General features: G+C 41.4%; 2 protein-coding genes and 1 long non-coding RNA gene across 13 annotated transcripts; 2 read left to right on the top strand and 1 right to left on the bottom strand.

Annotated features, from left to right (window-relative positions):
- Positions 1–149065: 149065 nt before the first annotated feature.
- On the bottom strand, positions 149066–398967 carry Supt3h (SPT3 homolog, SAGA and STAGA complex component). Of its 7 annotated transcripts, none has more exons than XM_070023610.1 (14): positions 398804–398966; positions 387846–387946; positions 285314–285398; positions 253584–253670; positions 250375–250465; positions 247955–248094; positions 221966–222041; positions 217240–217352; positions 216397–216504; positions 212330–212497; positions 204229–204339; positions 165854–165897; positions 154058–154147; positions 149067–153441 (listed from the first exon to the last, which is right to left on the bottom strand). In XM_070023610.1, the coding sequence occupies exons 2-14, from the start codon at positions 387944–387946 to the stop codon at positions 153090–153092; spliced, it is 1566 nt and encodes a 521-aa protein (XP_069879711.1). In that variant the 5' UTR covers positions 398804–398966; the 3' UTR covers positions 149067–153089. The 7 variants fall into 7 exon arrangements, with proteins under 7 accessions (XP_069879712.1, XP_069879711.1, XP_069879715.1 ...); XM_070023614.1 differs by having other exon boundaries at positions 149076–149548; positions 398804–398962; XM_070023611.1 differs by lacking the exon at positions 212330–212497 and having other exon boundaries at positions 149066–153441; positions 398804–398967.
- On the top strand, positions 270187–278328 carry LOC138827733 (uncharacterized). 2 transcript variants are annotated; one of them, XR_011372168.1, is made up of 3 exons: positions 270187–270300; positions 270504–270575; positions 278195–278328. It is a non-coding gene; the product is annotated as an uncharacterized lncRNA (long non-coding RNA). The 2 variants fall into 2 exon arrangements; XR_011372169.1 differs by having other exon boundaries at positions 270187–270339.
- Runx2 (RUNX family transcription factor 2) lies at positions 363438–541813 on the top strand. 4 transcript variants are annotated; one of them, XM_070023619.1, is made up of 9 exons: positions 363438–363575; positions 363776–363898; positions 423125–423471; positions 432017–432173; positions 438365–438469; positions 491222–491395; positions 510688–510849; positions 535659–535724; positions 537554–541813. In XM_070023619.1, the coding sequence occupies exons 2-9, from the start codon at positions 363841–363843 to the stop codon at positions 538030–538032; spliced, it is 1548 nt and encodes a 515-aa protein (XP_069879720.1). In that variant the 5' UTR covers positions 363438–363575; positions 363776–363840; the 3' UTR covers positions 538033–541813. The 4 variants fall into 4 exon arrangements, with proteins under 4 accessions (XP_069879720.1, XP_069879722.1, XP_069879721.1 ...); XM_070023620.1 differs by having other exon boundaries at positions 363483–363571; XM_070023621.1 differs by lacking the exon at positions 535659–535724.
- The last annotated feature ends 34903 nt before the right edge of the window (positions 541814–576716 follow it).

Raw genomic sequence — 576716 nt, 5'->3', positions numbered from 1 at the left:
AGCTGTTTTATGAACTCTCTGCTTTGTTTTCTTTGGGGATTTCAGTTGTTTTAATCTTCTGTTCAATTGTCCTGGTCTGTTCCTGTACCTTCCTGTCTGTTCCCTGCCCTCCCGGGGAGCTGTTTCTCTGCACTTGGGCCGGATTGCCCTGCTGGGACTTCAGGCGTGGCTGTGGCCCCCAGGACTCCATACCTTCCACACTCACGGAGATTTCTGTGTTCCCTCTCTCCCACGTGCGTTCCACCATGCAGGGACCGTAGTGTTTATAAACTGTTCAGGAGGGCTTACTTTTGAAAGGGGAGAATTGCTTCTGATTTTCTTGGACAGCATGCTGAGATATATTATCTGTGAAATTCCTGTTTTAATGACCAGCAGATTTCGCGGCAACAGCGCAGTATTTCCAAACCTGGCCGCCTCCCCTGGCTATTCTGTGTCTAGCCCGAACAAAAAAGGAACTCTTCATTTGTGCCTTGTCTTGCTTCCTCAAACTTCTACCTTTTATTTATTTTTATTTTTTATATTTTGGTCAGTTGTGGAGCTTGAATTCTGGGCCTGGGCACTGTCCCACAGCTCTTCAGCTTAAGGCGAGCGCTCTACCACTTGAGCTACAGCACTACTTCCGGTTTTCTGGTGGTTAATTGGAGATAAGAGTCTCACAGACTTTCCTGCCCCGGCTGTCTTTGAACCTTGATCCTCAGATCTCAGCCTCCTGAGTAGCTAGGATTACAGGCATGAGCCACCAGCGCTCAGCTCTATCTTTTATTTTTTTCTTTAGTACTAGGGATTGAACAGGACCTTGTGCTAGCTATGTAGGTGCTCTACCACATGAGCCATGCCACTTCCATCTTTTAAGCTAACAAAGGATCCTAATCAAAGAGCAAACAAACTATAGGAAAAATAATTCCGAACTTTGCTCCAATTTGTCACCAAGTTATAAAATATTGCAATTTGTAATGCTGATTAAAAACAATGATCACAGCTGGGCACCAGTGTCTCACACCTGTCATCCTAGCTACTCAGGAGGCTGAGATCTGAGGATCACTGTTTGAAGTTAGCCTGGGCAGGAAAGTCGTGAGACTCTTGTTTCCAATTAAGCACTAGAAAAAAGCTAGAAGTGGAGCTGTGGCTCAAGTGGTAGAGCTCTCGGGACAGCAGCCAGGCCCTCAACTCAAGCCCCTGTATCCAAGCCCGGGGACCAGCACAAAAAACAAAACAAAACAAAGCAAAAAAAAAAAAAAAAACAACAAACAAAACCCCAACAACATACCAATGATCACTCTTAGTTTCTTATTACTGATGCTCTCAAAGTCTGCTACACTACTCAAAATGTGGTCCTGGGACCACTTGCAGTAGTGTCTCTGATCACTAATTCCTCAGTGGGCTTAACCATAGTCCTGCTACATTGCAATCTCCATTATCAGAAGATCTCCAGGTGGTTAGTATACATATGAAAATTCAGGAATTCAGCCTCTGATACAGGTTACTTTAGTTTTCTGGTGGTTGTGGGGATTGAACTCAAGGCCTTGCGCCTGAAAGGCAGGCACTTTACCAGTTGAACCACACTCTAACCCCTTTTTGCATTGGTTGTTTTTGAGGTACAGTCTTCCGTTATACCTACTTATGCTTCCTCCTACGTGTGCATCCCCGCGTTGCTGGGGTGACCCAGCCATGAGGTGTCCCCTGTAGCTGGAATAGCAGGACTGAGCCAGCATGCCAGGCATTGATTGAGATGGAATCTCAGAGCTTTTATACCCAGCTGACCTTGAACCATGATCATTTTCACCTCTGCTTCCCGACTTGCTAGAATTACAGGCTGAGCCTTGTTGTCTAGCTCAAACTTTGATGATTTTGAAGACACTCAATGTAGTATGATGCCAAGGGAAAGCCAAGTGCTTAGACAATCACAGGATCCATTTTGAAAACTATGACCCAATACTTAGGTTTTAGCTCTACTCACAAGTAAGTCTTTGTCTGTTCACTTGGGCTACTGAGAGGAACACGAGACTGGCTCTCTTCTCTGCCCATCAGGGTTAAGATTAGCACTGTTTTTGTTTGTTTTTGTCAAGTGAAACAGATGAGGTAATGTACTTTGTAGAGCCACCATAAAATGTTAGCGATCGCAGTTTTATACCTTGCTTTGTTCTAGTTTTGGAGCATTTCGGTACCTCTTCCTCATCAGAACAGTGATAGGAAGTATCTGGTCATCTCATATGTAAACAAGGGGGACAGGACCCCCACTCCTCTGGGGACATTTGTTATCCTTGGTCTGGCATCCAATGGTCCTTCCTACAACAGTGGGACTTGTCCCATGTGGTCTTGGTAGCAGAAATTCTGAAAAGCTGGTCCTTCCTTTTCCTTGGGCTGCTGACCTAGGTCATGGGTGGGTAGTCTAGGCTCAGTGAAGGCCAGTTGCCACCTAGGTCTTTGGGCGTGGGTCGTGGTGCAGAGCCGTGGGGGTGGTGGGGGAATCACTTAGCAGCAGTGACTGTGTGAGTGGTGCCAGCACCAACGGCTGCAACCCTAGGTATATGCCATGATTGGTGACGACAGCAGATGTTTGGGTTTGGATATTGGGTCTTGGCTTCCTCAGGCCCAGCATGCTTAGCAAACATTGTCCTCTGCCATATCATCTTGGTTAATTGCTTTTCTTCTGAGACACTCCCCCTCCCCCAGAACTGATGACTCCATCTCCCTGAGGAATCTCCCGAGGACTGAGCAGAGACATTGGCACAGCAGAGAATGGCACTTAGAAACACCGCCTTAGGCACAGCAAAACCCAAGCATGAACATCCATTGGTTTCAGCTTGAGAAAGCCCCATTCTTGTATCATTGGAGTTCAAGGTGGGGCTCCTACTATTTCAGGGCATGTCCACACACCCAAGCAAGGAGCCCAGCCCCTGGATGTAACAGACAGCAGCTGATCGTGAGCAATAGAGATATGCAAGGAAAACCTAATACAAAATTCATCTTGATCTCCAGTCCTTAAAGAGAAAAATGTTAGATAGGAGAGAGACTTAATCTATGACCACGGGAGGAGGAGAGGCCAGGTCAGAGAGAAACCACTGAGCTGTAATGCTAACTTCCCAATGCACAGCTGACCTCTGCTCTTTAGGTGGGACCCAGGGGAGGGAATTTGTCACAGGGCTCAAGAAGGACTCAGCCACCAAGGGCCAATGTTGTTCTCACCTAAGGGCAAGTTGCTCTCAGGTTACGAAAAATGTATTTATAACAGGTACTTAGACTGTTTTTGCTGCCATGAATGAACTAAGGGCAGGAGAAAACTTTCATGTTCCGGTCTCCATTTTGTTTTTGTCTTTGCTTTACTGTCTTCTCTGCGGCCATTTTGTAATTACCTCGGGTTCTAGGACAGATAGGACTGATGGATAAACACCTTTCTGATAGGGGCTGAAACTATCTCTAAGACCACCCCAAATGAGGACTGCTACCTGTAATGCCGAGGCTGTACCGTGGAGAAGAAAGACTAATCATCTCCTGGGAAACAGATTGCTCCCCTCACGTGTAGCCAGTGATTACAACTAACCTGGAGGCATCAGAAAGGAGGTGGAGAGCAGCCAGCTACACCTGTAGGTGGGACTCTTCACGTAGACCTTTTGCCCCCAGCCCCCAATTCTTCTTCTCTTTAAACCTGATGCTCACATCTACGCTGAAGATGGCTGAGGACCAAAACACTGAAGATGAACTGAAGTGCTGCTTTCCTGTGGCACGCACATGCCTTGCAATCCATTCCTTTCTCTGCCCTCCGTCAGGGCCCTTTTTGGGCATGAGTGACAGGCTTGCTACAGCCTATCTCCTTTTAGCCCACATTCCTTTCTCTCTGGACACACGGGCCAGGTAAGGGAGCTGCTCTGACTTGCTGGCCACAAAAATACGTTTCCCCAGTATTCATACTTCTTTTGTGTGTGTGTGTGTGTGCACACAATTTGTTTGGGGGAATTCCTTCTACCCCAGGCAAGTATTGATTCCCCGCTTCAAACCTCAACCATATTCTCAAAGCCAAAGACTCTTTCTAACTTGGTGTTAACAGTAACTGCGGCACTCAGACGAGGATCTTTTTGAAACGGCCTTTGGAAGGAAGGGAATCCATATGGTGACTGTTCTTTCCTTAAGATAAAGGGAATGTGTGAGTTGAAGAGGCACAGGGCCAGGAGTATAATTTTCCTCCCATTGTTGTGTGCATTGAACCCATCAGCTGATACAGTATACTGTAATGGCTTTGTTCAGCTTCTGAAAGGTAAAAAATAAACTATTCATGTTCATGGTAGATAATTTAGAAAACACAGAAATAAAATTCACCTATCTTTCCATCTCCCAGGATTAGATTACTGCTATTATTTTAGACTTCTAAAGCCATGTATGCTTTTTTTTTAAACAGTCTCATTGCCTGAAGCCAAAGTATTAAAAACAAGATTCTTTTGCTTGTTCGGTTTCTGCACTGTGCCTGTACGTTCACAGCCCAGATGAATTTAACACCCGTGCTGTTTGGCCCAGGCCTTACCCACGCGGTAGCTGTAACAAGAAGTCTTCCCAGCCGTCATTAAGGGGTGATTTAACATGTCATCAGCTATATGAAAGGCTCCTCCACGCAAAATAACAAACAGCTGCACATCGTCTCCAGCAAGCCTGGAGCCAGAGGAGGGGAACCGAGGCACTGGGGGCTCTGGGCAACTTCAGGCTCTGTGTGGAGAGGGCAGACAGTTCCTCAGGGTCCTGGGTGAAATGGTGTCATTTAGCTGAGATTGGATATTTTGCCTTAAACTTCAGGATAATTACTTCTTTCCACATTCATTCTCTTCGCCACTTTTTGGAACAGAATGGTAGATTGTAGTGAGAGCCAGAGATGTCTAGTTTCTTTTTTTTATTTTTGGTCTTAAAAAGCAGTAGCAAGCACTCGGGTGTTCGTGGCTTGTGCCTATAATCGTCAGGATTGTGGTCTACAGCCAGCCGGGGTCAGGAAAGTCCATGGGATTCTTATCTCCAATTAACCACCAAAAAGACAGAAGTGGAGCTGTGGCTCAAGTGGTACAGTGCCAGCCTTGAGTGAAAAAGTTAAGAGACAACAAGCACCCAGGCCCCAATCCTGGTAGGCTCATGCGTGTGCACATGCATGCACACACACAACATACACAGGTAGCAGCTTGTGTTCTCATTTGAAAGACTTAATCATGGGCTTGCCAAAAGGCAGAGTGTTAGACTTTGTGGCATCTGGTCTGACTGGCCCTTTTGCCTTCCTTTCCCAGAATCCAGTGTTCCTCTCTTCAGCTTCTGCTGGCTGCCATTTTGCCTGCCAATATTCCAGCCCTCCCCACCTTTCTGGAGGGGACCTTGTCTCTTGCTCCATCCATCAGAGGAGTGGAAAGAACTTCAGGCTTGGAGAAGTACCTGTGTCTGTTTGGTCTACAGCCTTGGAGAATGCCTGTCATGTCTTCTTCTTAACACCAAGAGTTTGAGGGGCTGGCTAACAGCATGGAAATCTGAGTGGATCCTCTCAAGGCCATTGTAGTGATCCTCCTAATATTGCAGATGAAGAAGCTGTGATGAGAGAGGGCCAGCTGTCAGCCAAAAGTCCCCATGAACGAAAACTATACGAAAGGATGCTGCTTCCTTGCTTACTTCCTTGCTCCTTCCTTCCTTCCTTCCTTCCTTCCTTCCTTCCTTCCTTCCTTCCTTCCTTCCTTCCCTCCTTCCTGCTTTTCTTTCTTCCTTTCTTTCTTCCTTCTTTCCTTCCTGGAGCTGCAAGATTTTAGAAGATGATGAGTTGGTATAGTTAGGAACTTCTTGTAAATACAGCCCCAAACTACTAAAAATCCGAAGCTAAAATACCTGTGTTAAGAAAGAACTCCATGTAAGGGCATATACAGGTACTTCCAGTATGTGCCCTTCTGGGCTCTCGCTTCATTATGCACTCCAATACCAATATAACAGTATCCCACCACTTTGGGCTAAAGCACCTACAGGTGAGAGCCTAAGGCTTCTTAGCGGGTCTGCCGAGCAGATAAAAGTTTTCCCAGAGTTCATTAGTCTAGCTTTCAGCCAGTGATAGATGGGAGAATAAATACCCCAGTCCTCTTGCCCTTAGGGTAGGTAAGTCTGACACCTGTCTCCTAGAATCCCCCTGCGGGCTTTGAGCTCACAGTTAAGACCCAGTTGCCCCCAGTAGTAACCTTCATCTTATGGGCTTCCTTCCTGTCCTGCTCTCACTTTCCCAGGCTCCAGCTAGATCTCTCTGGGATCACCTGCCAAATCAGCTCTGCACCCTCATAAGCCCTGCTGGGTGTTTGCCTAAGACTGTTTCTCCATAGGAAGGAGAGGTGTTATTATTCTACAAGACTCAGTGTAAAGATTTCGGAAGATGTTCAGGTATCTACTCTGAGTCAAAAAGCCTGGGCAAGTGTCCACCCCTCTTTGTGTGTGTGACCGCAAACAACTGTCCTTGGACAGGGGCAGGAAGTAGGGGCAAGGGAGCATGCACTGAACACCTACTGCAGTCCAATGGGACAGGTGCAGGATCTTATGCAATACACGGGAATCAGACTCCTGCTGCAAACTCCATTTTATGGCTGGGAAAAGTGAGGCTAACCAACTTGTGGAACACTACCAGTGTGAGGCAGAGCCTGGATTTGTATCCAGTGCTGGCTGACATGAAAAATCAGATGCCTGTCTATACTCAATGAGCCCGCAAAGAAAACGTGGTAGATATACACAATGGAGTTTTATTCAGCCCTAAAGAAGTACAAAATGATGTCAGTTCTGGCTCATGGTTTTCTCATCTGGAAATGAAGAGTCAGCTGGGGTAAAGAAATACTCCCCAACCCCCCTCCCTGCCCCGCCCAAGTTCTGAGCTTCTGGAACTTCTCACGGTGAAGTCTGTAAAACCTGCCTCCCTGACGCTCTTCCTATTTGCCCATGAGGTTCCCTTTGACTCAGGGCCTGTAGAATATTCCAGCCCTGCCTGGATTCCAAGATGGGTTCTAATTCCACCCAGTAGTAACCCCTGCCAGGGGATAATTCTCCCAGTCAGGAATTCCTCTTGTGGTGCTACTCTGGGTCCCAATTGCTGTAGTTTCCATTAATTTCCTTTGACCTGTCCTGTGGGGGAAGCTCATGATTACTGATAATTCTAGTTAATCCTTTAACTAGGAAAAGGAAGCTAGCCATCTAATAGACAGAATGAGGAATGACTTGGCATGCCATCTGCAGAATATAAACTTAAAAGATTCCAGAATGTTCTCTGGGATGCCACAGCCATTAACACCCCGAGAGCCGGCTACTGCAAGGGCTGTCTGCTGGTGGTGGGCAGCCTTCTGAGCCCAGCCAAGAGCGGGTGCTTTTCTTCTCTGCATGTTTGTGGCAGAACCATTTTATTTGCGAAGGCAGAACATCTCCAACCCCGTAAAAAGCTTTCTGACATCTCTCCGAGCAGCTAGCCGTCCCCCATTTCAGAAGATGTCATGGTTTATTAATTCTTTGCAGAAGCAATAAGAACTGGGTATTGGCTTAATTTGGGGCCAATTTACTGTTATGGAAGAAAAAATTGGCTCTGTCTCCTTCTATTCAGCAACCTAAGGGCCTATGGTTCCTGCCTTAACCCCTTCGGTGCTGGGCTCCCCCCTTACACCACTGTTGGTCTAACATTGCATCCGATTATTCCCCATGCCTCAGTTTCCTGAGTATGAAAGTGAGAGGAGCCATAGTTCCGTGGCTGATGTATTTTGGGGTCCCTCTGTAGTAAAAGCTTTTCAAGAATCACGTCATTGAAAATATCTGGAAATTCATTAGATAAACCCCAGCTTCTCATCTTCTCAGGACAACAGGAAGCTATGACAACCCCTCTCTTCATGTTCCTGCCCCAGACTGACGGGGTGGGAGGGGGAGATACCTTTAAAAACGACACCCAGCTTTCTGCCCGTTCTGTTCTATAGACACAGGGCCTCTATTTAGAACTCTAGGACCACATCTAGGCAAGGAGGTTGGACTCACAGGACTGCATGGCTGGCAGAACATTAGGAATTGTAGAGGATAATCCCTGTGCAGCTGGGGAAACGGAGGCCAAGAGAGGGGAAAGGATTTGTCCAAAGTCCCCGGTCTGCCAGGACCCCGGGGCTCTTGCACACATTCCCTTGGGCAGGCAGAACTCGGTGCTACATATTGTGGAGGTGGAAGGTACAAAGAAGCCATACAGCTTGCTGGAAGCAGCATGGTCAGGGAGAGAGAGCAGTTTGCACATCCCTGCACCGTCAGCCCTCGGTGTCATGGTGGCCAGCATAGGTGAGATGTCATTTTCATTGTCCATTGAACAGCAGCCCTGCAAACAGCTATTCTTTTTTCTTTTTCTTTTGTCAGTCCTGGGGCTTGAACTTTGGGTCTGGGCGCTGTCTCTCAGCTCTTCAGTTCAAGCAAGCGCTCTACCACGTGAGCTACAGCACCACTTCTGGTTTTCTGTGGTTTATTGGAGAGTCTCATGGACTTTCCTGCCCAGGCTGGCTTTGAACCATGATCCTCAGATCTCAGCCTCCTTAGTGGCTACGATTACAGGCGTGAACCACCGGTGCCTGCCAAGCACATATTCTTAAATTTAGGAATTTAGAGTCTTCCTAAATTTAATTTGCTTTATAATGCACCCAAGTAACCTTGGAAAAGAAAGCCGTAGAAGCCGTACATGTCCTGAGAATCTTTTTGCAAAAGGATTCTATTATTTCATGGATTATATAAGTGAAGTCTATTTTGCGATGGGGGAAAAAAATCCCCAGGTAAGAACAAAGAGCAACCTCCGGGTGATATGATGGAGCCACCGAATGGACCTGGCCTTGGGGCTGGGATAATTTGGTGATTCCACAACCTTCTTTTTAGCCCCAGGCCTTACCTCTGGGTCTTGGAGGAGCTGCTGCTGCAGCTCTGGGACTGACCGCCCCCCTTTCCCGGCTTCCTGCTCCCAGCTGGCATTTCATCCTCGCTACCCATCCCCGGCCAGCCCCTCCCCAAAACTGCTGTTCGCTTTTGTGCAAAATGATAGGTGACAAGTTGCTCTCCCAGACACCCACCAGCAGATAAGCCAAGAAGGGGAGCGAGTTCTGAAGAGAAAACGGCTGGACTGTGGAAATTAAATATTCCTTAGAGGGGAGTGAGAAACTTTAGCTTCTAGCCGCAGATTTCTGAGGAAGCTTTACCAGAGAAACCGGGGCACCCCTGGGGGACAGGCTGGGCGGGTGGCAGCTGCTCTTGACATCTGTAACTGTCATCTAGGGCCCCCGAGTCCGGGCTCGGCACTTCCCAGCATGCAACTGGTCAAATCCTTCCTCATCTTTCCCTTCGATTCAGAGCAGCTTGAGCTTTCCAACCTGGTACTCGGATGCTTACCTGCCAGCCAGCTAAACCAGAGAGAGGCTGGCTCATTCCTGTCCTTCCCAAGGTGGGGAAACTGAGGCACAAAAGGGTGGAGGTGGGCGGCCTGGTGCGTGCCACAGAGTTTCTGATAGGCTCTTTGAACACGTGCATGCACACATGCACACAGTGAAGTTTTACAGCTCCTTAAAATTTATGGGAGAAGCTGAGTGCCTGGAGAGCTCTTAATTAAGCAGCCTTTCCCTGGGGAGAAAGGAAATGGGCTTCCATATTCTTAACACCAACACTGGGTTGCAGAATTTACTACCTGAAGCTTGTCTTTCTCCTCAGATCCAATCAAGGATCACTTGAAAACAGGTCAGACAGCCACCTTCCCCTCCTCTGCTTGCTTCCTGGTGCCCTTCAGTTCTGAATGGGAATCCTGACACCTCCGTGCCCCACCCTCTCCCCCCTCCAGGCTCAGGGATGGGCTGGCGGCCCTGCTTAGCGTCGTGGCCCACAAGAGAGGGTGAGTCTGGTGTGGCCAGGGCTGGCAGAGACGGACAGGACCCCCCCCCCCCCCAGCGCTGTGAGAACGTGGCGGCCGGTGCCCCACATAGCCCATGATGATTGCCATGAAGATATATGAGTTTAATCTGACCCCCAGCAGGTAAAGACCCTCACACGGAGGACAGTCTGTTCTCCCAAACTGTGGAGGATCGCAGCCCAATGTTTACTTTGGACCTGAATGAATAACATTGTTCTGGGAAAGGAAATTCTAAAAAGCAGGCTTGTAATTTGTAGTGGGGAGGAGAGCAGATCTGGAAATCTTTCCACCCCATCTCAGGCCCAGGCAGCCCTCCCCCTCCCTGCAAACCCTCACTCGGTCTTTTTTTCTTTCTTTCTTCTTCTGTTTTAAACTTCTAAACACACCACAACCAACCAGCTCATCTTCTCAGCCTGCCAGCGAAGGTCCCAGCATTGCCAGACTTCATGCAGCTGCCAAGAAAAGTCATGGCTTCAAGGCAAAAAAATCAAAACCAAATGCCACTGAAATTTCAGATGCTCAGTGAGACTCGTGCAAAATGCAGGATGAAGGGAGGTTATCAGGGAAAGGAAAGCTCCTCCTGTCTCATCAGGGATGGACAGAGGGCCTTTTTAAAATGAAAAGATAAATAAGGGGACGAGCCCACCTAATTTCCCAAAAGCCAAACTGAAGCAAAACATATGCCCCCCTTTGAGAATGAGAAATGGCTGAGAAGGCCAATTCTTTCTTAAATTCCTGGGGTGGGAGAGAGAAAGCTCCTTTGTACCCCAAGACTCTGTGTGTGTGTGTGTGTACTGGTACTGGGGCTTGAACTCAGAGCCTGGATACTCTCACTTGGCTTTTTTCACTAAAGGCTGGTGCTCTACCACTTGATCCACACCTCCACTTCTGGCTTTTTCTTGGTTAAATTGGAGGGAAGCGTCTCTTTGATTTGTCTGCCTGGACTATCTTTGCACTGAGATTCTCAGATCTCAGTGTCCTGATTGGGGAGGATTGCAGGTGTGGGCCATTGGTACCTGGAATCAGGACTGGACTTTATTTGAAAAGAGGCCAGCCTCAGCCCTGTGCTGAGAGAGGCCATGAGGACTGAAGTCATGAGAACCACCACCAGCTAGGGGTGCTCAAGCTGGTTCCCCTTCTTTCAGACAGGAGGACTCTGTGTCTGAGAGAAGGGCGTAGCTGCTGGAGGATTCCAGGGCTGGCCAGAGGTGGAAGGGACCTGTCTGCAGAGGGCATCACCCCTCCCATCCGTTTTTCTATCAACCAGGGCCTGCTCGCTGCCCGCCTGCCCAGGGCAGACCAGCCTCCAGTGCCCTGGATTAGCTAATTGAAGGCACGGGGGAGGCCACTTTGAACATTGAGAAGCCTGGGCAGGGGCCAAGTCTCATTACTTAGCTTCAAAGTCAGAAACTCCATAAAAAGTTCATTGGTGGAGCTGACTGCTGAAGATTGTCCCAGCGGAACTCAAGCCACCGTGGCACGGGGGGCCTACCATTTTCATGTGGGGTGAGAACACGTGTGTGGTACAGGGCCGGGGGCAGAGGGCGGGAGCTCAGATCCCATTTACGTTTTCTCCTAAAAGTCACAGACAGAGGTATAACCACAGCACCCAAGTTTTGGAGACAAAGAATATTCCAGAAGTATACACTCTAAGATAACAATATTTCTTTCTAGGCATTTTTCTGGAGTATACTTTAGAAAGTATATACTAGCAATCAGCCTGTGCACACAAAAATGGCCTGCTTTTTTTTTTAAGCATTAAATCATAAACATTTCTACATTTCTTTATGACTGTGATATTTTGTTCTGGAACTGTGGGCTAATTGTTTCACATTTAGATTGTAATTTTGTGTCTAACGAGGACACATTCACATTTCTTTTTTTCTTTTTTTTTTTGGGGGGGGGGTCCTGTCGTGGGGCCTGAACTCTGGGCCTGGGCTCTGTCCCTCAGCTCGTCAGCTCAAGGCTAGCACTCTACTGCTTGAGCCACAGTGCCATTTCTGGCTTTTTTCTTTTTGCTTATGTGGTGCTGAGGAATCGAACCCAGGGCTTCATGCATGCAAGGCAAGCGCTCTACCACTGAGCCACCTTCCCAGCCCCTCACATTTCTTTAGGATTGGTTCTTGTTTATTTTTTTTCCTTTTAAGCAGCGTTTTCCAGACTATGAAAGTAACACATTTTTCTTTCTTTCTTTCCTTCTTTCTTTCTTTCTTTCTTTCTTTCTTTCTTTCTTTCTTTCTTTCTTTCTTTCTTTCTTTCTTTCTTTCTTTCTTTCTAAGTGTGGCACATTTGGGTAGTTTAAAGAAGTTCATAAAAGTCACCTGCAATTGTTCTACCAAGAGAGAATCACGGTTAGCCTTCGGCTATATTTCATATTATGTATATATTAGAAACAAGATCTTACAGCACAAGAGTTTTGCAGTTCCCTGGGGCTGGGAGAATAAAATTGGTAGAGGAAATACTGTTTCCAGAAGGGACGTGGTGTGTGACACGTGTGGATTGAAAGTAGATGACCATTGAGCAGAGGTAAGCGGGGCCGCCCTGTGGCCTCGGGGGCCCAGGTGGCTACAAGGGTGGGCAGTGTGCTGGCTGCTCCTGCGCTCTTGTGTCAGGTTCCTGGTCAACCACACCACCAAGGCAGGTGCGAGCACACGCACCCCCTCCTTTCTTCTGGCAGGCGCTGTAGCTCCCTGATTTATCACCCGACTGCATGGGACACTAGTAAATGTCCCATAGTATATTTTGTAAGAGTAATGAAGTCTTGGTAACCCCAGCCCTCCCCCAGCCCCAGTTCATAAATTTCTGTCTGTGAGATGGTGAGCGGCCATGGCTGTGGATTAACAGAGGGGTCCCCCGAGGCCCCCCCGTCCTCCCCACAGCCTGTCTCAGAAGGAAGTAGCGGGGGGGGGGGCGGGGGGTTCATGGCACCCTTAGCTACCCTGAGAATTCAGTCCCTCTGAGCACGGTGTTGAGATCCCAAAGGCAGGACAAAGAGGAAAAGTGAGTCAGGAAGCTGGGAAAGGCAGTGGCAGGGGGCGGGGCGAACCCCAAACCACAGCTGCCCCTTCTTCTCTGCTCAGGTCACTAAGGAGGGCTGAGGCCAGCGCAGGGCTGCGGCTCTTCTGACTACGGCTCCTCTTGAGCTCCGGGGGGTGAGCCGTTGTTGGAAGACCAGGGAGCTGGGGTGGGAGCTGGGGTGGGGTTGGACCGGGATCACTGCAGATCAAAAGGCAGGGAGCCCGCCCCAGCCCGGGGCTGGACACAGGGGCGTGCTTGTCACGCCACTCCAGAGCTGACCCCCTCCCTGCTCTCTTCCCATTCTTAGGTCATCGCTAGGTTTGTCAACTGCCATTGAAATGAACCACTCACTGGGTGCTGGAAGCTCACACCTGTACTCCTACCTGCTTAGGAGGCTGGATTTTGAGGTTCATGGCTTGAAGCCAGCGGAGGCAGAAAAGTCCATGAGATGGTTATCTCCAATGAACCAGCAGAAAAGCTGGAAGTGGAGGTGTGCTTCACATGGTGGAGTGCCAGCCTCAAGCAGAAAAGGACAAGTGAGAAAGCCCTGAGTTCAATCCCCAGCACAGGCGCGTGTGTGCACGCACGCATGCATATGTACCCATGCACACACACACAATTCAACTCCATGAGACCCCCTCCGGACATGATCATTGGCCAGAGAGCACTGGGCCTCACTCACAGTGGCCTGAAGGGAATAGTTACTGGGTCGGGTCCTCCCTGCTCCCGGAGACATTTGCGAGGATCAAATCAACAGCAACTTGACATCGATTCCCCAAATGCTGCCCTGGCAAGGAGACAAGAGAAGAAAGCAAAGCCCCGCTTCGGCGTGCGCTCATGGACGGCGGGGGCCTGGGAGCCCGCTGGGGGAAGGGGCAGGCTCCACGGGGGCTTTCTCAACCTTTCAAACCCACACCTCCTTTCCGGGAGCATGGAGACAAATGTCACGCTCTTTCCCGATGCTTTTTGAAATTTCAAAATCAATGAAAAATAGAGACTTCAACAAAACCATCGATGGTAATTTTAGATCACGCTTTCCCGGCGTTCTCCAGTTCCCCGGAGAAGCATGTTCCGCACAGGGCAGCCACCGAGACGGGCGATTTTCCACTCTAGTCAGGTGTGGAAATTGAGTGTGTCAGGCATCGCCAGGACTTCAGGTGAGGAAGAAGCCATCGCTTTGTCCCCGGAGGCTTTGGGGGTGGGGATGGGCCGAGGGTGGTGGGTCCCGCTGGCCTAATGGAGAGGCTCAGGGAGGAAGAGGGTCTCCTGCTCTCCTTTCCTGTGTCCTGGCCGGCCATATCCTGTCCTTCCAAGTCACCTAACCCCAGCCCCACTGGATGCGGACATCTATCTCATCCAGGCTGCATGGAGCCATTCTAAGGGTGAGACTTTCTCCCTCCCTGGTGAGAGCAGACTGGGCCTTTCCTCCACCGAATGCCCGCCACTCTTCAAGCATGGTACTTCCTATGCACCTGAGCCCTGCTCGGGGGCAGGCCTGCTTGGCCTCAGAGACAAACTCTGGAAGGAAGTCATTTGGGGGTTTATTTTATTTTAGTTTATTTTTTGTGATACCTGAATTTGAACTCATGGCCTCTTTCCTGCTCGACTTGCTTGCATGGCTGGTGCTCTACCACTTGAGTCATGCCTCCAGCCAGGTGTCTTGCTGATTATTTTGGGGATGCTGTTGAGAGGATTTTCCTGCCTGGATTAGCTTTGAGCAGTGATCCTTCAGCTCTAAGCCTCCAGAGTAGCTAGGATTACAGATGTGAGCCACCAATCCCGCCTGACCACCCACTTCAAGCTCTCTCCTGCCTCCGCTATGCCTAGTCCCTGGACTCTGCTCCAAACCCCAGCACACCTCATTACCTCTGAGCTCATCACATCACTACTAACTGGTCCCACTTCTCACCTCCTTCCTAGCAAGATGGTATAAACTCCCAGGAGGCAGGCCTTCTGTCTCCTCTGTGCAAGAATGTATCCCCATCCCTTACCTTAGTGCCTGACACAGTCTAGAAATGTCTGTGCACTGAGAGTTTGTTTGCTTTTTGTCAGTTGTGGGGCTTGAATTCTGAACTCTGGGCCTAGGCATTGTCCTTGAGCTTTTGTGTTCAAGGCTAGTACGCTACCACTTTGATCCACAGCGCCACTTCTGGTTTTCTGGTGGTTAACTGGAGTCTCACAGACTTTCCTGCCCTAGCTGGCTTTGAACTGTGATCCTCAGACCTCGGTGTCCTGATAAGCTAGGATTCCAGGCGTGAGCCTCCAGAGCCCAGCTCTGTGTGTGAGTTTTGAGCTATGCCTTTGTGTGCGGTGGTGCTTCCTATGTGCCATCTGATTGGCTGAGGGACAAAGCCAGCAAAATTCAAGCAGGTCCGCCTCCTCCCCTTCCAGGAGATGCCCTGGACAGACCGGGAGGCTGGAAAACGCATTTCTTAGGGGCAATGGAGTGCGCTTCATATTGAATTGTCATGGCCTTCGCAGCTGGGCTGAAAAATGCCTTTCGACATAGATGCCAGGGAGGTGATGGGCCAGCTCCAAGACTTCCCAAGGAGCCGGAGTCAGGGCTGGCTCCGTATCCCGTTTGTCAGGCTCAGCATGCAGACGCGAGGCCTTCGGCTGCCAAGGACTTTGTTTTATTGTCATTGCAGTTGGCTTCCCTCTGGGCTGGAGCTGCCAGGGCGGCAGCCATCAAGTGCAGGACGCCGGGCTGGGGTAATAATAGCTGGGCCATAATTCTTACTTGATTCTCGGCCGGAGGGAGGACCTGCTGGGGGTGACTGAGGGAAGAGAAGCTCAGGCAGTGGCGGCGGCCGGAGGAGCTGGTACTCAACCGTTTTCCTGCTGCCTCACAGACCTGGCCTTGGATGTGGCGTCTTCCAGCCCAGCTCGGTGGAGTGTGTCCAAATGTTGTTGTAGGAAGAGGGCCGGATCCTCAGATAAGAAGTTCTGCTATGATCATGTCGCTCCTGCCGCCCACCCTCAGCCAGCACCATGGCAGTCCACAGGGACTGCTGCTGTTTCCGCTTCCTGTGCCCTTCGCAGAGTGCCTGGTGCAGAGCACCACGGTACACTCCACCTCTCACTTAGGTAAGAGACTTGTCAGGAGTCCCTTGGGGGCACCTGGAAATGAAGTCATGAGAAATGAGAGCCCGCAGTGCCCATTCACGGAGCTGCACAGAGAGGAAAATGTGAGTGGACATACAGATCAGCTAGCTGATGATGGGAATGTTCACAGTGCAGTTGTAGAGCCCCATCCCTGCAGGCCCATGTTTAAGGATGAATGACCCCCAATTCTGACTCCCCTCCCCAATATTGACATCTGTCAGGGCCAGCCTTTCCTGAAATCACTCTTTGGCACAGGAAGCCAATGAAATGCTTCCTGATCCAAAACATGGAGGAAAGGCAGCCTGCCATCTTGGATGGTCACAATACATGTGTGCCTGAAAGGCTCTGAGAAGTTCTGCTCTGAAGTATTGTCATTTTGGGGATTGCTTGTTATAACAACGATTACTATTTACCCTGACTTCTATAACCTGTGTGTGTGTGTGTGTGTGTGTGTGTGTGTGTGTGTGTGTGTGTGTGTGTGTGTGTGTGGCAGTGGTTACCTTATAGGATAGGAAGGAAGGATAATGGGGGCTTCTCTATTTTAGTTGGGTCCTCATTTAGTATGTTTTCCTCAGTATGATACAATCTCTTCCCCTGAAAATAAATCATTTTAGAAAGCCATGCCTTTCTGAGTCACTAATCACCTCTCAAGTTGGGGTGCTGTCTTTGGAGAAGCAGAAATAACCCACTGCATAGGTAATGCCCTGGTCCCCTCTGAGGCTGAAGAAACATGGGGGTGGGTCAATAAAATCATGGTCTTCTATTCTAGGAGTACCGAGGAATTGAGTATCAGTAGTCACTAATGGTGTAGAGTCTGCTGGGATGGATAGATATTTATTGCACTAATAGTTGTGACAGGGAAAGAAATAGCCTAAGATCTCAGAGGAAGGACTGACAAAACTCATCACAGGTCTGAAACTCAGTGTCACAATTGGCAGACTCCATCAGGCCTTATAGGTTCACCCAAAACTTTTCATGGATAGAGGACACTAGTTGAGTAGTGTCTTCTCATGGAGTTGAGTCCCTTAATCCTGAGGAGTTTCATGCTTCAAGCTTTTTTAAAGACCCCATTTCCTTCTGTCAGGTGTGTTTTCATCTTCGGATAAAAACAAGTGTGCAACTTGGCCTTGATCTTATTATCCTTTAGACTCTCAGACAAGAAAAGACAGAAATCTAGGTCATGTGGTTCAAATGCATGTATCCATTTGTTTGAAATGTCCAGAACAGGCAAACACAGAGACACAGGAGATTAGTGCTCACCAGGGCCTGGCTGAAGCGGACGTTATGAATTTCTGCACATATGTATGATTTCTGAAATTAGATAGTGATGATCATTGTACCACTCTGTGAATCTACTAAAAAAACATTAAATTGTACATTTTAAGAGAGTGAACTCGATGGTATGTGAATTATATATGAATAACTCCATTTGTAGAAAGATGGAGGTCTCTGGGGTCAGACTAAATGCGTTCACCTTCCAGTTCTTCTGGGTGCTAAATAATCTTGGGCTAGTCATTTACCTGTTCTGAGCCTCAATTTCCTTGTGCAAATTGAAGAAATATTAGTACCTGTCTAATAGGGTTGTTGTGAGGGTTGCATGAATTAATGCAATGCTTTTGTGGTCTAGAGCAAGTACTTCATAAGAGTTAGCAATTGATGTTACATCTAATGACCTATATCGTGATGTACAATAATCCTGGCCGTGTGCACATAAATCAAGGGCCAAAGAAGACTTATAATAGCTTGTCAGCAGGGAGGACTTGGTGTGAAGTGATCACCACGAGCAGGACCAGGGCTTGGGGATCTGGGTAGCTCCCAGGTTGAAAGAACAGCTCTTGAAAGCTGCAAAGCTCTTAGTACATCCAAACATACATAAATACCGGGTCTGGCTCGGAGCTGTTGGCTGGAGTCCACCGAGAGTTATGAATCCCTCTTTGAACAATGGCAGCTATTATGAAAATCTAGAGACTGTGAGTTGGATGCTTTCTCCGGCCCAGACACTGATTCAGAGCTGCAGCATTCTAAACAGCAAGGCTAGAAATGGATGCTGGTTTGGAGCTGATTTATTGAGAGCTTTCTTGATTCGGGTCAGGTTCCTGCAACGTTTGGGAAGTGATGACTATAGCATCATTATTTCCCCCAAATGACCAAAATTATAGCTGGTAACTTGAGGCTAGTAAATTTCCCTGCAGCAGATGTTAAACTCTTTTAAGAGATGATTAACAATGGGAGACGTGGGCTCTATGGCAGAACAACCAATGGGCTGGTGTTGCTGGAGTCGACGTGTGAGGTGAGGGGTCCATCTAGACCCCATGGGGCAGCTAGGAGACCAGGCTGGGGACTGTAAAAGACCACAGGTTGTGGAATAAATCAGGCCTGCGGTCTTGGGTGGCTGCACTTGTGGTGTGACGACAAAAGGCCTAGACCAGGGCTTGGGACACCTGGGTTCAATGCTTGCTTCTGCTGGCTGTGAGACTCAGGCAAGCTATTTCCCCTTTCTAGGATATAGTTCCCTCATTCTTAAAAAGAAGAAGTGGCTACCTTAGGTGGTCTCTCAGTCATTTTATAAGTTTTAGATGGACTTATTCTATTACTTAAAGAGAATGAAAAGAAATAATCTATTCACCTAAAAAAAAAAGTAATCTGTGGAAGCAACCACAAAAGCCTGAGATGGGTTGTATAACGATGGGTTATATAACAATGCCAACCTGACATCACCCACCCACCAGAGCATGCTGTGAGAAGGCAGGAGGGTGGACCCGCAGATACCAACTGTGGAACAGGCCTCTGGAATAGGCATAAGCATTTGCTCAGTGAGACTATGTAGCCATTAAAGGTGATATGAGTTTTATGCTTCTTTCCAGCAGTTCTTAAAAAAATCTGTTCCTTGCACCTATTTCTAAAGGTGTGTCATCTACCCACAAAATTTATAGATCAATTTCTCAAGGTATATAACCCTACAAACACACACACACACACACACACACACACACACACACACACACACACACTGTTGGGTGATGAGTAGTGTTCTAATGGACTCCTCTAGTAAGGGACCTTGGGACTCCTTCTCCATCAATTCCTACCTCTCCAACCACAATCAAACATGATGTCCCTGGAGAGAACTGACTCAATGGACAGGATCACCGAAGTTCTTTGGAAACTTATGGATACTTGAGTGTCTTTGTATTTTGCATCTCTCCATCTCTTTCTGTCATATGGAGGGTGGATGGTCTGGATGCTATACCTCATAGCCCTTTAGCCATGGGGCCCTGGGGGAGAACTTGAATTACTCCAAACTCCTGCTGCTTTGCTATGAGATTCAATGCAACATGTTCCTCTTTCAGTGGAATCACCTAGTCAGTCTTCAATAAGTATTTATGGAGCACTTACTCAGTGTCAGGACCAGTACTGGCTCTGGATGGATTTATTTTTGGTCAGTCATGGGGCCTGAACTCTGGGCCTGGGCACTGTCTCTGAGCTTGTCAGCTCAAGTCTAGTGCTCTACCACTTGAGCTACAGCGCCACTTCCGGTTTTCTGGTGGTTTATTGGAGATAAGAGTCTCATGGACTTTTCTGCCTGGACTGGCTTTGAATCGCTGTCCTCAAGTCTCAGCTGAATAGCTGGGATTACAGGTGTGAGCGACTGGCGCCCAGCCTGGATGGCTTTTTAAATGGAGTGAGTCACTTAAATGTGCACGAGAGCTATCTTGGGCTAGAGAAGAAAACATAGGCTTAGGATGCAGGCCTGAATTTGAATGCTGGGTTATTTGGGTGGGCCCATCTCACGTCTCTACCATCTCTAGCAAAGTCAGCCATGCTTCTCTCCTGGGTTTCTGAAGTGGTTCACAGGGCCATGTTTGAACCACCTAAATCCTGGGCTGTGGTTGGTGCTTTCTTCCTCATACTCTGTTCTACTTATGCATGCCAACTATGTATCTTGGTTCTTTGTTGAAAGCAACAGAAATGACTATGACTACTTTACGTAGAAAGGAAGTTTCGTATGATAGCGACTAACACTTGGCATTCCTGGAAAAGCTAGTGACAGACACTCAGGACTGAGTTTCCAGTGTTGTGCTCTTAGAACAACACTGCAGAACTAACTTGATCTGGGAGCTGCTTTCTCAGCAGATGATCTAGAACCACTCAGCTCGGTTACCACCTATGTTGGTAAGACTGGAAATCCCTGAACCATGGGAGTTTCCAGCACGCAACTAGTGACCCATTTATTGCAGGCAGCATTTGGTTCACAAAGTACCTTTATGATAAAGGACTGGAAGCTCCCTGCTATTTCCAGTTACACTTGCTCGAGCCTTTGCTTTCCTTAAACTGGGTCAATTATTTCTCCACAAGCTTGGGTTAATGTTACATGTTCTGCGAAATTGGCAGAACTGAAGGATGTCGTCTGGCTCAGACACCCTACTGATCTTCTTACCTTTCCAACTTTTAGCAAGCTACTCTTCTTCCTACCCTACTTCATCTTCTATTTCTCCCTATCTTTCTTTCTCCTTCCTTTCAAAAACCAAATAACATTTACAGACGTTAATTTCTTATGATTTTTTTCAGTCATGGAGCCCAATTCTGTATCTTAGCTCAGAGCAGGATTATGGTTTATCTGCGATCACACAGTTGGCCAAAGCCCCTCCTGACCTAACATGATGGAACGGAAGCTCTGGGTTGTACTTAGTTTATATTTTTCATTGCATGGAGACGTTTTTAATTGTTCTAAACAGCCACAAAATGATTGGATTCATAAATTCTGTGTGAGGATATTCCCCCAAACAGAGTATATCTTTTTTTTTTTTTGTCAGTTGTGGGGCCTGAACTGGGCCTGGGTGCTGTCCCTCAGCTCTTCAGCTCAAGGCTAGCACTCTACCTCTTGAGCCAGAGCACCACTTCTGGCTTTGTCTGCTTATGTGGTACTGAGGAATCAAACCCAGGGCCTCATGCATGCAAGCACTCTACCTACCACTGAGCCACCTTCCCAACCCCAAAGAGTATATCTTCTTGAAAGGACAGGAAAATGAAAGAGTGGCTCCTACAAGATGACCTTGTGAATCCAACAGTGGGGATGAAGCTGCCCATGATGGCTAAGCTGTTTTCATCCTGAGCTAGGAGAGCTGGTCACTGAGGTCCAAGGCTTAAGGAGGCCCCTACTGACCCTTTGCCTTGTTCACAGAAGGGGTGGCCTCACTCACAGAGTGAGCACAATAGATTGCTGGTTTGAAAAGCTTGACTCAGAATCATGAACACAAATAATGACGGAAAGGAATAGTTGAGTTTAGGCTGAATGTGAATTGCAGGGCCTAGGTGGTCTGGGATGGAGGAGGTCAGAGGGTGATTGGCATGTGGGAGGGGCATACCGAACCCACACACAGCTACAGAAACTGCTTCCCTCCCAGGAGGAAAGGCAGAGAGGAAGCAGCCCCTCACACCTGGCCAGTCTAGAGCAGTAAGCAGCTGCAGAGCCACGGGAGGGGAGCAAGTCTGCCTTTACCCCCCTGCCTCCCCGCCTTGCCCAGGCTGTTTGGGGAAGGAGAGGAAGAGAGGGAAGGTCAGAGGTCTAACCTTCTTGGTGGGTACAGTGAGGGAGAGGTTTTGCCTTATTCTCCATTTTATCTCCCTGACTCATGAGTGTCTTATTTCTGCCTGCTGCCATGTTGGCCTCCAAATGGAAAAGTGACCTTGGCAGAGAAAAGCAGAGATAGTTTAAAGAAAGACCTGCCCCTCGTCCAGACCTCTCAGACCCCTCTGACTGGGTTCTTATGAAAGATGGGAGCTTTCACTTAATGGGAAAAGAGAATATAAGATTAGATATATGCCAGCCCCTCCTTATGTCCACAGAGTGCGGCCCAGATGCTGAGAGACCATGGCCACTGTGGACAGGGAAGTTGAAAGTCAAAGGTCCAAGAGAAGCTGGGCATCAGTGGCTCATGCTCGTAATCCTAGCTATTCAGGAGGCTGAGATCTGAGGATTGTGGTTTAAAGCCAGCTCAGGCAGGAAAGTCCGTGAGACTCATCTCCAATAAACCACCAGAAAACCAGTAGTGGTGCTGTGGCTCAAGTGGTAGAGTGTTTGCCTTGAGCTCAAGAACTGGGGGACATCACCCAGGCCCAGAGTTCAAGCCCCACGACTGACAAAAAAGTCCAAGAGACCAAGCTATTCCTTTCTGCTCTGGTCTCCTCATGGTTGTCCCAGTGATTGGTTATGATTCTGTACCCTTGTCCACTCAGAGCTCCTCTGAGCTAGGTCTTATCCCTGGGGAGGGAGATAGGGAATGAATGAGGGTTAGCACATGCGCCCCAGGGTGTGGGCAAAGATGCGAGTTCCATGAATGTCTCCACTATCCACCTCTCTTTGTGCCCCAACTCTACCCAGCCTCAGAATACGAAGTGGAAATAGCAAATATAAAGTCGAAATTTTCTGGATGGAGAGGTGCATAGCTGGGAGGGGCTCAGGTGCCAAGGATGCCAGCCTCTCAGGCAGCAAACAATGAGGGTGTGGTCCCAGGCTGGTCTGAACCAACATGTCGGGAGCAGAATTTTGAGTGGAGGCAGTTAAAAGCCAATCACTCCTTTTCCTCTTTTCCTGAAAACCCTGGTATCCATGAGGACCTTGTGGTCCCACTAGCTTCACTGCAGATTGGAGGGTAGTGCCCACTCTGAGGACTAAGCCTGCATCATGCAGACTTCTGAACTGTGGAGTTTCGGTGTGACTGCTGATATTAATCTCCTTGCTTCACACAGCCCCTAACCTGAGCATCCCTCCTGCAGTTAGACCATTGGCTGCTCATAGCAACTCTAGGAAACAGTTGCCATTCCTCCCATCTTACGGATGCACAAGCCATACCAGTGACTTGCCCAGATAAGGAATAAGCAAATGAGACCATGGACAGTTAAGTGATAGTAGTCAGAGGTGGTAACAGGGTGATGGAAAGGCCACCGCATTCAGTCTAGACAGCCAGGAAAGACACCAGGTGGAGCTGGGGGTAGAAAGAAGGATCAGGCAGCTCTTGAAGGGAGTCTTTTTTTTTTTTTTTTGGGTCCAGTCGTGGGCCTGAACTCTGGGCCTGGGTGCTGTCCCTCAGCTCTTCAGCTCAAGGCTAGCGCTCTACCACTTGAGCCACAGCGCGACTTCTGGCTTTTTTCTTTTTGCTTATATGGTGCTGAGGAATCGAACCCAGGGCCTCACGCATGCAAGGCAAGCGCTCTACCACTGAGCCACCTTCCCAGCCCCTTGAAGGGAGTCTTGACACCTCTCTCCCTCCTTGTCTCCAGCTTTGTGGCAGACTTAGTGTATAAGGATGTGTTCTGTGAGAGGACCACAGTACCAGGGATCCAGATGCCCAGTGTGTCTTTGGAGATTTGGGTGTCTGGCCTTAGGGTCAAAGTAAGTCTTCGAACACTGGTGCTCTGCACCAAGCCGCAGCCAGCAGAATGAGCGCTGGCCCCACACTGCCCCCATTCTAGCCTAGCAGTTGTTGCTCAACCTAGTTTTGGGCTCCTCTTTTGGATGTGCCTATTTTCCCACCACATCCTTGATGGTAAAACCACGTAAGTGTTGGTTCTGTTTTTCTCTTTCTGTGCTGTTTTAAATTTTTTTTTTGGGGGGGAACAGATTTGTGTGTGTGTGTGTGTGTGTGTGTGTGTGTGTGTGTGTGTGTGTGTGTGTGTGTGTGTGTGTGTGTGTGTGTGTGTGTGTGTGTGCATACACACATATATAAATAATTGAAAGTATTTAAAGGTGTTTACTATGAGAAGGTGTTCTCCCACCCAGTCCCTCATATATTTTGTTTCCAGTTCACCATACAGTTAACCATAGTTGTTAGTTTATTTTTTCCATTTAGTTTCTATTTGTGGATTTGAGAGATCATTGACAAATGCCTTATTATTTGTGGATTTGAGAGATCATTTTTTTCTGCCTGGGCTGGCTTCGAACCATGATCCTCAGATCTCAGCCTGCTGAGTAGCTAAGATTATAGGTGTGAGCTACCAGTGCCTGGCAAAATTATTTTTAATCCTTGCTTTTCTTATGAAAATCTGCGCTGTATCCTGCTCTTTTTCAATTAGTAAATCTTGGAGGCATTTGTACACAGATATCAGAGCACAGATTTCAACTTGCACCCTCCCTTTGTTGGTACTTTTCATCCATAGATGGATGGTATTCTAGCATAAGATTGTCTTATGATGTATTTAATCTGTTTCCCATAGTCAGGTATTTAGGATCTGTCTAAGCTTTTGCTAATGTAAGTAATACAGTGAACATCCATTCCTACCATTTTGCCTGTATCTAAGTGCACTTTAAGAATATATTCCTGAAAGTGACTTACTGTGTCAAAGTTCATGCACTTCCACTTTGATAGACCAGTGTCTCTGAGGAGCTCACAGTGCCCATAGAGAGTCTTCCCATTAGTGATGAAGGTGCCATCTTTCTACAGTTTCTCCAGGAGAATGTGTTGGTGTCCAAACTTCCATACTTGTCATTTTGATAGGTGAAAACCACAGTGGTTTTCATGAACAATTTTCATAGTATAAGGGAGGTAGTGCATATTTTCGAATGCATTAGAGAAGTCTGTAGAGATAAATGATCTTTTGCCTGTGCTTTTTTGGAACTATGTTGCTAGTCTTTTAGTTCCTATTAATTTGTAGGAGCATTTTCTTTATTATAGTGCTCAGATCTTTATCAAGAGATAAGGTGCCACAAATTTCTTCTTTTTTTTTTCACGAATTTCTTCTTATTCTGACATTTTCATTTGGTTTAAAAATATTTCCATTAAAATGTGTTTGGTTTTTGCTGGTGAAAGTTGTTGATTTTCCTCTATTACATAGAAAAAGTCCTTTATAATAATCTGGATATCCAGATTATAGATTTACAAGTAAGAATTATGACAGACTTATATGGCAGACTTAGAAAGGCTCTCTGTTTGCCCAGGTTTAAGAAAAGTTAGTACATTTTTACTTTTATTTTTTGTTATCCAATTCGTCTAAGTTTATTTTTTCATCTAGCTACCTACATAGTCCAGTACCATCCATTGGGTAATATTTTTTTAACCAATGATTTGAAATGCCACTTGTATCCTAGCACAAACTTGCATCCTGTGGGCCCATTTCTACCCTTTCTACCCAGTGCCATCTGTTCATTGTTTATGTTCCAAGATTCCAGTTCCTCAAAACAGTGCACACACTTCACCATCTGTGGGGCAGGCCCCCTGGCTTCTTTTCTTTTCCAGAGTTGCCTCTACTATTTTTATTTTCTTATGAAATTAAGGACCAGATAATCTAGGTCAAGAAACACACCTTAGCATTTGTGTGGAATGCCATTAAATTCATAACATTAATTGAGGAAAGGTTTTTTTTAAAATTCTTCCTTCTTTTGATCTTTCTCTCTCTTCCTTTTTACTTTTCTTTTTAAACATCAAGTCTTCCTATGTCTGTCTCAGTATATCTTGGTTTTGCCCTTGCTAGCAGCTTTCTGTTGCTTCTCCATCTGTTCTAGAGTTGTTCACAGGTGGAAGGCCTTTAGGAGATGGGAACCAAACCAAGATGGAAACCAAGTGTAGCTGCCCCTTGTGACAGCAGTGACGAAGGGCACTGCCCCATGCCTCATCCCGTACCCTTGAGCAAAGCTCACCTGCTGCAACGTCCTGTGGCCTTGGGTTGGGGCATGGGGGAGAGGAGTATCTGCCACCAACACTGATAAAAAGACACAAGGTGCGGGGTCGGGGAAGGGGTGGGGCCTTGGAGGTGGGGAGAGAAAGCACCCTCTGAGTATCTAGAACTGAAAGTTGTCAACCTCAGACAAAGATAGAAAGAGGCTGGGTTGCGGGGAGGCCTGGGAGCAGGAGGGAGGAAGAGAAACCAGAGGTTGGGGGGGGGGTAAGGTCAAGGTTTGTGTGTGTGTGTTGGTGGGGGGTGAGGGAGGTGGGGTGGGATCTGCACAGGAACACGTTTCTAAGCCTGGAGGAGGAGATGCAGCAGGAACAGAAGAGACCCGTGGGCAGACAAGGGAGGACAGGAGGGATGTCTCTTCTGGTCCCCTTTATCTCTTAGTGACCATCCTCCCCCTGTCCCCCTCCCCACAATGGAAGGCAACATCTTTGGTTCCAACGTGATTCTTTGCATTGCAATAAATGCCACACATCTAGAAATGAATGCATAAATGGGGATACGCCTCATTCTGGATATTCTTGAACGGTCACAAAGTCAGCTCTCTCGCTCAACACAACTAGGCCAAGCCACTGGCCATCATTCCCCAGCCACCTGGAAACTCCCTCATGTGTCTCTCAGAGAGAGCCGAGGCCTGGATTTATTGTGTGTGTGGGGAGTATCAGAAGACAATTACTATTATAATAAAACAATATGTTGCGAAATTCCAGGCCAGGATTGAAATGTGCTGGAAAAAGAATTTGAACCTGGGCCAAGATGGGAGACCTAGAGTATGACTCAGGAAGCAGAGGCAGCGTGTAGATCTACAGATAGGACCCCTGGAGCAGAGGCCTGGGTGCAGGATGCTCTGAGGAGATGCTCCCCTCATCTGTCTGGGGTGTCCCCACATGCCTTCGCCTGCCTGTACAGAGCTAAGAGTACACACTTGGGGCACTCAGCCAGAGTCTGAGCTGGTAGCTTGGTGAACACCGTTGGGTTGCATGAGTCTTGAGCAGATCATCTGGGTTTCAAGGAACCGAAGGCCACTTCAATCAGCCCAGGAGAAGGACTGGAAGCCGGGCACCTCGCTGAGGCCAGGCAGTGAAGCTCAGAGGGTCTTGGACTTCATCAAGGAAATCAAGAATGTCCTTAGATTTCTGCAGCCCAGTGTGGATGGCTGGCCTCTCTCCAAGGCTTTCCCTCATTCTACTCCTTCTCCTTGCTTTCTCAGGGACATTTTCCTCTTGCCCATGGCTGGAGAGAACCCATTTCCTACTTCAGGTCAGCTGATGTCAGGTCATGGTGCCTCATGTCCTCCACACATTCCTTCCTTCCCCAGGGAGGACTTATTGAGAGGTTGCCCAGTACCAGGGTCTCCTTGGCCCTGGGTGGTGCCCTGGGCAGGTGACTTGGCAGGACATTAGCAAATCATTCTACACAGAAGTTGCAGGCAGAGGGACTCCCCTCGGGCAGCCCTTGTTGTCCATCAGAGAGATACGTCCATGTAAGTACCTCTGTACCCATCATGGAGCTGGCTACTTCCTGCCTCTGGTCATTTCCAGGGGAAATCCAAGTTTTTCCATTAGGAAGGCCCTGCTAAATGCTTGAAAGATGTTTCAGATTCTTCCTTGATAGTAGCTATCTGTGGGAGTGCAAGTTGCTCTTACATGATCTTGTCCTTTGTTAATCTATAAATATTTTTGAAAGCATAAAGCTCTAATTACTCTTTATATTTGTTTATGCAACCTACCAACACTACCTTCCACACACACGCATGCATGCATGTATGTGCATGTGCGCGCGTGCGCACACACACACACACACACACACACACACACACACACACACACACGGCTCCATAAATCATTGCATTTGAGGAGACTTAGGGCCATTGCTTACAGGTCCGAAAATCATTCTCAACTATGAATAATCTAGCTTTTAGTAACTTACTACCTTTTAAATGATTACAAGATAAACTAACACAATTTTGTTTTTAAAGGTTCACAGTTAAGTTTCCAGCAGGGAGAGTAAGAACAAAGGGATGTAAGCAGAGGTGCCTTTGGCGATCTAGAGATAGGTCCACATGTTCATGCCACAGGGACCTGGACCCTTGAGGTAGCCAAATAGATCTCCTCTCTGTCTCTGTCTGTCTCTGTCTCTCTGTCTCTGTCTCTGTCTGTCTGTCTCTGTCTGTCTGTCTGTCTGTCTGTCTCTGTCTCTGTCTGTCTGTCTGTGTCTGTCTCTGTCTCTGTCTGTCTGTCTCTGTCTCTGTCTGTCTCTGTCTGTCTGTCTGACTGTCCCTGTCTCTATCTCTGTCTGTCTGTCTGTCTCTGTCTCTCTCTTTCTCCTCTCCCCCCTCACTGTTTGGATCGTGGAGATTAAAAGGGATTCTTAGCAGAGTATCTATGACACCTGGATGTTCAGTAAATGTCCTTTCTCCTTGGAAAATGACACTTCTCAAAGCAGTGTCAGGAAAATTCTGGAACCTGTGGCAAGAGCATTGAAATGGGAAAGAGGAACTGTCTGGAATGGCTGAAGGCATCTCCTGCCAGGGATGCAGGGCGCTCTTCTAGGGTTTTGGGAACCCAGGCGTTGCGGAAGGGCAGAGGAGGAGAAGGGCATCTGGAGGCCTCAGCTCCAGGCAGCGAGCTGGAGTCCTGTGGGCCAGGGGCAGCACTGTGGGCAAGTGGTAGCCATGTGCTCCTTGCTGAGCAGCTGATGAGATGCAGTCCCTAATTAGAGAGAGAAAAATCCTGTTTGAAGCCTCAAACGGAGACTCGAATTCCAATCAGAATTCTAATTCCAGTACATCTGGCAAAATAAAAACAGCTGTGAAGAGAGCCAATGAAAAAGAGAAGAAAGAGTCCTCGTCCCTGCCTGTTGGCCCCCAGCTTTTGGGATACTTGGCGGCCACTTCCGTTGCCTTTCTCTCCTTTTCTCCTTTTGAGACTTTTCCAGGAAACACGATACTTGCAAACAGGTGTGGGCCCCAGCTCCCCAGTCCTCAACAACTTGCTTCAGGACCCTGTCCCCTTCCATGGCTCTACTCTGTGTTCATCTTTCTGGCCGTGGGAGTGATCACACAGACACTGGCCACAGGGAGGACAGTGGATCTATTTTCAAGACCTTGGGCCGTGAGTAAGTCACAAACAAAACCAACAAACACGATTCATTACCCGTGAACTCTACTTCTCGGCTGCTGATGGTTTTGGCCTCTGCTGGTTTTTTGGTCAGCAGCGAAGTGTCCACTTACATAGGATGTAATTTTGAGAGCTCCAAAAATGCTGTACTACCCCTGGGCCTGAAATAGACATTGTCCTGTGGGGGGAGAATTTCATGTGCTGTCAGGAAATTTCCTGTCAAAAAGAAATCACTGATAGATGGGAGCAGGGAGAGAATGATGGAGAGGTGACATGGATTAAGATGCAGTGTACCCATAAATTGACCTGTTGAATTAAGAAAACTGTTGTACCATGAATCCAGGCGGGCTTTTACAGAGATATAGTATGTGTATGTGTGTGGGGAGGGCGTGGTATAGGGTGCATAGCTGGGTGAGGTCCTCTGAGGTGGGGTCAGTAGAGAAGGAGACTCCCCATAGCAGGACAAGTTGATTTTAACAATGTGGTCCCATCGTTCCAGGCTTCTGTCCAAGATGGGCCATGGGGTAAGAAGGAGGCAGGGCAGAGGGCAGATCACGGATCACCAGGGCATCTCCTACACAGCTCCCACCCATTCCAAGTCTCCGTGGGTTTCCCAGAGAGAACCCTGGTTGGGGCTGCAAACTTGAACCTAAGTGGGAATGGTGACGTGATCACCTTCTGATTCGTGGAGCATCTTCTTGTCTCAGCAAGCATAGTTCCATCCTCTAGAGCTGTGGTCCATGAATCTAGTTTTACAGATAGGTAGGTGTATATGTATGAATCTGTCTGTCTGTCTGTCTGTCTGTCTATCTTATTAATGGCATCTTCATTATGTAGTCCAGGCTAGCCCCAACCTCATGATCTTCCTGCCTTTTCCATGGGATTATACACTTACCTCACCACTCCTGGCCATAGGTTTACAATGTTCTGTTAGCTGATCTTCTGCTCTGAGGCAGTAAAATCGATGTGAGTGGTCCCCAGCCATCCTGCCTCTTTTCAGTCTCCAGTTAGCTCGAGAGTCAGAGATAAAGAGGTTCCGATCTTGTGTCTGGTCCCTATCCCCGGGCGAAAGGCATCCTGGGGTGGATACTCTACATCCCGGAATTTCCAAGAAAATATTGTTTTCTAATAATCAACATGGGAGACTGCCAGGTTGGGAAACCATGTGTCGGCTAGAACCAGACAAATGTGTCCTGAGCTCTGCTTCAGAAACTATGGTCAGCATAACTGGGGAGAGAGCAACTGGAAAGGACGGTAATTGGAGCCGGGTCTTGGGTAAGAGGAGGAAGCCACAGGGAGGCTCATTTCAGTTTGTGTAAGCAATTTAGTAGCTATGGAAGCCATTGGGCCTTTGGGGCTGCCAAGGGCATCTTCAGCCTCAGTCTTTCCATAAACAGGTCCCTGTCTATGTGGTAGCTTTGGTTCTGACTCAAAGCCAGAGAGAGACAGGTTGAATCCTAGCATCCATCTCCTATTAGTGACCTGGAACAAGTGGTAAACCTGGAAGAGAATGGTACAGATGGTGCCATTCTGGGTTATTTTAAAGGTTAAATAAGCAAGTAAACAGAAAGTGATTAGCTTGCATCTGCTCATTGTGTGCTCTGCAGAGTGCTTTCCTCCTCTTCCTCCTCCTCGCCATGTGCCAGGCCCTCTTCTGACTGTGAGGATCATCACGGTGAACAGGATATAGGCCCAGCCTGGAGAATGTGCTGCTCAGCGCTTACTGTGTATCTCCTTCCCTCTTTCCTTTGGTCCCTGCATGAACCATGGTTAATTCAGCACCCTTCTAAGAGCTACCTATCCCACTTTTTGGTCGCTGGTGGAGGTGATTGTGTATTATGGCTTGAGACATTAAGATATAGAAGGCATCTAACAAGACTCTTCAAAAGGAAATGAACCTGGAGGTACTCTTTAAAAGGAGATGATGGAGGTGATTTAGCCACCCAGGACAATGACAGAATGATCTTGACAGCAAAAACCATGTGCTAAGGCAGAGAAGGAAGAATGGGAGCCATCCTTAATTGCAGAAGTCAACAACATAGACTCCCTGGTCAAATAGGGCTCTCCATTTGTTTTGGTCAATAAAGTTTTATTGGAATTTAGCCATGACCATTCTTTTGTGTGTTATCTGTGGCTCCTTTCAAGCTCCAAGAGCAGAATGCAGTAGTTGCTCTCTTCACAGACAGCAAGAGGGCTGTCAGGGGAGCCATGGTACCCAGAGAACAGGCACCTGCTTCCAGAGAAAGATACTAGCTGTCTCAGAACAGGAAGTGGAGTCTTTCCACTCTCCAACAATGCAGTGAGAGGAGCCATCTGTGAGAAAGTGGGCCAGATCAGACACTAACCCACTGAGCCCTGACCTGAGACTTCCCAGATCCCAGAGCTCTAAGACATGTCTGTTGCCCATAGGCTAATTTAAAAGGAAGAAAAGAGGAAGGAAAGAAGAAAGGAAGGTAGGGAGGGAGGAGGAAGGGAAGAAGGAAGAAAAAAGAAGGAAATAAAGTTGGGAGTGAAGATCCAATTCCTTCCTCTAGTTAAGGAACTTAGAACCTACAGAGTGGAGGCAATCCATTGATTGGTTTTAATTCTCTTCTTTCTCATGGTCTTGGGGATTTGATTTCTGAGTGGACCTAATCTGGGAGGAAATGGCCAAGCCAGTCATCCTACCATGTCAAGGTTACTTGCCATTCCCTCTGCTCCCTCCTGCCATGACTCTTTCCCATAGGGCGCATGTGCCCACGGTGAATGGACCAAGTCCAGACATGATCCTGACTGCACCCTGAGCTCCAGTGCCTGCAATGTCTGCCTAGAACTCATGCTGGCAGGGATTGGTCATGCACCTTCAGCCCATCGTCCAGCTCTTCATCCATGTGGCACTGTTACATGTCACCTTCCAGCTTCTTTTGTTCTACTGACCTCAGGTGCTGGGTGTGTTCCTACCTGGTGCTGAAATAGGGTGCAGAAGCACTGCTGGTACCCAGCTCAGTCCGGGTGGCCATCTGGAGGTGCCCTTGGTCTCATGCCACAGAAACCATCACTTCTGAGCTAAGGGAGGGTCTGGGACAGGGTGGGTAATGCACCATGTGCACACACACACACACACACACGCACACACATGCACACACACACACACACACACACACACACACACACACACACACACACACACACAGGTCTCGCTCTGCAACCTTGGGGCCATCTCCCTCTAGCCAGCCCTGGCATCATTCTGGTCCTCCTGACCCACACCAGCACTTTAATTTAGTCAAATATTCTGCAAGAATCTCACTAGAACTGAGAACTCAAATATCCGAGGACAGCTCGTCTTCCATTGCTGGAGCTTCCTGTTCATGTCTAAGGTTGGGTCATCCTGTGGATAAATTACAGGAGCTGTGACCGGAACGGGGTAGGTGTCTGCTGAGACGCCATCTTGCAGGCGTGGGCTTGGTGCTTTGCACCTGGGCATGGTGCCGTCCATGGGCGAGGCTGTGGCAGGTGGTGGCACACAGCCCTGGAATCACTCACCAAGGCAGCTCACCGGCCTGCACTTGAATGTGGGTGAAGATGGAAGGGTGAACTGCCAGAAGCACCCACAGCGGGGGTGGGTGGGATGGGGTGAGGGGTGAGGGCCTGGTCCTGCGGGATCCCAGGTTGTTAGCAATGAAGGGACCCAGCCCATTTGATCCCTCGGTTTTTGGCTCCTCTGTTTAGAAATACTGAGTTTGTGGCTTCAAATGTAGCTGTCATCTGGGGACTAGAGTTTCAAGTTCCTCTTCATTCAGGCAAAGCCTGAATTTCGAGTGTGTGTGTTTTTTCTGTTCTCATCGCTTAACTTCTCCAAGTGTCTTCCTTCCTTCTCCAAGCCCCTCACCCCGGTGGTGCATCCTTCCATTTGACCGTTGTCAGGAGTTCCCATCCCACGCTGGAGGCCAAGAGTGGAGACTCTCTAGAGTCAGGGTACTGCGGCACTCGGCTTTCGTTCTGCCTTGGCTCCATGCAAATGTATCCATTTGGTTCTGGTTCACAGTGCTTTACTGGGAATTTTTCTGAAAGCCTTTAGTTCCTTTTGTGGTTCAGTAGAAAGCTTAGTGTTTGGGAGGGTGGAGATTCTGGTTAGCTGAGGGCTGAGGCTCGTTCTGGTTTGGGTTTTTCCACCCCTTATCTCAACCCATCCCAGATGGAAAGGGCAGGGGTGTGGTCTGAAACCCACTTCATCGAGGTTTTAATACAAAGATCTGGGAAGTTCATAGACTGTTCAGCATCAAGGCAACAGCATCAGGCAGTCTTTGGAAGATAAACGGAGTCTTGTTCTATGCAAAATAGATTTTGGTTCTGGCTGTCAAAAAGTGAATGTGGTCAACTGGGTACTGGTGGCTCAGGCCTGTAATAATAACTACATAGGAAGCTGAGAAAGGAGGCTGGAAGAGGGAGGCTAGCCTACACAGAAAATTTAGGAGAGTCCTTGAGCCATCGCTGGGTGCCATGGTATTCGCTGGTCATCCCAAGCAACACGGGAGGCGTATTGGGAGAACTCCAGTGCCAGCCAGCCCAGGCAGAAAGTCTCTACAAAGAGCAACCGCGCAGGAGGGTGCACCTGGGATTCTAGTCGCAGTATTTCAGTGTCTAAAAGTGGCTGGTAGTGGCTTGGGCATGTCCTGGGGCAGGAACCAAGACTCTACCCTAAAATAGCCATTGAAAGGCAATGTCCAGCCAGGCACCGGTGGCTCACACCTGTCATCCTAGCTACTCAGGAATGAGATCTGAAGATCATGGTTCAAAGCCAGCTTGGGCAGGAAAGTCCATGAAATGCTTATCTCCAATTAACTACCCAAAAGCCAGAAGTGGAGCTGTGGCTTGAAGTGGTAGAACAAAAAATCAGCTAAGGGACAGTCCCCAGGCCCTGAGTTCAAGTCCCACTACCTAAAAAAAAAGGCAATGTGAGGCAGGGCACTGTAATCCTAGCTACGCAGGAGGTTGAAATCTGAGGATCATGGTGAGAAGCCAGCTTGGACAGACATGGCTCTGAGACTCTTACCTTCAATTAACCACCAAAAGAACAGGAATGGGTCTGTGGCTCAAGTGGTAGAGCACTATCCTAAAAAAAAAGAAGCTCAGGGACAGCTCCTAGACCCTGAGTTTAAGCCCCAGGATCAGCACACAAAGCAAGGCTGGATGTGTGGCTTCTTGGTGAAGTGGCAGCCTAGCAAGCACAAGGACCTGTGTTTAAACTCCCAGTATTGCAAAAAGAAAAGAATGAGCTAGAAAGAATTTAGGAAAGTGGTATCTGGTTTGGGCTTGACCACCAACCTGCTGTGTGACCTCGAGTAAATAAATTTCCCTCTCTGGGACTTGGTTCCTTCTGTTTAAAAGAAGGAAATTGGGGGGCTGGGAAGGTGGCTCAGTGGTAGAGTGCTTGCCTTGCATGCATGAGGCCTGAGTTCAATTCCTCAGCACCACATAAGCAGAGAAAGCTGGAAGTGGCACTGTGGCTTAAGTGGTAGAATGTTGGCCTTGAGCTGGAGAGTTCAGGGACAGCGCCCAGGCCCAGAGTTCAAGACCCACTACTTACACACACACAAAAAAAGGAAATTGGACTAAGACTACATAGTGGTGAAGGGACCTCCCACCCACCCACCCACCCTTCCTTTGGCCTATCTCCCTTCCCTTCCTTCTCCTCGCTCTCATATTTCCAATATATGTATATGTATGTGTATGTATATGTAAATGTATGTACACATATGCATATGTACACGTATGTATATGTATGTGTGTGCATATGTAAATGCATATATATGTATATGTAAATGCACATGTAAATGTATGTATATGTATATGTATGTATATGCATATGTAAATGTATGTATATGCATATGTAAATGTATGTATATGCATATGTATATGTATGTATATGTATATATGTGGACAAAGGAGTCCAACAGGTCTGAGGGTGCTGAGGAAGGGTGTTTGCCCAGCAGAGCCTAGGCAGCCGTCTGGAGGTTCGTGGCCTCTCCAGGCCTTCTGAGATCCCGGAGCATGTGTGTGCAGAGCTCTAAGACTCAGGCCATTTCCCGCGTGGGTGTTTTTTTGGTTAACCCTGTATGTGCTAGCAAAGTTCCGTTTTCTGCATATATATGTTGACTATTATGACTGCATTTGCCCGCCCTTCTTCTCTCCATTCTTCTAATTCCGCTCCACCTCATCCTCCCCTCTGAATTCTTGACCCCTGCCTTTCTTGGCTCAAGAATGGAGGCAAACCTTGATCCTATCCTAGCAGAAGGTCTCTGTGGTACTCGGGTCTCCATGGTAGATGGAGGAAGAGCACTCTTTCTCACGGTGACTTGGGAGGCCCTTAGAAAGGGGTCAGTGCTTAATGAGTAGTAATCATGATTTTAATTGTCAGGGGATTGCATGATGGTGATATATGCAGAGGAGATGGAGTTATAAAGAGCAACTGGACTTTTCAGGAAACAGCCCCTAGACTGGGAGACATTTTGAATTCTTAGATGTGAACTCAATAGTTTCTCTTCCCCTTCCTCCTGCACCTGACTTTGGTGAAACTGCCTCCTTTACCTCTCCTCTCTCTCTCTCTCTCTCTCTCTCTCTCTCTCTCTCTCTCTCTCTCTCTCTCTGTTAGTTCTCTTTTTAAAATTTACTGGGGAATTTTCCATTAGAAAATGCTCATTGCAGAAAATGTGATTACAGAAAACACCCAGTAGAAAGGTAATCAATTGCTCATGATAGCTTGAGACCGCTGTCAGCTATGGCATGTTCCCACTTAGTCTGTGGGCGCTGCCTAGCCTGGGCCATCGGCTAGGCCAGAAATCAGGCTGGTGTGAGAGTTAAAGCCTGCAAGGGGCTTGGAGTGGAGCTGCACATGGACCCTGAAGGATGAAGAGGCCAGAACCCCCCTTCAAAAACACAAACACAAACAGAAACCACACGACACAAACCCCTCCAGAGACCCAGCCTGGGTGGTGGGGACTGAATATGCTCACACAGCCTTTAGTTCCTGAAGAAAAGCAAAACCAACTATAGAATCCAACAGTTTTCCTTTCAAGAGCTACAGACAGCCCAGTTGTATTCTGGTCATGGCAACAGAATGAAAAACATGGTCTGGAAATAAAATTAATTTGAAAATCTTTGAAGCCATGTATTCTGTGACCCCATCGCGCTGGCCACTGTTGGCAGCTGGGCCTCCCAGATCCCAGCGATAGACAGGACAGAAAGGAGGAGGTGTGGATTTATTTTGGATCTGGGTGGGGAGCTGGGAGAGGCTGTCTCTGGCCTGCGGAGACTAAATCTGCACTTTAAAGTTCCCCCAGGGTGAAGCAATCCCTTCCCGGATCTCTCAGAGAGAGGAAGTTGCAAGAGAAGCATTTCAGACTGACCACCTCTCAGTGAGCTCCCACAAGCAGTTTATTTATTTATTTTCCATCTTTGCAAAAGTACAGGTTTAGGCCAAGGCAGCCCCTGTGTCCAGGGGCCTCCCTTTCTTTGTGTGTGTGTGTGTGTGTGTGTGTGTGTGTGTGTGTGTGTGTGTGTGTGTGTGTGTGTGTGTGTGTGTGTGTGTGTGTGTGTGTGTGTTTGCTGGTCATGAGGCTTGAACTCTAGGCCTGGGCGCTTCAGCTCAAGGTGAGCACTCTACCACTTGAACCACACAGCACTACTTTTGGTTTTCTGGTGGTTTATTGGAGATAGGAGTCTCACAGACTTTCCTGCCTGGGCTGGCTTTGAACTGTGGTCCTCAGATCTCAGCCTCCTGAGTAGCTAGGATGACAGGCGTGAGCCACTGGCGCCCTGCCAGTCCCTTTCTTTCTTTTTTTAATTTTACTTTTTAAAAATTTTACTTTATTGTGAAGATGCTGTAAGAGGGGTTAGTTACATGACTAAGGTAATGAGTACAGTTCTTGTCCAACATTGTTCCCCCTTCCTTTTTTTTTCTACTATCCCTTCCCTCCCCCTCTCACTCCCTCCCCCCCTCCCCCTCCCCCTTCTTAAAGCTCAGGACATAGAGCTGCTCCCTAGGGGTCAGCGGTGCTGGAGGTGCGGCCCCATGGACTCCTGGGAAAGAGATGGGAGGACAGAGCCCAGCTCTCAGGAACACGGAAGCAAATCCGACTGGCCTTCTTTCTCCTCTCAGCATGGAGAATCACTCAGTTCTGTGAAAGGTATCTGAGAAGCGAGAAATAATCTTCCAATGGGGAAAGGCTGCCGTCTGGAAGGGAGAGTGAAGGCTGAGATGCAGAGCGCTGGGCCTGAGCTTGAAGACTCAAGAGACGGGCTGATTTCATTGTCCCCTAAGACAAAGCTACTTAAACTCGAAGATGTGTTTAAGACAGATCTAAGGCGGCCTGAGCATCCTCTCCCTCTCCCTCCAACCTAGCGTATCCTTTTCTGGGAAAAGACTGGGAACATTCTTAAAAGTAAAATCATCCTAACGAGAGCAGACAAGGACGCATAGTTTGAATGCTAGCTTGGTTTTCTGGGTGATTATTTTACAGCCTTTGCAATTAAATGCAGATCTTCTGCTCCCTGGTCTGACTGTCCAAGGGGCTTTGGAGCTCCTGGCTCCCCCTGTACCCGGAGCATGCCTGCAGGCCTGCGAGGAGCCGCCGCCCCAGCCGCTCGGCCTGGCGGCTCTGCTAGTTATCTGCCATGATGGACAAGCGCAGGGATAATGACGTCCAGTTTTGTTTTGGTGTTGTTTTCCGGGGGGCTGGGGGTGAACCCAGGGCGTGGTGCGCGTGAGGCCGGCCGCCTGCTCGCTCACGACTCCTGGAACTTTTCTATTTTCTTTTTCTTTTGTAGGTAGCCCAGAGATCCAGAGGGAAATATGATTTATTATGCTCATGCGTCTTGGTTTCCTAAGGAACTGGCTTCCCTGGTGTGTGTGTGTGTGTGTGTGTGTGTGTGTGTGTGTGTGAACACATGGAATGTGGGGTGGGGGTGAGGAGGTGATAGGAGGCAGGAGATGTCACCCACAAGAGAAAGCCTGACAGGAGGTGGTGTGTGGCATTTTGAGCTGTTCCAATAACCCCTCGGAGCTTGGGGGCGGGGCTTATCTGTTTTCCAGAAATTTCCATAGCGCCCTTTCCTCTGGGGTGTCCACAGTCACCCGGCAGCCACAGCACGAGGGAGGAGGGAAGGTGGCCGTCCACCCGCTCAGTCCGGCACATGGTGGGAGCCGCGCCGTCTCCTTCCCTGGTTGGTTTGGCGGCTGTTTCTGTCGTACGCAGTTTCTGACATACGCAGGCCGGCACGGCCGCAGGGCCTGCGCTGGTGTCTGCTGACCTCTCCCACACTCAGTTTCCTTCGTCTGTGGCGTGGGGCCCAGGGAAGGTGCGGCTGTGCTGCTCGTGGGACTCCAGGAAGCACCACAGCCCAGGAGAGTGAGAGGCCTCCATCCCCTGGTCTCCACCAGGCTGCCTCCAACTTGGTAGGAGAAAGGCTGGGCTCCCCAACTCCTCCCCCTTCCTGGCCTCTCCAGTTCCCCCCCTGAATGAAGACCCTGACTTACCTCCCTGAGGAAGACAGTGCTGGGCTGGGCACCTGTTTCCTGGCTTTGGTGGGAGCTAGCACTGGTAAGTGGAGCTCACCTATTATCCAAGTAGTGAGCCCAGAAGCCTTCAGCCCTGGGGCTGTCAGAGCCAACCAGCGCCATCCATTTCCTGCCAGGCTGCTGCTTTGCCTCTGCTTTCTTCCTTCCAGGAGAAGGAAGGAAACCACCGCCTAGTGCCCAGGCCACGCGGGGGCCACACACAGTAGGTGCGCAGGCAGCTCTGTGCAGTGGAACTTGTGGGTCCTGAAGTGGAAGGCTGGACCCGTGGACCCTGGAAGCTGGCCCATTTTCAAAAACTTTCAACCCAGCTTCCTCAAGGAAGCCCGGACCCCAGGGCTTCAGACGTTCCTGTTCCCAGCTGGGTATCACCCATGGGACTCAAAGCTCTCCAAACTGCTGTTTAGACATTTTAAAGATGCAATTTGACTTCCAGACTGGGGGGAGGGGGGCCAGGGGGCAGGGGAGGGGGGAGAGGGGTGGATAAAAGAGATTATAGGATGAGGAGAAGGCTGTGGGAAGCCTGGTTAAACAGAGCGTGTTTTCTCGGGTGGGCAGACTATTTCTGGAACTGTTCATGGGGCCCTCCACTGAGGGCTGTGTTTACCCTAATGGGAAGCAGGACTGAGCAAGGCCACAGCACCCTGCACAGCTTTTAATGTCTTAAGACACCACAAGAGACATTTGCGGTGGGCAGAAGACGCATTTAGTGTGCCCTGGCCCTCTCGGTGTGTGCTGACTTGGCTCTGACAAGGGCTGGAGAAAGACCGGGAGAAGCCATGCTCATTCGGATGCTTTGGGATGCAAGGAAATGTCAATGCCAACTGACAAAAATAATCAGCCATGTGCTACGCCGTCTCTCAGTAACCCAGGGCTTCAGGTAGAGTTCGATCTGGTGTTGACTGTCTTCCCGTGATCGTACCTTGGCTAGTTCTTTCTTCTCAGACTGGCTTTCTTCATGGCTCGTGATGGCTGCTGATAGCATCTCTGGCACGCGCTTCTTTGGTCACATTCAGGGAGAAATAGAGGAAACTATCTTCCCTTCAGACTGAATGAGGCCACTTAAGTCACTACCTAGCTAACGGCCACCACGTGGCCAGCACCTCGAGCGGACTGGCTTCCTGGAGGGGACAGGCTTCCCTCAAGGGACCAGGCCCTGACTGTCCTGTTTGGAAGGTTAGATATGAACATCGACAAGGAACAGACAGACCCTGGAGCCGAGTTCCAGCATGGCTGCCACAGCCACGCGCCGTCGGTGTCTTTCTGCCACACAAAGCTGACCGGAATGAGAAATGTTACACATGCAAAATGGATGCCAAGAGCTGCCTATAGACGTGCTACTTCTGTTTCTCCTCTGGAAGATGGCCCAGTGGCACTGCAGCACCTTAAGATGGCCACAGACAGGGTGCAAGGTTGCAGTTGCACCGTGCTGGACTACTCTGCTTGGAGCAGGTTCCCCCACAGTGGATTGGGGGCCTGGATCCCACCATGCTCTTCCAGCCCCCATTCCACTCCCACCCAGGAGTGGAAATGTGGCCAGGCTATGGTCCAGAGTCATCTACGGAGCACAGCGCGGCCAGCCTTCTGTGGGCTGTGGATGGTGCTGCATTTGCAAAGAGGAGCCTGCCTCCCCAGTCTGTCCCAGAGCTCAGCGGCAGCTGACGGGGGGGGGGGGGGGGGGGGGAGGGCAGTGGGGTCAAGTACACTGCAGACACAAAGAGCAGGATGGGCCCTGAGGAGCGAGGAGCGGCATGCTCCTCCCGTGGCTGAAGTCAGCCCCGAGGCTCACCTCTGCTGACCACAAGATGGCAACAGAGCTTTGTAGGAGCCTCAGGCTCCAGGGCCAGGGGCCGGGCCAGCTCTCTGAGGCCTGGACTGGCCCTCAGCTTCTTAACCCCAGGGGTCCAAGGAACCCTCAGTAAACTTATGTTGGGCTGGGAGTTAATGGGAGGTCTGTGTGGGAGCGTCTTTTCTTCCTGGGTCATTGACTTCTGTTCCAGTGTGCTCCCAGTGAAAGGCGCAGCCCCCCTCCCCCCCCCCCCCAGGTCCTGCATGGGGCGGTGGCAGGATTCTTCAAAGCCAGTGGGAAGATGGGACAGAAGGAGCATTGGACATCAGAGCAGAGAACATGCCTATGTGGGAGCAGAATGACTCAAAAGGAAATCGAGGCAGAAAAGGACATGTGCTTGAAGAAAAGACTTGGACCCCCTCCATCTCTGGGAAGACTATCTATCTATCTATCTATCTATCTATCTATCTATCTATCTATACTTTGTCATCGTGGGGCTTGAACCTGGGTACTGTTCCTGAGCTCTTTTGCTCAAGGTGAGCGCACTCTACCACTTTGAGCCACAGCGCCACTTATGGTTTTCTGGTGGCTAATTGGAGCTAAGAGTCTCACGGACTTTCCTGCCCAGGCTGGCTTTGAACCATGATCCTTAGATCTCAGCCTCCTGAATAAGCTAGGATGACAGGTGTGAGCCACCAGCACTTGGCTTCAAAATATATTTATGGGGGAAGAAGAGACAAATGAAAGTGCATAGGTTGAATGTGTCTTTTCCACTGTGAGACTTCTCAAAATTCTAAACCCCATCTTCCCCAGTTCCTTATTAACTGGTGACAATAGTACACATCCATATCTATCTATCTATCTATCTATCTATCTATCTATCTATCTATCTATCTATCTATCTATCTATCTATCTATCTATCTATCTATCTATCTATCTATCCATCCATCTATCTGTCTACTATCTCTGTCTGTCTACCTTCCTGTCTATAGAATTGCCCTGGCTTTCCACCCAGAAGTGACACGGCATGGGCCATGTTTTTGGCAGCCTCCCGCGCTCTCCTCCGGCAGCCCCACTCTGTACTGGGTTGGCAAGCTGGGTGGGAGCTTGGGGGCTTCACCACATCTATCCAGAATCCTGCTTGAGTGCACACTCACTTTCAGGGCATGCTTGTGAAAGAGATGGCCATTCAGAATCTCACTCACATTGTGCCAATCAGGCGTGGTGGTGATTTCACCTCCGCCTTGGAAAGTAGCAACCAGGGAGGGAAGAACAAAGCAAAATAAAACAGGGTGTCTCTCAAATGTGCCCCAGTACAGGTTTATGGAACACAGGCAAGAAGTGAGTGAACACACAGTGCACAGATGGCCAGTGGGAATGGATGAACGGCATGAAGGTGCAAATGAATGGATGGTATGATCAGCTGGATGATATGATTGACAAATAAATGAATGCTATGAATGGTGAATAAATGAATGCTATGAATGGATGCAGGGATGGCATGAATAAATGAAAGGTGTGAAAGAATGGATGGATGGGTAGAAATGAGTGGATGATGGATGGATGGATGGATAGAGCACACTCTCTGTTCTGCTGTAGTCTCTGTCTTACTGGAGGGCCTGTTGGAAGATTGGCTCACCTATACAAGAAGCGTTTCTACCATGTCTGCCCATCATAACCTTGGTTATGGACACATTGCATGCTGCATGCTGGAGGAACTCTGTAATTAGAGGCAAACATTAAATGAATTGTTATTAATATAAAACAATGCATGTTGATATATATATTACAGGTGCATACACACATAATTGATTCTTCTTATTTGACAATTGCATATTTGTGAGTTTGCATACTCCCCGAGGTTTATTTGTTCACCCAAATCAGTGCACCTGGTCCTATTCCCAGCCCTCATCAGATGTGGGTGGAGTGGCAATAACTTAAGCCTCCCAGGGTCATGTTTGTGGCTGAGGACAAGTCATGTGGCACTTGGCTTTCTGCTCCAGCTCATGGTGCCCGTCCTGAGGTATTTTTAGTGTCACACTTTGTGCATTTTTGGGTACTCTTTGTTGCTGCTTTTGACTCTTTAAAATAGCCCCCACATAAAGTAGTGAAGGGTGGTTTACTGTTCCAAAGAAGGAACAGTAGCCAAAGAAGGCCTGGTGTTCCATACAGAGACACACAGCACACCTCCAAACAGAAATGCAACTAAAGCAAGGCTACTGGCTGCCACCTAGCAAAGATGTGGCAAGCAGAGGCCCACAGCAGCCTTGTCTTGTAGTTCCTCCCTGGGAGAAGTCCTTCAGGGCTCACTGTTCCAACGTGTGTACAATGCAACTCCCACAGATAACAAAAATTAGACTCTGTATATATACACACGTGTGTATACAGACAGACAGACAGACAGACAGACAGACAGACAGACAGACAGACAGACAGACAGACACACACACACACACACACACACATATATGCACTCAGATGCAGGTTAAAAATTAAGGACCAGAAGGAATAAATAGTAAAATATGTAATCTTCCTTAACTCAGCCTTCTTTTTCCAATCCTGCTTATAGCCGATGAGACGCACCAGGCAAGCGTCCCTGCAGTGGCTCTGATTGGAGGATGAATGCATTGTGGCTGTGGCTCTGATTGGTCAAACTGAAGGGTGGGTTGGCCAGAAAAGGGCGTGGCCCATCCCAGGGAATTGGGAGGGAGAAAGATGGAGGATATTTGGTTTTGATGCTTTGCTGATTTGCTCATCTTAAATAGGCTTCATTTCCCAGAGCAGTTCTGGGGCTTTGCATGTTTGTTATAGACAATGAACCCATATGAAGCTGCCAAAGCTCACTCTTGGCGTTATGCATTCCTGTGGGTTTTAGACAAGTGTACGGACACCTGTCCATCATTATTGTATCAGTAGTTTCACCACCCTCAAATCCCTCTAGTCCACCTGTCCTGAAAATCACCGAATTCTTTCTTTATTCATAGACTGGAAATCGTTCAGATTGGCTTCTCTCACTCAGTAATATGCATTTAGCTTTCCTCATGTCTTTGCATGGCTTAATAGCTCATGTCTTTTCAGTGCTGAATACGATTCTGTTGTTTGGAGGTACCCCAGTTATTGATCTCCTCACTTACAAAGGGCACCTCGGTTGTTTCCGAGTTCTGAATAAGGCTGCTGCGGACGTCTAGAAGTGCGGCTCAAGGCTGTAGCTCAGTGGCAGAACACTTGTCTAGCACACAGGAGAGCTGATTCCACCAGGAATCCATAAGCAAGGTTTTGTGTATACAGCTTTCAACTCATGCTGGGTACGGGAGGTGTGTCGATGAAAGCCTTTAAGAGTCGATGAGCAGCCTGGAAATCCAGGCCAAGCAAGGTGCCCTTTATCTTTGCCTGGTCAATATGAAGCCATCAGCGGGTCCCCTGGGACTAAGTGCGCAAGTTGGGGGGTACTTCTTCATCCCAGATGGTTGACTCGTCATTCTAGTTTTTAGGATATGGTTGCTTTTCTTTTCAAACCACTTTTATTGTGGAGTAATTTTAGATTCTGAGAAAAGGTGCAGAGTCTGTGCAGAGTTTCTGCATACTTGCTAGGATCTCAGGGCATGCCCTCAAACCCACATGTTGGGTGCATTGTCTCTTCTGTAAAGATGTTGGCAGGTGGGGCCTGATGGTAGGCCTGCTGGTGAGGGGAATATTGACCCAGAAAGGAGCTTGCAGGAGCAGGGGGCTCTGGTCTGCCCCTTGGGCATGTGAGGACGTCAGTTCTTTATAAATTTCAAGCCTTGGGTATTCTGGTATAGTAGCACAGAACAGACTGAGACAACTCCCCTCCCCTTTCCTGTATGGTCAGTGTTGTACATAGATAGCACTTGATGCTGACAGATTACTAAGCAACCTTCACACTTTTCAGATTTCCCTAGTTTGTACACTAGTGTTCTCTGTTCTGCTTCTGTGATCCAATCCAGGAAAAGCCTATCTAGTGGGTTTGTTTTTAGAAAGACTATGGCTGTGGTGTGTAGAATGGGCTGGACCGGGCTGAGCGGAAGTTAGAACAAGCAGCCTGGTGGGAGAGGGTGAGGGCAGAAGTTGGAGTTGTTGTTGAAGAGGGTGAGTGGGCCGGTGCACTGGGAAGGCTTACGGTTAGACTCATGGGACTACAAAATGGCAGTGGCTGATGGACCCCAGTCTCACACCGGAAGCCCATGTGCTAGGATTGATGGCTTTCATCTCTACGTTATCAAGCCTTCTAAGCAGCAGACTCACCAGGTGGTCCGATCATGTCTTTGGGGCGCACGGGGCTGGCCGTTCCACCTGCCACCCTCTGACATCTCCATTTCCAGCCTGCTTTCCCCATTACACAGCCTCCACCCGCGCTCACAGCCTGTGGCTTTGCTGTAACAAACTCCCACTCTGAGGACAAGGCCAACACGAAAAGAATTTTCACAGCCTGTCCCAGCTGCTGCCAAGAATATGTAGTACCGATTTCCAGTGGAAGCTCCTATGTCCATCTGTAATAACCGGGCCTCTGAGCACTAAGTTTGAGGGGTTGCGAGCCTTAGAGAGAAGGGAGGAGGAGGAGGAGGAGGAGAAAGAAGAGGAGGAGGAAGAGAGTAGGAGGCAGCCTCAGAGCTCCTCACCCAAAGGATCCAGGTGCATAATCCCTTGGGTTACAGCTCAAGGCTAAGAAAAAAGAAATCCAGGGAAATCCTAGTTGGCACATTCCTAGCCCAGATGGAAAGGAAATAGGACAAACTCCTCAAGAGCTCCAAAAGCAACACACGCGGCATACTTGCTGCCAGCAAATTTGAGGTATGTTGGCACAGGCGGCAGAAGAGAAATGCATTCGCCCCGCTGGAACGAGGGAAGACAAGGAGAAGACGGACGGCTGTTGAGAGAGAGCCGGGTGTTCCCCGCCAACGGCGAACCGCCAGCCCTGTGAAGCAGCGACCGAGAGGGGCTGGCACGGCCAGGAGGAAGGGGCGCAGACAGCCAGGCGACAGGCATCTTGGGAAGCAGGGCTCGTGGCAGGACAGCCTGCCTCCCCTCCTCCACGTCCTCGGCCACTCAGCCCGCCTTTCCACACCAGCCAGCAGCGTTGTTCTTTCTCCAGCTCCTCCCTTGCTTCAGCCCCTTCCTCATTAGCAGGGTCTTCCTGTCCTGTTCCCCATCAGCAGAAATGGCTACTCTCCATCCTCCACTTTTCCACACCCTACATATCTTTTTTTTTGGGAGGGGGGACATTTGCCACCTAATAGGGCCATCTTTGCCCGTCTTCCCTACACTTTGGTTATCCCCATCCCTAAAGGACAAAACATGAAGGGAGAAGCTAGAAAGATCTTCTCTCTCTCTTGACTCCTCTGCCAGGTATTCGTTGTACGTGACATGTCCTCATGAGCAAGAGCCAGGTGTGGGGTGGGGTGGGGGGCTCATCAGGGGAACCAAACACCGGGCAAGAGCGTAGTGGAGACGTTTGGTGCTGGAGGCCAAGAAAGGCGTTGAGTCTGCGGTGCAAAGGGACTCAGATGACAGGAGGCAGTGAAGTGTTCTCCAGAAACTCTCCTGGGCACTGGGGCACTGTTCATGACTTTGGCTGTTGAGTTCAGCCCTCCTGGACACTCTATGGGCTTTCGGATAGTTTTGATGAAACTCATCTCTTTCATAGGAACCCGAATGGATTCTGTCATGTGAAACAGAATTACAATCACGACACCAAATGTCTTCGGTTAAGGTAACATGGAAAAGGTAGTTTAAACAGAAGAAATTGATTTCTCATGGTTCTGTGGGCCAGAAGTCCAAGATCAAGGTGCTAGCAGGCTGTGTCTGGTGACAAGAATCTCCCTGGCTTGTAGAAAGCTGTCTTCGACTTCTTCTTCAAAATGGTGGAGAGATGGAGAGGCTGAGATTATTGACCTTGCACAATTTCTTTGTGCCAGGAATTTGGGAGTAGGTCAGCTGGGCATTTTTTTTTTATAGCTTGAAATCTCTTTTGAGAATGAGTAGGCAAGACTCTGTCTCTTCTAAACAGGGCACTGATTCCATTCAGGAAGGTGCCACCAAAGACCATCAAAGGCCATGACAGTAGTGAGCTTCAATACCCAGGTTTCAGGAGGATGCAAACGTTCAGCCAATAGTACCTTCCTTCAAGAGCAGCTGAAGAAATGACTTTCTCTACCCATTCTAGGAGCACTCAGGTTCTGCAGCTGTGTCTGTCTCCAGCAGACAGCTGTATCTACTGGTGTTGGCTGTAGGTAGCTTCCTCCTTGGGTTGGAAATGCTCAGAAGTTGTGATCCAAATGCCTCTATACTGCAGATCAGGGGAGAGACCAGGAAGGCAACTGGGCAAGGTTGGGAGGGAGGGGCTGTGTGCAGTCAAGAATCAAGCCTTTGCTCTCCATAGTCCTGGAAGCCCTGAACCCCCTTGGGGTGGGGGTGGGGGTCTTGTCTCTCCATGGGAAGAGTGGAAAGAACTTATGGACCCCAATCCTAGCACTGGAATAGGAGACCTATTGGCTCAGAAGTCAGAGCTTTCTTTTCTCCTTTCCTTTCCTTTCCTTTCCTTTCCTTTCCTTTCCTTTCCTTTCCTTTCCTTTCCTTTCCTTTCCTTTCCTCTCCTCTCCTCTCCTCTCCTCTCCTCTCCTCTCCTCTCCTCTCCTCTCCTCTCCTCTCCTCCCCTCTCCTCTCTTCTCCGCCCCTCTCCTCTACTTTCCTTTTCTTCCCTCACCCCTTCCTTTTCTGTCTTCCTTTCCCTTCCCTTCCTCTTCCCCTTTCCCTTCCCATTCCCCTCCTCCTTCCCCTTTCCAAAGCTGCCATGCCCACTTATTGGTCGAGGTGAGGTCTCAGCCATGAGTTTTTCCAGGCTGGCCTCAAATGACCATCCCGCTGTGTAGCTGAGATTATAGGGGTATTCTCCACACTAAGTCCTCACCCCTTGGTTTGTTCCCTGCTTATCCCTAAAGTGACTTTAGGGAACTTCCCCCAACAATCATCATGTAATGATGAAGTGCTCTTCATGTGCTAGGCATGGATGTTAATGAAGGTAAAAGTCTTTATGCTGAATGTGCCGTTGTGGTCTCTGGCATCACCTTTATGTATGAATTAAACCATGTGGCAGCTACCAGTGAACCTAAAGCTGATCATTCGGATGGCTCAAAATGGCCTAATTTCACAGAATTCACACCTTCGCTGGTACTTTCTAGGAAAACTAAATAATCAGCCATGGTACGCTTTTTATAAAAAGGCACACACATACATATGACGGCAGTGAACTCAAGTCCTGCTGGAAAATCTGAGATGTGTTATGTTACAGCCTTCTAATTAAAAAGATTATTTCCTGCAACCCCAACTGAAATATCCTTCCCTCGCTTCTATTTTTCCCTTTCATAAAATCAACTCTGTAAGAAATGTGAAATTTATTATGAGAGGGAACATGCTAACTTTCCAAACATCCCAGTCAGGCAGAGGCCAGGGGGCCGAGGCCGCTTAGAGAACCCCTCCCCGTAGACGCAGACGCAGAGTGCTTACACACCCATCCCATCACCCTGGCGGGGCTGGGGCGGGCTCCCTGCGCCTCCCGGGCAGAATCTGACAGCGAGGGGGACCGTCTGGTGAGTCAGAGCAATGTAGCTTCACCTCACCTAGTATGGCCTCTGGTCCCACTGCCAGACTGATCCAAACTCCAGCTTCGTCTCCTGCACATCCTCTGTGTCTTTCCCCAGCCAAGCTCGCAGTGACTCAAGTTCCCCCACGTCCCCTGGAGGGCTTGTGCCGAGCCAAATAGAACGAACTCAACATTTGGAATCCCTCCCCCCCTTTTATTGAGTCTAATTTTTCCTTTCCTTCTCTTCCTACTGTCCTGTTCTCGCTGGAACCGTTCTCACCACCCACCGTGCCTGCTCCTCGAATGTGTCAGACAGCATTTCTCAAACGTGTCGGACAGCATTTCTCAGCAGGATGTTGCTTGGTGACACACTTGAATTTTGACAGGTGTGACTGTGATGGTGAAGGAAGGGTCACCTGGGTATTGTGCTTCTCCAGGCTGGGCCATGTGTCTAACCAGGCCTTCCATTCTCTCTCTCTCTCTCTCTGTCTTTTTCATTCTCTCTGTCAGTCTGTCTGTCTCTCACAGGCAGTCACACATCTCTACTCAACCTCTTGAGCCAAATGTAGCACCATGGAGTAAGGAAAACTCAAAATGTAGCAAAGTGGAAGAATGTTTTAGAGGAAAAGATCCAGGTGCTTCGTGGAGAATCCATCAGTACCAAGCGTGGAAGGACAGAGAATCAAACCTCTGACTCAGTTCCCTCCCTCCCCTCCCCTTCACCCCCCCCCCCAGCCCCTTGACTCTCTCTTCCAAATTCCTGCTACTTCATTGTGAACGCTATGACGATGTCCACATCCTCCTTCAAAACTTCCTGCTGAAAGCAACCATGCCTAATTGTAAGTGAATCGAACCCTTTGGCTGTTGAACTCAATCACAATGTAGAAATTAGCCCGATAATAATACTTGACAGTTATGAATAAATGTGCCCAAACTGTTTGTATTTCTCTTCTAAGTACGGACTTCATCATACGGTTGGGAAATCTGAGGGCGATAGGTGTTAAGTGCCTTGTGCAACCTGCCGTTCCTGTGCAGGGCCCTGCGTGCAGGTAACCGCCATGAGCAGGGGTAGAGGCGTGTGGGGCCGGCCAGGGCTGACTCGCTAGGATTCTGTCAGTTGTCCTCATCACAGCTGTGGAGAGAGGAGATGCGTCAGGTGCGCTCTCAGGCCCCAGTGACACGTGCTCACGTGTGGGTACCTCAGGTAGCACAGGTGTGACACAGCGCTGGTGCCGTGGGCTCTAAGTGACCAGGTGGACAGTTCTAGGGAATCTGGACCTTGCTGGAGGAGAGGACAACCCTGCATCCGGGCTCTCTGGAGTCAGAGACACTGTTACGCGATGCCCTTTGTAGTGTGCTTTTCCTTTTGAATAGGATGCCAGTGGCCCCCGAGTGTGCATACGGCTAAGACTGACAAGCAAATGCATACCTGTGTCCAGATTCCCGCCCCCCCCCCCCAGCACCAACCCCCAAACAGAAAAACCTTTGATCCTGGGGCTGCCTCTCTGGTTCTTTCTAGAACTGTTTCCTGGGCTTGATTTCCTAATCCATCTGATGGGTACATTGTTGTCTCTCTCCCCCTTTCTCAGCGAGGTCACCCCAAATGATAAGACCCCCAGCTGGCTGCTGTTGCTGCCTTTTATCCAGGATGATGGGGTAGGGTGTGTTTTGCCTGTGGCTCTCCATCAGGAGAAGCAGCTCCCATCCTTACACCCTGGGGGCTCTAGTGGAAAGTGTTTCTGGGGGCTGCCCTTCCCCCCTTCTCCCACACAACCTCACTGGAGTCTCCCACCTTGGTGACTCGCACGTAGCTCTGTGGCTCCACATTGGCCATAAGCTCCGGAAAGTTGTCTGCCGTCACAGTTTTGTGTCACCTCCTTTCTTTCCTCAGTGTTGAACCTGTTATGCCCAGTGGACTTTCTTGGTCTGCCAGCCGTAGCTTTTAATCTGTTTTCTGCTGTCTCTTGAGACTAGAGTCCAGACCACTTTTTCAGCTCTTCCCTGCTTCTATTACACACGTCCACCCAGTGCTTCATTCTCATTGTATTTTGTTGCAGAGATTTTCATGCTCAAGAAATGTGCTTTTGTTTGCCAGGCAAGAGCCTGAAATACTAGCTACTCAAGGGGATCAAGATTCAAAGCCAGCTGAGGCAGGAAAGTCAGTGAGACTTAACCAATTAACCAGTTAAAAAAAAAAAAAGCAGAAATGGTAGAGTGTAGAGTGCCAGCCTTAGCAAAAAAGCCAAGAGACAGTGTCTAGGCTCTGATTTCAAGCCTTAGTACTGGCACAAAAAGAAAAAACAAACTAAAGCAGAAGCTCAAGTGCTCTTTCATTCTTTCACAAATATATCGGAAAGCTTCTCCTCCATTTGTTGAGAAGTTACATGTTGTATTTGAGAAGTATTACATCCCAGGTCTTTGTAGGTTAACTCTGCGTCTCCTGTCTGGGCTCTAGGGTCCACATCTGTAAAATGGCAGTGTGGTTACTGCCTCTGCCTGGTTCTTGTGGGCATCAGAAACAGAACCTGTAAGGGTGAGGGTCCAGGGCTGGTTTAGGGGGTAGGGTGTGGCATTTAAAAAACAGTAGCTGTTACCATCACTATGGTGGACAAATTCTACCACAAATTTTCATCATATCCAGAGTTAAAAAAAAAAAGAATTAAAGAGAAAACAACAGAGCTGGGCAGAAACACAAAACATCGACTTCCTTGGCTCTCTGTGACAGACAGGCCCATGAGACACATTGTCCCATGCTTCTCTCTTTAAGGCCCTTGTGTGTTCTGGGGTTGGTCAGGCTCAGCAGGAGGCATTCTGGAGATATGCCTGCCAAGGTCTGCTGCTCCCGGTGCGTCCTGGGGCTTCCTTCCCCTCGCCCATGCTGGAAGGATCTGCGGGGTTATTTGCTTCTCTGAGCTGAGCCTATCCTGGACTTGTCTTGAGTCATTCAAGACAGGCTCCGGTCCAGCCTGGTCTGACTCCTCCTGAAGACAGTCAGCCCCTTGAGGGCAGAACTTGCTCTCCCCCTGCGCCTACAGGGCCCCCTTGGGCCCTCCTGCCCTGCGGCCCAGCCATCCTTGCTCCTTCTCCCACCAGGATCCCTGGGCGGCCAGGCCAGATCCTTCCTGTGCCCCAGTGTCCTCTTCTTCACAGGCCACCAGTGTGGTTTCCGGCTGGTCTGTGGACAGTTCATTTGCATCACAGCTTCTTCTTGGCCTTCCTCACCCCTCCTCCTCTTCCTCTTTGATGGTCTGAGTCTCAGCATCCACATGTGGTTCACTTTGGCATTAAAAAAAATTCTTGGCCAGAGGGCTCCTGCTTCCAGGAAGGCTGTCCCAGCAGCGTGGGAGTTGGGCTGGCCAGGGGGCAGTGGTCGGCCGTCTGCTCTCCCCACCGCTCAACACGGATGTCTTTGACTCACCCCCTCTTCCAGTGTGAGTTATTCTTGCCTTGACCAGCCAGACCCTGTGGGAAGAAATCTTGTAGAAGACCGCAACTCTTGGTTGACTGGAAGGACACCTCAAGAATACTCTGTTGTACCAAGATCCTCTTAACACCAGGCCAGCCCCGGGGGACCCCCAAACCTGGAGATCTCACATCTGATTTTAACCCATTTTCCCATCAGATAGATAGGACCACAATTTCATCTCTTGTCACTAAAGGATACTCTGAAAATGCCAGGGAAGGTCTGTAATTACGTTAAGGCTAGGTAGGGTGGTTCACACTAGAAACCCAGCCTCTTGGGAGGCAGAGGTAAGAGGCTGGAGGTTGGATGCCGGTTTGGGTAAAAAAGTAAATGAGCCTTTATGCCAAAAAATAAGTTGAGTGTAGTGGTACATGCCTATGATCATAGGGACGTGGAGATAGTGGTGTTGAAGTCTGAGGCTGTCTCTTAGCAAAAGAGAAACTCTATGTGAACAATAACTAAAGCAAAAACAGTTGGGGCATGGATCAGATGGCAGAGCACTTACCTAGCAAGTGTGAGGCCCTAGATTCAAACCGCAGTACTTAAAAAAAGAATCATTATTATTATTATTACTACTATTTCTGCTGATCCTGGGGCTTGAACTCTGTGCCTGGGCACTGTCCCTGAGCTCCTTTTTGCTCAAGGTTAGCACTCTACCACTTGAGCCAGCTTTTTCTGTAGTTAATTGGGGATTAAAGTCTCATGGACTTTCTTGCCTGGGCTGGCTTTGAACAACAATCCTCTCAGCCTCCTGAGCAGCTAGGATTATAGGCGTGAGCCATTGGCACCTGGCAGAATTATTTTGTATATTGTTATTATTTTTGGTTGTACAAAGGAGTTACAGTTCAACAAAGCAATTTATGAATATAATGCCTCTTGTGTGTCACACATACATTATTTTATTTATTTATATTTTCTTTTCTTTTCTTTTCCTTTTTTTTTTTTTTTTTTTGCCAGTCCTGGGGCTTGAACTTGGGGCTTGGGCACTGTCCCTGAGCTTCTTTTACTCAAGGTTAGCACTCTACCATCTGAGTGACAGATCCACTTCCAGTTTTCTGGTGGTTCATTAGAAATAAGAGTCTCACAGACTTTCCTGCCTGGGCTGGCTTTGAACTGTGATCCTTAGATCTCAGCCTCCTGAGTACCTAGGATTATGGACATGAGCCATTGGTGTCTGGTTAATTTATATAATCTTTAAGGCATTGCACAAAGGGGGTTTGATTCCACATATCAATTTATGAGTCTAATACATTTTGGTCGATGTCACCCCTTCCCTCATTCTCCCCCATCTTTCCCACCCTCTCCCATCCCCTCAAGTCATTCAGTTCCATTTTTACATGTGTACATTGAATATTTATACATTGTTCTAGTTAACCCTGCTGACAGATCTGGTCTAGGCACATGTGTATAAACCAAGAAGTTTTTGTTGAGCTGTCCTTTCTGACTTAATTTATAAAAACAACAGGGAACTCTTCATCTTTCAGGAGGAGGTAGCTCTGACATTTAACAAGTACTTGTGAAAAGATGGGCGCTCCTTCTGCACTCAGAGAATCCACACAGAGGTGACAGGAAGGGGGGCACACGTGTGTGTGTGTGTGTGTGTGTGTGCGCGTGCGTGCGTGTGTGTGTGTGTGTGAGATGGGACCCTGGGCAGAGAAGCTCCCAGGACCTTGTGTCTCCAGGAGAGATTCTGACAGCAAGCCGGCTGGCCCTGGCTAAGACCTGGCCATCTTAAAAGAGCTCTGCTCACAGGACCCAAAGCTGACCAGCCTCCAGTCCCTTGCCTTTTTCTTCCCTTACAACCAATGGGGGGGGGCAGAGAGGCCTGAGGCCAAAGACAGGAAGAGGCTGGGAGAGGGCACCAGCGGAGCGAGGAAGAGAGACGGTAGCCATTCCCTCTGGGTCCATTCTCGGTGGGAGGATGCTAAGTGTCAGTTCTGGAAGGAAGACATTGTGGGCGGCCAGGGCCGTCCACCCCCCCGTCACATCACAACTGGATCACGTGTTTTTCACACTGTATTTTTTCTCTGTCCCAGGCTCGGTGGGTGTTTGACATGACTTCCCAGATGACAGGAGGGCTGGCTGGCTGACGGCTCCACACTCTTGGATCTCACTTTCTCCCTACCTCACCCCCCTGGTCTCCCCAGGATTTTACAGTTTGGAAGTGACTTGAGGTTGTGCCTCCAGTCCCCTCGCCCCTCTCTCCCCCAAGATGCTGCCTGCTGCCAGGCGGGTGGTCTGCGGAGAGCCTGTGGTCCTGGGCTCCGGACGCTGGGCAGGCTCCCCGGGGAAGGCAGTTTAATTTTAGGAGTCAACTTTAGTAGGCCTCAAGGTGCCTAGATAGCTGATCAAACTTTATTCTGAGCAGGCCTGTGAGGAAGGCTCTGAAGTGAGATTACCATGTGAATTGGGGGTCACAGAAGACACCGTGGTGGGTGGGGCCTTGTCCAATCAGAGAAGCCTAGTGAAATTTAAAAAGACATAAAAGCACCCAGGCCCAGAGTTCAAGCCCCAGGACTGACAAAATAAATAAATAAAAATAAATAAAAAAATAAATAAAAGGGTAGGAGGAAGGATCTCCTGTTTGCCTGAGCTAAGACAGCAGTATTTTTAGGGCTGGGGATTTGAGCTCAAGTATCCCCTTTCCTTGAGTCTCAAGTCATTTGGATTTGGAACTGGAACTGACACCATTGGCTCTCCTGGGTCTCTGGCTTGTTGGCTGCAGAGACATTAGGACCTCTTAGTCTCCATAACCACAGGAACCAATCTTTCTCTTTCCCCTCCCTCCCTCCTTTCTTTTACACCCTATTGGTTTTGTTTCTCAGGCGACCCTTGCCCCTAGTATTGGGATTCTTAACCTGACCTCTACTGCCCCCTCTCCCCTCGGACCCTCAGAACAATTCCTTTTCTCTGTGCTTTTGGCGCAAGTCACACAGCCTCAGTTCCTCCAGCTGCTCAGTGGCCATGGTCTTCTGAGACCAACCCAAACCCAAAGACCCAAGCTTTCTACCCACTGCCCCTTGGGAACTCTTGCTTATAAAAATGGAAACCAAGCCGGGTACTGGCAGCTCACACATGTCATCCTAGCTACTCAGGAGACTGAGATCTGAGGATTGTGGTTCAAAGCCAGCCTGGGAAGGAAAGTGTGAGGCTCTTGTCTCCAATTAACTACCAGAAAACCGGAAGTGACGCTGTGGCTCAAGTGGTGGAGTGCTAGCTTTGACAGAAAAAGCTGCTCAAGAATGGCACTCAGGTCCTGGACTCAATCCCCATGATCAGCCCCCCATCCCCCCAAAAAGAAAAGAAACCAAGGTAAAAGCTTGAGCAACAGAGTAAATAGCACTGGATTGGATGCCAGACAAGGTTTAAAATAAATATCCCCCAAGCACAGTGATAAAAATAAATGAGCGAATGAATAGCTGGGGAGAAGACACACGTCTGCAGAGAATTCCAAACCCTGTGTCTTCATCTTCCAGGATGGGGTGTGGACTGGCTCCCCGGGAAGTATTGGGGGATGCATGGAGAGTCATCTGCAGTGGTGAGCCCTGGCAGCCCCTCCCCCATGGCGGTGTCATCGGCAGGCCACGCCATCACTAACAAGTCTAGATCACAGCACTTACTCCATGGGAGGTGCGTGCGGCCCCCGTGGGTTTCTCCCAAGCCTGCCGTCCCCCTGTCTACCTAGGAGAAAACATCCCACGTGGTGGTGGGGTGTGTGCTATAGAAGTCTCTGGCCAGGACTCATCAAAAGCATCAAGATCATAAAAACAAAGAAAGACAGAGAAGCTGTCACAGCCAAGGGGAGTCGAGGGAGAGGCGATGGCTAACTGTAATGAGATATTCTTGGACGGGATTCTGCAACCGGACAAAGACATTCGTTAAAAAAAAATCCGGTGAAATTGGAATGACGTCTGGACTTGAGGGAAGAATGCCATACAGATGTTTTATCGTCTGGACAGTTGTGTCATAAAAAGTGTAAGATGATAATATTTGGGGTAACTGGAGCCGCTCCCCCTAATGTTTGAGAGCAGACAGGTATGCTCTATTATCTGTAGAGTTTTAGTGATCTGCAGTTATCCCCAAAGAGTCTGCTTAAAAAGATGAGGTAGGTGAACTCAAATGTGTGTCTTCTGTGCATGTAGACATCACACTTCTCATTCGGAAATACAAGCTCATTGTGCAAGATTCAAAGAAAGAACAGAACAAAACTCCAAGTCTCCATCTTTCCTTGTGCTCCTGCCTTCCCTCCTCTCCCAGCCCCTGCCCACACCGAGGATGGTTCCTGCTGTGCCAGGCTCCGCCAGGAGTGCTTTGCTCATACCACATGCGAACCTGCACGATAGTCTGATGAGACAGGCACTGTCTGACCCTTTTTTAGATGTGAGGAAACAGAGGCACGTGGGTACTGGCCAGGGGGTGGGGGGGAGGATAAATGGTAGAGTTGGGGTAAAAGAGTCCAAACACCAGAGTCCTCCTGTAACCCCCTGAATGGGGCACCACTATCCGTGTTTGGCATAACTCTTAGATTCCTTACCTCCCTCACAGACACACACATGTGGACACATACACGCAGATACACAGACACACAGACATGCAGACACAAAGATAAACACATGCATGCCTCTTTATCAGGACTCACATCTATGTTGTTGTGACTGACTTCTTTTTTTTTTTTTGTTGGTTGTGGGGCTTGAACTCAGGGGGCCCGGGTGCTGTCCCTGAGCAATTTTGCTCAAGGCCAGTGCTCTACCACTTTGAGCCACTTCCAGTTTTCTGGTGGTTAATTGGAGATGAGTCTCATGGACTTTCCTGCCCAGGCTGGCTTTGAACCACAGTCCTCAGATCTCAGCCTCCTGAGCAGCTAGGATTACAGGCGTGAGCCACAGGCACCTAGCTTCATTTTTTTAATTAGCATATATAAATATGATTTATACTTTGAACAACTTCACCCCTGTAGTATATGACTTTTTATTCCCTTTGGAGTATGAGTCTAGAAACTCAGGGCCCCATGCTTGCTAGGCATTCTAATCTGGAGCTACACCTCTGGTCAGGCTTTTTACTGGTTATTGTGAAGATAGGGTCTCTCAGGAATTTTTTCTCTGGGCTGGCCTTAAAACACAGCCCTCTACATCTCAGCCTCTGGGTAGCTAGGACTACAGGCACAAGCCAGGGAGCCTGGATGACTTTTTGTTCTTTTTTTTTTTTTGGTGCCAGTCCTGGGATTTGAACTCAGGGCTTGGGTACTGTAACACCCCTTGGGTACTGTAACACCCCTTGAAACACAGCTCCACTTTTGTCTTCCTGGTGATGAATGAGAGATAAACAGCCTCACAGACTTTCCTGCCTGGGCTGGCTTTAACCCGGGATCCTCAGATCCCAGTCTCTTGAATAACTAGGATTATAGGCAGGAGCCACCTGGACCTGGTTTTTAGAGTTCTTAAGATTAGTGCCTCATGACAGATTCCTGTCACAGAAGGGGTCACTTCCGTTGTCTCATCCGGAGCATCTCACCCACAATGCATGCAGGAGCCCCAGGGATGGTGTTCAAATGCAGATTCGGGTTCAGTAACTGCACTGCATTTGTATTGCTCCTGAGTTTGTTTTGGGTGGCTCTGGTGCTGCTGGGGTGGGGCGCACCCTCTGAAGAGCAAGACTTGAAATGCAGCCTCAGTGGCCAGGGTGAACGCAGATCCGCGTCCCCAAACATGCGCTCTGAAACATTTCCACGATGGTTAGTCAAATACCCAGTCCCCTTCTTGGAAATGCAGCTCCAGTCCAGTTGGTCTAAAACAAAGGCAGGCTAATAATACTTGCTGGGAGGGAAGACTCAATCCAACATGCAAAAAACTCCAAGGAGCCAGGCAGAGGGTGTGTGAAGACATAAAAACCGAGCTGCCCCGGCAGGACCTCCGGCTGACTGGGCGCGCACGGCGGGTCAGCTCAGATCTATCCAGGGCGCCGTTTCCTCCCGCGGGCCAGGGCCTCATCTGTGCTGCTCTAGCCACACGCTCTGTTCTCCATCAGTGGGATTTACGCGTATGAAACCGAGCGTGGAATTGGGCCCATTACAGTTAACTTCCTATATCTGACATATTTAATACCTGCTTTTCAAAAAAAACCCCCAGAAATCCTTGTCTAGTGCCAGCCTGGAGAGGTGCAGTGGGTTAAGAGATTGTTCACGGGTCTGTGCTGACAGTTCAAAGCAGCGCCATCAAACCCCGAGGCCTCCTGCGCAGGGTGGAGGGCCTAGGCTCTCCCAGACTAAATGGGCAAGGGTGTGTGTGTGTGTGTGTGTGTGTGTGTGTGTGTGTGTGTGTGTGTGTGTGTAAAAAGACTTACTGAAAGAAGGATGACTTTATGTGTAGGATTGGAATCACTCCTACTTAGCCACGTATGTGCCTTAGAACTGAGGTAGGAGAAGCTTCCAGAAGGCACTGGACTCAAACACCCATTTTCATTGTGTGTCACTCAGGAAGGAGGAACACTTGAACTAAGGGTCAACCCCTCCCCAACCAGCTGCTGTCATGTAAGGTACCACAGCACTTCGGGGCCAGAGATGGAGCTCCAGAAACTTCCATGGAGGAGGGGAAACCCACACCTGGCTCCTACCCCCATGGTCTACTTGGAAGACTTTCAACAGATAGGGAGGGTCTCTTTAGGGGTTAGGGGCAAAGAGGAGCTAAGAGGTGTGTGAGTCAAGAGGTAACTAGAAGAAGACAGAAGTGGAGGTCACCAGGAATGAGTGACCGAGGCTCGATGGGAAGATGGTGGCACTGCCAGGAGGCAGGGGCAGAGGACCATCATCCACGCGGGCTGTCTGTCTTGACACCATCTTCAGTTCTAGAATGGGTGTCCGCGGGTGCTGATATCACCGGGCTCTGCATCCTGGAATTGTCAGGTCAGACAGATCCTGGGTAAGGATGGCATCCAAAGTGCAGGGGGCAGTGTGGGACTTCTGTTCTGTGCTGAATAATATTCCTTTTGGTTACTTCCCTTCCCCTCCCCCCCCATCCACCAAAGAGGAGAATATTTAGAACAGCAAACAAGGGAACCTGGAAAAAAACACACACAAGTAGGTTTTAAACGTCTTCAAAACCACAGTCCAAGGTGAGGGCTCTGCTTGCCTGTCATCCAGGCTGGGTCTGTCACCTGGGTCCTGGGGCGACTCTCTGGAGGTCAGCCTTTGTCTCTGTCTGGTCTTCCCTGTCTCTCTAGCCCCTGCGCGGCTGGGGGTGGGGCGGAGGGGCTGAGTGGCTCCCGGCATCCCTGCCCTCCCCCGGTGGACAGCCCTGAGAAAAGCACTTACATTTATGAACTGTTTATAAATTTACTGATGCTGATTTATGACCTTTGGCTGGAACGGATGCTAGTCTCTTTAGGGGTCTTTCTTTCTTTCTTTTTGGACACTTAAAAAAAAGTGTTAATGTGATGGCTTGCATTTTTCCTGTAGCCTCATGCTAGGCTCTACCTGGAGGACAACAGGGCGCCCGGCTGGCTGATGACTTGGGGCCCACAGGCCGAGCCCCCCTTTGATTTATGCCTGAGGGGGAATGCAGGCTGAATCTGCACTGTCAAGGTCAGGTCATTATTCCAAGAAGACCCCCAAGGGGCTGGCAGGCCTGGGGGCAGGCTGGGAGAACATGGGCTGTTCACAGGGCTATGGACTAGAGTGGCCTTCTTGACCCCCCTCACGGTGGCTGAGAGCCCTGTGGGGTTCACCCCCTCAGGAGGTCTTCTTGAGGTACAGCCAGCCTGGAGAAAGAACTTGCCCAGGATTGAGAACAAGGCTGGAGTGGGGTGGTGCTGGTGGCTCTCAGATGGTGACATGACCCTAATCAGGTCACAGCATGGGCTCCACCATCTCCCCTGACCCTGCAGATGCTGGCCCGGAAGGTGTTTATGGGGAGGGGGGGCTACAGGAAAGAGGGAGGGAGAGTACCTCCCTAATTGCTCCGCTCCTTCCTATACAGACCAACAGAAGCAAACACAGCTTCCACGTCACCGGCCATTGATGATTGCCAGCACCGTTCTCCTGACTCCTGACTCCCTAGGTCTGCTTGGAAGAAAGGAATTTAGTGTTCGTGGAATGGGCTTAGGGGTCAGGGATTAGGTGGGGCTTAATTTATTTTAAGTATCACAATTCTTGGAAGTCGGGGATATGGTCTCTGTTTTGCAAAGGAAGAAACAGGCTCACAAAGACTAAAGTCTCTTGCCCATGATATTACCTAATCAGTACCCAAGCTCAAGAGAAGCCAGCCAGTGCCTTACCCCAAGTCTCCCATCACTGATCAGGTTCGTTTGTTCATTCGTTCGTTCATTCCTTCCTTCCTTCCTTCTTCTCTCTTTCCTTTCTTTCTTTCTTTCTTTCTTTCTTTCTTTCTTTCTTTCTTTCTTTCTTTCTTTCTTTCTTTCTTTCTATCAATCTCTATCAATCCTTCTATCATCTACTTAAATATCTTCCATCATCTATCATCTCTTTCAATACTATCTGTCTGTCTTGTGTGTCATCTATCTCTATATCTCGTCTGTCTATATCTTCTCTTTTAATATTTATCATTGATCCATCATCTATCTGTCTGTTATCTATCTATCTGTCTTGTGTGTCATCTATCTCTATATCTCGTCTGTCTGTATCTTCTCTTTTAATATTTATCATTTATCCATCATCTATCTGTCTGTTATCTATCCGTCTGTCTTGTGTGTCATCTATCTCTATATATCATCTGCTTATCTCATCTCTTTTAATATCAGTTATCTATCACATAGTCCATCTATCTATCATCTATCTGTCCATCATCTGTTCATCTGTCTGTCTATCATCTGCCTATCTACCTCCCCAGGTGCCATCTATCTGGGAGAAGTCTGAGGCCTGACTTGTGAGAGCACCATCTAACAGCACAGAACACACCATGACCCTTGTCCCTTGCCAGAAATGTCAGTGACCTCCTGCCTGCCCAGTGCCGTACTGGAGATGGAGCCCACCTTCCACCACCTTTTAGACTCCCCGATTCTAAAACAAGAGTAGGAAAAGCAGCCTCAGCAACCCCGGGGGAGCTCTTCCGAGACCAGAACCTGCCGGGCATGAGGGAGGTGACCAGCAGGTGGCGCCCGAGTCAGGCTGCAGGGCCGGTGAGCCGGGACAGGCGCGTGCAGACCTCACTACAGTGGGTCAGGGCAGCCGTTCCAGAGGTCATTGCTGGAGTGGCACTGGGCAGGGACAGGACCTGGAGGGTGTGGGGGAGGGAGGGGGGATGGCACTTGCAGTTGGGTTACAAGGTAGGGTCCCCTTGTGAGGAGCTGGGGGACACAGGCCAGAGAGTGTGGTGGGAGGGTCTTCTTGGAGCTGAGCTCTGATCCCAGCAGGGAAGAGGACTGTGATGCTGGGCTGTCCCTGGAAGCCAGGCCCTTTCCTCATGTCCTACCGTGTCTCCTTCCTGCTCAGGTGGTGCTGAACTTTGAACTCAGGGCCCCGGGCTTGCTAGGCAGGCACTCTACCACTTGAGCCACACCCTCAGCCCTAGTTTTTCTTTAGTTGCTTTTCAGGTAGAGTCTTGTGTTTTTACTGAGGTAGCACGGAAGGTGATCCTTCTACCTACAACTCCTGTGTAGCTGAGATTACAGGCATTCACCTCTGTGCTCAGCCTGAGCCTCCAGTCTTGATCTCAGTGGGCGGGATCTTTGAGGGGCTCACAGATGCACCCCCAACCCTACCAGTGAAGCTCCAGTGGGAAAAGGCACAATCTGGTGGATCTGTGTCCCACCCTTCCCTGCCCCAGCTCCTGATTGCGGAACCTTCGGGGTCCTTCCCAGATGTGTAATTCCAGGCCGCCTACAAAAAATACAAATGGCGTAGCAAGCCCAGCATTCACGCATTGTCTCCTAGGCAGGTTCTCCCAGGTCTCAGTGGCACAGAGCTACGTCAGGCTCAGTGTGCTGGGGTCTGGCTCAGCTCCTGGGCTCCCCTGTGGTATAGCATCTCCCCCCAGTGTTGCTGAAATCAGGCAGTGACTTACCAGCTGAGTTTCCGCCTGGGGTCCTTTCCTTCCTCATCGGCAGCACAGCAAGCTGAAGCCTTCTATTCCATTGACAGAAGCCAGTTTCATTCAGAAGTTCATTAATTACACAGCTGGGGGAAGTGGGGGTGGGGGTGGGAAACTCAGGGAACTGTTCCTTGACCGTTAATTGCTGCCTGTGCTCTGACTGGCTGGGGTGGCTCAGCTGCTTTTCACTCTTGTACCTGTGTGCCTGTCGGATGGGCTACTGCTGGGGGTGAGCTAAGCCACAGCGTAGCCTAACGAGCTGGAAAATCTCACGTTAATAAACAAAGCTGGCTTGAAGTTGTCCAGGAGGAGCAGACATTTGCCTGTGTGTGCACAACACACACACACACACACACACACACACACACACACACACACACACACACACACACACAGACCTGGAGCCCCAGGATCTCAGCTCTTCTGTTCATGTCTTTCCCTCCATAGTTCAAATGAAAAGAATCCCAGTCTCTCTCTCTCTCTCTCTCTCTCTCTCTCTCTCTCTCTTTCTCTCTCTCTCTCTCTCTCTCTCATTCAATTTAGTTTTTAACAGCATCTTAAAAAAACAACCACGCCCCTCTGTGCCACTCCTCTGCCCGGTGCAGCCAGGGGCACATTTTTACAGTGGAGTTACAAGATCTGAAAAGCCCAGCGCACATAATGAGCACATTGAGAAGCTCTCCCGTCCCGCGCGCGCGCGGCCAGCGCTGGGGAAATGACATTCCTGAAGACAGCAGCAGCCCGCGCCAGGGGCCCGGGCTGGAGTTCTTACTCAGCATGAGCAATTTTATATATCTTGGAACTCATTCCTCAACCTAAACATTATTGCTAAGAAAGGGGGAACCGCGTAAGGGGCCCGCGCTGTGGATGTGGGTTTTCTCCAGGGGCTGGGGAGGAACGTTCCAGATTCAGCTCTCCCTAGGATGGATGAGGACAAGGCCGAAGGCCTGGGAAGCCCTTCTTCTCTGTGGTGGTATGGACACCAAAGTGGGAATTAGCTGGGATTCCCCCCCTCACCCCCCTAAGCTTGGCTATCACTCAGGGGCCCTGGGAGGTATCACACACCGTTGAAAAGTCTTGTGAGCTGGGTGTGGTGACTCACACCTGTCATCCTAGATACACAGGAGGTGGGGATCCAAAGGATGAAACTTTAAGGTCCATCCAGGCAAAGAAATCTCTGTCTCTACCAATAAGTCTGGGCAGGGTGGCACATACCTGTCATCTCAGCTACACAAGAAGTATAAATAGGAGGATTGTGATCCAGGCTGGCCCAGACATAAACATGAAATACTATTCAAAAATAACTCAAAGCAAAAGAGGTGAGGGTGTGGCCAAAGAGGTAGAGTGGCTCCATAGCAAGCTCAAAGCCCTGAGTTCTAACCCACGTACTATAAAAAGACCTTTGCCTTTGAGCTCTGTTCACTATGATAGCTCTCTGGCCCTGGTCTCAGAATGCCTGGATTTTGTGGGATTCAGGCAGCAGCCCCTCAACTCTGGTTGCTTACAAACATGCCAAGAACTGGGAAGGAAGGCCACGCCACTGACCTGTGGTAATGGAGATGCTCATGGAAGGTGGTCCTCACACAGCATAAAATTAACCATCAACCATTTGTGAGTTGGGATTCAGGGCCTCGTGCTTGCCAGAGCAGGCTCTACCTCGAGTTATGTCTTCCAGCCCTTTTTGCTTTTAGTGATTGCTATGATTTTTTCCAATAGAGTTTTGCATTTTTTGGCCAGGTCAGCATGGACTGAAATTCTTCTATTTAAGCCTCCTAGATAGATGTGTACTCTTACATCCAGCTTTATTAGTTGAGATGGGGTCTTCTTGACTTCTTGCCCAGGTTGGCCTTAAATCTAGATCTTCTCAGTGTTCCTTTCTCAGGTACCTGGGATTACAGGTGTAAGTCACCATGCTTGGTGACCATTAGCCATTTCAAAGTAAACGTCTTGCTGGTGCTTACTTCATTCGCACTCACCTCCGGCCACCACTTCTATAGTTCCTGGCTGTCTTTGTCAGCCCAGAAGAAGCTTCCTAGTTGTCAGGTGGTCTCCTGAACTCCCAGTCCCTGGAGACCACTCGCCGTTCTTCTGCTTGTAGGTTTACCCATTCTGGAGGTTTCCTTTTATATGGAGTCATACAAAAGAGATTTAAAAACGTAACAAATCTCAGTGGAACATCTAGAAAAGTGTTCACAGACCACTTCTCTAAGTCATTACTGCCAAAACAAGAGCCAGAATATTTCCAGCACCCAGAAGCTCATTCGTACTGACTTCCAGCTCTCTTCCCTAAGAGAACTAGATTTCAACTACTGCCCCTTCCTACTACTGTGTGTAGTTATACTCTGTTCATTTTCATTACTGAACAGTATATTCCATTATATGACCATACAACACAATTTATATCTTGATGGATATTTGGGAAATGTAGTTTCTGGCTTCCAAAATATCTTTTTTAAAATGGAGGTGCAAGTCCAACAAGCCTCAGGCAATAGCAAGAAATGGACCTGTGAGGGGTAGGGGTGATGCGTGGGATACGAGTTTCTGCGGGCTGCTCCAGGTGCATGCTATGAACTTGGGCTCATCATCCAGGGACTGCCCTCTGGCTGGTGCCCAGACTTCACCACTATGAAGAAAGAATGTGGTCATCTTTGGTCTGTTGTCACACTGAGGTGTGGTCAGACCCAAGCAAGAGAGACATACATGAGGCCTTTAACTCTTACATTGTCATGTAACCCCTTTCCATCGTCAGTTTCAGACCAATCACTCTTTCCTTTTACTTATAGTCAGCTGTTCCTCTCCATGGAACATGGCTTCTATTACACCATTTGCCCACCGGAAGCAACTTTCTATGTATAGATTGGCAAGCCTGTTTCTAGAATAAAGTTTCGGGGTAGACACTTTGGAAGCAGATATTGAGATTCAGGCCAAAGAAATGTCTTCCTACCTGGCATCCTACATTCTCCAGAACAGAGTCCAGGGCAGTTAAACGGTTGCTGCAGGAGAATGCTGTAGGGGAGCCCAGAGTCAGGCCCCAGTTCTGGGCGACCCAGACTCATGCGGCTGTTCCATCTGCTCAGTTTGTCCTTCAAAGTTCAACTCAAGCCTCCTGTTTGGGGGAGCCTGCTCCAACCACACTGCCATGCTACCTCCCCACCATCCAGGTGGCCTGGCTGTCCTTGTGGCTCTCCTGGTTTTGGTGTGGCACTGATGGAGGCTTGCCTTTCCTCTGTAGTTCCTCTCTTCACACCCACATCCAGAGTCCCATCAGCTACAAGCGGGGCAGGTCTGCAGCCCAGGTTTCCTCTCCTGTCACAGTACAATGCAGCAGAGTCTCCATAATCTTTTGGTTATTGACATAATTGTACATGTGGGCTTTCTCTGTTACAATGCATTGGTTTTCTGAAGATAGGGTTTTCCTATGTATCCCAGGCTGGCCTTAAACTCTCACTCCCCCTGCCTCAGCCTCCTGAGTGGGGAAATTACAGGCATGTGGCACCAGGCCCAGTTTGAGACATCCTTGATTGGGACACATTCATTCACAGAATCCTGAGATACCGAGGTCTAGAAATGACAATTAGATTTGAGGTAAGCATCAGTTCTCTCTGATGGATTGAGCGTACTGGAATCCTCTGTTGAGTGTGCCCAGTATGTCCAGCTTGGCAGAGAATGGGGGTTGATGGTAGTGGTGGTGGGGAGAGGATGCTGAGATCAATTAGCAATGTCTGCCATGAGCATGGAGTGGTAAGGAGTGACAAGCACACCACTAATTTGCCATGCTTGTTCTCCTCCAACTGTTTCATCTTACAGTGGAGGGGACTGAGGTGCAGAGAGAGGAAGTGACTTTATCCAAGGAAAATCAATTTCCTAAAAGGACTTTGCACTCTGGGCGATGAGCTCAGATGCTGGCAGCATCTGCGTGCGCCTGTCTTGAGCGTGGTCTCTCCAAGGCTGTCTTCTGCCCGCCTTTGAGGTGATGGATGCTGACATGGTGAGACATATTAGGTATTAGGGAAAAGCGTGGCTCAGATCTGCTGGAGCCGCTGAAGAGCAGATTAAGCCATCAACAGCCTTTTCTGATTTTGGGTTTTCTTGCAGCAGTTCAATTTTCTTTCCTCCTCCTCCTCCTCCTCCTCCTCCTCCTCCTCCTCCTCCTCCTCCTCCTCCTCCTCCTCCTCCTCCTCCTCCTCCTCCTCCTCCTCTTCCTCCTCCTCCTCCTCCTCCTCCTCCTCTTCCTCCTCCTCCTTTCTTCTTTCTTCTTCTTTTCCTCTGCAATGTAAACAGAAGTCCCCACCCCCTCCCTTTGCAGCCAGGCAACCTCCCCCCCGCCCCACGAATCTGCTACAGCCAGGCGCCTTTTATGACTTCACAACTGAAAAAATTGAGAAAAGCAACTGGCTGTCATACACATTCGTGCCGCTTGCTCTGAGTTCAGTCCCCGAGGTTTTAGCTGAGCCTCAGCTCTCTTCATGCCTTGAATTTGGGCAAGGCCTGTCGCATTGCTTAGCATCGCCTTCATGTTGCCTTCATCCTGAATTATTCTCACGTGGGTTGTTTAAACATCTCTAGTCTCCAAGTAGACAGTGAAGTGTTCTGGGTAGGGACCGTGACTTCTTTATACCTGCATTCTCCCACAGCCCAGCAGGCAACTCTGAAACCCTGCTCGTTCAAGAGATCATTCATTCACACATGCCAAAGTACCTTGCAGGCCCAGTCATCCTGGGGAGAGCGGCTTGCTGCCCCCAGCAGGACAGTCCCAAGCAAGGACTCGGCCACATGTTTCTTCCCTTTGCTCAGCTATGGGCTTCCTGAGAGATGTAATGAAAAGGCAGATTTGGAAAAGGTGGGGAGATAATGGCAGCTATCTTTTTTTGCGGGGAGGGGAGGGATATTACTGGTGATTTAACTCAGGGCCTTGTGCTTACTTAGGCAGGTGCTCTACCACTTGAACCACATCTCCAGGCCTTTTAAAATTTAACTGCTTTGGGGATAGGGTCTTGAGTGTATGCCAAGGTGTGCTAGGACTGAAGTTCCCCTCTACTGTGGACCACAGGTGTGTGCCACCACACCTAGAAATTGGTAGGGATGGAGTCTTGCAAACGTTTTGCCCAGGCTGGGCCTGAACCATGATCTTCTGGATCTCTGCCTTTCAAGTAGCTGGAATTACAGTCATGAGCCATCAGGCTAGGAACAGTGGTTCTTTGCAAAGAAAAATATCACCAGCTTCAAAATACTATTCTCTCTCCCTCTCTCTGTCTCTGTCTGTCTGTCTCTCTGTATACTGAAGATTAAACTCAGGACTTTGTGCTTGCTGGATAGGTGCTCTACTACTTGAGACAAACACCAGTCCCTTTGCTTTTAAACAGATTTGTTTTTTGGCTAGGATCTTGAGTGAACTTTGCTCAGGCTGGCTGCTTCCCGAGAAGCTGAGGTGACAGGCATACTCTACCAGGCCCGACATATTTTGTAATGCGAGAACTTTCAGAGATCTGTGACAGTAGGATGACAACAGTAATGAGCCCCATTACCCCCTTTTGCCGTCCCCAAATCACAAGGTCACAACCTCACTGGCTGCCTCTGTCTCACGCCCTGCCTGCCTCTACCCTGCTGTATTTGGAAGCAAAGCTGAGATCTTTCATTTCATTCCTACATTTCAACATACATCTCAGAAAAGGCAGAAAGTCATTGTGCATCTATTTGCAACCCTCCAATAGTGCCAAATATAGAGCCATGCGACTGTCTCCTGAATATATTGAATCAAACATGGGGTTTGACTCATTATTCAAATAAGGTCCTGCAATACATCGTGAGTGGCCGACACACTTCTGATGCTTCTTTTGTGTAGAGCAGGAGGTCTTGATTCTGGACAGCGTTGCTCCCAAGGGGACACTTGACAGTGTCTGGGAACATTTTTGGTTGTCCCAGTTGGGTGTGGGAGGTATTCAGTCAACAGAGGCCATGTTCAGGACAGCCCCACCCCACTAAAGACAAAGAATGATCCAGCCTGAAGCCAAGTGTGTTGGGACCAAGACTCCCAGGCCCAGAGGCTTCACCCTGTCTCTTTCTTGCACATACTTAGCTAGGGGAGCAGAGTTTCGGGCCCTGCAGTGCTGCTCGTGGGCATGTGGTTCTTCCAGGGCCTGAGTGCAGCCCAGTGTTCTCCGCTGTGAGCTAGCTCTCCTGCCTTGCTGGGGACATGGCTCTTCATATTCTTCCCGACACGGCCTCTGGGCCTGGACCATTCATGGTGGCGGGCATTTTCCTAGGCTGCCTTCAGATGCCTGGTCTTGCAGGCCGGGCATGCCGGCAAGGTGACCCTAGCATCATAGGTGCATCTCTGGGGAAATGGGCTCACCACCAGCGGCCCCATTTGGACTTTGTGTGCATCCTTCCTCCAGATGGGTGCTCCAGCTTGAGCAGAGCACTGAGCTAAGCACCTACTAGCATTTTTAACTCGACATCCAACAAGGATACAAGCTGTCAAAGCGGGGGTCCAGAATGAGAGATATTCCCAATCAAATCAGCCCTGATACGATTTGGAAGCTGTGCCGTAGACATGCTGTCTGTCTGTCCATCCTCCTCCTCCTATAAGGGTTGAAGATAAAGCCACAGAATCAAAGGCAGGGAACAAAACTTCTGCTTAGTCAGGAAAACAACTCAGTGCCCTGCAATTTGACTTTTGAGACCAGCAAGGTGCTTGCTCAATAATTGTGTACAAGGTGAGATGCGCAGTCAGCAGTGAGCGGTAAGAATGGTCAGCAGTCCAGACAGGAGGACTATTTAAAGTCCCCCTGCCCCTCACCCTGCTCTGTGGCTATTTAGGGTGGAGACAAATAGCCTTAACCAACCCTGCAACCCTTAGCGCTGTAATTATAGTCACTGCCTTCAGTGCTGCGGACACTAGCTGATCCATAGCAAGAACAATGGACACAGAGACACCATGATGATCAGCTAGCTGTCTGTCTGTCACTGAAGGTCTGGGTGCTGAAGGAACAGGAACTGGCTGAGTGGAAGGGGACAAAAGAACCGGGGGGTGCTGACCTGCAGGATGGGGCCTGGGGCTCAGTGTACAGGGAGGAGGAGGCAGGGAGGACGAGGCTGGTTGAGTGAGGAAGGTTGGAGGCCCACTTCACGCCCTCCACCATCCTTGTTCTTCAAGTTGCGGGAATTCTGAAGATTACAAGTAGGAGAGAGACCATGCAATTTCTATTTTGGAAAGGACATGCCGGGCGTCAGAAGAGGGAAGTAGATAGAAGGAGAGGGTGAGGATGAGAGGAGGAAAGAGACAAAGGAAGGCTTTCACATTCGACACCGTCAATTCCATTGTGCCCAACACCACCTGCAAGGCTTTTGTGGGGTGGGAACCCACAACCTGATCTATAAAACACTTGAACTGGGTGGGGGGCGCAGCTCAGGGGCAGAGCGCCTGCCTAGTGTGCGTGAGGCTCTGGGCTCTCTCCCTTACACCCGCCCAACCAATGCAGGCATGCGAGTGTGCTCTCTGCAGAGCACCTGGGTTCAGGAAGCAGGTGCTCTGGGGCGAAGGAGGGTGTGTGTGAAACGTGCACCCCAGAAACTGGAAGTGACCCAGAGCTTCCAGACAGGCTCCTTGTTCTAGAGTGGGGTTTCCCTGGACAGCTGGGTGTAACCCGAAGACTCAGGATGAGCTGACAAGACTCAGGTAAGTCCAAAGTAGGGGGGCGGGCAGTGGAGAGCTCAGACCTAAGCTCAGCTGCCACCGGTGGGGGTTCATCCAAGGAACCCAGGAGAGCACATGACTCAAAAGTGTGGTGGTCCTCCCAGAAAGAGATGAGTGGTATGTTTTAGCCTTTCCCGAACCCCCATGCATGTGCACACTCGCACACACACACACACACACTTTTAAAATGTAGTGAGCAAGGGGAAAATGTCTATTTGCACATCTGGCTTGTTCCTTAAATAGCTCATTCCAAGAAAGAAATATATTCTCCCTGCCTTAATTTATGTTTCTACCTTTTCCTTCCAATAGGCCCGCAGGAGGAAGCAGGAGGGGGACCCGGAGGCCCTGCAAGGATTCGGCAATGGCTTTGGAATGCTGCTGCCTACACAGCAGTATTTAACCCAATTACAGCATAATGGGGCTCAGACAAATTATCTGCAAATAGATATGTCTAGATGTAAACCCTCATGCTTGGAGCAAGTGTCTGGAGCCAACAAGAAGTGATGTCCTTAGCTAGCGAGGGATTGTGCCCCCAGCCCGCCCTTCCTCCAGCATGGGGATCCTTCAGCGAGGTTAAGGAGAGGTCCCAGGGAGGCTTGGATGGTCCTGCCTTAAAGCCCTGAATGTGGGGGAGCCTCTACCCCAGACTGTTCTTGTCTGGGGTCTGTGCTTACCCTAGGGACACTTGGGCTTTTTGCCTGGCTGGACTGGCATGGTCCCCAATGGATAGCAGTCCCCAAAGGCTTCCGAGACCACCGCAGCCCCTTTCTTCTCAGACAGCAAGAACAGATCTCCTAGAGAAATGTGAACTGCCTAGAAATCTCTGCAAGCCATTCCCAGGGCGATGGGCTGGGTGAGGGGCTGGAGGTGGAGGAGGGCTGGTGGGGGGCAGCTAGTAGTACCAAAGGGAAAACTGCACAGTAACCTGAGCTTTTATATGTGCTGGATTCTCACCTACCAGCGGATGCTCGAAGGCTTCCCAAGGCCAGCAGGCCAGTCCAGCAGAGCGGGGAGCAGGTGTACCATGGTCCCCATGGCAGGGTCCTTCCAGGAACCACGAAGGACACGGCTGGGGAGCAGCCATGGGTCTTTCCCAGGAACACTATTGGAAGAAAGGAATTGGAGTTCATTTATCTTCTTTTCCCTAGCAATTAACACAGCATGGAGCAAATATTGTGCAAAGATGAGTTAGATACTGTGCATAGCGCATGGATTGGGGGGTGGAAATCTTTCCATCGTAACTGTGAAGGAAGGCAGTGTGTTGTGTGTACGTGTGTGTGCATGTGCGTATGCAGGTACATGTGTGTGCACGTACATGCATGTACATGCTGGTGCCCTGAGGGTTTCTGTATGTGTGCCAGGTCTGGGTGAGGGTGTTCCGCCCGCCCAGCATGGTGGTCAATTCCGTTCCGTTGGTTTACGTTTTCCTCTTCCTCCATTCACCCACCATAGCTTTCCCACCTAGTTTTCTCCGTCCTGATGGGCTCTGCTAGCCTTAGGAACCATTTTCTTGAGACAGGGTATTTGCTAGCTCCTAATGGGCAATGGAAAGGAGCCCATGTGTGTCTTTTTTTTTTTTTTTTGTCGGTCGTGGGGCTTGAACTCTGGGCCTGGGCATTGTCCCTCAGCTCTTCAACTCAAGGCGAGCGCTCTACCACTTGAGCTATAGCGCCACTTCCTAAAGAGCTCATATGTAGGCTGTGGAAAATGGCTTTGATTCCCAGGCAAAGATGAACAAGATGTAGCCGCCCCTCTGGGATGGAAGGAGAGTCTTAAAAAGCCACCTTGACAATCTCTCCTGTCATTTCCAGTAAAATCAGCTTAGATATTGGCAAGGCTTCGGGGACAGCTTGCAACAAGGGTCTGGGTAGGCCGGGGGAGGAAGAGGAGCAGGGAACAAGCCCGGATCTCCCCAAAATGTCTCCCAATCCTGCCAGGTTCTCTCCTGCCTGATTCTACCAGCTGTGGAAAAGGTTTAATTGACTTCGGTGTTCAAAGAGCCGGAGCCTCTGAGCTGGGAAGGTAGAAAGGCTGCTGTTGGGTTTCAGGCACAGGGAGGCCTGGCTTTTGTCAGGCCTGTGGATACATGCAGGTGTTTCTGTGCAGTCTGCAGGGCAGGCATGGCTCTCCAAACCACACTTTCAAGAGGTGTCAGGTATCGAAAACCTCTTCCCCGAAGCCAAAGCAAGCATTTGGAGGGCGAAGAGGCACAGAAGGGGTTGGGGATGAGAGGGGAAGATGCGGGTTCAAAAATGGAAAAGGAAAGAGCCTAGGAAAGGTTGCTTTGCATAGGGTTCCAGGATGGCTGCTTCTTTTAAACATAACTGGCTGTGCTGTGCCTGAGACCAGGCTAGCCCGCTCTGCACTGAGGAGAGGGGCAGAGGCTGGGCTCCTCGGTGCAGGCTGGGGGTTTGTGATTCCACAGGAGGAGAAGGCAGTGAGAAGAAGGGGATGTGGAAGGGAGGGAGGAAGAATAGGAAGGGAGGAGGTAGGGAAGAGAAAGGCATGAAGGAGGAGAAGCAAGGCGGGATCCCAGCGAATCTCCTAACTCTGGGGTCTGAGGCCTGTCACCCGGGCAGGGGGCCCAGCTGGTGGAACTCAGGGTCCAGCCTGCCATTTTTCCCATGCACACCTCGCCGCTCTGGTCCTTCAGCAACTGCTGTGTTGCCTTCCTTCCTGTAGGCCTCAGCATTCTTCCCTCTGATCAGTCAGGAAAGCATAAATTCAGACATTCTGGGAAGCCCAAGGAATCTGGCTTAAAAAAAAAATGTGTATGCAGCAGAATGGAAGGCATTAGAAGAATGCTTGGGTCTGGGTTGTTCTGTTGTTTTTGCCCCATTTTCTCTTCAGATTAATTAGTGAGTCACGATCGTCTCTCGGGCCGTACAACGCCTCATGAGGAGTCAGGGAGGCTCCGACCACCTCGGATTTTCCAGTTTCGGGGCTGGTGTGATCTGTTGCTGTTTTTACCTTCTTCTTTCTGTGAGTTTCCAGGGAGAGGCTCTCTCCATGAACGAGCAGCTGAACTTGCACACCAGGGCTCATGGTCAGGACCCTACTGGCCATAGGGAGTAAGAACCAGCCAAGTTCCAAGCAATGCAGGCCGGTCTAGGCCCTCTGGATATTCAGAATGTGGGGTGTGGGGTGTCTCCTCTGCTGCCTCGCTGGCATTGGCTTTGATGGTTCCTCAACTTTCCCCCAGTGCCTGCCTTTGGTGAGCCCCCTAACCCAGCACCACCCCTTTGAGATGAAGTGGCTCAATCAGCAGAGGGAGAGGGAACAATCCCTTGGTCTCTAGAATGCACCAGGGATCCTCCTCTAGGATAGGTGGCTTCCCTCTTGTCCTTTCCAGCTGTGGCCGGCAGCCTCTCTCTGAGCCTCAGCGACCTATGGAATAGACAGAGCTCGATAATCAGCCCTATCCTTGCTTGGCCTCAGCCACTGGGGACGTCACAGCAGAGGGGGCCTCGCTCTGCGCTCTTCTCCAGCGAGTCCCTGAGCTGGCAATGTCGATGATCAGCTTCACTGGAGACAGAGGGGAGATGGAACCAAGACTTATTTTATCGAGCATCCACTATGTACCCCACCAGCCACACCATGTACCCCACCTTTGCCCCACAGGACCCTGCAAAGGGACCTCATCACAGAGAGTGTGGAGGCAGAGGCCCAAGGCCTGCTGGAAGAAGTGGAGGAGGAGGAGGAGGAGGAGGAAGTGGAAGAGGATGGGGAGGAAGAGGAGGAAGAGGAGGAGGAGGCCTTTTCTTGCCAGCTGGCTTGTAATCCCCAGAAGCACCTCTCCTAACTTGAACCCATTTTTCTTCTTCTCGAAGACAGAATTGGCAGCATCTAGAGTCTGCATTACCGCACCCTGGCCTGAAACTCTGTACCAAGGAGCATATCATACCTCGAGCCTGGGCAGCCTCCAAAAAGAGACTTGTTGGATGGAAGCACTGGAGGCCTAGGCTGGAAGGGCCAGCCCTTCCATTCCTTCCTCTCTTCCTGGCTCAGCCAGTGTCCAAAATGTTTGAACTGGTTGTGCCAAAATTAGGAGCAAACATTTATGCTTTATGACCAAGCCACAGGGCAACAACTATGAAAATGATGAAATAATATACATCACATTCACTTCACTGTAAATTTGGTTTAATTACAACATGAGAATCCGACGTACATAGATTGTGTCTTTATAGGTTCTTGCTTGTTGAGTGTGGTCATTTGCTCAAAATAAATGGAGAGAACACTGTTTATATATGCCCGTTTCAAAGCCAGGAGAGAAAGGCTGTTTATGCAAGCCGTGATTATAAAATAATGACTGTGTTTTTTCAGAAAACAGACGAGGGCTGCAAAGACATTCCATTGGAAAGCTCCCTCCTACGCCAGAGCTGCCGTTGCTCAAGCACCTTGTGGCATCTCTCTTTTGGGATCGCCTTCAGAGTCCATTTGTGTGGGCTGAATGGAAAAAAAATAAACTGCTCCATCCCACCTCGGTATGGGCCTTCCCCCCGAATTCTATGATTATTCTAGATTATTCACCCAAGTCACTGTTCTTGGTTTCACATTGGCTTTCAATTGCTTCTCAATATCGGAACCAGCCTTGTAGAGAGAAGGGGCAGTGTTGGAAGGATGTTTCCAAGAATGCTGGCCAGGCTCCCCAAACAATCTGACACTTATTCAATCCGGGCAGGTGCCATTCCTGTGCCCCACAGCCTTTGACTGGCCAGCTCTCCTTGCCTGGTGGGAGCTGACGGCCTGTAGCCTGAGGGGCGCTGTGTGCTGTCTACACGTACAGCCTAAAAAACCACCTCCGTCCCTACCCGGCCCCTAAACCTAAACCCACTGTATTTCCACAGCCCTGCTTCACGGACTCCTTTATCACCTCCCCAGCCTCATGCCCTCCCTCCATCTCACCCCACCCCATTCCCATGCCCTCACCCCTACCCCTCACCACCCAATGCTGCAGAGGACTGACCTTTACACTCTGAACCACAGGGTGTCACATTGAGAACACATTTCCAAACCTTACAGATCCTATGTTGACTCTACCCAGCTCTGTCCTGCTTGAGTTACAGTAATGTTAATGGGTGACTCAGTTTCCCCAGCTATACAATGGGGCACAGTCTACCTGCCTTTGGGGAAGGGACACATGCAAAGGAGTGTGCTTGGCTCCTGGATGGCACAGGCAATGATGACTGCAAGAGGAGAAACGCTAGCCCCAGAGCTCTGCAGGGGCTCTCCCCTCCTCATCCTGTGCCCCGTGAACAGGAACAAGCTCTTGGGTTTGAGCCAAGGCCAAATACTAAGTCTCAGGTGTCCCAGAGAAGCTCCTCTGGCCTTGGGTGGCTGGGGAGCGAGAGGACATGGGGCACAGCTGATTTCCTCCCTTGCTGCCCCTGAGGGGCCTCGGAAGAGACTGGCTGACACCCAGAACTCGAAAGACGTGAGGCTGAAGGGAGACTGGAGGAAGAAAATAAAGGCATGCTCTTGTCCAGTTCTGGGACAGAAGCTCGGGCTCTGCGTCCACCCACCACTGGGTCTAGCTGCCACTGAGGACCTGTGTGGTTTGGTCCTGGGAATGATCTCTTTATAAGAAGGGAACAATAATGGCCTTCACTTCATGGGTTGGTTGTATAAACCAACTGCCATAAAATAAGAGCTCTAGGATTCTGCAGGAGCCCTACCAAGAAGGCTGGGGGATGGAGATAGATGGGGGCTGGAGGAAGAGGCCCAGGCTCAGAAGCCTAGCTCCCAGCCTGGAACACAAGGATGCTCTGGTCTCAGTGAGCTCAGGCCCAGGCCTTCCAAAGAGACTCAGAACACAGCCAGCCTCTTCACTCACAGGCTATAGCCAGGCCGGTGTGTGAACCCCCACAGGAACCCACTGGAGCCCTGCGCCAGGGCCTGGGAAGATCCATCAAGCCTGGACATCATCACCAGTCACCAGTCTGGAGGCGTTGAGCCAGGCCCAGAAGTGTACCTGTCAGAAAGCCTATTATTAGACTTGTAAACAGCCTTAATCCAGCCCACAGAGACGCACCTGTCTCCAGGAAAGCCTGGTCTCTGCCCTGGGCGCTGGCGCCATGAGTCACCCTGTCTCTCCAGCTTCCAAATCTAGTTCCGGCTGGTGAGAAATCCCCTGGGCTAGAGTCAGGCCTCTGAGGGCAAAGGTCACGGGAGGATCACCCGCCTTACTTGTCTATCCCAAGGAGACAGGCAGCCAGGCCCTGCCTAGAGGATGGCTGGAGTGCTGAGCACCAGCATCTAGACTTGGCTGGGACCCTTTGCGGGTGCACACAGCCCTGTGGGCCATCTTTACCAAATGTCTAGGCTCTGGCACCTCTGGGAAAAGAAGAGAAACTTGCAGCACAAAGTGTCTCAGTGAGATGGAGTGGCTTGCATCAAGAATCTAAAACATGCCAGGCACCATGGCTCATCCCTGTAATTCCAGCTACTCAGGGGGCAAAAATTGGGAGGATTGTGAATCAAGATCAACCTGAGCAAAGTCTTAGCGAGACCCTCATTGCAACCAAAAGTCTGGGCATGGTAGTTCATACCTGTTACCTAGCTACATGGGAAATGGCAACAGGAAGATTGCAGTAGCAGGTCCGTGTGGACAAAAGCATGAGATTTAATTGAAAAATAGTAAAAAAAAAAAAATGGAGCTGGAGACATGGCTCATGCCTGGAGGAGAGGAACTGACTGGCAGCTTTGGTGAGAAGACTTGCAGGAGACAATGGGGCGGGGGAGGGGGGTCTAATTAATCCCATCTCTTCCCCACCCCACCTCAGTCATAGACACATTGGAGCCCGGGTTCAAATCCCATAAGACCCTGGGCTGAGTCAGCCCAGAGGCAGCTCAGTCTGCAGCCCACTTCCCGTGACCTAATCTCTCAGGAGTGAAGTCAGAGGTGGTATCTGTGAGCTGGGACAAGTGTCAGTCCTGCTGGTGCAGCTGCCACCTTTACTTGACCTCTGTGAGCACCTCGGCATCTCCTACCAAAAAACCTACTCCAAAGCCTGGGCCTGGAGATATTTGCATATTGGCAGGAAGTAGTTTCTCGGTTCCCAGAACAAGTTTGGAGAAGCAGAGAGCGGAGAGCAGGTATTGTTTATTTCCTAGGGAGGAGCAGACAGGATCCCTCCAGGATACTGGGTGGCTTCGGGGTCTGCAAATCCAGGCAGGATGATGTGTTAGTTCCTGGTGGCTGTCGGGAAAAACGACCACAAACACCAGTTTAGCCCAGCTGGTGTGTGTGTGTGTGTGTGTGTGTGTGTGTGTGTGTGTGTGTGTGTGTGTGTGTGTGTGTGTGTGTGTGCATATGTGCAGGTACTAGGGCTTGAACTCAGGGCTTGGGCACTGTTCCCTTAGCTTTTCTTGCTCAAGGCCAGCGTTCTTCCACTTGAGCCACAGCTCCACCTCTGGCTTTCTGGTGGTTTATTGGAGATAATTTCCCACCCAGCATGTGGTTATGTCACAATTCTGTAGACCAGAAGCCTGGCTTGTGGGCTCCATGAGAGCTTACCGGTCTCCAAATCCCGGTGACCTTCTGTCACCGTGCCTCTCTGCCTCCAGATAAGGAAGGCCTCTCTCCAGAGGAATCTTATTAGAATGCACCATTGCTTTTAGGACTGAACATATATATTTTTTAATCCCAATACTTAAAAAAAATGCCATCATTCAGCAAATAAACATTTAGGATCTGTATTGGTCGGTGGGAACAAAAACCAAAACCAGGACAACAAAAAACAAACAACAATAATGAACCGAATAAGCCCAACTCACTTGCCCAGGAAGTTCAAGCATTCCCTTTGCTGTTGTTCTCACCCACCATGCCCATGTCTTCCCACGAGGGCCTCAGCCAACCACAGAGAGAGCATTTACACCATTAAACTGGTAACTTCTCTCCCACCCCCTTTCTCACCAACTCCCACTGACCTAGCTCAGGCCTGGCTGTCTCGGAGCACACTGTCCATACTGGCTGATGGTGGTCTTGACCCCAGCAGATGGGGCAGTAGCACCTAGCTACTGCAGGACACTACGAGAACTCTTGATCCTTGTGTGGAGTCTTTCCTGCCCTGGGCCTGTGTACTCTGCTCAGCAGTCTCCTTACGTCTAGTCCAGGTCTGGACACAGCTCTGTGTAAGAATGGCTGTCTGGGGAGTGGAGGCGGCACATGGAGGGGGCGAAGGCAGCACATCTGGCTGCTTCTCGGATGCAGATGGTGGTTCTGCAGTAGCCATTCCCAGCTCCTGCCTCCTCCGGGGCAGTAGCATCTTCATCTGTGTCCCATTATTCTCTGCTCCGGCTCCCCCCTCCCCAGGCTGCTCCCCTGCACCCTCAGCTGTGATTTATACCCCGCTGCCTGACCCCCGGCCTGACCCCCTGCGGGTAGTCCCCAGAGTGACAGGCTGCTCTTTAAGTCCAGGCCAGTGCTCTGGCTCTGTGAGTCCCGGCTCTCCATCCCAGGCCTGCGGTTGCTGGGTCGGCTTGTGGTTTGCTGAGGGTCAGCCCTGGATGACTCTCAATTTTCTCAAGTGGAATCCAATCCGTCCCACGGAGGGGCTGAGAGGAGGGTGTCAGGTCCCTTCCACAGAGGCTCAAGCATGGAAGGGCCCCTCTCCTTTCATTTTTATGCTTTGACTCTGCTATTTATTACTTGAGAGAAGCATCCTGACTGGCAGGTCTGATCCATGCCTCTCCAGGAGGAGACATCGATTTTCACAGATGGTCCCCCAAAGAGTCAGGAGGCCTTTCTTCCCAACCTCCAGAGAGAGAGGTCTCTGTTCACCCTGGGGGTGGGGGTGGTGAGAGGCAGAAGTTCCTCAGCTAGAAGAAAGCAACCCTGAGACCTCAGGACTCACTGAGCACCTGGCCCTCCACCAGACGGCTGTCAGTCCCCACAGATGGAAGCCAAGGAGGAGTCCCAGGCTCTGTCCAGGCTCCGGTGTGTCCTCCCTCATCCCTGCCATCCTGCTTTCCTTATTGTTTCCTCTCTCTCCCTCTCCTCTCCTCCTCCTCTTCCTCCTCCCCTCTTCCTCCTCCTCTTCTTCTCCTCTCCTCTCTTCCTCCTCCTCCTTTCTCCTCTTCTTCCTCCTCCTCTTTCTCCTCCTCTTTCTTTTCCTCCTCCTCCTCTTCCCCTTCTCCTCTTCCCCCTCCTCCTTTTCCTCTTCCTCATCCTCCTCTTCCCCCTCTTCCTTTTCCTCCTCTTCTTTCCCCTTCTCCTCCTCTTCCTCTCCTCCTCTTCTTCCTCCTCTTCCTCCTCCTCTTCCTCTCCTCTTCTTCTTCCTCCTCTTCCTCTCCTTTTCTCCCACCTCCCTCTCTCTTTCTCTCCCTTCTTGCTCCCAAAGCCCAGCCTGTGCTCCAGCCCTACGTGAATTGTGAACAGATGACCACGGAGTTGAACTCTGATCATTCATGACTTCATCGGCCTGGAAACCTTCCCTTTGGCTCTGCTGGTGCGCTACATCCACTTGAGGATTTGGCTGTTGTGCCGCGGGTCTTGCTCACTCTGAATTACCTCGGAAGAGCCCCTTGCCCTGCAGACTGCCCTGCTCGGGTCATTGGCAGCTCATGTTGTGGACCTGGTTTGCCAAGGCCAGTGATCTTCGTGTGGCTGCACCAAGAGCATCTGTGACATCTTGTGCCGCTTCCCTTGGAACACAGAAGGCACAGCGCGGCTCAGCTGCTGTCAGGCCACCTGCACTGCTCTCCCCACACCCTCCACTCTAACCATGGAGGATGGCATCTACCATGTCCTGTGGAATAACATGCCGACAGTCTGGTTCCTGGAAAAGAGGTTCTTATCTTTGGGAGGGGACTTGTAAGATCATACTAATCCTACATAATTAAACAGCAGCATTTCTGTAGTTCGGAATATGCTATGTCAACCATACCCAGATCCTTCCCTGGCTTCCCCATCACCTGGTCACTCTTTGTGTCCTCTAGCCTGCTGTGGACGGAGGACGCGGGGCCTCGATGGCTCAGGCCTTCTTCCCCTCCCTTGGACAGGTAGCTCTCAAGTACCGGCAGTTTCTGACTTCCCAATGAGAGCCAAGTGTCTCCCCACACCTTGCCATAGAAGCAGCTTTTTCTTTTAAACACCATCATTTCATTCTAGCCTCCCAGCCTGGGGCTCTGGTACAGGCACAGGTAATTTGGGTAGAGGAGCCTGCAAAGGACGGGTGATCTGAGTCTCACATATCCAAATGGTTTTCAATGTCAGTGTCCTTGCATTAGCTACGTGCATTTGTTCCTCTGGCCTTTGAGAAGTTACTCCTAACGTTCACTTTGTGTGAGGATCTGCATTTGAACTGTCCCCCACAAATCTCAGGTATTGGGGACTTGACTGGTAGCTGATGGAGTTTTGAGAAATGACTGGGTCCTGATTCAGAACGGATGGACGAATCCCTGGATGGATTTGTAATAGGTGAGGTGGTAACACGTAGGAGGGGGTGGGGCCTGGTTGGAGGAAGTCAGCCACCAGGGGCGGGTCTTTGGTTTATGTCTAGTTCTTGGCTTCCTGTCCACCCTGAGGGGAACAGCCTCAGCCATGTTCTTTCTCCTGAACATTGTGTTTTGCCTCACCACAAGCAAAGGCTGTAGACTTGAAATCTCTGAAACCACGAGCAGAAACAAATCTTTCCCCCCTTAACTTGATTAAGATAGTTGGTGGGACTGAGGCAGTGGGTGTGAAGACCCCTAGAAGGCTGTCTATTATTGATGAGGGAACTGTTGGAAAGAGTCTGATAAACTACGATAGGGAAAAAGAACATGCTTATGATTTGGCTAGCCGTGTAAAGCAAGAAAAGATCAAACCCACAATGTCTAACATGTCACCCATGACTTGGAAATGATCAAGAATTTAAAGGGGAAAAAGAACACAATCCAGACATTATTCTTTTGTTTCTCAAACAAAGCAACATTGTAATTTCTTTGTCATTGTCTGGAGTTGAAATCATAGCCACAATTTCTCATAAAACTTGGTCAAGGGAACAAAAGTCTGTGACTTTTTTTTTCCCCTCCAGGCGATTCCTTCCCCAGGCCTGGGGAGAGAGACACAGACTCTCAGGCCTCAGGAGCCCGCAACCCACAGTGCCTCCCCTCTGCAGGATGCTGGAGTGAGGAATGGAAGACCTGCTCCTTGGTCTCCAGAAAGAAAATGGCCCCCAGATGGTGACGATCCCCAACCCCTTTGGTTCACGAGGAACTCCCAGTACAAGCTGAATGCCAGGCTCTGGCTTAGTAGATCTGGGTGCATGCAGAGTTAGAAAGCTCCATCCAGCTATGGAGATGGGGCCTGCTCCTTTCATTTCTTCTCTTTCTTTTTAAAGATTATTGTTATGTTCTGCTCCTTTTAGATGGGACTCTTTCCTGATTCAGAGCTCTTCTTGACAACCTGAACACTCACGGGGAAGCTGCACAATGTCGCAGAGACACTGGTGTGAAAACTCATCCGTCAGAGGTCCAGTGACAACCCTGAGTCAGAAAGTGTTTGTACATCCAGGGAGGGAGGCTCCGGGGCAGGGCGGGCAATGTGCTGGGCCGTGTGGACAGCCAGGAGGCCCACGTGCTGGAGGCTGCCAGTCGGCGCCCAGCTGTGCTGCCTGCAGTCCTGGCCCAGGCTGCAACGCTGTCAGGATTCGCCTCCAGATGTGCTTTTCTCCACATGCACTCTTGGATCACAGATTCCCTTCATGCTGGGGAATCCGGGACAAGGGATTCCAGAGAGAAAACACTCACTGTGGCCAAGCCCAAGTGGTGGACAGGTCCCTAAGGGGCTGTCATTCATCCCCTAATCCCACCCCCTTCACTCATTACCCCCCCCTCCAGAAACCACCCTGGGAGGCAGGAAGGAGAGATTTGATATATTCATGGCTTGGCGTCTCACACACACACACAGATGCACACGCGCACACACACATCCGTCACGCTCCGGTTTTGAAAATGTCATTTACAGATTTTTTTAAAAAAATGTGGCTGCAATGATGACATGTGCACACACTGGAGAGGGTTCTGGAGGAAGAGGCTGCTGGCGGGGGCAGGAGGAGGGGGCAGACAGCGCTAAGCCTCCTGTGAGTCTCTCCAGCACACAGGATAATCTGTCAGCCATTTAGGAACTCCAGTGTCAGCCCTGGCTGCCCCCAGGAGGAGGCTCAGAGACAGTTCACACCACGGCAGCAGCCAAAGCCTGAGCTTTGGGGGTGCCGCTCCACTAAGCCGGCTGTCAGCACCCAACGCTGAGCTTCAGACGGCAGGGAAGGGAGCGCAGGGCCTGCTAGGTCCCTTCCTCTCAGAGGACTGCAGGCGGGAGGCAGGGCGGGTGTGGGCGGGAGCAGGTGGCTCTCAGAGGTGTCCTTTCGGTCTCTCAGGTGAGGCGAGGGTGGGGTGTGGGCGGTAAGGCTGGTGGCGGCAGTGGCTGTGCACACAGAGCCTTCCCTGGTGACCAGGGAAAAGCAATCCTCTTCCCCAGCTGTGTCCCCACCGCCACCACTGGCCTGGAAGGCTCTCAGCGGCCACAGTGTCACCTCCGTGTTCTCTTCTGGGACCTCTGCAGAGCCACCCTCTTCTCGGCCTGGTCCCACCTCACTTCCCTCATTCACAGACCTGACACACGCATTGAGCATGCGCTCGGAATCCAGCCCAGGACTACCTGGAGAGCTCGTGCGCTCAGAGCGGCTTTGGCTCACATTCCAGTCTGGCCTCTTGCACCGTGGACAGCTATAGGAGCGGACTAACCTCCCTGAGGCTCAAATTGGGCAAAAGGGGGACAATGCCGCCCTTGGAACGCATCTGGATGGGCTGCTTCATACAGTCAATGGCCACGACTCTTCTTTCCATCTGTGCCTTTCTCAGAGCTCCTCCAGCAATCCACACACAGAGAGCACGCCACAGGGAGCGCTGGACATCACCCGGGATGACTCAGAACTTAGGCACCCTGAGGCCTGGTGCTGGGCAGCTCCCCGTACCTTCCTGGACAGGCCAAGAGCTCTATGGGGTCTTTGGAGACACAGCAGTATTTATTCCCCCCCCTCCCCCGTTCCCTTGTGAACAACAGAGCAAATCAAGACCCGGATGAGGAGAGGGCAGTGTTAGCTGACCAATAGGAAGCCAAGCAGCAGGGCGGGAGCCCACTAGAGGCCCCTTTAAGGGTTGGCGTGGCTGCCCGGGCTCAGGGGCCAATCCTGTCTCCTCCCAGGTCATGTGACGCTTTCCAGTCTCATCTTGGTTCTGCACACTGTGCCATGGGTGGCGTTCTCCCTGGCTTGTGGCCCCCTGGGGATGGGAGCTTCTGTCCAGGCCTTCCACCTCGCAGCACAGTGTGGGAGGGCTGAGGACTGAGTGGCCAGCTGGCCTGCAGCTAAGGCTATGTACACTTCCCAGGGCATCTGATCCCTGCTGACACGGACATACAAACCCCAGGATTCTGCCACAGGACTTTGATCCACATAATAGAGTCAGGCAGAGGGAGAGGCTAACGTATGCTGAAAAGCCTTTTTGGCTAGCTTGGGCCCAGGGCTAAGAGAAGTGTGGACTTCGGACGTTGAATGAGGGCAAATGGTGGAGCACCTGGGAAATAAAAAAAACAGAAAGATATAAAATGGGGGAGATTCCCGCCGAATTCTTGACATCATTGCTGTACGAGTCTCTCTGGAGAGACAGACAGTGACTGAGGGAAGATTCTGCCAGGAGGGTTTGGTCAGGAAGGGCAAAGGACCAGGGAAAAGAGAATCTCAAAGGTCTAGTGGAGGCAGGGAGGTTGGGCGTCCGAGGAGCTGGCCCTCGGGGTGAGGCAGGTTCTTTCCTGGTTCTGACCTGACTCCAGCCAGCGGGGTGAACTTGGACGCACCCTAGCTTCTGTTTTCATGTATAAAATGGGCACTCGAAAGAGTTAATGAACTGCTCCGCTCAAAGGGCTTAGCACGTTGTTAGTGCATGGTAAGCTCCTGGTTCATAGTTATCACCAGCAGCTGTCTGGGTTCACCAACAGTTCTTTTCCTTTTTCTAAGCGTTCATCTTTTTTTGAGTGGGGGCAGTCCTGGGGCTTGAACTCAGGGCCTAGACACTGTCCCTGAGCTTCTTTTGCTCAAGGCTAGCACTCTACCACCTGAGCCACAGTGGCATTTCTAGCCTTTTTCTGAGTATGTGGTACTGAGGAATAGAATCCAGGGCTTCATGCATGCTAGACAAGCACTCTACCACTGAGCCACATTCCCAGCCCCTAAGTGTCCCTCTTTGTTGAGGTGGGCTGACTTATCATGATAAATATCCTTAAATGGTTTTCCAGTAGTAAAGAACTTCCAGGCACTCAAATAACAAGTGTGTGTGTGTGTGTGTGTGTGTGTGTGTGTGTGTGTGTGTGTGTGTGTGTGTATGTGTGTGTATTTCAAGAACTTGTATAGATAAAGTGCTATTTTCTTCACTTTATAGGAAAAATGACAATCAGTGAGAATGTTTGAATTGATACCTGACCAAGGAGTCAGAATTTGGATTAGTCGACCCGGTGACAAAGGCCATTGTGATGTGAAGACCACTGTGTCTCCCCCCACCCCCCACCCCCACCATGGGTGCACAGAGAATGCTGGCTTGGCTCAGGTGTGCAGATCATTGGGCTGCTATAGGCCAAGCACATGACACTAACCACATGGGCAGTGTGGACCAAGGGTTGGAGCAGCCTGAGGCTGGAGTCCTTCCTGGAACACAATAGAAAGAAAGAAATCCACAATCAGAGATCTCCAGCTCCCAGCTCCCTGTGAGGTTATACAGCCTTACTCAGGAGGGATTTTCAGTTTGGATGAGGGTTGGAAATGAAGTACATGTTACTGCTATCTAGAAGGAAAGAACTTGCCAAGAAAATTAATAAGGTAAACAAGATTTCCCACAAGAAGCTTTTTAATCCACATAATCCTGTAAAATTCAATAAACATTTCACAAGCACTTACTGGGTGCTGGAGAAGAACTGAATAAATCCATCTTAAAAAAATGTTATGCCAGGTGCCAGTGGCTCATGCCTATAATCCTTACTACTCAGGAGGCTGAGATCTGAGGATCATGGTTGGAAGCCAGTCCAGGCAGAAAAGTCCCTGTGAGACTCTGATCTCCAATTAACCACCCAAAACCCAGAAATGGTGCTGTGGCTCAAGTAGTAGAGCGCTAGTCTTGAGCACAAAGGAGGCTCAGGGACAGCGCCCAGGCCCTGAGTTCAAACCTCACAACTGACAATTTTTGTGTGTGTGTCAGATTCTATATAGCCAAGGCTGGCCTCAAACTCACCAACCCTCCTTTTCTTGGGTCCCCAAGGCCTGGGATTACAGGCAGGCAATCATGATCTGCCACAATCAATTGAATCTTTTCCTTTCAGGGGAAACATACAAGCAACTGTAGCTGTAAACACACATGTGCATGCACACATACACCCATGCATACTCCTAAGCGCACACATGCACACATACCACACATATTTCGTATTGAAGCTAATTCTACAAGGGTGTAATGAAGAGATGGAGAAATTAGGTTTGGCACAGACTTGAGTCTTAAGACTCAAGCAATTATTTCCAGAGTCTTATTCTTTTCAGAATTACCTTTTCTTTGAAAGATTAGTCAGGTGATGGAAATTATTTCCACTGAGTGGCACGCAGGTCTCATAGGGCTGGTACCAACTCAATTTTTGTCAACCTCAGAAAAACTTACTGTGTGAGCACCGAATTCTAACATTTTCTCCCCCTGGAGATTTGCATTCAATTCAACACTTATTTCCTCTAGTCCCCATGAACACAGCTTCTTGTTGGTTCTGTGAAAAGACTGTGTTTTCCTGTTTCCTCAGAGGGTCCCAGAGCATTTTTGCAATGGACAGTTATCAGAAATCTGTGGAAAGTATGGCGGGGAGGGATTCAGGATTTAGGACCAGTGGAGAGAGCACGCGATAATGCTCAAGGAGGAGAACTAGAGCATGGACGTGGCACAGTCCCAGCTTCTAACAGAGACAGGAGAGGAAGGATGCGAGGTGAAGACCACTAGTCAGGAAAAACACAATGAGAGGCAGCACTGGCAAGCGGCTGAACAGAAGGAGCCAGGCAGGGGCCTCGGGCCTCAGGGGTGTGCTTTAGAACCCTCGTGGTTGGGAGAAGGTTCCATGGGAGGCCGGGAGGTGGGCGTTCATTGTGGTGACCTCCTTGGATACCGAGCCCACGTCAGCTAGCTGTTCCTGTGCCTTCTCTCAAAGTCAACAGCGTACTTGAACTCTTGCTCAAATGCAACAACTCTGAGTCAGCAGGGCCAGGAAGCCCTGAGGAACGTTTGGGGGAAACTCCAAAGCCCAGGTCTTCTTATTCTGAGAACCTCCCACCACCGGAAGGAAGCGAGGATCATGGAGCTCAGCACTTTCCAGGCTGCCCTTCCTGTCCACTGTGGTGACACTGGCCAAGGCTTGGCGGGCCTCTAGCTATTTTTACCCTCGGATTTCCGGAATGGCCTACCCATCCTGGTTATATGACACCACAGTCCACTCATTCTGTAGCAATCACCAGAGAGTTAAGCCACAACGGGCAGCTGCACACAGACATGCTCACCCCTACCCTGGACATTCAAGGCCCAGCCACAGAGCCCAGCACCACAAGCCCCAGGGTGCCTTCAGAGGGCTTGCCAGCAGGATGCCCACCGCAGCCAGACCCACGCTCTGTTGCGAGACCCCGGAGTTTGCAGTTCCCGTTTCAGTCCTTCCATAGGCCTCTCTGTTGAGAGTTCCTGGGGTCTACGGTGGATTCAGTCCAGGAGAGTGTTTTACGACCATGAAGAGCTACTTTGCTGGAGGTCCTCTTGCCCAACCCTGTTTTAATAGCAACCAACTCAACAATGGCTTCTTTTCCCTTCTAAATCTCTTTCCCATGAGCATCCAGGTGACTTATTTTGTATCCACCCTCCCCCCCCAACCCGTTCCTTTTGGTTCAATCTCTAGACATCTTTCAGGGGTCCTAGCTGCTGTTTATGTTGAGAAGAAAATATTTCCTCATGATATGGCTAGGGAAGTAATGTCTGTGTGGAGGGATGATTGTAACTTGAGAATTTTTCTCCTACCTAGAAGATTCGTGAGAAGAATACTGTGAACTACCAAGTCCCACTTGGGGCTTCCCTAGGTTCCCCTCAAGGAGAGTATTTGGAAATGGTGAAAATGATCAATGTTTTCCTCTGCAGGCAATGCAGAGGCCTGGGTTTCTTTGGGGGTGATAGCCCGAAAAAGAATACTTGTTGACCATTGGTGCTAATAACTGTACTTATTATTGTTGGGGTAAAGAGTGTCATGGCTGCCAGTCGGAGGCTGGCCTGGTAGTGCTGTCCCCATCTTATCAGAGAAGAGGACGGAGCGCTTTTTATCTTCCTGCCTCCTCATAACCAAAATGTCATCGACTCAGAGCTGCTGAATATCCTGTCCACCATTTTCTTTTCCTTTTATTGAGGGATTTTTTTTTCAAACCTTCAAATACCACTAAATCTTAAGGCTTTTTCCCCATTAGACTTCCCTCAAAAATTAACTTGGATCAAGCAGGATTCAGTGTGAGTCCATGCTAAACCTACCCAGCTCAGGGAGCTCAAAAAGTTGGCCTGCCGCCCCTCCTTTGGAGCCCCGGTTTCCGGTGACCATTCACGGGAGATTTGTAGCAGCAGGTATTTTCTGTCGGGGTGAGTGAGCAGTGAGTCACCCATTTCCCAGTTCCCATTGCTGGCTGTGGGGAGGGCAGGGCCAGGGCTGGGCAGACCGGGGTGGGGTGGCAGGGTGGTGAGTTGAGGCAGGAGGAAGAGTAAGAGGAGAGAAAGCTACAAAAATAGCAGACCCGACAGGCCTACTATTTCATCATGCAATATTCAGCTATTAGACCCTGGCCCAAAATAGCTGCTCACTTACTGCCTTTTCTTTTTGTGCTGGCTCCAAGAAACACAGAGGGAGCCAGGGGGCGCTGAACAAAACGCCTCATTCATGAGAGCCTGGCGAATGCCCGTTGGGTTCACAACTCGATAATCCCTGACAGCTCTTATTAAATCATGGCGCCACAGGTGTGCAGGCTGCCGGGAGCCGGGCAGGGCCAGGCCACTGGCCAGTGTCGCCCTGGGCAGAGCATGGGTGTACTCCCTCTTGATTCTCTCCAAGCAGACCACGGGACAGCCTGGCTGGGGAGTAGTCCCAGTTCAGAAGGGTTGGTTGCAGCAAGCAGCATTCTCTTGCAACGGCCATGGTTCAGAAGCGTCTCCCTTAATGGGATGTATGTATATATACTTGAGTTCTTCAATAATAAGATTGAGGCCCAGATGCTTCCAAAGAAGCAAGGAGAGCGAATCACTTGGTGTTTGATTCTCCTCCCTCCCAAGAGGAAGGAGAAAGTTAGATTGCCCTGCTTTTGAGAGCTAGTGGTAATGACTGTCAGAAGTGCTGTCCACCAGATACAGGGAGCTCCACCTGGGCAGCAGGTGTGAGCTCGGTGATCCGGTGGGACCACCCCCACACCCTACAGGAGGCGGGAGGTTTGGCCCCAGACAGCCCCTCCGACACGGGCGGAGAGCCCGCCCCACAGCCACACCATCCACCCTACCACCCTGGGGAGAGTCCTCTCTGCCTCCCTCCCCCAGGATCAGAGCACAGGTTCGTTAGGAAGTGAGGGCATCTCAGGGCATGTTTGGCTGACAAAAGAACAGGTTTCTAAAGGATTAGCTGCCCCACCGTGGCATGATTTTGGGAAAATTCAAAGTCCCAAACATCTCTCTCATTGTGTCTTTCGTGCCACTGACCCCTGCGGTCCTCCAGCTGAGGATTTGGTCTGTTTTGATTAATCTGCCGTTAATTTCCCAGTCACCCTTGAGACCCACGGCACGTGGGTGCTATGTCCAAAGTCACAGGGCACCGAGAGGGTCCCTGAGGATCAGCCAGCCCAGGTTCTGCCTCGGGTGACTCCACGGGGAAACTCAGGGTTGATAATCACAGCCACAGAAGACAACGGACGCGAGGGGCTTGGTCTTCAGCGGCCTCTCTGGTCTCCAGATTCTTTGTTCGTACAATGAGACCGATGGAAGGAAAACAGACTTCACTCTGCAGAATGGGGAGGAAAACACAACAAGGTCTGGAAATCTGACATGAACACCTCCAAAAATTATACTAATGTGGAAACTTCTGACCACACTATTTGGCAAGAGAGGGACCCAGGAAGGTACGATGCTCTCAGAGCCTTCCAGGGAGGTGGTTTTGGTGACTGATCTAACAGAGGGTGTGCTGGCTACAGCATACAGCCCGCGGGAGGTCTTAGAGTCAGTCACTTACTGGTGAGAAGAAACATGGCTGCTGGGTCACATGCCATCCAGGTCGAGCTTGTGTCTGTGGGCACATCAGATATTTACCTTCAGTATACACAGTTAAGACTTGACCCACTGAAAGTGCGCCCTCGATCACCAACTCTTTTACCTAGTCATCTAGATAGTAGCCAGCATTTGAGGAAATCAGGAGCAAATACACAAAAAGTCAGTAAAAACCATCCAAACCATTGAAATTCAACCACCGTGTTAACACACTTTGCAAGTAGACTGCAGGAAAAAAAAAACCCACACAGGTAAAACTGAAGCTATTTCTAATGGCTTTAGTTAAACAAAATAAACCTAGAGAGGAAAATAAAATTATTCCTTCCAACTGGAGTTTTTATAAGGGTAGAAAAATTCAAATACTTTCCTTAAACTCTACAAAGCAAACAGAACTCTTCAAAAGTCCATGAGAAATGGAGGGTATTTCGGTGATTAAGTTTGAGTGGACATGTAAGAGATGTTTCTGGAAAAGTATAGAGCAGCTAGCCAGGACAGCACCCGGCTAGATCATCAGTAGTAATAGACACGAAGCCTGGAGCTGCAAACTTAAAACTTAAGATTTGGAAACGGAATCCATTCTTCACCCTCCTCTCCTTTCCCAACAGAATACAAGTTTTATGTCTCCAGAAAGCAATGGTTTTGGAGACATAAAAGGCAGTGTGTTGGAAATCATTAGCATTTACCTTCTCCTTCTCTGTTTTTCTAACTGGCCTTCTTCTACGTCCTAGTCCGCTCTGGCTGCCATAACAAGATGCCTCAGACTGGGTGGCGTAAGCCACAGAAATTTATTTCCTCACATTTCTGGAGGCCAAAAGTTCAAGAGCAAGGTGTCAGCAGGTCTAATTTCCTCCAAAGCCTTTCTCTCTGGTTTGCCTAAAGCCACGCTCTCGCTGTGTCAGCGCAGGGCTGCCTCTGTTCCCACACATTCCTCCATGCTGCATTTCTGTGTGAGCAAATTTCCTCTGCTTAAGACACCAGTCAGATCAGGTTAGGGCCCACTCTAACAGCTTCATTTTTTTCACTTATTCACCTCTGTAAGGCTCCCTCTCCAGATATAGCCACATTTCAAGGTACTGGGAGGCAGACTTCGCTACAGGCACCAGGGAGGTGCAATTATTCTGGATACTAATGGTCTCTAATGACTTAGATCAGTCAGGCTGCTGTTCTTTCTCCCTGCTCCTTTGCACTGGGCACACTCTGCTGTGGCTCCACCTGTGTCAGCTGCTTTCTCTGCACCTCTTGCTTTCTGTCTCTGTGGCCCCAGTTCCTCTGTGTGTCTCTGTGTGTGTCTCTTCCACCCTCACCCCATGCCCTCTCACTAACCTCTCCTTTTTGCCCTTTCTTCAACTATCTTAAGTGATGTCTACATGCCTTTTGTGAGAGATGGCAACCGCAAAGTGTGTTCCTTATTCTAGTGTGTGCACCTCATTCTAGAAGTTGAGAGTTTTTGACCTTGATTAACTGGGGTGCAAAGTCAGCTTATGATCAACCTCATTCAAAATCAGAGAACAGGTTAGCAAACTCCAACCAGCAGGCCACACCTGGCCCACTACCTGTTGTTATAAATAAAGTGTATCAGAACATAGCAATGCTCATTTGCATAGGTATTATTTGTGTTTACGTTTACTGAGTCTGCATAATTAGGACAAAGATCATATGGCCTGCAAAACAAAGATTTTTACTATCTGAAAAAAGCTTGCTGATTATTGCCCCCAAATCAAATCATACAGGAGATGAGAGGGGGAAAGCCCATACGATTTCTGAAGCTGGACTAAGTATGAACTGAAGAAGATGGGTTTTGAAGGATGAAGAGAGATGGAGGTAGGACTGTGGTTGTGAGAAGCCTGAATAGCGGGAGAAAGGTCAAGATGCCTTTGCTGCCTAAGTGATGATAGGAAGTTGGGCCTCAGGACTCTGGAGCGCGCTCTCACACATAGAGCCCATTCTGTGTAAGCCTCTGCTTTTTTAGAATGAACAGGTGAGTTCAGTCCAATGCCTGCCATCATGAGTTTGAAACCCTGATAGCAGGAGTAAGACACACACTTGGGGAGCTCCAGTAGCGCAATCGGTTAGCGCGCGGTACTTATAAGAGACACGCTTGGACAATTACAAAGCACAGACTAGTCCTTCCTAGGGGAACTGGAACCAGGAAAGTAACCAAAGAGGAGCTCCAGCAACATGACACTGATGATAGGATGGAGACTGGATTGTCCCAGAGGAAAATGCTGGCGGCTGAGATGCACCTGTCTCCCTCTCAGTGGATCTTCTAACAGCCTTGTAAAGAGATACGTTCTTAATTCACTGGAACCCAGATTGAGCCAGCTTGAGTTAGATGTTTCCCCTCTCCACACATCCGTGTCAGACGCTCCATCCGTGCACCCCAGCTCTCAACCTTTCCATTCTCTCAACCTCTGACGTGGGAGAGCGGAGTGCTCGGTCATCACTGTAATAAGGATAACGTATAAAGAGGTAACTTGTAATGAGAAAGGTGTTATTTTTAATTTTTTTACTTCCTTCTTTATTGTTATCGTAAAGGGATGTACACCGGGGTCACAGTTATATAAGTCAGGGGAAGAGTACATGTCTTCTTGAACAATGCCACCCTTTCCTTTGCTCTCCCCAGCTTTTCCTTTCTGTCTAGCCTGCTCCCTCTCCCCGCAAGCTGTATAGTTCACGTTCCATACAGTGTCTAGTGAGTACCACTGCTGCGTTTGTTCACCTTCAGTCCCTCCTTTTCTGTGCTCCTCTTCCCCGACGCAGACATGCTTAAGTACAGGGCAAAAGGTACAGAAAACAAAAGTAGTGACAAAGGAGAAACAAAACCAAAAAAACCCCCAAAATACCAAGAAACTTTTTGGAGTTCGTTTTGACAAACATCATTTTAAGTGAGCGTAGGCATACAGCTATTGAGCCTGGGAGATCCTCTCCTGAGAATATCCTGAAAGGGATCACTTTGGCACATGGCTGCAGAGGTTCCAGTGCATGATCGATTGGCCCTGGTGATGCGGCCTGTGGCAAGAGAGCAGGAGGATGGAAACCACCCGCTCCATGGGGGGTGGGGTGGGAGTCCAATCACTTCAAAGGCACACGTTAGTGACCTAAAGATACCATCTCCCCATAGCAGCTCTCCGGAGCAAGCCTCTACTGCCTAGACCTTCAGGGGGAACATTCTAGATCCAGACCAGAGCAGGGAAACTCATTAAAAGGCTTTTGCAAAGGTCTATCCTTTGGAGAGGAACGAGCAGGAGGATTTAGGATCCGTGGCTTGTGGTTGGTGGGTGCCTTGGTTCGTGCACTTGGTTCCATGTGTGAGGGCTATGGCTTCTCCACTGCTGCAGGCAGGGGTCATGGTCTGTCCTCCCAGGAGGAGCCAAACCAGCTGTTACCTTTAATACTGCGTGCCGGGATAAGGAAATCATGCGTGTTACATTTCAAACCAGCACAAGGGCAGTGAGGAGTCCTGGGGGTTCATGGGGCTGAGGGTCAGCACAGTTTGGGTGATGAGGATCTGGAAGCCCATCCGGCTCCTTCCCGCTTCTCCCGTGGGGTGCAGACAAGGCTCCCCGAGAGGCCTCGCTGTGCTCAGCGCAGTAGCTAAGGGCCGTGGCCAAAGAGCAGGACTGGGACATCAGCCAGGACACACATCCCCGGCAGAGGCTACTGCAGGTGGTAAAACAAGTGCTGCGTAACCCCCTCGGGCAGCAGGGAGCAACAGGACCTCCTGAGTAGCCTGGGGTCCGGATGGGAAGGCCAGGAGCTATTGTGAAGAGAGAGCGGATCGGATCCGACAAAGGAGCTCCAGAGCTCTCGCATCCCATTCCCGATTCCCCGGGTTTCCTGCATACCACTAGGTCCTGAATGACAAGCTGCAATTACAGTAAAGTGCTAAAGTTACGAGTTGTTCTAAACACTCCCCGACAAAGAATATTCAGTGCAAAGGAACCCCGGGCGGATAGAGATCTTTTCTGCTGCACACAAACCATAAGGTTTGCATCCAAGAATGTGTTGTCTGTTTGAGGCCGGCCTTTCTTCTTGCAGACGGGTGCCAATGGCATGCATCTCAAATGAGCACTTGCCCGTGGCCCCAAGGCTGTGGCGGAGGCATATCTAATCAGGTTAAGCCGTTCATCCCTGCTGTCAGCTCTCTGGAGATCAGCACATTATCTGAAACCACACACAACTCAAATGGAAGGCTGGCCTTCGAGGTCTGACTCCCCAGCTCCCTTTGACCTTTTCTGTGGTGGCCCCTGGTTTTCTCTTTCCCTATACGTGACAATATACGATGGTCACGAAGCCTTTTTAGGGATTAAAGCAGCTAATTGCAGATTTCCATCGCAGCCAACTGCTCTGCTCAGGTCTGGAGAGCGCGCGGGTGGTCTTTGCCTGTGGCGAGGTCTTCGGTTGGGTGGTCTGCGAGGTTGCGCGTCCACACCTTGCTCCACACGCCTGTTAATTGTGAGCTCCTCCGCATGGGCCACTAGGCTCTGGGCATGAGGAATTTGGTGGAATTTAGTGTGAAATAGAGTGTGATGTTTTCTTGGCCTCAGACACATGGCTAGAAGAGACTTTAAAAGTCATCTCCTCTGCTGACTCTTCCTGCTGAGATGAAGGACAGAACCCTGGTTGAGAATCACACGGCCAGAGGCCAAGGCGGGATGAAGCCGGTGTTTCCTGGGTGCCATTCTGTGCCTGTTTCTCATAAAAAGTCCACGTAACTTGACCATGTTGCTCACAGGCCCAAGGGAGGCAGAAAACAGGTCCAAGGCCAGGTGGGGGTCTAGACTTCCATGTGCACCGTGTATGAACTTGGTGATCTTGAATTGTCCCATCCACAAATGGGGGCATCGGGCCATCATCCGGCTGGCCAAGGAATTGAATGAGATCACGGTTCAAAGCTCTCCCTTCCATGTCTGGTGTTTAGTGTGTCCCTTCTTTATGGAAGGTGCATGGTGCAGGTCTTAGCCTGGTTTGGCTGCTATAACAGAAGTAGACTAGGTGATTTATAACGAATAGAAGCAGTGTGTGGCCTGCAGTTCTGGAGGATGAGCCGAGTGATCAAGTGGAGCTGCCGGCAGCGTTGGAGTCCGGGTCCCAGGCGGACCTCCTGCATGTCCTCGCAGGAGAGAGGAGGTGAAGGAAGTCGCCAGGCACCTCTTTCCTAAGGACACAAATTTCTTTTGCAGGGACTCCAGCCCTCTGACCCTATCACTCACCAGAAGAACTCACTTCATACCCCCATCGTTCGGGTTAGGATTTCAGCAGGTGAATTTAGGGGATGCCCTCCTACTTTCGGATGATACGTGGCTCTCCTCCACATCATCTGTCCATGAGGACACTGATGCTCCTGTTAGTGTTGGAACAGAATGGGGACCCTACTCTTGTTGCTGTGATTTAGAGGCGTTTCAATCCTGGCAAAAACATTAACTACCCTCCCTTGCCAGGCTGTCGGGCATAGCAGACATGCAATAGAGCCTCAGGTGTGTGGACGAAGAACCCTTTCACCTCAGATTATATTCCTGCTTAGACCACCATTCAAGGGAGGAAGTACAGGTGTTCATAGCTGTGCCAAGACCAAGGTACTTTATGACTCCAAGATCTAAAGGACAGATGCTAGGAAATGACACTGAATCAATAAGGAAAGAATAAAATGTAAGACCAAATGGTGAGGAAGGCAATGGGTAGATACTGGTTACTTCTAAATAATTATTGACTTTAAAAGTTGTAATAACACTTGAAGCAAAGACACTTCAAATAAAAAAAGCTATGCTACAATGTAGATGCACAAAAGATGAACGAATGTGGTCATGAGAGTGCAAACTTTTTAAGGCTCCTGTTTTGTTAGGAAAGAGGGAAGACACGTTAACTATGTTCGGTCATTTTTAGGTTTGTATGTGAAGGGTAGCTATCTGAATGGTAGGAATGCAACATTTAAGGGCTGAGCATGGTGGTTCATGCCTGTAATCTCAGCACTCAGGAGGCTGAGGTAGAAGGTCAGTTTGCATTATATATTAAACCTCCTATCTAAAAAACACAAAAAAGAAATAAAGGAAGAAAAAAAGTTATTTTCCCAGCATGTGTGTGAAGCCCTGGGTTCAACTGCCAGCACCAGGAAAAAGAAGAAAGGAGCCAGGCTCCAGTGGCTCACGCCTGTCATCCTAGCTACTCAGGAGGCCGAGATCTGAGGACTGCAGTTCAAAGCGAGCCTGGGCAGGAAAGTATGTGAGATTCTTATCTCCAATTAACCACAAGAAACCCGGAAGTGGTGTTGTGGCTCAAGTGATAGAGCACTCGCCTTGAGCAAAGAGCTCAGGGACAGCATCCAGGACCAGAGTTCAAGCCCCACGACCAACAACAACAAAAAAAAAAAAAAAAGAAAAAAGAAAAAGAAGAAAGAAGAAAGGAGGGGTAGGGAGGAAGAAGGGATGGAAAGAAATAGGGAATGAGCAAGGGAAAGAAAGAAGAGATGAGAGAAAGAAGGAAGGAGGGAGGAAAGGGAGGAAGGGAAGAGGAAAAGAAGGAAGATAATACTTCTCCAGAAAATTTCTCTTCTCTGGAGGAGGGGAGGGGAGGGCTGGGAAGGCTGCAGGGAAGACAAGTGGGACACATTTAAAGAGAATGAAGGGGAAATGGACATTTTCCCTGAGGAAGACTTGTTAACTCCATTTTTTGTGTGTGTGTGGGTGGGTGGGGGGGTTAGTCATGGGGCTTGAACTCTGGGCCTAGGCGCTGTCCCTCAGCTCTTTAGCTCAAGGCAAGTGCTTTACCACTTGAGCCACAGTGCCACTTCCCCTTTTCTGATGATTAGTTGGAGTTAAGAGTCTCACGGCCTTTCCTGCCTGGGCTGGCTTTGAACTTTGATGCTCAGATCTCAGCCTCCTGAGTAGCTAGGATTACAGGTGTGAGCCACTGGTGCCTGGCCCCGTTTGGGGCCATGCTAGAAATTGGCAAGAGGCATGAAACACGTAGGCTCTGAGCTCCACTCTTGGCCTGACCAGCTTGCATCTCTGCTCCCCTCTTTACTTGGGCTCCAACTGTAAGCTCAGAGATACTCGATGTCCATCTCCACCCAGCACCCATTTTGAAGATGTTCATTACATATGCATGTGTGAAAATTACATTAGCCAGGTGCCAGTAGGTCACGTCTGTAATCCTAGCTACTTGCAAGGTTGAGATCTGAGGATCTGAGGATTTCCTGCCACCTGGGCAGGAAAGTCTGTGAGACTCTTATCTCCAATTAACCACCAGAAAATTGGAAGTGGTGCTGTGGTTCAAAGTGGTAGAGTACTAGCTTTGAGTGATAAAGTTCAGGGACAGCACCCAGGCCCTGAGTTCTAGCTCTATGAACAATCAACACACACACACACACACACACACACACACACACACACACACACACACACACACACACACACACACACACACACACACACACACACACACACACACACCCAAAATATAATAATACCCACCAAAAACTTGAAAAAAAGGAGGGAGAGTAGGTAGGGAGGTGGTTAAGAAAGAGTAACACAGATGAGGTGAATTTGATCAAATTATATTATATGCAATGAAACTCTTTTGTCCAATTAATTTATGCTAACAATGAAGAAAAGACCAACAAGGAAATTTCTAGAGCAACTTTTTAGACTGCTAGCTGTTCTATTGGAAGGTGGCCAGATCGGAACTGTGGTGGCTACCTTGGTAGACTGAGGATGGAATGCCAGGTCTGCCCCGATGGGACTCAGTCTTCAATAAACAAGGTAAGCTCTCCAAGCTCTCCAGGAGGCAGAAAGAAGGTCATGAGGATAACGCACTTAGCACAGAGGTGACCCAGGACAAACCTCATGCCCACGAGGTATAGTGACAAGGATAAAGACAAGGCTCCCTACTGGAGTGCGGCTTGAGGAGGGACAGTGACCCGGCCCAGGTCACGCATTTGGAAAATTCAGAGTCAGGATTTGTGCCCAGCACTGGTGGCTCACACCTGTAATCCTAGCTACTCAGGAAGCGGAGATCTGAGGATTGAGGTTTGAAGACAGCCAGGGCAGGAAAGGCATTGAAACTGTTATCTCCAATGAACCACTAAAAAAAAAAAGCCAGAGGAGGAGCTGTGGTTCAAGTGGTAGAATGAGCAAAAAAGCGGAGTAAAGGTATGCGGCTATAAGTTCAAGTCCAGTATTCTCTCACTTCTCTGTCTCTGTCGGCCTGCCTGCCTGTCTCTCTGTCTCTGTCTCTGTCTCTCTCTTTCTCTCTCTCTCTCACACACACACAGAATTAGGTTTTGTGATTCTCCCTCTGTACTCTTGACCCTAGACAAGGCCAAATGTAGCAAAGACTGGCAGATGGCAGCCCTGGCCCTTGCCTTGGATACTCTTATGTCTCTGGGTCCCAATTAGGAGTTCTGTTTTCATGAACTAAGATGCAGTGGCTTCACTTTGGCAGATCTTTATAGTTGTAGCCCATCGATGCATCACAGCCCGGGGCGTTCCTTTCAGAAGAATGACTTTTCCGTTTGGAGGTGATGGTAGCTACCTTGCTGGAGGGATTCTTTAGTGGGGCTACTCCTTTGGAGAAGTCCTCTGACGAGAAGCCGAAAGTGGCTGGCGCCACAAGCATGGACAGGAAACACAGCAAGCATTTGAGCAGTGAACTTGGCTTCAGGAGAACCAGGAGGCCAGACCTAGGGCGGGGCTCGGAGTCCAGGAGAGCCAGGTGGTGGGGAGAGTCTGGGCAGGGGCTTCGGCCGTGGGCGCCCCCCCCTCAGATCATCTGCTCAGCTCCGGGAGGCCCCAGAAAGCGCTACCTGGTTGTGCTTCTCAGAGTCGTTGTTGGTTTTTTTTTTCAATCGCCTTGTGGAACTGCCAACATTTTCCACATTAAGAACAAATCAAAAGAGATTTTTCATGAAGCGTGAGTTAGTGGACGGGAATGGGAGCAAATCAAATTCATGCAAAAATAGAGGAAATTAATTTTTAAAAAGCCCAACCAAACACCCTGTAATTTTCCGTGATTTCCTTTCAGGGAAACTGTGACCACTGTCACTATAAACAACGCAGAGAATAAATAAATAAAAAGGGAAAGAAGGTTGTGTTTTTGCTCCAGGCCTCCCTGATGGATGGTTTACAGAGGCCGGGGATAAGAGGCGGCCTCTAATTGTTCCCAGATGGCGTCTGCTCCGCCCCGCTGCGGGGTTTCCCCACGTGCCTCTGCCCGTGCCGGACACATGGCTGGGGATGGGCCGACCCTCACCCCCCTGGGCTCTAGCCACAGCCAGACGCTGTGGGGCTGAGCTGAAGGTTGGGGCGGTGGCAGGAGGGGTGGGTGACCACCCTGGCAACGAGATGCCTGGGCCAGCATCCTCTCCCTTCAGGGCGTGGCCGGACTCCTGGTGGCCTGGCTCTGACGCTCGCCCTAGGACCACCAAGGTGCACATACTGCCCTCTTCTCAAGGTCACCTTCCCCAGCCACGCCTACTTCCCGCGCCTGGGTCATGGCGGGTGCAGACCCTCCCTCATGTAGGAGAATCTTCTTCACTTCCGGCTGTGCCCAGGTCAGGTAGTCCAGACGCTTCTGCAATAAGGCAGGGAGTGCACTGAAGTCGGAGTCACTGGCTGAGATGGTTTTTGCTCTTGAGGGACTGGGCTGTGGGTCTCCCTGGAGCACCCTCAGCTGGCACCACGGCCGAGACTCCAGGGGAACTGCTTAATCTCATCTCTCCTTCACTCCACATCCCCGGAAAGAACCCTAGAACAAATGGGTCCCACTCCCCACTCCGATCCCTTAGTGCCTGGCAGAATGGGAGGGGGCAGGCAACTTGTTTCCCAGCGTTGATCCTCTCAGCCTCTTGGCTTCTTTGGACTGGAGTTTCCGAACTCAGCTGCTTCCACATTCTCTTTGTACATGAGGAGACATAAGCCTCTCTCTTTGAAGAACTTGAGACTAACTTTTGCATTGCTGAAGATCTCTTGCAAAACAAATATCGTGATGAGTTGGGGTAAACGAATCAGAAACAGATGGATAAAATTTCTCTACAATACACAGAATTTTAACCCAGAGGGAGAGGTGGGGGGGGGGAGGCAAAAGGCATTTGGGGTTTCCAGAAGTCCACAGGGCCGAGCCGGGCCGAAGCCACTGGGAGGATCCAGTCCAGCTCATCTGCGAGCCTCCAGCGGCGCTGTCTGTGAAGTTTCCAAGGAGCACGGTTATCAGGGACGCGGGACGGGATCGGGTTTCTAAAACACGGCTTCTGAAAATAAACGGTTCTAATTTACAGTATACCTTCCCCTAACCACTCCCCTGGAGCACATGGCCCCGTGGAAGATGGAAATTACTTCGGAGATAACCAGTTGCTGGGTTTGGCATGGATCCTGCAACAGTCCACTGTGTGCACAGAGGCCCTGATTGGTGGGCTTGGGAGTGTGCTGGGCGCAGGGGGCGGGCCCATCGGTGGTTTCAGCAAGAATGTGAAAATACTCTACTTTGTGACAAAGTTGCTTCAGGGTAGGCAGATTGCTCACAAATCGGTTACAGATTTCCTTGAAATATGCAGGGACTTCCACGCCGAAGAAAAGGAGTTTGGAGCCCAAAGTCCATGAGGGTTTGCCAGGCTCAAAGCATGGGACGCCAGGTTGGGGGTGCTGGCCTCTTCCAGCAGTGGCCTCCACGCTGGTCTCTGTCCTTCGGCCATGCTTGTGGCCCTGCGGCGTCCTCCGGTCCACCCCGCAGACCACAGACTTTCTACCACCACCGACTTTCCAGGTAGGACACGCCTTGTGACAAGGCCAGCGGAGTGAAGGGTCTTGAGAGCACTCAGAGTATGTCCTGAATATAGCATTCTCTGAAGCCATTTACGTATCACACACAGGCCCAGCTGTGGTTCTTCCTAGAAACCCGGAAGCATTCGTTACAACCGATTCATACCCAGCCCATCTGAAACAGAGTTCCGTCTCTATTGCCGCCCGGGCATCTCCTTAAGCTGGAAACCTCCAGATCCTCTTGTGTGGTTTCCTCGCCTTCCCTCCCTCGGGTCCTCTCCATCTCGGGGTCCACACTCTGCCATCACCCCCTCTGCGTGGCAGCATCTCCAGGGTGGACACCTGGGACCCTCCCTGGTCTCTGCTCACTTCATTGCCTGGGGCCCGCTCTCCTCAGGGCTGCTCCAGGGATCCGGGTTTGTCTCTTTCCTCAAAATAGAATCCAGGGTGCGTCCTTTCGTGGCCCAAAACTGTTGAGTGACTTCCTACTGCCCTTCGATGACGTGAATTCACACTTCTCACTGGAGCCAACAAGGTCAGGTGATAGTCAGTTCCCGCTTCCCTCAATGCCCGGCTTCCTCCCCTGCTTCCCTCCACCCACCCGCTTCCCACTTCCCTCCACCTCCGCGCAAGCCTATCCTTCCGCATGCTCATCACCAGCGACTCCATGGCCCAGGAGCCTGGCTGGTTGGGAAGGTTGCCTGGCCTTTGCCTTGCCTAACACACCTTGCCGGAGGCCTGCCTTCAGTTCCTGGCGGACCCATCCCAGCCCCGCCCCGCCCGGGCCTCTCTCCTGAGTTCTTCCTTGGGAGTGCTACAGTCCACAGGCTGCAGGGTGTTGCTGAGCCCATCCAAACGGAGTCACCCAACACGAAGCACAGCTTTCCTGGGGCCTCTTTCCCTAGAGGCAAGGTGGTGGGTATCCCGGCCAGCACACTGATTAGGCCAATGGAGACTCCTAGAAGCTCCCAGCCTTGCCCATGCAGCCCAGGGCTCTTCTAAGATCTCAATCCATGCCAGGTGTCGGTGGCTCACGCCTTGTCATCCTCGCTACCCAGGAGGCTGAGATCTGAGGATTGCGGTTCAAAGCCAGCCCAGGCAGGAAAGTCCATAAGACTCTTATCTCCAATAAACCACCAGAAAACCAGGAGTGGCGCTGTGGCTCAAGTGGTAGAGCACTTGCCTTGAGCTGAAGAGCTGAGGGACAGCGCCCAGGCCCAGAGTTCAAGCCCCACAACCGACCAAAATAAAAAGAAAAGATCTCAATTCATTTAAACATGTGCCACAAAATCACAAGATGCTATTTCCTGAGCTACTTAATTTAAAAGCCCCCATCAGTGGTGTGGTAATTAAACTGCCGTTCTGTATCCTGCCCATGATGAAAACTTCCCAGTGCCTTGGCTCCCACTCTGCAGCCCTGGGCTCCATGATGGAGTCATGTGTCCACATCCGCGGGCTGCCTCGGGCGGCTAGGGAAGGTAACCCAAGGCTCTGCTCACCCAGGACAGGTTCCTCAGCACACGGTCCTCTAGTGTCCTCCTCTGGAAGATGGAGACAAAGGTGGGACAGTGTTTCAGGGCGGTCAGGGAGACTGAAGGGATTAAAGCAAAGAGAGTCCAGAACAGTGGAGCTCAGCCCTCTGCCCAGCCACAGCAGCTCATCTGTGGCGGAATCCCGAAGCTCCGATGTGGACCAGGCGCTTACACCAAGTAAGACACTTACCCAATTTGGAGAATGCTTTCATGTTTTGTTTTGCTCTGGGTTAGGTTTTTATTTTCATTTAAAACATTTATACATGACTAATTTATTATTATTATTATTATTATTTTTATTATTTTCAAACTAGTTTTGCTGGTCTTTGGCGGGGAAAATCTTTGGATAAGCTAGTGGCAATATTTGATATTTTGGGTTTGGTTTGGCTGAAGATTGGGGAGTCGGCTTGGGGTGGGGGTTCACAGTTTGGTTCCAAGTCTGATCGTGTGAGCTCATCTTCTCTCTGTCTCTCTGTCTCTCCATGTAGGGTGGGAATGGCGACTCTAAAGCTGAGAGCATCTTTGAGGGCAGCAGGTGGGCAGCAGGGGCCGGCCCGTGGGGGCTGGATCCAGAAGGTACTGGAAAATGGCAGCTCATAGGCAGCTTGAAACATGGCGATATCTGAGGTGCCCAAGCTGTGTGCTTCACATTGTAGAACCACACAGCGACATTTTGCAGGGGTTCTCTCTTTTCCTTTCCCCCTACGTAGCCTAAGTGCTCTGCTCAGAGGGCCCACATCCCCAGGACAGCTGCAGCTGTTTCCATCCTGAACGCTCAGCAGGGATTTGCGCGAAGTGATGGATGCTAGCTTCCTCTTACTGCCGAACCACTGGATTTGTGGCAAATGTTGGGGGTCATCCTCTACATGATTGCTTCAGGTATTCTCCAGCTACCCTAGATGAGAGGTTATGAGAATTCCCAGGTCACCTGATGACACGAGGGGGCGGGGGTCTCAGGACACATGTCCCATGCCAGCCAATAGGAGGCGAGCCGGAAACTCATCAGTGGCCTTTATGTGAAAGCTCACATACTGAGTGGAAATGAAGATTCCTCAACCCCGAAGAAGACCGAGTAAACCTGTGATTTCACACCCCAGCGCTTTTGCACGGTTCATGAGGCACTCTCCGGAATCCCCGTTTCCCCAGGCCTGGCCAGCCAGTTAGCAGAGATGGAGGCGTCACTCAGTAAGGAGCCCCCATTCCAACACCCACTCCCCCTCCTGACAAGTGAACCCATAGACCCTGTCCGGAGTCCAGGGACCGGCGGGCTCTTGCGTGTTGTCTGGGACTGAAAAGGCTCCTGCCACTTGCTCCACTGGATTTTGTCAGGCAAGCATCTGTCTCTTCCTTTTACCTCAGCTCCCTAGGCCCTGAGAGGAATCGGTGTTCCCTCCGTCCCTCCCTCCCTCCTTCCTTCCTTCCTTCCTTCCTTCCTTCCTTCCTTGGGTTTGAGCTTGGGCTCATGCTTTCTAGGCAAGTGTTCTATCTCTGAGCTATACTCCTAGCCCTTTCCAACCTGTTTGGCTTTAACTACGTTTGGGTAGGGTCTGAGGCTTTCTTTTGTTCAAGCCAGTCTAGACCATGATCCTTTTATGCATAGTTGGTGTAATAGGCACAGTACATCCAGTTTATTGGTTGCTATGGGAATCCCAATAACTTTTTGTCTGGGCTGGCCTTGAACCATGACCCTCCTGATCTTCACCTCCTAAGTAGCTGGGTACAGGTGTAAGCCATTATGTCTTGCCAAGGGAGAGATTTTGCACTCCAACTCTAATTGGAATCCTGGATACTCCCTTATCCTGCCAGGGCCATGCTGCTTTGTCCTCTGAGCTGTGTCCTTGTGGGGGCTCCTTGTTCCTTCAGTCACATATGCTTCTGTGACCCCAGCCCTCCTGTGCTTCTAGACACATCCATATAACTCCAGCGTCCAGCGTGAGCTTCCTCTGTTTGTTCTCAGGTAAATAGTACCGGGGAGTAAATGAAATGCCACGAGCTTAGAGCTTGAGCTGTCCATTAATGGGGTGAATTTAAACCAGCCACATTAAATATGCAATGACAAAGCTCATTTAAACCACCAAGTGCTCTGCAAATGACAAACCGACTCACCCATAATCACTCTGCTACAGAATCTGCTGCCTGGCATTTCCCATTTCCCTTACCCAGGAAGGGGTGTGGGCTGGGGGATGTCGGTCCCCCTCCTGCCTTTGATCAGACTTGTGCTTGCATTAACTACTTTGAGACAGTAATTCACGCTGCACGGAGAGGTTTCCACAGCCATTGAGTGGTTTTCCTTGTCTTCAGTTCTGGTTTTGTTGAGGCTTTCCAAGAACCATTCCCTGTGGCTGGCTTGTGGGCGGGGGACCCCACAAATCCCGCCTTTCACAGTCACAGTGGTTCCCTGCCTCCCCCCATTCCCCATCGCCGCCTGCATCCTGCCCTCAGAAAGACCCTGGGGCCAGCTCTACACACATCTCTCTCGCTGTCATGAAATCTGTCACAGGGGGATGCAGCTGTTATCTGTAGCAGATCATCCTGGGTCTGGATGGGATCATCTGCATACACAGCCAATAATAATTCTTTCCACCCTTACGGGTATCAAGAGGACTATTTCTCCTCTCCTTGGGCTGATCTTCTGGAAGTGATATTCTGGAACATTTGAGACCAGGCCTTTCGAGGCTGGAAAGATTCAGCTATCTTGAACTCTGAGCTACCTCGTGCAAATCAGACTACCCTTGTAGAGATATTAGTTCCCGCCAGCTCTGGGCTGTGTCAGCAGTAGCAGCTGAAGGGCCTGAGCGAGACTTGATTTTATTTCAGCTCCGTCCAACCTCCTGAGTGTATGATCAGGAGCAAATAAGTACTTCTTGCTTTAATCCCCAATGCACGCTTCTTAGGCAGCCATTGATAAACTGGTACCCTCCCCCATCCCACCCGGGAGCAGGTGGGTTTCTCAGGCTGCTTGTACATGGCTGACTTGAAGCTTGCTGGAGAGATGTCAGCAAATTTTCTTAAGAAACTCAGGAGCCTTCTGGAAGAAACTAGAACGAGACCCTGACCATTGTTCTGAGGGATGTCATGTGGGCAGTAGTTAGGGTGAATCCAAAGTCCAGGCTATCGGACATGGTAAGTCTGCTGAAAGAAGACTGGCAGAGGAGCAGTGACCAGAGCCCAATGAGCCCAATGCTTCCTGTCCAGTCAGCAGCACTGGTGCAGGAGCTGGCGCTCCAGAGGTAGGTTCTGATGAGAATGGCCAGAGAAGGGAAAGGGAAGGATGGGTCAATAAACGCAACATCCAGGCCCTCAAAGTACCAGCCTTCCAGCCAGCGCTGGGGGTTATGTTTTGACTCCTAAACTGTAAAGTCAGATATCCCGGGTGGATGATTGTTACAATTTTCAATTTTCCTCTTACAAAGTACATATTCCATCTTTAGGAAGAAAGGGTTGTTGAAAAATTAAACAGTACCAGAAGCTGAACAAGAAATGTTCTCCACTCACAGGCACTCAGCCACTCTATCTTGCCAAATGCATACTGTGTGTGCAGAAGAACACAAGACATAATTCTTAGCATATGAGGAAAATTGTTCATAACTTCCCCACACCCTAGGTTTTAAAACAAGCCTTTGCCTTCACTGAATATATGAATAGTTAAACTACTGATTTGGGGGAAATACAAAACCTCCGAAAAAGGGATTTTTTTCTGTTTTATTTTTTAAAAATCAACAAATCAGAATCCAAATTCACCTTGCTGAACTTGAACTTCAAACGTGTGCTTAAGGGAGACAGGTCTGACAGCCCGGGAATTTGAGGTCCTATTAGTAGTCATCCACAGCCATTTCCTTGTCTCTCTGGATTTCTTCCCATGCCACTGTCTTGATAGTTTTCGCACAGAGAACCGACAGACAGATCCTGAGATTTGTATGCGGGTCCCCCTTGTTAGTCAAAACGCTTCAAGATGTGCCTGGAGGACCAGCCCATGGCTTCTGGAGCACTGCAAGGCCCTCTGCCGTCTCAGCCCATCTCTCTCGGTGGTGGGGCACCCACCGCCCATCCTCCTGATGCGTCCACCACCTTTCTCCTGGAGCAGGGAGTTTTTCATGGAGAATTAAGAAGGAGAGTGTAGGCAGTGGCTTTCTTGGGGAGCAACTGGAAGTCAGGGCTCAGAGAGTGGAGATGGGCCTCGAGTATATAGAGGATACATCACATGGCCATGGGAATTTTGCAAATTCTGCTGTGACTCCCATCACAGCTGGCGTCCAGCCAATGCCTAAGAAGGGACTGAGGATGACAGACACCACGGGACCATTCTGCCATGTCTCCGTGGCAAGGCGCGATGGTAAGGCTCTCTGTCACTTCATTTCTCCACCCATAACTGTCAGGACTTTCCTTTTAGCTTTTCCTGGGCTTGTGTCTGTGATACGGATTCTCTTAACTCAATGCTAAGATGTTAGAGGTTGCTTTAATGTGGCCAAGAAAGAAAAATACATCTTTACTTTTATTCAGTTCAAGTTGAAAATGATCAAATGTAGTCTTTATCATAGACAGGAGCCTAGATATTTTCACATTATGGTTGCATTCATCAGGAATATATACATATATATATATATACACACACATATATATATATATATATATATATATATATATATATATACACATACCCACCATTATTTTGGTATTCCATCACTAACTCTTATTAAGATCTTAATTCAGCAATGAATATAAAGCTTTATCACACTTAGCACCCATGAGGATAGGCTGCTTGCAATAAAAATAAGTGTTGGTGAGGATGTGGCAAAATGGCTTCTGTCACTGTATCATGGTGCAGCCAATGTGCAGACCAAGATGGTGGCTTCTTAAAAATGAAATCATCACAGAGTCCAGAAATTCTGCTGCTGGGTCTTTACCCAAAAGAAATGAATCAGGACCACAAAAAGCTATTTATATATCCATGTTCCTAGTAGCATTATTGACAGTAGCCCAAAGACAGAAACAATCTCTATATATCTATGGACAGATGTATATATAAGTGAAATGTAGCATGTACACAGAGTGGTATGTCATTCAGTCTTGAAAAAGAGAAAATGCTGACACAGATACAACACAGATGAACCTTGAAGATGTTATACCAAGTGAAATTGGCCAGTCATAGAAAGAGGAATACTGTATGATACCACAGATGGGAGGTTCCTAGAATACATTTGTTGAGACAGGAGGAAGGCTGTTGGTTGCCACAGGCTGGGAAGAGGAAAAGGATGAGGAGTTAGTGTTCAATAGTACAGAGCTATAGCTTTGAAAGATGAACTCTGGAGATGGGTAGTCAGATAACTGTCCAACATAGCACTTCATGCTAGTGGGGCTGTTCATATAAGAATGGTTACGATCTGAGCACTGCGGACTCACACCTGTACTCCTAGCTACTCAAGGTGCTGAGATCTAAGAATTGCCGTTATGTTTTTCTCTTGCCTTATTGCTCTTGCTAGGAATTCCAGTGCTATATTGAGGAAGAGTGGGGAGTGGACGTCCTTATCTCATTCCTGATTTTAGAGAAAATGGTTTTAGTTTTTCACCATTAAGTATAATGCTGACTATAGGTTTGTCATATTACAATCTTTATTATATTGAGGAATGTTCCATGGATTCCTAGCTCTCAGAGTTTTTTAAAATCATAAATGGGTGTTAAATCTTGTAAAAAGCTTTTTCAGAATCTTTTGAGATGATCATATAATTCTTGTCCTTCTCTTGATTTATTGTACTTACATTTATTGATTTACATATAGTTAACCATCTTTGCATATGTGGGATGAATCCTGTTTGATCATAATGTATACATTTTTTGTTAGTTGTTGAATTCAGTTGGCCAGAATTTTATTGATAAATGTTGTATTTATGTTCACCAAAGAGATAGATCTCCAGTTGTTTTTCTTTGATGAGTCCCTATCTGGTTTTTGGATAAGTGTAATGCTGACTTGAGGAATAGTTAGTTCTCCTTTGAAGGCCTTATAGAATTTGGCTGTAAATCCATCAGGTCCTGGGCTTTTCTTGGGTGAGAGGTCTCCTATTGCCATTTCAATTTCACTGCTTGTTATAGATCTATTTAATTGCTTCTTAATCTTCTTGGCTTAATGTAGGTGTATTGATGTTTGCTAGCAATGCACCTATTTCTGTCAGATTTTCCAATTTATTGACATAAAGGTTTGCAACGTATTCTTTTATAATATTCTGTTGTAATGTTTCCTTTTTCATCTCTAATTTTTATTTATTTGGGTAATTTCTCTTCTCTTAGGTTTGCTAAGGGCTTGTTAGTTTTGTTAATTTTTTTCAAAGAACCAGTTTTTTTCTGGTATTATAGGTAGTGGTTAGACCCATCTTTGCATTAGTTTCTAATTTGTTTATTTTGGGGTTTGGCTTTTCCATTTTTCTAGGAACTTGAAGCGCATCATTAGAGTATTATTTCGAGTTTTCACTAATTTGTTGATGTAGGCACTTACAGCTATAAACTTCCTTTTGGGTACTGCCTTTGCTGAGTTCCAGAGGAGCTGGTATTTAGTGTGCTCATTTATATTGAATTCCAGAAATAATTATGTTTTTTCATTTTTTCAATGATCCACTGGTCATTCAGCAATATATGGCTTGGTTTCCATGAATTTGAGTATTTTTGGTGGTCGCTTTGCTGTTGAGCTCTAATTTTATTCTTGTCTAATCAGATAACATACAGGGAGAAATTTTAATTTTCTTGAATTTGCAGATTTGTTTTGTGACCTAAGAAATGGTCCATTTTGGAGGATGTTCCATGGAATGCCAAGAAGAATGTATATTGTGACAGTACTGGATGGAATATTCTGTAGATGTCTGTTGTGTCTAGCTGTTCAATGCAGTTATTTAGCCCTGAGATTTCTTTGCTGAGTTTTTGTCTAGATGACCTATCAAGGGTGACAATGTGTTGAAGTCACCAGTGATCAATGTGTTTGGATCTATATGTGTTTTTAGGTCAAGTAGTATTTGTTTGGTGAAGTTGGGAGCTCTGGCATTTGTTATGGATGCTTAACATTGTTATGGCCTCCTAATGGAGAGTTCCCTTTATTAATATGTAATATCCTTCTTTGTCTCTTCTTACTGATTTTAACTTGAAGCATACATCATGCCAAACCTTTGCTCTTTCAGTTGAGAAGTCTGCAGTTATTCTGATCACTTTCTCTTTATTGGAAATCATTGTTGTTTTCTCTCTGACAGCTTTAAGTGCCCTCTCCTTGTTCTTTATGGAGCCAGTTTAGATCATGATGCAGCAGTGGGTGGCTTTTTTTGTCTAGTTTGTTGGGTGTTCTAAAGGTCTCCTGTGCCTGGATGGATTTTTATTTTTGAATATTTGGGAAGTTTTCTGCTATAATTCTGCTAAATATATTTCATATATATATCAGTGACTACAGGGAATAAACCAGAGAAAAAATGAAATCAATAACTGCAAATAGCATGTGCATGTGTATACACACACACACACACACACACACACACACACACACACACACTTGTTTCCATATCTTGGAGTTCATTTCGATTAGCATTTTATATGTTCATATGTACATAGCTTTTGAGCTACTGTGACCCTCTGCTAGGGCTATACCAATTCTAGTTTCCTAGGAATATATTAAGTATTACAAATGAGGGAAACCATGGAGCCTGTGTTTCTTTGGGTCTGGCTTATTTCACTTAATATCCTCTTTCTTGCAAGTCTTGCCATTTCCTTATGAATGGGGCAATGTTATTTTTTCCTGATGGAAGCATAGAATTCCATTGTGTATATATAGCAAATTTTCTTGATCCATTCATCTATTGAAGGGGATCTGGGTTGATTCCATATCTTAGCCATGATAAATAATGCTGCAATGAACATAGTTGTGCTGGTAGCTTTAGTGTGGTCTTGTGGTCATTTGAGTACATGCCCAGGAAAAGCATGGCTGGGTCAAAGTAAGAGCTATGCTTAGTTTTTTGAGAACTCTCCATACTGCTTTCCAGAGTTGTTGAACAAGTTTATACTCCCACTGACATTGTAGTAGGGTGCCACATCCCTGCCAATCAATCATTTTTTATCAGTAGGTCTTTGAGTCCTATGTGTAATGTTTCTTCTAGATCATGATCTTTCTGTTCTGCTGTTGAGTGGTTGTTGTTTTCTAGGAGTGTTGCATTTCCTTGATTTCTCAAACTTCTTATATTTTTGTGACAAGGCTTTACCCATTTGAATCCCTTTTTGGTAATGACTTTAAGGTGCCTGAAATCTTTCTAGTGTGTTATTCTCTGTGTTCTCAGTTGACTAGGCAGATGATGTTGGGGTAGGGTTCTAGCATGGCTGTGGTGGCATTGGGCTGGGCCACATGGCAGACTTCACAGATTGAGAATCTGTGTCAAGCAGTGCCTATGCTGGGCAGCAGGCTGTGCAAAGTGGGGATCCGTGTTGAGCTGTGGGCAGTTTTGATGTTTCTTGCTTGGTGCTAGGCTTTGAAACTGGTGTCCATTCTGCAGCTGGGTTTCCTGATTGGAGCTTTGTATTTCTGATTGAGCAGACAGAGTTCTGATATTGCCCTGTGTCTAGTCTACCATCTTTGGTTTTCTCAAGGTGATTTATTTTTTTAAAAAAGCTGTCTTCATAAAGCAAATAAAAGGAAGTCGTGTCGTGTCCCACATATACAGACACACAAACACTGTATATATATATATAATATATATATATAATATATATATATGTATTTTTAAAGAATACTGACTGTATTTTGATATAGCTGTTTTCGCTTATAATCTTAAATGTTTTATTTTATTCATTTAAAACATTATTCTGGGATGGGTTCCTGGGCTTCTTCAGGTAGCCAGCAGGCCTACAGCACAGAGGTTGAGAGCTGCTGGTCCAAGGCTCTGATTCTCAAACTGCCAGGAGACAGAGTTCCTGCCTGTGTAAACAGGGCAGCCCTGGAAAATAAATTTTACTCATGTTACACCTTTCAAATGGTTTTTTATAGGGAGAGGAAACATGGATATGTTGTAGAGTAGAAAGCAAACTTTATAAGGATTTTTTAGGACAAAACATGAAATGTGAAAAAAATCCTGTGCATGTGTCTGGTTGTCTGGGTGTAACCCCATAAGTCCGGATGCTTTAGTTAGGGACACTCATCTCTGAAGACCTGACTCTTGCTGATCAAGAGCCACAGCCTGCTCTGAATACTGCTGAAGAGGAAGGACGTGGCTCCCACCAAACTGGGAAGACTGCATGGAGAGAGGGAAAGAGGAAATGTTTTCATGGGAGAAGAACTTGGGTTCAAATCTGAACTTTGCCATCAATCAGCTGTGCGTTTTACCTTCTAGGTTCTAGATCTCCTCACTGGCAGGATGAAGATGGCAGGACCTGCCTCACAAAGTCTGCAAAATAGACCTGGTCCTGACAAGGGGCAGCATAATTTAATTTCCAAATGGGAAGAATCAGGCTTTCCTGTCTCTCCAGGGCCATCATGACCCCATCAGTATCTGAGCTCCCCCTCCTTACCCTAATCCAGGAGGGACCTGGATAAAAACACAGGGTTGCCCAGGTGGTGCCCAGGGACCATTTGCAGACTTGACACCAGGCACCCCAGCAGGACCCTGGGAAGCCATACCAGGGGGTCAGTGCAGTGAACTTTCTGCCAAGTGCCCATACCACCCAGAGGTACCTACATGTACTGCAGCGCACCATTGGGAACGTCTGTCCTGGCTGAACATAGCAGGCACTGGCATAGGAGCACACATGGGAAGTGACACGCGTGAGGTGTGCACAGGTGCTCACAGAAGCTGGCAGCACCCAGCTGATTGAGTGTGCATGAGTGTGCTCCGTGTGAGCGTGCATGTGCTGGGCACGTGAGCCTGCAGGAGCCCAACCAGTACAAATGAGGTGCTCAGGCGACTAAGCATAGAGCAGGCCCACCTGTGTGCTCCCCACTCTCCCACCTGCAGGTGGTGGCTAGAACTAAGGCCTGGCCACAGGGGCCAGGCCAGCCAGGATCCAGACTTGAGGGTGAGTGGAGGGGAAAACAGTAGCCCTGAGTGAGGGGCCTTGACCTGCTGTCTGCCTGGGGCCATGACCCACTCAGGTCCACGGAAATGAGAGCCAGATTGGATACTGGAGGCTTGCAAGGCAAGTTAAACAGCTGGGTCTCCTTCCCCTGCTCCCCATTAGTCCTCTCACACCTGCATGATCTGGTCACAGCTCTGGCTCAGGCATCAGCAGACGGGCTTCTCTATGGTTGTCCCAGCTCTAGGCAGCTCCCTTGGGTTGCTCCAGATTTTGCCCCAGGAAGTCTACTTGAGAATAAGTGGCCCTGACTTAGCTCTACTCTCAGGAAAGAACAGACCAGCTCTCCTACGGTGGTCTTGATGACTGCCCAGACTCTCTGCTGGGAGCCCAGTCAGGGTTCCACCGACAAGAGCAGACCTGGGGGCCTCCCGAGGCCAGTGATGGGCTGGGGTCAGCGGGTGTCGGCAGTGCCTCGATGGATGTGGTGAGATAGCATTGTTAATATTACTTCACGTAAACAATTCCATGCATTTGTGTTTTGAGGTTTGGCAGGGCCCTTCATGGATCTCGCCCGATTTATCTCTTGCAATGGTACAATCTTAATATTATCCTCATAAGGCTGCTCTTATTTCCCAGAGGGGGAAACGGAGGTATGGGAAAGTTAAAGCACTCTGTCCATGTCACCTCACAACACCCCTACCAGGTTTGGTTTTCTGACTGGGAGAACTTTGATGGTTAAACTGGCTTAGGATATTGGGATACCACCATGGAAAATGGTAGAATGAGTGTCGGGGCCCAAAGTGGGAGTGGCCAGGTTCTTCTGAAAGCATCCCAGACCAGGGGAAACTCCTCCTGGACTGCTGGGCTGCCAAGCTGCACTCCCAGATGTGTCTAAAGCTATATGAGACCTCAGATGTCCGGGCTGGTGTTGAGGCCAAGGACATGGTGAGAGATGAGGCTTGGGGGCAGGTGCTGGGGACCCTGCCTTGGGGAAGTCCTCGTGTGCCAGACCTGGATATCTGTATGTCTGAGTCAGCAGGACTTGTGGGTCCTTCCCCCTGTGACATGCACGGACCCCTCTCCAGCGTGCCATGGTACTGAGCAGAGAGGAGCTTTCAATTTAGCATTTGGGGCAAGGCGATGCCATCAGGTGAGAGGTCACACCTGGTGCTTTGTGGTCAGGTCAAAGGAGGCCCAATCCTCAGCCACTCCTGAGCCTACAAAATGGACATTTACCTTGTGCACTAGTCACCTGTCAGATGTCCTGCTGGATGGTCCTGGAAACTTGATTTCCTCATATTCGATTAGAAGCTTATATAAATAGTACTATTAAGCATGGTTTAGGGATATATATATATATATATATATATATATATATATACACATATATATATGTATATATATGTGTGTATATACACACGCAGACATATCCATGTTTTCATCAGGTGTGTGGACTCTGTGGAGAGGTTATAGCATGTTGGTACATGTATTTGCAGGTGGCAACACATGCTAGCTTCCTACACTCAACAAGTTAGTCTTTTCTAATTAGGAGTGTAGATACATTGTATGACTTTTCACTTTGGTCTGAGAAGAGGCAGTCTACGCTGGACATTGAGGATCATTGCAATGAACTGAGCAAATGGTAGTTCCCCGCTCCCTGAATTTAGAAGCAGAATTTGGAAAGATTTTGAGTGCTACCCCCTACCCTCATCCAGTGCTCGCAGTGGGGCTTGGAGCAAGGGTCTTCTCAGACTTCTGTCTGCTTCCTTCCTCCTGAACTGCAGTCCCCTAGAGGTCCCTGGTGGGAGCCAGTGGAAGTGAGCCTGGAGGGCTAAAGATCTAACTTCATCAAGCCTTACAATGTCCTGGCAGGAGGTAGTATAAGTGCCAGGTTCAAGAGCCACTTAACGACCTGGGTGCCGGCTCAGTGGAAGCTCAGGCCCTGCCTTCCAAGTGCAAATGCCATTCGCAGAGGCTCCTACCAGGGATTCCAGGAATGCACACGCTGTCTCAGAATATGTCCTGTTCCTGAGTTCTCAATGACACCATGCGTGAGGTTCTCATCAAGCACCGGCTAGTAGGGAAGGACTTAGAGGTGTCTGTGATGGACAGGAAACGAGGGCAACTGAGAGAAGGTGTCTCCCTTGGTATTGGTTCCGGCATCAAACTTCAGCGTTCTATGTTCTGGAATGAAGGGATTATGTCAGAAGTGGGCTTTAGCCAAGACTTCTGTTGACTCAGTGTCCTCAAAGCTACCTTACAGTCCGTATGGAGGTGGCAAACACTGGACTGAATCATGCTTTTTGGCATCCTGATCATGTGGCTTTTCTGTCCACTGCAACCATGTTCCAGTCTCCCCCTCCTTCCTTCCACCACCCCCTCTGTCCTGAGGGTTTGCAGCTCTGTTGTCCTGTCCCCGGCACTGTGCCCTTTCCCTTGGGCGGGACAGTGAACTCCACCCACTTCCCTCCCAGCCCCCCACCCTGGGCTGACACAGGGTCCTCTGTCTTCCTGTGGAATGCAGTAGCGATTTTGAGCATGGTGCTGGACAAGAAGTCCAGTCCCCTATAAACTTTTTATAGCTCAGGAAAATAAACATGTGGTTTTAGGTCTTTGCATAGGCAGTGCTCACCGAGTTTGAGCTTGCTTTACAGAATGTCAAAAGAAAATATTGGTAGAGCTAATAAATTTCTATGCCAGCCAAGGGACAGTAGTCCAAGAATCTCAGGGAGGGTTTGGTGGCTTAGGAGATAAAGAGAGCTGTTATCTAGTAGGTATCCTCTCTTTTCCCCTGCTCAGCGTCTACTTCAGGATGCAAGCAGGCTGCAGGGCTCCCTGGGGCAGGGAGGCAGCAGGGGAATGGGGCAGCATCCCCCTGTTTCAAGGACCCCCGAGATGGTTTTACAGAGGAGGAAGCGGAATCTGGAAAGAGGAAGTGATATGCTATGTCACACAGCTTATTAAAGTTGGGGACCAGAATCTAGTTCACTTCAGCGACTTTCCAGGCATTGGCTGTTTGCTGGCCCTAGGGAAGGAGCTCACTGGGAGCTGGCTGGAGGCGTGTGTGCAGGGGGAACATGGCAGTGAAAGTTCAGGAGCCATTTCCATGGTTCATTTTCTGGGCTTGTGGAAAAGCAGAGATCGTGGGAGGAGGGAGAATGTCTGAGGCCTCCAAGTGGAACATTGGGTAGAGTAAGAACAAACATAGAAGTTTATACATAAGAATCAGGGGTGCATCTGAGAATACTCATGGTATTACTAAGACTTAAATGTCCTGCAGTAAGGGATGGATTATCCAATGGAATACATGCACATGTAAAATCAAGTTGAAGAATAATATTAATGGTCAATAGTCTTGGCACACTATGTTTTAATTGGCTGGTTATAAGCAGTATGAGTAGGTCAAAGAGAGTTTTGAGCCACATTTCCATTTCCAGCCTTTTTTTTTTTTTTTTTTTTTTACTGGTTAATAGAAGAGTCTCTCAGGCTGGTTTTGAATTGTGATCATCATATCACAATTACAGGCATGAACCGCCAGCACCCAGAGGAATTATCTTTGGATGATGGGATCATGGAAGCAGCTTTTCTTCTTACTTTTTCTCAGATGTTACAAGGTTGGTTTGATTGTTAGCAAGTGCCAGCTGTATTCACAAGAAACAAGAAATCATTGTTTTTCTTAAGCCACCAAGTTGTGTGTGGCTGCTTTGTTTGGCCAGCACAGGTATGTGATGGGCTTCTCTCAGAAACCGAGCCAGGGCATATGTGTTAAGTGCTCATGTGAGCCTGGTCCTGTGCTAGGTGCTGTGGGAGAGGAATGAAAGGACTCAGCTTAGGATGTGAGTCTGGAGGGGGGCTGCACCGTGAGGAGTCACGGCTGACCTCCAGCCTCCCCATCCCCCCTCAACTCTCCACCTCTCAGCAGAGCCTTTGCAGTTGACATATTTGGTGAGCTGGTAACCTCCACCTTGTACTTCTTGAGGACAGTAGGCTCTGGGGCAGCTGGAAGCCTGGTTTTCAGATGACAGGGCCACATTCTCTGTGCGTTTCAATGGGAACTGTGTATACAACCCTGGATGAAAGCTGAGACCTGAGATGGGGAATTGTGTGGTGTACACGCAGGAGAGACTGGCCGTTGTTGCCCTCTGGGAACGGGAGGGTGATTCGCTCGGGCTTCCACTGGGCTCAGGGTAGGAGTGGCTTATGCCATGCACACATAACTATGTGGAGAAGATCTGTATCCTAGAACACTGTGGCCGGAGACACTCAGAGATCACTTGGCCCTCTGGTGTCATCGTAGAGGAGACTAAGCTCAGGAGTAAGAAGGGCCAGCTGGTACACAGGGCTCTGGACCCCTCCATGCCTGGTCCTCGTGCTAGCCAGAGCTCACCTGTGGCTAGGGGGTCGGTTGTTCTACCCCCTCCCCCTCCCCTCTCCACCCCCGCCATGTTCCTCCTCCTTTTGCCCCTTCCCTTCTGCACAGGGCTGGCTTTGGTGGTCCAGCGAACAGGGGACCAAGAAGTCCACCCAGCTGAAGCAAGGCAGTCGACCTCTGCTTCTGGCAGCAACACGATCTGCTTGGAACAGCAGAAGGAAGGAGTCCTCCTGGAAAGAGGCAGGCTGCTCGCCCCTTGGCTCTTCTTAGTTTGATTTGAATCCGAGTTTTGCTTCTGGGGGTCTGCACCTGGTGAGACACACCGGAAGGAATCGCAGTTGTGCTTGGTTGGAGTCGGGCACATTCCTGAGCACTCACATTTTCCACCTGGGGCAGCCTAGGGCTGGGTGGACACTTGGTCTTAGGAATCCTGCTGCTGCTGCTGGCTACCTACATCCTGTCTACAGGGTCTTGTGGAAGTGATCATTTCTTTTCTATTTGTCCCGTTGCTCCTGGGACCAGTTGTGGAGAGCCAGGGCTGCAGGGAAGCTCAAGGCATCAGAGCTGCATGTGACACAGGCCGGGAGCTGGGAGGGCATCACACAAAGTTGCTCTTCTAGGTAGAAGGGAAGAAGCCCTTTGGCTTCCATCTGAAAATGCTGCTGTTGCCTCTTTGCTCCTTTGGCTCTGGTATTGGGAGAAGGGAGGCAAGAACAGGTAAAACGAGCAAACTGTCACTGGGTGAAGGGGTTCCACAAGATGGAGGGGCTCAGGGGAGCCAAAGAAAGAGCCAAGAAAGTCAGCCCAACACACAGAGAGACAGAGACACACAGAGATAGAGGGAGGGAGACAGAGACAGGGAAAGAATAAGAATGAGGAGACACAGAAGGAGACCGGCCCTCTCTCCCCTCTGCCTCTGCCCCCTCCTCCCCCCCTCCCCCCGACTCTGCCAGATGCCCAGTTCACATATGGGCCTAATCCAGGTAGAGTGAAATCCTGCATTGCTCTGGTTAAAAATTATTGCTTTGGATAATGAAATCTTTGTCATTGGAAACTCCAAAAGAAAAAAGGCCTTTCAAGCGTGACTTATGGGCCGTGTGGTGATGGAAGTGAATTCATCATCCCATTTTCCCCCTGCAAAACAGGAGGACAAGGTTGATTCATTCGCAGGCCGCGTGCAGCTGGTCCTGGGGTTGGGCTGGTGGGGGGGGGAGGGGGTGATAAGCATCTTGTGGGCATGCTCCCAGCCTCACGTTTTCCTCTGGTTTTCCTGAGCTGTCAAAACATTTCAGAGCTGCGCAGAGACTGTGCTTCTACAGAAAAAAGAAAAAAAGAAAAGAAAAACCAAACCTATATAATAGCACTTGGAACTAAACTGTGTTTTTTCCCCTTTAGATCTTCAACTCCACACCCACATAAAAATCTCCAAGACAAAGCACTGTGTTTCTGTTAAAATCTCTTATTTATTGTTTTTTTTTAGCATGCATTAAGAGTATAAGGAGTGTCCGTTGTGATCATTGTTTAGAGGTGTACATTGTACTTGAGAGTTAACCCCTTCCCTCCCCTTTTAAATCAGTGTTTGGTGGGCTTTTCTATGAGACAAAGCAATGTGATTTGCAGGGATGAGAAATACGGCTGAGGATCTATGAGTGACGTTTGTCATCTGAGAAGCACGGTGCACTTCTGATTCTGTTTCATTGATCTCCCGCTAGCTCTCCGTAGCTAGATGCAGGAAGCAGCTCTATCATCGTGGCTGCAGGGAGCAAGCCTCTAAATCTTCACAGAGGAAGTCAGCCGCCACCCAGTGGCTCTGAGCCTGGCCACGTGGAACTCCGTCCTGATTCAGTGTTGGGGCCTCATCCTCAGGCCTCCACGCAGTGAATCTGACTCCGGACCCTGCATTCCTCCTCTTCAAGTTCCTTCGACAGCCAGAGTCCTGATGTTCTTTACAGGATAGCACTATTTGTTCCTCTGACACGTGAGAGGTAGGGAAGGGCAGACAGGAAAGGCACCTCTGTGCAGATAGTTCTGAAGGCCGCCTCAGCACTGCCTCTGTCCAGCGCTGGCTCATATTGAGTTAGAGCAATCCAACGCACTCACCACCATGCCTGGCTGACCTCCATGTCCACTTTGTCCTTTCTCTGCCGCTCGGGTGAGATGCACACTCCTGCTGGTGTCTCTGAGTCTTTAGGAAAGTCTCCACATCGACTTCCCTGTCCGATGGTATCTAGAGGCCCTGGGATCGGGGACACCTCCTGGTCTGTGCTGGGCAGGTCCCACAGGAGCAGCCACTGTGGAGGGGAGGACCCTGCAGCCGAGGCTCACAGTCAGAGCTGGAGGAGACATGGGCCCTTGCCCCTCTGGAAGCGCAGGGGGCTTCAGGGCAGTCAGGGATGGATCCCACTCAGGGCCGCGCCACCTTGCAGAGCACGGGGGGGGGGGAGATTCAGCAGTGGGGGAGAAGGGAAGCTGACCCCCAGCGTCTTCTTGGTTGGCTCAGTGAGAGGGTGGGGGCTCTGGATGTTTGCATCTGCATTGCTCACTGGTAGTCAGTGCAGCTTGGGTTGTCTAGGGCACTGCTGAACGCCTCCTCTCAGCCCGGTGTCCAAGTAAGCTTCAGCACTGCGATGGCTGGGGGTCTCCGGGCCTGCCAGTCACAGGAGAGAGGGAGGGAGGGAGAGAGGGAGAGAGAGAGGGAGGGAGGGAGAGAGAGAGGGAGGGAGGGAAGGGACGGAAGGGATTCCCTCCTGGGAGTGAGGTAGGTACCTGAGGACAGGAGGGAGGTAGAACTCCGAGGGGGCTCCCCGGATTCAGTTGGCTCTAGGGAGGCATGAAGAGTGGCCCTAGTGGTTCCTGCAGATAGTACTTTGGCAGTCTGTTATGGTGGGCTGGGAACAAACCTGCTCATTGTGCACTGGAGGAAGACGTTATTTTACTTCCACCCAGAAGCAAACAAACCTGTCTTCTGCTCTGGGAAAGACACTTATCTAACTTCTAAGGCTGTTTCTTTCTTTCTTTTTTTAATATATATATATATATATATATATATATATATATATATATATATATATATTTGTTGTTGTTGTTGTTGTAAAGATACTGTAGAGAGGGGTTACAGTTACATGAGCAAGGTAATGAGTCCATTTCCTATCCAGCATTGTTACCCCCTCCTACTGTCCCTTCCTACACCACTTCCCCAACTCCTCCCTCCCCCACCCAAGGTTGTAAGGTTCGTTTTCAACATAGTGTCATGTACATCTCATTGTTACAATGGGTCAACCTGTATCCCTATTTAAGCATTTTGTTTTTTCCCTTCTCCTCCCAAAATTAGAAAAATGTATATACAAGATGCAGGGTACCAGAATAAAATACAGTGACAACAGGGATTATACCATGCGGGAAGAACATACGAAAGAAACAAAAAAAAATCACATAGTATATTATAAATACATTTAAAACAACAGCAACAAAGATAAAACCTCTTGTGTCTCTATCTTGGGGTTCATTTCACTTAGCATCATTTCTAAGGCAGTTTCTATAGTCTACAACAAATACGTTTAGTCCTGCACTCAGAAGGTACATGGGTATAGTCTCTGAACTTCTAGCCAGCTAGGTAACTTTTCTGACTGGGTTTTTGTATGTCCTTATAGTTTCAAATTGAAACTATAAGTTTCAATTTGAAACTATAAGCAAATAATTTCTAACTTTCCATATTACCTAAGAGTAGAACACTATGTTCATGGCTTTACATTTTGCTTTTTTTTTTTTTTTAAAAACTTAACAATGTACGTTTTCTCCTTCATTTTTCTTTTACTGCTGTATTCACTATAGTTTATTTAGTCAAACTCTTGTAAATGGACACTTTTCGCTCTTTCAAGCAATGCTGTAAAAAAATGATGTTGAATGCATGCCGGTTAGAATTGAGAGGGATTGGCTACTGGGCCAAATGGTAATTGAACTCGTAATTTAGTTAGATATTGCTAAATTGCCCTGCACAAGGGTTATACTATTTTGTGTTTGCACCAGTTTTTTTCAATTTTGTCATTCAAGGGCCAGAACAGTCCTCTCCAGAAAAGAAGGAAGCAGACAGGAAATAAAGCAGGAAGGAGGGAGTTGACCTCCTCCCTCGAGACCCCCCCTTCAATCTTTCAGTCTCTTGCTACTGCCCCCTACTGGAATGGCCTGGAAGAAGCCAGTGGCAAAACACAGGTGTGGTGTTGCGGAAGAAGAGGGGAGGGAGGGTTTGGAGCTGAGTGTGAGTACCTTAACAATGGACACACCTCCAAGGGTATTGCCAAACATTTAGATCTGACCATCCCAATGGGAGAAACAGCACTTCAGTGAAGTTGGACATGCATTTCTTTCCTTCTTTTTTCTTATCTTTGTTTTATGTTGGTATTTGGGTCTGGGCACTGTCCTTTATCTTTTTCGCTCAAGGCTTGACTCACACCTCCACTTTTGGCTTTTGGGTGGTTAGTGGAATGTTAATGCATGGGCTGGCTTTGAACCACAGTCGTCAGATCTCAGCTTCTTGAGTAGTTAGGATTACAGGTGTGAGCCACTGCTCATGGATTTCTTTTTATCATGAATGAGAGCAACTATTTCTTAACATGTTTAGAAGACATTTATAGACATTTTCTGTAGACCCATCATTCAAATGACCCTTTGGCCATTTCTCCTGTGAGTTGCTGGTCTTTCTCAGCAATATCTAAGTGAGAATGAGCACAAATTAGCTGAATAGTTGCACCTCCCTCAAGTGTATTTGTATTTAAAGAGGGACAAAACCCTATTCAGTGAAACATGTGGAAGGCCTCCAAGTGACCTCATGATACACACTCTTAGCTTAATCCTGAATATCACAAATATGGCAAACACGTGGGAAGAGGAGATGCTTTTATTCTGAGGATGGAAAGGTAATCTGGCAATACACACACACACACACACACACACACACACACACACACACACACACAAAGCAATGTGGCATTGTCTGAAAAAAATAAAATGCACACATCATCTGAATAAAAAAATGACACAGAAAGGATTTTATCCTGTGAAACCCCTGGCCCTTATTACCTGCCTGTCCCTCCTGGAGGGGCTGGTGGCGGCTGTCTCTATGCTGGCTTAGAGGTTCGTTTGCACACTCACATATTCCTTGGTGAACACTGTAAAAGAGCATGCTAGAGCCTTCCTTGTGCCTGAAATACAAGTGTCCTATGCTAGTTTCTAACTGACTCACCCAACACAGGACATTCTGTTGTTGTATTGCCTTTTTTTTTAACCTAGAAAAAAGTAGGGATTTTGCTCAAATGGAAGGTAGGTGTCATGGGCTATGAAACATACTTCCTACAAGGGGAACAGAAACCTGCACAAAATGGTTAAATTGTGTATGGTATGTGGGGGAACCCACTCTCCTGTACTTGGTGGAGAGCTAGGAAGGAAGCAGAAGAGTTCTCCCATCTTTGCCATGAGCCAAAAGTCATGGTGTTTACTCACATCCAGTTCCTCGGGCTCTGTGCACAGCTGTTTGTTCCCTCTTCTACAGAGGGGGAGAATGAATTCCAGAAGAAAATCTCTGGGACCTGCAGGATCCTGGGATGCCTCCACTCTTGGTCCCCTTCAAGGAATCTCACCCAGTTAGGCCTGGTGAAAAACCACCGAAATGTTATTTGCTTTCTACCTTGGAAGTCTTTTTTCCCCTTGAATACAGGATGAAACAAATTCACTGGGTGTTTTTTTGGGGGTGGGGGTTGAGGGGGAGGGAGCTTACTACAGTATTATGAGGTATATAAGGTATCCACTCCATGTTCTAGAGCCACAGAGAAGGAAAAGGAGAGATGGAAAGGAAAGCATTCACACTCCCCTGCAGTTAAAGGGCCCCTGGTAAGGGCAGAGTGAACAGAGACCAGCCTGGAAGACCTCCCCAGCCGCTGGGAGGCCTCCTCCTCCTCCTCAGGAGTAGGAATGGAGCTTAGGAGATGAGAATGGAAATTGAAATAAGGAAGAAGAAGAAAATCTAAGCTTCTTAACAAAGGAATCCAGACTAGAAAATGGAAATCTGCTTTGCCTCGTCCAGATGTGGACAGCTAGAGAAGTGACAGTCCCTGGGGCCCTGACTCAATGCTTCAGACTTCTGCCCTTGGCATCCTCCAGAGCAAAGCCAGTAGCGGGCTCCTACAGAGCTCCTACAGAGCTGGCCCAGGCAATGAATTCCTAAAGTGGCATTAACCTTTGCCAGCTGGCAGCCCCGTGGCATGTGAGGGACAGGTCTTCCCTGACCTCTGCCTTCTCCGTGGAGTGCTGGACACATGTTAGAAGTTTTCACGTCAGTGTGACTCACATGTAGGAGTACCGTCTGGACTGGAGTCTGTGGATGTCAGGGGCAGGCAGTGAACACACACAGTACAGCAGGCAGGGCTCTGCTTTCTACCACTGAGTCAGCCATCTGGAAGCAACCCAGGCATCTGCCAGTGGCTTTTTAGCAGAGTGCAGACAAGTTGTTCCATCTAGTAATATGCCTGGCTCAATGGACAGTGCAGTAGTTAATAACTCACTAAGTCACTTCCCATCTGGAGATCTTCAGCATGGTGTTGTGTGTGTGTGTGTGGCATTGGAGATTGAACTCAGGATTTCATGCTTACTACGGTTGGCACTCAACCACTTGAGCTATGCCTCCAATCCCATTTTGCATTTGTATGTCAATGGGTGGCCTGGGCTGTGATCTTCCTACTTGTGTTTTACAAGGGATGACAGGTATGACTCATCACACTCAACAATTGTCTTTCCTAGACACTGGGGTAATGGACATGTGTCACCATGCCCGGTCACTGGTTGAGATGGGAGTCTTGTGAACCTTTTGCCTGAGCTAAGTTAGAACTATGATTCCTAGATCTCTACCTCCCAGGTAGCTACGGTAATTACAGACTCAGGTCACTGTGTCTGGGCACTGTAGCCAATGCAATCTCAATCCAAGCTGACATCTTGACCGTGACTCCACGACAGGCCTGAACCAACTCTCAGACATATATATGTGCTGAGTTCCTGCACTACAAAAACTGTGATCTTCAATGGGGGCCATTTACTACCTAACAGCCAATAACTAATATAAATTATTATTATCTGCAAGAGAAGGGGCTGCACAACAAATACCTACAAATGTAGAAGTAGCTCTGGAACCAGGAGGTGTTAGCTTGAAAGGCATCAAAAAAGGTCCTGGAAACTTAAAGCTTCTGTCACATTCTGCAGAAAGAGGCTGCTGGTAGGGCCTACAGAGAAGTAAGGAACAAGTTACTGGAACTGGTACACACTAGGAGGGAGTTTAGGAACAGGCCCACCTGTAGCAGAAACAGAAAAAGCATCTAATGAACTGTGGGGTATTACCAGCCCAAGTGTTAAAAGTTTTGTCTGGTTCTTGATGCTTATAGGAAAATGCAATAGGAAGGAATAACTATTAAATAAAAGGAGCAAGGACTTGCTGATTTAAAAGCTTCCTTACATCTGCAGATGCCAAATGATGGTAAAATTAAGAAATTTCTTCTAACTAAGAATCAAGTCAAGGGTACTGCCAGGAAAACATGCTCCAAAAATAAAGTTGAGGGCATACTTGCAAAATCCTTTACTGGGACCTCATAAAGATTTAAAAGGAGGGGCTTAGAGAACTATTCAGCTAGACAAAAGATACTAACTTATTTAAAGATATGTCTCACAGATCTTCAACCAAATAATAGGAGTTGTAAAAGCTTAAGGCTAGGCTTAAAGCTATCTACCGCAAGAGAAACTCAAAACAGAAAGCGCTTCTCTCAGGAGAGGTGTGTGCGTGTGTGCACACACGTGCACGCGCACACACGCATGCAGTTGTGTGCATGTGTGTCTTGCTGCTAATGAGCATGGCATGTAATTTTCAAGATAACTATTTTCATAAAAATACCTTCAGGTTGGACAGAAAGGGGCAGAGACGGCACAAAATAAACCAAGGCCTTGGGAACTCCAAAATTCTACTGGCAGGAAAGAGATGGAGGGCAAACAAAAACAAGGACTCATATGATGAAAGCAAGAGCTCCAAGGAGCAGAACTAAGAGTCCAGGAGGCAGACAAGAGCTATGGGGAATTATTCCCTGGCAGAGTAGGACTCAGCCTTCATCAAGGAACTCAGCACCACTCTCCCCTTCCCCCTCCCCCACCTGCCACTATGGCCTGGGTTTCCGAATTGCTTTGGGGAAATGATTCTTTTGTGTATATTTCACTCTCTTTGAACAGAAGTGCCTATGGGATTTACCCTGTTCATGTCCCAACACTAAATTCAGAAGGAACTTATTCAAGGAACTTGTTTAAGGACCTAAGCTCAAGGAGCCTCATTTGTACTTGCCCTCACTTAGACAATGAGACTCTAGTCTCTGAGCTGATGCTGAGGTGGAAGTGTCAATGTGGCACTCAAAAGAAAAGATAACATAGAAGGTGTGAATTTCAGGGAGCCAGAGGAGAGACTGTGATCACCAGCCTCAAATATAACCCTGTCGTTCAGGGAAATAACTGGGGGGTCATAGCTCCCCCCTGACATGACCCTGCGAAGTAGCCTGGAAGTAGCACAATTTTTTTTGTCAGTTATGGGGCTTGAACTCAGGGTCTGGATGCTGTCTCTGGGCCTCTTTGTACTCAAGACTATGCTCTACCACTTGAGCCACAGCTCCACTTGTGGCTTTTTTTGAGGGATTTACTGAAGAGTCTCACGGGGACTTTTCTGCTTGGGCTGGTTTGAACTTCGATCATCAGATCTCAGCCTCCTGAGTAGCTAGGATTTGGGATGTAGCACAAAATTTTTGATGTCATCCATACTCAGGATGAGACTGTGACTAGAGTTTAGATGAATCCATCTTTGCTTCCTCACTATCTGTTTGGTTTCAGTGAGACACTGGTTCTCAAGTCTGCTTCTAGGAAGGAAGGAATCTCAGCCTAAGATACCTGTTTTAGGCTTAGTGTTTATTGATATTTTGTTTGGATAACCTATCTATTGGTGAGAACAGCATATTGAAGTTTCCCACTACTATTGTTCTGGGGTCTATTTATACTTTAAAGTCCAGAAGTATTTGCTTAATGAACTTGGGTGTATTTTTTGGTGCTTGTATGTTAACAACTGTAATTTCCTTTTTATTCGATTGCCCCATTTATTGACGGATCTTACTTGTATCTGATAAAATATATCAGATATAAGTATTGCTACTCCTGCCTGTTTAGGAGGTCCATTTTCTTGGAAGATTTTTTTTATCCATTCACTCAAAGGCTATGTTTGTCTTTGTCAGTGAGGTGCGTTTCTTGTAAGCAATAAAAGGTTGGGTCTTGCTTTTTAATCCAGGTTACAATTCTGTATCTTTTGATTGGAGAATTAAGACCATTAATGTTCAGTGTTAATATAGAAAGGTATGCTATATTTTGTCATGTGGTGTTTTTATGATGCATGTTGCCTCTTTCCTATTCCTCCGTCTACTCTTATAGTGAGGTTTATTCTTTCCTGTATAATCCTGTTTTTCACTGTCTTTTTCTTGGAATAGGAGTCCTTTAAGTATCATTGTCAGTGTTGTTTCAATAGTCAAGAACTCCTTTAGCTTTTATCATGAAGTGTTTATTATTTCTCCCTCTATTATGAATTATAGTTTTACTAGTATACTATTCTAGGTTGTCAGTTATTAGCTTTCAGTGTTTGAGTATGTTCTTCCATACCAGCCTTGCACTTAGAGTTTGTCTTGAAAGATCTGCCATTATTCTGATGGGATTGCTCTTAAGAGTCCCATGGGTTGGCTTTGAATTGTAATCCTCAGATCTTAGGGTCTTGAGTAGCTAGGATTATGCTTTGCAGTATTTTTTTGGTTTTGTGTAGTGTTTCTTTTTGACTATTGACTGACGTTTTGTAAGCCTTGTCCACCAGGAAGAGATTCTCAAGGTTAGAAAAGTTTTCTGGCATTATTTTATTGAGTGATATATATTACATATAATATACATTATCTATAATAAATAATTATATATAGTATAATATATATTTTTAGCTAGTACCTCTTCTTGTGTTGCTATCATTCATAGGTTTGGTCTTTTAATGGTAGCCCAGATGTCTTCAAATTTCATTCATATTTTTACTGTTTTTCAATTCTGTTTATTATTGATCTAATTCTTCTGTTTTATATTGGAACCCTGGTACCCAGTATTCAGTTTGTTCCTTTCTATTAACTAGGCTTTCAATATTAAAAAAAAATCCAGGTTGGGGCTGGGAAGGTGGCTCAGTGGTAGAGCACTTACCTTGCATGCATGAGGCCCTGGGTTCGATTCCTCATCACCACATAAGCAAAAAGAAAAAAGCTGGAAGTGGCACTGTGGCTCAAGTGGTAGAGTGCTAGCCTTGAGCTGAGGAGCTGAGGGACAGTGCCTAGACCCAGAGTTCAGGCCCCATGACCGGACCCTCCCAAAAAAAATCCAGGTTGAAATTTCAGTTCTATTTTTTGAATGTTTATGCTAGTTTAATGAATTTCTCCTTTATATTCTGGATTGCCTTCTGCATTTCATTCAGCTGTTTGAATTCTCTGAACTCAACTTGTTTGCTCTTTGAGTTCATTTAGTTATTATACATCACCTTCTTAATTTGACAAATTTTTTTTGTTATTGCTTTTTTGAATTTGTTGTTTGAGACTTCTTCCTTTACACTGTGACTTGAGTCCTTTATTGCGCTGTTGATATTTCAGGTAGACATGTTATCTTTTTTGTTAGTAAATCCTGTGATTTTTTCACTGAGGTTCATGCATCTGGAGCCAAGGGTTTGGTGGAGATTTTATTCTCTTGTGTCCTTTTAGTTAGTTTTCTCAGAGACTATTGAAGATTGGGTAGTGGTTGGTTTGTGGTTTATTTTCCTGTTACTGTATTGAAGGAGTCTAATTCAGTAATCAATCAACTAAAGACACTGTGTACAGACCTACTCTATTCTTTTGCACTTTGCCTGCAAAAAATAGTGCCAGTGAACTGAAACCTTGTGTTTGTGACAATTCCTAAGGAAAACCATTCACCACTAGTATCTAATAAGATTTTTTTATTATTGTGAAAATACCATACAGTCTAATATGATTTGATGAATATAGGAAGAGTTAGCCAGGGCAGTAATAGGAAGGAGATAATGGGGATAACATTAATTAATAATTCTTGGCAAGTGGTTGTATAGTGAGGGAAGTAGTGGACATCAAGCTTAATAGAAGAAGTTAATGATGAAATTGAGTTAATTAATAAAAAGGGGCTCATTAACATAATGTTGGGAAAGGGAGGAGGAAGAAGAAATAATGAAAATTCAGCAGAAAAATAACACTTATAAACAAAACAAAACACAAAATAGTGAACTCTGAACCAAAAAAACACAAATGAAAAAAGAAAAACAAATGATGCTGTGCTATCAAGTTATTACTGAATATGTATGTATGTAATGAGGACGGATTATAAATGAGGAGTAAAGGTGGAAGGAAATATGAACTGGAGATCAGTTCTACTTATAAATAGGACATTGTACATGGGAAGGACTATAGAAAGGGGAGGGAAATATGATTTCAAATTGAGTTCTGAAAGGTAGTGATGTGCCTCAGGTATGATGACTTTTTAGAAAAAAGGAAGGGAGTACAAAAACCCACACTTCCACCTGGATGGTCCTTCCTTTCTCATCATTGGGGAAATGTTCTGCTATTACTTTATTGACTTGGCCAGGTAAGCCTTTAATTTGTATTTCTTCTTTTATCCCCATCATTCATAGGTTTGGTCTGTTCATGGTATCTCAGAGGTCACCAATAAAATAAGGATAGTCCATACATGTTTAAATCCAATGTATTAAAAAATACAAATTAAAAAACCCCACCAATTCCTCCAGCTTCAGATACCATCAAAGATGAACACTTATATACGGCAAAACCTGAATTTCCAATGATTCTTATGTCTATATATAGAGACATTTCTGTGGTGTACAAAAGGCTGTGGAATTCTGTGACTTGGAGTGTCATGGTGGGTGGGTTTTCTCCTGCTCTGCAGTCCACATATGGAATCGGGACTCAGGCTCTGGAGACTTGGGCTTCAGGAAGCTTAGGCTCACAGCTTTGTTGCTATGAGTCTCGGGAAATGAGAGTTGCCCCTGGTAGGGAAAAGAAGACCTCAGGAAACTACCATGCCCCGGCCTCAATCCCAGCTGCCCCTAATAGTCTCCACCGACAATTAAAGCAGCTTCCATGAATATATGCCACACCCCTGCCTCGGCAAGGAGTCCCAGGCCTCAGACACTGTCACTGACACCTCTCGCCTCCAAGGGACCAGTGAAGTTTAAACTAGTCTGCTGGGTCCTGTCAGATGGTCTTTCTCTTCCTCAACTTCCTTTGACTCAAGTTCTTGGCAAGGTGTCACAAATATCCTCTAACTCTGATTGGTCCCTAGAGTAACTCAGTCCCAACAATTGTCTCTCTCTTAAGATGGCTTCTTACTCTCATCCTTCAAGATAAGGGGAACAACACACTGTGGCTCACTGGCTATGAGTCCCTGTACCAAGGCTTAAGGCTTATGCAATGTGTGAGCCTTTCCGGCAGCTAGAGTTGGCAGTCAGTCAGCAGGACCATTCATTTCACCATGTAATGGCATCTTTGGCGCCCGCTGCTTCCCTCCAGGAGCTGCAGAGGGGATCAGAGTTCCTTTCTACTTTACTTCTGCCAGGGTTGTTTCTCTGTGTTTTTCTCCTTTGCTGGCTACCTCCTTCATGGTTCCTACTTCTCTATCTTCCGTTTTTTTTTTTTTTTCTGTGTTACCATTAGATCCTTCCCATTCAGAGTCAAAATGGTAGATGATTTCTTTTACTCTCTCTTTTTGTCCCTAAATTTATTGATATAAAGTTACTTATTACTCTCTAGTTTTCTGTTCATCTCATAGTAATGCATAGATTGTGCTCCCATTCTTCATTCCTAAAACTGGAAGCTTCAGTGTCATCTTCTTTTCTTGATTAGTCTTCAAAGAACCAACTTTTAGGACTGGTGGAGTGCAGAGCAAGAGCAAGGATGTAAATGTACACCCTAGTACTACAACCACAACCAATACCAAGAGAGGACCAACCTTGTTGGTCCTAGTTCTATTTTGTTTTGTTAATTTTTTCCCTATATCTCTGGATAACCTTGAAATACCTCTATCCTGTTTCTGCCACCCAAGTGCTACGATTACAGGTGTGTACCACTATGGCTGCATTGTTTTATTGTTTTCTTCTTTCTATTTTCTTTGGGTTTGTTGTATTCTTTTGTAACATTTTTCCTCCAGGATTGTTTATTCCAGTATTGCACTACCATTTCAAATTCTCTCCAGCAGTTCCTGTCTCCATGTGTGCTGGAAGCAAGACATTTAAATCCTAAGTCTTCATACGGTTTCCATTATACAAGTCAAGCGGGCATCAGTGGAGACGTCTAGCCCCTAGTCTTGCCATGTGGCTGATGGCTCACGCACATCAGAGTGTGTGACAACAGGAAGGGAAGAATAGTGGGATTAGGACCAGATATGAAGATTAAGTACTTTGAGTCCTAAGCATCCACAGATTGGTCTGAAGGTCTCTGTCTCCTCTTTCCCACAGTCCCCTGACACATTAGTGACCCAACATCATAGCCTCCTGCTCAGGCCATTCCAGTTCCCAGTGTCAGTGATTACTCAGCACTGGCAAGACGCCTCTGTAGAGCCACTCAAGGCTCAGAGTGAACAGAGGGCTACGTGGTGACAGAGGTGCCCCAAGGGCAGCTTCCTGAAAGATGTTTGAGACAGAGCCTGTACCCCAGGCTCAGTCTCTTGTGATCTTAATTTGTGGCTTTGTCTGATGGGACCTGCTTCCCTCTGCATCTTCCTCTGGTTGTTTATTTGGGTAGAAGAGGTTCCCTCCCTTTCATGTCTGAGCCATTTCCTCCTGAGAGCAGTCACTGTGAGGTCCGTGGGGACTGCACACTGGGGCTGCACGGGGTGTGGGTTCTCCTGACATGGACGCCCCTTAGGGGTGCAGGGTCAGACAGGCTCTGTCTTGGGGACTGTCCCTGGAGGGGCATCTGTCTGGTGGGCAATCCTTGCAGGTTTGACAGAAACTAGATTTCCTTAGACTTGGGCTAATAAGAGTTTTCCTTTAAAAGGAACTTTCCATTGTTTGTTTTAAAAGTGAAATGAGCATTTTTTCCAACCACAGAGGCAATGCTAAAAGAGCCTGTAATTTCTAGGATCCAAGTCTGAACTAAGATGTTTTTAAGAAGAAAAGGGAGAAAAAAAGGCCTTCCAATTAAAACGAGGCCCTTCCTTCCTCCCCTCAGGCCTTCTCTCATCTTCAGTCTTTGTTTCAAAGTCAGCAGGACCATTTGTTCCTTCCACCCCGAACCCTAATGAGCAAACGGTATCCTTCTCTTCTTACTGAGAACGAGATACTAGTAGCTAGAAACCAGATCAAATCTGAAGCTGAAGTTTCTGTTCAGTCCAATGCATACCTGCCATATTCCATTCACCAGCTAACAGAGCACTTTCTCCCAGCATGGCACCTGGGGGTGACACCACCATATGGAGACTCTCAGGGTGTCATGGAATGACAATGGAAGGAACAGAGGGAGAAAAAGACAGGCCTCATTAATGGCCCTCTGGTGCCTTCCTTCTCTTTCCCCCTCTTTCCTTCTTTCCTCTTTTTTTCTTTCTTACTTTTCTTTTTTTTCTTTTATTTTCTTCCTTCCTTCCTTTTCTCTTTCTTCTTTCTTTTCTTTCTTTCCTTTCTTCCTTTCTCTTTCCTTTTCCTTCCTTCCTTCCTTTTTATATCAGGCATGGAAGCAAGGTATGGAAACCTAATCTCAGCTCTCAGGGATCACAGCCCTGGGGAATCTGCCCACAAGTGTGGGTCCAGGCAAACTGATGGAGAACTAAGCAGTGCACCACAGTGGTGAGCACAGGAGAGGGAAGGGATGTGAGGGAGGAGGAGGGCTTCAAGATGAGAACTAAAATCCCAGGGGATGAAGGCACCTGGCCCAGGGCAGGCACAGATGGTACGATTTGCTGGGAATATGGGTGGGAAAGATGGGGTGGGAGAAACAAGCGCCCTCCCTCATCAAGAGGGACTGCAGAAGTTGCTCAGAAGAGCTCAGAGCTCACCCCCCAAGACTCAGGTTCATTACCAGTCCCAATTCTACCTTGCAGTCTGCAGCACTTGGCTGGAAAGTTTATGAGGACTGGCTTGTTCTCTGGTGTCTTGGCACTTTCCCCTCATGTCCTGATTGGAACCAGGGAGGCTGTAAGTGCAAACGTTTTTGTACCTTAGAGTAAATTATATCTGCGTTCCTGGAGAAGGCCGTGGTGAAAGTGTCTCTTGTTTCCAGTGGCCCCATGCTCCCCTCAGGAGACCCGAATTCCAAGCCGGCACTACTATAAAGTTGATGAATGTGTGCCAGGCCCTAATCCAATATGCAATTGCCCTTCTTTCTCCTCTCCTTTCTGCAGGGAAAGGAAGCTGGATTTTTTAATAAGGTAATAGCACCTCTTTTATATTTTCCTTTCATAAATTATAAGGAATTGAAAGCAGAATAAGGCAGCAGCTTGGCATAATGGAAAGATTACTGAACCGGGTGGGAGTGTAAATTGGTACAACCACTTTTAGAGAGCAAATTGGCAATATCTAGTAAAGCTGAAGCCCAGGGACTTCCTGCCCAGGCCAATTCCCTCGAGAAGTTTGTGGCCACGTGTCTAGAAGACACTGCAGCATTGTTACAGATACACACACACTGGGGAAAATGCACCCAATAACAGGAAAGAAGTTGTGTCTCACAGTTGTTTTTATCAGAGAAAAAAAAACACATGAAGTACTGAGATGCCCCATAGGAGAGAGAAAGAAATTGTGGTATCTGAGCAGTTAGAATGTTGTGCACTTGCCAACAGATACATCTCTAGGTTGGCATAGCAAGTGGTCTATAGAGTTGTATGATGTAATGCTGAATCTACCGAGTTTAACAATGTACAACTGGATTTGACACATTGTTCCTAGACATATAGGTATGTTGTAACTATACAAAAATACATGGGGGTGATGAATATCAAATTCAGGATGGGGATGGTAACCTCTGGAAATGTAGAGAGGAATGGAATTGGTAGAGAGCAGAGGGACATCCAACCATGTCATACGTTTTATGTAACAAAACCAAATTGTAAAACAAGAGCATCGCCAAGTTTGGCAAAGTGTAAATGAAGGATGTCACTAAACCTTTCTGTAAGCACAGGTCTGAACTGTGCTCTAGCTCTGCTGCTAATTTACCATGGGGCTTCGGGAAGGTCACACTCTTCTTTGGGCCTCCATGTCAAGATCCTTAATTTTAACTCAACTGTAAAGTTTCCCGCACTGTGTAAGGTAACACAGGCACAGCTTTCAACATCTTTGTGGCTGTTATTCTGCCCAGCATAGCAGACATCATCTAATCCCTCCTTAAATAATTCACTTAGTTGCTTAGGGATTGAGGTGGGTACAGGACGTTCCTTCACCCAACCCTTCTGCCCTGACATCATAAGCCAGATCTCCCTGCTTCTGATCCACAATAAGTGGACTTCCCTTCATGGAGGTTCCGTGTGGGAGAGAAGCACCGATGGGGAGTCAGGACTTGCCTTAGAGACTGGGCTTCGTGGCTTATTGGCTGGGTGCCCTTGGCTTCCTCATTTGTGAAGTGGACTGACAGTCTCAGCCCTGATACCTCTTAGATGCTGAGGGAGGAGCCGAGGAAGGAGATGAGACTTTTTGCTGTGGGACTTTTCAGCCAGAGGGGCGGGGTGGTGGTGGTGGTGGTGGTGTGGTGTGTTAGGGCCCTTCTCTCCTTGGTCTTTTTGGGTGGCAATTCACTAGAAGAAAGCTCCCCTCTGCCACGGGTGTCCAAAGAATTTGGCCAAGGATGTATTTATACCCAGGAGGGAGGCAAACATCAAATGAAGAACAATTAAAAAACCATTCCACCTCAAAACAAGGAGTGCATGGAATACCTGTGTTTTCATAATTACTGTGGAAGGAAAGCCATCTTCAGAATTAACAGATTTAGAAATGTGCTGGGGAAAACAGTATGGTAACAGTGGGTCCCACTCATGACCATGTCTCTGTGTCATTTGCATTTTGCCTGGCATCATCCCAAATCCTTACCACCTCATTTCAAGGACGAGGAAATCGAAGACCATAGAAATCAAATACAGGTTCAAGAGCAGAAGCAAAAACTGGAACCAGATCTCAAATCTCATCCCTTCACACTTCTTCCAAGTCCAGAGGCGCTCCTAGTCAATTTGCACAGACCACAACCTGCAGCCTCCTCATGCTGTTCTCTGTGGCACAGGGTTTGATACATACACTGGACGAGAGAGGAAAGCCCAGTTTATAGCCTGTTTTAGATAATGCACAGAAAAGTGGAGGAAAACGTCTCATGGACACTTTCAATAGCTTTAGGAGTTAATACAGGGGCTTCAGGGTATCAAGAGAAGTCCTAAGCAAGTCAACTTCAAGCCACATGTGTGGCTTGAAGACTCAGTAGCAATGGCCGCCATTTTGCCTTCTGCATTCTAGGACCAGTAAGAATGACTATGTTTGCTCTGGTTCCATCAGGTCTGAGTTCATGACTGCTAGGTCAAAAGTCATGGGGAGTCCTGTTCTAGGTTTGGGCAGTGATAAAAGTGCACTGCAAGCCTATATTACCTTGGTGTTGTCCACTACAATTGGACCAAGATGTCAGCATCTCTGATCACCACACTTAGGGAAGGTCTAGAATTGTGTGTTCTGGCATTTAGTTGCCTTTTAGCTGATGGAAAGTAGAGAGATGGGCTGATGTTAGTGTTAAGGCTGTAGGACTGCTTCTCTTCAACCTCTGAACTTGGTTTTCTGTCTTTTATTTTTTAATTGCATTTTTATTGTAATGATACTATACAGAGGGGTTTACAGTTACATGAGCAAGGTAATGAGTCCATTTTCTATTGAATATTGTTACCCCCTCCTTTGTTTTTCCCCTACCATCTCTTCTCTCCCCACCTCCCCAACTCTTCCCTCCTGTAAAGTTCATTTTCAACATAGTGTCTTGTACATCTTGTTGTTACAATGGGTCATCCTGTATCCTTATTTCAGAATTTTGTTATTTCTCTTCCCCTGCCCAAATTAGAAAAATGTATATACAAGATGCAGGACACCATACTCAAATACAGTGACAACAAGGGTTATACCATGGGGGAAGAACATACAAAGAAACAAAAAAAAATCACATAGTACATTACAAGTACATTAAAAAGAACAGCAGGAAAGATAAAATCTCTTATGTCCCTATCTTGGGGTTCGTTTCACTTAGCAGCAGCTTATATGGTCATATGGCAAAGGACATAGCAAGCAAGATCAACAGATAGCCCACAGATTGGGAGAAGATCTTCACTAGCCATACAATGGACAATGTTCTCATATCTAAAATATACTTAGCATTCAAAAAACAACAAATCCTCAAAGAAACAACTGCTTGGTTAATAAGTGGGCTAAAGACTTAAAGAGAGACTTCTCTGAAGAGGAAATAAGAATGGCCAATAGACACCTGAAGAAATGCTCAACTTCTCTAGCCATAAAAGAAATGCAAATGAAAACAACACTGAGATTCCACTTCACCCCAGTTAGAATGGCTTAAATCAAGATGCTGGAGGGGATGTGGCCAAAAGGGAACTCTATTGCATTGTTGGTGGGAATGTAAACTTGTTCAACCATTTTGGAAAGCAGCATGGAGGTTCCTTAAAAGACTCCACATAGAGCTTCCCTATGGCCCAGCAATCGCACTTTTAGGTTTTCTGTCTTAAGACAAGGTACTTCATAGGAATCTCGAGTTCTCTCCACAGTTCAGTGTATGTGGCTATAAACCCCTCTGAACCCCAGACTTTCATTTATGAAATAGGAATAAGAACATCAGTTTCAAAAGACAGTTGTGAAGATTAAGCAAGATTTAAATATATACGGTATATTTTAGATATATGTAGTATTTTAAGTAATTTTAAACACCCCTTTTCTCTTTCCATTCTGGAAAGTTCTCTCCCATTCTCTGATTTCCTTTCTCTTCCATCACCAGAACACAGATGACAGGAGCCAGTTGGAATTTGTATTTTAGAGGTCTTAACTTGAAACCACAGTAGGGAGAAAGGTTCTCCTCTGGCTTGAGAAGAAGGATGACTGCAAGTTGCTGGAGTTTAATTATTACATATAATCACATATTTATTGTGTATAAATGCTTTTGTTACTTTTATTTTGCCCTAGAGGGGAATAAATGACTTAATTCTCTTTCCATTCTTTCTCTTGGTTGGAATTTCTGCTCACTGACTTCCCTCCCCATTTTTTTCTGCTATAATACATATCTCAGGTGATGAAACCTTGGAGCTGAATGAGCAACCTGAGGAAATTCAGGGCTTCTGCAGAAAACAAGCTGTTGCTAGGGAGAGTTGGGGAGAATGTGTTTGTTTAACATCCGTATTCCTGCCTTGTCAGGTCTGATGGCATGTTATTTCCACTGGGTGAGAGCCAGCCCCAGTTCCTCCCTGTGGTGTCCAACCTTGAAAATTTCTCTGCGATTATGTTTCATCCAGGGATTAGCAAAATGCAGAGGGGAAAAAACCTGAGAAGGTGTTTGGCGTGGGGCTCAGTGCTGCGTCCGCACAATCTGCAGCATTCATTCCTGGATAATTGGAGAGCAGCAACATGAACGCAGCTCTGAGCTCTTCACCTAGCTTGCTGAATGGTCTGCTTACCCAGTGTCTACTTTCCTATTGTTTGTTTGTCTGATAATCCTCCAGGAAACACCAAGTACACGCATGGTTCTCACTCCTCACTTTGACCACACCGTGTCTTAGCTATCAGGAAATCTAAGTGCAGAGAGAAAGAGAGAGAGAGAAGCTATGAACCCCTTCTAGACTCACCAAGTGTCATCACTTGGCAAATCTTCAGCAGAATCTTGAACTCATCTTGAAGATTCTCTTTTCCTTATTTTTATTTTTACGAGGGGAGACATTAACTCTGTTGTTAGAAGCAGCAGACCCAGTAGTTTCCAAAGAGATTCCTGAGATAGAAAGTTATTGCTTTGGCCAAGAAAGGGGCAGAAGATTCTGTGAGGAGCACAGTTACCTTTAGGATTTCAGAGTGGAGCTGGGCAGCAAGGATTGTGTCTGTCACAGGAAGGGAGCCAAGTCAGGGACAACGTGGGAGTGACCCACCTCCGCTCTTTGCGCCTGGCCTCATCTCCTTGTTTCATTGCTTGTCTTAAGCATGCAGCCCTTGGCGGAAGAGACTTGAGGAGAACAAATTAACCTATCCTTGCAAAGATAAAGAAACTTCCGAGTAGATTCAGATGCCCGCAGCCATTTCCCATGTGATCTCAGACATAAACATGCTGGGATCTCAGAGGGCACTCGTGCAGGAGTTACTGAGGCGGTGGTGCTGGGGTTAGGATACCTGATGAAACGGGCCATTTCTATAGAAGATGAGGACTGGCCCACACCACTGTCCAAAGTGTGTGGTAAACAGCGCTCAGTTGGAGTTCTGGTCACAAGTCTGAGCTGCTGAGCGGACCCAGCCTGTTTCTCTGCAGAGGTGGTCATTTGGCTGCAGGTGGTCCTCAGACAGAGGGTAGAGGGACAGGAAATAAGAGTGTCCTGGAAGGAATGGGAGGGAGCCACATGATGGGTCCTGGTGTCGGTCATTCCAGCTCAGTGCAAGATTCCTCCAGGCAGCCAGTGTACCAATTCACTGTCATTGCACTAACAAAAATGGATGTCACAGCAGGCCTGGTTGGGCCTGGAGGAGGGACCAGGCTAAGACTGTAAGTAATGGCTCTGAGTTCCTTTTGCAGCCTCTGACACTCATGGATAGCCACTGAAGAGAATTGGAGCTATGAACACACTCTGCGCTGGTGGTGGACACCCATGGATCACTAATGATATCACAAATAACTAGCAAAAAGCAGAAGCAGTGGATCTAAGCCCAGGAGTCCTTTCCCCCAAAGACCTAGAATGTCAAGTCAGGGACAAGAAGTGAAGGGAGAGGCAGCCTCATGTGACTGAGAAGACGCCTTTGTCTTCAGCATCCCGAAGGCCAGGCTTCAAGGTCCCTCTTGGAAAGTCATGATGCATCTGGAAGGCCCAGCACTCCTTCCGGCTCCCAACTTGTGTCTCCTGACTATGGAGGGATCAAGAACAGCCAGTCCACCTCTCCTATTTCCTTTCCACCAGTTTAGAACCAAATGGGTTCTAATTTGGAGGGAACGCCTGACACTTCTGTAGACACTGGTTTTGCACTCTCCACTGAATAAAAATTGCTTTTGCTGAAGTTACGGCTGAGCCTGAGACTTGGGAAGAATCCAGCCTTGCTGGCTGGGATGAAGCACTTACTCCAGACAATTTTTAAGCCCATGGCATTTAGGCTACAGAGCTCCATCCTTCAGTTTGCATATCCTACCTTCCCCATGACCGCTCACCATCCCAGGGTCCTTGTGAGCACACAGAGAGACTCTGTAGTGTCCTCTTAAGGCAGAATTACAGAAAGGGCCTCTTCTTCTAGGTAGAGAAATGAGAAAGCAGCACTCTGGAGTGGACCCTGGTTGACTCACCTCCTGGGCCAGGATGTGAGGTTGGGCAGACAAGGGACAAGCTGGCAGTTAGCCCACCATGTTTAACCTGTACCCCAGCTTGGAGCCTCTGTTCAGGGCAGTCTGCATAACCTCCACATCTTGTTTCCATGGCCCTGGGATCACTTAGGAGAGGAAGAGTGAGAGACAGACTGGTTGGAAAGGCAGTCTAGAGTCACGAGAAAGAGAAAGCATGAAGAAAGGCGTGTCAGGCTTCTATGAACTTCCTGCCACCTGCAAATTGAGTGACTGAGGGGCCTCGAGTGAACTGGAGGAAACCCTCATCTTTCTTCAATGGCTGAAACAATTAAGTTACTCTCTGTAAGACAGCTATGCGTTCTATAAAGAAATCATACAAATAACACACTCTTCCAGTATGAGGGTCACAGGGGTGGTAAGCTGAATGTATGGGATGCGTCCTCTGCAGGGGTGCATAGGTGTGCCCTGTGCTGGGCGGGGGGAGGCGCAGTTCCATGCTCAGGACACTTCCTTTCCTGTTGTGGAGCTCTGGGGCCTGGCAACAAAGGGGCCACTGCACCATCTTGCAGTACGGTACCAGCGACGTCACCACTCAGTAAGTCAGGGAATCACAACCATATTGCAGTCATTGGTTTTCTCAGTCTGATGCTATAGGATTTTTTTTTCCCCTCTTCACAGCCAAAGCCTTGCCAAATCTGTGTTAAAAATAGATCTGGTAATACTTTTCCCATTTGTAGGCAGTCATGAGTGTTTAGCAATGTGGATGGCCAGCAGATGCACATAACATTAGAATTAGACCCTGAATTTTACATAGTACATCATATATATTTGCCTGAAGGATTTTTTGGTGTGTGTATGTTATTGGATTTGAACTCAGGGCCTCATGCTTGCTAGGCAAGTGTTCTACCAATTGAATCAAACTCCAGTCCGGTCTTGGAGGTTATTTTTGAGACATCTTGGTTTTTGGGGGCCTGGATATTGATACACCTATTTATGCTTTCTGCATAGCTGGTGTACCATGTCCAGCTTTGTCTCTTCAGATGGAGCTTGAAAACAGCTGCCTTTCGGGGGCCACTCTGGACTGCGACTTTGATTCTCCTGATTTCAGCTCCTGCACAGCTGGGATGACAGGTGCAGCCCACCGTGCAACCTGCCATTATTATTTTTCATAAGAAGCAAAAGCCAAGTTTGAACTTGGTTGATCTAGAAGAAGAAAAATGTGTTAGCCACGTAACTTTCTGTAGGAAAGCGTTTGTTTACTGTATAGAACATTTGGGGGGTAAAATACATGTGTAAGATACATGCAGGGGGAAAAAACCCCTGCCAAAGTGGCCAACTCTTGACTATTTTACCTAATTTCAGCTCAGATGGTAAATCCTCAAAGTTCAAGGGTCTAAATTCTGGCACCAAAGTATAGAGTTATTTCTAGATAGGCAGTCACCTATGCTTGTCTTGGCCTGTCTGGCCTGAGAAAGACACACAGGGTCTGGGCTAAAGTGGGAGGTGGTTACGGCAGGAAGTCCCCCAGGACAACATAGCTCAAGGGCTTGGAAGCTTGCATCAAGATAAGGTCTACAGGTGACTGACTATACCTTCAAGAGAGGTAGCAAAGCAACACACAAGTGCAATGCTCAGAAATCTAAGTATCACCCAGTAGTAGCTTTATTTAAGGAGTGTTCTGTTTTGTGTTCCAAATGTTCTGTGTTCCTGGCTTTGAAGAAACTGTCCTGGATGGTCTGGAAGCATCTTTTCACAGCTGGGCCTATATGCCATTTTAGAAGCATATAAAACCATTTCCAGATTAGGATTGTTTGGGGGCCAGCTTGGAAAAAAAATAAATGAGACCCTTATAGTGACTAATAGCTGGTGAGGGCGACATACGTCTGTCACAACAGCTACCGTGGAAAGTTTAAATAGGTGATTGCAGTCCAGGCCAGCCTAGGGAAAAAAGTGAGATCCTATTGCAAGTAACCAGATAAAAGGGGTAGAGAGCTCAGCTCAAATGTTAGTATGACTGCCTACCAGAGTGAAGGGCTAGGAATGACTGTCTACCAGGGAAGTCAAACCCCAACACTACAACAACAATGCCAAGAAATCCCACTGCCTCCAGTCATTTGGAGGATGTAGAGACAGGAATTGTCTTGGGTTCATAGTTCTATTTTTTGTTAATAGTGGAAGTGATCAATAGAAGATACGATGTTGATGGTTTTGCAAGTTCAGCAGTGGTTAGAACTTCATGATCAGTCTTGAACTGTTGAAGCACATCCAGAAGCATCTAGAAATGAAGGTTTTCTTGCTGTGGAGGCTGTCCCACAGATGAAGATTAACTTTCTTCTTCCCCTGGGCCCTAAAAATTATTTTGACCAAAATGTTTAAGTCAGGGTTTTCATGTAGACACAGCTTAACTGAGTCATTAAGAATTTTATTGGTTAAAGTAGGCATATATTTTTCCTAGTAGACATAATGACATAACAGTAATAAAAATGTAATATTCAAGTAATTGCTGTAATGTAATTACAGTTTGGTCATAAAGTAAGATTAGAGGTCTAGGATGGCTGTTTGTGGGTGAGCATTTTAACGTCTGAATGCAGTCTCGAAGGTGCCGGGCCAGTCTCCGGGGAGCTCTAGCACAGTTCATCATATAACCAGGTGCCACGAGCCTAGCTGAACCAGCTCTGCTCTGTAGACGTCCTGTTCCTCTCGCCTGTCCACTGACATGGGAGTTGTTCCTGCCTCGCACTGCTAACCATCACGGTCACGGAAGTCAGTGTTTTTGGTTTTACATGGGAAAGGCCAGAGCGCTTGCTGGGGAAGGGACTAGACAGCTTGGGGGGCATCGTGGAGCCACTATGTCTCTGTCCACACAGGGCTGCAGCTCTGTCTCCCTCACACTGAACCGCTCCATCCCCGAGTACTCCCGATGTGTGGCGGGGCTTGCCTGTTCTGATGTTTGGAGGGAAGAATAAGTTCCATATCCAGTCAGAACAAAAGGAGTGAAGACAAAGTCTTTTAAATCATAGTTTTATGATCACTGGAGATGTTCTCTGCCACTTTTTTTTTGTGTGTTACAGCATAATCTAGAGAAATTTGTAATATAGCCAAAAGAAGTACTTAGCCATTTGTGAAGCCAAACAAGAAGTATTACCTGGTTGCTTGTTTAGGGGACCCTTATCTATGGTTTCACTTTCCATAACTTCAGTTACCATGGTTAACCACCATCTGAAACTACTAAATGGGAAATTCCAGAAGCAATTGATGTTATAAACTAAACACTGTTTATGGAGTAGCACAGATTAAAATCTCTCACTATCTCTCCAGACCTTCTAGGAATGATTCAGCCATTTCTACTGCATCTAGTTACTAGGTGTAGAAGGCCACAGAATTGTAAAGGTGTAAAATTTATTTTCAATGTGGTTGGTCAGTTTTGGGAGAATTTGGACTGCTATGTAGAGGTGATTATGTAAGGTGAAGGCTGCTTTTGGATTCTGAAAGGACTGGAAATCTAAGGGAATGTCTAGTACTGTTAGCATGTCACATGTATAGACACATAGAATGTCATCTCATGTAGAATTCACACAATCTCAGCAGACTGAAAAGATCCTTAGGCTTTTGTCCTTCTAAGAAAGTGCTGTTCTCTAAATCTTTTCCAGAATGAAGTTAACTCTTGATGGCTCTTGCTATCTGCTAACTTATGAGCCAGCCACATGTCAATGGTGTCAGCTATTTCACAAACTTTTTGACAATGCCTATCATCTTCAACACTCACAATCTTCCAAACTTCTTTTAATGGATACAAGCTATAGACTTAGGCCAGTCTGAATCTAGGTAGCCTCCCATGATAGGTCTTTGCCTCATCATGCCTTCTTGCATGTCACCTTAGAAAACAGTATGAGGTCTTAATCCAACCCTTGAATCTGTGTCTTGCTTCCCACAATAGTGACTGCTGAACTGAGGCCCTGGGGAAGGTGAGAAGCAGCTTCATTGGGTTAAGAGGGATGGCAAGAGTGGCTGGAGCCAGGCTGGATGTCCAGATTTCTTCTTTTAACTCATTTGAGTGAAGTCTAGGGAAAACAAAGCTTGGGATCTGGCTGGTCCAGATTGTTGGCTTTTACTTGGCATCGACTGTTACTGCTGGAGAATTTACTTTCTTCTTCAACTTCTTTCTCATTAATCTGTGTTAAAAGTGGTCTAACACCGTGAGCTGGGTAGGCTGCTCTGTCCAATCAGCATATATTTCCATCAGTGTTGAGTGGGTAAGGGGAAGGAAGCAGCAGGAATTTTAAACTATCGACCTTGAAGGACTTGTAGGAAGGTGTGTGTGACATGTGCATAATACAACTGACTCTCAAAAAGCTCTAGTAAACGGTAAGTTATGGTTGGCTCTTATGATTTATGCTAAGCAGAATAAACTGTGATGGAAACATAAAATATTTCTAAGCTTACACCTTGGTCACTCAATTCAAATGAAACTCAATTTTGTTAGTTAAAAAAAGGCTCTGAACAGGAAATCAGGTTGTTTATTGTCCTGTGATGGCCACACACATGGTGGTTGAGAACAGAAAGAGCTCTGATATTCTCAAGGGATAGGTGCTGTGTCATACCTTCATTCAAATACCGTCCCGACCATCGCTTCAGGGACTTGGTGTTCCAGTGGGAAGCTGAAGGTGGGAATGTCAGAGGTGAGGCTCATAAATGAATTGATTCACTGTCCACGTATTGATAGTCTGGTTGCATAACCAGAAGGTGGAAGATTATTTTGGGAGCAAGCCTGTCACCATCCATGATACATGTGACATGGAAGTAAACAGGAAGTGCTGAATAGGTTTGGTTTACTCCTACAGGAGAAATAAAATCAGTGTTTACCAAATGGAAAAGCACAAGGTTGGTACAGAAAAAAATGCTATTTTCAAGCTTCTAAAAAGGTTTTCACAAATAACAAAGTTTCAAACTTATAATTAAAAAGTATTTTTAAAAAGTTAAATTCCTTAAGATTCTAATTCTACCTATGTTAGTTTTTCTCTAATCCATACTCCATAATGTCCCCTTACATATCATATTCCAAGAGGAAAAAAGGTCATAAAGCCATCTAGTAGACATTCAATGTTCCCACTTTGTAGATGGGGTATCCAAGGCTCCAAAGCTCTCAACTGTCACATAGCAATTGATCAAATGTCAGAGAGTGAGCTCAGACAGGATCAGGAGCAATTTAGGACTGTAATTTCTCATCTAGCCTTAAGTTATAGGTAGATTGATTCTCTTAGTGTCACACTCAAGGAAGATATGGACCTGGTGGTGGAGACAAATGCACTGTTGGTGTAGCTTTGACCAGAAGCCAACATCAGACTTATGTGTCCAAACTGAGTCCACCCTCACACTTCAGTGTCTATGGGTGAGCATTCCTAATGTTGGTACTGATGGCCTCAACTGAAAAGTTGTGGCAATTTGCAGTTCTAACACTGTCAATCCAAGAAAACAAAAAACTGAAAACAGATGATAAGATCTAGGAAAATAAAAAAAGTAAAGTAACGGAAACAAAGGAAGAAGATTATTTTAAGCAAGGGTAATTTATAATTTTTAAAAAGTTGGCAGGGCTGTCTGAGGTTAATTAAACATTAATAACCCACATCTCAGAAGAATATCAACACTCAAAGAAGGACTAGTCCAAGAGAAGTATGGGCAAAGTATATGAGTAGGCAATTCAAAACATAACATCTACTCATGACCAGTGAACACATTCTGCTTCAATGATATTCAAAAATACAATGCTGAGTAAGAAATGTACTCATTACCTTGTTCATGTAACTGTAACCCATTTGTACAGTATTTTCACAATAAAAAATTAAAAAAAAGTACAAGAAGCAATGTTTAACAGGTTAAATTTTGAACAATAATTTGAAAAATAAAAAAATGCAATGCTCAGTCTCCTTCATTAAAGCAGAAAAGATTAAACTGTAGTACCTAGAACTTGGTGAAGGCACAAAGAAACTGATTTTCAAATGTTACTGCTAAGAATGCTGAGGGTGGGAGGCTTGGCCTGTGTGGCAGAATGCCTGTCTAGCAAGCTCAATGTATTTAGTTCAATCCCAGTACCTAAGGTCGGGGGAGAGCAAATTGGTAAGGCCCTAACAGAGATATATTTGGATTTGTGTTGAGTTTCAAAATTTAGAGAATACCCACAATTAAGAAAGTTACCCTATAACCAGTGAACAGAATTAAAAGATGGGTACAAAGCCAGAGTTGCTCTTCTCAGAGTTCTTCTCCTTAGTCTAGGCTGGCTTTCTGACTAGTGCTGATTGTAGGACATCTGAGACAAGCTTGTTTCCTCTCTCTTAGAAGATGATTGGTTGCCTAAAAGTTCAATTACTCTGAGACTACCATGCTGCCAGGAAGACAAACCTTGTGATATGCAAAGAAAAGGTCATGTGGAAGAGCACCGAGGCTCCATTTGGATGCTTGCTGACATCAACTAACTACCAGACAATACCAAGAGAGCAGAACTAGCTAGATAAGGACTGTTTGAATCCCCATGCTCCAGAATCATAAGAAAGAATAAATTATGCTATGCTAAGTCTCTAAGGTTTAAGGTGATTTGTTAAATCAGGGAAAAGATAAAGACATCCCTGCAAAAGATAAATGAAACAGAAACAGGTAGGATCATCCCACAGGGCCAGGACCACAGTAGGCAAGGCAGAATGGGCTGGCTCGTGAGAGAAGCAAGCTATCCATACCAACAGTGATAGTAGTGATCCTGAGCATATCTTTCATTAATGTCAAAACAGCCTATTTCTTTATTAATCAATTCATTTTCTTAACTCCCCCACCTCCTGATTCCATTCCCTATCTAACAGTACTTAGCCATGCATCTTATTCTTTAGCTTATGAGATAAAGAAGAGGGAGGAAAATTCAGAGAGAAAAATAGAATAAACACCATCCCCAAATAGATGTGCTATAGGCGACTTAGTATCTTTCTAAAAAGTATAACCTTTCATTTGGTAAGTTTTATATTTAGAGAAAAATCTCAGATAGTACAAAGTTCCCTGATGACAGCCAATTTCCCTTTATCAAGATTTTACATTATGAGGGCTGGGAAGGTGGCTCAGTGGTAGAGCGCTTGCCATGCATACATGAGGCCCTGGGTTCAATTCCTCAGCACCACATAAGCAAAAAAGAAAAAAGTCAGAAGTGGCGCTGTGGCTCAAGTGGTAGAGAGCTAGCCTTGAGCTGAAGAGCTGAGGGACAGCGCCCAGGCCCAGAGTTCAGGCCCCATGACCGGACTCCCCCCCCCCCCAAAAAAAAAAGATTTTACATTATGATAAATTTGTCCCAATTAACCAAAATTGATGTTACTAACCAAAGCCCTAACTATACATGTTCTAAAATTCTGCATGTCTGCTTTATTTTAGAATCTTTATAAATGATTGTGCAAAGGGTTTTCTACTCAACGTGTCAACTTATAAGTACAACGTGTCTGGATCAATGTCATCCTTTCCACCTCGTTACCTGGTTCCATGATCACTCATGTACATTGAATATAATAACGCACATATCACACTGCATTTTTGATCAAGTCTTTTTAGGCTCCTCTTGGCTCAGATAGTTTCTCAGACTTTCCTTGACAGGTTTGAAGACTATGATGAGGTAAGCTTGTTAAAACATACAGTTCAATCTTGTTTGTTCAACAATCTACTTGAGATTCTATTTCACAGGGATGAACTCCTGTTCAACACCATACTTGAGATTTTAGTTATTGTGATAAGGTCAGAAGAACTAAAAAGTTAATAGATTAGAAAGAAAAAAAAATCCTGTCTTTACTTGTAAATAATAATCATCTATGTTGACAATTTCTCCCTAAACTTCACAAAATAGCTAGTAAGTGAGCCAGCAAGGCCTGAGCATACACATTTACTGTACATTGATTTTTACATACTAGCAAACTGAAAATTAAAATAATTCTTACAGCATCAACCATGAAATAGCTATGCTTAAAAGATATGCCAATAAAATGTGTAGTAGGCTTATTTTTTTTAAAAAAAACTATAAAACACTGATGAGAAAAATTAGAAGAGACTTAAATATGTCATATGCATTGATTAAACTTATGTACTTAAGGTATCAATTCTCTTCTAATTCAGCCATAGATTTAAAGTAATTCCAATCAAAGTCTCAAAAAGAGATTTGTGGAAAAAAAGGAAAAATTTCCTGACTTAGTATGAAGGCACAGTAATGAAGACAGTGAGATGTGGTTAAGGGTAGAACACACATTTCAATGGAACTAAACTGAAACCCAAGCAGATCCATGCCTTTATGTGCAATTGGGTTTAGATCAGGGTACAAAGGTAATTCAATCAAGCAGCGATAAACTTCTCAATGAACAGTGATGAATCAAGTAGACATTCATAGGAAAGAAAGAACAGGTCTCAATCCTTACCTCACACTTTATAGAGGAAGTAAACTCAAAGTGAACCATGTACCCAAAAGTAAAAGTTAAAATCTGAAATATCAAGGAAACATAAGAGAAAAGCTTATATGCTTTGGCTTAGAGATTTTTTTTTTTACATGAAAAAAGTATGAGCCTCAAAAGAAGAGAAAATCTGAACTTCAAAATTAAAAACCCCAGCTTTTCCAAAGATAATTTAAGAAAAGATAAACCCCAAACTTAAGAGTAAAGGCTTGACAGACACATTTATGATAAAAGATCTTTATAAACTCTTAGTTTATAATAAGACAATTTTTTTCACATAGGCAAAAGATCTAAACAAACACTTCAACAAAGACAGAAACAGATGACACTTAGCATATGAAATATGTTTAGTATTATTCATCTTCAGGGAAGTCACAATGAGATAAGTATCTAATAGAGTGGCTGAAATTGAAAAAGAACAAATACACTAAAGATTAGTGAAGATAGTGAGTATCCAGAAATCTGTGGGAAAACACTTTAGGATTTAAAATATTAAATATTCACTTATCATATGACTCAACTCCTAGGTATTGTACCCAAGTCAAATGAATATTTGAGTCCACAAAAAGGTCTATCCATATTTGTTCATGGCAAATTTATTCTGAATAGCCAGAAACTGGAAACAAAACAACCACTCAGTGGTGAATAAACAGTGCATCCTTACAATAACTCCAAAATAAGTAACAGTACATTACTGATACACACAACAATATCGATAAGCCTCAATAAAATCATCCTAAAAAGTCGAGAAAAAACCTGAAATTCAACTTTGTATGGAAATGGTTAGTGTAGAAGAGAAATCAGACCAGTGGTTGTCAAGACTTTGTGATGGGTAAGAGACTGATTACAAAGGAACCTGAAAGAACTTTTTTGGGTTATTGTAACTTGATTGTGGCAGTGAGCTCACAACTACATTCATTTGTCAAAAGTCACTGAATTGCAGTACACTAATCTAAGAAGGGTATATTCCTAGATGTAAACTTTATGCATTAAACTGCTTTCTAAAAAAAGAAATGTATTTTTATACCCTGTCTAAAAAACTTTTGTAACATACAAATATAAAATGCCAATTCAGGGTTGTCATAAAATGAACTTTGAAAAAGTAGTGAAATAGGTATATCAGAATGAAGTTTAGACTAACATTATTGAAAACCTACATAAATGTATTAGACTGAAGTTTGGTAGAACATTATTAGAAACTAACTACATCATAACTAATTATGGTGGGCAAATTTCTTATTTTATTGAAGATGTACTGAGATTTAGGAAGTATTAATATATATAAAAAAAACCTTTAACAGAACAGTCCTGTTAAAAAATACAGTTGGAGAAATTCAAGGGGCTTGGGGAAGGCTATGTGGTGAGAGATGGTTCCCCCATCTCTCTATGGAATGAGGTGTTCAGTTGTTCATTCACTCAGTAAACCCATCGTTCACTCAGTAAACACTCATAAACAACATCAGTTGTCTATTCACTCAGTAAAACTGCCTCAGAATGTATCCTAGAGTAGGGAGGCAAACTAAGTCCATGAAATGATTGTCAGAGATGATAAATGTTAGAGTGTCAAAAGAATGCAAAGAAAAGGAATGTGGTGAGCTAGGACAAGAGTGAGGGAATATCAGGGGAAGATATGGAGAAAGTGATAGTTGATGTACTAGCTAAGAAGGAGGGATTGAGGACAGCTTCTGAGGACGGATGCTTTTAAACCTCGAGGATTCATAGCTTTACATCCATCAGCTTTGTGGAGATTCATTTAGCTTCCATAATAATACCATTTAATGTGCTAGTTATGACAGCTTATAAAAATGATTTACAGGACAAATATAAGCTTCATTTCAGCTGAACAATAAAGAAGCTGAGATCCACCTAAAAGAAAACCACACATCTTATTTTTACTGCTGCTCCCTTCTTTCTACCTTGCTTCTCACAATTTTCACTACATGAGACTCTGGGAGAGCTGAATGGCATAGGTTCGTATTAATAAACTTTTAGTATCCTAAGCTGGAGGAGGAAAAAACAGAAGGAAATAGCCTATCCATATGAAAATAATAATCACATAATATTTATTGTCTGGGATTGAAACGTTTCAAATATGCAAAGTAATAAAATGTCAGGAAAGGCAAAACTTCCTAATGTTAAAGATACCATAAATTTTTCTCAACCTAAGATGAATGAAAAAAGTTCAGGTGATACTTTATGTCAAAAGAAAAAAGTTACCTTTAAACCCAAGTGAAGGCAAACTTTAAAACCTTCAGAGGGCACCGTATACTTACCATTGAAGAACTAGGAGAACGTGGTCTTTAGCAGCAGAATATACAAAGCAACAGCAAGTTAAAATCCTCTCCCTTTTTTTGGTGCTGGTCCTGTGGCTTGAACTCCAGACGTACTGCTGTTGCTTAGCCTTTCTGCTCAAGGCTAGCACTGAACCACTTGAGCTGCAGTACCACTTTCAGCTTTTTCTAGGTAGTTTATTGGGAGTTAATAGTCTTATGTGCTTTCCTGCCTGGGCTGACTTTGAAGTGCAACCCTCAGATCTCAGCCTCCTGAGTAGCTAGGGTTCCAGGCATGAGCCACTAGTGCCTGGCTGGGAATCACTGTTTAACACGTTTGTTTGGCTTTCCTTATTTATTTAAAGTTTTATTTTATTTATATCCTCCTCCTCCTTTCACATTTTATTTATTAACATTTTCTCTTCCTCCTCCTTTTTCCTCACCCCCTCTTCCTCTTCCTGTCCATAAACTGAGATCCTCCCAATACTCACCTCTCTAGTAGCTAGGATTACAGGTTTGAGTCACCAGTGCCTGACAGGTAATCTTTTTTTATGAGGTCCTTGACTCCTGTAATTAAGACTTAAGTTGCAGTATCCTACTCACAAAGGCCACAGGAGGCGTGATACATGGGGTCCTTGGAACTGGTGTCTCAGAAATTGGACTTGTAGTTATTTTCTTCTTCTTCTTTTTTTTTTTGGGCCCAGTTGTGGGGCCTGAACTCTGGGCCTGGGCGCTGTCCCTCAGCTCTTCAGCTCAAGGCTAGCACTCTACCACTTGAGCCACAGCGCCACTTCCGACTTTTTTCTTTTTGCTTATGCGGTGCTGAGGAATCGAACCCAGGGCCTCAGGCATGCAAGGCAAGCGCTCTACCACTGAGCCACCTTCCCAGCCCCTGTAGTTATTTTCTTACAGAAAAAAAGCTGTGATCTTCATGAGATTTGCTGGCAATTCAGTGAAATAAACATTGATAAGGGATTGCTTTTTTATTTTTAAAATATAATTTTATTGTTATTATGAAGGTATTGCACAGAGAGGTTACCATTTCCTGTTAGGTAATGAGTACATTCCTTTTTTCTTGGACAATGTCATCCTTTCCTTTGCTTTTCCCCAGTGGGATGTTTTTCTTAAAGGTTTGAATTCATGTACTTATGGGTAATTTCTATCAACCAAAATAATAGATGTGTAATATGTTTACACAGAGATTATATATAGGTTTTTTTTTTTTTTTTTTTTTTTTTTTTTGTCGGTCGTGGGGCTTGAACTCTGGGCCTGGGTGCTGTCCCTCAGCTCTTCAGCTCAAGGCGAGCGCTCTACCACTTGAGCCACAGCGCCACTTCCTACACAGAGATTATAGAAAGGTATTTATAGAAGGCTTGTGATCAAGACAGTCTTAATCTGGTGCAGGCTAAAGGCATCGAGACGAAGCAGAGAAAACAACAGGCAAAGGAAGTCTGGGGAGAGCTGGGGGCAGTGTTCTGAGCCAGGCAGGAAATGGGCAAGCTAGGAAAGGAGAGCACCATGGGAGTCTAGGGGAAAGGCAGACTGGCATTGTAAGCTGTGGTAGAAAATCACCAAGAGCTCTCTTGTCCCCATGCAGCTGCTCACTGGTGTCCACGCAGGCCCCACAGGCAAGCTGCTCAGTGTACTATGATCTTCAAAGGAACCAGTGTTGTGAGATACTCAAAAGTTTCCTTAGCTGTCTCCCTAGTTCTGGTGAAGCCCAGGGCTTTCTTTTCTCTTTCCTTTTACATCTCCCCCGCCCCCCCCCCCCCCGTTCGTCATCTGGGGTCTGGATGTCAGTCATACAACATTTGGCTGCTATTGAAGACTGGCTCCTAATCTGTGGCACGGTGACCCACCTCGCACTCAGAACTTCTGCCGTCTGGCCACTCTGACTTGCTATCTTCCTGTAGGAGTGAATCAATGTTGATTTGGACTCTGTTGCTATATAAGTAATAAGCTACTTGGATTCTAAACTCCTTATGAGCCATGCCTATGGAACTGTGTCAAGCCAGATAACCTCCAGCAGCAATGCCCAGGAACTGCCTGACTGAATGGCAAACACAGGTCAGGGAGGAATGGCCAATGGGAAAGACAAGCATGTGATCTGGAGGCAGCCAAGCTGTCAGAAAAGCAAGATATTGTATTATAGGCAGGCACACCCATTCTTCATCTTAAAGATCAGAAATAACTTGCCCTGAGGTAGAACAGATCCCAGGTTGAATTAAAGAAGCTGCTAACTGTAACAGAAAACAATCACTTGTAATTCAAGTTGTGCTCAGCCCCTCTCTTTCCATTTTCCTATCTAAATCTTTGTATACCATTGCTCCCCAAAAGATGCACATAAGTATGCTAGCCTAGGAGAAGCTATGACTAGTATGACGAATACTTATTTGTAGAATGTTTCAGAGACATAATACTTGGCATTAGGAAAGGAATTTGAGTTAAAATGAAAATGTCTTGTAATCAAGTTTTTTGGTACTGTGTTTCTGGACTGAGGGCTACAAAACAGTTCTCTTCAGTGTGTTCTCAGAAGCCTTTTGTCCACACTGTGGAACAAAGGATCAGAGAACTGGGTCTGAATACCAGATCCTTCATATGTTACTCTGCAGAAGGTGTCTAACCTGAGGATGGCCTAAGCGGTTGGGAGCCTTGCATGATGAGATAGACACAGGGCATGAGGAGCTCACAATGGCATGTAGCAATGATGCTGAACTTACTGCAGTGCGGATATGGCATAAGTTTGGACAGTAAGTAGGGTGGGTGTTCCTTGGTACATAAAACTACATTTTGGTCATCTTCATTCTTGCTTTCTCATATATATATATATATATATATATATATATATATATATATATATATATATATATATTATATAAAAAAATATATTTTTTTTGGTTGGTCATGGGGCTTGAACTCTGGGCCTGAGCACTGTCCCTCAGCTCTTCAGCTCAAGGCGAGTGCTCTACCACTTGAGGTTTTCTGGTGGTTTATTGGAGATAAGAGTTTCAGGGACTTTCCTACCCAGGCTGGCTTTGAACCATGATCCTCAGATCTCAACTTCCTGAGTAGCTAGGATTACAGGTGTGAGCCACCGGCGCCCGGCTTCTATATATTTTTTTGAAACTTTTACTTTCCTTTTGGAATCGAGTGAGAATAATGAACACAGGGTGGCGATGAGCAGAAAAGAGATCATGAATATGATGCTGTAGGCTGGATTACAGTAGCTTCTAACAATGCACTATTGTATGTGGGTTTCTTGTGCCTTTGTAGGAATTGACTGTTTTAAAGTATGCTTCAATTGCCAAAATTTCCATGACTTACGACAGCTTGAATACTTGATATTGTGTTCCAGAAAACAAATACAAGTCTCCCTCTCTTTTTCATTTAAGAGCCATGGTATCATTCTCCTCAGGACACTTGAGACTTAGTTGAAGAGATATGACATTTTAATATTTGAGTTTTTGAAGGCATCTGGCCCTTATTTAACCATCACATTTACATCCAATTCCCGCAGGCACGGGTTTGTTGTTGAAGCTTGGCGTGGTGCCCTCAGTAGAAAGCCTCTGCTTTAATGAACACAATTCCACAGAAACTGCTAGACTGCCCCGCTCCTCTCCACCCCGCCACTGTACAGCAGCACAAGAAACTGCATATTGGATTTCAAAGAAGAAGATAAAAATAAGAAAATACATTGCTGGAGAATTAGCTTTATGAGAGTTGCGGGGGTATACTGCTATGGCATATTCAACTTGTTGCCCTGAGATTATTTGCCGAAGTGTTTATGTACTATGAAATGTTCAGCCAGAACATACAGGAAACTATAAAATATTTTATGAGATGTATACATGGTTGATGGTAGAATGTTAAATGCAACCTGGGAAGGTTCTATCTAAATTCCAGGAGGACAGATGAGAGAGGATATTCTCTGTAGTTATTTAGTTTTATAAAGGGGTTATGTGAACTGGAAAGTATGCCTGATTTGGGGATGATATGAAAAATATCATCAAATTAAACTCCATAATTTTTAGACTAGTAAACTTGTTTTCTGTTCTACCAGAATCCACTGGTGTGCTTATTTGTCTTCTATGTGGTAAAAGCATTAATGTGGGTTGTTTATTATTTTATAAAAACAAACAGCGGTAATAAATGGGGAATTCTCAGATACAGGAACTATATATATCTTTAAAAACATTTGTGTTTCTGATGGATTTTGAGTAAAAATAGTTGGTTTAAAACTGGAATATGATTTCTGAACCTCAGCCAGTATGATATGTGAAGGCAGAAAGGCTAATGACAAACTCTAAATGGCATGTTCAGAAGTCACACTCCCCAATGGAGATGAAGAGAGAAATAATTCTATTTCCTTTACTTCTAATTTAGAGACAATATCAATTTTTAAGAAGACAGGTTAAAAAAATGTTTAAAGTTCAAATTAGATCTCTATAGCATAAGGGCCAAATCCAGAATTTAGCATTGTGTAGTGGTGACTTAGAGTAGAGCCTGGTATGTGAGAGAAAAGAGATCATTTAAGTAATACCAAAGTCCCTGTGATGATTTCAATGTTAACAGTTATGTGTTAGGATATGTCATAATTAGTTATCATTTTTCATAAACTGACATTATTGTCTGGGATAAATATGCTATAAAACTCCAATGTATCCTGTTCTTTTCTAAATCCAGATATGTTAACACAGATTAAAATTTGGGACCATGGAATCTCATCTCTGGCCTGCCACTGCCATTGCTAAGCGAGGTGTGGAAACCACCTTCTCCATCCAGGCCAAGTGGCAGCATCTGTAAAAGGAGTAGCTGTTCTCGGTGACCTCTAAGATCATCATCTGCTCTATGATTCCATATGACATTTCACCTTGAGAGAGTTTACTAGACATTTTCTGAAGCTTTCCTTCTATAAATTTTACTTCTATATTCACTGCTTAAGAAAATTTTATTTCACTTCAAATTTAATCTTGTGGAAAGACTAAGAGAAAGAACTTAAGTGTAGAAAAGAAAAAAAATTAAAAATATTAATATTGAGCAATTATGGACACATCTAGACTGATTCAGGACACACATAAATGACCTTGTTTAATTCTAAATTCAGCTCTCTGGCTTATGATGAAAAGTGAAAGGTTATTATATGAACTTGCCGGGCAAAACCAGATTTTATAAATAATTACCTGTCAGACTGTTCAAGATAGACAAACATACACCAGACCAACAAAAATACAGAGCTGTCATATTTCTGAGAGAAATGTACATCGAGTCTTCCTTCTTTGGGACTATAAGGAGATCAGGTAGAATAAAATGAAGGAAAAAAAATTAAACCCTCTATTTTCTGCTCTGCACACTTTAAAATATATAATGTGGGAGAGAGAAGGAATTTCAACATGAAAAATTAGTCCCTGAAAATTTTATACCTCCTATAAGTCTGGCAGATTGAAACCAAATACAATATATGTTGTTTCAAAAGTTAGAATGTACATTGTAGGCTTATAATTTTCCATTGTTAGGGACTCTAAGCAATAAGTAAGATGATAAAAAGAAAAGTCTGATCACACGTTAAGCATGGGTGGGACATTAAAACACGATGGTAATTTTTGATGATGTAAATTTGTCTTTTTTGTTTCTGACATGCAGTTTTTCTTCCAAAAGGATTACCAGAGAACAGGTAAAATCACACAGAACAAATGTGAGTAACATGACATACTCACAGAAACTGGGACTCACAACAACCTGGTCATAAGAAAAAACCTTACAAGTTCCTTATTTCTGTTTTCACTAATTATTTACAAAGGCTGTGTTAGTGTGTCTCAGGCCTAAACTACATACATTTCTCACAGAATTAAAGAAATAACTTTCTTCTTTGCAGTTCATATTTAATAAGGAACTGTACAATTTTGTCTGCTGAATTCTGGTTTGTTCCCAAGATTCTCGTTTAGTAGAAGACGTACAGATTCTGGTAGGGCAGCTTCGATGTCCAGGCAAACAGCGGCACAGCGCCGCTACCCCCCACCCCACCCCCCACCCCCCTTCCAGGCTAGGGTGGGAACAGCGTAGGGAAGAGGTACAGGCTGCTCCATTCTGACTGCTTCTGCAGGGGTGGAGCGAGTGGGCCTGGGAGAAGAGGATCCTGGCAAGAGGAAAATGAAGATGGAGGTTCTGTGTGAGGACAAACACACCAGAGGAGTAGGACAGGAAGTGGGGGAAGATGGTGAAAATGATACATATATTGTAAGAAGGGAACAGTCGGTTCCTCAGGACAGTTGGTTCCTCAGGACAGTTGGATCTTAGATGACAGTTTATGAAATGAATATTTGTCTCTAAAATCCTCATAGATATAGTCAACATGTGTTCAGAGTAAAGTGAGCGGGACAGTGGGAGGAGAAGACAGACGACCCTTTTAATTTTGTCTCCTTTGTCTCAAGCCTGGATTATAAAATGTATCAAGTAAAACACAGACTAAACACTGGGGGATAAAAGACACTGCTTTCAAGATCTGGGAGCCCAGGGCAGCAAACCCATGCCAAACGAAAATTTCAAAACTGTGTGATCTGTGTTTTTGTCCACCTACATGTTACCCCAAACATCCTGTCATTAATTAGCCGAATAGCTCCTCTAGTAAACAAGACTCAGCACTGAACGGCTGGACAAAAGCAGGAGTCAGCCCTGCTGACAGTCAAAACAAAGCAGGGGATGGGCCCTGCAGGTGAACTTAAATTTTATTTTGTGCAAGGAGTGGAAGTCACCTCAGTGTCACATTGCCTTTCGTGTTCCCGTAGGCAGTTCCAGGCACGTCAGCAGGCCAAAAACGCCATCCCATTCCTGCGGTAGGCACTCTGTCAAAGAGAAAGGGAGCTGCAGTGAATTATCACGTCTAGTTACACCAGGAAAAGAGGCAAAAGCTTTTTTCCTGTGTTGCAGACTGCTGGCTACAAGCTAATATGGTACTTACTAGGAACATTTCTGGTGGTAAAGCTACAGCAACTGCCCTATTAAAAAGTGACTGTGGAGCCAGGCGCCGGTGGCTCACACCTGTAATGCTAGCTACGCAGGAGGCTGAGATCTGAGGACTGCAGTTCAAAGCCAGCTCCAGCAGGGAAGTCATTGAGACTCTTATCTCTAATTAATCACCAAAAAGCTGAAAGTAGAGCTGTGGCTCAAGTGGTCGAGTGCTAGCCTTGAACACAAAAGTTCAGGGACAGTGCCTAAGTCCTGAGTTCAAGCCTCAGGACCAAGACACACAAAAGAAGTTACTGTGGTTAACAAGTGGTTTGTCTACTTTTGGGGGAGTGGGAAATAAGCAGAATAAGACATCTCATTTTGTTATTTGATTCGGTGGTCACACCAAAGAGGTGCTGTGCTGAACCTGCTCCTCTTTTATAAACATGTGTTCTCCATTCAACATGATCTAGAATCATTGCTAAGTATCTGAACAGCCTATAAATTGCTGACTTGCTAGGGTCTTCCCAGTCCTTGACGTCTTGAGCAGGAAGCTACGGGAGCCGATTCTGAAAGTCTCTCCTCCCAAGATGATGATCTCAAGGGAGAGTTGGTTTTCACCCCAAGTTAGAGATTTTGCACTTAAAGAGTTGGTGGACCAAGAAAATACAGGGATTCTTACGCTTATCCTGGATTTTTATTTTGCACAGAAGTGGAACAGAACTAAAATCTAGAATTTAGGAATAAAATTTTCCCTTTATGGGCATATTTTACATGATTTAAACTGCTAACAGCCACATTTAGATACTTCATAATCTTCAATTTTTCTATAATCGATTTTCAGAAAAACAGAGAAAATGATAAAAATTCCACCCTAAAGACCCATCCTGTCTAGAGTTAATAACCTGCCATTCTGGAGTCTTTACAACCGACGGGAGCCACAGAAGGTCCTAGCCCACATCTTTGTGACTGCAGCTTTTAGTGCACAAAACTCCAGCATTAGCCAACCTATCCTTGGGACAATGGGAGGGTCCTGTCCAGGTTCTGAAGCTGCAGGACTGCTATCACATTAATGACACAAATGTCTCCCCCCCCCAAGTTTGTTATATGTGCCCAGACACATACCGATCCATGTCCTGCAGCACGAGGATGACAGATCTCCCCCACATTCCATAAACTTAGGACCATCACTGCTTGTACCAAAAGCTCTGGGACCATTTTTGCTTATCTCATAGTACCTGGAAAAGGTATCATCCACTCCCACAGCTCCACAAAAGTGGCTAACAATGCAATAGTACCAAGGCTCAGTACCAATTACTGAACATGTACAATATGGACACCCAGTTCTGTGGGTAGGATATGAGCCTGCTTATCTGACATTCTGGTATAGATCATAATTTGACCTGAATGGATAAGCATACACCAAAAACGAGAAGCTAGTTAAATTCTAAATTAAAAAAAAAACCCTAGAAACTATAAATGGTGTTTTTAAAGTTTGAGAAGTTTTATGTGTTCAGGAATTTGCCCCTTTCTTCTCACTTTTCCAATTGTTCAGCATGTAATTGTCACAGTAACTTTTTATGATCCCTCATATTTTTGTGATACCACCTGTAATATCTCTGTTGCCACCTGATTTTTGTTTGGGTCCTTTCTTTTTTCTTGGTCAGTCTACTTAAAGGTTTTTCAATTTAATCCTCCTAAAATCCAACTCTTTGATGATCTTTTGTATTTTTTTTTTGTTCTGATTTTATTTATGCTCTGATCTTTGTTATTTTTTTTCCTGCTAATTTGGGATTTAGTTTGTTATTGTCTTGCTGAATCCTTGAGGTACATAGTGGAGTTATTTGAGATCTTTCTGTTGTTTTGATACATGCATTAATTTGCTACAAACTTCCCCTTCAGTACTACATTTGTAGATTTAACAACTATATATATATATATATATATATGTATATATGTATACACACATACAATATGACCACCCAAATTTTTATAATACTACAGAGACAGAGACTAATACAGAAATAGTTGGAGACTTCAATGCCCACTTTTCTCAATGGACAGATTAGACAGAACATCAATGAAGAAACACTTGAGTTGAACCATATTCTAGAACATTATATTGAGCAAAATACAAATTCTTCTCTTTAGCACACAGGACATTGTTCAGGGCAGGTCATATCATTAGGTCATATGTTAATCAAGTCTCAATAAACTGAAAAAAATTAAAATCATATTATGTATCTTCTCAGATCACAACAGAATAAAACTAGAAGTTAACAACAAGAATGGAAGTAAAAAATGGCAAAAATGCTTGATAAGAAATGTACTAGTTATCTTGCCCACGTAATTGTAACCCCTCTGTATGGTATTTTCACAATTAAAAAAAAAAAAGAAAATGTTTGTAAAGTTCAATGGGTAACTGAAAAGAGAAAAATTCTAGAAATAAGTGAACATAATAATACAACAGGGGGCTGGGAAGGTGGTAGAGCACTTGCCTTGCATGCATGAGGCCCTGGGTTCAATTCCTCAGCACACCATAAGCAAAAAGAAAAAAAAAGCTGGAAGTGGCGCTGTGGCTCAAGTGGTAGAGCGCTAGCCTTGAGCTGAAGAGCTGAGGGACAGTGCCCAAGCCCAGAGTTCAGGCCCCATGACTGGACCAAAAAAAAAAAAACAACAAAAAAACACAACATACCCATATCTGTGCAATATAGCAAAAACAGGGTTTTTTTTTTTTTTTTTTTTTTTTTTTTTTTTTTTTTGTATCTGTGAATGGACAGGCTTGAGAAACCCTTTAATTCCCAAATTGGCTCACTTCTATTTTTTTTAATGGGTCATCATCAATTGGTATTTTTTAAGGAATACAAACTAAAATTAAGAAGCAGAACAGAAGCCAGGTGCTGGTGGCTCAGGCCTGTAATCCTAGCTACTCAGGAGGCTGAGATCTGAGGATCACGGTTCAAAGCCAGCCTGGGCAGGAAAGTCCATGAGACTCTTAGCTCCAATTAACACCATAAAACCAGAAGTGGTGCTATGGCTCATGTGGTAGAGCACTCGTCTTGAGCTGAAGAGCGCAGGGAGAGTGCCCAGGCCCAGAGTTCAAGCCCCATGATGATGACCACCACCACCACCACCACCACCACCACCAACAACAAAAAGCAGCAGAACAGATAGGTATGGTGGCACATGGCTGTAAATGTAGGCACTATAGAGGCTGAAGCAGCTAGATGACTTAGCCAAGGAGTTTGAGGCCAGTTTGGGCAGCATGCAAGACCCCATCTCAAAACCAAACCAAAATAAAAACAATAACAAAGAGCAAAAGATTAATATTTATTTTAATCAAAAGATGAAAAATATGCCAGAAAGCTTACCTTGTAGTTTTAAGTCCAACACTATTTACTGAGCTTAATACTTGTGCCAGGAGGCAGATAAAGCATTAACTATAGACAAAAAAGACTACGTTCTCTTCCATTTTCTTCTTTGAATGCTCAGATAGTAACTTTGATAAACTGAAAAAATATCAAGATAATTAAGATGTTTACTGAAAGGTTCTATGGCAAGTGGACTACCAGCAGGGCCTATAAGGAGGCGGCGCACTGTGTTTCTGTTGAAGTCTTACCAAGGCTGTGCGCTCGGTGTGATTTAGGGTTGAGCAAACAATGTGGCCTGTCTGGATCTGTTTGGAGTTGGCCAATTTGGGTCAAATCCAGCAATAAAAGGGTCAATAAAAAGATTTGGAGCATATAGTCACCCTCTCCCTAAATCCCATTAACTCCTAATTAAGATGCATTTTGGATGATTTGGGGGCCACAGGAGCCTCCTTGGTTTCCCACAAGTAACCAAGCTCTTAGACTACCCAGGAGCTCTTCCACCCTCCATAGGGGTAAGGTGGGCAGAAGGAAAGATTGTACAGCCCTATTTGGCTCTGCTGGGAGGGTGGGAGGGAGCAGCAGAGTAAACTGAGAGCAAAACACCTGCACTAGCCCTGACTTAATAAACATCTGACTTACTGAAATACCACACTGAGCTGGGAATGAGAAGGTAGTACCTTTCTGAATTTCATGTACAAATGATGTCTCATAGTCAACTCAATTAATCCTTCATCTGTCCCATCCTACATAAAAGCTTTATAGGAAAACTCAGTAGAGCTCGTTAGCTGGCCTTTTCCTACCTCTCTGGTGGCAGCCTCACTGCCAGAAGAGAGGTAGAAAGCCTCTCTGTGATTTAAACCTAGTTAGTTGCTCAAATTCCACAGCCTCCATTCACACATTGGAACTCAGCTCTGCCCTCTGTGGGTTCCTTGACTCGGCCTGTAAGCCCTCTCCTCGCTCCTCTAATTGCCTGAGGAGATGACTGTGCCCATGAGAGACATGCTGCTTTGCTTTAATACTCTTTGAAGCTCTGGAACTTCATATCAAAGCTAGGCAACAGCTTCTTAAAAGATAAAACATGCCCCTTTTCTTTGCTTCCCTGTGTCTGCGTGTGGGCAAGAGATTTAATTATAATGAAGAAAGCAGAATGGTGGTCTAAAGTCTTAAAATCAAAGTGGAAATCATGGCTGAATCTCATTAGCAAACATAAATACAAATAGGCACATCTTGTTTGCAATACAGCCATGAGACTTTTCCCTTTTTGATAATTTCATTCTAACTCTGATATTTCAGAGAACCTAAATTGAACCATATGATGTACAACACTGAAACACGCAAAACTCTTAATTAAACATGTTCCTTTTTGTGTATTTCCCTCATGTTATAAATACCCTGCAGAAACCTTGGAGGGCAGCTGGCCTGACAGTAGAGACTTGATTTAGGGAGAGCAAGGCTGTCTTTCTTTTTAAAGAAGAGGTCTACCCTGATTAGGAAAATGGGAAAAAGAGACACTGCTAACTCTCACTCCATGCCGAGTAATGTGGCATTTGATGACTGGTTTTGGCAGTCTAGGCTAGCTTGGAGCTTGCCGCATGGCTCAGGCCAGCCTGGGACCTCAATCTTGCCTCAGCCTCCTGAGCACTGGGATTACAACAGTGAGCCTCCACACACAAGAGAACTCATTTTATGCATGTTTTTCTCCTACTCTGTGTCTTATTTTATTAAAGAACTCTAACAATGGGCTTTTTAAAAATTCTTGGGTTACTACCAAGTTGTTTCAGCATTCTGATTAAAAAAACTCTACGTTAAATTTACTTATTAAGTTACTATTTCTAATGGCACAAGTCATTTCAAATGATATGATATGTGTATTTGTTGCAAAGGAATTAGGTGGTTCGTACCAACTATACTGAATTTTAGAAAAAAGTTTTTGTAAATATCATCTTTAGTAATTTTATGAGACTAAAAGTATATCATTTCTACATTTATATTGTTTCCTATGCAACTGAATGCACTTAAATACAACACTGGTTAATATTCAATGTGAGTTAATATTAAACTTTTATTCAGCTATTTTATATTATATTCATTCCAAGCAGCAATACAAACACATGCACACATATGTGCAATGTGTGCACATGTGCATGCACAACAGGAGTTGCTAACCAAGATAAGTTTTGAAGGAGCTCAGGCTATACAACCACTAATTTTTATTTCTGTTAGTTGACCAGTAGCTTCCAGAATGCATGAGTCTTGCTATTTTATTTATCTTTTATATGTCTAGAATATCTCTAATACACAGGAACACTTCAAAAATTAGATGAGTAAGCAAATTTATCAATACAATCAAATATATCACATGGCCGGGTGCCTGTGGCTCATGCCTGTAATCCTAGCTACTCAGGAGGCTGAGATCTGAGGATCGTGGTTCAAAGCCAGCCTGGCCTGGCAGAAAGTCCATGAGACTCATATCTCCAATAAACCACCAGAAAACCAGAAGTGGTGCTGTGGCTCAAGTGGTAGAATGCTAGCCTTGAGCTGAGGAGCTGAGGAGCTGAGGGACAGTGCCCAGGCCCAGAGTTCAAGCCCCCATGACCGACAAAAAAAAAAAAAATAAAATAAAATCACATACCACCATCAAGTTGGTTTCACTTTAAGGATACACAGATGGCACAATGCAGGAATCAATAAACATAATACATCACACCAACAGAATGAGAGTTAATTATATAATCATCTTATTAGATTAAAAATGCACTTAATATATTTAATATTCATTCCTGAGAAAAGCTCTGAACAAATTAAAATATCGAAGAGACTTTACAATAAAAAATGTTTTTTTTTTTTTTTGGTCTGGTCAGGGGGCCTGAACTCTGGGCCTGGGCGCTGTCCCTCAGCTCTTCAGCTCAAGGCTAGCTCTCTACCACTTGAGCCACAGTGCCACTTCCGGCTTTTTTCTTTTTGCTTATGTGGTGCTGAGGAAACAAACCCAGGGCCTCAGGCATGCAAGGCAAGCACTCTACCACTGAGCCACCTTCCCAGCCTACAATAAAAAATGTTTTAAAAATTAAAAAAATGAAGACAACACTCAACATAATAGAGCCTATATATAAAACAGATACTTAGCCAACACTATACTGAATGAGGAAAAACGGAAAGCATTTCCTCTAAATCAAGAACAAGATAAAAGTGTCTAGTCTTACCCATCTTATTCAATATAGCAGTAGAGGTTTTAGCTACAGCAATTAGGTAAGAGAAAGAAATAAAAGGTACACAAATAGAAAGGTCAGGAAGTCAGATGATCCCTATTTGCAGGTGATAGGATGCTATAAAAACATAAATAATCCACCAAAATTTTTGGAGCTGATAAATTTAGTACAGTAGCAAGATATAGAATAAACATAAAAAGTCAGCTTTTTTAGACAAATTTGTTGGGAAAGAAATCATATAGCACACATAAACTACCTAGGAATAAACTATCAAAGGAAGTATAAAAGACCTCCACAATATGTTACAAAATAATGGTGAAAAGAAATAGGAGACACTAAATGAATGAAAGACCACCTGTGTTCATGAAATGGGAAAATGAACATTGCTAAAATGTTTATATTACCCAAAGTGATTCAATCTAGCCCCCATGAAAATAATATCCTTCAGAGAACAGTAAAAGCCATCCTGAAGTTCAAGTGAAAGTACAAAGGAAAAGTCCTTTGCAATGCCCATTGCCAAGGCAATGTTGAGCAAACAGAACAAAGCGAGAGGCAACACAATATCTGATTTCAAGACAAAGTACAGAGCCATACTAAGTAAAACAGCATAGCATTGGCAAAAACTAACAAACCCAAAACAGACTAATAGTATACAATGGAGAGGCATACACCTAGGCCAACTGTCTGTTGACAAACCACCAAAAAACAGCTTCTTCAACAAATGGATAAACTTGATCCCTCTCTTTTACCTGTACAAAAATTACCTCAGAGTGAGTTTGTCTCATACCTGTACTCCTAGTTAGTCAGGAGGCTGAGATGTGAGGATTGTGGTTCTAAGCTAGCTGGCAGAAAAACCCAAGAGGTTTTTTATCTCCAATTAACCACCAGAAAGCTGGAAGTAGAGCTGTGGCTCCAGAGTACTAAGGTCAGTGGAAGAAACTAATGTATATGCAGTTGCAAGAGAAAAGATGGGAGAAAAAAGTAAAGAAATATGGTATTTCAATCAAAGTCTGAAAATTGTAAAAGTGGTTTTGGTCTCCATATAGTGAAAATATTTATCCAAGAAACTCCTACTCGGGTGTGAACATCCTACTTTGAGTGCGATTTTGTTTGGCAAAGGGCTGTGAAAGAGTGGAAGCTAATACAGAACATGTCTATAAACAAATTTATTTATTTAGTACAGACTGACACATTCACTAGAGGATTTCAGCAATTACATGTGTAAAACTATTTCCTACCGTGGTTTCCTTTTGTGATTTTGCTAATTTATTCAATGTAGGCCATTTTCATGCATTGACTGCTAAAAGCCATTTTGCCACCCAGGCTGAAATGAACATATGGGAGACTCCGCCTTCTTTTCAATTCTTCATATAAATATAATTATCTAAGGTGATATTGAAAAGTCAGTCTTTTAAAAGAGGATAATGTCAGGTTAATGCCATATTATACACACACACACACACACACACACACACACACACACACACACACACAATGTATACAATGGGCACACATACACTTAATGTATACATCTGGACATACATATATTAATGCACTCACATACAACTACACATGTATGTGTGTGCATATTCTATGTATAAATTGTATACATATAGCTGGGCACTGGTGTCTCACACCTGTAATCCTAGCTACTCAGGAGGCTAAGATCTGAGGATCATGGTTCAAAGCCAGCCCGGGAAGGAAAGTTGGTGAAACTCTTATGTCTAATAAACCACCAGAAAACCAGAAGTGTTGCCGTGGCTCAAGTGGTAGAGTGCTTAGCCTTGAGCTGAAGAACTCAGGAACAGTGCCCAGGCCCAGAGTCCAAGCGCCACAACCAACAACAAAGAATAATTGTATACATATGTACATAATGTACACACTTTATCAGTGTGACTTGATATGACTTCATGTTAGTATACATATGTATAAAGATATAGATGATATCATATGTTTATGTCAGACATATGTATACATTCATAATGCTGATAAAACATGCTATAATATAAATTTAGAGAAATGTGGAGATTCTGGACATGGGAATATGATAAAAGCTTTTGGCAAAACACAAAACCTGTATAAAAGTGTAAGGTGGGCTGGGAAGGTGGCTCAGTGGTAGAGTGCTTGCCTCACATGCCTGAGGCCCTGGGTTCAATTCCTCAGCACCACATAAACAGAAAAAGCCGGAAGTAGTGCTGTGGCTCAAGTAGTAGAGTGCTAGACTTGAGCTGAAGAGCTGAGGGACAGCACCCAGGCCCAGAGTTCAAGCCCCATGACTGACCAAAAAAAAAAGTGTAAGGTGTTTACATCTGTATTCAGTATGTTGTTACTGTATTCAGTCTTTTGAATTTAGTTTAATTGTAGTAACACACTGAAATCATTAAAATAGCTGTGAATCACTGCCTTGCCCCAGTGTATGGGTAGGCCTCCTAGGCTGAGTATGGCAGGGTCTTGATATTCAAGGGCAGAGGAACTTAGGTAAGTTATGTTGAGTGATAAACTTCTAAGATCTCCAACCCAGACTCTTAGCTCACCACAACACCTGAGTTTCTGTGCTGGGTTTAGAAAGCTAAGATAGACAATGACATGGATAGACTTCTCTGGCTTATAGGAAGATAAGCCAAGCTCTGCTATAAATGAGCAGGTGGAAGCAAGCTTTCTATTTCATTGTCCTAGAGTTAAGACAGAACTAATCTTTCAAAAATGTTGAAAATCAGCCAGGCACTGGTGGCTCATGCCTATAATCCTAGCTCCTCAGGAGGCTGAGATTTGAGGATCATGGTTCAAAGCCAGCCCGGGCAAAAAAGTCCATGAAAAGTCTGATCTCCAATAAACCACTAGAAAACCGGAAGTGGCGATGTGGCTAAAGAGGTAGAGCGCTCGCTTTGAGCTGAAGAGCGCAGGGACAGCATCCAGGCCTAGCGTTCAAGCCCCACAACCAACAACAACAACAAAAATGTTGAAAATCTTTATGGAAAGCTGAAAGGTAATGCTGCCAATTTTACCTACCACTTTAATGTGTCATGTTGAATTTCTTTATAATTTATTTTTCCATAATAATGGGCTATTTTTAGGGGTCTTATGCTGAAAATAATTTTATTAATGTTTTAATATAATAGTAATTGTATTACAGTTCCCTGAGAGATATAAATTAGCAAAATCACAAAAGGAAACCATGGGAAATAGTTTTACACTTGTAACTGCTGATATCCTCTAGTGAATGTGTACATCTGTACTAACTAGTCCTATACCTGGTAAGTACTAGGGTCAATCTTCATAGTGCATGGAAGAGATTTCATACTATAAGAGGGGATATTAAAATATTTTATGGTGAGAAATTATATAGGAGGAAATATAAAAAATGTTCAGGATACTCACATGGGAGTAAGAAAATATGTAATGATCAAATGCCTTTGGTGATGGGGTTAAATTTTATTAATTATTAATACATATCAGATTACCTACACAGATATAAGTCAATGTGCCTTGGGGTCTAGAGATTCCCTATTCTGACATAAGGTACTTGCGGAACTCAGAAATAGCTAGCATTTGTTTTATTCATTTGTTCACTAATTCACAAGTATTAATGTACAAGTACAAGTGACATGTCATGTACTACACTAAGTGTTGAAGATGTGAATACACTGAAGATATGAATACACTAAATCTTACTTGCTAATTGGCTGATACACACACACACACACACACACACACACACACACACACACACACACACACACACACACAGTGGAGACAAGTGGTACGAAGGGAAATGAGGCTGGTGAGGGGACTGGGAAAGAGGCAGTGGTATGCCACCTTTCTGATAAGGTGACACTTGAAATGAATGTAGCTCAGTAAAGTACAGGAGGAAGCCAGACAGATGACTTACACATGTAACAGCAGCGTGTGGGTGCATTACAGGAAAGCTGTGGGAGGTCTGTGGGAACACCCTGTCTACCTTCCAGTGCTTTGGTTTTCCTGTGTGTGTTCTCAGTGTAAGGCACAGGGTAAGCTCTGGGGACGCAGTGAAATTGTCCCAGTTTGTATTGCCTCACTTTGGGCCAGGAAGTAGGGAGAGGGAGAAATACATACTTAGAGGTACGTGAGTGCGCATAATTACGTATACATAAAGGTTTTAAAATAACTTTGTCAAGAATGACAGTCACATCCCTATGCAGACCCAAGTGAGTGACAAAGCAACAGTTTCAAACCAGAAGATGACCTAATTGCCAGTAGTCTGTGTGGATGCTTTCATTGGGAAGGGTTGAGTGTAAGTGCTAAATATGTGTGTGTGTGTGTGTATTTATATATATGCAAATGAAAAAACAAACCATTTCCTAATCAATCTTTTCATTTCCTTTTAAATCTTTAAATATGGATAAGATTTTGGTGAACTATTTCCCTCCCAGTATCACACAACGTAAGAAAATTCACACAGCACCAGGGGAAAAGTGCACCAAACCTATCCCTACAGGGAAGTCGCCTGGGGTGCCAGCTGCAGCTCTCACATAGAAACAGCATACACTAGTTCTACAAAGGGGAGTTCGTTGTGACATTTCAAATTCCCTTTTATCACTCTTTCTCCCAGATTTCACTGTTCTATTTTCATAAAGTACTTCGATCATACTTGGCCTCCTTTGTACTTTCCCTTCACCTGCCCTCATTTCCATGCTATTCATCCCCCAGTAGAACCTGCTTTACTTTCCTGTCACTCATTTTTTTAAAGCGTATATTTAGTATACCCAGTTGTAAGATAGAAAGTCAACATAAGAAAAAAAAGTGATCATTTTATATACAAGCAATGAGCAAGAAGAAACTGAAATTGAGAAATCACAAAACATGACTTTGGGGAAATCTCACTCCAAAACGTGCAAGATCTATACAATGAAAACTTGAAAACATTGCTAAGGAAAACACCCCTGAACAGTTTTAGTGAAGGGAGAGAGGTGCTGTGTTAATGAGTCAGAAGACAATACAGTCATGCTGTGCTCCACCATCTAACCTGTGTGCAATATAGTCTTACCTACATCCTTGGTTCAATTCCTTTCTGGATCCCACCAGGCTTTTCTGTGGAAAGTGGTAAATTGTTTCTGGATTAAAATTTTAGATGTTGAACATCTAAAAATGTTGAAGAAGAACGAAGTTGATAGGACATATAGTACCTGATTTTAAAACATAGTACAAAGCTGAAGTAATAGATAGAGATACAGACCAGAGAACCAAAACGGAGCTATGTGTAGTCAATGGCAGAAATCAATATGGAAATCAGAGGTATTTTCAACAAATGATGCTGGATTAATTGGACATGTTTATATGCAAAGCAACAAATCTTTATCTTACCTTACACCACATAAAAATATTAACTAGAAATGAATAAGACTCCAAAAGAAACTAGAAGAATGTTCCATGCTCTCAGTGTATCAGCAATCATTGCAAAGAAAGCTTTGAAATAAGTCTTCCCCAAGGAGAGCTTGAAATCACATTCTGGAGAACCACCTTTGCAACAGTGTATCTAGTAGCAGTCTTGTTCCATCCCTGATGGTTGGCCCTCTTTATCACTATGCTTTTCAACTCGGCTTTCTTCACTGTAATCTAGACTTACAATCATCAAGTCCTCCTCCACTTAATGCAAAAGGTTGGTTAAGGTTACAAACAGGTGGGCTTACTGATCTCTTGAAGCATTAGAACCAGTTGTCAACATGCCCAGTGAACTAACCACAAGAGGCTCAATAGTAATACAGCACTAGAAAACCCTGTGGAAACTTTTCAGAGCACCAAGATAAAGCATGCCCACCCTGCTACAGAGTAAGAAAACAGCAGGCCTTTCAATGAGGGAGTAGTTGGGAAAGGCAATGAGTTCAGGGAGGCATATACTGCAGGGAAAAGCAGGCGGTGCTCTGGAGAGAAAATGGCCACTAAAAAAAAAAAAATCTCTTCCCAAGTAAACTACTATTTTTAAGACTAAACAATATCCTACTATACTGGAAATGCAGGTTCTAGCCTTTACATTATTATAGCTCCTTTAAATTTTATTCTTTCTTTTTCCTAAGTTTAAAAACAGCACCTGAAAACAAAGAATGTTACTTTTTTTTTTTTTTTTGGGTGGGTCATGGGGGCCTAAACTCTGGGCCTGGGCATTGTCCCTCAACTCTTCAGCTCAAGGCTAGCACTCTACCACTTGAGCCACAGCACCACTTCTGGCTTTTTCTGCTTATGTGGTGCAGAGGAATTAAACTCAGGGCCTCAGGCATACAAGGCAAGCACTCTACCACTGAGCCACCTTCCCAGCCCAGAATGTTACTTCTTGGTAATAGGTTAAGAATCAGATTAAATCAGATGATGCTCTGGGAACTGGTTAATACGTTTTTGTATTCAATTTTGGGACTGTACTAGCTATTGCTTATTTTCCCAATACCCAATACAGTTACTTGCTATATGTAATATGGCACTGTCTTTTTTTGCTTCGTTCCCCACATCCTCCTTTAGCTATTTCTCCAGATGACCTGAGACTATACAAGTCTGGTCACAATCAAAGCATCTGCACATTAAAGAGAGTCAGTCAAGATTGGCTACAACAACTCAGATTAGGCATTACATAAATATTTACTACAGGGAATAAAAACTGTGAAAACAACACACTCATGTTTATGAGGATCGCTGCTAGACTTACACCATGGTTATCATACTACTGGATGACACCAAGTTTTAAATAGAATTTTTTGAACAATTATGGAAAGTTTTAAAACTCCTCCACTTATTTTTCAAAGGCAAAATGTTCATCTTAGCTACAGACTACGGCTTAAGATCTATAGGTTCAGACAATTTTATCTGCCATTCATTAGACAGATATATTTTTCTAGATTTAACAGTTACTCTTGAATCCATAAATTATTCCTTGTCACTGGACTTCTGGAGGTCTCTTTTCTTCCCTATAGCACAGCGATATTTCTCACAGAGGTTGGCAATACATTAGAACCACCCAGGGAGCATTTCAGTATCCTAAGACTCGGACCACATCCTTCAGCAATTAATTCCTGGAGGCAAGGCCCCCATAGCAGTCGCAATGTTCAGCCAGGGTGCAGAATCACAAATTCACAGTGGCCCTTCAGGTTCATTATCAGTCTTAATTTCCCACTGTCTTTATCCCTAGGGTTAAGAAAAAAACTACCATAATATTCTTCTGTGAACATTTATATTAATCTCTGCAACGAACACTTTCCCAGGCTTTTCTGTTACCTAGTTTATCAGTGAGCCTTCTCTCTCAAAGACTGATAGGAATTAAAGTTGTCCAAAATGCTTCCCTCTTGAGGGAGTTTCTTTCATCTTCACAACAATACATTTGTGTGTATTTTGATGGCTTATGGCTGACAAGGTTTTTCTACAAGCATTATCTCATGTGAAGCTCCCTGTAACTCTACAGAGTAGGTAGAGTTACTACACTCATTTTAGATGGGAAAACTGTGGCTCAGGAATATTAGGTGATATGATAAATTTCAGGGTTCCATGACAGAGCCAGGACACAAACACTCAACCCAGTACACTTGCCATTACTTCAGTCCACCCTACTACCCTTTGAAGAAGTAGACTGGTAAAAAAAAAGGGGGTGGTTTTCTTTTTAAAGGCATTTTAGTCTAAATGTGATATGACAATGTAGGTTGTAATTGGAGTACTTGGTTACCATCTATGGGAATGATCTAATGTAATTTAATGAGATGCCTGGGATATAGTATGTGGTCAGCATATACTTGTTGAGTGAATACTCATTATCCTTGTTTAACAATGTCTGTGACTCTCCTAAAGAGCACAGTTGTAGAAATGAGTGCTCCAAATGATTCTTCACTTTTTCATCTTGATTTTATCCACTTTATCCTGTTAATTATAAGGACCTAGAGAAAGGGTCATAAATACAATTTCACATTCAGGCTGAATCAGTCTTCAAGGAAGACAAGGACAGACTGAAGGACAAGAAGACACACACAGAGTAGTCTAGTGTTCCTGCCTGGAAGAATAATTCTGGGAAGTAACTAAATATATGCAGGAGAAAAATATTAACTGAAAACAGCTCACAAGACCATATAATTAAATTAACATCACTGGGAGGAAGAATAAGGGCTCACCATTCCAGCAGACTGGCCAGATGTAGGCCCTTAGTACAACCATGGCAGCCACAGGTTTATAGATTTAGAGCTAGTTCACTGCGATGGTGATATATTTAGCTGGAAAGAAGACAGCAATTATGTATTTGGAATAATGCTCCTAACACACCTGACCTGAGGGCCACCACTGGCTGACATCTGGAGCAATGCATAGATACCACTTCCTCCTCAGACAGTGAAGTCTGAGCAGTTGCAGGGTAGATAGGAGGCCAAGAATTGGTCAGGGATGATGACTAAAATCTGGGAATCAAAATGCTAGTTAATGGTGGGACAACTTCCAAGAAACAGAATTAACAATTTAAAAGAGTTACTGAGTAAAAATGTACTAATGCTCAGATTAAATTTTAACCAACAAATGATTTAAGGAGGCCTAAGGGACAATCTCATTACTGAAAATAAAAAATTAAATAAAATAAATAGAAAATTGCTTGACTCATAGCCTCTCTCCCCCTCCTGTTTATTCTGCTTCCTTTGCTGCTTTTGTCTCGCTTAGAATCCTTGGGGGGCTCTAAAGGGACACACACTTCTTGACATATATTCGGCAGGTCACATCTAGATGTGTGCTTTTTGAATTAAGATGGCTTATTTAAAGCAATAAGAAGCTGCCACAGAACAGCCAAAATTATACATATTAGAAATGGAAAAGACCCATTAGATCATCAAGTTGGTCCCTCTGGGCCAGTGCTGGAGAAGCAATAGAAATAAAATGATCCATGCTCCAACTGTTCTCTGTGGTTAACAAGACAATAACATTCTCAAACAGAAAAGGGTTTTGTAAGTTTATGACTAAGATAGTGAACTTCCCTTTTTTTTCAGTTATTTGGTTGTTAGTTAGAATCTGGTGGAACGTGCTAATTTGCTTTAGTTATATATGTATGTAGGTATGTAGTATGTGTGTATATGTATGTGTGTGTGTATGTAACTATCCATCCGTGCATCATCAATGTATCTTTGTGCATACACAATATAAGCAGATATTATTAAGCCAGCACTCACCACGACTTGCAATTTCTCTTCAGTTATAAATAGTCCCATTTATATCCATGATAAGCTACTAGTTTACTGACAGATACAGATTCGGATGATGGTCAAGATTTGCTAGTGCAGATACTACACCAACTGTCTCATTTCTCTCTTCTTTGGGAATTTATGATCTAATCACAAGTCTGTAATGTCCTCTTCACTACTGCCCTGCTGCTCCTCCGGGATACTGTCTACTGAGCCAGGTTTCAGCAAGGCGGTCAGCCAGGATACATGACTTTGACAGTAGATATGTAAGGCATTCTGTCTTCTACTGAACTTGGGCCTGGGGTGGGAAGGCTTACAAGCCTAGTGCCCCAGAAGAGCCTAATCCAGTGAGGCTCTTCTTCCTTCTCCCATCCCATGTCTCCCCTGCCACAATTTTCCTTTCTTTTTTTATGCCTTGTACAGATGCACCACCACTTATGTTCTATTCAAGATCACAAACAAATGAAAGCAAAAATCTAAGCATCTAAAACACACCTAATATGTAAATTAAGACATTATTCATTTATAAGAAGTACAGAAATTTCTGCTTAGTGAATTCTTAAAAGAATTGGCTAATAAAATCTGGAAACATGATCACTGTTTTTAAACACCTGAAAGTATATCACAGGAGGCAAGATTAGTACTATCCCTTATGTTCCAAGAAAACGCCCAGAAAAAAAGAAAGCAGAATTTCATTATCTAAGAGAGAGACACACAAAAGATACAAAAGTGTATCCTTGCTGAGGTGCATGTCAGAATGAAAACCAGCACAGAACCCATTCTTCACCACTTATTTGTGTAACTTACAGTGGTCAGTTCTGACTGAGGATCTTATGTTGTTTGCTTTCACAGCTCTTCCCATTACAAGGACTTAGATGTAAACACATCACACTCTGTGGGGAGGATCACAGAGGCCCACACATTGACTCTGCTCCCTTCTTCTCAAGGGGCTTTGCTGCAGAGCAGGGAGGGAGGCTGGGCTTGAGGCCCACCTCTCAGACTGGCTGCTTGAGACTAGTAGCTGCTGCTTCTGCGACAACTTGTTTTCATCTCCCAGGCTATGTGGCCCCTACTGAAAAAGATAAGGAGTCGCAGACAGCCTGTTTCAAGAACACTCAGAAATGAATGCAAACAGATGAAAAAGAGAACCATGGTTTTTCTGACTTTGCTCCCCTAATGAAATGACTACCCTCATTAGTAGTGGTTTCTTTGTTCCTTTCCATTGTCTTATTGTACACCACAGGCATTGACCTGCAATGTGTTATGTTTGACTCTTGGTGAATTGTAGTTGCTCAGCTGTTGTAGGGAATCCGGTTAATACATGGCAAAGGCTACGGTGATAGGTATGTTGTGCATATGATTTGTGAGTAAATGTAAATAATACAGGCAGATATCAGATACAGCCATACAGTTCAAGCACTCCTGTTACAAATGTGTACACAGACTGCCCTGTAGGTTCCCCCTCCCTCTCATCAGGGATGTTTCTGGCTGTCTAAAAGGGAGAAAAACATTTGCTCTACCATTATTCCTGTTTAACAGCAAGACTGAAAACCTTCATATTGTCTGCCACCATGCCCACTCAAGCTTATTGTCTTTAAATAGCTTCAATGAAAGTTGTGCAAGGAAATAATATTCTACACTTTTTGGTCTCCAGGGAGGAATATGGCTGTTCCCAGAAGAAAGCGAGTCTTTGCTGAATCTGCTTCTTTAAGAGTAAAACAGGAAGTTCAGTCCTCTTTTATTGTACCTTTTCCACTTTTGAAAAGTTGCCCAAATAGTTTCAAGTAGAGTTAAAGCAAAGTTATTAATGTCAAGAAGCCAAAATCTTTCTCCATGGTTTGCTGAATGAGGAAGGAAAAAGACTGTTTGCCCTTAGCTATCCTTTGCTTCTCCTGTTTGAGCCAAAGGAGGAAGAGAGAGATGAATAAGTGAAAGGGGCTAGTGCTTAATTCTTTAGCAAAATCACAATGTTCTGCCCTCACTCCAGCAGCTAACTGTGGCTAGTCCATCTTTAAGATAGATAGGCTCTTCTGTGAGAGACAACACACTGATTACAGTGCTTCTGCCAGAGGGAACCTCACACATGCAAACCATTATGTAAAATATAATTCCTTTTCCTTTAAGAATACTCAAGATCATTAGACATGGTTTCTTCAATGCTAAAAAATCAGGCCAAAAAATGAAAATAAACAGTTTTAAGTAGTCACAACATAATTCCCTCATGCATCTATGGAAATACAGTAAAAGTGACTGAAACTGTGGTTTGACGTGTCCTGTTGCACCGTTTTTTCTATTTTCACAACTCTAACATTTGCCCTCTTACCCTGTATCACAGCACTTTCACTCTATTTCAAACATTCACACAGCCTTCGAGAGAGTTAATGAACAACAGGAAGCAGCCCAGAAGCTTGCTGTAAATTAAATAAATTCCTTATAAATAAAACATGGTAACAAATGAGCAAAAATGTAGGGTATGACAACATGATATAACTTTTACAAACAGCAACTGAATGTACAGCATAGCTTTATCCAATAGTGTGCTGGGCTAATTTAAAGCTAAGGTGATGATTCTGTTGATTTAACAGTTTAGCATGGAACTCATAAATAAGAATAAAGTTTGTAATAAAGAAATCATGAGAACTTTAGCATTCATGAATACAGAATTAGGTATGTTGTTATATGAGGTAGTTACACATTTCTATTCAGCCATTTTTTAAAATACTATAAATCAACCAAAACATTTAGGCTGAACAGTAAGCAATCTTATTTAGATTCAAAGAAATTTTTTTATTAAAATTTTGAGATTATCACTAGGTCTTAGTTGGTAAACATTCTCCTTTTCTTGATGTCTATATAGGCTTTGCTTCTTGCAGTTTGCCTTCTTAAACTTTTTAGGGATATAATACTGAGGTTTGAACTGAGCCTTGAGTTTGCTAGAGTGGTGGTCTACCACTTGAGCCTGTTCAGGCCCTGCTTTTGGCTGGCTATTTTAAAGACAGGGTATCAGGACTGGCCTTGAACTGTGATTGTTCTATTCTAGGGAAGAAAACATCCCAGATAAATTCTTTTTATTTTTAATGTTCAGGTCAAGACTAACTGCATTTATTTTTGAAAAATGTACCCCTGGATTATTTAGGTAAGTGAGTAATCCTGATCTTCTACTTTACTACTGCTATGATTATGTTTGTGGCATTAGTAATAGATTTCTTTAAAACAGTCTTTTTTTTAAATTCTGGAGGCCAGAGTTAAGTAATAAATATAAGTCCATGTCCCCTACCTGGGACTAGATAAAAATACCTTTGGAGAACAGTCACTTCCAAACAGGGTGAAGATATTATAGCCCCCCAACCCCTGATAAGCAACTCTCAGGCTATCCAACTAGGGAGCTGGCAGTAAGTTCCCGTTCATATTGATAGAACTCATAGACATTTTTGCAACAGATGCAACCTGTTGAGGCATGGAGAAGCAAGAGCTGAGCAAAAGGGGAGGAGTGATTTCACTCTGTCCCCACTTTCTACTTAGTCCCGGAGCTCATAATGTGCTCTCTCTTCCTTAGGCCTCTGACTTGATGTTCATGCTGATGAATTTACTTGCCTGGTTCTGTTTTGCTTGGGTGACTTAGTCCTTTAGGTCCAAGCTTAGAGGATACTTCTTATAGGAAGGCCTCTCTGAATGTTAAGACAGAGTTAGGTCTCACATAAGTATATTAAGTTCACAGTGGGTACTAACCCTACTTACTATATACCAAGCTGCCCACCTCTTTGCCTGTAAGCCTGTGGCAGGAAGTGGAGGTCACCTGTTCAGTTATGTGACCCTTGCCCTTGGCACTCACCCTGACATGCCGCCAGATGCCAATAAATATTGGATAGCTCGGTAAGGGGCTGAAATGATGATGATCTTCTTAATGATAACTAGATTAGTGCTTATTATGTACCAAACATTATTCTAAGCTCCTGTTGGGGCTCAGATAATTGATATCCCAAAGTATTACTTAAACATGCTGAGCCCTATTGAATGAAATGAAAGAAGGTGGTTTAGAACCAAGGTCTGCTCAACTTCCCGTCACTGCTGCCTCCATACAGAAAGGGGTTCCCACTGAAGTTCCTTCTGCTGCTGAGTATATGTCTTCCTAAACAAATGCAATTGTCTTTACTCTCTTCTCCCCAGGAATTGTGATAACTAACCAGGAAAGAGTAAGCACCAGAAAAGGTGGGAAAGAAATGTCACCGTGCCCTGAACGACTCTCATCTGCTCTCTGAGGGAAGCTGGGGAGCATCTGGAAGATGACCTCCCCACAGTGACAACATTCTGCCCACCCCACACTTTTGGTGGCTGTTGGCTACCTCCAACCCAGAGCTTAGTCCTAGGACACTGTCTGTTGGTTGGACTTATTTCCTTCTCTTAAAAACCGTCTGATCTCCTTTCCATCCCTGCAGCCACTCACCCATGTCCCTCTGCTCTGTGAGGAGCATATTTGAGCTTCAAACATCCATCCCTTTGAGTTTAGTCTTTTTCTTATGCACATATTACAGTCCTGTTTTTTTTCCCTCCTCACAATCTGCTTCCAGTTCATTTTTCAGCAAACTTCCAGAGGGCAGAGAGGAATCACCCCTGTCCCCACACCCTGTAAGTTCATATTCCTAACAATGTTGCAAGGCAGGTACCACTACCAACCCATTTATAGATGAAGAGCTTGAACACAGAGAATCTTCTTGATCTTTTCAATTTTCAGGTTGGTTTATTTTGGTAGTAATACACCAATTAAGGTGAATGTGCTTTACATGTTAGGAGCAATAGTGAACTAAGAGTAACAGCTGATTGATACTAAACCACAATAATTCTTAGGTAGAACCATACCAATCTTGACAGTCAATTAGTTTTATGTGGTTCAACCTCATGTATTGAGTTTAACTACAGCTTAGTTTTAATCCCAGGGCCTGTCTGTATATCTATCTACAACTAGAAATAAACAAAGATTCTCCCCATCCCCTCCCCCAAGAAAAAGAGCAGCATACACTTACATATAGTCCTTCTAGGGTGATGGGTACCTGGATAGGGACCCGAGAAGTCATAAAGCATGGAAGTCGACAGCTTCATTTCTACTGCTGTCTGGAGGATATCTTTGCTATACGTAAACCTCTCAACAATGACCTTGGTTGTGATACAATCTGCTTGTGTGATGATCGTGTCAAAAGGGGTAAAAAAAATTGACATAATATGTTCTTCTGTAGCTTTAACTTATATAGTGTGACATAAAGCTAAAAAGAGAAAAAATATTTGGAGCTGACAATGATTTAAATTTGCTGGTTCCCAGCATTTCTGGAATATTGCCAGGATTAGTTTGGATTGGATCTCTCAGACTCTGCATTATGCTAGTCTGATGTAGCTTAAAACACACCCTTGATATAAAGCAGTAAAAGGAGTCCACCCAACCTCACATAACTGGCAGTCTGTTCTCAAGCTGCCTGCTCTGAGCCAGAATGTTTTGTTGTTTCGCTCCAGGAGGGTGATTCCGTGTCTCCTGGTGATGAAAATACATTATAGGCTAATCCAAAGATATCTAAGGCAAACGCTCACAGAAGGGAACAGAACATGTTTTTAAGGCTAGGGACATTTTTAGAGTCTGCTGGAGATTTTTATTTCAAAATCTCCAAATTCAACAATTCTTCAGCCTTGGTAAACTTTCAAATGGAAAGCCCCAATATTTAGAGTAAATAATGTCTAGGCTTCTCCTTCACAGCAAGTTTTCTTTTTCTCCCCTGTCATAAGAGTGTTATATCCTGGCAGCTGAAATACAGAACTCCTTTGTAGTACAGCTATCATGCTATACCGCGCAGAATGTGTTGCTAATGAGGTTATTGCGTAGAAGAGCCATAGAAGGACATGGAAAAAAGAAAATACCCTGACAAATGTGTTGACCAAAGGATGCCAACAACTCTCCTAGGGTCCTGTCCGAAACTCAAGGATTTAAGAAAGTAAAAATGAGCTTTAGTGTATGCGAAAAATCATAACATTGAAACATAAGTCCATTTATCTTTTAACTATTTTTTCTAGTTCTCTTCCAAAATTTTGCTGGTTATTAAAACACTGCTGTGTAAATAAAAATGTTCTGCTTTATAACTTAACCCCTATTTCTTGTCCTTGCAATATAATAATGTCATTGTTTATTATATCACACTTATTCTTAAAGCAGCAGAGGTGGATTTGAAGGAGTCTAGTCAGCACATTGAGGACAGGCCTTTGCAGGAGGATGACACTGGGAAACAAAAGGCTGAATGGACAGTTCTAGAAGTCCTATGAGAGAGTATGAACTGTGACACCAGTAGATAAGCAGAGCTCTTCATCAATATCCTCCCATCTGCTAAGGGGACTCTCCAAGGCTGAGATGTCCACTGATAAGGTCATGGGCAATACATTACCAGAACTTCAGAGAAACCACTCAAATTCTAGGTTGGGCATCTAATTACAAATCAACATTCCTTAACATACATCCTGTCTTGCCCACTTTTGCATCTCTTTGCAGATCTTCATATTTCTTTGCTTTGTTTACCTAACTATCTTGACTTGTGAGGACCACCAAAAAGGAGAGCTAACAGATGAACCACCACATATGCTATACTTAACAAGGAGTTACAGGCTGTAGGAGTTAAAATGGGCCTTTAAGGTAATTTAGTTCAACATTCTCATTGTACAGTTGAGTTTGAGGGACTTTTCCAAATGTTGTTCAGTCAGTTAATGGCTGAACCGGGAACAGAACCAGGTCTCCTGACTCCAATTCAGCTACTTTTGCCATCATAACAGGTTTCAGCCATGACATACTATTTAAACAAAGTCAGTAACCTAGGCACTATCAGGACTTAATGGGAATACATTCTATTAGATAGAGAAACTAGCTAACAGAAAACTCCTTGTATCTAATTCCTAAAAATTCAAGTTGTGGAATTATAACTTAGTATGCTGTCCACATACATAAAAAGGCAAAGAAAGTTATGTGAATTCTTAGACTTTAAAATGTCAAACAAGCCTGCACAAATGAGATTAATAAGTATATATTCAATGCAGAAAAGTCACTCTGCATTGGGCAGCATTTTTTTTAAAAGTCTACTGTATCTGTGAAGTAAAAACTGTAAAATTTCTATATAAAATATATTTTTTTCTCCAGAGAGCATACATTAAAAAAAATACAAGATGGGAAATCAAGAAACCTCACTCTATTCTGAACTCTGCCATTAATTCACTGAACTACCCTAACTTGATGAGCCATAGTTTTCTAAGCTAAGGGCTGTTTTTTTTTTTTTTTTACTCCTTTCAATGTATAGATTAAGAAAGTACATTGAGACAATGTGGTAAGAAAGGCCCTGAAAGTTCTGTGCTGGTGCCTTGGAAGGGGGCCAAAGTGGACAGCAGAAGAGTGTGGACAGGCCAAGACTAAAAAGTGTTATATTGTTCTCTCCAACCTTACTGAATGGTTTTGCTTTGATCTGATTCTGGTATTAGGCTAAGGTATAAGCTCTTGTTTAAGAATGAGTAAGTGGTTCACGACTTAAATGTGCAAACTATTGACAAGTTCAAAGTTTTGTGATAGTCCTAACTCTCATATTCTTTTCCTAGCTTAAAACCCAACAAGGATTACGTCTAAAAGATTAAAGCTAATATAGGTAGCCTTTTTTGTACTGGTTTCTACCTTCCCTATTCTTCTCATCTTCAGTCATTCCACACCACAGTAAGATCCAATGCTGGTAAACGCTCTGACTGAGGAGAAGCACAATTCACCTGGGAATTCTACATTTGCTCTTGCTTCCTCTGTACCAGCTTCTCTGGCTAATTCTCCTATCTTACTCGGCCAGTATCTTATATCTTATCTACTGTACTTATGTGCCAAGAGTAAGAAATTTCCGTATGAAATATTAATCTTTCTCTCCAATGATACTACCTTCTACTTGTTCCTATGTAAGTCTGTGAAGGATTATCATGTTAATCGTACATTATAAAGAAATAGTATAATCCCCACTATGTTCCTTCTGCCTTTTATATTGGTTAAAATATTTAGTATTTAAAAGTTCACTAAAGAGGAGCTGGGAAGGTGGCTCAGTGGTAGAGTGCTTGCCTTGTATGCGTGAGGCCCTGGGCTCGATTCCTCAGCACCACATAAGCAAAAAGAAAAAAGCCGGAAGTGGCGCTGTGGCTCAAGTGGTAGAGAGCTAGCCTTGACCTGAAGAGCTGAGGGACAGTGCCCAGGCCCAGAGTTCAGGCCCCACGACCGCCCCCCCCTCCAAAAAAAAGTTCATTAAAGACTTATTGAAATAGGACATTAAAAAACACCAGGAATTTAGCCCAATATTTAATTTCAAAAATTTGGAAACAGCCCTTATAATGCACAGCTTACAGTTTTGGAGGTTTATGCTACTATGTAGCCATCTTAATTCCAAAGTAAATGTGAAATAAGTCTCCAAAGACTTGATTGTATGATATGGTATCATTTGTTATTCAGCCAGATAGAGCAACACTCCATTTAAAAGCAATTTTAAAAACTCCCTCAAAAAAGAAACTGAAATATTATCACTAAAAAGATAACAAAATAACAAAGTTAGCCAGAGAAAGGGTCAGCCTTTACTTGTAGAATTATTTTTGTGTTGACAGTATTTTCTTCCCTCACCATTCACAGATTATTCACGTGTCCTCTTCTGGGTGCTGAGAGTACACCCATGACTGAGGCCTCACACAAGATGCCCAGCTAACAGCTACACAGTGCGTCCAGGGGTCCAGGGATGAGGACAGATATGCAAGGAGAAGGGGGTTCTCAGGAGGGGGTGGGATTAGTTTGATGGAAGTGGTGAGAAAGGCCTGTCTGGCCACATAAGTAAGTGACAAAAAAACAATGCACTCAGGAGGCTGAAATATGAGGATCACGGTTCAAAGCCAGTCCGGGAAAGTCCTTGAGACTCTTATCTCCAATGAACCACCAGAAAACTGGAAGTGGTCCTGTGGCTCAAGTGGCAGAGTGCTTGTCTTGACCTGAAGAGCTGAGGGACACCGCGCAGCCCCAGAGTTCAAGCCCCACATGGACCAAAAAAAAAAGGAACAATGCAGAGAAGACTACAAATCCCACAAGGAAAGACACTGAGAGAACACCAGCAGATTCCACGCACAGTAGAGAGGCCAGCGTGGCTGCAGCCGGATGACCAAGTAGCTGGGTAGTGGCATGAGCTGAGAGGCCATTAGGGGTGTGATCATATAGGGTCTTGGGGGTAGAGAACTGGGGTATATCAGGTTAAGGAGAATGTTCTACAACCTTCTAAAGAGTCACCCCCTGCCTTCTTGATTGTATGGGGTACTTGCTCTTAGGAGGATGCTAATAAATGAATGTCAGGTTTCCTTTCTTCTGTATTTCTTGACTTGAGGAGATATACAAAAGGTCTGCATGAATCATGTCTTAATGCTTAATTATGGAAAGATTACAAATGGTGAAAGTAGAGGGCTCTACTATGTGTTGAATGAAGTTTGGCCTTGTCTCTACCAATTGTATGGCAATTCCTTTCCTGGTCCACAGATACCACCGCAAGACCTGAGACCATCTGCATTAACTATGTCCTAGAGAAAGCTCTGACTATACACATTTATCATTCCCTACAGCTCTGATGGCTGATTGAGTGCGAGTCTAAACGATTCTCTAGTTGGGAAAATGTTAGCTTGCAAGGAAGGCAAGTCTTAAGATATGACTGCAGTCATTACCAGGGCTGTTCCTCAGTCAGTCACAAAGCATACTGAAGCCCTAGCTATTCTCCGATCCCAGGAAAGAGAACTGAGGGAAGGATCACAGTCTGTAACTGCATGCATTAAAATGCTAGCAATTAATTTATCAAGGAAAATCAGTAACAAAGAGCCATTTTGAATCCTGAGATTTGGGCCATGAATAATGACATCTACAAAAAATCTTGCTGACAGTTGCTTACAGAGTAAGATGCTATTTTCCCTTAAAAAAATTCACATCACAATAGGGACCACCAGATAGTCACTCTTCCATAGAGGAAGCTTTAAATTGCATATCTTATACTGTTAAGTGCGATTCACTATATCTAAGGAAGATTCAGCTAGCCAGAATTCCAATCTCTTTTGCTATCTCTAGCGTATTTTTACTTAAAAAATCAGTAATAACCAATCTCACCCTTGATTCTAATTTGCAATCACAACATCCATAACAAATATGCATGACACATGGTAGAATCTCATTGGTTGACACTCCTGCAGAAACCACAACCCCTCAACTTTCAATAAAGCAAAGGCCTCTTCGTCTAAGTGCACATTAGCTGCTGGCTCGGGTGGGCCCTAGGACATGGCCGCTCCCCAGCGGCAGGCGTACCGCAGCAAGGCACTCATTAAGCTATTGAGTTTCATTCCAGTAACCGTTCAAATACATTCTTCATTGTACCATAAAGTATGTTTGTTTGATGCTGGAACTTTGATTTTCCTCCTATACTCCTCTCTCCCGCGCCAGTTATACACAGCTCACCACCCCTGTTTTGGTATTTTTTTCCCATGCTAACACACTCGCAAGGATTCAGCTAATTCTCAATGGGTCTCTTGGTCATTAGTGCAAATTAGTGAGGTTTTGCTGAATATGGTCAGGATTGATTTGCCAAGTTCTTTTCCCGTTAAGGTTTTAAACCCATGTGTATTTCAAGGGAAATCTAATTTGTAGGTTTCGTATTCATTTACACTCAGCTCACAAACGTGGTTCTGTGAGTGCCTCCATCGCTGGTGGACAAGAAGCCACAGGAGCTGGTTTCCTTTCCTTTTAACAAGTTCTTGTTAGAATGTTTGCTTTGAAGTAGGTATTTGGATCCTGTTGGAAGCAAACAGAACTAAACCCCAGGAAAATGTAAAGTAAGATTTAAAAACTAAGTTCAAAAAAGTTTTTCTTGCTCCAATAATTATGCTTTTTAAAGAAAAATCTCCAAGGCTAGAACCATCCAGCTAACTTTTCAAGGATGATGTCATCACTTCGCCTGCCTGAATGAGGCTGAATCTCATAACGCTTCTGCCTTGCAGGGTGACAAGGCGAGTAGAAGGCTTTCTCTGCTTGGACTATGCCCTGTCCATCTTTCATGTCTCTGCCTCTGTTCAGTTGATGGGTCCACACTGCTCCATCATTTGTTCGAGACTCTGCTAAGGGATTCTTGAAGTATTCCTTTGTGCTCTGGGTGTTCCCATCTTTACTGACTCCTGTGTATCTTCCTCTCTCTAGAGCACCTTAGCTCTGCCTAGCAGAGCAATCCCTTCCTGAAGTTTGCTCCAACGAACCTCCTGATGGGATAGATTCCTTGTTTTTCAATTTGACTTCTCATGGATGGCATGAGCAGTGCTGTAAAGGCAGAAGAGCTCTCACGGAGCCAGCTTTTAGCTAAAAATCCAAAGTAAGCAATTCTCAGCTGAGCACCAATGGTTTATACCTGAAAGCCTCGCTACTTAGGACATCCAGGAGACAGATCTAGAAGATCAAGGAACAAAGCCAACATGGGCAGAAAACTTTGCTAGATTCCATTTCCAAAATAACCAACAAAAAAAAGTAGAGCTAGGGATGTGGCTCGAGTGACAGAACATCAGCCTTGCTAGTACAAGGTCCTGAGGTCTAATTCTAATTCTCAACATTAAAGAACAAGTTTGCCTTTATTGTCTTACTTCTAACCTCTTTCTCTCTCTTTCTAAACCTTGAAGAGTGTGGCCTTGGAAAGACAAATAGCATATCACCCCACAAGAGCTATGGCAATAGCTCCCTGGCAAAGTAAGAAAGCCCTCCTCCTTCTATAGAAGTAACTGCTTCCAGAGCCCAGGAATTCACCTCCAGGGTCTGTGGAGAAAAATATCCATGGACACTGCTAAACACTGAGGGACTCACTTAGACAGTGGTGGTGAACTCTGAGCAGTGAACAAAGAGCTGAATTAGAAACCACGAAGACACCCTTAAGAACCTGTTGGAATCAGTCAGACTTTAAACTGTAACTGTTTGGGAAAATTTGTTTGTAGGGACCAGCAAGAAAAGCATGTTGGTAAATGTTCCTAATATCATCCGATAATGTGAGTGTGAGTGTGTACTAAATGCAAAGAAATCTAAACTAATTCTGCATATCCATGAATGGAAAAACTTTTTCCGATTTCCCAAATGTAAGACTTGCTTTAAGACTTTTGGAGAGAATAGTGTTATACTCCATTAGAAGATACATCATAATTAGCTCATGACTACTGCTTAGACAATCCCTAGATTTATTCCTAGTGGTACACTTTCAGGCAGCTAAGGATAGTCATTCATTTTCATTCATTCACTGACTCACCTATCCATTTTTTTTTTTTTTTCTTGTCCTAAGGCTTGAACTATGGGCCTGGATACTGTCCCTGGGCTCCTTTTGCTCAAAGCCAGTGCTCTACCATTTGAGCCACAATGCCACTTAGGCTTTTTCTGTGATTAATTGAAGATAAGAATTTAACAGACTTGCCTGCCTGGGCTAGCTTCAAATGGAGATCCTCATCACAGCTTCCCAAGTAGTTAGGATTATAGGCCTGAGCCACCTACACTTGGCTTCACATATCAATTTTTAATGTATTAATTATGTGTCAGGTCATAAAGTTGTCTCTATTACATGAGAATTTCCAGAAAGAACAATGGCGACAAGAAGCAAGATCTCTAGCTTAATCCTACAAATTGTTTTTAAATCATTATTTTACTCTATGAAAAATAACTGAGCCTTCTTAATTCATTACAACATGTTGATCATGTATGAATAGTTTTGAAGACATCTTAATAACTACTTAACATTCTAGTACATAAATATATCATGGGATCTTTTTATAAGTACACAGGTTCTTTCTAAATTTTCCTTAACATCATTGCCTGACTCTGAACACCATGAAGTAAAATCTGTTTACTCATTTTATTTCTGCAGGGTCAGGGCCAGTTATGTGCGTGTGTCATACACTTATTTTTTTCTTACTAGTCCTGAGTTTGCATTTCTCATATAAGCTTCTACAATGTCAAAGATTTAGTTGAATGGTTCTTTGGACAGTTTGATATACACATTGGTTTGTCATTTAAAAAAATTTACATAGAATTCTATTATCATAGAACTCTGCAATTTTTACTCTTATGTGAATTGTCTATTTTTCTTCTTTATCAGTTTGTTATTGGTCTGTTTTATCCCTCATTGGTTTCTAAAGTTTCTTCGAGTAAATTGCGTTTCATTTCTACTGTAGAACTTGATTTTGTTTGTGAATCCCTGTAGCATCTTCATTAGGAATTGAACATAAAATTATGTTAGCTTTTTATTGCTATGATGAAATATCTGAGGGAAACAAATTTAATGTAATATTGATTATGGTTTCTGTCCATGGTCGGCTGGCTCCACAGCAACGGGCTTGAGGTAAGGTAGAATAATGAAGTGGAAAGAGCAGAATTATCTCATGGCAGCCAGGATGGGTTGGGGGAGACAGAGAAGTTGTAAAGGAAGGAAGAAGGGAGAGATTGACTGGGATTGGCAGAGACAGACTAGCCATACAATATTCCCTCCAGTGACCTACATCTAACAACCAGACCCTAATGTTTCTATGCCTTTTAGTTATACCATCAAAATATGTATGAATCTACCAACATATGAGCCTTTTTGAGGGACGTTTTGTACCCAAAACCTACAAAAAATTTAATAATATGCTGTTTCCTTACTTGGTCAAACATTAATTATGACCCCCTAAGTAAAGAAATTCTTTCAAAATATTATAATGGAACTCTCCCTTGGAAAGAGGTACTTTAGCAATGAATACAAGCTGTGGGCGGCTCTTTTCCAGGTATTGTACTTGTAAGTCTTCTACCATATTTAAAACACTTCACATTGTTGAAATAAATACTTGGATGTGACAGGCATGATAAAGTCAGACAGTATCAGTTGTAATAAGATGCTACTTAAAATTATTATATAAAAAGTAGTATACCACTAATTTGGACATTCTATTTTGCAGCAAAGCCCATTTAAGAGCATTTTAAGAGCATTTGTGGCCAGAATAAATTCATGAAATTGTAATGTTCATTATAGGAAGATATGTTTTTAACTTTCAGTGGAATATATACTCTTCCCAAACTAAGGCAACATTTGTTCTTATGCTTCCAATCTGTATCATAAATTTGTGAGATAGGCTTTTTTTTGGGGGGGGGGTGACATTCATTTGGGCTTATTTAGAAGACTGAGTGTGGCATTATGTTAAAGATACTGGATATGCACACACACATATATTTTCCTGGCTTGAAATGTTTCATTCCATTAGTGAAGACATGGAGAAATCAGAGCCCTGTGAATTGCTGGCAGGAATGTAAAATGGTGTAGCTGCTATTAAAGATGGTTCTCAAAAAGCTAAATGGGATGACCATATGGTCCAGCAATTCTATTCCTAAGTACACACTCCAAAAACTGAAGGCACAAACTCAAAGACTTGCACACTAACATTTATAGCAATATTATTCACAATAATAGCCAAATATTCATAATCATAGCCAAACAGTAGAAACAATCCAAACAACACAAATAGATAAACAAAATATGGTATATTCTTGCAATAGAATATTATTTAACCTCAGAAAAGAATAAATCTTGATATATTATAGTGTTGATGAACCTTGAAAATATTATACTACCAGAAGTGAGAAAGACCGCCACATGTTATGTAGTTCCATTGGTATGAAGTGACTAGAACAGGCAAATTAGTAGAGAAAGAAAAGCAGAATAGAGATTACCAAAGACTAAGGAGGGAGAAGTATGGGAATTATTGTTTAATAGGTACAGAATTTGTTTGGGATAATGGATTCCAGTAGTGGGTAGTAGTGATGGCTGTTCAATGCTGTAAAGGTACTTAATGACACATAACTTCATAATTAAAGATACCCTCACTAGAAAAAATGGTCTCACAAGTCAGTTTTATCTTATGTGTACTTTACCACAATAAAGAAAAAGATTCTGTCTAGGATGGCTGATGAAGGATGAGAGATTTACAACAAAACAAGGATGGTAAACAATTTACTGATATCCATGTCATGAGTGTTCACTGAAAATGTTCATCACCTCTTCTGTATGTTACAAAATGTCCAGAACTGTTATGGAAGCTTCAATAAGAATGCCTTATCTACTTCTATTCCTTTTACAAACTTGCTACTATTATATTTAGTATTTTTGATTGATTTCTGGAAACTCAGGAATTTCTAGATCTTTTGTCCTTCTTAACCCCAAAAGGAGTATAGTGAGTTCAAACCACCTAAATGAAGAGAGGGGCACTGTTAAGGGAATTGCCATGGGGAAATTCCATCCTCCCCTCACCCCCCCTCCAATTTCTACAATGAAGATCTAACATCTATGGTGCTCATATTTGGAAACTTGAAATCAAGTGAGACCACAAGGGTAGGGGTCCTAATTTGATGGGAGGGATGGCCCTATGGGAAGGAGAACATCTCTACATATAGCAGAGGAGACACCTTGTAAGGACAGTGAGAAGGTGGCCAATTACCAGCCAGGGTGGCTAGCTGCATTTCACCAGTGACTGACACAACACCTTGATCTCTGACTTCTTAGTCTCCAGAACTGTGAGAAAATAACTCCCTGTGGTTTAGGCAATCCCTCCTATCTGTTTTGGTATGGCAGGCTATGTTGATGGACAGTTTGGAAAGTACACACCTACGGCATGCAAGCAACACAGGGAAAAGAAGACACACACCAGCATGTGCACAGGTTCACTTTCAGAAACTTCTAGCTAGAAGAGTTGGAGCAAATGAGGAAACAAGCCCACAGAAGTCAAGTGATTCTTCTAAGCTCTTTCAGGGAGACTAAGTCCTTGTCATAAGCCCTGTCCACCACACTGCACAGCTTCAGTATATCAAATCCTTGAATCAAGTGTTAACAGACAAAATTACAATCTTTCCTTTTACTAAAATCTATTTTAGAAATTCAGCTCCATTTTTCCAAGTCTATATTTTTCTTCCTATACTTAGTTTTTTTTTTGAAACCACAGATTAATTTATCCATACAGGATAAAAACTAAAGAGAAATCTTTTTGAATAAATACAAAATGTGTATAAATATACAAAAGCAGAAGTATAAACCCCAAAACCCTGAATATAAATTTGGACAAATGTTGACTCAATTATTCATTCATGGCAGAGGCCTGCGAGCCCGAAGATAGCACATGTGCACACAGAAGGCACCATACTTCTCCATACTTGCCTATTTATGTAAAGACATTCTAGAAATATAATTATTTTTGCTTTCCAAATTAATCATTTATAGTTTCATTTCATGAAATATTACATCTTTACAACAGTTAAAATATCCATTTTGATAAAACATCCTTGTGAACAGACCAAGAAAACCAGGTTAATAAGCATCTGTGTTTTATAGAGCAATAAAATAATACATAATTATAACATTTAAAAATAATATGAAATATAAAATTGTACAATATAATAATTGAATATTATTTTGTTTTAAAAAGCTCTCATAGAATTTTTTATTTCACTTTTCCACTAGGTAAACTTAGATGGCATGAAGATAAATACTTTTAATGATGTGGATACAATGGAAACATGCCAATGATACCCTGAAATGGTAATGACCCATTATTAGTACTCCCAACATTTTAACATTTTGTTAATTTTCTTCCTAATTGAGACACAGTCACTGAACTGAGCCACGAGATTGTCCATTCCAGATTTTTTTCTTTTTCTTATTTGTACTGGTAGTTGAAATGCACAGCTATAAAGAGTAAGAATTAAGTAACAGAAATAATTTGTCAATACTTAAGACTTTTTGAAAAAACGTGCTTTGATGGCTGAAGATAATTATTAGATTGATTTCAAAACTACTTCAAGCAAAGGCAGCACTATTAGAATTATAGGTATTCAAAGACAAGCTGTTTTGACAGAGACAGAGTGTAAGAAATAAGGTTTTTGTGATATACAAACAAAATAAACAAGAATCACCTAACTAATGGAGGTACCTCTTGCTTTCCCCTATCTTTTTAACATGGCTAAAACAAGGTATACACTATGTGGGGGCTGGGCCTCCCTGACGGAGGAACTGTGGGGAAGGAAAGGAGATTTTACGTTTGTTCATTCACCCAAGGCTGAACCACAATGACTGAGAAAAACTGGAGAATCGGAGAACGAGCAATCTAGTTCAAAGTTAAATGACTATTCTGTTCCTTTAATATGCTATACTATACAAAATGAAAACTATTCTCTTTATCCAAATAAACAAGAAATACATTATACTAAGGTAGAGTAAAATAAGCCAGAAGGCTACAAATAGTCTGGGGATAAATAAGGATAATTTGTCTTCTGACTATGTGCAAATATTGTGGCTTAGTGGAATTTATAAGCTTTGAGTTCAAGTTCCAGGTCCACCACTATTTGCCCTGAGACACATTAAGTAACTTTCCTGAATCTTAGCTTCCTCATCTCCAAAATCATCATTACTGTCATCATCACCCTTACTTAGGGTGTTTACACAAAGAGCTCTACCTATTTTAACTCATTTGGTCTTAACAACTTCATGAGAAGTCACCCTGCACATGAGGAAACTCAGGCTCAGAGAGGTACATAACCTGCCCAAAGGATAGATGATTAAACCCAACCAGAGACAGAAGATTAAACCCAAATCATAGGACTATTAGTACTAAAAATGTGCTAGTTTCTCATTATTGTAACAAACTACTTGATATAATCAGTTTAAAAAGAGAAAAGGTTTATTTTGTGCAGTTTGGAGGTTTCAGTACACTGTTGATTGGTTTTTGTCACTTCTGTGTCTATGGCAAGGTAGCACATTGCAGTAGGTCAAAGACAGCTGTATGAAAGTGTCAACATGAGCAATGAGGATAGCCAATCTCATTTATTACCGTATCCAGGTTCTGTTTGGGGCTCAGTACCAAGTTCTCTTAGACACACTATATATCATTTAATGCTAAATCTTCCTTAGAAGGTATGATTCACTAACTGATTGGAAGTATTGAGGATTGAACTCAGGGCCTCATGCTTGCTAGACAGGTGCTCTACTACTTGAGCTATGTCTCCAACCCCTTTTTGTATTCATTATTTTTGAGGTAGGAACTTTCTGGGCTGACTCTCCTACCTTGTGCTTCCCTGTGTTACTGGTATGCACCACTGTTCCCAGTCACTATTGAGATGGAGTCTCATGAACTTTTATGCTTAGGCCAGCCTTAAATCTCAACCCCTCCATCTCTATCTCCCAAGTAGCTAGGATTACAGGATGAGCCACCACACCCAGCTGAGGATATAGTTTAAACTGTTCCTAGTTTTAAAATCACAGAATGGCTAAGCCTGAGATTCACAAGATGTAGACTTTCTGGAGTCAGGATTCAAATCCTAGTTGTGTTGACTCAGCCCTAGGTCTTACGAGAGAATATGCTGAAGGCCAAGCAGATTAATCCAGTGTTGGCTTGGGGATAGACATAGAGAGCTCTCTATGGTGAGCACACACACTTGGTAGTTTTGAAACAGCTGTATTTAACCTCAACTTCTTTAGCAGAATCTCAGGCTTACTTGCCAAAATGGGTTTTTAAAAACAAAGTCTGAATTGTCCTACCATCTATTAGTCATCCTACAGATATTCAATGTTAGAAAAATGTCCACGTACAACTGCGTGGGAACAATACCTTGACTATGTTCAGCACTCCTTGGCTGTGATCCCTAATTTAATACAAAATTCTTCATTTTAAAATCACCAGTTACTACAGTGGAAGAGACCCATCTTCAGCATGTGTACCATGGCCCTTCTTGTGGAGAACTAAGGCCTTACATGGGACTGCACTAACTTGGCAATTATGTGAAGCCATCTAAGAAGGGACCTTGCAGTGTCAAAACGCATGGCTGACATCTGGCTGAAACCTAAGGGTAACCTCAAGCCAGAACGGCCACGCCAAGTTGCTTCCTAATTCTTGGCTTTCAGATGTCAGGAGATAATAGATGGCCACTGCTGAATTAACATATTAAGGTTTATAGCAGCTTACCATGGTTCTCTTATAGTCAAGTACTATCATTCTATCATTTTTGCAGACTATACCATTACCAATTACAATAGATGGCCAAAAGGCCAACCGTTAAACTATTATATTCTATTTTACATTTGCTTGCCATAGCATTATTATTTTGGGAAGTGATATTTTCCCAAACCATCACATATATAACATGGCTGGCATCATTTTGTGAGATGCTCACTTACAGGCTAAGTTCACCATTTGCTAAAAGTAATGGTGATTTACAATCATTTATAATTTCCCAACATCAAGTTATAAAAAGAAAAAGAAAACTTGCTTACTTTTTGGAGGTAGGGTTGGTAGTGTGGCTTTGAAGGAAGTATGGGACAGAAGCAGAATAAGGCGTATTTGAAAAGAGTGGCAAGAAACAAATCTCTCTGTTAAAATTCATTTCAGTGACTTTTCAAAAGAGGCAATCTTAACTGTTCCCCATGTGTCCAAAAGGTTTAGTTTCAATTGGTATAAAAGCAGAGCAAGGTTTTTAGAAAGATCGCTTTAAAAGCTAGGCATTGGACATTGAATCTCAATTCCAAATAAAAAAGAAACAGCACACATGAATTCAGGAAATTGTCTGGTTGCCAAAAGTGTGCTATTTCACACTGGTACGATGGGGAAAGTATTTGAGAGGACTGCCAACTATGTGATCCTGTTTCCTAAATTAGACCCATTTGGTGGAGAAGGAAAGTTACCTTCACACTTTGCAGAGTGGTCACTGAAGGCCAACTCTGTGCCCAGGAGTCTGCACAGCACTGAGGAAAGGTAGGCTAGGCTCACACAGCTCCGGACACACCAGACACCGGGACACGGAAGCTGCTCAGCAAAACCTTTAAAAACTCTTCAAGATGTTGGCTTGTAGAACTACCTACTAGTTCAGTCTTTCTCTTGGCTAATATTTTCTTTACCATTAAACAAAAAATACTTAAATCTGCTTAAAAACTCTGCTCTGAACCTATTCTTCTCCTCAGCAGCAACCACCTTTGGCTGTGTTAGCAGAAGCAATCTCCAAGAAACTTCCCATTAAAAGCGCAAATGAATGGCATTTTTTACAGAAATAGAAAACACCCCAAAAATTCATGTGGAAATAGAAAAGACTTCCAAATGGCTAAGGCTCTACAGAGCAAAAGGAGGAACATGAGAAGCATCCTAATACCTGATTTCAAACTGTACTACAGCAGAGCCAGCATGGTATAGGCACAAAATCTGACGCAAAGACCAATCATGTAGAATAGAGAACTCAGAAACAATACCATAAAGCTATAGTCATCGGATCCTTACAAAAGTGCAAAAGCATACATTGGAGAAAAGACAGGCTTTTTTATTTTTTAACCAAATGGTGTTGGGAAAACTGGATATTCACATCTAGATGAAAACTAGATCCCTATTTCTTATCCTATTAAAAAAAAATCAATCAGCCTGGTACTGGTGGCTCACGGTTATCATCCTAGCTACTCGGGAAGCTGAGATCTGAGACTGTGGTTCAACCCCAACCCAGGCAAAAAAGTCCCCATGAGACTCTTATTTCCAATTAACCACTCAAAAACTGGAAGTGGCACTGTGGCTCAAAGTGGTAAGAGTGCTAGCCTGAGCAAAAGAGCTCAAGGACACTGCCCAGGCTAAGTTCAAGCCCCATGACCACCATCACCACCAACATCAAAAAATCAATTCAAAGCCCTTAAATGTAAGATGAAACTTCTAGAGAAAAATAGGAAAATACTTTAACATATAGACATATGCAACATCTTTCTGAACAAGACTATTAACAGCTAGGGAATAATATCAAGAGGGTCTGCTCTATAATATCACAGTATTTTCCTTTCCCCTGAGAGAAAAAAAGAAAAACTTTCTAAGTTTGAAGAAAATTAAATATGTGACTATCAGATATTAGAATGCCTGGTGACAGAGATTCTACAGTTAAATTCTTAGATGTCTGAAAACAAAAGACTTGGGGGAAGTGTTACTTTGTCTTGAGTAACTTAAGGTCCTGCTCAAACAGAAAATGATGAGGGACAAAGGTCTTTTTAGACATTAACTTATTATCTTGAACAATTTTGTTGAATTACAGATTCTTTCACCTAGGTATTTGAAACAGTACACTTTCACAGGTGTACAAAGCACATTTTAGGAACAGACAATGACTACATGAGCAGAAATTCCGGAATCCCTGAGAGGAGCGCTAGGGACTATTTCCAGCTTAGGATCCCTCCCTGACTCTCAAGTTGGAAACCTATAATTAAAGCCAGTTCACAATGCACTACATCTTTCATTTTTTCCTTTCAATATAGAGCCTCCAACCTCACTAAGCTCCTTCCTGGAAAAGTCTTTGGCAGTCACTTTTTAGAAGCCACAATTTCTGTTGCTTTTCATCTTTTTACTATATCCTTTGTGCCTGTAAACTTTATTCCCACATGCGGTCAGTAAGGACAGCACCCCCGGAAGCAAAACGGCTCTCAGATGGCTCTCAGCATTGTGGGCCTCAAACAGGTGGCATATGGGGCAGGGCAGGAGTCCGGCATCCAAAGGTCTCAAGATATGCAAGAACTTTCTGGCATGAAAAACACATCATCACCATTGTAAACATGTAGAAGTGGAGGCAGAAGCAGGAAATTTCCTGAAGGCCTTAAAGAGAGCCAATCAGATCTAGGGCTCCACCTTGTCCTTGGATGTCAGGTTGGGCTTTCCTGTATGAGTCTCAGAAGAGGACTACTGGCAAACTACCACTGTAATCTGTACTTTTAACTTCTATTAATAAATGATGAAACTCTAGCTCAGGCAAGCTGACTGAAAAGACCTGGAAAATTCATCAAAGACAGATGACTGTAATTCCCATGAACAGTACTGATGACAAGTCTAGTTCATTTAGGACAGTATTTTTTTAAACGAGACCTCATATACATGAGCATACATGTATGCATATGTAGATTCTACTTACTTTACAGACTGTAGCTGAAATAAATGACAACTTACAGAAGTGCAGCACTTCTGTCCCTGGCACTGATTTTCTTTTTCTTTTTTCTTTTTCTGCTGATTGTGGGGATTGAACTCAGGGCATTGTGCTTGCTAGGTAAACACTCTATAATTTAGTCACACTTCCAGCCCCCTTTTGCCTTTGCTTGGTTTCTAGGTAAGGTTTTACTTTTTGCCCAGTCAGGGCTGGGCCAGGATCTTCTTGCTTGTGCTTCTCCATGTTGCAGGGGATGATGGACCCTGGCCATTGTGCTTCCCTGTGTTGCTGTGATAACAGGCTCACTCCTGTGCACTGCTATTGGATGAGATGGAGTCTCCCAAACTTTTTTTACCAAGCCTGATCTGGAACCATAATCCCTTGACCTCGGTCTTCCAAGCAGCTAGGATTCGGCTAGGGTTCAGCCATTGAGCCTGGCTCTTTGATTTCCTAAAAGCAGCAGTCTGTAGGTACTGCTTCTCTGAAAACCACGGTGGCTCCATGACTGAGTGGACTGTACCCACATCAACAACACCTAAGACAGCTCTATGATGACAAACAGTCTTGGGAGTCTTTGGACAAACACCTCCAGGGTTAGTGGGACTAGAACCAACCAGTCTACATACAAGTTCTCCCCTTTGCTTATAATAGTTTATAACTATGATGCTGAGCTCTGTATAAGCCAAGCACTTAAAAATGCTTCTTCCCCATTTCAAATGCAATTGTGACTTTGTTAGACAGATTTCATAACATCACACAGAACAGAAAAAAGAACAGTTCTTTGCAAAGATTGCTTGAGTTATGTAAATACAAAACCTAATAAAAATTGATATCAGTAATGTCATGCTCTAGCTATATAAACTGACATCTTCACTAGCAAATTTAGGCGAATTCACTGAAGCTAGGCCAACAGAACAGCTGCTAACCTGCAACAGCAGGTTCAAAGCCATGATCAATGACCATGTTAGTTAGTTGAAAATGATGCATTGCTTTGTGAGATACTCTTATGAGCTGGCTCTTCAGGATCTCTTCAGAAATATGAAAACCACAACCAGCAATGACCACCATTTTAGATACCTCAAGCCACCTGCCTTTCTCCAGGAAATATCATTAAACTCACAACTCAGTAAAGCTAAATAAAACCTCTAAGTTTCCCAATTTTACTTGACTTTATTCCCCCTTTCTGAGAATGAACCCCAAAGTGCCCACATCAGACTGAGTGGAAGTCACCCCTTCATCTGTAGAGGAGTCACGGCAGCAGTGGATGCCGAGGGCACCTCTTGATCACTGGGGGCTCTATCTGGCACAGTGCTTCAGATGGTATTCATTTGGAATAAAGAGATCGATGACATAACTTGTCCAGTCCTCCTCTGCAAGTAGCTTTGCTAGAAGAGGGCAAGGGCGGAAAAATATAAATTCTTCTGTCTGTAGGCAACCAAAAACATACCAACTCATCTTGGAGTAATTTAAGCAATAAGATGATTTAGAGGACAGTTCAGTGGCACCATTTTTGGAAGGCAAGAGCTTAGCAGAAGGAACACAAATCAAAGGTGACTGGCAGGTAAAGGATATATGTAGCAATCAGCCAAACCATGTGCACACTGGCACAAATTCAATAAGATCATTTATAACATTTTTAAGGCAGAAGTACACAAAAGGGGGTCTGGTGCTAACTAAATCCACAGATAGCTTACATGCCACTGAAATAAACACTTCCAGATGCGGGTGTACAAAAACCTTTCACAGAAAGAACTGTTTTCTTTCATAAATCTGAAGGAGGGACTCTAAGCAGGGAAGGGCAAAAAGTCTAAAACTGAGACTGAGCTTCTTACAGGTTTGGAAGTGCTCGCAGAGGTGGAGAAGTGGGGTGGGTCCCAATGAACTACACAGCAATATCTAGAAGCATCGCTATGAGCACTAAGGCTGGATTCCTGTTCAACTATAACAGGACACCAATGTGCCACCACGTAAGTGCTGACCTGCCTGGAGTCTGTCAGTGTTGCCCTCACCCCTGCCTCTAGCTTTTGGGGAATGGAGCAGATGAGCATGGTGGACATAAAAGGTTCATACAGAGACAACAACCAGGCATCAAAGATCAGAAAGTGATGCTTTGGGACTTACATTGGTGTTAAGAGCCATTAAGCTACTGCAAGTACCACTTTAATGATAAGTAAATCTCAGTGTCTGTTAGATCAGTCATCTTTCAAGAATGCATGACCGAATTAATTAATGGCTTAGAAAGACAATTTGTTAATCAAAACAGCATAATATATGAGATTTTCTAGTCAGATATAAATACGCTCAGAAGTTCAAACAGAAGGCATGTCTTCTGTGCTTTAATTTTTTAAAGTTTCTGTAATCTGTGCACTATGCTCTATTCACCTTCTCCCTATACTCCTTAGCCCACAAACCAGGAAATCTTGAAATTAGTTTCCTGGTTGAGTCTTGGAATTTAGTTTTGAGAACAATTTTAATTGTCTGTTCTAGACACTCATTCAAATATTAAACCTGTCATCTGTAAATACTCTCTCCATCAGTCATCGAATCTCTTGAATACACTTTATCTTCTTATTGCCACTGCCTAAGAGACTCTTCTCGCCTCCAGTCACCATACTGCCATCACTACCTCCTTGGCCTGGGCCTCCTGTCGGGTCTGCGGTATACACAGTCAGGACAGTCTCTGCGCATCATGATCTGTCTTATACTCTCTAATACAGAGTTGTTCATAGAAACCCTTTGCTTAAAAAGTCTAAAATAGCTCCTTTTGATGACCCTGTCAAAATGAAAATTTTCTTATAAAGTCTTACTGGAAAGTTCAATACTTGTAAAATATTTTTCCATTATGTAGAACACAATTTGATCATTGCTGGTCTATACCCTGGAGTCCAGGTAAAGTGGTTGGAATTCAGTTCCTTCCAGAGCTAGTGTCACCCTACCTTAGACGCTCCCTATCCCTCTGCATCCTTTCCATACTCCTTGTTCTTCACTGTGCCTGAGCAGACATGCTGCTTTCACCTTCTCTCCTAGTTGAAATTGCCTTTTCAAGAGTCTTACCATTTCCTCGCCTCTGTCTTACCAACTGAGTTCAATGTTAATGACACTGCAAATGATCCTTGACTCCACAGGTAGGTTGGTTCTGTCTCCCACTCACTTTGCTCATCTTTCTGTCACAGCACCAATTACACAGACCTGGGGAACTCATTTCCACATACCATGCTCCATCCTCACGTTTTTAACATAATGTATAGCAAGCGTTTATTGAATGAAGTGGGATCTCAGAGCTCTAGAGGGCTCAGGACATGTGGGGGGTATTAACAGTGGCCCTTCTACTTATAAACTTTGTGTGGTTCAGTTGTACCAATATAAATTCTGCTGAATGGACTGTTGTTACACTCAGAAATCCAGCGTTACCCTCTGAAAGTACAGTGTGCTTTCATTCCATTAGGAAGGTATATGTCTGAATTTTTTCTAGCAGTGGTGACAGTGACTCATAGCAGTGTCATCTTGCCTTGCCTTGCCTCCTTATGGTTCTTATTCTGGAAACTTGTGGATGGGCTGTGGGGGTGACAGACATTACCTGCCATCAAAAACTAGAGCAAAGTTAGTGCATTCACATAAGGAGCAAATCCTCACACCGTTTGGGTAGAATACAGCTTCTGAGAAATGCTCAGTGTAGAGTCTAGGCTTGTATTTCCTTTACTTTCCCTTGTCCTTCCTTTTCCTCTTCCCTTTCCTTTCTGTCCCTGTTCCCGCCGCCCCTACTTTTTTTTTTTTTTTTTTCTCCTCTTCTCCTCTGTCAGTCCCTCTGTCTCCACTAAAAGCCTGCTTGGATGAGGAATGATTGTCAACTATAACTTATTTACTTATTAGGCTTTTACTTAAATAGGGAATTTGAATGGGGGAATAGGGAAATAGGTGTTTTGGGTTAAATCAGGAATGAAAAATAAAATCAGAGCCAGAAATGCAGTCTGTAACTTCTCTACTGGAAACTGTAAAATCTGCACAAGTGTTTGAATTGGAATTGACAGGAGCCTGTGGGCCAGGCTGAGAACCTCTGGAGCCAGTGAGGCAACTCTAACCTCTCTCCCTGGTGTTTCACCAGGGGCTCAGGGACTTCTATCACCTTGAATGCACCTGGGCAAACTCAAGAGTCTGACACAGGGCCTGCTCTCATGACCTCTGCCAACTAATCAGTCAAAATATTTCCCTACCCAGAGGCCTACTTCACACCTGGGCCTATGCCCAGAGCAGCAAGTGTGCTCTCATCAGCTAGGAGAGCTCTCCAGGTGCAGAGTGAGACTTCACATCTGACTGGCATATGAGCTATGAAGTTTCTCCCCTCACAGCTTGGGGTCACACAGAGGCAGTGTGTGGGGACTTGATCTGGGCACAGGTAGCCTACGGGATTTGGTTTAAATCAAATCACAATTAAAACACTGGTCAGAAAAATAAGGCATCATTTTTTTCTGCACATTTTTCCTAACTAGTAGATAACCTTAAATATATGTTGGGCACTATAAGAGTTAGGTATCAGTTTCAGTGTTGGAAGGTGTAAATTCTCATTTATGACAATCTACTTAGTACGTTGGGGGATTAACTTCACAGTAACATCAGTATATTAAATAATAGTCCAATGACTCTATTTGTTAACTAAATCATGCAACAATATTTAAGACATCATCAGAGGTAAATTATCTGTTCAGCAGGCTATCAACACAGGTGTTTGGAGGGGATTTTTGTCGCAGTCAGTAAGACAGTATGCAAATATTTCACTTAAAGCATTCATATGAATGCTAAATACAAGCAATGTCTGGACACGATAAGAAGCTACTTTAATAAAACTAACAAGTTATTTTATAAGATTCACCTAATTTAGATGTAAATATTAATTTTAAAAATTGATAAGATGAATGAATAGTATGTTTAACAATACTTATAATCTTCCTGTTTACAGACTTTAAAGGATTTTTAGCGTTTTTTTTCTTTCTGGGGGCAGGGAGTTATAGAGTAGACCTGGGATTTGAACCCAAAAGACTAAATTTGTTTGAGAGTTGCTATGCCATTTGAACCATACCTCCAGCTTTTTTTTTGCTTTACTTATTTTTCAGATAAGGTCTTAAGTTTTTGTCAGGGGATGGCCTAGACTATAATCCTCCTTCCTATGCCCTCCCAAAGAGCTAGGATCTTACATACAGACCATGACGTCTGGCTTACTGATTGAGATGGGGGTCTCAGTTAACACTGTGCCTGGGCTGTCCTCAAATCGTAATCATACTACTCTTGATCTTCTGAGAAACTAGAAATAGAGGGATGAGTTACCATACCTGGGCTTAATAGCATAATTTTAAAATTTAGATATAGTTCAGTTGGGTATGGTAGTGTACACATGTAATGCTATTACTTGAGAGGCCGAAGATTTTGAGTTTGAGACTAGGATGGCCTATAATGGAAAGACTGTGTCAATAAGCAAACAAACAAAAGAAAGTTCCATTTAGTTTAGTTCCTCCAACCCTATCCCCCTCCCCCCCTTTTTTTTTTTTTTTTTTTTTTGTCGGTCGTGGGGCTTGAACTCTGGGCCTGAGCGTTGTCCCTTAGCTCTTCAGCTCAAGGCGAGCACTCTACCACTTGAGCTACAGCGCCACTTCCGGTTTTCTGGTGGTTTTATTGGAGATAGGAGTCTCACGGTCTCTCCTGCCCGGGCTGGCTTTGAACCGTGATCCTCAGATCTCAGCCTCCTGAGTAGCTAGGATTACAGGCGTGAGCCACCAGCGCCCGGCTCCCCTTTTTTTTTAAAGAGAGAGATTTTCTTTTTTGGGACTTACCCAAAAGATTTTTCTGTTCTGTTTCTATTGCTCTAGAAGACTGTAAAGAAACAGAAACTATAATAACATACTTAAACTTCAAGGTTTTTAGTCCTGAGAGAAATATTTCCCTTTGGTGTCATTGTGTCTATTTTTTTCCACCTGTGTCCAAATTCTTCCTCCCTTCCTCGGTCAACAGTATACTTTTACAACAAATAGAGGCTGAAAGAAAAGAGACTGAAAGGAAAATCGTAATGAACAAAGCCACAGATCAGGACCGGATCTCCTACTGGTACTTTAACCATGTCCTGTATCAGAGATACAGGCTTCTTTTTTGTAGTTAGGTTCCTGAGAATATGAGCATCCTCTGGAATATTTCTAGAGGCTCCATGCCATTTGGTTTTGTACCACTCAGAATAAAGGTTGTCTGTTATCCATTGTTTTCTATGTGATCTTGCAAATATTTTGTTGATGAGGAAGTTAAAACTCAAAACTTGGTTTGTTTTGCTTTTTAGATATTTAGAGCAGCCCAGATGCTCTGGATGAAATTTTGCAAGTGAGTTCAAGATCAAGCACATTTTGATACAAGTGGTTAACAGTAGGATTATTTGGCTAATTCCTTGTAAACAGTCTATTGGCTACCCCAACAAAAGAGAATGCTGCAGAGATCATTGAATGAAGTAAGATCTTTCTTCCTTCTCTTCTGTTCTGGGCTGGAAATATTAAACAGTTTTATAATATAACATGACTGTACTAACTCTGTTTGGCAATACACAGTCATGCTGTTATGCTTGTAGTAACAGAAAAAATAGTGTTGGTAATGAAGTTCTCTAAGTTTGAATTCAACAGCAAAGCAAAATAAATCTGACCCTCTAACTTTAAGCAAATATTTGTGAAGGAAGGATTCTCAGGTGACTAAAATTTTCTTTGGGATATCTTGTTTAAAATTCATTAAAAATATTTTCCAGAAAAGTATGAAGAGGTAATGCTTGATAAGAAACTCACATAATGATTCCTTCTAATAATTTACAAGTCTAGAAATGTAAGAATTTGTTAGATGGCAAAATAATTTTTAGGTAAAATATTTCTACTATTTCTCTTTTGAGCCAAGAGAACTGCAGATCTGCAAAGAACACTATTTTGCTTTTAAGTTGCAATATTTGTCCATCAAACCCTTCATAATGCAATATAAGTAAAATAAAATATGGAAATGAAGTGGGCAGTGATGGGTATAATATTGCAAATATCATTCCTACCTGCTATTTAAAAATACCTTTATTGTTCTTACTGAATAAGCTTTCCAGTGTGAATCTTCAAGATATGACATAGAGATTTGAATACATTTTGGAATACTTGCTGCTATGCAATAAGGTGTAGGAAGTGCGATCTCATGTTCTCCAGATAAGACCACTCCAAGGACTGAGAAGAAAGGCCAACCTGTGGTGAGAATGTGAATGGTAGGCTTTCTGGAAATCACAGAGGCTCATGGCTCCAGGGGTCATGCAGCATTTCTCCTATCCACACAAACAGCACTATTATTTGCTACCTGACTGGATGCTGGTTACTTGAATTTTCTCTAAATCTCAGCTTTATGGGAATGAGAACATTTATCTGACTGTGGTGTCCAGAGGAATAAATATGATGAAGATAAAAAATTTCTCTTGAAAGTATGACTTAATCCAAAATGATTACCAATTCCAATAAAGTTCCTCCCCAACTTTTCTGCTTTTTTATTTTCACATTTCCAACATTCTCTGAATAATCCTAAATTGAACACAATTGGACCATGCAACATTTCTGATACTCAACTGTTTATAAACTAGAGAAACTGCAGTTTCATATGATTTGACCTAATAAAATTTTGTAATGGAAATTTTACTTCTACCTGCCATGTTTAAAATTAAAAACAATTGCAGGAAAAGTTTGGTATTTTCCCATGGGACACTCAATTTTGGTGTTTTTTAATATGATAAACACGCCACATGTTAATTGCTTTCTGATAATCAGTGGCCTAACAGTGTGTTCAGTGCCTATCTGTAAGATTTTAGTACTCCCCCCAAACCTAAGAAGATTTTATTTCAAATAAAAATGTATTTATGCATTTTACCATTTTCAACTTGATATTTATATTTGAAAACTGTTGAAAACTATTTTGGTGACATTTAATACTCCAGGGTAAACAGAAAATGCTGACAAGTTTAATGTGCTCTGACATCAGAATTATTCATGAATGTGAAATTTTACGTCAAAATAGCCACCGAGTCTGATATGCAATTATTGTCTTTTTTTAAAAAGTAAAATGTACAAAATTCTAATAGGCAATTTTCTATTTTTGATACTTATTAATGTATTAGGAATATCTCTGAATAATGCTATAAGACCAACCTGAGAGTTAGCTTCTTCATGTTCTTGAAAGGTATCTGTGGATATATTGTAGTCTTCTCTGATGTGAATCGTGACTGGCTCTCAAATCCTAGCTAGTTCATTCTCTTGTTCTCCCACTGTCTCCTGCTCTCTCTCCTTAAGCTTCTTTATTTTTTCCCTTTCACATGCTCCTCCACTCCTCCCTCCCCTACATGCCCAATTACTGGAGATTGAACTCCGATTGTTTGGCTTGCCATGCAAGCTATCACTGGAGCCACACCCTCAGTGCCCTACCTAGCTTTAAAATGTTATGGCTACCTTCCACGATTTAAGATAGTCTTGCTTCGAGAGATACATCTAAAGTTATTTAGGTTAACAAGTATGCTTAGATAAGCAATTCTGTTTTCTCATATTCTAGTTCAATAGAGCACCACCTGATCATATGAAAGCTCAGGGGTTAATGTATTTTTATACTTGACTATTAGGAAGAACTGAAATAAATTTAGGCATTACACAGGGGATTGTGTCATCTCACTTAACAGTTTCCTTTCTCTGGCTTTCAAAATTACAGACCTTGTTTATATCAGACATTTATAGCACTTCTCATTGAGACGTAGGCTTGAGTGGCAAAGCAGGCAACTATGGGAACAACCACCTTGTAACTACTGATGAGCTAGGTGAAACATACATCTGAATATCAATAAGAAAAAGTAAAAGATAAATGAAGAAGTAGAAAAGTGTCTGCTAAAAATTTAATGTTTAATTTATAAATGGCTTAAAAGTTCCACTGGGTATCAGTGGCTCATGCCTGTAATCTTAGCTTCTCAGGAAGCTGAGCTCTGAAGAGTACACTCTGAAGGTAGCTGGGGGAAGGGAAGTCTGTGAAACTTTTATCTCCAATTAACCACCAAAAAGTGGTAGAGAGCCAGCAGTAAGTGAAAAAACTCAGGGACAGCACCCAGACACTGAGTTCAACCTGCAGGAGACACACACACACACAGACACACACAGACACACACACACACACACACTTAATTACCAACTTTTTGGTATAAACTAGCATATTGATAACAAATATACTAGTTCTTTACAGAAAAATAGATACAGTCCAAAGTCAAAGAAATATGAATTATTAGTAAGCCCATAAAATGTTCAGCATCATCAGTTATCAAATATAAAACAAAGCAAAAATATACTATTACTATGACATGTATAATAGGAAAGACTATTCTTTAGCACTTTAACTTTCACAGAAAATTTTATGTTGGAAGTAGGTCAGCTCAACTTTCCTGCATGAAAGTTGAAGTCTCAATCTACAGTTTTTAGAGAAGTGACCACATTTCCTCTACTGCGGTGAGCTGCAGCTCAAAGCTTCACAGAAGCTTAAAACACAACTCAAATATCAGGGTAGACCTTACAGAACTGAACAATAGCAACCTCTAGCATCAAGGTGTTTTACTATTATCTAATTCTAGGAGCTGGAAGTCTGAGGGAGTCAGGGCAGTGGCCACTACTGCTATCATACATAGCCTGTCAATCAATCCCAGCTCCACGAGTGCCTAATTTTCAAAGGCAGACTTATCTATTGCAATATATTTCATGAAACTGTGTCTACTCAACCAGGTTGCTCATTATATAGCATGGAATAGGCATACTATACCCTGAAGACTGAGCAAATTCTGAAAAATTGTAGGTAATTCAGGAGACCTTCCAGGTAAGGCTTTGCTGAAGAATGGGAAAACCTTGGGTACTGCCCTGAAGGGGCATTTTCACTTCTGCTGCTTGCTTGTCTGCTCTAATAGTGGCTATCACATGTCTGGGACTATTTGTTCTATTTTCCAGATGTATTTAAGAATTATAAAAACACACTGGCTATATGTTTGTTAGATTAAAAATTAGCTTAAGTTCTATCTGAACATGTGATTTAAGTACATTTTTACCATCAACGATGCTCCTAGATTGTAAAAGTAATACATGAATACCAAGTAGGTTCTATGACGTATAAATGCACAGACATGAACATAATAATGTACAAATAATCAGCTAAGATGGTTCCAGTGATTGCCTAGTCTATTTAAAAATGAACTCAGGACTGGGAATGTGGCTTAGTGGTTGAGTGTTTGCCTAGCATGCATGAAGCCCTGGGTTCAGTACAACATAAACAGAAAAAGCTCGAAGTGGCTCTATGGCTCAAGTGGTAAAGTACTAGCCCTGAGCAAAAGAAGCTCAGGGACAGTGCCCAGGCTGTGAGTTCAAGCCCCTGGACTGGCAAAAAATAAATAAAAATAAAACAACACAGTAGGCACCATTTCTTTTTGAGGAAGACTTAATTATGAAGTTATCCCCTTTTAAGGCAACATTTTAGGTTACTTCTCAAAAATCCTGTTCTCTGTTATTTTTTTTTTCTAAAGGTTTCTGGATAATTAACAGTTCTTTTTCTTCTCTATTTTGCTGGTCATTCTTTGTCTCTTATCTATGGATTTGATACTTTTAAATCTTAAATCCTTTTTTTTATAAGCCAGTTCCTTCTATTCTTTGTGATTTAATTATTTAATTATGTGCTCGGTTTGAATTGAGGGCTTCATGCTTGCTAGGCACGCCTCTGGCCCTGCTTCATGTTGGTTATTTTGGAGATGGAGTATATTGAACTTTTCTGCTGAGGCTGACCTTGAACTGTGATCTTCTTGATCTCAGCCTTTAGAATAGCTAGGATTACTGACAAGTCTCTGGGTCTGACTCATTTCAATTTTTTACTTCCAACTATCATATATTTTTCCTAAATATTACCTTCCTTTTGGCTTATTGCCTAAAGTAACTTTACCTAGCAAGTTGGAAAAAAACACTTGATTTCATTCTTTTGTTTTGGTTACAAGACTACAAATACTCATGCAAAAGTATGTATTGCTTTCATCAGTAGTATTAACATCATGCTCTGGCTGCAGAGGCATCTGTGCTGAGTGTACAAAGCCCTGGGGACCATTGGCAGGACCGGAAAAAAATCATTGCGAGAAGTGAAAATGACTGTCACCATTATGAAAAGCTTTTAGAGACATATATAAAGCACATTCTTAAATCACATAGAGGATTCACAGAATTCACAATAACTAACAGGAATAAAAAAGGAAAAGACATTGACTTTAGATATAAGGAAAAAAAGAAAACCTGATGTAGAAGAAATCATTACTTGTATAAACAAAAATTAGCTAATTCCATTCTTCTAGGTAAAAATGTATACAATATAATTTATTACTTACTTGTTTATAAATAATGTTATTTATATATATTCTGGATTAGTAAATTAATAAATATTTCCAAAAAGTCAATTTTACTGCTCCTTTGTTATGTAAACCAAACCTTACTTTCCAAATATCAAACTAACTTCATAGAAACAGAGAAAGACTTTATGAAACTTCTGTTAATATTAGTAAAAATTATTTTGAAGGGCAGCTATAAGAGGAACATTTAATTAATATACATATACACACACGAAGACACACACACTTTCTTCAGACTGCTGAAATATCAAGTCTTTAATTCTCCATTAAAACAACAAAACCCTGATTACAGGCTTTCAGATCATTTGAAGATGTGAAAGCTGGTCTGCAGCTCAGCCTAGTTCAAAGGCAGTAAAGAAATCATTTCTTCTTCTTCCAACTCAAAGTATGTTTAGGAGGAGCACATCTGATAGAAGTGGTAATGCCAGTTTAACCAATTTTAAAATATAAAATGCTTCTAGCAATACTTGGATACATATAATTTGACAAAAAGTTTTATAAACCTAAGTTTTGGAAAATAGAAAATATCAGCTCCAACAAACAAGTTTAATATGTAATTGAAAGAAAATAATATTTTGTAGAAAAAACTTACCCTTCCAAAAAAAGAGACAAAAATGACTTTTATTTCCCTTGCGAATTATGCCACTTTTCTACAACAAAATTACAGCTGCCACAAATTGCTTTCAACAATTCCATTGCTTCTTCATTTGACCACTTGAAAATCAAAATTCTTTCAGATTATAAATATAACTTCTTATAACTCTGTTATTACGTACTGTGAATGGGGAGAGGGGGCCAATCTTGTGGCCGTAGCGTCGAACGGCCTCTCTGATGTGGCAGGGCTGGATGGCATCGCTGTGAGCCTCAACACCACAGGCCGCAGTGCTCTGTGACAGAAAAACACATAAACTGTTACTAAATCAAAAACACACAACAGGACTACAGTGTATAAAGCAGGAAAATAAACCTTTATAAAATGGACCATTTTTCCCCTTAGGATCTAACATCATCATTGCCATCTACTGTATGTAAAAGAGAGTTCCATGAACAAACCAAGGATGACCTTTCCACGACCCTTCCTAGCAGGCCTACCAAATGCAATCTTCATGCCCACAGTATTTCACCTAAACCTCTGTGGCAAGGTAAGGGGAACACAGTCACTTGCATGCTGATGACAAGTGCCATGGGAGCTTGTTGAAAGAACCACAGGAAGCTCTTGTTTTAAAAAACATTTAAACATTTATGATGATAAATGTTTCTTGGGAGATTCCTAGGCATATATTTGAAATATCTCGAGGGTCATGAATTTATAGGGGAAAATGGAAAAGCACTACATATTTATTTATGATACTGTCAAAGACTATTTAATTTGGTTCCCAATTTTCTAGGTGTCTTAGGATAAAGCACAAAGAAAAGCTTTCTGTTTTTAATCTATCTCCTTTACTGAAAGGAATGTTTGAAAGCCCAAAATGACAAAAGAAAGAGAAATATTATGCATAATAACAGTACAACCTAAGATATGATAGATATAAATGTATGTACATGTTACATGGTTTCCAGAAAGTTAGTCTCCTGGTTTGCACACAAGTTCTGGCTTTTCAATTATGTTGGTTCTAGGTCCCAGACCTATCTGTTGCCAGCTCTAGCAAATTATATAGTATCTCTGGGCCTCAGTCTCCTGATCTGTAAATTATGATAATGATTATAATAACTTCATAGGATTTTGTGAAAATTAAATGAGATGAAATAGAAACCACTTAGAACAGTGTCTGCCACATGTTAGCTATAAATAGTATTGGACTATTATTACATCATTATTCACATAAGGATGAGAATGAAATTTCCATGTTCTTGAAATGTAAGACAGTTTATTTTAAAGCACACTAAGTACCACGTGCTAGTTCATTAGCAGCTAAATAATCAAGAGAAAGAAATATTCAATCTGCACATTACTATTACTGCAGTCTAGAATTCATTTGTAGTTACCTAATTTATATCATTTGTTTTCCTGATAACTATACCTATGATTTTTTTCTGATACTATACACACTTTTAACTCTCATAATTCTTTCTAGGGAAGATAATTCTATGGGTAGTAATGCTCACCAATGAGGGACTAGGTTAAATAAAATAATATCCATGAATCAACCCCTCAGAGAAACAGAAACCATGGCAACTGCACCTGAAGCTGTTTTAGTACTTCTATAATGCTCCAAGATATATAATGTAGAAGAAAAATGTACATGGCCCAGTGTTACTACCTGTTAAAAAGAACTATTACATACTCATCGATGCATAAGGTACCTCTATCAGGGTACACATGTCCAAAGAGTGCTGTTTTCATGGGGAAAGTGGGTTTTTCTTATAGTCTTTTTTTTTTTTTTGGTCAGTTCTGAGTCTTGAACTCAGGGCCTGGGCACTGTCCCTGAGCTAGCACTCTACCACTTGAGCTACACATGGCTTTTGCTTTTCTATTTATGTGGTACTGAGGAATTGAACCCAGGGCTTCATGCATGATAGACACACACTCTACCTCTAAGCCACATTCCCAGCCCCTCATATGTATTCTTTTGTACCTTAAAATATACTTGTATGCTTTGTGCATGTTTTTCTTATTACAAACTAGTAAAATAATTTTAAAATTCCCAAGAGTTATCCAAGCTGAACCCAGAATAAGATTTAAACTAGACATACAAAAAAAGCAGATCTTGAATATTTTATTGGGATAATGAAATATGAAATAAGCTGAATAGGAACTATTCTAGACTGTCATTCCAGAAACACTCCAAATAACGTTCCTCCTGTGCCCGCAACAACACAGATTAGATTATCTTAATTCTTACTTTGGCACTGACATAGAATACGTAGGTTTCTTTGATGGCTTTCTCAATTCTCATTCCAATTTTTTTCAGTTGGCATATATTAGAATATGAGGACAAAGACTCTACTGTAGGTCTACAAAATAAATGTGAATAATACAGACACATCCACCTGCTAGTGTAACAGATAGCTGTGAAAGAGCCTGAGACTTTTTCTTTATGCATGCAAGTCCTTAACTGAGTTTTAAATATAAAGAGTAAGTTTTCTAGTAGAAACTTAAGTGGAAATAAAGAGAGAATGACATTAAGAGGGTAATATCCTGTGTAGTAAAGTAAAATGAGAAGTTCTTCCAGTGTGTTCTTCTCTGTGGCATTCTGCTAAACTCATTCTTTCTCCCTAAAAATTAGGTTTAATTTTCATTTATATTCTCAATCATCACTAAAGGTAATAACTTTTCTTGAACATTCTCTAATAAGTTTGTTATAAAACATTTTGGTCAAAATCTTTTAGAATCACTGCATGGCAATCAAACAGCATTTGGGAACACTGAAGTTGGAAACTGTATGGCCCCAATCTTGTGTTTTCCTCAAATTCTTAGCTTGAAATCCTCACCCCAAACATATCAGGACAATGGATCTTTGGAAAGTGATGGGGTGAACAGGGTGAAGCTATCACTCTTTGCACCATGAAACAGCAAGTAGGCCTTCCCTAGACAATGAATTGCTAGTGCCTTGATCTTGGATTTCCCAGTATCCAGAATGTGAGAAATGCAACCAGTTGCTAACATTTTGTTATAGGAGCCCATATGAATCATGGAAAAATCACTGAGAAATTACCTAGTGGATGTTATTTGTACAACATGGAAATGACTGGCTCACGTTTTCCTTTCCACAATTCAATTTTGTAAAAGATATCATAGATTCTCCATTTTGCCAATTTCAAGTCCATCTGCCCTAATTAATGTTAGTGTTAGCTAACATAGTAATAAATGAAGTTGCCATATGCATTCCTACTTTTTCTTGGTTTGTTCACTGAACTCTTTGGAAGGAAATCTTTAGATTTAAAAGATTATATTCCTTTTTTTAAAAAACCTTAATAAATGTCTTCTACCTATATCCAGTGCTTTACCAATGGACTTGTAATCTACTCAAAGATTTATCCTAAGTGCAATGCTTTAATTTAGCAGTGACTCTAGCATTTTATAATAGTCTTTAAAGTTGTTAGTGGAAAATTAATATTAAATTTACCTATCTATTATTAAGATGGTAGGCCATACATAGCCAAATGACATATAATTATAATATGGTAAGCTTTGTTATTTCAAAGTTTAACCAAGATGACATAGTACTTAAAATCTAACAACTTAAAATTTCAATTTTTTTAAAGGAAAAAAGAAACCAGAGAATTTATTTAAAAATAAGATCTGAATTTTCCCAGTCCTTCCTCTGTGTTCAGGTAAGAATTAAGATAAAGGATATTCCCAAGGTTACTAATCATAAACATGGGTATCCACCAAACCTCACTGTTTCTAGCATTCACAGCTGATATATAAGAAGGGATTTCATTATTTTATTTCTCAATTAGTTTTACTTACTGTTTTAAGTAGGCAATACTGTATATTGTTTAACATATCAGATAGGATATTTTAAAGTATAAAAAGTATAGAAAAATTAAATTTGGCTAATAAAGTATTGCTTTATATAGTATTCTCTTTTTTTGGTGAGACTACATATTAACATGTTTCACATTTTTCAAGAGTACAATAGGTTGTTATTAACAGTATTCATCTCACTGTACAAAAGGTGGCTTAAAATTTATTCCTCCATTCTAACTGTAATTATGTATCTTGAAGACTGTTATTTTCCATGCAATAAACTGTAGCATGAAGTAGCTCAAGTCTCCAGTTAGAGAAAAAAAAGTACGGTAGTAGTCTGAATATACAAAGATGTGCATGAACAGGGGCAGAAATAATCTGCGACCTTGAAATGGGATATGTATTTTGATGGCACTACTTTAGAATTTGGGAGAATCCAGATAATACTTTAATCCAGAATTTTGTTGTAATACACCTCAAATTTAATAGTTTTCAACAACACAAAGAAGGAAATGTAAAAATTTAAGAGAAAAAAAATTCAAAAAACTTAAAAAGAATAACTTTGTTATATATAATAATACTAGGATAATTAAGACTCCTTATATATTTTGGAAAGTACAGCCACAGAAGAGGGGTTGTTCTCCTAGTTTTAGTTACTAGGGGAGAGTAATTACTAGTTGGGAGTACTAAAACTGAAGTGCTTTAAAACTGTTTTACAACACAGCAATTCCTTACCAGTCAGATTTTCCCTTAACAAATAAACAATGAGCTCTGCTATTTTGTGAGTGAAAGACAAAACCAGAGGCTGAAATCTGAATTTTCTTAGTATTGATTATAAAATTATATCTTGGTATAGTTCTATTACTTGTAATGGCACACAATTTACATTGTACTCAATGTACATAAAAGCTTATGTATAACAAATAATAAAAGTAAGTACACAAAAGTAGTACTAAAGATTGATCAAAACCAGACAGAAACTGGAAGATTAAATTACAAGAGCAAATCCTCTGTTAAACACATAAGGCACACATACTGGTACTACCACCATTATCACAAGCTCTTTTCATGGAAATAAAACAGAATCTCAAGATGTTTACAGTCTATTACTCACAGTGTCTACAACATAATTAAAAAATTAGTAGACATATAAAAACACAAGATGTGACCTACACCTAATGGAGACCAAACTAATTCAGACATTTAGTTGAAGGCTAAAGACAAAACACTTAAAAAATTAAAGAAGTCTCATGTATCAATTGAACAATATCCAAGTAACTAAGATAACCTGTGGAGTTTTAAAAATAGAGAAATAAGAATGAGGCAGGAAAAAATATCTGAAGGACAAATGGAGAGCAATTCTCTGTCATACACACACACATAAACACATATGCACACACACCATTAAAAACAATGAAAATGTTAAGGTACAATCAAAGTATGTAAAAAGCATATAGCTGGAAACAGAGTTTTATTCAGGATACACAAGAAACTCATACACACTTGTAATAAAAGTCAATTACTGGGGCTGGGATGGTGGCTCAGTGGTAGAGTGCTTGTGCTTGCCTTGCATGCATGAAGCCCTGGATTTGATTCCCAGCACGACATAAGTAGAAAAAGCCAGAAGTGGCGCTGTGGCTCAAGTGGTAGAATGCTAGCCTTGAACTGAAGACATGAGGGACAGCGCCCAAGCCCAGAGTTCAGGCCGCCAACCGACCAAAAAAAAAAAAAGTCAATTACTTCCCCCCAAAAAACTGAGTGAAGAATTTGAAGAGATACTATTCAGAGAAATGTTTGTGAATGGGAATGTGCAATCAGATATGAAATGTTCAACATTAGTCAAGAAAATACATAAACCACAATTTGCTATAATTAAAAATCTATTACATGGCTACAAAATGAAAACATTGGATGCTGACAGGGCAGGGAGCGACTGGAACTCTTAGACATTACTGGTCAAAGTACAGAACGATATAACTATTGAAGGGAAGAAAATCCAACCTTGCAGTTACTTGAAAAAGCAAAATGCTTAAATAGGAATACAGGTTGACTCATTGTAACAATGAGATGTACAAGACACTATGTTGAAAATGAACTTTACGGGGCTGGGGAGGTGGCTCAGTGGTAGAGCGCTTGCCTTGCATGCATGAGGCCCTGGGTTTGATTCCTCAGCACCACATAAGCAAAAAGAAAAAAAGCCGGAAGTGGCGCTGTGGCTCAAGTGGTAGAGTGCTAGCCTTGAGCTGAAGAGCTGAGGGACAGCACCCAGGCCCAGAGTTCAGGACCCACGACCGGACCCCCCCCCCAAAAAAAAAGAAAATGAACTTTACAACTTGGGGGGGGGAGAAGTTGGGGAAGTGGGAAGAGAAGGGATGGTAGGGGAAAAAGAGAGGAGGAGGTAACAATGCTCAATAGGAAATGTACTCATTACCTTACTCATATAACTATTACCCCTCTATACACTATTTTTACAATAAAAAAAGTTTCACATAGATCTCCCCTATGATCCAGCAATCCCACTTTTGGGCATTTACCCAAATGTTTACAAACAAGACCACACTAAAGCTACCAGCACAACTATGTTTATTGCAGCATTATTTACCATAGCTAAGATATGGAACCAACCCAGATGCCCCTCAGTAGATGAATGGATCAAGAAAATGTGGTATATATACACAATGGAATTCTATGCCTCCATCAGAAAGAATGACATTTCCCCATTTGTTAGGAAATGGAAAGGTTTGGAAAAATTATATTAAGTGAAGTAAGCCAGGCCCAAAGAAGCATAGGTCCCATGGTTTCCCTTATTTGCAATATATAGTATAGGTATGAGTCAAGCGGAAAAGGTCAGATAATGTGATGTTAGGAAAATGAACCCTTAAATAGGTATTTTGATGTTTTCCTTTCTTTCATGCATGTGTTTCTAACGCATTTATAAGATTATTTCTTTGTTGCTTTGTATGTCCCTCCCCCACAGTGTAACCCCCGCTTTCACTATATTTGATGTCAGTATAACATGTGGAGGAGATGGGGACAAACAAGTCGTTTAAGGATTCAGGTGGACCTGTTGCAACAATGAGAAGTACAAAATGTCATGTCAAAACCAGCTTTACAATGTCGGTGTGGGAGGGGGAGGGGGGTATAATTGGGTGGGGGGAGGGGGGAGGCGGGGAAGGGAGGTGAAGGGTAAACAAAGGAGGAGGCTGCAATGCTTGGTAAGAAATGTATGCATTATCCTGCCCATGTAATTGTAGCCCCTATGTACAGTATGTTCTCAAATAAAATAAAATAAAATTAAAAAAAAAATAAAAAAAGTATTTTTTTAAAAATCAAGCACCTAATTTGATGACCAGTTTTTAATAAAAAAGAAATGAAAGTACTTGCTCTTAAAGTCTAATATAAGAATATTCATAGTAGGTTCATTTATTATACCTCAAACACTGTTTAACAGCCTAGGTATCTACCAATATGAGAATGAATAAACTGACAATGGAATAATAGCTAATACTAAAGACAAATAAGTTATAGTGAAACATTAATTTCTGAGTAAAAGAAATTAAATATTTGGACTATATACAATAGGTGTTTTTTTTCCCCCTTTTATACTGTTACTAGAGCTTGAACTCAGGACCTGGGCATGGTCGCTAGCTTTTTCGCTCAAGGCTAGTGCTAGGGGGTAAGTTGGGGTGGGGCAGGAAGCCACAGCTCCACTTCTGGCTTGGCTGGTTAACTGGAGATAAGAATCTCATGGACTTTCTTGCCTAGGCTGGCTTCCAACTGTGATCCTCAGATCGCAGACTCTTGAGAAGCTAGTATTATAGGCTTGAACCACTAGTGCTTGGCACATAGTCTTTTTATATGAAATTATAGAACAGAATTAAAAAATATTAAAATAGTGGTTGCCTTTTGGTGGACAGAGCCAGTAACTGGGAGGAAGCATGAGGCTGGGTGGACCAGGAGTTGATGACATTTTGTATCTTGAGAGAGTTTCCAAAAAACACAGGTGAAAGTTCATTAAATGGTACCCACAGGAGTCAAATTGTTCAGTGCATAAATTTTACTTTAAAAGGCAAACCAGATATTATGCATAATAAAATGTTTAGGTATGAAAGGTACTGATGTCTGTAGTTTGCAATGCAACATATAAGAAAAAGATAAAGTAGAGGACAGATCAAGGACATTTAGATGGATATTATAAATATACAGTTACTTTAGTAAAAGGTAATTGTTGACTCTAGTGGTAGATATAATGTTCTATAACTTTTTAACTTCTTTATGCTTAAAAGTTTCATTAGAAAATACATTATCTTGTTTCATCCAGAAGGAAGTTGTTTAAAATGTCACTGACAATGAGTGAGTATAAACTGGATGCTTCTAAAAATTTGATCTTTAGAAAAACGGCATAATTTTCATGTATCTGAAACTCTTCACTCTACACCAGGAAAAAGAAAAGTCCCACTGACCTTTTTCCTTTTTCTCTGCTTAGTTTTAGCTGCGTCTTGCCCAGCATTCCCATTCCCGAGGGATCCTGATGTGGTTTTCCCTGAGTGCTGGGATCCAGACGATGGAGCTGTCGGCGTGGGAGGAGGCGTGCTCTCAGGGGAGTCTGGGCAGGACTTGATGCAAAACCCCTGCTCAAAGAGACATGGCCTTGAACCCAAGCCTCCAGATCTTCTAGTAACATTAGGACTATCCTTATACCTCATAACTTCAATGCTACTTGCAATTCAGAAGGGTAAAGACATCATTTATTCTCATCTAATGCACAGAACGATGCCTCCCCTTGTTTCTAAAATTCCAAATATGATAATTTTTAATTTATACATTCAGATAAAATCAGAATTCTTTACCTGTATCTTCTAAACCTTCTGATGTCCTAGTAAGATACAGATACTTGTATTTGAAATTTCTACTAGTATCCAGAATTACATGTCTCGAAAGGAACCCCTAAGCTTTCTCCTCCAGCTAGACACCTTCTATATATTATTTGTCAGTGGTAACAAATAGGGTCATTAAGTTTGGGCTCTTCTAGACCTTCTCTTCCCTCCCTCCCCTTTTGGCTTCTTTGGCCATAATTATAAGTTTATTCTTATTCTCTCTTTCATGCATAAGTGCCTCAAATATGTGTAGACTGTTGTTTTTTTCAGTTTCTTCTTTCCAGTGGTCAAACATTCTAAATGTTTTCAATCAGTTATTATTAAACATATTATTACACACGTCTGTCTACAGGATGATGCCTGAAAACTAAAACAACAGAAAACTCCTTGTTACCTAACAATATCGGCTTCTAAGGCACTTACAGACATATAAAAACCCTTGTCTCTCCCCTTGATTTTATTATCAATCTACATTTCCCTTATCCTATCAAACTATACTGCTTATCCTACCTATTGTCCATACTCTTTATAAAATGTAGTAAAATAAACTAGATAAGACTCTGAAATACCTTGCTGAAATACAGATACTGAATCCAAGAGTTTTTCCTAATCCATTTGTCTAGAAAGAGTACCAAATAAGAGAGGAAGAACCTGGTCTACTATGACTTGCTTCTGGAAAATAAAGGTATTGGTTGCGTATCCCTCATCCAAAATGCTTGGGGTCAGAATTCTTTCATATTTTGGATTTTTTGGAATATTAGTATAACTCCTAGTGATTGTATCTATCTGTATCCAAACCATATGTTATAAAAAACAGAAAATTTATATGAATTAGTATTAAATTTGTTACTCTAGTGTGAGGAACCCAAGCTTAAGCAGCTCAATCTCTAATGTACTTAGTGCTCAAGAATAATACTCCTTTAGATACAATGGTCTTAGTATTAACTCCATGACCTTGAGTTTCCCATTCCAAACCACTGAATGTGACACTGCCATTTGGATATTCATAAAACACCCTTTTGAATCCATCATCCTTTAAGCCAACAGTTCTCCAACTGTTCCTTAATAACTCCAGGAGTGTAAGACCTTGTACAAATAGGGCCTTAATTTTTAAAATTTAGTTACCCACTATCCCTCTTCAATGAAACTGAGCAGGAATATTTTCATCATGTTTTTAATTTACTGTATACAATTATTCTTATGAGCCTCAGAAGATTCTCACTATTTTTACTTTCAGTCTTCTTTTCTTCAACTTTCCTGTTTTCTTTCTGAAGCCTTTGGTTCTAACATACACACACACTCTCTCCTTCCCACCCCCCCCCCCCAAACACACACTCTTTTCGTTCTCTGTATATTTACTTTAACCTCTGAGCTTTCAGTCTGGACCACTCATTTGGAAATTGGTATATGCTATCTTGAACTGTTTGTTTGCTTGTTTGTTTTACAAATCATTCTGTCTTCCTGAACAAAGCTTGAGACAGTCTCCAGATCTCCCTCTATCTCATTTAGTAAGGCCCTGGATGTGTAGACCCTTGATGTTGGTTACTGACTTGCAATACTTTACAGTGGCATTCTTGTGTGTTTTGTCAGGGAATTCAGGGCAGGAAAGAAGACAATCATGATGAATGGCCACTTTGACTATCTGTTACAGAGGAGGAAAGGTGTATGCCAGGCCAGGAAAAAGCCTGAGGCTTATACTAACATTCCATCAGAATGCTCTCGGATGCTCATGTTCCCACCTCCCAGAGAGCCCAGGAAACCCAGTACACATAGGACATTTTTCTCAACTGCAGTGTAGCTGGGAACAGCGGCTGTGGTTGCTGAGCAGTTGCCCAGGGCGGCTTGGCCACCCTGGAGAACCAAGTGTGGGGGGGTGGGGAAGGGGCTGGGGGAGTTTTTCTAGCCACGCAAGCAATCGCTTCAATGCTAAGGGAAAACTAGGCTTGTTATGTTCACAGTAAATTTCCTCAATTAGAAATGTTACAACAAATTTGTCTGATGTTAATGGAAAGCATACTATACACATATTCATAAAGTGAACATGCATCAAAGACATTTTAAAGGGTGTTCTTTGACATCATAATTTGGGTTTGAAACCTAAAGAAAACAAATAGTGTTTAATCAACTAAGTAAGCTTTAGGGACTTTTAAAGTATGTTGACTGATAATGATGTATGACCTTTTCTAAGAGGGAAAAAAAGGACTTTTAATAGGCATAAACATTTGAATTCCCACTTGGTTTTCAAGCCAATCTGACTGTCCAAGGTATATGAAAAGATGTCAAGTGCATTTTGGGTTGTGATAAGATGCTGTATGGCATATATCTTTGTATATTTTTTAAGTAGTTTAGAACAGAATACTAAAACCTGGGGTTCATGGGTTCACAGATTCCTTAGAGTTTCTTAGAAACAACTTGAGCCACTGTCCTCACCTACAAGAGGTTAATAGGAAGTGAATGTTAGTAATTAAGGCAATGGTGTAAAACAGAGCTTTGCCATGTTCAGGATATACATTTTCACTCAAACTGATAAAACCTCACTTTATAATAATACATGAAGATACTGACCAGAGTTTTCACTGCCTTCTCTTTGGTTAAAAGACTGAATTATATGCAATTGCTTTTTATGCTTAAAGGTAAAATATTAGCAAATGCTATTTACAGAGAACATTTTGGAAACTAAAAGTGGTATATTATTATGCAAAGGCTTATGAGTGGCAAGAAGGGCCTTTTTAAAAAACAGATCTCCAGCTGGGTACTGGTGGCTCACACTTGTAATCCTAGCTATTGAGGAGTCTGAGATCTGAGGATCACAGTTCAAAGCCAGCTCGAGCAGTAAAGTCTGTGAGACTCGTATCTCCAATAAACCACCAGAAAACCAGAAGTGGTGCTTGTGGCTCAAGTGGTACAGTGCTAGCTTTGAGCAAATGAAGCTTAGGGACTATGCCCAGGCCCCAAGTTCAAGCCCCATGACTGGCAAAAAACAAAACAGACAAACAAAAATAGTCCGCCACAGGTAACATCTCTAAAGCCTAAGTCAGATCAGAAAAGGATAGGACTTTTATGTGCTAGGGCCAATCTAAAACCTGAAGATAAATGGAGCCAGGCCTTTCTAAATCAGCTTATGGATGAATCAGTAAATGAAATGGAAAGCTATTAATAAAGGACAGGAATCATTATGTGAACAATAGTCAGTTTCCCTCTCTCTCACTCAGACTCTGTCTCTTAGTACTGGGGATAAAATGTAGGGCCTTTATACCCTAGGCAAGTGTTCCACCACTAGCTATAACCTCAAACTCTTTCATCTTTGAGAAACAAAGAAATAAATAACTTTTTCCAATATTATTTAGTTACCTAAACCAGTTGTTCATTTTCCATGGAAACAAGGAATGTTCTGAAACCACTTACCTTTCATTAAAAGGCTAGGAAAGCCAAATGAAGGCAAGAAAAGGTTAAAAAAATCAGTATATTAAGTGAACTATCATGGCCTAACATACAGTAAATACTCAATAAATACTTATTTGAATGGACAATGTATAAAGATTCTTTAACTGAAGATTGTATATTCTTACATTTTTTTCAAGGAACTATTAATGTAAATACTAGATATGTCACAAAATCTGCCAGTGTGCTGAAGCTGATTTTCCAATACTTACCTCAGAAGAGTTGTAGTACTGAATGAAGGTTGCAGAAATGGCATGGCTGAAGGGGTCCCCAGCCTTGGTTACCATGTCCTGCCTCACAAGTAGAGCCAGATCCACCAGCTAGAAGATCACAGTAATGAAAATAAAGTCACACAATTGGAAATACTCATTAATGGCACTGAAGTGGCAAGCCTACAGGCAGGATGTTGTGAATGGCATTGATAATACTGGTGCCTCAAGATCTGCACTGTGGAGAAGAGCACAGACCACACATGGACCTATACATGAACACAAATGACATTTTTTGACTGCAGGGGAGTGGTTCTCAAAGCCTATTTTATAATAACTAGGGACGAGTTTTAAAGTACTGATTTCTGGGCTTCAAGCCCAAGATTGCAGCTCTGTAGGTCTGCTCTCAGGGGTCGTCTGGGGGTTCTCGTTCTGAATGTGAACCAAGGAGATGCTGACGCTCGTGGCCCACAGACCACACTTGCCGAACTCTGCTAGAGGGCAGAGATCCCAGACCAAACTTCGAGCACTTGGGAGAGCTCACATTCATACAAAGGCAGTTTTCAAAGCCATGAAAGAATCTCTAAAGTAGAGATTAAGTTGAGGACTTAAAAGAAAGTTGGCATTCCATTCCTGCTTAGAATAAAGCTGCCAGAAAGTCTTTCTTGTACCCTTAAACTCATCAGCACTAAGGAAACAGAGAAATGTAACCAACTAGGAAATGAGGCAGGTATCACAGTACAGAGCAGACTGTTCTCTTCCTACACAGAGCATAGGTGGAAGGCAGGACTGACTGTGGATAGAGCTGAGTAGAAACTAGCTTGATGGATAGTTTAGCATTCTCACCTGTGCCACAGTCTCATATGCCAAATAGGCTAAAATTTCCATCGCAATAACATTGGGCTTTATCTCCATGCTGCCACAGTCCAGCCAGTCTCGAAATTTCGAAGCTTTTTTTGCTAGTCATTAAAAAAGTGGAGAAATTCAAATAAGTTTTTTTTCATTTATTTGAAAATAGAGATTTATTTCAAGTATTAAAGAAAACTACTAAAAGTGAAAAGGCTTCAATTTTATTTAGGAGACTAAGATTCAGGTTCTTCTCTTGTTATTTAGAAAATGATCTAACTTATGAGGGTGGTATATTTTAAGTTCTCTTTCTCCTATTTAAAATTTTTAACTGTTCTGATAAGATGGTATACAGAGGGTTACAGTGACATACGTCAGGTAAAGAGTGAATGTCCTTTTGGACAATGTCACCCCTTTCCTCGCTCTCTTGCAGTTCTGCCCTCCCATCCCACCCACAAGTTACACAGTGCATTTTCCACACAGTGTGCAGTAACTACACTGCTGTATTTGTTCACCTTTTGTACCTTCAATCCTGTGCCTCCCCATATCCTCCCAAAGACATATAAATGAACACACAGAACAAAAAGGAAACAAAAACAGCAAAAAAACCCCCTCATTTTCATTTTCAATTGTTTTTAATATTATTATTACCTTCAGTAATACAAAGGGGTTTCAATTCAACAAGTGAAATTTAATTTTAAAGGGTTTTGATCTTCATACTACTACAATAAAATGAACAATTTGTCCTGAGAACTGCATAGAAGTAATATAAATAAATGCAATGTCTGTGAACTTTTATTACTGTCTAAATTTTCTACTCCTAAGAAACCCAAATTTTATTTATTAATTCATTAATTAAATGTTTTGGGGCATACAGGGATTTAAACTCACATTTACTGCTTCTCACATTGCTTCAGAATGTTACCATTGACTTTAGCTTGCTTTTAAAAGTTGCTTGCTTAGGATAATTTTAAGTTACTCTTGTAGAAACACAAAAGGAGATCAGGGGAAGAACACAGATAAACTGCATTTCTACTACTTTTCAAAATCTGTTTATTAGTAGAAAAGGCTCAGAGCTATGAATTTAGAATTAATGAAATTAAGTGACAATTAGCCTGATTCAAACCTGTAGTTATATTTCCTCTAATTGTGAAGATGGTTCATATACTTTCTAATTTTTTCTTTCTGGTGATGGGGATTGAACCCAGAACCTAAGCCCTTTACCATTTGAACTGTACCCCTTGTTCTCTCCCCACCCCTTTCTTTTGTGCAAGTACTGGGCTTCAACTCAGGGCCTCAAGCTCTTGCTTGGTTTGCTTGCTACAGAGTCCTATCATTTGATTTATGCCTCCTGGCCATCTTTTTGCTGATTAAATGGAGATGAAGTCTCCTGGAATTTTCTGTCCAAGCTGGCTTCCAACTGTGATCCTCTGATCTCAGCCTCCTGAGCAGCTCCAATGATAGGGGTGAACCATGGGTATTTGGTCCCTACTCTACTCTGTGTATTTGTATTTTAAGAGAGGGTGGTTAAGTTTGCCTCAATCTCTGAATCCTTTTGCTTCTGCATTCCAAGTAGTTAGGTACAGGTGTGTGCCAGATTCGTAAGCCTTCAAAACCAGAGTGACTCCACTTTATATTTACGTTACTTCCCTAGGAACCCCCAGCACCTGGCCTTGAGTATATCTCAGTGCTAATGCCTGTTTCTTTTCTCCTATGAAATGCTGTCTCATCACTCTTCTTCATTCACATGCAACCTGCCCACATAGCCGAAGGTCTATTCTCCTACTTTAGCCATTTATTGAAATGATCGGACATCTTTCGTTGGTACTTCTAATTTCTCATACCATATTATACATTCTTTGTGGGTGAAGAACATGTATCAAGTCCCCCTGCCTACATAGCAGTTCCATATCACTATGGAACCAAACAACATATGGAATCTTCTATTAAATATCTCTAATCTACAACACTACTAATTTGATACAGGGCTTTCCTTAGACATTACTCATTTAACTAGTACCCAGATGAAAAAGATTGATAGCAAAGATGTTATCAAATCTATACTTCAAAAAAATCCAGTTTTTTTTTTTATTAATCTGGTCTCTCTGGTGTATGGAATATTTAATAGCAACTCAAAGCATGATGTTTTGATCCATACAGATGGAATCTTCATGGACTCCATATACAGAAGGGTTTTCTTTTAAATAAATCATAGACAATATGAAGTCCTGTTATGAAAGTACATATCCAAAGCTGTCAAATGTGGCAGAATTATGATAATCCCCTTAAAGCTTTCTCCCCAAGGTAACCAATCTTCCAAATATCTGACGTGCAACATTCCATCTAACTGGTAAGCTGGAACAGCTCACGGACACTTGTTTAACATCTGTGGAATACCTGTGAAGTTATAGTCAACAGGGAGAAATTTGACAAGATCAATAAAAGGCACTTTATCCACTTTCCGCTCTGACAGGTCACTGGAAACAGATGCAGATACCCACTGATTATACTCTGAAATACTTATGTGAAAAGTGGGGAGGAGAAGGATGGTCAGTATTCAGCTCTACCCATACACACAACAGAATGAGGCGCTTCTCGCTAGGTTGTAAGCTCTGAGGATAGAGGGACAAGAATATGTCTTCACCATTGTGTCCCCCCATATAAAGTAGTGTCTGAACCAGCAGACTCATGGCTCAATGTATGTTTTGTAACACCAATCAGGTTCTTCTAGCAAGGCTTCACAATAAAATCCTTCTGGACATACACACATAAGCAAATGCTTAGAATGACTAAATCCCTTTTCCTATAGAAAACAAGGTGACATTTACAGTATAATTATTTTATCAGAAGAACATACTGATTTTTTTTCTTGTGTGTGTGTAGTTTTTGTTTTTTTTCTGTTGTTGTTCTGGGGATTCAACCCAGGACACTTGCTAGGCAAGTGCTTTGCCACTGAGCTACAGTCCAGCCCCTGATTTTTAATCTACTATAGTTTTTAGTGTTAAAAACAAAAAAAGTAATAAAATCTAATTTTCATAAGAAAGGCTATTAGAAGACATTAAAGACGATTAGTTTTAGTCAAGTAAAGTGTTGTAGAGATTCAGGAGGCAGAGATCAAGAGAAGCATGGTTGGATGCTAGCCCAAACAGAAAGTTAGCGAGACCCCCATCTCAACCGACTACCTGGGTGTGGTGAGGTATATCTGTAATCCCAAGTACATGGAAAGTATAGTAGGAGGATCATGGTCTAAGGCTGGACCCAACTGAAAAACCATTCCAAAAATACCTAAAGCAACCAAGGGCTGGGTCATGGCTCAAGTGGTATAGTACTTGCCCAGCAAGTTCAAGGCACTGAGTTCAAATTCTAGTACTACCAATAAAAAAAGATTTAGCTTTACTGGGTAATAACACACTAAAATTTTTCCTTTAAAGTGAATTAAATTTAAAATATGATTTGAAAAATAGCTCGATCACACTGTTACTTTATAAACTGGAGATTTATACTTATAAAAGAAGCAAATGCCATTTTTAAACCTAAAAATTATAATTCAGAAACCTTTCATTTGCTGAAATTGCCATGATCTGAAGTGTCATTTACTTAATGCTTTACAGATGTATGATGCCAAATCGTTAGTCAGATTGGAAAGCATATTTATTTAGGGGGAAAAAAAAAAAAACCTCTTCCAGAACATGCTTTCCCATATATTACTGACATTTTCATGGGGCAGCATTTGAAATGTGTCATCTATTTGCACTTTTATCATCTACAAATGAAGCTCTTATTTTGTGTTTCCAAGTCAAACATATTGTTACTCTGCCCACATAATAGGTTTTTGTTTAGAGCCCCATTGTTTCTACAATCATGCAGGCTGGGGCCATGTGCAACTGTGTCATATTACTAACTGGACTTTTCATCACACTTTCTTGACCTCTACCCTGAGATAGCTTTACTCACCACTGAACTACTGATATGAGGATGGTCTGCTACACAATCCAACCACTATCCTGAGGCTTTCTGCACATTTAATAAGCTTGTACTCAGTTTTATCACGAGGTTATTAGTATTCCGAGTATGAACTAATGAAGTTGGCCAATGCAAAATGCATGCCACAGCAGGAGGCTGAAGACAAAAACTGAAGATGTGTTCTTTGAAGTCATGAATGTGCACAAAGAGAGATTTGGCATTTATAATTAATACTGGGGTCTTTCAAACATTATTTGTAGACCAAGTAGACAGCAATAACCATGTAAATGTGATCAAGAAAGTAGAAAAGAAACTGAAATGAGAAGATTTTTAAAAGGGCATTTTACTGACTGAAGGTAGTATGAATAATTAACATAGGTACCTGTGTATCATTAGAATCCTTTAAATCTGTTAATGCTAGTAATTTCAGTAGAATGTGTAAAATCTTTCATAGGCTACCTCACAATGCATACGTTGTTTCTGTAGTAGTTATAACCACACACACACACACACACACACACACACGCACACACACACACACACACGCACACACACACGCACACACACACGCGCACACACACACACACGCACACACACACACACGCACGCACGCACGCGCACACACACACACACACACACGCACGCACGCACACACACACACACACCCCAATTTCTGCGACATGGAGAACTTGTCATAGTTTAGTACATCTGTAACACACAGTCTCTCATATGTATAATTGTGGAAAGTTAAATTCTTACTTACAGAAACTTAACTGTCGACTTTCACAGAATTCTGCATATTGGACCGAATCCATTATTCGAGTCTGTCTTTCTGCTCTCTAATAGATAAAAATAAAAAGATACATTAAAAAAAAGTAGACTACTACATATATTCTCACAGGTCATACTGCAAAGAACCATTTCTTTGAAGTACCATTTTTCTTTCTTTACTGTAGGTGAACAAGTAAGTAAGACCATGATACCATGATATATAAAATTACGATAAGTTACAGTATTTCATGAGGCTTGTTTCTTTTGGAAGTAAAGTTTAAAATGTAAGTTTTTACTCTTTTATTATTGAAAGTAAAACCAAAGAACTTAGTTTCTTGGACTGTGCACTTCTGAAGTTTCTTGTTTATCCTGTTCTTTTAAAGCAAAAGAAAACTGTGAAGGGGGAAAACCAAAGGAAAACTGTTATTAACTATTATTGTCCATCCACTTTAAAGCTGCATTTTTTCAATGCTGAAACAGGAGTCAGTGAATGAAATCCATATATTCCTCCTTCAGAACATGGAGCCAGAGTTAACAAATCCATATTTTAAGTTGCAGAGAAAATAAAGAGAAGGTAAACACAACACAGACCCTTTAATCTGAGTCCAGGTATGATTCACAGTTTGGTATAGCTTCACTCGTGGCTTCTTTGATTCAGTTCAGCAGATGTTTGCTGCTTCACTGTCCCACAAGAGGTAGGATAATTATAATTCACCCATGGTCTGGTGGGAAAGACTACGACCGCTTCCGCTTCCTTGGTAAGGGAAGCGTTTGACATGAGACAGGCTGGTAGTTCGTGGAATGGGTTCATGGCCAACAAAGGAAAAAATTCCCTGAGATTTCAATTTCTCTTCTATTTTAGAAGGACTTTATCACAGTTGTTGAGCACATAATTACTACTTCTTTCCATTTGTGTAGATGTCTTTATAGTTTTCAAATTGAAATTATTTTTTTCCTTTCCTCTGAACTGAGTGGTTACGGTTGGTTACTTCACAGATTTATCAGTTCACTACAAAAATGCTAGAAGGGATGCTAGGAGGTCAGAGAAAATGACTTTCTGGGCTTCTTCTAAGGTCATCAACTTTTCTCTCATTTCCTTGCTTTGCATTTTTCTCTTCTCCTTCATTTCTTTACGTACTTGGTGCAGAAACAAACCCAGTCTTCCCTTGCTTATTTGCTCTCTAGGTTCAAGTATCCTTTTTGAACATATACAAGTAAATATTTTGCAGATAAAAAGTATATACATTTGTATTTGTGTCAAGTGTATAAATACACAACTGTAGATACTGTCTAGAGTATGCATCAGAAAACTGTGTTCTCTTTAAGGGCATTCTTAGTAGGTGTATGATTGGGTAGATTTTTATGTACTTGGGAGTAGTTTTTGAGATGTAGATGCACTACTTAGTTTTGGTCCTCTTCTTAATGTATCAGTCACAGGACTCAAATGTTGATGTAAAGTAATGCAAAAGTAATATTTATATGTTTGAATCTCTCCATGACTGTTAACAGTGCATTACTCATCTATCTATTTATGTACTTTCATGTTTTGTTTTGTTTTTATCGGTCGTGGGGCTTGAACTCTGGGCCTGGGCGCTGTCCCTCAGCTCTTCAGCTCAAGGCGAGCGCTCTACCACTTGAGCTACAGCGCCACTTCCGGTTTTCTGGTGGTTTATTGGAGATAGGAGTCTCACGGTCTGTCCTGCCTGGGCTGGCTTTGAACCGCGATCCTCAGATCTCAGCCTCCTGAGTAGCTAGGATTACAGGCGTGAGCCACCAGCGCCCGGCTTGTACTTTCATGTTTGTATACAAAATATATGTTGTATCTGATGGCAGCTCCTAGAAAAATGTATGACACATGGTTAATAAGCAGTGGGTTTTTTTGTGTGTGTGATACTAGAGTTAAAACTCAGGGTCATTTACTTGCTAGGCTGTCACTCCATCACTGAGCCACACTCCCAGTCCTGTTTTTGCTGGTTATTTTTGAGATAGGATCTCAAAATTTTCCTGCCTGAGCTGGCCTTAAATTATAATCCTTTTGTTCTCAATCTCCAAATAAGTTAGGATTATAGGCATAAGCCACTTGTTCCAGGTTAGTTATGAATTGTTGTTTCTTTTTCTTCTTTTATAGGTACTAGAGCCTCAACTCAGGGCCTCATGCTCTTGCTTAGCTTTTGTTTGCTCAAGGCTGTGCTCTATCTCTTGAACCACACTTTCCCTTTTGTGTTTTTTTTCTGCTCAGCTGGAGATTCTTGTCTCTCAGATTTGTCTACCTGGGTTGGGTTTGACCCTCAAGTTTCAGATTTCATCCTCTTGAGTAGTTAAGATTACAGGTATAAGCCACCAATGCCTGGTTACTAATGAACATTTCTGAATAAATAAATGCTATTCTCTAATGGCTATTATCCTAAAGCAACCGTCCTAAGCTACCTCTGCATTCTTACCTGCTACTTTCCAGCTAAGTGGCCCCTCTACCCAACATATGGCTAGACAGAAGGAATTAGACCTAACTATGGAAAAATACAGAATCTTCCTAGAAAGATTTTTAATACTTTTTTCTTCCATCAAGTTAATGATCAAGATTTGTCTTCTATATGTGTCTGCAATAAGTGATTGTAAAAATCTAAGTTAGACAAACTTACCCTAAGAGATTGAGTTTACTAAGTAGCCAGCTTTAATTAAATGAAGTGTCTGGCTAAGTCCAATATTATGGTCTGCAAAGCATATTTTCTGACAGTATTTCAAAAATACTCATAAACTTTTAAAGACTTTAAAAGGTTAGAGCTAGCGTCTTACTTTCAGATATTCTCTTCAATGCCTGTTCTCTTTTATTCTGAAGCATCTTAGTTCTTTTTCAATTCCTTCAGCATGTAAGCTGCAACCTTTGATCTTAGGACCATCAGGAAGTGGCCCCAGTGCCTAGCCATACAGGAAACACTCAATGCAAGGCAATCTACCCTATAAAAAAGATGTATAGGCATGGTGCACCATGGTTGGAGCATAGCTCAAAGTTTATCTTGTTCAAGGCTCTTCATTTTAAAGATAAGGAAATTGAGGTTGAAACCAAAGGTAACTAAGGTAGAGCTGAAGCCTGGGGGCTTCTAGTTCCATGCTAGCCTATTTATATCATAAAAAGATATCTTTAACCTACAGTAAATACTTTTTTACTTCAATGTTGGCTGATATATGACCAAGAACTTTAAGAACTGTGAGCAGATTATATGAATTCCAGAGGAGAAGCAAACCTTAAACCAAAGACCCATTTAAATATCAAGACATTAGCCAAATATTAAGGAAGTTTGGCTTTTATTTTCTGTTGATCTACTGTAATAGGTATTGAAAAGGTGCTTTTGCTTACTTGAGCCCATGAATTAACCAAAAGCAAGAGAAAAGCTTGGCATCCCAGCTTCCATTTTGTGCATGACTTTGCTCCAAAGAATTCTCTCTGCAGTCAATGTGCAGGCAATGACTTTGAGTTCCAGGAAGGACAGGACTGATCAATAACATCTTTATAACAAGAGACCTGAACTAACACTAAGGAACATTGGAGCCTCCTCGGGACAGACTAGACAATGAAGACTTGTAGACCTTGTTATTGTTGTCATCACTGGATAGGGTCTACAAGTCTTCCTCTCCAAAAGAGGACTGAAATAATGATCAATCACATCACACTCTGACCAGGTCTGTTTATATAATTATACATCTCTCTCTCCTTTTGTTCTTTGTCTGCCTAAACCTATTACTCAATGTATGTTCTTTCAAAATGACTAAAGATGGACTGAAGTGCTGTCCCCTGAGACACTTACTAATCTTCCTTTCCTATAACCACATCTCATCCTAAGAAATCTCCGGGAAAAAGTACAAATCGAAAAAAGTTATTCACTTAGTGAAAACAACATGATCAAAATAATGCCTACTTTTTACATACAGCAGCACAATAACAATTTAAATAGCTCCATTTTACAGCTAAAGATACTGAAATTTAGAGAAATTAAAAGAAAAACATCTAAAAGCATTAAGTTAAAGAGGCAAAGTTAGAAGTAAAACCTCAATCCTAAACCTACTCTATTGTACACACACATTTCTCAAGATGCAACTGCTTGTATATGTTATTGTAACTAGAATAGAAGCTATATTCATATAGGGGTTCAGCTTCTGAGCCAAGTAACACACTGAGAACTTAATTTTTAGAACTGTCATTTTATGAGGAGCTAAAAAGTTCATATGACAAGCCAGTATGATCATGTAATTGTCATAATAAAAGTACAAATCTCCCCATGTAATTATAACCCCTCTGTACAATATTTTTACAATAAAAAGTACAAATCTCAGAATTAAAGATCATTGAATAATTATAACTGATTTATTACTACTTTTATTCATACTGATATTCTCAAATGATACAGTGCTCTCCTCATCTCTGACTGCCACATGACTGCAAGGTCATCTTCAAATGAATCATCTCTTGTATCTGCAAACACAGTTTGGTTTCTGTTTAATCTCTCAATTCTACCCACTCCTTGATTTCTTTAAGTGTCAGCAAAAGTGTTCTTAAATATTCAGAAAAAAAGCCACAACAGATATATTTTCCCTGATATTGAACTTTTCTAATATTACAATATAGGAATGTAGGAACATACATGGAAAAATAGGTTTTTAAGAACTGTTCCTAAATTTCCAAATTTTTAACTGTTATAGTTTCTTAAAAAGATGAAAGAAAATGATGGTATTAGTAATCACTCATTCCACCACCAAAAAATTACAGCCTTTTCTGGTCATTTTGAAACAAACAAAGGAGGTAGACTTTCAACCCGAATGAATTAATTTTCTGGGTCCTACTTACATGCAAACACAGAAAAGCAAATATTCCTGTGTATGAAGTACCTGGTACAATTTGTGTTTTCAACATTTTGAACAAAACAGGCTCTTGGTACCTATCCATTGGAATTTTCATGAAAAGTTTTAACTTCAGTTAACATGAAGGTCCTGTGTCTGTGCAAACTACTTTCCCCAAGGACAAGCACAGTTCACTACAACCCAGGCCCACCTGGATTACTTACAGCTACATTCATTACCCAGCATGTAACTCCCTATGTGTACCAATGACATTCTCTTTTCTGTGTTTGTGTCTTTTTTTCTTTTTGTTGACATATACATTTAAACTTTTCTGTTTCTGTGATCTTTCTGCCATTTGGGTAACTTTACTTTATGTATATAGGTAGATATTTGAGGACTTCCTGTAAGTCAAGCAAAATTAGCTCAAAGAAAAATATCCTTTTTTCCCTCGTTGTTTTATCTTATCAGTAGGTGTGATAGCTCACTCTTGTAATGCCAACAGTTGAGTCATAGGCAAGAGTTACACAGCCTGAGCTACACAGCCAGACTGTTATTTCGTTTTTTTTGTTTTTTTTTTTTTAACATGTGTGCCAGTCCTGGGGCTTGGACTCAGGGCCTGAGAGCTGTCCCTGAGCTTCTTTGCTCAAGGCTTGTGTTGCACCCGAGCCATAGCTTTACTTCTGTTGGTTAACTGGACATAGAGTCCTATGGACTTTCTTGGCTAGGCTGTCTGAACCACAATCCTCAGATCTCAGTCTCCTGAGTAGCTAGAATTATAGGCATGAGTTACTTGGTACCTAGCTCTTTTTTTTTTTTTTTTCCTTCCAGTTGTAGGGCTTGATCTCTGGGCCTGGGCGCTGTCCCTCAGCTCTTCAGTTTAAGGCTAGCGTTCTACCACTTGAGCTACCGCGCCACTTCCAGTTTTCTGGTGGTTAAGTGGAAATAAGAGTCTCACGGCCTCTCCTGCCAGGGCTGGCTTTGAACCTCCATCCTCAGATCTCAGTCTCCTGAGTAATTAGGATTACAGGTGTGAGCCACCAGTACCTGGCTTCAAAAAAATGTTTAATTCATCTTTCTTTTTTTCCCTCAGATTTACTGATATGATCTCCTAAAGGATCTTCTTCTCCTTCATCTCTTTCCATCAGTTAGCCTACCATACAACAAGAATAGTGTTGTTGTTTTTTTTGTTTTTGGTCAATTGTGGGGCTTGAACTCAGGGCCTGATACTATCCCTGAGGTCTTTTGCTCAAGGTTAGAGCTCTATTACTTTGAGCCAGAGTGTCACACATGGTTCTCTAGTGATTCAATGGAGATAAGAGTCTTACTGATTTTCCCACCTGAGCTGGCTTTGCACTGTGATCCTCAGATCTCAGCCTCCTGAGTAGCTAGGATTCCAAGCGTGAGCCATCAGCTCTTGGCAAGAATAGTCTATCTTTCAAACAATGAAGACTGAACTATGAGAACTGGAGGTGGTGCTCTAGAACACCAGATGTGAGTAAAAACTTGGAGTAAGAGCTTGAGGTCTGGAGTTCAAGCCCCAGTAATGCTACCCCTTCAAGAAAAGGTAAGATGGGATCTTGCTGGTTATGTAAAAACTCTTCAACAATTTCCCACTTGATGTGGACCAGAGCCCAAGTCCTCCCACTGTCCTCAATCTCTCTACAGTCTGATATTGCCTCCCAACAGTTTCCCTACTTCCTACATTTCAGTTGCAATGACTTATGGTATTGCTTCTCAAAAACACCAAACATTTCTACCCATAAACCTTTGCATTTGCTATACTACTGTCTTCATTATCTTACCCAAAGTATGATCCGAGGCTTGACCCTTTACATCCCTGAGATCTCTGTTCAAAGGTTCCCTTATCAGAGACTATGAACAGTTCAATATAAAATAGAAGTTCTCATAGTTTTCTCTAGTCCTTAATTTGTTTATAATTTCTTTTTCTCCAACTAGAAAGTATATACCTTGATGGTAGAGACTGTGTCTATTTGCTGTTTTTCCAGAGTTCACCATATAACAGAATATACCCACATCTAGGCTCTAAGTATTTTTCCCCCTACACTCTGTGTAAGTTACTACATATAAGGCCTCCATGGTGCTGACAATTTAGGCTACAGATTTATCTGCATGGAGGTTGTCCTAGACACTGGATGTTTAGTTCTGTCTCTCCATTCACTAGATGTCTGCAACATCTGTCCACCCTCACCTCCTGGCTTGGGAAAACAAAAAGTCTCCAAACACTGTGAAACACTACTGGTGGTGGCTGGGAGGGGGCGGGAGGGTGGGCCGGCACAAGTCATTCTCAACTGAAAAGAGTTAGTCAAAGGGAAGGGCTGCTTCTCTGCTATGCATTCATTGCCATGCATGGCTCTGTATATTGTCTCTTTAATTCTCAATTTTAAGATGGGATACCTATTTTTAAAATGAAGATAATATGGCTCAAATATACAGAGCAGGAAGTTTGGCAAAGGCTGCTAAGCAACTAAGGTGTGCTGTCATCTGAGGGGGGAGTTGCCTTACTGTGAGGCTCATGTTCTTAGGGGCTGTGTTGTGTGTGTGTGAGTGTGTGTGTGTGTGTGTGTGTGTGTGTGTGAGAGAGAGAGAGAGAGAGAGAGAGAGAGAGAGAGAGAGAGAGAGAGAGAGAGAGAGAGAGAGAGAGAGAGAATTAATATGAAAACAAGCACTGATGTATTCTTTCAAGGATTTGTATGGAAACTTCATAAAGGAAACTTATAAAACCAAAGAAGCTTTGAAGGACAGGAAGGAAATTCAGAACCCACCCCATTTTCCTTGTCTTTTGTAAGACATTTCTCATTGAAGCACCAAGAACTACAGGACAGAACTTGCAAGCTCTGTGCTTCTGGTTTCCAAACTGGCCGTTTTACGTATGAGGCCCAGAGTGACCATGATGTTGAAAGAACAACTAATTCCGCACATGGGTCAGAGCGATTAGCTAATAATGTGAATCGCACTGTGTCACTTCTATCAAACCTCGCTTGATTCTGACATCATGGTGTTGTGAAAACTCTTACCTGCAGAAAAGTCTTATCTTGGAAGAGAGTTCTTCCATGAAATCAACAAGAAAAGCAGCCCCTCCTTTTCTCTCTGGTAAGCCAATTCAGTAGGACTTCCCATCCCCTCCTTCTTCACCCTTTTGAAAGCTACACTACCACTGCCAGAAGTAGTAAGGAGTAGCAGATAAAAATGTCTCCAAGATATATTATGATGTAGTTTATAGCCTTGACTGCTTACAATTTCTGTTGATCGTCTTACTCTCCCAGCTTATACTTGAAAATCGGAAAATATATGATTGAAAATATACTTGAAAATCCTCATATATTTACCTATACTATCCTAATTAAGAAGCTACCCACTAACATGTATAAACTATAGTTAGAAACTTTCAACTAAAGGAAAACATGGCTGTAAATAAGCTGAATATGAGTGGGGATATCAAAAGCTCACTTAACAGTAAGTCTGAATCCCATGCTTCAAAAACTCAAAAAGAATAAAGATGAAACTATAAAAAGATGAGTAATGAGTTGATTACATTATGTCCAGTAAAGGAATGAAGTCACTAGTTGAGAAAAAATTCTCATGGGAATATATTATAGAAGAAAAAGAGGCTTTTACAACTTGATAGCATTTCAGATTAGAAACAAACAAAATTAAATTGTTTATCCCTCTAAAAAGCATGCTCTTAATCATTTTAAAGCTAAAGTTCCTTTTCTCACAATTAGCTGTGTAGTTTCCATGAGTCAGAGACGAGAGAGTTCACCAAGCGACATCTGCCACAGAAGCTGATCCAGCTGGCAGCATGAGTTAACACGAAACAACAGACAGAAAACTGTCTTTTCTGATATGTCAAGACTTACTCACGGAACAAAATAAAAGAAAGCGAGTTTCCACCAAACATGACTTTTATGAGAATACAGCAGTAAGCATAATATTCAAAATAGCTTTTCTTTCAAATGCAATAAACAAAAATTCAAAAACACAAATTCACAAGACAGGAAAAAGCAGCAATGTCTACATGTTGAGAAAATTCATATCTATTTTAATTATTATCTTAAAATTATTTAAAATATTTGTTAAAATTATTAACTAATTCAAAACATTCTTTATGAAGCAGAAATAATCTTTAAAATGATTGTGTGTTTAAAGCTTCTAACAGAAAATGTCCTGCAGAAGGACATCTGAGAAAGTTCTAGCTATATTCAATGTTTCTAGTAGCCAAAGCACAATGGCTGCCTGGTGAGCTCCTAAAAATGCAGAAAAGCAAAATCCCCTGGAATCATAAATTCAAACCCTATAATTATGGGTATTTAACAAAATGGCTTCTGTTAAGGTACTTGATGATGAAATTAAATCTTATCCTCTTAGATGTCAGTGATCAAGTTTTATTTGGCATTTACTTATAAGGGAATGTATTAATATATTATAAATGTTAGATGATTAAGTGTCATTGGCCACTGGGTCTCGGCTGTAGGTAAGAGGTCTTAGTAAGGGCATGCAAAGAGCATGGAGAATGGATTCCAAGGGCAGATGAAAAAAGGACTGTCTTACTAACTTGGTAATTTGAGATAGCATTTCACCGTAAAGAGAGCAACCACGAGCACTTTAATGAAGCCAAGGACAACTTTGGCAGCAAAAGGAAGGGACAATTAAAGGTGGATAAAGTGCAATAAGGAAGAATGATAGCACCAGACACTAGTAGAGTTGTCAGTGTAAAAGACAGCCATTTACTTCCACTCTGCAGAGGGACAAGCTGCCGCTCGCTGATGCCATAGCTTTAACAACAGTCACAAAACCAAACAAAGCACAAAACAACATCACACTATTTTTGAAATAATTTCAGACTTACAGAAAAACTACCAGAAAAGCCTAGTACATTCTTACCCACTCATCACCCCAAAGGCACCATAACAGATCTGGAGAACTAGGCAAGACAGTTGGTTCAGTACTTGCATGAGTTTCTGTGGCTTTTTTTTTTTTTTTTTTTTTTTTTATCATGACATATTGCTAGAAAGAGTTAGCTCCCTATTTGGAAATTAGTGCTCTTTCTGATAGATTGCTGATTCTTTTCATAATACTCCTGACTCAGATAAAATTTTGTATCTGAACAACTATGATCAGCCGTACTGGACATTAATATTACATGTTACCATTTAAGAACTTGTAAGATTTATGATAATCTAAAAAATTTCTATCCAAGACTTTCTTTAGTGGCCCTGATGAGAAACTGTTATTTTTTTTATAGAATTGAAAACAGTCAAATTTGAGCAATGTACAGCTTTGATAAAATCTAGAAATGTATTCTAAAACAAATAGGTCATTTAACAAAACATAAGGAGACTATGAATATTGTGTAGTAGCTATTGAAAATATAGACTACACTTTTGGAGTCATTGTGCTGGGAATGGCAGTCAACGTTAGATAGAGTAATAACTTGATATCACATATGCTGTAAATTTTGTGTTTCTGGTTCTAGTCAGTGAGGGGAATATTATCTATTGTACCACATCAGGTATCCTGTAAGTATAATTGAATTGAACATGCCCTATTGCTTTGCATATCCTTCTTTGCATACTGTTCTTTATAGGAAGTAGAAAAAAATATAGCCCAGATGGTACTTATTTTCTATAGCATATTATTTTAATTTTGCAAGTAACAGGATGGATATTTTGATTAACAAAAAATAAAAATAAACACCTAAAATCAAATCCTTTCCCCTATTTTCTTCCGGAATTTAAAAGGCAGGAAGCATACTAATAAATAGTGAATGATTTTTTTCAAGCCTTTGATGTCAAAAGTCTTAATGAGTAAAACTCTTCAAATTAGTATGTCTTTTTGGCTGCAACACATTAAGACATTAACACTTGTCCTGTGGTCATGAGTGTTCTTGGAAAAAGTCAGAGCCTATGGCAGTGTATTCCTAAACTATAAAAACAGACTTAATTTGTCAATTATCTTGGAAAGAGGAAAATCAATGTCCTGGTGAAAGGTTAAGTGGAGCTTTGGAACTGACAGTGGGAATCCCAGTAAAACTCATGTTTGAGGGCTGGGATGAGCCATTTCAACACTAAAAGATGACAAGTTTACACAGCAAATTATCTTCTCTCATGGCACAAAAAGTATGTAGCACAACTTGTGAAAAACTTATGAATTCATTTCCCTGGAAAAATTTGAAAAAGATTTTATAAGGGAGCCTCAATCTTCACTAGCATGTGGCAAGGCAGAGCCCTAGCAATCCTACCGAAACTCAACAGATGGGAGCTATCAAAGTCTTTCCAATTATCCAAATGCTAACCGGCGTAATTTTTATACTAGATAAGGTCTAGCTTAAAACACTAATTACTTGGTAATACAAAGTATATTCTCAACTTATCCATCTAGGGGATCATTTATAGGTTTTATTAGTTAAGAATATTTTTTCACTACATATAATCCCAAATTAAGAGTTACTTAGCCAAAACAAGTTTATCTTTCTTCATATACATGACTTTTGGAGATAACTATTCTGACCTGACAAGCAGATAACTACTCTAACCTGACAACCTTTTGGGCTTGATATAACCACATACTGAGGTCACCACGGCCCTGGTTTTCATCATCTACACTCATGTTTTAGGTTTTTGGCCTTGACTTGATGATTCATACTGGTGATTTAAGCTGTTATATCTGTATAAATCAATGAAATATAGGAAGAAAAGAAAAAAAAAGGTATACTACCCCTCTTATCCTCTTTAAAGAGAACTACTGGAAAGTCTCACAAAATATTTCTTTACTACATTTATTTTATTTATTACATTTCTACAACTAAGCATCATACCTAGCTACAAGGTAAGAAGAAAGATATACAATTCTGTATAGACAGCAAAAAGCTAGCTACAAACCAGAATGTTGATCTAAAGGAAGGACAACATGAATATTTGGTACCAGGTAGGTGTCTCAGCCATGGTGATATAAGAGTAAGGTATAACATTCATTTAATTTATGTGATCTACTGTTTTGTTTTCCACAAGTGATTTTCAGCAGTCATGGGGTCCTATAATGAGTTAAAAAAAAAAAAAAAGATTCCACTCCATTACATTCCTCATTGCTCATTATTCATTACTCGTTACTTACTGCTCAGTCTGTTCTGTTAAGACAGGGAGGGGGAGGGGTCTCATGAACATTCTTCATTACATGAAGTAGAACAATGATGTTCCCAACCTCAACCCCCTGCCGCCATCACTTGGATGACAGGCTCAGGCCACTGTGCCATGCTGTTGGTTAAGATAGGGTCTTGAGATCTTTTTGCTCTGTTTGTCTCAAACTTAGATCCTCAAAATCTCTGCTTTTCAAGTATTCAGGATACCAGCATGAGCCCCTGCACTCAGAAATTGTGTATATCCTTTTTAAAAAAATTATTGTATCCCTATCTCGGGGTTCATCATCTTATTTCTGCTTGTCCTAGATATATAGTAGTTATTGCAAATAAGGGAAACCATGGGACCTATGTTTTTTTGTGCCTGGCTCACTTCATTTAATGTAATTTTTTCCAAGCTTTCCATTTCCTAACAAATGGGGTGGTGTCATTCTTTCTGATGGAAGCATAGAATTCCATTGTGTGTGTGTGTGTATCAAATTTTTTAATGTACTTATAATGTACTATATGATTTTTTTGTTTCTTTTGTATGTTCTTCCCCCATGGTATAACCCCTATTTTTACTGTATTTGATTTGGTACTCTGCATCTTGTATATACATTTTTCTAATTTGGGGAGGGGAAGGGAAGTAACAAAATACTGAAATAAGGATACTGGTTGACCCATTGTAACAATGAAATGTACAAGACACTATGCTGAAAACAAACTTTACAACTTGGGGGTGGGGAGGAGTTGGGGAGGTGAGGAGGGAAGGAATGCTAGGGGAAAAACAAAGGAGGGGGGAACAATGCTCAATAGGAAATGTATTCATTACCTTACTCATGTAACTGTAACTCCTCTGTACAGTATCTTTACAATAAAAATATATATTAAAATTTTTGTAAAGGTGATGTACAGAGAGGTTATAATTACCTAGGTAAGGTTATGAGTGCATTTCTTTTTGAATAGTTTTATACATTCTTTATACAGAAAATTTTCAGTGGGAGAAGTCATTAGATACTTAATCTTTGTGCCATACATATTTAATACTATACTATGAGAACGCCCTCACTAGCAATGATGCAAGAATGCACTCTACTATGTCAATATTGGGCTAATTTCCTCGTTCTCCTCTCATAAGAAGAATTTCCCCCTTTAATTTACAGTGTCAAGAGGTCTTTTGATACTGGCAATAGAAGAGAGATTATGTATGAACTAAATATTAAGTCTGTCTTTTAAAAATAAAATGCCCCTTGGAAACCTTTAGAAGTAGCTGCTTTTGAGTAGAACTAAGACTTTATAAAAGTCAAGTGCCTGTCATTGTTCTTTGAAAATATTCGTGAGAAGTTTAAAATGATGTTTGAATAACATATGCATAGATGAATAGAAGAGAAACTCCACAATCAAAACATTGCCAGTTATTTGTAAACCACTGACCTCATAGTTTTTCACTGTAGCTGTCTAAATGGAATGATTTGTTAGGTAAAAGTAAGCCTTCTGTGCTATAGGAAAAGTGTTTGGTATTCTGATTATATCGCAATAAGGTGAGGCTTCAAAAACATAAATTTAGTGGACATGCTTTGAATTTCCTTTAGGAAATTCTGTTCCAGTATCCAAACAAAATTCACCTATTTCTCATATGTAATGAACTCTTATAATATTAACATCATATTTATTAAGACACATTTCTTAATAAGTATCACACCCTGCTATAAACTTGATGATAAATGTAAAAAAGGTCTAGACATCATCACCAAGTTCTTCACACAGTAGGAAACATGATCTTCCTAAAAAACAACACAAAACAAAACCCTCATAAGGCAGAGGTGTCCAATTTTACTTTATAATCATTTTTCATATCAGCGGTTTTCCACTTCTCCAAAAAACAGGCTTGATAAACAAGAGTTGTCAAGGATGGGATACAATTGTTGCATTGAAATTTAGTGACAACAGAAAAGTTACATTTAAAACAAAAATATAAAATCCTTCAATTCATGAATGCATTATAGGCCAAAGTTTTTAAAAAATATTAAAATACACTGGTTGTGCAGGGAAGGTTTTGCTGTTACATTTCTTCACGTTAACATATGTATTTCAATTCATCTCACCTCTTATCACTCTCCCTTACCCTTTTCCTTCCTTTAAAATCAATTTCAATAGATTTCATTATTCTGTTTTGATAAATGCAAATCATTTCAATCATCCTCGCTAAGAAAAATGTGTCCTCTTTCCATAAGGCAAAACTCTGAAAACAGAAAATTGGATGATCATTGACATCTCATTTTTTTTCTGAAACCTTTCCAACTTCCTACCATCTATCTTTAGAATTTTATTTTTCCCACAATAATCCAGTGCTTATCAATTAATGCTCCCTACACTTCAAATTTCTTTTCAGGTTTTTAAACCACTTTGCCTCTACTCCTTTTCAACCAAAAGTCTTTTGAAATAGTTCTCTCTCAGCTCATGATTAAGAGATGAACAATCTGATTAGCACAAATATGCAAATAACCCAATGTCCTTGGACCCTCATGAGTTTTCAAAATTTGTGAAAGAACCACAGTCATCTCTTATCAACTATGGTTTTAAAATATTGTGGAATTAAGACAATGAACTTTTATATTTACAAAGCAAATACGATAAATCTTTTATCTTTTCAAGTGTGATTCTGTTCAGAAATTAACAACTAGCTGGATAAAAAGCAGAAATAAGAGAAAATATCTTTATCCATCTCAAAGTTAAGAGAGGCTAGTAAGCTTGTATAATAAGCTCAGGTAATTCTTCCAGATGTAGACCAGACTGGAAGAAATACTGAACTTTCCTATTGCTTTCTTTTTCCAGATAGTACAGGTACCCATGAGGTGATAGTTAGCAAGTTTTCTAATCTCTGTCTTCAGTGTCCTCATCATGTTAAAATAGCAAACATGAGATAGTATACAAATCAGGGTTTAGGATATTACTTGCCACATCACAAGTGTTATGCAAGTCTCTTCTTTCCCACCATTGCTTTGAGGGCATGGCAATTTACTCAACTTTACTTGGTGGATGTCTTCACCAGAGCCAACTTAAAACACTCAGCAGAATTTTTGCAATATTTTGAATGAAAATGACAAACATAAAAGGTTGTAGGCTTATAGGTTACTTAGGCAAAAGGAATCTGCTATAGAACTCAAAGACAACTGAACGTTTCTCCTATTTAAAAGTCAAGTGTTATAAATTTGCTGAAATTTTCTGATACTAATAGATATTTTAACAGAAACTTATGTATCCCTTTAGGGTAAAATCATAAGAAAATAAGTTCTTTCCAAATGATTCAACAGCTATACACCATAGATCTTTGGGAATATTTTTATTATTATGAGCTTATTTGCTTATATAATAAATAGTTTGTAAGTACCTCTAAAGCTACATACTGCTTTGGGTGCTGGAGATTTTGCCAAAATTTGTGCCTCCTGGAGCTTGCATTGGAAGAAGCTATTGGAAGAAGAATGATAATATGGCTAAGGCAAGGTGGTATGTGCCTGTCATCCTACTGACAAAGGGGTGCACAAAGAGGAGGATCACAGTCCAAGCTAGCCTGGGCATAAATTAAGATAATATCTTACCAAGAATCAACACAAAAAAGACTGACAAAGTGGCTTAACAGTACCTGTTTACCGAACCCAACACCCTGAATTCAAAACCCCCACAACTCCCCTCTAGGCCCACCTCCTCCCAAACCAACCAACCCACCAACCACCAGCACACATCAGGAGGCTGGAAGTCTGATCTCAGAATGTTAGTATCATAGTCTGGTTCTGATAAGAACTTTTCTTCCTGGCTTACCAATAGCTGTTTCATCATGTTCTTGCACAGCAAAGAGCTCTAGTCTCTTCATGATCCTGCAGGGTTCTTGCTCATCCCCTTATGGGAACTTATCCTTGTGACTTCATCTAAACCCACTATATTCCCAAAGCCTTGGTCTTCAAAGATTACCATGTTGGCTGTTAGGACTTCAACAAAAATCAGTCCAAGGCACCTTTTTAATGGCAAGGCTGAGGGAAGACAGTCTCTCTGATAGATGCATCTATCTGCAAGCACATATCTGAGAGAAATGAGAGGGCTAGAAACCAGTGCAAAATATCAGTTTGTTTAGTTCAGAGCCACAGAACTAACACTGGGGAAGGGGGAGAGACAGTGAGCAAGTGAATGAGTGAGCGATAGAGGAAGAGAGAGAGAGAGAGAGAGAGAGAGAGAGAGAGAGAGAGAGAGAGAGAGAGAGAGAGAGAGAGAGAGAGAGAGAGAGAGAGAGAACAAGAAAGAAGATAAGACAACATATTCGACAACATTAAGAGTCAGTAGTGACTTTAACAAAAAGCTTTGGAGAACAGTGAGGATAAAAGTATAAGTCAGGTTCGTTCTAAAGACAGTTGGAAGATAATACATGCAACCTCTTTTGAGAAGGTACATACTACAGGGAAAACAGAAAAAAATGTAGCTGGAAGTGTTTCAAGAAAGGGCAAACTTTCTACCATTTCTGCACTGATATAAATTAACCAATAAAGTCTGTCAGTGTTGTACTGAGAGCTTGTGAAAGTGTTCTGATTGCTTCTCTTTCCTCAGTGAATCAGGATACAAAACATAGAGAACCAGAGTGGAAAGTAGTGCCAGAGGCTTGATAAGACAGAAAAAGGTATGTGTAACATTTAAGCACAGCTGGAGAGAGGGTACTGTTGCAGGGTGAATGACAGTACTAAGCACTATCTGAGGTTCAAAGGAACTGAAGTAGGATGTGTTTTTCTCCCACTTCACTCTGTTGCTTGGGAACAGACATGGTATTGGAATGGCAAAGAGTTAATTTAGCAGGGAATGTAGCTTTCCTAGGACAGGCATCTTAACTGATAAGGGTTTGGTTCTAAAAAAGGTTTGGAAACTCTTTAATAATGATTTTCCTACCTTGTCTAAGGAAAATTTACTGAATAGCCACCACAGATTAGATCGACAAGAAAATTCTAACAAAAATAATATACCCAACAATCTAACTACTATGTAACAAAACAACTAAAATATCTAATAAAAGAAGAAATAAAACACCCAGACACTTGGAAAATGTATACCTTTATATTTAAAGTATAATAAATAAATTAGGCCAAAAGGCAATTCAAAAGGTCACTTACAATATACTTACAAAATAATACTTAAATAATAGAGATACAACATGTTTTATAAATCTCTAGGCTATATCAAAAGCCATAATGAGAGGGAAACTTACACCTCTAATATTCCTCTGCTAAACAAAAATTATTTTCTTAGGATAGTACCTAGAAGTACATTTTTAACTCAAAGAACACAAAAAGAGATGTGAGTTTTTAAAATGCATTTAATAAATGCTGTCACATATATTTCCATATAGTTGAATCAACTGAGGCTTCCACTAACACATGAAATTGTCTACTTTTGCATACCCATGCAAACTGGATAATTCTTGGTACAATTTACATGAAATACATTTCATCCCTTAACGTATGGTTTATTTTTTCCCAGCTTTGATTTTGATTTTGCAGGTAGGAAACAGAAAAATTGGTATTATTAAAAAAGTTGGCATTATTTAAAATGTATTACAAACAATTTATGAATTTTCCTATGGATGTCTCCTTCAGAGAACCCATACTATTTTGAGTAATATGTATAGTCACTATATGTGAAAGAATCCAAGTCCCAAACAAATGGTGGAATAATTTACAATAATACCATGAGACACTAGTAGAATAATTTTAAAGAGTACTTGATTAGTTTCAGACAACTGATAGTCCAAAGAAGTAAAATCCAGGTTACAAAAATAACCAATCACTCCAGTTCAGTTGCATATAGAAGATCAGTATTTTTCTCTTATGCGTTCGGTTTATTTCTCATAACACATTATCTTCAGGAGTTTCCTTCAAATGGCAAAATCTCTTCATTTTTAAAAGACTGAATACACATCATGTTATGCATGTATATCTATCATTTTATGTCTACCTATCTGTCCATTTATCCACCCACTCAAAAGTTCACTTCTCTTTACCTACCTAACTTTAAAACACTGCACATAGTTCTCAAGATACTCCCGCCTCAGATTCCTAAGCACTACATATGAATAACATGTTCATATATTCTAGCTATGAAAGTATACCTATATGCATTGCATATAGACAAATATTTGAGGCACTATGCTAAGTATAGAAGATATGATAAGAAATAAGTATAGGCCTTATTTAGCAAGTTAAACTAAACTAAGCAAATGTAAGAAGTTACACCAATTTTTCACATACTAATATATTTGAACTGAGATGTTGGGAAGAAAAGCAAACATCTATTTAGGAAGTTCCTTCAAGTAAGGTGTGTGTGTACGTGCATATATGTGCATGCATGTGTGAGAGCATGCACGCACGTACGCACATGGGTACCTTCAATGGCACCAGCCACCATTCTTAATTCTAAATGAATACAGTGATCTATAAGTAAGTCTAATCGTACTTCACATCTTGATTTTTATGATGAAAACATCAAGAATGCAAAGAAAGGAATGAAAATAAGTTATTTATACCAAATAAGAGATCTGTTAATTTAATTAAAACTGAAGCATTAAAAAGATAAAAAATGTAGCTACAGAATGTACTTGGTTTCATATTTGAAAATACTAACTTGCACTGGAGGTGTGTCTCAAGTAGTAGAGTGACAGCCTTGAAATACTAACTTGTTGAGATTAAACCAGTAAGGATAAATAAAAGCCAGACTATATAACAACAATCTGCCCACCTACTGTGGGGAATGTGGGTGAAGGAGAAAGAATAGGGAAACATAATCCACAAAATATTCAAGACAAAAATATTTTGGTTATTACAACAACCACAATTTGAGAACTATAAACATTTAATGTAAATTAGTGGTAAATCCTGTGGTGTTCTTAAATTCAATGATATTTTAAAAGTCTTCTCTGCCAAGGTGTTTTATAAACAAGGTGGTGGACTGATCTCTAAGAAAACCTTGAAATGTATCTTAAAAGACAGGATTTCGTTTTTTAAAAGAACAAATTAAAATTACTTGAGACAGAAAATATTGATTGGTTCTATAAAAATGCAACTGAACAGTATAATCAGTATGTTTTTGTCAAATACCCATTTATGCAAAAACAACCATAGCAGCCCAGTTAGGCCTGTACACATGTATTATTGCAGTGGGCACAGATGCTATGGTTCGGTGGCCATGTCTATCTTTATCCTAAGAAATGAATTTTTATTTCCTGTGATGGAGACAAGGTAGATGAACAGAAGTGACTAGCTCTATATTTGATCACCAAGTCCTGACTAAAAATATTTCCCTGTAGCAAATGGGATGTCAGGTCACATATTCTGATTTGCAGAGGAGACACAGAATTTCTGAATATAGGGGCTGGGAAGGTGGCTCAGTGGTAGAACGCTTGCCTTGCATGCATGAGGCCCTGGGTTCGATTCCTTAGCACCACATAAGCAAAAAGAAAAAAGCCAGAAGTGGTGCTGTGGCTCAAGTGGTAGAGCACTAACCTTGAGCTGAAGAGCTGAGGGACAGCGCCCAGGCCCAGAGTTCAGGCCCCATGAATGGACCCCCCCCCAAAAAAAAAGAATTTCTGAATATAATTTTAATGCTGCCATCACGTATTTTTCCTCTCTTGCAGCCTTAGAAAAGGGCAGGAAGAAAAAAAAACTCATCCAATTCTTATAGTACAGGAACTTTGAACAGTTCTGAAGGTAGAAGACAAACTGTAGTGGTAGGAAAATTTCTTTTCATAAACACAGTAGTTATCTGGTTAATTTTGCTATAGAGGAAAGCAACAGCCCTTCAGATTATATATCCAGAAATATTACAGAATGATCAAAGAATAAAAAAAGTTCCACAACCACTCTGGTTTCATACCTTGTCTGTGGGTGCTCCCAGAACAGTAGAACTCTGACTTGCCTGTTTGTGAGCTCACCATTCACAGACGAAAAGCCCAATGGGCTCCCTTGAGACCCACCTGTCCAATCTGAGACAGTGAACCACAGAACGATGGATTTGGGTCAGAGTCAGAAAATGTTCTGTGTCCTACAATTTAAAACTTATTTTTTTTATGTCACTAATTGAAAATCCCTTCTCCAGGAGACTTTTTCCTTGGACAAGCATCCATGGAACAAAAACACAATTGTTTACTGTTATAGAAATGTAATTTGAGAAAGTTTATAAAGTTGCAAGCAGAAGTCAATTTCAGAGCTACATATTATAACCCAAATTTTGAGTTCCTTTTAAGTAACAGTATATGGTCTAGGATTTTAGGTCAGAAAATATATATTAATATTATATGTATTTCTGCTCCATGTAGGTAAAGTTATCAAAAGTTTGATAGATTATGACTACTAATATTTCCTGAAGAACAAGTCCATAAAATTATTGAGTTAAAAATTTGAACAAAAATTTTAAACAAAATTATATATAAGTACATATATATATATATAATATATTTAAAGATTAAATATAAAAAAAGAGGGGGCGATAATGCTTGATAGGAAGTGTACTCATTACCTTACTCATGTAACTGTAACCCCTTTGTACAGTATCTTTATAATAAATATATATATTAAAAAAGAATAAATATGGGCTGGGAAGGTAGCTCAGCGGTAGAGTGCATGCCTTGCAAGCATGGGGCCCTGGGTTCGATTCCTCAGCACCACATAAACAGAAAAAGCCAGAAGTGGCGCTGTGGCTCAAGTGGTAGAGCGCTAGCCTTGAGCTGAAGAGCTGAGGGACAGTGCCCAGACCCAGAGTTCAGGCCCCACGACCAGCAAAAAAAAAAAAAAAAAGAATAAATATAACAATGCATTCTTCCTGATACATTTCATTGAAATGCTAACTTTTACAACATTACATTGCCTCATGTTTTAAATTTACCCTAGTTCTATTTTATTTTGTACCTTTTACAGCAAACCACCATGAGGTTAATTCTAATGGCTCTGCTTCTGGTTAGTTAAGTAATGTGCCTTGACTCAGAAAAACTCAATTTCAAATACAATAGCAAATGCAATAGAAAAATCCACAAATAAAGTTGACATTAAGGCCTAATTTCATAATAATGCTAAGAATAGGAAATATTGGTTGGGTCTGGCAAACACTCTTTTTTCCTAGATATTTATCTTTTGATTAGCCAGGTATCACTCTAGGATTCTGTGGGCAAAAACAGCATTTTATCTCTTTTATTACTATAGTTTTAGGACCCAGCACATGGCTGACTTACAAAAGAATCTCAATAAATAAATAAATGGATGAATGGAATGAGGGATGTATAAGTTACACTCATTCTACCTTGCTATGGTTTAGGGAAAACTTCTGGAGATCTAAGCAGAGAGCCAAGGTTATAACATCACTTTATTCATTCGCAGTGTCACCCTGTGGAGGTCCTTCATTTTACAAACCTTTATGGTTCTCTTACTAAAGCTCTGGGGACCCATGCTTTTGTTCAAGGGGACCTGTATCTTCAGCTTTATCAATGAAGCAGAGGATTTAGGTAGGCTAGTCAAGACATTCTATCTTACCAGCTAGTGTGGCTGGCAGAGGTCTGGAGAGACCTTGAGATTTAAGTCTTGAAACACAGCTTTCTCTCTGTCTGGATTTGGAACTTCTATAGCAATTTGTGCTTCTAGGTAAAAAATCAGTCTGAAGATTAGGCCAACAAAAACAGAAAAGGGCAAAAGGGAATTATAAGAAATTAAAGTTAGATATCCAATACTCATTGTGAACTATATTAAACCTTGCTTGGAGGTAAATTTAACGCGGGACTCTGTTTACCTAAACCAATGCATACATTTCCATAATTGCTTAATTCTATTTGAAATGAAAGTTTTTGGAACCTGCTAATCTAAATATCATGTAATACCTGATTTCTAGACATACTACAAAGCCACATTATGGTACTGGCATAAAAATAGACATACAGGCCAATAGAACAGAATAAGAGAACCCAGAAATGAATCTATACAGCTTAAGCCAATTGATTCTTGACAAAAGTGCCTAAAATGCACATTGAGGAAAGCATAACAGCTTCAACAAATGGTGCTGGTAATTCAGATGCAGAAGATGAAGCTTATCTCCTATCTATCACTCACAAAAATCAGCTCAAAATGGATCCGAGACCTTACTGTATGAGCACAAACTCTGAAACTACTAGGGAAAAACAAAGGTAAAACACTGATGTTTTTGTATGCATGCAATCAGTCCTGGGGATTCATATATGGTAGGAAGTAGTCTACGTAAGCTGTGTCCCTAGTCTATTTCTTAATCCCAAATACATTAAAAAATTTAAATGTCTTTGAGTTGCAGCTCTTAAATAAAACTAACAATTTTTGGTATTTGTAAATAGTCGCATCTTACTGATACTTTTGCTAAAACCTTACCTAAGATATTTTGGACTCACTTTATAGGTACTTTGTTTTCCCTTTAAAATTAAAAAGATCATGATATGTAGAAAAGGGGACTAGCAGAAAGAAAACTGGAGATGTACAGCCATCTCCTTGGTTTTATGAACAAGTCTTTCAGTCCACTTATCTCCAAAATTAACAACTGTAGGGCTGAAACCTCTAGAGATCATAGCCCATACAGTATTTGGGGCACAGTTGAATGGTACCCTAGGTTCTTCTTTTCACTCAACTTTCTGTTTTAAGTTCTATGGCTGGTTCATTTTAGGTTAAGCAACTTAAGATGACAACCTAGGATCTCACCCAATTTAAAGTTGAACTTTTTCTTTTTTATCTTCTGTCATGGGGCTTGAACTCTGGGCCTGCACACTGTCCCTCCCTCAGTTCTTCAGCTCAAGGCTAGAGCTCTACCACTTGAGCTACAGCACCACTTCCGGTTTCCTGGTGGTTTATTAGAGATAAGAGTTTCATGGAGTTTCCTGCCTGGGCTGGCTTTGAACCATGATCCTCAGATCTCAGCCTCCTGAGTATCTAGGATTACAGGCGTGAGCCACCGGCGCCCGGCTTAGTGTTTAATTTTTTGAAAATCAAGCTGCCTTAAATTTATGTATATAGTTTTGTTTTCTTGCAAGATTACAGTTTAAAGGCTTAATTAAAAGTTTTAATTAGGGCTCCAACTTAAAAGCATGACACAAATAGTTACTGGGGATTTTGAACACTCCAATGTGTTTAAAGGCTGATTTCTCTGGTAAATTCTATCTTTACTCTCATTTACTTTTATCGGTTGGAAGATTCTACAGAAAGAAGAGTTCACCTGATGTTTTAAGTATCCACCTTTGAATCCCCTTCACAAACTTAGACTGACCAGTCACTTGATTAATCATAAACCTAGTTTATTGGGCTCCTCCAGAAGCGGAGAGGCTAGATTTTACCTAGAGCTCTTCTGTGACTGATCAGAATTCCTGGTTGTTGGAAACCCCAAAGCTATCTGTAGCTTATAGTGACACTTTCTTGCCTTCTGCCAAACCACATTTAGTTGGTTAGAATTCAGAAAATCTGATGAAAAAAAGAAACAATTGTCAATGCTAAAACATACTCAGCTGAAGGAGGGGTGAGAGGAGGGACAGGAGGAGAGGTAGGAAGAGTGGGTAGAAAGAGGGGCTGCTGGAAGAAGCTGTAGTCATATGTATTATTTCCCAATTAAAAAAATCCTTAATTTTATTTAATTTTTACTTGCTAATTTGGAAGGAACTTCAGAGGTCATGATCCTGAATCTCAACTATAGTTATACCAAGTGTTAGAAATTTAGGGTTAGAGAGAAAGTAGGGTAAGAGTTAATTAACTCTTGATAATGGACTATCAAGGCAAAATGAACACATAAATTCAGACACTTTTCATATTTTGTCATATAATGCTTAATAGTAATGAAGTAAAAATTATGAGAAAAAGTCAGACACACATTCATCAGCTACATAGGAAAGCACCAAGTGTGGTTTATCTATGCTTAGTCAATGTTTTGAGAAGAAGCTAGGGGTCCCAAGTGAGTTTTTATGACTATAAGCAAGTTTCTTTTCTAAAGTACATTTAAATGAGAGGAAAAAATACAACAAAGAAAGAAAACCCAAACTACGCTTGTTGGTAGGTCTATACCATTTTCATACATTTAATGGGAGAAGGTAGTACACAATGTTTCTGCAGCCATAAGTGATACTTAGAGGAAAATTAAATCACTGAATGATGCCAGGACTGATTATTCCACTGCACTTTAAAAGCAAGAGATTGCAGTCTGTGAATCCAAAGTGGTTTCATATGGACCGCTACAGTTGTGGTTTACTCTTGAAAGTATAACCTGTCAAATTAGAAGCAGGCAAGGCCTCTGCTTTTAACGGTTCCACTTTCTACTGTCTACAGTTGTGGCTATAGGCTATCTTTTTTTTTTTTTATCCAGTTAAATTCTGGTTGTTTTTTTTGAGGAGTAGAATATCAAAACGACTGTCTGTTATCTCAGGTTTTAGTCCTCATATAAGTTGAAAGAAGTTACCAATCAGGCTTGTAGATGAAGCAGACTTCTATTGTGACAATTGTTATCAACTACTAATATTCCATTATCCTGCTTACCACATATAATTACAGGAAAGTGGTATATGGGCCGTGTAAGTGCTTAAACTTATTCCACTCTGCCCTTTCAGATACTTTTATTGATTTTAACAAGTACCTCATTGACTCATCATTTTCTAGGCCTACTATCATGACTGTGGGCTAGTATGAGCTTAATGTTATAAAATGCTCCATTTTTTTCTCTTTTGCTTAATTGTGGGATATTCCTTAGGAAACAAGTTTGTTTAGCTGAGATTTTTCCCATCAAACCAACAAGCTATCTGTTCAATTTTATGTTTCATTTAGAGTTGTTCCATAAGGCCCATGTTTTATAATATAAAAATATTAAAAATAAAGCATACACAGTATTTGTTCTCTGTGTGATATACTATAAGTGAAACCATGCCACTAAATAATCATATCCTGTTTAGGCCATAATGACATCAGAAATTTATGTTTATCATCTGCTTTGGACAACTTAGCATGTTTTTAGCTCAAGGCAATGTTGAACTAAAACCATTTGCAGTTGCCCAAACCAAGATAACCACACATTTCTAAGGTAATTGATACCTAAAAGAACACTGCCTTTAGATCACAGTTCATGATCTAAGCATTGCTAATTCTTTAAAGAAGGTTGTTAAAGTTTATAAAGCATATATGTCTATTGGACTTCCTCCAAAATTTAACATGAAATAATTATATTTTTAGCATTCACAGACACTATGATGAAGTAGGCACTTAGCAAATCGTTTCAGAATTCTGGAATTACCCTCTCTTGCCCAATTTAAAGAGAAAGGGGAAATTGAATTGACTTTTTTTTTTTAATCACGTAAAGATATAGTAACAGTGGTGAAAACTGTCCTGTATTTTGGATGGTGCTCAAGTGAAATAAATCATTACTTTCATTTTCCTGAAATATATTTAAAGAAACAATAATTTCATGTATAGATGGCTTTTAAGGTCAATAAAACACATACAGTTTTCAAATCTATTGTGAAAACATATCCAGGCAATCCAAATATATGTCAGTAATTGTGTTAGTGATACAAAGCATGTAATTGCCCTGAGTACCACCTTGGCTAGTGAGTCCAATCATAACCTGCTGAAACACTCTGAAAAATAGCTCTTTGCAAGTTATGCCAAACAAAAGTGGCAAGTAAAAGCCTTTCACCCAAAGATAGCAGGATAATTTGGAACAAAAAAAGTAAATATCTGATTATAAACTAGCTTAAACAGAATAAAATGAAACCAGAAAATGTCAGATCCTGAGGAAGGAAACCTTGTTTTCAAAGGAGAAACAGAGAGACAGAGAACTGAGGCTGTCTTCCAAAGTCAACTGTGAGAGAAATTCCCTCTCTATACGGTTTATACCAGGGGATACTACTGCTATCAGACAAAGGACTCTCCGGAGGAGCAGCAACAGCATGGTATATGATGCTGCACTGGTGATTGTGTTACTGTGAAAAAGAGGAAAGTATCATACCTCCATTCTTTCTTGTTTAACGTCATCAATTTCCTCATCTTCAAACATTGCCAAAAGTTCTCCTGTCTGGTCAATAGAAGTGAGGAAATCCTGAGCAATTTTCTGTCTTTTGTTTGTATTACTACTTCCACTCAATTTTTCTTCATGAAGATAAGGAAAGAAAAAAAGAGATGTTATCCATAGGTTTCTATCAACACTCAACAGTACTTAAATAATGCACAGGAAATTAAGAACTGGCATTCTTTCAAACATTTTTTTGAAAGGGGGATTCTTGCATCTAAAATACAAGTGGAGGATTTACAGAATTAAATCATTCATTCTTATTACAAACTGACAGAATAGAATCAAATAATTACCACAGTAAGGATGAAAGGGCTTACTAGAATCCTTTATAAAGAGGAAAGGTTCTTGGATTAGTCTATCAGTGCATCATTATCAACGTACTTGGATATGCACTTAATAATTTGACAGGTTTTCAGTCACTATTTCTTTGAGCATTGTTACATTCTCTCTGGTCTTTTTTCTTGCCTTTTGATGTACACATTATGCATATACTGATGTAAGTTAATGGTGTTCCATATTCCTCTGAAGCCTTGTTAATTTTTCCTTGGCCCTATAAATATATTACATTTTCTTAAAAATCTTTTTTTATTTAGTCTATGATCTTAAAACTATGTTTAAACATTTTAAATGATAGTATTTAACATACAATTAAATGTATTTCTCTAGGGAAACCTGTCAAGCTCCTTACACAGTCATTTTAGAAGTCATATTTAGGGTTAGATATGTCTCATCTGAGTATGTACCTTATGACTTACGCCAACTAATCTATAAGAAGTTTTAGTATACTTTTTACAAGACATAAAAATTAGAACCTTTGATGGAGATAAAAAAATGTTTTAAAAATGTTTAAAAATGATTAAGAAGATGGCATCAAACCAACATGATGTCATTGGACAGCTAAACTGCAGTCTTAGCACTCTGAGCTTGTGTTGAAAATCAGCACCTATAAACTATTCAGTGGCAGGCATGTATCAAGTGTTTTCACTAAATTATGTTGAATTCTCATAAGATTCCACATATTAAGCAGTATAATTTCTTTCTGATATACAAGAACACTAAAATAAATAAAGACAAACAATAGCAACAACTAAAAAGAAATGAGAACACTAACTCTTTAGGTACCACATAGAGAAAGCAGAGAATTGGGAATGATTGGAACACAGGTCTGTTTTGGTCCTATATTCTTTATGCATACCATAAGAGGAAACATTAAAATTTATCTGCAGAACTATTTTCCATGTACTAAGTTCTATGAGAATTGCTAATATAATAGGTGACTGTGTAATAAATTTGTTCGTAATATTTTATGTAAGGGGATTTCATGATGAATGTAACTAGTTCTCTTTCAAAGTTTATTTACTCTAGTTTTCTGAAATTCTTCTTAATCTAGTAGTTTAACTTATCAGTATACCTATTAGCAATGGATGCCATTACATAATGTCTGTTATTAATAAAAACACATTATTTCTAAAAAGTGTATAAATTAAATAAGTTCTACACTTTAATCTGATCAATACTTTGATTTAGTAAGCATTTTTAGTACTTACATATTTGCAGCTTAGCAGTTTGATTTTGCAACATTAGTATTTTTTCCTAAACATTCTAAAATAAAGAACTGAGTGGCTAAGTCAGAGAAGGAAAGTTTTCTACTTTGTATTATGACTTTTGTTAGATTTTTAAACAACACAGGAATAACAGACTAGAATGAGGTAACTTTATATCATTAATCATATCAGATTCTTTTTATGGTAAATTACCAAAATCTACATGAGCCAGTTTCTAAACTATATAATATTTCTGGCTCTCTTCATCCACCACAGAAAAATTCCACTTACAAAAATCAGTTATGCACTCAATCATCACAATTTTTATGGTTTCATAAAATAGTATACATTATTAACAGAAAGAATTAAAATACCAAGTTCATATGAAGTAAAAAGATTAAACTGTGTACTTACATATTTATGTATATATTTGATAGTTACTTTAAATACTTTAATTTCAAACATTACTACATATTCATTCAGATATATATCGACATATACAAAACCACATATATGTGTATATATGTAGAGATAGATATAGATAGATAGATAGATAGATAGATAGATAGATAGATAGATAGATAGATAGATAGATAGATGTGTGTGTGTGTGTGCATTTGTATACATTGAACCTCATGTATTCTACCTCTCGAGCCATGCCAGAAGTGCTTTTGTGCAATGTGGAACTCCAGATCCTCCTGCCTCTGCCTCCAAGTGGTTCTATGGGTTTATCTACATTGACACTGAAAAATTGTGTCATCTAGCATAAGTATGTCATCAGCCCTTGTTTATTCAGTGCTTTGTTTTGGTTACCTTCTAGAAGATCATCCTCATCAATGCCTTTGACAATCTTTGATTTGTAGTCTCGGATAAACATGTACTTTAAAAGTCTTCTAAGTTTTTTCTGTTAAAAATATGAAATGAGAAAATGATATACATATTTATACTGAAGGACTATTGTGATAACTAAATTTATTAAACTCTTCTTGAGCATCACTGAAATATAGAAATCACTAATACACTGAAATCAAAATGTGATCATCAAGTTAAACATAATAAAAACAAAAGTACTGTAGCTATACAAGTATTTGTAACAGCACTTTTCTCTAATCCAGACTTTCCTATATTACAATAATTACTTTATGGTATGTCTTAAGAGTTTAAAAGTATTTCAGAGTTTTTGATAAATACCACATTCCCCATACTGATTACTTATGCTGTTGAATTATGTATATAGTTTTCAGATGAAATTTTATTTAAAATGATTTATAAACATCTAGACAATGAGTTCATAACAAATGCTTTTCAAAGACAAGTAATGGCTTTCCTATAGTTTTGTGAGAATATTTATATTAATCAATTAATCAGAGACTAAGTCTGACTATATAATCCAGGCTGGCTTCAAACTTGTGATCCTCCTGACTCAGCTTCCAGAAGTTTGGGATTACAGGTACACCCTATTATGCTTGGCTTCTGGGAATCTATCTTTTCACTAGAAGAGTTCATTTATATGTGCTATTTCAGGAAAACAGTCTATAATCTAGGGAACATTTTTGTGAAACTCATAGTTAACAAATGCCAGTTAGGTTTTAATAACGGCCTACTTTGCAGCTTGTTTTAGGAGAGCCCAATATGATTTTACTACAAACCTGATGGGTAACCCTCCTCTGCAGTTTGTTCTCTGCTTACACCAAGAAAGTACTGCTACTGGTTTCTGACCTTTAGGTTTATGATTTCTCATCATAGCTGAAACATATATTGCACCTTAAAAAGGCTGTGTGTGTGTGTGTGTGTCTGTGTGTGTGTGTGTATGTGTGTGTATTCATTTATGCTTGGCCTGGGACTAGAACTCAGGGCCTGGTGGCTGTTCCTCAGTCTCTTTGTGCTCAAGGCCAGCACTCTAGCACTAAAGCCACAGTGCAACTTCCAGCTTTTTCTGAGTAGTTTATTAAAGATAAAAATCTCATGCACTTTTCTGTCCTGGCTAGCTTTGACCGGCAATCCTCAGAACTCAGCCTCCTGAGTAGCTAGGGTTATAAGCATGAGCCACCAGTACCTAGCTCATCTAATATTTTTGATAGACCTGAAAGAGGAAAAATGTAATCACAAGGAAACCAAGGTTAAAAAAAAAAAGTACTGGGAACTCAGCAGGGCCAGAAGTAGAACATGACCTGTGCATCTCAGTTTTCACTTGTAAAACAAGAAAAGAGCATGGGCACATGCCTGTGTGGGGATTCCGGAGAAAGCTCGGGAAGCTGCTTAGTGTGGTGTACAACACAGCAGGCTGTGAGGAATGCTGGAGTACAACTACAGCTATTAAAGAAACATTCCTGCCCAAAGAACTTTTGCCACTTTTTTTTCTCTTTGCTCTGATTCCATTTGGCATTTTAATTTTATTTTGTCTGATATTTTATTTATGCAAGCCATTTTAAATTCTTTTTGGAATGGCATATAAGTAAAATTATAAGAAAATGGGTGACTATCATTCTGGTAGAGTGCTCTATATAAATAGCTTGTGTTGTGCATTCCTAAAGTTTCCGTAGAATGAAGGTTTTGGCCTCCCCAACAGGGCACGAAGAAGAGTCGGTGTGAACTATTAAATTCAATCATTTTACCTCTACTGGTGAAAAAAATTGACAAGATATTCTGCTTGTTCCCCAGCTGTCTTCTTCAGACAGCTCAAGGCCTTCTTTTTGCCTACAGCAACAATACTTCTCCTACACCACATGCTGTGATGGAGTCCTTGAGGTCTATTGCTCTTCAAGAATGCCTCAAGTATTCAATAAATGTCACCAAGTCTTGCAAACTCTTCCTCATTATGCTCTCTGAATTCATTTTTCCCATTTCCAGAGCTACCATATTAATCATTCTTTGCCCTAATTGGTAATAGAGCATTTTGGTTAGCCTCCTTCCATTACCCATTCTACTTAGGCCTGCATGAACCTTACTGTAGTCAGAAACTTCCACTTCAACATTCAGCCTCTACATCTAATCACAAAACCTTGAAATTCTGTCTTAAAAATGCATCTTCAGATCAGCCAGATTTACTACAGTAGATCATAAGCTTCTTGATTTAAAGCTGTAAATCATATCTTGATAGTAAAGACATTGTTTTTTCTTTTATATATCCTTTTTATCAACTAAGAGTTGATTGAAGCCAGGGGTGATGGTAGCTCACGCCTGTAATTCTAACTATGCAGGAGACTGAGATCTGAGGATCAGTTTGAAGCCAGCCAGGGCAGAAGAGTCCATGCGACAATAAACTACCCAGAGAAAGCTGGAAGTGGTGCTTTGGTTCAAGTGGGGTAGAGCACTAGACTTGAGTAAAAGAAAGCAAAAGAAGCTCAAGGACAGTGTGTCCAGGTCCTGAGTTCAATCAAATTCCAGGACCAGAAAAAAAAAAGGTTGACTAAAACATGTAAAATAATATAAACTATTTTAACTAGCTTTTCATGGAAAATTGATGAAATTAGACACAAACACCAATTTTATATTTTAATACCAAGAGTTAAGAGACTAAGAAACATACCAAAAATTAGAAATTATAGTGTCTTCATGATTTTAAATATTCATCTTGACTTCTTTCTTTTCTATAAACCAATGTTACAGAGAGGAAACTTTGTAAAGTTCAATTACCATATGAAATTCTGTAATCATGTTGATGTTAAGGTTCACAGTGAGCAGACAAGTAAGTATATCACTGAGGCAATACACCATTTATGAGAACAAAGCATACAGTCAATAGCTATTGAACACTAATTAGTAATGAAAATGTCATCAGACAAATAGAGATTACCCAGGATTGTTGGCAGCTTTTTGTCTAAGTGCTATTTACCCAGGTAAAAACAAATATCCATTCCTTTGTAGTAAACGTAGTTTGTTTTGTAACTATGAACACTGAACTTTTCATCAATGATCATGATTCCAATTTGAATACGATATATTAAAGGAACATAGTTTCCTCATGTAAATTCAATTAAGCTACAGGCCTAGCACCTAACATGGTGACATTGTTTTGTTACCTTATCTTTTCGTATCAAGAACAGAAGATCTTCAGCAGAGATTACTCTTGCTCCCCTCAGTTGGGAAACTTCAGCAGCTTGCTGCAACTAACAAAGGAAAGTCAGGATATTTTTCCCAGTAATATAAATTAAACATAGTATAATCATGATTCTCAAGAGAGAGAAATATACTAAGAGTTAAAAACCTTGAGGAATAATCCAGTGATTACAAAATTGCTTTTAAAAGCAAAATGTCCTGTTTTGAAATATTCTAAAAAATGCAATTAAATTACTTCACAAGCCCACCTGTAACTGATATAACAAACAGATATCCTTGATTTCTCTAATGCAAAATAAAAATCATACACAGCTTCCAGAAATACATTAATGCACCTGAAAATAATTTTATGAAATTTTATCCTTCCTACCCATGTGAGCAATGGTTTCACTCAGTATCACTAGTTGAATAAGTATATTATTAATCTGAGCTCCCATGCTGGTATGATTTGAAATAGGCCCATTCAGAACTTAAAAGATCAACAAAAACAGTAGCTGTTTCTAATATCCAAAGGAAAAAAAATACTTTGAGTTTTGGCAAGTCTTCAGTGGTTAAAGGATTCAGTCCATAAATCATAATACTGGACTGCATTAATTTCTTTCCACACTAATCATATGCACACAAAAAGTTAACTGTATCTGGACTGTCCAATACAAAACATACTGCATGAAAAGTTAGATTCCCCCTGAAATGTTCATCTGGTCTTTTCTTTATCTACAGAGTTAAGAGTTTTTAGGAATTCAGAAGCCCTAGAAACACAATCTTACTTGAAAATGACCTGGAAAATAAAAGAATGTGAAAAATGATAGTTGTATTTTTTTGGCAAAGGCAAACTCAGCTTCTTATTTTGATTAGTTGGAAGGAACATAAAATACGTCCATCTGAAAAAAATAAAGATGCTGGAGAAAAACACTACAAAAAAATGTTCCAAATTTGATCAAACCATGCTGATTGCACCAAACCAATTCTATCCAACATAAACTATTCCAAAAATATTTACATATAAAAGCTGTTCCTGAAGGCACCCTTCTTGGAAAAGAACAAATCTAACACACATTCTTGAGTTAATCTTTTAAAAGTGACATGCTGCCATCTTAACAATTATATGAAATTAAATAGCACATTTGTACTAAAGAAATTCTGCTTGAATATTTAAGCAATTTTGCAAAGTTAGCTTCAAATCTTCTTTAAATACACAGACTACAAAATAGACTATAAACCTCCCTATGTGTCAGCTTTACCACTGATTTCCTGGATACTGGTGGTTGGTATATAAACATAATTCTACCTAAATATAGAAATTTAAATTTAACTGTGGACCATTTAAAAGGAAATCTTGGGGGGAAAGTTTTTTAAAAGATGATGCATCTACTCAAAAAGAAACCTGACAGTTTTCAGCAAGCCTGAGCACATTTTTTCTAAAGTCTGAAAGTATATTAGGAAACGTACTTTTATATCCCTTTTCAATTAAAAACATTTATATCACAGTCTAAAATACATGTGATTAGTGTGGAGAAGAACCTGAGTTACTTATGCATCAGTCTAGACACACAGAGAGAAATCCGGAAACACTAAATTACTCAATTTTTTTTCTTAAATGAAGAACGGAGATAATCTGGAGGTCCCAAACCACTACACAAGGCATAAGCAATTTTTCTTATGCTGAGTAAGAACATTAGAAACAGGCATTCCTAAACACTTTTCCCAGTTAAACACTGGTTTACCCATACTACAGATATTTTCTCTCCAGATATAACACTCTACAAAATGTCACTTCTCAAACACATTAACCAGAAAAAGAATGACAATGGAAAATAAAGACAGAACAGTTCTACATTTAAATCACATTTTCAATACCAGTTGTCATATTTAGTAGGAAAAGTCTAAAATTTTTATTTTTATTATCTGATTTTCTAATTCTCTTAACCATTATAATGCCCTGACTGGCACTGGCATTGCTAGCACTCTCTCAGATGCCTTGGCTCTGCCCAGTTCATGTGTGGGAAATCAAAATATCTCTGTGTGACTTCATTAGGACCTGTCATTCTGGTGGGAATCCATGCTCCCAAATCACCTTTCCCAACTCTGATCTTTTGTTCTCTACAGGGGGGGTTCATTGGATAATGAATGTAATACATACTAATACATATATTACCCACTGGCTTATAAATTCTAATACATATATTATCAACTGGCTTATAAATTCTTTTTAGCTAGGTCTGCATGCAAAATCCTCTTTCTATGAGATTACTGTAAAGAACAGAATAGAGACTTTGGCAGCACAGATTGACATACTGTGCAGCTTAAGATCTGCATATTTAATACAAAAATAATACCAGGACTAGAAAACCAGTGTCACAATGTTCTTTAAACCTTCAGTGTCAAAGGAAGTTGATTCTGTTTTCTAAGAAATATTTCATTTTCTTAATTCATGAATATTCTAATTCATTATTTACTGCAATCAGTCAAATATTTCTGGAAGTACTGGAAAAAGTACATTATTTCATACACACACACACACGCACACAGACTTTGAACCCAGGGCTTGTGCATGCTAGGCAGGCAGCTCTCCCACTTGAGTCACATTCATAGCTCTGAAGTATATTTGCATTCTCTTTCAGGTGATCAGTAGTTTTGGCTATTAATAATTAGCAGTCTCACTAGTAATAATACCTATTATATATTGGGCACTTAATACACATGGGGCACTGGGTTATGGTTCTTATAAGTACTAAATTGCAATTTTAAAAATTGTATGTAAGTTTAAATGCATTTAACACTGAAATCTGCCTAAGTTCCATAAAGCTGGACTCCAATGCCTGCCACCACTATTGATCACATTCAGTGCTTTTAGTTGCTCCATATTTAAAATAACATAGTATATATTTCAGCTTTAACTTTTATTATGAAAGGCGAACAAGACTTAGATCTTGGATTTAATTAACTTCTTTTTCTCCTCTTGATTGTACCTTTAAATTACAATTTTTTTTTTTTTTTTTTTTGTCGGTCGTGGGGCTTGAACTCTGGGCCTGGGCGCTGTCCCTCAGCTCTTCAGCTCAAAGCGAGCGCTCTACCACTTGAGCTACAGCGCCACTTCCGGTTTTCTGGTGGTTTTATTGGAGATAGGAGTCTCACGGTCTCTCCTGCCCGGGCTGGCTTTGAACCGCGATCCTCAGATCTCAGCCTCCTGAGTAGCTAGGATTACAGGCGTGAGCCACCAGCGCCCGGCTTAAATTACAAAATTTTTAAATGAAAAACCAATGTCAAACATTGCAATTAGATAATATTGAAAGTAGCTTGGCCATGATAAACAAATTTCTTTTTACTCTGTTTTGTTTTGTTTTGTTTTCCTTGTAGTTAATAATTACCTCGTTGCTTTCCACCTTATGTTTCTGTGACCCCAATACTTCACAGTGGATCTTCAACATGTAGACTAAGGGAGCATTCAAACATCCTTTGGCTCTTGTTTTAGATCATTATTCACCTCATTAAATGGTTTTGTTGTTTTTTAAAAATTTTTTTGTACGTCGTGAGGCTTGAACTCTGGGCCTGGGCACTTTCCCTCGGCTCTTCAGCTCAAGACTAGCATTCTACCACCTGAGCCACAGCACCACTTCCGGTTTGCTGGTGGTTTATTGGAGATAAGAGTCTCACCAACTTTCCTGCCCAGGCTGGCTTTGAACTGCAATCCTCAGACCTCAGCCTCCTCTGTGGCTAGGATTACAGGCATGAGCCACCGGTACCCAGCAATGGTTAGTCTTAGATGATGGAACACATTCTCTGGAAGTTCCCATATTAGTTCTGGAGTGTAGTTCTAATTGCTGCTTTAAATCCTTATCTACCAAAATCAACATCTGTGTCACCTTGGAGTCAGCGTGTTTTGACTGTTTTTCTTGTGTATGGGCATGTTTTCCGGCTCATATATTTAAATCATCTGTAATTTTATCTGAGATAGCAGGGCTGATACACAGGCCCCTGGATTGCTATGATCCTTTAAAGAATAATTGTTCTTTTTGTACTTAAGTAAAATGAATTCAAACTGAAATATGTATTTACCTTCTCTGTGGTAGGCTGCAGCTGAAATGAGCTCTGACAGAGCTGACAAGAGAGCTGACAGATAGCTGAACAAGGGAGGGTCCCTTGGGAATAAATTAACACCTATATGCCTGCAAAGGTATTTATGTTCCCCTTACCCATCATACTCAATTGATGACCTGGATGAAAATAGAATTCAAGGTTAAATATCATTTTCTACTAGAAATCTGTGTGCATGTATATGTGCATGTGTATGTGCGTGTGTGAGCTCCAGTCCTAAGGCTTGAACTAGACCTGGCCACTGTTTTAAGCGTTTTTGCTCAAGACTAGTACTCTACTAGAGTTGCAGCTCCACATCCAGCTTTTTGTTGTTTATTTGGAGATAACGAGTTTCATGGACTTTCCTGCTTGGGCTAGCTTTGAACTTCAATCCACAGATCTCAGTCTCCTGAATAGCCAGGATTATAGGCAAGAGCCACCAATGTTTAGCTTATTTTCTCCTAGGATTTTAAAAACATTGCTCTACTGTCTTCTAGTATAAAACGTTGGTATTGAGTAGTCTTTGTAGTTTGATTCCAAAGCCTTTGTATGACTTTTTCCTCCTTGGAAGAATGTCTATTATTGCTCTCATATCTCAAATTCTAAAATTTCATCATGCAGTGGCTTGATAAAGGTCTTTCTCATATATTCTGTTGGGGACTCATAGAGATACTATAGGCTATGCATTCCTACTTTTTACATCTGAAAAATTTGGGGGATTACTCTGAAAATTTCCTTCCTTCTGCTTTCTAGGTTCTTCCTGTATGGACTTGGCCCTGGAATCTCTGATCCTACAGACCATTTTTTAGTTAAACTCTCCAAAGCATAATTCTATCCTGCCAGTACTGTGAGAGCAGCTGATTACCCTATGGTTGAGACAGGATATTAGGATAAAAATCATGCCTTTAACTTTCAACACATCTTTCTGTCTTTTAGTCTTTCCAAAACTTCGAGAGCACTGTTTTTCCATTTTTCAAGTTGTTACTTCCTTTGCTATTTCTATCTACTTTAAGCTACCAGATTTATTCTAACATCTCTCACATGCTATTTAATACTCTTCTTTTTTTCTTTGTCTTTGCAAGTTTGTTTCTTAAGTTTACTTTGCTATGATTCACTGGGGTCTGGAGAGAATTTTAACATAAGACATGCTGTATCAGAGGCTGTAACACTGTAACATTAGTAATACTGAATGAATGTACTAGACTGTTCCTTGTGTTCTCTGTATTATCTCACTCAACAACTCATAACATATGTGTCATCCACACATAAAAAACTGTGATACTAAGTAATAAAAGCTCAAAATCTAGCCACTGATCTCTTCCATGCTATTTCTTATTTAAATAGGGGAAAACATGACTAAATCAAACCTTATATTACAGAGAAAAATCTATGAATAAAACATCTATATTTGTTTTCTGTTTATATGGTACTGAGGAACTGAACCCAGGGCTGCATGCATGCTATGCAAGCACTCTACCACTAAGACATGTACACCATCTTGACAATAAAAATAAATTTAAAAATTCATATCTGGTCCCCAACTTTCAATGTACATCCTATGATTTTCAAAGGTCATAATGGTGTGGAAGCACTATCAGTGTGAACTGTGTTTGACATTTCTACCTCTCTGCAGGTTTGCCAATGTGGTTCTATTCTATGCTGGTGCTGGACAATAAGAGAAAGATACATTGCTCAGCTTTGAAACCATGGGAGGTGTAGGGAGCTGGGGCGAGACTCTGCCCACTCCCTTGCAGCTTTGAGGTAACCACCCCATATTAGACGGTGCTTGGCGGGACGCCTGAGCTTTGCGCGTGCGCGAGCCAGGTAGAGTCCCCAGCCAATCCCATGACACCTGGTGACGGTGAAAGGCAGGCGACCAACAATAGACCGACCCGCGTTCCTATTTCCCTATATAAGCGGCTATGTTTCGGGTGCACGCTCTCTCGCGCCCAAGCTCTCCCATCAACTAAAAGGCTCTCCAATAAAGCGTGATCTGAGAAGACTCCTGGTGTGGTGGTCGTTCTTTCTCGCTGGTCGAGTAGACGGTCGCTACAGGGAGGAACATCTGACAGCTTATTGAGTGGCTAAGCTATGCTTTAAGGATCACAGTTCAAAGCCAGATTGGAAAAGTCTGTCTCCAATTAACCAGCATAATGGCATATTGGAGGCATGGCTCAAGTGGTGGAGTGTCAGATATGAGAGAAAAAGCCAAGTAAAAGACTTGAGTTCAAGTAGCTGTACCAACACACACACACACACACACACACACACACACACACACACGCTGAACATTCTGATCTTCAGTTCTTCAATCAGAAACTAATGAGAGATAAATACAACATGAACTCCCAAAAAACTTCCTGTTTCTATATTCTGATTCCAGTATGTAACGCTGGGCATAGTTTGCTTTTGGTTCTATAATTAAGTATTTATATCAAGGAGAGAAGAAAACCCCCACAAAACTCCCGAGAAGCAGTAGCACAATTTGGTGAGTTGGGCCTCAGAGTCAGCCAGAGCAGTGGAAGCAACAACCGGCCCAAATAACCATGGACCATGGACACAGTGTCAGACTGGGCTCTTATTTAGTATTAATGGCTTATTTTACCACAATGTTTGCCAGGGTACAAACAGTACACATGATGTCCTATCCAATAGTGCCAGATACCTGTGAAAGCCAAAAGCAGTCGCAAAATAGGATTATGGTGCTGCAGCTCCTGCTACACAAAAGAGATCAGTCTCTACTTCCCATTTGTCCTCTGCTTTTACCATTTTTGGGGGAGGGGGGGTCCGGTCATGGGGCCTGAACTCTGGGCCTGGGCGCTGTCCCTCAGCCCTACAGCTCAAGGCTAGCGCTCTACCACTTGAGCCACAGCGCCACTTCCGGCTTTTCTTTCTTTTTGCTTATGTGGTGCTGAGGAATCGAACCCAGGGCCTCATGCATGCAAGGCAAGCACTCTACCACTGAGCCATCTTCCCAGCCCTTTTACCATTTTTAAAATACAGATAATTTGTATATATTCCCACTTAGTTTGAGAAAGTATCCTTTATTCAAATTTTGTATCCAAAGACTGCTTGCATAGGAAAAGTAGTATATGTTATATATAGTATTTATCAAATTGCATGTAGTATATGTAAAACTGAATGAAAAGTGAGGTGTCTTATGCCCAAATGTAAGTCCCACATTTCACTATCAAGCTTTTAAGCCCAAGAAGATAACCTTCAGATCATATTACACTCAGGCCACTGTAAAGACAAATGAAGTAATGTAGTGTAGATAAATACTTTGTAAGCATAAGATACTTCTTAGGAATCCCCCATTCTTGTTAAAGAAACAGTGATACAGCTAAGTATAGTTAAGAAAAAGTTTCCACTGAAAGCTTAGTAGGTGAGGAACATGTTTAGCTTTAGTTATTAAAACCAAAATCAGGATATTATTATGAGATTCATACAAATCAGCATATAATTACCCAGCAATATTCACATGGTCAAATTCTGAGAGGGTAAATAGCACAGAGAAGACAGGACCCAAGATCCTTCAAAGATAAAAGCAAGATGTCCCCAGCCTTCCAAGATCCTTACTAACTCAAGCAAAGTGAGAGATGTAGTGCCTCTCTTTCCATTGTGCAACATGGGTAGCTTGTATGATATCAGCACTATCATTCTACTTTGCAAAGATCTCATCACGAGGAGAAGACTCCCCTTCCAGAAGGAAACTCTCCATCAATACGTATGCAAATTACATAACATGGCAATTAGGCAAAAGCCAGTTAACATTATCAACCATATGGCAAATATAGGGAAACAGGCACAGGAACTAAAGGAGGAAGGCTAAGGACTATTGAATGTTACTCTGGTTCTGTGTACATGTGGTTCATAATTAAATGTGCTGGAAACCACTAACACATCAAGACAAACAAACCTTCTGTAGTATACAGAAGGACAGACCTTCAAACAGTACAGTAGACGAAGCCAAAATGAAATAGATGGCATGGATCTGGAAGATGAAGGTTCAGATGGGTGAGTGCAGATTCATGTGGGTGAGTGCAGATACACGTACACACAGAGACAGACAGACAGACAGACAGACAGACAGACAGTCTCTCTCTCTCTCTCTCTCTCTCTCTCTCTCTCTCTCTCTCTCTCTCTCTCTCTCTCTCTCCAGCATGGCCCTCCCTCCTCTTCCACCAAGTACACAGTTCAGGAGGAACACTCATAGAACGCTGAGGGAGGAAGAGGGCACCTGCTTATTCAGGCAGAGCAGCCGTCAGCCTTGGCAACCAATGGGGTGACAGACACTGCAGCCAGATTTGCTTTCACATCCAAAAGTTCTATTACTTCTAACTAAACACTGATCCCTGGTTTATTCATTTAGTATTCATTCAGTATTCAGTTATTGAGCCTATAGGCTAGTCATGGGGTTGGAAACAAGAAATTACACTATTTTAAAGCAAAGCAAAAGAAGCAAGCAACCAACCAAACAAGAGGAAGGAAACAAAACACAGTCTTTAACCTCACAAGAGCCTACAGACAGATTTTTTAGTTAAAACATACAACCAATGACAGCAGATATTATTACAAAGTTTATTCTGAAATAAATCAATTGAATCCACTGATGTTGGGAACCTAAGAATTACAAAGTAAGTGTCATAATTTATGTATTATATTGCCAAGAGAACATTAAGCTAACACCACTGCAAATGTTACACAGAAAGGAAGCTTCATTAAGATGGTTATTATTGTTGCTGTTATTTGTGCTGCTGGGGATTGAATTCTGGGCTTTGCACATGCCAGGCAAATGCTCTACCACCCTACTGCATCACTAGCCCTTCTTTAAGGTTATTCATTATAAAAAAAACTCTCAAAGACACTGTTAGAGATTAATATGTCTAAAATTAATCTTTGCTCATCTGGAGTTAATACTCAGATACTAGCCATGATGAAGATTTAGCCTAAAGGTAAATCAGATTTTATCTCCTAGTCTTTAATGAGGATTTTGAAAACAAAACAAACCAGAACCCTCAATTTTCAAATTTATCTGGCTGAATTTCAATTGATATATGTGGGTCTAGGATGCCTTTGAGACTGACCCCATATGGGATCATAGTATTGATTTATACGTATGTTTATCAATCAGGGGCTTGGAGGAAAACAGAATACTTAAACTGGATAAACAGAGGAAGAGCTTAAATACAGGAATATTTAAAAATCTGAGAGACATGGTTAGGGAAACCACAGAAGAGCTAGTGTGGTACCTTGTTGCCCCTGCCTCCCTAGTTCCTTGCTCCTAAGTCCAAAAATAGCAGAGAAGCATTACTATATCTAGGCTTACAGAACAAGAGCAGAGAAGCATTACTATATCTAGGCTTACAGAACAACAGCAGAGAAGCATTACTATATCTAGGCTTACAGAACAAGAGCAGAGAAGCATTACTATATCTAGGCTTACAGAACAAGAGCAGAGAAGCATTACTATATCTAGGCTTACAGAACAAGAGCAGAGAAGCATTACTATATCTAGGCTTACAGAACAAGAGGAGGCAGCAGCTACCCCAAACTAAAATTGTAAATAAGTTGAGGGCTATGGCCAAACTCAATAAGAAAGCAGAGAGCAAGTGAGATGTGGTAAGGCGAACCTCCCAGAATAAAGAAAAGATGAAGAAAGGTGGGAAAAAAAGGAAAAGAAAAAAAAAAGAGAAAAGAATGGGAGCTATCGCCCAAAAGGAGATAGCCAATATCACACGAGTCTTCAGATTCACCAAGGACAACATCACAAGGCCACTTTCTCCCTAAACAGCTAAAGGTATTTTGCCTGCTTTAAAAAATATTTCTGTTCAGACAACCTAAAAATAGAAATGGGTGAGAAGTATCCCTACCAAATAAACAATGTGGAAACTAGAAGACCTAGTAATTGTAATTCCAGGTTCCAAAACTTAATTTAAGAGGAGTAGCAATAACAAGAGTTTAGAAGAATGAATTAGCCTTTGTTGAAAGCACTATGAGATGCTTTCATACATTTTTCCCAAATTATTTTCTTCTAATCTTCGCAAAAATGTTATAGGTTCAGAGATAATAGTGCTTCATAGATTTCTCACAGAGAAGTATTTTCCAAATAAGAAACAGTAACTCAGAACTTTAAAAAGATAAAGATAGGATTTTAGAATTTCTGCTAGAAGATTATTGCTTCTATCACTGTATTCCATAGATAGCTGATAACTAGTCTTTTAAGATTTAATAGTTTCTTCAGGGAAACTTATATATATATATATATATATATATATATATATATATATATTCCAGTAACTTTTTCAGTTATGTTACAGGACTTTGACAAAATTAGCAATTTAGCCAGGTGCTGGTAACTCACACCTATAATCCTAACTACTCAGGAGACTGAGATCTGAGGATTGAGGTTCAAAGCCAGCCTGAGCAAGAAAGTTTGTGAGACTCTTGTCTCTAATAAACCACTCAGAAAAGGCTGGAAGTGGTACTGTGGCTCAAGTGGTACAGTGCTAGCCTTGAACATAAAGAGGCTCAGGAACAGCATGCAGGCCCGGCCCTGAGTTCAAGCCCAGGACTGACCAAAAAAAAAAACAAAACCAAAAACAAATTACTAATATAGCTTTCTGGTATTTTTAACAGTCTCTGATAATTTTCCATAAATATTCCTGTTATACACATATGTTTCAGTTTTTGAAGTAGGGAAAGATTTTTCATATGGAGCAAAACAAATCTACTCTGAAAATGTGCATCAGATGTGATACTGGTTACATTTAGCCACTAAATGCTAAACACTAAGATTAAAAACGACAATATCAAGTCACACCTACATACTAAGTCACAAGCATTTCATTCTCAAAATATTGACATAATTCTTGATAGAACACAAAATAAAGTCCATCTGTCATTGGGCTTATTAATTTGTAGTCAGGAGATAATTAATAATGAGGTAATATCAATTACCTTCATGTCTCCATTTTTAATAGAATGTAATGACACTTGTATTTCAGGGCTTTGTGTCCACCCTTACAAAATTGTATATGTGAACTACCTATCATAGTTAATGATAATCAGGCTTTCAAAAATATTTGTTCCTGTGTATGCTTAGCACTCTCTGTCTACAAGGATCTAGTATATATAGTTAAAATGAAAAATGCTAGTATGCAACCTGGTGAGAACTCCATCTATCTTCTCCTTGCTAGTTAAGGGAAAGTGGGAGTAATTTTCAACAACTAACTAAATTCCAGTGTTACAGATGTGTAGACTCTGGTGTTCCTTCACCTCCATCAATATTTATGCCACACGTTAGTTAATTTGCTTACTGTACTATCCTAGGCATATCATAAATATGAACTCAAAAAACTACCACAAACTATTTACTTTAATGACATTTCCAATAAATATTTACAAATTTCCAAATAATCATGAGTAAACTCACTTTGCATTTTATTTGCTTTTCTAAAGGACACACACTTATTAAACACTATATAAAAATTAACCAAGGAAGGAAATGAAAAGTCATAAAGATAAGAAAAGTAGAGGCTTATAGCAACTCCAAAACTGAGTGTGGGTGGTACAGGCCTGCAATCTCAGCACTGTAGAGCTAGAGGCAGGAGAATCATGAGTTTGAGACCAACCTAGGCTACATAGCAAGACTCTCTCAAAATTAAACAAATAAACAAAAAACAACAAACTAACAAAATATCAAAAGGCCAATATCTAAAACCTTGGTTCAAAAAGACAAAGATGTGAAAAAAAAAGAAGTTAATCAACAAAACAATCCAAAGAGAAGAAGGAGTAGGGAGAATGCAGTCATAAAATTCAATGTATACCCTACAAAATTAAGAAAATCAAGGGATGAGACAGGATTGGGAGGACACAGGGAGAATGATAAGGGGTGACAGTGATCAAAATGCATTGGATGCATAAACTGCTGCGTTAAGTGGAAACTAACTTGTACAATTACTTAAAGATAATTACAGGCCTGGGAAGGTGGCTTGGGGTGGAGCGCTTGCCTTGCATGCATGAGGCCCTGGGTTCGATTCCTCAGCACCACAGAAGCAGAAAATGCCGGAAGTGGTGCTGTGACTCAAGTGGTAGAACACTAGCCTTGAGCTAAAGAGCTGAGGGACAGCGCCCAGGCCCAGAATTCTGGCCCCACAACTGACAAAAAAAGAGAAAACATTCCCAAAAGTAAAGAATATAAATTTTAGAATAAAGCCACTAAATGCTAAACACTAGGATTAAAAACGACAATATCAAGTCACACCTACATACTAAGTCACAAGCATTTCATTCTCAAAATATTGACATAATTCTTGATAGAACACAAAATAAAGTCCATCTGTCATTGGGCTTATTAATTTGTAGTCAGGAGATAATTAATAATGAGCAAATTAACATCTTGCAGGAATTCCTATGCCCAAATCAGAAGAGTAGGTAGATTAAGGGCTGTGGGTATGGGTGTTGTGGGTTACTTCACATAAGGTGAGTACCAACCACTATTCAAGTACCTTTTGAACAAACAGAACTAGAAGTAAGGGAAGAACCTTGTAGGTATATGGGAGAAAAACCTTATGTGTATATGAGAGAAAAACATGCCATGCAGTAGGGAAAAAGTGCAAAAGTTCTGGAGCAGGGCTGTGCTTTCAAGTGTTGGAGGGAAGAAAGGAGGTTAAAATGTCCTATGAGGGTAGTTAATATCAGAAAAGTAGCTCACATAGGATATACAGTATGTCCTATTAAAAATTCTAGATATTTGGTAACATTTCAGAATGCTGAGGACATGAGTCTTTAACTTCTATGTCCTGCGAAGGAAACAGAAAATGTTTTTCTATTTTTCTATTTCCTTCTACTTTAACTCTGTTATACTAAAATAAATCAAATGTAAAACTTTGAAAAACATGTTGAGGACAAAAGAATAGGCACTGAAAACATAAAGAAAAGGAAAACAGTCCACATGAAAAAGCTAAATGTCACCTCACCAACAACCCTGAACACCAACAAAGAATGAAGAAATGTCTTAAAATCCTGAAGTAACAACTCATAATCAAAAAGTTTTCACACAAAAGCAAAAAGGTGAAGGTACATTAGTATCAAACATGCAAATTATATGAAAATTCATCAGTCATAGACTCTTGTTGTGGAGCTAATGCAGAATATGTTCCACCAGAGTAAGGGGAAAAAATCATGTGTGTGTGTCCCTGGTTTGTGTCCAATGGGACAGAAAGGGTAGGAGGTCCCAGGGTGACAGATGTACAGGAAGCCTAAAAAACAACTTGTGGAACAAGCAGAAACAGAGTCTAGGAAAGGTAATCTTAAAATACATGAAGCTAAGCCCAGTGCCGGTGGCTCACACCTGCACCAGGAGGCTGAGATCTGAGGATCGTGTTCAAAGCCAGCCCAGGCAGGAAAGTCTATGAGACTCTTATCTCTAATAAACCCCTCAGAAAGCCGGAAGTGGCACAGTGGCTCAAGTGGTAAGAGTGCTAGCCTTGAGCTGAAGAGCTGAGGGACAGCACCCAGGCCCAGAGCTCAAGCCCCACAACCAACAAAAGAAAAAAAAATACATGAAGCTAGAGAAATATTTTTATTTACATTGACAGGAGGTTCACATTTGTTCAGAAATAGATATGGATTACTTGTAGATACATATGAAACTAAATAAAGAAGTGGGCTATAAAACAAAATTTTAAGCAAGTTGGCTTATGTATTCAGTGATTTCAGTCAGGTGAGAAGGTAAAAGTGGTGATGTAACTGTATTGGGACCTTAGAGATTAAGAGACGCTACAACAACAAACAAACAAATAAACAAAGAGACTAGAGAAATGAAACAGGAAAAAAGACCTTGAACGTAGAGGACAATAGAATGCCAAAATGGATGGATGAAGATGGAAAAACAGGGATGATTTCAGAGAAAATATATCAACAGTTTGGCACATGATAGCCAGCTAGCTAAAGAAAACAGTAAGATTTCATCTTCAGTAGATGTTATGTAAGGATCAGAGAGCTATGCTTATCCATGGTTGAAAAATCCACACACAAAAAAACCACACATTGAGGTTTCTAGTCTCCAAATACACCTCCAATGTCAGCTCCTCCTGGATTCATGCCTTAAGTAAACAATGGATGTTCTAGGACTACCTACATGGACAATAATATAGTATCTCACAGGATCATCTTTACAGAGGGATTTGATACACAGGGGCCCTGAGTCTACAAAGAAGAGAAACCCACTCTTCATCAGGATCCTGGCTGAGACACCACATGGCTTAGCTTCAAAGGCCACTGAACTATAACCATGTGAGACAGAGATTGTACATATGACCAACAGAACCCTCAGCTAAGCCAAGTCACTGAACCATAAGAAATAATGAAATCAGGTAGACTGTTATGTAACAAGGAAAAAAATTTACACTTTTGTACGATGTTCTAGACCATAATGCATACAATCTTCGTTGATACAGGGAAGGCATCTATACTCAACAGGTGCTAAGGAATACCTCCATGAGGGCATGGCACCTTAACTGAGATCTGGGGCCTAAAAGATTATTGGCCTCTAGCCATTCAATAGGAACTCAGTTGTGGGAGAGTGGTCGAGGCTAGCATATCAGGTAGGTGGACAGCAGATTACAGACACTAGAGACTAGGAGAAACTAAGAGATGAGGTTGATCAAGAAGAAATAAGAATGACCAAATGAGGACAGAATACAATGCAACAGTCAACTCACATACAATAATGTTGGCCACTTATTTACAAACATCAAAATTAATGTATTGTAATGGCACTTTCCAGACTAGGAAAACCACTTACAAGGACATTTCCAGGAAGAACATAAAATGCATAGAAATATAAATTACATGCCGTCACCTATCCAGCCATTGTTGCTTTTTAAATCTAAACATTTTCAGTCTTTTACCAACAGGACATTGCAAAAGTATCTGCAAATTCTCAACACTCAGTAGCTACATCTTTCTAGGCTCCAAATTCCTCACTTGAAATAGGGGATAATAGTAACTACTACTCCTGAGGGTTATGAGATGATTATAGACTTCTACAGGAGATATCACAGTATGAAGGCATCAAGGTGTAAAGTTAAGAGATGAATGTGAAGCACATCTCCCAGAAATATTAACATTATATTAGAGATATTAACATATTATAATATTAACATTAGTATTAGAGAATAATTAAAACATTATTTTTATATTAAAAGATACATAGATTACGGCATAACATAAACACTTTGAATTAGGTTTTATGATTAAAAAAAAAACTCCTTCTCAAGTTTTATATATATGTAAAGTTGGGCGCTGGTGGCTCACGCCGGTAATCCTAGTTACTCAGGAGGCTGAGATCTGAGAATCATGGTTCAAAGCCAGCCCAGGAAGGAAAGTCCGTGAAACTCTTATCTCCAATAAACTGGAAGTGGCGCTGTAGCTCAAGTGGTAGAGTGCTAGCCTTGAGCTGAAGAGCTGAGGGACAGTGTTCAGGCCCGGAGTTCAAGCCCTACAATCGATCCAAAAAAAAAAAAAAAAAAGTTTTATACACACACGCACACAGGCTCATGCCTGTCATCCAAAGCCACATGGGAAAATGAGATTGGGAGGCCTGTGATTCCAGGACAGCCCTGGCAGAAAAGTCTGTGAAAGTCCATTTTTGTGGAGAGAAGCTAGATATGGTGGCATGTGCCTGTTATCCCAGTAACTACAGTAATGAGCAGAAGAAAGGAAGTAGGCGAAAGTCTTTACCTGACTTTCAGAGCCTCCCTCAAGTGTGTGAGGCAACCCAAACACACACGGAACAATTCATCAACAAAGATCACCACATGACATTTATGCCTAACTACTATTTGACAAAATCCTAGTAATCTAGCTTTCAGTAACTTAAAATTTATAGATGTTGGGACAGACACTTAAATTCAGCTACAACTCATTAGGAAGAAAACCAACTTTAAATGCAAGCACTGAAGCTACGAACAATCCAGGACTTTCAAGAACCACTCACTAACTTCCAAAAAAAGTAAGAAACTCAGAAATACATCATTTACAAGCTGAATTATTCATTTAATGTATATGACTCAGAAAAGGACATTTTCCCTGTGCTTTAATTGTTAAGAGCTGAATTATTTCATTCAAGTGGAGCTGCTACAGTTCTTTCATTCCTAGAACACTGAAAATGACAATTCTGTACTATTTACATAGCATGGCAACTGTGAGGGGGAGAGTTAGTTTCAGGAGCTGGGCCCACTTACTCATCTCTTCATCTTGTCCAAACACCTATACCTGTACCTAAGTACTCTTTACTGCTGTGGGCAAAAAGCAGTACATCCTGCTATATGCCTTTGAATGTACTGTCCCATCAGGTTGGATAACCTCAATTTTGTTTAGGGAATTTCTGCTCAACCTTCAAAAGTTTACTCAGATTCTAGAATGTCTGGAAAAGTTCCTTAGAACTCTGGTTCTCAGAATGCCCAAAACACTGCTGTATTAGGGACAGCATTATAGTTTAGGCATAGATTTTCCTTCTTACTGCCATCATTTGCAAAATCTTTCGAGCTCAGCACCAACATCCTATCCAATTATGCAACCCTAACATCCAGTATTAGAGTAAGCCATGGATGTTTACTGAATGAGTTCATGTCTCAGGTACCACACCAAGAGTGTAGACATGGTATAACTAACTTGATAACAATTCCCAGACTACTAGTTGATGGAGTCAGGCATCTGAAATAAGTCCAGGTCTGTTGGGTTTCTGGCCAGGTGACACCAGCTGTTAGTTTAAAGTATCATCTTAGATTTTTATGTTTCAGGTTCTAAGATGGAATCTCCTCCAGACGGAAAACAAAACCATCACTTTCTAGTTGACAGAAGTAAATTTTAAGGCAAGTAAACTGGAATATCAATTAAAAATAGTAAGTTTAGTATTTCAAATTGCTATTGGTGAGCTTCTCCAATTTTAATAATCACACAAATAAGCTACGTATGGCAGTGTATACCTGTAATTCCAGCTACTTGGGAAGCAGAGACAGGAACAAGGACACAGCATGACCCAATACAACAATGATACCCACAAAACACTATATTGGAAACAAATTGTATAACTTGGGGGGGGGGAGGAGTGAGGGATGTGGGAGAGGGAAGGGATAGTGGGAGAACAACAAAGGAGGAGTAATAATACTAGACAAGAAATGAACTAATTACCTTACTCATGTACTTGTAACCCCTCTGTACAGCATCTTCACAATAAAATAAAATTTAAAAAAGAATTCAAGGCCAGCAGTGCAAAGGTGGGAGTAAGACCTTATCTCAAAAATTAAAATAAATAAAAATATCTCAAAATTAAAATAAAAAAATAAAAGTAAGTAGGGCAGGAGGCAAAACTCAAGTGGTAGAGTACTTGTCTCGTGTGTGTAAGGCCCTGGTTTAATCCCCAGTGCTTAAAACAAAACAGAAATCATAAAAATTTGACTATCTCTAAATTGTTCTTGATTTAATGTGGATTATTTCAAGAGAAGACAAAGGAATAAATGGGCTACAATCTACCTATACCCATTATGCCACTGAAGAGAAACTTCATCATTATTCATTAGAAGAATAGCATCTGAGAAAATACTTTAGAAATGTCATAAGAAAATTATTAATCCTTACTATAAAAGACACTGTCATACTATAAACACTGAAATTCAAAAAACCAGCTGGCAGACCACCCAGAGGATCCTAGGGAACCATGAGTGGTCTGTGGAGACTACACTTTGGGAATTGGTATTATAAGAAATGAAACTACTCTCTCGTCACAACTCAAGAACTTGACCTTTTTGTTGAGGGAACACATTGTCCTTAAGACAAGAATATCACAGTAGTGAGATCTCTGAATTCTTCTCAAACACATCATAGGCGCAACTACGTTGATTAAGGGAGGTATTCAATTAGTTGCTCCTAAGGCAATGAATGTCTACCATGTGTGAATATCATATTGCAAATGACACATCCACACAAAAGTTTGTAGCTTTTACCCAATTCTTAACAACAGAGCCACCAGCTGTTCTGAAACTAAGAGCTTCCCCTCTTCTTCTTCTTCTTCCTTTTCTTAAATGAAAATTCTCTAACCTATCTAATATCAGAATCTAACAAACAAAATCAAACAACTGCTTTTAGAAGTAGTCTGTCTAAATGGTCATATGTCTCTAATCCTATTGACACTGAAAGCATTCTGCAAATCCTTCTCAGTCAATTTATGAGCCACAGAAAAGTACAGTCCAGATACTTCTCAGTAAGAAGCTAAATATTCATTGGTTACTGCCTCTGTGCCAGGGAAATAAACATATAAGGACAAGTGAGAAAAACCCTGAAGGAGAAAAACAGTTTAAGGGGGGAGCCCTACCCAGTTTATTACACAGCCTCTGGAACCAAACAAGTATGGCGTGTGAGTGGTCAGACCAGCACAACATAAAAAACTGAGAAACTGATCCAAATGTTAGGAGATTCAGTATATACCTGTGTGTGTTCCCGCACCAGCGCACCAGTACTGGAGCTTGAACTCAGGGCCTGGACACTGTCCCTTAGTGGGATTTCCCCCCCGCCCCCCACTCAAGGAAAGCTTTTTATCACTTGACCCATACCTCCACTACTGGCTCTTTGCTGTTTAATTGGAAAAAAGAGTCTCATGGACTTTCCTGAAAAATAAACCAAAGGAAAAAAGGGCTGGAAGCATGAGTTGAACGGTAAAACACCTGCCTAACAAGTAGAAGGGCCTGAAATTAAACCATAGCACACAAAAAAAGAAAAACTTAAAATTATGTTTAAAATGGGCATGAGATTTTTGCTTGCCAGAAGGTGACAAGAAGATGAATGAAGAAAGATTGTGAGACACCTACTCATATCAGTTTCACTGAAAGGTTTCTTAGGAAACTATGGCATGAGTACTTTACAAGAGCTTTGCAAAAACTCATTCATACAAATGGCGGAATAATGTATAGTCTGCATTTCTCAGAGGATAATGATTGTCAACATAATTAAACACTTTTGACTCAGACAGTCTTATTTAACCAAATTTAAAGCAATAGCAAAACACATTCTCTACATAAGCACAGTTCTTAGAAAATGCCCCATTATTACTAACAGACATTACCAGAGAAACACAAACTATTCCTTACCCCAAATGCCTGAATCGTGTACTGGACACGACACCAGCAGCTGGGAATGCACAGACGATTTACCCTTAGGTAGAATATTGTATAATGTCCAAGACAGCAAGAAAGGTGGGGTGAGAAGAAGCATATCAAATTGAATATGGGCATTTTAGAAACCAAAAACTAGGCACAAGGGAAGAAAAAGGTAGGTGGGATGTATGCCTGGGAAAGGAAAAAGTCAGGCTGACTTCTTGTATTTAAGTTTCACTAATACAGATAGTACCCCACAGGAAAAGTACAACAGTTGCAGGAAAATGAATTTGTTTATAGATAAAATACCTGAATATGCATACAAATATGCACACATAGGTGACAAAAATATTGAGAAATATCTTTGTAAGTCTTGGGATTATTGCCTTTTTTTTTTTTTTTTTTTTTTTTTTTTGCTGGTCCTGGGGCTTGAACATGGGGTCTTGGACACTGTCCCTGAGCTTCTTTTGCTCAAGGCTAGCGCTTTACCATTTGAACCACAGCTCCACTTTTGGCTTTTTTGATCATTTATTGCAGATAAAAGGCTCACAAACTTTTCTGCCTAGGCTAGCACTGAACAATGACACTCAGATCTCAGACTCCTGAATAACTAGGATTACAGGCATGAGTCACTTTTTTTTTTTTTCAGTGATACTCTAGTTTAAATTCAGAACCTTGTACTTCTGGGCTAGCACTCTATGACAGTCACAGAGGAGAACCCAGCTCATCCTGCTTCCTGGGAAGAAAGACCTCAATTTTGTATAGCTTGTTACTAGAGACCAACCTCAATACCTTCTAGTCAACTCTCTTTCAATTTGATAGATTTCTGATGTTCAGACCTAGCAAAAGAAATAGGCTTCTGGCATTACACTTGACTCAATGGTCTCTGAGAGCCAGCTCTACAAGAAGATTATCTCCTATCACTTTCACAAACTACAACTGCAATGCTAATGACCACTCTACAGTGGTCTGGATGGGAATGACTATTGAGTTAAACTGTATGTTGCCCATAGTACAATGTGTCAGATAATGCTTTGAGGTCAGAGTGATACTATCCCTGCCTTCTGATGAGAGACTGTGGCTTTAAAATGATAATGACTTGCAGTCTGATCTCAAAATCTCCACTTTTAGAGGAATTAGGCAATATAGACCATGTATGTCATCAAACCTCTAAAACCACAGTGAGATCACCATTTTAGCAATAAGAGAACAAGATTCTGTCAATTAAACTGATAAAATGTTTTCCTATGAGTTGTACTCAAAATATTGAGCAATATTGACCAAAGTTAGAACACAAACTATGATTAGTCTTATCTAAGAAGAAAATGAGATTGCTTGGCCATGGTTATAATCCTCTAGCACTGCAGTGACATTGTCTCCAGTATTTCAGAAAAGTGAAGAAACAAAACTAGATCCTTGCTTCAGGTAGCCTGAGAAGAATTGAGTTGGGATTTTTATTTTAATTGTATTTTAAAAGTGCTTTAAAGAAAATTGTTATTTTATATGAGCATATGAAGGAGATATATTAGCAAAATAAGCTGTGGAAAAACCAGGCTGCAGGCATGCCTTAAGTGCTAGACATTAGCCAATCAAGCACAGGGCCCTGAGTTCACATCTCAGTACTGCCAGAAACAACTATTAAAAAAAAAGTTAGATAATACTTCCACTCTATACTAACAGAATTAATTGATCTATGAATATTTCCATGGAAGAGAAAAGAAATCTGTAATGCTTAAAGACCAAATTGTTGAAATGTTACTCAAAGACTCTGCTGGTTTTATAGTAGTTGAAGCTTGATAGTTAACCAAAACCTAAGAAAAGCATCTTCAAGTATAAAGCAATAAAATCAAAGGAGCTTTATCTCTATTGCTTTAAAAATAAGAGATGTTACTGAGCCTTTGCTAGGCAGGTGCTCTCCAATGAGTGCAAGGGCACCCGCAAAGTAATAGAAATGTTATTCCTTGCTGGGAAAAGTTTCATGAGAGTATATATTGTCTAAAATCTGTATTGTGTATTAATTTTATGCATACAAATAATATATATATCATAACATTGTATATACATATTAGAGTTTAAAACAAAGCATTAAATATAATTAGGTCTTCCTGCACCAAGTATAATGAACAAATATATAGCTACTGAATTCCAAGTATGTGCTATCTATTCTATTTTGTGTTAAAATGTGTGTATTAATTTACCTTAAATTTTGTAACACAATACTATGTATGACTTGAATCTCCCTGGTCATTTCTCAGAAGATAACATGGTTAGTAGCCTTTTTAGCAAAAAGACATCCTAATTTTATTATTATTTTTTCAATGCTAGGGTCCCACTCACAGCCTTATGCATATGTAGAGAACACATTACAACCAGAGCAACTCCCATTCAGATACCGGGTTTTGGTGGTGGTGTTTTCTTGTGTCAGTATTGGGGCTTGAACTCAGGGCCTAGATGCTGTCCCTTAGCTTTTTTGCTCAAGGATGAGCCATAGTTTCGTGGACTTTCTTGCCTGAGTTCCCTTTGAACCTTGATCCTCAGATCTCAGCTTCCTGAGTAGGTAGGATTACAGGTGGGAGCCACCAATCTCATATAGTTTTAAAAAGAACTGTCACTGTATTACAATACGAATTTTGAGAATTATTTCCTTGCTTTCAGTCCCCCTCCCCCCTGCCATGTGTGTGCTTGAGAAAGCACTTGAGAAAGTCTTCCTGAAGTCTGGTGGCTTACTAAGGCCTGAGAAAGCGCCTTTATAAAGAGGAGCCATAATACTAGAGATGGTCTAGCTGAACATTACTGTAGTCAAAGGATCAGAACTGTCCTTGGCTTCTCTACCTACATGGAATTTGTGAGCAACACTTTTTCTAGACTAGAACATTTCCATCAAAACAATGCTACTCATTTGTAAAACAACCACTGAATATAAAAATATCTGGAGGGAGAGAAACACTTACTGTTTTCTGCTTAGACTGGTATGCCTGAGTCATTACATTATCTGGAGCATTTTCTCCTCACAGAATTCCATCTCATGCTAGCAAATCCCCAGTACTGTGGTACTAGTGTTACAAAGCTTTCCCAATTGTATTCAGTTAGAAATTCATGTGAGGATTGCAACACTGTTCTTTAAATAACTGCCGAGTTCCAGGCAGAAGAAATGATTGGCATTTAACATACACAATGTTCCGGCAGATAAAGACACCCAAGATGAATTACTAATTCTTCTGAGGTTCACTGTTTTTATAAATTCATTAAGAAAAAAGGAGTCTTCTTGAGTTAAAATTTTGTGCCATTTCTTATCATAAATAATAATGATCTAAAATTGCTGTTTGTGTGTACCTAGGATTATAATAAATGCCATGTGTCAAGGGGAGTATTACTACAGTAATTTTCAATATCTATATAATTAGTTCACATAATATATTTAATGGTTTGTTACCTGTTTAGTTGGCAAGTTCCTACATTTACTAACCTCATAATTTTAAATTAGAAAATTATATTTCAACCTACTGTTTTTATTTTGACTGCATCCAAAATATATGAACAGTGGCACATATAGTCAATAAATGGGCCATTATTTTTCCAAGGTGTATGAAATACATACATAGTGATGTCAATGGCATTAAGTTTTCCTGCTAAACAGGGAAACAATTAAAATTGTGTTAACTATAAAATAAGGATTACACTAATGTTAATAAAAGGAAAAGATTTACCTTTTTTTTAAACTGCAGACATGCAGTCATATGAATGTAACCTAATGCTGACTGTATAAAACATGAACTAAGCAAAGGTTTTCCAGCTGTTTTTGATCAGCTTCCTTTGTTTAACATGAAGTCAACTTCCAGAAGACACAGACAAGCTATACATCCACAGGTAATGGTTACCAGATGGACAAGTTTTCTCTGCTGTTTGGTCTGGTCTGACATCAGAAAGAACATACTACAAGGAAGGACAGAGAGTCTGAGGGAACCTGAGCCACAATCAGGCCCTACCCACCTACAATGACCAGTATAGACCAAGACTCTCTAGAGCCAAAGCAATTGTGTAATTTTAAAATACAGTGAAATGCATAAAATACTTAAAATATGGTGTCAATGATGAAAGATTTTACATTTTTTAAGTGGTAGTTTTAACTATTAGCTCTTTCCTTTAGGCAACGGTATTTAAGTACCTAGCTTAAGATTTCACTTACTATGAATATACAATAAATATTTATAAACAGTGACTCATGCCTGTAATCCTAGCTACTCAAGAGACTGAGATCTGAGAATCTTGGGGTGAAGTCTTGAAGTTTGATGCCAGCGTCGGCAGGAAAGTCCATGAGATTCATTTCCAATTAACTACTAAAAAAGCCTGAAGTGGAGCTGTGGCTCAAGTGGTAGAGTGCCAGCCTTGAGCAAAAGAAACTCAGGACAGTGCCCAGGCCCTGAGTTCTAGCCCTAGGACTGGCACTAACTAACTAACTCACTAAATAAATAGATAACCAAATAAATAAATCTAAAAAAGAGAAATATTCATAAGAATAAATGTGGCCATGTTCCATGGAGCTGGAGGAAATACTACAGATAATTTTCATATAGGTAATCAAATTTCATCTATCAGTAGAAAAACCCAATAAAAACAAAATTAGAGAAAGCTTAAAACACATGTAGTCCATGTCTCAACTTCTTTTATACTTAACATTTCTTGTAATTTGAATTTAAAGATGTATGGTTTTAGGGGAAAAAGACCAAATCAAAACAACTCCAGAAAATAAAGAATGACATTAGTAGACTAAAACACTGAGAAATTCCTTAAAGATAGAAATTAAACAAAATCAGATGAGAGGAAGGACTGGTTGAAAACTTGCAATACAAACACAGGAAAAAAGACTGTCAGGTGGGATAAATTCCTGGGAAGCTCCAGACTCCAAGAAGATAAGACAAAAAAAAAAAAAAAAAAAGCATGTGGGTCACTCAAATGGATGAATAATGTAAGAAAACTACACAAAATCAAAGAACCAACCCTTTCTCTGTAGGGTTACAAAGGCCACGGAGTAGAGTATACAGGACTAAGTGAGAGAGAACAGGCCTCTGCAAAGCCTGGGTCTGCAGAATATTCCAATTCTCTCTGCCTTAAGCCTCCTACTTCCAAGATCTTGTTTGGCTCTCCACAGGCCTGTCCTCTTGACATCAGACATTCTCCATTAGTGTGCACTCCTCAGCCTGAGCCTCACCCTACATCCATCCCCATAGAGAAGATGCCCTGCATCTTGGAGGTAGGGCTGGGAAAAGAGGAGTAAGGGCAACAAGTTGCCTAATTTTCCAGCAAGAAACTCTTAAACTGTTTACATTTGCTTTGTTTTACAGATGGAGTCATGTGCTTTTTGTAAGCTGATCTCAGATTGTGACTCTCCTACCACTACCTCGAACAGCCAGATTACAAGTGTATGCCGCCATGCTTGGCTGGACAGTTTGTTTTCCATGGAGCAAAACATTTTCATCTTAATGACGTGCAGTTTATGGATTCTTTCATGGCTCATTCTTCATTTGATTACCAAGAGATCACACTTCTAGGCTCAAACTCTTTGCCTAGGTCTTCTTTTCTTTAGCCTAAAAGTGGTAGACTACCTTAAAGTGGGCCACTGTCCAGCTTACCACTGACATTTCTCTTTCCCTTCTTCTTAAGTGCTCTTACTAAATGAGGTCATACATCCTTGGTATTTTAAGTCCCAATTCTATACCAATGACTTCCATGTCTACAGATATCCCTCTTTGGCTGGACTGCTCTTCGCAAACAGCATAGTTTTATATAGGGAAGGTCAGGGAAAACCTGGATGAGGCAAGGCTACTGGTGTCATTTTGGTAATGGCAAGGTTCCCCTGGGTCTCTAGTCAATCTTTGGTAATTCAATAATTTAAACTTCATTATTATTAGATCCAGGGCTTCAGGTACCAGTGGTCACACTGCTATGTGGTGTTTTTGATGTTACTACTACAATTGTTTTGGGTTGCCCACATAAGGTGACAATATGCTTGGTGCATTTTCTGACTGCTCCACTGTCTAGAGGTTCCATCTCTCTCCTTCCCTTATGGCTTCTCTATTTCTTGATAGTCAACAATGTTGAAATTAGGGAACTAATAACTCTAGGCAAGCACTCTATCATTAAGCCACATTCCCAGCCCAACTAATAACTCTATAATGGCTTCTATGTGTTCAGGAGAAAGAGTTATACATCTCTAACTTGAAATCAAAAGCAAGAAATGATTCAGTTTAGTGAAGATACTGCAAAAAAGTCAACCAAGTTTTGCATACAAAGGAAAAGTTCTGGAAGGAAATGAAAAGTGCTAGTGCAGTGAACACATGCAATGATAAGAAAGTGAAATAGTCCTGTGGCCGACATGGAGAGAGTGCTAGTGTCACAAGATTCCTTTAAGCTAAAGCCTAATCGTGAGCAAAGTCCTAACGCTATTCAACTATACAAGGACTGAGAGCGGGGAGGAAGCTGTAGAAGACAAATGTGAAGCCAGCCGAGGTTGGTTCATGAGGTGGAAGGAAAGAAGGTGATGACCAGCAAAGGCTGGTGTGGAAGCTGAAGCGAGTTAGCCACCTCTGGCTATAGGCTACACAAAAAAGAATTTGCAGAGCAGTCAAACAGCCCCATGTTGGAGGAGGACACCACATAGGACTTCTCACAGCTCAAGAGAAGTCAATGTTTTGCTTCATAGTGAAGACAGGAAGAGTCTCTTCCTAGGGGCTGATGTAGCTGGTAACTCCAAGTTGAAGTCAATGCTCAAAACACTATGGCCCTTATGAATTATATTAAATCTACTTTGCATGTGCTCTATAACTGGAATAACAAAGCCTGGATGACAGCACATCTGCTTACAATATGGCTCACCAAATATTTTAAACCCACTGTTGAGACCTACTGCTTAGGAATAAAAAAAAAAAAAAAGATTCCTTTCAAAATATTATGGCTCACTGACAGTGCCTGCCTTCATCTGAGAGCTCTGATAGAGTTGTACAATGAGATGAATGTTGTTTTCATGCCTGTTCAGCTCACAGGACATCCATTCTGTAGCCCATGGATCAAGAAGCACAGTTTACTTTTAAGTCCTGCTATTTAAGAAATACCTTTCAGAAGGCTCTAGCTGACTCAAATCTTATGGAAGTTAAGGAGGTCAAGACTTCCGTGGAAGAGGTAGCTATGCCTATGATGGAGAGAGCAAGTGAGCTAGCAGAGCCTGAAGACGGGCCCAAATTGCTAGAATCTCATGACAAAATTTGAATGGAGTAGGAGTGGCTTCTCATGATGAGCAGTGATTTCTTAAGATGGAATCTGCTCCTGGTGAAGATGCTGTGATATTACATAAACTTAGTCCACAAAGCAGAGAAATGGCTAGTGTCAGAAGTTCTACTTGTGGGTAATATGAGGAAAGACTCATATGGTGGCAATGAAGAAATGGCTGCGGCCACCCCAAACTTTAGTAGTCCCCACCCTTATCAGTCAGAAGCCATCAGCATCAAGCAATACCCTCCACCCAGTAAATTCATAACTTGCTAAAGACTCAGAGGATTCTGGCATTTAGGGCAATAATGTATTCTTAAACTAACATATGTATATTATACATTGCTTTTCTTTTTCTTTTTTTTTTCTTGTCTCAGCAAGGCAAAATTTAATTCTGCAAGAAGGGTGTGCCATCTGCCAAAAAGCTGGCAAGCAAGCACACATAGCAGGCATTCTGCTCAGGTATTCATTCCTAATACAGCAGATACTGTCCCTCTGCAAAGATTGGTTGAGCTCAGGTTCACAATCTGCTTGAGACTAGCTAGTCTGAGTAGGGTAAAATGTATTTACATAAAGTGATTTTGAAATAAGATTAACAGTTCACAAGCACAGTGCTTTCTTAGACATATGCTATTGCATAGCAGTATACCACTATGGTTTGAACATGGTTTGAAAGTACCTGCAAAGGCTCATGTGTTAGAAGTCCCTAACACAAAGCCGTGATGAAATGGAAAAAACCTAGTAGAACATAATGTGGTCATCACTTTGACAAATGGACAGTCTTGCAGGAATGAACTGGTTCCCTTGAGAATGGGTTATCATTAAGAATATTTGAGACTTCCCCTTCCCCAGACACTTGCATCCTTTCTTGTCCTGTGACCTCCTCTATGTGCACTACTACTGTGCTGATGCCACCTGCTGCTATTAGGCCCTTATCAAAGCTTACCAGAAGCAGAGCTATGCCCTTGAATCTCTAGAATGGTGAGTTTAAACAACTTCTTTTCCTTAGAAAGTATCTATACTTGGTTATAGAAACAGAAAAATAGCCAAGACAAATACAATTCTATTTTTTTTTTTTTTGTCTGTCGTGGGGTTTGAACTCAGGGCCTGGTTAATGTCGCTGAGCTCAAGGCTAGTACTCTACCAGCAATTTAAGCTAATTTTTGCATCTGGAACAGAAAGGAAAACGCCATGTGAGTTCTCAATGAGTTGGATATAAGTGAGATGCCTTGGTATACTTTATTTGGGCTTCTAAATGAAATAAGTAACTTGAACAAAATGGAAGCAAATTAACTTGCAAATAAAGAAACTACATATCCATGCGTTTTCGAAAGGAAGGTAAAATATTTACTTAAATATTCAGAAACAGTTATATACAAGAAACAAAGTATTTATATACATCATTTACTAGTGCTCCAAATTCTATTCAATATAAGTAGATGTGACATTTCTAAATTACAAGTTAAGATTCAGTAAAACCAAGGAAAAACTACTCAGTACACAATTATCTCTTCCTTTCGATTGGTATATATTAAATACATAATGCAAGGAATTGCATTATGTCATTTTCACACATCATATAATATTCTTTGGTCAGTTTCATTGTAACCCCTTTTTGTTATATGTGACAAGTTCCTTTCAGAGCTTTTATATCCCATGCTAGAGATATACTAGATACCTCATTTCTATGAAATTAGATTCTTAGGTGAACTTCACAATTCTGAAAAAGTTATTCACAAATAACTGAAATCCATTCCAAAAAGATCACATGAGAAATATACAAAAAATTAAAAATCTTTTTTCTTACATTTTCTACATTTCTCTATTTTTGTACAGCTTATTAGCATACATTAGTTGTACAAGAGATGTTTCATTGTGGCATTTCCAAACATGTATACAATGTATGCTGATCAAATTCACTGTCCCCCTAATTGCTTTCCCTTCCCACTTCTAAAACAAGGTGAACAGATTTCTTCATGCTATTTTGAATCATGCAAATAAACTATTTTGACAACATTTATCCATATTACATTCTATATTCATCCTCTCTCTCTCGCTGATATCCTCCCCCTTAAAAAGAGCTTGATGTACTTACTTTTAGGTTAACCAAGACAATATGAATGACAACTTCACTAGACACTTTATCTCCTGAATGTCTAACATGGCATATGTCAACTAGCAAATGGATAAATAAACACTTGATGAATGGATCGAAGCAAGAATAATTTTTGCCCATTGGAGAAAATATATTCACAAACAGATTTACAAGGTAGAAATAAAAAATAGAAATATATTAAGGACAGTGTAACTACTATTAGAAGTAAGTATAATTTGATTATTTCCCTTTATATTTAAAATATCTGGGTTACAGGTATATGAAAGTCATGTTCTTTAAAAGATACATTTGGATATTCAAAACTATTAAGTTTGTAGCAACTCTATTAGAAATGACCTTAAATTTAGTCTTTGCATTTTGTATTCTTAAAATGAATTAAATATTTAATTTTGTTCAAAAATTTTCATTTTGCTAGTTACTGTTTTAACAAGACATGAACTAATGAAATTAACAAATTTCATTTTACTTACACACACACACACCTCAATATCTCTGATATAGTAATTGCTTACTGCACCAGTAAATTTTCTCCAAATTATGTAGTATATATTTTCACTTAAGGAAAATCTGAAACTAATCTAGACCTTGAAACTTTTTCACTAAGACAATCTGAGCTTTTAAACAATCCTTAGGAACTCATAGGAAATCATAAGAACATAGCATTACTAAGTCACTCATTTCAAAATGATAAGCAACTCAGCCTTGCTTCATTTCTGGCCAAATAGTAAACAACATAGCTTTGCTTCATTCTTCTCATGCTTGTGTGAGTAAGTGTGGTTTTGTTATCTCCATGAGCCAAGGTTTGAACTCACATATATCAAATCACTCACTTGAATTTGTGAATTTAAGTAGTTGTGTACATTATAAAACAGTGGATTTTCAGAATCTAGATTTTAAAAACTTCTACCTCAAAAACTATGCTTAAGCTTTGGCACATTGAACTGGTCATACATATCAAGAACTAGAAAAACTATATATACTGGCACAAAAAATAAGTTATTGAACTGTGACAAGGTATACTTCTGTAAGTGTTGAATCAAAATCTAGTTCCATAGCTATTAATACCCAAATTTTAATATTTAAAATATCAGAAATAGTGAACACTAGGTGTCAGTGTAAGAAATGGAAAAATATTTGTAAAAACCTGTTGTTTCCAGTCAGGTGTATAACAAAAAAAATCAAAAGCAGCTGTGACCACATTTACTTATAATTGCATAATTCAGTTAACAAGCCAATCTTTCTATCAAAAAAAGATTCCTGTTCCCAAACTATCAAGTTTAAAATCAGATTAAGCTGATTATTATAAATTACAACTCTTTTGTGACCTGAGCAGTATAATACACCATTTTGTTTTTACTTCTAAGAATATAGATGTTTGAACCAAAGTTTACTTTTAAGAATACATATTTCTAACAATAGTGCTAGGCCCAGATATGTTGGCTATGGACGCATAGCTGCAGGATTTCAGCTGGTAAATAATATCGCTGGGCGAAATGTTTTTAAAAAAAGTTTAGTCACTTGGGCTCTCATTCGATTGCTGGCTCACGGCTGGCATGTGACCATTTGAGCCGCACCTAGTCCTGTATTTTGATGGCTAACTGGAGATAAAATCTCATGAACTTTCTGTCCAGACTGGTTTCTAACCTTTGATTTGCCAGCTCTCAGCCTCCTTAGTAGAGAGGATTACAGATGTAAGCTACAGGCACCCAGCTACATGCATTATTTTATATAATGTATATGAGGTAGGTAAATTCCAATATATTAATAAACAGAAATTCAGAAAGATTAAATAATATAATTAAACACTGAGTTAAAGGCTAATACTTCATTCTGCTGTATTTATTATATATGTATAAATTTGATTAGTAAAATGATATAGTTTTCATACTTATTCATATTATTTCCCATACGCCTCTAAAATTAAAAAATGGCAGTCTCTAAATAAGCTGAGTTATTCTGCCAGAATATTCCATTCATATTGTTATAATACAATCCCTGGATCCCTCCACTTGATTTTCTTCAAACATTTTCTCTTAAAAGTATTAAGAGTTGGTAATACCTATCTTTAAAAAACTACCATCAAACCCAATTTATTTAAAAAATATGTTGAAATATAGCAGTTCTTACCAGTGCTTCTCATCAAAGTCACCTGTGATGTGTTTCAGGGTGTAGCCCAGAATTTTTTATTTAAGGAATATGAAGTAGAGCTTGGGAGCTGTTTAAGCCCAGCAAGTGGCTCTGAGGTGAACTCTGAGCTGACAACCATTGCTAAATACCACAGGAGAGATGATAAAACGAAAGCATAATCAACTACTCTATTCATCACACTTAGTTCTAAATTATTTTATTGATTTTTAATAGTCAAGAACATTTAAAAATGTAAAACACACACTAACATGCATGAACATTTGTATCCTGTTTGCCTAATTGACAGTTTATAGTCAAAATGTCACTTAATTTTTTTTAAATGCTAGCAATTTGATAGCCCAAACTTCATTACAAATTACCAATCTCAATCAGCGTTTCTCTAATCTAGACTTCATAAGGTTCAAAAAGCTCCATAATGATAGAATTCAGATCAGCCAGCAGGGAGGGGGTAAAGAGCATACTACATAGAAAAAGGGAATGTTTTTCATATAGAAAAATTCTCTATCACAATTGCATTATTGTTATAACAATATCCCATTGACAAAATGAATCAAATTATGGACTCAAAGAGGTAAATACTGTTTTATGTAAGTTATCTGTCAATAAATCCTACAAAAAATCCAAACATAGGGCTGGGAAGGTGGCTCAGTGGTAGAGTGCTTGCCTTGCATGCATGAGGCCCTGGGTTCAATTCCTAAGCACCACATAAGCAAAACGAAAAAAGCCGGAGGTGGCGCTATGGATCAAGTGGTAGAGTACTAGCCTTGAACTGAAGAGCTGAGGGACAGCGCCCAGGCCCAGAGTTCAGGCCCTACGACTGGACCCCTCAAAACAAAAAATCTAAATATAAGTAAAAATGTCTTTGAACACAATAGGTTTTAATCCAAATGAAAGAGAAGGATTATATTGCATATGATGATTATATTAATCTTACCAGATTAACTAATTGAGTGTGTACTACATCTTCTACCAAAACCGCTGTTTCATGAAGAGGCCTTCTGGCATCACCCAAAGAAAACCTGCAAAAAGAAAAAGACCTAATTATGATTTTAACTATTTCCAAGAAGGTTATCAAGAACTGATTACAGATTTGTCTAAAAAATCTCTTCTCAAGCTTAGGGACAGCACCCAGGCCCAGAGTTCAAGCCCCATGACCAAAAAAAAAAAAAAAAAAAATTTTTTTAAATTTAAAATTAAAAAACTCTTCTCAATTTTTCATTTCACTAGATATGCAGAGAGTCTCTTTCTAAGAAGAACACTTGAAATGTACAATAATGCATTAAAATATTATTAAAGCCTGTGGTAGCAATATAGAAAACAAAAGTCAGATTAGATGATTAAAAACAGTTCTGTGGGGTGAGAGCACTGGATCCCAAATCACTCTTCAGGCTAGTAACTTAAAGATTAGACAGTGCTGCATAATAGTCAAGGTAGGGGAAAGCATGTAGAGATTCGAAACGAAATGGGATCAGTTTGAAGAACCCAATTTAAGGGCAAGAAGCCAAATATCAGGAATGATCAGTGCATGAATGACAAAAACAGCCATTTCACAGAATGAATTTTACCAACAAGGGCTTTAGATGTGAGAGAAGGAAAAATAAGGAAAAAAGATTCCTTAAGAATTAGTAGCTATAAATTCACTTTCACGCTCTTAGAAGTGTTTTCATTAATGGAAACACACACACACACACATACATACATACAGAAATAAAGCTAAAAGTTAAAATGATTTATAGTGACAGTATTCTCAGGTACCAGGCAGCATCCCATGTAGAACATATTTAAACAAACCTGAAAATATTTCCAATAGATGATACTTAAAATGCATTACATACATGGCGGGGGGGGGGGGGAGCCATCCTGCAGGCAGGCTAACAATCAAAAAAGTCTATACATAACAAAATAATCAAATAATAAATACATCTCAATTATGTGACTCATAATTTTAAAAACTAAAAAGTACATGTAGGGAAAAAAAAACTACCAAACTCATCAGCCACATATGAAAAACACCAAAAAGAAATACAAGTGAAAAATATGATAAATAGAATTTTAAAAATTAATGGGAGCCTGGCACTAGCGGCTCATACCTGTAATTCTTACTACTTAAAAGGTTAAGATCCAGAAAAATCTGTTCAAGGCCAACCCAGGCATTAAAGTCTGTGAGAGTCTATCTCCAAAAAAATCAGCAAAAGGCTGGGCTAGTAGCATGGCTCAATTGGTAGAGCACCAGGCAAGTAAGCAAGTAAACTGATTGTGAGGTCCTAAGTTCATTCTTACTCACAAAAATCAAAGGGATAAAACTTAATGGATTTAACAGCAGATTAGGTTAAACTAAAAATAATGGTGTTCTATACTACAGTTCTAAGGAAATTACGTATTAATACAGTATGGGTAACAAGAGAAGGCTATGATAAATGTTATGCCAAAACTATGGATACTGTGGTGAAATGGGTAATTTTTAGAAAAATGTAAATGACCAAAATCAATCCAAGAAGGAGCAGAAAACTCAATTAGTTCTATGAATTTTAAAGAAACTGAATTAGCAATAGGTCCACAATAGTGGAATCAAGCAGGCATTTGGATAATTTCTATTCATACACTTCTATTCTTTAATAAGCGTACTGTTTTAAGAATTTATCAATTTGAGCCTCTGATGTCAAGGAGTTCATGTAAGTCAGTGGACGAGAAGTAGATTCTCAGCTGACATTTATTTCATTGTAGTTACTGCTCCTACTCAGGGGAGGAAAGAAGGTCCCAAGTAAAAGGTTGAGAAATATCTAAGCCCAGATATTTCACATGGCCTTTATCCAACTAAGAAGTTTACAATATGCAACTGTAAGTGGCTATGCATTCCAGCCATCACCAATATGAAAGGGGAATTCAGTTATGATAAAAAAAAAAAAAGAAAAAATTTTCTCCTGGCCTCAGTCACCACTGGAACTAGGAAGTAACATCTCCCACTTCATCCATAAGGTCCTCAACAAGGTAAAGGGAGGACTAGGATATGATGATTTTAAAAGATCCCTTTTCAGACACTTGACTTTTCACAACTGTAATCCTTAAATCATGAAATCTGTATCTTCAAAAATAAGATAACATATATGAAAATTAAATCTTACAACGTAAATTGGGTAACAATTATAGAATTAATAAGAAAGAGAAATAAAATTTAAAAATGAAAGGAATGGGAAAAGTTAATCATATATGGAGAAAAATCATTTCCAAGAAGTTTTCCATTTTCCCTTACAGATATATTTTTTAAAGGCTAGAGATGTTATCATAAGATTTTATATTGTTCGAGTACATTTAATAGACTTTTTAATGTAAAATGCTTTTTTTAAAAAAAATTTAAGACCTGAGTGAAAACAGAGAAGGGTTGATGGACTTTTAATCAAAGAAGCAAAAGAGATGTTTGATAATAATCAAAACAAAGCACCTAACAGACAGTTACAAAGAACCCAGGTCCAAGCAGATCTGCTGGTAAAGTGCTGAAGATCATATATAAAGGAATGGGCAAAGGGGCTTCTGTACTGCATCTTCATGGATACTGAGTTGCTTTCAATGCTCACCACTGGCTACAAATGCTGATGTGGTTGAATTATCCTGGATGCTGTGGTTAAGTAATTGCTGTGGTCTTGGGAGCTAGCTACTTTTTTTTTTTTTAATTAACTCTGGCTTCTTGGATGTTTTCCTCCCTCAGGTAATTGATATTGCTTAGGAATAGACATCAGGTGACTGGTAGTAGGTGTAAGAAGGCTCTGGATGACTGGTCTCAGAAAGAAAGTTCCCTTCAAAACATTTTATTTGATTATACTTTTATAGGCTAGGGTACTATAATACTCAAGGGTTTCTCCTAAATGGAATTAAGAGTGAGTGAGCAGGCTTCAGTACTAGCATGTATGAAGTCAGCTAATTTGGCACTAGACAGCACATGTAAACACAGACATCATTTTGTTTGTGTCATTTCTTAACCAGTCTTTATTGATAATGATTTACCACAGTCCAAAGGAGATAGGTGAGAAGTTGGATCAGTCATTTAAGGCAAACACAGGGTCAAAAACCCAGGACAATTATCCTTACTCTTTAATTTTTATATCTCTATAAGTTCTCACAACATTATTTTTCCCTTCTGTGATTGTTTTTCTCACTGCTTTCCTCATTACTTCAATTTCCCCCTTTTTCTAATCATAGTATGTAATTTGACATTAATTTAAATGAAGTTTTGAGACTAGATTTTGAATTTTATTGTAACCTATGAATATGATATACAGACGTTTAATAAAAATATTTCTCATGTAACACAATATTGATGCAAAACCCAAGCTATATTAACACATATTTGTTTATGATAAAAAGGTAACAGGGAATATTTTGAAATTATCAGTAGGAATCAACTAGTCTATGGATATTTACCAAATTTCTAGTATGTGCCTGGCACTATTCTTTTGCTTGGAATATAACAGTGCACAAAACGGACAAAAAAATGAGTACAGTTTACATACCAATTAAGAAAACATAAACTATACATAGTATTTGGGTATTTAAAAGATGGCATTCTAAAAGAAGTAATGCAGAACACAATCAGAAAATAGGAAGTGTGAGATGGGAGACAGTTGAAATATTAAAAGGGATTATGTACTTTTTGATGTATGAAAAAATAGCTTTCAATATGAATTATATATTACATATGTCTATGTATACATACATATATATGTACAAATTAGCAAAATTTGTACAAACCAATATTCATCTATGAAAACTCATCTATTATTTCTAGGAAAGTTTATAAAAATAGCAGGTTATCTACATGAATTTTGTCTCAGAAGTCATAGGTCAATTTTTATCATAGATCCTGTATAAAACACTATTTGAAGAACAGGAAGAATAATGAATAGAGCAATAGCAATCACTGAAGATTGCTAACCAACAGAAAAATGGAAAGAACAGCACAATGAACATGTACATATCTGCACATAAAATCATATATTCTCTATCTCAGAAACTAATTTACATTCATCCACACCCAGTGTTACATCTTACCAATATCAACTTCCCTTTACTGAGCACACATAACTATTACATATTTATTTTACAGGCGCCAAGCACCATTACACAAATTACACACCCCATAATGCACTATCGCTATAAATCTGCCTCTTGATGAGATCTTCCTTATATTAAGTAAAATTTTATTTTTTTTAAACTTCCAAATAGTGGGCTTAGTTCTTTCAGTTCCCCGAACGAGATGGAATATCAAATTACATGATAGGGCTTAAAAGTATGAAACAGTTTGCATTCAAAATAATGGTTTGTAACCATTTGCTGTTACTCCCCATTCTTTAAATTTTTTAAAAAATTTATTGGAAAGTTGATGTACAGAGGAGTTACAGTTACACAAGTCAGGTAATGAGTACATTTCTTTTTGAACATTGTCACCCCAACTCTCCATTCTTATTCCCAGTCCTAACAACCACTAATCAACTTGAAGAAAACACGCATTTCCTTTCAATGTTAAAGAATCACCATTTCTCATAATTTATGTCTCCATGTAAATAGCATTAGAAAGTCTTTCCCATCTTTCACCACTTTCAATTCTTGATGAATCAGGATGGTACTTATGTATTCAGGTCTTGTCCAAGTGTGCATGTGAATATAAAAGTACTCAAACTTTTAATAAATAGCCAAGGAAATAAAAACTCTACTCAAAATGATGAACAAGTCATAAGCCAAATATAAAGCCCTTTGGCAAAATGACATCCTTAATTTAATAGCTCTACTAATCACCACTTTTATGAACTAGAAAGAGATGAAGCAGCCTTCAGGCTGACTTTTCTCAACTAGACTTCTCCATCTTACTCGAGGACAACGTGAGAGATGACGCTGACCACCACTGACAAGGTATACCTCTATTCATGGGACAAATTAATCTAATATGATCTGTGAACTCATGCAGGCTTCTAATAATTATAGGTCCCAGAATTTTTCTTGAGACTGATGTCAAGTTCAAAGGTGTAATAAGTAAAATCTTCCTACTCAGTATTTTTGAAATGAAGCAAACTCATGCCAAAATTATGATGTAATTATACTCCTTTTAAATAGTATTTTAGAAAAACCACCTGGCAATAATTAATACCATAACACATAATCTCTCCTAACATAGTTTATTTGCAGGGAAAATGGTTACCGTCTCATATTATAATACTGAGTAAATGAAGCTGTAAATTAAAAAATATGGAAAACAGTGAAAAGCCATTATACTACCAATTTAGAGACTTGAAAATTGTGCAAATATTTGTTACTGCCAATAGGAAAATACATAATATATTCCAGTTGTACTACATAATACAGTTCATTTGCTCCTTCAGAAAGGGCTTTCATTTGAATCAGGAAGTGTACAAGACAATTGTCTTTATAGAATATGTAAACTAGACAACAATCAGTCAGTTTTGTTCTAAGAAAATGAAGAAAACATTTATCCTTAGTCTCAACAATATTCTTCAAATCAACGAGGAATTGAGTATATCCAGAAGAAATGCATTTTCAGTTTGTTCTACTGAGCACAAATAGGAAAGTGATGACATGAGAAAGATGTTAGAATATAATTATATGTAACAGTTCTATTGAGAATAAACATACAGCATACACAGAATGATCTTTTGGGTTTACTTCAGATTTTAGTCCACAATGTAAAGTTTTTTTGGCATGCATAAATATGAGCTTTTCATACACATTAATAAATACTATCATTATAACTCATATATTAATCTTTAAATGGTACCCCAAAATACTCTATTTCTAGGAGCTTTTAATGAATGTATGAAGCTACAAAGTGTACTGAATACATTAATAGAAGCATATTGTCATCCCTTGATATCTGAGGGTACTGACTACAAGCAGAGATACCAAAACCTGAGGATGCCCAAGGCCTGTATATAATTGGTGCAGTTTTTACATATAACCTATGCAATTTTCTTGTACATTTTAAATCATCTCCAGATTACGTCTTATAACTATAAATGCTATATACTTGTTATACTGCACTGTTGATGAAATGATGACAAGCAAAAAAATTTCTATTGAATTCAGATGCTAAACCCACCAACATTTATGTAGTTGGCTTCATAGGTACTGGTACCATGGTAGCAAATATTTATACTTGACATTGTTAAAGATACTGCACAGAGCCGGGCGCTGGTGGCTCACGCCTGTAATCCTAGCTACTCAGGAGGCTGAGATCTGAGGATCGCGGTTCAAAGCCAGCCCGGGCAGGAGAGACCGTGAGACTCCTATCTCCAATAAACCACCAGAAAACCGGAAGTGGCGCTGTAGCTCAAGTGGTAGAGCGCTCGCCTTGAGCTGAAGAGCTGAGGGACAGCGCCCAGGCCCAGAGTTCAAGCCCCACGGCCGACAAAAAAAAAAAAAAAAAAAAAAAAAAAAAAAAAAGATACTGCACAGACTCCTACACATATATATCCTACATATATGTATGAGGTGGATGTATATATAAATATATATATATATATACACACACATACAGGCTGGTGGATATATATATATATATTTTTTTTTTCCTACCGCCTAAGAGACACACACATATAAATTTAATTGTTATATATTTAATTCTTATATATAAATTTAATTCAGTTAAACTATTCACTTTAAAGAGAAAGGCGGGCTGGGATGTAGCTCAGTGGCAAAGCGCTTGCTTAGCAAGTGCAACGTCCTGGGTTCGATCCCCAGTACCAAAAAAGAAAAGACAAAAAAAAAAACACAGTTAAAAAAAAAAAGAGAAAGGCTAGGAAATGCAAACGTGAGCACCCCTATATACATATATATAATATATTATATATATATATATCTTTGAAATCTGTATTTTTTTTTGTCGGTCATGGGGCTTGAACTCTGGGCCTCAGTGCTGCCCCTCAGCAATTCAGCTCAAGGTTAGCACTCTACCATTTGAGCTACAGCACCACTTCCGGTTTTCTGGTAGTTTACTGAAGATAAGAGTTTCATGGACTTTCCTGCCTGGGCTGGCTTTTGAACCACGATCCTCAGATCTCAGCCTCCTGAGTAGCTAGTATTATAGGTGTGAGCCAAGGGCGCCTGGCCTGAAATCCGGTTTCTAGCTCTCTAGTCTGACCTACTTTCTGGCTACTCATCTTTTGTTCATGAAATACTAAGATAGCTGACCACACAATGGTTTCATATCTACTCATGTGTTATTCTCTCATTTAGCCAATGTCCTGAAGAAAGCAGTCCAAAGGATAGCATTCACTTACAAATGTCTCCTAATTGTCAACTTTTATTTTGATACTCCTCTGTGGTATACTGTACTGACTACCTTAACTAATTCCACTTCTCTTAATTTAACTTTAAAATAATAATAATAATTGTTATTATTATTGAGCTGAAGAGCTGAGGGGCAGCGTTGAGGCCCAGAGTTCAAGCCACACGACTGACAAAAAAAAAAAAAAAGAAACCAGATTTCAAAGATATATATAAATATATATATAATTATATATATGGGGGTACTCACATTTGCATTTCCTAGCCTTTGCTCTTTGAGGTGAATATTGTCTAACTGAATTAAATTTATATATATGAATTAAATATAGGGGCTGGGAAGGTGGCTCAGTGGTAGAGTGCTTGCCTTGCATGCCTTAGGCCCTGGGTTCGATTCCTCAGCACCACATAGGCAAAAAGAAAAAAGCCGGAAGTGGCGCTGTGGCTCAAGTGGTAGAGCACTAGCCTTGAGCTGAAGAGCTGAGGGACAGCCCCCAGGCCCAGAGTTCTGGCCCCACGACCGGACCCCCTCTCCCCCAAAAAAGTTACTATTTTAAGAAATAAAGATTATTTTAACAAACAGAGCAAGTTCTGATGTCCTGTGCCCTGGGATCCAAGCAAGTTGAGCAGTCTGATACACAGCCTGGGTTCTCCCACTCACATTATTTTTTACCCCTTGTATAAACCCATGAAATTATGCTGATGTGATTGTCCATGAATATCACAACTGGATGACTAAACAGACTATTTAACATTTAAAATTATTTAGTTCTTCACTAAATTCATAGAGCTCATCCCCCCTACTCCAGCACTGGGTTTGAGCTCAGGGCCTCTTGCTTCTTGGGTGTTTGCTCAGCTAGTGCTCTTTCACTTATGCCACCCCAATAACCTCTTTTTTTTTCTAGTTGTTTTGGAAGTAGAGTCTCAAGCAAGGACTTTTCTACTCAGGATACCTTCAAATCATGATCCTTTGGCTCTTAGCCATCTACGTGTCTAAGATTATAGGTATGAGTCACTGGTGACTAGCTCCCAGAGCTCATTTCTACTTATAGATGTATCCTTAAAAACCCTTAATAAAGAAAGCAAACTGAATGAGAATCTTACTTTTTAAAGAATTAGGAAAGCAAAGAAAAATTTATTTTCTATGTGTATAAACTCCAAAGAAGTAAATGCAAAATAAATGTTTACCTTTATTTTATTTTCACAGTGTCATCTTGACTGTGCAGTTAAAATACAATAGCCTACAGACACTAAGTGGAATAAGAATGAGGGATGGGCAAAGAGTAGAAAATCAAGAAGGCTGTCTGCAGCACTTTTACGACGTATTACAAGTATAGCATATAACAGAAAACCATTGGTTTAACTCAGTATAACTACCTCAATTTTCTTTCTTTTTTATTGTGAAAATACTGTACAGAGGGGTTACAATTACATGGGCAAGGTAATGAGTACATTTCTTATCAAGCATTGTTGCCTCCTCCTATGTTTCCCCTTCCCATCTTTCCATCCCCCTCCCCTCTCCCCCCCCACCCCCCGCCAAAGTTGTAAAGTTCGTTTTTCAACATAACATCTTGTAAAATCATACATTCTTCATATAGTTTGACTTAATACTCTTCTTAAAATAATAATGATTTAAGAATAATTATGTAACACCATTGGAATAAGAAAAAAAGATTTTATAAAATACTGTTTACCAATGTCTCTTTTTAACTTGTTTCCTATGAAAACAAGATATAGTGTCTATTATCATAAATTTTATTTTGTAACTAACATAATTCTAATTACTTGTAACAAACTTAAGGCTTAAGGATGTTACCACATAATTAAAACAACAAAGATAGAACAGAGGGTGTTCTTATCCTTATAAAAGATGCTATTTTTAGTTTCAGTAAAAGGGAAACAAAATTAAGAATATTGTTGAAGAAGAGTTACTTCAGATATTTAAATTTAAACAAGTAAGGGTAATACTTCATGAGTATTTTCTAAATTTGAATCACATTGAAAACTACGCTCACAGACCTAGTTAAAATAATCATCTCCTAATTGCTAAAGTCTCTGCCTTTGGATTGAATGGTAGATGGTTAAGTGAAATTGAAAAGTAGAAATTTTAGATGCTACATAGTCTATTTTTGGCTTTAACACTAACAGATCTGACAACCTGGGATAAACTTCTTTACATTAGCTAAATATTGTAAGTGACCTAATAGCTAACAGAGGTTAGATCCAAAAGTTGATATATCTAAATGTAATACTAACTACACTTAGAATTGTTCTCTATATTGGGTTTCCCAACTAAAAATATCCACCACATACATACATATCTTATATATAAATTTAATTCAATGAAACAATATTCACTGGACCTCAAAGGGGTACAAAGACTAAGAAATGCGAACACAAGTATCCCAAGTCACTGAGAGCTCCAAAGTGTATAGCATTGGGCCAATAAAGCAGACAACTACACAAATACAATTCTTGTCTTCAGTTGAATATGAAACTTTACTATTATAATACACAGTTAAGATTTTTTAAACATAAATCAAATTGTTTAAAATATAATTTTAACGTGTACTGTTAAAATTATAAACTAGTACAGTTATCTCCACTTTTTTTTTTATAGACAAAGTCAACTAACAGGTTAGGAAAAAGGAACTGCTATGATCCAGGCACCAGCAAATGCATTTTGGAAAAGGACAGACAATGAATATCCCACTTTTGTATGCCATAGGTCTTGACTGCCACTTAGCACAAAAACAGTCAATGAATATCCATAAAGGCATAAATAGATGTGGCTATGTTCTAGTACAATTGCATTCATGGCTAATGAAATCTGAATTTTACCAGTTATATAACACAAAACTTTATTCTTTTGCTTTTTTTGCTAAAAATTTAAAAATGTGAAAAATATTCTTATCTACACAAGAAGAATAAATATAAGCAACTAAGTAGATTTGGCCCTCAGGCCAGTTTGCCAACCATGAGAATAATCAAACACCAATACTGAGTAATATGTAGAGTGATTTATAGATACTGATAATTTCTAGTGTTATTCAGAGAAACAAAGAAGAAAATGTATTAATACAATTTCGCTTTATGCTTCACATTGAAGTATAAAAGAAACTACATTTTATTTATTTATTTATTTATTTTTTTTTGGGTCCGGTCATGGGGCCTGAACTCTGGGCCTGGGCACTGTCCCTCAGCTCTTCAGCTCAAGGCTAGCGCTCTACCACTTGAGCCACAGCGCCACTTCCGGCTTTTTTCTTTTTGCTTATGTGGTGCTGAGGAATTGAACCCAGGGCCTCTGGCATGCAAGGCATGCGTTCTACCACTGAGCCACCTTCCCAGCCCTACATTTTATTTATTTATTTTTTTTAATTGTATTTTATTTTATTTGAGAACATACTGTACAGGGAGGGCTACAATTACATGGGCAGGATAATGCAAACATTTCTTACCAAGCATTGCAGCCTCCTCCTTTGTTTACCCTTCACTTCCCTTCCCAGCCTCCCCCCTCCCCCCACCCAATTTTACCCCCCTCCCCCCACCCAATTATACCCCCCTCCCCCCCCCCCACACCGACATTGTAAAGCTGGTTTTGACATGACATTTTGTACTTCTCATTGTTGCAACAGGTCCACCTGAATCCTTAAACGACTTGTTTGTCCCCATCTCCTCCACATGTTATACTGACATCAAATATAGTGAAAGCGGGGGTTACACTGTGGGGGAGGGACATACAAAGCAACAAAGAAATAATCTTATAATTGCGTTAGAAACACATGCATGAAAGAAACGAAAACATTAAAATACATATTTAAGGGTTCATTTTCCTAACATCACATTATCTGACCTTTTCCGCTTGACTCATACCTATACTAGATATTGCAAATAAGGGAAACCATGGGACCTATGCTTCTTTGGGCCTGGCTTACTTCACTTAATATAATTTTTTCCAAACCTTTCCATTTCCTAACAAATGGGGAAATGTCATTCTTTCTGATGGAGGCATAGAATTCCATTGTGTATATATACCACATTTTCTTGATCCATTCATCTACTGAGGGGCATCTGGGTTGGTTCCATATCTTAGCTATGGTAAATAATGCTGCAATAATGGGGCCTGAACTCTGGGCCTGGGCAATGTCCCTCAGCTCTTCAGCTCCAGGCTAGTGCTCTACCACATAAGCCACAGCACTACTTCCAGCTTTTTCTGCTTATGTGATGCTGAGGAATGGAACCCAGGGCCTCATGCATGCAAGGCAAGCACTCTACCACTTAGCCACCTTCCCAGCCCCGAAACTACATTTTTAAAAACAAGATTATACCTCCCCTACCCACGTACTCTTCCTTATTTATACTTATTTATAATTAAATTGTTTGCTAATGGTTTACATGGTGGCAAAGACTCACTTCAGATTGGGAATAAAAGAGCATTTGAGACCTTATGTCAAGATGACCAATTTTAAAAAAAGTTAGGCAGTAATATCAAGGTTACCATAGAGTTAACTTGCCTATTTTTAAACTGATATTTTAGGAGTATTAAGAAATCATTTCTTCAACTTTTATATAATCTAGGAAATTTTGTGACTACTAAGAAAGGTGCAAATAACCTATAATCTACATTTTGAAAGAGTATCTCTGAAAATATGAGCTTACTAGGAACTTTGAAGAAAGTGTCTTTACATTCAACTAGAAAAAATGATTGATTTAGGTTTAGTTAGCTGTTACAAGTCCTTATTTTGTTTTCCTTTCTCAGGCTTCCAATTTATACAAACACTTTATCTGGCATTTTTTCTAATCTTTCCCTAAGTATTGTGTAATATAAAAACAAAGTGACAGATCTGAAACCAAGTCTTCAATAATACTCACCAAACTATTCCTTTTGGTAACAAATACGTTTCTATTTAAAGATACAGATTCTAATGATTTTTTTTTAAAGCAGTTTAGATTTCTACAACCAAGCTTTAATATTTAATGTTAATATTTCAGAAGATTGTCTTGAAATGTGATCAAAGGAAACAGTATCCTGAGCCTAAATATCACAAACACAACCACATCAGTGCCCATCCCTGCATGGCATGGCCTATTACCCATCATAATGTTTTTCTTTAGGCTTTAGGGGAAAACCTATCTGTTTTTCTGAAAACAACTGGCAAGTAAAACAGGTTACCTGACTGTCCAAAATGAATGGACAGTGCCTGGAAGTTCTAGAATCTTCTCAGAACATAGATATAACAGATGACTGTGTTACATAGTATCATTTTCACATAGTGTCAATTATCCATTTTCAGGCTTGTCTTTGTGTTTTGTGATTTAGGAGAACTTATTAGGACATGAATTTGCCTTTACATTCTTACACTTGGCCCATAAATTCCAGGGGTGAGCTTCAGCAGAAGCTGGGTCCATTTGATTACAATGGAAATAAACACATTTCTGCAGGTTGTGAATAGTATATTTGGAAATTTTAGATAAAAAATGTTAGAACTATGGATCCTATTTTTTAAATGGACATGTGTCCTATTTTAAAGGATTGCTAGTCAAGTCCAAAGCTGCAGTAAAGTTAAAAGTTTCCATTTTCAGTTTATTTATACTTTATCCATTTAAAAATAAATGTTCTGAAAAAGGTAACTGACAGAGTTGGCCAAATTTTCAGAGATTCAACCACGATGTGTCATGATGGGAGCTTGCAGGCTTCTGTGTCATCAATGTGGATTATGCCGCATGCCACCTAGATGCTATGAGTTCAACTCCAGAGCTGCTTATCAAGCACAGTAACTGAAAACTTGCAGTAAACTCAAAAGTGTGCAAAGAAATAAATATCCTTTGGAAAAAACTCTGATTTACAGGGTGGCCCATTTAAAACTGCTCCCAGTTAATAACGTGGCTGTGTACAGGGCCTCTTGTAAATGGGCCACCCTGTATGAAGCTTAGGTCCAAGATAAAAAATGTCCTCCCTTGAGAATTTTTAAAAACCAAAAACACTGTAGGTTTAGTGGTTATTTTTAAGGTTTGAGATGGTTTCTTTGGACTCCTTTAGAACTGAAAAAAGATGGATACACATTTAAAAATTGAAATGTTACAACCACACATCTGTAATGAGAACCAGTGCCAGTGGATATTTTTAAAGCAAATTAAAACGGTCAATTTTTTTAAACTTAGGCAAACAGCTGCTATACACACATTGCACAGTAACTACTTTTCAGCAAAAGTTCAGAAGGAATTTCCTAATGAAGATTTATAGGATGTTCTGGGGTTGATAATTAAAGGCTCCCCCCAAAATACATGAACAACAACATAAGAGAAATCAGGGTTAAGGACTTTGTCCTGTCAGAGAAGGATCTAGAGTCCAGAATAAGGCTTCACAGTGGTAATTACAAAGCAAAATTAGGAAGACACACTACAAGCAAAGTTCCACTGCCTATTTCCTGTACTGACTCCAAAGGGCTAAGATGGCACAGAGATAAAGAAAACTTGCAAAAATATCATTAGGATTATGATAGATAACTTATGCCTATGTGCTTGATAATTTGGACATTCAATGCCTGAGTGACATGGAGAAGGAATATTTGATCTGCTATATATATCAAATATTTATATAACTCAGAGCATCTTAAAAAAAGAAAGGGTAGGTCTGAAAAGGATAACACAACAGTATTAGTGTAATCCAGTGTGGACCAAGTACAAAAATTTACAGGGCTGCTGAGAATTTGCAATTAAGCTGATTCCTTCTAATTCCCATCCACATATAAAAACTACAAATTCTGTCATAAAATAGTAAGTTGATTTTGAATTTTAGACAGTTGATTGAGAATGCTGGTTATTTGTTTGTTTTTAAATGAATCACCAAGAAAAAAAGAGGGACTAAGGGCAAGAATGAGATTCCAGGTCGTTTTGCTGGGGAAAACCAGAGGTTAGGGAAATGGACCTGACCTGAGGCTGCTCTGAGCCACTACTGAAGACCACCAGTGGAAACTCAACTATGTTAAACAGGCCACCCTAAAATGGGAAGTTTTCCATTTTTGAAATGTATTTTAAAGCAAATAATTTCATCTCATTCAGAAAGCCAACAAGGATAAAGCCGAACACATCACCTGCATTTGAAACAATATATAATTGCTCATCATAACCCATCAACTTGGAGAATTTAATAAATAATGTGTAAAAAAAAAAAAAGAAAAGACCAACAGAAAACATTCACAACCAACAATTATACTACCAAGCTACATGGAGCTGTAGAAATATGCTATTTGCATATGTGGCTTGTTTCCCTCAGTTCCTAAGACTAACAGAACCAAAGAAACCCACATCCTGAGTCACAGAATAGAGCCACCTGGTTTTGTCTGTATCACAGGACAGCAAAATGCTTCCATTCCCCTAATGTCATGTGGGCATACTCAGTATTTGTATAGTGCTTTTAACTAACAAAACTGCTGCACCCTTCCTGAGATCTAGAATGGTCAAAAGATTCAATGCAACACTTCATAGAAAAACCTTTGCTGTCACATTAAAAGAGATAGACTCAAAGACTATCATTAATTTTAAAAGGTGATCAGAATTTTCGTAAAATGATTTTTAAAGTACTTTGTGATTAAAAGGCATCTAGAGAAGTTTCATAATTTATTCAAGCCATAATTTCTACAGTTCTAATTCAAGTAGCTGTAGAATAAAGATGTTATAGTTTAAAAAAACCCAAGACACATATAAAACTTGGAAATATCCACACTTGATTTCTTCTGGTTTAACTCAATTTGACTGTCCACTACTACTGGAGTGTGTCAGAAAGACCGTGGCAGGTTTTGTATTGGAGTTGTACACTTTAGATTCCTACTCTCCCTCCCACTCAAGTGCACAGCCAAGTTGCCCCATTCTAAGGTCACTTTGAAGGTGAAAGGGCAGGTCTTCATCATTCAAGATTTCATCAGGTTGTACGACCTGACAATGAAACAGCACAGTTTTCTATGATGCTGAGAAATACTGGGTACAGGGACATTGGCTCTATCTCTCCAAAGGGAAAAGGATGATCATTGGACATGTTGGCAAGCACTGCTTAAATACTTCCCAGGGATTCATAATTAGGGTTACTTCACTGACTAGCCTATGGGGTCATCCAGGCTCCAAAATTAGCAAGCAGATTGTGATCCTTGGGGCTGCTGTCATTAGCGTCACCCAGTATTTAAACATCAAGCGTTCTTTAGGCACAGGAATCAGGGAGACCAGCTATTATAGAATTATCTACAACTCACAATTTATCTGCATAGTTTTTTGGATATCTAGAGATTCTGTGAACAGACAATAAAACTTGCTAGATAATCTATCATGTTTTTAGGGACTTTTATGATTTTTTTTCTTTAATAAACTAGGAACTGAACTCAGAGCCACATGCTTACTAGACTAGTTGAACACTCTTACTATCTGAGCCACATCCTTAGCACTTTTTTCTTCTTGGGTTTATTTGTCAAATAGGGCCTTGAGCTAACTTTGCCACAAACCATGATTTTCTACCTCATACTGCTGGGGTATGCCCCACATTGGTGGGACAACTGTACCTTACCATTATGCCTAGATTGTTTTTTTTTCACTTTTACATTTTTTTATTGTAAAAATACTGTTCAGAGGGGTTACAGTTACATGAGTAAGGTAATGAGTACATTTCCTACCGAGCATTGTTACCACCTTCCTTTGTTTTTCCTCGAGCATCCCTTTGTGCCCCACTTCCCCACCCCCCAGTTGTAAAGTTCATTTTCAACATAACGTCTTGTGTATCTCCTTGTTACAATGGATCAACCTGTATCCTTGCTTCAGCATTTTGTTATTTCCCTTCCCCTCTCCAAATTAGAAAAATATATATACAAGATGCAGGGCACCGGAATCAAATACAGTGAAAACCGGGGTTATACCATAGGGAAAGAACATACAAAAGAAACAAAGCCTAGATTGTTTTTGAAATAGAGTATCCTTAACTTTAGCTCAGCCTGGCCTTAAGATACAATCCTCCCACCTCCATCTCTCTAGTAGCTGGGATTATAGATGAGCTTTACCCAGGTTGTAACTTTTTATTGTTTTCAATGCTTTATTTAGCTATTAATATTGAAAAAAGTTATTTGGTTTCTCTCTATGTATTTTTTGCTGGTTAAACTTCCTTTTAAAGGATTTTATTTCTTTTTTATTTTTTCTTGCCAGTCGTGGGGCCTGATCTCTGGGCCTGGGCACTGTCCCTCAGCTCTTCAGCTCACGGCTAGTGCTCAACCACTTGAGCCACAGCACCACTTCTGGCTTTTTCTGCTTATGTGGTGCTGAGGAATTGAACCCAGGAACTCATGCATGCAAGGCAAGCACTCTACCAGAGCCACCTTCCCAGCCCAGGATTTTATTACTTTTGTTTCAAAATGCGAATCAACATTAACATAATTCAGTTCAGTAATATCAGAAAAATTTCAAAACCAATGATCAAGCTCAGCTTTTATCCTGAAAGTAGAAGCTAGAAAGTACATTTAAATCTACCTCCACACCCATCCACAGAGATAAAATACAACATGGTGCACAATCTCTCAAATTAATGATGGGTTCCAAACAAAAAAAATGAAAATGTCGTTTATGGTATAATCAACAGATAAATGAAACAGGACTTGAAAGTAGGTACCACAAAAACTTTTATAAAACATGACATATTTTTCAAATGATTAAAACCAAGGTCATTAGAATGGATGCCATTAAAGCCGCTATGTAAAATGAGATGTGACTCACATTTATGTTCCTATTAAATATAAATTCTAGCCAGGTACCAGTGGCTCATGCCTGTTCTGACCTCTTCAGGATGCTGAGATCCAGGTTTAAAGTTAGCCCAGTAAAGCCTACGGGACTCCATCTCCAATTAACCTCTCCAAATGTGAGAAGCAGGGCTGTGGCTCAAGTGGTAGAGGGCCAGACTCCAGCAAAATAGCCAAGGATAGCATCCAGGCCCCAGTTCTGGCCCTAAATAAATAAAATACTCTAGCTTGTCACCAGTAGCTCATGTGTATAATCCTAGATACTCAAGATTTTGAGATCTGCAGGATCATGGTTTGAAGCCAGCCCAGAGAGACAAGTCCATGAAATGCTATCTCCCTGAAATAACCAGAGAAAAGCCAAGCTGTGGGCCCAATTCAAATCGTAAAGCACCGGCCCAGGTAGGGAATTTTATTCTGGGAAAAAAAAAAAAATCATATGAAGCAGGTCTCCAAACAAGGCTTTTAAAAGTTTCTGAAATGTTAAAAAAAGAACATGTTAAAATGTTAAAAAAAAAAAAAGTAAAAGAAAGATACATCCATGGCAAGTATTCAGACACATAGAATAACAGTAAGATTTTAGAGTTTAAAATGTTTTAAATGTATGAAATAATGTTTTCTTGAAAATCAGTCTAAAATTAGATGACTAACGCTTAAGTACTATGTCTACAGTCTAGAGATATAAAGATTTTCCCATAAAAACAAATGGGCACAACATACCTAGGTTCTGCAAGCAAAGCAAAACTTGAAACTAAAAATATTGTTTTAGCTGGTAAAAACATTTTTATATGTTAGTGAATTATAGTGAGTTTCCTAACTGCCTGAATTTCATACTGAAGTGACACCAAAATATCTGTACAATCTGTATATTTAAATGAGAAAAGTACAGTAGGAAATTAAAGTATAAAGGAAAAAAACAAACACCCAGTCTACAAACTATTGTCAAAAAGTAAGTATCATTTGTAGGAGATGTGACAGTTTGTTATACAAAGACAAATCTAATTATACAAGTGTAGTATTCCAGTACTCCTGCTAAGAAGTGCCTTCTATAAAATCCTTCAGCCAATCCAGAATTGTTCCTACACCAGCAGTAGTGCCGGGTATAACTGATAAATGATGGTGTCCAGAACCACTACCTGGATCTAGCTTGGGCACTAGAAAAGAAGCATAGCCTGAACATACTGTGGGCCCCAGAAAAATAGCAGTCCAGTCCAACAGTAAGTAGTTCAAAGCCACATCATAAACTTCTGTTTCACTGTAGCCACTCTAAGAGACTGTCCTTATGCAGGACAAGAATTTCTTTTCTATAATAGAAGTTTCATATGAGCATGGACATTAGGAAAAAAAAATCACTCTACTGACTGTACTCCTTATACTATCCCTCCTTCCCTTCAACAAACCATTAACTACATTTTAAAAAGCACATCAACTATATTTTTTAAAGCACATTTGGATGTACCAATTCTGTTAAAAGTTACCATGCTTGATTTTCAGTGTTCCTTGAAAACATATAAGATATGTGACTTGGACACTCCCTCCATAGGCCAAAGCTACTATGTATACAATGTACACAAAGCTTTCTTGGTGCTTTGCTCAGAACTGGCAATAGATAGATAAGCATTGAAAGACCAACTACATCATTATATTTTCAGGCTTTTCTCAGCATCACACAAGTAGATATTCAGCCTTCTTAAATGCTACTTTACATACTATTTATGCAATATTTAATTCAAGAAGATAATAAAAATGCAAGAAGATAATAAAAACAAGAGCTTGAGGATCATACCTGCTGTCTCTTTGTATCTTACAGACAGTCCCTAATATAATATTTAATATTTGTTGTACCAAGTATTTAATAACAATCACAGTATTGAATCAAAATATACAGGCATGTATGTGAATCTTTTTTGTTTTCTGCTTTGCCTAGTTGTTGTCACTTCCATTGAGTCTGAAAATAGAGTAGAGTATAAGTAGGGAAAAGTGGAGAAAGATAAAAGAGAAGAAAGGAAAAAAAGGTCAGAAAAAAAGGAAACATTTTCATAATCGGACATATTTGATGAGAATATGAATTGTGTGAACACTGATTACTAAGAGTAGTAAGCCATTTCTGGATTTGGATTAAAAAGAAGCTGGAAACAGAGCTGAAAACCACACTCTCAGACACAGCAGTGCCTAACAGTCACCGGGAGGATTTATTAAAATATCAATCCATAGCCTCAATTCCAGCATTTATAACTCAGCAGGCCTAGGATGGAAGTCCTAATAACTCAAGAACTCCCTTTAGAGAGGCTCTGGGTCCAAGACATTTAAAATAATTGTCAAGAAGTGGGCCCAAGACCAGAAGTAATGGCACCCCCTAGGGATTTTTGTAGAAATGCAAAGCACAATGTCAGTAAGCCAAGAAGGCAAGGTGAAATCCACACAATAATTGCTTTTTAATTAGTTGTAAAATTCCTGTGCCTGACCTCTGATTCTAAAGAACTTTGTTAGAAGTGGCCAGAGAAGGTCAGAATCATTGGGATGATTCAGGTACAGTGGACACTACAAGCACAGAGGGATGGGCACACACACAACTGGCAGGCACTAGCATGAATGGCTCTAGACACTCCAAATATGTACTGTTTCTCATCTAATAAACATTTATTGAGTGCTACTACTTTAAAATGTTCAAAATATTGCGTGGAGGTTAAAAAATGTAATAGATCTAGTTCCGTCTTGAAACTGTTCATAAGTCACTGTCAGAATTCAGAGCTTACAAAAGCATTTCATAACATCACAATTTATTATTAACATAAATTAAATGATTCTTTTGGTAAAAGTTCACTAATCTGAAAAAAGAGAAAGAGGTTGTTAATTATTTTATCAATATCCAAATTAGGAGATTACATAGGTAAATTGGGGCGGGGGGGGGGGAACCCTGTGAAATTTGAGGTGGAGAGCCAGATCTGAACTGGGATCAGTGAATCAGGTCATACTTGGATTTCCCTTGCTCACAGGCCACTGCAAGACACAGGGTTACATAGTTCTGAACCATAGGTGTCCATCAGAATTACATCCTTAGAGCTTTCTACAAACTCCATACCACCACGCAAAAAGGCCTCAAAACTACCTAAACTATCTGGGAAACTGTGAGCAAGCTCTTTAGTTTATTCTGTACTGTCTGACTAATGACCACGGAAATGTGTTTTGTTACTTCTAATAGTCTCATACCATGGAATAAACTTCTATTATTTTCTAGCCATAACAACAACAGACTTAAAATAGCTAAACAATGTTCATCCAATCACTTGAAGGACAACAAATGAGATTGAAAAATAATGAAAATCAGTTAAGAAGGTTAAACTCATTGAGATGTGAATGTTTTTAACTTGAGAAGTTGAGGTTCAAGCCAATACATAAAAAAAGTGTTAACTAGGAGAATTTATAGTTTGGCAGCTCAAAATAGGTCTTGAGGTCAGAGATCCAGGAGAGGCATGGATGGTTACAATGACATCTGAGCACAGATCTTCTTCTAACCTATCTCCCTCACCCCTTCTACAAAAGGTCAATGTGCCTCACTTTAACTAAGGACAGACTCTGATTTGGAGAACAACTCCTAATAGACTTCTATGTGGGAAATTGACGTGTGTGTGTGTGTGTGTGTGTGTGTGTGTGTGTGTGTGTGTGTGTGTGTGTGTGTGTGTGTGTGTGTGTGTGTGTGTGTGTGTGTGTGTGTGTGTGTGTGTGTGTGTGTGTGTGTGTGTGTGTGTGTGTGTGTGTGTGTGTGTGTGTGTGTGTCCTAATAGACTTCTATGTGGGAAATTGTGTGTGTGTGTGTTTGTGTGTGGTATTTGCTTTTGTGCTGATCCCATGGGTTAGAACTCAGAGTCTGGGCACGGTCCCTGAGCCTTTTGCTCCAGGCTAACACTCTATCACTCCATTCACAACTCCCATTTCCAACTTTCTGGTAGTTAATTGGAGATAACAGTTTCACAGACTTTTGTGCTTTGAACCACAATCCTCTAATCTCAGACTCTGAGGTAGCTAAGGATTATGGGTATGAGCACTGATATCAGGCTGAAATTCACCTTTTTAATAAGCATACTATACTGATAACATATGCATTAGTTACAGAGATGATGTTATTGTTCCTAGGAGTAATGGAAGAAAAAAATCTACTTGGGACAATTTGGTAGGAGCCGTCCTATGCTGGATACACATGTGAACCTTACTGGATTAATACCAGTTAAAAACTGCAAGTATTACTTTGTGTATCCTTGAATTTTTTTCTGATTAGAATACAACAGTTTCTGAAATGTTGTTACCTGGGTGTGGTGTTGTATATCTGTAATCCAAGCACCCAGGAAGGTAAGGCAGGAAGATTGAGTTCAGGACCAGCCTGGGCTACATAGCAAGTTATAAGGACAGACTGGGCTACGTAGCAAGTTATAAGGACAGACTGGGCTACATAGCAAGATCCTGTTTCACACTTAGAAAAGTATAAAACAAATTTTCCTCAGTATCCAAACAAATGAGATGTTTATGTTCACAGACTGCTATATCCACAAATCCCTCTTAGGTGAAATCAGTTCAGTAAAACTCAGTAAAAACTCGTATGGGGGGGGGGGAAGGAGAAGGATTGGGATTGGGGGGGAGGGGGGAGGCTGGGAAGAGATGTGAAGGGTAAACCAAAGGAGGAGGCTGCAATGCTTGGTAAGAAATGTACGCATTATCCTGCCCATGTAATTGTAACCCCTCTGTATAGTATGTTCACAAATAAAATAAAATTAAATTTAAAAAAAAGTTACCAAAAAAAAAAAAACAAACTCGTATTGATGGGGGCAACAATAAAAGCATCACTTCAATGATTAAAAGCAACACCACACTCACTCAGTATAGTAGCAAAAGTTCTAGCCACAGCACTTAGGCAAGAGAAAGAAATAAAAAGCATACCAAGAGGAAAGGAGGAACTCAAATTATCCCTGTATGCAAGGGAGATGAAGCTTTGTAGATAGAAAGATGAAGACATCATCAAAACAGTGCTGGAACTCATTAAATACTCAACAAAGGGTGACAATTCTGTGAGCTACAAAGAGGGATGTTAGTGTTAGTGGAAGAAATCCAGAGGTATTGGCTTCAGGGTAGGGAGAAAATTCAAGGGTTAGAACTAATGTCCAACATTAGTTATGGGAAAAACAAGGAAACAAAGTAAATGCTACACAGTGGTTTCCAAAAGTTCCTGGTCCAGAAAGTGACAGAGCTGGAAGAGCTGCTGACATGCAGCAAATCCCACTAAGCGAAGATTGCTTATGTTTTGTCCAAGAACTAGAGCAGCCCTGCTGGCCATGGGAGTCAGCAGTCCCCAGGCTGGGCTGCACAAGGACAAGATTGATTAGATGGCTTATGTGCACATTCTGTTTGTGTTTAAACAAAACCATAAAAACTGAAAACAAAAAGAGAAAACTGGTACACAACAAAGAATAAAATATTATTAGAGAGTAGTTTATTACTGGTTTTAAGCATTCAGTAACTATCTAAACTTTGGAAACACAAAATCAGGCAAAGAAAGACAAATTATTTGGTATTATTTTCTCACACAAACATATAATGTTATTTAAGTTGTATAAAACTTTTACAAATTCAGTTTTTCTGTGCTTTATAACACAAATGCGACAAAAATATGCTTAAGAAATAGTTACTAGAAATAAAGGTAATACCAACATTGAATAAGTGTAAATAAACAAATATGGTAAGCATACCTACACAGAAATCAGCACGTTATTTTTAACCAAAACCCAAAACCACTATGACATTTTTATGGGTTATACCTGAAGAGGACCTTTCAAACCAACTGCCCAAACTTGAACAATGAGTCACTTCAAGATTGATAAAAGATCATAATCTAGGTAGGCCAACACCTAGGTGCCATAAAATGCAGACAATTCTTTGAAATAATCTCTTCCTGGTATGTATTCCCAAAAATTCTAGTCTTTTTCTAAAAGTGATGGGATTCAAATGGGATATGGTTATTTGTAACTATTTATTTTCTTATTTTGTTGTATGTCATATATGAGACTAGTATGACTCCATAAAGCAAAAGAATGCCTGAAGCCAAACCTATCAAGGCAGGGAGGAGTTATTGAACAGCAGATAAAAAAAGATCCAATCTAAAATTTAAAAAAGTGAAATTTTAAAAAAGTGCTTTACTAAAAGCTCAGTCCAGAGATGTAATGAATTAAAGATGTACATGAAGTACTGGAATAGGTCCACGTGAACGAACGCTAAGCACCCTGACACCACAAACTAAGGCACACTGGGCAAATTCTCTGTGGGCTTTTTAGAAAAAAACAAAAATTGCCTAACATCTATTTACTGAAATAAGAACATTCTTAATTACCACTTCTTTACACATATTTAAATTTGAGGTTACTATTAGAAATATTATTCTAAATCTATGTAAACTTAGAGCACTTCTTATTTGAGCAAAAATTTAACACTGAAGTTACACATTAACCTTTTGTAATTATAAACAATTCAAGAGCCCTATATTAACAACAGCTAATATAGTACTGAGTATCTATGAGGGGGGCTGTGCTAAGAGCTTCATTGGTACCATCTCATTTCTTAAAACCAGTACCAGGGCTTGAACCCTGGTCTTACCTCTTGCTCAGCTTTGCTTGTTCATGGTTGGCACTCTATTCCTTGAACTATGCCTCCAGCCCAGCATTTTTCTGGTTTAATGGAGATTGGAGTCTTACAAACTTCTCTGTGAGAAAAGGCTAACTCTGAAACTATCTGGAAAACAACTGTGACAAAAAGGGCTGGAAGTGTGGCTCAACTGGTAGGGAGCACTTGTCTAGCAAACACAGGGCCTAATTTCAAACAGCAGTATTACATCTGTCCCCCATCCCACAAAAATCGTGGTGAGAAAACCTGGGCAGATGTGGACCTGGATAGCTATAATGGTGTATAATGCCAGTTACTTCAACTGGCTTTTACTTTTATAAACTATGACCCAAAAAAACACCTATTAAAATGGTCTAAATGGTAGATATAAGAAAAGTTTATGGGGGAGAGGGGAAGATGGGAAGGGATGGGAAGGGGAAACAAAGGAGGAGGCAACAATGCTTGATAAGAAACATACTCATGGGGCTGGGAAGGTGGCTCAGTAGTAGAGCGCTTGCCTTGCATGCATGAGGCCCTGGGTTTGATTCCTCAGCAAGAAAAAAAGCCGGAAGTGGTGCTGTGGCTCAAGTGGTAGAGCGCTAGCCTTAAGCTGAAGAGCTGAGGGACAGCGCCCAGGCCCAGAGTTCAGGCCCCACGACTGGACCAAAAAAAAAAAAAAAAAAAGAAATGTACTCATTACCTTGCTCATGTAATTGTAACCCCTCTGTATGGTATTTTCACAATTAAAAAAGAAAAGTTTATAGTAACAAGACCTGAACAAAGTAGCCATAATTTCCACATGATCTAGCAATTCTACCCTTAGCTACATACCTGAAGAAATGAAACAGACTTAAACAAGGACCAGAAGGTCAGTGTTCTCTGTAGCCTTTGTCACAACAGCAAATGAAGGAAGCAAACTAAGCATTCATGAAAGATAGCTGGATAGACAAACTGTATCTGCACACAAGTCAATATCAATCAGCTATCAGGAAGAATGAAATACTGGCACATATCACAACATGGATGAACTTTGTAAACATTATACTGAATGAAACAAATCACACAAACAACAAATATTGTATGATTCTACTTGAAAAGAGAAACAAAAATTAGTGGTACCAAGATGGGGGAGAGAGATAAGGAACAAATGCTTTGGGCCTACAGTTTCTGTTAGGGATGGTACACATATTCTGGAGAATATTATTCATCGATACAAAGAAATGAGCTATATCAAGCCATGAAGACATACATGAACCTTACACACACTGCTCAGTGAAAGGAGTCAATTGGAAATGACAATTCCAACTATGGTACATTCCATGAAGGACAAACTTACAGAGTGTAAACAAAGAGCTGTGTTTTCAAGGTGGGGAAGGGAACAAAAGAGGGAGAAATAGGTAGACTAGAGGGGATTTTTCAGGACAGTGAAACTTTTATTTTGCACATACTGCTGGTTATATATCACTATACATTTGTCAAAATCCACAGGAGGTATATAACTCATTGGTTCTGACAAATGTCTTATACAAATATGCAAGAGTTTAATAATCAGGAAAAGAAACAGGAGAAGAGAACAAACAAGTGAAAACATTCCGCACTCTTCCCACTCTTCTGTAAACCTAAACCTCCTAAAAATATGAAAATCAAGTCTTAACTAAAAAAGAAGCTTAGAAATAGTAATGATGGTGAATTTAACTAATGGCACTGGATCTTCCATTTAAAAAGCACTAAATTACAACTTTCATTGCATTTTACTGCAAGAAAAAGACATAGAAACTCCCTATTTAATGAGTAAGTAATACTGTGATTCCAGAGGTAAACATATGCTAAGAATGACACAGTTCTTTGTGGAAATTCATGAAAGATATTCTCACCAAATACTATTCCAGTCTATCAACTTCGAGTGCTTCTCCATGAACATGAGAGATCACTAGCCCTATCAAGCTGCAAAGTCCTAGAGCTTTAGGTCCTTCCTCTTAAAACAACTCAGGCATCACACAGTAAAGTACAGGACATTTCTAAAAGGTGAAAGAAAGGAAATTCACTGCCTAGGGATCTCCTAACTTGAAAAACTACATTTCTATGAGTCAGATCCAGGGGCTTATTACTTGTTGTCTGCCTCTATCTCATTCAGAGTGTTGCAAACACTCCAACAGAAAAACTAATGAGGCAGAGATTAACAAAAGCTCCAAGAAAAGCTTGTTCTCTACTACCTAAGGACCAGAAAAAGGGTGGTCAAACAACAGAAAACATTTTGGCATTATCTGTCCCACTTTGGCCAATTACTGTGGAAAACAGCTCCACTCTCCCTTTTAGCAGTCAAAACGGGAAGCTAAATTTCCACTCCCCAAACCGTCACCCTGCTCCATCCCAAAAGGCAGCTTAATTCATCCACAATGTGTGAATCAGAAAGTCTATCAGGCTGATGTGGTATCATCCACCAAAGAAAACCCTGGGTGTGCTCCAGCCCCTGCTAGGGATTATCAGGGAAGTGGAGGTGGGGAGCTGGTCTTTCTGTGGCTGCTGTTCCAACATGAGGTTACAGGGTGCAGTAGCAAGCTGAGCCTCCCTCCATACTGAGAAGAAGTGAGACTTTTAAGAAAGGAGCTCAAAGCACTGGACTTGTCACAGTGGGAGCTGGGCCTCAACAACCAGACAGCACCAGAGAGATTGGCCAAAGGCAGTACAGGTGAGAGCTTGACAGAGCTCAAGTTCTGTCCTACCCCTGGTGCTGCCGAGGCTCTGTGCGTGGCTCAAACTTTATACCAGCAATGAGAATGAATATGCTGCCAAGCACAGCTGGTCAGCACTGCTATGTGCATCTCTACCCATTGTGTCAGTGGGGACCATAAGGAGGCAGGGTCCAGAATTCATTCAGGATCAATAAGGAGGTACTAGGAAGAAGACTAGTTAATACTCCACCTCCCACACCATTCCTGGTCATAGTGGACTTAAAACCCCCATCACAAATAAAGAAAGGTAAGTAACAAGATGGTAGCCTTTCAGAAGGAAGCAATCAGCAAGCAGAGAAGGTGAACATGGAACTTACCCATCTGTAACAAATCAGTTTCCTGGTATAAGGCACTGAGGTTCTAACACAGTATAGCAGTTGGAGAGGGTGGAGGGATTAAACATGATGCAGGGCTTCCTGATGTAATGAACACACTGTCACACCAAGCAACAGTGGCTTTCATCTATAATTCTAGTACATGGGAGACTAAGATTGGAAGGCTCACAGTTCTGGGCCAGCCTGGGCAGAAAAGTCTATGAGACTCCATCTCAAAGAATAAGCTAGGCATGGTGATAACACACTTATCCATCCCAGCTATAGTAGAAAGCTGAAAACAGGAGGACTGCAGTCCGGGAGCATTCCTGGGCAAGAAGTGAGGCACTGTCTCAAACATAAAAGAACAACAAAGAACTGGAGGGTGTGGCTCAGCGGTAGAGTGGCTAACTGGAAAATACAAGCCTCTGGTTTGAATCCCAGCACTAGGGAAAAAAAAAAACAAACCATTGTTAATACCAAGAATCAGGAAATCATAACAAAAATGAGAAAAAAAGAAGCCTAGTTTGCCCAATATTGTTTCCCCATGATCATCCATTTCTTCATCAAGTTCTACAAAAAATAAATTGGCCACATATTTCTGTGGGTCATTTCCTTACAAAGGGTCTCACATCATATAAAATTCATATTTAATATGAATTTTAATCTCTGTGGTTAATCTGTTTTAATTTCTGTTAATCTCTGTTGTTAACAAGGTGCTCATTTATGAGCCAGGTGAGAAAATAATATTTTTTTACTTTTCTACATATAAATTTCACACAATCTATTCCAAAAGGGAAGGAAAAATTTACCAGATGATTTTATTACTCTGATACAAAACAACACAATATAAAAAGACCAGGCAGGGATGCAGTTCAATGGCAAAGAGCTTGAGTAGCAAGTAAAATGTCCTGGGTTCGATCCTCAGTACTCCAAAAGAAAAGCCATAAATAAATAAACAAACAAACCAAAATACAACAAAACCAGAGCACAGTAAAAAAGAAATGAAAGGTCAATATTTCTTAGTAGTATATTTAATAAGTACAAAATGGCCAGCAGAATTTATTCCAATCATACAAGGCAACTAAAGTATTTGTAAATTATCCAATTTCATCTTATCAAAAGATTAACAAAAACACATGAGCATATAAAATGCTGAAAAAGCATTTGCTCTAACCTAATGAAACTTTATCATGAATAAACAGTAGAGTATCTACTGTGCCTGTCAGGGCTTCCATCCCTAAGCCACTGTGCTATCTATGGTGGCAGGACAGGATGAGCACAGGGAACCAAAGAAAGCAGGTGATGAAAGGAACATGGAAACTGGTCAGAGAAGTGACTTCAGGAGGGTATATTAAGGAAGATATGAGGAAAATTATATATCAAGAAATAGTGGGAGAGCTAGGCTAGGGAGAAATTCCAGAAGGAATTAGGAAGGGAAAAGGGTCTAAAGACATAGCTGAGGATCTAAAAACCAATTCTCTTCTGTTCAGGTATCTTTCCACTATAACATTTTGTCTACCTCAGTGCTTACAACTTTAAAGCTTGGTATTCATTTTTATAGGTAGGTTGGATACCACTTATTCAAATCTTTTTGTCCTGCCACATGGGTGGAGAGATTATTCCCTATATGTAACAGGTATTTACTTAGAAACTGCTTTTGTTGAAAAGTACAGAGTCTATGCTTGGGCTCTAAATCCTCTAAAAGCTAGGGAAAAGCCTACCTTCTTTGCCTCCACTTTACAACTCCCTTGTCCTAAGCCATGCTCACCTGCAGTCATCTAGGATCCCAGGAACAGCAGGACAGATGGGTAAACATCTTGGGACAAAAGTGAAATGTATCCTTTCCTCAAAAAATCCTAATGACTTGCTATTGTGACAGGCCCCACTTAATCAGTCTTGAGATAATGACAAATTAAGGATGCCTAATTATGCATCCCTTTTATTCCGATATCCTTCTAACCCAGGCTGTCCTCATTAAATAAACCTAAACTTCAGCCATGTGTTTGCTCACACTGTTCTCATGGCCAGCACTAATATTAATATATTTCCTTTCTCTGTCCTTCACTGTAATTATATCCTTAGTTGATTGGCCTGTTAGAGTGAATTTAGACCTACCATGTTAGAACTCTCAGAGTTGGACCTCTGGACTAAGAATACAGTTATAAAACTGGAAATTAGCAAGCACAAGATCCTGAGTTTAAGCCTCAATTTCTCTCTCTTTCTCTCTCTCTCTCTCTCTCTCTCTCTCTCTCTCTCTCTCTCTCTCTCTCTCTCTCTCTCTCTCTCACACACACACACACACACACACACACACACACTTGGAAGAAAGCCAAGAGTTACTACACATCTGTAATCTCAGCACTCAGGAGATGGAGGCAAGGGCATTATCAATTTGAGTCTCTGCTATATGAAGTGTGAGGGTGGCCGGGTACATAACAAGACTTTGTCAAAAAATAAAAAAACCAGCTATAAATAAAATAAAATGCTTTAAATAATTATTTCCTTTAATACTATTTCACAGTAATTCTAACACTCATTGTTATAAAAAATTAGGTTGAAATAGTTTTCTCCATTCCCTTCTTTAATTTTAATAAATAAATGTCTCAAAAAAGTAACAAAAAAGCATATTTTTTAAAAAAGTAACAAATCATTTTTACAGTCTCCTATAATTTAGAAATGAGTAGAAATTGTCCTTATGTGCCAAAAATTTATATAGTAAAATACTCAAGAAAGAGAATGAGCATATGAGGAAATTCAGAAAACTAAGTATGAATTTAATCTGTAACTTTCAAAAGCAGAGATTGAAGAAAAAATAAAAACTTAAAAGATATTTTTTTTCTTTGTCATTTTCATAAATTAAAGCTTGGTATTAAAGATTCAGAATCTTAATTTAGAAACAAAATCTTAGAAAACATGATTTTTAGTGTTGAATTGGTTCAGGTTCATTTCAGTTGAATTAAAAAAAAAGATGAAGTTTATATCAATCCAAAATGGCAAGGAAACATGGTTTTCTCCTTAAAAAATAAGACTTGGAAAGGTTCGTGAGCCAATTTTATGCATATAGCTAAAATGAGAGTACAAACTAGGATGGGGTTCAAATAAGGAGAAGTGCAGTGGCTATTTATCAGAAAAGGTAAAGTAAAACGTTTGTATGTATCAATTCCTCAGGCAAAAGACCACCCAAAGACGTTTTTACTGGTTGAAGTTTAGAAAAATCAGAGGAAGTCCTCACCACCAAAGAAAACAGCTCTCTTTCCAGAAGAATTTGTGAAACAAATCAAAAGCCTTACTTTTGAAATCCCTCCTTTGTTTTAACAGAAGAATATCACAACGATTTTATTTTGATTGGAAGGTCATTAAGTAATAGCCTCATGTTCTTGATGTCTCAAGCTATATGAAATACAAATGAGCACTTCTAATAAGTATACTATTGGAATGTTTTTGAAAAGTCACCATAGATAAATCCACTTATAACAAAAATTTGGACATTAAACTTCTCTTCCGTGTGGCAATAGGCCAAGGGAATTTCCCACAGCATACAGAACTTTGTTATCATTTTCTATACTGATGTTCTGCACACAAAATTCTGAAGGCTTTAATAGATATTCCAAAAGAACAAGTTTCATTGTTAAGGACTCAACTATTGCATCAAATAAAAAAGTAGGTTTCTTTACTGTAAAAATGGATTCAAGTTTTAATATGCATTGTAAATCTCCAAGTGATAACACATAGTATGAAGTATTTCCCAAAATAGTGACAAGAATAAAAATTTAATATGTAAAAAAAATCTATACACATCTTGAAAAATACTCAAATTCCATGGAACAGTTTCAGAAATGAAATTTTAAGTACAAACTAAACTGAATGAAGAATTCTAGTTGGCCCAAAGAAATCAGTGGGTTAAATATAAAGCTTCCCAAAGAAAAATACACTAAATGCTTTTAAGTCAGACATTTAATTTTACAATTTTTAAACATACTTAAACTCTTAAAAGCTAGCTACTCATTGTTCTAAAACTTATGTGAAAAAAATGGTAGTAGAAGGAGTTCAGAGATTATTCTCATTTGGACCACTCAATAGTGGGAAGATTTATAGGCAAGAATAAAAACAGATTTTAAAAACTTACATAGGCTAGATGACTTTGATCAAAATGCATTCGTTGTACTCATGAACTGACATGTTGAACTGAAACCCCTTTCGATAATTAATTAAAGCTAAAATAAATAAATGTGTTTGGTCAGTTTATAAATGAAGATTTTTTAATATTTTAATTTTTAAATGTTTTAAGAAAACAAAAAGACAAATTATAGACTACCCTTACAAAATACTTCTCTAATCAAGATAAAAGATTGTTAGCCAAGAAAGACAAAGAATTTACAAATCAAAATAAGAAAATAATTTTAAGCCAGAGCTAAACTGGTACTTTATCAAAGAACAGATATACAGATGTAAAATAAGCATATGAAAGGAAGATAAACATATCATAAGGGAACTGGGGACTGAAATGAACTATAATTATATACTTACTCCATTGGCAAAAACCCAAAATAAAACATCATCAAATGCTGACAAGAATGTGAAGCAACAGGAACTGCTGGTTCAAATTCCAAATGATACAACCACCTTGGAAGACAGTATGACAGTTTCCACAAAATTAAATGTATTAGCACTATGGAGGTCAGACAAGATTGGGTGAACATAATGGAATACTATTCAACCACAAAGAAAGATAAAATCCTGCTATTTGAAGCACTGTGGATGAACTAAAGATCATATTGAGTTACATAAGCTAGGTATAGAAAGACAAATACCATGTCATAGAACTGGTGAGCAGAATACTGGTTACTGGATGTCAGGGAGGGGAGGATAAGAATGGAGAAAAATTGTTTCAGAGGTAAAAAGTCACAGCCAGAGAGGAAGAATAAGTGTTGGTGTTATACTGTACACAGAGTTGTAATAGTTTAAAAATACAGTACTATATAATCCAAAACAACTACATTTGGGTGTCTTTATCACAAAGAAACAATAAATATTTTAGATGTTTGATGAGATTAGTATTTTGAATTGATAAATGCACAAAGTATAAATACAGCAGAACACCACACTGTGTAGTAAAAAATAATTTGTCAACTAAAACTCTTAAAAATATTTTCACTACACATCTGAAAGAAAAGTAAACATATTTTTACACTACATGATCTAACAATTGACTTTTCTGGCATTTACCAACAGGAATTTAAAAAGTTATGTCCACACACAACTCTACACATGAATTCTGTGAATAGTGGTTTTACTTGTAATTGTCAAAACTTAAAGCAATGAAGATGTCATTCAATGAGTAGATTTTAAAAAAAAACTTGTTATATCCATATAAATGCCTTAAAAAAGACATGGACAAGCCAGGCACCGGTGGCTCACACCTATAATCCTAGCTACTCAGGAGGCTGAGATGTGAGGATAGCGGTTCAAAGCCAGCCCGGGCAGGAAAGTCTGTAAGACTCTTTATCTCCAATAAACCACTAGAAAACTGGAAGTGGTGCTGTAGCTCAAGCGGCAGAACACTCGCCTTGAGCTAAAGAGCTGAGGGATAGCGCCCAAGCCTAAAGTTCAAGCCCCACAACCGTTTAAAAAAAAAAAAAGACATGGACATACCATGAGAGATCATTAAATGTACATGGTTAAGTAAGTCAAATAAGTCAATATAAAAATACATGTTAGCTGATTTCAATGATATGACATTCTGAAAAAGCAACACTACAAAAAATAAAGTGACTGCCAAGAGTTTGTAGGCAGAGCATGGGTTGTTGCTAAAGCTACAGTGCTAGTTAGTTGATAAATCTTATACATTAGTCCAAGCCCAGGGAATATGAAATACAATGACTTGGCCCTAATATAAACTACAGATTTTACTCATATCATTCTATCAAGACTGGCTCCTTATTTGTAACTGCAACTATGTGAAGATGCGCTGTGGAAGGAGGTCATGGAATTCTGCACTTTCAGTACCATTACTCTACAACATCAAATTGCTCTGAAATAAAGTCTAAAGAATTAGTGTGGGCATTTCAATAGACAAAACATTATGTTCACTGAAAATTTATTAAAATGCTAAAAAAAAATCAAACTACAAATTCCACAAGAGCCATTTTATGACAGTTACATCATCAACCCTAAGAGTTGTTTCAACATGCCATGTTTATGACTTCAAACAAGTCACAAGAAGTTTTATTCTTACTATCTTTTAATATTAAAGTACTTCATTTTTTAAATGGATATTGGATTTCATATCTGCCACATGCCTTTAATATATTAAACACATCATCTCATACCTTTTTCTTCTTTACTGAGTAAGCTGATGTCAGAGGGACCAAGATACTCTAGAGGGCAAGAGTAGCAGCTCACTAAAAGCAACATCCCCTATCTCCTAGTTCACTGCTCCCAACTTCATTTCCTAGAAGCCAGAAATGCTATGATTCTTTGCAAGTAGTCAGTTGAATCCTTTGTCATCTGACAATAAAGTCAGGGTTCTGATTCTGACATTACAGATCCTGGTTTTGACACTGTCTTTGTGGAAAAACTACCCGGTTTTGGAGAAAACAGTGCTTCCCAGTTACATAACATTTTGATATATTCAAACAAAACTGTTTGAAAAAGCAAAAATATGACTAGATAGGAGAATGATGTGCTTTGGAAATGAGACTGGGGAGTAAGATCACATAAACTTCGTTTATTTCAAGAGTAAATTTTAATTTATTTAAACTATTTCTTTTCATAAAGAGTTCTGTGTCACAATAAAACAAAAATGCCAGTCTAACAAGAAAATAAGCAATTTTTGTGCTTTTCTTTAAAAGTTAATAATAAATAAAACTGTGTTTTTATCTTAGATGTTCAGAAGGAAGAAAATTCTACATTTTAAAAGCTTTCCTCCCATAAGAAAGCAAAATTCAGACAATATTTTTATTTAATTTTATATTTCTAAACAAATCAAAATGGCCAGCCCTGGGAAGAAAGGCTACGAAGACCTCAATCACCTCATGAATATGACTCGTTACACCACTCCAAGGCAGAGAACTACAACAAAGACTTCAGCTACTACATAAAAATCAGACATATACAAAATTCTATCAATGTAAAACACAAAAGGAACAACTCTGACTTCCAGTATTATATATAGATATGAAAAATATGAGGTTTTATAAAAATATATCCCATCTCTTCCACTTTTTTGGGCCAAATGAAAAGGCTTTTTATTGTGACCAGTGCAATATAGAAAACAATCCTTAAATAAAACCAAGACTAAAAGTTTAGAAGAGTCCTCTATGACTCTGTTTATTAAAGGTATAGATTGGGATTAAGAGACCATAAAGTATCAGCACATATAAAGAGGAGAGAGGGAGGGGGAAGAAATGTATATGTACTTGGGAATTACTGTTGGTAATATCTGGTTCAGATTAACAAATACATATCCAAATTAAGAAGGAAAAATTGACTTAAATTATAATTTTTAAAGAAGTAAAAATTTAAAAATAAAAAGGAAAAATTGTATGAATTTATACATACATATGTATGCAATTGTGTCTATAATAAAATTCACTTTAAAAAGGCCATGATCACTTATAATGTACTAAGTGATTTTTGTTTATTTTGTATGTTCTTCCCCCATAGTTCTTATAACCCTTGTCACTATATTTGATTCCGGTACCCTGCATCTTGTATATACATTTTTATAATATGGGGAGGGGAAGGGAAATAACAAAATGCTGAAACAAGGATACAGGTTGACCCATTGTAACAATGAGATGTACAAGACACTATATTGAAAACAAACTTTCCAACTTGGGAGGGGGAGATGGAGGAGTTGGGGAGGTGAGGCAGGAAGGGATGGTAGGGGAAAAACAAAGGAGACAACAATGCTCGATAGAAAATGTACTCATTACCTTACTCATGTAACTGTAACCCCTCTGTACAATAACTTAACAATAAAAAATATATATTAGAAAAGGACATGATCTGAAAAGGTCTAAGTTCTAAATAAAATAATGATGTTTTAAATTTAGTTCCAAATTTAAAAACGGATTTTTAAAATTAATAATCTTTAAACTTTTTAAAAATCAAAATAATTTAATATGATGTCAAATTAAGTAGACAGACTGGAACAAATTAATACTTGCATCTCCAGGGCCTAACAGAGTTGGCATTCAGTAAATAATCACTGAATAAAAGTGAATAAGATAATGCATTTGTACTTTCAACTCCAAAGATTATATAGAATTCTTGAAGACAGGAAATTTTTAATGAGTGAAAGATTCTGACACACAAAGATAATTAACTTTAGTTCTCTAAGCTAATATACACTTTTGAAAAAATTCCTTTCCTATTCTTATCAAATATATATTGGTTTTAACAGACATTGGAGAGTGTTTATATCTATTCCACATCAGAAACATCTGGTTCTTTGCTTCCTTTTCTAGTTTAGTCAGTGATTAGAAATGAACAAATTTTTAAAATTATTAGTAGGTCTTTACATGGCTGATGCTGATGTTTCACAAAAAAAAATGATTCACAAGAAGATTCTGTCAAACTCTACATTTGTATTTTTCATTCAAAATTTTAAAATGGAAAATGGAGGCTTTTTATCCTATTAATTATATTATATTAGCCATATTAACTTTTTCTACATATCCCTTGTCTTTGAGAGGATCATGAATTATGGAACGTGGCTGACAAGAAGAAAATTCAAACTGGTAGTTAAAAGTCTTGTTAGTGGTGTAGAGTAAGAGAAACAACCACTTCTATCATACAATTAAAAATGCAAACATGTATTTTACTAAAATAATTGTTCAAAACAATCCCCCAAAAATCACAACCTTAAAGAAAACCATTCAAGTGCTTACTATGTTGGTGATAACTATTTTCCACCAAGATAAGCAAGGAAAATCAACAACAACACTATATGGCTAAATTGTTGACGTAAAAGTGGTTTTGTTTCTAATTCTTTTATAAGTTTATGCAGCAAAACATTTTAGTTTAATACATGCACAAACATAATCAGATACAGTATGTCAAAGTGGCATCAAAACATAGGGTACATATTTAGTTCTAGAAAAGATTTGACAGCTATATACAAAAAGAAAAACCACCCAAAAACACAACAAAAAACAACAGGAATAAAATTTAAAAGAACCTACTGTGATCATTTTATTATAAAGACTTAAATAACTCAATCTCATTCTGAGTAGCATTCATCCAATCTCATAGTGCTTAATAATTTCAGCTTGACAATTAGCAATTATCCTGTTTCAAGGATACCAGTGAAGCCAGGCGCCAGTGGCTACGCCTGTAATCCTAGCTACTCAAGAGGCTGAGATCTGAGGATCATGGTTCAAAGCAGTCCAGGCAGGAAAGTTGGTGAGATTCTTAGCTCCAATAAACCACTACCCAAAAAATGGAAGTGGTGCTATGGCTCAAGCAGTAGAGCGCTTGCCTTGAGCTGAAGAGCCCAGGGGCAGTGTCCAAGCCCAGAGTTCAAGCCCCATGACAGGCAAAAAAAAAAAAAAAAAGGGTACCAGTGATAAGAGATGGACTAAAATGTTTAAACTACAGTGAAGCGACCTATAAAAGGAAGTGCACTATTTTTCAATTGAAGTTTGTATAGGTAATTTTATCTATTATATTTCCAGTATAATTAAGTTTTACGTTAATTAAAAAAAGATAAATTGGCAGCCAAAGCCCCTTGAATTTTGGGAGGATAACAGGAAATAAGGAGATAAAAGACATTGAATGAGGAGTATCCTTAAAACAAAAACAATGGTTGAATAAAAGCAAGATATATTCTATAAAGGTATCCATAATAACTGGAAGAGAGAAAAGGCAGAGAAGATTGAGGAGGCTCAAGAAGGAAGACCAGCAACAATCAGAACTTTTAACTGTGGCCCTTTGCAGTGAAGATACTACATTTTCATCCCTTTGCTTATGGAACAGCTGACTAGGCCAGGATCATGGAAGAGATCACCTTGGATTGTTGTCTCCCATCAGAACAACTGAATGTTTTTATAACCAGGGCCTTATGAATACTACCATCTTTTTACTTGGGCCTTGATATGAAAAAGACTAGAAATGATTGTGACCATGTAACAAACTGATACCACGGCAATTGCGTTGAGAAAGGGTATTTACGTTTATTTTGTAATTAATATTATGAACTTGTTTTTAATTTTTGTTTTGATTTTAAAAATGCAATAAGTAGTTGCTATCCAGATTGTTAGGTTTATATATATCTTGGTAATATTAGCAGGAAAATGCTCATTAAAATTGGGATCCATGAGGATTTCTTTTCTCTTTTTAATAGAAGACACACAAAGCACAAGATTAAAAAGCAGTAAGATTAGTTAATCTACTCAAGCTCAAGAGATCCAGCTTGAACTGGTCTACCAATGTACAAATCTGTCACGCAGAACAAGTTAGTTAGCTCCTGGCTAAGCCGTAGTTTTGAATTTGTGTGGTAGAAATAACTGATAGCTCTTATCTGTAGAAGGATTGTGAGGATTCAATATCTACAAATTGATAAAGCTCAGTACCTGGCAAATGGTAACAAATATTTATAGCTTAACAAAGACTGACAGCAGGATACAAAAATTATGTTCCACACCTATCAATAGCATGCATTTTGTTTAATTAATTTGCTATATCATAGATAAAGACAATGGAACCTGACCTGTATATCTGTGACAATGTTCTGCCATTTAAAAAGGAAGCAAGGGGCACTTACATTGCTTCAAAAGGACTCCCACCATTCTAAAAATACTGGCCCGCAGCTGTTTAAAATTTATTTTTTTAGACCATAGCACCACTGTTTGGTTGTTTCCAATTTCTAAAACCACAAATAGTAAAAGTGTACTCAGTCTACTGCAAACATAAATAGCAAATGCACGCTTCAGCACTTTTTAAAGGATATGGAAATTGGCAACAAAAACGCAGCTCATGATGAAAATTGACGACAGCCCTGCCATATTTCTTCAGAAATACAATCAGGTAAAAATTAGGAAGATCTCTACCAGCTGGGTGGTATTTTTGTGTTTTTTTACTTATATTTTCACTAACTGAAAGACTTTCATTATGCAACTTCTGGCACTTGATAAAATAGAGCAATAGTACCTTTGCTAAAACCACAGTTTCTTTGGTTATGTTTAGCATTACACAAACATCTTTCACCTTAGATATCCTTTTGCATTAGAGTATTTAATTTTACATTGACTAAAGACAGCATCTTTTTCAGAATATTATACTTTCTGGATATCATTAAGCAAAAGAATTGTATTTTTATGACTTTTCAAAAAACATGCATGTGTTTCTACTAGCTATTTCTATCCATAAAAATATTGTGAAAACTACAGCTGAAAATGACATAGTAAAAATGATTCAGAAAAACTTAGGGAAGAATAATTTACTATGTTGTTATAAATTTAACAAAGGGAAAATATTTTAAAATACGTAAAAGCCACAAGTTTAACTTAGTATTTCTTCCTTGCTATATCTAAAATAACAAATTCTCAGCTCCTGAAGGAACAAGAAGAAGAAGAAGAAAAACAATCCTGTTGTAAAATATTAAAATAAATAATGTTTAATGTTGAAATCAATAGGGAGAAAAATGCTTTGTCACTAAAAATAATTTGATATGCCTTTGACTTCAGTGTCAAAATTCTTACTGCTAAGATTTATATTAGGAATATTAAAAAGTTTGCAATTTCAAGATATGTTAAATCTGCAAAACTGTTGAATGAGAACTGAATATGAAAATCATTATATAAACTGAGAGAAAACACTCATTTCAGATACTTTTTCTTTCCTTAAAAATCCTTAAATAAATGAGTCAAAATTGGTAAAGGCTTGTGAGGTAGTATGCACCTGTAGTCCCAGCTACTCCAAGGACTGAAGAATGGCTTGAGCCCACGGCCTAATTTGGGTGACATCGTGAGATCTAGCATCAGAAAACATGATACAAAAACAGTATTCCATACCATGACATAACTACTTCAAATGAGTTTAAAGTAAAATAAAAAACTGTCATGGAGATTCCTCTTTATATGATTTTTACAAATCATACTTAACCAATAACCACACTTAACCAAGAATGAATACATTTTTAAATGCCCCTCCCAATATGTAGTTTATTAAATAGATAAAAATAATGCAGAAAATCAAGTCAAAACATGCAATGCAAAAACAATTTGGTAAACTGAACAAGAAAGACAAGTTTTGGGGTACTTGTAAAAGAAGAACTTTGAGTTATTTTTTAGTTCACTAAAAATAAGATCAAGACTGTCACTCTCCTATATTCTGCATGTTTAGAAGCTCCCTCCCCCCTTAAATTATATAAGTAGTGTTGCTTTCTCCAGATCTGTGCTAGGCATTTGATTTTGTAAGACAGCTGATTTTCTTTGAATCCTCAACTGTCAAACAAAATTAAAAAAGCACCCAAATTGCTTCAGAACTTAAGGCAAAGGTACATTTTCCCCCCCTCTGGCTAACACCTATTAAGACCAAAAACCTATATAACTTTTCAGAGTAAACTTCTTCGAACTTAATGTTGTTTACATAATACAAATTGGATAATACTGCATCACTGCATGTCTAGAAATCTTCTAAAAATCTCAAGTTTTCAATTTATCTTTTGGTCTACTAAACAAGATATTATTTGAAATGTTAGCTGTTTATATTGTTCATAATTACTTTAAAATAATATTTAATTATATTTTCTTAAAATAAAAGCTGGCCTAATTAATACAAAGCCAGGGACAAAATATTTTTAAAGAGCTTTTCAAATAGGAATATATAAACTAGTGAAGCAGTTCTCTGATTTGAAACAGGATTATTTTTACAAAAATTAAATGCCATTTTGTATTCAGAACAGCAGGAAAACAGAATGAAAGATTAAATTTCTACCTCATTTGCTATAATCATAAGTTCTAAGCTGGAAAAAAATACAGAATTAAAACACTAGCAGCTAATAGAACACACAAACCTTGCAATTTAAAACTAGAATTTTCTTCTTAATACGCTATAATAGCATTTGGTTAAAATACCTTTTTTTTTTACCCTTAAGTTAGTCATGAGAGAATGGAGAGAAAAACAAATCAGTGCCAATGCATTACAATGATTTGCTGAAAATTTAACTTGTGAAAACAAATCAAGAACTTGGGAATACCCACAAAAGAATGAATCAGTGACTCATCTATAACAGTCACTTATAAGACCTTCCATTTCAAAGTTGGTAAAGTGAATTAATTATGAAAAAATTAGTTTGTTCATGAATTAATTATAACAGCTGGCATGAATGTTTTGACTAAGTAAGGTGCTATGCCTTGTTAATTTTATATACATTGATACCAGGCTAAGTTACATTAACTGAAATTATACCATTTAGGATACTAACATGATTATTACTATGAGATAGCTATTCATTTTGAGTAGTCACAGAAACCTCTACTAATAGCTATCAAAATAGTTTCTGGGTAATATTAATCACATGTTGGAGGCTATAGAGACATCTAAGAGACTCGCTACCAATAGGCTGACTACACCAACTGATGCTTTCTTTACAAATATTCAGGTTATTTTGTAACACTTAAAACCTTAGGACAAGAAGTAATTACATCATCTTCTTGTACTTAAAAAGGTAGTGCTATCTTTGAAGATATTCTTTAAACTGAATGTTTCTAAAGTATTTTAAATGTTCTCTTGAATGGATTAAATTTCTATACATAATTAATGACTACCTCTAACATAAAGTATATTTTTCCTTCCCCCAAGAATATCAGTTAAATTTTTAACTAATTTCCATACCATTCAGAACTTAAATCGTTTACAAATAAGATGACCTCAGAAATGCTCTAGTAAACTGTGGAATTGCCAACTAAAGCATGAACTTTCACAATTCAGTAGCACACTAAATAATTTATGAAAAAAAAGATTATTTACACATTTATTCCCTAACCACATTAAAATCATTTCCTAGGCTTTTTATACTGGGGGGGGGGGTCACTTATTTTGGAGCAAAGAATATAACAAAAATACTTGTAATTCAATAGACTATTTTTTTCTAAATTATAGTCAAGCAACAAACTCTGCCTAACACTAAAGATTGACATTTGTAGGTAATTCAATAGTGAGATGATAATTCTTCAGTAGTTTCACAGTAGCGTAATTTTTCACATTACTTAAAACCACTGTTAAACCAATAACACATTTTCTGTTTCACTGTGGGTATTTTTTCTATCTTTAACCCTAAAAGTAATATCTTTTATCTGTCAACATACAAAAAGCATTCCTAATTCAGAAATGTTTTCCTTTTTGTAATGCATGACTTTGAACTCAGAATTTTTCAAAGATCAGTTAAACATGATGTTTAAGACCAGACAGAGCTTTATTTATGTGAACTTGTGGCTTAACTGAAAACAATTTTCCTGGTCCAGAGAAAGTCAAATTTGAATCTGAAATACCATAATCTAGCTTTCATCCACCAGCTCATAGAACATATGTAATAGGGCACTTGGTCAGACATATCTCCTGTCTACTAATCATTATCATATTCAACAGACAAGAGAAAACTAAAAAGGAGGGAAATTCTTGTGATTTTAAAGTTCAATTACAATAGTTATAAATGTAAACAGTTATATAAAATCTACTATTCACTTCAGCTACTATTTAATAAAAGTCTCTAATATCTGAACACAGTATCAGATCGATGAGATTTGAAACAGAAATTTCTCTAATTTTGTGCCACTGTACAAAATTTGTTCATAGAATTGCCACATATTGTATTTTGAAAAGTTACCAATATTAAATGAAAGATTTGCCAATGTTAAATAAATATTATTGCATTATTGGAAAAATTAATACATAATCAAAATATCTAAAAGAACACTTATATTCACTATTTCTACTCAAAAAGTATTATAAACTTTACATGCTCTTAAAATCACAGATATATTTAAGCACAGCTGGTATAGTAATCTCACATATATCATACATTAATGGAACTTATTATGTGCAATGTAAGCACTTTAGATTTGTGAACCAGACTTATGGTCAAAACACTGTACTTTAGAGATGAGGCTCAAAGGGGTCAAATAACTGGCTGGAAATCACAATTAGCTGGCAGTATGGCTCCATGTGCTCGTAAGGCCTATCCTTATAAACATCACAGTAACACATGCATTTTTAAAATCTGAAAACAATGAGATATTCACTGACATCATTTCAGTGTCAAATACGTAAAATATCTTAAGAATATTAACTTAATCTCCTATTAAACTACTGTAGATGTAATAAATATCCATTCTGTAACTTATCTATTGTCCTCTACATTGAAAGTAACAAGATGAAGGCTTATTTATCAATTTTAATTTAAAATCATGGGAACAAATATACACCTAAGCATGTGTTACCTCTTTATGAGACTAATGTAAGGATTTCAATATAATTGAACTTGCTAATCAAGGATAAAAATATTTACTGATAATTATTAACTCCTATTAAATGTACATGTTAAGTTTCAATTTAATTTTATATTTAAACTTTTCTTTTAATGTGAATTTACAGTTATCCTTAAACTGTCTTACTTATCCCAGCATCTTAAAAACAGAGGAAAATTCTACAGTTTAATGTAAATAGTGGTAAATGTAAATAATCTCATTCACCAACCGAAAATACAAGCAGCTCATTACTAATTGCTTGGTTTGTTCACTGAGAAAAGTATTTTCTTTCTTTTTCAGTGAATAATGTTTCATATTTGGTTAAATACAGGAAGTCACACCACCAGTGGAATGTGATTATCTATAATGAGAGTTAGTTATTCCCTATTCCCATTTATAAAATAAATTAATATATCAACACATTCTGTAGCATTTATATAAACTTTAAAATACTAGCTAGCTGAAAGTGAAAAAAACCTATAATCGGGATAATTTCATACTGTGCATAATCATTCTTCACAGAATTTTTATTACTCAGTATGGAATGGATTATAGCAAATGCATTTCACACATGCTCTTTCTTATTCAAAAGGAAATATAGAATAGGATATAGGGAAGTTCCAGCCAAATCTTCATTCAAATCCAACCTTCATGGACGCCACTGTAATTGAAAGACATTTCCAAACAGATAGCTGTGGACCTCATTTTCCTTTAAAATAATATGTCTTTCACATCTGTTCCAACTAAAACATTCATGTTCTTAAACTTCACCAAGCTGCCTTATGCTTAGTTTGTAAAATATTATAGTTTTGTTTTGCTTTAATTTACAACTAGTTAAGCTCATAAAATGCTGTTCAGGTTTTCAAATTATGTTACCATGTTAAAAAGTAGTAGAGTGTATATGCCTAATCAGCATTTTACATCAGTGACTTCCAAAGCTTCAAGCTTCACTTGCTTTTGACTCACCTTCATGTTAGTTCCTAAACTGGCACCAATCATATATTTTGCTATTTTAATATTAAGGTGGCTTCATTTTCAATTTGACTTTGAATATATCTTCCAAAATGAGAAATCAGGTTTCCAAGATCAGATAACAAAATCAATGCTATTCATTTTCAAAACTTTTCTTTTGACTTACAAATAATTAGAAATTAAAATAAGTCATGCACTAATAAGACACAGTACACCATAAAAACCTTTAATTAATGATTACATCTTTCTTGGAAATTCTACAAAATTATAAAATTGAAGATTAGCTCAAGGAAGGTTCAGTTCTAGAGTGTATTAAAAACAAAATAATTGGAACAGAGAAAAAAAAGAAAGAAGAATACAAAAACAGCAAAGGCCTTCAATATTTAACAGTGAAAAAAGCTTTAAATGCAAAAGCCACAGCACAAATTAATGTTACTATTACTTGACAGAGAATTCAAGGGCATTTACAAGGTTCACTGCAACTTAATCAAGGTTCATTGCAATAACCTTTTATATAGAGTAGTCAAATAACCCATTCAGAAAGACTGCCTAAATAAATTTACCCATAAACCTATCTTAATAATCCTCATATAATATGCCTACTCCTCCAAACAATATGCCTACTCCTCCAAACAAAATCTATGTTTAGAAACATCTTTTGTCATTCAGAATATTTACCTAGAAGAGGTAATAAATATTTCTGAATAAGAACTTTTTTGCTGTAATTCTGACATTTAAAAGTAATATAAAAATCTACAAAGAATAAATTAATAAAACATAGGAAATATTAAATTTTTATCTGATTTTAAGTGCAACTTTTAATTTAGAAGGAAATTAACATATGAATTAGAGAAATAAAAATATATACACACAAAAACAGAGACAATTAGCACTACCACACAAAATAAGATAAAATGATACAGATAATAAACTGTGAAGAAAACAAAGCAAAGAGCATGAGGGTAGACTCTACAAAGAAAGTCTTATACCATCGTTTGGAGAAAAGTTTCTAAATGAATTAAAACTCAGATCAAAAAGATCATCAGAGAACATGAGGGGAAGAACTACATGGTGATGAAGAAAGCCACTGAGAATAGAAAGTGGAATATGAAGGCAACATTAAAAAATAATGAAAAGTTAAGCTGGGCACTGGTGGCTCAAGCCTGTAATTCTGAGGCTGAGATCTGAGAATAATGGTTCAAAGCCACCCTGGGCAGGAGAGTCTGTGAGACTCTTATCTCCAACTATCCACCAGAAAACCAGAAGTGGTGCTGTGGCTCAAGTGATAGAGCACTAGCTGAAGAGCTGAGGGACAGAGCCCAGGCCCAGAATTCAAGCTCCACAACCGACAAAAAAAAAAAAAAAGTTGAAGTTAAAAATAGTTAAAGAAGGTATAAGCCAAAATATTAGATGACTGTTCTCTGTTTGCATCTCCTTCTCCTCTTACAGTCTCTCCCCATCTGTATCTGTTTCTCAGAATTCAACTACAACTTTCCCAAAGAAGTCCCTTTAGACCATTCATTCATTCCCTCTCCCCAACCCTCAGGCTACGCTATACCTTCTCACATATTCAAAGCAAATGGAACTTCTCGATCTTAGCACTTTAGGTGGAGGAAAGGACAGGGTTTACACTCATGGCCTTGTGTGCTTTCCCGCTTGAGTCACTCAAGACTAGTTTTTAGCTTTGGCCTTTCCAAAGCAGCCCTTTCATGGTTACATGTATATTTATGTAATTATTTTTAACTATTTCTCAAGTATTAGCTTTCAGAATTGTTAACTTCCACTGGCAAGTAACTATATTCAATGTGTATTCTACTATTCCCCAAAACCTAGATAAAAGTAGAAAACAATAAACATCTGATGCTAAGGCGAGAAGACACGGGAATAGATAGGGCCACTGAGAAGATGCATGGACTTACACAACTTAGATCTTGAAGTACATGTCTAGCTACACTCCTACCACATGCCTTTTCCAATTTACATATCGACTTTTATTATAAGATTACCTTGAAAAAAAAGTCTGAAAACCTCGATATTTAATAATAATTTCCAAATCCTGATGCACAATATATCCATTCATATACAAGCTTGTCTACTGTCCTCATTCCCAACATACTACCAACATATTAAGTTATACAAACTACCTCTGGGAGTGAAACTCCAAACCACCTTAATTCTCTAATTCCATGAATCTTCCTCATCTAATCAACTGAGAGAGCTAGATGACTCTTCTCATGTCAACCAACTTTCAAGTTATCACTACTGACAGCCAAAATAGATTCAGGTTCTTTGTGTTCCTGGAAGTACTACAGCAGACTGTTTAGTACCTTACCTAACTGCAATGTCCCCTTCCTTACATACACGCATCTTGGGCTTGTCTTTCTTATATAGTTGTTTCATTTTACCAACAGTAAGAAATTTTGATGGAATCCAGTTTGATACCATAGCAAGAGCAAACTCTCTAAATTTTAAAATCTTTTCTGTAATCACATGAGCCACCTATTAGATTTCCTTTTTCTTTGATCAAGTTGTATTTCTGCTTCTCTCAAAAGTCCATCATAACCACTCAAGAAGGATGCCTTATCCTTCTCTCTCTCCATCTGAAGACTAAAGCTACATGGCCCAATTGCTAATTATACATAGTATAGAACTTTGTGCTTCCAGATCTGTGAGCTGAAACTATAGGAACTATCAACTCTGAGGTTGCTAGGTTCACTAAGTCCTTGGCATAAACTGTACACTCATATAATACAAAGTTTTTGAGCCTCTGATATACCTCAGTAGCACATAGCCTACAATCTGTACATGAAGAAAAGAAGCCCCCAAAAGCAAACAACTTGTTCAAGGTCAGAGAACTTGATGGTAGTACCAGCAGAGTTAGTAACTCAGAGCCTAACTCCACTCCCTACTTTTCCTTATAGCCTAACTCTACTTTTACTATTTTCACAGGAGTGAAATAGTTACATTACAGTAATTATTAGAGAAAATTCTATACTAGAGCGTTGGTGTTTGTATATAGGAGACAACGATTACATAAAAAAATGATATCCTACTATATTCATTTTTAGCCACTTATCTATCTACATATAATGTGAGACTCATTTATTCAGTATATAGTTACTTAAATCTTATCAACAATCACCAAAATTAAAAATACTTCATGAAGAATACACTTTAATAGTGGAGACTGATGATACATTCCCAAATAGATGAATATGTAATTAAATTCTAGTGTTAGATACTGAGAAAGACAGGTACAGGGAATAGGGTAGGGAAGGGCTACTGTTTTAAACACCATGATTTATAAGGTCATCAAGAAAAAAAAAGAAAATAAATAAATAAAAGGTCATCAATGACAATGTGATTTTGAAATGAGACATGAAGAAGGAAGTGTAAGGATAGCTAAGGAAAGAACATTCCAAAGAATATGTATAAAATGTCTATAGAGGCCTAAGGAAAGAGTTTACCTGATGTATTCCAATAGGAAAAAATGGTAGGGCTGTAGTAGACAGAGCAAGTAGGAGCACTAGGAACCATGCCATAACCAAGAAGAAGACAGACCACTGGCTTTTACTTAATGGGTCATTAGAGACTTTTGAACAGAAAAAAGGAATCTGACTTGAACTTTTTTTTATTGTTATAATGAAGGTGATGTACAGAGGGTTATAGTCCCATAAGTCAGGTAAAGAGAGCATTTCTTTTTGGACAAAATTACCCTTCCTGCCCCCCCCTTCCAGTTTTTCCCTCCCATCCCACCCACAAGTAGTATAGCTCATCTCTAACATAATGTCTAGTGAGTACCACTGTTGCATCTGTTCATCCTCTGTCCCTCCATTTCTGTGCCCTCGTTACCCTCCCAAAGACAGATAAATGAACAAACAAGACAAAAAGAAAACAAAAGTAGCAACAAAGAAAAAATACACAAACGTGGCCAAATAAATATCATCCTTTCTTCTCAACAATGGAAAAGAAACCAGAAAGAAAACAATTTTACTTGCCATCAAACACAATTATCAGGTGCCCTGAAATGAATCTATTGTTATAATCTGACTCAGCTCCCCCATATTTCATAAATTTGACAATCTTACCATACGCATGTGCCTCAAGAGTTTGAAAAGTTACTGTCCAGAAAGGGACCCAGTGTGCAAACATTCTGTTGCACAACTGACTGTAGAGCAAAAGGCTAAATGAAGAATCTTACAAACAAGTATTACAAAGTAGGATTAAGACCTTTAATACATGTAAAGTTATTAAAATCCAATATGAAAAGATGAGTACCCCAAAAGAAATATAAACTGCTAATAATTCACAGAACAAATACAAATGGCCAAAAATATTTTTAATGTTCAATATCACTAAGAGAAATGTAAATTATCAGTCTTCACCAGCAAAGATAAAACAAATAAATAGTAATATTGTTATGTTGTTAGAGAAACAAATATTCAGTCACTGGAAATATATATATATATATATATATATATATGTCTATCTATATCTATATCTATATATGTTTCCAGTGACTGAATAGATACACACACACACACACACACACACACACACACACACACACACACACACACACACACACACACACACACACACACACACACACACACACACACACACACACACACACACACACACACACACACACACACACACTCTTTTTTTTTTTTGGTCCAGTTGTGGGGCCTGAACTCTGGGCCTGGGCGCTGTCCCTCAGCTCTTCAGCTCAAGACTAGCGCTCTACAACTTGAGCCACAGCACCAATTCGGCTTTTTCTACTTATGTGGTACTGAGGAATCAAACCCAGGGCGTCATGCATGCAAGGCAAGCACTCTACCACTGAGCCACCTTCCCAGCCAGTCACTAGTGTTATATTAATAACTCTAATCTGTTTAAATAATGATAACCCAATCTGGTTAAATACAAATTCCATTTCTAGGAATATAGCCTATGAAAATGTGCTAAACATATTAAGAACCATCAAGTGTTAGCTGACTATAATAAACTGGTGACAATAGGAATGCAAGTTTTAGTCCAAGTCATTAAAAAATTACTCCAAATTTTGAATTAAGAAAGTAGCTTTTTAATACTAAATCCTTATAATCTTATCAAAATACTTATTATACTTTTATCTGGGAATCAATATACTACAGAGACTTTGAAGATTAGTGCTAAAGAGGAGCTATTTCAAAGTTTCTAAAATGCACAGAAATTTAGATAAATTACCAGTTCAATGCAATATAAATGATTTTGTCCATAATGTCAATAGCATTCAAAATAATTTGGGGACTGTGAAGTTAAAAAAAAAGTCAATATACTAAAACACATTAAGTCCAGGAAGAGATTTGAAAAATAAAGCAATGTATGAATGAGCAAGCAGAGTGCACAGCCTCAATATCAAAGGAGTCTGTGACCACCCACACACATAACAGCTCAGAAGGAAGAAATCAGTTTTCTACAACACCTTAGGAAAAAAATGAAATATGTGGCCACACACATTCCCAATCCATGTAGTAAAGGAAGAGTGAAAATAACGGAAGGAAACAAATCTAAATATGAAGAAAAACAGAAGAACGTACACAAAATTGGCTATTTATGATTGACAGCATTAAAATACAACTGAAGACAGTAAAAGTTGGGGAAAGAAATTCAGCATCATCTGGGGAGAGGAGTTCAGCTTTAGCAGAGAGAAAGCAGGAAGTCAAGAAAGTTTCATCTGATGACTACCTCTGCTAACGTAAAATATTGCAAATGCCTAATTCTTTCATTATGGATCATAAAGTACAGATTATTTTAAAATCAAAGGTTATGCCACTCCAGTCACTTATGAATAGGTAGGAGAAACATGTTCATCAGGACAGAAAGGGCAATCACCAGGTATAAAGTTAACTGTTTACAAAACAAGTAAAATGCTTTCCTGTAATAGGTGATTATAGTTTATATAACCTGCACTTACTACCAGGTAACAAAACGCACCTGTCACTATTTACAAAGGTAACTAGCATTACCTAGTATAGGTAAAATGTCAAGATAACAGAGCTGCTTTAATCTGAAAGAAGTCTTAACAAGAAAGCCTTTATTAAAACTGCTTATCTACTAGATACACAGGGGCTCATTATAATGAATCCTATAAGACTTTGAAAAATAACATCAAAAGCAAAAGCTGGGGATTCAAGTGGTAGAGCATTTGTCTAGAGAGCACAAGGTCCTGTATGAAAACTCTAGAACCACCAAATATATGTACATGGAGATCTTATATAACTGTTAGTGGCTCTATTGCTCAATAGTATACTGTGGATGGTTGGTTTCAAATTCACCAACTGAAAAACTTCCTAGTTATTAGTTTGGGCTATTAAAAATAAAACATCTCAGAATATTTTGTATACAGAATTTAGGCAAACATATACTTTCATTTTTCTGGATTAAATACCAAAAAGGATAATTTCTGGGTTATGTAGTAATTGTATACTTAGTTTTTAAAGAAACTGCTAAGCCACTTTCCATGTGTGCTGTGTATTATATATAAAATTTTCTATCTAGATGACAAATAAAAAAATTAGAAATAAATTGGTGATTCCAAGAAATACTGAGACAAGTGGATGACACAGAAGTATAGTACAAAAGGGGAAGCACAGGAATTTATAGTAAACAAAGAACCATTCTCTATTTTGTCTGAGATAATCCAGACATGGAACTCCATACACTCAGGAGCACTAGTACAAATGAGTAAACCTGAGTAAGGTTAATGGCTTTTATTATTACCCATAACCTGATTATGACAGTACAATATAGCCCTACATGGTGTTACCATTTGGGGTAACTAGATAAATATCAACTCTGTTATTTCTTGCAATTTTATCTCAGAAGTTTAACTTAAAACACTATTATAAAAGTTCAATAAGGTATTACTAAATTCAGATGTAAGCAATGTCAATTCAAATAATAGGATTCAGGTGTCTTATTAATAGGCTAAATCTCCCATTAAGCCTCTATAATTTATAGTAAATTACTTATAAAAATTAATTTTGTCTAGTTTTTGTCTTAGTGATATTGGAGACTGAGCTAAGGGTCTTAACCAGCCATCTATTACCTCAACCATACCTACAGTCCTAAGTTTTTTCTTAATTCGACAGATTGCCTTAACTGGGAACTATGTTATAGACTATATCAAATTCCAACCAATATTTTAGAACTGAAATCTTACTAAACACTTTAATTTAATTTCAAGGGCATATTTACTATAACTCAGATTATTATGTAAATTGCTATAAATATATTCATATAATAATATTTAGAGGTTCTATTTTAAATTCTTTTTAAATAGAACTATGAGGTTCTATTTTAAATTCTTTAATCCAAAAGATTTACATAATCTTAATATAATGATACTGAGTTCCAAGTCATAATCCTGTGAGTTGAATGCTTATTAAGAGTAAGTTATAATAAATCATAACAAAAATGTCTAAATCTCTGAGCTGAATATGTTAAATTTAGGATATATACTACTACTGTATTAAAACCTAATGTTTTCAACAAAATTTCATGGAGAACCAAAGACAGAACCTTTTCACTTTGAATTTCATTTTCAGACTTGAAAGCCAAAAATAATATATAGACACACAAAGTATAAATATGTCACTAAAATTAATCGACATCATTCTTACAATTCACCATTTTGGAGACCTTCCTGTTTCCACTATATAGTCTACTTAAGGATGTTGCCATTACCCATATGTAAGTAAGTACTCCCCCTAAGTAGCATGAAATTCTCTCAATGGGATTATTAAAGGATCTACAGTTCTTCATGGTTTGGACAGAACAAACTATGACATGTTGAAAGAATGTTTCTCACTGTGTGGTTCTGTCACCACCCACATACAGAATTTACTACCTAAAATAGTACTGACATTTCACACTGTGTAGCATCTACTAATTAACCTAAAAATAAAATCACATCTCAATATTATCATACCTTGACAAAAGGGCAAATACATAGAGAATAGCTAAAACTTCAACCAACAAGCTGGGCCTTGGTGATTCACACCTGTAACCCTATTTTGCTTATAATTAATTTTTTAACATAATCTAAAGAAAGATTTCTGTGTTTCTCACTAAGTTCTATGAGACCAAGGCATGAAAAAAATCGATTAATCTTTCAGAAAACTATAAAGATGAGATTCAGGTGAAAATACTGTATGTAGCTCACCCCTGTATTCCTAGTAACTTAGGAGGCTGAGGTCAAAGGATAGCAGTTCAAAGCTAGCCAGAGAAGTAAAGTCCATGAGACTTCAATTAACCACCAAAAAGCCAAAACTGAAGCTGTGGATCAATGGGAGTGCTAGCCTTGAATGAAATGCTAAAGGCAGCACCCAGGCCCTGTGTTCAAGCATCAGGAGGCACACACACACACACAAACACACACAAAAATCTAAGCTACTCACCACTTACCAATCTATGTAACACAATGGAGTCAAATCACCTTCCTGCAACGCATAGTGTGGACACATAGTACTCACAACTGTGACTTCCTTTGATTATAAAATAGGACAACTAAGATCTTTATTATGCATTCAATAAAAACTCAAGCTTCTGTTGAACAGTAGTTTTCAAAAACACAATTGTTTCCTCACCAAGCAGAGCAATGATTTCAAGTAATGAGTTAGAAGAAAAGGATTATTTAAGCCAGGCACTGGTGGCTTACATCTATAATGCTAGCTACTCAGGAGGCTGAGAACTGAGGATAGTGGTTTGAAGCTAGGCTGAGCAGGAAAGTCTGCAAGAGTCTGATCTCCAATAAACTACTCAGAAAAAGCTGGAAGTGGTGCTGTGGCTCAAGTGGTAGAGCACTAGTATTGAACATAAAGAGACTCAGTGACAGCCCTGAGTTCAAACCCCAGGACCAGCAAAAATAAAATAATAAAAAATTTAAAAAATTACCTAAATAAATGTGTTTTCTTATAAAAAACTAGGATCAGAAGAATTAAAGTACAACTTTGAAACTGTTAAAATGACCAGTTCAATGGTTTTTTTTTCTACAAATTATAAGTATTTAGTTTTGAGGAAAAAATAACATATTTACTTTAACTCCTAAGTAGGTAAAAATAAAAAGTAACATAGGTAAAATAAGAAAACAGATTATTTCCTATGAAATGAAAATACTATGAATACAATATGGTTCAGGAAGTGTTCAGTTACAAAATGTGGGTTCTTTTCCTAAAGAATGTCTTCCTAGTGAAATGTTTCTACTCACTCGTCTTTAATTAAGAAGGAATAAATGTGATGTTGTTATAAACAATTATTATTTTTAATAGACATTTGGATAAAAATTTCAGGATTCCAACGATTGCACTGTCTAGGGATTTAACTTCATCTGTTCCATTACTCATTCCGGAAATATTTAATAAACTTCTACTTATCAGGCAGTGTGCTAAAATCCCTCATCTTAGGAAACTTACATCCTAGTGCCAAAGAGACAAAGAGACAAAAAATGTCTATCAATAGGAATGTGACTAATACAATTGAGAAACTGTAAGTAGGCTAAATGGCAAGAATGGTATAGCCTGGGCAAGAAAGGCAAGAAATAGCCCAAGGCCCAGTGAGGGCAACACAGTAAAGGACATTAAGACAGATGGTAAGAATCGTAAGTTTTACTCTGATTAGCATAGAAAGGTTCTCAAATGTTGGCAGAGAAATGATTTTTTTTAACTAGCACATATATTTTTTTTTTTGGGGGGGGGTCCAGTCGTGGGGCTTGAACTCTGGGCCTGGGCACTGTCCCTCAGCTCTTCATTCAGCTCAAGGCTAGTGCTCTACCAGAGCCACAGTGTCACTTCCGGCTTTTTTTTTCTGCTTATGTGGTGCTGAGGAATCGAACCCAGGGCCTCATGCATGCAAGGCAAGTGCTCTACCACTGAGCCACCTTCCCAGCCTCTAGCTTATATTTTTAAAAATAAAATATAGCCGGGCCTCAGTGGCTCACACCTATAATCCTACCTACTCAGGAGGCTGAGATCTGAGAATCACAGTTCAAAGCCAGCCCAAGCAGGAAAGTCTGTGAGACTCTTACCTCCAATTAACCATCCAAAAACCGTAAGTGGCATTGTGGCTCAAGTGGAGGAGCCCTAGCCTTGAGCTGAAGAGCTGAGGGACAGAGCCCAGGCCCAGAGTTCAAGCCTCACAACCGACCAAAAATAAATAAATAAAACATAGCTACTATACAGAAAATAAGGGATAGAGTATCTCTTAATTAGCAATTATGTACATAAAACCAACCAAGTATCAAACTATGTTTTAAGAACATTATATTTAATCATTTCAATTCACAATCCAACCATATGAAATAGTTTGCAGATGAAGAAACTGTACATAAAAAAGCTAAGAACTTACTAGAGGTCATACAACTTGAATATAGTAGAAGTGATTTTTTTAATCTAAGCAAACATAATGTCTTATATCTAATCACCACCTGAATTGTGAAAGAATTAGAAATATTCAAAGCCAAGCACCAGTGGCTCATGCCTGTAGTCCTCCTTACTCAGGCTGAGATCTAGGGATCGTGGTCTGAAGCCAGCCTGGGCAGAAAAGTTTGGGAAGCTCGTATCTTAAATTAACCACCAAAAAGCCAGAAGTGGAGCTGTAGCTCAAGTGGAAAAGTGAGAGCCTTGAGTGAAATAGCTAAGGGACTGTGCTCAAGCCTTGAGTTCAATCCCCACTACTGGCCCCCCCACTAAAAGAAGAAGAAAGATGATAATGGAGGAGGGAGGACTAAGAAGAAGGAAGAAGAGAGGAGGAGGAAGAGGAATAGAGAGGGAAGAAAAGGAAGTGGAGATGGAGGAGAAAAAGGAAGACTATTCAGTACTAGAAACTTTACAAACTTCTATTTAGATAGATAATGTGAGCTAGAAACTTCTATTTAGGAAGATAATAGAACTAGTGAGTAGTAGCCTGGGATAAACACATCTTAAAGACATGGGAGCTGCCTTAAGCCAAGATGGCTCATAAGTGGTCTTTAGGCTGCAAGTAGGCACTTTATCAGTAACTGAGCTGTGTGTTTTGGAAGCAGCTGTGACAAACGCTCTTACTGCCATCATGGCCTGGCATTGTGAGATGTTGAAGATGATGTTCTCTATAGCCAGTCTGTAAAGGATAATTACTGCATGTCTCCATCAACAGCTGCTCAGTTTATTTAATCACAACATGACAAACTTGTAGAATATGATTATGAAGAACTGAAAGAATCTCCCAATTCTCATCTGACCCAACAGCTAAGTGAAATTGACCAAGCTTCTCTTTATTCGAACAAGTCTGATGTGCAGAAGATCTTGTCTGTAGTTCTGGAACAAGATAACATGCAGAAGCTGAAGGACAAGAGTGAGAGAGCAAAAGGAAAGCTAGGAAAAGGCCCCTCCTACTAGACCTTCAGCTTTTGCTTCAACATTGTGTCTTTGCTACCTTCTGAAAAGTGGCAAGCAGCACACCCTTGGCCTCTCTAACATTCTTCATTATAATAAACAAGTTGAAGATGGAAAGGGCAAAGAAATCTTCTTGTAGCAGTAACATCATTTGACTTTGTCAACATCACCTGATGACATTGTAAAAGCTGATCAAATGAAAGCACTTACTAGAGAATAGTAACTAAAAAACTTGGTTACTGTTGTAGAGATTTTTATTTTAGGTTAACTTAAAGTCTTTGTAGGATCACTTTGGGATCAAGATATGATTATGGGATTCGAGGTATGCTTTTTATTAAAATTGCTTATGGGAGTCAAGTTACGATTTTTATTAAAATAAGTGGATATAGATTTTTTCACTGAAGAAATTTTTTAGACTATATCTTCTTGTAGTAATAACTGGTTTTGATTTAGTACTCCATAGTTTTGAAAGTATACTTACAGGGCTGGGAAGGTGGCTCAGTGGTAGAGTGATTGCCTTGCATGCATGAGGCCCTGGATTCGATTCCTCAGCACCACATAAGCAAAAAGAAAAAAGCCGGAAGTGACGCTGTGGCTCAATTGGTAGAGCTAGCCTTGAGCTGAAGAGCTGAGGGACAGCACCCAGGCCCAGAGTTCAGGTCCCACGACCAGATACTCCCCCCCAAAAAAGAAAGTATACTTACAGAGTACTGGTACTGTGAAACTGAACCTAAGATTTCATTTTTAGCAATTTAACTTTGTACGTTTTTATGATATTTTCCTCTACAAAAGATTGTGCTTTTTCTTAAAACAGGTCAACTACTTGGGATTATTATACTGTGAAGAGTATTCTTAGGATATATGGCATAGCTTAGCTGAGACATGATTATATTTTGAAGTATTATTTGTATCATTCCTAGCTTTATTAATTATAATTAGTAAATATTAAACTTTTCTATTAGAAAAATACTGAAATTCTTGACTTGTGAGAGCAGTATGAATGTGGCTGAAATTCATTTTTGATGGAAATGAAGTGGGATCTTTAAAGGGACTGTGTCAATATTGGGGTTGTATTAACATAAATAATTTTTACACATTTTCTCAAAAAGACATGGGAGAGAAGACATGTAGATAAAGTAAATATCAAGTATAAAGGAAAGATAGATACTAAAAGATCACACATCAAATTGAGATGAAAGTGAAAAAGAAGGCTGTGTGGTAGAGGGAATCATCGTTGCCTTAACTATTAAGCGTACAAATGAAATCCCATCTCACTGAAGCCATGCCACTCTCCTTTTACTACTTTTGGAAAAGACTAAAGGTTTTACCTCTGGAGAAGGACACAGAGGAATTCCGCTAGGAATAATAAGCACTGACAAAATAATGGGGGTGTTGATATATCCATCACACCACAGAAATAAAGCTTAAAGAAAAGTCTATGTAACAAATTTTGAAAGAACTAAATACAGAGCTTGAGCCCAAGTTCTGTCTGATCAGCTACCAAAATACTCATGACCAGGTCAATGAACCCTAGATGGACTAAAGAATTGTTTGGTGAAATTTTCATCTAAGAAAAAATAATTCTACAGCTCATGGCATCACTGAGAAACCTTCCAAAAGAACATCTAGATCTCTGCCTGTTCATCTTACAGTGAAATTCTTACTCAAATACAAATTGATACCTCAGTCATAAATATGAATTGGCAAACCAAAAAATCATCAGACAAAAAACCTCTAACATCACCAATGGTGATCAAAAGTTAGAGGATAAAAAGGAAAGCAGAAGCAGAGAAAAAAAACTAAGGAAGTAATCACATACAACTGCAGAAAAATTCTTAGGGATATATTCTATTACATGCATGAAAAGACTCAAAAAGATTTTTATTAAATAAAAAGAAACTCTGGAAAAATTTTAAATTTAAAAAATTATAAATTTAAACAGAAATTATGCCTGGAAAAAAAACTGATAAAAAGTTTGGATGGTAAAGCTTTCCAACTCCTAGGGAAAAAAATTAGCAGATGGAAAATGGGTTAGAAAAGAGAAGGAAAAAAGAGTGGAGCAAGAGGTGTAACTGCTGAGTAACACTAATTCTAGAAAACTAAAGAAAAAAATGAATATGTAAGGTTGTTAAAATGGAAAAAATCTCCAAGAACTGAATGATATAGATAGATACGTCTAGCAAAGTAGATGAAGAGCGAGTATATCACAGCACACTAAAGTTTTAGAATATAATGGATAAGAGACCCATAAAGTGGCTAAAATAAGGAGAAAGGAGAACACAGAAAAGCTTGGAACCAGAATGGCATGAGACTTCTCAATCGGAGCAATACCAGATAGAGAAGCAAGGAACAAAAATGTCACAATTGTACAGGAAAATGATTTTTGACCTAAAATAAACTATCAAATAATATGAAATTTATACACAAAGGCTGTAAACTGATGAATATGTATTCTCAACCATTATGCTTGGCTTTAGATTTGTTATGTACAATCTTTCAACAACAGTTAACATCTAAATTGTGTTTTCCTAAAAGCAATTAGTTTCTTCCTTAGGCATATTCTAAATGACTAGAAAGGGAATCTGCCAAGAAAATTACTCACTGCCAGCAGAAAGTAAAGTAAGATTAAAACTGTACTGAGAGCAATCCCCATGCACACTTGACTGTAGAGAAATTTATGGTTTGTCCATTTCAATTTCAACAGCAATCTGGTGACAGAAATTTCAAGTCCTAGAAAATTCTCTTAATAAACAACAAACTAAAAAGTTGGGGGAATTAAAATGGAAATACATAGTCGAAAAGAGAAAGGAATATAATAGAAAGGAATGTTTCAATAAAATAGTAATCATTATAGAATGAAGATTTTTTTCAAGGAAGTTCAAAGTATTTTCACATACCTATTAGTAAAGTAAGAGCAGTTCTGGCTTCATTTTACCACTGAAAAATGCCAGAGAACTAAGTGCTCATTTCCTTGTGAATAAATTTAGTGCTTCTGCCACAAGGCTAGAGATAATAATTGATTATAATTACAATTATCAGTAAGTGTAAAAGAAGAACTATGAAGATGAAAGTGATTGGTAAGAACACAATTGGACTATTGGAATAAACATTCAATTTCAAGGAATTATTCTGAAATTTAGGTGGCTGTGTATGACTGGTTTCTTCCAGTTATCATAGTATTTACAAGATTTATCATGTTGCTCCACTCCTGAATAATATATTCTGTTCTAAGGCTATCCTACATTTTGTCAATTCATTCATCCAATGATGGACATTTCTACATTTAGCTATAAATAATGCTAATATAAACATTGGAGTGTGTTTCTGTGTTGGCACGTGTTTGCAGTTCTCTTTAATACATACCTAGGAACATAATTAGTCATATAGAGAATCTTTATTTACTTAAGAAACATAGCATGTTTTTCTGAAGGTGGCTAGACTATTTTATATCACCACCAGCAGTACATGGGGCCTCTGTTTATCCCATATCACCACCCAACACCTTCATGTCTGACTTTGATTCTAGCCACTCTACTAAGAGTGCAGTGATCTCTCATTATGGTTTTTATATGTTTCCCTAAGGATTAAGGACTACATGAACTATTATTCCCTAATGACTAATGTTCCATATGAATTTATCATTTTTACAATAAAGAAAAAAGAAACACAGAGAGATTAACAACACTAAAAAGTGTTGTTAAAAAGTAACAACACTAGAAACAAAAAAGCTGAGGTTTGTAAGGTAGGCACTAGCTCCACTCCTGACTCATTCTCCTTTAACAGGATTAGATATGTCATCTATTGGGCAAGGAAAGAGTCCCAGAAGCCAGAGAATTCTGGGTCACACAACCCTTCCTAAACCAGTTTCTGGTTTAAAAAGTAAAAAGAAAAAAAGAAAGACAGGATCATCAAGACCGGAGTCTGTTTTGTGCTGCTATAACACAATACTCAGAATGGCTAACTGATAATGAACATCAGTTTATTGGCTAAAAGTTCTTCAGTTTGGTTAAGTCCAAGATCAAGTCCTTGCCAGCACCTGCCACAGACTTCTTGATACATGATTCCATGGCAGAGACAGAAGGGCAGGAGGGAGCTAAGCCCATCCCTCCATGTCACCAATCCCACAAGTAAGGGCTGGGCCTCTGAGGGACAATCACCACTGCAAGCCCCACATCTTGAGCACGGTTGCAACTTAATTCCAATATAAATTTGGAGGAAACACCCAAAGCATGGAAACCACATACAACTGACTTAGATGAATTCAGGATTTCTAAGCAAAATCAGTCCTCTCCCAAAAAGACAAAAGGTAAGAATCGGCTGGTATTCAAATTAATAGCACAGTATGAGTCAGTAAAAGAGTTCAACAAAACCACCAATACTTTCTTGAGATTGAAACCCTACTGTGGAGACTGACAATGGAATAAAGTATTAAAAAGAAACATTTACTTACACATTTTATAATCTTACAAACCATAAATTAACTGGAATTTAAAGCTGGAAAGTGGCACTCATTAAGAAAAAAATGAAGATTTTATGGGGCTAGATGTACAGCTCAGAATAGAGCTCCTGCCTAGGAAGTAAAGACTCCGAGTTCAAATCCCAATACCATTTTTTAAGACAAGATTTAAAAATAGGGCTTCAAAGCATTTCTTTCAATATCTTCATGACAAAATTCTTCACTCACTTTAAAGTTTTGTGACACTTTGTATGTTTTCCTTAAGAACGTAAAGTTTAATTTCAAATAAGTGCTCATTTATAACACTCTGACAACTATATTAGCAACTAGATTTTGTAAATTGTATTTTAGGCTAGTATTAGTTTATAATGGGCAAATTGTTTTTATTTTCCTTACTTTTTGTAATTTAATATGTGAAAATCAGCATGTATGCCCCCTGCCTGAAATGATAAGAGTACATTAAGCCTTTGCTAGGCAGAGATGAGGAAATGAGATGAGCCTACCAGATTAAGTGTGCACAGCTAAACTTCCAAAGAATCTATGTTGTTCCACTTTTCCTTTCTTTTTAAAATGTTTTTAGAGGTGGAGGGGGCAATTGGATAAATAATTACAAACCAGGCCTGCCTTTAGATAGAGGGTTTATCATATAATTACAATAAAGATCATTTGAAAGTATCCAAAATGTCTCCAGCATTTTAAAGAGCTAAGCAGAGTTATTTTTAAAATCAAACATATGCGCTTTTTCTGTTTATGTCTTTGGAAAGAACATTCTGTATAATGAAAAACATGACCAAATTTTTCACAGTACATCACTATAAAACCCTGTAATTGACTTTTGGGGTTGGTTTACTCTATATCTATTTTTGACCACGTAGAAAACAGCAATGATGTGGTGAAAAGCCTGAAATGTAAGTCCCATCGCAGAGTAAGTCTCCATCCTGATTAGTATAGAAGTATCATGTTTGCACTGGGAAATATGCCCATTTTAACAGAGACAATTTTGGTGCCTACGAATCTTCTTTTTAAAATCCAACTACGTAAAAACCCATCTCTTGAGTGCCCAGCCCAGCCTAGGCTAAGAGGAGGATGTTGTTTACACTGAGCCTTCCATGAAGGAGGCTTAATGCTCATGTTCAGAATGAATGCTGGAAATGACAGGTCTGTTTCCGTTAATCAGAAAGAAGACATCATTGAAAGTTACAACTTAACATCATAAATTAATCTTTCCACATATGGATTAACATTGATGGTTATTTTGTTCATGTCTTAACCCAGATTAAATAAAGAACTTAATCTCTTCTAAGAGCTTTGAATTCAGCTAACTCTAACAAAACTAATTTGTGATTCCCAACAAAAGCACTGTTTTTCTTCATTGAAAAGAAGTTTAAAATATCTCTGAATGAGGGCTGCTGGTTTCATCAATAAAATTTACATATTAGCAAGTAAAATAAACAAAGAGGGGGAGATGTGTGTGGTGTAAACATCAGCTGTGAAACACCTACCACAGATTTATCTCCTGTGAGTTGACTCAACCATTCCTTCTTCTCAGTAAATAAACTAAGTTCTATGCAGGGTACTGCAAGAGAGTTTTCAGGGGCCAAGAGAAAGAATATGTTTCAGATGGAAACTTCCAAATTGACAACCTGCCCACTTTTGGTAGTTATTAAAGTGTCCACAGCACTTTATGAATTAGTTGTGGTTTACCCAAATAATCATGGCCAAAACTGCCAAGGTCACATTGCACATCCAATTTATTACTATCAAGAATCAATGTACCTTTAAAGATTTTTAGTGAATTTAGAAAAATACAAGCTGAAGAACAGTTTTCTAGCAGCACTGTTGGATGGAGAGCAATCATACCAAGTTATTTTTCAGATCAGAAATATATTAATGTAGATCATTACCTTTTGTCACTACATTTGGACTCAACAAATATAAGAATATTCAATACTTTCTGCTACCTTCTTACAAACAGTGGTACAAAAATGCGGAGTTTTCACTATCTTAGCAGCTAAAAATCCTCCTATGAGTTACCTATGTTAACAATCACCTCCAAACAAAGGACAAATCTCAAAATAAATTTCTAACTAAACAGTGATATAAAAATGTCATAAGCCAGGCGCCAGTGGCTCACACCTGTAATACTAGCTACTCAAGAGGCTGAGATCTGAGGATCATGGTTCAAAACCAGCATGGATAGGAAATGTCCATGAGACTCTTATCTCCAATAAGCCACAAGAAAACCAGAAGTGGCTCTGTGGCACAAGTGGTAGCCTTGAGCTAAAGAGCTGAGTGATAGCACGCAAGTCCACAGTTCAAACCCCATGACCGGCAAAAAAAAAAAAAAAAAAAAAAGTCATAATCAGACGTCTACTTTCAAAGTTAAAAAAAGATACTGAGCTCCAATAGAAGTCACCAAGATGAAAATTCTAGCAGACTTTAGATACAGTTGTGTTGGTAAATTCACTATATAAAGAGATGAAATTGTCACTTAATGAACTGTTTATAGCATAAACTAGGCCAGAGAATTAGTAATATTTTAAAGAGTTAACCAGAGAGGCATTTAAATAGCAGGCCTTTTTAAGAAGCATCAATATGATGTTGTTACAAGTTATGAATTATGTGTATACCCTACCTATATAGTCCTTTAGTCAATTAAGACAAGAAAAGGGAGAATAAGGAGGAAAATGAAAGAAAAATAACTTGGGAAAAAATATTCACCTACTATGGGCTAGACACTATGTTAATTATATGTTACTAGTATTATTTCATCATCAAATCTATCCTTTTTCCTGTTTTACACATGAGGAAACAGATACCTATACATCTTCATAAGCAATTAAGGAGTAATCAGGTTTACAAACCCACAAACAATACCTATCAGCTTCACATATTAAAAGAGAATTTAATTTGCTTTTAGCATTTTGTACATATTATTAAATATACCAAATACTTGAAAAGTCACCCTCAATTTGGAGACTGATTTGAATACCTACATCCTGTTCTGCCTTTACATTAGGGGCAAGACCCTCTAAGTGGGAAGGACTCACATGAAGATTCCTCAGAAATGCATGGCAACATGCTTGTGGGAATCTTAAGGAAAAAAAATGTCCATAAGAAATACAATACAAAGTAGTCTGCATCCTAATAGTGGGGGCTTGGGCTAGGCACCAATGTCTCCAGCTTATAATCCTAGCTTCTTAAGACATGAAGATCTGGAGAATTGCAGGATCAAATAAGGGCATACTTTTCTTATATCTTCTATTCTCTCAGACTCGAATGTATTAAAAGAGACAAAACCCCTTCCCATCTCAACAGATGAATGTTTTCTTGCCATAAATTTGTGAGCATTGAAAAGGCACCCTGATGTATTTCAGACCATTGTTATATTTTGTAGTTCATTTTCTATTTAAAAAAAAAAAATAGTAGCCAGGCGCTGGTGCCTCACACTTGTAATCCTAGCTCTTCAAGAGGCTGAGATCTGAGAATCGTAGTTCAAAGCCAGCCCGGGCAGGAAAGTCCATGAGACTCTTATCTCCAATAAAAACCACTAGAAAACAGGAAGTGGTGCTGTGGCTCAAGTGATAGAGTGCTCGCCTTGAGCTGAAGAGCGCAGTGACAGCACCCACACCCAGAGTTCAAGCCCCAGGACCGCCAAAAAAAAAAAAAAAAGCAGTAAATATTCCATTAGTAAAGGAAAAGAATTTATTAAACTAAGTTGTCAATCAGTTGCATTTAAATGTATTATGTACTTGATTTAAATAGTTTACAGAGGATCAATCCTCTAGTATAAATTTTTTTTTTTTTTTTTTTTTTTTTTGGGGTCGGTCGTGGGGCTTGAACTCTGGGCCTGGGCACTGTCCCTCAGCTCTTCAGCTCAAGGCGAGCGCTCTACCACTTGAGCTACAGCGCCACTTCCGGTTTTCTGGTGGTTTATTGGAGATAGGAGTCTCACGGTCTTTCCTGCCCGGGCTGGCTTTGAACCGCGATCCTCAGATCTCAGCCTCCTGAGTAGCTAGGATTACAGGCGTGAGCCACCAGCGCCCGGCTTTCTAGTATAAATTTTTTTTAAAAACTAGACTAAACAAACAAGTTCACTTTACAGATACTGTGTGTTATAAGGCTATATCACATAAGGGATATAACAGAGAAGCATGAATCTATTGATAACAAACTAGTGACTATTAACAGAATTAAGCAATGAAAAATGAATGAAAAACAACACCTCATGAAGCATTAGTATTCACAGACACTGATGCTTCTGTGAAGGCTATCCTGACAGAAGAAACTGAGCCAGACAAAGGACTGGATTAGTTCTAGCATTACAAGCACTGGACTGGATCTTAAAACCTATATTATAGTTCAGAAAATTTCAGAATCAAACAGTAGTTAGAAGGTGTTTTTACTCTTATTTCTAATTGTGCAAGAAAATGGGTGAAATTCATCAACCAACTTACTAATAACTCCCCAAAGAAAATTAAACTTAGGCTGACCAAACCTAACTTATTAATGACTTAAGAGGCAGTAGGTTGGCTTAAATAGCTTCCTCAAGATCATCATACTAATTCTCTTATAGGAAATGTTTCCTACTACATTGTCATTTTTGATCATTAAAACCTAATAATGAAAGCTTGACTGTTAAGACACTATTAAGTCTAAATTCAGGGCTAAATCTTAAGTAGAAAATAACTCACATTACTACAAACATCACGATTCTATGTGTCTATTACTATGTATGATTACAATACTTAACAGGCAGAGTGTACACCCACACTGCCTGTCACCTCAAGGTAGCTGGCAATTCTATAAGGTTCCATCTTACAACCTTGAGAAGTAGGAGAACTACAATGAGACAATTCAATTTATCCAATCAATCCTCATTAAGTACTCACTATTTGGCAAGCACTGAGTTGGGTGCTGAGGACTAGAATTCACGAAGGACACTTGCTTGTGCCTAGTAGACCTTACTGTACAAAAGCAGACATCTCATCCCATCAGAAACGAAAGGACAGTGCTGCAAGTGGCCCAACAGAGCCCCAGAACTACAGGAATAGGAAAGCATGAGGGAAAATAAAGAGTGAGAAAACTTTGAAAGAAGACTGCTAAGACCACAAAATAATTCTAGTAGCTAATGCAAAAAAACACGTTAGGTATACCAAAACTGAAGCCAGAAGGGTGTGGAAGGAAAGAGATATTGACATGTTCTAAACCATAACAATAATCTCAAACAAATAGTCAAGTAAGTCATTCCTCCTGCATGTCATGATCTGTTGTGTGTCTGTTTCTGAGCTAGACGATGAGCTCAGGCTGACGCGGTAGTGAGGCAGATCAGGTAGCAGTTGCCTTCTGACGTCTGCTTCTTCCATCCTTAATAAGCAGGTTGTTTAGAAAATTAAAAAAAAAATCAGTAACCTTCACTGAAAAGTAAGCAGAGGGAATCCTGCTTCTTATTTTTTTTAATTTATTATGCTTCATTTATTTATTCTTTCCACTTCTGCTTTTCAGAAAAGGAAGAGAAGCTTTTTGCTAAATTAAGAATCAAAAAACTTATAGTACAGCCCAGAATTTCTTACTTAATAGCAGAAATCCAATGGTCAAAACTGCATCTTTTTAATCTACAAACTGAATCTATTACCATCTATTGCACAGGTCTCTAAAAATTTTGATAAGGAGATAGGCTCACGGGTGGCTCACCCTACAATCCTAACTACTCAGTAAGTTGAGATCTGAGGATCGTGATTCAAAGCCAGCCCAGGCAGGAAAACTCTTATCTCCAAAAAACCACCAGAAAACTGGAAGTGGCACTGTGGCTCAAATGGTAGAGCACTCGCCTTGAGCTGAAGAGTTCAGGCCCAGAGTTCAAGCCTCAGATTGACAAAAAAAAAATAAAGAAAGAATGAAAAGGAGGCTTGAATGATAAGATGAAGTCCTCACACTGAAATAAATGTACAGGTTGATACAGGACAGACCCTAGAAGAAACAATAATTCAGGCACCAATGGAAACCCATGACAGTGACTGACAAAGTAACCTCTTCCCCACATCCTGTGTGCAAAGACTTACCCACAGAATTTGGGCACCACTTCACTCTCCCATTAGGAAATATAATTTGATAACATTCAATCCACCAGGTCTTTTAACTCTCTGTGGTACAAAATACAAAGCACATACTACACATATTAAGTACAATGTTGCTTTATTAAATGTCCCATTGTTTTGTTACTGCATGAAAGCATTAGCAGCTAGCAGCTATGAAAGTGAGGATGTGTAACTTGAGAAGGTTTGGGCAAAGAAAAAAATTCTCCATGACTAAAACAAGACAGCAAATGACTTCATCTTCTTTTGTAAAGTGACCTCATTATGACAACTAGCTAGCCAGCTAGCTTCCAAAGCCACTAACAGTAGCTTACAAAGTGATGGCTGTTACTTTTCAAACAACTAAATGTTGATTCCATTTTAAATGTCATTTTCAAAAGAACTAATGATTTAAGAATCAAAGCACTACAAATTAGGAACAAGAATTGTTCTACGGAGAGTACAATGAAAAGCCTGTGACTTGTTCAATAAAAATTATAAACAACACTTGACTGCAGGATTCTTGGACAACAGAATTACTTAGGAGCACATTAATGCCTTACTAAAGCAAGTCATTGAGAAACAAGACCATCAATGCAAAAAGTGGTTATTTTGGCCTCAAGCAATATAAAAAAATCACTTAACTAAGATATGATATCAAATTTATTAACTAACTTCTTTTTATAATAAATATTTGGATGTTTCTGCAAAACTTTAAAAATAATTCATGAACTCTGAAATTCCAAGATCTCAAGTACAAGAAAAACAATTACTATCACTTGATTAAAACTATGAACTCTCCATTAAAACCCATTATTTTCTTTGGCAATCATTAACACATTATTAAGAAGTTTTAAAAACAGCATTCAAATATAAGACAAAAATCACTGATTAAACTAAATTACAGTATATCAATAGAATGTAATAATGTGAGATCATTAACCACTAAATTATAGAGACAATTTGTGGACAATGTAAAATATTCATGGTATTTAATGAAAAAGCTGTGATAAATCATTTAAGCTGCATTCATGTGTTTATTTGTGCACATGGATTAATACACAATACATTTCACTGTCTGTATCTGTGCTGGTACTCCATTATACACCATAGGTACAACTCTACTATAGCCTAAGAACATGATTTCAGGGAGCTCAGTGAATGAAAAATTGAAACAATAAAGGATTCAGTGGTTCTGTGGCAAATGGTTCTCAATATAAGAAATACATAAATAGCAAAGCTATCAAACACAGTTAGGAGTTATACAATGCAAAAGTAGCACCTGGCTGAAAGAACAAGCCAGGGCTGTCAAATAGCTGTTTGGGGACATACTATACTGGGAGAAGAAATTGCTTTAAGCTAGAGTTATTATCTTCTCAACAAGCTGTATAACCAAGAGCTTTAAGCCCAGAGAAGTGTTCTTCTAACTAATTTGTCAAGGTGTTTTATACATTAGTCAAATAGTATTAAGATATATCACAAGATGGCAGGTAAAAATAGGATTATCTTATTTCTCTTAATAGAACCCAGACCAGAAGCTGTTGTAGATCATTTGAGTTATTCAAGAATAGAGCTCCAACTATCTATGCTAGTAAATATTTATCAATATTTGTATTATTTAGTGATGACACCCAGTGAAGGAAGTTAAAAAATACCTCTGTCATCCTAGCTATAGCAGGAAGTGAAAAATAGGAGGATCAAGGTCCAGACCCATGAACGAAGTAAGACCAGATCTCAGAAACAACCAATGCATAAAAAAGGTTAAAGGTGGCAGGCACCAAGTAGCTCACGCCTATAATCCTATCTACTGAGGAGGCTGAGATCTGAGGATCATGGTTCAGACAGCCAGGGCAGGAAAGTCTGTGAAACTCTTATCTCCAATAAGCCACCAGAAAACCGAAGTGGCGCTGTAGCTCAAGCAGTAGACGCTCACCTTGAGATGAAGAGCACAGGGACAGTGCCCAAGCCCAGAGTTCAAGCCCCAGGATCGACAATAAAAAATAGCTAAAGGTGTGGCTCAGCAGTAGAAAAGAAGCACCCAAGTACTCAAAAACAAAAAACAAACAAAAAAAAAAAACCCTAGAGATTAATTAGAATACAACAATAGGATATTTCAATATCTAACTATTAAAAATGGGCAGATTATCTAAACATGAAAGGTACTTCAACTGCCCTTTATACTAAGGATATAAATTCAAGGTACATATGTTTAGAAAAATATACAGTTTTACAACCAAAGACATCAGGTATACAAGGAGCATACTCTAAGCCAGATCATGGTAGGCTACAAAACAAATGTTAACCGATTTTTAAAAACAGAAATTATACCAAGCATTTTCTCCAAATATAATAGTATACAGTTAAAAATCAGTAATATGATTTAGTTATGAAAATTTCATAATGGATATGAAATATGCTTTTTTTTTTGTCAGTCACAGGCCTTGAACTCTGGGCCTGGGCACTGTCCCTGAGCTCTTCAGCACAAGGTGAACACTCTACCACTTGAGCCACAGTGCCACTTCTGGTTTTCTGATAGTTTACAGGAGATAAGAATCTCACAGACATTCCTGCCCAGGTTGGTGATACTCAGATCCTCAATCTCCTGAGTAGCAAGGATTATAGGCGTGAGCCACCAGCACCCAGCTGAAATATGCTCTTAACTGTCCAAAGGCACAAAATAAAATTTTAAAGAAATTTAAAAATACCATGTGCCTGGATGAGGTGGTACATTTCTATAAGTCCAGCACTCAGAATAAGACAGGAAAATATTGACTTGTCTCAAAAAATAAAAATAAGGAAGTGGTGCTGTGGCTCAAGTGGTAGAGTGCTTGCCTTAAGCTGAAGAGCTCAGGGACATTGTCCAAGCCTAGAATTCAAGCCCCATGACCCACAAAATTAAATAAATAAATAAATAAATACCAAACAACTGTTAAGACTAATGTGGGGAAATGATTTAGAATATACAGCAAAATCAGTTAAAAGAGAACTTTACATCAATAAACAGCTACATCAAGAAAAGTCTCTCAAATAACTTTTAATATCTGAGAAATTACAAAATAATGAATAAAGCCCACAATCATAGGAGGGAAATAATAAAAATCAGGGCAGAAATAAGTGAAATAGAGACCAGGAAACAAGAAAAAAACGAGGGAAAGTAAGCGTTAGCTTTTTGAAAGGATAAGCAAACTAGCTAAACTAAGAGCAAAAGAGAAAGCTCAAATAAAGGGAAATAGGAGATCTTACAACTGATACCACAGAAATAAAAGACTACTACTGTAAATATGTGCCAGTAAAATGGATAACCTAGAATAAATGGATATCTATATAGACCTACCAAGAACAGACCATAGTAAAAATTAATTTAAATGAAGTTACAGTATACAAGTCATATAAAAACTAGTAGTACTTCCTAATAATCGTGATTTATCCAAAAAAGAAACCAAGAAAATTTGTAATAATATTATATAAGCCAAAGAATCATTTTTAACTGTCTGATCTTTAGCTAGTGTGTCTAATAAGTAGAACTGCTTAAAATAATCATGGTTACAACAAAACACACAATAATAGAGACTGTTGGCTGGTACTGAAAGCTATTTTGTTTGCACATGTATATGTGTATGATAATGATATGCATACATACTTATAATACATGATACACATATAATGATGACATGTATACATGTAATTGATATATGCCATGTATTATACATGTATATGAAATACACATATCATTTAATACACTAAAGACATGAAATTCAGATCAAAACATGAGTCCATTTGCTCTTTACAATAAATTATATAGAGCTGGTTAACTTTCCTTCTCAGTAGTAATCATTCTGATTAAATAGATGAATCTCAAAGTCAAGCTAATGTCAGTGAATCCTCAGAAAACTAATTTAGGTGCAATGGTGGATACAATGAATGTTTCTAGAGATAGGTAATAACAAACTAATATATTCCATTTTCCAATCAGAATGAACTTCAAACATGGCTCCCTCCCCCCCACACCAAAGGGGGAAAAAAAACTGATGACAAGTATTCATAAGAGTACAGTTGAATATTTTATGTTTGGACATTAAACCCAGTGAATTCTAAAAGAGGAAACATGTCTATGGATAAGTGACATGAATGTTAATATTTTATTAGTAATAATAATCAAGCAGGGAATAAACTATCAAGATTTATAATTAGGGATAGACTAACATTATTTATTTGAATTCCATACTCATTTCTAAAAGGATTTTAGGGTAGTTTTTACCTACACAATACAAAAATTACATGATAAGCATGTATTTGTAATACAAGTTCATTAGATGATTCAGTTCAACAGATGGTTATTAAGTGCCGTAGACATGATATTTCACATGACAATAAAATATTTTTTAAAAATTATGAACACTTTTAAGAATTCTCAACTGGGCATTGGTGGCACACGCATATAATCCTAGCTACTCAGGAGGCTGAGATCTGAAGATCCTGGTTCAAAGCCAGCCTGGGCAGGAAAAGCTGGGAAACTCTGAGGTTGAAAGCCAGCCTAGGCAGAAAAGGCTGTGAAACTTTATCTCTAATAAACCACCTGAAAACCAGAAGTGGTGCTATGGTTCAAATGGTAGAGTGCTAGCCTTGAGCTGAAGAGCTGAGGGACAGGGCCCAGGCCCATCACCAAAGAAAACAGATACCTGCTTTTCTACATAAAGCTTTAGTAAAATACAGCCACATTCATTTGTTGTTTTCAGACTGCAATGGCAGAAATGAGTAGCTAACAAAAACTGTACAGCGCAGAAAACCAAAATTATTTATTACCTGCGTCTTTATACAAAAAGTACCAGCTGTCAACTATTGATAAACTATCCACCAGTATAACATAAATTTTAAACCATGACTTTATAAATAAAAATATAGGCTTTATCACATAAAAATGTTTCTCAAATACATATAGTATACTTTATCATTCTGATAATATCAGGATTTAGTAGTAATTATTTAATGTGAATAAATTGGTATAATCATGTACCAACAGCACATGTTTGTTTCATTCTGTTAAAATGTTTTGCCTATAGGACTGATATGATGGTGCCTGTTGGCAATCCTAGCTACTCAGGAGCAGAGAGAGCAGCATACAGTCCAGTGATGGCCTGCTCTAAAGCTCTCACGACTTTCTGAAAGACAAACTAAAAGCAAAAGAACTGGAGGTATGTTTCAAGTGGTAGAGCCCTTTCCTAGAAAACAAAAGGCTCTGAGTTAATCAGTACTGTCAAAACATAAAAAAATAAACTAAATAAAAATATTTAGCCTTGAGTTGCCATAATACAAACCTAAAATTCAAAGCTATTTTATCATCTTCAATTTTTATTTTCCATATATACATTTGTGAGTTATTTGCTGTGATTAATACTTAAGTATGAAGAATAAAATCATACCTAAAACCTTAGTAATTTGCTAAGTACAGCCTAAGCAAAGTAATTCCTTCATTTTCAAAACTTTACTACTTATAACAAATAAATTTTCCCAACTATCTATTGTATTTCAATTTCAGGTCAAATTCCTGTGCCATTTAACACAAAAGGCTTTTAGAATTCACTAAGTTGAAAAGTAGTCAAATAATACCAGTATACTCTTACTTAGATTAATCAATTAACATTGACACATTTATGTGTATTTGTTGTTTTATAAAGCAATTTATCACATGTACTTTACAGAGCAAGGTCATGTTTCTATATGCATGCATTAGCACTGTCACAACTAGCTTCCACCTACTATATACATTACAACTTGTATGTACAAAATATATTCTCTCTTCTCTCTATAAACTGTTCTCTTATGATGTAGGAACACAATTTTCCTTTCCTTGGACCTGAATATTCAGCAATGGAAGAATATTCTAATAGCAGCGGGAGGGAGAGGCTTTCATTCTCTCTCGAGATAATTTTCCTATAAAGCTGATTAGAACAAAACTGTAATCTTAAAAAATATTAATCATCAAAAATCTTATGACCAGAAAGGACTCAAGGAGTTAAATTTTAATATAGTTAACATTAATAATTACCTAAATATAATTAATTGCATGAATAATCATGAATAATTACCTATATTATTTGATAAAAAGAAAAATCTGTAGAAGTCTAAGTAGTGTTGTGTACAAGTCATTGAAACAGATACTTTTGCAAATCCAAGGTATCTTTTTTAAGACCTACACTTTTATCATTTAAAATTCTACAGTTTATTAAGACTAATCAAGCTTTAGTCATCACATAAAGAAATGGATTCTCTTGCAAATTATGCTTATATATTTAAAAATTGACTTCTCCAACAATTTGACATTTTATGCAAAGTTTCAAGCTTTTGAAAATGTAAAAACACTTTAAACAATAATGTATTATTCCATCATAAATATATTTTTGAGTAACAATAAACTTCTCTTAATATTCATGAGAACATGAATTTTTTTGATCTTCTAGTCCAAATGAAACAGTTTTTTACTGCTAAAATGTCTGAGAAATTGAGACTACCAATGGGAATACCGTCGATTTTTATAAAAACAAAAAGATCAGAATTCTAGTGCTTCATTTTCAATATAAATTCTACATTGTTAATTATACCTGAACTCAGCATAAATTACACACAAGGCTTAATAGAGACCTAAATCCACAATTGCCTTTTCTAAAACCAATGAAAAATCTATATGCAGCAATGAAACTGGCATGCAAATAAAAGAACTGTCAAGACACGTATTCCTAAAAATAAGCCTACAATAACTATTTTAGAGGCTGTGTGTGGTCTCACCCATATATTTTGGCAAGATGCACTTTCTCCAACCACAGTCAAGATTCATCCAAAAGCAGTGGCACTGGAGAGCCTCTGTCTCACCTGTCAAAGTTGAAGAACGTTGTTCCAAAGACCACCATGAGTCCATGGAGAAAAGCCACAGTGCTGCAGCTGTTACTGATAAGCAGTTGCTAAGGGGGGGAAAAAACTTCAAGCAATTAAGTAAATCATCCTTAACAAAGATATGGACAAGGATATGCACATTAAAATGATGAGATGACAACTGCTATACCAGTTTTGCAGTAAAACATTGCCAACTTGTAATTTGGAATAGTGGGGGGAATCTTTCGTAAGTAACACTAATTTGTAATCCTTCTGATAAAGATTCCTATTTTTTTTTCACCCTCTGTTGGATATCTAGTATCTAAATGCTAACCTTAAAATGCAAGGCTTTAATACATATTTTTTCACCCATTTTCCTCTGATTCTGTGTGTTTTATTTCCAACTTAAAACTGTACTATTTCCTTAATTAAGCTTTGAACAACTTCCTTCATAAAACCTCATAATTCATCTAAATTATCAAGGTGCTAAGTTCATCACAACTGCTTGAGTCTGACAGCTAAAAGCATCTGAGATTAAGATTTATACAGGGGAGCTCTAACTATGTTAAAATCTGACTTTTTAAGACGCCTTAATATCTCTTTAACTGCGTTATAAAAACAGCTCTCATTTCTGCTTTAGACTCACTTCCAAAAGCATGTAGTCTGGGGAATCTGCAGGTAGATTAACACAAACAGCAAGAGAAACAATTACTTGAAAAGAAACATGCCTCAGTGAACAATTCAAGCTCCACTTCCAATCCCCTCAACCTCCAATGAAGCAATAAGAGACAACTTAAAGCACAAAGAAAGACCTGGTTATATAGAAATCAATCACAATGAGGATCTCACTTTAAATTCTTTTTTCCTGGTAGATGACAATATTCTCTAATTCCTTAATAGTGAAATGATTCAAATGAAAGAGAGCTGTCCTGGTGTCTTTTCCAAGGATGGGGAATATCCAAAAGGTGCTTGCAATAGACAATTGCACCTACAACCAACTCCTATAAACACAAAAGCAATGTTACTTGGTGCCCCAAATATATGAGGATGACCCACAGTTTCATTTACTCAGTTCTCTAAGGATAAGATTCTAAAAAGATTAGTTTCACTTTTCCCTAGACATTCACTGGCAAAGCTGGAATATGATTTTTCTTTGGTTTTGTCAGTAGCATGTTTGATATAAATTTTATTAAGTGGCAGTGTATGTAACACTGCATTGTGGGTAGTAGTTTCCTGCTTTAGTCTAGCCACATCCTCAGCTGTCATCTGAGCATGTTTCCCATATTTTCTGCAAGTTATCACCTTTTTTTATTCTTAAAAAGTGACAGCATTAGAAGATGAATTGTTTCAATAATCATAAGAAACAAAAAATATTTATACAGCTTATATTAAACAAGTATGGGTTTGTGTACTTCAAAAAACAATTTAAAAACAAACCAAAGTAATCCTCATAATTAAAAGTAGTAATGTCACGTGAAACAACACATTAAAGTAAAATAACATAAAGGAATTATTCCAAGAAAAAAATGACAGGGCTGGGATGTAGCTCAGTGGCAAAGCGCTTGCCTAGCAAGTGCAACGTCCTGGGTTCGATCCCCAGTACCAAAAAAAAAAAAAAAAAAAAAAGACAAGACAAGAAAAAAATGACAAGTTAAAAGAAAGAAAATCTCTGCAACCAGATACCCTTACTCTAGCAAATGAGGTATAACATATCAGGAAATAACAATTTCCAATGAATGTTAAGTTTCAGATCTACTTGATGTTCATCAGTGAGGATTAATATCAAACTAAGAATCTATTTTGAGAGTGTATTTTTTTAAAAAATGCATCAAAATATGAAAAAAAAACCCACAACAGCTGCCTAAAACCTAGGGAGAAGGGAGTAAAGAGAAAAACCTAGTGGGGGGGGGAGACAGAGAAGAAAAAGAAAGAGGTTACAATGACCTAGTATTTCCTCTTTGAACACCTGATTTCTACATATCACATGGAGAACTATAACTGCTAAAAATATCTAAATAAAGTTATTCAAAAACCCATGGAAAGGTTTGGGCTTTTAGCATGACCTAATTAAAACCAAAAAAAAATAAATAAATAAAGTTCTCATTATAAGAATTAAAAAATACCCTGCATAAACACATAATCATACATAGATGAATGCAGGCACATACATACACCCACTAAAATAAGGAAGTGTTACTGGGATCTCATAATTCGAATTTTAAGTGTAAAACTACACATATTTTATGAATGTAAGCCCAACAGATTTTTTTTTTGTTTATTTTTGGTCGTGGGCCTTGAACTCGGGGCCTTAGCTTCTCTCAAGGCTAGAGCTCTACCTCTTTTAGCCACAGCGCTACTCCCCCGACAGATTTTTAAGCTTCTATCAAATATTAAATCTATATATCAAATCTTTAAAAAAGGAAAACGATTAAAAAGTAAACTATCAAATACTAACTAAATAAATAATAAATCAAAAAAGTTCCCTGCTAAATCTTCACAATCAGAATATCTTAAGCTAAACTAGACATCTACAGTTTATAAAACTACTTGCTGTTTTTCAATTAAAAGAATGGAAAAGCAGCAAATAAGTATAAAACAATCTCTTTTAAAAGTATAGAAATGGGCACAGTGTTGATAAAATTACTGTACTAAACTATAATCTTAGCTGAGAAAGTAAAGACTAATTCAAAGGATAATAAGTACAGATGGTATATTTAAACATTGCATTGCTATATTTGAAATACCTTAGTATTTTAAGTTTGACCAATTTTGACAAACTACTAAAGATAAATAGGAAAGATGTTAACTCCTCAATTTTTTTCCAATTGATTTCCAATTCAAAGTTGTGCTTTATTTCTGTGATATCAAGTTACATAAGGTACAGAGTGTACCTAAATGTGCTGTTGATTCCAACAAACATTAATATATCCCAAAATAATGAAGTTTTAAGTGCCTTAAAGAAAAACCTGTGCTTTCCATTCCTGATTATAAGCATGACATTTATTTGCAATGACTACCCATGAGTCTCTCTCTACCACAGGTAGGAAGCTATTTCTAATGAAACAGTATTAAATGGATCACTGTTGTTTTGAAATTTCTACCTCAAAGTGATATGTGCTCCAAAGTGGATAGATTTCCAATTTGGGGGTAGTGAGATATTATGTGGATAATGAACACATGAATTTCAAAACACATGATTTCACTATCATTCTCTTGCAGGATTTGAAGGCCCTTACGCAGGAGGGAAGGCACATGTTCAAAAAGAGTAAGAACAGCAATTCTAACCCATAGATTACATATATGCAAGAAGGTTACCTGAAGAAAAAGAACAAGCACTTAAAAGGCAAATCAGATGTTAAAAATTATTCAAATTGATTTCACGTCAATTTGGAGAACCAAAGTAGACACAATAAATAAAGCTCTTTTAAGGAAGAGAATATCCAGCAAAAAGTTAGGATCATAAAACGTGTCAAAGAATCCTGATGCAGAAACTAAAAGCTCATTCTAAAGAAAAAAAACATTTGCTTGTCCTACTACAAAAGCTACCTAAATATTCTCAACTGCCAAACTGCTATTATGCGCATATGAAACCATGTTTAGAAATTCCACATTATGTCAACAAAAATCTTCCTACTATTTGCATTGGATAATAAAGATAATGATCACAGTATCACACCTTATTTATGAAAGAAGATAGCTCCCCTTTACATTGGATAAATCCATGTTAAACGAACATTTTTCAGTGTAAAACTTGCTCGTGTGCACAGTAAAGCATGGTAAGACTGTTTTTAAAACAACAAAATGTACTGGGTTTTAATCACTAAACATTTATTCTGAAAACGTTCTGGATATTTGAATAATAAAGGATTTAAATCATTCCCATGTCCTCTCAGTGTATTTTGGGAAGATCAGTTTTTTGTAAAGAATGTTATAAACATGTTTGCATAGTTCTCTTCAGCTATTATGAAGCAAAAACAGACAAGAAACTGTGCAAAAAGAATATGTACAAGGATATTTTAGTTGCAACTCACTGAGCACCCCCTTACTCCACTGTATATCCCAGATAACCTTTTGTAATGCACCATCTCTGCCCACCCTCTTAGTCATCTATTTCATGCCACTCCTAGTTATTATCATTCTGGGAAGAAGTCTAACATGCAGATTTTCAGTGTGGCGTGGATAAATGGTAAAAAAAAAAAAAAAAAAAAAGAAAAAAGAAATGCCTAGAAAATTGGTCTGTTCTCCTTTATAATTTTTGTTGAAAAATACCCCCCCCATCGCTCTCATCTGATGAAAACAGGAAGCTCTATTCATAAATACAAAATTCACTGCCTATGATATATAATCATCTTAATAAGAAAATGAGTTCTATACATACATGTCCAAGGGGGCAAAGAGAAGAGATAGTTTCCCAAAGATGTTTTCAATTTTCTTTTGAATCAGAATTAGCAAATGGAGACGACTAACATACTCTGTCTGTGTGCAATATTCCTTACTACACACAGCATTTTGTAATTTATTTCAAAGCTTTCATTATAAACAAAAAAAAATACAGCTTCTGTTAACCCACTCCATTCTGGGTCCATAAAATCTAAGGCTGAATAACCTAAGGTACAACTTAAGTATTTTACTTTATATATGTATAAAATGTGGAATAAAAAGTTCTACTGATGTCTGAACAAACTACTTAAAGAATTATAAAAAGTGGATATTTTCTTAAATTATAAATTATAATTATAAAGAAAACCAAGATTCTTCCTCCAAAAAAATGATTTTATAACTCTTACCAGTTTTAGGCTCTTTAAACTAGTCATAAGATAAAGGAAAACATGATATAAATGATTCTAATCACATATAATCTTTATTATAAGAGTCACTGTCTAATATTGAAAACAAATTAGACAGGTATGATTTAATATCTGTAAAGGAATCCCCAGACCAACAGTTTCATGACAACCAATTACAGTCAAGCCCAGCAAGCAGTTTGCAAGAAGACCTTTAAAAAGGTAAACTTTTACAATGAGTTACAGATTCACAAGTTTAAGAAGACAAGAAAAAGGAAAACAGAAGGAAGTCAGCCACCCTAGCAAATATAAAGCAGACCCCAAAATGTGATACAATCCAAAGATGTAAATTATTGTAAATCATCACTGTTGTTCAGAATTTCACACAGTCTCTCGAGCCAATTTTGCTCACTCTTCCACAGACATAATATAGAACTAAAAAGAGGAGGGGAGGGGATAAGAAAAAGGAAAGGACAAAAGGAGGAGAAGTGGTAGGAAGGAAAGCCCTTAGCTGCAGAGGTCTGCTTTAAAAAATGTTCAACCTTACAGGAGTTCAGGCTCCTTCAGCATTTTGTATTCTATCCAAATCCTCATGAGTCACAAAAATTAAAAAGCTATATCCTTCTGCATGCCAGGAAAGGCCTTACCACAAGCCTTTTGTCAGAGAGAGAGAGACAGACAGAGAGAGGAGAAGAGAGGAGGGGAAGGAGAGAGAGGAGAGAGGAGAAACAGGAGTGAGAGTAGATAGAAGAAAGAGGAAGGAGAGAGAAAAGGAGAGGGGAGAGAGAAAAGGAGAGAGAAGGGGGAGACAAGAGAGGAGAAAGAAGAGAGGAGACAGGAGAGAGAAGGAAAGAGAAGAGAGGGAAGAGGAGAGAGAGGAGTGGGGGGGAATAACAGAGAGAGGAAGAGAGAAAGGAGAAAGGGCGAGAGAGAAAACAGAGGGAGAGAGGGAGGGAGAAAGGAGGCAGAGAGGGAGGGAGAGAGGAGAAAGGAGGGAGAGACAGAGGAGAAAGGAGGGAGAGAGGGAGAGGAAAAGAGGAAGAGAGGGAGAGACGAGAAAGAGAGAGAGAGAAAGAGAGAGAGAGGAGAGAGGAGAGAGAAAGAGAGAGAGAGAAAGAGAGAGAGAGAACGCAAAGGGAAAGCCACAGTGGTAGGCAGTCCCACTTTACTTTGAGTACTGTGAGGTCACAAACCACATGATTCTGTCTCTCCAGTAATAGTGCTTGCAAAAAAAAGGAGTTTTAAAGCTTTTGCATTTTTGGATTGTGTGAATGCTTCATTCGCCTCACAAACAACCACAGAACCACAAGTGCGGTGCAAACTTTCTCCAGGAGGACAGCAAGAAGTCTCTGGTTTTTAAATGGTTAATCTCCGCAGGTCACTACCAGCCACCGAGACCAACAGAGTCAGTGAGTGCCCTCTAACCACAGTCTATGCAGTAATAGTAGGTCCTTCAAATATTTGCTCATTCTCTTTTTGTTTTGTTTCTTTGCTTTTCACATGTTACCAGCTACATAATTTCTTGACAGAAAAAAATAAATATAAAGTCTATGTACTCCAGGCATACTGTAAAACTAAAACAAGGTTTGGGTATGGTTTGTATTTTCAGTTTAAGGCTGCAAGCAGTATTTACAACAGAGTGTACAAGTTCTATCTGGAAAAGAAGGAGGGACTATGGCATCAAACAGCCTCTTCAGCACAGTGACACCATGCCAGCAAAACTTCTTCTGGGGTAAGTGTTATCATATTTTAAAATCCTATAAGATATGAACCTGCAAAACATAAAGGTGTGATTCTTGATAAGCTGCTAGTTTGTCCAGATAAGGGTAAAGTAAATAAGAATAATGCTATTTTGTTCATCAAAAACTGAAAAGTGAAATTGCTGCAAATACTTATGTTTGGCATCTGTAACTTTAACTCTCAGAGTAATGAAATGAAATAGACAAAATTAAATGATCTCATGGTAATCAAAACGTTTTCCAGAGGCGCTGAAATGAGGATGTCAAAGCAGTAAAAGTTCTATATTCTCATTAACCTTCACTTGAACAAAATCAGATGCTAAATTAACCGAGTTTATTAAAAATTATTGACTCGGCAGCTCTCAATATTTGAGCAAAGTTCAAAAAGGAAGCAATTTTACAAAATAACAGACCACAAAATTATCATTAACATTATGGCCTCCCCTGTACGTTACAGAAATAAACCTGGAGGAAAGCTAACATTTTAGCTAGTTCAACTAAAAGAAATCTATTTATAATTTCTAAGTGCATCATAAGATATATACATTCTTATTTCTAAACAACTTGATATAAATGAAATACAGATTCAACTAGAATAAAATTATTCTAAGTACATCATAGCCATTTTGAAAAGATCTTTAGAGTTACCCAGGATATTTAAAAGTTTAAAAGTCCTTTAAAACTTATATGCAAATGTATTTTTTTAATTTTAATGTTTCATCTATACACTGTAATAACTTATTAAACTTGTGATAGACTCAGGAAACACAGAAACATCTAAGATTCTTTCAATCACTTTCTTGGACCTACAAAAATAAATACTGGTTTTAATCTAGGGGAAAATAAAACTCCAAAAGGATACCCTGGATTATTTTAAAGAGCCATACTTATTAAAGCATGCTGGATTTCAATAAAACAGAATAGGCATAATCCAGCCCTCTAATATTTAACTCCAAGTTAAGTTTGATACAGGCATGTAAGTGATCTCAATATTCATCAGCTGGCAGAGTACTAGAGTAAAATATCAGAGCACTTACAAGATTCGCTTTATGATGTCCAACATGTTCCCACTACGAGGCAGTTTTGTTTTCTTTTTTCCTTTAAAATAAATCTTTTTGCTACATCTACCAATATGAACTTTGCTAGTTGTTTTCAACTAATGATTGGAGTCTGCTTACTCCTCCTACTTTATACATTTTAACTGGCCACTGCTGAAGAGAGGATCAGTCTGAGTTTAGGTCAAAGAGAAATAATTAAACCTGAAGAGAGGGGAAAAGGTTTCTCTTCTAGAGTGAGGAAATGTACTTCATATTTTACAAAACGTAAAATTGCCGTAATGACTCCCTCAATAGCTATAAGTGGGTCCCTTCACAGTTACAATACATACAACATAATAATCACTGATTATATAAAATTTTAATAGTGGATATTAAGCATTACTCAAACTTTCTGTATGTAGGAAGCAGAAAATAACTCCAACTGGACTGCATTATAACCCATATTGTAATTATAGCTCACATGGAAGACCTTTTGCTATTACCTCTCAAGAGGTGAGAAAAAAATTGTTAATGCTATTGTTATATGGAGGGATTAGCTGAAACAGGCATATCAAACAGTTAAGAACACTTCAACATTAGAAAGAAAGCTGTCACAAAGAATGTGATGAAATGTTTCTTCTATTTTACAAGGGGTCTTATTTTATAACATTTTTAAGAAATATTCACATTAAAATCTCCAAAACCTGATCAAGTTTCTATGAAAGACATAAAAGTAAGCTGATTTATTTTATTAGTACTACATAATATCTTTAACACTGTAACCAATTCTTCATCTTCTGTAAATTTCACTCTTTCCCTTCCCCCTCCCACAAATAGCACTTCAGAACCTAACAAGCACCCAGTACACCAGACTACATTACAGGTGGAGAGCAGACTTTCAGTATAGGTTATTATCACAATGCATACATGTCATCATTCCATAATCTATTTGAAGTCTAAAATCTCACTTTCGCCTTTAAATTCTTATAGAAGGACTATTACAACGACCTAATAAAATGCCTTAAGAGTATAGCTCAATTTTATAAGGTAGTTAAAAAAGACAATTGAGATAAAGGACAAAGGACATATTGACTGATTATCTCGCCTCAACTCTAATGAATGAAAGGTGTGTCAGTATGTGAGCATGTGAGAGAATGTGTGTGCATGTGTGTGTGAGAGAGAGAGAGAGACAGAGAGAGGAGAGACAGAGAGAAAAAGCCAGTTAAGAGTCTAAATGTCCTTGATCTCTCAGCACACTTTTACCAAGAGCTTTCAAAATATATTCAAGCTTGTTGGAAACAGTAGATTGACTCACTATCTTATAATTAAGAACTTGTGAAAAATTATCAGCTGACTGATTAAATTTCTACATAAAATCTTCATAATTGACCAAAGTTTTAACTGATAAGACAGATAGATGTGTGACCAGTGATTTCCAAAACAATATTTGTGGTCTGTATCAATGACAGTTTTCTCTCTAAAACAAGAAGAGCTAAATTCCATAATCTAGGGAGAATTAAGTCAAGAACTAACATTGAAAACTAATATATACTACAAGCTAAAAATGTCAGGGCATACAATTCCCAAAAGATTTCATTATTACATGAAATATGCTTAATGATTCTACTTTCAACTTTTAATAATGGTTTGTGATATAAATGATTAAAAAGAAATTGCAGGAAAAGATCATAATAGTTCATGTGAACCTCTAAATCACAAGAAAGGCATGAAATATACATGATTTCATTATGATACATTTTAGTTCTTTTAATAAAAAAAATTAATCTATTCAATTACACCCTTCAAGCTAATCACTGATAGTCTGACTTGTTTAAATCAGTCATGCTAAAGTTGAATTCAGCAAGATAGAAATGTTCCAGTTTGTTAAAAGAACACTGAAGTATTTGATGGTTAAATAAACTGCAGGGGGGGAAGCTAACTCATTGAAGGCACTAAGATTTTATCAAACACACAGAATTAATCTTTATTGAATAGAACCATTCACAAATCAAATCGCACTGTACTTCAATACTTTCAAGCAGCGCTAATCAATTACAAACCTTTTCTAGTGCTTCAAAACTCATGTGCTTTCAATTTTACACACTGGTGGTCCTCAAGTACTATATTGGGGCAGAGTTAAGACATTCTGTATCACAACTTTTTTTCAACAATATTCATCTAGAGGCCATTTTTTTCCTCTCAAGAGCTGCTCACATGAAAATGTGGTAATATTTTTATACTGTACTTCTTTGTTAAAGTGAAAGGTTAAAGGTTACCTAAATACTTCAACTATATATATTATATATATAAAGGAAAAGGTAAGTATTCATATAAAAAAATCCAGTGGGACTGGATTATTTATATTTGCATTTCCTATGATTAATGATGCACCCATGCATACTTGAAAGCTGATGGCAAAACAGGGTAACATCTCAAATTGCTCTCCAAAGCATAAAAATGCCAACATTCAGTGATACTTTAAAATTTGTTCCACAGCACTAGCTATGACAATCCTATGTAATGCAAAAGATCATCAGAAACATTAAGAATTAAAGTCTTCAGAGACATTTTATGTAAGTTTCATTAAAGCAACCTCTAGTGTCTCTTAAAAAAATTATAGCTAAATACATAAATAACATCAATCCAATGTGAAAAAAAATTCCTGCAAAATCTAAAATTGTAACTGTGACCAGGCATAACTTTTTTTCTAATCATTTACCAAGACAAAGATATTATTATAAAAGGTATTGGAAAATCAAATACAAATTTAGACCAAGACTTCCTAGTAAGTTACCTTAGTGCAATTTTTCTCCTATACCAATGACGGCTATATAATTTCCACCCAGATTAAAAAAAACAAACACAACACTATCACTATATCACATGTTAAAGATAATAATAAATGCTAATATCTGAATTTTCTAAATGCAAAATATTCTAATGGTCTCAAGAATATGGAAAATCTTCATGAAATCATTACAATGGTTAATAGTTTAAAACAAATCTTTAGAAAAGGAAATCTCACATAATGATATTACATATCTTAATATAATCTCATAATTTTTAAAACATTATGGCATTCACTGGAGGTGTTTTGATTAATGGGTTACAAACAAAAAAAATAAGGAAACTGAAAACTTTATTCAAAGGGAGTTTCCTTACAAATTTTAACCACAGTTAACCACAAGCTTTTGTCTATTCAACAGAAAATATACATAAAACAGACCATATATTCCCACTTAACTTTTTAAGACTTATATAGCAACTGAGAGCAAATGTTCCTTTATTATAGTGTGTGTGTGTGTGTGTGTGTGTGTGTGTGTGTGTGTGTGTGTGTGTGTATGTGTGTGTGTGTGTGTGTGTGTGTGTGTGTGTGTGTGTGTGTATCCACCTTATGTAGAATACTTAGGAATTTCCTCCTCATAGTACTATTTCCTCCTCATAGTACTACTGAAGACATAGTATACAAGGTTTGAAACACTAATGAATAGATGTAAGAAACACCCCATAAAACATTTTAAGTTCTTGTTGTTATTGTTAAATGGAGTTAAGACTAAGCCTAGTTTTTCATAAACATGTTTTCTTCTACTAATAAATTAAAACTATCACTTAACACAATGTATTAACCTCAAATAAAATGAGCTATGGAATTAAAAAAGTTCTTGAGAAGCTAGTTGCTACGTAAGTATTTAATACCTGTAGTGAAAATAACATTATGCTATTCATGCATTTCCCATAAATATTCTATATTGTTATTAATCTGTAAAGCTTCAGTGTACAGGGGTGGAATGGAGCTCGGTGATAGAGCCTCACATGCAGAAAGCCTGGGTTCTATACCCTGAATCACCTCTCCCCCAAAATCTGATACATATTCAGGACCAAAAAGCATAGTGAATCCAATTCTGGGCTAAATAAAACATAATAGATACTGATTTACTTTCACTAAATGATTTCTATGTTTTAAATCGAAGAAACTCATCAGTACATAGATATATAAAATAAATACAATTTTATATAATGCTTAAGATATGGAAAAGTTATATACTAATGTTAACATTTTTACCAAGTTAATATTATTCCCCAAAATGTATTTAAAATTATATTAACAGCCAATGGGAAGACTTTGTGATCTCCACTATTTATACTGCCATTTCTCTTAAACTGTATTCAGTTAGATTAGATTAGTGACATTAACAGGGCAAGTCAAGTCAAAATATCCTGTACAAGGCAAATGATTTTTACTACAAAGTCAACTAAATTCATTATATTATACTTTTCAGTTATAATGCCTTTTTTGTATATCATTGTTGTCTACTAGAATCATACTATCAACTATAAACATATATTTATATAAAAGTTCAAGCCTAAAGCCCAAGAACTTAAATATACATTTATAGGTCCCCCTAAAATTACATGAGCCTTGCATGTGCCAAACCATTGTTTACATATTTCTTATGGTCACATATCTCACAACTAGCTTTATTTTGTGGTTCGGCAAAAGCAAAAAAGTAACAGGAAAATGCTAGTCAAAACCAAGCAACAATCAGCAATAAAACTTTAGGCATATATATAGGCATAGTCTTTCTTTTTAAAAATTAGAATAATGATGTGGTATTCCACAAAACTTTGTATGGATATGGACGCATTTTTACACAGAAACAAAATACTTGCCACATATGTTCAACTTCAATTTCTTCTAGCTATCTATCTTACTTAAAAGTTTTTATATAATATGTACATATTTATGACTGTGAATGTCATAACCATATAACCAAAAAATCTACTGTAAATCATTTAATTGAAGTAATATTCATACTTCCTTGAAAATAATTATTTTTTACACATATACTGCCCAAGAAATACTAATCTGTAAAACCAATAGAAGAGGTTTGGCATCTACTAAGAAGCTGAAGATTATAATAATCAATGACACACTTATAAAACACAAGAACATTATTTTCGTTATAAATTTCAATGCCAATTAAAAACTGACATCAGTAAAACTAATCATTAGGGCTTCCAAAGGTAAAGCTAAGTAGAATTGGTCTGCTAAGAGATATTGCACAGTTTATGGATAGTATCTCACAGAAGAACTCTAACTTACAGGTAAACAAGCGTATTACTCATTGTCTGTGTAACCTGGGTAGACAATTAAAATACTAGATTCTTAGCACATTTTTCAATAATATTTACTATTATCTTCTTAAATGTCTTTACTGAACTCCTCAGGTTAAGACTTCAAATCTCTAAGTGAGAAAGCAGCATTGTTTTTGGTAGATAATTTTAAATTGTTTAAATGAATCTAATATTGGTGAGCATACTTTGGAAAACAGAGTATCACATTTATCGTATTTTATTATGTAGTAATATACTACATTCTATTATTAATATTTCTACCTGCTGCTATATCACTATAACTTGGTCCTAGAGAAAAGATGCATGAATGTGAAAAACATAAAAGGTACGGATTTCTTTTTTAGTAGTGATGCTTTCATTATAAAGTGTTTTATATAAGTACAGCTTGAAGGGAAAAAACCAGTTTTGGAGAAAAATGAATTTTTTATTTCATAAACCTCTCAGATTACAGATATATGCAACAACAGTTATGATTACAGAAAGAACATTAACTGGTAGAGCCCTTGCCTCACATGCTCAAGGCTCTGGGTTCTATCCTCAGTATCTCAAATAAATAAATATGTCAACATTCCATAGTAAGGGACTCAATTAAAAAGATTTAAGGCATGAGCAATCTATTAGAAAACTCCCCCCAAAAGAGTGCACACTAAAATTAGCTATAATAACTGATCATAAAAGATAATTCATTAAAATTACCTTTTACCCCTCATAAAATCTTTTAGGTAATCCAGTTTGTGATAAATTGCAAAAATTTATTCCTGCTCTTACAAATACAAAGACCGGTACCAAAATGAAAATACTTACAATCTTACTGGAATACATTTGTGGAATGCAAATGTGAAATTTAATGTAATCTAACCTCTGATTAACAGTCCAATCTTCTCTCCATATATTATATATATTCTTATAAATTTCAATATTCATACAGAATTCTTTATATTCTCCCACTTAAAACTAAATGTACATATATACATACACACACATCCTGTTTCTTTCTCCATAATTTAGAAGAAAAGAGTGCATTTTATAAATGTTCACATTTTAAAATTGTTACCATTTAAGCTAGATAGGAACAGCAAGTTCTGTTAGAAAAACTTAACTGTAATTTAATAGGAGAGATTCAAAGTATATTCCCTTATAACATCCAGTAGTATATTACAAACTAGTGCATCAAATTGCTTAGAAAAAATGCATACAGTGGCTAAATTACTACTCATAAATATCTAGAAATAATGATAATAGCATATGTCTTATGCTGATTACTGCCAGGCTTATTTTTACTTTCATAAAACTTCTGAATTGATCAATACACATGTAAATATTTTTTAAAAGCTAAATATTCAGCTGGAAATGCTAAATTATTTATTATTAAATGGTTAAATCTTGCACATAAATAAAAAATTCTTGCTGAAATATAGTCAAACAATTTCTTGGCTATGAAATTAAATTATATGCAAAGTATTTATTTACAAACTAATTATACATGTACAAACGGATAGGAAAGGATTTTTCAAATAAAACCTCATTAATAGAGGAAAATTTAAAATTTCTATCTGTCTTTAAACCTTCTTTATACAAATACATGGTCAGTTCAATGTATTCTGGTTTTTTTCATACATAAACATTTAAGACCTTTACTACTACTTAAAAACTTTAGGAAAAATGGCCTTGTAAATTGGCAGATATATTTTGAAAAGTAGCTGTAAAAACAGTGTGCTCCAAAACTTAAATTTGCAAAACATATGAAACAAACAAGAAAATGCAAACAAATGAGTAAAATTACCTAGCAATAAAAATTTTTAAGAAGAATAATACAGTGAGAAGCCAATTCTAAATATAGGAGAAATATACACACTTTTTAAAATCGAAGTTAATTTAAGCACTTTAAAGGGAGCCTTGAATTTAAACAGAAAAACTCAATGACCACAGAATTTTTTTCTAAACTGGAAGACTGAAAAGAAGTATCTAATTAATTTTGCTATTACTATAATGTGGGATACTTTGTTTAATCAAAAAACTATCATTTACTCTAAACTTGCTGGAAAAGCGTGACCATGGCATTTCTACTGTACGTACCTCTTCCTTATCACTTACGATGTATCTTCAGCATTGGAGAAAATAAAAAAGTCCCCAAACTCTGCCTTTAAAATACATAATTAAACCAACATATGCAGGCTATGTTAAAAACACTTATTTTAAGAAGGCTAGAAATTCTTTTTGCAAGTTGATGCATCCACACATAGAAAGCAACTTTTACTAAGTTCTTTTGCTACGCCATAATGATCTGCTCCAGAAACTCAAGGGTACCTAAAACAACGGGCTACCTGTTCTAGCCATGCTTAGGAATGTGTCCAAATCACTTTTATTGATTTAACCTTTATAGGAATGCTACATATCCTCAGAGCAAAACATTTTGAATGTATTTATAATATGATACACTTCTGAGAAGCCATGAAAAAGAAAGCTAAAAACAAATCTAGACACCCCTCCACCTTTGGTTGTTATGGGTTTATTTTTATTTTAAACATTATCAGTGGACCTAAATATGAATAATTCTACTTGAGAAAACTTACTTTGGCGCCACTGTGAGTAGAAATAAAAATCTATTTCAGAGAAAAGAAAGTATTTAAATAAGCTCTCACTTTAAGAAATAAAACTTTCTAACTTGACAATGATGTCACATCTACAAATTTTAACAAATTCTAAAAAATCTTTCATACTCTACACATTAATCATAGATCCTGTGAAAGTATCAAGCTGAAACTTACAGAATTTAGCCTTTACTGAATAAACTAAGTTGTACTCCAGTTTACATTCTGAGGCTTACAGAGCAAGTTCTGTGTAGCCTATCTCTCTAGCTTTCTGTACTGGAACTTTACCTATGGCTGTAGCAGCTAATTCCTGCACTAGGTATGTGTGCCAAACAGTAATTCACAATATCATGCTTCCTCACATTTAACTCACCATCCGTTACCTTGAACCTCAACTCTGAAAAAGCTCTACTTTCAGTACATACTGTTTTCTTATAAAGGCAACTTCCTGAGCATATCCAGATGTAGCACTCACACAAATTACAGGCAAGTTCTCAAATAATTCTCAATTAATAAAAATGTAATAAAACTAGAGTCACTACTTATTACTTCAATGATCACCCATGAGTTTGCATTGGGAACTGACAGTCAGGACTGTGTCTTAAGAGAAACAAATGTACCATAGCTACCCGAGACTAATTTCAGGTAAAACAATCAAGTTTATTGCAATGTCAGACAAGATTTCTGAAGCTCTGACAATTACTGAACATGCATGAATAAAATGATTATGTTCTTGGGGTTTTTTCTGAAAGTGAACTTATTTTGATCTCGCATGATATAAATTTGGATTCATCTACATCATTTTCATCTTGTCATCAGTTTTTTAAATAAAATTCAAGCATGCATGAGATGATTCAAAACTAGAATCAAAATAATGTTATATAGCCTGCTTTGGTGAAACAGGGTGAGAGCAGAGGGAAAACAGGGAGGGAGCTAAGATTCAAAATTTAAGGAGGCATTCATTCTTCCACCCTCAAAGTAAGAGCTTCCTTCAATTTTCTGCCTTGGGTACTATGTTCCCTCTCTTTCCCCCTGGGTGCCCCCTTCCTCTGTGTTGCTCTGGAGGCCTAGCAGAGAACACTTCATGAAACAAGTACTATGCAGGGTAACAGAAATACAGAAATATGGTGATTTGGGAATAAAAATTAAAAGAATACTTTCATATTCAATGGCCTGCTTTATATTTTCCTTTACAAAAAAACACTTGTCTTGAATTTACATAAAAAAACACGTTAAAAACTTGACCACTCTAGACTCAGTAGTTATTCTGAGATATTAAAGGTAATTCTGAAATTTTCTTTAAAAGTGTTTACCATAAATACCTTATCTTACAAAGTAAACTATGTGCACCTCATACTTGCCCAAACTCTTTTTAAAGAATAATTACAACAGTAGCTTCCATTGAAGAGCTCACAGACTTATATATGACTTGTCCATGAATGCAGTACAACAGTATCTAAATCTAACTTATCAATAGAATTGCCTTAGGAGTAGGTCTTGGAAAGAAGGGGCATGAGAGGGAAAACCTTGAGGAGTTTTCAGCAAAGCCTCCTAGATAAATTGGCCATGTATGAGGGCCAACAGATAGCCAACTTTTAATGTACACAGAAATAAGATAAAGTCAAGGCAGATATAGAGAACATTAATTACAAATTGTCTCTACATTAAAACTTGTTGACAAGAAATAGAACATTAGTATTTCCTTTCCTTCCCTTTTTTGTAGTAAAGATGTCGGTCAATGGTTGTATTCAACAAGTAATATTAATATGGAAAAAAAGAGCTGTAGGGATCAAGGGACAAGCACCTACCTACCAAGTGCCAAGTCCTGAGTTTAAACACAAGTAGAACCAAAGGGGGAAAAAAAGTAAAATTTGGAAATAAAAAAGCACAGATGATATGAATAGCAGCACACACTACTGGGACTGATCAGCTATTCTAAACATATAATAAATATAAATATATGTTAAAAACTTAATATTTTAAACTTCAGATTAACTTAATTATGCTCAAACTAATATTCTTTGAAAACTCAAAGTTCCTAACCTGGCCTATGATTTTTTTTAATAGGATATCTTATATTAGAATTGAAACTGCTTTGTTTTTAGGCTTTTTTTGTTGAGTGTTTACTGGTCCAGTTTCTTAGTCTTATAATTCCTTATATGAGAGAGGTAGCTTAATTATGTACAGAGGAGCAAACAATGAGGTACTAAAACCCATCCAAGGTCAACTGAAGAACTGACATTCAAACCCAATCCTTTTGACTCTTAGTTACTACTTTACAGTGTTACAGGTGACCTCAAAATTGAAGCAACTTCCTAGTCCTCAATTTCTTTTGAAAAAAGTTTTCAGAAATGTGATTATTATAAAGTTGCTAATTTGATAAAATACAAAAGGAGAATCATTATGTCTCCAAATTATCCTAATGTATACCTTTAAGTGATACTAACCAGAGAGAACCAAAACAAGTAAGAAAAAACAAAGCGTATCAAGGAATAAGATTTGCTTTCATTTTGATCAGAAAATAAAGTTTCAAAAAACTATGTAATTCTTAATATTATACTCAATAATCTTATTCATTCAATGTCCCTAGGACACACAGTATATAATCTTCGTATAATTGGAAAATACCATTTAGGAGTTAAAAAATTAAACTCTTAAACATTAAGAATGTTTAATATTTTTAGATATAAAATTGATCAGGACTGCAGTCATGGACTCTAGTGTCAGTCAGATCTGCCATGGCAGATGCCACAAAAAGCTATGAGATCAATTATTTAATCTATATGACTCCACTCAGCAGAAGGTCACAGGTGATGGGAGTTAGAGGAGATATTTTCACAGATAAAGAACTGAGGAGAGTAAGGGGACTGGGGGAGAGGAGTCTTCAGGACTATAATTTCCAGCCTTCTCCCAGGTGAAGAACAGGATTGTAGTTAAGGCCAACAGGGCCAAAAAGCAGTATCTCAGCCTACAAACCAGGGTCTGGCAGTTCACACCTGTAATCCCACCTACTTGGGAGACATAAGTAGATTTTCCATCTGAGACAAGCCCCTGGCAAAATCTGAAATCCTTTCTGAAAAATAACTTCAACAAAAAGAGGAAGTGGAACACTGGAGGCATAGCTCAAGTAGTAGAGTTTGATTAGCAAGCTCTGAATACCAACCCCAGTACCACAAAAGAAAGAAAGAAAGAAAAAAAGAAAGAAAGAGCCGGGCGCTGGTGGCTCACACCTGTAATCCTAGCTACTCAGGAGGCTGAGATCTGAGGATCGCGGTTCAAAGCCAGCCTGGGCAAGAAAGACTGTGAGACTCCTATCTCCAATAAACCACCAGAAAACCGGAAGTGGCGCTGTAGCTCAAGTGGTAGAGCACTTGCCTTGAGCTGAAGAGCTGAGGGCCAGCGCCCAGGCCCAGAGATCAAGGCCCATGACCGACAAAAAAAAGAAAGAAAGAAAAGAAAAGAAAGAAAGAAAGAAAGAAAGAAGGAAAGAAAGAAAGAAAGAAAGAAAGAAAGAAAGAAAGAAAGGAAAGAGAGAGAGAGAGAGAAAGAAAGAAAGAAAGAAAGAAAGAAAGAAAGAAAGAAAGAAAGAAAGAAAGAAAGAAAGAAAGAAAGAAAGGAAGGAAGGAAGAAAGAAAGAAAGGAAGGAAGGAAGGAAGGAAGGAAGGAAGGAAGGAAGGAAGGAAGGAAGGGCAGAAAGAAAGGCAGAAAGAAGGGAGGGAGGGAAGGAGGGAAGAAGAAAGGAAGGGGAAAAAGGGAGGGAAGAAAAGGAGGGGGAAAAAGGGAGGGGAGAAAGAGAAAGAAAGAAAAAGAGAAAGAAAAGAAAAATGAAAGAGATAAAAAGAGAAAAAGAAAAGGGAGGGAGGGAGGGAGGAAGGAAGGAAGGAAGAAGGAGGGAGGGAGGGAGTAAAAAAATACCAAAACTTTAAAGAAAAACAAAGGGCTGAAGAATGAAAAGAAAGCTATTTGGAGATCTACAAATGTCAACAGACTTCTCTAATCATTCTGCACCCACATTTAAGTTGATATATGGGGTGTTTTAATAATCAAAGCAACATTTAAAAGCCTAAATAAGGTAGATTCACCTATTAAAACTAAGTTCATATGCAAACATAAAACAACAGATGCCACATTTTAGAAAAAGAAACATCATGTTCATACTAGTTTTAATGAGAACACAGTGAAAAGTTTGAAAGTGAGTTTATGAAGACGACTCAGAATACAACTTGAGGAAGAAATAAACACAAAATGAACCAACAAGTACTACCCAGTAAGAGACATGGAAGTGTCTTTAGGGAAGTTCTCAGATGCCACTAACCTGACAATGGGGGCTACTACTAAAAAAGGTGTCCCTGGCAGTAACAGGTGTAGAGTAAGCTCTGCATTCCTTGACGTCAGCTCTTACCTCCTACACTGGAAGCAACGAAAAGACAGCAGAAGAGAGCTAGGAGATTTTCTGTGCAGCCCTAACAGTCAATGGAATAAGCAGAGGATAGATGTTTTAATGGCTTAGTGATTTAGCAGTCATTAATTTAGTATACAGTACAGAACTATGTTTGGGGGCTAAGGAGTATAGGTCAGTGGTAGAGACAGAGACACTTGTCTAGCACTTACAAAGCCCTGGATTTAATCCCCAGGACCACAAAAACAACAAACAAACAAACAAAAAAAGAACACGCAAGCTAACTGGGCCAAGACACTCAGCTCATATCTATAATCCTACTCAAGAAACAAAAATAGGGAATGGAGAGGCTTGGGGCTCAAGGACAGCCTGGGCAAAATGTTCACAAGACCCCATTTCAACCAATAAAAGGCTGAGTGCAGCAGTGTGTGCCTTTCATCCCAGTTGTGCAACAAGCATAAATAGGGATACTGTATTCTAGACTGTCCTGTGAATTAAGACCCTATTTGAAAACAATTAAAGCAAAAAGGGTTGGGGTGTGGCTCCAGTGGTAAAGTACCTGTCAGGAAAGTGCAAGGTCCTGAGTATTAACCCCAGTACTACTCCTCCTCCAAAAAATTAACATGTTGAAGACAGCACAAAGAAAATAGCAGAAGAATCTGGCAATAGAATTACTGAAACAGGGAAAACTTTAGGAAAATGAGACAGAATGCTGACAGGACTGACGGCTAGGAGGAAAATGGGGAACTATATGAAGAGCTGTGTCTTTGTCACTATTAAAACTGTGATTAGAGGGAAAAACATGACAGGGAATTACATAGAATCTTTTAAATTCTACAGTGTGTGCATATTACAGGAACTCAACAGTCGTACTAGCTGTGTTTACACAGTGTAGGATTGGAGAATACTTCATTTTGACATTGGTTTCTATAGTTTCACCTAAAATACATGAATATATATAATTTTTAGATTCAGCAAGGAGCATGGTCTAACATGTGAAAAAAAGACACAGGAAACAATATGTTTTCTTTCCTATGCTCAAGTTATAAGAAATAGAGCAAAGTCCCCCTATTAGAACTACTTGTAAGAAGGAAAATGAGCAGAAAAACCACAGACTCTTAAGGAAACGTGCCTCCTGACTGGCAAGGCTTTGGTGTCCAGTAAAATTAAATCGCTTTTACCCTACTTATTCTATAACCTGAGGATAAGCTCCTTGTGCTCACTTTCCACATGTGCAGAGATACTATCACCCACCTTGAGAGTTGTCCATGAAAATTAAATTTAAAAGGTGCCCATACCCAAAGTGGTAAATCAATACACCTCCTAGTTAGATCAGCCTTCTGATCCCTAAAATCCTCACAGGTCTAAACCTAACCTCTCATGCTGCACACTACAGGCCAGCAGCACAAGCGTGACCCAAAAGCATATTAACTATAACTGTAGATGGTGAGGCCAATCCCAGGCCTCCTAAATTCAAACCAGCACATTAGTAAAACAAGATTTGAGAAGCCCTACTCAACCCAGCATGCAACTAAGGAGACATGTCCAACTGGCTTAGGATTCCCCAAAGCTCCCATCCATCTCTGGACACAGCATAGAGAACTGTGCCCACAGTTTATATTCCCAAGTCCTTCTTCAAAAGGACTCCAGAGATTGACAGAAAAAAACGATTCATCTACTTCCCTTCCACAAGCAAAGTTTCAAATGAGAGGATAATTCTCATGTTCACCCACGAGGACTGAACAGGAGGTCCTGCATGCATGCCTCCCTTGTAATGCTGACTTCCATCATTCAAGGCATCTTGCAAGCTGTACAAAAGCACCAGAATGCAGTTACAGATCTGCATTCTCTATCTTCCCTCTTGTTCCGTGTTTTTAAGACGGTATCATAGTGTTGACATAGCATAGTGTTGGCAAGACATGGCTACAGCTGGGAAAAACCATGTAGTTCCTAGTAACCTCTCACAAATCATACCTTTAATTAATAATCTACCCTAGAACTTTAGCCAGTGGTGACCTTGTACTGATAGATCTACAGACATCCACTCTACAAGAGCTGCCCTGAGATTGATATTCTATACTACTCACTTATTGGTACAGTATCTTACAACTACAGATGTCTATTCTTCCCACCCCACCTTTCCATGGCCCACTAAATGGGGGAAAAATAAAAAAACAGAGAAGTCAACTATAAATTTGAGAAACTGTCAAGCTAGGGAGTAATTCAAATTCCTTTATGGGGAAGATACAACAATGTGAGGAGAGATGACTAAGAACATCAACTAGCTACCGTCTATGCCAAGAACTCCTAGTTTATTGCATTCTTGCACTTCTTGAAGCAGAACTCTGAACTCCCTGTATTTCTTGCATGTAAGGCCTCCCACATTCACTTGTCCAAACTCCCCCCCCACCCCCCACCTATCCTTAACTTGCTCTCACTCTACACAGACTAGCCCCTAGCTGAAATACCACACTTTGTTGCCTAGGCATGCATGCTGGAATTCTTTTCCTTCCATCGGAACCTTCTTTTTGTTTTTGCTCCATGAACATTGCTTTAGAGCCTAAATTTCCACCAAGAGTTCCTATCTGTAGATTTGTCTTTGCATAGCACTCAGCTGCTTTGCAATAGACACAGCTTCACCATAGGTATTAAAAGCCGATAGAAAGATGTACTTACGTATTTAAAATCCATAAACAATTAGGCAAGCTCACTTCTTGGATAATGGAATTATGTATCACTCTCAAGTGCAGCCTCTCCCATGGAGGAGGTCCTGCCAAACAACAGCCAAACTACTGCCTTCACAACTTCCTAGTCACTCTGTGAAACTCATTACTGACCAGCCTCCTCTAGCACCAGTCACGGTAACACAGGAAAATTCAACGAGCCAGGCAGTTACCAGAATGTAATAACATGAGAGGACTTCTTTGTAAGAGTAGTGCTAGGACCAAGCACAGAAAGGTGATAGCAACACTAGGAAAGTCAGAGAATACTTCCTGGAGGATATATCCATGCTGAGGTTTCCATTTTGTTAATGTTCTATTTCTAACTCTCTTAATTGCTGCCTATATTCTACCTAATTGTATGTTTCATTGAATTCTACAACACACACACACACACACATTCACACACACACTTTTCTCCAAATAGATAAAACTATATTTTACTTTTCATCCTGTTCCTCCCTACCAACCAAGGTAAATAAATACAAAATAGCAAAGTAGTACAACTTATAGGAGCAACATACATTTAAAGCTTCTATGGTATCCTAAGGTATTGCTACAATACAGTGGGTATACTATAGTAAACTGTTCCTAGTACTCTTTAAGTACTCATAAATGGGCCTAATCTACTGTAGAAATATTTTCAGGAAAAAGAACATATAATCACACTTTTAATGTTTATAAAACGAGTATGTTAAACATATTTATTCCTATGAGATATATGCATAGACACCAGAAGACTCCATTAATCAGAACGTTTTATATCCTATAAAAAACTATTACAGCGAGCTGGGCGCCGGTGGCTCACGCCTATAAGCCTAGCTACTCAGAAGGCTGAGATCTGAGGATCACAGTTCAAAGCCAGCCTGGGCAAGGAAAGTCCGTGAGACTCTTATCTCCAATAAATCACCAGAAAACCAGAAGTGGCGCTGTGGCTCTAGCAGTAGAGCGCTCGCCCTGAGCTGAAGAGCTGAAGGATAGCGCCCATGCCCAGAGTTCAAGCCCCAGGACTGACCAAAAAGGAAAAAAAAAAAAAAAAAAAATACAGCTAGCCTGGTGCTGCATACCTGTAATCCTGTCTACTTAGGAGACAGAGCAGGAGAATCGCTAGTTCAAAGACAGCTAAAGAAAGAGTCTATCTGAAAACAAAGCAAAAAAGGACTGGAGAAATGATTTAAATGTTAAGAATGCTCTTGAGGCCCTGGGTTCAATCCACACTCCTCAGGAGATAAAAGGACAATAAGTGTCTAACTGAAACTCAAGTTGGCTGATTTTCACATACTGCAGTCACGTACTGCTCTACACTAAAGCAAGAAAAACAAATATTAAAGAAAATTGAGAGGTTTCTCAGCCTCTAATCATACACTAGTTAAGAAACCCACTTATTAGTGAATTGTTTTTAATGTTTCTAGCCAGTGTTGTTTCAAATAAACTTTCTAAATGTAAAACTGCTTCATTAATCAACTTTAAAAGTAAAATGAGTGGCAAAGACCAATGTCTGAAATTTGAGTATAAAGACAAAAGCATAAAAAGGAAAGAAAAATGAAATTGCTTAAAATTTGCAGTTAGGATTTGTTCTGGACCTTGATGAAATGATTCCTAAAAATTCAGCTGGAAGAATGAAAATAAGAAATGAGTCCAGAAATATCTTAAATAGAAAAGTTATATGGACAGACTTGAATGGTAACACCAAGTATTAAAACATATTAAGAAGCTATAATAACTAAAATAATGCAGTACTGGCAAAGGAATAAAGTTCAATAGAACAGAGAAGAAAAGTCAAAAGTAATAATTTATTATCTGATAAAGGCAGAATTTCAATTCTGAGGGGAAAGGAAAACTGATAGATTTGTGATGGTAAAACCACTGGCAACTCAACTTGAAGTAAAATTGTTTTCACTGAGAACTCTCCCTGACAACATATAACAAAATGCATTAAATATTAACCCAGAGAAAGAAAACCAAGAAAATGAATGGAGAGAGGCATCAAAACTGGTTGTAAGACTTTTTGCTGAAAAGCAGAAGCAACAAGACTTACAAAGCTGATTATATATTAAAAATGAAATCCAGGGGCCGGTGGCTTACGCCTGTAATCCTAGCTACTCAGGAGGCTGAGATCTGAGGATTGAGGTTTAAAGACAGCCTGGGCAGGAAAGTCACTGAGACTCTTATCTTCAATTAACCACCAGAAAACCAGAAGTAGCGCTGTGGCTCAAGGGGTAGAGTACTTGCCTTAAGCTGAAGAACTCAGGGACAGTGCCCAGGCCCAAGCCCCATGACCGACCAAAAAAATAAAATAAAAAATAATGAAATTAATAAAAAATGAAACTAGCTTGTTAATCAAGTTAATGTAGTACATTCACAGCTGTAATTATAGAACTTTTAGAATGAGTATATACATGTCACATATATTAACAAAAAAATCTACAAAAACCATATACATTTCAATATTACCCATAGCCCCTTCTTGTAAACTTCCTATGCTGAAAACTGAATGCAATATTAAATACACCCATCAAATCTGACATGCCAAAGCAGCCAAAAATTAAGATCTTAAGACCTCTAAAGGACAATGATAAAAGAGGATGAAGAAAAAGATAGATCAGTGACTATACTATCTCAATAGGTCATATAATATATAACAGATTTTTCCAGTTCTAATAAAAATATAATTGTTAGCTGGGCATTAGTGGCTCATGCCTGTAATCCCACCTACTCAGTTCATAGCCAACCTGGGCAGGAAAGTCTGTAAGACGAACCACCAATTAAACACCAAAAAGCTGAAAGGGGAATTATGGTTCAAGTGGTAATGCACTTGAGCAAATAAAAGCTCAGGGACAGTGCCTAGGCCTTGAGTTGAGTCCCAGGACAGGTATCAACATAGACAGATAGACAGACAGACAGACATATATAAACCAGAAAAGAATTTGTACTTCTTTATTTCTCTGTGCTATCCAATATAGTGGTTACCTGTTCCATGTGGCTACTTCAAGTTTTAATGGAATTTAAAATTTATTTTTAAGTACAAAATAAAATGGCTATCATACCAAACAGCACCTCAATAGACATTTCCCTCAGTATAGACAGCTGTACTGGACAGCATGTTGCAACACAAGAAAATTCATTTTTCTCTATAAACTTCTTCCCACAAAATTGCAAATATTTCCTCCTACATGTTTTACAAACTTCCTAATTAATATGCTGACGGTATAACAAAACAGCATAGTACGTATTATATTTCAGGAATTATACTGTGTGCTTTAATCAATCTGATTTAATATTCATATTGTCCCTGTGAGGTAGATGCAGGTCCACAATTCTGTATCTGAAACATGTTGCAGAATTCCTAAGTTCTCAGACTGTGGAAAGTTAACATAGTACATAGAACAGTCTGCTACAGAGCTAGGAAAGCATACAGGAAAAGTGTATCATATGATTACCCACAGAAAGGATCAGTAAAGGTTATTTTAAAATCTGCACATCAAGTAGAACTAGGTTCTGCCATCACATTAGTCATGAGCAGAGAAGCCCATTCTCCAAACTACACTGTAATTTTAAAAGAATGGATCTGTGAATTTTTACGTACTTTCCCCTATAACTAAGGATTATCATCACAAAATTACTCAAATGACTTCATCATCCTTAATTTCAAGCATTCATTTCTAAGACTGAGCAAGATGTTTTTCTTCCAAATAATTATACTGTATACTAAAACAAAAATATCAGTTATTTTCTTCTCATGAGAGAACTGATATTGATATTTAAACACAAAATCTAATTTTTATTGTTACACTTATAAAATGATATACTTTTCAGATATTTAATTCAATTTGATCTAGAAACTTAAAGCATTTCCTATTTCATTTCTGAAAGAAAAAATATATGTGATCACAACTTTCATTATACAATGCTTTTATGTTTTCAATCGTTTTTATATAAATTCTTGCCTTCCGGATAGAAACTGACCTAATTAATTTGAAAAGGTTCCCATCAGTATACTTATAAAATATACCTTAAAACATCCCAAGCATATGTATTTCACAACAAGTCTAAGTTTGTAACACATATTTAAATACCAGGAAATTTAAATACCAGAATAAGGTATTATTTAATAATACCCAATATTTAATAATATCTAAAGTATAAATGTAAACATTATGGCTACATTTATGTCTAAAATTATGAAATATCACAAATATAATATCTAATAAGAAATATAAGTATGTAACTTTTGTGAAAAAAATGATACTTTCCTTTAGTTATTGATATGCCTTGCTGAGACAGATTTGGCAATTCAATAAAGAAAACTGGAATAAATGTTAAGATAACATGAAAATGACAACTTAATCTAACACTCATAAAATATCAGTTCTCACTGCTAATAAACAAGTTATTAACTCAACAATTATTTACCTTTCACATAATTCATTACAGTGTATTAGTCACATATGAACTGGTAAAAGTTTATAAACTGAATTATATAAATCAAACTAAAAATGACAGCAATATAGTTTCACGTGTGTCTAGAGCATGGGATCTGCCATTGACTAGCGGTAATGTCTTAACAAGTTAGTCAATCTTGGAGTCTCAATTCTTCATCTACAATGAAATGATCAGTTACCTAGTACACAGTCAATTCTGCAAGCACTTTGGCATCATTGGTATTACTGAAACATCTTTGGAATCATATCTGTACCTCTTACTTTCAGTTTCAGTTTCCAGAAAAACTAAGATGGAGTATGGAAACCATTTGAAAGAAGCCTATGTCAGTTTAAAAGCCATCTACTAGTAATTCTGATATGTACACACTAGGGTTTAAAGCTAGATAGGGATAAACAGGAAACACAGTTTTTCACAGCTCATAACTTCATAATACTAAACAACAGCCAATGGTACTGCATCATACACACAATGATGCCCCAGTCTAGCGCTGCTATGGAGACTGTTGGTGCTGTTTATCCCAAATTCCAGAGAAAAAAAGCAAATCTTACTAAGAAAATTACTACTTCAGTTTTGAACATACTAATGACGAACTCACAGACTGCTTTGTGAACATTCCAGGAAGCAGTTAGAAATACAGACCTAAAGTTAGAAGGCTAACCCTGAAAAGTGTTCAATCCATCACTCCTTTATACTACCACAGATTTTTTTATTTTCTAGTTCATGACAATTAGTTGTCTCCATACTGTTCCTACTGCAAGAATGTATGCTTCTTGATGTATTTATATACTGCCATACAGTAAAAGCTCAAAAAAGTTTATTCTTAAAAATGCAGCCAGGCACTGATGATTCATGCTTATAGTCCTAGCTACTCAGGAGGCTGAGATCTGAGGATCACAGTTCAAAGCCAACCCAGGCAGGAAAGCCTGTGAGACTCTTATCTCCAGTTAACCATCAAAAAGCTAGAAGTGGAGCTATGGCTGAAGTGTAGAGAGGTAGCCTCAAGCAAAAGAGTTCAGGGACAGGATCCAGGCCAAGAAGAAGCCCCAGGAACATCAAAATAAATTAAATATATAAATTATAAATAAATAATTTATACAACTAAGAGTAAATTTTACAATATAAAGAAAACTGACTAAAAAATATTTTGAGCTTGTGAATTTACATAAGGATAAAATTTTTATTTGGAATTATTGTAACATAGGAATTGACTCAAGTGGTAGAACAACAGCCATGAGCAATAAAGCCAAGGAAGAGCTGGAGACTCTGAATTCAAGCCCCAGTATGTGTGCATGCATGAGTGCATGCGTGCATGCGTGAGTGCGTGTGTGTATTACTACAATACATAAATAACAAAAAAATGTTTTTCTTTAATCTAGTCACAGAATTACTGAGTGTCACCAGGTTGCTAAAACTGACATCATCACTAGACTGACAAGTCTGAACAAGTACAACCTGACAAGGCAAGAACTATGTAAACAGCTGAAATAAACAAGAGCTCAATGAAGCTTCTTAAAGTACATTAATTAAAATTCTTAACTTCATATAACCTGAAATGTGAACTAAAAAGATTTCACTTTTTAATTTACATACTGCATAAGTTCTATAACTTAAAAATGTACCCCTGTGTCCTTCTAACCCTTGTTCAAAGAGCTGTGATAAAAAATATATATATACTCAGTTGTATATACTAGGAAAACTAGTATAGGGACAACTACTCTCATCTCAATTCACTAGGAACTGTTTAAAATCTGGAAGTACTTCATAATGGGTTTCACTACTGGTGTTTATTACTCCCATATAAATATGATAACCTTTATTAAAAGAGACTGGTTGTACCTAACAGCAGATCTTGATAGCTTTAGTTGTAACTGATAAACTGGATTCCTTTAAGTGAAATACCTGTAAATGACACTAATGATAGGTGCTCAATTAGATAGCAGAGAACTAAAAGGAGAGAACTAAAAGCAAAGAACCAAGTCATTACTAGTGAATGGCTGGGAAGACAGGAGCAGTAGAAGACTGGAAAACAGCAATGCAGATAGGTTTAGAACTGTGAAGCAGAAGCAGTAACAACAAAACAAAACAAACATAACCTTTAAAGTCTGTTTTCTCATATGAAATAAACATTTAAATAAAGATGTAGATTGATTCTGATTTTATATAGTCAAAACCTTAAGAATCTTATACTAACAGAAAATACTGATGAATTATAAAGGACTCCCCTAATATTGGCCCTATATCCCTTTCTGTGAAGCAAATCATGAGAGGAAAAAAGGGTAACTTCAAACTCCTCTCTATGAGGTCTAAAATAGAAGGAAAATGTCCATTTATTCCAGAGCTAGAGCCAACAATAATTTTTACATTCTGAACCCAGCTTAGGTACATAAGTTGGGAAGATGTTTGCAAAACTAATAACAAAGTGCTGGATTTCGCTTTTATTTTTCTTTTTCAGTTTAAGTGGCCTATGGTCTATCCGATATATTAAGCAGAAACTCCAAGTTTCAATGACAAAAGAAAATACTACTCTTCAGCTTTTGTCTTGTAGAGAGCTGTTTTGCAGAGCAGAGACCAAACTTCTACAAATGACCAAATAATATTTTCAGCTTTTCAGGCTGAAATATCCAACTCTGAGTGATGCTTAATTAGATAAATGAGAATTTACTTACAAAACCAGACTACATGGCTGTAGTTCACTGGCCCTGCTACAGATCATGTTTCTTAGCTATTAACGTTATATGGTTTTAATGAATACTATGAATTTTTAAATATCTGAGATTTGCTTTAAAATGCTACATCTCAAAACAAAGTGGAGAATAGGGAGAAAGGTTAAGTAAGACTGGTAAAAGGCAATAGTTATTCATTCTACTACGCTCTATAATTTAGAAAGTATATAAATGTATATTTACAAAGTAAATAAATCAGGGCTAGGAAGGTGGCTCAGTGGTAAAGCGCTTGCCTTGCATGCATGAGGCCCTGGGTTCGATTCCTCAGCACCACATAAGCAAAAAAAAAGAACAAAAAACAAAGTAAATAAACCAATGAACCAGTTCTATAGAAAATGAAATATCTCTTACCTTATAAATCTTGAAATACTTATTTTTTTTTTTCTGGTTAAGGGACTTGAATTCAGGACCTGGACTCTGTCCCTGGGCCTCTCTGTGCTCAAGGCTAGCACTCTACTGCTTGAGTCACAGAGCCACTTCAGCTGTTTCTGAGTAGTTTATTATTTATTTATTTATTTATTTATTATTTATTTTTATTATTATTTATTTATTATTCTGAGTCTCACAGACTTTCCTGCCTGGGCTGGCTTTGAACCTCACACAGTGATCCTCAGATCTCAACCTCCTGAGTCACTAGGATTACAGGTGTGAACCACCAGTTCCTGGCAATATTTTCTAACATAATACACCATAAAAGATTCTTGACAATGCCACTGTGGCATTTCTACCTGGCCCCTTTGCTCAGGGCTTTTTAAAAATGGTAACTTTGACTTGATTAAATACAAATTACTTCTAAGCTGAATTCTATGAACTTTATTAATATTGCCCTTCTTCAATATGAACAAACTTAAAGCAGCAATAGTTGGTGTGCGCGTATAGAAACGTACTTACATCATACTCTGAAGCTCTGTGGCAAAGCTTACGGGCCTCCCAGCACTTCTCCCACTACTTGAAGTAGCAGCAGCCATCGGGCTAGCGGCAGTGTTATTCATCTACATAAAAAAAGAAACAGAAACCTTACACAATGTATTTATAAATTAGTGCATAAGATGGAAGCATTTTTCAACCACTTCCAAAAAAGGTATAGAAAAATTTAAGTTCCTAATGATTCTGCTTTGCATAACAGTTTTCTTTCACTTAACGTTCTTTATTCAAATGAAACAGTACAGAAGAGAAAGGCTGCTTAGTTGAATGTCAGTCAATACCTATTCTGCAATAAGTAATGCAATAAAAATACTCATTAAAGGCTTTTGACAGAACTCAATGGTTTTCAATGTGTTGCAAGGAGCTCTTAGATTCATTAGCAATTCTTTAGGGAGCTCCCAGTAGCCCCTAAATACACACAGACACACACACAGACACACACACACACACACACACACACACAGTTTCATCCAGACCACTAGAATCACAGCTTAAAATACAAATAATACAAATAAAGACAATCAATAAATCAGAATTATGGACTATGGTATTTTATGATGATATGAGCAAATATTTTACTTAAAATGCTATTTTCCTCCTAAAATTAAGATAATACAGAATGAGAAAAATAGATGTCAATCAAAATGCATGTCATTTTATTTAATGCATGTGGCATTAATGAACAAGAATAAATATAAATAGGTCAAAATAACATCACATTCTCTAGGCAGATAAAGCCTCTACTACCATGACACTTCATATGTTCATGTAAACTTTGCTATGCTGTAACCTTCCTTAAAATAAAAACTCTGTTGAATTCTAAAGAACATAGCAAATTCAGAACAGGAAAAAGCAGGTCAGAGAGACTTACTACAGTTTAACTGAGAAAGCAGGCTCTGGAGTTGCTCTCACAAAACACCTGCTCTGCTCATAACACTACAGAAGGTAGATGATGGTAGAGAAGAACTTCATTAGGGCAACTTACTAATCTGAAGAGCCCAAAGGGTCATCTTGCTGGGAAAGCTGGGTTAGGAGGAGGTGGTTTATACAGGAGATTGAGTGATCACTGGTTGGTAGGCTCCTTCTCATACGTAGAAGTTTGTTGAAAACCTAATCACATTGCCCACATAAAATGCTTTCCCAGTCCACAAATCTCAAGGATAGGATCATTTCTTTGGGCTTTTCCAGTCACAGAACAGCTTGCCTTGTACAGCTCCTGACATCTTACACAAAGGATATGTTACAGGGGACAGCTGTAACTGAGACCCTCTCATTTCTCACCAAACACAGTAATGAAGGAAAACACTTTGCCTGACTAGTATGGAAGGCAGAGGAGGCTAAATAGGAAGTCACGAAGTCACAGTGATCAGTCATAAAACCTAATCTCAACAGCTGGCTTCATATTAAGACTACCTAGGTTTAATTCCCAGCTCTGCTGCTTTGCTAAAACTTTGAGCAACTTAACTTGTCAGTGTTTCCATAATAGCTCATCTCTTAGGGGGTGTTCTAAGAATTAAATGAATTAACACATTACATTGCTAATTCATTAAGTAAATGCAAAGAATAATAACTCCTAAGTATACAATAAGCATGAAATAATGCTGTTGAAAGATCTTGTCTCATTTCTTGATCCACTAAAAGCTTTCATGTCAAGTTATATTATCCTTATTTCATAGTCACAAGTTAAAAAACAACTTAAATACTTTAAAATTAAAAACTCAATACAATTCCACTAACTTTAAATACTTCCATTACAAAATAAACAAAAGACGGGGCCCTATGCAAGTAGGCTGGAGGAAAAGGCTTCTGCCTGAGTCCACTGCCTGAAACAGATAGATAGGGAGGGAAAGAAGGAGGGAGGGAGGGAGGGAAGGACTGAGCTAGATTAGATAGATAGATAGATAGATAGATAGATAGATAGATAGATAGATATAGATAGATAGATAGATAGATAGACAGACAGACAGGTAGATATAAAATTGTATATATTGAAGGTTTTAAAATGCAACTGGACCAAGTGAGACAAGATCGATAGATTAGATAGATAGATAGATAAATAGATAGATAGACAGATAGATAGACAGACAGACAGGCAGACAGACAGATAGATATAAAGTTGTATATATTGAAGGTTTTAAAATGCAACTGGACCAAGTGAGACAAGCAGCATACTACCTAGATGAGGTCTAGAATACGTCAATATCCTTCTGACCTAGAGTGGGCCATGTGGGCCCAAGAGCCAGCCCATGACCACTAGGCACAGAATGCAAGAGCACAGAAAGAGAAAGAAGCATTCCACTCCAACTGAGCTTGAGACCCAAAATTCTAAAATTCTAAAATTAAGAAACTAAGAAAGACCATCATCTTTTGAAAGCTTGAATTTGTTCTAGATTTTCACAAAGCCTTTTGAAATAATTATTTCTTCCTAATAATTATATAGGAAAGTAAATATTACCTGTTGAAACTTGGGTTAAAAAATTACAACAGGGCTGGGAATGTGGCTTGGTGGTACGAGTGCTTGCCTAGCATGCATGAAGCCCTGGGTTCAATTCCTCAGTACCACATAAACACAAAAAGCCAAAAGTTGGGCTGTGGCTCAAGTGGTAGAGTGCTAGCCTTAAGCAAAAGAAGCTCAGGTTGGAGTTCAAGCCGAAGGACTGTCCCCCCACCCCCCAAAAAAATTATATCCCCAGTCCAAGATGGAAGGAAACAGATAGGAAATCTAAGATTTTTACAATCAAGCAGAAATGGAACAAAGTTTTTAGGGAGGGAGCAAGAAAGAAGAACAGATGGAAAGAGAAAAAAAAGGAGACAGAGAGACTGAACTTTCAAAGAGCCCAGAAAACATTCCTTGCTGTCCAACACAAGGCTGACAGATAACTTGGTGAAATGTTAAACTCAGTATTAATGTTAAACTAAGTATTAATAACAGCCTCCACAAATTGTGATTTGAACTGACCCATGTCAGATCTAATGCATATGCCATTCTATGGGATTATTACATGGCCAAGAAACTGAGGTATTGATGGAGCAACCCACCCCTTTTTATTTTCAAATCTACTCACCCATTTTTAACTCTTTGAAGCAGAATTTTCCTAGATCAAATTCTTGTACAGCAGCACAAGACAGAAGGAAAAAAAAAAAACTTAGCCAGGCACTGGTTGTTCCTGTAATCCTAGCTTCTTAGGATGCTGAGATCTAAGGATCAGAGTTTAACGCTAACCCCAGGCAAGAAAGTCCATGAGATTCTCATCTCCAATTAATCAGCAAGCCAATAAATCAGGATGTGGAGCTGTGGCTCAAGTGGTAGAGCACAAGCCTTGAGTGAGTAAAAAAGTCAAGGGAAACTGTCCAGGCCCTGAATTCAAACCCTAGTGTGTACACACACACACACACACACACACACACACATACACACACACACACACACACACACACACACACACACACAGAGCACAAGCCTTGAGTGAGTAAAAAAGTCAAGGGAAACTGTCCAGGCCCTGAATTCAAACCCTAGTACACACACACACACACACACACACACACACACACACACACACACACACACACACACACACACACACACACACACACACACACACACACACACACACACACACACACACACACACACGAAAGGAAAGGAAGGGAAGAAGGGGAGGAAGGGGAAGAAGGGGAGGAAAGGGAGGAGGAGTGAGAGGAGGTGGAGGGAGGAAGGGAGAAAGGGAGGAAGGAAGGAAGGAGGGAGGGACGGACGGACGGACGGACGGATGGACGGAAATGAAGGAAGGATAGACATCTTTATTTTGTTGTCTCCCTGCCTCTCTACTGCAAATGTTTTACATCAAAAGTACTTACTGGTAAGAAGTAAAGAGTCCCAATCCTACTTTATTATAGCACAGTCATCCTTTCACAGTCAAGTAATTTAATTTTCAAATCAAACAGGTGAATAATATTTTTCTTGACATGATGAGCTGATAGCTCATTAGACTTTTTACAATAATTATTTCCCCTTCCCACATTTTGTTTGATGATTTAGATAATTTACTTCTTTAGACATTAACTTCTTTACACATCAAAGTCCTATAATTCCAATGCTTTATTTCCTTTCTTCCAGACATTTAAAATAAAGGGGAGGGTTTTGTTAAAAGCAGAAGCACTCGTCAATTTTGTCTAATAAATACAGTTAACATGGAACTGAAAGCCTACTGTAATCTTCTCAATGGGTTCATGTCCTGCAGTTGTTTCAGCTTTCAACTGAAATGCAGCTGTTTGCCATATTTTACAAAATGAATTCAGATGTGCAGATTGGGACCTAGATCATTTCAACATGTCACAGTTCAAATGTGAACCCAAGGAATAAGTTCACTTCTCATTAATATAATATAGACCTGATCATTAAACCAATAGCCAATACTAGGTCACATCTGTAAAATCTCATTCCAGAGAAGAAAAGTTAACATTTATCTCTTAAGATACAGCAATTTAATGAATACTCCTTCCCCCCAGAAAATACTGCTACCAAATTAAAGATCTCAAGTGAAGTAAAGGTGCACATCACAAAAAATAAATCAGGCAAAATGCAATGAACCTCTTACTGGATTTCCATATAGACACAGTTTTGGCAACTAAAAAACCAAAGAAGAAATACCACAAGAAACCTCTTAGAAAACTAAGAATTGAGAACTAAGAATTGGGTACTAACTTCAAAATCTGGATTGATCAGTTAACCCAGTACATTAAAAAATAATAGAATTTATCCTTTCTTCTAATGTATCACTGTTGAGAAACCCTAATTCAGACCTGTGTATTTACTCTTATGTTCTTATTCCAAGCATGCAGTCTCAATTCTAATCATCCTGGATATCTGTAATATAATTTAAAACTTTTATAATTAGAAAATTTTCATAAACACCTCAAAGACAAGAAGAAATTATGGTTAAGCCAAACACTACATTGCTTAAAAAATTTCAGGTTACATCATAATACAAATTTTCACTAATGTGAATAATACTGGTCAATCACTAAGAATGCAAGAACTTAAAAAAGTGTACAAAGTATCTATAAGATTTCTATATCTAGTATTAAGGCTAATACAGCGGCAATTCCAATATATTAATATATTCCATATTGCAAGTGGACTTGAGGTGATATTTAAAATTTAACCAAAGCCTAGAAAGCAGTGCTCAAGAAATTCCAGGCCAAGAAACAGCAGAGTACCGAGATTCCCAAGGCCAATGTGGACGTGAGATGAGCAAGTAGGGTAAGCAGTAGAAAATAAGACCTGAGCATTATGAAGAGGCCACTCCTTGACAAGCCTTGAAGAGAGCTAAATTTTACATACATATAAGGAAATTTGGGCCATGCACATTACTTGAAATGTGGTGTGTTTTAAAGCTGTAATTTCAAATAGGCAAAAATATACTGTAAGGAAGCAAGGGGACAATCAAAAACACTTAGGAGTCACTGTATACACTTGTTACACGAGTGTGACAAGCAGAGATGGTGACACAAATCTCTTCTGAAGGCACAGCAAACCTGCAGGTGGGTTAGACATGGGGAGGAGAGAAGCGCAACCAAGGATGACTCTGAGGCTTAAGGCCCTAGAAACTTACGGGATAAATGGTGCTGTCAACTACTAAGAAGAACACACAACATCCAACCCTAACAACACAGATGAACCCACTTTTTCAATACCAAACATGTTCATAAACTCAATGACAAACCCTGAAAATCAATTATCTTCCTAACAGTAAAGGGGAAGTGCATTTGATATTTAAAAATGAACAGGTTCCTTAAACATTAACAGTCTCTTCCATCATTGATTCATATTTTAGAAATTGTAAATCTTAAGGGAATTAGATTATTAACTATAAACAATTCAACAAAATATCTGATGTAGTTAAAAACATAGTTTATGTGGCTAGTAGGAGATTTAGTGTAGACATAGAAAAAAATACATCGATTTGGAGTTTGTAATTTTTTTCAACGCTAATATTAGCTCACATATATTATATATATTATATATTATAATATAATATATTATATATATATATATATTAGCCCTATAAGGTGAGTTTTTTCCTCTCGAATTATAAGAATATCAAGAGTAAAAATACTTGCTGGTACAAATCTAATTTTAAAAATAAAACAGACCGTCACTCCCAGGTAACTGATAATCTATATTCTGGTCCATTTATATAAATAGAGATACATATTCAGTCCATTTAGATAAGTATGTATTTCAGCCAAAATCACGAATCCTCTTCCATTTTAATATCTAGTTTTTTGTCTGTAAAAGATGGCCTCTTTTCTAATACACTACAATAAAGTAAAATGTCTAGAGAGTTGTTCACATAACAGTAAGTGGGCTGACATTGTCATTGAGTTCTCGATACTGGTAACTTTAAATGTTATGTTCAGAAACTCTTCGTTTAAAAGAGTATCGCAAACAAAAAGAGAACTATGCAAACTGGAGGGAGGGGGACCAAAGACATGAGCAGGCTTCGAGCCAGAGTTTGAAAATCACTAATTCCATCCAAATCCCTCGTTTTTCAGGTGGGGAAACTGCAGTCCAGAGGGGTTTCTTGAACTGCCCAAGGACACAGCACTATTTAGTGATACAAGCTGAAACCAAAACTGAGGTCCCCCTGATTCCTGGTCGAGTTCTTTCTACCACACAACAAGGAACACACAAATAAAAGTTTATCTTAATTAACGTATAAGACCTCCACAATGTGTTTGTCATGGTGAACTTTGTTGTCTATGTCAAGCCAACAGTGTAGCAGTAAAAAGTCCAGTCTGGACTTCATATAGAGGCTCAAACATTTACCATGTGACCTTGGGCACGTCATGTCACCTCTTTTGCCTCAGACCCCTCATCTCTAAAATGACAACTCAAAATTCTTCTTTTCTACCTTACATAGAATAATTGCATAAAGAACTTAGAACAGGGCCTCACACATACAAAATGCTCATTTCATGGGAAAAATAAGAAGTAAGTTCATTTCAGGATTCTCATTAAGTGTGGTGTCCATTTTCAAGAAAGGAAGTTCTGATTAGACTGAGCTGACATGAAGAATTAAAATGTACAGGATTCAGTAATAAAACCATTACAGCATTTTAAATAACAAAAGCACAATGTCAAGGTTTTTTAAAATAATTTATATTTGTATAATTTATGTGGGCAAACATCTCACAGAGCTGGTATCACCTGCTTGTTAGGAATGACATGTTTGGATATAGGTTGTGCTATAGGTTTTAGCACAGTGGATAAAACAGAGCTAGTGTCTAAGAAAACATTGGTTCTCCCTGAGCAGTAGTAGTATGAGTTGCTTTGTGCAGAGGATTTAGTGTTTCCAGATCAGTGAGGCACCATTATTAGGACCATGAGGACTATTTGAAAAAAGAATAGTTGTTGATGACATTGCTCTCATATAAGCAATTTAATATACAAAAGATGTAATTTTTTTCCAATTTAAGGTCACTCCTTACTGAAGGTAGACCAAATGAAATAAAACCAAGTAAATGAAAAAGTGTTTATAAAGTAAGACAATTCACAAGTTCTATTCTCAGCTGATACTCACTGACAATCTGGTGAGAAGCTGGGATGGAGACACTGATTTCATTTTACAATGAGGAAACCAAGTCTCAAAAAACTTAACTTAGCCAGGTGCTGGTAACTCACGTCTGTAATCCTAGCTACTCAGGATACTGAGATCTGAAGATCACGGTTCAAAGCCAGCCCAGGCAGAAGTCCATGAGACTCTAATCGCCAATAAACCACTCAGAAAACCAGAAGTGGCGTGGTGGCTCAAGTGATAGAGCACTAGCCTTGAGCTGAAGAGCTGAGGGACAGCACCCAGGCCCAGAGTTCAAACCCCATGACCAACAAAAACAAAAACAAAGACAAACAACAACCAAAAAAAAACAACCCTGAAATCACAAAACAGAAAAGGGCAAAAGCTAGTTGCAATTGGTTTTCAGGTGCTCTTTCCACCAACCCATCGTGCATCTTAGAGCATTAACAGCTCTTCAAGACCTGCCCAGTCTACTTAAGGTTGACATTTACAAAGCTATATTAAATACATCACTTGGGTTACCTCATTTTACCCTTTTGAGCCAAGACATGATTGTTATTACTAAGGATCAGAGCGAAGCTTTAAACCAAGAGTGCCTGATTCAATTACATATAAATTCAATTAATATAACTTCAATTAATGCAACAATGCATTTGACTGAGTTCTCATTAAGTAAACTATATGCAAAATGGTTATCATTTTAATACATAAAAAGATTTCAGTGATTTCACTATTCAATTTCACCAGGCAGTATTTGAACACATATACAGCAATACTCTGGTTTAACTGATAGGGCCTAACTTTCTTTTCAGCCCACTACAGAAAAAAAGACAATCCCTCTCACCAAAAAAGAGAACCAAAGTTCAAGCTACCCAAGATTGCTTTCCAACACGAATTTTTTAAGTTAACCAGTGGCTTAAATGAATTAAGTTACCTGTTGGCCTTATTCCAGATATATCATCTATTATTTATGCACAAAACCAAGTAACTTTGTCACTGTTTGAGAGTAAGTATATTTCTGATATAGCAATATGGTTAATCACTGCAAAAATGTATTTGATGCATTGTAACAAGTCTAAAACTATGGTGGCCATTTGATTATTTGGTCCCAACTAGACTATTTTAGACAGTGATAAGGGCAACAGTAACATTTATGCTGGAACAATTAGGCATTAAACCATGACTGTGCCAGAATAACTAAGACAGAGAATCACTCTGCCAAGATCAACCCATTCTGATTTATGTTTGGGGCTACTCTCTGTCTATGGCCTAACTCATGAGTTTCACATTATTGCTCCAGATCTAACAATTACCTTCAGTTTTGTAACCAAGGTTACCACTTTATAGGTATCAGGCCACAGTCAAGGGTACTACCTAAAAATACAGTTTTTAAGCTTTATTCTCAGGAGCTCAGTGTGTAACTTAAGTGGCAGAGCACTTGCTTAACATGTTAAGAGGAGGAGCCCTGGATTCAATCCCCAACACACACACACACAAAAACAAAAACATAATTTTCAAGCTTGACTTTATAAACACCTGCTAGAAAAAGAAAAATGCACATACTTAAAAGAAATCTTGTGAAACATATATCACTGAATTTCACTTACATCTACACAAGTTCTGAACATGGATAACAAGGAAACTACTTCTAAAATATCCCAAAGCCCAAAGGCTACTACTGTAATTTATCAAATTACTTTATTAAGGTTAAAAAGGGGAAAAAGGAAAGCACCAACTTTCAAATTAAAAAAAAAAACTTGCAGAAAAAAAAATTGAAAATCTATTACCAAAAACGAACCAAAGAGATAAAAGACAGTGGAAACTCATGATCATAATACAGAAGACTAATGATTAAAGAAAACTCTAGTTAGCATTCTCATGGCTTTGCGACCAAATCTGGCATGTGCTGTACAACCTAGGAGTCAGAAGAATGATTTGCTTTAATTTGTCAAGCTGTAAGTAAATAATAACAAACCAAGTCTTTGAACTATAGCATTTGAATGAAAGGCATGATTTGAATATGATTGATTCCTTTAAGCAACAAACGGTCCAAGAATTGTCTTTCCTGATTTAAAACTCAAAGAAAAAATTAGAAGAGCACCCAAAATTCTAAACCCTTGCTATCCTATGCACTGGCCACTAACCATATACAGCTACTTAAATTGTCATTCATTTATTAATGAATTAAAAGTAATGTTCCTCAGTGGCACATGACACATTCCAAGCACCCCGAGGTGACTTGTGCCTAGTAGTGACCAGAGGGACTGCACAGATCATAGGCCACGTCCATCCTGGCAGAAAGTTCCACTGAAGAGTGCAGCCCCAGGCCTAGACACCCTTTAACAGCACAAAAATAAATAAAAACTTAGGATAACAATAAAGCACATTCTGTTTTGGCAAAGTAACGTTTGTTCCTCAAAATCTGCCTCTTTTGGAACATTACACCAGAAATTCCGCCAGTTCTTTCTTAAAATACATCTCTGTAGAGGTGGGCTTTACAAAAATCCTGCGACCCCAGGTTTTCTCCCAAATTAGTCCACAGTCGTTCCATTTCGAGTCTTTACTAATCTCAGAGACCTAAGGCTAACTTATCCACGCGTGCAGTAGGAACGTGGCCAGGGCCCTCTCTGAAGGTCAGCTATCATTTTCCCTCTCTCACTTGACAACCCCAAGGGAGCTCATTTTTATTTCTTTTCCTTTTTTTTTAAAGAAAGCAAGAACTACGTGTGGGCATTCAGAACTCAAAAGCTGGGGCCTCCAGAGTAAGAGCAGCCAGGGGCAGATCGAAGCGTGCTAGCACAGCACCAGGGTTCGCTCTCCCAGACACCCCACCATCTTGAACTGTGGTCCCCACATCCAGGGCACGGAGGTAGAGACAAGCACAGCAGTTTCCCCCGGTGTGCGTCTGGGGGTCGGGGCTCACGAGGTGGGGTTGACCTTTCCCCCCTCGGGAAGCCACGCTGCCACGAAGGCGCCCCCAATCCCCCTCCCCGCGCCTTCCCAGGGCCCCGGCAGTGGGCGTCTCCGTCAGGGGTCCCCGCGGCGCCCCCGCGCCGGCCCTCCCCAGGTGAGGCGGGCCCGGCGTCTCCCGCGCGGCCCGGCCCGGCCCCGCGCGGCGGCGGCGGGGAGGAGTCACCGCCCACCGCCGCCCGGACCCGCGGGAGAGCTCGGCGCCGCGCAGGGCCGGCCCACCGCCGCCGCCGCCGCCGCGGCCCGCGAGCCCCCGCCGCCTCCGGAGGCGCGGGCGCGCGGGGAGCCGCCGCGCCAGGGCGTGTGAGGGGCGGAGGCGCCCCGGCCGCCCCCCGGGCCTCTCCCCCTCCCCACCGACCCCACGCCCCCGACAACCTCTGCTTAAGAACACTTGTAGGCCCGGCTGCGCGTCCCGCGTGGGGCAGAGATGGCGCGGTTTCTGCTGCTGCGGCCCGGGAGCACGCGCTGGGGAGGGGGCGGGGGGGGGAACAGAAGAGTATGGAAAGGGGAAGGTGACAAGGCGGTGTGGCGGAGGATGGGGGTGGGGGGGCGCAAGATGGCGTGAGCTCGCCTCTACCGGGCGGGCGGGGGGCGGGGGGGTTAGAGCGGACCGGGGAGATAGCCACACGGGAGCTCCACCCCGTGGCGGCGCGGGCGCATGCGCAGTGCGCCAGGCGGCGCGCGACCGCGGCCCAGAGCGAGCTACTTCCGCCACGCTCCGGGGGCGGGGCCCCGTGCGCGAGCCGGCGTGGTGTGCGCGCGAAGCCACGCGGGGGGGCGGGGCCTGCCGGGAGCCGAAGCGGGTGCCGGCGGGGGCGTGGAGGGATGCGCGCGCGGCCAGGTCGCAGGCGCGCGGGGCTCGGGGCGGCCGGGGGTGCGTGTGAAGGAGTCCGTGGTGCGCAGGGGCTGTGGGTGAATGCCAGGGCTTTCCGCGGGCTTGTGCTCGTGCCACGCGTGGCCGAGCCTGAGGTGCAGCGTGGGCTGGGGACGCTCCCGGGGACCGGGACTCGCCAGTCCTCCCCGCTGGGAGGCCGGGCGGGCGTTGCTATTGCTTTCCGGGCCGCGGGATCGTCCCCTGCCCTGGGTCCGCGCGGGCTCCGACGGGCTCCGGATGCGTGCGCCCCGCGGACCGGTCCAGGGCGTGACCCTTCTCAGCATTCTGTTCCGCGCCCACAGCCGCTCTCACCTCAAATACAGACTACGAGATGGGGCTCAGCGGTCAGCTCTGCCCGGGCTTCTCCTTCCCACGCATGACTGCTTCACTCGCTTTCTTGCCTAGGAACGTGTCAAGTACCCAGATTTATTCTTCCTATTTCCAGAAGTTGCTCTAAATAGCCGGTTATTTGGCTACGTCTTCTGTGGAGTGTAATTGAGGCCTGTGTTGGTTTCAATCACCCCAGCACTTCAGTATTGACCAAATACTTAAAATTCCCAAAGAGCAAGCATATGTAGGATGTGAATCCAAGTTTAATTCATGCCAGGTAAGAGGTGTAGTATATAGGAATGTCTGAGTGAATTGTCGTAACTTAAAAGGGATGACTGGTTCAATGGTTTTGCATAGTTGGAAAGTTGGGGATTTTTTTTTTTAGCATATTGCAAAGAAAAGTTAAGAGAAAAATGATCACATCCAAGGAACTATCTTTAGATATTTCTAACATTTAGATACATGAATTTAGTTGAAATTGTATTCAATTAGTGTTGCCATATACAACAGTTCATGTGGAGACATTATGCTTGTATAAATGGCACCAGATGATCAGAGTAGAGCCCACATCATCTTATTCTCAGGCTACTGATGTTTAACCTCCATTTAATGACACACAATAGGAGTAATGAAAACATGGTGGCTCATGCTTGTAATCCCAAGTTTTCGGGAAGCAGAACTGAGAAGGATCACAGTTTAAGGCCATGATGGACAAAAAGTTGATGTAACTCCTAACTCCATAAATAAGCTATATATGTTAGCACACACCTGTCATGCCAGTTTCACAGAAGGTGTGAATAGGGGAACAACATCCAGGGATGCTGGATCAAAATCACAAGACCCTGTCTGAAAAGTAAGCCATGCAAAAAGGATTGGGATTGTAAGGCTAAAGTGTAGTGAGTACTTCCTGGACTGAATTCAAACCCAAGTACCGGGGGGCTGGGAAGTTGGCTCAGTGGTAGAGTGCTTGCCTTGCATGCCTGAGGCCCTGGGTTCGATTCCTCAGCACCACATAAGCAAAAAGAAAAAAGCCGGAAGTGGTGCTGTGGCTCAAGTGGTGGAGCGCTGGCCTTGAGCTGAAGAACTGAGGGACAGCGCCCAGGCCCAGAGTTCAGGCCCCACGACCGGACCAAAAAAAAAAAAAAAACTAAACCAAACCCAAGTACCGAAAAGGAAGGTAATGAGATGTAGTAAACATGGGATACCGAGAAAGGTAAGCAAGTTAAGGTACTGGCATAGGAACTTAAATACTCAATTAGAAAATTGTCAATAACATTGTTGGCAGAGATCTTAACGTTAAAATCAGATGATCTTAGTGCCCTGCCCCTGTGATCTGCCCCAAAAAATCTAGTTTTCAAAATTTTACTTAGCTTTCATTTTTGTTATAGATTGAGAGCAGAGTTCTCAATAAAACTACAAAAGTATTTTATACAAATATCCTGAACTGCCAATGCTATGAGGGTATCTTAATTTTAACAAAGCTAAAACAATGAAGTTACTGCCAGTTAAGGCTTTGATGACTACCACCTCTCATCATTTGGAAAAAGTAAATGATTCCAAAAGTATGTGGGGGAAATATACCAGGAAACCGAGTAAATTTATTACCACAAAAATGTCTCCATCTTTCAGACAGTCACTAAAGGAAAATGAAGCATTGTTGTGTAGATTTTTACATGCTTCTGGCATTATGATAGCCATGTAGACTTGGCCTCATGAGAGCAAAGAGTGCAATTAAAACCCCCACTGGCATCTTTTAAATGATTGGGTTAGATAACAAAATAAACTCCTATAAGGAGCAGCAAAAGTCATAACTAATAACAGTCATAAAATGACTTCTTCATATGTGTTTGCCTTGAGGGTGGTTCACTTCAAGAGAATTGCAAAAGTCTACTTTTCTGTGATCCATAATTTATCTGTGGGAATGCTTATAGCACTGCTACCAAGGACGTAAACTGGGTGGAATTGTGCATTGTTTAGACTCACATGTATAATTGTGATATTCAACTAATTTTCTGACAAGAACCATTTTTAACTGCAATCTCAAAGGTGCCCCTATTTGGAACCATTTGTCCTGACTAAACAATGTGTGGAGAACCGAGGGAAGGCCACTTAACATCACTAGCCTTCAGTGTTCCTATCTGTAGAATAAGATGTTTTAGTCAAATATACTGAGAACTTGCAGCCCTAAGCTCTAGGCTCCTTTAAAATAAGGATGGTCAAAGATGGGTCCTAAAGTTATACACAACTATGGTAGCTTTGGGGCTACAAAATGTTACATGAGTATGTAGAACTCTTGATTTAGACCTACTTGCATATTCAACTAATGTTACACATTTTATAAGTACTGCACGCTAACCGATTGCACAACTGGAGCTCCTAATGTTACAAATTTTAAAAGAAAAAATAAGTCTGTTGATACACTAGAGGGGGTGGGGCCACAGAATTATTCATGTGCGATCCAAGTGGCTTTCTCTACTTTTCTGTTGCATTTGTATATTTCAAAGTAGAAAAAGCAAGCTAATGATGAGAAAATGTTCAGAATAATTTCACTGTAATTATGATCATTCTCCTAGGTCATTCTCATTGTAGTTTAACATTCTCAGCATCTTTAAAAATTAGTGTTTGGCTGCTAAGAAAGCAATCATGTCCCCAAGAGTCCAATGACAAGAGAATCATAGATTATCAGGGCTTCAAAATACTTTATCCCCACATTATCCTGCCCATGTAATTGTAACTCCTCTGTACAGTATGTTCACAAATAAAATTAAATTAAATTTAGTAAAAAAAATACTTTATCCCTTATTTCATTCCCATGCACTCCAATATCTGACACTTAGTTCTAGAAACAACAGTTCATTATATCCAACAAATATTTACCACTCACTGAGAATAACATTGAATAAGGACTTGAAGATGGCCAAGGAGATAACTGGAGGTATCAAAAAGAAGAATACTCCAGCCAATGAGAAGAACCAGTACTAAGTTCTTAGGGAAATGAAGGGAAATTGGATTTGAAACTTTTTTTTTAATAATCATTTAATTCATTTCTAATCCTTACTGTGTAAGAGGGGCTCATTTAGACCTTCATCAAGGTTATGTTAGACACTTTCCGTCATTGTGTGATCACACTTGAGATAAACCACTTAGCAGAAAGATCTGTCTTTACACACGGTTGCATAGGTTTCTGTCCATAGTCAGCTGGCTTCATTCATTCTTTATGCTGGTGACAGGGCAGAAACATCATGGCTGAAAGGCATGGCCTAGGAGACCTCACCCATGATGAATAGGAAACAAAGAAAAGGGATGTGGACAGGGCATACTGGTCTGACAACCCCCCAGTAACTTACTTCCTCCAATTAGGCCCCACCTCTTTGTTTGTACCAGCTTCCAATAATACCAAGTTAAGAATTCATCAATGGATTAATCCATTCACAAAGCCAGATCCCTTAGGAGCCAATAGCTTCCCAAAAGCCAGTCAGCTCAAAAACAAACTTTCAGTACTGTGGCCTTCTGCAGAATTACAGATTCAAACCAGAAAAAAAAGAAATAATCAAAGAAAAGCTACCCATCCTTTAAATAAAAATAATTCACAGGAAAGAACAACAATAACAAAAAGCAAAGTAGAGAATTCAAGTTGAGATAAATATACAGAAGCACCCAGTCCTTCAAAATATTTTCATTGAAATATTTAAATGTAAAACTGGATATTTCCGTGAATGGTTAAAATCACTGCTTTCTTTTTCTGTTACACATGGAACCAGGGCCAAAAATTAATTGGTGCCATGTGAAATAAACCAGAGTGTGACTAATACAACTTGCTATTCCTACTTTACACTCGAAAGCTGGATGCAATAAACCTATTTGACTAAGTAATGCTCAGATCAATTGTTCAATAGTGATCAAAGGATAGCTGAACAGGTTTAACCAGGTTACTTCATTTTTATTTCCAGCTTTTAACAACAGTATAAGCTGTAGTTTCCTCTCACCAAAATATATTTAAAACACCCTCATTAACTCAGGTATAGTGCAAAAGATGAATTTTGGTGCCATGTACTTGCCATAATACCCTGGTGTTATTTAAACTTTAAAAATAAGCATGCTCTTGAATAAAATGGGAATTCAAACACCTACCTGGTAGGGTTATTACCAGAATTTAAATGGAACATTCCAGACAAGTTGAAAATATACAGAAATGTAGTTACTGTTATTTTCTAGATTTTAATTTGTTTGGGGGTAATTTTACACTGTTTACGTTTTAATGCATTAGGCATGAGACTATGAAGCAAAGTCTTACCTCAACCATAAGAGCTTATTTTCCCTAACACAATAAATTTATGTTACTATGACAGTTTTTTTGAGATGAGTCACACTGTGTTTTACATACTGTCCTGGAACTCATGATCCTCCTGTCTCACCTCCCAAAGAGCTGGGATTATTGAAGATTATCTAGGTGTGTGGTAGCAGTGTTAGGCATTGGGGATGTAGAGGTGAATAACAGTCTCTACCCTCCAAATGACTGCTTACTGGTGAATTTAGGATGAACAAAAACTATGAGAGAGAGAGAGAGAGAGAGAGAGAGAGAGAGAGAGAGAGAGAGAGAGAGAGAGTATCAGGTATCTAAGTGTAGGTTAAGATGGTTTGGGTCAGAGGTAATGGTGCATGGCTGAAATCCCAGCTGTTTGGGAAGTAGAGCTAGGAAGACAGCTGTTTGAGCACAGCCTGGACGAAAAGCACAAGATCCCATCTGAATTATAACTAAAAGCAAAAAGGGCTGGAGGCACAGTTCAAGTAGTAGAGCGTACTAGATCCTCACAAACACGAAGCCATGAATTCAGTACTCAGTGTGGCTAAATAAATAGAAATAAAAAGATGGCTTGAACTTCCATTCTTCCCTCCTCCATTGAGTAAAGCCTAATGCCCAGCCTTAGAGTCCTTCATGTTTCTATGGAGCTAATGTCCTCACAGTTCCTTGTTTTTGAATGTGTACTTAAGGCTAGACTAGGGAAGTTTCCAGATGAACTACTGTCAATTCTATGCCACAGCCAACACTCAAACATGGAATTAGCCCTGTTCCTAGACTTCACCCAAAAGCATTATCACCAAGTTCTATATGGAAACAACAGGTTTACTGAAGTTTTGAAGTGATCCAAGAGGAGGGGTATTTGTATCACAGAAACACACTTGAAGGTCAGTTCCTGTCTGAGGCCTGCTGCCTCTCTGTGCTGTTCTCCCACTGTGCAACCTTCATGCTCTTCCTTGTGCACAAATTCCTTCTTATTGTTGAATAGTTCAGTTATCTCTGTTTGCCCCTTTATAGATTCCAGTAGATCCAGCCTTTGAGGACACACTGACCACCTACCAGCTTATTTCTTAAAAGATTTAGGGACCATTTCTTTCACGCAAAGTCAACGGTAATATGAATGGTTTCACCTGCCTATGCATAGACAGTATGAAAAATAATTAGGGAGTAGTCATTTGAGAGTACTACATGTCACTGGAAGTAGAAAAAGATGTCAGAGAAGCCAACTTCTGTGAATTTCTAAGTCAAAGTTAATGATATATGTTTTCAAATCTGTTTCCTTTTGTTTTTGTTTTTATCAGTCCTGGGGCCTGGGCACTGTCCCTGTGGCTCTTTGTGCTCAAAGTTAGTGCTCTACCACTTGAGCCATAATGCTACTTTTCTGGCTTTTTCTGAGTAGTTTATTGGAGATAAGAGTCTCATGGACTTTTCTGCTTGTCTTCGAACCACAATCCTAAAATCTTAGCTTCCTGAATAGCTAGGATTACAGGTATGAGCCACTGGTTACTTCTACCTGACAATCTCTTTAAGGGATTTGAAATCCTCTCTCTAATGTATCTGAGCTTCTACAAAATTTGTGATTTCCCCAAGTAGCAAGCCGTAACCAAGCACGAACTATGTTATTCAACCACACCCGACTCAGCTTTTAGTAATAATACTTTCCACATAACAATAAAATATATTTACTCAGAGAAATAGCCTTCAAGATTTTTACAAATTCTGCTGGTTTCTCTCTGGAAATGGGTGTCAGACACAATTTTAAAAGTCTGAACAAAGAGATTCCTTTCTTCCAAGTTTTACAGAGAAAATACTATGAAAAAAACCCTTGCCTCTCTACTCAGTTTTTACATTTATAATAGGGAAATAATGAAATTGTTGTGCACTGCAGTAAAATATTCAGTGACTCACCCTATAATAACAGTTCTCAAATTATGCTTCATACTGGTATCCTCCAATTTTAACTAACAATGATCAGTTTTCCATTCAGGGAGAAATGTTTACAAGTCTAATTTTCTCAATTTGAAGTTATTCTCACATAAATTTTTCTTAACCTTTTGGCCCTTGTTCCTGCTTATCTTGCAAAAAGTAGTAACACATGACAAAAGAAAGTAACAAAAAATAGTAAATGAATATTAATGAAGTCATACCAATAATAAAGTCATTTGCTACCATCATTGTTCCAACAATGTGGCTAGTACTCAAATATTTGGGAACCTAATTCAGAACTACTTTCATAATGTAAGGAATATTCTGAACAGCCTAAACAACAGCAAAGAGAGCAAGCATGTACTCTAGAAAAATCTTCAAGATTTATTTTACAGACAAATACATATGTGGTAATCAAGGTGATTTATCTGGTGTGCCTTGATTGAAGAAATATGACATATGTGGAAAGAGCAATTACAGATTACACCAATCTCTGAAAAGCAATCTGTACAGTAAGTAAATAATAGATTAAGATTGGGATTTAAATCGGAACAAGCAAAACTTAATTGTAACCCAATTAAAAACATAGGATGTAAATATGAAAAGAGATTAGTCATCAAACATGGGAAAATAAATGTATACAGTGGGAATAAGTTAGAAAAGATAAATGAGTCACATTACAAGGACTCAATATTTTAAAATTCAAATTATGTAGTGAATTTCCTTAATTTTTCCTCTTTTTTTTTTTTTTGCTCCCAATACAATAGAATATCAGTAATGGCCTGTTGGGGTTTTTAAATGCCAAGATCCTACCTCATCCTAGCATTTCTCATATCTAATACTACACCCAGCATTGTGCCTACAACATGTTGAGTGTTCCATTGATGCTTATTGTTTCATACTTGGGTGTGGAAATCTAGTGTATGAAGTCGTTTTTCTGTTTTAAAGTTTGCCAGTGATTCTCTTGAGTTGAGACAGGTAGCAATGTGATACAGTACCGGGAGGTATAAGATGGAGACTCTTTGACTTTATTGCTTCTGACTGTGTACACTTGGGAATATTACTTAGCCTTGTTAGGCCTCAGTTTCTTCAGCTATGATCTACATGTGTAGAGATTGGCATGAATACATGAGATTCTCCATGTTAAGTTCTAAGCCCAGTGCCTGGTTCCAGTAAGTGCAGAAGAAAGAAATGAGGGAGGGAGGGAAGCAAAAGGGGAGGAAGAAGGCAGGAGAAAAGAAATGGTGGTGTGGGGTTGGTGGAGAAAAGAGAGGAGACCTCTGGTAGTGGTTAAGGCTTACTGTCCAAGTCAAGGTTTTCTTGCTTTTGTGAGTACATTATTATTATTATTATTATTATTATTATTATTATTATTATTATTATTATTATAGTAGAGGTTGCCATTCTGCAAAGCAGTTCAATGTCACCCTTTCAACATTCTAACTCATCCGTCCCTATCCAGTGCTTCCCTCACTTTGCTTAATTTTTAAGATATGTATTGAGGTTTTTCTCTCCTTTGTTTTTGCCATTTAACAAAGCAGTTCATATATACAATGCAAATTTTCTCTTTTGTGTGCTGTGTATACCTGTCCTGGAACTTGAACTTAGGGGCCATGAAATTTATTTCATCAGATTTATTTATGTTTTATATATACCACCTAGACGTAGCCTGAATGTAATTTTTTATTATTTTATTTATTATTTGTTATTTATGATTATTTTTTACTGTACCTGCATTTTGACTGAAATCTGTCTCAAGTAAAGCATAAATTTTTCTGCTTGGGCTATTATTTTGGCAATCAAAAAATTTCAGATTTTGGAGCACTTCAGAATTTGAGTTTTTGGATTAGGAAAATTTAGCCTAGATAGGCAGCCCAAGGAATATAAAAGTATTATATCTTGTAATGAATTCAATTTGCGTTTCTCTAATGACTAATGATGGTGGGCTTCTTTTCATGTGCTTCTATGTCATATGTATTCTCTTTGGAGAAAAGTCTATTCCTTATCTCCTTTTAACTTGGATTGTTTTGTTGCTGTTGAATTATTCCTATTCTGTATATTAGATCCTTATCAAGTTATATGATTTTTCAAATCATAAATGTACATCAAATTTACATATCTGAATTTGCTCTCATTTTGTGACATCTCTTATTTTCCTTGATACTATTCCTTGAATCACAGAAGTTAAAATATTTGAAGTCTACTTTGAGTTTTTCTTCAGTTTCTTGTCTTTTTGGTGTCATGCTTAAGAAACCATTGCCTGATATGCGGTCTCAAAATTGCCTGTGTTTTCTTCTAAGAAAGTCACAATGGGGCTGGGAAGGTGGCTCAGTGGTAGAGTGCTTGCCTTGCATGCATGAGACCCTGGGTTCAATTCCTCAGCACCACATAAGCAGAAAAAGCTGAAGTGGCGCTGTGGCTCAAGTGGTAGAGTGCTAGCCTTGAGCTGAAGAGCTGAGGGACAGTGCCCCGGCCCAGAGGTCAAGCCCCATGACTGAAAAAGAGAGAGAGAGAGAAAAAGGGGGGGGGAGTTACAATGTTAGGTTTTGATATTTAGGCCTTGGATTCATTTTGCTTTACTTTTTTGTGCATGGTGTGAAATAGGGTCTAACTTCATTGTTCTGCATGCCCCTAACCCATGTGTCTACTGGTCATTTGTATTCTACATCTATTCTACATATCTAAAGTGGTCATTTGTCTCTCTTCTTTTCCCCTATTCTGCTGTGTTTCTCAAAACATTACTTGTCCTGGGCTCCCTTACCAACTGACTGAGGGTTAAACTGAGAGCCTCAATATGCTAGGCGAGCAAGCTACTGGGCTGCTAACCCAGTCCATATACCCGTGACTTTGAACAGAGATTAAATGCAGAAGAGGGAGGTGAACACATCCAGCCACTGAAACTGAAGTTTCTGGATCATTTTGGCAACTTAAAATTCTTTGAACCATCTTTAGTTCATATGCCTTTAAACAGTATCAGCTGATTGGTGGCACTGCTGGAGGAATAGAGGACAGGTAGAAGGCCAAAGCTAGAGAATTTCTGTCCTCAGCCACATAGTTGCTCAGGAGACATTGTGTTGCCTCTGGTTCCATGTTACGTTAAATAACTCTTCTCCTTGTGGTTCCTGGGGGTGGTCCCGCCACACTTCCTCCTAGGTGGTCCTATTTCCTGAGTTCTGGTTAGAACACCTAGTCCGGTTGTTTCCCTAGTCCTAGATTGGGAGCAGTTCCAACTGTTGCTAACCTCTGGACTATTGCATATCCCTTGCTGACCACTCAGTTCTCTCAGAGCCTATAAATACTTTTACTAAATTCTCTCTGTTAATAAAAACTGGAAATAGTTCTGTTTTTCGTTATTAAGCTTGACTGATAAAATATCTAACATATTTTATCATAGACTTAAATAGTTGCAAAGGATGTTATTTTCAGTGTATGGTAATTACTGCCCTTTCAAAATAAAACATATATGCATATTTCATGCAAGTTAAATAATGTAGAGATTTGAGATCATTGCCATCTACTTAGAAAATACACAGACAAGATCCTCACCAGCATCACATTGTTTTTTCCCCACTTCTACTTCTTTGCAATATATTTTAATTTTTCATGTTTTTATGGTTTAACTATCCAATTAGTCATACTTGATTATTTCTCAGCAGAAAAATAAGGGTATATAATTGAAATGGCAAATTGTTAGCTTCCTAAGTATATTAGTTTCTATAAAAAAAAAACATTTCTAGTTTGAGGAAAGGGAGGTATGGCTCAAGTGTCAGAGCACCAGGCTTGAGAAGAAAAAAAAAAATCCAAGCAAGAACATGAGTCTCTTAGTTCAAGCCCCAGTGTCAAGGCTTCAACTCAAAACAAAACAAAATTACCATATTACAGAATTGATGAAAACAGCATAACAACTACAATTTTCCATAAATACCTAATATGAAAGTGAACTTCCTTACTTTCAGGAAGGGTTTTAAGGATTGGGAAATCAATTCTTTTTTTTTTTTTTTTTTTTGGTCCAGTTATGGGGCCTGAACTCTGGGTCTGGGCACTGTCCCTCAGTTCTTTAATTCAAGGCTAGCACTCTACCACTTGAGTCACAGCGCCACTTCTGGCTTTTTTTTTTTCTGCTTATGCGGTGCTGAGGAATCAAACCCAGGGCCTCATGCATGCAAAGCAAGCACTCTACCACTGAGCCACCTTCCCAGCCCTCAATTCTTTTAAGACCATGTATGTCCATAGAACGGTTTCATGTCCTTCTGGGATATATGTAACACTGCATCTTGTGGGAAACTGCTTGATGAATCATAGTCTTTAAGAACACCGAGGCAAGCCATCCTAAAAGTCACTACTACCAGTCTTCCAGACAAATCAAGGTGATTGGCTCCCACAACTTAATGAATTCGCTGCAAACACAAGAGGAAGAACAAAGGGGATGGGAAGGCCACAGGGCAGGCTACAAACCGACTGGGATGACTTACAATATCTGAATTCTGAATCATGCAAAGTGATGCCCTGTCTCTTCTGGTGCATCAGCTTTCTCTTGATGGGAAATGTGTTTACAGCACAAAGTTGAGGGCTAAGTGAACAGGCTCCTCGGCAGCAGGATAGTGCCTGGAGCCATACTTGGTTTCTTTGGTATGCACCTGACCACAGCTATAGCTTGCCAATTAAACTGATAAAAATCTATAGAGTTTATAGTACAGTTGACACGTGGGCCAGAATGAATGCTATCAATGAGAAGCCTGTTTAAAAAACCTCGCGCATAACAAGTGCTTGGTAGAAATTTAGTGTACTGTGGATATATGACATCCTTGGTCCTTCTACCCCTCCCCCAATATAATGAAGCTCCATTCTTTTATGTCTAACATATTTTGCAAGCTCTTGGCTTCTAGATTTTAGTTTCATTTATCCTCTTACTTCTTTCTGTATTTCCCAAAGCAGAATGAATGTTCTTAAGTCATAACCAACTACATTTCTTCTGGTTGGAAAACCAGTACAGGAAAAGTGCTGAGATATTTACTCACAGAACTCTTGAAGACACGAGTATGGGCTGAGGAGGTTGGAGCTGTCCTTCCTTACCCCCAACTACAAACCTCTCGTTTTTTTCCTCTAATATCCCCCACGTGTGTGTGAGTACGCGCATGCACGCACGCGCATGCATGCACACACAATTTTGCATCACTTTATGTGTGTATCTTAATGAGAGTGGATAGTTAGGGTTAACACTGCCGTTAGAGAATATATGGAGATTCACTTTACAGGTAATGCTGAACTATGAACCCAAGGCATATTGTCCAATACAGAGTCTCAATAAAATATAAGAAACTTCCCATTGCTCCACATTCTCATCAGTGTCTGATGACTTGAGTCTAAACCATGGAATTTGCCAGTATGAAAAATTCAAATTTAAAAGGATAGAAAATCCACTGAGTGCAGTGGCTAATGCTTGTAATCCTAACTATTCAGGAGGCTGATATCTGAGGATCATGGGTTAAAGCCAGCCTGGGGTAGGAAAGTCTGAGATATTTATCTCCAATCAACTACTAAAAATCTGCAAGTGGGGCTGTGGCTTAAGTGATAGAGCACCAAACTTGAGCAAAACTAAACAAAAGAAAAGCAAACAGAAAAACCTCAGGGGCAGTGCCTAAGCCCAGAGTTCTGGCCTCAGGACCAGCCAAAAAAAAAAGGGGGGGGGATAGAAAATTCAGGTGGAAAGGAACTTTGTCTCTTGTACTGGCGTTTGAGCTTAGGGTTCTACACTCAGGTGCAGTGTTCTTTAAGACATACCCACAACCATATTTGCTTGTGTTATTTTTTGAAAAGTATCTAACATTTATACTAAGACCAGCCTAAACAAAGGTCCTCCTATTTATGCCTCATACATATCTGAAAGGATAGGTATGTGCCACTGTTCCCATCTGTTTATTAGCTGAGATGGGCGCTTGTGAATTTTTTTGCTTGGGCTGGCCTTGAACTGCTTCCTGAGTAGTAAAGACTTAAATAAGCTTATTTACTCACTCAATTTAACCAACATTTATTAGCACCATATTAAATGCTGAGGATGGAGATGGATTAAGGTCAGTCCATGTTCTCAAGGAACTTACACTCTGTTTGCGAAGCACACATGAACAGACAATGTGGGTGATGAATATGATACTGGGCACAAATGCAAACTTGCCATAGCATTGAAGGAGGAGAGAGAAAAGAACACATCAGACATTGGAGCAAGGGATATTAGGATATGCACAGTTGATATTTTGCATCTGACTTGTTTATTTTTAAATTTTGGTTACAACTTCTTAAACCCTATACTCGGGATTTTATGTTATATAATAGATAAAAGGAAGGACCAGAGGATTTTTTTAAGGAAATGATTTGAAGTTGTAGTCTAAAAAGAGAATGCCAGTGGAGAGTGGATGGGCATGAGTGAAGGCAGGGAGGCAAGTTAGAAGTCTAGCACAGTGGAAACTCAGGATGATAAAGGCCTGACTTGGAGGCAGGGGTAATGGAGATAGATAGAAAAGTAGTGAATGAGATTCAGGAAATCCCATTGACAGAATTAAATGGTAGAGCAGAAGTGGAAAATAATGGAACTGTCCACATTGTGACACCCAAGCTTCTGCCAAAGTAGGGATATTCATTCATTTGTTCAATCAGCTATATGTGTGTGTGTGTGTGTGTGTGTGTGTGTGTATGTATGTATATGTATACACACACATATAATATAGCTGAATGAGCATGGAGATATATATATATATATATATATATATATATATATATATATTGCTGATTGAACAAATGAATGAATATCCCTACTTTGGGGCATATATATAAGCATATATATATATATATATATATGTCATGTAACAATGAAACAGACCTTATATTCTCTTATATCCACTGTTAGCATGCTACATAACTCTAGGAGATACTATTTATAGTGCTTGTATGTGGAATATAATAGGAATGGTCTCTGGTTTAAAATGATGTGGTCCAGACTCTATATCAACAGTTGCTATTATTAAAGAACTAACAATAGGGTAGTGGGACAGAGAAAAAGTTAGAACTGCATCCTGGGCTTTGGGAGCGTCAGTGGTGCCCCTTGCCTTTCCTGATTCCCGAAACAATGAATTGGGCCCCTTGGACATGTTGCCCTTGAGAGGTTTATGGAATCCTCAGTTGGAAGCATCTGTGAGGCTGTAGGCCATGATGCATTAAAAGCTTTTCCAGGCTTTCCCCATACACATCTCATTGCGTAGCTATACCCAGTTTCCTAGGATGTGCTGAGAAGAAACTGAGTTTTTAAGGGGTCTTATTACTCTGTTCTTGGAAGGGAACTCAAAGAAAGAGACAAAGCCGCCATTCTGACAGAAAACTTGTTTGTTTTTGTTGGTCGTGGGGCTTGAACTCTGGGCCTGGGATCTGTCCCTCAGCTCTTCAGCTCAAGGCTAGCACTCTACCGCTTGAGCCACAGCACTACTTCCGGTTTTCTAGTGGTTTATTGGAGATTGGAGTCTCACGGACTTTCCTGCCGGGGCTGGCTTTGAACTGCAATCCTCAGGTCTCAGCCTCCTGAGTAGCTAGGATTACAGGTGTGAGCCACCGACGGGCAGCAAGTTGTTTGTTTTTAATGGCTCACAATTTAGCTAATATTTTGTAGTGTTTTGGTTATTGATGACCAAGTTTGTTTCTTAACTATAATTTGGTAATTCTCTTTTGCTTTTTAGTTTTATTCATTTTTAGGCAGTACTAAGATTTGAATTCAGGACCTTGAACTTTGTAGGCAAGTGCTCTACCACCTGAGCCACACTTCCGGCTCGTTTTGCTTTTTTCTTCTTTTCTTTTGAGATATAGAGTCTTGCTCTATGACTGGGCCAGCCTAGATTATGATTCCCGTTTACACTTCTTACTATACAGTAGATGGTAGGACAGATATATATCACCACACCCTGCTTTTTCTGTTGAGATGGGGTCAGGCTGCTCTGGAGCCTGAAACCTCCTGATTTCAGTCTCCCACATAGCTGGGATCAGAGATGCATGCTACCACATTCAGCTTTTGGTTGATTTGAATCTCACCAACATTTTTCCTGTCCTTTGCTGAAATCATGGCCCTCCTGATAAGAGACTCCTGAGTAGCTAGGATTACAGGTGTACGCCACTATACCCAGTGGAGTCTTCTACTTTTTTTACTTGGGCATACTCTCCAAATAAGAAGTTTAGAGAAGTGATCCACTGATACTAAAATGATCAAGGCCACAAAAGTTTTTCACACACTAGAACAATCTTAAATGTGAAGTGAATGAATGAATGAAACCTTTTTTTTTCTATTCATGCAGGTCTAATAAAAGTGAATGCTAGATTGTTTAGACTTTACTCTGTTCAGATATATGCCCTCCCTTTTTCTCAGTGACAAGCGCTAAGCAACTTTCTGTTTTTCTTTCAGTTTTGTAATTTTAACCCTGATCATAAGATACATTCTATAGAAAATTTGGCTTTGAATTGAAATACTTTTGCCAGACCTCTGCCTAGAGGGATTTTTTTTTTTATGATTGAGTTTGTAAACACTAGCAAAACAACGTTTCAGTTTTCAAGGTTGACTGTAGGATAAGTTATGCTTCTTGCGTCTCCTACCTCTGGTAATTCTGTTCTAATTAATTTGCTTTTCACAGTTCAAGTTTTATCACATGCCTTTGGGGAAAGATATTTAATTTTTGTATGAATTGATACCATCAACTTCAGAGAAACCATGGTTAACTTATGAAGGACAATAACAGTACAATAAATTGTGGCACATTGACTAGCACAGTGGCTCATGCCTGTAATCCTAACTACACAGGAGGCTGAGATCTGAGGATAGCAGTTTGAAACCAGCCTAGGCAGAAAAATCCTTGAGACTTATCTCTAGCCAGCCAAAAGTCAGAAGTGGAGCTATGGCTCAAGTGATCGAGTGCCAGTCTTGAGCAAAAAAACCCTCAGGGACAGTGCGCAGGCCCTGAGTTGAGCCCCAGTACCTGCATACACACAGAAAGACAAAATGAGATTGAGCTCTGCAGTTCCCTGACCGTGCTGCCTCATCCTGATACCAACTTTGTCTAGAGAAACTTCTGTTCAGCTCTCCTAGTCATACCAGCAGGATGATAGGATGGGATGGGGTACCAAGGCCAAGGGCATGGCTTCGAGAAGCAGATGAATATTCTCCTTTTTGTAAGTATGTACACAAGGAATTGTGGTTCCAAAAAACCTTTTCTGAGTTAGCTTTAAGGGCTCTGACAAACTTACTGAATTATTTCAATGTTCTCTTCTAGACAAGATAGTCCCTTTAATGTTCCAACTCATTCTTTCTCACTTTGATTTTAGCTCAGGATTTTCTATAAACACTTCAAAGATCTTTGAATTTCGTAGGAGTAATAACTAGATAAGTTGCAAATTGTATATTTTAAGTTCTTGTGAAGATTCAAGATGCATGTAGCCTATTGCAAGCTGGGAGATTGACAATATGAGATGAATTTGTTTAAATCCAGTTTTACTATACAGCCATAGCCTTGCCTGGTCTCTGACTTCAACTACAGTATAATTTCTTTTCTTGCTGGTAGCATTTTGCTTTTTGGAACTTGCAAGATAGCCTTGTTCCTAGAATTTTATAAGATCTAGTATGGATCTAGTATAGATCTTGGAATATTTGCATTTGGTTTTATTTGCATGTATTTTAGTTGAATAGTGGACTATCGGATTTCAACTCTTAAGGGTATATGTTTGGAAAATGGAAACCTCAGCTTATTTGTCTAGGCCAAGGAGAAGGGGATTTGAACAAGAAAAGTTTAATGTAAGGAAGTATTGACTGTCACAGGAGATTGAAGCAATAAGGAACTGACTGAATACAAGTAAAGAGAGTCTAACAAATCCAGAAAATTTGAGCCATCTGCTTTCTCCAGGACTGAAATAGAACAACCTCTCTGCCCACTCAGGGATTCGGTAGAGACTGTCTTTAGCTTTGGTTCACTGGGTGGCAGAGGAGTTATACCCTCTAGGGTACTTTAGAAAGCTGTTCATGGCAAACTGTTTTACACAGCCTAATAGTTGAGAGTGCTGGAGGAAGCTTTTGGCAACTGAGCATTGTAGGATCTTAGTACTAGAGAAGCTCTGTGTGTGTGTGTGTGTGTGTGTGTGTGTGTGTGTGTGTGTGTGTGTGTGTGTGTGTGTGTGTGTGTGTGTGTGTGTGTGTGTGTGTGTTCATGTGCTGCAGAAACCTGCTATGTGAAGATCAGGGAACCAGGAAACATACCTCACTCCTTGCAATGCCTCCTCAATGCCCACTTCAGATAACATGTTGGTGTTACTTTGTAAAGGGAAATATTTAAGGGGCCTAGTTCCATTTTCATGGAATGGATAAAGGTGAACTTGGAGCTGACTCCGTTGATAACTGACTATGGAAGGGAGAAAATGGTCTGGAAGTAAACCAGTGAGTGTTAGGAATGTGGCTGGAGGAAAGAGCTGCCTATTAAAACGCTAACACAGGAGAGTCAACGCAAAGAAGATGAAAGGCTTGTTGCTTAGAAAACTTGATCCTGGCTGGGGTGAAGGAGAAGAAAGTGCTTTCTGGAGGAAAAGTCTAGTCAAGGAAAGCTTGGAGGAAAACATGGAGGGACACGTTGCTGAAAATGAAATCCAGAAGAACAAAACATTTAGAAGAGTGACCTACAACTCTCATCCTCTAGGATTCAGCTAATAGAACCAAGTGGGGCTCCTGTTATTCCATTTTTTCCCCTATTTATTTTTTCTGCCTCTCTACTTTGTAATGAAAATATTTCACACCATGTATATGATATTTATGCACTTTGTTAGATGGACTAAGGATACTACTATACGACTATTTATATTTCTTACCTTAATGTCAGGGTATAAAGATGTGATCCATACATCAGGTTACCTCTCCAAAGACTGCAGTCAAATCTTAGAATCTTGAGCAATGGAATTAGAATTGGATGGCACCTTCTTGAAAGTAGTAGGAAAGCAATTTGACAAAGAAGGATGGTCTTGCTACAGGAAATCTTAAGTTTTAGGGTGTTCTTAGGTGTTTCATCAGAGGCCTCTATATAAACTTTTATATAGAACATTCTACCTCTGCTCATAGATCACAGATCCTACTTCCATAGCCAATTGCCAGCAGCAAAACACCAGTAGACTGAGTTTTATTGCTCTATCCTCTGAGAAACAGCATCAGATGCTTTTCAGAAGTTATATTGGTCTCTTCAGGAAACTAGGATATCATTGTTAAGTTGGTACTCCTGAGGAACAATCACCTAAGCACTCCATAAAGGTGGTTCAGAAAGCTCATATGGCAAGTGCTGCCCTATTTAGGACAACATTGATCTGCTGTAAGTGCCTGAAAATGGCCCGTGGGAATGTTAACAAGAACAACAAGGCAAGGTTTATGATGCTAAGGCCTTCCCTACAAACATTTCATCTCTCCTTACAGCCATGCAAATTATTATGGGTCCACTGACGAAACGGGACAAAAACTGAGCTTAAAACAAATCAGACAGTATTTAACTATAGAAAAAGAAACAAGATGTAAAACACTGTCAGGAAACCTTAGGATCATTAAGTTATTAAGCTAACTGTCTTAAAAGTGTACACAGAAAATTCTTGGTAAGCTCATTTGTTTTTCTCATGTAATCATGTGTAAAAAGAGACAGGAGAAGCCTATTATAGCTTTACATCTACTTTCCTGGTCAGATGACATGAGAGTTTCTTCTACCTTTCTTCATTTATGGGGTTAGCATGCACCCACTGTGTTTTAAGTAAGGGCAGTAGAAGAGGTAAGTTAGACCATTATTCTTTTCTTTTTGGGATTTGAAGTCAAAGCCTTGAGCCACACCTCCAGCCCCACTCACCTTTTCTGATTATGGAGTCTTGCTTCCTGCCCAAGCAATTACTTGGGTCACCATATTTTAGGCCAAGGTAAGATAAGTGCAACACTGCATCCTGTTCTTGGCGGAGAAGTTCCATGCATTTTTCTGTCCAGACTGGCCTTGAACTATGATCTCAATCCCGCTGTCATTGGTGCCCTGCTATAATATATCCTTAAGGAGCTCATGAAAATATTCTGGCACATCCAGAATTATTAAGGGAAAAATTTGTCTACTGAATTACTATTTCATACAGAAAATAAGTCAGGAAGTAAGGGGTGTGGCTCAAGTGGTAGAATGCCAGCCTTAACCAAAAAAGCTAAGGGACAGTGCCCAATTTAAGCCCCAGTACCATCACACACAGAATGTATATGGGAGAGAGACAGACAGAGAGACAGAGAGAGATAATGAAATCAAATGATGTGTGGTTTTTCTTTTTTTGTTTTTTGGTGCCAGTCCTGGGGCTTGAACTCAAGGCTCACAGCTCTTGCTTGAGCTGGGCTTTCTCTCTCACAACTAGTTCTCTTCCACTTGAGCTAAACTTCCACTTCCAACTTCTTGCTGGTTAATTGGAGGTAACCATCTCTCAGAGTCTTCTGTCTGGACTGGCTTAAAACTTTGATCTAAACCTTCTGAGTTGCTGAGATTGTAGGTGTGAGCCACAAGTGCTTGGCCATTTTTCACTTTTAGAAACCTAATCAATATTTCAGGCGCATGCCATTCTAGTATCTTTCTTATCAACTACTCCTTTCTATTGTTTTTTTTCCATTAATTTCATGACTCTTTTCGTTAGGGTAAAAGTTGGCAAATTTCTATAAAACTAGAGTAAATATTTTAGGTTTTTCTCACAACACATAGTACCTGAACATTTGTAGTCCCCTAAATTTGTATTTAATATCATTTTTATGTATCATGGACATTAGGTTTTATTTTTTTAAATATTATGAAATGTCAAAATCACTCTTAACGTGTGGTCTGTATAAAAATAGTCATTAAGGCAGCTTTAGCCCATGGACCATAGTATGACAACTCCTGGTGGAAATGTGATTTTGTCAGCCATTAAGCTTCACTCAATCAAAGACCAAAGGAAAACTTTCCAAAGGTGTTTCTCCTCATGTTACCCATCCAAAGCTTTAGAGATCCCTCAGTATGTTCAAAATTCTCCATTGGTTGTCCTATATGAGCTATGATTTTACCGGGACTTTTCTATGTTTCATCAAGAAATGTGTGTGTGTGTGTGTGTGTGTGTAGTGTGTAGGATTTAGAAATGTGTGTGTGTGTGTGTGTGTGTGTGTGTGTGTGTGTGTGTGTGTGTGTGTAGTGTGTAGGATTTAGAACTGGAAACCTGAATGAAAGAAGCCCAAGTTCTTTTCCAGACATTTTTATTCTCCGGAAAGTCAGAATTGCAAGGAGTTGTCACCAAACAGTTATGTTAAAAGTTATAGTAAAAGAACATGGAAGGGGAAATTATTATGCTTGTATTTCCCAGAACAGTGATGTTTTCTGAAAATTAAACAAATATGTTCTTTTTAATGCAGTTAACATGCAAGTGAGAGGAGGGGAATCTAGTGGGTGATTTGTTGTGCACCTTTTGATGCATTAAAAAAGAAAAGGCAAAAAAGCGCTCAGGCATACTGCAGCATCACATCCACATATGTGGAAGCTCATGACTTTCCTGTGCCCCTATTATTACCATGGGACGTTGGCTGAAGGGTCTGTAAAAAGGTTTTCTTCTTTAAGGAGAATGCTTAGAGCCAAGACACCATCAGTTCCAGGCTCAGTCAGTTCCAGTCCAAAGTGTGAATGCTGGGCAAGAGGTTATTTTTGAAAGGAGACTGAAACCCTGCTGTGCCAGATACCTGAACCGTTGTTAGGGTATTTGGTGGAAAATTTCATTTCCACATTATAAATAACTGTAGGATATTTTAAGAGATTCAAGACTAGTGACTTCCAAGAGCTGCTTATATTAGTTCCACTGAAATGTTTAATGGAGGGAGGATGCCCAGGAAAGCTATAAAGCTAAATTACTGGATGTGATTAATTAAAATAAATAATCTCACCATTGATTCAATTGCCCTTAAAATCTCCAAGCTTTGAAAGCCTGCAGCGTTCACTATTCACTAAGCAAAGCAAAGCAAAGACAAGACAGGAATGGAGACAGAGAGGTTCCCAAGATGAGTTCTTAGATTCAAAGGAAGGGCCTTAAAATAATCTCCCTCCCTCCCTCCCTCCCCCCCCCACACCCCGCGCGCGCCCCTCTGAGAGCCCAGATTTGAAATATGGACTGTTTCTAAACGTCATCAAATTTCTGGGAGTTCCTTGATTCTGTGAACTTCCTGGCGTGGGGCAAGCCATGGAGAAGGTGGGATACCACCCACCAAGGCATTGCTATCTCCTTCTGACCACAGGAAGAATCTATTTCCTGGAGCTCCTCCCCTCCCCTGCAGCCCCCCTCCCCCAGCGAGGGAAAGGGGGACAAAAAAAGCCATGCGTGTGAGTTGTGCGTCCTGCGTGTGCGTGGATGTGAGTGGGTGTGTAAGGTAGGGTAAGGGATAGGCAGCCCCCCCCCTCCCCTGCGCGTGCGAGCTGTGGGAGGCTGGCCGTACCCAGGGTTAGAGCTCTCCCCTGTGACTGAAGCCCATCATTAAAAGTCACACCCTCCGGAGCCAGCTCACCACCTCGCCGAGCCCCGCAGGGAGAAGTGAGGGTTAGCGCCCCCATCTTGGCATGCAGAGCCGAGGGGTGGGGGACACCAGGTGGAAGGCAGAGGTTGGGGAGGGGGTGCCAGCAGGTGGAGCGGACTCTGGCAGCTGGCCCCAGGAAGGCCAGCGGATGGGAGGCCTAGGTCTGCGAGTGGGGTGGGTGGGGGGAATCGGCGGGGAAGGCAGGAGGAAAAATGGGAATAGGAAAGTGGGACGCCTGAGCTGTAGACTGGCGTGGAGGAAGAGAAGAATATACATAAAAGCCCAGAGAGGAAGGACAGAGTGAGATCTGCCCACCCCATCCACACTCCACATCCCGTGGGAAGAGATGCCTGGCTTTCCCCTCGACCTGCCCCGGGGGCGGGGAACCCCCCTTGGGCGGGCAATCCAGGATTCCCCCCTTCTACCCCTCAAAGCACGGTCCTCTGAAGTGCTGCAATGGAGTCCAGGGTCCTCCAGGGACCAGAAGGCCCCTGCTTGGTGCTCCTCGAGCGGAGCGGGAGGGGCGGGTGGCTTCCAGACGCGGGGTGCGACCGAGGATCAAGCCCACCAACCCCATCCAGTTGATGGAGATGCGCGCGCAGCGGTTTAAGATGGGCACCCGGTGGGGATCTAACCACCTTGCTACCGATGGCACACTTCCTTCACACCCTCGCTTCCCAGCTACCCCGCGAGGCGCGGCACATGGCTGGCTTTTATGGTGTTTGGTAAATGTTTTTTTGCAGACATGATGTTTTCAGGCTCGGTAAGGGTGAAACGGTTTGCTTCAAGAGGCAAGGGGGTGCCGCCTTTTATTCTGGGGGTGCCACGGCCTGCGGGGCTTTCCCTGCCTCTGTGGGTGTCTCAGGGTGTCTGATGTGTTTTGGAGGCTCGGAGTTTGAGGCTGGGGGGGGCGGGCACGTGCTGCTCACTCCCTACGGTGCAAGGGTCGCCTTCGCCAGCGTCTTGCTCTGTAAACCACAGAAACCTAATCACGAGGAATCCCAGCCTCCAAAAACCACATTTTAGGCTTAAAAAAAAAAAAGCCACTTTTCCCCCCTCCGCCTTCCTTCATCCTCTTGACCACAAGGTTTTGGGGGATCCAAAGTCGCTTTTTAAACCCACACTGGGTGATACGTACACAAATAAGGAGCCATGGAAGCATTTTGCATCTCTTTTTACTTTTCACGTTCCGAGAACAGCGAGGACGAACGCGAAGACGCCGGATCGGGTCGGGGATGCCCGGCCGCGCAGACTAATGAGCGCGCGGAGCACCGGGGAGAAGCCGCCCTCGCCCCCCGGCAGGGCTTTGCCACTCATGTGAATGACCAAGCTGTCAGTTTCCCCAATTTTGAAAGAAAAAAACACAAAACCCCTCATCCTGGTCCTCTAGGAATGAAGGAATGGATGCCTAAGAAAGCGCACCCCCGAAAGGGCCCGGCCGTCATCCACTGGGCTTCCTAGAACATCTCTATTTTGACAAGCCCCCATTCCCCAGTTTTTGGTGTCACCTAAGGCAGGAAACACCCGAATCCGGCAGGATCCCCCCCCCCCCCCCGCCTCCAGCGGCAGGGGAGGGGTGGGGAGGGGTGGGGGAGGGTGAACAGGGCTGAGAAGTCAGCACCAGACACTCGAGAATTTTCCTTCCCTCCTCTCCTGAAATTACAGCGAAAAGGCACGACCGTCAGTCAGCTCGGCCGGTCGGCTCTCGGGCATCTCAGCTCCCGCCCCGTCGGACTCGGAGAGGGTTCCCCGTCCGGGGGGGGGGGGCAAAAAGCAAAGAGAAAGGACGCGATCCGCCGGACTGGGGCCGCCTGCCCGGGCTTCGGGAGAGCGGAGGCCGGCGCGGCGCTCGCGGGCTGCTCTTCCCGGCCGGCGGGCGGCGGCAGCGGCTACGATTCGCCGCTCGGGATCCGCTGCCCCGCGACTTACCTCCGGGCACCTGAACCCCGCGAAGCGCGCCGGGGAGGAGGGGCTGCGGCGCGCGGGGCCGCGCGGAGGAGGAGGAGGAGAAGGGAGAGGAAGGAGCGGCGCCGGGAGCCGGACTGGCCGCCGCCGCCGCCGCCCGAGGACTCTGAGCCCGCCGCCGGCGCGCGGAGGCGGGGGAGGGAGCGGCGGCCTCCGCGCAGGAGGCGGCGCGGCCGGCGGAGCGCGCCGCGCGGCGGAGGCCGAGGCCGGGCATCGCGCGCGGGCCGCCGGAGGGCTGCACTGCCCGCCGGGCTGCCCTGCCGAAGCCGCCGGGCTCCACCGCCGCCAGACTGGAACTGGGAGGGGGCGCCCGCGCGCCCGGGACGCCGCGCCCCCCGGGGACCCCGCGGCGGGCCGCGAACTCACGTCCTCCCCCGCCCCGCCGCGCCCCGGGCCGCCGCCGCCGCCACCCGCCTGTTCCGAAGGCTCCGCTGACCCCCGCGCCTCGGGGACCGGTCCCGCCACGCGCCCACCCCAGACGCCCCGCGTAGCCGCCGCCGCCGCCGCCGCCGCCGGGCCCCGCCAGACTCCGCCCGCCCGGCAGTCGGCGGCGCTGAACTTGATTTCTCACCTCGGCGGCCCCGTCACCTCCATCCCCGTCCCCCCGGCTCGCCTCCACCCCCTCCGCTTCCTCCTCCTCGCCCCCCATCTCCACCCGCCCCCTCCCCCGGCCGCCGCGCTAACTTGTGGCTGTTGTGATGCGTATTCCCGTAGATCCGAGCACCAGCCGGCGCTTCAGCCCCCCCTCCAGCAGCCTGCAGCCCGGCAAGATGAGCGACGTGAGCCCGGTGGTGGCCGCGCAGCAGCAGCAGCAGCAACAGCAGCAACAGCAGCAGCAGCAGCAGCAACAGCAGCAGCAGGAGGCGGCGGCGGCGGCGGCGGCGGCGGCGGCGGCGGCGGCCGCGGTGCCTCGGTTACGGCCGCCGCACGACAACCGCACCATGGTAGAGATCATCGCCGACCACCCGGCCGAGCTCGTCCGCACCGACAGCCCCAATTTCCTGTGCTCCGTGCTGCCCTCGCACTGGCGCTGCAACAAGACCCTGCCCGTGGCCTTCAAGGTAAGAGGCCGCGGCCCCCCCACCCCCCGCCGGCCGGCCGCAGTGCCCGTCCCAGCCGGCCCCGGGGCTGCGGCTCCTCCGCGGTGCCCGGGGCTGTGCTGCAAGGGGGCCGTCCCCCCCCCCCCCCGCGCCAGCCCCTCGCCCACCTGCGCGAAGCCGCAGCCCACGGCCCCCTCCCCGCTCGTCCCTCCTCGGGTCCGGGGTTGGGGCTCAGTCCCCCGGCCGGGTCCCCCTGCCCAGGCGCCCGGACGCCACCCGGCACCTCCCCGTCTCCCCCACCCCGCCCCAGGGCCAGGACCCCCGAGCTCCGGCCTGCGCTCCTCGCCCGCCTCCCCGGCGGGGCGCCCGGCCCGCACCGCACCGCCCCCCTCTCCGGGATGCTGGGAGAGCCCCGCGCTTCCCTCCCAGTCTGGTGACCCCCGGGCCGGTTTCCGCGTCTGTCTCCCCTATCCCCTCACCCATCCCGCCCCAGGCCCCCTCCCGAGCTCCGGCGGGCGTTGGAGGGCGGCTGGAGGAGCCCCGGCCGGCGCGGTGAGCGAGTCCGGACGGGCGGGGATGGCACCGGGCGCTCAGCGCCCGCGCCCAGTCCGTTACCGGGGAAGGCGGGGCCGCGGGGGTCTCCGTCGCCCCGGGGCGGAGCAGATCTGGGGTCCCCGGCACTGGACCCCCCAGCGGAGGCGGAGGACCCCGGGAGCGGGCTGTCCGCTTCGCCCCGCCTAGGAAAGGTGAGGGGTGAGGGAAAACGTGGGGACCCCGGCGGAAAGAGGGGCGCTTTGGCGGACTGGCTTTATTGCGGGGCGCCCCGCGCGGGGAAGGCGGCGGCGGCCGCTCCGGCCGGGCGCCCGCGGGGAGGCGGCGGGAGCCGGGCCTCCGAGCGCCTGCCGTGCGCCCGCCCCACGCAGCCTCTGCGGCCCGCGGGGTCCGTTAGTTTTCGGGCGGTGGCGGCTGTGGGAGGCGCAGGTGGCCGCTGGCAGGTTGGGGGTAGGGGTCCTCCACTTCTGGCTCTCGTCACGGGGTCCCCGCTCGGAGGAGACGCGCGGGGGGCCCGGGGAGGAGGGTGAGCGCGCACGGGGGTGAGGGGAGCCGGTGCCCCCCGAGGCCCCGACGTGAGGGATGCCGGGGAGGATGGGCCCCGTCAGGCGCCCTGGGCAGGCCCTTGAGCTGCAGTAGGTGGGCCGGGGAGGCGGAGGGGGGTGGGCTGGAGAACCCGGTAGGTAGGCAAGGCCTCCAGAGAGGGGGGATTAGAGGACAGAGGGTCTAGGCTGTCCCTCCATGGGGGATCCCAGGGCCCAGCTCCTGCAGGTCCCCGCGATCTCCAGTGTGCTGACCCCCGCCCCTCCTCACCCCATGTGCCAATTCCGAATCGGCTTGTGTGGGTGGGTGGAGTGGAAGGCAAGCGAGCCCAGGTCCATTGGAGCCGGTTGTTTCCCGAGGTCTTATCTCCGGACAGGAATCAGAAAGGACTGTTATGGAAAGGGGAGGTTGCTTTCTGGGGCAAGTTTCATTTTGCAGTTGGATCCAGTGGTCTTTTTTTTTTTTTTTTTTTTTTAATTCTCTGTCTTTTCAACTGTCACATTTTGTAGGTTAATGTTTTCCTTGAAATGTGAAAAGATGCAGGTCTATGAGAATTGTAGAAAATTAAATTTCCATCTAAGAACTATCTTTTATAACATTTCATCCATCCATCCATCCATCCATCCCAGGGCCCAGAATTTTCCCATGGGCCTAATGTGAAAGTGGACATTTATTTCCACACCCGTCCTCAAAGCCTCCCCAAACCAACCAAACAAAAAGTCCCCCAAACCCGAACACAAACAGCAAAACCACAAATAAGGAGTTATTTTCACTATACAGGTCCACAATCAAGGCATGTGAAAGCAGGAGGATGAATGCTTAGCTTTTTATAGATGTCACTTAGGCGTGTGGAGTACATGCTGGTTTAGAATGTAACTGTCTTGAACTTCTCTCACGTTTATGATGCTGAATTGGTTTGGAGGACAAGTATTCTGAATGGCATTGATGGTGTTGGTATAGAGATGGAATGCTATTTAGCGTGAGTTTTTTTTTTCTCCCCCCCCCACCCCAGATAGTTTGATTACTATCTGGGCTTTCTCACTACTATCCTTAAAGAAAAACTATTTTAAAAGTTTCTTTTTCTTTGCTATTAATCGTACTTTTTAATCAAACAGGTCATAGATAATATAAGGTCATATTAAGTTGGACATTTTAATTGATATTGAATAATGGAGTTAGCCTAAAAGCTGAGTCTCAGTGCTTTCCAGTAGCCATGTCTGTGTTTACTGGAATTCAAAAATTGGGTCAAGAGTGGAGATACATTCAAACTCTTTGTTTCAAAACGAGTATAGACATTTGGACAGTCAGATTTTGACTGCAATTTTTAATATCATTTTTCATGTGCTTGACATAAAACCAACCTTAAAAAATCTCAGCCTTTGGAATGAAAGTATGAGAGTAGTAGACTTCTTAGAGTCTTGTTCATAATCAGTTACATCTGCAGTGAAGAAATAATATGAAGTCTCCATTTTAAGCATGGTGACAGCAACTTGGCTATCACATTCATAGCTATGTAAAAATACATTAGGATGCTGTTAGGTAGATAGCAGATAGGTAAATGTATTTAAAAACTTGCATGTGAAGAACTTAATTGTTGAAAAGTCTGGCATTCAAATCAATGCAAGATTTATTGAACCCATATTTTATGTCTGTGACACTGAGTTTGGCACTACAGACAATCAGAAATGAATTCAGAAAGACTGTTTGATATGATCATTTAAAATGGTGCTTCAACATTATATAGCCAGTGATACACTGGCTACATTAAGAAGTAAGGATTGACTTGGTATTATTCTTAATCTTGTTTGGGGTTTATATAACAATACTTAATTCATTTATGCCTGATATGTAAAAATAAAAAAATACCCCAACTGTTGGTATACTTTATCTAAAGTTGTTTTTGTATTCTTAACAAAAGTTCTGTAGTTTTGAAATGGCCAGTTCCCCCCAGGTGTCAAGGAAATGGACATACATATTTTTAACATTTCTTTCAGGTGTATCTCACTGAAAGCTTAAAATAGTCAAGGCATACTATTAGAAGATCCTAGGCCCTTTCTATCCCAGATCATTGGAGTGACAGAGAGGCACTTTGCAAATTCAGCTCATTAGTTTTGATATCAGGCAGAGTGGGAAGAGCATGTCAATCCTGACTCCAGTAGCACCCTTTAAGTTAGTGGTCTGTCACCATCTCTGCTAAGACCCCTGGTGCTCAGGGTTAGTAATGAAGTTGCTTTAAATAGCTTCAGGCTGAAACACACAATGAAGAAATTTTAAGTCCAGATGTATATTTTAAACTAAAAGTAGTACAAGCCTGTGGCACTGTTTTAAGTTGGAGAACACTAGACTATGTATATTTACTAGTATCATATGTTTTTCTGTCAGGGTCAAAGAAGGAAAACTTATTTTACTTATATGATCTAGTACTCATAGTTAATTTTGTATCTTCAGTAATACCTTCCAGTATGACAAAAGAGTTTCGACATGACAGAGCAATTTCTATTTGAAAATAATTTTTTTGGACATCATTAGCCATTTTCTGTCTTCAAAAGCAAGTATATAATTTATAAATACTTGACACTAGTGTTAAATTTTCCCTAAGTATTTAATGACCAGATTTTAAGTTTGTAATTTTCTAACCTAATTATTCCTAAATAAGGGACAATATTAATAAGCCTGTCAGATTCTTAGTAAGCCCAATACAGACTGCTATGCAAAATTACGTAAATCTTAGTAGATTTCAGGTTGTGTGAAGACAGACATATTTTTGTGTTATGCTTCTAAGTGCAATAAAGCTTAAATATTTAGGGTTGAACATATAAAACTTTCTGGTGAAAGTTAGAACAAATAATTTTAGGTGGAAAATATTTCTCAAGATTTTTGAAAAATTACATTTGAGAAAAATCTTATAGATAGCTCTTATTACTTTTTCCGCTTCAGAATTACTGTTTGTATCCTTTTAACATTCCAGAATACTTATTGCTAATTTTTTTCCAAATAATACCGTGTATTCATTTTCTTCTTTAGAATTTGATTGGCTTTTCCTGAAGTATGGCTTCAACTCTAAAAATGAACTGCAATATTTGTTGAAGCTTTTTGGTAGTTTACTTAAAGAGAATTCATTTTTTTTCTCGCCTTTTGCAATGACCGGCTCAGCTCTTTATTAAAAGAAAGATTTGATTAGTTTCTATCTTGAAAAAATAATTACACTTAAATTTTATTGACATTACAATGTGCCAGTATAATGCTGGCCTATCAGATAAATTGATTAGTGGAGCCAAGGCAAAATTACCCAGGGAAATACTTTAGGTAGATATAATTTCTAATATACTAGACCGAGGCAATTTTAAGGGTCAGAGTTATTTATCCATTGCTCCTCTTTCAGAATGATTCCATTTTTAGTCATGCTGGTTCTCAGACAGAAGTTTGGTAGCATTTGCTAGCGTTAAATATTCTTTTCCTTCATTCTGTACAAGTGCCATATGTGATTGAAATGCTAGCTACAGTGAGATGTGCTAAATAAAGGACCTTCGTTCTCAATTCTGGAATGTCAGAACAGAAAATTACTTCTTCTTTGCCTATGATTTTCTTGAATTTGTTGGTTTTATATTTTAAGAACACCGAAAAATGGAACTGTTAAGGTTTCATCACAGATTATTCCTTGCCGAGAGTACTTAGTCTTGGTGGGTAACATGGAAAACATTTTTAATTTGTATTTATGCCTCACCAGTTACAAGGTAATTTTTGACTGCTCTCTCCTCCTTAGAATGTTTTTCCATTGCTTGGGTTTGGTACAGATGAAATGTGCAAAAGAATTTCTTGATTCTTTTGGTTTTCTTTTAGATAAACACAATCGAGACTTTCCAAGGGAAATTTCTTTAGGTTCAGATATCTACTTTAAAAGATTCTCAAATGTGTAATTATATTTCTGATTGATATAAAATCAAATATAACACTGCCTCCTCCACCCACAACACACACTTATGCTATTCCTCCCTCAGAAAAACATTGGGAAGTCTGATTTCAGTAGAGCGAATAGCCATTAAGCTAGATTTCAGTCATAAAAGGAAAGGTTGTCACTATATTGTATTAGCATTATTTTTCCAGACCAGTTTCTTAACCTCTTAGAAGACTCACACAACTTGTATTGTCTATTTATTTTATTAAAGTTAAATATGTAAAACATACCAAATATTTAATATGGTCATTTATTATGCTGCTTCAGCAAAACAAAGTGGATTTATGTATTTCACTCCTGGGAATCTTTTCTTTCATATTTTCCCATATTGAATCAATTTTCCTTCTAAAAAATCCATTTCTTAAAAATATGCAGTAAAATAATAATGTCTCACAGCTCTTGAGTTTTACATTGAGGTAGATTCCTTTATTTCTTTTCTGAGATTTAGCCTGACTAGAGTGGAACTCAGCAGCAGTCATTCTGTAACTCTCACCAACAATCAAGAACATCTCAGGATATGAAATGAAGAATCACATATTCAATTGAACCCTTAAGGGTGCTTGAAATCTTGGGTTTTGCAGACTGCAGACTTGGAACCAAACGCTGTGTTATTCTCCTTGTCTTACAGACAAGGTAGTATCTTCTACATTTTACACACTTGAAAATACTTCCAATTTATCTGAAAAGTTTGTAGTTCCCCAGAGATGAAGTTTCTTGTGTAAAGTCAGAGTAGATATATAGCAAAGGTAGGAAGAAAACAGAATATCCTAATTTTTTTAGCTCATTCATTTGCTTCTAAATACTACAGCTTTTCCTTCTGACGTATATTAAAGATTCACTTTGACCCAGAAGCTACTCTGCAGGTGTTAAAACACAATATATTGAGTGCACAAAATATCTTAACCTTCAGGAAAGTCCTGGCAGACATAGTTCATGATTTTGCTATTTTCAATTGTGCCCATTTCTAGCATAGTGAATTTACAGAGTGCGTCATCTCCCCGGGGAACGCAGCATTAGCTGTATCCATAGGCTCTTGAGGTAGTAGATCAAGTATACTGGGAGGAAGTCTTGTTCTCAAGGGATTTGCTCTTGACCTGGGAGACTTCTCAGAAAATAACTATAGGACTCTAGGCAAAGTGTCATCATCACAATTATCTGGTCCTCTTGAGGTGGAAAAGCTTATCTGAGAATTAGTCTGGGAGCTGCACATAACAAGTCTCTGAATAGCACATTGCTTTTGGTGGGGGATGCTGACTCAGCCTTAAGCTCTCTCTCTGTCTCTCTCTCTGTCTCTCTCTGTCTCTCTCTGTCTCTCTCTGTCTCTCTCTGTCTCTCTCTGTCTCTGTCTCTGTCTCTCTCTCTCTCTCTCTCTCTCTCTCTCTCTCTCTCACTTTCTCTGTTTTAACTGGTAGCTGTGGAAGTTTGTTCTTCATGGAGCTTTGGTATTTACTTATGTAACAGTATTTATCAAATGCGGCACTGTTTGAGGTTTGGGGAGCTGGCATAAAATGTCAAACAAGACAGATGAAATGAAGGCCCTTTCTTTATGAAGTTTATATCATTTCTAAACTAATATAATCTGAGTGAGTTTCTCAGCTTTAGGTTGCTTTTCAGTATGGTTAAAAGCAGTTGATAATCATTAGTATTTCTACAGTGAAATAAGGTCATGAACCAGTGGGATGCTGGGTAAGTGGGTCTTATGGTTTAAGAAGGGCTTTGTGACCTTGAGTGGAATGACAAGATGCTGAATGGAAGGAATGGAACAGAGAAGCAAGAGGAAATAATAAATAGAAGTCAGAGTGGTATAAATACCGACCACCTTTTGTGTGTTTGGCTTGGTTCGATATGGGGCCTTGGGATAGGGAAGAAGCCAGTCCTACAAGATAGTTTGAGGGATTTTATTATATCATAAGGAGTCTGCTTTAGGGAGGTATCCACCAAGCATACTGGGGCTGTAGAATGATATGCTTAGGTTTTTTTGTGTGTGTGTGTGTGGAAATCTTGACAAAGGGGAGTATAACTCAAGAAGTAGAGAGAGAGATAAGTGGGAAGTTTGCTAGGTAGACAAGTGTGCAGAAGTGTCTTTGTCAGAGAGTAATGGGTTACTGTGGCTGAGCCCACTGCCTGCTTGCTGAATGCAGAAGAGAAATAATGGAAGTTAACTAAAAGGAAGCACTGTTGCTGAGGGGTAGGGTAGGCTTTTAGTAGTGGATTAAGAATGAAAAGTTTACTGGTGCCGATGTCTCACACTTGTAATACTAGCTACTTGGGAGGCTGAGATCTGAGAATTGCAGTTGGAAGCAAGCCCGGGTGGAAAGTCCCCAAGACTCATCTCCAGTGAACCACCTGAAAACCAGGAGAGCTGTGGTTGAGTGGTGGAGTGCTAGCCTGGAGCAAAAAAGCTCCAAAGAGAGCACCAAGGCCCCAAGTTCAAACCCCATGACAGACAAAAAATTAATGAAATAAAAGGTTTTATATAAGTCAGTAAAGAATCTACACTGGCAGATTCCCTTACCTGCCTCCACTGTTAATCAGAGACACACATTTACAAATTAGCTCACCCTGGATGAAGTGTGACCTCCTAAGCAAAACAAATACTTGTTAGCTTCAAGACAGATGATTTTAGATCTCTACTTGACTAAGTTAATCTGTTTCAGATTAATTGTTGAGGATGAAGGATACAAATGTGTCATTCCCAGATGGCAGGTGGAATATGACAGAAGCATGCTTAAGGGATATCTATCTATCTATCTATCTATCTATCTATCTATCTGTCAATCTATCTATATCCTGTTTGTGCTATTTATTCATCATGTTTGTTTTCATTCTGATGTATATATAAATACATTATATATATAAAATTGACACATATATATGTCTATTTTATACCTAAACTTTAGGGTTTTGGTAGCTTTGAATATTCCATTGGCTCCCACAGCAGAGTGGGCATCTAGTAAGTATTCTTAGTGTCATTAAATGCTGAACATTAGCTCAATGGAAGGGGAAGCATGTAGACTCCACTACTCTAAGACCTAGAGCTTCGTGTAGTCAGGGACTCAAAGGTTGCTTCTGAAATCTTCTCTCATGGAACAAGTCAGATTTTCCACTCCTTAGCTTGGGATCAAGATAAGACCACACCTCAGGGCTCTTCAGGCTGTAGACAGGAGCAGATGCCTTCCTACGAGTGATGCAATCTGCAGATGGGATATCAGCCTTCTCTCTGAGGCCTAGTATCTGTGAACAGGCTAACATGGGAATTTAATAAAAACGTACATACATTCTGTGAAGAGTCCAAGAACAAATAAAGGAAATTCTGCCTGCCTTTGAGATGGGTGGACCCTGAGCCATTGGTATGTTTGAAGTGGCATCAAACACAGATGCTTCATTTCTGTTGGCTATTACTGGACCAGAGCCCTGAGTCCTGATAAGATAGATTATTTACAATGAAAACAGATTCTCAGCTTTTAAGCTTTTCTGAGGTGCCATTATTGCTGCTGTGTTTCCTGTTTTATGTAGGTGGTAGCCCTCGGAGAGGTACCAGATGGAACTGTGGTTACTGTCATGGCGGGTAACGATGAAAATTATTCTGCTGAGCTCCGAAATGCCTCTGCTGTTATGAAAAACCAAGTAGCAAGGTTCAACGACCTGAGATTTGTGGGCCGGAGCGGACGAGGTAAGTCTCTGCTTTTAAAAAAAAAATTCTGATAATGGACTGAACACCTTCGGACCCCCTGGTGAAATGTGGGCTAGTCTGTGTACAGATCAGCACCTTTTTTTTTCTGACTTGGTTATTAGGAGGTTTTACTTAAATACATCCAGACATGATGGAGTATTTTCCCTGAGTGCATGGTCGTTTTTCATTTGTTTTGTGATATGAAAATTCATTGTTTTTAGAAAAGCCAACTCCTCATTGCACTGGTTGAAAGCCTATAAGGGAAAGGGGTCAGGATAGGAATTAAAGGGAGTCACATTATTGAGCAACTTGAGTGGTAAAAGGGAAAGCAAAATGGATATAATGTGTGGACATCTTGGTAATATTAATTTTGGTCTTAAGTTGAAACAAGGGCAGGTAGCATAAGGCCCTTTGCTTATTATCCCATTTGTATTATTTTGTTTATATTCTTATAATAAGAATCTATTAAAATCCTGTCCTTTTTTTTTCCCACAGAAGCCTTTTCATTTGAGTAAGTGACTAATGGATTAGTCACTTAGTGACTATGTAAAATTGCCTAGCTAAATGAACTATCAGGACTCCAATGGTTCTATACTATTTAAATATTTCTACCAATCTGAATGTATATACAATGATTAAGGATCCATAAAAGAACCATAAAACAGGAAACAATCCCTTTGGGGTTTTTCTCAATTGTTTTGTAAATGGGGTAGCTCTTAAAAGAGAAGTCTCTACGGAGGCCAATATTTTGCTTTTTATTTACTTTTTCTGCAGAGAGAGACTTTTACTGGTCATTCACCTATTAGAAGTATTATGTTCAGTTTTATTGAATCTAATATTTCCATTTTAAGTATTTCAATAAGAAGAGGTGGAATTATAAAGTGTATGGATTCACTGCTAGCAAATGAGGAGCACCAGTTTTTTAAACCAGGTCTAATAATTGCTCTCTAGTCTGGATCAGATGTCAAATTATTACCATTATAAAAACTTGATAAGGGAAATTCAAGCAAGGCTGTTTCCGATGAGTAGAGTTAGTTTACTTTCTAGGAACAGGGCCAAGAAGCTGTACTTTTTAACTTAAGAAAAAATGATGCATGCTAATGAGATACTGCCACTGAAAGGTTGTTTGAAATAAAACGAGGCTCAGAGCCTTTGGTAGAACAAAGACTAAAAGTTTATCTCTGCACTAAGCTAAATTTTCTTTTCTTAGAAGAAAAAGAACTTTCTATATTACTATTATCTGATTGGTAGTGATGGAAATGGTGTGTGTGTGTGTGTGTGTGTGTGTGTGTGTGTGTGTGTGTGTGTGTGTGTGTGTGTGTGTGTGTAATCATCATTACTTTCTCAACTACTGATGCAGATTGACAGTACAATAAATGTTTCTCTTTCTTTCCTAGTAAAACTATGAATGTGATAATTTACATGTATGTACAAAGTTGTACCTTTTCTGATAGCATTTCCTTATTTTCAGCTAGGGAATTGAATTTCAGTATTTAAGGGATGGGTGTAATACTTAAATTTGCTTTATGGATTCAAGCTAGTATTTTCATTTATTGGGCTTTTGTATTATATAGATGACACATAACTTTTTTTCTGATCAATTGGAGTAGAAACTACGGCAAAGTGATAGTGTACTTTGTAAACCTTCAACATATTTATTTAAGAAACTTCAAAGAGAAACAAAGGGTGTGCACTGTTTTACTATATTGGCTTTCTGAGTTTTGGCTGGTTTCCCAAATAGCAATTTTTATATTTAAAAAAAAAAGACAGACTTAACTGCTTGCAGACTTTTCACGCATGGAAGATGAAGAAAGCTTCTTTTGATGAAGTGTAATTATGTCCAAACAGAGCTGACCCCCTCCCCCTATATTTCTTATGATCTTAACTGAAGAAAGTAGGATTTTTCCTTTGAAGCAGCGGGGACTTGGTGGAGGATCTGAAATGCTACAGTCTGCTGCCAGAGGCAGGATGGAGAAATTGGTCCAGACTTGTCTCTAGACTTAGATGGGGGGAGTAAGAGGACTGAGAGGAGAGAAAGAAAAAAATTGATTTATCACTAATCATAGTTTTTTTTTTTAATACCACTACATTAACATTGTAGGGAAGGAAACAGTAAGATCAAGCTGAACTGGAGAGGGCGAAGAAGAAAAAAAATGAGGACAGAGAACATTGACACGACAGCACTCTGCAAAGAATGAGTCAGTTTTTCAGTGGCAGGAAACCCTCTAACCTGTCTTGGTACCTTTTGAACCTGACCTGCTTTTATAACAGACTCTTTGCAGCTTCCTCTCTGATTTTTCATGCTTCCTCATTTCTCTTAAGTAATTAAGTCTTATCAACACTGTGTTACCATTGTACTTTCTTTCCCAGTCTTACAAAATTTCTAGGATTAAAAAAGGCATTAGCATAGTATTAAAGCTCATACTAAAATGAAAAAAAAAGAGGACATTCCACAAGTGTTACATTCCCCTCCATCTTTCACTTACAGAAATCTAAACTCTTGGAAATTGAAAAGTGATCTTAGGTTTATAAAGAAGTCATGACACTACTTATTGGCTTTTTGGATTGTTTGATCACCATAATTTTTTTAAAAATTGTTGGGATAAAAGTAGGTCATCAGTGAAACTTGCATTAAGTTAACAGTGGCTTTTTTTTTAAATAGTTTTTTTCTTTGTGTTTTAAACAAACGTTAAACAAGTGATTTTAGCTTTTAAAATGTTTCTAGTATACTTCCTCCCTTTTGACATCAGGCATGCTGCTTTTAATTTACAAGCATTTTTAAAGCATCTCCAGTGCACAGAGCATAGCGTTTTTGTCAATTTAGGATACAATTCTGCTTACTGTCTTACTCCTCCTCCTTAGTCTTCAGGCTAAAGTTGGTGTTGTCCATCAATGACAGTTGCCTGTCTTTATCTTAGAAACCAAATGACTGGAGGACATATTGCAGAACTAGTTCCTAGATGAAGCTGTGGATGATAAAATTAGTTATCCCTAAGTAAAAGCCTGCCTTTGTGTTACTTTTAGAAAGTGGGATTTGGAAAAACTTATTATTATTTTTAATCTAAGGAAATCGTGAATGCCCACATAAACATTTGACTCAGGAAATGTATTATTATGAGATGGAGAACCAATTACCAAGTTGGGTCATAGTTTTCTAAAAGCTTCTTCAGCATTGCATATGTGTTTCTTCTGAAGGAATAATCAGAGGTTGAAGGGACCTCTTCTGTTTTCTGTTTTATTTGTTGAAGTACATCTTGACCCTTAAGGAGTTTATTTTGGAAGACCACAGTTATACTTAAATACTTGTTTCCTCCCCTTAACCCACCTCTTTTTAAAGGATGTTTTTAATGGAAAACTAGTTCTGCTCTGAACATTGAGTTGCTTTATACTTGAAGGGTGAATTTCATGTTTGGCTTTTGTTCCCACATGAAGTGTTCTTCTAAATTTGGGAGAAGAGTTGGCAATTTATAGACATTAAAGATAATTGGGAAATATGTCATTGTCTATTAAGATTAGTGCCATGAATGAAAATTGTCTGCTGATCACAGCCATTAGAGCCACTGTTACAAATGCAGTCCTTGGCCTATGGACTACTGGTCTCATCCAGGATGCCTTGCTTATTTATTTATTTATTTTTTGTTTTGTTTTTGCTAGTCCTGGGGCTTGAACTCAGGGCCTGAGCATTGTCCCTAATGCTTCTTTTTGCTCAAGACTAACATTCTACCACTTGAACCACAGCACTACTTCGGCTTTTTCTGTTAATATTTCGCTGAGGAATCGAACCCAGGGCCTCCTGCATGTGAGGTATGCAGTCTACCACTGAGCCACCTTCCCAGACCATTATTTGTTCATTTTTATGCTGGTGCTGGGTCTTGAACTCAGGGCCTAGGTGTTGTCCCTTAACTTTTTTGCTCAAGGCTGGCTATGTACCATTTGAGCCCAGCTTCCAGCTTTTTGGTGGCTAGTTGGAGATAGTATTTTCATAATCCTTCCTTTCTTTGGGCTGTTTTTGAATGTTGATTTTTGGATTTTGGCCTCTTGAGTAGCTGGGATTACTGGCATAAGTCTCAGAATGGCATTTTAAAATGCTTTCATATGTGGAGACTAAACCATTTCTGTCCTCTACAGCCATAATTTTGGGGTTCTTACTGAACATACTGGCTTCCCATTCGAATTTCTGATCTTCATTTCTATAGATTGTCAGGTTTCTGGGACTAGATTAGTTCCCTGGCTATCTTAATTTTCAGGTTCATCTTAACGATTAAAACAAATAATCAGTTCCCAAATAAATTAGTTAAATCCTTGTAAAATCCAGTCTGTGTAGTAGATGGAGTATGATTATGTCATTGACAAATACATCATCCTGGCTAAGATATTATATTAGTCCATGTATTTATTGTTTCATGGACACAGAGAACTAATTGAGACCTGTCTCACAAGTAGATCACCTATTAATTTTTTTCCATATCTTCTGGCAGTGTGGAAGAAAAAAAATGAGCATTTGCTGCTGCTGCTGTTGTTATTATTTTTATTATTAGTAGTAGTATTATTTCAATGCCAGGGGTTGAACCCCAGGTTCTTATCATGCTAGGTAAGTGATCTCCCTCGGAGCAATATCCTCTGCTGGAGAATAGATTTGCATTTTCCCATTTATTAATTTGTATGGATTTGGGCAAATTACTAAGCCTCTCTGAATTTTGGGTTATTCCTTTATGAAATGAGGATGATAAGTCTACGTAGGGAGGATTAAATAAGATAATATGTATGAAGTGACTGGAGACTAGTGGGGTTATAATTAGTATTTATCTTTTTCAGTTCTACCCAACCTCACATTCCTGTCTTTTCTCACTACCCCTTCACTTTTGCCTGTAGAAACTTACAGGCAAGAGGATAGGAAACTATAGACTATGTAGACACAGTAACAAATGATGTGTGTCTCTAACAGATTTTAGGAACTTACATGGTCTGGGGTTGAAAAGAAAACCCATTCACTAGACCTGACAGTCCAAGACCTGTTCCACATTAAACCTTGTACTTAACCTGTTCCACGTTAAGCTATGAAAATATTGCATTAAACTTTGCATTGTGACATATTGTCTAAGATTTGTGTTTTGATTGAATACTCTCAGCTTTCAGTAGAAGGAAAGGGGAGGGGGAATCTGACCCCTAAACAAAGCAGAGCAAAATGAGCTTTTTTATCTGTTGCAGGAGCAGACTAAATGAGTACGTTGGCCCCCAGAGTGCTGAATGTTTGATTGAGTCACTGTTTCACGCCCACCTTTTCCTGTCTTGTAACAGTTTGCAGTTTTGACTATCTGACATGACTAACCGTTGCAAATCTTAACTGATTACAACTGTCAGTGAGTCTGTGTGTAACAGAGTCTGGTATCTTCTGGAGAAAGCAGACGTCCAAATCTGCTACCAAACTTTTCCCAGCCGCACCCCACTACCATTATTTCATCACTTTTAGCTCAGTTAATTTGAAGTATCGAGCTGAAACTTCTGCTAAAAATAAAAATTCATGTTTATGTTGAGTGGTGAGCCAGTGTCAGGGAGTCACTTCAGGATTTCACAGCAGAGATAGATGTTAGGGGAGGGGTGAGCAAGGAGGAGAAACCTTCATTCTAGTAGTGATGAAATCATACCACAGGTACACGAAGGCTAGGCCAGGAGACAGTGGGACCTGTTAAAATGATTCTCATAAGAATCTCCCGCTTTTATCTTCTTGTGGTGTTTCACGTCAGTGAATAAAATGCTGGAATAATGCAAAATAAATAGCATAAGCAACAGTGGCTTTCTATTGTTCCCCCATGGGGTCATGACCTAAATCCTAAATGAAGACTTCTAAAATGGTCTGTGCTTGGATGTATTCCTGATGTTGGCGAAAAGTGGAAGGAAGGGAACCTTCCTCAAATGGATCAGGGTGTTTTATTTTCACTCCAGCCATTGCTCCAGAGTTTTGGTTCCATGGATTGTGCTTCACTGAAGACAAGGGTGGGCGTTGGTTTAGGAACGTCCTAGAGTAGCTTTCAGGGGGTTTCCAGTGCAGAGTAAGGACTCCCGTGTCTTCTCTATGTTTCATTGGCTCCTCGGAGCTGCTTAAATGAGATCTGGACTCTCCTGTGTTGCTGTGTAATCATGACTCTTATCCTTTTATGTTCACTTTCCATCTTCCTCTTTTACATCTGCAGGCAAGAGCTTCACCTTGACCATAACAGTCTTCACGAATCCTCCCCAAGTAGCTACCTATCACAGAGCTATTAAAGTTACAGTGGACGGACCCCGGGAACCCAGAAGTAAGTACTTACTTCTTTATTGAAACTGGCAATAGAGTTTGTGGGGGAACCCTGGGAAGAGTTCCTTCTAGAAAGGTTAATGATATCGTCTTTGCAAAGTTTGTGCATATATACTTAGTGAGGGACAATTAGTAGAACTTCACAGTTAGTAGAAAATAAAATTACAGTTTTAGGCTTCACCACAAAATTGCTCAGGCCTTTATAACTTTGGGAAATGAGTTGATAATTATTTAGTCACTGTAATGATTAGCTAAGAAATTCTGCTCATCTTTTTGAGATACACACACACACACACAATGGACAGGACCAAACAGACTCATGAGAGCTGAGGATAGCAAACACTAAACCTAAATATCTTGAGCTTAGTTGAAGAAGGATTTGCGTTTGTTTCCCATGGCCTAAGAATGTGTGTTCCCTTTTTAGCCCGCCCACTCAATTCCCTTTATAAAGAGCACACTGCTTAATTACAAAGAATTTATTTGCAAATGATAACTTGCTTGATTGTTACAACACTGTTGTTTGGTCATGTTCTGGTAATTGTTATAGATAGTTTCTTTTAACAGAGTCAAACCAGGCTTAACTCTACTTTGCTTTACTTGTCTGTCTGGCCATCTAGAAGAGGGATAATCCTTAGCCCTTAGTCACCCAAATGATTCAGGCAACTCATCACAGCAGCATTGACATGTATGTAGAGGTTAAAGATGAGCTGATACATTGGCCATTCACAGTCGGGCACTACTGGAGATATCACACAGAACTCTACCTTGGCCAAGTGAATACGTGAGAGGGGTGGGTAGGCACTGCTTTTAAGGAGTTGAATTTGGTTTGTGGGCGAGGGATAGCTGGTGGAAGGATTTGTTCCACAACAGTACACCTGCCTAGACTGGAAGAGTGGGCACCTATTTTCTTTCCCTACAAAGAGACAAAAAACGTCGGGTAAGGCTTTCCCCACATAGATGTCTTTTAGCAGTGGGAAGGCACAGTGGCTCCATCCTTTTTTCTCCTTTCTTTGCAAAGCCTGACTGTTGTCTAAACGAGGGTGGTCTCCTACCTCCAGTGCAAGGCCTTGATGTTGTTTTGTTTTCATGTGTGGCCTTCTTCCAAGTCCCCCTCCACACCTTCCTCCCTCCCCTCCCCCATGTGGAGTCAGTGCTGGGAAGGTCTATCTGGGAAGGTCGGCCAGATGGTTGGTTCATGGGCAGGAGCCACAGGTCTTCAGGAGTTATACGGTGCAGAGCAAGGATGCCTGGCCTGGTTTGGGGCTTGTTTGGACTTCAGTGGATGGCCATAAGTGAAGGATGGAAGATAGACTTCTTATGATGGAAGTCATCTTCTAACCTCTTACATGAAAGTCCTTGAGTTCCCGACCAGGTAGGGGCTTCTATTCTCATAACGTAGTCTTTTAAAGTTTATTTAGCACCACTAACATTTGTCTTTTAAAAATGTTTCTTCCTGATCACCTGCTGCTTTCTTTAGTACTTACAAAAGCTATTCCTCCCTCTCCTCCCCCCCCCCCCCCCGCCTTCTTGGGTGTATACACTTGAGTTAACCCTTCCAGTTGATGGCTGAGAGAGGAGCAGAAGAGGGTAGGTACTCCTCATCCTGAAAGATATGACTAAAGGTAAGGAAGAGGCAAAATAACTTTGAAAAAGGCTCTTCTGAGTCAATATGAATAGCATAGCATTACTTCATTTCAAAGCAATTTGGCCTCAGCAATTAAGCTGATGGACTTACCATCCTGTAAAAGCAGAGAAACTCTCTGAAAGCAGTGAGGGTTTGGGGTTGGGGGAGCAGATGCTACCGTGTGATCTCAGATTGGGCTAAGTGTGAGTGGCCGGTGATCTCCAGTGTCAGAACATCTGACCTAGTTCCATGTGGGCAACATGCCTTATAAATGGAAATATCTGTAAAAATCGGGTATTGTTTTCCTGACATCATGGTGGTAACTTGCCTGGATGAGAGGATGGGTCTGACAGCAGTAACACTGTGATTCTGCCACCCGAAGAAGGGGCTCTTTCCTCTGCCTTGAACTTGGCCATCTCTCACAAGGACTCAACTTGGTCATGAGGACTCTACTTGGCCATTTTAGTGCAAAAGCAGCCAAAGCCAATAGTCATAGCTGTGTTCTAATAAAACTTTCTTTTCAAAAACAGATATGGTCGGCCAGATATGGTGGCCCAGAAATCATGCTTTGACGCCTCTTGCTCTCGATTTTAAAGTGGCTTATTTTTTTTAATCAACTTTTAATAGAAAAGGCCTTTAGGAAAAGGCTCTCTTGGAGGAAGAATTCCCTTCCCCCAATTAATGCAATTATTTTAGATTCCCCTTCTTAAATAGTGGTTATTTGTCATAAAATGATATGCTTCTAGTGTTACTATAATGGTTTGAAGGAGTTGGAGATTTTGTACTGTTGTTTCCTGTTTACATGTAGAGTTTTTCTAAAGATTTGAGTATAGGACTGGGAAGGTGGCTCAATGGTAGAGCCCTTGCCTTGCAATCATGAGGCCCTGAGTTCGATTCCTCAGCACCACATAAGCAAAAAGGAAAAAAAGCCATAAGTGGTGCTGTGGCTCAAGTGGTAGAGCGCTAGCCTTGAGCTGAAGAACTGAGGGACAGCGCCCAGGCCCAGAGTTCAGGCCCACGACCGGAACCCCCCCCCAAAAAAAAAAGTTGAAAAGGCTGATCTGGTAGCTCAGCTGTTTAAATAAAGACTAAATAAAGACTAACTTAAATAAAGACTAACTATAGATGAAATGTTTGTGTCTTTATATCAAGACTGCTTGGAGTGAAATCCCAGCCTCACCATTTATTAGCTATATGGAGAGAGACAATTTCCCTAGCTTCTCTTTGCCTTAGTATTCTCATCTTTCCAAAATGAGAATCATGAAAAGAGTATCTTCTTCAAGGATGGTAACTTGAGGTCATGTATGTAAAATGAGCAGTTAAGTACCATGTAGTAATTCTGTATTAAACATAAGCATTGTTGTCTTTCGGCATCCAAAGTCTGTTGTAATGTTTGACTTCTAGTATGCGTCGAGGAATCCAATACCATCTAGATTCTGTTCTTTAGTGTACTATTATTTTCTTTCTAGTGTATCCCAGATGGCTTTGCTAATTTTTGCTCAGTAGCAATCAACACTAATCAATGGTATGAATCAGGCTGTGAGCAGATATTGATGCGGAACCAGTGATGAATACTACTTGTATGTAATAAGTCCAAGACGGTACAACAGCACTTAATGGCCCCTTCAGAGGCCCTGCTTATCAGCATGTCTGCCAAGACTTGCTTTCCACTCAGAAATCCGAAAGGTTTCACCCTCTGTGTTCTCTGTCTCTGGCTGAGCTTGTGCCTGTCACATCCCAAACAACTTCTTTTCTTAATATACACATCTGGCGTTGGCAGTTGGACTAACTTCATAAGAGCACATGATCATCACTCATTACAAGATTAAAAAGTACCCCATGGCATCATTGATGTTTTTTTTTCACTTTGATCTTTTGCAGTTGTGATTCATCTCAGTTATAAAACTTCCCTTTAAAGGAACATCGCCGATGACTTATTAGAACCTTCGTGTTAAGTAGCGTAAACATGAAAATGGTGCACATCTTTGCAGAAATGCCATGGTATTTCCTTCGCTAGCTTATCATTTTAAGACATGACATCATGCTTAAGATCCCAAATTTGTCAGTCTTGTGTTTAGGCAAAAGCATTTTGACCTTCTGTTGGGAGGTTAGCTCTGCAGATCAACCGTGGTATGTTCGCCAGCAGGAGAGGTAGTAGAGCAGCAGCAGTAATGTGTTTGTATATTTAACTCTTTTACGCATCAGTTCCTATTAGAATCTTCTACTCCCCTTGGTTCCAATTCCAGTCTGACTTAAAGAAATTCTACAGGAAGTTGAAAACTCGGTGAGGGATGTCATATTCTACAGTAATGGTTCTGAGTTGGAGAAAAGGACTGCCAAGTGCACAGAGAATGGAAAAAGTAAATCACTACACACGGCCGGGATCCTTTTAAAAACATACTGTGCTTTCAGTTTTCCACTGCTAAACAACCAGCTACCCAAACCATACCAGCTTAAGACAACAAGCAGTTCTTTGTTTTGCATTGTTTGTGGGTTGATGAGGGTTGATCAGGATGCTTTCTCTGATGGAGTGCTGGAGTTTGTCACATGGCGGTGGTCAGATAGTAGCTAGGGCCGGAACATCCAGGGTGCCTCCATTCATATATAGCTTGTGTCATGGTGGCTGAAAGTTAGGACCAATGGGATGATGGGACATTGCTCCCCACCCAAGGTAGTCCTTGAACTACTTTCTCTTCTTTATGGTCTCTCCAGACTTTGGAACTTCTTACAGGACAGCCCAGGGAGCTGTTAGGTCTCCTTAAGGCTTAGGCTCAGAGCTGACATGGAGTTGCTTCCTCCGTACTCAGCTGGTTAAACCAAGAGATTGGTAAAGCCCAGATTCAACCGGAAGAAGCAGCACATGAAAGGAGGGAGTGGCCGGGGAGTAGTCTAATGGACTACTGGAGGCCATCAGCTCTCACAAGTGCTTGCAATAGGAGAAAGAACTCTTTTCAAGGTCCTGTCTTGTCCCGTCTTTTGAACACCTTCATGATTTTAAAAAGCACGCATGTTTGACGTTCTACCAAGTGACCTCATGTTTCAATGCATAGTGAGTTGAAGAAGTTTGGCAACTATCAGATAAATCAGGGGTGGGCGTGACCTTTTAGTGCTTGGTCTTAGCAAGTCAATATCAAATGGAGCCAGATCAGTATTGATAGGAGAGAAGAACACTAAGTGTTGGAACAAAAGGAGGTGTGAGCCTAGCATGGGAGTACAGTAGTCCATGCAGCATAGCTTACCATCACTCGAATGGACGTGTCTGAAGAATTTATTCTTGGTCATCAGATTTTGAGAATTGTCAGCACACCTGCAAACCCCATGCAGATGACCCGCGTGGGTGGGTTTCTAAGAAGTTTTGTATGTTGAGCCTTAAGTAAGTCCTAACTATGGTTACTCTCAAGGAGGGACCAAAGTGTTAACCGTATCCTTCCTGCTGGGGTACTGTACTGACTGACCAGCTGCATGTCCTGAACTGGTGGGAGAAAGGAAACGCTCTACCTCTCCTCATGGGCCAGCCAGCTCCCGTCCTGCGGGAATAGACGATACAGCTGCAACATTTCTGTGCCTGGTTCCCCGGGGTGACTTCGGTAGGGGCTGGAACTGAGGTGAGTGAGAGGTTATGGGGAAGTCTAAGGTGGTGTTTGCTTTTTGAGGTCTGCCTCCATAGCCTGGTTCAACAGGCTCCTTGGCTGGAGACTCCACAGCCGGATAGCTTTCTCCTCCTGTTTGCTCATACTCACCCCTCCCCAGTTCATCAACAAATCTTAGTCCTCCAGAGAAGTTTCATTTTCCCATGCTCCTTAGGCATGTCCAATTGTAGAAGTTTCTCCTTAACAATGGAAGGTGACAGACTAAACCAGACCAGGACGGGCAAGGCGGCGTCGGCGTAGTCTCGCTTTCTTCTGCAGACTGTTCCATCGAGTTTGGAGACAGGCTGGGTGGAGAGCCTGGCATTTTCTCTTCCTCATTCCAGACGATGTCAGGGGCAGCTCACATTTATCTTCCATTGCTGTTCATCCTCGCTGGGTAAAGGAAGAGGCTTTTTTATGCTGGCTGGCCATGACCTCTGCTTGTTTGCTAATGGTAGACGAGTATTTAGAGGTTGGTTGCATGTGAAAGAACATAGAGGACATGCAAGAGGTGTTGGGCGGAGGGGATAATAGAAGCATTTGTTAAGGTTATTTGATATCCCTGGATAGTTTTGCATACACATACCCATTGTCTGCGAAGATGGTTTGAGAACACTTTGATAGACCTTATGCTATACTCCTGATGCTGTAGGCCTGAATTTTACTCCCTAGTGCAAAGCATTAGCAGGATCTTCCTTCCTTCCTTCCTTCCTTCCTTCCTTCCTTCCTTCCTTCCTTCCTTCCTTCCTTCCTTCCTTCCTTCCTTCCTTCCTTCCTTCCTTCCTGTCTGTCTTTTTTTAAATGCTGCCAGTATTAGGGCTTGAATTCAGGGCCTGTGTGCTATCCTTGAGTTTTTTTGTTTTTTTTTTTTTCTCAAGGCTGACACTCTACCACTTTAGCCACACCTCCATTTCTGGCTGTATGGAGGTTAATTGGAGATAACAGACTCACAGACTTTCCTGCCTAGGCTGGCTAAGAATCACGATGCTCAGATCTCAGCCTCTTGAGTCGCTAGGATTACAGGCGTGAGCCGCTATCACCCGTCATTGTCTTCTTGACTTGCAGACATCCCATGTTCCTCACTGTCTTTGAAATGTCCAAGGAATAGAATTATGTTTTGCTATTTACAAGTTATAGCAATACAAGCAACAGTTTCATTCTCATACATATTAGTCATTTGGCTGCTAGTGTCTAAAACATGGTTGAAGATCTTTGACTTAAGAGAATCATAACAGCTGAAACATCCATCATTCCCTCCCTCCCCCCCCCTTTCTTCAAGGAAGATTACAGGTTGGGGTGGGGGCATCCAGAGTGCTGGTTGGGGGTTATGTCTAGTGGCTGGTAGAATGTGGGCTTAAGAAGAGCAGTTTTAAATCTCTTTCAGTGCTTTTTTTTCTTTTTTGTTGACTGACTGTCAGGAGCTGGGAAGATGGCCAAGAAGGAAATGACACATCGAGAGGCATTTTGTGTTGTGCAACATTCTGTGGAATTGATGTAAGGATATATGGCCTGTTTACACATTCCTTCGCGAGCAGACGCATGGCAGTGATTGAGTTCGGCAGCACATGGCATGCTGCAGCAAGGAGCTATGGCCTTCACATCCTTTCATGGCAAATTATCACAGCCGTTAAAACATGCTCCTGTCCCTACTCTGCACTCTCCCCCGGCTTTCCCATTCTGAATGTGCTTTCTCATCCTGTTGGACTTGTGTAGCGTTCATAGGGGGAGCGCATTTTCCAAGTGCATATGTTCCAGTGGATATATTTACTTCTAACTAAATATAGCATGGCAGGTTTTCAAGTGATACGTGTTCTCAACACACACACACACACACACACACACACACACACACACACACACACACACGATCCAAATGTGTCAGTAGTTTGTGTGTTGGTGTAGGTCAGAAATTATTCATTCTGAAAATAGTAGGAGGGATTTGGTAGAGACTTGTAAAAGTGGTTTCTTTTTCTTTTTCTTTTTTTGGTGTTATTTATAAAAATGACTTTTTCTTCCCAGGTGTGATAGTTGGTGATAGATCACCAAAACTTGCTTTATTTTGTGTTTTGTTTGTGCATTTTCTTCAAGGCAGATTGGATTGAAGGAAAATGGGTTACCCTTACAGATAATAGAGAAAAAGAGAATTTATATGTCTTTTCATAGTCATAATTATCCTTAACTAGAATTGTGTGTGTGTATGTGTGTACAGCGCCTTGTGTTCTTACTTGATTTCGTTCTCAAGGTTGGCACTCTTACCACTTGAGCCATACCTCCATTTCTAGCTTTCTGCTGGTTAGTTGGAACTGAGAGTCTCTTGAATTTGTCTGCCTATACTGGCTTTGTACTGTAGCCCTCAGATCTCAGCCCTCTGAGTAGCCAGGGTTACAGGTGTGAGCCATAGGCTCTGGGCTCTCAGGATTTTTTTTTAAGGAGAATATTTGTGACATTAACTAAAGCACATCTTTGCTTTTTACATAAAATTCAAGGTTTTGGGGCTGGGAAGGAGGCTCAATGGTAGAATTCTTGCCGAGCATGCCTGAGGCCCTGGGTTCGATTCCTCAGCACCACATAAATATAAAAAAGCCGGAAGTGGCACTGTGGCTCAAGTGTAGAGCGCTTGCCTTGAGCTGAAGAGCTGAGGGACAGCGCCCAGGCCCAGAGTTCAAGCCCCACAACCGACCAAAAAAATAAAAAATCAAGCTTTTGATTAGAAGATTACATCTGTGAAGTATAGTACCTTTGTAGCAATGCAAGGGCTCTTGTGCTTCTGGAAAGTTCTCTTGCTGTGTGCTAGTGGTTAAAATCTGTTTGCTAGTTGACCAAAGCCCTTCATGAACACGGAGGATTAGGGCTTACACCCACAAAGCTCTGGGAAAGAGTCACTCAAGATTTAAATTATAGTAAGGTGGAATTTTTTTTTTTGGCGCGGGTTTTAGGGATGCGAAGTCTTGGCTACTAGCGTGTTGGCACGAGTTGATGTGTAGACAGTTCCTTTTGACCTTGGAAGCATGATGGTCAGCTCTTGCCATCCCAGGCTTGCTGCAGTCTTGCTTACAGTGTGGATTGTTGGTTGCTTTTCAGGGGATACAGGTCTTCTTAATCTTAAGCTGAGATTCTTAAGTGTCTTTCTTCTATAGTTTCCTCGTGTGCAAAATTTTCCCTTTTACAGAATATTCCCTGTTTAGTTTTATTCTAAATACATAAGAGCTTTCTTGTCTTATCAGTTTTTATTTTTAAAAATTAAAAAAAATCACTCTAGAAAAGTGAGAGGAGGGATGGGTTAGTAGTACTGGGTGACAGTGCTGTCAGACACCTCGTATTCATATACTGTTTTATAGACTGGGAACTTCTTTGTACGACTACTTAAAGATAATAATAATAATAAAATGTTAAAGTACAAATTCACTCTTGGTGCCAGTACTGGGCCTTGAATTCAGGGCCTGGACACTCAAGGCTAGCAAGACATTCAAGTACTCTATCAGCTGAGCCACAGCCCCACTTCCAGCTTTTGGGGTGGTTAATTGGAGATGAGGCTCACATACTTTCTTGTCCAGTATAGCTTCATACCATGAGCCACCACATCCTGGCTCCCTATCAGTTTTTAAATCCCCATTACATTTTTTTCTTTTTGTTCTCTTCACCATTTTGATGTGTTTGTCTCAATAAAAATCAAGGACTTTCGTCATCCACTATGCACTGCAACTACCTACCTTCTCTCCCCTAGTGCTGTCTAATGTGTTCGTTTGTCATTATCTTATACTACTTTAATCAGTCATTACTGGAGGTTTAGGCTATGGATTCTTATTTTGAATTTATTATGTGTATTGATTCATCAACTCACCATTCTTTCTCATACTTCCTTTTATTTTTTCTTCTTCTGGATATAGAATCTTCAAAATTCCCTTCAGTGAGAAACTGTTAGAGGTGAACACTCACATTTTGTCCCTAAAAAATGTTAGTTACTTGGTGTATTGTCTGCTACCAACTTGAAGTGATGTGAGAGGCACCTTCCTGATGGTCTGTCTAGCTGTCCTCTGATGGCCTGACTGTCTGTCTCAGTGTGTGAGAGCCATGCTCCTTGTCCTGACCTTGCTGATGGTCTGTCTGGCTGTCTGATGGTCTGTCTGTCTCAGTGAGTGAGAGCCATGCTCCTCGTCCTGACTTTGTGCTGTGATTTTCAACTCCACATTATTAGACTAGCTGCAGCAATATTGAGGGAATGGAACACAGGACAGGTAAATATTCACAGCAGTTGGAGAAAGGGAAGGAGATCCAAATGTCTGCTGCTTTGGGGAGCTGGGAAGAGTCACGGGCCTGTGAGTGGGTGAGGAGGAGGTGGAAGAAGAAGGCCAAGGAAGAGATAAGAAATGAAATCCTGTTTCATGGCATTGCTGTGGATAGATGCTAAGTTGCTTTGGAACTTTTCAATTCAGATTTATGTTAAAGAACTCTATCATTACATATGAACCTCAGATACCATCTGCTCATTGGTCAGCAGGGCCAGACATCTCTAGATGCTAGTCTGTGCATGTTTTCAGTTACTTTAGTGAGAGAGAAGGGCTCAGAAGCAAAAGATGATTCTTGTTTTCTACAGCAAATGAGTTGAATGAAGCAGAGGTAAGAAAATAAACATGTGGACCAGAGGGGTGTTGTTTAAAGGTATTTAGAAATATTTCTGGGCAAGAAGGGATAGAGTGCTACAGTGAAGTGCAGCAATCCCTATACTGGATGTGAGGATAGAGTTCAGTGGACATGGAAATGTTCTAGTACTTTCTGTCAACCCTCAGATTGCACAGACACCTGCTGCACCTCCTTCTTGTTCTTCACCTTCTTGAAGTTGGTTTTCATGAGTTATAATTGGGACAAAATTGATTAGGGGGCTTTTAAATTTGGTGGCCATTGATATTTGAACTCTGGGCCTCATGCTTGGTAGGCAGATGCTTTTGCCAATGAGCCACACCTCTTGCCCTGTCTCTGTCGCTTATTTTTGAGATAGCATCTCATTCACTGCCCAGGGGCATGCCTAGTGGTGATCCACCTACCCTAGACTTCCTCATACATCTTGGGTAAGAGGCCCATGCTGTCTGCCAGGACTGACCTTTAACTGTGAGCTGCCCAATTTCAGCCCCCTAAGTAATTGGAATTACAGGTAAGAACCCCGGGCACTTGGTTTATGGTACATTGTGATCTTTATGATTTTAGCTGGTCTTTGGGCCACCATAAAACTGGCCCTGGAAAGTACTAGTGGAAAGATACAGGACCTGCAAGGATATTATAAGTGTCCCAGATGTAGTTGGTTCTACCAGAAGTGAGGAGAAATAGAGATGTACATGCTGGGAAAGAGGGTGAATGTGAAGTGTGGCTACTAATTCTAGAACACTGGTTTCTAGTCATCTCCTTACCACTCACCTCCAGGCTACAGACACGGGGCAGTGTGTTGTTGTAGCAGGAGGGCTATTTCAGAGTCACTTTATAGGGAATTCGCCTATAAGTGCAGATTTAAAGTGTGGGTTCACTTACGGTTAAGGAAAGTCAGATGATTGGAAAGTCTGCTTTGGAGACCTTGATGCTGCCTTAGTGACCCTAAAGAAATCACTAAACTTTTCTCTAGTCCATTTTCTTCAACCTTTAATAGAAATAGACATGACCGTAGCCTGAGAATTGCTGAAAGTAACTGCTGAGGAATGATCATAAAGTGCTTGGCACACAGGAAGGGCAGCTTAAATACCAAACAGTAATTATGCAGCGCCTTTATGCCAAGGAGTTCCAACACTGAGACATTACCTCACCGATTCCCTCTGCATCCCTGCTAGGGAGGCATAAGGCCCTTGACAGGCAGGTAAACTGAGGCACGGGTACCCGAAAACTCATTGGCCTCATGTCACTATTCAAGATGACAGACAAAAGATCCCAGTCCTCTTTCAATTCGTGGTCCATGGCGAGAGCACTGGAAGCTGGGCCCAATGCATTCTTGGTGTTGAGAAGCAGAGTTCTGTTTGTTAATTAGTGCTTCCAAACTATACGGTCCTACAGATAGATGACACGTGAGTTCATGTAGTTATGCGTTTGTTGACTGAGCCCTGATCTCATTAGGAGTACATTTAGCCAACAGCCGGAAACTCTGAATTTTGTGAGATAGAAACCCACGAGTTGTAGAAGTTAACCTTCAACAGAATTTCAGTCTGAACCACAGTGAACATAGTACTTTCGCAAGTAGAAAATACAAACAGGTACACATGTGGCAGAACTCAATTCAAAAGCGCAAGTTAATCAAGAGGAAAACTATTTTTTGGATCATTTGTATCTCCCAAGATCACTACTTTGAATGCTTTGATGTGCAGCCGCCTCCCGTCGTGTTTTCCTGGGGTGGTGTTGGTGCTTTTGTGGGGAAGAACCAGGAAATGGACAAGAGGCTGAAGAATGACAAGGCTACACTGAAGCTGAGGGAGAAAAGCTGTTCTTGGTAGAAGAGATGTGATGATGGGCCAGCTTTGTGGTGTGGCATTAAGGGCCCTTCTTCCCGGAATTGTGTGAGACTAAGTGCATCTGAGAAGGATCTTTTCTTCCCTCTCCCTGTCCCCCCTCCAGCGGAGTCCTTTTTTGGGTGACCATTGGAGATGTGTTTTAAAATATAAATAACTTGCAGCAATAGGAACATTTATTCACTCAAAAAATAATTTTTGAGCTCCTTCCATTAGCCAGGTTCTAGGCACACAGTCAGGAGCCAACGTTCCCTAGAGAAGACAGACAAGAAACAAGCAAAGGGACATTTCTCTAATCCCATGTAATTCCCAACAGTGATAAGTGCTGTAAGAGGAACTGATGGCCCAGTAAAGAATAATGGCAGCAGAGCACAGAGAGGAATCCACTCTAGAATGTTCCAAGGAAGGTCTCTCTGAGGAGGTAACATTTGGGGGCAGACCTTGAAGGGTGAGAGAAAGCCAGCTCCAGGGCAAGTTGGAGAAGACACTTCAAGACAAAATACACCCCATCTGCATAGGCCTGGCCATGGTTAGTGCTAGAACCTAACGTCTGATTTCAGCAAAAGAGAGGATGTAGGAATTCCTCATGCTAGAAGAAAGGGGAACAGGTTGCAGAAAGAGAAGATTAGAGTCACACTCCCTAAAGCTGCCTGTTCCGTGTCTCCCCACAAGGACATAGGGTGGTGTGAGGGGCACAGAATTTCTTTCATGTCCAACTCCTCTGCTTCAGACTTCTCTCCTAGGCTTCTCATCAAATACCTGAGATTCCTCCTGGAGTTGAGGCTCTGAAGGAAGCTGTAGACACAGATGCCATCCTGGAAGGATAACACATTTTCAGCTATTTTGTAAGTCGAACAGATCAGAATGATTAGATACTAGTTTTATCATCAGACCCAACTTGGTCAGGAGAGAAGGCTGAAGATCTTGAGGAGCTCTGGTGAAGACAATGGAATGGGAGTGTGTGTGTGTGTGTGTGTGTGTGTGTGTGTGTGTGTGTGTGTGTGTGTGTGTGTGTGTGTGTGTGTGTGTGTGTGTGTGTGTGTGTGTGTGTGTGTGTGTGTGTGTGTGTGTGTGTGTGTGGAGTTGCTTGTCTGCAGCTGGCACTGGCTAAGAATACTGGGTTCTGAAGCACATGTTTTTCTGAGGGAAGGAGCCATAGGAGCAAGCTCATACTAAAAATAACCCAAACAAACCAGTAGGTTACCTATTTGCATGGATTCTCTGAGGATGGGGTGTAATACACTAAAATCTTGGGGTTTTATGGACAATGAGAAGCAATTCCAAAGGTGAAGCTGGGTTTCCAAACATAAGAGCACCGTGGAATACTTCAGAATGTTTAGCAAAGAGCACTGGGGATGATTAAAGGATTGTAAAATTGAACCTATAAGGATAAGTTGAAAGACTTGGGATTATTTAGCTTCAAGAAGAGGAGACTGAAAAATGACTTAATAACAGACTTGGAAATTATGAGAGTTATTAAGCTATGTATGGCAGCCAGCTGTTTTGTTTCTGGGGAAGTCACAGGGAGAACAATAGATTTTAACTAAAGCATGATAAATTTAGGTTAGATTTAAAGAAGAACTTCTTGGCTATAGGATTGTTACCTAGAATGTGGGGTATTAGAAGCTGAGGGCTGGGATGGAAGATTCTTCAAATCCCTTCCATCTTAAAGATTCTTTGTGTGCTTAAAAAGTTCAGGGAAGTGCCACCTTGCTACTTTTATAATCAAAGATGTGATTTCTGTTTCCCATTATAATTCTGAAGCACAGAATCACAGAGATTTGTAGACATAAATGATGAGGGTAATTTGTCCTGCCTCAATTGCCATTAAAATCTTTAATTGAGAAAAAAAATGACCAAAAAAGAGGAACAGACCTGCCACGTGACCAAAAAAACTTGGTATTAGTAATCAGAGTGAGATATAGTAGGCAGAATTCAGGACTGAGGGTGAAAATATTTTATAGTGAGAAAAGCCCAGGTTTATTTGATTTGTGTGTTTAAGATCCAAAAGGTGGTGTTTTATGAAGTCGATGCAATTGTCTCTACTCTTCTTTCCTTCTGGGAGAATGTAAAACATTTCCAGGTGACACCGAAGTTAGCATCACCTGAAGCTTGCGAGATGCAATCCAAAAACCATCCTCAAGGAATTCATGGTTACACTGGAGGAAGGAGAAAGGAAATAGGCAGGATTTGTTTCCGAAAACAGAAACCTTCAATGCATTTAAACTCTGGCAAAGAAGCCAAGTTGAGCAGTGAAGTCTGAGCAAGGCTGGCTGACCAAAGCTGCTCCTTTCAATCCGATAGTAGAGCTGCAGGGTAGCAAAGAACCCTATTTTCTGGGTTCACTTTTCTCCAAGAAGCCATGCATCAGTTTTTATTTTAAACTTTATTCTTTAATCCACCCTGCTGCATACTAAATACCTCTTGGAGCTACTTTTATAATATGAATGAGCATATCTGCAGATGGTTTGCTTTAAACAGTCATAAAAAGCTCATTGCTGAAACTGGAAACAAAGCTCGCGCGTGCGTGCACGCACACACACACGCACACATGCACACACACGCACACACGCACGCACACACACACACACATACACACACGCACACACGCACGCACACACACGCACACACACACACACACACACACACACACACACGCAAGTAGTTCTCAAATAAGTCTAGGTGGATGCAGTTTTCTTTAAAGGAAAAGTAAAAAGACACCAAAGAAACAGACTTAGAAACAGGTGACCAAACTTGAGTTAGCTCAGTGGATGGAGTGCTAAGTTAGGGCAAAGAAAACTGCTCAGGAAAAAAAAAAAAACAACAACTTATTTTCTTTCTTCCTGAAATAACTTGGGCTCCTTGGATCATTAAGCGCTTTTTGGCCCTCAAGCCACCTTTCCAAAGCCTGGGGAGCCACCCACTGTCCGTGGGTGGGTCAGAAGTCACAAGCTACTTCCTTTCCCTGTCCTTCCTTCCTTATACATCTGACGTAGCCTTTTCTAGGATTTCTACATTTGGGTGTCTTCATCCCTCACTCCCAGAGAGTTTATTTGCAAAGCCTTTGTTAGGAATTCTTTAAAAACTACACCTAGCTGAGGCAACTTGTGAGAACTTCTGCCTCCCCTCTCCTTCTTCTGTTGAGGACAAAGCAGGGCTAGTAGGAAGGAAAGCTAGGTAAAGAAAGCTTTGGGTTACTCTTATGGCTGACGTTTATTAAACCAACCATTTTACTGGGCACTAGTGGCTAATACTTGTGATCCTAACTACCCAGGAGGCTGAGATCTGAGGATCATGGTTAGGCATCCAGCCCAGGCAGAAAAATCTGGCAGACTCTTATCTCCCAATTAGCTACCAAAAAGCCAGAAGTGAAGCTGTGGCTCAAGTGGTAGAGCAGCATCAGCCTTGAATGAAAAAGCCGAGATCATGCCCAGGCTCTGAGTTCAAGCCCCAGTACCAGTACACAATTTAAAAAAGAAAGCAAAAAAGCAACCTTCTCCTTGCATACTTTGTTACAATTAAAGGCTCTTTATTACCTGCTCTTTCCTGATGACTTTTAAATATGTACAGGACACATAAACCAGTCTCTCTATAAGAGAAGCTTGAGAGGGAAGAAAAGAGGCAGGGTTAGTGTTTTCAGAGGTCTGGGATTCATAGAAGTCAGATGCCTGGCTGTGAGAGCCTGTAAAACACAGTCAAGAAACACAGAGCCTGAGATTCGAAGGGAATGAAAGTAGATGATTTGGATAGCATATTGTGACAGTGAAGGCATTCGGGCATGCTGAGCAAGTCAGTGAAGGTCTTGTGCTCCAGTTGGTTCGCAGGGGATTTCTGCCTAGTTGTTCCTTGGGTATTTATGGAACTCCTAAACTGGGGCCATAGATAAGACTTGGCAAGGAAATATTTTCAGCCAGGAGTTTTTTTTTGGGGGGGGAAGGGCAGTTGGTGGTCGAGATTAAATAATTTATTTTTGAATTAGCATATATTAATAATAGGGGATTTAGTGATCACCGATAATTCCAAATATAGTATTCTTTGAAAAAACTTAGATTTTATACTTAAGAGAGAATAGATGGTCCAAAATACAAAGTGAGCACCCAGTGTATTGCTCACAGGGTATCTTCTGTTCTCTTATCTTTGCATTATATATTTGTTCTATATTTTGTGAGAACTGGTATGCGGAAGTTTCTTGGTAGTGCCAAGATGCTTGGTCCCTGTGCCTTTATCCAGAAGTGCCTAGAACCAGGCTGAGGTGGTAGATGGATGGAGAAACTGTTTGATTGTAGCTAACTTATCACCTATTTACCCAGAGGTAGCATTTAAGTAGAAGAGAGTTAGTAGAAATGGGCTTTGTAAGACAAACAGCCCTTAGTGTTTATTTTTTCTAAGGGTCAGCTGTGCGCAGTGAGTTACAACTCTGGAGAAATCCTTCGGGGGTGTGGAGCTGCCATTTTTTTATCCTTTTTTTTTGTTAGGAGAACTGAAATAAAAGTAAACAAAAATTTGCAACTGAATTGGAAAAAAAAATCTGACACCTAAAGATGAAATGTAGCTTTTATAGCACGAGGTTTGTGGCACAAACTGACCAGAGGAAGGAAATCTGATAATCTAGATAGATGTTCTTTTTTTTTTTTTTTTTTTACCACTTTTACTGAGTGCCTGCATGCTAAGAATTCAACAGAATGAGTCATTTATAGCTGTAAATAAAAACTTTTTATGGGGATGGGAGAAATCCTTGTGTTTGAAGAAATAAGGTGGCATTTCTGGCTAATTTATAAACATCTCCTTTCATTTTTTTCTAAATTGGAATCAACTCTTCCCAAAAAAATCTATTGGAAGATTTTTTTCCCCTTTCTACTGCAAAGAATTGCTAAAGCTGAACTGTAGCTGAATTCTATTCCTAGTTCTATCGTTCTATCTCTGTCCAGTTATTGGGACTGATTTCAATAGTTCCACACTAGGAAAATATCACATTGGTCAGTTCTACATTTTAGCTTAGGTACTTGCAGACTTATGGCTTGTAATTTATTTAAAATAATTTCTTAGAAATACTATTTGTATTAGGATCTTCAGTACTAACAAGTCTTTGCACTTAAGGAGTAATTCAGTATGATATCTTTAAGTTTTATTTTAATTTTAGTTGACAATAATAATTACATTCCAGGGAATTTTAATGTTGATATTTACATTGTTTTAATCTTGGTGACTTTAGTAATTAAAATAGGATGACCTTTGACAACAAATTGGCTTTTTTTTTTTTTGTCCGTTGTGGGACTTGAACTCTGGGCTTGGGCGCTATCCCTCAGCTCTTCAGCTCAAGGCGAGCGCTCTATTGGATACAAGAGTCGCATGGTCTTTCCTGCCCAGGCTGGCTTTGAACCATGATCCTCAGACCTCAGCCTCCTGAGGCGTGAGCCACCAGTGCCCGGCTAGCAAATTGGCTTTAATTACATGTCTATATCCTTTATTTCTCTATTAGCTGAGCAGTCATGGAATTGCACCTGCTCTGTCTCAGGGCTTTGGGTGCTCAGGGTCTATGAAATAACTTGAGAGTCTAACTTGAAAGAGCCACCAGCAGAATTGGGAATGAAGTCAAGAGTTCTGTCTAGTATCACTTTATATCTATCTGGACATAAAAAGATTAATATGTAGAGAAAATGAACAGGTTTCATGGAGTCTACTTCTAATAACTTATAAAAGTTTATGTCTGGTTAATCATATTTAGATGTAGATCATCTATTCTCTGACACAAACCTATTTCACATAAATTTCAGTCCTGTCTCAACCATACCTACTCTGCTCTCATGAGGACTAGCCCCTCCATTTCCCACTTTGGCTCATCATCTCATTTCTTTGTGTGCCTTTTTCAATTTCTTCTCATCAGTGACTAGACCTTCTTTCTTGATGGAAAGGGATCTTGAGTACATTTGGATTTGAAGAAAGGCTTAGGAAGTTCTGTGTGCTTTTCCAAATGAGGAAACAGAGGCTTCAAGAGGTTTCTTGGTCTGAGCCATATCCTCAAGAGGAGGAAAGGCCACTCTGGTTTTCTTACTTGGGTATTTTTTTCTACAGTTTAAACGTTGTGTCTTTGGGTAGTTCTGGGGGGAAATGTTGTAGGGCTGTGTATAGAACAGAGGTTAAGACGAACTGAAATTAACTTAGAGACTCAAATACCATTTGAGGTACTTTCATCTGCTGTTGCACAGCATGCAGGGTGAAGGTCTGGTGTGCAAGAGGAGGAAATGGGAGAAAAGAATTCTGTGAAAATCACAAACATTCCACCTTCTTAGAGAAGTGGTGATCATTAGTCACTAAAAATGAATCTTCTCACTGACTTATTTTTATGATTAGTTTTTAATATTATCCTAGATAAATATTCTGCTAGAGTTATAATTCCTTTATTTTGATAACTTATATTATGTGAAATAAAGGTCAGTATTGGCAAGATATGTAAAATTCTAGGACTAGTCATACAAGCACATTTATGTTGTTCAGTGCTTCTGATAGATCCTTGTTATAGTTTTATTCACTATATAAGAAAATGTATGTATGTTATAATAATCCTAGAATATCCAGAAGGCATGAAAGAAAAAGACTGGTTATTTAAAATTCAACCTCAAAGAAAACCTCCTTTAATATTTTGATGTAATTCCTTTTATTGTCTTTTTTCTAAGTGTATATTTGTATGTATACATACATAGTCACATGTACTTTGTATTTTATAATTGTTTATCTTCCAAACCCACTTGTTTTTACTTATTATACTCTGAGTCTTGGTTTCAAAATGATAGGAATTTTCCCCCTTTGGCAAAGATGAGCACTTTTAAAACTACACAAATAGATATAAAATCCCCTAGTCCCATTCTTCTGAAAATATTATAGCCCACTGTATTACTCAGTTGTGATTGGTTATAAATTATACTGCATAGTTTGCCTTTTTCTGTCTCCTTTCCCTTTCATCTGTGCTCTGTGCTAGGTCATCTCAGCAAGTAAGAACTTGGTTTGTTGGGAGCCACAGACATGCATTAAGAGCTCTTGGGTCTCCTCTGTAAACTCTTAAGGCTCCATGTCCATATATCATCCTTTGGAGTAGTCCTGTGGGCCTTAACCTAGAATGCTCAGACCTGCCCTATATCCTGCCCTTTGAGAGAGTGGTGCATTCTCGTTGTGTAGTTAACAAAGTTTGTGTTGACACTGATGACTTCACAATGGCCCTGTAGAGTAGGATGAGAAGGTGTGATCTTACAAGCCAGAAAGCAGGCTTGAGAAGTCCAGGGATTTTCTGGGCTCACACATCTCTACAAAGCATCTAAAAAGTGGTTAATTCAGTCCAAAGGCAAGAAGAACCAAAGCAGAGGATATAGAGTGAAGGCAGAAAGTAGGACTAAAGTCTCGCAGCCAAGATAATGTTGAATTTTAAGATGGTGTGGGTGTACGTGGGAATTAGGTACAAAGGAAGAAGAAAACAATTTAAATCAGTTAGGGTTAAGTATTGGTTGTTCTGTTCTATTTGGTTCTGGTGAAGAATAGAGAAAATTCATGTAGGAAAAATTATAAGAAAGAAGAGGATTGTCATCTTTTGTTTTTTCTGTGCTTGGTTGCACCTAGGTCTCACTTATGCTAGGCAAGTACTGTACTATCAACCATACTCCCAGCTCCTGCTTGCTACTTGTTACAGATGGGAGGGGAAGAGATGTTAGTGCTTAGTCCTTCCCAGAGGAACAAGTTGAAGATGAGATTGGGGTAGCCTAGAACCAGAGGAACAAGGAGTTATTTTTCTCTCTTGACCATCTTCCTAGGTTAAATTAAGATAGGGAAAATAAATGTTGGACAATTCCCTTTTCTATTTCTGGAGTTCTAGGAACATGAAAAGATGGGTATGAGAAATAAGGCTTCTTATAGATCATCCTCAAAATGACAATATGATCATTTCATAAGGATATCTGGAAACTAAGAAACACTTTGTTATACAGATGTTTTTACAAAAAGACATGAAGTGTATCTACCTACAAGTACAATTATATTATTTTTTACTCAAGGCTTTTGAAAATGAAACCAACCTTGCGTGTTTGATTTTTTTTTTAATGTCGGATGAGAACTTTCTCTTAGCAGCAACTGTAACTTGGGGCGTGTGTCTCAACCAACAGAGCAGCAGAAGTAAGCCAGGCTGGTCAGGGCCTTGCAGTGCGGAAGCTCCGTCAGCCAATGTGGCCAAAAGCTCAGGGAGAAGCTCAGACACAGGTGGTTCGAACCTATGTTTTCCTAGTTAATAAGACAAGATGCAGACCAGGACAGATGAAGATGCGCTTACTGATTGTGTTCTGGCGCACAAAATAAGAACAGCTCTAATTTTCACACAATGCAGAGTATTTGTTAGCATTTTGAGTTTTGGATGAAACCCCCTAAAGTCCATATTTCATTTTTTGTAACTGGAAAAAATCAGGAAGAAATACTGGGTTATGGAGGCATTACTTGTAATAATTTAAAGTATTTATTTCATGCTCAGAGTATGTTAATTAGAAAATGTGATATGATCTCCTCCAGTTTTCAATCTTTTTTTGGCGTATAACTGAAGTCAACAAAATAATAGTTGAGTTTTTACCAACATATATGAAACAGAATCTTCCAGTTAGCTCACCTGTTAAGGAATCATGTATCCCTAATTAAATAATAGTTGATGGGGCACGTGAGAGAAGTTGATATAAGAATGGTCTCGGAAGGTGATAGAGCCGCCCACCCCCCAACACTTTGAAATCCAGATCTGCTATGTTGTGAGTGGTTTCTGGCTTGAGATGTGGGTGCTGCTGATGCAACACTTCAAGGTTGCTATTCTGCCCTTCCAGAAAATTCTGAGACACGCAGCTCCATTATTGCCTTGCCTGTCCCTGAATCTGACAGCAACCTGTAACTTCGAATCACTTCTTCCTTCCCCCTGCGGACACAGTCCCTTCTCCTTCTCTATGTAACATTGTTCAGTTCTTATTTTCACATAAACTGCTTGATTTAAAAGTCTCATATCATTCCCTTTTCCTTCCTATATCTTTCCATTGGATTTATTCCAGCATAAGTTCTTGCTAGAAGGGCTTGCCATGCTGTATTTGCGTATTTCCTTTTTATGTTCATATACATTGTGACTTTCCATTTTTCAGTATCATACAACTCTCTTCTTATAGGCCATGAACAATATAAGTTAGTTTTCTTCAAAGAAGTCTTTGCATATAGGTACTTAAAAAAAGACCAATTGTTGAATATACTTGACCCTGTTTTCTTCTTTTCCCTACATTGCCTAAATCAATAATAGGCAGCTGATCTTTATTGAGCACCTACTTTGTATCTACAACAGTCCTAAAGGCATACAAATTTAGGATATAAGGCCCAAGATTCTACTACTGAGGGATGAAAATATAGACAATTGCACCATAATTAATTAATAATTCTATGGCTTTTAATAATCAATTGTGTGATAACTGTTACACATTTGTTCCTTCAGCAAGTATTTGTTGAGTTTTGGACTATGGGTCAGTCATTCTTGTTCATGTTTGGGATATAATGTTTAAACACACACACACACACACACACACACACACACACACACACACACACACACACACACACACACACACACACACACACACACACACACACACACACACACACACACACACACACACACACACACACACACACACACACACTTCTTTCCTGAATGGGAGCCTCTGTTTTTTTGTTGGAAAAGGAAGATAATAAGCAAATAAATATATGATATGCAAATACACAGACTGTGACAAGTGCTTTAAAGGGAAGTGAGGTAGGGCGAGGGGACAGAGATAAAGGAGTCTTAAGTGGGTGTTTGTTCACACGGTCAGGTAGGCCTTGATGGTGAGGCAGCATTGCAGTAGAGATCTGAATTACATCAGGGAGTAGACTGCCTGTAGATGTCCAGGAAAGGACACGGAGACACTACAGTTCATCTCTTTGGTATATTTGGAAGAGTAACATGGAGGGGAGTGTGGCCGTAGCAGAGTGAGTGGATTAGTGGTAGGCAGGGAAGCCACAGAAGTGAGGGGCAGAGAATGGTACTGGGTGGCTCAGATTATATAGGATCTAGGCTAAGGGTCTGCAGCTCAGGTTGTAAGTCAAGTCTGCAGTGGTGTTTAGAGAGGCACAGGGCTGGAAGAAATATTTTTAGATGAAAAAGAAGGCAATGAATAATGTTCTGGGGTTAATTCTCAATCTTTGAAATGAGAGTTGGAGGAGATGCTACCAAGGGACACTGAGTAGATCCAGCTAGTGAAGTAGCAAGAGCTCCAAAGAAGGTGATATCTAGAAGGCACCTACTGTTCTGTTGGCAACTGGGAATTGTCGGTTTGGCAATAGGGAAGCCATCAGTAATCTTACAAAAGACATTCATTTGGGGGACAGATTCAAAAGACCATGCAGGAATAATAATAATAATTCTTTCAATAAGGCACAGCATAAATGCAAAAGTAATAGCATCATTATTGTGCATAGAAGTCCTATGAGAATGAAAGGACTACTTGGAGGAAGTTGAGTCCTGAAGAGTACGAATATGAGTGACTGAGTGGATGGGAACCTTTGTGAGAGGCACTGGGAAGGGAAAGGCCTGGCATCTGAAGAGGAAGAGGTAAGAAGAAAGGCTAGATTGGAGAAGGGGGTAGTAACTGGGGAAATAGGGAGGTCAACCAGCAAAAACAAGTCAGAGGAGTGCTGAGTTTTGATGGGGCAGACTGGAGGGTGACAGAGTTGGAAGGGAGGGCTGTGGATTTCTAGCCGGTGTGCAGTTGCAGGGATTTGGAGCAGATCCTACCTCTGTCTGCTCATTTCTGTTTGGTGGAAAGATCTGATGGAAGGAAGACACAGGCCGTGAGGCACAGATGGAGGCCAGGAGGCCAGCTGGAGAGTTACTTCCACACCCTAAGTGTAAGAGGAATGCAGACTGAACCTTAGGAACTGTATGTGCCATTGAAGTCCATATTGACATGGCAGAGACAGGGAGTGCACCAAGAAGGGATATCTTAAGGAGAGGAATCACTGTTAGGACCCGGGACTCATCCTAGGCTGTCAGTGCTTGTTGAGTTCCTACTGTGTGCCCTCACTATTCGTAGCACTGCTCTGGGTGTTCAAGTAAACACGGACCTGTAACACACTTACTGGCAGGAAATGTGTGGGAGGAAGCAAATCTGTGGCAGAACTCGGCTTGCATTTCTTTTTCTTCGGTGAAGGATCTTGCAGATTCTTCTGTGCCTGACACACAGTTTGCCAAATGAATCAGTAATGTTTATAAAGTGACTTTTGTCAGCATTAATTTTTAAAATAAAAATGTGATGGGCAATACAACTTAATTAGCCTTAAGAATGTTCCCAGAGCAGCTGTAACCTAAACTGTGTGACTAGATCTAGCTTGTCCAAATCCAAGCCAAATCGAGAGGAACATTCATTAAAACAGAGGGGAAAAGATTGAGGAAATTGGCCAAAGTACATGAAGATGTTTAGAATCAGGGCATCGTAACTGTTTCTATCAGTATATGAAGAAACTCAAGTTTTATTTCCTAATCTTGTGAACAAGTGCTAGATCTTCACCAGAGGATGAAGAAAAGGGTAGTACTGCCACTCCCCTCTGCTCCTAATTCAGCATTAAGCTAATAGGGTATGAGATGGTTGACGTGGTTTTTCCTTGACATTGCTATGTAGTCCTGTAGTTTAGATACATAAATTACCTAGACAGACAAGACACAGACAGACAGATGGCTGTCTATGGAAGGGATATACATGACCACATGATGATATTGTTGGCTTAGGTGTGAATAAACAGATGTGTGAATAAATGAGCTCTAATATTGGTTACAAACTAACTTACATTAGTAAGTTATGTTAGTGAGTGCTCACTAATTTGTGAAGTATAGTTCTGAATAATTCATGAGGCTTTGGCCTCTGGTTTTAATGATTTGTGTGGTAACAGTATGCCACTGTTCACAATAGAATGCTTTTTTTTTTTTAGGAACAGTATATTTGTAATTGATGTAATTAAAATGATGGACTTGGGTTTGGGTTTTGAAGCAGATGTTCAGTGGTTGAGATTAATCTCTAGCAATGGTTTTGGAGGTTGAACCCAAAATGTGTGCAAAAGTAAACATTTCCCTTTTGGGGCAAATAACTTGAACTTGAATGCATGAAACTGAAGCCAGTGGGCATCGACTACAGGTTCATTTGGACATAGATGTCTGGAAAACATCATCCATTACCCTACTTTTTGGGAGCCATAGTATAAGATTGTCTCCCTGTGCTCACGTAAGAGCCACGGGCTGCAAGTGTCCCCACTTGGATCTCCCTTCATGGGCACAGAGGATTCTAGGGCTGCAACCACCTGTGTCTCTCCAAGCTGCCACAGGAGCACCACAGCCTGTTTCTCTTTCCATTTGCTATTGATCAGGAGCTTCTAGATTGGGAATCTTTACCAAGTGGCATAGTTCCTGGGTTACTTCTTCCTTTCTTGTCCTATAAGCGCAGGAAATAAAATACTTTCCAATGGAAAATATGCAACTCATTACTCTTCAGTTGAAATAAAGCCTTTTCATACAGAAGTGAGAGGAAAAGTCTGCAAGGGCACATATATATTATTTTCAGGTATATTATATGAATAGGTAAATGGATTAAGATCTCAAATACAAAATTAATTCTGTAAGGTGACTGTATGTTTTTATGGCATTCTAAGTGCCATTATTACTCCCCCTAAAAAGAGAGATTTCCTTTCTGGCTGGGGAGAGAGATTCTTTCCACCATTAATCTTTATTTTATTTGGTATATGTTGGGTGATTGTTTTTTTCCACTTTTGTATTGCCAGCAGAATTAAACTGATAGATTTTTCTTGGCATGCGTACCATGGTATTAAACCAGAGACATTTATAAGATGATGCATACATTATTTAAAAATAAATCCTTCCTCTTACTGCTGTTCCTTTTTTTCTTTGTTTACTGTTCTCTGGAAAGAATAGGGTTATCTCAGTTTATTTTTTATTCTTCTAAGTTGGATCATATTGGTTTTCAGGCTGTAAAGTGCTTGCATTCGTATCTTCTTTATCCTGCCAATACACAAGTTAATGGGAATATTTCCATTTTTACTAATTTGTGGGATAAAGGTAAATAGACAACAGGTTGGATTTGATACTAGAAAAATGTTCACAGCAGCAGTTCATTTGGCGGTTGAGCTTCTGAATGATCATTTTTCTGTCAGGGGTTGTGTCTTTTCACCCTCATCCTGAAGTTCCCAACTCAGTAAACTTTTCAAATATGTAAGTAATCTAATATGTGGTTGCTACACTGACGGAGAACTCTAAACAGAAACATACTGTGTTTCTCCTTTTAGTGGCATAGGCTGATGACATAAGAATAATGGCAACTGAAATACAGATCCTTCGTCTCATTTTGATGAATTGTCAGTGTTCTGAAAGCAACATCCAAAGTGGCCCTGGGTGGCACAAGCTGCTTGAAACCAGGTTATTGCGTCCTTTATTTTGCTCTCTACAGAGCTGGAAAAACCAGCTCAGGCCAATGCCACAGCATTATCCAACACTTACTCTCTTACAGGAAGTAGTGGAATTTCCTCCTTTAGAACCTGTAGATAATTCAGCAGATAGATAGCGCATTCATTGACTTTTCTCCTTGAGCCCCGGTGAATATCTCAACACCATCACTTACATCAGAAGCTGTGGTTACTGCTCTCCAGAGGCACCTTCCTGGACCTTCTTACTCAGATTGATGGTTTCTAAAGTCGTTTGGACAAAGTCTCTGCTGGGTGTCCATCTGAATCTCATGGTACCACAAGATGGTGGTGACGTGAAATCTGCAGCATTTGTCTGTAACAGGTCCTGTTTCGCTGTGTTCCCAGTGAGGAAACGTTCAAGGGACTGACACTGATGTTGAAGTATGCAACATTCACCATTCTTTGTGCCTACAGATAAATATTTATTAGCTGGAGAAATTCTTCAAAATTTAAGCATGATTTCCTTTCGCTTCTTTCAGCGTTCATTGTTAATTCACCCCCACATCTCTGGCAAGAGTACCATGCTAACAAGACAATGTCACTGGCGTTGTCACTTTTATATTTTTAAAGTCTGGGTGAAGCTATTTCTGATTTTAGCACCATCATTTTCTGGTATAATAAATACCCATACTTAATTGATCTTAGCTAGTTAAGGATATCAAAAAGCAGCCCAATCTACTTGATATAGTTGTTCCGAACAGACACAAAAGGCAAATTTCTAGGCTAAAAACAACCTAGAAATTTGCCTTTTGTGTCTGTTCGGAACTTCATAGATTTCAGCTCGTGATATGAAACGTACCAATGATAATACCTAACACATTATATAGTGTTTGTGATAACCCAATAAAGCAGATCTCAGTTGAGACGTAAGGGGAAAAGGCCTGGCGAAAGTAACCAACATGCCCGTGTTCCAACTCGGTGAACTGCAAAGCGAGGACTGGAAGCCAGCATCGTCGCCCGACTCGTGCCAGGTGACGCCTCGGCTGTGTCTGTTGTGCAGGTATTTCTCCAGTCCTCACAGAGGGCAGCTGGCCTGCCTGCTGCTGGCGTTGCTTCTCAGGTGGCCCCGGTGACCTTCTAAGTATTATAGTGCTTGGTAGTTTTTAGGAGGAGTCTGGTAGGAGTTAGAAAGTTTCTCTTTTCCCCCTCCTTATCTCACGGAGAGAGCAATTGTGTTTTCAGAAAGCAGATTTGGGTTAGGAATGTTTTGTTTCTCAACGGATATAATTTGTATACCTGAGTAGCACATTACAGACTCTGAGTTACGACTAGGGCCACACTGGTTCAGCCTATTTATTTGGCAACAGTCCCTGTGATGTTTTATTGTTCATTTGGTCAGATTTCCTGCCCTAAAACATCCCTTTTCTTTATGACCCTTTTGAGTGAATATCTTGTTTCTCATTCTCTCTAACCACCAAACTTCTAGAAAGAGTCAGACTTTGTCGCCTCCACTTCCTCATCGCCCACTCACCCGCTGTCTCCTGCAGTCTGGTCTGCCCTCCCCCAGCTGGGCTTGGAGGTTGCTAGTGATGGCCCACGCCTGGCCCTCGTAGACTCTCTCAGGCTCAGCCCGGAACCCTTGATTACCTCCCCTGTTTCCTTCCTCCTCTCCTGCCATTTTGAATTCTAATTCCCCCAGCCTGTTAGACTTTCTCTTGCAGTGGACACTGCCAAACATTCTGAAGGTGGCTTTCTTCTCTCTCTGTTTCCCTGCTTATTTATTTATGACAGTGTCCCACCAACAGTCATCTGGATTTTATGAACAGCTCCCAAATCTTTATTTTTTCATCCTTCCCATCTTTCATTGTCCCAGCTCTCTTACCTGTAAAGCAAATGCTGCAAAATCTGCTGATCTCTAAATAGTGAGTGTGCACGAGCTCTCACTTCCTTGCCCTCATGCAGGACAGGGTTGCCACTAGCCAGGATTACCAATGGTTCTCGCAGCTTTTCTTCTCTTTCCCTTTAATGTTCTCCTCTCCGTGCTGCTGCTCAGTCTTCCTGAGGCTCAGCTTTGATTATGTTGCCAGGAGAGGTTCATGCCGTGAAATCCCACTGGTGCCTTCAAAGCCCATGGCCCACGACAACCTCGTTCCGTTTTTTCTCCACAACTCCACTTTCCTACACAGTTCTAGTCCAGCAGCCCTTAAGTGTATTAGAACCAACAGCTTTGCATATGATATTCATCTCCCTGAAGTGAAATCTACAGACTTTTATGTCTGCCCATGCAAGTTTTGTAAGGTCAGTATAATGCCATTATTACAGAATAGAATAAAAAGAGAGAAACTCCCTTTAAACTAGGATTATATATACTTATTTCAACATATAAATACTTGAAGAATGCATGCAAGCTAGAAAACAACAGTGAACCCAGAAGATCTTTCGAAATGTAGAATTTTGTAATACAATAAAATACGCTTTTCCTTAATTTCTGAATAGCCTGACCCCTAGGAAAACCAATGTGTTAAAACTAGAGGGAGATACTTCAGTATAATTTGGTTCTACCTTATCTTTTTTTTTTTTTTGCCAATCCTGGGGCTTGAACTCAGGGCTTGGGCACTGTCCCTGAGCACTACTTCCTGCTTTTCTGTGTATGTGGTCCTAAGGAATAGAACCCAGGCTTCATGCATGCTAGGCAAGCACTCTACCACTAGGCCACATTCCCGGCTCTCTAGATCTTATCTTAAAAAAGTAACCTAAAAGTAAAATGGGCTTAGGTGCATGGCTCAAGTGGTAGAGCCTTCACTTAGCAAAAGGAAGACCCTGATTTCAAAGCCTAGTCCCACCACAAACAAACAACCCACAATCAACCAAAAGAAAATCGAACCTGCCTCCACAATCCAGCTGGCAAGGTATCTTATACTGGTGTGGCCATGCTTCTCGCGGCTCCTGAGGATGCCTATCCTCTCCTGGTGGGGCACATTCCATGCACACTGTGCTGCTTTGATTTCTTCCTTTTGAAATTGCATCTTGCGACTTAAATGGTACACTGCAGTTAGCTTTCCTGCAGGACTCATCTTCTGATCTCAGGTCTTGCATCCTCTGCCTGTTGTATCTCACTCTTCTCAAGAACATACTGCTCTGTATTAGTTATTTAGGCCTGGCTCTAACCTCACCAACGTGCTTAGAAGGTATTAGAGAAAACAGAATACATCGTGTAAGAGATTATATTCTAGCCTCTTATGACAAAGTGCCTGGAGCATGGGGGTGCCGTATGAATGGCATCAAGTCAGTAAGTGACTTGATGATTTACAAACAGCTTTTACAGAGCAAGTGGAAAGATCGATTCTGATTGTAGTACTTAAAAGTACTTACATTTGCTTCTTATGATATTCTCATTATATCTTTATGTCATAAACTTCTAGCAGTAAATCTGGTATAAGAAAAGCACACAAAGCCCAATACTGGTGACTCACGCCTGTAATCCTGGCTACTCAGGAGGCTGAGATCTGATGATCACAGCCAGTCAGGGCAGACAAACCTGTGAAATTCTTACCTCCAATTAACCAGCAAAAAGCTGGAAGGGTAGGGTTGGGTCAAGTGGCAGAGCACCAGCCTTGAGTAAAAAGGCCAAGTGAGAGTTCAGAGTTCTGAATTCAAGCCCAAGCAACAGCATGAAATAAACAACAATGCACACAAATGTATGTGGATCTCTGGTATGCATGAATGTATGCATGCATGTAGATAGACAGACAGACAGACAGACAGATGTATTGGAGTTCTTATCGCAGTAAGAACATTTTCTATACATAGAAAGAATTTGGACCAACAGTAAGCCGGCATTCAAGCACTGCAGATAAAGTATGGATAGGGTGTCTCTCTTTTATTCAGTTCTGAAGCAAAGATAAAATCAACTTTGAAGTCAATCAGGATACCCGTGCAGGCTCCCTGTTTTTCCTTCTTTATTATGAGAAACCTCAAAGCCACTGTGGGTAATTCCCTCAAGATCTCCTCCTAACACATACGTCTAAAGAGTAAGCAAGATTTCCAAGAACGGAAAGCTTTCTGCTTTTTTTTTTTTTTTTTGAGCAACCCTCTCCAATGACACGAGAGCTAGGAAAGCCTAGTGCTTTCCCCACCCACCTTTCATCTCTAACTAGAGGAGCATGAAGCGTTTGTGTAGTCTTTCCTGCCATGGCTTCATTTTCTGTCATCTTAACTCCATCACCAGCCCTCAGCCTCCTAACAATATCCGTATGAAGGAAATCAGACTCCTGCGACAATGAAAAACACATTGAAGCTACTGCATACCACCATTGCCACTGGAAAAGGAGACATTTTTTTTCCCTGTCAATCCAGCTGCAGCATTCTTGCAATGTGTCATTTACATGGCTGTATTTTTTCTGTATTAAAGACTTAAATCTGTAGGTGTTGGTCAACAAAAGTATTGTTATTTTTCATAATGAAAAACATTAACAGTTCTGTGTGTGTGTGTATATACACATACATATATATGTATGTATGTATTCCCCCTGAGGTAGGAAGTATTTGTCTTTGAATATAGAGACCACGTAAAGTGATCCAAGAAAACGATATGGCCAAATGACATGATTAATTTTCATTACTCTCTTTTCACTGCTTGCCTCAGATGAATTTGAGTCTTAGCTTAATAGAAAAAGAAGCTCAGATTTTGGGCGATTGACTTTATTACAAAACCAGTTCTTCTTGTTGCTTCAGGGGCATTATTGCGTACGAAGATGGATTTGAGTGTGAAGCATGCAAGGATTTTATGTAGAGCCAGGAAATCTGAGAATAACCACCAGTGATGACCAAGGAGGACATGTAAATGAGGCATCTGTGATACAGACAAGAGCCCTACAGATTTGGGGGTTCACAGTGGTTTTGGCCCCTTCAGAGTCTGAGATGGTCCATTCGCACTGAGTGTCCCAGATCTCTGAACTTTTTCCTTGGGAATCAGAAGCTAGACCTTCTGTAGCAACAAGCTGAGCTTGAAGGTGGCGCACTTCCAGAGCCGTTTACCTCTATAGGATCCCTCGTCTCGAATGCTTGGGACCAGAAGTGTTTCAGACACCGGTCTTGACTAGCTTTGGGAATATTTGCATAGACGTTGTTAGTATGTGTTCTCCTATTTTTTGTAAAAAAAGAAAGAAGTTTGAAATCCAAATGCTCCAAAATCAGAGACATTTTGAGTATCAAAAAGGTTCTAACTGCAGGGAGATTTCTGGTTTGGGATATTTCAGATTTCAGATTTTTTCAAATTAGGGATGCTAGACCTGTGTGCTTCTTTGAAGATGTGCCTCACATGTGGCTCCTAAATTTGTTAGCTCAAGACCTTTGCGGGCCTTGTGGCTTTGGGGAAAACAGTACGTTTCTGTGAAACTTGAAGTGATTCATTTTAATTCCCTCCTCCCATGGTCCATTCCTGGGGAACTTTAGTAGGTTCTATTGACTTCAAGGTCTAGATTTAGACATTTAACAAAGGTTTACATAGTAATGATTTTTTTTTTTTTGGTAATCACAATGATAGAGACTTTCAGTTTTAAGTCAAAAAGCAAAAGTCTGTGAAATGCTTATCTCCAATTAACCAGCAAAAAGCTGGAAGTGAAGCTTTGGCTCAAGTGGTAGAGCACTAGCCTTGAGTGAGAAAGCTAAGGAACAGTACCTAGGCCCTGAATTTGAGCTTTAGCCCCTCCCCCCCTGCAGATCTAGGGCAAAAGAATCCCTGGCTGTAAGTCGTGTCCTTGGTTTTCTTACAGAATGACAGTGTCTGGGTGAGGTGACATTTATGGACATAAATCAGGAAACTGTTCTGTCTTTACATTCTGGTTTACCAGAGTATTTGGTACGTGTTTTATCCTCTCTAGGTAGAACTTCTGCAGCATCCATATCACTTAACATCAGCATCTTTAGAGCTATTTATTTGGTTCTGGGGACTGAACCCAGGGCCTCATATGCGCTAAGCCACTACTTAGGTTAACTAAAGTAGTTGGGAAGATGATGTATTCATTATTAATGGTTAATTTTCCAGGCTTACTTGCCTTTTCTCCATTGACCTCTGATTCTTTTAAGGGTATTCGAGAGAGGTTAGTTTTTCATTCTTCTCATTCCATTGTTTCAGCCAGTGTATTATCAAAGTTAAACTTTGGTACTCGTAATGTGTTTAAAAAAATAAGTCTAGGCTGGGCACTGGTGGCTTATACCTATCTAGCTACTCAAGAGTCTGAGATTTGAGCATTGTGATTCAAAGCCAGCCTGGGCAGGAAAGTCTGTAAGACTCCTATTTCTAATAAACTACCAAGAAAACCAGAAGTGGAGCTATGGTTTAAGTGGTAAAGTGCTAGCCTTGAGAAAAAAAAAAAACACCAAAAACAAAACCTTGGGATAGCCTCTAGGCCCCAAGTTCAAGCCCTAGGACTATAGAAAACAAAAGAAAAAAAAGTAAAGGAAAAAAACTAAGTCTGACTAATAGGTAAGTAGATTTCTAAAAAAAGAATTAGACTTGCTTAGCAGCATAATTCTCATTCATGGCCATTTGAAGTTGTGGTTATTTTTAAGAAACTTTAAGATTTTCAGTTTGCTGTTTTGGATTGTTAAAACAATACACAGAAACCCTTGATGTTGGCTGGTATAAAAACTAGGTGTAAAGCTATTACTGGAAATGGAAGTGAGCAGAGGGGTTTCTCTATCCCAGTAGGTGAGCAGAGCTCAGGAATACCTAACAAATGTGAAAGGCAAAAATGTACATCTGCATACCAGGCACAATGCAGAGTTCCAGTCACATGTTTATGATGTTGGAATTTCATTGCCTTCTTCTCCCAAAAGAACGGCTTTGGGTTTTCTCCCATTCTGTCAGGCACTTCTTTCCAAGCCTTCATGTGCTACACACACACACACACACACACACACACACACACACACACACGTATGCACACACACACACACACACACACACACACACACACACACAGAGTGCACGGCTAGCTGTCCCAGAATCCAGATGCCTAGCTGTACAAGATATTCTTTGAGCAGCATGGAGCAGCATCGTCTGTCTCTTGGCAAGCCTTTGGAAAGGTCTAGAGAAAACAGCGCCGGAGCAGCCTCTGGGCCTGCCTGTGTTTAGTCCTGCTGGCCTTGTATTTGCTTCCTGTATTTGCTTCACCCTGGGTGTCTGGCTGCCGCTTCCCTCGCTGTCTTTATCTCTGTCTCTCTTTAAAGAATAATTGTGATTTTGATTCAGTTTCCTGCAACTCATCGACATAGAGGAACTTCACTTTTTCTTTTTTGGCTTGTTTTGTATTGATTCAAGAGAGGTGGGTGGGTTTTGGAACGCAGGGAAGAAAAGAGGAACTTTTTCAACGTACCAAGTATGTTGGCAAAATTAAAAAAAAAAGTTTTCACTGGTTCATTTTCAGACGTGATGATATTTAACAGTCTAAAAGAAAGAGCCAGTTCATTTTGCAGCTCACAACTGTAATAAAATTCAGATTCAGGGGCAGCCTGGCGTGAGTATGCATGTTCTGTTCTTAAGGGAATGTTCTTAAGGGGTGGTCTTTGAAAGCACCATTTAATAGCTGTGTTCTTTGGTTTAAATTCTTATTTTTACAGCATTGGTGTTGCTCAGCCTTTGTGCAGAAGGGATTTTATTTTCTGATTCTTTTGCTTATTGGAAGGTTAGCAGTTGAATGTTGCTAGAATTTATATCAGGGAATGGGGTCCCATTTCCCCAGCTTCCCCTCCCGAGGTCCTCCCACTTGCCAGTGTGTCTCAAGTAATTTCCCAGCAGAGCTGTTGACTTTAGAAGATGCAGTATTTCTGGTTCTTGGTGTGTGTGTGTGTGTGTGTGTGTGTGTGTGTGTGTGTGTGTGTGGTGTGTGTGGGGTGTGTGTGTGTGGTGTGTGTGTGGTGTGTGTGTGGTGTGTTACTTAACTTGGAAATAATGTTCATCTCTTCTTCCTTTTTCCTTGGTGTACTTGAGAGAATTAACTTGTGATTGTCACAGGTGTGATGGGGGTGCTTTTATACGTGTGGACAGGTGCTAATCTTCAAGCAACTCTACCTTGCCTTCCACCCGTTAAGGGTATGGGATGTAAAAATGGCTTAAGGTCTCTTTGAAGGTGTCAGCGAGCTTGTGTGGACCACACAGAATGGGTTTCACTGGAAGTAATAGAGGGAAATTGTCTGTGTAATTATTTTCCTTGGATTGGGAATCTGCAGCCCTCTTTGGGTTCAGGAAATAAAGCTCTGTGAAAACCATATGGCACTGTTCTCAGAAGAGACGTTATTGTAGGCCCACTTCCTTCTGAGAGTTTGAGTCAGGAGTTCTTGCAAGGAGCTGCATGTGTGTGAGGATGAATGTCAGACGTTTATCCTGGGAGCACTTGGAAGTGTCCCTGACTTTCTCACAAATGTCATTGTGGTCACTTGGTGTGAGGCTCTTGGAATGAAGCAGTCTCAGCCACAAAGCCCCTCAGGTACGAATGTTTCAGTTAATAGCTGGCTGGGACAAGGGATTTTGTTCTTCAAAGAAAAGAAAAACTAGTTCCTAGCTACTTAAGCCTCCATCTCCCCTCCATAAAACCTACCCATCAAATTGGGCTTGAGGTGTGGCTCAAGTAGTAGAGCACTATCTGTGAATAAGCTAGTATGAGGCCTTGAGTTCAAATCCCAGTACTGGCAGACAGAAAAGAAAGAAGAGAAATGAAAAGAAAAAAAGAAGAAAGAGAAAGATTGCACTTAATCCATGGAAATGTGACTCGCCAACACTAGTCAGAACAATGACATTCTTTCTGCGTAGACCCTCTGTGCACATTGTGTGGCTTTGCTTTTTATTTTTTGTTTGCCCAGAATGCTGTAAAAATTTCCTCTGAGCTAGTTATTTGCTGCAGTGCTAGTCTCCTCCAGAGATGGCATTATTAGAATCAAAGGTCAAGTGAGCAAGAATGTAGCTTGTATAATGGCAAGGGAATTTTGGGGTCTGAATGAGAAAGGTTGGGAAATGTTAAATCATACTGACAACATTTTAAAGTCTGAGGGGTGTGTATATGTCCATGATAGTACAAGGTGAACATTGTGATGAATCACTGAGGATTTCATCTCTCTTTTTGGTGTGGGGCAAAGTCTTCCTGTTTAGTCTTTGCTTTAGAAGGAATATCAGCAATCCTTTGATAGTGGTTCCTGTCTGTCAATAAGCCTGGAATGTCAAGATCTCAAGATTGCTGTTAGCAATTCTAGAACATGGAAATGTCTCCTGGAACATCAGACTTCATAGAAGGCTTGCCAGGCATTAAGTCCAGTGTTTCAGTCCACGTGTGAGAGGAAGAGTTGAGGTTTCTCCCACTGGGAAGCCTTCGGTCTGTTGTATGGCAACTATTTTACATTGGGGAGAACATTTAGATTCCTTCAGTCACTGACCCACGTTTTCAAGTCAGTAATGTATTTATTCAACAAACAGTGGGTACCTATCATGCATGTGTTTAAAAAAAATATTGTGGGAATTAAGAGAAGACCCAGTCATCTCTGGCCCAGAAGAAAGCTTGAAAGAATTTAAGAGAGGGAAGCCAAAAATATTAATGCATGGCTGTGTGAAAGAAAGTGAGTGAGGGCTGGGAAGGTGGCTCAGTGGTAGAGCGCTTGCCTTGCATGCCTGAGGCCCTGGGTTCAATTCCTCAGCACCACATAAGCAAAAAGAAAAAAGTCAGAAGTGGCGCTGTGGCTCAAGTGGTAGAGCACTAGCCTTGAGCTGAAGAGCTGAGGGACAGCGCCCAGGCCCAGAGTTCAGGCCCCACAACCAACAACAGCAACAAAAAAAGGCGTTTGACTATTTGAGCTTTGCTCTTCCCAGCTCTCTTTCCTTCTCTCTTTTCCTCTTTCCCTTCCTTCTTCCTTCCTGTCTCCCTCCCTCTACCCTTTCCTCCCTCCCTCTCTTATTTCCTTCTTTATCTTTTTCTTTTTTGTGTTGGTATCAGGACTTGAACTTAGGGTGTCACATTCGTATTCAGTTATCTTGCCCATGGCTGACATTCTATGACTTGACCCATACTTCTAGCCTGACATTTTGCTGGTTAATTGGAGGTGGAGTCTCGAAGATATTTTTCTGCTCTGGCTGGCTTTGGATCATGATCTTCCAGGGCTAAGCTACTTGAATAGCTAGGATTTCAAGCTGCCTACCTTAGTTTTTTGTTTTTGTTTTTTTATTTTTATTTTTGAGTAGAGTCTCCTGTTTTTGCCCAAGCCAGTCTGGATCCTGATCCTCCTATTTATACCTCTTACATGTCTGGGATGACAAGTACACACTACTATATACAGCTTATTGGTTGAGATGAGGTCTTGCTAATTTTTTACCCAGACTAGGTGTGTACCACAATCCTGATCTTAGCTTTGTGAGGAGCTACAATTACAGAGAAAACATTCTGACATCAAACTCTAGGTAGATAGTGGCTTTCAGAAAGCCCACTGTTGGCATTTTATTTTTGTGATTGTTCTTACCTCTGTCATGACCCTGGCTTTCTTTGCAGGTCTGTCAGTGGACATTACATTATAAGGGGTGGAACAGCTCACATTGTGCTGTGGCTCCAGGGCTTTCATCTAACCTGACTGACATAATCTGTAACCTAACCAATAGTCTAACTCATCTTTCCTGCATTCATCTAGGGCCTGTTCAACATTCACTGTTAAATTAACATGTTACCTGCTCTAGGACTTTTGCAATTTTGACATTTTTTTTTCAGCTCTATAGTTGCTGATCTCAGCTATAATTGTTAGGCTGCCCCAGTGGCAATGTAATAGATAACATTGTGACCTTGTAGACATACACTTGAATGTAATTTTATTGAGTAAAATAGATCAGGTAATTAAATTAACCCTCTTAATACTACTAAAGTTGGCTTTCAGATTAGTGTGAAAATAATACAAGCTTATGTTGCAAACTGATACATGAAATTATAGACCAGCCTAGAAACTTTGAACTGATAGAAAATAAGTTTATTCCAAAACTTACTGAGGTGACATGTGCTTTGCCAAGGTGCTTTGTAAATGGTTGTGAAATTCAGTAACTCAGTATTTCAGGGTAAAGAAAGGCCCAAAAGTTTTCAGGCCCAATTGTCTCCAATTTCTTTTCAGAGTGCTTTTCTGTGTTTATTAATGAGGATTGGATCTCTATAAATGGTATCACCCATTTGTGTTGGATTCCTGACATAGTTACACTCATAACAGATGGATATTTTTTCTTCTCTCCTCATAAATAGTCTCTGATAGAAAACTGGAGTAAGAGTGCAGAAGGGGAAATTGAGGCGATCTTCTTCGGTTTCTGTATTTCTCTTAAACTCACTGACATGATAAATGACAGCATGGGAAGTGGTCAGATAAACTGTGCCAGGCGTGAAACTAAGGGAGCCCTTGGGGAGGAGCCTTGCTCAGAAGATACACCAGGAGGACGGTTCATTTGAGAGACGTTTGCTGTCACTTTATGTTTGCTTGTGCCCTCCCTCATCTCTGATGTTGACTGTGATCTTGGCATCCCCAGTATAATATTTAGACCAGCCCGGTTTTGCTTACCCTACGGCTTGTGTGAGTCACAGGTGCATAGCCACCGTCTTAACCTGTGACTTGACCCAGAAAAGGCTTCCTGCCATGCATTTAGGAGGGCTTTGAGGCCAGGTAAGTTTTCCAAGTTCTTTAAAACAACATGATTGAGGCTCACCTAAGGAGATGGTCGGCACACATCTAATCATTGCTATAAGGATTCTTATAAAAAGATGGTGGACGCGCAGTGACAGGCCTCAAGCTCCCGAGAGATTAGAGATGCGGTTTGGTAGCCACAAAGTATCCATGCCGACCAGGTCACTTGGGGAAGGGGTATGGAGTGAATGGAAGAGAGTTCTCCTTTTAACTACAGAGGCCAAGTCAACTCTGTAACCTTTGCCCTGGAATACAGAGCTTTCATGCCAAGCTCCTTTGGGCTCTTGAAGCGGCAGCTGAGCAGATTCAGAATGTTTCAGTGGCTGCTTCCTGTGTGTGGCCTCAGGGGGGACTGCTGCCTGCTCCTGGGAATGCGTGATACCACTGAGTATCCTCTTTACTGACCTCCTCCTCCTCTCCCTCCCCCCTCCTCCTCTTCCCTCTCCCTGTTCAATGTGCCTCTTAAAATGCTTTCTTTTACCATCCTCTACTCACTTCCCAAGGGCTCTCATTCACACCATTGGCTCCTTGCTCTGACCACTGAAAACACATTTCCAGCCTCTTCTGAGCTTCACATGTCCCCAGGGCAACTCCACCCGCACAGGGTACACTTTAAACTTAACCCCTAGCACAGCATCTGGAATTCCCAGCCTGTACATCATCCAAATTTCGCTGCCCAAACACAAGCATCTTTCAGCTTTTCTAGTTTTGCGCACCTTGCAGTCTACCTGGTCCACTCAATCAGAAACCTGAATGGCATCCTCTACTTCCTGTGTTAAATTATTCTTTGGTGCTATGGTCTGTAGTTCTTGTAAGTCTCAGATGCATTCCCTTTTGCTATCATAGCTTTATTTTTTCAGTGTTAGTGTTTGTCTCCTGGCCTGTAATATAAAAATAGTCTTATGTCTCCCACTTCACTCCCTTCTAAATCTATCTTCCTCTATCTGCCCCACCTGTAAACAGCTCACAGTACACCCTTGCTTTAAATACTTCAAGGGTCCCCTGTTATTTTCAGGATGAAGCTCAGACATTGTGGCGTGGTGACAGGGCTTTTAGCATTCGATCTGTCCAACTGTCTTCCACCCACACTCCCATGGCTGAGCGCCAGTCATGATAAATTGCTTCACTCTGTGCTTTCTTATCGCTGGGCCTTCGCACCTGCTGTTCCTTCTGGTTGGAATGCCTTCTGCATTTGCTTGACTGAATTCTACTAATTCTTTTAAGTCTTCTGAGCACTGTCTCCTCTGGGAAACTTCTGGACTGTTCTTAGAAATGAAGCATTTACTTTTTGTTTCCCTGGGTTTTCCTCTTGGCTTTTTTATTTTATTTTTAAGATTATGCTTGTTTATCATGGCTTAGTGGATTTTGTGCTGCATCCCCCTTTAGATTATGGGACTTCTAGTTCAGTTTAGTTCATGGCATATAATAAGTGCTTAGGAAATTCTAATTGTCCTGATGACATCCTGTGACGAAGATACCTTGATCCCCATTTGACAGATGAGGAAGTTGAATCGTAGAGTATTTGCCTACAGCCTCACAAGCAAATGAGTAGCAGAATAGGCATGAACCTTCAAGTTCTTCTGTTCTTTGTAGAGTCAGGCACAGCTTTAGTTACAGGCTTCTGTCTCGGTCTTTATTAGGTTCACACGTGTGTGTGTGTGTGTGTGTGTGTGTGTGTGTGTGTGTGTGTGTGTGTCCCAGTCCCATGTCTTTTACTTTGAAGAAGTTAAAAATGACTCGCCATTGGTGGTGATCTCACATCTCCTTTCAGTGGCTAGTTCTGTTTCTTACTATCTTATCTTGTCATTTCCCACTATATCATCATCAGTTCTGTGGGACAGAGTTTCATGGTTGGATCTCAAGGGCTGTTAGAAGGCTTTACTAATCTATGACGTTGGTTAATTCTTGAGAAGAGCTCATCCTCTGAACAGAAAGATGATCACTTCTGAAAACATTCTCAGCAAAAGTCCATGGAACAAACAGGAAGGGAAAGAGTCAGATGTGGCGTTTGGTCTGTCATTGGTTACCCCACTTTTCCAGATTATTATCTCTTCCAGTGAGTGGTCATAGATTCTTGAGCAGGTGTCACTTTTGAAATGATGAAAAGACATCCAGTTAGGCTGAAGGATGGGTACATCATGTTGTAAGGAAAGGTGTTTTGGGGGAGAGGGAGATTGTGAATCAAATACTATAAAGCAAGTTGAGCTCCGAGAAGAAGAGTATCTCTACTTGTAATGAGACATGGAGATGAAGCTCAGTTGTGTATTACTGTTCCTTTGAATGGACTTTCCTCCAAACATATGCATCCATGTGCATGCTAGCGATAATAAAAAATCATGTTCATCTATATGTATGTGGGGCTAAGGCATACTTTATATATTCCACATGGACAAAAGAGAATTTTGCTATGTTGTCATCACTGATGAAATAGTTCAGCATGAAGCCAACAAACAGAATCCACAACACTTACCACTGTATTTGCTTTTAAAATACAAAAGCAGTTTTAATTTTAATCACTGGAAGGTTTAAAAAATTAACCAGTACCAACCCACTTTTACTGGCTTGACAATAATGTACTTTTCTAATCTGCCATGCCTTGGAAGAAGGGATCAAACTTGCTATCTTTTAACTCCATTTAACCCTACTTTAGATTTCCTTTTATATAACAATAACCTGATCCTACTCAAAATATTTGGCACCTTTAGTGACAGAGTGGAATGTAAGAGCACTTTAGCCCTCTGACTGAGAATAAATTCCAGTAGTTTTGGAATGAAGAGGTAAACGTTCTCAGTTCCTTAAGCAGAGTTCACAGAAGATAAGAACACTAGGATTAGCTCAGCAGTCTCCCTTCAGTACACACGGCTGAATAAAGCAATTATCTGTCTATCAAGGCTAGTGAATTGCGCAATCGCATTAAGTTAGGCTGGATGGATAGGTGGATAAACGCTATTCCTTCAGAAAAGAGGTGCTGATTTATGAGGTAATCCTTTGAGTTTCACTTGTAAAAACGATTTTATTTTGGAGTTTATATCATGTTACTCTTAGAGCTCAGAGAGAATTTTTTTTTTTTTTTTTGGTGTGTGTTGTTGACTGCATTTTTCAGCTCCTTATCCATCTGAATTTTATTAGGGGGTTATTTCAAAGACATCTCTTGTTTAATCATGTTGAAACAATCTGTTTAAGACCAGTTGTGTGGATATAAACACAATAGCCTTTAATGTAGGAGAAGAGACACCTGACAGACATTGCACGTAACAGACATCCATCCATTATTGCGTAAGCTGTTTCTTACTCTATTCTTCTGACCTGAGAAGTCAGCCACAGAGCTCAGACCCAGACTGGTATTGGCTGCTGAGTGGACAATGGCATTCTTGTATGTGCTATATTGCTGTCTAGCGAGCATTGCAAGGCAGTGCACAACTGGAGAGGCCTTAGACTAGATTAACACTAAGCACCTTAAATCTGTTTTAATGGCTGTGTTTACATCTCCTTCTTCATTCCTTCAAAAAAGTAATCAGGTTTCGCAAGTGCTAAGAAAACCACCTTCCTTTTGCCAGCTGGAATAGGTCCAGTTTTAGCAAGAAATCCCCCCCCCCAACACACACCTTTTTTTGTCCTGCCTTCTTCTTTTCTTTTTTCTTCTGTGTTCTTCACTGCCATTCGGCACAGCAAGACCACGCTGTGGGAGCTGGCTGGCTTTTTTCCTTGGTTATTAGTTTTTAACATTTTTCCTTTATAGTAGTGAGAAAACTGAGGATGATATTTTGCAGCTCTAGCAGCAAATGCCGTGAGATGAGGTCTTTGCACTTTTTTTTAAAATTTGGAGAGTAATTTAATTACATATAGCTTACTCAGTCCCCTACAACATCCAACGTTCTATGCGACCACACTATTTCAGCAACTCTAGTAAAATTTCATTAAGATATGATCTCTAACAAGTTACTAGTGAACTTTCACTTCCATGATAAGTCACCTACTCTGTGTCATTGAATCACCTAACCAATGTGACTACCTTTTCTCGCATCAGAAAAACAAGAAACAAACTGAAGCAAATCTGCTCTCAACTTAGACAGAATGTAAGATTTTATAATCTACTAAATCTACAAGCCATCTTTATCTGATATAGAAACGTGTTCCTGAAGCTGAATCTACTTTTCTGTTTTTCAATCTTGAACATCCTTAGTTTCATAAAATGGTATGTAAAACAACATGAGAAATAAAAAGCAATTCACCAGAGATCCTTTCATTCTTTCTTCTCCTTCCTTCCTCCCCCCCCCCCCCCCCGAGAATAACAGTTAGCAATAATTTTTTATTAGTACTTGGATGGATGGATGGATGGATAGATGGATGGGTGGGTGGGTAGATGGATGGGACTCTGGGTAAAAATACATTGAGTTCAAATGTTATGCTGTTGAGATTTGGGACCCTGTAACTCGTCAACCCCATTAGTTCCTGGAACAAGTTACCTCTATGTTTCTATAGACCAGCCATCACAGAAGGGAGTTATTAAGCAGAAAGGGAATGATATGAATCTATATAGAATGTAGTATCTGTCTCTATCTATAAGTTCTTTGTACTTTTAAATAAATTCTCTCTCCCGTTACAAAACATGTATACAAAACTCACAATAATGAAAGAGAAACACAGAGGTTTGGATACTAAGAAAATTTAACCAGTACCAAACATGGCAGGACTGTTCATTTGTAGGCTGCTGTCATTGTACTTTTTGTACTCCTTGCAGGATGACACCCCAATCTTTAGCTGGATTGTTGGAAAACAGTGATACCTTCTCAATTATAGAAGCTACCCATTCCATTACTAGAAATAATAGCCTTTAAGGGAACTGTTCATCTCTCCGTGAAGTTTCTGTAATTATTACTTAACACATAGAACTTGGTATGAGTAAAAATTAACCAAAAGTTAACCAAAGACATTTTTTGAGACCTAAAACACAGGTTTTATTAAGTTTTTGGATGGAAGCATAGACATATAAAGGTGTTTTATTTATGTCCCAGAAAGTAAAGGTAGAAAAGGCACAATGCCACAAATTCAAACCCCAGTATTGCCCAAATCAACCAACCAACCAACCCAACACACCACTGTATATATGTGATCGGGACAGTGAACTTTTTGTCACCAGTCTAAACTGATGCCTCTCATTATTAAAAGGAAAGCAAATTCATCTTCTTATAGTCTTTTATGAACTGGAGTTCCTAGAATATTTCTATGGAGTCTACGGCTTAACTATGTAATTATGTCTTTTGAGTAGATTATATTTTTCTTTCCATAATTCTTTTGTTCCCAAGAGACTGGAAAAGCTTCAGACCTCTCTTGGGATGAAATTGTTTTTCCTCTGTCCTCTCTTGATAAACAGCATCCTTACATGCCTGATGGACATTACTCAAGGGCTAAAAGGGAGCTCTTGATTGAGATTTTTTTTTCCCTTTAGAAATTGGTTTATCTATTAAGAGAGGTCCTTAGAGAGAAGGCTCATTGTTGAAATGCCATCAGGGAAGAATCCTGTGGAAAGATGGTTTGTTTATGATCTGTGGTCCTCTGTCTCCAGCCACACACTAACATTGCTCCAGGGCTGTCTCCTCTCATGAGCTGTTCTGTGTCTTCATGGTTGTTAATTTCCAGTAGCTCAGAGGGGCTAGCAGCTTTAAACATGAACATAGTTTCTTAGTACATTTCATTATTCTAGTCCAGAAATAGTTTTTGACCTGAACCAGACAGGATACTCTTAGGGGAGAAAAAGACCATGATTCAGCAGACTTTCCCAGCAAAGATTATAGACTCATCAATTTCACTGTGGGAAATGTTTCCTAATTGCCAGCTTCCCTCCCTCAGCCCCCGCCCCTGCTCTGTCTTTTACTGGACAAAAGGAGAAAGAATTTTTAAGTTTTATCCATGTTCTCATTTATTAATTCCACAAGGATTTTTATACCCTAGGCTCTAAGATTGTGCCAGATATAAAACAAGGCACTCATCATCAAAGAGTTTTTAGTTAAGTCTAGGAAAATGTACAATAGTAGGGCTTGAAATTTTGTCCAAATATCGTTTTATCAACTTATAGTGAGCAAATGTGTACTGAGTGCTTACCTCGCTTAAGTGTCAGCCTGTGTCATGTACCAAAAACAGCTGCCATTGCTCTCAGCTCCCTGAGGTAAATCAGAGGGAGCACCACAGTCCTTGAGACAGACAACACCAGAACAATGTGATGATCACACTGAGACCAGGAAGAGATGCTGCTAAATGTGGTTGATGGGAGGAGATGAGGGGGCAGCTCGAGCAAAGGCACCAGCCCTCTTTGAAGAACGGCGGCTGGACCAGTGTGGGCTGAGCTCAGGCTGGAGTGGTGGCCATAGGAAACCAGAGTGACCCTGTATTCTGGAACTGGGTTTTCCAGTTTCTTGTTTGCTGGGCTCCATAGGGAGGCAGGGGACTCTTGATTCAACAGACAGTTGAGTGGGTTTGAACAGGTAAGTAACATGATTGTTAGAATTTTGGGGGCAGACAGAACTTTAGAAGTGATGGAAACAAATGCTTTACTTTTGGTAGGTGAAGAAACTTAAGTCCCAGAGTTCCATTGACTTCCTTCCTGTGGACCTCGGACTAGCTGGTGTCCTCTCAGATCTCTCAGACTGCTGCTGCTTTGATGTGTGAGCCACAGGCCAGGGGTTACGAGTGGCTCTGATGGGAATGGAAAGCTAGGGTCCATTCCTGGAGGCAGCTGGGGATGGGCAGTGGCCGATGTGGGCTAGGAAAGGTGGTGGCAAAGGCAACTAAACTAAATTTGGCATCTACGAGGCCAGACAGTGGTGATATAAAGGAGGAAATCAGAGGCAAGGCTGGTGGGGGTGTTCATGGTGAGGGAAGAGTCATGGTACTTCTCTGAACAGCTCAAAATTCTAGATACGGGATTTTTAGATGCTCGAGAACCATCGGTGAAATGTACTCATCTGGATGTACATAAAGGAGAGTTTCACTTTTGTTCATCGTATTTTCATTCTTCATCTATGTGTAGAAATGCAGAAAATCAAGGTTTTAAATTCAGAGCCTCAGTAGTATTTGGATGGCCACTCCACGTGGCTTTGGAAGAACTTACGCTGAGTTTGTGTAATCTCCCTGTTACATTGCTTCACTGGCAGTCATCGGCTAAAATGCCTAAGCTACACCAGAGTTCCTTCTCAGTAGTGGAATTCCAAGTATCCCTTTTGGAATTGCTAGAAGCAAGGGATAGAAGACGCATGGTGTGTGTGTGTGTGTGTGTGCGTGTGTGCGTGTGTGTGTGTGTGTGTGTGTGTGTCTGTGTCTGTGTCTGTGTCTGTGTCTGTGTCTGTGTGTCTGTGTGTTGGTACTGGGGTTTAAACTCAGGGCCTGGTGGCTCCCTTAGCTTTTTCTGCTCAAGGCTACTGCTCTACCCCTTGAGCCACAGCTCTACTTCTGGATTTTTGGTGGTGTTAGAGATAAGAGTCTCAAAACTTTCCTGCCTGGGCTGGCTTTGAACTGTGCTCCTCATATGTCAGCCTCCTGAATAGTTAGGATTACAGGCGTGTACTACCTGCATCTAGTTGACAATATAAATTACACTCCCCCCACACACACACACTTTTTTAAAATGTGTGTGTATGCCACTTCTGAGGCTTGAACTCAAGGTCTGGGTGCTGTCTCTGAGCTTTGTCTTTGAGACTGTTGCTCTACCACTTGAGCCACAGCTCCACTTCTGGATTTTTTTTATGTATGTGGTTAATTAGAGATAAGAGTCTCATGGATGTTTCTGCCTGGGCTGGATTTGAACCACGAACCTCAGATCTCAGCCTCCTGAGCAGCTAGGACTACAGGTGTAAGCCACTGGTGCCCAGAGACAATAAATACCTTGTGAGACAGTTGAGGCTATAAAATTAATCTAGCTACTCTATAACTCCTTTCTTCCATCTCCGTTCCTTGTGCTACCATCAAGATAGAAAGATTAGAACCAAAGGACCACATTAGTTTTTCTAGAAGTGCTGTGGAATAGCAACTGTGTGGATAGGTAATAAATTTACTCTGAAATAGGACAAATTTGATGCAAATCCTCTCCTCTTCTTTTTTTATCTAAGGGTGACGGTCTCAGCATTCTTAGGCTGCTAGGTCTTGTGGTTTCAGCCCTGGAACACTGGACCAGATTTCAACCCATCATGTACTTGGTGACAGTAAAATTAGCGAGTACCTCCCCAGCCACTTCTCTTCTCCAGAGAAGCCTGAAAGCGTAGCAGAGGAGGCTTGTGGGCTGACAAATACTATTTTATAGGCCAAGAGATCTGTTGTTAAAGGGAAGATTCCCCTATGTATTGCTTAGCTGAAAAGAGTTAGCATATCTACTTAGAGATATTGAGTGATTTAGATTAGCATTGTATATATATATATATATATATATATATATATATATATATATGCACATAATACATATGTATTTATATATATGTATGTTTGGGGTCATGTGGTCTCACAAACTATTTATTATCATGTTTCTGCCATGTGCCTTCTAGTTCACTTTCCTCCCTCCATCTCTGCTTATTAGAGTCTTCTGACCTTCAAGGGTGGGCAGATGGTCTCAGTCAGCATTTTCTTTTTCCTTTTTATCAAAATCAATCCTCTGTACTTAAAACATTTGAATTAATTACTTTTTGCAGATATAAGAGTTCATCTTAGGTAAACAATCTAGGATTATAAATATCTGCATCTATTTTACTTATTATCAATGAAAGTATTCATATTTTCTTAGTTTTAAAAACTCACCTTTAAGTAATTGTATAGAGGCATTTCCATTTACCAAAGCAACTTATGAATGCGATGCATACTGATCACTATCACCCCTTTTAACGTGCTCACCCACCCCTCCTGACCCATCCATCCCTTTACTTTTCTTACTTGCATAGTGTGTACATGGAAGCTTTAACTGCATTCCTCCCTTTTGCCTCTTTATCCATCTGCTCCTCCCCCTTTGGTTCCTCACCCCACTTTATTTTTTATTTTTCCTTTTTTATTATGATCTTAAAGTAGTTGTAGGAAGGAAGCATCTTTTATGACCAAATTCCAAGAATACACAACAATAGAGATGATGTTTAATACAACCCCGTTTACCCATGATCTTATTCTTTTTTCCTGTTTGTTTCATCTCTTACTTTGCTGCGGTATTTTGAAGCAAATAGACACTAGGACACGGAACTCACACGTGTCACTCCTTTTAAAAGTTCAAGACCCTTTTCTTTCAGAATCACAGAAAGCAGCACTTCCTAAACATTTGAGGTAGTACAGCTTCAAAGGTCCTCCACTGATCTGTGAGCCCAGCATTTTCATCATTGCGCACCATACCACAGCCTTTTATTTTATCTACTGGCAGGCCTTTTCCTCCCCTTGACTGTGAATGTCACCAGGGAAAGAACATTACTTAGTGTGTTTTTCTATCAAAGGCAAGTGAGAGGCACACGTGTCATGTAGATATCTAATGCACACTTAGCTGTTCTAACTGGTCTTAATTGTGCACATGGTATACTGATGGTATACTTAACAAATCACTCTTGATTACAGATATATCTTTAAACTCAGTTTTATTCAAAAAGGAACTTTATGATGGTCCGTGTACAAGTAGATACTTAAGACAACAAGTGAGTGTTTAAATATCAATTTAAAATAATACCATAGAAAGATGAGCTGCCCAGCGTCCTGCCCTAGTAATCAGCAACAGAGGGCTCTTCAGCCACATGAGTTTGGAGCAGATATAATATGCCATAATATACATAGACCATACATTTGTGAGAAATACTTCATTTTGTATTTTCTGGTATGCGCTAGAACTGGGACTTGACCTCAGGGTCTCCAGGCTCAGTTTTTTTGCTCACTGTTGTCTCTCTACCACTGGAGCCATGTCTCTAGCTTAGGCTTTTTTTCCTAGTTAACTGGAGTTGGAATCTCATAGACTTTGCTGCCCAGGCTGACCTTAAACCACCATCCTCAGCCTCAGCCTCCCAAGTAGCTGGGATTATAGCACTCATCTTCAAGCAAATTCGGTGATTGGGAATATAGTAATTCTGGAGAGAGAGAGAGAGAGAGAGAGAGAGAGAGAGAGAGAGAGAGAGAGAGAGAGAGAGAGAGAGAGAGAGAGAGAGAGAGAGAGAGGAGAGAGAGAGAGAGTGTGTGTGTAATAGGGGGCACATTGCTCTCCAAAATTGTTGAATGTTTTTAAATCAATTATAAAAATGAGCAAAATGAGTCACATTGCAGAGACAAGTCTCTTTCCATAGTTCACAGACCATGTTTTTTGTCTCTACGCCTGATTTTTGAAAACCCAAGTTACAATAGCAATATTACTCAGTTTTGTGGTGTGGAAGGATCAATGAGTGATTAGCCTAGGGTATTGTTCACGGGCTCAGCAGCTCCTCATGTGTCTGTTCTTGGAGGATGTGTGAATGCTGTGACCTTTCGCCATTGCTTTCTTCTTGTTTCCCTGAATTTATTGCAACAAAAGTCATATTCACCCGAACACATTTAGCTTTTGAAAGAAATCTTTTCTGAAAACGACTTCTTTCTTTTCCATTTCGAATTTATTTTTGGTCATGATTTCCCTGAATGATTTCTGCTGCGTGGCTGTGTTCTAAAATAAGCTGGTTGGTTGGCAGTGAGAGAGAAAAGTGTTGATGAGCAGCAGAAGAGCCAGCACTCCAGTCTTGCCATTAAGTAGGTATCTTTGGGGGAAGTCATATCCTGTCTTAGGAACTCAAGGTCCTCATCCCTAAAAGAAATATTTAGTCCTGAAGTTTAGAGTCTCAGTTATATCTATTGTCCTTTTTGTTCTGATTCTAAGTGACTTTCAGACCTGCCTAAGAATTGTCGTGGGAGAAAATGGAGTGTCTGAGAAAGCAAAAACTTTCTCTTTCACTTGAAGAGACAGATGCCTTTTGGTTTAGTTTCATAGAAAGCATTAAAGAAAGATGTTGCCTACTGGCTTCACAAAAGTGCCATGTAAGGAGTGTTTTGTTGGGAAAATGTAATATTATATCCTGGTTCCCTCATTTTTCCCCTCAGCCAAGAGATTTATCTGAAAGAGGAGGAGAACTATTCATTCATGCATTTATGCAGCCATTGTATACATTTTTATTGAACGGCTACTTATGACAGGTACTGAACTAGATTGTGAGTCTGTAACTCTCTTTTACAGTCTTCTGGGAGAAAGGAAATAGATGATATAATTACAGATGGAAACTGCCATGAAGGAAGTAAAGAATAGCTGTGCTCCACAGAGTAGGCGCCTACTCTGGCTAGATCTGAGAGCTAAGAAGGAGTGGACCATGCAGAGAATCAAGGGGAGAACATTGTAGGAATATGAAAAGGCTCTTAAGTGGGAAACTTCAGAGGAGACTGTACTAAATGCTCAGAGAGAGAGACAGAGACAGAGAGAGAGACAGAGAGGGGGGAAGAGAGAGAGAGACAGAGAGGGAGAGAGAGGTTTTTGCACTAGGGTTGTGCCCAGAGAAATGGAAAGAATGGGATCCATTTGTGATAACACAGAAATGACAAAACTTGGTAATGAATTGAACATGGAGATTAGGGGCAAATCAGGGGAAGAGTCTACATATTCAGCCTCAGGCCATTGGCTGTCTGTACCATTTACTGATCTGGAGGGCTGTTTGAGAGTACTAAGGTATTTCGGAGAGAATGAATTGTGCTTTGAGTATTCGACATGCCTTTGAGCATCGCAGCAGGAGTGCCAGGTGGGATGTAGGACACACCCCGGCACTCAGGACAGGAGTCTGGGCTCCAAGACAGTGACTAGGTAGCATTTATGATGGGACTGGGCAGTGCTTTTCAGCCCTTTGCTGCACATGAGTTCAGATGTTGAACTTTAATAAGAGAACTTTTCCCCAGGCCCACCCCTTAGAAGTTGTTCTGATTTAATTATTCCCATGTGGGGCTTGGGCATCCATAGTTTTCAAAGCTCCCCAGGAGAAGGTTTTTTTAAATACCATCTGAAAAGATCACTGCTAGAAGAAGAAAGCACGGCTAGAGAAGATAATCTCGGCCTGAGCTTTTACATAGAATCTCAACGGGTAACACAGGTTTCCCTACCTTCTTTTTTTCTTTATTCCTTCCTCCTTGGCCTTGTGAATGAGATCCGCGTCTCCTACCACAGGGTAGCGTACTTTGGCCTTGGTTGAAGTCACTGTTTCCTTTTTTTTTTTCTTAATTTCTGAAGAGTTTGCTTAGGTATTGAGGATTTCAGTATGTCTTTTTCTAACCTATCATTTAAGTCTACCCTGATGTGGTTTAGTGGTAGCAGGTATTTGTCGTGGTTGAAAGATGAAGAACCTGTTTGGCTTTCGCTTTGCATTGCATTGCAAGAGTTTTATTGTGGTTTCCCGTGGTTGCTACGACAAAGTAGGCATCTCCAGGAAGAGTGTATATATTTTTATGTATCGGTATCCAGGTAGATGTTTCTTGAATTATTCTAGATACTTGGTAGCTTTCTTTGAAGATAATTTCTGAAAGCTCATTGAGCCATTTTATTTTTCACCTCCTAAAATTTTCCCTTCACAATGACATTTCAAGTCTTTCATGTTGGTTTGTTTATTTCTGTGTTAACCTCTTTATTTTTGGCTAGTCCTGGGGCTTGAACTCGGAGCCTTATGCTCTTGCTTGGCTTTTCCACTCAAGGCTGGCACTCTACCACCTGAGTCACACCTCCAGGTGTGGCTTTTTGCTGGTTAATTGGAAAATGTCTTTTGGATTTGTCTGCCCAGGCTGGCTTTGAACCTTGAACTTGCACCTGAGACCTCTGACCAGCTAAGACCTAACTAACTAAGGTTACAGGTGTGAGCCACCAGCAGCTGGCCCAGGCCCTTTATTCTTGTCTACAACTTCCTATCACTGCCTAAAGCCCTAGGCTAAGAATAAATAGAAATTGTACCCCCACTTTCCCCCACCGAGCTCTCATCTCTTGCAGTCTTCATGAAAACCTAATGAAAAGGCTATGGAAGGCAGAGGCAAAGCCTATTAAATTTTCTTATGACCCATGCCCCACATAAAGTCCCAGTGTACAAGAGAACCACGCAGGAACATGTGGCCTTCTCTTAGCCTTAGGGGAATCTGCCATTCCCAAAATATGACCTATTAAAAACTGACTCCCAGGGACAATTCCATATGATTTCTTGTTAATGTTTACAGCTGAATCAACACCCACCAATATTGTGTGTGTGTGTGTGTGTGTGTGTGTGTGTGTGTGTGTGTGTGTGTACCAGCCCTATGGATCTGTTACAAGGTCTGTATAATTCTCTAATTGTGAAACTAGTTAGACCCAGCAAGATGTATTGATAGAATTTTGGCAAGTTAGGCTAGAGCCATTTGTTTATGGAAATGGATGAGTTGTTATCTTTGTAATTGAATCCGTGCTACTATTCCTAGTCTGTTGAAAATCAGCCTGGGTACTTCACTGGGCTCGTGCTTAGCTATCTCACTATATGATCTGGATATTTTTCAGCTATCGATAGCAGCTCGGAGAGGAAGGTAAAGCACCAACATGGATGATGCCTCATGATGAATAGAGAGTTCAGTCAACAGGGACTCGGGTTGTGTGGTAACACAAGCCCAGAGGACACCGGTCCCACCTTCACAGGCTTTAGTTAGTTACTTCATCCATGAACACCTACCTTACTAGCAGGGGTCCAAGAGCTGTTTTGAGTCTTAGGGGGTCTAAAATCCATTTGCTATTTAGATAAACATAAATTATGGGGAAAATAACCGTAAACGAACAATAAATTTCCTTAGATTTTCCTGGTCATTTTTCTGCTGGTGACAGCCCCCTCTGTACAGCAGATGCCCCAAGACTGCTCTGGCAGGACACAGGGTGATGGGTAGTCTCAGTTAATGGGCCCGTCGGAACATGTTTGGCCGTGGAGACGGCTCCGCTCCTATTACCAAGCCTTGGCTTCCTATCTGTTTTCTTTGGGCTGGGGAGGCAATGAAAAAGGAGACAGGAAAATACATTTTGGGGCAAATAAAATAAGGAATTTGTCTTCTGAAGACAGTTTATAGTTGGGAAATTCTAATGTTCGACTTAACCCCATCCTGATGTGTTGCTCTTGTCCTGTATGATGTGCAAGGCATGGTGCTGAGTTCTTACAGGGCAGTGACGAATTTACATTCTCCAAAGCTTTTAATAATCCTTATACAACGTTTTGGTCTTTTATGATTCATAACTCTGATTCCCTTAGGATTTTTTTTTCTGGAGTGCTAATACTTAATGTATTCATCATCTCCATGACTCTTGAATCAGTTCTAGTTTCTTAAACATTTTTACTGAATTCTTGGAGCCAGGCCCCAGGACCCCATTGGTAGAGAATGTAGAAGAGGAGTACCCCAATATATTTCTGATTGTGTTTAGATACCACACCTGCTCATCACAGCCTGTGCTACCCAGACACTCTTCTACCTTTCACTCAGAGCTAGAAGCTTTCCTGTGGTTGCACCAGATACTATAATATTCCTTTGTTAAGAATGATTTAGTGCTGGGTGCCCTTGGCTCATGCCCATTAGGCATGAGCTACTCAGGTGGCTGAGAGCTCAATATTGTGATTTGAAGCCTAGGGAGAAAAGTGTGTGAGACTCTTATCTCCAGTTAACCACCAAAAAACTGGAAATAGAGCTGTCATAGAGGGGTAACCTGGAGCAAAAAAGCTGAGATAGTGCCCAGGCTCCAAGATCAAATTCTAGTAGACACAAACACACACACACACATATACGCGCGCGCACACACACACACACACACACACACACACACACACACACACACACACACACACACACACACACACACACACACACACACACACACACACACACACAATGATTCGGTGATTTTTAAGAAGTCTGAGTACCTGGAGTATATTTTCATGTGCACATTTCTTTATTATGCAGAATATTCTTGGGTTTTAGATTTGAAGGAAGTGAAAGATTAAAAAAATGCATTGTTCTCACAAACTGACCTGTTGAATTGAAACCTTTTCTTGGTATGACTACTTAAAGATAATTAAAAGAATAATGAATTGTCACATATTTTCCCCAAAGAGTAATTTTCAATTTCTTGTATCAAATAATAGTAGTAGAGTTAAATTAAAAGAAAAATAGACATTCTCTGTGATTTAATAGAGCTTATTGTTGCTTTGGGGCTTTGGCCTATCACAAAATCTCCATATTACTTTTAAGAATTTGAGCTTACATATCTTACATATCTTGCTTACATATCTCTTAAACAAAACATGGGTTTTCATTTTTCAGAACAGGGGTAGTTGCAATATGGAAACAAAAAAGTCAATGTCCCTAGGATCCTCATGGAAATTTCTCTTTGGAAAGAGTGTTTGCCTCTGCCCCAACTTTATGGCAGTGTGTCTACCACCCATGGGCTCTGAGCTCTCATAGATGGAGGTTCTCCATCTTGAAACATGCAAACCTGGCCCAGGCACACTCTCTCTGCCCTCCTCCCCCCAGGAGAGGGCTTTGTGGAGGCGCCCCATGCAAACCTCTTACACTCTTGACTCCAAGTCCCCTCCGGAACACTCCACTCTCCACTGAAAGAAAAGAACGAGGAAAGCTTGCTGCTAGATAATGCTTATGAGGCATTATTGTGATTATTACTATTATAGTATAAAGGGAGGCATTATTATAGACGCTTCATTATAAATATCTGTATTGATAATCCCTTGGCTTAAACCACGAAGTATGTATCTATTTAGCATGGTCAATTGTTCAGCTAATTAATATGCTTTTATTTTATGATTTGCTATTTCCAGGGCACAGACAGAAGCTTGATGACTCTAAACCTAGTTTGTTCTCTGACCGCCTCAGTGATTTAGGGCGCATTCCTCATCCCAGTATGAGAGTAGGTGTCCCGCCTCAGAACCCACGGCCCTCCCTGAACTCTGCACCAAGTCCTTTTAATCCACAAGGACAGAGTCAGATTACAGGTAAGACAGACTCCTAGGTTTCACTTGCAGACTCTGGCAGGCCTGGGGGTGAGGGGGTTACGAGAGCAACTGTGTTCACTTCAAAAGCTCTGGAGCTGCTAAATGGCTTGTTGTGAGCCTTGGAGGTACTGATTTCTCTGATATTCAGTAACTACGGGCTTACCTCTTCTGGGGGGCAGGGGAGGGCAGTGGGTGGTGGAAATTTCTATGGATGCTGTACTTTGCAGCCTGTATCAGCCTGCACACTGGGGGTTGGTAAGAACTTACTCTCTGGGAGAATGTTTGTTAAAGTTTCTATATTGTATCCAGGTGGTGTAGGGATAACATCACACCCTCAATATTAGGAGATTAGTGTTACTGACTTCAATTTGGGCTTACATTTCTTCTTACATGTCTAACTATTCCATTAAGTTGACTTGAAATCGCCCAGGGCTAACAGGAAAGCTGATTAGTAGTTGTAAGGCAGGGTCAATGAACGGCTCTTTGGGCAGACTGAATTCACTTCTGATTCACATTTACTTCTGGTTCCTCATGTGACGTTCCTTTTTCATATTTATTCTACTGAGATGCTTGCTTTACATTTCTTCTTAAAAATTAACATCAGTATTACATTGCAGGCTAATCACTCACAGTTGGTGCACTAAGATCTCCAACTCTTTTTTTCCCCCTCTTTCCCCGCCCAAACCTTAATGCAAAAGCAGATCTTATTTTAGGAGTAGTTTGATTTCTTTGAGGTCATGGAGACAAGAGCGTGTTAAGCATTATAGATATTTTATTCACAGATCAAAAGTACTAAGAGCTAAAAAGGATTCTGTATGTTCTCTAATTGTTTTCATTGCTAGAGTTAGACCAGAACAGAAGGAAAATAAGTCAAAATAAAATGTGTAATGAGCCATCGATGTAGATCTTTTCAGTGGTTAGATTTTTGCCTGTAGTGGTTAGGTCGGGTGACCTTTATGGTCTCAAGACATCATTATTTATAAATGAAATGACCTACCTTTCCTATTCTCCTGCCCATATTGTATAAATAAATGCATTCTTGGAGATTTACATAGACTGGGTTTTACTGTCTGTGGATGTGCTTATTAGTCGGAAAAGAGAGGTTTGCATAAGCATATTAAAAAGTAATACAGAATGGTAAAAAATAAAGTATCTCAGCCTGAAGAAAACCAAGCCTTTGCATTGAGAAAGAACATTAGAATTCTGTGAATTGCCCTGTTTTAACCTGTGTACAACTTGAAAGTTTATGGAAGACTCAAAAGGTTAATCTGTTCATTAGACCCGTCCCATGATTAAAATGCAAGGCTGAAATTCACACAAACTTATGAATATGAAATGACCATACGGCTGTAGGTGCTATGAATTTAAAGTTGTGAACTTTGGATCATCAGTTAACACTTCAAATAGGTGTCTTTTTCTCCTTAGCATTTGTGTGTGTGCATGTGCATAGAAATTTTACATATATGTGTGCTTTATTATGATCTGAAGTGGACTTAGGACAACTAATTATATGTACATATATACATGCATATATATTCTATGATTTGGCAACTACTTGGTTCTTTCTATGTTGATTTCTATGATCTTATCTTCAGCTAATTACTAATTAGGTTAATGACTAATGTTTTTCAAATGTCCTTTGAAACCTACCTGATGCTAGCCTCACTTAAGAAGATGCTTCTCTCAAGACTTTGTGCTTAAATCTAAAGATGAGGTGATAAATAGAATGAGTGGACATTTTAGAATCTAAAGGTACGTTAGGTATCATTCAACCTCCAGTGGACAAGTTGGGGGAGGATCTGTGTTTTCCGCTGCAGCCCTGTGCACCTGCTCTGAGCATAGAGCAAGGCTTGGTGAAGGTGAGATGGGTGGGGGACTGAAGAGCATGGTGCAGATGAGGAATGTGGTCCCTCATAGCCCAGCCTGTCCTCCATCATCAGCTTCTCTTCATTCTCCTCCCTGCTGGAGGACCCAGGAAGATTGAGCTTCTTGTCTGGAGCTGCATAGCAAGTTGGTGGCAGATCAGTGACTACATCCCCTGTGTGTATTTCTGGGAGAAAAAAATATGGATGAGTTTATATATAGGTACTGATAGTTTCCTGGAAGTTTTATAAGAATATTAGTGTTTTCATTTAGGGACCATAGTGTCAGTAGGATTGAATTATGCATCAGTAATTGTTACTGTCCTCCTCTTCCTCTTCTTACCCACAAGGTACTGGACCCATGAGCGTTTTATAAAGATTTCAAATTTGGAGGTGTGCATATAAACATATTGCATCTTGTGCTCCCTGCTCTTGGTCATGTGCTCTAGGATGGTTAGGGAGACAACAAAACAAACCTTCCCATCACCAAGGATGAACAGGATTCTTCTGGAACCCAGCTGACCCAGAAATCCAAGAATAATTGGGGAAGCAGCAATGTCAGTAAATTGTAGACAGATTTAAGTTTTGAAGTTACTTGTTTTCTTGTTTATTTAATAAGCAAGATTTTGAGTCTATTGCATGTAGAGAATTGGGTCTTAGGCAATGTAAGGAGCAGAGGAGGAAATGCAGTGGTGTCCTTGAATTGGCTGAATGGGAAAGGTTGGTTTTACTTCCTGGCTCTCAGACACCACATCCCAGGTCCCAGCCTATAGAGCCATCTTTGCTCCCTGTACCCTTTCTGAGGCTTCTCTTTCTATCACAGACTGGCTGCTGGTAAGCTTTTGTTCATCCTTCAAGATCACTGTGTTACCTTCTTCAGGAAATAGTCCTGAGATTTTTGTCCAAAGGCTGCTTGTCCAGCCTCTGAATAGTAGTTGGGATTGTTTTATTTTCTAGATGTTGTATATTTGCCTTTTCTTTCTGCTAGACTTTAAATCCTCTGAGGGATTTATTTTCTTTGTGTCTAGCACAGCAGAGAGCCTCATTAAATGTTAACTTAATGAAAGTTCAGAGAAGAAATCTATACAAGAAGAAATCTATACAATAAATCTATTAGCAGGAATGGTGCTTCCTAATTTCTTATCCCTGGATGCTGTTGTTCCCTAGTAATCAGCAATAGCAGAAATCTTATTTCACTTTAACACTATGAAGTTAAACCATTTGGTTTTATCCAAGAAAGAGCTACATGAATACATGATTAAAATTACGTTCTTGAGTCTAGCATTCAATGCATTTTCTAACTTTTTTTTTTTTTTTTACATTTCACATCTGAAATTTGGTTCCAACAATCCTCTGTACAAAGACTACAAAACAGATCCTGGCTATCTCTCCCTGGCTTGCTACTGTGGAGGTCTTCAGCTCTCTTCTTAAGCAACAGATAATGACATGGTTGTGTGTATGTCTCTACCAGAAATCTTTCCCTTGCCAACACTAAAGGCAGAGATATTCTTCAGACCCCCTAAAAGTGTGAAATGAGGTCTGGGATGTAGCTCAGTGGCAAAGCGCTTGCCTAGCAAGTGCCACATCCTGGGTTCAATCCTTAGTACCCCCCCAAAAAAACAAAAAGCAACAAAAAAAGACAAAACTGAGAGTCACATGAAATTTGAAGAAGTCATAAGCATTTAGTGTTTCATAACTAAGGTCTCTTGCAATTCCTGGGGCCAAGAATTGTAGCCATGTGGTAAGCTGGTCCCCTTTACTGCCAGTCTGATGGTGTCAGTCTGTGGAAGACTTTGATGGCTGATGTTCTGCCTGAGGGTCCAGGGCCTCCCCACTGCTTCCTGAGGAAGTTGCTTTCTCTATAACTCTTTTTTTTTTAATCATCCAGACATCTGCTGCTTGTCTCTTGGCAGGAAACTTCTAGATTGTCACAACCGTCTATTTCTGATTCAGAATGTAATGGTGTTGGTAGAATATGTGCTCTGTTAGGAGGTTGTGTTCAAGGCAATCACAGTTTAAGTTCTACTCTTCAGATGGGACAGAGACCCCTGGAAAACATTTTACTGACTTGAGTTCCTTAGGGTTGGAGGTCTGGGACATTCATCTCATTTTAAAGGTGTTAATCATTCATTCTGACCATATCAATACGTGCGCTTACTTTCTGTCAGCCATTGTTATGAGTGAGAGTGAAAAATACAGATTCCTTTTCTGTTCATAAGGGTCTTTAGTGACAGATATAGTTCTAGGCTTGGCTATGGAGGCCCTAGAAGGCTGTAGGAAGGAGCTTTTGATGGCAGGGGTTGCTACTGAAGGATGTGGAACAAAGGATGGACAATCATCTATTTGTTTATATTCTTAAAGGACATCTGTTTCGATGCTGTATAAGGAGTAGGTCCCAAATGGGCCGAGATAGAATCTGGGTTATGTTCAGAAAGCTGTTGTAGCAGCCCTCTTGCTATTAGAGAGAAGACAGACTTTTGGGCCTGGAAGCAGGTGGTACTATGTGTTGACAAGAGAGAGACTCAGGGAAGGTGAGGCTGGATTGGGTATGAAGACTGAGAGGAGTCCTCCCAGGGAGCAAACGAGAGGATACCAGGGAAAGGGAGACCGGACACTTCTAAAACAGCTCATAAAACTTCCCTTACAGCCAGCCAAGGGGCTTCCCCTCCCCTCATTTACTTCTGTGATTTCCTTTCTTCTTTTAAAAAGAAAACAACTCTTTAACTTTTAGGTTTTTGTTTTTTAAGCATTCAGTGAAAATTGGCTTTTTCTGTATATGAATGATGGAAGGAAGTACATAGGAGAGTTTGTTTTCTTGGCTCATGTCCCCATTTTCAGTGGCTCTTTGGCCAGGATTAGATTCCTGATACTTTCACGAGTCTGCTAGACAGTCCCTCGTGGTGCAGGGAGGCTTTCCTTTGGTAATATGCATGCAATTCATTTAAAGTTCACTCATTGGTTCTTTTGGATCTTAAATGAATGCCATTGTGTTTGTGCTGTTCTCTCTCTTTTGGGCGCCTTTCCCTGTTTTGTTTGTCTAAAGACATTTCTATCTTCCTTCAAAACTGAGATTAAATACTGCCCTTTCTCTGCAGAAAGCCCCTTCCAGTCTTCTCAAGCCAACTCAGGCCCCCATATTGCTCTGTACAACTCTCTATTGATGACATCATGGCTCATGTGGCGATGATAATGACTTCAGAATAGGTCTGTCTTTTTCATCACTTTGAACTCTTCAAAGTCTAAGGTTCTGTTTCACGCACCTTTGTGTCTCTTGCCTTGAATAGTGACTGCTGCCCTAGTGATGTTTGGTTTGGTGGGTGAGCAGATAAATGGGTCATTGACTTCCCTCTTAGCCCGAATGTTTCTTTAAAGCTTATTTTATTGAGTTGCTATCAGTTGTATATCAGGTGTCAGGCATTATTCTAATGGTTTGAACTCATGCACTCTCACAACAGCTTTATGAGATAAATGATATTATTGACACCGAGTACCAACAAGTTAAAATAACTCACCCTAGGTCACACTCATGTTAACTTCAGGGATGAAAGACAGATCTAGACAGTTCCAGGGCCCTGTGAACTACCAAGCATCCCTGGAAGACTCGGATGTATTTTTTCATGACTGAGTTTGCCTCCATTTCTGTACCTCAACAGTGTTCATTTATGCAGTTCTTTATCACTTACAACCTAGTCTTAGCACACATTTTTATTAAGGCCTAAAAACAATCCTGAAAGCAATATATCTTATGGGCGGAAGGAATGGTTCATGGAAAAACGACTTGCTAAGGCCACTACAGCTGTAATAGTTGGCGGTGGGTTCCAGGTTCTTTGTAGGGGGTCATCTTCAAGCTAAGTCCTCAGGGAATATTTCCTTTTACTTCTCTCCCTTGGAGATGAGGATCCTCAGAGACTGTATTTTCCTAAAGAGAGATACCTCAGGAGTATTGAGTTTTGCTTTCAAATAATTTTAGTGATATATGAGCATGTTTCCAAGTTCATATTATTAGGCAGATCTGAGAAAAATAGCTTGCTAGCAGTTACTTTGGCTGAATCCAAAGTCACTTCACCAAGTAACCAGGAAGCATCCATCAGTCTGGGCGGGCAGAGGGAAGCACAGGAGGGGCCGGCCTTCTCGGTCACGGTGGTCCCATTACGAGGGGAGGCCACGTAAGAGCTGAGGTTAGAAGCACTTCGGTGGTGCTTTGTTTGGCTTTCTGGAGTCCATGGAAAGAAATCCCCATCTCCTTCCTTCTGAGATCCTTTAGGCAGCAGAGCCAGGTCAGTTTTCCCTGGCCAGGCGCATGTATTCATGAGCAGGAAATCTCTTTAGGTAAATTCTTCCCTGCCCTATACATGTATTCATGAGCAGGAAATCTCTTTAGAGGAAGTTGGGGATCACAACCTCTTTCCTCATTTTCTTTAAAGAGCACAAACCCTGTGTGTAAACAGGATTTCACAGCTGTCTAGCTGTGGTGTACACCTTCCAAGGAAGAATAGAATTTTGGCGTAGCCTGTGCCATCTTTGGAGAATTACGCTCTTGTGGTGAGCTGGTGAGGAGGGGTTGTGTTGCTTCACCTGCTTACAGCATCCCCAGATGAGCTTCTCAAAAGGGCTCTGTTTGGGTTTCAGTCAGTTGGAATTCTCTTATTATTTCCAATAATTATTAATGATAACCTATTTGAAATCTGGCTTGATTATGCTTTCTCCGTGAGAAAAACTTGGTTCTGTTTCCAAAAGAACCTGTCATTTTCTTCTATCTAGAATTGACACTTCACACTCAAGGTCTCCTTGTGACAGAAGGGTCCATTTCCTGGGGAAGGGCTTCTGCTGATCTCTTCTCTTCCCTAAAATGTTCCATTTGTCATCTCTCTAGATTTGGTCCCAGAGGAAGTTTTGGTTTCATTCTCCAATTCTTTTCCAAAGCACCATTCTTCTCTGTATAGTTTTAGGTGTGTGTGCATCCATTTATATGTATGCATATATGTAGACACAAATGTGCTTACCATTCCCATTTACATATTGTCTAAGGACCTTTATCACACCTTTTACCTTTTGTGATCAAGGCTCAGGACACTGCTTTCGCAGGAACTGTCCAACTTCAAGACTAACTCGGGACATGTTGTTTGTGCAGTGGTAGCTTGTAGGCTCTGAGGATGTGATTTGATGTTTAATCACAGACAGACATGAGGTCTCACACAGTGTGTTGATGTACATTGCCCATGTGAGGTTAATAGTAACAATAATAGATAGACATTTTCAGAATAAAAAGTATGTCATTTTCCCCCCTTAATATATGTAAAAATCTTCTGGGAATAAAATTATGTGGTACTATTCCCAGTTATGGCCATCAGATTATTTTTAGGGCTTTGCTTATTGTGATAAAGATTTTCTTTTGTATGTTTTCAAAGCAACTGGTTCTTAACAGTATTTAAGATACAGATTTAATGGAAGAGTCAGGATGGTGAACATCTTTTTAGTGAGTGAAAAAAGAGAAGGGTTTACTGCATGGAGAAGGGAAGACTAACAAGATAGTTGTAGCAGTTAGGGAGTGGAGGTGGGGGGGGATTAGGAAGAATGTTAAGTGTTTGGAGCTGTTATCATAGTAGCAGGACAATGGGAAAGGACAGTGACTGAATAGGAGTCCCTGATGGTGTGTGGTTCCTTGACCTCAAGGACATCACCTCCTAGAGAACTTAGGGAAACGATGACAATCTGGGCACCCATGTGGAGGGATGGTCCCCAGAACACAGTACAGAACTAACAACTTCTGAAGCTGAGCCGTCTTGTATACTTGAAGGAGAACTGTAGCCAAGTGGGGGCATCCATGCCTTTGTTCCGATGAGAAGCAGGAGTGTCGTTTGGGAAGGCTGAGGGATGGGAGCTGGGGGCAGTTCCTTCACCAACGTCATCTCCTCACGTGAGCCCCACTATTTGCCCTCTCCTCCCTCCTTCATCAGTCTGACACTACCTCGACCACAGTCCTCTGGTTGTATTTAGCTACGGATCTCCTGGCAGTGTCCCCGAGGTTGTGTTGATGTGTGATCCTGTTACACTGTGACTTACAGTCCACAAACAACTCTGTTTCTCTGGGGCTGGGCAGGTTTCCTCTGTCCTCTCTTGCAGCTGTCCAGATGAAGCCCTGCATGCTTGTGTCTATTTGGTTACCTCTTTCTGCATGATAGGATTATTTCCTCATCCAGCTTCTCCATCGACTATATTGGATTTTCCTCCCAATTTTTAAAGAAGTCAAGAGGGGTAATTCTCGGAGAGAAATCTCACTTTGGAGAGGGGGAAGATTGTTTCTAGTCCTTGGAGATTTTGGTGAAGATAACTGGACAGACATTGGACTATAATACCATTATATACCTCTCTCTAAGCTTACCATGAACTATATTAATGACCACTTCCTGGTAGGCCTTTTAATTACCTCTAAATTACAATGGCTATAAGACATATGTCTTGCCAGGGTTCAGGTACACAATAGACAGGTGAGCTTTCTTCTAATCCATTGATCTAATAAGCCTAGGAATCAGACTTTCAGTGAACCCTTTCTGCTTTCTGAGTCACTGGTAGGGATTAAATGTGAAAAGTTCTTTGTACGCAGTCTTTTGAAAATGACTTAAGTGTTTTTAGTGAATTGTAGGCAAGTTGACACAAACCATGACTCAAAAAAAAACCTAGTTAAAGCTTAGATATTACTGGAAGCAAAACATTTCCAGAATAATGTATATGGAATAAGGAAATATAATACCTATTGTATTTTGTGTCATAAAGGCATTATTGTCAAATATCTTAACAAGGGTCATGTGGAATAGTTATTCTGGAGAGGAAATTGAGATTGATGGTGGGTAGAGTTGTAGGAAGACATATTTTACTTCTGTGAGGAGGAGAACTTTTTGAACCCTGCTCTGTCAGTTAAAAACTCCTTGCCTACTAGTGGCCATAAATTGTTGTAATATTGTAGGACATAATTCACCTCAGAGACTTGACTTCATCTAAAGCAGTAAGCTTTCCGTCCTTATCTCTTCACCTCTATTTTTTGGTCCTTAATTTCCTCCTGAGTCTGTTTGTTATGCTCTTACTATTTGAAGATCATTCTTCTTGATAGGGAAGATTAAATCAAAACGATGTTAGGAAATGTTCCTGTCATGAATAAAAATTATGTTCATTGTTCTCCAACTTTGGCCTATATTAGCATCACCTGGGGAGAGTGTTAAAAGTACACCCATTCTTTTCCCTTGACTCAGAATGTAGGAAGCATAGCCCACCAAAATGCCCAAGGCCCCTTGCCGCCAGGATTACCTTGTCCCCCTCCAGAATCAACCCTGACCAGCCTACAAGTGTCCGGAGGCCTCATCCCCACAGTCAGATGATGTATGGAGTGCACTGAAGTGCCCAAGCCTGTTTCTTGGTTTCCTGAGTGAAGCCCAGAGGCTCCATCCATGACGTGTCCTTTATCGTTCTGTTTTTCGAGCATACCCCTCCCTGCTCATCTTTCCTAGACTGAACTTCTGCCCTTTGACTATTAGGATGGGGTGAGACGGAGATTTAAACTGCATAGCTGATCATGTCACCCCAGAATAAGTTCTAGAAAGCTAAAGGGGACCTCCCTTTGCATTTAGGATAAAGACCAGAACTTGTAGCACAGCCCAGCAGGCTCAGCCTCACCTGGCTTCTTCCCAGCTGCTCTGCCATCTCACCAGGGATTTTGTTGTTGCTCTGGCATCAGGGATATCTTGAGAGAAACCGAAGCTTTTCTTGATCCTCTGTCAGATCCCCGAAGGAGTCTCTCTCTTTCTCTCTGTCTCTCTCTCTGTCTCTGTCTCTCTCTGTCTCTGCTCTTTCTATCTCTGTCTCTGTCTCTCTCTGTCTCTCTGTCTCTGTCTCTGTCTCTGTCTCTGTCTGTCTGTCTGTCTCTCTCTCTCTCTCTCTCTCTCTCTCTCATAGGACTTGGATTCCCACTGTTTTCTTTGACTAATACTCCTTTCATCCCATGCAGTCACCTTCTGGACTCAGCCTGCTGTTCAGTTTTGGCTTGGATTCATGCTCGTCCAAACCCTAGGGTGCAGGCATTAGGTCTGTCTTTATTCATCACTAACATTCCTTGTGTCTGACACAATTCCAGAGTGGATTCACATAGTGAAGGAATAAATGAATGACTGGGGGATAATCTCTAGAGCCCTGGGTACTATTATCTATGCACCAATAGGTATTGCCAATGCCTGGAGACCTTGTGTAACGCCTGGGCTCCTGTATTTGGCTCTTTGGGCGTTGAATACTAGCTTCACTTAAACTTGAATGGACTACAGTGATGTTGGAATTATTATTTGAACCATCATGCCCTTTGGCCAGCCCAGTTATAGTTTTAAGTTCTGGTCCAACCCATGGATTGGTATCTTGTTCTCTTCCTTCGACTGATTTTACCAGTGAGGATGAGGATGTGCCAACGCCGAGGCCAGCTTAAGTGCCGCAACGGTGGCACATCTTGCTTGTTCTCTTACATTTTCCTTTTGAACAAGAATGGCCTCTCCTTCTCTGTAAGACAGTGGCGAGTCTCATGTAGCTCAGAGTTGGTGATATTTCAAAGATGCTTCTCATCTCCTTGTCTCTACAATGTGACTTCACCTTTGTTAGAGGGTATAATAGGCTGTACTTGCCATCACTCCATCTCTTCCTTGCTAGTATCTCCTGAGAGTCACTGTGTTCCTCTTCTCACATTGTTTGCACGGCACCTGCACATGCCTGTGGCCAGGCCTGGTCTCCACACAGCTTGCTGCTCCTTGCCCATATTTCAGTTTAAAGCTCTGTGAGTCAGCTAAGTAATTCTGGTAGGCACCTTAGTCCTTAGGGAAAGGTCTGGCGGGGACAGGAAGGGAAGTCAGAATCTTACTTTTGGGTCTGTTCTGGCTAAAAAGAGCCACTATTGTATGATGGAAGGCGCCAAGCTGTGTAAGCACTCACCTGCTCCTGTCCCCGCCACCCTGAGTGAGTCTGGCATGTCTTTAATGACTTACCTCCTGCCTTACCTCTGACTCACCTGCTACTTCCAGAAAGGACTAAGTGAAGGAGGCTCACTTTCCTGAGTAGGTATCATCGTGGCATTTTATGACTGGAAGTTGGCTTAGCCATGATGCATCCATTTTTACTTTACATTGATGCTCAGAGGTCAGTTACTGAAACTCAGCTATACAATTTGTGCCACAGTCTCCTGTCCAGGCTCTTCCAATGCGCAGAGGAAGCTATTCAGGAAAGGACCGTGTTAAGCATTAGGAAGGAGATCCACAAGCAAGTATGGCAAGCTCATTCTTAAATCCAGTCTGGCTAAAAGGGATCTTAGAGAAGACATAGAATGTAACCTTGAGTGTTTAGTGTAGGTTGTTTTTGAAATTAGAATCTGTGTATGTACATATGTATGATGTGAATATATTTGTATTATAGATGACAATGGTATGATTAAAATAGGACAGGCAAAGGCAGGTCTGCTCTTTTGCCTTATGATTATTGGCTATATTTGGCCCTGGTATAGTCAAGAGGCACAGTTCTAAACTAGTCACCTCTTTATACTTTTCATTTTAAATACCTCAGTTATGTCAAGAAATAGTTGAGGTTTTCATAGCCTGAGGTGAGTGCTAATGAGGGAAGAAGGGGGGAGGATGAGGGGTAGGACTATGGGGTCTCTCACGGTACTCCAGATCCTCCATACAGCACGTAGTCACGGCAGATGCACTGAGCTCTGGGTTTCCTGGGCTTTTTATGAAATGCTACTGCTCTGCATCATGGAATGCTCTGTCTTCTGAATGCACTGGCTCAGCCAGGAAAGAATGCTGTGCGTTTTCCTGTAGCCAGTTTTCTCCTTGGCCCCTTTCTCTTAGCCTCTCTTCCCTCCTCTTTTGTGTCTTAGTGTGACCCCAGGTCTTTGCAGTTCAGGCATACATACAGACATGAAATTTGTTTTTGCAGTCACTGAAAGTAGGGAGACTCTTTTTTTGGAGGGGGCAGTACTGGGGATTGAACCCAGGGCCAGGGCACTGTCTTTTAGCTTTTTCACTCTGTCACTGGAGGCACAACGCTACGTTCTGTGTTTCTGTTGGTTAATTGGAGATAAGAGTGGCTCAGACTTTGGTTGACTTCAAACCAGGGTCCTCAGCTCTCAACCTCCTGAGTGGCTAGGATTACAAACGTGAGCCACCAGTGCCCATCTTGGAGGCTCTTTATATGTCATTTCGGGAAGTGTATGGCTGCCCTCACACCCCCATGTTGATGACTGAACTTTGGAAGCTACAGTCCAGCTCAGCAGAGACAGTCTGCTTTCCTCATGTCCCCAGATTGTCATAAATGACTGCCCCCCTTTTGCCTCATAAATGAGACAGTATTTCTGAGCACTTTTAGCAAGGCTGCCCTTCTCTACTGCTCTGGTTTGGGGTTTAGAGTTGAAAGCAGAGACAAGTACTCTCCACGAAGTCTGAGCTGAGGGAACACTACACTAGAAAGAGGACTGAAGAAAAAAAAAAAAAAGAAGCACACTGGTGCTCCATGGTTTATTTCTCACGCTGGAGCCTTTTCACAGATACAGATACATGCTGGTGATCGACGTTGCCTTTTTCTGCACACGCGCTGAAAGGCTTGGCTATGTTGGATATCTGGTTCCTTCTTCTGGCTTTCAGTGGTTTCTACCTTGGACAAAGCACACACACGGAAGCTGAGCCACTCGCAGTGAGGTTTGGTCTGCTCTCACACAGGAAACTAAAGTTGCTTCTGAAATGTGCAGTGGCCCAGCCCGGGCATGCGATAAGCAGCTTGACCATGTGTGCCTGGTGGCCTTCTTTAGTTGGCTTTCATGGCACTCACTGGGGACTGTTTTCTCCTGTTTCATCCTCGGGATTTCCAGGAGCAGCTGAGGTTCTCGGCTGTGCTGTCCTCTCCTTCGTAGTCATTTTGATTAATCACATCCTGCCTGTAAGTGCAGCAAGCCCATTATATAGGAAAGACCTGATTTCTCTCTCTCAAGTTTATGTTACGGGTCAAATTCGATTTCCTTTCTCCTCTTAAGAAAAAAAAAAAGCACACACAATTTTAGGTGGCAGGAAAGAAGTTTATGGAGAAGTAGAGGAGCCGCATTTAAAGGCTTTTAGGATGTTTAATATTTCAGGCTTTCTAAGCACTCAGAACTCTGCGTACAAGCACTGCAACACTGAAGGATTTATTTTGAAGCTGTCATAGCCAAACCATATACATAAAATGTTTATAATGTAGGAAAAGATATAGGTACTCTTCCTGATGGTTCCTGTGTTAAAAAATATGAATGACAATTTTTGACATTTTTATACCGTGACAATATGAAAAATTCAAAGACAGTTTTGTTTCTTTTGGCCTTCCCTGTAAAATAATGTTACCTTCTAAAACCTCGTAAGTGGTTTTAGGCTTTGGGTCACGCAGGACAGAAACTCAAGGCCGTGCCCAATGCTGCTGTCCTTTGAGACCTAAAAAGCAAGGCTATTTTTTCTTGTGTTGGAGTGATACCATGTGGTACTTTTTATGTTTCTGCAGACCCACACATAGCATTATTGTCCCTCTGGCTGGGGCTGAGTGAAGGGAGGGATTTTACCTGTTCTGTGAGACCTGAAGTTGAGAGGAGAACAGTTTCCTGTTGGTTCATGGTTAATTGGTAGGTTTGTTTCAGAGCTGGGCTTTTTATTTACCCCACTAGTGACTTTGGGACTGATTGGTGACAACTAGGAGTCATCTGTCACCTGCTCTGACTCATTCACATTCAGAGTGACTCTTGGAGGTTTCAGGTTCCTTCAGGAAGCAGGAATTCAGAAATGGTTCAGGCGATCAGGTGAAGGTGACTTTCCTCCACTCTACGCATTCATAAAAAAAAACACAAACATGCCATAAGTATATACTTATGATCGGATTTTATTTTCTTCATGACTAAGGAAGCTGAAATATTTGTAGCCATTTTTCCCTACTGAAAGATTGAAAAGTTATTTGAAAATACACTTAACAGGTTTCTTCTTCCAGGGAGAAATCAAAATCAAGAAGAAACAGTATCAAGGTTAAAAGATCATACAGGGTAACTCCATGACTAACAGATTTAATCTCTAATCTGTGAGCCTACAAACTGTTTTCTGAAACTTGTTTTCTGCTAGAAGATGAGATTGAGGACTGGCTCCAGGAAGTCTAAGCTCAAAGAGCAGAATGAAAGCAAATACAAAGTGGGAGGTTCAGTGCAGAAAGAGGTTCTAATTATGGCGAATGTAATGGGTCTTTCCATGTGTTAAACTCTTTCATCTCACCATCTCAATCTTTATAGCAACCTTATGAAGCTAGTTTTCTTATTTCTCCCCATTTTGCAGATGAGGAAACTTGATGTTTAGGCAGGCTGGTGTAATTATTTCTGCCATATAGTCCAGAAAGGGTGGAGGTTGGATTATGACTCATTCCAAGAGAATTAGAGAAGGCCTGGGATGTTGGGGTGATTGCAGAACATTACCTTTTTTTATAAAAAAAATTACTGAGTTACTCCTCTTTAAAATTACTTATTCCAAATCTAGTGAATCCCATAGGAAATTCTTGTATTTGGTTTTTCTTTAGTAATTCCTCTCTCTCAGAATGTCATCATCATAGACTCTTAGACCAGTGACTTTGAAAGAGATTGATTGGATATGATATGTCTTCCGAGGGACTTAAAAAAAAAAAACCCACCACCAACAACAAAGGAAGAACTTTTCACCTAGATGTAGTGAAAAGTTGTTTTTTCTATCTTGGATCTCTTCAGGGAAGGCCTCACTGAAAGCAAAACCATCTTTCAATAGACTGCTTTACTACATATCTTGGTAGTCAGGAAGTGTACATAAAACTTAAAACCTTACTGGTAGAATTCTTTTATAGCCTAAGAGGAAACTGAAGAATGATCCACTGCAACCTCATTTTATTATTCCGTAATTCACCCAAACCATGTTGGAGGCTCATTCAATAGTGATTGATTGAGTACCTACTATGTGCAAGGCCTTATACTGAGCGACACTGAATCTGGTCATGGATAAGAGTAATTAAGTGAATCCAGCCGCCCAAATAATATAGAGTCAGAGTTTTACTTTCCTGAATAATGATGCTGAATTTTCATTCACTATACAATATCTGGTTTTTCATTCGGAGGATCTAACTCTCTCAGCCACATTGAGAAAGACATCCAATGTCATATGGCAGAGCTTCTGCCACATGGAGCCTTACAAACATAGTAATAGTTTTATTATAAAACTTTACACACCTCAAAATGCTTTTTCATGTATCCCCTCATCTACTTGTTCCAAAAGAACACAACAGAAGTTTTTATGGAACTCATTTTCCATAGATCCCTGTACCTAATTGCTTTATAGATGTTGAGAGTGCCAGATGACCTATCAGATATGCTCAGGTAATAATGATTTTTTTAAAAACCTGAAATAAGATTACTGTCATTTTACAGATTAGCCACTGGGTGCCCACAAGTTTTAGTGAATTGTTTAGTATAGCAGGGAGCTAGGAGTCTAGCTCAGATTAGTCTTCCCAGTTGATATGCATGGCTACATTCACTTTACCATGTACCACTGTCTTATATTCTAGAAGGGGAACTGGAGACAGACTTAGAAAGCTAGTGAACTTAGCTATAGGCTTGCAAATCTCAGAGCTGAGCCTCCTGCTCAGATCCTCTCATGAGGAGACCAGTTGATTTCCCATATATACTGGGTGGCCTCTTGGAGAAAGGATAACTGGAAGGCTGTCTCAGTATGGACTCTTAATCCTTTGAGATCAATATAAGTTAACTGAGTATTTCAGTCATTCTTTACATTTCTTTGTACTCTTTCCCTCCCCTCGCCCCCTAGTTTTAGGAAGAAGGCCCTGTCTATAGACAACATACACAAACATATACCGCTTAAACTACTTGTTCAAGATGTTGGATGGGGATGTTAAAGTAGAACGTCAGAGTTTGGCCTTTTATACCCAACTCCTTTAGCTATATGGTTCTTGTCCTTTTGATCTTTTGGAAATGCTGCTCGAGAGGAGCCCTCCCCTTCAGGCAGTTGCTTTCCTGTGCTATGAGGAGTGAAGACCACTTGCCACTTTTTTTTTCTGAGTAGGGAAGTACTTTCATAAGTAAGGCAGGAAGTGCGTCCTCAGCAAAGGTATCACAGTGTCTGCTTTGAGAGTTGTAAAACACAGATGTTTGTTACCTTTTTAGAAGAACATTATTTTTTATTAGCATACATTAATAGTACAAAGGGCAAGATTTGCTGTGGTAATTGCACAGATGCATACAGTGGGCTGAGGGAAGGCGGTTGAATTCACTGCTTTTAATGATCAAGTGTCCTTTAGGTTTCTGAAGGAAAAAACTTATGTGAATCATTTGCAGTACTGCACTTTCAAACCCAGGTAAATGTTCCTTCTTTCCCCCCTCTGTCTCTGTTGATGTTAGTGAATATCAGATCAATATCCAGATTCTCTTTAGTATTCCCACTCAAGGAAATGCATGCACACCATTCAGCCTTTAAATAAAATTATTTCTAAATTGAACACATCAGCGTGAAATAGTTGAAACACAACTATTTGAACTGTGTAGAAAAACCAGTGACTGTACAAGAGGAATCACCACAGGAAAAAAATCCACATCGTATTTTAATATGCTCATTTTTATTTTTTAAAGATAAATTATTCAAATGCATTTAGTGGTTTTTACTTCCCAATGTTGGCTATTTAACACTGGGCCTCTTGCAACGTAGGCAGGCTCTTGCCTTTGAACTGAGCCCACAAGCCCTTTGGTATTTTGTTTTGGGAGTCTCACCACTACTAGTACACAGGCTGGTCTCAAACCTATGTTCCTGGTGTCTCTGCCTCCTTCATAGCTGGGCAGTACACCCCTGTACCACCACACCCAGCACAAAAATAATATTTGAAAAATAAGTGTTTTTTTCAAAGAGTGATAGGAGGTGCAGTAATTTTACGTCTATTCCTAACATATTCATCCCAGTTTAGATTTGTTTTAAATATTCCAATGTCTCAGTGTTATCAAAAGATTTTTTTTAAGGATAATCAGTACTTTCTGGGATGTCTTGTGTGCTTTCTTCCGGTAATCTCACATCCCTATCATATAGACATTACCCTTTTAAAGATGGGTAAACTGATGCTCTATGTGGCTGAGTAATAAAACCAAGGTCACACTGGAAGTAGGAGAACTAACTCTCAGAACTAGCTCTGATTTTACTTCTGAACCTCAGGATTTCATGCATATGTGAATACGCCAAGCTCTCCTGGAAACAGTCTGGTCTATTAGAAGTTTAAAAATAAACATGAAATTTTAAAGTTAGTGTAAAATACATGTGCTAGGAGAAATTTGTTTATAATTTGTTTTGGTTGGCCTTCAAGTAAGAACAAAACAGTTTTAAATAGTACATACTTTTTCTGTGTTGGAAACATATAGCAAATCTACAATTTGTTTTTCTTATGTGGATTGAAGGCCTTTTAAATCCACTTAGCCTTGCATTTCGACCTCTAAGGAACTCCTTAGAGATCCATCAAAAGACATCAAAGGCTGGGTGACAGTGGCTCATGCCTGTAATCCTAGCTACTCAGGAGGCTGAGACCTGGAGGATTGTGGTTTGAAGTCAGCTTGGGTAGAAAAGGCTGTGAGACTTTATTGCCAATTCACCAGCAGAAAAAAAGCTGTTCTACAGGCATAACTCAAGTGGTAGAGTGCAGCTCTGAGTAAGAAAGCCAAGTAAGAGCTGAGATCACACACACACACACACACACACACACACACACACACACACACACACACACACACACACACACACACACCACACACACAGTTAATGATCAGTGATTACCTCTAACTACTTTTCTGATAATTATTTTTTATTATTATGGGGATATAGTGTCAGCAGGACACATTCCAAACATGAGACATTTTAAAAACATTTCAACAGGATTAACAGTGTCTCCCTGTTCTCTTGTTTTGTGTGATTTTCCTTGCTGATAGAAATTCATCTGTGCTGCACATTGAAACTGGATGGCTATCAAACTTTTCAGGGTTTTTTTTTTTTTAATGGTAGTTAACTTGGAAATTAAATTTTGTCCTTTTCTTAAAGATCATTTTCTATTTTATTTATTTTAAAAATCTGTTTAAAAAATCTACAAATGGTTGTATAGGAGGGTTATCATTTACCACGTCCATTTATGGGCACAGTGCGTTTTGATCAGAGTCACTACTTCCGTTTCCGTCATTCTCCCAGCTTCCTCCCCCTCCCGTTATCAGTCACATCATTCACAACACTGGCTGAGATGGAGCTCCTGCACGCCTTTCCATTTACCTCACCAGTCACTCCCGCCATTCTCATCCCTCCTGTGTTCCTTGACCCTCCCCCTCCCCTCCCCCCCCCCCCCCAGCCAGGAAGTCCTATTTCATTAATCTGTGGGAGCTGAGATGCACCAGGCTCACTCACATCATGGAATCATGCAATAGAAACCACAAAGTGCATCTGAAAGATAGCTTCTGGATATGTGACAGTCAAAGGCACAGGCTACAAGTTCTACAGGTTAAAATTTCCAAACAACTTTTTTTTTTTTTTTGTCGGTTGTGGGGCCTGAACTCTGGGCCACGACTCTGTCCCTCAGCTCTTCAGCTCAAGGCTAGCACTCTACCACTTGAGCCACTTCTGGCTTTTTTCTGCTTATGTGGTGCTGAGGAATCAAACCCAGGGCCCCATGCATGCAAGGCAAGCACTCTTACCACTGAGCCACCTTCCCACCTTTTAATTGAATAAAAGAAGTAAAAGAACGTTCAGTGGGAGAGTTTTAGAGAATACCAAAAATAAATAAATAAATAACCCTGATTTCCCCTTGCAAAAACAAGCCAAGGAGAGTGTTTTCTATGACTCTTAAACTTGCCAAATAGAAACATGTATGTGACAAGATGCATTGTATTTGTAAATGGCTTTGTTAACTGGCAAAAACTAATTTCAATATGTATCCCCCAAAGTTAAGAAAATCCAGGGAAGGGAGGAGAGTAAGGGTGGGTGAGAATGCTAGAAGGGCTGATAGGGATCAAGACACCTGGTGTTCACAAATGGCTTTGTTGAGTGGGGACTCCCTTGTACTACCACTTAAAGGTAAAATGTGCTTTCAAAAAGAAGTATGTTCATGTAATAAGAGAGCAGATCCTCTTTAGGCACAATGGTCCATTTTTGTGGCATTTATTGAGACTTGAAATCTTAGAGAGCTCTTTGCATCAAGACATGAAGGAGTGAGATGATGAGCAATAGTCATTTCGGAAATGTTTTTCAATTTATTTTCCTCTTTTGTCCTTTCTAACTTTTAGATGGCATGTTTCTAAGGCTGCAGTGGCTGCTAAAGACTTAAAAAAATCCTTTTTATTATTTTTTTCCTCAGATCCCAGGCAGGCCCAGTCTTCGCCACCATGGTCCTATGACCAGACTTACCCCTCTTACCTGAGCCAGATGACGTCTCCGTCCATCCACTCCACCACCCCGCTCTCCTCCACGCGGGGCACTGGGCTCCCTGCCATCACCGAGGTGCCCAGGCGGATCTCAGGTAAAGACCAAGCTTTAACTAACAGCCCAGATCCATGCAGGGGTCGGGGCAGGGGCTGTGGGAGAGAGGGAGGGGCCAAGCCTGCCTCGTTGTGCTCACAGTGTTAGGAGAGGCATGTGGGCCAGGGTAGACCAGTAGACACGTAGGTCTTCCAAAATGTGGGTTTATCACACATGTGAATGTTTGGAGTTAAGAGCTTGAAAGTCTTCTCGAGATGGCACACTTTTCTTAAGATCATACCTAGTGTCACCCACTTAGTATCCTGTTGAACCGAGTCCCATTTTTTGGGGAGGGGGTGAGGCCTGTTTCATAATTAGGGCCTTCTCCTGAGGGTCTTACGCTAGGCCTTCCTGTGCGTGTGTCCCTTTCTTTTCCTAACATCTATCTCTAAATCAAATTATAAATCAAATTGATTCTACCACTCTCCATTCCTATTTAAATCCCAGGAGTCCATACTAGCTAGTTCCAAAGGGAGAGCAGGGAGAGGACAAGAGAGGAGAGAGAAAGAGACAGAGACAGAGAGATAGATAGATACAGAGACAGAGAGAGACGGAGAGAAAGAGAGAGGAAAGAGAAGCAGAGAGAGAGAGAGCACGTGTACACTTGGAATTCTTCGTAGAAAGTAGACATTTGAAGGGCCCGACAGGAGACACTATAGGTCCTGAACAGCCGTCTCCAGACGGTCTCTCTCAGCATGGCCACGCAGCAGTCCCAAATCCTCTACTTGAAAGACACTCTCAAATTTATGGCTCACAGTTGAAGTCTGTGTGCCCCCTTTGTTAGCACGGAACATTCATTATGAAGACCCCCCCAGAAGAATGTCCAGGATCTCACACACTGACCAGCCAAGAAAGGTGTGAAAGGGGCTCAGCCTCGTGTATGAGCCCTGGGAACACCCTGTTTCTCCTAACATGCAAACGATAGGTCAGTCCCACGGAGGCACACATCCTCTGCACCTTGTGTTGTCCCAGCCTCTTCTCAGCAATCGGGCCCCAGGCACTTATTTGACTCCTGGCCGGGTTAATGCCTTTCTTCGTTTCTGTCTTTCTCTTTGTGTTTCTGTTTCTCTCCCTCTCATTTTCTGCCAAGCTGGAAGCTGCTACTCTCTCCGCTGAGTTTCCTCACTGACGAACCTCCACCAGCAGGCTTTGCTTAAGTTCAGACTCTTGTCTCTTTCACCTTGGGAGGAGGGAAGGCTTTGCTTCTCGAGCAAGTAAGCAGGAAAGGGCTCTCTGCTCCTAGTGCCTCCACCTTTTCTGCAGCAGATGGACGGCCATGGGGGTGAGTAGGGAAAGGCCCGGGGCTGGGGGCTGGAGGGTGGTGGTGGGGGGGGAATGGCAAGGTTCTCTGGAAAACTATGTAACCACGTCCCATTTATGACTGCCATTGCTATGCTTATGAATCACATGGTATTTATTGGGAACCGTGGGGGAAGATGGAATTTATGTTTTTCATCTTCTTTGACTGGACGCAGCATCTGCTTTAGGCTAGCATCCATCAGAGACCCAGGAGAGGAGGAGGCAGGAACAGGCTTAGTGTGCGGCTGAAGGTGGAAGGTTGGTGGTTTTAAGGTAGTTTGTATTCTGTGCCACGGGTCTTGTACTTTAGAGAGGGACAGAAATGACATTTGGACAGGACAGAATTGTGCACACTTGCTCGTGTTTAGAGTCTCCTTGAGGCTGAAGCAGACTTGGCTATGTTTTGTTCTCTGTCACTACTGGGTATGTCTAGGTCCTAGAGGGAGAAAGCTGGGGGCGTGACTGGCTTTAGGGACACTTCACAGCCTTTCCTTGGGGTATTTACCGGGGAAACCACTGAAACTAACACTGAGAAGATACTAAGCGAGTAGTTATTACTGTTTGTCATGTACACGTGCCACACATCGCAGCCAGGTTGTGTTGAGTCTGTGGAGGTTTGTGTTGAGAATTCCTTAAAACAGGTCCGCCAAACGTCCTAACACCTCCCCTCCTATAGAGAGGAGGAGCGGGCAGAAACTGTGTACCTTTCCAGCCCTGTACTGGTCCTTGGCCAAAGGTAGGAATGCGCCCCTGCCTTAAACTGGTTTAACACCGAGTTTAGTCCAGTTTTTTCCTCCTCGCCAGGCACGGCTGGGAGTTGTTGCCGGTAACGAATAATGTGGGGCCAAGGTGGGAGGTGCTGGATAAACACTGAAGAGAACAGAAAATCCCTCTTGTCAGCCCGTAGGGAAACAGGAAGGAACATTGTAGATGGACTGTCAGGGAACTGGAGGAACCCTGCTTTACCCAGCCTTGCTCTTGACTGTGGAGCTGGGTCTGCTCACTGCCGTGCCGTCCAGCCCTCTGGGCCCTGGCTGTCTGCGGAGTGAGCACATCTGTATCCTTCTAGGTCCCATCCTGACAACCACCTCGGAGAAGAGCCGGTCTCAGGCTCTTTTTGGTCCAGGAGACTGGTTGCACAGTTCTGTTTCAGTAGCGTTCTCCTGTTTAGCTAAAGCTATCCATGATTTAGAAGCCTCTACGAGTGACACACTCATGAGAATTTAAAAACACCTTTTTAGATGCTTTTGTGACTCGATCCTTTAGGTTCAGTCCATTGCTGTACCTCTAGTCTTCATCATGCCTTGTGTCAGATAATACTGTTTGCTGGAAACAAGGACAGCTAAAATAGTAAGCTCCATCACCATACCCAAGCAGTTCCTGTGTCACTTTTCTAGATCTTTTTGAGAACAGTTCATGTTTTGTGAGCAGAAGCCAATTCTCATCTCCCTGTGTAAAGAACCGAATTCTCATGATTTCAGCTGAGAAAGGACAAAGTTTTCCATGTACCTAGTATGACTGGAGGTTCAGACCCAAGTTTGAATCTTAGTTTGACTAATCAGGCAAGCTTAATTGCCTAAAACTTAGCTTTTAAATATACAAATCAGGAGATATTTATTCTTTAGGATGACGTGGGGATATAAGGTGTTCAGCTTTGGGAGTGATAGGAGAGAATGATGGAAGGGGTGCATTGGCCAGTATGCACTGCACTCGTAAACTGACATGCTGGCTGGAAACCGCTCTGTGCAACCTCTGAAAGACAAGGGAGAAAAACAGATTACTAAATGAGAGAAGAGTTATTCAGCACAGACATGACACACAATATGTGCCAAATAAGTCATAGCTGATACTACAAAGTTAATTTTTGAGAAATATAAACCCATATATTTGTGGGCAAGCTGTGGCTTAATTGGGAAGAGAACTAGAATAAAATAAATATAGATTTAAACTTGAAAAGGGGATTATTGGCATTACAAAATGGGTCACCACAGAACATATTAAGAATAAAAATCGCTTGGAATATTTAAATGAGGCAGTACACTTATGGTATTCACAAAGCACTTAACACAGTAGACAGTATTTGCCATTTAAAAATGAATATTTATAGAACTAAAAGACTAATATTTATAGTTATATTTATAAAACTAATGGCCACTAAGGTTGGTAACCATTCATGAAAAGACATTAAAGGATTAAGGAAAAAATAGCTACCCAGTTATGTCATAAAATGAAAAATATTGAGTGATTACCATAACCAGGCGTGATAGTATTCTGCTCCGTAGGGGTCGCAGGAACAACTAGAATGGTCCACTTAGCGAGGTTTGTTTCTAAGGAAATTTGTTGTCATCCTAAAGACCAAGGAATCTATGAATCTATTTGAAGACTTTCAGAGGATCTTGTTTTATAACTTCCTTTATCAGCGTCCTTTCCTCTGAGCAATTTTTCAAGTGTGTTTACAATTCTAGAACTTACTGACCTATAACGCCGACACTTAATATGCTATTGTACAGTTCATGTGGTCTTCCTCAAAATCCTTTCTGGAAGAAAGGTATAAACAAAGTAAGATAAAAGATAATGTTAAAGTCTTAATTTTAGTGCACGGATATTTCTAAGTTCATAGGTAAAATAGAAACCCTCTGGAAATAGATAGTCTTAAATATCATAGTGAGAACATCCATGGCAATTAGAGCTTTATAACTGCACAATGTATAATTGCCTGCCTTGTTAATGAGCTTGGATCACATTCATTTAAATTATAAAAATTATTTATCAGGAATCAGTCTCATCCTGTGCAGAAGTGTAGAAGCAGCTCTGTAAGGGTTGTTCCTCCTCCCCTACCATCTTTACAGTGATAAGTGAGGGCTTATTCATGTGCTGTTTATCAGGTCATTTTCATACATTATTTCCCATCATTTTGTGTGATTCCCAGAGAATATTCACTGTACAGAAGTAGCCAGTTATTTCTCAGTGATTCTGTTAAAGAGCAAGGTGTGGTAAAGCAAGGAATAGTGTGCTATTCGCTACCTCAAACCACTATATGTCTTTATAATTGAAATAATATCACTTCCCATGACATGGTGAATGTTTAAAGTACTCATGAGACTTCACACAGAGGTTACAGTTACTCTTTTGAAGGTCATTGAAAAGTATTATGTAAGTGATCACTGCCCTTCAAATGTACTTTAAAATTTTTTAAAGTAGTTTTACAAAGGGGTTTCAGTCTCACAAGTCAGTGTCACCTTCTGTCATTCTCACTCATCTTTTCTTAATCCCATCCATCCGCATGCTATTGGAAAGATGCACAGTGGTTTATTGCGAATGCTGGACTTGGGGGTCAGATAGGAGCTCTTCTTGCTCTTTCTAATGGAGAAACCATCATCCTTCCCATCTGAGGGAACTAGCTTTGAGTTACCTAAGGGGCAGACCATGCTGGGAAGTGGGAGGGATTTATTGCATGGCGGTGGTGGTCCCTTCTGTGGTCTTGATCATGTAGATCTTTCTGCTGTTTCCAGGAGATGTCAAAGACTTCCTGGAGACACACAGGGGATGCTGGCAGTCTCAGGCACAGGAGAGGCCACTGGGGTTTTGCTTTGCATTTGTGGGACCTGAGCACTGTCCCTTAGCTTTTTGTGTTGTTGTTCAAGGCTAAAGCCTTATCACTTGAGCCACAGTTCCACTTGCTTCTGGCCTTTTTTTTTTTTTGTCCCCACTGGTTAAATGAAGATAAGAGTCTCATGGGCATTCCTTCCTGGGCTGGCTTTGAACAAAGATCCTCATATATCAGCATCTTGAGTAGCTCCAATTATAGGTGGGAGTCACCAAATGCCTGGCAGGAGTCCCCCCACCCATAGGAAGGAATTCAGAACTGTAATCCTTTTTGATGGTTTTAGGCAAAGAGCCTTAACTTTCTTCTTTCAAAATATTTAAATATAAAAAAAAATTCCACTCCATCAGCTCACTACACAGGACTGTTGACGATGCCTCCACATTAATGACTCTCAGCTGCTCAGCTCTTCTTCGGTCAGCAGAATAGGCCTCACTCTCATGCAGAAAGTTACTTTAGTATTTACTATTTTATCACTGCCACAAAATCTCACAAGTGCCAGTGGAAAAACCCATTGAATCATTTGAGGTTTGTCAGCAAGATTGTTGCATGGAATTTCAAACCCAGTAGTGTTTGATATAGTTCATTTTATATATTATATATATACATATATTATATATATATATATATGTATATATATCTCCCCATATAACCCAGCCTCTTTTAAGTCTCCTGACTCAAGTTTGTGAAATCAGCAGCTTCGGTAAGGTGCCAGATAGTATATGAGCATTTAGTTTAGCAGAGCAGCTCTTAACACACAGGAGGGAGCAATACCTGAAGAAGGGTTAAAAGGAAAACTGGAGCAATTAATACTAATAGGCCAGAAAGTTAAAGCAGCTGTAATAAAAATACTAGAGCATCTACGTTTTACTACAGACCCACTACTTTATTAAGAGCCACCTGTTCAGTAAACATACCTCTGCCCCAGGAGCCATGGGCGAGTAATTAAGTTTAATAGGAGCCACTCTTATTTTGAAGAAGTTCTCTGTTTAAAGCCACAGAGAGGGAAGTTATTAAATTTAATGGACCCTAAACAAAGGCAAGCGCTGTGTTTACAATGGAATATCCTCAGTATCCTCCATGATATCAACTGTGATTGAATGGATTGTTGACACATTCTGTAAGTACCAGTTCATCTTGCTTTCCCTAACCTTCTGACCAGAGAAGATGCCATTAGAATCTTTTTGGACCTACCTCAGTTTACTCTACCTCTTGATTTACTGGTTCTAAGGATCAACAATGTATTTTCCATTCCTCCTAGATCAGTTGGAGGTAGTGGGCCAAGTTCACAAAGCTAAGCAAGCTTTTGGTTGCATGACTCGCTATAGTTGCTTGTAGCTCAAAGTGAAATCTGCTTTTATACATGGTTCTTATGAGTTTCTTTGGTGTGGGGACTTCTGACACACGTATAGCCCTCATGCATACAGAGAAAAGCTTTGTAATGGAAAGAGCCATGTGCATGCATAGATAACAGACCCACGTGTGGTTCTACATTTTATTGAAAGATTTGCTACCATCTCCTTCCTTGAAGAGATGTAAACTGGAGTATTTATTGATTTCCTCATGGTACACTGGCTTCCTGGCCTCTTAGAAGAGAGTAGAGAAGTTTGAGGAAATCCAAGTTTTAGTTTCAGAGTCATACATAAATTGTAGTGTAAATAAATGACAAATTTATCCATTCAGAGGGCAAAATTTCAGAGATTTCTGAGGTTCTAGGAGAAGGAACATACAGTCTATTTTTTAAGACGAAGTCTTCAAGTAAAGGAAGTTTGCTTAATCAAATAAATGCTAGTATCTAAAGCAGGTTGCATTATTAGCCTTAAAAGAGGAGAAAAGTACTGTTTTATATATACATTGTTAGGTTAATACTTCAACTTTTGGAGCAGTTTAGGTTTACAGAAAAATTGAGTAGAGAATATGGGGTTTTTATCTCCTTCCTTTCGCCTCCATTTTCTGCCATCATTTACAATATTATCTGCTGCTGAACAATTAAAGTCTACAGTTGACCTTAGGGTTCACTTTTTATATTGTGTGTACAGTTCCATGGGTTTTGCTAAATGCATGATGTCATGTATCCACCATTATAGCATCATGTGGAACATCTTGTCTATCCTTTTCTTTTCCTTTTCCAGACTCTCATATATTCTCAATCATACAGTATAGTACGTAGCTTTTCCAGACTGGTGTTTTTAATTTTCCTCTTTGTCTTTTCATGGATTAGCATAACATTTTTCTACTATTAAGTAGATTCTGCTGTAAGAATACTTTTTTAAAATTAGAGGATGCTCTAATTTGCCCCTAGAAATATCACTCCCTCCATGTTTTCATTTCTCATTGACTTTGTCAGTGATACTTCTTGTTAGAAACATTCCATGGATTTCTTCCTTGGGAAATATTTCTGTTACAGCAACTGTAGGCCAAACAGTTTTCCCTATCTTTAGTTTATTTTTTTCCTCTCTTTTTTGCTGGTAGAGGGGCTTGAACTCAGGGCCTAGGCGCTGTCCCTGAGCAATTTTGCTCAAGGCGAGCACTCTACCACTTTGAGCCACAGTCCCACTTCCATTTTTCTGGTAGTTAATTGGAGATAAGAGTTTCATGGACTTGCCTGCCCAGGCTGGCTTTGAACCACAATCCTGAGGTCTCAGCCTGCTGAGTAGCTAGGGTTACAGATGTGAGCTGCCGGAACCCACCTTTTAGTCTATTTCTTAGTGAAAGTATTTTTCTTAATTTTGGTGATAGACAAATCCCTAAACAGCCACCTTTTAGTTGACTGTTTGTATCAACTAGCATTCACAACAGATCTAGTTAAAAAACGTCATTCCTGTGCTTTCTGAGCTACTTCTCCGCATACTTGACTCCTTGAAGTAAAGGGGCTGCTCTGTATCTGCCTGGTGTTCCTGAGGCATGCCTGCTGCCTCCCACTTCTCTCTGACCCACCTTTTTGTACTGGTGACCAGAGGCTATCTTGTTTCCTTAAGATTACCACCTGGCCCCTTAGAGTATCGTTCTTTCCTATCTGCTCCTGTCCTGTGCATACATCTTCCTTTACTGTGATAATTTGATTACGTGCTGTTCTCTTTCATCAGCTTCTTTAACAACAGTGACTCTTGTCTCACATATTCTTGAGTCATTCAAGCGATGGTTAGTAGGTGCTTAGTAATACATAGTGAAATAAGTAAATATTAGTGAGAAAGAAGACAGGGAAAAGAAACTGGGCATGTAGGAAAAAGGGGGAGGGTCAAGAAAATAGATTTTGTTCACCTGGAACAACAAAGAAAGGGAAAAAGAAGAGAAACTTTCATTGCTGATAAGGACAGGAAATAGCCCAGTAAGAGTATACATAAACAGTATATATTTTTATCTTCAAGTCTCTTTGCAATGTGTTTCATATTTAGAACACATATCAAGACTGCATCTGTTTCCAGAACTTGTTGCTAACAGTTAGTAATAATGCCAAAAAATACTTTAGGTCCAGCTTGAAACCAAATAGAATTTCTGATTTCTAATTCAGAGTCTGACATTGATTACAGCCATCATGCAATAAAGTGTCAAAGGCTTTTCTGAGAAAATCATGTTAGCTAAGTTGTAAGCTGGATGCAATACTGTTCTTCTAAAAGAAAGCAAAAGTTCTGTTTTTGACAACCCCCTTGTGAACAGCTTCTCACGGAGTCTTACCTTCTTTCGGCTGGTTTTCCCTGTGCTTCACCTTCCCATCCTGGGAGATGTGGTCTCATATTATGTCATTGCCCTAGTCGCCTGTCTTGGATACACTGTAGTTTGTCAGTGTCCCTCGAATGTCTTCCGTCCAGAGCAGTGCCTGTGCTCAGGCTCTGCAGGGGCAGGCGGCCACATCACACTGTATTCCAGGAATTGCCACTTCTGCCAGTCCGCCTTTCTTCCACTTACTTTTTGTTTTGGTGCTGGTCTTGGGGCTTGAACTCCGGGCCTGAGCACTGTCCATAAACTTTTTTGCTCAAGGCTAGTGCTCTACTACTTAAGCCACAGCTCCATTTCTGGCATTTTTGGTGGTTAATTAGAGACGAGAGTATCAGGGACTTTCCTGCCCAGGCTGATGTGAACTTCAAGCCTCAAGAGCTCAATCTCTCAAGTAGCTGGGATGGCAGGTGTGAACTGCTGGCGCCCAGATCTCTCCTTTGTACTTTTACACCTTATAGAACCAAGTATGACACTTCATGGTTACTCTTGTTAAGTTTTACCTCATTTAGTTCAGGTGATAATATTTGCCTAAGAACTTTCTGTGTTTTAATAATGTCATGCGATCTATTACTAGCCTCTTATATTCCTTCCTACGTGGGCTGTCTTTCCTTAGTTCATTGTAACCATTTCCCACCAACTGAACGGATACTTAGCATCTATCACAATGTGTAGAGACAGGAAGTGGATGAAAGGGATAGAGAAGGCATGGTCTCTGCCTTTGAAAAGTCTCATCTGGGCGACAACAGAAAACTGATGCTAGCGTATGTGGAGGCCAGCGTAAACTAAAGATACTCGGGATCTGTGGCATGAGACCTTGTCTGGTCTCTCTACTCTAGCAGTTCACATCTATAACCATCTTGGAACCATCCCTTATAGGAAATTTTTTGCTTTGAGTGCTTCAACAATTATGTTGTAAAAAAAAAATTACCTATTTTGTGTGTGGCTCCATGATGTGGGGAAAGATATGATGAAAAGATATATTTTGCCTTCTCTCAAGTAGATTGAAAAACTCCCCTGGGCGAATAAGGCCCTACCTACCCTTCCAATCCTCTGTTCTCTCCAGAACTCCAGCTAGAATGAAAGTTCCTCTGTGCCAAAGGCCTAACTAACTTCCTAATCCTCTTCTGAGTCTCTGCCGGTCCATCTTCAGTGCTCTGAACGTGTGTAGATGCTCATGGGAGAACTTGCCTTCTACAGCAGAGGCTGCCCATCCGTTGGTGCTTCCTGTTTGAGGCTTGCTGATGCTATGGCTCTAACAACTGGCTGATGTAGATGGAGAGGGGGTCCCGTGGGAGACTGATGACAATTGCTGTGTACCGTAACCTCTATTCCATACAAATATGATCCCAGCATATGATGTATTATGGAATTTACCAATGTCTCTGACTGGCTGACACACACAGCTAGCTCTGTGCTTTAACACCTATGCGCATATGCATGTATTTATCTACTCACTGAATTTAGAATGGCATCCACATTTAGTAAGTATTCTTGGCAGGCATGTTTTGTTTGCTGGTTTTTGTTGTCATATCAGCTCATATCAGCCAAGGCAATGCATTTTTTCAGGAAAAACAGCACCCACAAAATCACTAGGTCTTAGTATTAAATGGTTAACTCATTGAGCATTGATTTCTCAGGAAGTACTAATCAATCCCTGTTGGTAGAGAAAGCAAAGAGAAACTGCATGGTACTTTAAGAAGGTTTGCCACTATGTAGAAAGAGCTAGATAAAAGCAACTTTAAACAAAAGGTAACTAAACAAGTTAAATGTTTCTTCTTTTAAGATGTAAGTAACCACACTCTAATGCAAATTGTTCTAACTCATTTGTGGATAATGCTTTATTTTGGAGTGTTTTTCAGACTTGTTTTGTTTGTTTTCTGGAAAACCAAATAGGAAGGCCTACATTACTAAATTTGGTCTGACTTTGAGTGGCATGGCTTGAGGCAAATCTAGGACTTTGTTTAAATGATTATTCTGTCTAAATTAATAAATCAATGAATTTTCAAATCCAAAGTCATGTAGATAAAACATACTGCACAGGCGACATTGATCCTAAATCCCTCAAAGAATTTTCTAAACAGGAACATGTCATATCTTTTCTATAGAGACTGTGACATTAAGTGACCAAACTAGAAATCTAGCCAACCATGGGTGGCTGGGATAAGACCAGTGTTTTTGTTTCTTTTCATTTTGAGGGAATACTGGAGATCATACTCAGGGCCCTGTACATACTACTACACAAGTATTCTGCCAATGCGCAGCATCCCCAAGTTCTCTGCTCTTTCTCTAACCAAAATGCTCCCTGCTTCAGCTCCCTGTGGTAATTAGTAGTAACGCTGTAGTTAATGGAATAATAACAACAAATATAATGATGGTTATAAACACACTCCACCCTCTGCCAAGGAGAGCAGTGATTCATGATAAATCAATAATGAATCCACTGATGTGGTCACAATAAACCCATACACAATTAAGAAGAACCTTTGCTAAACAAAAACTACAAAGCAAACCAAAACAGGCTGAGAAAGGAGGAAAAAGTTGGATAATCATTGCTTTTGCTAGTCAACATTTAAGAAAACAAACCCTTCACCTCCCAAACTACACCTTCTCAGTGAGTCTCAAAGGCTCATGGAGAATTGATCTTCCCACAAGGAAAGAGGTGGGCTCTGTCATCTCTGCAGTTAACACAGAAAGTTAAAGTGGTTCTGGTGAGCTCTGTCATCTCTGCAGTTATCACAGAAAGTTAAAGTGGTTCTGTGACCTTAGAGTTGGCAGGTGTCACAGGAATCCCCTGAGGGATTAACGAAACCTAAGGTGATCTCTAGTTTAGCACACGGTTGAAGCATTTGAACCTGGACATGCATCTCAAGGGAGCATCGAACCCAGCACTGATGAAATGGCAGTTGTTCAATAAAATGGTGTCGGTTTGGTTTATTAGGAAAACCTTTCCTCCATGGCCTGGGGACTGGGACATAATAATCTACCACTGTGCTTTCAGTTTTGGCAGTGAATTGGACATGGCACTCGGCTGGGAATTGAGGAAATTTTCTTTTAATTTTAGATGCACCTCTGGGTTCTTGAGGAGGTGACTGACCTTCTGTGGGTCTTAGTTCCCTCATGTGTGAACTGAGTTAATTGAGTTCAATGTTGTCTAAGGTACATAATGCTTTGGTTGTCTGTGATTCTAAATTAGAGCCAGAAACTGTAGATTTCTCTGTAGAACAGATCACATCAGAAAACTATGACTACTGTTAGTAATCACAATGAAAGGTTTGGATAGTATTTCAGAGAAGAACTACCCATAATAGAAACAACTGCGAAAGATGTCAAGATGAAATTAATTCTGATGGGAAGGTTAATTAAAGTCCGAAGATGGGGCTTTTTAAACATTCTTCACCTGATACCAGTGGCACCTCTGACGTATGGTGCCTCATATATACAGAATTGCCAGAGCCCCATAGACAGATTGGGTCAGCCTAGACTTAATCTATAATTAAGGAACTTTATGATGATGATTTTGGAATGCCTAGCATTGTCGAATGTAGGTAGTAGAACTCAACTTTTAGAGCTGGAAAACCCATGGAGATGATGTAATCACATCTCTTCTCTTGGTCAGGGATGGAAGAGGGGTGAGACTCCACCCACATCGCCCTGTTTGTTGGGGACAAGGCTGGAACCAGAGCCCACAGCTCTGGTTACTGGCCCAACACTCTAGGATGATTTTCTCCTGCTGCTTCTTCATAGGCTACATGATTCTTCTTTCCCTTTCCGAGGAAGCAGGAAATCCAACCTGGATTCGTCTCCTTGTCTTGTTTTTTTCTTTCCCTCTTTTTAACCCTGAAATTTACTTTTACTTCCTTCACATCGAGTCAAAGAATCAAATAGGCTTTGCCCTGTCCTGCCACAGTGCCACCCACTTTGGACCAGTTACCAGCTGTTTTGGTCCACATCTGCAGTGGGCTTCGTGGATGTTATTCTCAAGCTGAGAAAAATAGGACCTGGGTTTTGTCCTTGGCAGGCAGAGGGCTTCCGCTGCTGGAGGAGCTGCTACTGGAGCTGCTGTAAACGCATTCTGCCTTCCTTCCATAGCCTTGCCAGGCCAGGCCCTCCTTTTTAATTTTTTTTTTTTTGCCATCAAAACAAGTAGTTCCTCTCAGACACCTTAATACATAATTGGGTGTGTCTGTTTACACTTGGGAGACAGAGGGCTTCAGGTCCCAAAGAAATACAAGGAGTCTGGGAGCTGCCACAAACAGATGTTGAGAATGTCCATTTGTGGCAAGTTTATTGCTATAGCACCAGGAGTTAATACTGAGATGAAATCCCTCTGGGGGTGAGGGGTGAGGGGAGAGGCAGATCAACTGAAGAATGTTACCAGGCAAAGGAGAAAGTGGAAGGGGCCCTCCTTCTAGTTTTCCTTTTTCTCCATTTGCTCTAGTGTTTGTTGATTTCCTACAACACAGAAGTTTTCACTATTTGATTGTGGCCTTTTGAAAGCGTTTGCTAAATGTCTCACAATCTATATCAATAGGGCTTGATTCTACCCCCTCTTTGCTTTCTCAAAAGCTGCACTCTGTGAACAAGGCTCTGAGTAACTAAGATGTGTTTGTTTTTGTTTAAATCATTCAGAAGAGAAATCATCTCTTGTCCATTGTTAAAAGAAAACGTTTCAATCAAAGGGAAATTCTACATATTCTACAATATACAAACAGCTCTTTGAAATTGATGCCAAATCAAACTCTAAAAGGGACATTTTTCTTGCAGAAGTTTCGAGTTAATTCTGTGTGCAGGGCTTGAGTGGAAAAACTCTGAGGCTGTCAGAAGAAGGAGTTATTGTAACACCACTTTTGGATTCAGGAGTTACCTGAGGAACATTGTCTCAGGAGAGTAAGGAGACTCTCGTCCATGGCTTTAGGTTAGATCCTAGCAACAGAGAGAAAGAAACACTTTCCAAGTAAGTCAGTTTTTCAGTTCAATAGTAGGTAGGCTTGGTTTCCTGTGTCATTGGAGCTAAACATCCAGCTTGAGAAGTCACACCAACCAACATTTAAAAAATTAGTTGAATCCTTCCTTCCTTCCTTCTTTCCTTCCTTCCTTCCTCCCTCCCTCCCTTCCTTCCTTCCTTCCTTCCTTCCTCCCTCCCTCCCTCCCTCCCTCCTTCCCTCCCTCCTTTCCTTTCACACAAGGTCTTGCTATTTAGCATAGCGTGGCTTGGACTTGAAATTCTGTCTTAGCCTCCAGAATGCTGGGATTACCCTTGCACGTCCCTGCACCTGGCTGAATTATCCCCTGCTTTTGAAAGAAATAAAAAGAAGTTCAATTTATGTAAAAATAGGAGATGCTAACTAGTTAAGTCTAGTGGGAAAGAAAAGGCCACCAATCAGAAACCCAACAGTTTTACTATAGCTCTACTGCTGTCTTTGTCGTGGAGACGGACAGGGGCATTCTTTCCTCCACAAAGCTACATTGTCAGCTGTTACCTATTGTGCCTTCCTCACAGATGTTTTGTGAAGATCAAGCCAGATGTTTGTAAAACTGGGAAAACTTAAAGCAGTGAACAAAATGTGAGATGCTATCTTTTAATTTAATTATTATTTTTGAGAGTCAGCATTGATGTGAGGCCTGATTGTTCACGAGGACTGAAGTTAGAAGCAGATTTTGTGTGTAGGATAAGGGGACAGACAAGGCACAGGTCGTAGCATGGGATGCACTGTGAAACTGGCAGTGGATCTGGGGCTAACTTGAGTGAGCCCTCTGAGCTCAGGTGCTACTCACAGGCTGAGTAGGCCTGGGATGATAATTTAGATGTATAGGAAGAAGTTAGAAGACACATAGAATTTGGGCCCAGTCTGGTATCACCATCATTTTATTTTCTTTGTGTACATTTAAATGTTTTTAGGGTGATTCCTCCAAGAGGGGCTAAGACAGGCTTTAAAGAAGTAGAACAGACTTTCCATTGTGAAGGAATTCAAAGGTTAGTACAGGACCAGCACATACCCATATTCCTCAGCTACTCAGGAGGTGGAGGTAGGAGGATTACAGTCCAAGGCCAGCCTGGGCAAAAGCACAAGACTCTTATCTGAAAAGCAAAATAGAAGCGTAAAGGCTAGGAGGATGGCTGAAGTGGTAGAGTGCCTGGCTAACCAATGTGAGGCGCTGGGGAGTTCAGTCTCTGGTACTGTAGAATAAATAGATAAAGACAGATAGAGGTGATAAAGTGATCTTTGCTCCTCCACATCTTTGTGAAATATACAAATAGAGAAGGAAATAAATACAGAGAAGGAGAGGTTGCTGGCAGTAAAGCAGGAATATGTGAAGGCACACCCAGGAAGGAAAGCGTGAGATAGATTTTTAAAGGCTGCTTAGAATTTCAAGAGGAGGGGAGGATTTAATGGCCAAATGAATAATGAAGACTAAGGCAATGAAGGCGAAAAAAAAAATCTGGGCAGTACAGAAAATGGCAAAAGGTTATTTCACCAGGACTGTAGAATTCCTAAAGAAGTAGAACAAGAGAGAAATATGGGAAGGGAAATTGGGACTAGATTGTGTCTCCTTCAAAGGAGGGATCTAGACATAGACCTGAGTGAAAATTACACACACCTGAATAAAAGGCAAGGCGTGAAGTCCCAGACCAGGCAAGCAGTCATGACCAGACCAAAATGTCCAGAGAAAGGATTCAGGAGTCCAGGCGAGCCTGTAAAATACAGCAGCAGTGAAAGCAGGTCTTCCTTCTTCCTTCTTCTTCATTTCCTCCTGGGACAGGAAGCGATCCTTGTGTGGTCATCCCAGTCAGAGGCATCTCCTGGAACTGAGTTCCAGAGACTGAGCCACTGGTCACCCTACTCCGAAGTAGGCCCCGAGGCACCAGGCAGTTTGAGACAGCATGGCCTGAGCCCTGTGGGACCATTCCAAGATGCTTTTTGAGGTCTGTCTTGGAGAATTAAATTAGAAAAAAACAACCATGCCCCAAACCTTTCAGATTTTGTGTGATTTGTCATGGAGTCAGCTATTGCCTGGCATTGAGTTCTCCTGTTGCTGACCCAGATGGATGGGAGACTGGGTGGTGGGGCTGTGTGAGGCTGGGTGGGGCTTGGCTACAGAAGGGCTGCACTGGGAAGCTGAGAATTCAGACTATGTGGAAAGACAACAGTGTGCATTCGGAGGTGTTCGCTTTGGTGATGGCCAGCTGCCCTAGTCTCCTTTTCTTTCCTATGGTGACAGCGTGTTTTCATCAGTCAGGGTCCTTCCAGAAGAGTTTGGTTGGATTTGGAGTTGGGTGTGTGCATCATTGAGCAGGTACTTTAGGACTTAGAGCTCAATGCATGCAGTTCCTCGCAGGACCTGACGTTTTATGAATAGTGCTGGTAAGAGGGAAGGAAGAACACGCCTTTAGAGGTGGGAGGTGCTCCGCACTTAGAGTCAGGCAGTCTGAGGAGCACAAAACGTGACTTGCTTCACATCAGTCAGAACACCAGTGGCAGAAACAAAGCTTGAACTCCAGGGCCGGATCAAGGACGGGCGATAGGTGGCAGGCATCAGTCACCCCTTCCACATCCCATCCCCGCGTCTCCGTCTCCGTCCTTGCAGCTATCATTAAGGGTCAGTCAGAGCCCTTCTTTCTCATCATGGCACTCCATTGGCCCTGACCAGTCGGACAGAGTTCACTTGAAAATGACCCCCAGATCCCTGCATCATAGCGGAGCCTTTGGACCACATCTCAGCCACTATTGGATAGTTTATAACCTTGAGGGAATCCCTTCGCTTCTTTGAGCTCCTTTGTCTTTCTTAACATAGGGTGGGTGGTATTGTCGTCCTGATGAGGGTGGTTAATAACACAGTGTAAGATGGGCTTTGGGGATGGAGAAGCAAAGCCCCTCTGCCCAGCCCAGCCCTGGCAATGGAGACTTGGCTGCATGGTTGGCCCCTCTTTCCTGTCAATCTCTGCTTAATACCTATTGGATGGTGTGCGCATTAAGTCACTTAGAGGATTCATAGGGCTTGGGAAAGGCAAAGCCTGGTGGTTGGGCATTCATTAGGTCTGGTTCCAGCCTACCATCAGGCAAATTGGAGTCTGAGCATTCCTGCACAATGGGTCTGGCCTTGCCACCAAGCTTGAAAGAATGCTGCTTGGATTTCCTATTGAAGTACCTCAAAGGGCAGAGGAAAACACAGAGCTCCTTTACCACACCTCTCTCCCTGTGTGCTCGCACAATTCTCCTAAGGTGAAGATGATCACATCTCCTGTGTTTCCTACACACTCATGAGAAGTTTATAATCTGTTTTCATTTTAATATAAAAATAATGTGCTAAGTTATGAGTATCAGTTAAATATTTCCCCATAAGAACCCTCTCCATTTGTCCCCTTCTTGTATTTCATGCCTTCCTATCAGTTGGGTTTTGGTGTCTAACATATAACATCTCAACCAGTTCATAAATTTCTGCTTTTAATAGAGTCTAGGTTGCCACTAGCAAAGGCCACAGGAAAATACCAGGCTTGCCTCTCTCTAAATTCAAGCATTTTTGAAAGATTTACTTAGGACCAATTTATCATTTAGTTACAATTTAAAAAATAATCTTAATTGGCCACATATGTTATCAAATAAGAGTCTGTCTCGTACCCGTGCCTCCCTCCCGTCTCCCCGCTTCTGCCCGCCCACTCCTGTGTACATGCGCACTCCATTTTGCCAGGATGTCAGAAAATTAATTATGCTGCCCTAGGCAGATACCATCACAGGAAAGCCGCCCCCATCAGAGATAAGATTCCTGATAGAGAAGCTGTTATTTTTAAAGCCCTCTCTTGCCTCATTTTCCTAGTTCCTCTTGTCTTAATTGTGGCTCCATGTTTTGGTAGCCATAAGTCATTAGTGGTTTTTAATTTTTCTGAAACTGAACTAGGGGCTGAAAGGGTGGATTTGCCTCCCCCCCTTTTTTTCCTCCCCCTTTTTTTTTTTCCTGGCTAATCGGAGGAACGCAACCACATCTGAAGCCACTTGGTTCATTATGAATTTCATGGAAACTGATTCTCTGAAAGTGTTTCCATATGTGTGTTCCCAATATATCCCATCGTCTGTAAATGGGAGCACAGACGTGTGTGCATGGGCTGGAAATGGCTTCAGGATGTGAGAGCAGTCATATGACCGCCGCCGCCACACTGTGGGTGGCCCCTTCGGAAAGACTCGGTGTCCTGGGTGCTGGCGTCCTTCCTGCAGCGGATCTGGTTTCAAAGACCATCCACCCTCCTAGGATTTAAAAAGTTCCTAATCAAGGCCTAGCAAGATCTCTCCGTCTCTTTTCCTCTTTTTTCCCCCCTCCCACTAGCTCCTTTGGCTCCTTCCTCCTCTGTAACTCTCCATCCTGGCTTGCAAGTGCACGCGTGTGTGCTCAAGCGCGTGCGCGTGCGCACACACACACAGCTACTGATGGCTCTTTTTCCTTTCACAAAAAGGAAATATGTTATTCTAGCACCATGCTTAACATTTGGGTGGGTTTAAGGAATGGTTGGAGGCTCATCCCCTCTCCCCCCTTCTTTCTTTCATTACCACACGCTTTCTTAACCTTTTAGGATCAGCTGCTCTTTCAGGATTTGTGAAAATGCAGTGGAAAAATACAATTCTTTACAACATGAAAAAAAATTTATCCTGGAGAGTTGAGGTACCCCCCCTCTTTCTATCTCTTACTCTCCTTTTGAAAAACTATGGAGTTTGCTAATCATTTCAGTATCTATCTTCAAAAAGAAAAAAAATGATTTCAAGTTCTTATTTTTCTGTTTCTTCCCCTATCAAATGCTCTATTACATTTCCCCATATATGATATACTTTCTTAATATCTAACAATTAAAACTAAATCTAGCTTAGTGGTAACTATTTGCTCACTCTCTTTAACATGAGGGCTACATCCAGGGAAATTTAGAACACTGATAGAAAACTCATTAAAGTGTCACTGTGAGAATATAATACTTTGTAGGGAGTGTGTCCTGATTTTTGGATGATGTCTCTGTGGCCTTTCTACCTGGTTCTTGTTGCCAATAAGAGATTTTGCTGGTATTCATCTGTTAAGCAATTTTCTGAATTATTGTCTTTTCTCAGCACTATATTAGACGGCTGAACAGAAGAGAAGGGTTTTTCTAATGTTAAAAAATAAAAAAGCCTCTAAAGTAAAATAATGGATTGGTAACGTTTATATACATACAAGTCTGAGTGCGCATAGTGAAGATACCCATGGCTGGGTGCCCATGGCTCACGCCTGTCATCCTAGCTACTCAGGAGGCTGAGATCTGAGGATCATGGTTCAAAGCCAGCCTGGACAGGAACGTTTGTGAGACTCTTATTTCCAGTTAACCACCGAAAAACTGGAAGTGGCACTGTGGCTCAGGTGGTAGAGTGCTAGCCTTGAGCTGAAGAGCTGAGGGACAGCGCCCAGGCCCAGAGTTCTCTGAACATGCTCAGAGCTGCTGCCACTTCCTTCTCCTCCTTTCTCCTCTTTTTTTTTTTTTTTTTTTTTGTGATAATAGGGATTGAACTCAGGGTGTTCTACCACTTGACCCACACCACTAGCCTCTTTCTGTACTGGTTATTTTTTTGTCAGGCCTGGGGCTTGGATGACAGCTAGGATGACCAGCATGAGCCACGGGTGCCCGGCTTCTGCATTAGTTATTTTTGAGATAGGATCTCACTTGATGCCTGAGCCAGCTGGGACGGCAATCCTCTCTCCCTAACTTCCTCCCTCCCTCCTTCTCTCCCTAAGTTAAGCTGAGAATGGAACTTGAGGTCTACTCATGGCTGAACTCCACCTCTGGCCCCTGTCGATAATACTGATATGACTGAGATTCGGGCTGTGTACACGTATCTGGGAATTCAGAAGTATGAGTTCAGCAAAGTGCCATGACTGTGCTAGCCTTTTGAGGAGCCATTCACCTCTGATTTGATCCTTTCCCTCTTCATCTCTTTCCCCCAGGACTCCAAGAATGGAGCTGCACACAGATATGGGCTCTGGGCCAGGACAGTTCCCCAGAATGAAGTGGGAATAATCTTGGTAGTAAACCAGGGGCAGATCTATCTACTAGTGGCAAATGCTGATTGTGAGGCACCGTCTGTGGTGGACAAGTAGTGTACTGATGACTGAGAGTGGCTTTGAACACTCTTTAAAGAGAATGTTGCGAGGGTCTATAGGTATGGGATGTGTATGAATTACATTTTAGATAGGACGTTGGCATCATCTCATAGTTATAATATCTGTTTTTCATGTGTCAAAAATGTGCTAGCCATTGTGCAGTTACAGATCCCTAGACTCATTCGTGTGTTCATTTTTCCATCCAATTGTCCACCAACATATTGTTTTCATTGGAAGTTCTTTCAGTTGCACCAGTTTCTGAGCCGGGCTATGAGAGGCAGGGAACTCCTTTACCATGCAAAACTGACTTGGGCTGGAGAGAGAAGTCTAAGAAACAGCTCATACCTCAACTGAGTTGCATATGAGGCCCCAAAGGGTGATACAGAAAATAAATGCTATTGGAACCGAGGCGGAATGGGGAGTTATACGAGAGAACAGTTGGAAAGGGGCAGCCAGGGCAGGGCGGTAGGAGGGGGAGCAGAGTTGTAGTTACCCGAGGAGCTCAGTGCTGAGCCCTCGTGTGTTCTGTGTTCCAGTAGGTAGGACGCCGTGAGAGGCTTATAGTAAAGTTCTTGGGTTTTATTTGAGATTTGCCGAAGCAATAACCTCCGCCATTTAAAAGGCCCCAGTGAAGCTTTGAAGTTAGCACCTCATTGCTGAGAGGTATGATGGCTTTTCATTCTGTACGTTTTTGTGCTTGCATAAAAGGAGGAGGACTGAGGACTTTGACTGTGCTGATGTTTGTTCTATTTTGATTCCAGGCCCTTTTTCCTCTCTTCTGTCCCACCCTGCCCTTCACGGGGACATACAGACACTCTAGGCTGCTTGCTGTGGATCAGGTAGCTGGCTGCCACCTCCCAGCTAAGACCTCCAAGTGACAATTACATTTATCCGTTCTTCTCCTCAAATTCCGATTTCCTTTCCTTCTGAGGATCTCCTTGCCCATTTTCAGTCAACCATTATTTATGGAGGGGTTACTAAATAGTAAAACGGATCTTAAAGATGTAAAAATGCCAAGAATCACTGTGAATAAGGCCTGAAGGGGAGATGGAGAAGCCACAGAGGACAGCACACTCTCTGATTGGGAGAGAGAGCCAAGAAGGAGTTAGCATTAGAAAGCAGTGCAGATGTCCTGCTCAGGACTGCAGGCTAGAGGAGCCCCGAGGAGCCCAGAGGTTCTCTCTTATCCCTCCCCCATCTTGGTTATCTTGTTTTCCTGTACACCTTCCACTTGCTCTAAAAATCCCCGAAACCTGAGCGATTATCTCCTTTTCTCCCACAGATCTTGCAGGGAGGATCAAGCTTTTTGTTGTTGTTGTTGATGTTGGTCGTGAGGCTTGAACTCAGGGCTTGGGCACTGTTCCTGAGCTCTTTTGCTCAAAGCTAGTGCTCTACCACAGTGCTACTTCGAGTTTTTTGATGATTGACTGGAGATAAAAGTCTCACAGGTTTTTCTTGCCCAGGCTGGCTTTGAACTGAGATTCTCAGATCTTAGCCTCCTAAATAGCTAGGATTACAGGTGTGAGCCACCAGTGCCTGGTTACATTTTTTTTCTTACTTTTAACACTGATTTTATTTTCATTGGAGCCTCATGGGCATTATTAATATATTCTCCCCTAGGTATATCAGGCTGTGAAAAACTGCTGCTTCTGCTGTTTTAATGAGCAAGTTCTTTCAGTTCTTCCTGACAACTACATTTGTTTGCAAGCTGTCTGGCTGCAGCCAGGGGTGCAGACAGCAGCTTTGGAATGAGGCACATCTGTAGGGAAGCCAACAGATCCTGAGGGGATCAAACCCTTGACCTTGATTTCCTTCACATTGTGCTCCCAGCAATGAACGAACTGCTCATTATTCAGCAGATTAGATTAACAACAAAACCAAGAGGAGTGGCCAGTTGTAACCCTGGAATGGTGCCTCTTATTAGAGTAACATGGTACCTCTTATTAGAGTAACATGTAGGTCCCATTAAAGTCTACTTAAGTATTTGTTGTTTGGGCAAATACATTTCTATCATGAGAGAGAGAGAGAGAGAGGAGAGAGAGAGAGACGAAGAAAGGAGGGAGAGAAGAGGAGAAGGAGAGTGGAGGCAACAAGGAGGAGGGGAGGAGAGGCAAGGAGAGGGAGAGAGAGAAGGGGTTAACATGAATATATATATACTGGTGATCATCTCAAGCAGAATCCTCAGGGCAGGATTCTAGCCTACCTGTCCTTTGTTGTTTTTTTGTTTTTTGTTTTTTGTTTTTGTCGGTCTTGGGGCCTGAACTCTGGGCCTGGGCGCTGTCCCTCAACAACTCAGCTCAAACCTAGCACTCTACCACTTGAGCCACAGTGCCACTCCTGCCTGTCCTTTGTTAGAACTCAGAGCAGTCTGTGTAATCTTAGCTCTACCTGCCCCAAGCCCTATCTTCCTGAGGGATTGGTTTCTCTTCCCTAGATTCCAGCATCCCATTGGAGATTAGATTAGAATTATCTTAGAAGTAAATGAGGAGTTTAGACTTTTCCAGCAGAGTACCCCAACCAGCAGGAGAGAGAGGGACATGGATGTGTTAGGAGATGTAGGTGGCAGCACTGGAGGGGGTGGGTGGCAATACAGAGTCTTGTTGAAGTCATTATTTCTGTAAAGATTCACCTACATATTGCATTCTCCATATTGATTCAGGTTGACTTTACACCATCACGCCATTTCTCCAGGTGGAGTCCAGCCAGCAGTCAGGAAGATGCACCGTCCTGGGGCTCCAGTTACCCTGCTGGCCCCGGGCACTCTTGAATGTAGGCACATGCCACTTTGAACCCCGCAGAGGTGGCAGAGGTGGTGTGGATGGTAGCACTGTCAGCTGCCGAGCAGTTGTAGGATGTGACTTACTGTGTTTGTACATGAAGGAGCTACGTGGAGAACAGCAGGAAGCGGGGATTGGTGAAAGCTGTTTCTTGCTATTTTCTAAAAGTCTCCAAACCACTTCTCGCTTTATTTATTCAGTAGATTTTAGTGTCAGGAGTTTTGAACTGGCTATGGGGGAACTTGGGCTCTAGGAACATTACAGAGATAATTAGGAAGCCTAGGGTTACATTTATAACTTTAGATTGGGGTATCAGTACTTGTAGAACCCTCTAGGCTTTCATCTGGCAGACTTTTTTTTGGGGGGGGGGGTCGATTGTGTACTTGAACTCAGGGCCTGGGCCCCGTCTCTGAGCTTTTCTGCTCAAGGCGATGGCTCTGCTACTTTGAGTCACAGCTCCACTTCCAGGTTTCTGGTTGTTAATTGGAGTCCCACAGACTTTCTGGCCCAGGCTGGCTTCTAACCACGATCCTCAGAGCTCAGTCTCCTGCTAGCTAGGATTACAGGCATGAGCCACTGGGGCCCAGCTGGCAGATTCTTTTAATAGCCAAATTTACCTACTCATTAGTTGAGTTGATACTCAGTTCTGTTTTTTTTTTCTTTTAAGTTTGTGGCTAGAATGTGGGTAGGGACCCAAAAGAATAAATAGTTAGGAGACAAGGTTAAATCTCCTAAAAAGAGGTTAAAAGAAAACCTGACTTCATCTATAAAATAGAAAATAGAAGTACAGCTGCAAGCCTATTCAAAAAAGAGCACTTAGTTATTTTAGTTGTGTCTGTAACCATTATTATAAACAAATTGTGGATTAAGAAGAAATTTATATTCTTTCCTTTTAAGTTTAGAGACCCTTTCCACCATACATTATTGTAGAAAGAATGAATTGTTAATCCTTTTTCATGTACAATATATTTTAGGTGTTTCAGAAACGTTTTATAACTTAAAATGACTGAGCAAATTACAGAAAATTCTGTGGCTTGTAAATTATCAGAATTATCCTAAAATCCCTTTAATGTCCACTTTACTTCAAGAAAGAGTTAACCTTGTAAGGGGAGCTATAGTGGTAGAATACTAGCCTACAGTGAAAAAGCCAAAACAGAGCATGTAGGCCTGAGTTCAAGCCCTCGTACTGGCACAGAGAGAGAAAGAGAGTTAATCCTCAACACATTACTGTCTCAGGACCAGTAGTGAGTTGTCAAAATACTGTAAACCTAGTTGAACTTGGTTGGGTTGTCTTCTATTTAACCACAGGCAGAGTTCATTCATTGAAAGAAGAATGTTATGTGGTATTAGCTAGCATCTAGAAACCATTGGCCTGTGATGGCCGATGAAGGCATCAGCAAAATGTATCAGGGAAAATAGAGACATAGAGAAGGGGAGGGGTGATCGGGTGGCAGAGCCCAGCCATGTTGGAATTTACTGGCAGGACCACATAAAATGTTTTAATGAGGTTTCTGCATCACAATAAATGAAACCATATGGAATTTTAATTATTACTGCAGTATATCTTAAGTACAAATACATGTGAGAAGCTTTTTTTTTTTTTTAACACGAACATGCCTATCTATGTGAACCCTGTGCTTCTGTGGAGGGCAGACATTGACATTTTAAGTACAACTCCTTTCCGTTCTAAATTGCTCGTGCTATTCTGGCTTTCCTCATGTGCTCTGAGTACTGAACCTAATACATACCGAAGTGACCTGCCTATAACTATTAACTATGCCAACTCAAGTTCACCTCGATGCTCTGAAGGGAGACCGCCTACTGAGTACCATGTGTGGCCTTTATGTAGTAATGTCCTCATTGTTTAAGAAAGAGCATCCACATTGGGTGGGGAGATGTTACATTTCACTCGCCTTCATTGCTGATTGTGTCACGCTCACCATTTCCACATTTTTCAACTTGAACTTGTCAGAATTTTTTTTTTTTTTTTGCTTTGGGGAGGGGTTAGGGAGAGGCAAGTTGAGGATGGAGAGAGATTTATTTAAATTGAAAAAAAAAACCCTAGAGTAACTGCCTGGCTGCACTGGTTTTGTTTTGTCATCTTGAAAGTGTTTGCTTCTGGTATCAGAGACTGCTCACTTGCTTTGGGCCTTCTGCAGATGGAACTCTGGGTTCTGGGAAGCTGTTGCTGAGGGCTGGGAATGCCCACCCCAAGGGCTGTTGTCTCTCCTCCTGTCTCTGAGGTCGTGGTCCTAGACCACGAGAGCTGGAAGGGAACTTAGAGCTCATCCCCTCATTTTACAGATGATGACACAGACACCTCTGACTTCTGCCTCTGGCCTTCCACTCTCAGTAAGAAGAGCCAGGCAGGTGAGACTTTTCCCAATTGCTGGGCTGGGCAGGGCAGGGCTGGGCTGGGTTGGGCTGCTGGACTGGTTGGTACTGTCCAATTTGTGAGGGGGGAAAAAAGTTTTGTTAATTGTACATTGATTTTAAACAGTCACTTTTCTTTTCTTTCCTTCATTCTTTTTTTTTTTTCTACAAATGCACATGTGGCACTTAATCCTAGAGTTTTGGGAAGGTTTGTAAGCAATGTGCCTTTTAACAAAAATGAACAATCAGTACCTCCGAAACAAGTGTTAAGAGTCTTCCTTTAATAAACAGCATGGTATCTGAGAAGAGAGGCCCAGCAAAGTTTGAGCCAAAGAACTAACCCATTCACTAAGGCCTTCAAGAGTTGTTAAGTACTTAACCCTTACAGCTAAAAGCTATAGGAAATCAAACTTATCCAAACGATTGAAGGATTTTACATGAGATCAAAAATCTCAACAAAGAACACTGGTTTTCAGAAAGGGCTTGTCACAATTCTGTAGATTCTAGAAAAGCCTAATGAACCCAGTCTTTAGAGATCACAGTGACAAGTTTTATGCATTTTGGAAAATGAATTTCCACCTGAGGTCATTTGTAACTGTAGTTTTGTACGTTAGCCCCCAGCAGTGTCTGCTAAGGGTGTCACATGGATAGCTTGAGAAGTTAAAAGGATGTCTCCTTTTTTTGGGGGGGGGGGAACCATCTTTGCCCTCTAGGCACTGTTTTAAAATTGACCTGATACTTTTCTGTAACATGTGGGAAGGAGAGGCCTGGTAGGTAGGTAGTAAAGAGCCCTCTTTTTAATATCCCATAGGCAAAGAGCCTTTTGCAAAAGCTGTGGTGGGCACCAGACCTAAATCACATCCTGTGACACCCATGAAGACTTGAAATGCAGTGATCGCCACGGTGCTAAGGCCTCCTGTCCTCCTCCACTGTCCTCTTTCCCAAACCTGCTCCTTAAGTTGTGACACTAGGGAGAATGTTTGAGGCTAACCTCTCCTCTAAGGAGGTTAGGTAGTCTCAGATTATATTGAAGTTTCAGTGGAGTTTATTGTTGCTAAAAATAAAGATTACAACAAGTGTTTTTTAAGGTTCTAAAAGAAAGGGCAGGGATGAGCTAGGGTGTCTTTTTGATGTCCCTTCATTGATGAAGGAGCTGTGCCACCAGAAGTATCAATAATCAAATGGACGAATTATTTTGGAATTTCTGTGGGGTGAAGGAAAATGAAATCACTGGATTTTATAAAGTTTCATTTCAAATACCTGAAGTGCCAAAAGAAACAAAGAGATAGGAAAAAATTATCAAGCCGGTGGCCCATGCCTGTCATCCTAGCTACTCTGGAGGCTGAGATCTGAGGATCGCAATTCAAAGCCAGTCCAGGCAGGAGAGCCCAGGAAACTCTTATCTCCAATGAACCACCAGAAGTGGCACTGTGGCTCAAAGTGGTAGAGTGCTAGCCTTGAGTGCAAAAGCTCAGGGACAGCACCCAGGCCCTGAGTTCAAGCCCTACCACCAGCCAAAATAAATAAATAAATAAGTATCAATAAATGTTTAAAGGCTGGTGCATGAACCAGTGTGAGCTGGTAGCATGGGATTCTGTGCGGGTGAAGAATGAATGTCGAGGTAGTAAAATTGTACAGTGGGTGGGGGAAAAAAAACAACGACCTGGCAAAAGACGGTACATTTGGAAGTCTGTTTATGACTTACTGTTCCTTTTTGGGGGGAAACTAGAAGTTTTCTTTTTTTTTTCCTTGTAAAAATTCTCTCGTTATTTTAATTGATATTTACAGATCTCTCCCCCCTCCCCATCTTCTGTTACAATTTTTAGGTGCTTCAGAACTGGGGCCTTTTTCAGACCCCAGGCAGTTCCCCAGCATTTCATCCCTCACTGAGAGCCGCTTCTCCAACCCACGAGTGCACTACCCAGCCACCTTTACTTACACCCCGCCCGTCACCTCAGGCATGTCCCTCGGGATGTCTGCCACCACTCACTACCACACCTACCTGCCACCACCCTATCCGGGCTCTTCCCAAAGCCAGAGCGGACCCTTCCAGACCAGCAGCACACCTTATCTCTACTATGGTACTTCCTCCGGATCCTATCAGTTCCCCATGGTGCCCGGGGGAGACCGGTCTCCTTCCAGAATGCTTCCGCCGTGCACCACCACCTCGAATGGCAGCACGCTATTAAACCCAAATTTGCCTAACCAGAATGACGGTGTGGACGCTGATGGAAGCCACAGCAGTTCCCCAACCGTTTTGAATTCTAGTGGCAGAATGGATGAATCTGTCTGGCGACCATATTGAAATTCCTCAACAGTGGCCCAGCTGGGCAGCTGAGGCCCATGCACGGCCCACAGTGTGTGGATATATACATATATAAAGAGAGGGAATATATATGTATATCAACTAGCTTATCTACAAAGTGCCTATTTCCTAGAAGAGGTTTTTTTTTTTTTTTTCCTCCACTCGCTTAGTCATGATCTTACAACCCTAAGAGAGTAGATGCTGAGAAGGCTCACAAGAGACAATCATAATCAGGTCTTCAGATTGTTTACTATTTAAGATGTACTTTTTGTTGTTGTTGTTTTTACACAAAGGAACAAACAAGGGAAAAGGTGTCGTCGTTTGGTCTGTTCCTATGCCAATTCAGAGAGGTAGCCTCCAGGCTGAGGAGGAAGAGCACGGCCACTTCCTCTACACCACACACCTGGTGGTTGCAGCTGGGGGGGGCGGGCAGTGCACTGAGGACCAGCTTACAAAGCCAGTCCCGGTGCACCCGGAGGGACGGGAGGCCCAGAGGATGCGTCTCATCTCATCCCACCATCCTCCCGAAGAACCGTTCCGAAGTTTGCTTTCAAACTTACTGCAGGTACTCATTTGAACTATTGAGTTCAGGTTTTTTTCCCCCCCTACTTCCAAAATACTGATCAGGATAGATTGTTTTCATTTTTTTTAATACTTCAGCCACTTTCCATTCAATAACAACAAAAAAATTCTAACCCCCCCCCCAAAACCCACAAAAAAACAAAATCACCTCTCTTTTCTCTCTCTCTTTTTTTTTTTTTTTTATAAATAAAACTGAAAATGGCAATACCTTACTATAGCTATCTATGGTATAGATAGTGTTTGAGTTTGGCTGTATGTTATTTGTTTTCTTTTTTTTAAATTATGAATATGTGTAAAATCTGAGGTAACTTGCTAACGTGAATGGTCATATAACTTTAAAGATATATTTATAATTATTTAATGCCATTTGGACCTTTGAAACATTTCTTAGTGTATTGATATGTTGACTTCGGTCTCTAAAAGTGCTCTTTATTAAATAACAAATTTCTTCAGTGGGCTAGAGCCATACCTGAAATATTGCTAAGCAATTTCAGTTCATTCAGGCACAATGTGATTTTTTTTTAAACACACTTCCATCTCCAAATAATTTTAGATGTACTTTGTTTTTGTGATGTATGAAGGAAATGTTATGTTTAGTTCTTTCAGATTTTTGATCGCCTCTGACACAGCTTTGCCTTTTAAAGCAATAATTAGGGATTTTTAAAAAAAAGAACTACTCTCAGTCCTTTATTACTTATGTCACCCTTTATCAGCATGAAATGCTGGAGAGATGTGGCTTCATAATTTCTTACAGGTAATTATGACTCCCATCATATTAAAAAGACAAGCACAAGTAAATTGTTTGAACTGCAGGAAAAAAAAAAAGTTCAGTAGTTTCATAGTTAAGCAAAACTCTAAATCACCAGGCTTCGTAGTGAGGACAAAAATCAGCTTCTAGCTGCACGTGTGGGTGGACGACCAGTCATACGTACAGTACAGGAAAGCACAGCCTTACCCAACAGGAACCCAGGGGAATCCCAGCATGCCCTACTCCAGACTCCATGACTGCTTGCTGCAGAATTTCTACTTAAAAACCATTTTAACGTGGTTGTACAGTTCCAGCATGCCCATTTATGAGTTCCATACATCTTGAGAACCAGGATGAAGTCATTGTCCTGGCAAGCTGGTCCTCCGAAGTAGAAATCAAGTTCAGCAGGCCACTGATGGGAGAATACACAGAGCCTGTGGGGATCTTGGACCATGTTCTTTCTCAGATGGACAGGCCAAAGTCAACCACGAGATGGTGACATTTGGGGTCTACCACTAGTAGCGCTTTGATCACTCCCAGAGCCACCTTGCCAGTTCCTGAGCATCAATCCTTTATCCAAACCAAGATCATGTAATGACACCACCGGGCCCATCCCTTGCTCCCCCACAGGCCAGGATGTCTTCATTTGAACCCAGTACCCTCCTAAGCAGAACTTCATGGAGATTTGCTGCCAGCTCCCAGACCCCGTTTCTCTCTTAGCCCTTCCCAAGCCTATTTTTTGTAGGCTATCAGCTGTGGAATAGCTGGACCTGGTGTGACCAACCTGGGCCCTCCCTCACAATTCACCCTGACTTCTGCTGGTACACATGAAAGGGAAAACAACAAAACATAACACAACACTTGGCCTTCTAAAGGTCGTACACCCAGTATGCATAGATAAACAAGCCACTTTCCTATTTCTTAAGATGGAAGTAGTAATGGATGCTATTTATTGTTTGTGGTAGCTTGAAGCTTGCCACTGCCCATGTATTTGTAAGTATAAGGTATGTATTGGTTTCAGCAGCACTAAAAAAGAAAAGAAAGAAAGAAAGCCAGTGTCTGGTTACACATCTCAGTTATAATTAATTGATATAAAAATGTTACCACCAGTGCCAGCTGCACCCTATTTAATTTTTTGAAAAGGTACTATATTTTGTACATTTTTTAATGTTTAAAGGGCTTTAAAAGAGTTTACAGTACACATATTAAGTGAGTAGAGGGATGCTTTCGTGTCAGAATATTATTGTAGTGGCTGCAGGCAGCAACCCAGAAACACTTTAAAATATGGATGTTCCTTGGGAAAATTCAAGCAGTTCTTTCTACCCTCAACCCAACCCATATAGGGTAGTTACATTATTTAGAACAAATTCTCTTTCTCTCCCTCCTTCTCTCCCTCCCTCCCTCCCTCCTTCCCTCTCTGTCTCCCTCTCTCCCTCCTTCTCTCCCTCCCCTCCCTCCCTCCTCTCCCTCTTCCTCCCTCCCTCCCTCCTTCTCTCCCTCTTCCTCCCTCCCTCCCTCCCTCTCCGTCTCCCTCTCTCCCTCCTTCTCTCCCTCCCTCCCTCTCTCCTTTTCTCCCTCTTCCTCCCTCCCTCCTCTCCCTCTCTCCCTCCCTTCCTCCCTCCCTCTCTCTCCTACTCCTGCTCTCTCTCCCCCCACCCCTACTCTGTATCTCTTTCTCTGTCTGCCTCAAGCTATCTGGTGCCTCACCCCAAGGACCTTTAAAAATGAGAAGAGAAGTGTGTCCATACCTTTAGATACTCTGCATTGTGAACTGCAAGATGTGTGTGCTGGCTTAAAGGGATTTCCTCCACTCTAAGGAAAGGGACTCACCCAGAATCCAAGCTGAGCATGGAAAGACAAGACAGAACAGTAGCCAAAGTAATCATTATACCTATGGTATTTGACAGAGCAATAATAATAATAATAATAATAATAAAAGTTGACTCTTCCAAACTTTGAATTTGTTGTTCTTAAAAAGATAATGCATTTAAAACCTTTTTCTATGTGAGAACTTTTAGTTGTCTGTTTTCTTCATGTTTACAAATAATTGTTTGCTTTTTTAAAAAAAATGCAGTACTTTGAAATATATCAGCCAAAACCATAACTTACAGTAATTTCTTAGGTATTCTGAATAAAATTCCATTCTCTTGGATATGCTTTACCATACTTAGATTTCTGTGGAACAAAAATATTTGTAGCATTTTGTGTAAATACAAGCTTTCCCTTTTTATTCCCCCTGCCTCCATTGCTATTGCCCAAGATTTGCTTTCCGTGCACATATTGTACAAATCCTGCTTTGTGCTCCAGGTTGTGTGATTGTGGATAAGTTTACTCTGAACTTCAAAGGGACTATTTGTATTGTATGTTGCAACTGTAAAGTGAATTATTTGGCATTTCTTTTCTCCTCATGATTGTAATATTAATTTGAAGTTTGAATTTAATTTTCAATAAAATGGCTTTTTTTGGTTTTGTCATGTGTGTACATTGGGTCTTTTCTCATTCGCGGTTTCTCTTCTAGTATGGCCCCCAACCTCCACTCAGCGCTTGGGCATCTTTTCCTCTTAGAAATTTTGAGGGAGGGATGAGAGCAGAGATCCCGACTGATTGGTGAGGGGGAGGAAAGTCTTGGTTAACTTGATTCTCTTGTTCGGCTCTACTGCTGCAAGGGATGGATGAAGAATGTGGCCATGACCCTGTGTCCTTGTCAGCCTGAAGAAAGGCATGCTTCCTCTATATCCTTTATATGAGGGTGAAGCTGCTTACTTCCTATCCTAGGACCAGTCAGCATATTTCAACCACAATGGTGTCAGGACTCAAATCTCTGGAACTATGAATGGGGTCCAGCCAGTGTTCATCAGGCTACAGCCAGCAGACCTGAAGCAGCCTAGATAGAGCAGGAACTCAGTTTCCCTTCTCATATCTCTTTAAAGTGTTGAAAATAAAGTAAAACAAAGCCCAAGATCAAGTGAAAATGGACTTTAGCCTAGAAGATTCTAGCCTTAGACATTTTCTACGTGAACGTAACTATAGTTTGGAGGTTTTGTTTTTCTTTTTTTCTTGGCCACTTTATTTCTGTAAGTCCCTCCTCTGCTATAAGGTTGAGGGCCTTAGTAGAGTGGTTGCTTTCGTTATAATCCTGTACTCTATACATGCTTTGGCTTACCACCATTCCAAAAGAGAACCCAGGAGGCCACCTGGGGCAGAGGAGCTTAGCCCCTGGCCCTGCTGGCTCTGTATACTGAGTGTTGGGGCTTCCTTCAAGAAGACTTGTACATTTCTAATCTTTTTGGACTTTTCTGAGAAATATTGGAAGCAGTGCACCTCTAGGAATAGGAGCTCTTCTAAAAGCACCTGAGTGAGCTTAGTCTAGAGAACCCATTTGCAAGTCCTCCAGGATGTCTATTTACTCAAATTTAATATCTGTGTGGCTTCAAGGTATCCACAGCTAGGGTGGCAGAATGAGTGGCTTTTTCTCTTTCTTCAGTTTTATCCAATAGCATGGTCTCAGTTAGGGTGGTCTCAGTTTCCTGGTTTATGGAAAGGCCAGGGAGCTACTGATTCTGCAGATCGGGCATTTCTTTGTTGTATGTATTAGTGGGTGGGGGGAGTGTTGTCCTGAGCACTACAGGTGTTTAACTGCATCTCTGGCCTCTAATCTATTACATGTCAGTAGTACCTCCCAGTCACGACAACCAGAACTACCTCCAGGGATTACCAGATATGTCCTGGGGGCCAAAGTCTTCATCAGTTGAAAACTACTGTACAGAGACTCTGTATACATTCTTAGATAAAGATTTCTTGGTAGAGCCAAAAGGAGAATGCATTGCTCATTAACAGAGGACTGAGGAGCTAGCTGCCCAGTAATGGATGCTGTGGACCTTTTCCACTCCTTCACTGGAGGAACCTTGAGGTTTGGATGTATGGTGAGGGGGCTCTGGGCTTTTCTGTCTGCATTTCTTCTGTCTGTGTGGTGAGGTGTATGGCCGATGAATAGCACAGCTGTGGGGCTTTGTTAGGTCTGGACTGGCTGACCATTATTTATCATGGTTGCTCTGTTGTTCACTGAAAAGACAGGAAGAACAAGAAAGCAATTTCTCCAGCGTTTTTGCCCCCTCCTGTCCTAAATATTTAATCATCAGACATTTCTGTGAGAGTGGGTGTTTCCTGTTAACTCGGTCCCAGCCGAGACTGGCCCAATAAACACCTTGGTTCTCTGTCACAGAGTTTGTTTGGCTGGGTGATGGGTATTGCCATGTAAACAGGAAACCCCTGAAGTTATTATCTACAGATGTGGTGGAAGAGCCACATGTTTATATTTATAGGATTTGAAAACAGTCTGCGAGCAAGGGAGGATGTCGAGGAAGCCCTGTCTCAGGGAGAGCAGGTTCTCACAGAGCATCATGAGATGATTTTTTTCAGACACTCTGGGAGCAAGCAGTGCAGAGTAATGACACAGCCAAGGGCCACTGTACAATTGGAGGCCGGCTCTGCATCTGCCACAACAGAGGTCAGCAGGTCAACCCTGAGCACCCCAGGCCCAGCCATTGGAAAATCATTTTAGAGACTGGCCTTAGGAAAGAATGCTTTAGGGCTCTATAAGATACAAGGTATCCTATGGAAGGGGAGTTAGGAGCACATTGTTGTAGTCTAAATTTTTCAGTTGACAGCTGCAGTTCTAGTGAACATCACCAGCTCACGCTGTGCAATCCCAGGTGGCCTCATGTACTTGATTTGTGAGTCTGTTCTAAAGGGGGCAGAATCGTCCATGCATTGGTGCTGTGAAGATGCAGATCATCAGCCAACTCCATCTGGGCTCCATCTCCAACTCTGGGGCTGTGTGCCTAGGTATACTGCAGAGTTCCCCTCATCTATGCATCTGCTCTTCATTTGGTACTCTCCCTGCCCTTGGAGAAAAGTTTTTAAGAAAGGTCAGATAGGAACTGATAGTGTGTGTGTGTGTGTGTGTGTGTGTGTGTGTGTGTGTGTGTGTGTGTGTGTGTGTGTGTGTGTGTTTTGTGGGGCTTGCACTCTACCATTTAAGCCACAGAGCCACTTCTGGCTTTGTGCTAGTTAATTAGAGATGAGCGTCTCATGGACTTCTCAGCCAGGGCTGGCTGTCAACCATGATCCTTACATCTCAGCCTCCTGAGTAGCAAGTCTTATAGGAGCGAGCCACAGGTACCTGGCTAGGAAATCACATTTAACCTCTGAAGAACCTCTCCCTCCTTGTCACACCAACTAGGCATTATGATTAATTTCTTCACAAATTTCCAGAGTCTTCTGGGCAGTAGCCATTTCACCTAGAGGCCTTGGAAATGGACTTTTTAAAGGCTGTAAATCAAAACTTAGCAAAGAAATGGATCCATTCAAAGATGCATGGAGTAATATGCCAAGGTGTGGCATGTGTTTATGTGTGTGTATGGGTATGAGTAACTATATGTATATATATATATATATTTATATTATATGGGTGTGTAACTATATATATATATGTATATATATAGGAGGGTTGGAAATATGGAAAGAGCACCTGAACATGTACTCAAGGAAAAGCGAGGTTTGCCAGTCACATAAATGTGCTTGGCACAGCATGGTTTTGCCTGAATTGTTGGACATTTCAGCAAAATAAAAAGCACCACCTTTATTCCACAAGTAGTGAGGAATCAGCATCACTCTTTTTCAGATCAGTTGTCAGGGCAGGGGCCACTGGCCACTCCTGAGGTAGAGGAGCACGTTGCACTGGTCATTTAGGAAGTGGTAGTTATTCATTTTTGCAAAGCTTTTTATAAAGGCTTCTTTTGACTTAACCCAGTCTTGCTGTCCAGATATGCTCAGCCAATCAGAAAGCAGAGAGATCAAATGTCTGAAACTCCCTTTTTACTAAAGCTGATTTTCTTTTCTTACTGTCTTGCTGCAATGATGTCATGCCACTTTTCTGAAAACAACAAACAAGTCCCAAACCATACTTTATGTTGCAAAATTGAAACTACAGCTTACTTTTTGATTGCTATGTACTCTTTCCAGAAAGAGAACTTCCTTAACCTGACATTCTCATAAAGAAATCATGGGTATATAAGCAACTTTTTTCCAAGCAGAATCCTTCAAGGAGCAGTTCTGGTATCTGCAACTCGAAATGAGGACCAGAACACAGAAAGCAATGAGGTTTCATGTGGCTTTGTGCCTTGCGGACTTGAGGAAACTTGTCCTGCGGTACCTCCGCATCCAAGTTGTTGATGGAAAGAAAAGGGGGCAAGCTCAGCTTTAGGGAGATGAGACTCACACAGCACATGGTGTTTGAAGGTAGCAGGTTGGGGGGAGGCTACCAAGATCCTCAAAACAATTGCACCACAGATGGTTGAACATGTAAAATCATCAAAAAAAAATAGCAATGAAGACATGACACACAACTACAAGAATATTAGCTAATATTTTGTAGGGATCCTAGCTACTCAGGAGGCTAAGATCTGAGGGTCCCAGTTCAAAGCCAGCCCAGGCAGAAAAATCAGAGACTCATCCCACTTAACCAGCAAAAGGCCCAAAGTGGAGATGTGGCTCACATGGTAGACTATCACCTGGAGCAAAAAAGCAGAGCAATGAGAGGCCTTGAGTTCAGACCCAAGTACCAGTACTCACACCACACACACACTCACACCACACACATACACACACATTGTGATTTAACTTTCCTTTGCCATCCTTTCTTTCCATTTATTCCTATTTTTATAACCCCATCCATCTCTGACAGGGAAGCAACTTTGATCAGTTTCATTTTCTGTTTTTTTGGGTCCGGTCGTGGGGCCTGAACTCTGGGCCTGGGCGCTGTCCCTCAGCTCTTCAGCTCAAGGCTAGCGCTCTACCACTTGAGCCACAGCGCCACTTCCGGCTTTTTTCTTTTTGCTTATGTGGTGCTAAGGAATCGAACCCAGGGCCTCAGGCATGCAAGGCAAGCACTCTACCACTGAGCCACCTTCCCAGCCCCTCAGTTTCATTTTCTATTTCTCTGTCTTCACATCCCTGGTTCTACACCCAAGGGGAGTCTACACAGTCCAGGAATGCCTTCATCTACTTTTGTTTTCTCTGCCTTTAAATTTGCAGAAGGTAGGAATCACATTGACTTGACTCCTTTTCCCGCAGAATGCCTTGTGGGTATAAGGGCAGAGAATAGGTGTCCACTGTCCCAGGGGAGAAATGCAGAGTCCTAGCATGATCTTTTCCAACCCCTGCACGGAGAACTGAGTGAGCTCAAGTTGTGCAAGTAGAGACTGGTGGAGCAGCTCACCGCCCTGGTGGTCAGGAGGATGAGGGAAGCGAGAAGCAAGCTGGGAAGTTCGTCCAACCATCAGAGCAACGACCAAGAAAAAAAAGCAAGTGTTTAATTGTAGCTAGGAGTCAAGTGGTTAATAGGAACTAAGATTTATTATTATTATTACTATTAATTATTGGCTAATAAAACCTCTCAGGGTTTTTCATAATACATGGCCTCGTATTCCAAAACAGAGGAAGACAACAACAACAACAACAACAAGACTGGAGCCTAAATACCAGTACAGTCCCAGTCTTGTTTACTTTTTCATTTCCGCAGTTAGAGAGAGAGAGAGAGAGAGAGAGAGAGAGAGAGAGAGAGAGAGAGAGTACAAAATTCCTCTGGCAGTTCAACTCCATCTCATTGCAGGATAGGCTCGGCTAGGGTGATGGGCGTTTGAATAGCCGCCGTGGTTCCAACCTCCCTGTGAAAGGAAAAAGTCCCCTCTGTGCTTGGTGTCTCAGACGAGGGAAACCAAATGACGGATACCTCAGGAACATTTTAACTGCCAGGAGTGGTGAAGGAAGGAGAGCAGATATGGCCCCGGAGCCCGCTCTGGAATCCTGAACGCGCTGATGCTGCCTTCCCAACCGAGCAGGATGTTCTTGTTTTTCTTAATAGCCAGACCAGATGCTAAGATCTCCCCAGCAACATGCTGTAGTGGTGGGGAGGCAAACAGCTGATTCCTGTTAAGATGAACACCAGGAGAATAAGCCAGAAAGTATGAGAATTCTCTGGAGGGTTTTGCTTTGTAAACCCCTGTTTGGCAGACAGATCACAGAATCATAGCTGAAAACACAGTGCATCCACCCTCCCCCACCCCCACCCCACACACTCCAAACCCCTCCCTCAGCTGAAGCTGCTTACTGGGGGCCCCTGAGTCTCTTGATTTCACCATGGAGCCCTGCTCTAAGTGATCCAAGAGGACAGGCTCCAGATTTCCAAAGAGGGAAAGGCAGAAGCCCTGAGCCCTTTGACTTTCAGTGACTGTAGAAAAATACTCATCAATAAGGAGGAATTCTTTTACGCGCTCCTTGCCATCGAAAATAGTGAGATCCTGACTAGGAGCCAATATTTTAAAATGAAATCTTTGTTCCGTCTTCTTTGCTCCCTCCCTCTCCCACCCCCATGGAAGTCCATCAAATCTGTCAGATACTATTTGGTTTTAGAATAGGACGCATGAGTAAGTTGCTGCCTTCTTCTTTCCTGGTGAGCTGTGGGAGCTCGTGGTGGGGTTCCGTGGGGCCAGGCTGACTGGCGCAGATGGTGACCACGTGGTGTGTCACGGCTGGCTCACGCCACCTTGGAAAACTGCTCCCATGTCACAGCCCGGGAGCCAAGGTCCCCTGTGGAAGGAGCCAGTGTAGCACTTCCCAGCGTCTCTGGGGCTTGGCTTCCAAGGCCAGGGGGAGAGAAAGAGGGACACGAGGAGCAAGCTCGGAAGTTCGTTCAACAGTCATTGCCAAGAAATCCCCATTTTTAGCATTCTTCTTTGACTCATCCTCCCGAGCTGCCGTACTTCCTGTCTCCAATAGCGTCTTGGCAGTGCAGAAAGGGCTCCCTGCTCTTTCTTCTCCCCAGCTCTCGGTGAAGCTCATGGAGTCTGATCTCACCAGAGTGAATGTCCCGAGGAAAAGGAATGGGGACCCAAGATGAGCTCCCTGCCTTCCCGTGGCACAGGAAGCCATTGTTTCCATTTCCTTATTGTTTGGGGGTGGAGTAGGGATTCAGACCAAGCGCCCATCGCACAAGCAACCTGGCCCTTTCCTTTCTATTTCCCATGCTTTATCGCAATTTTCCCAGCGGCCCGGGCAAGAAGGCAGTACTGTATTTATCCCCATTGTACTGATAGGAAACTGAGGTTCAGACTTGTCTCAGCTTACACAGCTATTAAGACTCAAGCCTAGATCAGCCTGATTCCACAGCTGAAAGTGTGCTCACAATCTCCTTTCTCATCTCCGTAATGGAGGCCAGGAGAAGCAAGTGGAGTCGTAAGATAGGAAAACGCCGAGCAAAGTGTCTGCCACATAATAGGTATAAAGTAGATGGCACCTGGCTGACTCATCATCATTAAGTGATTATTTTGTGAAGTTTCAGGGAAAGTTTTCAATTAGTTTGTATCACAATAGAGCTAGGGCCACAAGTGGAGCAATAAAAAAATACTATTATATAATTTTTTTACAAAAAAATGTTCTATAGATTTTAAATCTTTCTCTTATTTAGTTGCGTACTTGCTTGTTGAACATCAAAGCTGAGCTTAGCAATGAGCACCTTCTCTAAAGGACTCAATCACATACGCCACTAACAGGAAACAGTCGAGAACGCTGGCTCTTCACTGATCCCCGTTTCCAGGCTGGGGGCTTTCCCAAGGCTTTCCCTTTTTTAGTCTCCTGTAAACATTGCTACTTACAAATGGATTCTTGAACTTAGAGAACATGGGCTCTGTCTATTATGAGAAAAAACCCACAGCAAGAACTTCCTGTCAACTGCAGTTCTTCCTTTGCCTTGAGTGACTTTGGGGTCCTCGTTGCCACCTGGCTGAAGGGACAGAGCTGACACCCCTATTTCTCATTGAAATCCACAAGCGGCAGCTCTGGGTGGTGGAGGGAGTGATCGGAAGGCCTGAGACAGAGATCAGCTACTGCAGCTTGAGTGGACCTTGGAGTGGACAAGGCTTTGTGCTCAGGGGCAGAGAGGGCCTGGAGGAACCCAGAGCTGAATGCCCTTGAATCAATGGGTGGGTGTCTCTCTAAGCATAGTAAAGCACATGACAGACTATTGTCTTGAATCTCTTTTATATGGAATTACTGTCCCCCTTTACAGAGAGGCCTGTTAATAGCAATGTCCTCTCTCTGTCTCACGATCTCTCTTCTTTTCTTTCTTGTCTCTACAAATATATTTACTGAACACCTACTGCAGGTAGAGCAGTGTGCAAGAAGACTGCTATCTTTTAAAAAAAAGTGTACTGAGAAGCATTTCTTTTCAACTCTGCCTCATAGAAGAGGTTTCTGTCAGACCGTTATTTAGTTGAAGCCAAAGTCAAATGGTCAAAAGCAGTTGCCAAAAAAAAAAAAGAACCCAAAAGATATTAAAAATTAGCCATTTGTTTGTGGAGAGAATTTGGATAGTTTTGACTTCTGTGTATAGATGATTTCATTTCCTGTTTCTCATGTCCTGCAGCACTCCAGCATACATATTTAGCCTCTGTAGTTAGTCCTGTAACTGTTTTGGCTCTGAGGGGGAAATCTACCCTCTTGTCACCTTTGTCTACGGCCGCAGCCGCACAGCCAACTCTGTATAGAAAAGAGGACTGATGGAGATGCCATAAAGAATGGGCTCCAGATCCTTAACCCCCGCTAACTTGATGGGTGGCCTTGAACAACCCACTTAATCTCTCTCGACCCTCTTCTTAAGTGCAGACAATAATAAACTGACTTCCAGATGGTCCATGAGGAGCCATGCAACCCTTACCTATTGATTTGGAGTTACTTTTAGAATAAAGAAATTAGGAAGGGCTTTAAGAGGCAGTTAGAATCTGTGTAGCATTGGGGGGGGAGAGAGACAGAGACAGAGAGACAGAGACAGAGGCAGAGACAGACAGAGACAGAGAGAATGGGGCCCATTGTTTCTCACAGAACTGGCAAAAATAGCCATTTTTGTAGAGCATGAGGAAATGAAATCCCAGAGACTTCAAATCACTTCTGCTAGCTTACCCTCTGGATGGATGACGGCAGCCAGAGCGAGGATGCCTGATTTCACACAGCTCCTTCACTCACACACTGTTTTCTTTATAAACAGTAACATCTTCTGTATTATGTTTCCATTAAGCACTTCTGTAGGTACTTTTCTAGTGTCCAGGCTCTCATTTCCATTTGCTGTGATGAACACAGGCAAATGGATTGGTTAAAACCGATACAACACATTGATTCCATACCACATGCCGGTTAACTCTATAAGGACCTGCTACATATTACCCAATGAAAACTTACGGAGAAATTCGATCTAAGAGCATCGTTGCCATTCTTTCCTGGATAAAGGCAACTTATCCACTGACAACACGTTCTCCACTTGATTTTTTGTTTGTGGACAAGACACGTTTTGTCACGCAGCGGCCTCTCCTTCCACGTTAAGGACAGATGAAGTGGGTCTTGCAGAAGAAAGAACTTGTTTCATGTTCTGCATCCACACTCTTGATTTGCTGTGGTTAACATGACATTTCAAGTGAGAACAGCTCATTTTGAAAAACAAAGCACTTTTTGTCTCAACTGTACCTCTTACCTGCTTGCTGTCTGAGCTGCTTGTCACTGATGTCTCAGGTTAAGTACACACAGGTGAAGTATAGGGTTAGTAGACAAAATGTCTGACATAGTGAATGCCTTGACCCCTGTTTAATGATAGGCACCTTGTTATTGTGTCAAGTGACTATCAGATGCAAGCTCTATGCCATTTACAAGGTTGATGGAGGAGGGGAGCTGAAGGAGGAATGTGTAACTACCTCCAATCCTTTGCTCGAGAAAGCAGCTGTTACTGTTTTCTTTCACAATCCTCAACTCTAGTCGGTTGGGTCCTAGGGAAGGGATTACATTTGTACCCTTCCAGTAAATATTGCCTGGACACTGACTAGAAATGATGGATGGCACAAATCAATGAGATTCAGCCACACCTTCACGCCTGCTCTGAGAGACAGACATCCAGACATGCTCCCTCCTATACAGCAAACTAGATGTCAAAACTGAGATGTTGACCTTGATGTAGGGACAGCAAGGAGCCAGCCGCTCCTTGGATCTGGATGAACAGTTCCATCTTGGTCTGAAATGGAGCTAGCTTTAGCTGCAGATCCTCCCTACAGACCCTGTGGTACCCAGAAGTAGACTATCTCACCGTGAAGCTCATGGATGGCACTCCCCAGAGAAAAACAGGCTGGGCCGCCACAGGCCCTGGAGCGCTGTGACACTGCTTTCTGTGGATGGGGACAAAGCAATAGGGGCTGGAGTAGAGCTGGGAGGTGAGCAGACTCAGAATTTCTGGGAGGTATGGGAGGCTTTGGGGCATCATGGTCAATAGGAGAATTTCATAGTTAAAAGCCAGAAGGAATGTCTATGCAATTACAGTACATAACGGGAGAGAAGGCTGTGGTTTTTAGCAGATGATAGATGGCAGCATAAAGCATTAGGTCTTTTAGGACGCGAATGCATAGATCCCAACCAGTTGTTTGCCCAACTTGACTCCCGAGTCAAGTGGACAGTGGTGGATAAACAGGTCCTTTCAGCATTCGGTAGGGATGTGTGACAGCATGGTTGGGGCTGGATTATTCTCCAGGGGGCTGCACCTTCAGAGAGGCTTGTCTGTGACTGCTCCTCATGTACATTGTTACCTTCTTTATGATGGGCCTGGGGTTTGAACTCAGAGCCTCACGTATAGTCAAGTACTCTACCACTTGAGCCATGCTTCGAGCCCTTTTGCTTTTAGTTTGCCTTTTTCAGGAAGGATCTCTTTCCTGGGTCCAGCCTCAGGCCCTGATTTGCCTCTCTCTACCTCCTGGGAAGCTGGGATGACAGGCCTATACCATGATTCCCTGCAGATCCTAAAGCAGATGTTAGGATCTAAAGCCGATCCTGGGTCCTCTCTACTCACAGGGGCAGGAGGTGCCCTGGACCCCTCAGGCTTTGGCCCCTCCCGAAGAGTCTCACATGGAGTCTGCCTTTCCTTCAAGCCATCTAGCTAGCCCTGTCCTGTTGACTGTTCTTTCACAAAGTGAACCTGTACTGGCTCTCAGTCTGCAGGAGTGAGTAGATTTGCATTTCAAAGGAAGTTTTCTGGAACCACTAAAACCTTACCTCCCAAACTTTGTAGCCTGCTCAGAAAGCAGCAACCTTCCCTGGTGAGCTTTTGGCACCCTTCAGCTCCCATCCCCCATCCCCCATCCCCCATCCCCCATCCCCCATCTCCCATCCCCCATCCCCCATCTCCCATCTCCCATCTCCCATCTCCCATCTCCCATCCCCCATCCCCATCCCCCATCCCCCATCCCCATCCCCCATCCCCCATCTCCCATCTCCCATTCCCCATTCCCATCCCCCATCCCCCATCTCCCATCCCCCATCTCCCATCCCCCATCTCCCATCCCCCATCCCCCATCCCCCATCTCCCATCCCCCATCTCCCATCCCCCATCCCCCATCTCCCATCCCCCATCCCCATCCCCCATCCCCCATCTCCCATCTCCCATCCTCCATCCCCATCCCCCATCCCCATCCCCCATCCCCCATCTCCCATCTCCCATTCCCCATTCCCATCCCCCATCCCCCATCCCCCATCTCCCATCCCCCATCCCCCATCTCCCATCTCCCATTCCCATCCCCCATCCCCCATCCCCCATCCCCCATCTCCCATCCCCCATCCCCCATCTCCCATCTCCCATCCCCCATCCCCCATCTCCCATCCCCCATCCTCCATCCCCCATCCCCCATCTTCGGGACCATTGCCTCCTTGCAGGCCATTCTCCCCGCTCACTTGAAAGCCAACTCTCATTCTGCTCTGTCTCTTGTCCAAGAACCCTGCCTGATTCCTTAAAGAGAGGCTGTTTTCCCCATCCACTATAGGATAGGGTGAAAATGGGAGAGTGTTCTGGTTTCACTTGAGATTCATTTGGGGGGCCTTGTATTTCTTTCTCTCTGTTCCTAGGAGAGTCACTTTATTGATTAATGGAATCTTTATTAGAGTTATTAGAACAAATAAAACACATGTACGTACACATAAATCCATCTCAACCCTCCCAAACCCCTGGCTGGTAAAGTGGGTTCTGTTTTCCAGCCCTGGTGCGGTGCCAGTTTGTCATTCTCCTCCCTGGCCACATCAAGTTCCATCGGGTTTGAGTTTATTGGCTACGTACTGAAGTTTATGTTGTCACAGAAATTAGCCTTGATGGACAGGGATACGGCCAGGGGATCAGGAGAGCTCGGCAGGCCCACGCTGTTGGCATGGCTGAGATGTAAGGGTGCCTGCAGCCCTCTCCAAGAAAAATCAAAGCTAGCTCTTTGCAGCAGCAAATGAGTGCAACAAGACACTCCTGAGGGACAGGAGCCTGGACGTGACTGTGAACAGTCCAGTTCCCATTCCACCCATCCGCCTGCCCGCCCTCCTCCCCAGCCCCCCGCCCCCCCCCCCCCCAGTGCCAAAAACCCTTCTGGAGCAATGGAGGCAGGGCGGGGAGGCCTGAGGTTACGCTTCTCTCTCTTCTACATTTCGTGGTTAGCTTTCGTAGGTTCTTGGCTTTGTGACAACGCTGGATAATAATTCAATATTTCTTACTGAAATACTTGACCTTATTGTTAGTTTTTGTGACAAGGGGAATTTAAAGGAGCTGAAAAAAATGCAAGCAAGTGTGGCTGAGAAAGGCCAGGGTAGGCCACAGAGCAGAGAGCACTTTCTTTTTTCTGACATCTATAAAATTTAGGTGAAAACAGGTCAACATTGATCTTGGCAAATGGGAAAGCCAGTTCTATTGTTAGCAAACGAGCCTCAGATAGAAATGCAAGCCTGCTTCAATCAAAACCATGTTTGCTTTGAGAGACTAGTGATGTGCTTTCCATAAAAAAAATGTTGAAGAGTGCTTCTATAGATACATAAAGTAAAAATATTCTTTGGCCAGACAGATCACTTTGCAAGTAGAAAATCAACTTGTTGAAGTAAGAAGTCCTTTTCAGTTTTAGTTTTGTGGGGTGCATGATTCCCACATCATCTTCTCCTTTCTTTATTTTGAGTGGACAAAGGCCAGTGAAGATATATATATGTATATATATATATATATATATATATATACATTATATATAATTTTTATATGAAGAAAAATTTTGTAATGCCTGCTGGAGAGACTTCTTTTAGATGGCTAGTTAGTGCTTGAGAAAGAAATGATGCTGTAGAGTTCAAATACAGAGCTTCCCCACCCCACTGAATCTTACACTTACTTTTGTGAGCTCCTCTCAAGAGTTTTATACAACCCAAACCTCGATGGTAGGAGGTCAGTTCATTTTAGCCAAGCTGGGCAGCCTGCTCATCTTATCTCCTTTCTTGTCTTTCTGCAATCCTTGCCTGACTAGGAATTGGATCTGTTGTACAACATCAGAACGTCCTACCTCCTTCTTCTCCTACAATGTCCCATTAGCTATGAGAAGTCGAATTCAGAGCCCACTTTGTGCTCCTGAGTAGGATATTAGAAGGCTTTATTTATCCTTCCTTGGGAGACCATATGTGTAACTGAGGCGAACGTCACATAGCATATAAACATAGTTTAAAGGATTGAACCAGTGATGTTTGGTGTGCTTTCCACATCACACAACCACCAGCTCTAAGGTCTTTCCATCCCTCACATCCCCATGGAACCCTGTGGCCATTAAGCAATTGCTCTTCATTTCCATCACCAGATCCATCTTTGAATACGAGTTCTCCCATTTAGTTGGGTTTCCACAGAGCACCTTGTTAGGACTCCCCGGTTTTATGTAAAACCCAGTTGTATGTTTAGATAGGACCAAGGAGAGATAGGAAGTACTTTTTTTGTGGGGGGGGAAGGAGTAGAGTTTGAGGGTGGACTATGGCAGAGAGATTTGGAATCCCATCGTAACACAACCTCCACCTTTCTGGACTGGTGGGATTGTCTGTTGGGTAGCAACCCTTTCTGGGGTAAAGCTTTTGTCTCCCGCTGAGGTGATGATCTCTTTCAAATTCTCAGCGTTTTCTCTCTCCAGCTTCTTCCACCTCCTCCTCATCTAAGAGGCGTCTTTCTCCTTTCATTTGTGTTGGTAGACATCCAAGTCTGGCACCAGGCAGTCCCCACTTGGGAAGCGGTGGAGGCTCACCCAGGCCTAGAAAGAGAGCCCCCACCCCACCCCCCCAGGATGCTAACTGCACGCTGTCTCCTTCAATACACATCATCCCATTGGATAATCATTTTCAAATGGCAAACAATAATAAAAGCTTTCCTCTAGCTTGCTTCCAAATGTCAGGGTATCTGCACAGGCTCCAGACATGTATGTGAATTGCCCGGTGATAGGGAAAAAAAGAAGTTAGAGGAGTCCTTGGGAATGGTCTGGGAACACTGGGAGCTGCTTTATGTTGCTTTCTAAATATCTCATGGGTCTGTGGACATGGAACATAGTTCAGAGACAGACCTGGGTTGTCTTCCATCCAGGTCTTGAAAGAGACAGATGATCTGTCTTGTCCAGGTTCTTCAGGAACCTAAGAGTGGCTTCAAACTGCAATCGTGGCAGGAGAAGGCCACACGGAAGCCAGTCTGGTGCTAAAGATGTGTGACTAGATTCTCAAAGAAGAATCACAGTCTGTGACCCCAGGGGAAAGGGAGACGAAGTCCCCTTCACCCTGAAGTATTTGTCTGTTTTAGGAAGGGCATAAACAAGATCTCAGGGCCCATCATGTCCCCTCTTTGTGGGCTGGTTATTTTCCTTGAAGAGATTGGGGTAGGTAGGGGAAAGTGAAATAATTCAATAGGTCAAGAATGCCAATCATACTTCATATTTAAATATAGATGAGTAAACTACTAAATGCAGTATCAAATTATCATGAGTTTTATAAAGGTAAAACCATTTGTTTTTGGAGATAAAATAGGACTTTGAAAGAATTTTGTACTTGTAGTGGGTCCAAACTCAGGCTGACTTTGAGGCTCATGGTGGTGAGATGTTTATAGTAGAAATAGTGAAGTCCTCTCAGTGTCCTGGGCATTTCCTCCAAGGTCTCTGGAAACACTGGATCTTGTTGAATTGCCTCCCTCATACTTTGTTCCTTTTACTAATCCAACTCCACTGCCCCCCCAAATAAAAAAACAACCCTCCAGGACCCTCATCTATGGATGCAGTTGCTCAGCAATTGTCTGTATGGCGTGCACTGTGACTACAGCCAGCACTCTTCATTCTCGATTTCAGTTGTCGATTGCTTGCTGACAAAAGACACCACAACTTAGGGATTTAGAACAACAGTCATGGTATTTGTCACCGTTCAGTTCTGTGTGCCAGCCGTCCAGGCAGGACTCAGCAGGGAGGATCAGCTGGTGTCCTGCACTTGGCCACATTCAACTGGGGCTGGACTGGAAAGTGCAGGAAGGCGGCTCTTAGAGGTCTGGTTTCTTGGCAGTCTTTACGTGGCGAGCGGAGGCTTCTTCACAGCGCAGTGGCTCAGGGTAATCAGAATTCTTCCGGGACAAAAATTTCCAAAAGGCACCAAGATGGAAGCTGCAGATCCTCGGAGGTCGCGTACTGGAAGAGGGTTACGTTATGTCCACTGTGTTCTGATGGTCAAATCCAGCCCCAGAATCAGCCCAGGGCCAGGGAGGGGAATATAAGAAGAGAAGTGTAGTTGTCTTTGTGATACCGCATGTAGGTAAACTCCACCATGGATGACATGGAAGCCCATGACCTTGGCCTTGACCTTGACTCTGCAGCAGTTCCTCCACAATGCCTCTCAGTTCCCATTACGTGGAACTGAGTCAATGCTTGGTGATGAGTTCAGGATTTCAGCATCAGTAACAGATGTGCAGGGAGAAGAAGGCAGGGCCTGAAGCGTCTCTGCCCAGGCAGATATCTCTTCATCAAAACACAAGGGAAGAGGCACTGTGGCTCTGGAAAAGGCACGTGTTTGGCAGGAGTAAACAAAGGTGAATCTTTAGTATCTTGTAAAAGGAGTCATTCATTCTATGCCTGCTGGTGTCCACCGGTGATCTGTGTCACATGACCTATCACTGAGGGGAGAATGGCAGCTCCTATTACTGAACAGTTTCACAGCTTCAAGGAAGAGCCAGGCAGCAGGATTCCTCTAGACTTGCCTGGGGCTGGCCAGGCTGCTGCTGTCACTCAGAGACCAGCAGGGTCCAGAGTCACCCTTCCAGGAAAGCAGAGCAGCAGCTCTGGGGAGAAAGAGACTATTGTTTCTTGCAACTCTAAGTAGCTGATGACAGTACAAAGGAATGTAGGCAGGACCCTCCCTTCTAACAATGGTGGATTAGAGACTGTGGAGTACAAGATTTTGGAAGCCTCTGGGCACACAAGGTGTGGGAAACATTGCAGAGAGGAACCCCGCATCTGCTGGGGTGCTCATGCTGCTCTAGAAACCCACTCCTTCCCAACCCCATGAGGGACTCCAACTGACAATGCCTCTTTTTTCTTCAGATGTACAGTGGCAATGGTGGTTCTTAGGATTTGTTTTTTCCTCAGGGAGTAAATTGAATAATCTCTATAAAGGGCCATGCATGGTACTTGCGCTGAATAAATAGTAGCCATTTTCTTTCTACAATGCTAGAAAAGGGACCTTAGAAATCATGAAATCTGAACTGGGCATAGCGGTATGTGCTTGTAATTCCATCTGCTTGGGAGCTAGATATAGGAAGATTCTCTTCTGAGCCTGGCTCTGGCCAAAAGCCTGAGACCCTATACATACATACATACATACATACATACATACATACATACATACATACATATATATATATATATATATATATATATATATATATGAACTAAAAGGAAAATGTTGGAACTGTGGCTGTCTGCAGAGGGCTTGCTTAGCAAATGTGAGGCCCCAAATTCAAACCCTAGTATTGAGGGAAAAATCTAATTTTGAATGACGGCACTGAGGCTTGGAGATGATTTTCTCAACTTTAAGTGACATTGGTGGCTCTGTGTTACAGTGGTGAGGTAACGCGATCGCGATCAGGAGAAACAGTGAAGCCACATTTTGAGAGGTCAAATTGGTAGTCTTTATTAGAAAGCTGGCGTCTACAGGCGGACCCTGTCACAAAGACCTGCAGCCCCTCGAATACACTTCACACTGTTAGAAAACTGAGCCATGAGAACAGGAGAGGACAGAAAGAGCAGAAAAACAATACCAACAAACGAGATCAGTCCTAACGAAAGCTGAAGTGGTGACCCGAGAAGGCAGGAGACAGGAGACATGGGAACACAAAGTATGGCATAATAGCACCTGAGCTGGTCTGGGCCTAAATAGGGTTAGGTCAGGGGACAGGGTCACAGGGAGCTTGAGAGTTCCTGACCCAAGATTGGTAGGTCCAGAAACCTACTGTCTTAGGAATTCAGGCATGCCCATCATCTGGGAGATGGGTCTTCCCTGCTTCCACCATGAAGACAAGATGGCGCCCGTTAAACCCAATTCCCTATCCAAGATGGCTCCAGTTAGACCCAGCATCCCCACTTTATTACCTCTTCTTGGCTCAGGACTCTTCTCTCTATTCCATCAATGCTTAAAGACATAACATTATTTTTCATCCCAGCCACACTACAAGTCATAGTGATTGCTTTCTGCCTTTACCTGGGATACAGTGTTCCCCCAGGTAACTCTAAAGAACCTGGGGGCAAGCAGAGAAAAGCTTAAGAAAGGAAAAGAAAAAGCCAGCAAATCAATAAAATACCAGCAAATTCCAACACGAACATCTCGGAACGAAGCCATTGCCCTAGATATGCTGTGAGTCTTCGTTTCTCTCATTTTCTGTTTCATCTTAAGAAAATAATTACTGGAGAGGCCAGAGTTCAGAATTATAAATAAAGTGAAAAATAAAACACGTCTTTTCTAGTTGTCTCCCTCTCTTCAGCTGCTCAGCTCCATGCCAGGCGCGGGACTGCACAGCTAGCTTTGTCTCTGTCTTCTAAGCCAAGAGTGGACAGAGCTCACGGACAAGGATTCAGGACATTTTGGTCTATAGGCTTCCCGTTCACCCTTGGGCAGGTTTCTGAAACCGAGTTCCTTGTGACATTGAATCAGAGCCTTGTTCTCTCTCACTGCACAAATCGCCCCCAAACCCAGTGACGTAAGAGAACAATACTTTATTGTGCTCACAGGGGGTGTGGATCGAGGATTTGAACCTGCAGAGCAGGAGAAGACTGTTTCTACTCCATTACCGTGTGCGGCCTCTGCTGGAAAGACTTGAAAGGCAGAGAGAAACATGAAAGGCTGAGGCTAGAATCTTTGGTGACATCTTCCCTCACACTCAGTGTCCCTGGGCTTGGCTGGTTGAAGGATGGTCCCAAATGTGACAGTTTCCCGTGGCGCCCAACCTCGGCCTCTTCAGGATGGTACTCTCAAATCATTAGATGCATTTATGCTTTGGCACCAGGGTTTGAACTCAGGGCCTCAGGCTTGCTAGGCAGGTGCTCTACTGCTGAATCATGCCCCCAGCCCATTTTTTACACTGGTTATTTTGAGATGGAGTCACACTCTTTGCCTGCTCCTGGACCATGGTCTGCTCCTGGACCATGATGCCCCTCCTTTTGTTTTATCCTTTCTGCTGAGATGACAGGCATGTGCCACCTCACCCAGCTTCTCTTAGTGAGATGGAGTCTCATTCAGCAAGTTTTTCTTTTCCCCAGGACTGCTTGGATCTGTGATGGTCTCAATGTGGGATTATAGGTGTGAGCCACCGAGCTCAGCCTCACGCTGTTAGACTTCTTCCCTGAGGTCTTGGGCTCTGAGAACAAGTATCCTACCTAGCCACCAGGGAGGGGGCTGTCTAGTCTTCCATAGCAGCCCCAGCGTGGCAGTCTTCCCTGGTAGACTCTCACTTTCTCCATCCAGATTGGTCAGAGCAGTCACATGGTCACCCTCAGTCAAAGAGAGAGGGCCTCTCTGGAAGGAGTATTAAAGAATTTGTCACTGTGTTGTGGAACTGTCACACACTATCTCATTTAAGAGCTTAGGTGTGGCTCACAGGAGAAAGCAAGTCTGAGAGAAGAGATGTGTACATGGATGGATTGGACAGGGACGGGGGGGGGGGGGGTGGCCTGATTCTAAGGAGAAGGAGAAGGGGGTTGGGCCCCAGCCTCTGGCCATCCCCACCTGTGCATATAACCTGCCGGGGAGACATCTGTGCGGAATCCAAAGAGGTGGCTTTGAAGCCTGCAGAGATCTTTAGAGCCAAGTGCGGGTGAGGTCAGGGCTTTCCGGGGGCTGAATGGAGAGAGGGAGACTGGGCGTGTGCTAGCCAGCCAGTGTGCTCCGGGCTGCAGGCAGATGGAGCCATGCCCCAAGCACGGTTCCATGGCCCCAGCTGCACTGTGATCAGGGTCCAGAGGCCCAGATATCCAGGAGGGTGTGGGGAGGTGAGGATTAGGGGCCCTGAGCTCCCTTTGTGCTGAGCACTGTGCGAAGCACTTTGTACCCTGGATCTGTCTCAACGAATCGTTGCAATACTGTGAGGCTGGCATTCTGATTCTACAGCGAAGAGACCCAGGCTCATTGAGGTTACTTCTCTAGCCTTAAGGTCAAAGGGGACAGGGTTGCTTGCCTTTCCTATACCAACCTCAGCTTAGCCACAGGGAAAGGAAGCCAGGCTCTGCTTTTTCTCTTTCCGACTCCATTCTATTACATACCTGGTCCTTGACTCTACATCACAGGGCCTCTAGGCTAGCTGATGCCTGAAGAACCCAACTCCCTCTAAAGTTAGGGCTGAAAGGAGTCTCCTGAAAAGTACATTTGAAGAAAGGATGCGTGAGAACTGTTTTGTCTAATTCCGTAGTCTCTGGTCATATGTAACAGAACAGCTCTTGATGAAACTTAGTAAAATTTTTGATAATTTATTGTACCTACATATACACACATATACTTACAGTACTGGCGTTTGAATTTAGGGCCTTGAATTTACTAGGCTGACCTTCTGTCATTTGAACCATGCCTCCAGCCCTGATTTTGCTGTTTACTTTTGAGATAGGGTTTTGCTTCCTGCATGAGTGTATGCCTGAGCCGTGATCTGCCTCCTTTAGGCTTTCCACAGTTGTTGCAGGTTCTAGCATACAAATCCTGGCACCAGTGGCTCATAGATGCAATCCCAGCTACTCAGGAGGCTGAGCTCTAAGGATTCTGGTTCAAAGCCAGCTTGAGCAGGAAAGTCCCTGAGATTCTTATCTCCAATTAACCAGAAAAAAAAGGCAGAAGTGGAGGTGTAGCTCAAATGGCAGAGTACCAGCCTTGAGCAAGAATCAAAATGAGAGCATGAGGGTCTGAGTTGAAACCCCAACACCAGCACCAAGACACAAACACAAACAAAAACAAAAGGTGGAATGGAGACAACCTGAAAGGATGATGGCTGAGGTGCAGCACTCGGGTAGATCCACACCGGAGAGACCTGCATCTCACCGATCCTCCTCAAACAGGGCAGGGGCAGTAGCACTAGAAAGCTGATTTCTGAGGGCAAGTGAAAAGGGGGGGAGGGGGAGGAGGAGGGGGAGGGGAAGGAGGAGGGGGAGCGGGAGGGGGAGGAGGCGGGGGAGGAGGCGGGGGAGGAGGCGGGTCCTCCTGAGCTGTTTCGTTGGCCAAGCAAAATATAAATCGAAACCCCTGCATATAGCAAGGAGGGCTGCTATAGATCCGTTGGGTGGAATTTTCTACAATCTTAGAGCCAGTAGATACTAATTCTGGTCTAAGTTTTCTCTTCCATATTCTTTGACTGAAATTGATCTGCTATAGGAGCAGCCTGTTGGCGTAGCATAAAATATGAAATTTCATAAGACAAGGAAAGTACGGAAAACAGATGAAAAAAAAAAAAAAAACTAAAGAAAGCCAAAAAGGGTAGGCAGGGGAAACATCCCTTGGAATGCAAGCCAAGGGCGGGTTAAGTCTGAAATGACCAAGGTCCAAAGAGGCCCATGAATCCATCAGTCACATAAACAAAGGGACAAGCCACCCAAGTGAGGAAGCAGGTGGCCTAGAAACAAACACACCTTTCCACCCAGTGCCACCCCTGGGGAATGCCATGTGTCAGGACAGGGCGAGCCTGCGGGCTGAGCTCCGGGCCCGGGCGCTAGCACTCCAGTTGCAGACTGCGCATGTGCTGTAGCACTCCAGGTGCAGATTGCGCATGTGCCGTAGCACTCCAGGTGCAGACTGCGCATGTGTTGTAGCACTCCAGGTGCAGATTGCGCATGTGCCATAGCACTCCAGGTGCAGACTGCGCATGTGCCGTAGCACTCCAGGCGCAGACGACTGCGCTTGTGCCGTAGCACTCCGGGTGCACACTGCGCATGCACCACAGCACTCCAGGTACACACTGTGCACGCGCCTCCCCATTCAATTGTCCCATACCGGATTCTCTGAGGCCTTGGAGTGCCGCTGTTCACGCAGCCTGAGGCCCAGCAAGCTTTGCCTGGTGCTGGGAGCTCCCTCCCAATGCAGGGACGGCAAGTGCCACACTAAGCGACTGCCAAGGGGCAGAGGAAGCCTGGAGAAGAGGCCCGGGGCAGCCAAAAGGGAACAACAACCACCACAGCGTCCTCTTGTTGAGTCAGGTGGACTGGCCAGTCTGTGAGTACCCGCTGCAGACAGGGAAGGGCCGGAATGCCAGTGGGTGAAGGAAGGGGAGAAGTCATGGAGAGTCAGGAGAGACCTGACTCAGTCGGGGAAGCTGTCCGGCCCGTTCTGCTTCGCCTGGCTACCAAGGCCACGGTCCCCCCAGGCTGGACACTTTCTCGCTCACATCCACAGGGCGGCGATGGCGGGGATCGTAGAGGATTTCCAAGTTCCGGTCACATCCCCCCATCGCTGTTTAACCAAGGCAGCCACTGGAGCTAGGCGCTCCCAGGGGTGCCAGAGGAGGCTCACGGGGATGGATGCATTAGCATCACCGCTCCGTGGCTCGGTGTCAGCCATGTCTTGTGAGACCGAGTCCTGTCATTGATTCTTTGCGTTTCCAGTCCAGTTGGAGTCAGTGACAGGGCAGTTACATTCTGCCTGCCACGCCTAGCACTCGTGGCCACAGAATCTCTGCTGCTTACTGTACCTGGATGGGAATCAGGATGGTCTACTGCAGTGGGAGATGATCATAGATGAATCTAGATGCGGGGGCCACACTCTTACACCTGGGCTGGGGAAGAGAAGAGACTTAGCTTTAGAGACTCTAGATATTCAGAGATTATCTCTAACGACAGTCTTCAAACCTGGCAAAACGCTTCACTTGGGTGGAATACTTTCCCCCTTATTGAGTAGCTCCTGGGTTCTGGGACCAGTCTGTCTTGTTAGGATGTTGTCTTAATAGTACTAACATAATATCCGCCCTGCTTTCATTTGAGGATTCAAAAGAAGTGTTTGGGAAACTACGAAGTTTAAACGGGGCACACCAGCACATCCCTGTAACCCCAGCTAATCAGGAGGCAGAGGTAGGAGGATCACAAGTCAGGGAAAAGTTAGTGAGACTGTCTCAAAAACAAACTACACACACAACACAAAGGAGGAATGTGGCTCAGGTAGTAGAATACTTACCTACCATGCTTGAGATACTGAATTCAATTCCCAGTACAGCCCCAAAAGTAACAACAGAATAATAAAAAACAAGTCCAAAGTGACTACTGGGTTATACATAGTGTTGTTATTTTACCTTTTGGTGGATTAGATAATAGGGACACTCTGTCTGTCCCCCACCAGCTACAGGACCTTTCCCCAAAAGTATATCTCAGCCCATACTCCAGAGATTTTTCTTGGAACCACATCTTAGTGTGGTTTACCCAGCAAAAAGCCACTGTGGCTCCAAGCAGGCATGAAAGTTCATCACAACATTTGCCATCAATAAAGGCGCAATTCTTTCCATGTGAAAAGTATTACTGCTGTCGAATGGCTATTGAGTGATGATACCTGAATAATGGGAATACAGGAACAGGAAAAATGTACAAAGGGAAACTTCACAGGGACTCCAAATTGTCCAACTAGGAATGTTGCTATCTGAGGGAATTAGCAAATATGAGCAGAGAATCTCTGCTGTCACCAAGAAAGAAAGATGAGGTAGGAGGTAGAAATGAAGCAACCAAGACTGTTAGGAAAGCCACAGAGGAGAGTGACATACAGACATCTGTCACTTATAGCCACTTCTGGACACATATGGCCAGCTTACTCATCTCAGGAGCTAGTTAAGTGTTGTCTTCTAGAAAATTCTGTCATGCCTTTATGTGCAAGCCTGATTGGCCCTGCAGGATCTCTGCAGCTCAGGTGAGGAAATGGCAGGCCTGAGGTAAGGGGGATTGGATCAGAATGCCAAGGCTGACGCCGTGAGAATGCCCCATCTTCAATGCCCTGCCTGCTTATTGGTGCAGCCCTTGCCGGCTGAGCTCTCTCCCTCTTAGTCCTGCCACACATGACCATGTGCTACCGGCGGGGGTTGAACACGGCTGCATCCTTGCCTGCTGCCAGGGTCAAGTCACTGAGCTACCTTCATCTTAGTCACTTCCTGTGTGAAGTGGCAATGATTGTCCTTCAAGGTTGAGCATGAAGATCATAGGGGATCACATGATGAGTCCTCCCCGCAACCAAGGGCTGCTCTGAAGTAAGGCGTTGGTGGGGTGCTCCTAGTCTGCTTGGAGTGAACCTTGTTTACCATCATCCTGGTAAAGCCAGTATTGGGACTCCATTTCACCATCAAAAGTGTCCTGAGTTTGGGTGCTAGTCACCCTAGATTTTGTGATCATTGTCAGAACTCAGGGCAAATTTTGTGATCACTGTCAGAGGGACCCAGTGAGGCTGGGCAATCTTCCCCCAAAGCGCCCAGAACCCAGGTTCCTTCCTCCTCTGCTGAAGGGTAGTACTTCATCTCCTCCAATACTGAGTCACTCTCAAAATAAGAATTCTTCAGTTAGACCATTAAAAGAGACAACAGCCCTGTTTTAATTTCAGCAACGGCCTTGGAATGAAAAGACTACTAATTACTCCAATTAACCAAGCGCATTAAGTGCACATGTTCAAACAGATATAAAAATGCCATCCATCTTAGGGCCGAGCTTCTCCTGATGCCGGAATGCATAAACATTTAGTGGAAGAAATGGTGACTTTAGAGGAAACACAAACAAAGCAGCCTGTTTGTTTGTGGGGCTGCCTACTTGTGGAGAAATAAGCACGAGACGTGGAAGACATGAGGCTGTCTCTCTCCCAAGAGTTTATGTTTGCAATTATTGCCCGGAGGAGACAGAACAAAGAAGTTCCTATTTATAGCCAACGTCTGAAGGGGGCGGGGGAGAAGCCTCATCATGAGAAAACACAATCCACTATCGGCATTAATAAAATTAAATAGAACTGGAGTTTATCAAGAGAACAAACTGTCTTCAGGAAAATAAATAACTCCTTCCATTTCCTGACTCCATCTCTTAACACGTTTTCTTGGATGCCATTTTCTGTGCCTGTGTGATGAGGTGAAGCAAGGCCGCAGCACAGACCTGGTGGACTGCAGGGCCGGGGCAGAGTGGGTGGGTACTGAAACTGTAGGGCTGCACCTGCCTCTGTCCAGCAGAGAGCAGAGACCGAAGGCCTCTTTCTTTGTGAACCTCTAGCCCTTTGGTCATTTTGCAGGGCTCAGACCTCCAGAAATACTATGAGAGAAGGGGACGGACACCAAGGGCAATGTTAGCTGTTGAAAGGATTCTGATTTAAGTTCAGAGTCTCATTTCTAGGGAGTCTACGGTGGGCAGCCTCCTCAACTGAGAGCAGAGCTGAAATCACAGCCTTAAAAGAAGGCACCTTTGTCTGTCTGTCTGTCTGTCTGTCTGTCTGTCTCCTATTCTTTCTCTTTCCCTCTTCCTATCCCTCTACCTCTAGTTTTTCTATTTTTCTATTTCCCCCATTCCTTTCTGCTTTCTCTCTCCTTTTATTTGCTTCCACTTTTCACTAATTTTTATTTAACTTGTGCTCAATGCTGTGTTGAAAAAGTAGTCTCCTTCCCCCTCTCCCCAAATACCCTACAATCTCACTGTAGAGACAAGACATTTTCTTCTGAAGTCTTAATGTTGGCCACTAATAACACAGACTAGACTCAACAGACTAGACTCTTATTTCCGAATTTATGAATTGTCTATCTCTTTCAGTCCCTCTATTTAATCCTATCGAAACTTCTTTTCCTTTTCTTTCCTTTATGTCTTTGGCAGTGTTTCTCTAGAAATGGGAAGCGTCCTTTTCTCTTTTATAAATTGATTTAGAAATAAGTCTTAATATATTGTCCAAGAACCCTGCCAAGTAATTTCTATCTTAACATGCCCCTTAACTCTCACAGCCACTGGTGACAAGCCTGTTATCACTGTCATCATTCTGTAGGTGAGGAAACTGGCCTGTGCTGGCCACACAGTGGAGGTGTCGGAGGTCTAGGGAATGGCCAGCTTGGATGCCATTCCAGGTCACTGAAAATGACAAAGGAGCCTCTGTTTTCAGGTAACTGCATCCTAAGATCTCCTATCTGGTCAACTCCTGAGTAATGGGGCTTCAGGAAGCTCCTGGCCCAGGCATAAAGGATATACTTCCCCTGTGAGAGCTCCCAGGGCCTGGCTGGGATACTCCCTGCCCTTCTCAACAACTTATGTGAAAGCACAAGGTTATTCCAGAGGCCCTAATATTGTGGGACTGGGACTGGGAGGGTCTTCAGAGGACATGCAAATGATTTTCTTCCTTCCGACAAGGCTTTGAGGCCAGCCATAGTTATGCCTTATCTTCTGTTGCCAAATCTCTTAAAGGCATCATTGTATCAGGAAAGGGGTTGCTAGTCTGTATGCATGCTCCGAAATGCCCAGTGAGTCTCTCATAGGAAAGGACTTCTTCCTCCAGTTTTATTCCATTGTTCTCACTCCCACTGAGCTGCCAGACTAAGAATAGTCAACAGGCACAATCTCTTCTTTCTCTTTAGATTATCCTTATCTTCCCCCCCCTCCCCCAATGGCTTTACTAATCAATGTGCAAGAGTTCCTTCTATTCTCACCACATCCTCACTAGTATTCATTCTGTCTCTTGGTTATTTTATTGGTGGTACTTCATCGAGGTTTTGAAAAAATAGCTTAAAATATGACACAAGCACTGTAAGACAAGAGTCTTTTGCTTTTTGCTAGTGATTGTTTGAGATACACTTTGATATAGATATGAGTGTGGGCCTGACATAAGGCTCCAGTCCATAAGGAATAGCAGAGCCCCCGGCAGGAACCCCCTCTGTTGTTAGTGCGGTGCTGTGTATACACAAGGAAGTGTCACATTTATTATTTCTATTTTAAATTATCCATTGAAGAAAGAAGAACAGCCAGATAGTTTAATGATATCTACGGTCTTACATTGGGCTCAGAAGCCCCCCAAAGAAACAATGGTACTGTGTGATACATGCCTTGGGTGCCTCAGAAAACCTCTTTCAGTCTCATTCTCCTCACAGGAGAATGGCGGCGTAGCAGGGATGGGTAGTTTTAAAGAGCTTCATCTAAGTTCTATGATGCTCATCTTCTTATTCTCATCCATGTCCCCCGGGCTCCTGAGTTCACTAACTTCTAAAAATCACAACCATAGCGGGGCAAAAAATCCTGTTGAATTTAACAGTGCCTGCCCAGAGTCACTCATTCCCTAAGTGAGAAGCAGCAATCTGAGCCACAGCAGAATAAGGGAGCCCTTGGTGAGGCTTCCATTCCCCGGCCTGGTGAGATGCTCATCCTCTCCGAGGCGCAGCTGGACACGTGAGCCTGGTGCAAGGTACAGGGTCACCATCTGAGGAAGGAAGTCGGGAATCCATCGACTCAAAACGAGGCTAGCCAAGCACAAAGTAGGCCGCGGGGCTGCCTGGAGCTATGTGTCTAAGAGGACTCAAGAAATAACTCCATCCTGACCAGGGCATGGGTTCACATCCCCAGGCCCCGAGTACAACTCCAGGGGAGTGAAGACCGAGTGACTTATTAACAGAAGGGATTGTCAGAGGTCTTTTTAGAGTCTGAAAAATGGATGCTAACAGGCAAAGACATGTTGCTGTTGTCGGACATGTTGGATAAGGGCAGAGACGGCAGAGGGAGACCCAAGTCAGTAGGATCGGAACTTGGCTGGAGGGTTTTCCAGCTTGCAGAGGTCTTCATTTCTCACAAGGTACAGAAGCGCCGGCATGGAAACTTCCTTCTTCTGTTTCCCCAAACTTTCATCACTCCAATGGTGTAGTTGAGGTGTCTGCCGGAACCTTTTGTGACACACCCTATTGCGTCCTTAATATTTCTGTGCACATTGATTTCTTCCTTCTTGAAATGTTGATTACCTGTGCATGCACGTGCGTGTGCACACACACACACACACACACACACACACACACACACAGAGGAAAGAAAGCAGAGCTGTTAAGTTCTGGGTAGGTATTATTGCCTGTGGAAGTTTCTGGGCTGGTGGACTGCTCTTCTTTCATTGAAAGAGAAGATTAGGAAGTGTTAGGTTTATCAGCCCAGCCAATCAAGGCTTTTCTTCTGGAGTGGTAAGAAAGCTCGGCAGAGGATGGTAACAATGAGTGACACTTATTAAAGCCCTCTTCTCAGAGCTCCCCACCAGCACTGCTACAGTCATGAGAGACAGGAGTCTAATAATTTCCATGCATTTTTATAGCAGCGGCCACCTTGGCTGAGCGAGATGAATCCCTAGCACAGTATACACAGCCAGTTAGGGGTGTAGACACACTTCAGCTCCTCAGCACAGGGTTGCGTCTCTGCTTACACCGTCAGCCAGTGTTACTAAGTCCCACTTCATTTCTCCCCCTGGGGGCATGGCAGGGGCTTCCTCAAAGGGTTTGCTGCACCAGGAGTCACAGCATCTCGCATTGCAGACATGCCCAGATGGGTTTAACCCCTTTCCTCCTCCTACTCCTCCGTGGCCATTACTCCCCGATGATTCCATCATTCTGATGGTGACTTGCTGTCACCACCAGTGGACTTTCCAAGTAAGGAGATAAGGAACCCATCAATGAATAGCAGCACTAGATTGTTGGCTCCTAAGTGGGTCTCAGTGAGTGGTAGGGCCTTCTGCCACTATTCACTGAATGATGAGCAAGGGTGTGGCAGTTCTGGTTCTGATTTTATTATTATGGGGCACTCCTGTTGTCCCTGGCCTGGGAGTAACAGTCCTCTCTGTGCCATTTTATTTCTTCAACAACACTACAAAGTAGGCACTAGTAGCTGATTTTATAGATGAAGTTAGAGACTGACATGCAAAGCCCATGGACCCTGAGTTGCCCTGGTGGCTCTGACTTTTGGTGAGTTTGGTTCACAACGGTCAAGCGCTTTGAGCACCAGCTCTAACCTTACTGACAAACCAACTCTGTAATCTACCAAGCCCCCAACTTGGTGTGGAGGTCCCAAGCTCTAGCGTTGGCCTTGGATGAAGTTGAGTGCAAGTCTTCCTCCTGGAAGCCCATCATGAGAAATGAGCCACCCATTTCCCCGGGCCAGAATTTCTTCATCTACAAGCAGCATGTAACTGAGGAGAGCACAGGAGACCCAGTGTACCTCGGCCATAGCCAGCCAGATTGTTTTGGTAAAGAAGCAAAGAGGCTCTGGGCTAAAGAGGAGAGGTTATTTATTTTTATCTTTATTTTATTTATTTATTTACTTATTTTGTCTGCTGTGGGGCTTGAACTCTGGACCTGGGCACTATCCCTCAGCTCTGCAGCTCAAGGTGAGCACTCTACCGCTTGAGCCACAGCATCACTTCCAGTTTTCTGAGTGGTTTATTGGAGATAAGAGTCTCTCGGCCTTTCCTGCCTAGGCTGGCTTTCAACTGTGATCCTCAGATCTCAGCCTCCTGAGCAGCTAGGATGACAGGCGTGAGCCACTGACGCCTGGTGAAGAGAGGTTATTTGAAGAGGAAAATGTAGATAGGGAATCTGCAGTGTCTTCCTGTTTCTCTGTAACTTTGGTGCCTGGTGTCAGACAAGGCCTCCAAGTGTTGCCTGCCTTCTTAGACACAGACCAAATGCACAGACCCTCCGCCCCAGGGGCCCACAGAGTGTGTATTTAGTACCCTTGTTGTGGGATCTGTCTCCTCCCAGCCATGGGCCCCACCTCAGGGCCCCTTTCTGGAATGGGCTGCTGCAGTTTACCTCCATCTTAGGAGGTAAATTCCTTCCCACAAGGTGGTGAGAACCCCTAAAAAGCAAAGCAGCTCCTGTGATGAAGACAAGGTGAGCTTGGGGATTGGGCACTGGGAGGAGCCGGCGGGGACCTGGAGGCCTCCTAGGTGAAGGAAAGTAGTGCCTGGCCTTCCACAGGGCTCTGCCCTCTCCAGCCTGGCCACAGGAGAGCACAGTCCCGCCCATCACACCAGCAACCTGGAGGTCACTTCCACGTGGAGTGTGCGTTCTGAACTAGAGAGAGACTAGTGCTAACGTGGGGCTGTGTCCTCTTCCAATCACGGCACCAGCCTTCCCCCGCCTGTTTACTTGGTTTGTGGTTTTCACTTAGATGTGGCTGGGGAGAAGTGGGGTCAGAGGACACGCTCTCTACCCCGCGTCGTGCCTCTTCTCCGCTCCCAGTGTCCTACTCGGTCCTAGACCAGAGGGCTGGTCCGCTTGGCATAGCAGATGGTGAAAATTCAGATTCAGTTTCTCTGGGGTGGGACTGAGGTCTTAGTATTTGTTTTAAGCTCCCAGATGCTTGAGATCTACTGGTCTCGGTTTTGAGAGAACAGATGCTGTACTTAGGAGCGAGTCACTGGTGAAGAGTTGGGCCAGCCACAGTACAGTGAACACTGGTTAAGGATGGCTGGTTAGGTAGAATCTTTAGCTGAGCTACTTAGTTAAAGGCTTCTTCCCAACTGGCCATGAAAGTGGGCATGTGGTCCAATTCGCCAGCCGAAGTAGCAGGCTTAGCAAACCTCTGGGGGAAACAGGGAGTAGGGACGCTGGTGAAACCACTCATTCCAGGTGGTGGTGATACGGGAACCAGCCACCACCTAAAGCCACTGATAATCAGAGAATTCCAGGGCTCTCCAGATGTTTCTGGACCAGGAGGTGTGTTCTACCCGCCAGCAACTGGCAGGCACTGGAGACCTTCTTAGACTTTCTGGGGAAGCTCAGAAAGCACAAACGCAACCAGGAGACACAGCAGGGCCTTCTCCTTGCTAGTGGTTTTATTTAGTTATTTTTGATGAGATTATGGGTTAGCGTCTTGACAAAACTCTTACAGGAAGAAGGAAAAACGGATGACGTGGTCGGGCGGTGCTTATGAGTTGCAGCTGAGCTGTTCCTGAGGCGTCAGGAGGCACCGAGAGCTCATGGGAGAGGTCTTCAGGGATCTCCGGTATGAAAAGCCTAGAACACGGGACCACTGACAGGCAGAGAAGATTACCCCTCCCACACCCCCGCCCCCAGCCTCCCGCCTCACCCCAGTCCTGTGGACCTCAGGGATAGTCTCAGATACCATAGTCTGCAACACAGTGGTTGGTAAGGGATTCCGTTGTTGTTGAATTTATGTTTTCCTTCCCCAGTGTGGTTGCTGTATTAAGAGCTCATTATCCACCTCCAATAATCAACTAGGAAAGATGATTTAAAAAAAAAACCCTGACCTACCATCTCCTCCTCTTCCTTCTCCCCCTCTTCTTCCTCCTCTCCCTCTTCTTCCTCCTCCCCCTCTTCCTCCTTTTCTTCCTTTTCCCCCTCTTCCTCCTCTTCTTCCTTTTCTCCCCTTCCTCCTCTTCTTCCTTCTCTCCTCTTGTTCCTCCTCCTCTTCTTCCTAATGTTCCTTCTCCTCCTCCTTCTTTGTGCCAGTCCTGGGGCTTGAACTCAGGGTGTGGGGGCTGTCCTTGAGCTTTTTCAGTCAAGGCTTATGCTCGATTTCTTGACTAAAAGCCCCACATCTGGCTTTTTGGTGGTTAATTGGAGATAAGAGTCTCACTGACTTTCCTGGCAGGGCTGTTTTCAAACCATGATTCTCAGATCTCAGGTTTCTGAGTAGCTAGACTATGTCCCCCATTCTTAAAATGACTTGACTTTGGACACTTTATTTCCATGCCCCATATTTTATTGCTGTGTGCACCCTGTTACCTTCCCTTCCCCTGACTAGAAAGTCAGATTCCATTGTCTAAATGCCCTTGCTTCTGTCTATCTCAGCCTTGTCCTGAGTTCAACATGCTTTAAAACCTCCACAGACATTCAGCCGTTCCTTAGTAATTTCTTCCTCTCCTTCCCACATCTCCTTGAGACCCCAGCCTGCAAGTATACACCATTGACCTGGTGTAAGCAGAGGAAAGATTATGTTTGCTCTCATTTAATTGCATCTCACTGAAGTTACACATGTACCTCAATGAAACATGACACATCACAAAGTCTCAGCAGACTGTTTTTCTACAACTTGTGCCTAATCTGAACCTGGCTCCCTTGCACCTTTTTCCAAATTTCCTGGATGTGGTGTTTTTGGTGCAAGACCTCCATCCTTGAACTCTATCGCTCTTCCAACCCCAAGGAAGCAGCGTTTGGCATCTGCAGGCTAAGATTTGATTACTCAACCAGGGGAAATATTAAGAAGTGATCTCATAGGCATGATTTGCACCTCACCGGCTTGCTTAGAATTTTAAGCAGGGGGTTTTCCAAGTGGCCTGGCTTTACTGTCCTGGTTTGCAGGCCTAAATTATGAAGCAATTAATATACAGCACATAAAACTGTCCAGTCTGTTTGTTCTTGCTGTCATATCATCAGTAATGATGGCAGGAACTGACTAATGACCAGCCGAGTATCTGTGTACATAAAGAAAGGGAGGGGGGAGCAGCAGCAAGCACGTATAACAAATATAACTCATACTTCTTTTCGAAGAACGCCTCTTTTCTATTTCCTAAGGCTTCTCACATAAATAGCTCAGGTCTCCTTTTTTTTTTTTACCCACTTCTTCAAACCTTTATGAAATTTAAACTTGCTTCTCATTTCATTGAAAAAAAAGAAACCTTTAAGAAAAGGCATTTTTCATACTTAAAACTTTTTCAAATCTCTTCTAACCAAGCTAGACTCTGCATTGTATCTTTCATAGCTGGCAGGCATCCAGTGACAATCCTTAACAGTTTTAAAGGAAAATACAAGCGCTCATTTACCACGGGATCGAGTCAGAAAATAAAAGCTTAATGCCCTGACAGGCTTGGATATTTTGTTGAGGCCTAAGTCTGATTTATAGCAGTAGCCGGCAAACCAGGCTGGTGAAATATTTGCTGCTGCTCCCAGGGTTATGGAAAAATGAAGTGTGAAGTTCTGGGGAGAGCAGGCCACAGCCTTCCAGTCACTAAACACTCCCACCAAGTTGGCAGGGGAACAGAGCCCCGAGCTTGCAAGATGAACCTCAAAGGAACGGGGAGGAGAAAAGCACCGTGCACCGTGTCAAAATACTGCCAAGGCTTAGCACTCACCCTGCGTTTGTGACATGGGTGGGATGTTTTTAAGGGGGTTTAGGGAGGAAAGAGAAGAGAAACATTTTCTTCCTCCTTTATTTATTCTGTTTTCTTTACTGCTTCCCTGTAGGGGTTTCGCTGCAAGGAGAAGAAATTAAGAGCAACAACAGGAATGTAGGAAGTCACTTAAGCCCCCTTCATAAAATCGCTCAGATCGAAAAATATGATCTGGTTAGAGAGAAAGCTCTGGCTTGCCTTAGAGCCAGAAGCTTCTAGAGGAGTGTGGTGGGGTGAGGGGTGGGGGGTGGGGGGACAACAGACCCGCTTGCTCCTGCCCTGGGTCCTGCAATCATGAGAGCCAGAGGTGTTCATTTCCACGAAAAGGGGGAATTTCCTCAAGGTAGAAAGTGAGGTGTCTCTTCTCCCCCAGAAAGTTCTGGAGTTGAGTCATCCCCTTCAAGACATGCCAGGTAAAACACTCGGTATTTTTCCCCCTTTCCTTTATTTGAGAAAGAAAGAGAGAGAGAGAGAGAGAGAGAGAGAGAGAGAGAGAGAGAGAGAGAGAGAGAGAGAGAGAGAGAGAGAGAGAGAGAGAGAGAGAGAGAGAGAGAGAGAGAGATGAACATCTATGGTTTCAATTTGTTTTCCATTTTAGGTGTCTGAAATGTACAGTAGTGGATTCCCAGGCCTGAGCCACGGAAGCTCTCTGCGGGCTTTGGTGTTCTTCAAAGATGGGTGGGGTCCCTCTGGACAGACAAGGGTTGGTTTTGGTTGTTCTCTGAAGTAACACAGGAAAGCTCTCTTCGAGGTGATAATTGTGATAAACTAAGTGAAGCCAGAAAGGGCACAGTTAGAAATGGTGCAACTCATTTTCTCCCTACGCAAACTCTTTATCTTTGGTAGATCAATTTCAAAATCTGATTCATTTGAGAGTTAAAATGTTCTCACCCCTCTCCTTTCCGCCTTCATAACAACACATCTCTGTCTGCCAGACAGAGATTTATGTTACAGTGAAGCCTTTGGGTCAGTTAAAGCCTTCTCCGTAATTATGAGACTGTTTGTGCCCAGGTGCCTTCACCCCGTCCCTCACTAACTCGCTAATAAACACACCTACTCTCACTGAGAGACTCTCCGGGACCTGCTTTCACACCCCCACAAAAACTGCCTGGCTCATTTGCTCCCTTATCACACAGTTACACTTCGGGCTAATTCAAGTCAATAAAATTTCATTGATGCCTACCATAGATGAAGTTTGCTGGGTCCTGGATTGGTCCTTAGGCTTCGAGACGTTTGTAGTGCAAACACTGAGAGAGAAACAAAGCAAAACAAACAAAAAAACTGGGCTTAAAAAAAATCTTTTGGTCAAAACCTAGTCTTCAAAACAATGAAATGTTCCTGTGTGTGCTTTTCCATGTGAGCAGAGATGAGAAAGAATTCTAGGCCTGGAGAAACTAAGAGACTTTCTTGTCCATTGCTTGTCATAGTTAGCACCAAGTATGATGTTGCCAGCACTGCATACTAGAGAGAAACCCCAGGCAAAGGTTCTTAAGTAACTTGTCTAAGATCACAAAGCAAGGGAGTAAGGGCCAGGAATTACATCCCTTCCCAGTGTCCCCGCTAGCCCTGCCATGGATCTCAGGCTAAAGCCTCTGTTTTGCCTGTGTTTTGTTCCCAAATTTGTGATGAAATAGAAAAGATAAAAAGATGGCTGGCTAGGCGGCTCACGCCTGTAAGACCCTAGCTACTCAGGAGGCTGAGATCTGAGAATAACAGTTTGCAGCCAACCTGAGACTCTTCTCTCCAATTAACTACCAAAAATCCAGAAGTAGCTCAAGTGGCAGAGCACTAGCCTTGAGCAAAAACACACAAATAAACAAACAAAAAAACCCTAAGGGGCAGTACCCAGGCTCTGAGTTCAATCCCAGTACCAATAGACACACAAAAATCCCACCATGTTATCTTTCTGCTTATTTTGAAGAAATCTGGGCACAGAAGCTATGGAGTGCTTTGCAGATTTTATTTAGAAGCATCTACATTTTGGCCTGTAAGGGGTTATTTGTAAAACAAATATCTGTTTGAGGAAGGCATACATGAGAAGACCGGACCACCGTGGCTGGTCTGGTTTTTGGTAACCAATGTGCTGTAAGAACTCATCTAATTAATACTGCATTTCCTCAACAGTGGCCACACACACACACACACACACACACACACACACACACACACACACACACACACACACACACACACACACACACACACACACACACACACACACACACACACACACACACACACACACACACACACACACCTTAAAACACACACCCCAGTTCAAATATTTTAGCAAATGTCCTGGCTTTGCCACACACACACACACACACACACACACACACACACACACACACACACACACACACACACACACACACACACACACACACACACACACACACACACACACACACCAGTTCAAATATTTTAGCAAATGTCCTGGCTTTCCTCCACACTAAAAATGAAAGTGAAGGTGAACTCATTTGGGGGCCACTAGAGCAGAATTCTCACCCTTGATGGCTGCGCATAGATTGAAACGTCTCACAGGAGACCCAATTAAATGTTAGCAAGATCCCAATTCACCAAAGGATCATATTTTCTGGCCTTTTTCAACACCCGTACTTCCCGGCAATGTAATGATGAGTTTAGGATATGGCTTCTTCCTCCAGCATCCCTCCCACCTCCTTCAGATTTTATTTTACATAGGATGGTGCAAGTGTCTGGAAATACTATAGACACTAGGGTTTTTTTTTAAGTTAATATACATAACTCTGTCTATACATAACTCTAGTTTTGCTACAACCCCAGTTAGCGCAAAGAACAGCTTATTGGAATCTCCGCGTTTTGGCGGTAATGCTTCCTCCGGGTGATGTGATGC

The sequence above is a fragment of the Dipodomys merriami genome, unplaced genomic scaffold, assembly GCF_024711535.1.
Source record: "Dipodomys merriami isolate MVZ:Mamm:240054 unplaced genomic scaffold, mDipMer1.0.p SCAF_16, whole genome shotgun sequence".
NCBI classification, from domain to species: Eukaryota; Metazoa; Chordata; class Mammalia; order Rodentia; family Heteromyidae; genus Dipodomys; species Dipodomys merriami.
The sequence above is the reverse complement of the archived record's forward strand: the minus strand, read 5'-3'. Positions and strand labels throughout refer to the sequence as shown.

Bases quoted from the DNA above. Each gene is read 5' to 3' on its own strand.
- Runx2 (XM_070023619.1), top strand. From the start codon at position 363,841: ATGGCATCAAACAGCCTCTTCAGCACAGTGACACCATGCCAGCAAAAC. The intron at 363,899-423,124 runs GTAAGTGTTATC...GTATTCCCGTAG, and splicing joins CCAGCAAAACTTCTTCTGGG to ATCCGAGCACCAGCCGGCGC. The intron at 423,472-432,016 runs GTAAGAGGCCGC...TGTTTTATGTAG, and splicing joins CCCTGCCCGTGGCCTTCAAG to GTGGTAGCCCTCGGAGAGGT.
- Supt3h (XM_070023610.1), bottom strand. From the start codon at position 387,946: ATGAATAACACTGCCGCTAGCCCGATGGCTGCTGCTACTTCAAGTAGT. The intron at 253,671-285,313 runs GTAAGATTAATA...TTCCTTTGTTAG, and splicing joins ACACTCAATTAGTTAATCTG to TTGCAGCAAGCTGCTGAAGT. The intron at 248,095-250,374 runs GTAACCAAAACA...ATCTTCATGAAG, and splicing joins TGAGGATGATCTTCTAGAAG to AAAAATTGAGTGGAAGTAGT.